This window comes from Halichoerus grypus, chromosome 2 (genome assembly GCF_964656455.1).
Source record: "Halichoerus grypus chromosome 2, mHalGry1.hap1.1, whole genome shotgun sequence".
NCBI lineage: Eukaryota > Metazoa > Chordata > Mammalia > Carnivora > Phocidae > Halichoerus > Halichoerus grypus.
In genome coordinates, this window is record NC_135713.1 from 85,922,409 (window position 1) to 86,499,124 (window position 576,716).

At 36.7% G+C, this 576,716-nt stretch overlaps 3 long non-coding RNA genes and 1 pseudogene across 7 annotated transcripts; 1 reads left to right on the top strand and 3 right to left on the bottom strand.

Moving 5' to 3' along the window:
- The first annotated feature begins 26,044 nt into the window (after positions 1 to 26,044).
- On the top strand, positions 26,045 to 399,799 carry LOC118538319 (uncharacterized). 4 transcript variants are annotated; one of them, XR_013445723.1, is made up of 9 exons: positions 26,045 to 26,160; positions 37,971 to 38,167; positions 191,287 to 191,433; positions 279,796 to 279,878; positions 372,059 to 372,159; positions 373,563 to 373,652; positions 386,678 to 386,815; positions 399,421 to 399,467; positions 399,569 to 399,799. It is a non-coding gene; the product is annotated as an uncharacterized LOC118538319 (long non-coding RNA). The 4 variants fall into 4 exon arrangements; XR_013445726.1 differs by lacking the exon at positions 26,045 to 26,160 and adding an exon at positions 26,325 to 26,574; XR_013445725.1 differs by lacking the exon at positions 191,287 to 191,433.
- On the bottom strand, positions 44,918 to 52,686 carry LOC118523102 (uncharacterized). Its single transcript, XR_004910936.2, has 3 exons — positions 52,342 to 52,686; positions 48,294 to 48,894; positions 44,918 to 46,206 (listed from the first exon to the last, which is right to left on the bottom strand). It is a non-coding gene; the product is annotated as an uncharacterized LOC118523102 (long non-coding RNA).
- On the bottom strand, positions 286,553 to 411,675 carry LOC144381117 (uncharacterized). Of its 2 annotated transcripts, XR_013445727.1 has the most exons (5): positions 411,558 to 411,675; positions 369,330 to 369,557; positions 364,336 to 364,493; positions 290,607 to 290,767; positions 286,553 to 286,594 (listed from the first exon to the last, which is right to left on the bottom strand). It is a non-coding gene; the product is annotated as an uncharacterized LOC144381117 (long non-coding RNA). The 2 variants fall into 2 exon arrangements; XR_013445728.1 differs by lacking the exons at positions 286,553 to 286,594; positions 290,607 to 290,767 and adding an exon at positions 309,767 to 309,877.
- Positions 411,676 to 548,449: 136,774 nt separating this feature from the next.
- On the bottom strand, positions 548,450 to 549,148 carry LOC118523001 (small ribosomal subunit protein eS24 pseudogene; annotated as a pseudogene).
- Positions 549,149 to 576,716: the final 27,568 nt, after the last annotated feature.

A 576,716-nucleotide genomic window follows, 5' to 3' on the forward strand; every position in this document is an offset into this window, starting at 1 on the left:
GTCCCAATTGAAGGACATTTTATAAAATACCTGACCAATGGTTCTTAGAACTTTCAAGAATATCAAAAAGAAGGAAATTCTGAGAAACTGTTAGAGCCAAGAGGAGGAGACTGAGGAGATATAATAAGTAGATGTAAATGTTGCATCCTAGATCGGATCCTGGGAGAGAAAAAAGGGCATTAGGTAAAAACTAAGGAAATCTGAGCAAAGAATGGACTTTAGATAATAATGTATCAGTATTGGTTCATTAGTTATGATAAATGTGCCATAATAATATAGGATATTAATAAAAGGAACAACTGGGTATGGAGCATATAGAGCTCTCTGTACTATCTTTGCAGTTTATTTTAAAAAATATATGAAGTTTACAGTTTATTAAAGTTATACAAATCTTAGACTGCAGGAATGCTGAGTAAGAATGGAGCTCATAGTTAGGTTTCTGAATGCAATGGAGTGTTTATTCTTGTGTAGCAAGATAAGGAGAATAGGACAATGTATTATATTCTTCATGAAGCTAAGTTGATATAATTTTAAGGTTCTTTATTCTAAGATTGTTTCTAGAGTTTGTGATGTTAAAATATCTTTTGCTTTGAAATGACACTAATAAGTAGATTTGGTCTACTACTATACAATCATAATAAAAGTCGATTATTAGTCCTTGGAATTTAAAAAAAAAACCTGAGAGCCACGGCCTTTATCAGTTCATTTCCTGAAAACTTTCAGAAAATTTATATTGCTGCTTCGTAGCACTAAAATACTATTGCTTTATGGTATTTCTCTTACGTGTACTTTTATCTGGTTTAAGAGTCTAGATAGGTATCTACACAGATAGGTATCTGATCCTTTCCGGCACCCTTCAGCAAAGGAAATAAAAGCAGAAGAGCCAAATAAAGTGGGAGTTCCCACAGTCTCATCTCACATCCATCCAGTGGTGAAAGGAAATTCCAGGATCTTCCGAAGTTCAAGAGAAGAATTCTTTCATCAATTCATTCTTACCAGTGAGGTGGAAAATGGAGGCACCTTCATTTGGCACCCCAGGGCAGTGCATTCAGAAAGTGGTGGGAATCTGTCCATAATGGAACCCAAAAAGGTTAATCATGGGTTTTTATGTTTTAGGGTGGAGTGAGCTGGGGTTTTTTGTTCCTAGATTTATAAAAGTTGTAAATTCCATTGACCTTTTATCTGGAAATAATTTAAACCTTCATCAGCTTCTACAACTGCTATTACATTGTATGGTAGTACATTTAAAAAGCAAGGTGAAGTTTCAAGTGTTCTTGTTGATAGCTGTACCTTTGTACATTAAATGTATGTTTAAGTGATGTGTATCCTCCATTCAAATATGCATTAGTTTGCCCAGCAAACATTTAGTGGTTACTGTTGGCCACTATAATGTGTGCTGTGCGTATACATGTGAACAAGATCATCTTTGCCTTGAAGTGGCTCCTGATCTAGTTGAGAGACATGATTGCCATACAGTATGATAAGTACTTTATTAAAGATTAATGTGTATTTGATTTTTAGGGAAAACTTTATGAAGGACAAAAGCTGTCTTGGAAGTTGGAGTTTGTGTGGTTCAATCAGCTGAATGTTAAGAAAATCAAGATGTTAAGAGTTACCAATACTCTTAATGTTAAGAGTAATCAAGGTAGAAATTTCAAACTTAGTAATTGGAATAATATTGAAAGAAAGATATATTCACCAATCACAGATATGGGGGCAACATTATGAACCATTATTTAAACCACTGTTTTTAGAGAGGTCTGCGAATCTGAATTATAAACTTGATTTTAGTAGGATTCCTTATTTGTAAGATGAGAGGGGAAAAATAGTCTACCAAGGGAAAAGAAAGATACGGTTTATCTCGAATCCCTTGCCTTAATCTCTTTTATCTTTGTAGCTGCTAATGGAACACAAAGCAGAAAACACTAAATGTATGAAGCATACACATATCCAGAGACAGAGACAAAGCTAGAACAGCCTAGAGGTGGGAGTTTAGATTAGGGACAGTGGAAGAAGGGATGAGTTGTGTGCTGCAGAGAGGGGAGAGGTGGTTCTACAGCAGAATATCTTTTTGCACATTCAGTGCCAAGGCAAAGACCATGTGATAATCTCAAATGAAGATAATTATTGGCTAGTAGGCAAAATGAAGAAAGTTGTAGCAGCTATTTTCCTGGATCTCTTCAATTTTAATATTTTCTGCAAAATGCACAGTTTAAGATGGCTGACTCAAACTCACACTAACCCCTGGTTGCGCTGCTCCTGATGTTGGATGGTGTTGAAGTGTATGGGGCATCCAGCTAAAGGGAAGTTGAGTTACAGATCTTTGTCATTCAAGTTTAGTGGGGTATATTTATGTGGTTTTCTGTCACTTCCATGAGTAGTTACTGTTGGCCATCCAAGTAAAGCATGGCTTCTAACTCCCACTGTGCTGACTCACTCATCCAGCATCATGTCATGAGATGCTGGGCCAGAGATACGTCATTTAATAAAAATAGTTGTTTTTCTGGATTTTGTGACATAGTTGTTATTTTCAGTGTTTTAATAATTGTGATGTGATTTTTTTCATTGTAAGTAGCTATTCACTTTTTAACCTAATTCTGTGTACATAATTACATATTTTTCTTAAAGAGAATTCCCTCAAATTATTTATGCTTCAGAACCCACAAAACCTGAATCTGCCCATTTTTAATTCATCTAATGAGACTTCAATTCATTTCTCCCTTCTGCTCCAGTAACCAATCAATCAATCAAAGAAATGACAACAATAATTTGTCCATCTGCCTGCTGATGTGTATAAGTACAAGAAGGTAAAAGTTTATTTCAAATTTAGACTACAAATCTTTAAAAAGGAACTGCTTAGTTGAGGTAGTGTTTTCACCTGCCTGAGTTTGTTACGTGTAATCAGTTCCAAAACTCTGGCTACCGTATAGTTCCTTTAATACTGCGAGAGGATGAAAGGCACAGAATTGGTTCTAGAGATGAGGATACATTGTCACCAAAGAGGTAAACCAGCCAGAAGAAGGAGGCTGAGAATTTAGAAAGCCAAGACGAGCCACATTCCTGTTTATCATTATCCTGGGAGTTACAAACAGAAGCTTTGGACAAAGGAACCATTCCTCACTGGGGGAACTTTTAAAAATAGTTTGCAGTGGCCCTAAAAGCTGGGCTGGTTTTTAGGAAGCTGCCTTCAGAGACCACTTAGCAAGAGGATGCTATTAAAATAATTTTATAAACCTCCTGAGCGGTTTGGCAGCTTTGGTAGGCTTGATTTTTCCTCGAGTGGGAAAATGGTCAAAAGATTTGGCATGTGGAGAAAGCTGATTGGACAGATGAAGGCTAAACATAGGACTCTAGATTTAGTTGGGTGACTTTTGAGGGCTATTCTATAGGTAAGAATATGTAAGTGGAAGGATCTAGGGAAGGAAGACACACGGATTCAAATCCTAGCGTATTTATACTATTTGATAGGGCCTACTTTCCTCTGCAGTATTATGAGGGTCACAGTGCCTTCCAGGGTATTCAGGGTTGTCATGAAAATAAATCAGTGACTGAGACATAGAAGATCAGGGGTTCATCATCAGGGGGTACACAAATGACCATGAAAAAGGGAAGTAAACGTTAAAATAGCTTAGCAAACTCAAGGTTTCATTAAAATATTTCTGTGTGTGAACATTTGGAAGAGAAAGTGGTTCGTAATATTCATCAAATTCTCAAGAGATTTGTGACTAAGAAGGTTAAGAATCATTGAAGTAGGAGCTCATTTATGTTTGAGAATGAATTGCTAAGGGAAAGGTCTGAAGTCTCTAGAATAGTCACCAAAAAGTAAAGGCTGGGACGGAAGAGAAATAGGTAATAGTGGGAAAAATGATCAAATTGACACTGATGAAATAAAATAATTCTGTATTTGTACTCAGTACTAGTCTTTGTAAGTATATTTCTGTTTATATAATGAAAAGAATGTAAAATATTTTCCTCTTTTTCATGCCACAAGAACATGCTTGATTTTTTTTCAATGCAAGTAAATTTAAAAAGCATTGGGATGGGCGTTTAAAAATGAATGATGTAGTCCTGGCACTACCACCTTAAGATTTATGTGTGTTTTGTGCAAGTCATTTGCCTCAGTTTCCCCAAGTATAAAACAGTAATGGTAAACCACTTCTTTTTAATAATGTTTTAAAAATTGACTAGTAGCGGCGCCTGGGTGGCTCAGTCGTTAAGTGTCTGCCTTCGGCTCAGGTCATGATCGCAGGGTCCTGGGATCGAGCCCCCGCATTGGGCTCCCTGCTCCGCGGGAAGCCTGCTTCTTCCTCTCCCACTTCCCCTGCTTGTGTTCCCTCTCTCGCTGTGTCTCTCTCTCTCGAATAAATAAAATCTTAAAAAAAAAAAAAATTGACTAGTAAATGAGAATATGTTGAATTTCTTTTAGGAAGTAGCTACTTAAATTCAAGGTGTTATAGCATACTTTTTCTTTCAAAATTCAGTCCCTTTACAAATTTTAACAGGAATGATACCTTGGTTCATTTTATTTTTTTATTTTTATTTTTTTTTAAAGATTTTATTTATTTATTTGATAGAGAGATAGCGGGAGCAGGAGCACAAGCAGGGGGAATGGGAGAGGGAGAAGCAGGCTTCTTGCCGAGCAGGGAGCCCGATGTGGGACTCGATTCCAGGACCCTGGGATCATGACCTGAGCTGAAGGCAGACGCTTAACGACTGAGCCACCCAGGCGCCCTACCTTGGTTCATTTTAATAATTTATTGAGGAGCTTAAACTATTGGTATCTGCACTTTACAGGCCTATCGTATTGATGGTGGATACCATAAATAATCAATTTCTTGGCATGTCTAGTTTTTACACAGCTTTATCATACCACTGATACCCTATTGCCGAAGTCTAAAATCCCCTCGCCCCACAGCACACAAACTCGTACTCATTCACCCATCATCCAACTAAACCTATGCATCATTACATCCTTAGCATAAAGATCACCTTCTTGGCAGGGAGGGGGTGGGCTTTCTTCAATCTACAGTTGAACAGCTTCCTTTCTTGCACTTTAATTACTTGTTCAACTCTTGTTTTTGCTGCCAGACTATATATAAGGACTGGGTGGCAAGAACTGAGGGTTCCCCGCCCCACTACTATCTCTCTAGGGTTTAGCAGACAGCCTGATTTATAACAAGCCCTTAAAAAAAATGATTATTATTACTTTAGTTATTTTAAAACTATCTTAATTTGTAAGTAGGCTCCACACAGATCTTGAACTCAAAACTTGAGCCAAGATCAAGAGTCAGATGTTTAACCGATTGAACCACCCAGACACCCTAAAACTATCTTAAATTTACATCTAAGTTTCAAATACATTACAAAGGACTTTTTTTGTTTTTAATTTGCTGAACTATTTGATAGTAAGTTGCTCACAAAATGCCCTTTCACTCTCTAATCCTATAGTGTTTTCTTGCGAAAGACCTTCTATATAATCAGAGTATAACAATCAAAATCAGAAATTTGATATTGATACATAACTTCTATCTAAATTTTAAACCACAGTCAGGATTTGCCAATTTTGTTGATAATATCCTTTATGTAATCCAGTATAGAATTTCACTCAATTTAGTTGTCAGGCTCTTCAGTCTGAAAAAGCTTTTTAATCTTTTCTTGGTTTTCATGGCCTTAACCGTTTTGAAGATTTTAGGCGGGTTATTTTCTAGGATGACCCTCAGTTTGGCTTTTTCTGATTTTTATGAGTAAATTCAGGTTATTCAACTTTGGGAGGATTATCACATAAGTGACATCTTGCTTTTCTCATTGTATCCTATCAGCTGGCACACAATTATTGTTCACTTTATGCCACTCTGAAGATTTTTTTTTTTTAATCTCTTTGTAATAAGTATTTTGTGGAGAGGTACTTTGAAAAAATGTAAATATCTTGGTCCTCACCAAATGTACAGTTAATTAACTTAAATCATATAGACTCATGTTTATTAAATGGGTCATAACCTGTTACTATTGTTATTTATTGTGATGCTCATATTGTCCCAGATAATGCTGGTGGAAGTTCCTTCAAGCTGGCTTCTATGACCTTTGGACATGTCTCCATTGTTCTCTGAGATCTTACTTATTTTCTGGCACCGCAAAGTATTCCAGACTCCTCTTGCACTTTTCTTACTCTGGAATCAATCATTTCTCTAAGAAACCCAGTTTTCTTTTAGTGGAGAATGATAATTAGACACCATGAATTGAGCATTCAGGTGTGTTGATTGCTTTTGTATCATCCTTGTTCCCACACTTTCTCAGTGGACAGAACTATGGAATAGATAAGTCTGATTGCACGTACACACGCACATGCTTGTGCAAATATGCGGACATTCATTTACAATGAAGTTTTTTTTCATATTCCGTCTCTATATGTTGACAACCATCGCAGTGCCATCTCCCCACCACCCCCCATGGATGCCCACCTGAAGCCTTTAAGTACTGCATTGTTAAAGAGGAAGAAGGGGTCAAGTACTTTTTAAATATCTGAATAAAAACTAACTTGAGATGTTACCTTTGTGTCAAGTTCCTCCAACTTCTTGATGTATTTTATCTCCTTTTTCAGACTAATCTGCATTTCTCTGGGTATATGATAGGGAGAGCTCTTGCCTCATCGAAAGAGGAATATAAAGAGTCAGTGCTTTTCTACCTTTATCTTAAGTTTTTTGTATTTGTATTTGTTTAGCTCAGTATTTCTCACTTAGTATTTTTAGCAAGAAATGCTTTATTGTAGGATTGTTGCATACACTGCAAGATATTTTGTTCCCTGACTCTACATTCACTATTGCCACCTGAGGCCCCCCACTTAAAAATGGGGTAACTAAAAAGCAAAAACAAAGCACTTTTACACATTTCCAGCTGCCTTGTAGGAAGGCAACCTTCCCCTAGTTGAAAACCCCTGGAGCTCTTTGCAATTGTATAATAACTGTTCCCTTAATACATTATTAGGTTCACACCAATTCACATGGAAACACACAGAGAACAGTTTAACTACCTCAGTCTATTCTCCATCAAGTGGGTTAGCCTTGTAAAATCAATGCTCTCTCTTTTGATTTAAAAAAAAAAAAATGCATGATTTTTGGCTTGGTAAATGTCCCCTCTTGATCCTATTTTGGGCACCTAGGCCCAAAACCAGATGCCGCTTTGTAAGAAAATTTTCTTCAATCATTGAAATGTCCCTTAAATTAAGTTCCCAATGCCATATATGAAATGTGTGTTGTTAGCTTTTGAGCTGTATATTTTCATAGAAATAGTAGATTGGGTTTAGTCAAGTCAGCTTCTAGGTAACAGTCAAGGCTAGGCTCATAAAAATAGGAACTGAGGACTGTCTCTCTTGGGTGTCCGTCCTGCTGATGTGCTGAAGACTTTCTCTTTCCCTGATTAGATCAGGAAGGGCCACATTTTCTCTGGGCCAACAGGCTACTGGAACAAGTTCATCCCCCTTCTTCACTGTTGGTGTGTATAGTAAGTAGCCTACTTGCATTGAGAAGATAGCACAGTCTCCAGCTAGAGATGTTTCTTTCCCACTGTGTCTTAGTCCTTTTAAGCTGCTATAACAGAATACTATAGACTAGGTGGCTTACATATAAACAATAGAAATTGATTTCTCATGGTTCTGTAGGCTAAAAGTTCAGATCAGAGTGTTGGCATGGTTGGGTTCGGATGAGGGCCCTCTTCCAGGTTGTAGACAGCTATCTTTTCACTTCGTCCTCCTGTGATGGAAAGGGATAGAGAAATCTCTGGGGTCTCTTTTAAAAGGGCACAGATCCGTTCAGGTGGGCTCCATCCCATGACCTAATCTCCTGCTAAAGGCCTCACCCTAATAACTATCACATTGGGGGTTGGGATTTCAACAGATGAATTTGGTTCAGTCCATTGCACACTGGGACTTAAGAGCTTGTTTGTGTTCGTCCCTTAAGAATTTGAGTTCTTGGGGCGCCTGGGTGGCTCAGTCGGTTAAGTGTCTGACTCTTGATTTCAGCTCAGGTCATGATCTCAGGGTCATGAGCTCGAGCCCTGCGTTGGACTCTGTGCTAAGCGCAGAGTCTGCTTGGAATTCTCTCTCTCTCCCTCTGCCCCTTTTCCCGCTTCTGTGTGTGTGCGCGGGTGCGTGCGCACTCTCTCTCTCAAATCTTAAAGAGGGAAAAAAAAGGAATTTGAGTTATTGTTGGAGGAGAAGAAATCTGCCCCTAGTTTCACCAACTATTCAAATATAGGAAGAGGAAATAAGGTTCAATCTATGTTATGTTTGAAAAAAATTATACCTTAGACTTGAGAATAAGCTTTGTGCAAGTACATGGTATGATTTAAAAACTTAGTGGGGTGCACTGCTCTTTTGGGTAGAACCCATGACAGAGATGTTTACTGCTTAACAAATATGTGAATGTTCCCTCATACTTCCCAGCTCTTTTGCAGTTAGGCGGGGCCATGTGACTAGTTCTACCAACTAGGGTGGGTAGAGCTGCGAGAGATGTGTGTCACCCAGCGTCAAATTTGTAAGCATGTATTAATTTTTATGAATGCTTTCAAGTGAGCTAAATTTGAGTTGTACTAAAACTGGTCATAGAATGTTTCTAATTTCCAGCTATCCTAGGAAATGAAAGACATTATTACGTTATCTAACACCTTCATTTAGAAACTAATGGTTTGGTTTTATTTGGTTTGGTTGTAAACAAGTCTGGACGAGGCTTGATAACTCATTACCTGAAAGGACCTAATCCGAATGGGATCAATTCAGTAATTTAAAGAAAAAAGCAAATTAGAAAATTGTGTCGACATGACAATATTTTAGTGCTGTTCAGTTAGTGGTTTAAGCCACAAGAAATTTATTTTAACTCAAAAAGAAACTTAGACACTGTAAAGTGCCTTAATTCACTTCCTTTGCCTTCCCTTCGCTTACTTTCCCTGGCAACCTGGTACATCTTATTTCAAGGGCATTCCCAAATTGCATCAGCAATTTTTGTGCCTATGAATGACCTCTTTCAGTTCATTAGGATCCTGGACAGCTCTCTCTCTCTCTCTCTCACACACATACACACACCCCTACCATAGGGTATCTTATCTAAAATCAAATATTTCTTCATCTCAGAAATTTTTAGGAGTTTGATTACTTGGTGCTATTGAAAAATGAATATTTTGCACATTGTGTCCTTATGACCTTTTTTTTTTTTGGCACTTGGTGAAAACAAAAACAAGAAGAAAAAACACAGAACAATTTACACCTAAAATTGAAGGAGTTGATTACTGTCATTTTGATGATGTACCTTTTATACATTTGCAGTGGTTAAGAAAGACTTTATGGTTTGGAGCATGAGCACTTTAAGGTGATTCAAAATTATTGAAGAGCTACAAATTTTATAAAGTGCTTCAATTTGTTACTGACTAGAGCAGCAGTGGAACGATTCAGTGGAGCTTTTAGTACTATGCACAGCCTGCAAATGCTTTCATAATCTTTCGAGGTGTTGCTCCTTTACACGTAGGGGCTCTGAATGTTCCTGCCTAGAGACAGTCCATTGCTAGCAGAAGCAGAGCTGCTGTTTTGGAGACCTGCGCACCACAAAAGTGGTGCTTACACATGGGTGTAATTTTGGCAATGCTGCTAACTCCAAAGCAGCCTTCCGTTGTTACTTGGCTTTGCCAGAATTTAAAAAAAACTGTTGGTCTAAAAAACCACTACTGGTCACTTAATTTAGTGTCTGGATGGGCATAGGCATGTGGGGAGTGCAAAATAAGTGTCATAAGTGTGGGCAAGGTGGCTTAGACACTGCAAAATGAGGAAGTGACCTTTTAGTCCCTTTGAGACAGAGACTGATGTTTAGAAAGTTGGTGCTTGTGAGAGAGGTCAAAACTTTGTAAAAGCAGGTTTTAAAGATTTCTTTCTGCTTTGCCATTAGCTTGCATTATTTTGCTGGACTTTGATTTGCATGTTTTAGAGCACCAGTAAGCCCTGCTCATGTAAAATAGGAAAAATAAGGCATAATCTTTGAAATTTAAAATGACCACGTAGTTTAGATATTGACTTGTAATATGGGGTTCCACTAAAGCACGTGTATAATTCTGCCTTTTAAAATTGATTTACACCCCTGGGATGTCCTGAATAGTACATGGCTCCTCCATGTGATGGCTGTGAATGGCACATTTCATTTCTTTAGAATTAGAGTTGTAGAGCTCAGCCAGTTCACTGAGGAGAATATAATCTTAGATCAGAACAAAGCTAAATGCAAAAAAGTCAGTTCAAAGACATAATCAGTTTGGCATTGGTGGGGTGTAGGTGGTGGTGGCATTCAGCAGGTTTCTAGTTTGTAAGTTTCTGGCAACATTAGATGTCCAGAAAACCATGGTCTATTTTGTTACCCAGGTGATTCTTGCCAGAGATGAGATTAGAATCCACGTTTCCAAGACTCCTATCTCACCAGTGTGCTTTTACTACTGTGCTTTTGATCATTCATTCTATTTAAAATTATGATGCGTCCTTTTAGAAGAGGACTTAACATGTTAGGATATAGCTTATAAATAAATTTTAAAAACAAAATGAAACTCCAGTTTTTAGACTTAAGAAATCTAGAATTTGCATTGAGATTTATTAATATAATTAATTTGAGTGCCCAGCACCCCCAAATTGAAAGGCACTAAGCATTTCTCCCTATCTGGCTATCTTGGTGGAGTTTCCAGTGAATACCCATGTGAGTGCCTTTTTTATCACCTAAAATATGAAGCAAAACTGATTTCTGACAAGATCCAAGACTTCAGAGCCACAGTATGGTAAGGTAGAGTCCCATTCATCATACTTCCTCAAGGATAACAGTGGAAAAACTGTATGTCATTTTAAGATCAGACTTTCTAGGAAAATAAATTATCTCCCTAGCTTCCTACTTCTGTGTTTTCTCTTTAAGTGAACTAATACATGTAAAGAACTTAGAGTGCTTGACTCTTATTACCATTTTATCATTTGTTATCATTATTTCCTCCTTTTCTTTACTCAATTACATTTTTTCTCCAAATAGTCATGTGTATCCTTGTCTTTTTTTTTTTTTAAGATTTTATTTATTTATTTGGGGGTGGGCAGGAGGAGGGGCCAAGGAAGAGGGAGAAGCAGACCCCCTACTGAGCAGGGAGCCTGATATAGGGCTCTGTCTCAGGACCCTGAGATCATGACCTGAGTCGAAGTCAGACACTTAACCGACTGAGCCACCCAGGTACCCACCCTATCCTTGTCTCTTTTGAGATACTGCTTTATTAGGAAAATTGGAATTGATGGTGACTCCCAACTCTCCTTCAAAAGGTGGCCCAGATAAAACTCTGCTAAGTCTGTGCATCAGCTCACCCCGAGTGTCACAGTCTCTCCCTGTTTGTGCTCAGTTGGGGAATATTAGCCAGATTCATTTAGTTCTGCCTAATCTACCTTGTGGTTTATTTGATTAAAGTGTGAGCACCTGGATATTTGTAAACAGAACGTTAAAATATCCAGACATTCTGTTTTCATCAAGAAAATCTAAGAACTGCAAGTGGAAATTGCTAAAACTTAGTAACATAATCAGGAATGAAAGATATTTGTCTTTATTTCCTAAGCAGACAATCAACTGTAAGTAAGGCTATTTGCATAGTGAATTAGTATTATATTTTAATTCAGCTCCAAAGCCAAGCAGATATGGTCTTTAACCTTGCTGTAAGAATGTGGTTTGTATACCAAGATGATAATGTCTAAATGTCCATTCAATAACTTTATAGAATTGATCTAAGAAAGAAAACCTGATTTGCCCTCAGTGCTTATGAAACTGTTATTTTTGAATTCTGTAAGTGAGGCTTTTGTTTTTAAGTTAAATACATTGAATGAGTGCTAACACTTTATAAGCTGGATATTATTTTGACTTAAACTCTTTATGCCATGTAAAGGCCCTTCTCATTTCTACCTATCAAAATCCTATCCCTCATTCTCTGCTATATATTGTAATCATCCTGGCTTAAAGCAATCTTTCCCTCTTTTAAATGTCTATTATCGCACTTGCACAGGTGACCCCTGTGACATTTATCACACACTGCAGACTCTTATTCCTAATATATCTTACTACATCTAATTTCCCAAACCTGATTGTCAGTTTCAGAACCTTGTTTGGACACATAGTTCATTCAGCATTTACTCAACACGTGTTTGTCAATTGACCACATTGTGCAAGAGCTATGCTAGGCCCTGGAGATACAGTGGTGAAAGACATGACCACAGCCACTTTGGAGCTGATCTATAAGATGAATAGATGAATGAGGGTCAAGTAATGTGTATCATTTGCAGGATTAAATACAATGTTGTGACCATTGTGATGGTACTGAAAGGTTTTTTTAATTTTTTAATTTTATTTATTTTATTTTTTTTAAAGATTTTATTTATTTATTTGACAGAGAGAGACACAGCGAAAGAGCAGGGGGAGTGGGAGAGGGAGAAGCAGGCTTCCCATGGATCAGGGAGCCCGATGCGGGGCTCGATCCCAGGACCCTGGGATCATGACCTGAGCCGAAGGCAGACGCTTAACGACTGAGCCACCCAGGCGCCCTGAAAGGTTTTTTTTAAAGATTTTATTTGAGAGAGAGAGAGAGCACAAGTGGGGAGAGAGGGCAAGGGAGAAGCAAGCTCCCCACTGAGCAGGGAGCCGGACATGGGGCTCCATCCCAGGACCCTAGGATCATGACCTGAGCCAAAGGCAGACCCTTAACCAACTGAGCCACCCAGGCACCCTGGTACTGAAGGTACTTTTAAGGAAGGATCTAACATTCTGTGTTTCTTGGTAAGCAAACATAGAACTACTAATGGAATGCCAACTGTTGGTGTGTATGCTTTTGCTACAAATAGGATTTTCTAGTTCAAGTAGCTTTTGAAAAGATATGTGGTATAAATATCAAAAAATCCAAGATTGTTTTTTCTAGGCTCTTTTTTGTTTGTTCCAGATTTTTGTTTAAATTCTACTTAGTTAACATATAGTGTAATACTGGTTTCAGGAGTAGAATTTAGTGATTCATCACTTACATGTAACACCCAGTGCTCAAAACAAGTACCTTCCTTAATACCCAAAAAGATTTTATTTATTTATTTGACAGAGAGACAGCGAGAGAGGGAACACAAGCAGGGGAAGTGGGAGAGGGAGAAGCAGGCTTCCCGCTGAGCAGGGAACCTGATGCGGGGCTCAGTCCCAGGACCCTGGGATCATGACCTGAGCCAAAGGCAGATGCTTAACAACTGAGCCACCCAGGCGCCCCTACCCATCACCCATTTAACCCATTCACCACCCACCTCACTCCACCAACCCTCAGTTCTCTATAGTTAAGAGTCTCTCCATGCTAATCTCTGTATTGTTCCAGTTTTAGTATATGTGCTGCTGAAGTGAGCACTGTTTTTTCTAGGCTCTTAACACTAACATAGGACTCCCTGGAAATAAGTATTTTATATCCATTTCACATTTTGAAGCAGAGTTTGCAAAAGAAAGAGTTATGTTTGGTCATTCAAATTATCCAAGGCTGTGCCTTAGAACTATCTAATTTATACTGTAAATTAAACTCAGGTTCATGATTGATTACAAACTGCCCAATAAAAAGCAATAGATCAGATGTCTGAAATAAGTAAAGTGTGAACAATATAAAAAGGTTTTTAAATTTTTTAAACATAAGCTTCTGATTCAACATGGCAGTCTGACCCTCCTAAAACATTAATAAATTATAGAAAGCCACGTTTAAATGTATAAAAGAACATAAGAAGAATCTACGAAAGAGAGATTTTGTAAAAGTTCTAGAAGTTGAAAAATAGATGGAGGAATGGTAACTAATGAACCAGGGAGGAAGCAGCCACTACCTAGAATATGCAGAGGTGACTACAGGCAAAGAGGGGTCCAGACTGCCCTGTGGAACCCTGAAAGGCTCAGAACTCGGAAGTAGGTGTGAGGGAGGATGAAGGTGAGATGTGTGACTAAAAACAGACATTTAATTGATTATATGTGAAATCATCAATGCCCCCACTCCAATATGTAGAGCATAGGCAATTGTATCATTTTGCAATATAATGAAAGTCCTTCTCTATAGAGAAATTGTCAAAGTGGATCCAGGGAACTTGTGCTGCCAGTGATACTACAGAACAAAGACCTGTGAGTTATGACAAGTATGTGTTCTTCAATAAAATGGCCAGCTTCCAAGTTACATTTTATTAATCGAACTGCCTGTAAATAAGACGCTACCCATGTTCAGAGAGCAACCAGTCAGCCATTTTACTATTTCCTATTTATAAGCAGATACCAAGCATCTCTAATCATTTGAGAAGAGCCACCATTATGAATGAGAGAGGCCCAGAAAAAGTCATAAAAAGAGAGAAACAGACACAGAGATGACAGTACCTTGAAGGAAATGGATTGTTCAGGAACAACAAAAACAGAAAAAAAAACCCATAAAAGAACGCATAAACATCAATAAAATAAGAACGGGGTGAAAAAAAAAAAAAGATTATAGATGGGGTAAGTGCTCCTTGCATTTAAAAATGTGATTATCAGGATTCTGAGAAACAAACAGGGTTTTAGAGGGGAGGAGAGTGGGGGGATGAGTTAGCCCAGTGATGGGTATTAAGGAGGGCATGTACTGCATGGAGCACTGGATGTTATACGAAAACAATGAATCATGGATCACTACATCAAAAACTAATGATGTATTGTATGGTAACTAACAAAATAAAATTTAAAAAAATGTGATTATCAGACTAAAATACAATTGAATGACTGAAGAATAAAATTAAATTTCAAAAGAAAAGTAGAAAGGTAAATGGAAAATATAAAGGACATGCAAGAGAGAAAAAATTAGTCTTAAAAGCTAATAGGAATTTTAGAAACAGAAAAAAGACAACTAAAGAGAGGAAATAGAGTTGAAGACCATGAGTACTCAGCTTGAAGGTATCCATTCAATGCTCAGAACAGTGAATAAATGCAGACCCATATTCAATCCATTATTTAAATGTACAGAACACTAAGGATAAAGAGAAGACTAAAAGTTTCCTGGAGGCAGGGGTGCCTGAACTTTTACAACAGAAAGAGTCAGATTCAATTGGTCTTCATATCAACCATAGCAAAAGATAGTAGATCAGTGTCTTAAATTTTCTGAAGGAAAATATTTTAAACCTAGAATTCTTCACAAAATAAATAAATAAACTAATTAATTAAATAAATAAAATATGACATGACAGGTGTCTGTGTGGCTCAGTCGGTTAAGCATCAGACTCTTGATTTTGGCTCAGGTCATGATCTCAGGGTTGTGAGATGGAGCCCTACATCAGGCTCCTTGCTCAGTGGGGAGTCTGCTTGAGATTCTCTCTCTCCCTCTGCCCCTCCCCACCCCATGCACACGTGTGTGTGCTCTCTCTCTCTCTCTCTCAAATAAATAAATCTTTAAAAAAAATGACATTAGATACAATGCAGAAATTATTGGCTACCACCCAGGAAAATAATGAAGGGATGTCTCAGCCTATCAGTTGTAGAGATAGCTTGGAGAGCTATTTGTCAAAATTGGAGCAGAAAAGGAGAGCTCATGGGGGGAGGTTTTAGATAAATAAACTTCAGAGGTTTGATTCTATCAAAATTTATGGAGGCAACAAAGAGAATTCAGGGAAAAGAAAGGCAATAGGAAACTCCAGGAAAAACAAAAAGGCTGTACAAGAGAAAATACTACAGTTGTGCAATAAATAATAATATTTACATTGTCACATTGTAAAACTTTATTGATTTTCAACTTTATATTTAACTTATAAAAAGGTACATAAACAATTTTGTGAATTTAAAAAGCAGAATGTAATGTCATCAAATTTGCTAAGATAAACAGAAAATACAAAAAATACTCTTTGGGTGGTGAGAGATGGGAGGAGAGCTAAAGTGCGAAATCAAAGGATATTACCTGAGGTTGTTGCATCAAGACACACATGTGAAATATATTATTTAAAATTAAAAAGACAAACAATGTAGAAAGTAAAAAGTGGTGAGGAAACTATATTGGGAAAATATATGGGAAGTGGTACATACAGGTAACCTATATCTGCATTTCGAAACCATGGCAGGAAGTTTATGACATTGTCCAAAATTAATAAACAAATAGGTGTATAAACATAATATTTAGCAATATGGTAGTAATCACCAGAAAAAAAGAAAATCAGAAACAATGGAAAACATTTAAAATGATTCTTTATGAAGGGCTATAATGAAAGTATAGAAAGGGCAGGACACTTCCTTTTCATCATAAGTCAATCTATGTTACTATTTTTAACCATATATTATCTTTTACCTTGATAAAAATTTGTAAAAATAAGTATATAATTAAATACATATAATTTAAAAATATGTTATTAGCAGAGAGAGCTCTTCTTACAGGAAAATTAATGACCAGATTAAAAAGTCTGTCTCCTCATTTCAAGCTCCCTTATGCCCTTGCACACATCTTCCTCATATTTCAGGCCTTCTCCTGAAGTTAGATATATTTTTTTTAAATATTTTATTTATTTGTCAGAGGGAGAGAGAGCACAAGCAGGGGGAGCAGCAGGCAGAGGGAGAAGCAGGCTTCCTGCTGAGCAAGGAGCCTGACGTGGGACTCGATCCTAGGACCCCAGAATCACAACCCAAGCCTAAGGCAGACACTTAACCGACTAAGCCATCCAGGCATCCCTCCAGATTATATATTCTTAATACTTCAAAGACAGTACTTTTGGTGGGGGCAGGGAGATTGTTTGCAAGTTTATCTCTGAAACACAAAGAGCATAACATTGGTTTCATGTTAATTGTGACGGAAACATTCTCTGACGATATCAAATTGGGAAAAACAGTGGGGATGTTGTGGAAGTAGCTAGAGGAGCCTAACTCAACTGAAAATTGGCATTTCAATTTTCAAAATAGAGTCAATGCTGAAATTAGGATACAATTCAATCTTATAATCTATGTCACACATAATAACTGATATTTACTATATACTTATTTTATAGAAAGTTCTTTGTATCCATTATATTTAATCATTACAATTCCATGAGGTTGGTATTTTTATTGCCAATTTATAGTTGAAGAACTGATGCTCAGAGAGGTTAGGTAACTGGCCCAGGGTCTCACAGCCAAAAAATGAGGACTTAGAGATATGAACCCAGCTCCCCTGACCCTACAGTTCATGCTGTGCTGCCTATTTATTTATTTGCCATTAGAAATGAGTATAATCTTTGGATTCTTTGAAGCACCTGCAATTTTTCTGAATATTTCTTTTTTTTTTTTAGATTTTATTTATTCATTTAATTGACAGAGAGAGAGAGAGACAGCGAGAGAGGGAACACAAGCAGGGGGAGTGGGAGAGGGAGAAACAGGCTTCCCGCGGAGCAGGGAGCCCGATGCGGGGCTCGATCCCAGGACTCCAGGATCATGACCTGAGCCCAAGGCAGCCGCCCAACCAATTGAGCCACCCAGGCGCCCCTGAATATTTCTTTAATTCCCATGTTCTTATATGTCTTTCAACAAATTATGTGACCATCAGTTTAACACTTTTGTGTGAAGGTACCACCTAAATGGCTAAGAGCTCTGTCTAGAACCAGACTGCCTCCATTTGAAACTTGGCTTCACCGTATAGCAGTCATCAGCATCATACGATGTGGAGTAGTGAGTCAAATCTCTTGCCTTGATTTCCTCACCTGTAAAATGGTCAAAATAGTCCATGTCTCAGAGGATTTTCCTGGGAGATTGAATGAGATAATCCACACAACCCTAAGAACGATGCCTGACACAATAATCTCTTGGCCTTCCCAAGGAAGTTTCATTTTAACTTCTCCCATTTCCATCAGTTGGAAGACTTTTAAAAATAATTTTATGATAATGGACTGCTTAATTTTATTTCAGATTTATTATATGTATTTAGTATTTTATTGTGTTCATTTTGTATTTTTCATTTAAGAGCACTTACAGGAAATATCCTAGGAATTACTAAAAAGCTGCCACTTCTCCCATGATTCAAATAGTCTATAGACACTGAGTACCCTGCATATTCATTCATTCATTTATTAATTAACTCCTTCTCCCATCCATGTGCCAGGTATGCTGATAGGAATAAAATAAAGACATACTAGTGTTCTAACTCTGTCTACAAAAAGGCAGGCAAAATATGGTGCCCAAATTGGTATTTGATCTTCTGTATTGTATGAATGCTAGCTGTGGTAGGAATCAAGATAATGGTATCTGGAATTCTAAATGTGCCTTTGTTAAATCACTTGTAATCTGTTAACATTTAGTAATTAAATGGTTGTGGACTAGTGCAGCAGAATGGGGCCAAAAATCCCGTCAATGAATGCAAGAGGATCTTAAGCAGCTTATTGAAATAAAAAGAAAGGTAAAGTTTCCAAAATGGTATTCAGCCTTTATTCTGTGATGGAAAAAAAAATGCCAGTGCTTTAATTGCAAACATGATTTCTTTAAAGCATTCCAAGTTTTCCTTAGAGAATTTCAGAACCAGGGATTGACTATCCTCGTGCTGCTTGGAAAGAAAAGGGCTTGATAAAAGTGTTATGTCTGCTGACACAGTTTAATCACTTAATACCTTGTTCCAATTGAAAACATAACCCAACCCCATTCAGATGATTGAGCACCTACACTTGATCTGTCTATGGCTTGTGCAGTCACTGATATTTCCAAGCAAAGTCTTGTGATTGTCGAAATGGAAATTAATTTCATAGACTTGGGCCAAATTGAAAAAAAAATTGTTCATTGTAATCTGCTGCTGCTGATTTCTGAAAATGTTGCTCAGACTAAATAAGTTTGGGTCAGCCTGGAAGAATGGGCCTAGGTGGGGACTGGGTATTGGGAAAAGAAGAGGGACTGGGGGGAGAAGAGGAAGAGAACTGAGAAAAGATTATTACTGGAGAAAAAGACAACTTCAAGGACACTATTAGTATAGTCTCTACATATTTCTCTCTTTTTAAAAATTTATTTATTTTTTAGTAATTTCTACCCCCAATGAGGGGCTTGAACTCAGGACCCCAAGATCAAGAGTCCCATGCTCCTCCAGCTGAGCCAGCCAGGCACCCCTCCACATAGTTCTTGATTCATAATCACTGAAATGAACTAGCTGTCTTCCAGAGAAGGTTCTAAAATTATCAAAGGTATTAATTCACTAACTTCAATAATAGCCGGAGGAAAAATTTAAGCTCTATTTAGGGTCATGAAATTCTTATAGATAACACCATTCCTGAGATCTTCATTTTCTACAACTAGATGGAGTGCTATTGTACAAGTTCACATAGCATTTGGTGCCCTTAAATTACTTTAAGAACTAACCCTTTCATCCATGCAAAGGAATGCAAATGAAATGATTGCTGGGTTTGTTGTGTTTTTGCCTACAGATGCTTCCAGTATAGATCAGTGGTTCTTAAGCTTTTCTGAATCATGACTCTTTAGGAATCTAGTGAGATATGACCTCATTTACAGAAAAGTGGATATATGCATCAAGATGCACAATCCTTTATAATCCATCCTGTATTCCCTTGGACTCTTATGGGGCAATGGATCAGGTTAGACAGTCCTCCCAGACGGTTAAAACAGAGTATTACATAGACAGTTAAAATACAGACTTACTGTATAAAATAGCCAGAAAAATGTTTATTAATAATGTCTTTATGTAACTGTAAAATACATTGAAGTAAATATTATATAGACTATAATTTTGGGGGTGTGTCTGGGTGGCTCAGCCGGTTAAGCGTCTGCCTTTGGCTGGGGTCCTGATATCAGGGTCCTGGGATTGAGCACGGCATCAGGCTCCCTGCTCAGCGGAGAGTCTGCTTCTCCCTCCTCTTCTACCTCCCTATTGCTCATGCTTCTCTCTCTCTCTGTTTTTCTCTCTCTCTCTCTCAAATAAATAAAATCTTAAAAAAAAAAACAACTATAATTTTTGAACTGTAGATTATTTAGTTCAATCTCCAAAATTAACAAAGCTGAGATCTAGTAAGGAGAAAAGAGTTATATTCACCCACTAGTTTATAACAGAGAATAGGTTATATTATGTTCTAAAAATATACATGTGTGTTAAACTTTCAAACTGCTAAATGAAAAGAGTAGATTTAAAGGACAAATTTAACTTTTAAGAGGGTACTGTTGTTTGTCAATAATATCTCTTCTGGGGGTTCCTGGGTGGCTCAGTCGGTTAAGCATCTGCCTTTGGCTCAGGTCATGATCTTGGAGTCTGGGGATCGAGCCTGAGCCCTGCGTCAGGCTCTCTGGTCAGCAGGAGTCTGCTTCTCCGTCTGTCCCTCAGCCCACTTGTGCTCTTTCAAATAAATAAGTAAAATCTTAAAATAATAATAATATCTATTCTGATCTCTACCCCAAAATATTAGGGCATTATGTAACAAAAGGAGGAATTAAATTAAAAAATGCTTACATCTGTATTTATTAAATCAAAACCTCATTGGGATAAATATTTTTATTATTTACTCATTTTTAACATGTCACCTCTTTCTAACTCAGTTGTGTAAAAATACAGTATTTTTTCAAAAAATTTTGGGTGCAATTAATTTTCATGAAGTTTTCATGAAAACTTTCATGAAGCTTTAAATTCATGAAATTTCAACACTGTTTTCCAGGGAAGATTACTTGAAAATAAATACTTTTTGAATTGTTAAATTGATCAATTTGTTAAAAATCAAATGGTTTCAGTGCATGAATCAGATACAAACAAGCAGAACAAATAGGAAATAAATTAGGTGCTATTAGGAAGGATTTTAACATTGCAATCCTATCATAGCTGTGTCTGAGAACCTTCTGTGAAGAATCGTGGGAGGCTGGAGAGGCGCCCTGGCATCTGCCTTCCTTGTGCCAGTTGGCCTGGGGCTCACATTCTGAGAAACCCAGATGTTGATGCTCAGCTTGTCCTGTTGAGGCATTGCTGCCTCCTCTTTAACTGCTATTGTCTCTAAACAACAGTGGCACATCTGAGAGCACCGTCCCCACCTCGATACTCATCCTCCACCCTTAGAGGCTTTGGGGAAGGAATATTGTTTTGACCTTAAGCTCCTTCCAGAAGACTGGGTTCTGAAGTGGGTTACTGCCAGGTGATTAATTCCCACTCCGGAGGCTGTCAGCCCCCTGGAGACAGCTGGTGTCTGTTCACGGAGTGCAGAGGCAACTTCCTGCCTCCCTGGATGTGCACCCTGCCACTCTGAGCCCAGAGCTGGGTTCAGTGCAGACTCCTCCCCACGCTCCCTGTCCTGCCAAGGGCTTTCAGGGTTCAAGTTGGCTTTGAGCACAAGTCACTTTCAGAGAACTGCAGCCCTCCTGGCCAAAGGAACCAAAGGCTCAGGACCTAGCGCCTGCAGGAAGCAGAGGCGCTGGCCTTTCGCTTCCTGAAAGTTCTGCCAACTTGGGTCCATTTCCGGACCGGCTTTCTTTAGCTCTCTGAGGAGAGCTGGGGAGGATACAGTTGTTTCTCAAATTGCACTGATGGAAGGGCAGGCTCGGTTGGGTGGGGGGAGAAGCGCGGGAGTCAGCCACTCTGGCCCTCGGCCTCTGGTCCAGGCCTCCCGGCACTGGCGCTTGTCTAGTGGGAACTCCGGAAATGGGTGAGAAGTGGGGCCCCCGAGTTTTGCATTCTTGCTTCTGCCTGGGGACATTGCTTGGGGTCGTTTTGTTTTGTTCTGTTTTGCTTTACATTTTTTTGATTTCTACTTTTCCCGTTCTGTTTGGAAACATGCACCTGTTTTTATTTACCTCTTTCCCCCAAACACAGCCTCTTTGCCCTTTTTTCTGTTCCCCTAAGCTCCAAGGTGAATGTATGTGTTAGCAGCTATCCTGATTTAACTCAAGTGACCAGAGTCTACCGCCTTAGGCTGCCATCCTTGACCGCCCCCCCTTCCCGGGAACCCGGGAAGGTCATACAACTCGATTCCAGGAATGGGGTCCCTCCATATCTGGGCATTACTTTTGAGATTTTCCGCCCACCACGGACGGAACTCAGATAGCGACCACTGCCAAGGGCGCTTGATACATGACGAGAAGCCTGGGAAAAGCTGGGCCAAGCCCCACCCAAATCCTCGCGTTGGTCTCAGAGACTTTTTAGGGACCCTAATCTCTTTGCTTTATCGGAGCTTTACATTTCACTTCTGTTACAAATTCCCAAAAGGAAGGCAGGCGATGGGGGAGGGACCATGGAGGAAAAAAGAAGAGCAAACAGGAGACACTTGGATTATATATTTATTTTATATAAAGAAACGATACATATGTAATTTTAGATTTCCTTCCGAATTAGAGTTCTGAGGCTATAGAAAACCTATTTTTAACACCCCCTTCTCTCATACCGGCCTTGATTGCTTAAATTGCTTCTAATTGGGTGGCACATATTACTCGAGACGAAGGACGCATGACAAGCAGCCTTCATTCTTTCGCAAATTTAGATAATGTCTCTGGATGAATATCTTTTCCGATCAGGAAGAACTAGAAAACTCTTAAACTGCCCGCAGTTTTCCTAAGGGGTTTGTGCAATAGAAGAGAAATGTCCTGACCGTCACACAGTCATGCAAATAAATGGCATTTTACAGAATACATCGCATAACAATCCAGTGCCAACGTTTTCCTCCAGGTCTGGCGTGGCAGAAAGAGTAAATATACTTTTTTTAAAAAACTCAGTCTTCCTTCCTTCTCTTATTTGACATCTATAAAAGTTCTTAGGAAACCTCTTTAAACATATATGTTAGCTACTCCCTCTTCCCTACTGCCCCGGCCCCCCACCGCCCTTGCCCAAGGTTTGGGTGGCTCTTAGCGCTCCTGGCGCGGCACGCCAGCCCCGACAGCTGCGGACAAAGGCCATTATCACGCGGACAGGCGCGTTCCAGCACCTCGGGAGAGTCAGCGCCGGGCACATGCCCGGAGGAGAGGAGTTCCTGGACGCTGAGAGTGTATCCCCAAATTGAGTGTGTGGAAGGCTAGGGTCCGAGGTGAGGGCTGGATTTTCTAAAGCGCTCTCTGGCCACTGGTGGGCAGTCCGCCTCAGAGAAGAACAAACATCTGAAGATGGTGGGAGTTGAAATATTATGGTCAACTGAACAAATATGACTTGGAGACACACATCTCATTATCTGGCCAAACTGCAGTTTCACTGTTTGCATTACCCCGCAACAAATAAATACATAACTAAAGTTATTATTTGAGGCCAGAGGAAACGTGACGAGAGGAAGTGTCCTTTTCTGTGTCAACTTTAGAGGCTGCGGATTTGCCTTGCAATTCTTTCCGAAAAAGAAAACCCCAGAATGGTGCGGGAAGCTCCTTCAGGGCACCTTAAGTTGTGTCACAGCAAAGTCCTGGGAGAGGCTGGAACACCCCAGGGGAAGGGTGCTTGTGGGTCCTTCGGAGTGAAGCCCACCCAGGTCACCTGCCCGGAGAGTTAGGGAGTGGGCAGCCTCAATGCCCTTAGAGGTTCACCTGCTCCTTTCCCGCAAAACCCATCCACAACTTTTCTTTTCCCTTTAGGCATCAAAGTGAGTACACCTCAATTTTGGATGAATGTAGTGCTTTTGCTGCCTTAAAGGCCCACTGCTAAATATCTTCACATTTTACATTGGCCCTCAGAATGAGTTTATTAGCCCAATGAAGAAAGATTTGTGCAGTAAGAAATTTTCAATGGTGGCATTACAAATTGGTTACTGCAATAGGCATGTGCCTCACCTCTGGCCTTGGTTGGGTCGCCAAAACGCTGCCGAAACTCCCTGGCTGTCTTTAGAAGGTCCTCACTTATGCAGCTGCCCCTCTTGTTCGTCCCTTGACGGGCCAAAGGTGCAACTCTGAGGAAAACATCGTGGATTAGGGGCACCTGCAACTCCAAAGTGTCAGGAAAATCCCTCCCATTTAGGAAGATGCCTTTCGGGGGCAGTTTAAAAACAGAGGCAACATCAAAGCTTCTTTAAAAAAGGTAGCCCTGGTGATTCAAAACCAATTTTTGGCTGGCAAAGAAGCAATTGCCTGAAACGAAATTGGCATTCAAATAGGGTCAGGTAAAGCCCAGCGCCCCTGGTCACATTTTGGACCCCAGAAGGGCACTTCTCGCTCCCGCCCCTTTTAGAAGGAGAAAGGAAAAGGAGGAGAGAGGGCAGAAGGGGAGAGAGGGGAGAGCGCAAGAGGGAAAGAAAGGGAGGAGAGGGGGATATTTAGCAAGTTAAGAGGTTAAATATTTGAACAGATTTGTAAATATATAGACAGCCCTTGTTATTTGGAATGTGTAATAATGCCTTTTGTGGTGCCGTCTGGCTGGGAGGCTGCGGGAAAGACCTCTCCCTAGCACCTTCCTCCCAGGGAAATCAACTGGAAATCTCTTGAGCTTGCAAAACAAAAACAGGGCTACCCTTCTCTGGGGAAGGGGAATTCTCCCTCTTCCCTGTCTTAAAAAATACGAAGGAAAGGGGGGGGGGGAAGAATAAAAAGGAGAATAAATGAAAATGTTTTATTTTTCTTAGGTATGATTTTTCAGGAGCATCCCAGAAAGCCATCTTCAGGCTGAAGTAATTTCAAAGTATTGTTTAAGCTGATGACATACTCTAGCTCTCAGTTATCTATTGTGCATCCATTATTTCTCTGAACCTAACTCTCCTGTCTGACAAGCATGTGTGTGTGTGTGTGTGTGTGTGTGTGTGTTTAGAAAACCTGGGTTCACTAACGGTTCTTCTGTGGCTTAGCAGGGTGGGTTTCTTTACGTTTTTCTCACGTTAGTGTTTTCTGGAAAACTGTACTGATGGCAGCTGATGGCATCTGTCCTCTGCTTGTGCCCGTGGGCGGAGGACACAGGCTGTGGGTGTGTCCCGCCCACAGTAGCGCGTGCGTGTGCGTGTCTGTGTGTGTGTATACACGCATTATCTGGTGTGTGCCTCAAATGGAGCCATTTTTTTCGCTCCTGTCGCCGTCCTGCGTATATTAGTATTATGCAAATAGAATCATTCTGCTTGAGTATTTTTTGGAGGGGGGAATGAACCATTTAAATTCTTCTCCCATATTTTCTCGGCAGTCTTTCCACCGCGTGTGAATTTACTTGGATGCCTTTTTTGAGGGGTGTGCATGTATGTATGTGTGTGTGTAGTGGTGGTGGTGGTGGTGTGCTGGTCAGTGGGTGTGTGCCTCAGCGTGTGGGCGAGCGTGTACAGCCCGTGAGCACCTTGTGAGTGATGCGTGTTCTCTCCGGGTGTCCTGTCTGGCTGTGCCCCCACCCCCACCGTATTTTGTGTTCTCAGGGTGATTATGTGCGTATTTACATATGTGTGCCTATTCCCCTGCCTACATGTATTGTCTTTCTCTATAATCCACACATTTCATATATATTCTCTTATCTTTTGGCAAAGTGCCTTTTTTATTCCTGGAAGAATATTTATTGATGTGATAATCTGAAATGAAAAGTGGTCTCCCATGAAGGAGATGGAAGAGAAAGGAGTGTTCATCTTTCTTAATAGACGGGGCAGAGCCAGTTGACTGGATCACAGGGTTTCTCTGCACTTTCTGCGTGTGTCTGTGTGTGGGGGGTGGGGGCAGGGACGGAGGGGGTGGGGAGGAGAGAAAAGGAGCCTTATAACAGGAACAAAGATGGGACATCGCGCCCCCTCGCGGCCAAGCTTCATATTACGCAGACCGGGCCCTCTTGGGCTTTCTTTAGCCAAATGAATCCTGTAATTTCCTCCGTTAAACCATTCAGCAGCCGCCTCTCAGGCCCAGCCTCCGGCCATCATCCAATCACCAGGCGCCATGCAAATCACCTCTTCCGTTCTCCAAACCTGCGTTCGCCTTAGCGGTTGCTCTTGCCGCCTCGCTGGTATCTCTTTCCTCCGCTCCACGTCCCCTCCCTCCTCCTCTCCCGCCCGAGCAGCTGCCGGGGAAGAGGGCAGTGCTGGGTGCCTCATGCATATGCAGATGATCTTCCTCCTCCCTCCCGCTTGTCCTGCACCCCCCGCCCCTTCTTCCCCCGCCTCAAACCCCCACCCACCGACCCCCGCCTTGCGCCTGCGCCTCCTGCGGTTTCCCCGCCGCGTCCGCGCGCCTAGACGTGCAGTCCTCCGAGCTCTGGTCCGGGGCAGCTGTTTCTCAGAAGGAGGCCTGCGCGCGCTCTTGGAACAGGAGAGGGAAAGGGAGGAAGGTACTATCCTTGAAATCCTCTCGAAGGTCAAGTTTGAGGCTTGCTGAGCAGGGGCGAAAGGCGTCGAAAATGCCTCAGCAGGTCTGCAGGAAGGTTCTGCACGCCGAATGATTTTGAAATGCCTTTCTCCTCCTAAACACCAGATTAATTTCTCTGAAACACATAATGTACTGGTCACGTCCAAAGGCAAGATGATGATAGATGATTTTGAAAGCCCAGAGCTACAGCGTGTATTTGTCTTGTACGTCAAGGCTACACAGCTTCTTAAACGGCAAAGAATTGGAGATGAGATCAAACAGCATTAGATCTACTTAGTAGTATGAGAGAGAGTGGAGTCGTGGGGGGAAAGGGCACTGGGTGGCTTAAGACCTGCTAAAGGCGCGCAGTTTAATGTCGGAGGCTTAAACTACACAGGTGAGCAGACTTAGAGCACAAACGCGGACCCATGAAAGAAAAACCAAATCCTGGAGGAAAAAAAGACCTGGGAATAGTAGATTGTTATTGTTACTTATATCCAGACTCTGGTTTCCGGCCTTTTCCAGCTACCGGTAAAGGGTATTCAAGCTTTGAATACTGCTCCGAACTGACCTTGAGGCACATTGAGGGGACAAATGTCAGTGGAGAAAATCGCGGTTTGTATAGTGCTTTGAGATCCTCTAGTGACAAAGTAGGAAAATTGTGATTTGTTTCATAGATGTCTGTTTGGACATAGGAATATTTAAAGGACTTGATAGTGAGAATTGAATCAGTTGCCCCTCAAATCTTACACTATGGAAAAGTGAGTAGAGAGCGCAAGATTTGAAATATTTTGTCATCATTTATTCATTCAACACATTTTTATGGAGTGCTTATTACACACATTGTATGTGCCTTGATTCTCTGGTGTGATGGAAATTAGGGAGAGGAACAGGGATTTAGGATGGTTTTTGCCCTGGAGTTGCTCATTGTCTTGCAGAAAGAGGAGACAGAACAGATAAATATGTAACCTGGAGCATGGAAATGGCTTAAATATCTGTCAAGAATACAGTGAATGAGTATATGGGCATATTCCTACAGTGAAATACTCTGCAGCAGTTAAAAATGAATAGATCATCTTCAAAGCAGTGTTGGATGAAAAAAGCGAATTGCAAAATAATAGTAATATTAGTATTAATAACTATTAATGTGAAGAGATTTTGTAAACCTTTCCAAATATAAAAGTTGTTGGTACATAATTATGTAGTAGAACTATACAAACGTCTCAGATGGAGGTTATCCCTGGGGAGAGAGGGATCCTTTAACATATGGGCTTGAGCTATATGAATAATGTTTATTTCCTTAAAGAAGAAAGTTGGGATGGGGGGGAAGAAGAGAGAATTAGAACGTTAAGAGAACATAGAGAAGTATGGGAAGGCTTTATTGAAGAGGTGACATTGAAGCTAAGTTCTTGAAGTGATCAGCAAGAGTTTGAGTTCTCTCTGACCTAAGAAATACTGAAGCTTTTACGCTTGTTATCTAATTTTTAATATCCATACAGGAAAATTCACTTTTGGGGGTATAGTATTCTATGAGTTTTGCAAGTGCAAGGAGTCATGTAACCACCACCAGCAGGAAACAAAACAGTTCCATCACTCCCTCCCCAATGCCTTTGTGCTATCCTTTGTAACTAATAGTCAACTCCCCTGTAACCTTAAACCCTGAAAAGCACTCTATCCCTATAGTTTTGCCTTTGTCAGAATGTCATGTAAATGAAATCATACAGTATATAGCTTTTTCTTTGCGTCTAATTTCTTTCATTTAGTCTAATGAATTTGATCTTCATCTATGTTGTTAGATGTAGTTTGTTCCCATATAATTTGTTCCTTTCTACTGCTGAGCAGTATTTCATGGCATGGACATACCACAGATAGTTTTTCCTTTTTACCAGTTGAAGGCCATTTGAGTTGTTTCTGGTGTACAGTTTCTTTTTCTTTTTTAAGTAAGCTCTATGCCCAAAGTGGGGCTTGAACCCATGACCCTGAGATCGAGAGTTGCATGCTCCACTCACTGAGGCAGCCAGGCACCCTTGGTGTACAGTTTCTTTTTTTTTTTTAAAGTAGTCAGGACGTTTTAAGTTTTTTTTTTTTTTTTTAAAGATTTTATTTATTTATTTGACAGAGACATAGTGAGAGCAGGAACACAAGCAGGCGGAGTAGGAGAGGGAGAAGCAGGCTTCCCGCGTAGCAGGGAGCCCGATATGGGACTCGATCCCAGGACCCTGGGATCATGACCTGAGCCGAAGGCAGACGCTTAACGACTGAGCCACCCAGGCGCCCCTTGGTGTACAGTTTCTTGATTCCAGAGAGTGGACTCATTGTTGTCCAGGGTGTTGTATGTATATTGCGGATCTTCTGTGATTGGTCATTGTATTATATTGATAAAAGTGTTCACTTACTTCTCCCAGAGGTGAAATCTGTAATCTGATTTTAAGTACTGTGTGCTGTTGAGCTAGGTACAACATACTCAGTCAAATGTATAGAAAAACACACATGTTCACAGTCATTTGGAATTGCCCTACAACTAATTTAGTTGTAGTGAGTGCAATAGAATGTACTAACTAGAAACGCTGATGGTCAGCATGTGTGAATTTGCCTGTATGGCTGATGACCTCCATTCTAACTCTGAGCATCGGTGTATTTCCAAGTTCGGAACTATGGCTTGTTTCTAAATATTCCCTGAAATCCTTATTGAAAGATGGACCTTTGCCCTTTGAGGTCCAGATTGAGCTTTAATGGCCGGCTGAGTTTCCACGCATCTGATACAGGATGATGATTTATATCACCAGTCTAGGGGTTCCAGACACGTATAAAGATTCTGTGTAATTCCAGATCCTGGTCTATACTGTCAGTCCTTAAGGGTTTGGTTTCTTCTTGTTTGGTCTCCTCTTTGTTTCTCAGGGGGACCCTGAAAAGCTGACACCTGGGCTCTACAGAGTAGGTACAGATTCAGAAACAGAGTAAGCCTGTGGGGATATAAGCATTTCTTAATGTATATGCCTCAGAGTTCCAAAGTCAAATATCAAATGTTTGTGAGTTATCTACTACTTGGAGCCTTATTTATTTGCTTATTTTACAAACCTGTAGCCCTCTCGTGGTTATTCGAAAGCTGTGTTTGTCAAAGGCAGCTGGCCCATATTAACGTGCAAGATGGGAAGGAGAGAAGCAAACATTTTAGGTTGACTACGTTCTGGGTGTGGTTTAGAGTAGAGAAGAGAACAGTCCCAGCTGTAAAGAATGATGACAATGTTGTGATTAAAGGAGTGCTGTTTCTCATCCTTGTTCCATTGCTAAAATAGGCTGGTATTTCAATTTAAATTGTATCCAGTTGCTACACTGAGACTTTGCATGTCATCCTTAGTCTTACTTCTAATGATTAGCATCACCCTTTGGTAAATGACTCTAGAAATAAAAATTTCATTTAACTAGTCAACTAAGGGACCAGTTTACTAATAGCCCCTCGGAATTTACTTTGGATACATAGAAGTAAAGGTTTTAGAGATTACACATCAAGGACTAGAGAGGCCACATTTGAGCTTTGTTAAGGCTTTTGAGACCTTGAGAACAACTCTACCTTATGTGTGCTACAATTTTCTCACTTACAAAAGGGCAAAGGAGCAAACGTGTTGCTATTTTTTGTTTTAAGATCCCCCAGCAAGAAGCACTTTATGAGCCCTGCTTCCCTTCTAGGTTCTTTGGCTGGTCTAATAATTAAATTGATATAAGACAGATTAACAGGAAAAAAACAAACAAAGTTCATACTTAGGGGAGCCCCATAAAAATATGAGACCCAAAGGCAGCCAGGTAATTGAGGCTTATATAACATCCTGAGCTAAGGAAAGGGATAGAGATCTGAGGGACGGAGCAAGGCCATTTACTGGAAGGCAGAGAAGATGTTTGGAAAACAAAGGTTACCCTGTTATGCAGGTAACTTAAAAAAAAAGACTTTATTTATTTGAGAAAGAGCAGGAGAGAGAACGAGCAGGAGGGAGGGGCAAAGGGAGAGGGAGAAGCAGACTCCACACTGAGCAGGGTGCCCCATGCGGAACTCAATCCCAGGATCATGGGATCATGACCTAAGCCTAAAGCAGAGGCTTAACTGACTGAGCCACCCAGGGCCCTGCAGATAACTTTCTTGGATAAAAAGATATCTCTGATAATAGCGCCTTTCCAATGTAAACTTAGGCAGTTGAGGAGGAGGTAAAGAGCTTTTCCTGAGTCTGCTGGGTTTTGCTTGCCTTTAGCTCAAAATAATCCTTATGACAGAGACATATTTTGGGGTGGCAAAATCTGCTCCCCTTTGCGGCATAAGTGAGTGCCTTATCATAATGTTGGAATAATGACATCTCAAGGCTTGTATGCTGCATTCACAATCAAGGAAAGTCCCAGAATGGGGTTGACTCAGCAGTACCTGACCAGGATGTTTAATGCAGTGAAGAATACCGTTGCCCCTAGGAATTAAATATAGAGGTGCCTGGAGCTTGTGTAAAGTTCTCTGTGCCATTTGAAAAAGGTACTCAGAGAAAAGATAGGCTGATTTTTAATTTTGATGTTTTACTCATCATTTTAAGTACATTTATGGTTTGCTTTGCAAAATGTCAACAGACATCCCAAGTGGATAACATTTAAAAAAGATTGAATTTCTTATATTTACTCTATTATCATTTCAAAAATATGGTCATTAGTGCCTACAGGTTCATTGGTTAAAAACAACCCACTCAAACGATTATTTAAAAGCGTGACAAAAACAAACATGTGACAACACTTTTTGTTATTTTCCACATTGTCCCAAATTCTCACTGATGAGAATTCTAGCAAGATGGATCTAAAGGCTTCATTCTAGTTCTGATGCATTTAGGAAGGGCTTCAAATGGCATTCCCATGTACAAGATGGCCAAAGGACACTCTGAGAAGAAATAATTTATTATCTGATGGTATTACTTGTTCATGTTATAAATAACATTATGCTTTTGTATATTATATAGTCAGCAATTGACAAAACACTTTCACATAAATTATCTCATTTCATGTAAATTATCTCAAAATAACCTTCTAGGATGGACTGATAACAGTTATCCTTATTTTATGGTAAAGGATATGGAGGTTCAGAAATACTGAAAATAGCTCACTTTTTTATGGAGTGCTTTCTTTATGCCAGGCAGTGTTCTAAGAACTTTTCATGTTTTAATTCATGTGATAGCAGCTGTAGGAAGCACGTATTATTATTCTCATCTTCCTTTTATAGACTGAAGTGCAGAGGTACAGAGGGATAAAGTAACCTGTCCCAAGCTACAGAGTGAGTAAATAGTGGAGTCCCATGAGAATCCACCAGTCTGGTTCCAGACCCCAGGGATTAACCAGCACACTCTACCCAGAGTTCAGCAATTTGCCCACGAAATTTGGCCACTAAATGTTGAATCATTAACTTAGAACATGGGTCTTCTTTTTTTTTAATTTTTAAAAAATATTTTATTTATTTCAGAGAGAGAGAGACAGAGAGCACAAGCATAAGCAGTGTGTGTGTGGGGGGCGGGGCACAGAGGGAGAAGCGAACTCACCGCTGAGCAGGGAGCCTGATGCAGGGCTCTATCCCAGGACCCTGGGATCATGACCTGAGCCAAAGGCAGACGCTTAATCGACTGAGCCATCCAGGCACCCCTGAACATGGGTCTTCTGATACCCAGCAAAGTGCTTTTCCATTGTGCATTTGGTTGTAACTTGTCTCATTGTCTTTGCTTTATTGTGTCCCATGTTTTACTACCTTATGTACTTCGCATATTCCCTCTAACGGAATGTGAGCTTCCTTAGTACAGAAAAAAAGAGGATGATTTCCTTTTATACGTGGACTCTCCCCTACCATGTCTGGAAATTCTTCTAAGATAAGAGGGAGCAGCTTAAAATGTATTGATTTGAATCGAAGTAGTGGAACTCCTCGAACATTTTAGGCCTGAAAATTTGCAGCTGGATCTTTGGTGACATAAAAGTGGTTGACAGTGGGAAGGGGGCAGTGATTAAACCAGGGAAAAAAGGGAAAGTGTTGATATGATAGGAAAGAATGTGATAACTGTGTTTATATAATCCTTACTGTGTGCCAGGCACTTTTTATGTATCAACCCATTTGATCCTGACGACATTCTATTATTACCTCCTTTTTATGAATGGGGAGAATGAGGCACAGAGGTTATATGACCAACACATAAATACACATGTTTGTGGGTGTGTGTGTGTGTAAAAGAAGGAGAAAAACAGTCATATACATTATTGCCCATCTCTCCATCTCCCACACCAACAATTCCCAAGGGTTTCCTGGTATATTTATTTGATTTTATTTTTTAAGATTTTATGTATTTATTTTGAGAGAGAGAGAGAGAATGCAAGTAGAGGGAAGGGCAGAGGGAGAGAATCTCAAGGAGACTACCCACTGAGTGTGGAGCTGGATCTCACGACTCATGAGATCAAGACCTGAGCTGAAACCAAGAGTCAGCCACTCAACCAACTGAGGTACTCAGGCACCCCTATTTTATTTGATTTTCATCAGATATTTTCTATCCTAGATGCCCTACACTACTGACTTTTCCTCCTCTAGTCTCTTCAAAGTACCACACTTATCTTTCTAAAATATATATCTGATTCTGCTCCTTGTATTAAAACATTTGCTGGTTCCTCATTGCTAAGAGGTTATGTGGCCAGCCACATCATAGCCTTATTTTACATTTTCATCATCATTTCTGCTTCCTTTCCCAGACCTCTTATTATGATTGTATTTAAACCCTTTTTAATCCCTGGATGGACCATGTACTTTAATTCTCTTGTGACTGTTGGGAAGGGAAAATTTTTCTTTACCCTTCAGAGGTTTTTTTGGCTGGTCTAAGAATTAGATTGACCTGAGACAGATTACCGGGAGAAAATCAAATTTAATTTCATACATACAGGGAGCCCACATACATTCAAAGGGGAGGAGAGCAGTTCACAGGGCAATAAGAGAAGCAGATGATTGGTAATTAGATGTTTGCCTTGCCATACAGATGGGTCACTCAGATAAAATTTATCTCTGGTAGAAGCTCTCATTCTGAGAAAGACCCCCAATTTAAATTCTTCTAGGAAGTTAAGGGAGGGGCAAAAGTTTCTCTTTAGGTAACTTGTCCAACTTGGGTAGTAACGTGGGTAGTTCATTTTCAGACAGATCTGTCTGACCCCCAACCTATAAACTTAACCTCTTTGTTTTGCTTCCTCCATTGATACCCTGTATTACCCCAGATTACATGATCATATATCACTTTCTCTTCAATAATATGAACTCTTGAAAATCCAGTTATTTGATTTGCACACTTTCTGTCTAGTGCAGGATCCATACTATAGAAGACGCTCCAAAAAAAAAAAAAAAAGGAGAAGAAGCTCCTTGAACACAGTTAAAAGACTGAATGGATATCATATAATCCCTATTCTCTGAGCTACATCTCCCTCACCTGGCCTATTGTATCCCACACCACAGATCACAATCATGCAACTTCACTTTATTCTCCCACATTACTGACTTCTGAAGTGGCTAGTCACAAAATTGACCATCTCGACAACTGTTGCCAGTGAGAGTCTTTATTTAACACTGTTAGTAGGTCTGGCCAGAAAATAACGACGAGGTGTGATCTGCTCTACAAGACTTGGGCTGCAGGCACTGTCTTTTTTGTTTTCTATTTCTGAGTTGAGTCAGAACTGGCTTGAATCTTACCTTCATGATAAACATAAACATTAATATTATACCCTTAGAGTACCCCTTCCCCTATTCAGAAATATTTAAGAGTTCTGTGGGTTTACAGAGGCCCCAAAGAAAAGTCCCATGGCTACTCTGGCCCCAGGAGAACTCATTGTCTGGGGCCATTGTGGCATTGCTTTGTTTTCCCACATGGTGCTGCACGGATCTCCAGGCCAGGATGCTCCTCTGAATGAGAGCATTTCCACAGGACATGCATCTTAGTGCCCATCCTTTGGGTTTGCACACCATCCAAGGACCTGCTAGTAAAATACCATGCTAGATGGTATCCAGTGTCCACACTCAACCCCTGGGGATTCACCCACAGGGATCAGCAGTCTTCCCCTTCCCTTGCCCCAAACAGAGGATCAATTCCTCTCCTATTTCTGACGATAGAGCGTGTTTGTTAATGGAAGGGTCCAGACCACGGAGACACAAATGTCTATTTACTTCCACAATCTGGAAACATTTCCCTTCCTTTTTAAGAATTCCTTCTTCCGAGGACAGATTGGAAGACCTTATGGTATCTTCTTGCTAAAGGGGCTTCAACAAGATCTTGACCAGATCGTTCTTTTAAGTAGTTAAATCTTTAGTGGGGTCCCCAGTTGAAACAACAAAAATGCCCAAACTTAATGGCACATGTGAGAGTTGCCCTTTTTAAAGGAGTCACTTGCTGTACATCATTGTAATTTGCCACCGTCACCTAAACAGTTTCTTGATTCCATCCTCAGGTTTTCAGAGCCTGTAGCCCACTTTTTTTTATTACTCCCAAAGAGAATAAATATTTATGTTTGAAAATGGATTTGATTTTGGAAAGAGCCCAGTGTTATTTGGCTTAGTTTTGTGAATAAAATCAGTGTGAAAAGCTGCTTTTGGTATTAAAAGGAGGTGAAACTATAAGGTAATGCCACTGATTTTGTGAGTCTTAACAAGTCCAAAAGGGACTTTCCAAATATAGTGTCACGGATGGAGTGTCAGGGAAATAAGTATATAGCTTCCAAATGTGACTACACCAAGAATGGCACAAATCTGAATACAAATATTCTGGTATATTTGTGACCAACTAGTCTCATTACTGACTATGAAGGTACAGCTTGCATATTATGTCCAAAATTCTTGCTGAAAATAGCAGTGGACTGGTGCTTCTCAAATTCAGTGTGAGCACGAATCCTCTAAGGTTGTTAAAATGCAGACTCTGATTCAAGAGCTCTGGTGTGGGCCCAAGATTCAGCATTTCTAAACAGCTCCCAGGTGATGGTCCAGGGACTTCTCTTTGAGTATCACTGTCCTAGACTCTCTGAATAGCTCTCTTAAGCAAGTTAAATCTTGGTTTGCACATTGATTTTGGTACCCATGTTAAACTACACAGGAGTTGTTTTGTTCCTTAGCAAAATATTTGTGTTCATATACATGAACTTTGCATCAGAACAGAGAATTTTCTGTGTACTTTATGAATGAAGATACAGCAATGACCCTGTGCCATTTTCCTTAGATTGGATATTTTCTTTATTTAGAACATAACAGAAATTTCCATGGAAAAAATGATAAAGTAATTTAACTGTTCAGCTTCACTAATTATTATATGGCAGATATTATCGCATGAGAAAAAGCAAGGTATATTTTGATATATTGAAAGCTGTTATTTCTGATTTGACAAGTTTTGAAACTGATGTAACAAAAGTTCTTTTGCTAGCTAGCTAAAAACAAAATCCTATTTCACAGCTAGAATGTAAACAGCTAAGATGTAATCGGAGGACTAAATTTTCACAGCTACAAAAACACAGCTGTGAAACATAACTTTAGATTGTAATAAAGCCAAATGGTTCTGCATGCTAATAATGGATATTACAAATGAAGATGAGAATGACTTTGTTAAAATTTTTTAGTGTTTAAATACCTTCCCTAATGTTACCTGTTTAACTGAGAATGTTCTCAAGTTACCTGCCACATATGTGTCTCTTGAATGTCTAATATGTGTATTTTGCTAGGAACCAGTGATACAGAGTTGAATATGATAAGTCATTCTTTCAAGGAGTTATTTTGTATTACATAATATGTCCTGTGTCAGTTTGAGGTTTTTTTTCCAGATTATAAAACTAGTGCATGCAAATTGGAAAAATATTAGAAAATACAGAAAAAAATTACAAAAGGTAAAATATACATTATTAAAAGATCTGCCACTGTTAATATTTTTATGTTGTATTTTAAGTTTCCATTGACCTAATTCTAAGTATTATTATTATTTTTTTTCTAAGTATTATTATTAATGGCTTCTTGGTGTACTTTATTATTATTATTTTTCACTGTGGAAATAACTCTTGCTGGTTGTCAGTGTCAAGGTATATTGCAGTTGAATTTTTATGGCTATGTTGGCCTGGGCTGAATTTTGGAAACCCACAGTAATGTTGTATATGATGTGTGTGTGTGTGTGTGTGTGTGTGTGTGTGTGTGTGTGTGTGTTAGGGTGGGGACTTACAGTTCCAAAGGAACTGGAACAGTAGCTGGAATTCCATCTAACTCTTTAGATACTAGTAGGCGCGAGACCCTTGATGATATAACTGATAGTGTTTATATCCCCAGAGTTACTCATGTGCACATTGTGTTTTGCTTTTTCAGTTTTGTGATACATCTCTTGCACTGTCATAATTTTGGATTGGGAATCAGTGGACCTAGTTCTTTACTAAAATCTGTTGCACACTTTTATCATCTGTAAAATAAGGTACATTAACTACATATCCTCAGTTTTCTTGATGTCTCAAATTTTGAAATTCTGTTGCTATTTTTAAATTAGTATCTTGCATGTAAATAGATCTATCCTCATAGATACCTTCACATACTTTTTTTTTTTTTTAAAGAAGATAGAAGTTTGTGGAATACACCTCAAGGGAGCAGTGGGTGGGACAGCAAAGGAGAGACTGTCTGTGATACCTTCATATACTTTTGATAATAATATGAATCAATGTAAATCTAAAGTCTCTTTCAAAATCTCTAATTTGGAGAGGCACCTGGGTGGCTCAGTTGGTTGAGTGGCCGGCTCTTGATTTTGGCTCAGGTCATGATCTCGGGGTCATGGGATCAAGCCCCACGTTGGCTCTGTGCTCAACAGGGAGTCTGCTTGAGGATTTTCTCTCTCTCCCTCTGCCCCTCTCCCCACCTGTGCTCTCTCTCCCTCAAATAAATAAATAAGTCTTATAAAAAATAAAATCCATAATTTGGAATAGTAGTGTAGAATAGACCTTGGCAAATTATTGCATATAGGCTAAATCTGGCTCTCTACCTATTTTTGTAAATAAAATTTTATTGGAACACAGCTATGCCTACTCATTTATGTGTTGTCTTTGGCTGCTTTCAAGCTGTAATGGTGGAGTTGAGTAGTTGTGAAAGAGACTGTATTTACTAGCTGAACTGTCATAGAAAAAAACTTGTTGACCTTGATGTAGATTAATGATCTTCTGGATCAATAAATGTGCTTTTCTTTGGATACTTAGAGTGACTATGAATAAGTATGGTATCTTAGTTATAGTAGCAGGAGGTATAAATATGGAAGACATGCCTGGGTCATATAAAGCAGCTCCTGGTTTTTTGAAAAGGGCTTTTTCCGAAATAGAATTTACTTGGGCTTGATTTCCAGAGGTCAGCTGGATCTGCACCAAGGAAATGTCACATCTGTTGTCATGAGAGCAACTAGAGTGTCAGAGTGACATTCTTTGAGCCTGGCAAGATTCATCTTGAACAACTCACGCAGAAGCATTTTCAATTAATGTGGGGACTCTTTGTAATAAAAACCAGGCCAGGAAAGCCATGAGCTTTTAATATCGTAAGGTTAGAGGTATTATTTCACAAGGAATAGGGGCCAAAGTCATGTTAATAGTTGATGTACACATTCCTCATGAAGATTAGACAGTGCCTTGCTCAAGCCTTTGGAAGAAAGTGAACCCTCTCTGTGATTAGGGGTGTAAACTTTCAAGTATTTAGCGGGAAAGTGAGTTGCAACATTATACTGGTGAAAAGTGTCCTCACTGACCTTGAAATACCCACCTTTTCCATAGACCTCGGAGTTGGAGGAAGCTTAAGCAGAGATAGACCTCTCTGAATTCCTAATGAAGTCTGAGATGGCAGAGTTTGCAAAGCAGAAGATGAGACCAGGACCAGGACTCAGGTTGCCTGAGGGGAAGAGTGGTGTGTCCTTTTTTGAGAGGGGCTGAAGAAAAGACAGCTGAAGGGACCTGAAGATGCTTGAGAGAAGGTAAGAGAAAGGGAGAGTGTCCCCTCGAACCTCCTCCAGAGGCCTAAATAGAGAGACCTTGCCCCTTCAGGTACTGCAAAAAGTCAATACTTAAGTGTAGACTTTCATGACCTCGAAGTTTTGGATCCTTTGCTGCTTTGGGACACCCCATGAGCCTTTGGTAAAAGAATGCTAAAATATCCATCAGAGTCTAGTTTGTATCATTCTGGTGAGAGGGTTCTGGAATGAATTCAGTTTGAATCTGAATAAGTACTGATCTGCCCATTAGTGGACCACCGGCAAAGGGCTGCCCAGCCTGAGTGATCAGGACTCCTTCCTCTGATTCCTCACTCCTTCGCTGGACAGAAAAGACTCCTGCTCTCTGCTCCAGAGAGCCTTAAAACTGTTAGCTGGGTGGGAAATTATCAGTGGTTTGAGATGATTGGAACTGAATTGAGGTTTCTTGTGAAGTAAATAGAAGATTTAAAAGATTATTGAAAATAATTTAATTTTCAAGAGAAACTGAAGCATCTTGTATTAGCAACAAATAGAAAAATTAACTTCTCTTTTTATTTATTCCTTTCAGCCTTTTTCTTGTTGTCATGGCATTAATTACTCTGATGCTATCACAGAGAATGGAAATGTACCAAACCCTTTCCATTTAGAAAATATTTTAAAAATCACTTTCTGAGGTTCAGATGATTTGGGAGAAAGATTAAAACTGACCTGAAGTTTATTCAGATACTTAGGTTCGTGCGTTCGTTCGTTCGTTCGTTCCTTCTTGATTCTCTTCATCTGCTGGACCAATGTAACAATGTAAGCTGACAGCCTACGTCACCTATTACTGATAGGATCAACACACTAGGCAGTGTTATACTGAAATGTCTATATAAGGATTGTCCCAGATAATCATGGTTTCTGGGGAAAGGTTGGTAAGTTACTTGCATGTTTTTATGTTTAGGTAGAGTTTGACCTTCAAGTAACTGATCAATTAAAAAAATTATTTAGGGGCATTTGGGTGGCTCAGTTCGTTAATGATCGGACTTTTTTTTAAAAGATTTTATTTATTTATTTGACAGAGAGATAGCGAGAGCAGGAACACAAGCAAGGGGAGTGGGAGAGGGAGAAGCAGGCTTTGCAGTGAGCAGGGAGCCCAATGTGGGGCTTGATCCCAGGACCCTGGGATCATGACCTGAGCCGAAGGCAGACTGAGCCACCCAGGTGCCCCTAAGCATCAGACTCTTGATCTTAGCTCAGGTCTTGATCTCAGGGTCATGAATTCAAGCTCCTTGTTGGCCTCCACTCTGGGTGTGGAGCCTACTTAAAAAAATTCATTTAATGAAAACTAGTCAAACAAATATAATAAGATAAGTTATTAAGAAGAAAATATTAGGCTGAATCACATGAACTTGCTGATATTTAGATACGTTGAACTAAAAGAATGGCAATTTTGTATGTTTCAAGCTAATACATAAATGGTCTCTTGAGCTTCCCCTCCCCCCCCCCACCGTTTTTATTTATCCTATTGCAGTTTTCTAAGACAAAAAAATGGTATTCCTTTTTCCACTCCTGGAAGAAGAATCTAGCATACATAATATTTCTAAAGATCTTAGTAGATATCCTTACTGGCTTTCTCTTACTCAGTTTTCTTTGTTTTTTAGATCCACTAATGCCCTAGAGCAGAGAGGGTTAGAAGGTAATGTTTTGAGCTGAGTTTAAGAGAAGAACAGCAGATTTTCCTGGTCCTAGTAGGGTCTTCCATAGAATGGAGAGAAGGGTCATGTGTGGGTGATGTATGAGAGTGCAAACCCAGGCCATCCTACCGTGCAGTGTTCTGTGAGGGGACAGGACCTCTCAGGCAGTGGTAAGTGGATGCTTAGGTTCTGCAGTCTTGAGGGGCCATGGAGAAGGGTCTCTGTGGCCAAGCTTTGGAAATTGTTTTGGAATAAATGATATGAGCCTGGTCAATATAATGCATTGAAGACTGCTGGTCTTTCCTCAAATTTTCTGGACTACACTCTTATATAACCCTAGGAAGTATTCCTTAAATAGGATTCAGTTTGAATTTTCCCTCCACCTCAGCAGGTCTGGGCAGAGCCAGATTAATTTGTGTGTGCTTGCACACACTCGGGCACATGCACACATTCTCTCTCTCTCTCTCTCTCACACACACACACGCACACACACATTGTTTCTTGCATGCACGTGTCATGGAGGAAATTCACACTTTTTACCTGAATCTCGTACTACACAGATAAAACAACTGATTGAACATTTTACTTTCCAAGTGGTTACTCTGCATTACAGAGAAATAACTTACACTTGTCTTTTCACTTGACTTTTAAAAGGTGGGAATCTAATGAAATTTTATTTCTGATACTCTTCCCATCCCTCTTCTCCACCCTTCACCTTTAAAAGTGCAGAATAAACAAGAGATAAGAAATACAACTTGATATGATACTGAGCATTCTGCAAGGAGTCAATAAATAGTTGAATGAGTACTAGAAGGAAAAGGACTTGGTATAGGGTTTGTTAGCATACAAAGCTCATCTATTCCACCACTTAGTGCATTGCTTTCTACCTTTCTCATCTCTTTGGATTACCTTCAGTGCACAATTGTTTTCCTGCTGATGGGCTGATCTTAATTTTCTCTTGAGAAAAACCTGTTTTTCTTTTGTTGCCTGAATCCCCCCCCCCCACCCGTCTCTCTCTTTTGTTTCAGGTACAGATTCTTTCAAATTTCTTATATTGGATGTATTCTGGCTGTGCGAGGCTTTTTTGTTTGGGTCCGTGGTTTATGATTCTTCATTCAGTGTTGAGCTTTACTAATTGAGCATGCATTCACCATAATTCACCATAATAATTCAAGACATACCTAGTCAGGATCTGAGATTCACATTTTTTATAGTGCTCTTCAGGTGGAATTCTGGGATTACTGGTCTGTGATTGGGCTGTATGACCACCATGAATAAAATGGAAGACCATGACGAGATTGGCTGAATTTTTCACTGATTTTCTGAACTGTAATTTCTACTGTGTGGCTCCCATATGGTGAGAAATTTTCTTTAGCCCCAAGTGGAATACCTAAGATACAGATAATTTTTTTTGTCCTTTCAAGGTATGAGAAGTAGTCTGGGAAACTGGCCAACATACTGACATTTCCTTGGCATTATTACTTTTTTTTTTTTTTTTTTACAACAATGGGAAGAATATTTATTATTGGGACTGTTCTAGGAAATCTAAGAACTATGGCAGTCATAATCATGTTGATTCAATTTTTCTGTCTGGCTCTCTCTGAATGTGGTGGGATAGAAACAGCTATTCATTTTTCAACCTTTTATATTTTTGGAGGAGGGTAGTTCTTGTTTATTGGCATAAAAGGTGATTCCATATGTGCCTATTATTTAGGGGGTACCCTGAATGTGTCTGGACAAAGATGTTTCCCACTGTTTCCTTACACTCCACCTTAAGTAATTCATTTCCATATGTTGAACATATTTTTTTTTCTGCTGTTGTCCTCTCTTAACAATTTAGTGTAAATAATTTTATCAGATTTCTTTATTCCTGTTTTGAACAAATTCAGCCAATATCAAAGATGTTCAAGGCATTCAGTCTAATGAAAAAGGAGAGGAGAGAACACAGGGGAGGAGGAAGGGATATTTATCATGTTATTTTACTGTGTGAATGTTTCAGACACCTATATTAGAGGTCTCATGGGTTTTCCCTCTTCAAAAGAAACTTAAAAATCATGCTAAAACCAATTTTCAGTGTAGCATGAGTTAATGGTAGAACACTGTTTTCCTGTTACTACATGGACACTTTTACTAGAGTTTAAGGAGAGCTTTTCTTTGATTATAAAGATGGGGACCACATTTGATGTGAAATATCTCTAGAGTATTTGTCAGTAATTTGAAGGTGCTTAGCTACATCTTTCAATATTTGTGTGATGATTATATTCACAGAATCCTGCTCTTATTGTTGACAGTATTGATGCCTCTAAATTTTTTGTTTGTTATTTTCTTTTTATTTTTAACTCATCTTTATTGAGATATAATTAACATATAACATAGTCTAAGGTGTACAATATGTTAATTTGCTATACTTAACAAACAAAAAATTTAGAGGCATCAATAATGTCAACAGTAATATAATGATTACCACTGTATTGAAACATTAGGTAACATCTCCATCACGTCACATAATTATCATTTCTTTTTTGTGGCAAGAACATTTAAGATCTAATCTAGCAAATTTCAAGTATATAATACAGTATTGTTAACTATAATCATGCTGTACATTAGGTCTTCATAACTTATACATCTTATAACTGAAAGTTTGTATCCTCTGACCAACTTCTCCCCATTTCCCTCAACCTGCAGGCCCTCATAACCACCGTTCTAGTCTCTGTTTCTATGAGTTTGATTTTTTTAGATACTACATATAAATGATATCATATAATATTTGTGTTTGTCTGTCTGATTTATTTGACTTAGCATAATGCCCTTGAGGTCCATTCATGTTATTGCAAATGGCAGATTTCCTTCTTTCTCATAGCTAAATAATATGTTCAACTCTTCTAATCTCTCTTTTTAAGATTTTCTAGTTCCACATTTGTACACATTTGAATGCTTGTATTTGATCCTTAGAAGTTGTTAAGTGGATGTATTTCAATCTGAAGATGTACCATCATTTTTATTAAGGATTAATTCAAAATATTATATAAAGATGGCAGGTTTTTTTTTCTTGTATATATTTTTTATCTCAGTCTGGTAGAAAATATACCAAAAGATTCTAATTTTCTGCAATGGGGAGGATTTCATTTAGCATCTCATTAATATTGTCTCCAATCAGAAGTCTGAAATTTCTTCGGATTAAATAAATTCCTTGTTTTTTCTTTTGGCATGTTGAAATTTATTTAGTGTAAACATATATTTTACTGTAAACTAATGGCGTATGTTTCCAGTGAGTAATTTAGTAACTGTCTAGCTTGTGTTCTTACAAGTACAAGTGGTATTGTGAGCCCAGTGGAATAAGAACAATGCCCTACTCATCTTCCTCAGTCCGGAGCCTAGCATGATATCTAGTGTACTTCAGGTGCATATCCCCTGACGTGCTGAATCAATGACCTTGTGGTGATACAGAATAAGAGTAGATAAGGATGGTTAGGTAAGTGAATATAGCATGGGTAAAAGCAAATACTTCGTGAAAACTTTGTGATTTTATCCATATATTAGACTATTGTTATGAATATACTACATGAGAAATAATGCAAATTTGAGTATGCTTGCTTAGAGAAGTTTATTATTAAACATCTTGGTCTTTGATGACTTATTTATGGAGAAAATTTATTGGCAAGATAATTAGTTTAAAAATGTAAATATGTGACTTTAAAAGTTAATCCTGTGCTATCTGGTTTTGTACTCTGAGTTTTCATATATATGTATATATGAATATATATATATATATATTTATATTTATATAATCTCTCCAACTATATTGCAAATTTGTTGAGAGTACCAGGGCTCTTAGTAGCCTCCATTCCCTACATATGTAAGGAGTCAATAACATTTATCAAATGTTAGTATTGGGATCATGATTCACTGAGTGGTTTTGTATATGACTGTCTGTGTGTTTCCCCAAATGTAAAATTGGGAGAATAATACCTTCTCTATGCTATTCATACAAAGTTTATATTTACGCTTTGAGTCTTGTAAGAATGCTTTTTTAATGATATAAATTGAAATAAGAATAAGCAGTTTAGCAGTTTAACAACTAAATGTTTTAACATGTGCATTTCAAAGAGCAAGGTATAAAGGCTTCGGCTTTTTTTGGAATTGGAATCCTGGTTTTGCTACACCTTGTATGTTGGGAACGATGTATAAGTTCTCTGAACCCACATATGTTCTCCTATAAGTGGAATTTATAATTTTTTCTTTATAGTGGTATTGGGAGGTTAAATTTGATAACGTGTAATTCTTAATGTTGCACCCAACACAAGATAGATAGTCAACAAATATGGACACCATCACCTACCCTAGCTTTCTGTCTGTTCTCTTGGCAATTTGAAGATTTCATAGCCTCGACTAAAGTTGGTCTGTCTTTAATCAGCATTTTCTCATAAGCTCAGACCTGCATTTCCAGTCACCTTCCAGAGATCTATACATTGTATCCTTACTTGCCCCTAAAACATGACATGGCCGAAACCATTAACTTTTCAATCCATTTTTTTTCCCTTCCAGTATTTGCTATTTGTTATTTAAATCACTGTTCTGTAGTAACCAGTCCAAAGACTTTGGGCTAAGTTTCATTCACTTTCTTTCTCTTATTCTCTACATTTAATTTGTTGGAATTTGGGAGAACTGACTTAGCATATCATAGTAGAAGGCCAACTGTTTCCTCCATCCCCAAACAATGCCTGAAGGATGTCAATTGCTGGGGAGGTCAACATCTTCCAAGTCTGGCCCTAGATCTGCCCACAGCCTCCAGGTCCAGGACCTTCTTCTCATAGTGCTGGGTAAACCCTGACTCATACTTCTCTGGCTTTCTGATGTAGACTCTTGGTTTTGTACTCTAATCTGGGATTTTTTTTTTTTTTTAATTTGGATAGGCATGATACAGCCAATTGGATTACAAGTTTCTTTGTAATGATCATATTCCAGGTTGCCACCTGGGTTAACATCTGGGTTAGACTTAGTTGTATCCAGGTCTCCTTAGCCTCACATTTACACTTATTTTACTTGTCAAGTTTAAAAAACAAAACTCACTTGTGGGTTGAGGATTCCTAGTTTTATTATGAGAGAATTTATATACAGTGTTGCCAATCAGTCCATGAGATTTTAATTTTACCTCACATATTTATCTTGTGTACATCCTATTACTTCCAGATCCATTGACACCATCCAGGCAATCATTACATTTCACCAACATCATTGTACCTCTGGTATAGGCTGCTTTTGGCTAAAACAAATAGAAAAACAGACTAAAAGTAGCTTCAATGACAGGGACATTTTTTTCCCTCCCATAACAAGAAGATCCTAAGTAGGAGGCTCCAGGGTTGCTTTAATAGTTCAGCAATGTCAGGGCTCTGGATTGGTATTCTGTGACTTCCTTGACGTGCTCCCTATGGCTGCAGCAGGTCCAAATGTCAGGTCCTCACACAAGGGCATTCAGTTGGCAGGAAGGGAGTGGGGAGAATTTCTCCCCGTGTGTCTTATCAAGGGAGAAAAGCTTTCCCAGATAACTCTTGGAAGACTTCTCTGTACATCTTATTAGCCAGGACTGGGTCACTTTCCTCTGCCCTAGTGCAAGTATAACCAGGTAAGTGAATATCTGCTATTTTTAGTCTCTATATTTGTTAGGGAGAAAGAGGGAGGTTGGGAAAACTCTCAGGTAGGTATTTAAATCCATTCTGCATTTTTGCCAAATGTGCTTCCCTGAGTACATTTCTAAAGAAAATGTCATCACCCTGGTCTTAAACTTTCAGTAACTTTATTACCAGCGAGTATAGTATATAATCCAGCTCCTTCTTTCTTCTTCTACTTTATTCTCCTATGGCTATTTGGTGAATCCTGAACAGACCCAGCTCGTCCCTGTGTTCGCACCTCAGCTCATGGCATTTCCTCCTCTTGGAATCTTTTCTACAGTCCCAACGACTTAGAAAAGGCCGGCTTAGACACCAGGGCTCAGCCCTATGGCTGTCTTCTGCACGAAGCCGGCTTGGTTTTCCTCCATCAGCTGGGATTTCTCTTTTCTTTCAACTTCCTCAACACTTTTCTGTCCACCGTAGAACCTGACCACTCATGGACTTAACATTTTAAGTTTTGATTACTCACAAAAGCCCATAAAAGTCCAATTCAAAGGCATTTTGAACATTGCTGAGGTGCAATCCAAATCTTGAATGCCGCAAAGTGGGAGTGCAGTAGTGAATTTTCTCACGGGAAATGAGTCATGCTCGGCCGAGTATCTAGACCTCAGCGAGGCTTCACTGTTCTTTCTTGGTTGTAATATAGGCAGTAAGTTTTGTGAACTCATTAAAAGCTGTGCTCCATTGTGGAAAATGGCTGTTAATCGAGAGATAAAACTTTAGATGAAAGTTGAAAAGGTAGTTAACTTTTGGTTTGAGGAGAGGCATAGGAAAGGGGTAACTCTCCACTCAGTGTGATTTATGAGTTTGCCAGGAGCCTGAGAAAATACTTGCAGATTCTTGATTTTATGGTATAGACAACCTCTTACTTGTATTATGATTATTTATGTCTAAGACCCCTTGAAGACAGTAAGATTTCAGAAGGCAGGGGGCAAATCATATGACATAGTTTGGTGGGTCTGGAGGCAGAAGAATTGGGATTAACTTATAACTCTGCCAGTTCCCTAAGACTGTGTGACCTTTGAGAAGATAGTTGACTGTTTAAGCTTTTTGTTTCCCCATCCATAAGGCAATGGGAAAAAAATACCTATTTTAGAGCTATTAAACGGAATAGCATCTGGACAAGAGCCATGTAAATTGTAAACCTAAAGATGACTAAATGATTATCATTATTTATGTCCCCACAATATCAATCATGAGACGAGGTACTAAGGAAAGATTTGTTGAATGAATAGATGAACGAGGGAATGAATGAAAAGCTATCACAATAGCCTAGTTATAAGAATAAAAATACTTTTCTTTCCATAATAGCGTCTCTGAGGTTCTAAGGCATTTTATTTCCTTGCATTACTAAAATATGGAAATCAATAAAAATCATTACTGAGAATTAAATACCACTAGATTATATCAACTTTAATATGAAGCTGAATTTCTTCTTTGAGTACACTGGCTATTCATAAACGGCTGGGCCTACACTTCGCTGTTTACAACATTACTGGAACCCTTCATGTGCATCACAACTTTGTAGTTCCTCTGGGACTATCCATTATTCCACAGATCCACTATCATCTATAATTCTCTTTAAAAACCTAATAAAATTTACTGTAAGATGCCTGTGCTGTGTGTTGTCTTCAAACATAACCTTTTCCACATCTTTCTCGAGTGTTGAGCTTTTAAAGGATCTGGTCTTATTGGAATGGTAGCTCACTCGTGCTTCAGATTTATACCCCTCCACGGTAAGGAACAAGGTGCTGCTATCCCGGCCAGAAACGGATCAGATACCGAGGAAATCTGTGAATAGCTTTACCCTGCTGCTGGGCCAACCAAACCTAATAAGCTACAATGCCACGAACTGGTCTGGGTGGGCATTAAATGGCTTAGTTTTTCTATAACCAGCTATAGGAAAAAAAACTATTTTCCTCCCTCTGGAGAACACGCAGTATTCCAGTTAAATAATTTGCAAGTATTTAAATCAATCACAAACTAATGGACATTAGAATGCACACTAGGATATTTCTCTTATAATAATGTCACTACCATTCACACTCACCCTCATCATGGGACATCGTTCCTGAGATTCAAGGGGATTGAAATTGACTCCTCCCCCCCCCAACATCAGTGAGGTCATTCACTGTTGTCCCTGCTCAAGGATCTTCAGCTTGTTGTGTTTTGTGTTCCCTGGTTCTTGGCCAAATACAGGGGAATAGCTTCTCTTCTACCCCTCTGTTTTATGTCCTAGTTTCCTGCATTTTGAGTTTGTGAGTACCTCAGAGCATTTTGTGTACGTGGGGGTGGTGGGGGGGGATTATTTGAAGAAACAACCGCAGACGTCACTTCAGCAGGGCTGTCACTGGGAGAGGGAGTGGGTAAGAGAGGGTGCAGTGTCCTCCGGCACCAGAGGATGGAGCACCCACATGGGAGGTGTGGTGGGCTGAAAAATGGCCTCCCAAAGATAAGGGCATCCTAATCCCTGGAACCCATGTGTGTTGCAAAGGAGGCTTTCTATGATGTGAAGGGGTTAAAGATCTTGTGATGGGGAGGTTATGCTGGATTAGCCAAATGGGTCCTAAATATAATCACAAGGCTCCTTATAACAGGGAGGGTAGAAGGTCAAAGGTGGAAGGTAATGCAGTAACGGGAGCAGGGAGGGAAGAGGCGATGGGAGGTGGGGTCATGAGACAAGGATGACAGCTCCTAGAGGCTGGGAAAGGCAAGGACCACATTCTCCTTTAGTGCCTCCAGAAGAAACGAACCCTGCCTTGATTTTAGCCCTGTAAGACTTACTTGGGACTTCTGCCGTCCAGCACTGCGAGGGCATCAATTTGTGCTGTTTGAAGCCACTGCTTTTGTACGGCAGCCACAGGAAAGTGATACCGGTGGTTTGGCTGGAGGGGCTTGAGCCTGGGTGGTTGGCGGTGAAGGCTTTTCTCCCGTTACAATCCAGGGCATTCTAGCAAGCATGTAAGCAGAGGCTGTTCAATTCCCCTCACTGGCCTCCTGGGCACCAGGCCCTCTTCCTCGAGGCTAGGATCAGGGCCCTTCACTCTTAAAATGAGTGATTTTCTTCATTTTCTTTCTCAGTAGACCTTGATGGCCCATAAAGCCTAGAATCAGAACCAGCTGCAGGAGTTGTCCACCTTCCTCAAATTCATGTAGGGTTTAATTTTCAAATGTTCCTTAGAAAATATTTATTCGAATGCAGCACAAGGAGGAAGGTAAGCAACGTGGTTGTGTTTCCACACGGAAGCACGTGGAACATGGGTGCCCTTCTGCACAATTATGTCCTAGAACTCCTGGGTATCCTTTCGTCCTTATTTTTGTGGCAGAGCTGGAATTACTGCTTCGGTTGAATGCCCAAATTCCTCCTGGTATGTACCTTGAAGTGCTAATAAAAGAGAAAAGATTCCATATTGTGTGCAGAGCTCTGTAATTTTTTACCTGGGCAAAACTTAACCATTGCCCAGGTTTTATATTACAAAAATGCATATAACAAGTGATCGTATGTCAAAAGCAAGTATTATGTATGAGTTGGAAAAAAATCTTATCTGTCCAAAGCCATAACTTCCAAATAAAACTCCTTTCGGAGTTGGCAGCACATATGTCTGATTTAGGCCTATTCTGAATAAAACTGGCTGAGTTATCAAAACTCCATTAATCTAATTTGTTTAAATGCAAGTAGTACCTTATGCCTGGCTTAAACATAATTTAAATGAAAAGGGAGTGGAAATACTCAATATAATTAAGATGGCAGACCCCACTCATTTATAAAAAAGAGAAGATGTGGGCACCTGGGTGGCTCAGTCGTTAAGCGTCTGCCTTCGGCTCAGGTCATGATCCTGGGGTCCTGGGATCGAGCCCTGCATCGGGCTCCCTGCTCCGCTGGAAGCCTGCTTCTCCCTCTCCCACTCCCCCTGCTTGTGTTTCTGCTCTCGCTATCTCTCTCTCTCTGTCAAATAAATAAAATCTTTAAAAAAAAAAAAAGATGTAAAGTCAACAAAGGAAGGCCTGTGGTATAGCGTATGGCTTTGAAAATGCTAAATAAATGGAAAATAATCTAATGGTAACAATAACAGATATGTGATGCTCATTCAGGATCTTTAAATGCAAAATTTTCTCTGTCTACCTCCTTTTTTCTTCACTGATGCACATCTCACTAAAATGAACAAATGAGTCTCATTTTATCTTCTAGACTGTGGCCCTATAGTGTTAACTCCTGAGAACCTTTAGTGTAACCTAAAGAAAACTGTCAAAAAAATGCATACATCTAAATGCTGCCAATTTGAAACCTTACTACTAGAAGCCATAGGCTCTGGAATTATCCTTGTCAGAACTAAGAAGGCAGCCAGCCTTCCCAGCAGTCTCTTCAGCATCTCTGAACTTCAGTAGCATTGAGTTTCTAGGGCTGGGACTAATGGTGTGACAATTGCATGGTGCTCCCTCCTCTCCTCAATTCTGTTTCTAAAGGTCGGGATGACCTATAGTGTGACAAAATAAGCTAGTTGTTCGGTGGAGCCAGGTGTCCTTTGAGAAGCTAAGCAAAGGAATAATAGTGTCATGAAGTCATTAGTGTACCATATATTATAAGCCATAAATGACAGCTCTGAGTGAGACTGTCCTGCTTGGGTCTGCCACTTCCCGCTGGAATCATCCCATAGCAGGTGGCAACTGGCACCTCACCAAATATCTGTGCCATCACAACCAGGGACCATGGGCCTAGAAACTGGAGCAGGTCTAAGAAAGTTGATTTTATATATATATATATATATATATAAAATCGATACTTATTTGATTCAGGAGACAAGCTCTTTCATGTGGTATCATCACTGCCAGACTATTTTAAAAAATCAAAATGTTGTGAATTGATGAATTTTCTATAGGTGTTGGCAGGTGTAACTGGAATCATCCCAGAGTATACCAAATCCTACTCACCATATCTCCCAGTCTGTGAAAAGTAAATAAAGATAGAAACAAAAACTAAAATAAACAGATTTCCCATCTAATATTGGAGTTGGTCCATTCTATTAGCTCCTAAAACCTCCAGTCAGTAAATTCTGCCTTCTGATCATTGCCAAGCTGCCAAATATTGGTTACATGAGTCCTGCTTACCTTTCTGACTCTGATTCTAGACTCTATGTCTAGTGAGCCTCTGTATCAGTATCTTGCTAACTTCTCACCTATTCCCTTGCACACTCTCCAGGTACAAACTGTTCCCCTCTGCCGTCTCCTCCATCTGCAGCTCAGACCGGGTCGTTCCTCGAGAGTGGCCCCTTTCACCTGCATTCTCCCTGGCGCCTGTAGCATTGGCTTAGTGATGCTAGTAGATTGGGTAGCAGTGGGGTTGGAGAAGGAGACTATGGGTCCCAAGGGCTGCTGCTGATCCTGAATTATCAGTGAACACTAGGGTATGCTAATCTCGGAGTATTCTTGCCTAAACTCACAGAGTTCTTTCTATTTTGATGAACATTTTGTAATTTATAAGTATGGATATATTTTCTGAGAATCATGAGTAGAATCTCAAGAACTTTCTAAATAAGTTTCTTAGTTCTAGTTACTTGAGTAACTAGAGTAACTCTAGAGTAACTAGAGTATTACTCAGGACAGGTTAGGGTGTAGTAACAAACCATCCCTCAAACCTCAGGGGCTCAAATCAACAAATATTTATTTTTCACTCAAGTCACATGTGTCTGGTAAGTTGGCAAGGTGCTCTGCTTCTCAAGGACCCACATACTAGAGCTCCATTATGACTCATGCCTCCAGATTGCCTGAGGTCAAGAGAATGTGGGGAATTGTGTACCAGCTCGCAGAACTTCTACCAGAAGTGACACAAGTCACTTGATCACATTTAATTGGCCAGAGCAAGTCCATGTTTATGTTGGCTTTGTGAATCAGAATATTTGTGAATAACCCTTATGAGTCCTAGAGGGGGCCTTTGTCTTTTTGTGGCAGCAGGTTCTATGGGTATGCTCTATGATTTCTTCCCTATTTTTATGAATATTTTCGGTTTTCTCTCTCTTTCTCTCCACTGCTCTTTCTACCTCTCTTCTATAAGTGAACCTGGCTTTCTCATTAATGATGTTATTTTATATGAACTCCCTCCCAGCACAGACTTCTTCTTTTCCCTTTCCTTTATCACTAACACAGAGGACAAAGAAAAGGGTCAACATTCTTTGTTCACCATTGCCAATTCTATTGTTTTTTATTTTTTTTAAAGATTTTATTGATTTATTTGAGAGAGAGAGAATGAGAGACAGACAGCATGAGAGGGAGGAGGGTCAGAGGGAGAAGCAGACTCCCTGCTGAGCAGGGAGCCCGATGCGGGACTCGATCCCAGGACTCCAGGATCATGACCTGCGCCGAAGGCAGTCGCTTTACCAACTGAGCCACCCAGGTGCCCCTACCATTGCCAATTCTAGATTATTGTTCTGGCGGTTGGAATTCAGTAATCTGTCCGCTTTACAGCTGTCGCATGCCACCTTCCTCCATGGAGCTGCTATGGGATACTCAGGCCCCCAGTACTTTCTCTGTTGCCACGTCCGTGACTCCACAGTTTCTTAGTTCCCTCACACCAATGATCCCCACCTCCACTCCATCCTCGGGTCTCATCATCTATCTGCACAGTCTCTAACTGTGAGTATTCAGCCTCTTACCAAATCTCTTTAATGTCAGTCATTCTAAATTTGTTGCTCAGACCGACCCTGTCTTCACTTTCATCACACCCCTGCCTCAGCTCTTCTCCGTCCTTTCTGACATCCTTTCTGTCCTGCCTATCCTGCTTTCCAGGGCCAGCCAACTCAGCAGCGCCTTTGCTTTTTCCCTAAAATTCCCCACTGACCTTGAACTTCCAGTCGCTTCCTTGCTGGGCTGCCGAGTGCTGCTGGAGAAAGCTGTGCTGATTGAGTCTGCCACACATTTGTGCTTGTTCACTTTAACCAAACCGTCATTTCTGCTCAGCACTTCTTTTATTCATCTCTTGCTGACTCACTGCACATCCCACACAGCAGCTTTTTCAAACATTTTTAACTGTCGTTGAGATTCAAGGCCCGCTCCAGATATGGCCCCAAAATACCTTTTCAGTTTCATCTCTCGTTTCTCCCCAAAAGCTCTTCGCATTGTGCTTTCCAAAATCCATACATTTGCTCTTCCTTTTATACCTTCCTCTGTTATCTCCACTGAAAATGCCACCTAATTTACTTCCTCCTCTGTGGAGAGGCTTTTCTCCTCTGACAGAGGTCGTGATTTGTTGTAAATGTCCATGTGACTTTTATTATCTGTTATGGGTACTTAGCAAATACTACCTTAGCAAATACTAGGTACTTGTACATAGGTACCATCTCCCCAGTTTTATTGTGTGTTCCTTGAAAGGAGAAACCATGATGGTTTATGTACATAGTGTTTATAGATAGTGTCTTGCCATTTGTAGGTAGATGTTTGGTTGATGTTTGGTGGATGTACTGGAGAAATAAATGTTAGCTGGTTGGAGAATAGTTTTTTCCCCCTTCTCCAGAAAGAAGTAAAAGTAATATTAAAGGTAAAGATGTTTTTCATCTATTCTAATTATTTAAGTTTTAATGTAACAGGTAGTTTTGGATGTTAATACTGATAGATTGAATGTATTTGGAGAGTAGTTAAAGGGTTATGTGAAAGAGCCATATTTCATGTAATATCCTTGAATTCTGTGATTCCTTTCCATGCAGGTGAATTAAGATCTGTATTTCATTTGTCTTTATTTTATCCATATTTTAAATATCTGAATCAATAAAGACAATAGCTCACGCATAGAATTTTGTCTTAAAGCAAGCTGCTTTAGGTTCTGGTCTCCTGAAATACATTTTATTTAAAATCCTTTTTGGGATTTGCATATAATACTTTATCCCTGCCTGAGTATGGAATTGTTTGAGAGATAAAACAAGAGTTGTCAGATAGCGTCCCTGGGTGTCCCCTTTATTACCAGTAAAGCTGATGTTGGAGAATGTGGGCAATCACAGGATTCCTGTTATCATATTGCAGAGTTAGATCTGCTCATCCAGCCAAGGGCAGCCCCAGGTCAGCACAGGCCTTCCCATGTGGGGTCCTGCCCCTGTACAACTTCCAGCATGGAGGAGCAGAGCAGAACGCTAGCTTCCTATGGTAGACAAGATCTACACATGTCTCTGGCTTCTCCCTGTACCTGCATACAGGTAAGTTTCTCTATCTGATGAGAAAGCAAGGTGGGGCAAAAAGGTTTAATACTTGGGGAAACTTCCTCATGGAAATCAGAATGGGGTAAGAGCATTCTTATCTAACACTCTTGAACATGATGGATGATTGATGGTCATCAATGATGAGCAATCTAGTCATTTCCACCTCTGTCTTGGGTGATACTTCTAATATTAACCAAATGGTATATTTATATTGCAACTTTTAATAATCACTCTTAAGACATTAAAATAGGTTAAAAAGGATTAACTTCTTAGATAAAACAAATTGATGTACATTATTACTTCAGCAGGCTCAACCATATAAACACATGGGAATAACAGTCCCTAATCTAAATAGTTAGATTAATAATTACGTGGAGGCTTCAATGTCACCACACAACTGAATACTTTATTGATGTGAGATTAATATGATTAGAAGGAATTTAGCTAGGACAAAGCATATCCAAGCATTTTTTGGCCCATGGTAAGTCCCTTCCCTAAAACTTAAGGTTACATATACATTATTTTTACTCTTGACAATGTCTCTCTTTTTATTTACTATATTTTACTATATATTTACTCTCTCTTTTTATTTATTATACTTATTATTTATTTTGGCTCCAGTAACTGATCAACCCAGTTAAACAACCAATAGATTAAGAGAAAGAATTGGTTTGATGGCTCAGTTAAGGGACAAGTACTTTTCTGAATTTACTGTTGCCTAAGCTTTACTCTTAACCCTTGTTTTATTAATTATTATTACTTTCGGATTTATAGTGCCTGATTTTACCATCATCTTTCCTTCTTTTGTGCTGTTATATATTGACTCACAGATCACTCCCCATGTTTATTGAGATTTTGCCCCTGCCTGTCCAATCAACATCTTGCCAGTTCTTTCATTCCCTTATTCCCTCCCCCAACAATGCACTTTGATTTTGTTGAAGTCATCAAGCACTTGAATTTCCTTCTGATTCCTTTTACCCCATTGGTTCTTCAGTATTTTATATTCTGTAGTGCACGCCTGTTCTTTGCTCACTATCCCTTGAGGGAATCACTTGTACTCTAATCTCAGTTTATGGATTGGATAGTGCTGTTATCATCCCCTGGAGCCAGGGGTGGACATGTGACCAGGCTTGGCCAATCATAATACTCCATTTCTTTAGTTGTAATGCTTCTTTCAGGGGTGGGCATGTCAATCCAGATTTGGTTGGCATTACTGGGGAAGAGTCTCTCTCCTTCCTTCCCTTCCCTTCCCTTCCCTTCCCTTCCCCTTCCCCTTCCCCTTCCCCTTCCCCTTCCCCTTCCCCTTCCCCTTCCCCTTCCCCTTCCCTTCCCCTTCCCCTTCCCCTTCCTTTCTTTTCCTTCTTTCTTTCAAGATTTTATTTATTTATTTGTCAGAGAGAGAGAGCACAAGCAGGGGGAACGGCAGGCAGAGGGAGAAGCAGGCTCCCTGCTGAGCAAGGAGCCCCATGCGGGATCATGACCTGAGCCAAAGGCAAAAGCTTAACCGACTGAACCACCCAGGCACCCACTTTCTCTTGGGGTTTCTAAATTGGTGAAAGGTAAGCCTGTTCCTGCTGCTGATCATTTTGGCTACTGCTCAGGGAGGACCTGTCAGAGAATGAAGCCCACACAGATAGAAAAGCAGAGCTAAGAGACCAACTTAGGTTCCAGTTCAAGCAAATGAAATCAGATATACTTAAAGAGATACTTATTCTTCTAATATTCAATATCATGAGCCAAACGATTCCTTTTCTCCCCTATGCCAAATTGAGTCCTAAATACTTCCCTTCTTATCTAGACTGGATACCATTTCTTTTTTTCTTTTTTCTTTTTTTGCCATCTCTCTCCTTTCTCTCACATAGATATTTTGTCACCTTACATGCTTTGGGTCAGTCCAACTCACCTTCTTCATGTCTAAACTGCTAACTGCTAATAGTATCAGGGAACTACCAAAGTTGGTGCCACTACAGCCTTGTGACCCTCATTTTTAGGTGGGCCCTTGATGCTGCCTATTGAGCCCTGACTATGTGCAGGAGCTTTTCTAGGCACTGAGGATATAGAAAAGAATATGTCAGGTAAGACTGATGCCATATGAAACATTCTATTAAGGCAAACAGTTAAGCAAAAATGCAAATGAATGCATGATGTAATTTCAGGCAGTGACACATGGTATAAAGAAAAAAATACAGGCTCTGGGGCTGCAGAGTGACATAGGGTTTGGAGGTTATTTCATATGAGGTAGCAAGGAGAGTCTTCTTGACAGCCCTTTGAATAGAAACTTGGATGAAGTGAGGGAATCAGTCATACAAGGTCTCCAGTAAGGAACAAGAAGCCCAATGGCCCTAAAGCAGAAATGAACATGGAATGTCCCAATGATAAAAAATGGAAGGTTAGTGTGACTGGAACATAGGTAAAATGGAAGGAAATGAGACAGGTCAGAGGCAGACCATGGTTTGAACACACAGAGCTAAATATCTCCTGAAATCTCTACCTGGTTATGATGTTACCACATTAAACAGAACTGGTCTAAAAGTGAATTTCTTAAGATTTCCTCTTATCTGCCAACTTCTCTTCTCTCTTTATTTCCTATCTCAGCAAATGGAACTACCATCTATATGGGCACCCAAGTAGGAACCGTCACGGTCTTCCTCCTTTTTCTTCTTGCCTTTCATCAGATCACTCACCAGTTCCTACCAATTCCACCTCTAAGATTTAGTCTAAATTTGCCCTCCAGCCTCTCTGCTAGTGCCTTAGTTCAGGCCCTTATCATTTCTCTCTTGGGTAGTGCAGACTCCTCACCCTCTATTCTTGTCCCCTTGCAGTTCATCCTTCATATCATGATGATTTCTCTAAAATGTGGATTTGATTTTATTAGTCAATTTTATAAAATCCTCTAATCCTCTATTTCCCATGGCCTGCTGTCCAAGCCCCTTAGCATGGCATACAGGGTCTTTCACAGTCTGGCCCCTGCCTACCTTTCCAGCTCCTTCTTCCCCCCTCCATCTCTCATTTTCCCCCCACTTTACCTGAATGGTGCCTTGCTCTGCACTCTGCACACTTGCACTCTCTCTCTGGGATGACACTACAGCTTTTACTTTCCTGGATAATGCCTGCCTATTTGGCAAGTCCCAGCTTGGGGTTCCTTCGTATCTATTCCTATAGAACTCCATATCTAGCCATGCTTTGGCCGTTTTCACGTTGTTTTGCAACTGTTTGTGTGTCTGTCTTTTGAGGGCAAACTCTTTGAGGGCAAATTATTTTGGGGGATCATTTCTTTCTTTTTTTTTTTTCCTAGTGCATAGCATAGTATTGGCACACAGTGGTTACTGGTGGTTGTGAACACACAGGGATATTATAATCTTCACGGAATCCTCCCTTTAGAAACACATTATAACTTAAGTAGTTCAAGAATACAGTATTTTTATACAAGTAATTTAGATTTTAATTTTACCATTCTATTTGTCCTTATTATATAAAATGATTCACATGTACATAAGGCACACAAGCACTAACACATTTATATCCATATATCTTTTAGAAGTCCATCTATAACCTAATTGTTTAACTTATTTAGGGCATTGCTTCAAATTTATTTTTTCAATTAATAAAATTGTACCCTTTGTGGTTATTACTCCATGGGGTGTAAGCACAAAATTTAAAACTTCAATTAAAATACATAAAACAAAACAGCAGCAGTTAAAATAATATATTTGAAAAATCTTAGCTTAAAATGATGCCACAATGGGGAAGGACAATTTACAAAGATACACACACACACACACACACACACACACACACACACACAGGCAGCTAGGAAGAATAAAATGTTGATGATTTAAAAATAATCTTTTTTGTATCATAAAAAACAGATGTGGATTTACACTTCGCTCTTTTAAATTGTCATCTTTTATTTTGTGGGCAATGTCTCATTCCTAATTGAGTAAACAGTCAGTATTCATAACATTGTCAAAAAAACTGAGAGATTGGGTCACCATCTTTAAGTATTTTTGATGGCAGGAACTTTTCAATCACAACAGGAGGATGCCAGTAGAAACCTAGAGATTGAGACTGAAATTCCTTATGGAGAGAACTACATTTTTTTTTTGTCAAGTAAGAATTCTACTTACCCTGACATTCTGGCTGGCTTTGTCTTTAATACTTAGAAATAACCAGGGATCTTTTGCCTTTTCTTTCATTGTAAATTATATTGTTTGGGGCTTCTGGCTAAAAAGTAGAAGTTGAGCAAAAAACATTTATCTGGCCAATAAAAAAAAATCTAAACAATGAGGTGAGGAGATATAAAGGCTGATCTACCCAACTCCAGGGATTGTTGACAGAAGGTTTTTACCTAAACATTTTATTCTAAAAAAAAAAAAGGTTATTCAAATGCCTTGAAGTGAAACAGGTTTTGTGAGCTTCTGGATAAAATTTCAGGTGGCTTTCCAACACTCCAATAAAATGGACATTTTTTGAGTGTCTGTTATGTGCAAGATCCCATGGGAGATAGAAGGCAGAATAAGTTATGCTACCTGCCTTCAAGAAGTTTATAACTCTATTGGGGTAAAGAAAGTGTGCACATGGATAGAACACAGGCAGGTTAAACCTAGTGGATTATGTACACATGTTTATCTTATACCATCCTGAAATACTACTACAATGAGAGTAAAAAAAACTAAAGAAGCATGAACTGATAGGCATACCAGAATGGGAGAGGATACCATAGAGCAAGCCATTTTTAGAAGATAGGGATGAATGAAAGAACTGGCAGAGGCAGGAAACTGATTCTAAGTGTCTACGGAGGGTAATGGCAATGAGAAGTCAAATTTTGCCACAGGACCCCAGAAAATCTCAGAAATTAAAGATATTTGGTATCACTGGAGACAGAAATAAAGCATGGCATTGAAAACAGGGGGAATTGGTTGGAAATGGCTGTAACAAGATGCTAGAATTCCCTGGTCCTCCTTCCCTTGCCAATGTTAACAGAAAGCAGAGGTTTTATTTTTTTTAAAAAATCAAACTGGAGAGTCTCATGTGAACGGTGGGAGGAAAGATACTATATGGAAAAGTGGATGACCCAGTGAAAGTCTTTATGCTGAGTGGTTAAGCCTCCCTGACCTCTATGAGCTATTTGGCTGAAAGAAGCAGCTCATAGGCAGGAGGGTGGTAAATTTTCTCTGGAGGTTCTGAACTATCATAGAGTGTCTGTATCTGTCTACAGAGACTGATCTAAATCACTCATCCAAAGGGCTGTGTCTCTAGCCAGCGCGGAAACCTACCAAATGACAAATTCCACCTTACATAGTTTCTAAACAACTTTTTAGTGTTTCACTCCTAAATGTGAATGGGCAACAACTCAGCAGATATATGAGGTTAGCCTTCAATAAGAAACACAGAGGGAAATGTGTGTGAGAGAGAGTGTGTGACAGGGAGAGGGAGAGAGAACATAAAAGAACTCAGAGGAAAATATAGATAAAACAGGAAACAGAAGAAATGTACCTTTCTCCTGCTTCAAAGCCGTTAATAAAATCTTTAGAGAGCTGAGAGAATGTACTGTATCTGAATCAAGAACAAGATGGCATTAAAAAGAACACTTAGAAAACAAACAAAAGAGCTCTTGGAAATTAAATAAAAGATAGCCAAAATAATAATTAAAAAAACCAGTAAAAAGTTTGGAAGTTAAGACCATTTTCCAGAAAGTAGAAGAAAAAGACAAAGAAATGGTCTTTTAAAAGGCAAGAAAAGATATGAACATTCAAAGACCAATCCAGGTATCTGATTCATAATATCTGACTCATAATATTTCCATAAAGAGAATGGGAAGAAAATGAACAAAGAAATCATATAAGAACACTTGCCAGAATTGAAAGGCATATATTTCCACACTTAAAAAGCCCACTGAGTGCCCAACATGAGGGCCAACAAAAGATCCACACCAACATACCTCACTGGGAAATTTCAGGACAAGACTGTAAAGAAGATTCTTAAAATCTTTAAAGTAGCTCACATATAAGGATCAAGAATTATAATGGCATCAAACTTCCTAGTAGCAACAATGGAAGCTTAGAAGTCTCTGTCCATTCAAACTATAGTAGAACAAACACATTTTGCATACCCGGAAAATGTGCCTCCCTTTGCAGAAGCCGCTTAGGACTTACTCTAAGAAATTGAGGACATAATTATGATCTAACAAGACACGGGCACAAGACAATAGGGATTCCATGTAGGAAGAAGAGGAGGGAATAACTGGGATGACACCGGGGCTGTGGGACTCCTGGACAAGCAGTCTAGGTTGGAGCTGGGGAATGGAAATTTCTAGAAGCGCTGGGGCAGGAGACTACTGTTTTTCATTCTAAGGTGGCGTGATCAATTGACTTAAAATTGTCCATTTTTTCTCTTTTTTTCACGTTGATAAAAAGTTAAAATAATAATATTTCAAAAAAAAAGATGCTATGTACTATCAGATTTGCAAATATAGTGCTTTGGATATTGAGGAAGTACCTATTCATTCTGCCTGGAAGGCAGTTTTCATGGAGAAGGATGAGCATGGCAGAGATTTGGTGTTTGGCAATCACACACACCTCTGCATGTATCAGACTCCCTTGCAGGTAGATTGGGCCCATGTGACTGGGTTGTGGCTAATGAGATGTGAATGGAAGAGATCTAAGTCATTTATGGGCCTGGCCCTTAAAATAGTCCTGCAAAATCCTATGGATATTTCTTTCTCTATGGTGATAGCCTTGGGGGCCAGGTTCCAGATGGTGAGGAGAGTGCTTGACCCACGTATGACTTTGCATGAAAGAGAAATATCCTTTATTGTGTTAAACCACTGAGATTTGGGGCTTCACTTGTTAACACAGCATGCTTTGTGGGCTATCTGGAAGGTCAGAGGCAGCATGGAGTAGTCACTAAAGGCAGGAATTCTGGAACCGGACCAACTAGGTTCAGATCCTAGTGCCTCTGCTTACTGGCTGTGGGATCTTTGACAAGTTAATTTTAATGTTTCTGAGCCTTACTGTCCTCATCTTTAAAATTAGGGTAGCAATAGTACCTATCTTATAGGGTTGCTGTGAGGATTCAATAATTTAATATGTAAAGCACTCAGAGCAGTTTTTAGCACATAGTAAGTTCTTCTAAGTGTTGGCTATTATTATTTCAAAAGTAGGGAAGCAAGAAATGGCATCATAGGGGAAAGTAATAGAATGAAATGGGATGATAAGTTCTCTTTGAGGTATGGTGTACAAAAGTAGAAGTGGAATATAAAGGTCATTAGGTTACATAGGCTAGCGTACTTATTAGGGTTTGATCAGAGGAGGAGACCCGCTAATAGGGATATGAAATAAGGGATGTTTTAACCAACGTTCGACTGCACATGATTTGGAGTGCTGGGGAAGTCTCTGGCAGGTTGTTGTTTGTTGTTTGGGGGTGGGAGGCTAGCAGGACTGGCAAGTGGCAAGAGATGGTGATGTAAAGAGGGCAAGAGCAAAGACAAATGCTGCACTGGAAGCTGCAGCTATCACCACATCCAACCTTTTTTTTTTAAAGATTTTACTTATTTATTTGACAGAGAGAGAGAATGAGAATGAGAACATGAGCACGCACAAGCAGGGGGAGCAGCAGACAGAGGGAGAGGGAGAAGCAGGTTCCCTGCTAAGCAGGGAGCCCAATGCAGGGCTCTATGCAGGGTTCGCTCCGAGGACCCTGGGATCATGACCTGAGCCAAAGGCAGATGCCCAACCGACTGAGCCACCCAGGCGCCCCATACCACATCCAACCTTGAGGACGTGAGTGCCCTGCAGAAGGATGCTAGGGTGATCCAGCAGATTCAGCATCCATGTATGTGGATGGCAGTGGAGCCTGGTACCCTGCATTGACTGATTTTCAGAACGCAATGGCTCCCGTTTCACTTTTGGCTTCCAAATGCCATGAAACTTTCTCTTGTGGCCAACTAGCCCAGAATCATATAAGGAATAGACTTTGGGAAAGGTAGGTCCAAATGGGGATCAAATTGTACAGAGGGACTCTGGATGCCAGGCTGATGACTTTGGATTTTCCTGTGTTGGCTCTGGAGGGCAGTTGAAAGCTGACAAGAGTAAGAGATTCAGAATTGAAAGCTGTAGGACACTCAGCTAAGTTGCTTTTGAGGATGTTGGTATGTTGTTAGAGTTGATTTCATTCGCTATTTATTGCATACCTACTGTGTATTTGTAAATCAATTCTGCCTTGTTTTATTACTTAGGAAGACTCACTGCACTTGTGGGTTTTTTGTTGTTGTTGTTGTTGTTGTTGTTCATAGAAAGTAATCTTTATCACTAGTACATATCGATAATTCCAGGGAAAAGAGTATTAGACAGTAGGTACGATTCAGTGTCATTGCCAGTAAAATAGTAATAATATCATTTGTTTTTAAAGTGCTTTAGGGCTTTTGGAGGACAGGTATTGCTGGATGTAGGTATAAAGTTAAAAAGGAAATTTAAGATGAATGATGCTTTTATGGGGATGGCTGAATAGTGTGTTTCAGAGGGACAAGCGAGCCGCAGTGTTTAAGAAAAATGAACGTTGCTACTTAATGGCACAGGCTGTCCCAGTTTAATCATTCCAAAGAGTAGTTCTCCTTTTTGGCAGCACTGGAAACAAAGGTGTAGTGACTCTCCAAACAGAACTGCCCGCAACAGGATTGTCATGGTGCTAGATACGCTCTTCTCCACCCTCAAGGTTCACATTTACCCCATTCCATCCTTGAAGACCTCTCCGATGGCTTCATTGAGGAGGCATGTTTCCTTTCTTTAACTTTTGTGGTACTTTATATTAGATTTTGAAAATTATTCTCATCATACATGGATATCTTTACACCAAAATGTAGAGCAGGAGACAGAGAGGGAGATCTGGGTTTGAATCCTAATTTTCTGCTTCCTGTGTGATCTTAGGCAGGGTACTTAACATCCCTTGGATTCAATTTCAGTTTCCTTAAGCTTTAAAAAATTTCACTGAAATACCTATCACATAGGTATAAAATGAATACTAGTCTCCTCATTACGCTTTTTCTTTCTTTAAATTTATTACAGTATCCCCAATTGGTTTTAGTCACTTTAAAGATAATCTTTAATCATTGTTAAAACAAACAAACAAACAAATGAATCTTAATCATTATTAACCCCTCTCAGCATTCAGTCCAGTGTCTGACTGTAGGCATTCGATGTGATGCCATGATGAACAGATGAAAGACCACGGAGGCAGCCCACTCTAGTTGGGGTTCCTACTGAATAATGCTGTTGGGATCGAGGCCGATTCCTCGTCTGGAGTCTTGATATGTACTTTTCCAGGGGCACGCCTTGTTTTATCAGAGAATTAGGCTGCACATCTCAGTGGAGCTTCTATGGTGACATCCACCGCTGAAGGTGAAACAAAATCAAAAGTGCTTCTGGAAAGAACAGAAAAGAGCTTTTGAGGTTTCCCCATCCCCAGTTTTCACCAGGGCCCAGGGGATGCTTTCAGATGTAGAGCATGATGGAGTGTTGGCTCCCAGAAGTCCACCTTCCTGTCTTGAGCAGAATATCAAAGCGAAGGCGGCCCTTCTGAGAGAGCTCCCTCCCATGCTGGGCCCCGCTGAAAGACCATTATTAACCCCACCAATTCATGTCCAAGTGGCATCAATCATTTGGGTCACACAATGCCTGACTGTAAATTATGACATTATCTCTGAGTAGGAAGGTGATAATAATAATAATCATTAAAAAAAAAAGAAAGCGCCCGGCATGGCCCCGGCTGGCTGAGGACCTTCGCCGGATCTGTCATATTTGTTTTGAACATGAAAGGCTTGGCTGTTCCCTTGCAGGCCCATACATCACGGGGCCTGTCATGGGTTTCTGTAGGACCGGTTGACACAGCTCAGAACAGCAGCTGCTGGATGGCTTTGGGGAGCCTGACTCAAGAAACAGTTGCTGGGGTACAGGGACCACAAGCATTCTTCCAAAGACTGACATCCTGTTGTGCTGTCCTGCCACTGCCCTCAGTAAGTCACAACGAGGAGTAAACTGCTGTCACTGAGATGAAAGGCCCCCTTCCTCTGATCTCTCCACTACAAAATTACTTCAGTGCCACACTGTATTTTATGTCAATACCTATTTTATTTTTCAAAATTGAAAAAGATATAAGTACATTGTTCCCTGAATTCCTGATGCTCTGGGTAACCTAGCAACTGACTATAGCACATAGCATACAACAGAATATTATCATGCACTCCACTCAACTAACAAGCAAGCAGCACAGATTTCCCTTGCAGATGATTTAGGCTAAATTAATGGTTAATAGTTGCTATTAATATTAAAAATAATAATAACCTCCCTTTTTCATTTCTTAGAGCTAGATTTGTAGGGAATAATGCTTGGTTCTAATTGTACATGTGGGAGAGTGTTTTTCACTGAGCCTACATCTTCCAAGCGATTTGCATGGGATTTAGGGAGCCAGCAGCATGCTGCAAAGTGATAATCACATGAAACAGGCGAGTACATTCAGGACACTTGGAAACCATGCAAAATTTTCAAGTTCAAAATTGGCTCACGCTTTCCACCTCTGGGAAGATGCTGTCAATAAAGGGCTTGTGGGCGGTGATCAGGCTGTTTAGCCATGCTGACACTGCCCCCCAGTCCTCAGAGGAGGCTGCCAGGAAGCCCTCTGGCAAGCAGCTCTAGGACAAGAATGAAGCCGGAACAAACGTCAGGGTCAGGGAGAAGTTCAAGGAGTTTTGACCTGAAAGAACACAGCAAGGTCATGGCACAGAGCAAGAGTCTGCCGAAGAATGGCAGAGGTTACAGGGAAGGGAGGAAAGAGTGAAACAGAAGTTGGATAGAACAAAGGGGGAGAAAAGGACATGTCCGGGAGCAAGGAGGTAGAGCATCAAACACACATGGCATCATGAAACAGGAGGTGGGTGGGCTCTTTTTGATAACAGACCAACAGTTCAAGAGTTGGAGGATATAGGTATGGAACACGAGCTTTTATGTCCACTTGCCCTTCACTTTAGATTTCCTTTCTGGTTGACCCACCTATTTGTGTTTTGTGAAAATAAGCTGCTTAGTTACACATACACAGACATACACACAGACACACAGACACACAGACACACAATTTTCATTAATGGAGCCTTGTGAATAATTCACTTGCTCTTCTTTCCCTCCCTTTAAAAGCAATCAATTTAATTCAGTAGCTTCTTTCCTGAGCCACTGGAACTTTGAGAAGCTCTTGCAACTTTCTTAGAACTCAGACCTCAAAAAGAACCCTTGAAAAGTCCTGCTGTTTCTCTCCTTAACTAGTCACCTCAATCTGAAGAACTAAGGGCCTTTCATTTTGAGTACGTCCTGCTGCTTTTTAATAATCTACGAGTGAATTAGGCATTTTCGCCTTCAGGTTACAGCTGTTGCAAAGAATGTTTCCTTCCAATCACGAAGAAAATAGTTTAATACTTTCTGAGACTCTGAACAACCTGTTATATGAAAAAAGTGCCCAGTTTCTCATCTAAATTGAATTAACTTCATTTGCAGATATCAGTGTAAAGCTGATTCTGAAAATACTATTGTTTTTTCTTAATTAGAAGAAAAATTTAAGAGCACATTTTGCTTACCAATAGGCCAAAGCAATTTTACTTACTTAAAAAGCATTTTGATATTGTAATCAAGGAACAGCCTTTCCTGTGTCTGGTTTCTAAGTGCTCACGGTTTGTGCCGATTAAGTAGCAAACCATTTGGTTGCACTCCTGGCCACCGGGGAACTGACAGGACACTAAATATCATTGCAGTGCAGCAAAGCATGGAGATGCTCCGGGGACAGCAGAGCTGAAAACACGAATACAATGCATAAGCTTCTGACTGGATGGCAGAAGGGCCATGAGAATCTGGGAATCAGCAACAATCTGAAATTGTGCAGTATTTGGATTTGCTCAGTTTTAAGAAAAGTGTTTTAGAAAGCAGACAACTGGTGTGGTGATTTTTTTCCATGCAGGCGCTGAAGGATCAGCTGCTTTTAAAAAAAAGGTCACATTAATGTATTGGTGCCCAAACACTTGTAAAAGCCAGACCACCCACGGGGAATGTGTTCTTGTCAAAGCCGCAGTGGAGTGACCTGTGCATCGGAGGGTTTCTGTTGCTGAGGTGATGGGATGGGAGGCTGGCAGAGATGGCTGCCTTCTGAATTTGCAAGAGCCCAGCAGGGCAGTGGCACAGAAAGGGTGCGTCCCTCAGTGCATTAGAATCAATCTGCTAATTGTTTCAGGTACGGAATTGTGCGGAGGGTGTGGCTTTAAGGGTTGCTTCAAAAGCAGTTAACTTTTCTTTTCCCAATTCTAAAATGCCTTCTGTTAAAAGAGCATTGATACAATGGAAAAATATTAGGAGGACAGCTAAGAAATCCTGGGAGAGATGATGAAGACAACTGATTGAAATGTTCATGGTTTTGGTGTATTGTCGAGAGAGACAGTGTCACGTCAGTGAGGCGATCACGGTCCTGTTTTCATCTAGAAATAGCTGTGAATAGACGGCCATCGGTTTAAAAAAAGACAGTGGTTTAAAAATAGAATTTGAACTTTGTGAGTTTCATATGGTAAATTGCCAATATTACAAAAAATGCCAAATACTACCAAAAAAATCCTTCCAAGTTATATCTAGACAGACCAAAATATGATCCTCACAGGCAGACTGCAGGGTGCTGTTCGTAAGTGAACAGTGGCCCCCTTGCCCATGAGTGAGATGAGGGTGGTCCTGGCCACACACCAGTTTTATACTGAGGACTCGAGAATAGCTCTTTCTCATGTAAGGGTGAGGTGGGTATCGTTTGCCCTCAGTGAATCCTAATGCTTTTCAGGGTTCCTTGCTGCTTCCTTCTTCCAGGGCTCCCACCCAGTCCAGGTAAGCGATACCCTCAGGCCTCTCATGAACATTACAGTGTTAAAGACGTCACTTCTGGCCTTCCCAGCTGGGTATCTGTATCTTAAACGCAGATACTTGGAGTGGATATCACTTAATCCAAAGAAATCCATGTTAGTGATGGCATTCTGGGCATGCCCATGCGAGAGGTTTATTCTGATGGGAGACGAGCCCAGGATCCCTCGAATTATTTCATGCCAGCAAACAGCCTACAAGTATAACTGCACTCTGTCTTTCTACTGAGTGCCGAAGTCCTTCTAATACATTCATTGTCTCCAAACTTTTTTATCAGAACATTCAACTTAGTAAAAATCTAATGTTGGAGACATAGAATTTGCCTATTTACAGATGCTGCCTTGTTCTATTTTCAATTCAAGTGACTTGTTGAAAGAGGATGACGTTAGGTTAGAGACCATTTTTAGCACCTTGGGGAAGTCTTTTTTTTTTTTTTAAGATTGATTGATTTATTTATTTTAGAGAGAGAGCACACATGAGCGAAGGCAGGGGAGGGCAAAAGGAGAAGGACTGAGTGTGGAGCCTGATGCGGGACTCGATCTCATGACCCTGACATCATGACCTGAGCGGAAACCAAGACTCGGACGCTTAACTAACGGAGCCACCCAGGTGCCCCGTGAAACTCTAGATAAAGACAGTGATAGGCAATATATATGTGATGTCATTTTACTCTGGTTAAAGCCGATGTAATATGCTTAGAAGAAGCATCAGAAGGTGTTAGAGGATAGTACGATATACTGAACGTATGGTTAAAATAGTATAGTGTTTAAACAATATTCTTGCTTTAAGATATGATTACGGTTCAAATCAGACAACAGCCACAGACAGCCAAACACCACAACAAAACAAGTCCCTTCTGTGATTTCAAATTAGATACTATTATTAAGTGTGTTAAAAAAAACAGGGTCCTGATTTTCTTTCATCCACCTCCCTGCTCCTTTCTCGTTTTCTTCTCTCACCATCTGCCCCCTATTGGAATCAACCAGACACATTCTGGCAAACCAGGAATGTCATTGTGCCATTCCTGCTCCCAAAGAAGCAGCTCCTCACTTTGGGGAGTGACATAGGGGGCTGCAGGATGCTGTGATTGGCAGCCCTGCCAACTGTTGTGAACATGGAGAACACGTGGTGGGCATTGGTGATCCCCGTGCTTACAGCTTCCTAACAAATAAATTCTGTTGTCTCTTAGCGCTCCACACAGCACCTTTCTTTTGCTACGTTGTGAGTGGTCTGTCCTAAAATTCAAGCGAGGCAGTTTGCCTGGATTTTGTGTCATGTGCGAAGATACATGGCAAACCAAGACCGTGTAGTCTTCACAAAGAAGACGTTCTGTTCGACAAGAGTCCAGAGCACTGGGAGAGGGCATGTGAGTTGGGAGGGCCTACCATGCCAGCTCTTAGGAGTCTAGGATGCCCAGCAAGGAGACATGGATGTTTTCCCTTGTTCCTGAATAATTCAGTGCATTTCCTCGGGGCCCTGATTTCTTTTCAAGCGTGCAGTGGGCATAAAAAAACCTTGGTGGAGAGGGTTTAAAATTTCTTTCCCAATCAAAATAATCCTATTATATCAAACCAGAAAAAGAAAAGAAGTTGAATAAGGAAGTTGGAAATTGTATTTGGCATGGCCTCGCCTCAGCCCTTTGCATTGAAGTATTTAAAATGGATATAGGAAAAAAAAAAAAAGAAAAATTGAAAAAGCATTTTTGTTTCAAAAATAAAATACCCATCCCTGAATGTAACCATGAACTATATTCATAATCTTTCATGTGTTTTTGAATGGTCATTATAAAAATGCCAACTATGGGGTAAATGGCTGGTACCAGGAATTGATTAGTTCACACTTTTTAATGTTTGTAGTTTCTTTCATTCAAGGAGCACCACACTGGCATAAGCTAGAGGCCCACCCCCGAACCTGTGCCCGTACACACACAAATGAAACCTTTGCTAGTTAAGGCCATTAGATCTAGTCCAAATGGCAGACAACTGAGGTAGAGATCAGCAGCCTAGTCTGCTCTGGTCATCTCCCTCACAGGGTCATTTGCTTGGCAGGAGGACAATGCTAGACACACGCTAACAGGGTTAATTGCAACCACACGTAGGTTTTCTTGTTGGATGACAGGGCACTGCCTTAAAGTTGATCCACGCAATGTTGAGGGACTAATTCTGGGCTTCCTTTCAGCCCCTTCCTCACCCCGTGACAGACTGCTGCTACCTACAGGCCCGCGGACACACTTCCCTGGGTTTGCACCAATTGTGGGAACAGGCACAGAGCCGGGTCAGAGGGCATGCAGCCAATGTTGCTGCACGCATGTCTCCGCTTTTGTGCTGGCCCTGGCTTCGTCCTACTTTATGCAGATTCCACCTCTGCGAGATCCAGATTGTGCCATATGGGATTCCTGTGTATTACTAGCGAGGACACATGCCTGTGGGAACTATTCTAATGAAGGACCAACCCAGGAACTGCTGCCTGAACAGTTGCTTTTCCCAGGAGAATTTCTGTAAGGGGGGCTGAGGGGTGACGTCTGGGGGGCAAGACATTCTCAATGTCTGGGAAAAGAGTTGTGTGTCTGGTTCTTTACAGAGTGTGTGTATGGAGATGGGAAGTTTTAGGGTAGAATTTTCTGAAGCAAAAAAAATTTTTTTTTTTACTTTGTTTTCTTTGTATTTTTTCTCCCTTTATTTTTTTCTCCTCTCTTCCTTTTGTTCTTTTATTACCATTATTTTGTGTGTGTGTGCACGTGTGCACGCACGTGCACGTGGTCTTGTGTATTTGCCTTATCACTTCTGATGTTTGCTTTCCTTCCATCTAATTATGCTTAATTTTAAAATGTCATGCTTGGATTTTCTCTCTGATAGATTCTGTTGCTTATCTGTTGTTTCAAGTCGCATTTCCTTTGCAGATTCTGCAGTCCATTATCAACCCCCATATATTTTGAAGCTGTACCTCTTCCTCTCTTCCTCCTATGGGTTATAACTTTGTACATTTCCATTCCTCAGTAAAGATGCTCCTCTCTCTTCCTTTTTTCCAAATCCTGTTGTTTATAACTGTCATATGGTTTCACTTTATTTTTTGATGGAAGCATTCATTTTATAGTTACTAAATAAAAATAAAAACAAAATTTTCTCTGTTTTCTTCTCAGTCTTCTTTACATCCTTGCCCCATTTTTAAGGCATTTCACCTTTTCATCCATCTTTCTAATCCCAAAAGAATTCTTGCTTTCCATTGCATGGATGCATTCATCTCTAAATCACAATTTCTCTCTACCCCCCTTCTTATATTCTCTCTTTTTAGTTCAAGTGAAGATTTTATTGATTGCAGGTTTTATTTTGCTTTGTCTAAATAGTTATTATCTTCTGTGTAATGCAGTTACTTTTCAGAGCTTGAGATTGAGTCTTACATAGTCCAAAAGAGTACATAACTTGAAGTCAGATGATCTGGGTAGAGACCTGACCTAATCTCTTGTCATAGGTTCATTCATGTCCCTTATTCACTCACTCATTCATTACTTACTGAATTTATTAAACATCTCTCAATGTCTAGTCTGTGCCACCATGGTCCTGGGTAGATACCTATTCACTTGTGCCTATAATTAGCCTGATCTCAGAATTCTTCATTTGAAATAACCCTCTTCTAGACTGATTGACTCATTTTGGGGGGCATTCAGGCTTTCTTCAACAAGGACAATTATGCACCATGACCATTTTTCCTATGACAACTTTTCAAGTTGTGAATAGAAGAAAATATTGAGAGCTGAGACCTATAAGGTTTCCTCTTGCTTACATTTTACAACTTCAATTGAATGGCTCATTGTCTGTTTTCAGATAACCTTGGTCTCTCATAAAGACATATCCCTGGAGTTAGTTTCATTTGTATTTATAGCTAGAGGTGAATTGATAAGTAGAGCTTCTCTTCCCTGTGGATGAGATGTTTTAACAGGTGCTGAGGAGCCGCTTGGCTTCTTATACTGGTACTCCACAGTTAGAAATTCATTCCTTTAGCTTATGAAATACTTTTATGTTAAAGTATAAATACTCCTGGGATGCTAATATATCCAGTCATTAATGCCTCATAAGATCTTTCTCCCTAAGGATACATTTTGGTAGCCAGAGGAAGCCCTCTTTAGGGGGAAATCTAGAAATTGTAGGGTAGTTTTGTAGTACTAAAGATACAAGAAATGTGTGTTTTGCTTATTATCAGCTGTACTACAAAAGCAACTATTTGCCATAGAATGAAACTTCTCATCATCCTTCATTGTCACAGTGTTTAAAGGTCTTGTTGAACCATGATAATTTTTGATAGGGCCTCCTTTGACTTTCAAAAATATCCCAACTTGATGAAATATATAGTCATCCTATTTCTAAGTAACATAGTAGGGCAGAGGAGATAAAAAAGAAAAATTTAAGAATGGCATTCTTTTTATTGCTTTAAAAAATCTATTTTATTATTTTCTTTGTATTTTATTGCTTTATTTACTTATTGTGTATTGCTATATTTTTCATTTTTTTCAGTTCGTATCTTTGATTCTTTATTCATTATCATTACTGCTTGGTGTAACTTTGGGCACCTTTTCCTATTCTGACCTAAAAACAGACATATTCCTCTAATTCTCTGATCTGATGTCCTGTCAAGGGTTGATGCATGGCCTTCTCTTATATATATTAGACCTGACTTGGGTGAAACCTTTATTCATGTTATAAAATCAAAAACAGGAGATTAAGGGTTAAATTTTGGCATTGGCCATTTATAGACTGTATGATTTTAGACAAGTTATGTAACCTTCCTGAGCCTCAATTTCCTCTTCTATAAAGTGGGGATAATACTCTTTATCCTGTCAGGGATATTGTGAGAATTAAATGAGATCATGCACACAAAAGTCTTGACACAGAGAAACAGAACAAAAATATATGACCCCCTCTTCTTGTATGTATGGTATCATTTACAATAGGTTATTCTTGGGGCACCTGGGTGGCTCAGTTGGTTAAACGGCTGCTTTCGGCTTAGGTCATGATCCCAGGGTCCTGGGACAGAGCCCCAAGTCACGTTGGGTTCCCTGCTCCGTGGGGAGTCTGCTTCTCCCTCTCCCTCTGCCCCTCCCCCCTTTGTGCTCTTTTTCTCTCAAACAAATAAATAAAATCTAAAAAAAAATAAAGTAGGTTATTCTTTAAAGACGTGATCTCTAAAGAGTGACATACTTCATTTTATTAGTGTAAATATCCAGGTTCTTTCAGGGGTTACCTTCCTGGTGATGATTTACTTCTGATTCTTTTTTTCCATTGTTCCAAATGTCACTCTAAGATATTCAGGAGACATGGAGGCATTCTTTCAAGTTCCATCAGGAAGCAATGTTACTGAAAGTCAGTTTTTGACCAAAAGCACAGATTCCCCCCGATTTTCAAGGAAATGGTGATAAACATAGAACAACCATCATTTCAATTATGTTAAAAAAAAAAAGAAAAAGACTTGAATTTCAAACAACTTCCCAGGATCTCTGGGAGTGTCCTGTGAGGCTCTTATAGCTTCTTCTGGTTTGCAAAGCTCAGTGGTAGATTTTCAAACCAACAAGTAATCCCTTTGTTATCTCTCCCATTACCATGGCTGCACATCACTCCACCTTCTATCAAGGATTTTGGAGAGAAAAAAGACCAAACTTTGTCAGTTTACTCCTTAAAAAAAAAAATCAACTAAAATGTAATATGGAGAATGTTTTTAAATATTAACTTGGACTCAAAACCCATGTCAATGTGATTATGTAATTTAGATTCAATTTAGATTAAAAAAGTATTAGAAAAAAAATTCTCACCTGAGTTGAATTTTGCTCCCTTTTGTTATTTACTCAAACATGTTGTTGAAGGCATTATCATATTATAGTGTGATGATTTTTTTTTTAAAGTTATATTTAGGGTAACTCTAGAGTCATACCATAAGTTTACAGAAATACCATGATTCGATCTAGATTGGGTGACATGTGAAGAAGATTTGGGCAGGGCCCCATCTTGTTCCTTGACAGAAGAAAAAGAATTCATAGTGTAGAAATGGGATTGCTTCTTCCTACATCACCTACATTGCTGAAATACTTAAAAAGGTAGTCAGCATGCAACAGGATATTTCTTTGGCTGGTCTGATGTTGGTTATTGGGCTAGATCTTGTAGTTGCAATTTAGTTGAAAGCCAGAATTAAGTAATTTATTTTATCTCAGGAGCATGCACGAAGGGGTACAGACACTTAACAGATTTCTTATATACATCAGGCTGTACCAGTACTTGTACCATGAAGATGATATTTGTGTTCATCCTTTCAAAAGAGGATTCTAAGCCCTGATTTTCCATTGCCAAAGGTGATAAGCTACTGTAGAGACAACTCAGAGAGCCACTAATCCCCATAAAAGGCCAGCAAATGAAGAAAAGAGGTTAAGGTCATTGACTGGAAGCTATACTGTTCTTTACTGATAGATGGAATGTTGGCTAAAGAAAGTTCTTTTATTTTCAGAACCAAGGGAGAAAACATGAACTTGCTACTAGAAAAAATAACCTTATTTGAAATACAACTAAGCAATTTTTTTGGATTAGTCCTAAAAGAATGAAGCATGCTTCGTGTGAAGGAAATAATGTCCTTATATGCCCAACTTTTCCATAGTCGTTTTCCTTGTCATCTCAGTTTTGTTGAGTTGCCACATGTGGGCTCACATGCCACGTGTATATGGGTAAGAGATTCTTCTCTATTCAAAAGAATAGGTCAGTTTTACTTGCTGATTCTGTGGTTGCTTATGTGTTAGTATATCTGCTTCTGTGTTTTCCCATATAAGAAGACTGAAATCATTTGACTGAGGTGAAACCTTAAAAACACTTTTATTATTTAAACAGAAATGGAACCCTTCTACTGTGTTTCCACTTCTAACGTGTAAGGAAGATGAGAGCCTTCTTGAATAGTGGCTTTTGTCAATCACATGTTTGGAGGGACTTAAGGAGCCACTGAGATGTCACTCTTCTAGAAACACATTTTACACAAAGTGTGACTTACAGTTCCCCAGTGTGTGTTCTCTAGATTGCATTAGAAAATGAGGTAGGCCATGGTAGGGTACAGAATGTAGATAAGAGATAACCTCAAAACATTTACCTGACAAGGCCTTGGCTGGGTACTGAACACAGATTTTTTTTTTTTTAAATCCTCAAATGTTGTCCTTCATTATTAAAGACATTAAAATATGATGGATACCACTGACACATGCTGTTATTGTAAGGGTAATATGCATTACTGAGCCCCTTCGAGCCTAGTGCAGTTTGCCTTAGTGCAGATATTCTGTATTGCTTTTGATAGTGATTCCTAATGTACCCAGTTCTGACCAATAAGGCAAGCAAGTTAGTTATTTGTGAATTTAAGTCAGATCTGGGATACAATGATATATGAGTCAAGTTGCATTTCAGATATAGTTGTATAACAAATGACCACAAACCTAGTAGCTTAAGATAACATCTGTTTTTAAACTAATGGTTAGAACAGTTACCTAACAGTTCTGTAGGTCAAGTCTGTCGCAGCAAGACTGGGTTTTTTTTGCTCAGGGTCTCACAAGTCTAAAATTGAGGGGTTTGTGTGCTGCCTTCTTCCAAGCTCATATGGTTGTGGCAGAATTCAGTTCCTTGTGGTTATGGGACTGAAGATGATATTTCCTTGCTGGCTGACACCTGGAGGCTGGTTTCAGATTCCAAGAGCCCCCCCACATTCCTTGCCACGTGGTTCCCTCTGTCCTCAAACCAGCAATGGAGAATCTGTGTTGTGTCAGATTCCTCTCACATTTTGAATCTCTCTCTCTCCATCTTTTTTTTTTTTTTTTTTTTAAATGAAAAGCTCTATCCGTTTTTAAGAGCTTACCTAATTGGGTCAGCTCCACTCAGGTTAGTATTTTCTAGAGTCAACTGATTTGGGAATTAATTACATCTGCAGAAGCCCTTCAGAGTACACTTGTTCTCCTCCCTCTGTGGTTTTGCTTTTTGGATTTAGCTTTTTGTGGTTTTGGTTACCCCTGGTTAACTGCGGTGGGGAAGCAGATCATCCTTCTGACGAATCATCGGCAGATCAATGGTAGGCTAGCTCTACGTCCCAATGCCTACGTCATTCACCTCACTACATCTCCACGTAGGCATTTTATCATCTCACATCATCACAAGAAGGGTGAGTACAGTACAGTAAGGTATTTTATAAGGGGCACCTGGGTGGCTCTGTTGGTTAAGGGTCCGACTCTTGGTTTTGGCTCGAGTTGTGATGGGTTGTGGGATCGAGCCCCATGTTGGGTATCTGTGCTCAGCAGGGAGTCAGCTTGGAGATTCTCTCCCTCTGCCCCTGCCCCCACTCGCTTTCTCTCTCTCTCTCTCAAATAAATAAATAAATCTTTAAAAAAAAAGATATTTTGGGGCGCCTGGGTGGCTCAGTCCATTAAGCATCTGCCTTCGGCTTATGTCATATGATCCCAGGGTCCTGGGATCGAGCCCTGCATTGGGCTCCCTGCTCAGTGGAAAGCCTGCTTCTCACTCTCCCACTCCCCCTGCTTGTGTTCCCCCTCTCGCTGTGTCTCTCTCTGTCAAATAAATAAATAAATAAATAAAATCTTTAAAAAAAAAAAGATATTTTGAGAGAGAGTGTGAGAGACCACTTTTACATAATTATCATTGCAGTGTATTGTTATAATTATTGTACAGACAGTCCTTGAATCATGATGGTTTGACCTAGTGATTTTTCAACTTAACAATGGTGTGGAAATGATATGCATTCAGTAGAAACTGAACTTCGAATTTTGTATTACGACCTTTTCTGGGGCCAGTGATAGGCAGTGCAGTACTGTCACATTATGCTGGACAGCAGCAACGAGCCACAGCTTCCAGTCAGCTGCACCAGCTGGATTGTAGACAACCCATACACCTACAACCAACCATTCTGTACCCATACAACCATCCTGCACCTGCATTACAGTATTCAACAAATTACATGAGCTATTCAACGCTTTATTATCAAATAGGCTTTGCGTAGATGATTTTACCCAACTGTAGGCTAATGCAAGTGTTCTGAGCACATTTAAGGTAGGGTAGGCTAAGCTATGATGTAGGTTAGGTGCATTAAATGTATTTTCAACTTAATTTTCAGCTGATGATGGTATACTGGAATGTAACCCCATCATACTCAAGGAAGATCTGTATTTTGTTATTAGTTAGTTAGATTCTGAGTTAGTGGGATTAATTTAACTATATTATTTTATTATTTAACTATATATTATTTTAACTATAGAAAGAGTCCAGTAATAACAAAAGAATTTGGCCTTTGCTTTGACCAACATCAAAGAACTTAATGTTACTTTATTTAATCTTATGTAGTCCAAAAGAATCATGCCAGTTTGGTTAAGTACTTCTATTGCTATAGATATAAAAATAAATATAAAGATATATATTTTATATCCTTGTAGGGGACACACCTAATAAACTGTCTAAACTGAAACCAGAAGTGCAGTGATCTGCTTAAATCAAGCAACATTTAGTACTTGCTATGTTTTAGGCACAGTCCTGGATGATGGAGATAGAAACGGGATAATGTATCTCAAGTTAATTTCTTAAATCTAGTTATATTTCAGTTAAAACATCAAAGGCATTTTTATGACATTCCAATTTATGTGCAAGGATAAGCAAGGAATAATAGTTAATTTTTAAAAAGTATTAATAAGGGAGATATACTTCAAATGATACTTAATAATTTGGCAATACTACAATGATTAACACAGAGTGGGTCACCACAGGAATGTGGGCAGATCAATAGGACATAATTAAAAACCCAGAAAAATCAGAAACATCCTGATGTATATTATATATAAGAATTTAATATAATTTAATATATAATAAAGATAGCATTTGAAATTACTGATACTATGTTATGAGAACTGAACTATTTGGGGAAAAATGGAGCTACATTTCTTTTTCATCATACATATAAAAATCAATTTCAGATGATAAAAAATGTAAAGGATAACAATGAGAGCTTAAAATTATATGAGAATATAAGGTGCATATTTGTATTATTTGGGGGCAAGGAAAATCTTCCTAAGCATGATCCCTAAGCAGATGCCAACACAGAAATTGATAGATTTAACCCCACAGCAAACTTTTCTGCAGATCAGAAAATATCTTAAATAAACTAGAAGGGTAAGTTATGAAATAAGAAAAAATATTTCCACATATGTGGCAGAAAGTTAATACCACTGCTGCATAATGAGCTTTTACAAATCATTAAGTAAAACAAACCAGGAAGAAAAAAAGCAAAAGGAGTAAGAAATTCAAAATGAAGAAATACAAATGACCTCCCTCAAAAGAAAAAAAAATGCTCAAAGTCACTAATAATCAAAGAAATTAAAACTACAACAAAGAGATGTAATTTTCACGTAAAAAAACTGGCAAAAAAAAAGTTTGCATATTAAGTGTTGGAGAAAATGTGGGGAAATGGGCATGCAGACCTTTGGAAGCTAATCAACTTGCCGAAAAGTCCTGAAAGTATGTATAGTCTTTTACCCAGAATTCAGTTTTTATTAATATATCTTTCAAGATAGCTAAGAATAAATACAAAGATTTAACCACAATATTTATTACAGTATTACTTATAAAAATTAGATCTAGTCTAAATGTCCAATAATAAGTTATAGTAACTTTGTAATATAGACTATTATAAAGTATTTTGAATTATTTTATTTTTTGTTTTTTTAAGTAGGCTTCATGCCTAGTGTGGAGCCCAATGGGGGGCTTGAACTCACAACCCTGAGATCAAGACCTGAGCTGAGATCAAGAGTTGGATGCTTAACTGACTGAGCCACCCAAGCACCCCTTGAATTATTTTATAAAAGAATATTTCATTCCCTAATGAGTGTGAATTATACATGTAATTTAAAAAAATATCTTTTCCTCATTATATATAACTACCTCCCCCCATATATACATGTTAATTTTGGGGACATATGGATATAAAATTGTTTACATTTTTATGCAGTAATTGTGTGTATATATATAAACAGTTTTATATCTATATATCCCAAAATTAACAATTTAATTGTGTCTGAATTTTGGGATTATAGGTAATCTAAATTTTATTTTAGTTGGTTTTTATTTTCTAGATTTTCCATGATAAACATGTGTTATTTTTTTTTAAAAAGATTTTATTTATTTATTTGACAGAGCGAGAGAGCACAAGCAGGGGGAACAGTAGAGGGAGAGGGAGAAGCAGGCTCCCCACCAAGCAGGGAGCCCAATGCGGGGCTTGATCCCAGGACCCCGGGATCATGACCTGAGCCGAAGGCAGACACTTAACCCTCTGAGCCACCCAGGTGCTCCAAACATGTGTTATTTTTAATGATCCATTCCCCCTTTTATTACTGATAATTTTATTACCCAAAATAAGCTAACAGTGGAACATAGCACAAAATGCACAGAGTTTGGAATGTGGTGGAACTGCATTTGAATCCTGGCTCACAGGTCACTGTTTATCCCGTGGAATGGTTGTCCAGGATCAGGTGCTTGCCCTAATCCAATCAGCTGTGGCAGAGGAAGCAGCATCATATGTTCAAAATCTGGCTGCCTAAGGACTAGCCGTCAGCACAGATTGTGAGTATTATAATAGTTTTGGGGATGTGGCACACTGAACAATGAACTATAATACAACAGGAAGTGGTAAGCTTTTGGATTAAATAAAGTGCTATGGACTCATGGAGAGGGGGATAGTAGACTCCTGAGAAAATACCACTGTAAAGGTGACTTTCAAATGATCTTTCGAGACAGTATAATTCACTAGCTGGTGAAGAGGAAGCAGGGCAAGTAAAATGTAATAGAAGCAGAAGAGGCATCATGAAAGAAGGGTGGAGGCATGAAAACACTGCATATTTGGAGAACAGTAGGCAGAATGGTTATTTGAGAGAGGAGTGCATGCAAAATAAGGTGAGAGCTAGCTGGATTCTGACTGAATATTCAGGGTCATCACTTTTGCCAGTTTGTTGTTTCTGAAAATGATATTTCAATTTAAAGAATCCCCTGCTATCACTCAGGGATTTTCAGCCCTAGCAGCACTTTAGGAATCACTTTGGAGCCTTTAAAAAGCAGGGATACCTGGGGCCCCAATCTGGATCCCAAATTCAAATTTCAGGGGATTGGGCTTGAGTGTTATTAAGAGCCTCCCCAGGTGATTGAAAGAGCAGCAAAGAAGGTCAAGAGCCATTGTTATAAACTATGCTATTTGACCTGTCTCCTGTTTTCTTTATAGTCTCTAACTCCCTCTTTTGGTTTCAGGCTATTTAAAAACAGATGCCAGGCTCTCTGGGTATAACTAGATTAGTCTTGGCTTATGCTTTTCTAAGACTATGGAATCCACTGCTTGACTTTTAGAGCTTGATAACTCATCTCTACTTGTAATCGTTTCATCACATTCCACTTTCTTTATGGTTTGCAACCGTTATCTCAAAGATAAACTCATCAATAAATTTCTCCCACCTTTAAAACTTTGTCCCAGAGCCATGCTGCTGAGGCCTCTCTCATTGCCCTCCTGGGCAGGCACCTCTTGCCTCCTGGCTCTTACACTCAGCCCTGCAGCCCTTTCCTGCCTTTCTTGGTTATGACCAATCATTAATGGGCTCTTCCTTTTGGGATCTTTACCTCTCAGATGATTCTTTCCACAAAAGTGGGTATAGCTTTTCTCTGATCTTTTTATAGGGCCTATTTTTCAAAGACTATCATTTACTCTTAGAACATTTATTTTTCCTTCTAATTGTCAGTATCAATATCCCTATTGTTTTTTTTTCTTCAACTGACAACTCTAGGCATTCTTTATTACCACATTATTTCTGAATATGGCAAACATGAAAGAATTCAAACTCTTCAACAATGTTACTTTTAAAAGAGTGCTGGTAAGATGCAGATTTTTTTTAGTTACAGTGAGGATTAGCCAGGTTTTCTCACCTCTAATGCCTCCTAAGTGAATTGGGTTTCATTAATATAAAAGGCACCAAGGATGGCCCCAAAATCCTAGAACTAATGAGCACATAATAAATCCCAGCTCTCTTCAGCAAACTCCGAATGACACTGGCTAAAGAAACGTGGCCTTTCAATCCATCAATTTCCATCTTACCTTGATAGCAGTCATGAATGCCTTCCAATGCCAAAGCAGGGCAGAGTTGTAATTCAAAAAGAGTAAGATTTTTAAACCTTGAAAAACCACTTTGGATTTATGGTCCAGAATCAAAATTTTATTCCTTCTCCCAAGCGTGGAACTCTCAAAAAAAGGGGTGCGGGAGGTGGCATATGGAGCTTATCTGCCTTGTTTTCACAGGGATGCAACAAACTGTAATGTTCTTTTATGGGCCTCAAATGCACCAACTCAAACTTTTTCAGCTTTGAGACTCATAATCTATAAATAATCAAGAATCACTGTTACCTCAGTTTGCCTAAACAGGAGTTTGTCATCCCAACTGTCAGTTGAGTGGATAATGAGGACCATTGCTCTCATCCAGTTAATTACTCTCCACAGACTGGTTGTGCTCTGCTTCTTCAGATTTTTGTCTTGGCTCTCTGAAGTCTTCACTACATTCTCAGCTTTGGGGATTTCTGTAACCCTCATATCTTTTGTCATTTAATGTTATCTCCTGGTGTCTTCTGAAAAAGAGTGATCATCTCTGGGAAACTAAATGCTGTCTTTTGGATGGTAGGAAACCTATACTTAAAGGGCTGTTTTAAATTTTCCTATCAGTTGAAGACATGTGCCTGATTTTCTGTGCAAGCATGATTAAATGTTCAATGTATAACTTAATTTAGGAATACATTATGTAATCTACACTTGAAGACTGTAATGGAACGAATATAGTTTTTTTCCAGAACTGAAGTGAAGTGGAACTAAAAATGGTCAGTAGTTTGGCCAACTGTTAGAAATAGAATTTTCCCACTTGAGCAAAAATAACAGCCGATTGTGGACTGACGTTTGGATAGCTATTACACAGGAATAGGCAATCAGTTTAGAGATCAAAAGCTCTTTTAAAACGCTTATGTCCAGCACAGACTTTTGATAACCTTGAAGGGGTGATTAGAAGGAAAGGAAACAATTAAAAATTAACATCATATTTTTAATTATAAAAATTGGCTAAGGAAAGAGAAAATATATTGAAACATCAATGTAGGATGATTGTGATGCCAGAATGGTCAGAGACTATTCTTGAAGAGACCAGGCCATGAGGGACTTGCTCAGGGTTCCACAGGAAGTCACGGATCATGTGCATCCATTTTCTTAGTATTCGAGATGAAAATGGAATTGGGGACATATGTCCCACATGCCTTTTGGTAAATGCTGAATCTTTTCATGTTTTTTTTTTTTTTAATATGGGGAATCTCTCTCTATATACACACACTACATATATATATATATATATATGTATATATATATTACTATACAAGTTATATAGTATATAGTATATGAGTTATATAGTTATATAGTTATATAGTATATAGTATATGAGAAGTATAGGAGAAGGTGACAACTGATCTAATTAGTTAATTAGATCTAATTATCACTAGCTATAGTTTCTGAGGTGATTCTCACTGATGCTGCATGCATCTTTTGAAATATTATAGTCTAATAAAAGCAGTAATTTACATGATATTGTTGATGAAGAAGGTAACATAGGACTAACTTATGCATATCTAGATCTGTGTTTTCAAATCATCTCAGTCCCTGATGGAATAAGTTTGGAGTTGCTGGCTTAAAGAAAGTTTAGGAAGATTCTTTCCTGTAGGACTACTTAGAGCCTGTAAGAATCTAATGAGCCCTGTGAATCCTCCCTCCCATAAACTACATAATATTTCTCAAATATATTTGTCTGTGGAATTCTGATTTTTCTTCACTAAATAACTATTTAGTGAATGCTTGTATTTTGAGAAACACAGTTTAGACATGTAGTTCTAAAATGTCTCTTTCACTTTTTCTGAAACTCAGTTTTTTGTGTAACTCAATTCTAAATATTTATGTTGACACTTATGATCTCAATTTAAAATTTCCTGGAGTTCTATTATGAGGAGAATATCATCCAGATGGGCTCTGTGACTTGCTGGTTGGCTCTCTGTTCTCTCTACTCCATTTGTCCAGAAAATCTCCCTTGACATCCTGCTCTCCCCAGCCCCAGGGGACCCTTTTTCATTCCACTTACCATGGGTGTTACTGTTGTTTGTTTGGACTGCGAGCTCCTTGAGGTCAGGGGCCATGCTGTATTCTTTACATTCCCATTTTCTAGCACAGGGCCTATTGTTTATTAATTCAGCAAATATTTTTTTGACACTGCAAACAAGACAGAGAAGAACTCAGCCTTTTTAGAGTTACGGCCTATTGGGGGAGAGAAAAAAGCAATTGCCATAGGATGTGAGAAATGCTCTGATAGAAGAACTGCGGACTGTTCTCAGAGAGACACTCTAGGGAAGGTTTCCTGAGGTATTGATACCTATTTTGAGACCGAAAAATGAACAGGAACTAGTGGAAAGGTGCATGTGGTAGTCTTTTTTGGAATACTCATTGGAAGAATTAATGTATTCCTGGAGGAAACAGAACCTTGATCACCTTATTTTTTGGAACTGTTCTTTGTCCTTTCGCCGGAAGCAATTTCTTTCTAATGGTACAAATTATTGAATCTGGTTTTGAAGTTTCATGAATGTTTTGGAGACGTTCCTTAAGAGGTTTACTTTTGCAAATATTTGATTGCCCTCACCATCTTATTGCTATGACTGCTGGGATTCATTTCAAATTTTTATCAATATTGTGTGGTGTTTTTTTTTTTTTTGGTACATACTTTCTGTGTGAGATAACTTTTATAACATTTACAATTAAAATTTTATGCATAGAAATGGTATAAAGCAGTGAAATATATACATCCAGTATGTGTCTGCATCAAAGTATATTTTATAGATAACTAACTTTTATTTATTTATTTATTTATTTTTATTTTTTATTTTTTTTAAAATATTTTATTTATTTGACAGAGAGAGACACAGCGAGAGAGGGAACACAAGCAGGGGGAGTGGGAGAGGGAGAAGCAGGCTTCCCGCCGAGCAGGGAGCCCGATGTGGGGCTGGATCCCAGGACCCTGGGATCATGACCTGAGCCGAAGGCAGACGCTTAACGACTGAGCCACCCAGGCGCCCCTAGATAACTAACTTTTTATACTGATTTCAATCATTACTATAATGCTCAACAAGTTTTCAGAGCCCTTTTGCATATTTTATCTCATTTGAAATGATAAATTCACAAGATTTTCAATCAGTCATTAGCTCCCCAAGCAGCTGTGCAGAGTAGACAATACCAGCATTGTCCCTTTCTAAGTAGCCCCGCCTCCATGGACGAAGAAGAAACTGAGTCAGAAAGATGACAAATAATTAGTCTGGCCACCAAGTGGTATTATAAAGGGTACTTAGCTGTTTTTGGATTTCCAAACATTTATTCATTTTGTTTCTTATGTAAATTTGGCAGGTTTCTTTATCTCTCGGATAAGTAGTACTTCATTGTAGAGAACCTTGTGAATTGCTCTTGGTCATCTTACGTAAGAAATTATTTGTGCTTAGAGAAATAATAATTTACAGTTTACTTTATGGACCACATAATGCCTAGGGCCTTATGCAGGGTTGTCTGATACGAGTTTTAGTTTTGAGTTCCTGGCACTTTCATATTCATCTGCAGAGACAGTTCAAAATGTTTAAGCTATGTAGTTACCACTATTCTGATGCCAGAAGCAGGTGTAGAATGCCTGAACACACACGTTTTGTCATTGGTTGTGTCTTTTATGTTTTCTTAGCCTAGGTACTGAAGTGCCCTTCAATGGCTTGAAAGTGACGGCAGGGACAGCAGATTAAGAGTGACCTCAATCAGAGCTAGATTTTTTCCCCCTAGTACTAAAATAGGAATCTTTTGTTAACCAATGATTGCCTCTAAGTGTAGCAGGAAGAAAAGATCATGGTGTGGTTGACTCTTTGGAGGTTAAAAATGACCAGATAAAGTGGTCGGAAGACAGTGCATTGAATTTAACTTGCCTAGTTTTTTTTTTTTTTTTTTTTGGTCCCTACAGAGCCAGTTAGAGTTTTGAATATTAGAAATACCTTTTTTTTTTTTTAATCTAGAGATCACTCCTTCATCTCCTGAAACTAATGGGAGATGCAGCTAAGAGCAAGAGTAGGCAGAGAAATTTTTGAAAAGCAAACATAGATGCCAAAATGTCTTTGCATTGTATTTCACATGTTAAAGATAAGAAGAATGCATCATCATTAGGTCACTTAATTCCAAAGCCAGGTTATTGGTTTTCCAGCCAATTAGAATTTGAAATTAGAATATTAAAGTTATTACGGGACACAGGAATATTGATAGCAGTAAGTAGGGACAGCTGAAAGCCGAAAGAGATAAACATAAATAACTAAATAAATATCAGATGTAGGAAATAAAAAATAACTATGTGGAAGAAGTTCTTTTCAGAGCAAATAAACTCAATGTTAATAGCCAAGAAGAGTCTGATAATTGAAGTCAATAATTGAAGCTTATTATGATGGCTCCAAATCAATAAAATGATGACTACATCAGTATAGTCAATTTGGGAAGGTAAGGAAGTATGAAGTACATTTCAGAAGGAATTTTATAAAAAGAGTTGAAGTTAACCAAAAAAAGTTTTGATATTAGGCTTCACTTCTGTGGAAAATCTTATCCCCAATCAATGCTAGAAATAAGAGGCCACTGTACTTTGTAAAGTAGCTATGATCTTCATAATGGGGTTGAAATTTCTCCTAGACATTTAAGTTTTTTCTTTTTTTTTAAATTTTATTTATTTGAGAGAGAAAGAGGGCACTAGCACATGAGCAGGGGGAGGGGCAGAAGGAGAGGGAGAGGGATAAACAGACTCCCCGCTGAGCGTGAAGCCCAAGGCGGGGCTCAGTCCCAGGACCCCAAGATCACGACCTGAGCCCAAGTCAGATGCTTAACCGACTGACACACCCAGGCGCCCCCAGTTTTTAAAAATAATATTGAAAGCCCCCAAATTTAGAGGCTTTATTTCCTGAGTGATCTTGTGAAAGGAAAGAGAGATCATAGTAACTATTCCCTTTTTAATCATCTGCCCTTTCATTTGTTTTGTTTATTTTATTTTTCATGAAAATTTTGATGACTCTTGTCTCCATGCCCTCTTCACTTCGGAGAGCTATTTAATGTCTGTCAAATGTCATGTTACATGTTATAACAACACCACACGGTTATATATAATGCCATAAAGTATCTGTATGTGACATCTAGTCATAACTATGACAAAGAAGATGATCAGATTCCATTATACATTTTAAGAGTCTATATGACCTTTACATGGGCTACTTCCATGCTCATCTCTGTGGTGCTAATAATTAAAATCATCTTTCTTTTCTCTTTTCCTTCAAATTAACTGTTACATGGAAAAAAGATAATGCAAAACAAAAATTTACATTTTGCAGAGTTAAAGATATAGTCTTTAAAAATCTCAGACATTTCCTATTAAAACACTGGTGGTCATTGCATAAATTCTAGATCATCTGAAACAAATTATTTGTAAACATATAGTAATGCCCCCCAGGTGTGCTATTTTAGAAAATTTGCATGAAAAATTTAAAAAATAAGTAGAAATCTCATACTATTATTTTTTGGGGGAGTAACATCAGAACAAGATTATATATTAAAGTAGGAAATATGATTGAACAAAATGAAGAAAAAGAGAAACCTCTGAAGTAGAGTGCAGAAGAAAAAGTTGTACCTGGAAAAAACAGAAAAGTAGAGGAATTTTAAAAAGCTTTCTATTTTATGACCTGGTAACAGGGGAGAAAGTGAACTCATGTGTGATCTGATTTGCTAGGGTCCTTGATAACTACACTTAGCCTCTGAATTACTGTATTTGGATCTGTGAAACGTTAGGAGGAATTCTAAGTGCACTGTTGCACTGACCATCAGTGTGGGCATTTCCAGGTGAAGCCCTTCTGGTTTTTGGGGATTCGTGGGTCCTGTTTTTAGCAACTTTTACATTTCTTCAGGTGTTCCATTAAAAGAGTCGCACAATAAAGATGTTACCCAACTATAGCAGAAAGCCTGTAAACAGAGATGAAGTATCTCAATCATTTTCTTTTGATGTCTCTTAGAAATTAGCTAAATTAAAGCCACTTCATAATGTTACACTATCAGAACTTAAAATGGAGGAGACAAAATGTTTAATATTCCAAGCATGACCCAAATACACAATACAAAGAGATCTGAGAAAAAAGACTTTTGCTGAACTCTCCATAGAGCTATAATTGAGAAGGAAAAACCCACCCCAAATAACCGATATATAAATAAGATAAAATAAAAAACCAAACTTCAAACCAAACCAACCACACACAGTCTCAGTGGTTACCTAACTTATAGTCCATGTTAGTTTCTTTCATGCTAAGGGAATGACTAGCTAATTAGAATTTTTGAATAAAACTGTCACCCCCCCCCCTTTTTTTTTTTACTTTGCATCCTCTTAGTCAGGTATCCACAAATACTATTCGTGCCAATTGTCTGAGAGAAAAATATAGACTAATTAAAATGCTAATCTTTAGTAAACACGTAAGTACTTGCATGAAAATTAAACACTTGGGCTGCTAATTTATGAATACGTGCTCACACATCAGGAACACTGCAACTAGTGTGGACTTCACAGTCTTGGGCTTAACAGCCTCGTCTACATGTCAAATCCACTTCAGGGCTGAGAGTATCTCCCATTGAAATCACCCAGTGTGCCTTCTCTCAAGAGCGTCTAAGGAGAAAAGAAAAGTGATGTGCACTTTGAGAAGATTATTTAAAGCCTGTAGATTCATTAGGGGAGAACTTAATTGTGATCGAATCTATAATCCTTTCAGTTCATCCCATAAATAATAACAGTCTGAACTCTATTGAATCACATGGCCTCTTTTGCACAAACCTATAGAAGAGAGTCCTTAAAATTGAATAGATGGAATTGAATGGACCTGGGAAGTGGGAACTGGAATTTGATGGACAGCCTTTCACCTCTAGGTTATTGGTTTGTATCTGACCCAGGTGATGAAAAGTCGTTGTTCTACAATGGCTGTTTAGTAGTTTTCTGTGTAATGAGCTGTTGGCTCCAGTCCATTCCTCAGTGGACAGGTGTCTGCTCGCATTCCCAAATCACCATTCCACTTGTCAGTCACATTTGAGGTCAAGGGCTAAATAGGAACTGGGGCCGAAATACTTTCTCATTCTGATGAGTACAGGCCTTCCTTTGTTGGTTGACTTGGTTGAAAAAACGAGAACTGCCAGAGTCACTGTTCATGTTCTGCCTATTTTCTGTGTAAGAAGATTTTACTGTTTAGAACTTCTATCATAATGAAAAATATTAGGTTCTCAAATGGCATTTTTTTTTATTGTTGCATACCATGGAAAGAGATGCTTAAATATACTCCTGGACCCAAGGGACATTAAAAATTAAATGTATATTTCTAACTGCAACAGGGCTATATCATACCAAGAAAGCATTTACATCTGACTTTTCTTCACTGACCTAGGAGAATCCTGATATAGGCTCCAAATCCTGACAAAACTAGCAGGTAGAAGATATTCAGTGGCTGAACATTTTAGGATATCCTGAGTGGAAGAACAGTCTTCTTTGACGGGGGAGGTAGAAGAAGACATAGGAAAGTCTTTAATGCTTCTTGGAATTTATGAAATGGAGATAAGATGCTTTAGCTTAAACCTGGTTTAAATACTTTTGTTTCTGTAATTTTCACCATTCTAAAAATATGGATTTATATTTATTAGCATTTCTGGAAAAGTTTGTGGCCTAGAGTGACTGGTCAGAAGGCCAGAAGCCAGGGGACTCAGATGTTTTAACCCTGAACTCTTGGGAGGGTTTTCCACTACCAATAAGTGATATGGCTTCCTACATAAATTGACTGGATATTTCAGACAAAGATGTGTTGCCAGTAAGAGTTACACAGTTCCTGTTCACTTGCTTCTGTAGATCTGGTCTCTATTTGCTTAAGAAAGAATGTATCAATTTAGGTTATTTTATTTTCTATCCTGGTGGAATTTATTGCTAAATACATTAACTTATTAATAGGGACTGGATTGAATGACAAACCTTAATTTTCTTTTCTTTTTTTAAAGTTTTTATTTATTTAAGTAATCGCTACACCCACGTGGGGCTTGAACTCATGACCCCAAGATCAAGAGTCCTTTGCTCTTCTGACTGAACCAGACAGGTGCCCCAAATGACAAACTTCAACCTTTCACTCAGCCTTCTTATCATGGACCTCCTAGCTCATTTTTAAGTCTGAATCTGTCTTTGTGATTACAGATTGACAGCTAGGTCATCTCATTGTTTCTTTTACTTACAGGTCTAATAGCAAACATTCTATAGCTGTAGTTCTTAGAACCTCGAAACATAATAAAATACCAGGAACCCTAACGTCTAATATAAAACCAAGTGTTTTACCATTTCTTGAGAGATATATTTTCATACCTTTGGCCAGTTTTCTTGTTTTACTTTTAGATTTGTTTTTCTTAGGCCCATTGAGAAAATGATACATTTTTCTAAGTCTTTATTGGTAAAAAACGATATCAGAATTCCCATGGCACTATCTGTAGATAAATATCAATTGATCTTTTCTTGGTGCCTTCATGATATTGTGATTAGAAAATCTGAAGAATAAACATTTGATTTGAACCCTGATAATACCTAAATAGTTAATTTTTCTTTCCTTAGAAAACAAGCTTTATTAACTTCAATAACTGCCTAACATTTTGAAACAGCAATAGCATAGATATTTATTGAATGCCAATTAGGGGACAAGCAGTGAGGGCCAAGAGTCTTAGGAAAAATTATGATAAATGTTACTGCAAATTTGAACCAGTGCAGGTAGTCAGGACTATTTGTATTATATTCTCCTTTAGTGAGATTTAAAGAATAGAATGATTCCCTCTTTCTGTGGGGGAGGTTTCTTAAAGCAAGGGGTAGGCTATTTTATCTGTAGTGATTCCTACTGGACTTGAAGGCCTGTGAAAATCCTGGCACACCGAGGATCTTATGACACCATATCATCCATGTTTAACTTCTCTATTCTTATTGTTCTTGCCTGTTCAGTCTGATCACTCAACACCTGCCTGGTTTCTAAGGGTTTAATTCTTAGTGCTTTTCTGATACTCGTTAAATGATGCTTACTGTGGTCACCATAGCTTCAGGCCCACAGTGCAGGACCCTGGCAATAGAGTGTGGTAAGGGGTCACTAGGGCCCATATTCTATACCAGATCCTCTACCTGAAGATAGATTAATCTTCAGAAAAGCAAGCAAGTCCATGTTCCTCCAGTTTTACTAAAAAAAAAATATGCTGGATTCGAGTCATATTTAGTAAATGTGTGTGAAGTGAAAGTTTGGGCAGGTGGTAGAGGTGAGTTGTGGCACCCCATTCCCTCTTCAGAGTGAGTGATGCTTATTAAGGACAGATGGGTACTGCAGTGGAGGAGGACCTGTGTTGGAGCCTACACTACCGTCAAAGGTGTGGCACGTGCGTGCATGTGTGCGGGTGTGTGTGTGTGTCTATGTGTGTGTGGTGTTTTAAACACTACTCTATTCAGTTAATAACAATAGTGGAAGACAAGTCTTGTGGTGACATTAGTAGGAGGTTTGCGACAAGTTATTCAGTCTGGCAATTATTGCAAATTAGAACTTTATTCAGGAAAGGATATCAATTTAAGAGTAGACAGAACACATTTACTATAGTTAATTCAGACCCTCTTTGAATGGGGTACATTTTCTTAGAAGCAGCCATAGAGATAAATGCATCACGTGACCGTCGGAACCGAACTGCTGAATGAAGATATTGGAGGACTGGAGCTATTCATTTCCATTTACAGAATCCAAATTGCTGAAAAGTCATGGGAAGGCAGGAAAGAGACTTGCTGTTTTTTAAAATGCTCACTGGCATTTGTCTGCCTGCGTCATCCAGTGCAGTATCTCATTCTGCTGCCACCCGGAGTCCCATTCACTGGTTTGTTTAACCTCAAAGTGGGAAAGTAACTAACACAAATACATTCATTGTCCATGCTCTAATAGAATTAAGATTCCCAATACACTGCCTGCATTTGAATGAGGTTTGTTACACACTAGCTTTTATGGTCACACCCTTTTCCCTTGATGGTTCTTAAGAATGGCAGAAGCAGGAGACCAGAAATTTTGTAAGCTCATAAATATGAAGCACACTGTGTTTAAATAATGCCAGGGTGGTGATACAAATGGACCAATGCCAGGAAGCTCAAAGTTAAAGCTAACAATTCATCCTTACACCATCATGAATAAGAAGGAAGGAGAAAGGGGCACTGTGTTCGTTACAGTTGTGCTGCCAGCAGACTGGGAGAGCTCTGTCTAATGGGCCGCTGGGGCCCAGAGCTTTGAATCGCGCCCTGTTTACCCAGAAGACAGGAAGTAGATCTATCCTGCTCTAGAAAGGCCAACTTGATATTGGGGAATTACATAATGTTTATTTCACACTGTCCATTATCAACCTGAGTGATCGTCGGCATTTGGAATAAACCTATATCTAGTTTCCTGCCAGTCCGGGGCCATTAGAAATGGAAGCAGCCACTCCGTGACTGTGGGCAGAATCAGTGCTGCAGGTCGTCCTGAGCTGTTCTTCGCACCCTGTTGCCGCACTGCTGTTGCCTCCTCTCTCCCCCACCTGCAGGAAGAGCAGGAGCCCACCCATCGTCTTGGAAACACTGCAGTGAAGAGTATTAGGGCACCAGGTTCTCTGTGGTCGGAGATGGGCTCACTGCTCTGAAACAAAGTGCTACATTTTGGTGGCTCTTAAAATCCTTAATTTTTTTTTTTTTTTTTTGCTTTGATATCCTGGAGTTTGCCATTTGGTTATTTGGTGGCTGACTCTTAGGAATCTAAATTTTGCCCCGTCTTTGCTGAAGTGAAACAGGCAGTGTACTTTGGATGATCAGCATGAATTCCGTTTGTGGTTGTGGAGAAGCCAGTGTTTGTCTTCTTTTAAGGCTAAGGTGGGAGGAAGATACATTTCTTTTAATTAGCAATTCTTGGAAGAAATAATTTTCTAAGATACAAATACTTTTAAAAAATAAAATAATAAATTACATGTCATTTTCTGCTTGATATGTGACTGCAGCGGTAGCCTACCGTCATGCTCTTTAACTCTGTATTTCATATAAACTCAATTTCTTGTTATTCCAAATTGCATATGCTCTGCTTTACCTTCTTTTTGTTTCTTTTACAGTGGATTTTAGGGCCGGCCCAGATTTCTCAATGCCTGAGTTAACCCGTGATTGTAGGTAAAGCCCATTTGACAACCACGTTTGTTCAGGGCACTGGATTCTCTTCTGGGCCATTTAAACCTGAGAGATGCTCGAATCCTTGAGTATCCCCTATCCTAAGCTCATGACTGACCCAGGGGCAGCACACTTAGGGGTACCGTGTTGGAGGAATATTCTTTTTCCTACCAGGTTTTAAAGTGTAATAATAATCATGATGATACCAGTACTAGTGCCATGACCAGCTAATGATAGTTTACTCATTTATGCTTGTGTGCCAGCAGTGATGCTGTTTTTTATTAGGAAAAAATATATTAGTGTCTCTGACAATTCGTTGCCGTAGAAGACTACTACCAGGTTTGTGGGTGTCAGCAGATATGGCTGATTGTCCTGTGGCTCAGGGGTGTCAGGGCCAGGGTCTCTAGGATTCTCGGGGCCTTTCCCTCAAGTTCCAAGATGGTTGCCACAACATAAGTCTTCCCTTCTGTGTTCAAAGCAAGAAGACTGAGGAAAGAGGAGAGCCAGCTGCCATGATCCCTTTTACAGGAAAGCAAATGTTTCCCGAATGACTCCCACCAGACTGTTTGATTCTGTCTCACTGGGCAGAATGGCACCGGGTGACCAGCCCTTGCTGTACGGGAGTCTGGTGAGCAAGTCATTAGGTCTTTCACCTGTGTGGGTGTGTGGGTATAGCAGAAAGGTGTCGGGAATGGCATTGGGTCAGCCAGACTAAGCGCTCCACACACTTAGGGATCAGGAAAGCAAGGATCAGAGAGGGCTAAGTGACTTTTTAAGGAGCTGGTAAATGGCAGAGCCAGGGTATGAACTCAGGCTGTTTCAGAGCCCACACCCTTAATCATGATGCCACATTGCTTCTATTTTTCTTAGGTTCGTTTTTTTTTTTTTTCCCCTTATGGCGTCTTGGTGACCAGAAGAGATGCTTATATAAAATAGTTCTCGTCAAATTTGAACCTAAGACTGCAGGACTGTTCCAATATTAGTTTAATTTATACAGCCCTCATTTGGCACCATATTGCTAAAGATGGAAATCTCTGAAGCATATTACCTAACTGTATTTAAACGGGCTATCATCTTGTCACTTTCATGTGTTATTGAAGAATCTCACCACTTATGGACAAATACTGTTATTTTAAGAACTTTAGTTCCTTTTATTATTTTTTTTCCCTACAAACTGAGAGCATGACCAAGTATGCATTGTAACTTATAATTAAGATACAGGCTATCTTATTGCCAAGCAATTGTTCCTTTGCACCACAAACCCAGTAATAGTTTCCTACTGCAACTAATTGTCAGAGATATTAATATATTTTCTCCTAACAAAAAAATAGCATCAGAGCTTCCTCTCACTTTTAAGGTCCCTTGGTTATAAATTTTATTAACTTTGTTATCTGACCAGTAGTTAGTTTTAATCATAGACATTTTAAGGATATCTGCATATCTTGCCAGGATATAAGGAAGATAGAAGATATACAGGAGTTCATTAACTAAAAATTAAAGCAACAGGGAATGGCTTTCTTCAGTTCTCACTGCCACTCTTTTCCTTTGCAGTTGGTAGTGAATAGAGCAGGGATAATACCTAGCAGTACCACATATATTATACACAGGTTTTATTTGGTTCATAATAAAGGTGATGCATTCCAATTCCAAAATGGATGAGACTTACATAAAGTCTGAAAAAAAAAAATCCAACAACTTTACACCGTGAAGGTCCTAGAATATGTAAACATAAAATATGTAATCTATCTTTGATTTGCGCCATAATGCTCCTTTGCTTTGAAATCATGGCTGTATTACCAAACTGACAGTTTTAATGGAAAAAGTGGCTTTCAAAAGCTGCTGTTGAAAACACACTGCATAATTCTCTAAGTCGTGAATATTTTACTACCAACATATGCAGGGAGACAGTGAAAACACACTGGCATTTTATTCTCTGCAAGCTGGGATGGAGGAAATTCACTGGTGTTAAAACTGCATGTTTGTAATACGATGCAAATTCATAAATACCTATGAATGTGCACTGTTGTTATTGGCAGGCAGCAACACTTTGTAGAGTCATTTGGAAGATGATAAACGGGTATGCTTTCATTTGTAATTTGCTCATTCAGCAAACATCTATCAAAGGCCCACTATATTTCAGGAACTGTGCTAGGCTCAATACAAAGATGAACAGGGAGAAACCTCCACAACTGCTTTAAATATCTCAGGAAGGTGTTTCATGCAGAAGGCTCTGGGCAAATACTGCCTGGTCACTTGGTGAGGCTGGAGCTCCTGGGCACTGGGTCATCAAGCCCATAGCTCCTTGAGTCTCTTGCATCCTGTGGAGTATGTGTGTGGGCCAAGGCACAGTTGATAGAGCTCCGTTTGTGTGAACCAAGAGATAGGCCTTGACCTTGTGAGGCTGGCACTCTTTGAGGTGAACATGCGAGTGGCCTATGGGTGGTGGTTGGGGAACTGGCAGGTACTGGTATTTTTTGGGCTTAGGTGCTGAGGAGTCTGTACATCAGTGCTAGCTATTTAGGGGAGTGATAAGAAATCCAGCTTCTTACACCTGGCAATTTTGGACCCCTCATTCTTTGGGAAGGGAAGTTTGGGGTATGGTTTTTCCCAAGAGAAGGATTGGTTCTTCTTCCTGCTAGCTCACTGACAGGCCACCTAAAATGAATCTTGATAGGATCCTGCATAAAAGAGAAAAAAAAGAAGCTATACATGACATTTTGAGGGTAATTTGAGGGTATTTTCCATCTTACTGTTAATTCCTGCTATCTCTTCCAGTGTCCATTGATTTTTTGACAACAGAGTAGGTGGGAGTGTTATGAACTGAATTGTGTCCCTCCTCCCTCCTCTCAATTTGTATGTTGAAGCCCTAGCCCCCAGTAATTAAGAATGTGACTGTATTTGAAGGTAGGGCTCTAAAGAGGTATTTTTTTTTTTTCATAAAATGACTTGGTTTTATGATCCAGAATATATTTACCTATTGTTGAATGCTGTAATACACACAAAAAAGTTTCAGAATTGCTCACCCATGCCACTAAGAAAAACAAATCTATTAACTAGAGTTTAATAAGTCTGTAGCTCTCCTCATCTTTAGCTTGAGTGTGTATAGGCAAAAAAACAAACAAACAAACAAACAAAAAAACTGTACATAGAAGTTAGCTAGATCGGTTATATTTCCCTTCAGTGTGCTTATATTATTCATTTGAAATATAGTTAATTGTATTTGTTGCTGTTTGTATTTTAGGGTTCAAGAGGTAATTAAGATTAGGGAGGTCATAAGGATGGGTCTCTAATCCAGTATGACTGGTGTCCTTAGAAGAAGAGACACCAGGGATGTGCATGCACAGAGGAAAGGCCATGTGAGGACATAGGAGGAAACTGCCTTAGAAATAATCTCCATAATGGGGCAGATTCTTTTATTTATTTTCATTCTTTAAATCATAGATCTCAGTTGTACTAATAGATGAATCATTTTGTGTAGTTTCTTACCCAATAACATTTATCAGTATCTGACAATTGGAATCACCAAAGAGGAGACAAAATTTTCTATTATTGCTGGGTAGAAGTCAGTATGTTAATAGGTTATTTGTTTCTAATGATTCTGCAGCTAGTCTTCTAGTTAACATGGTGAAAGGCGAGGTGTATGGCCAACTTGAGCAATTTCCTACAATCTGCAATGTGGAGAACATTTTCCAAAAGCTGTCTTTTACCTTTGTGTGCATGATTTCTCATAGGCTTGAACAAAAATGCCTTTGCAATGCACACATCCTGAGTCTGGGTCTGCCAGCCAAGAGAATTTATTGAGGATTAAGTTGTATACATAAAATATTACATTGGGTTTAAAGGAAGGAGAAGATAGAATTCTTGCCCTTGAGACATTTGTTGCAATTACAGACTTTTTGATAATTGTCTCAGAAGATATAAAAGAAAGCAAAAGAACTGAATAATCTCAGTGGTAAAATGTAAACTATATTAGGATAAGGACCACGTCTGTTTTGCCTACTACTTTATCATAGTACCAAGCATAGTGCCTGTTATACTTTATGTGCTCATGGTTTTTAATTTTAGTTTAGTTCAGTTTATTTTAGTTTGATTTAGTTTCTTGTGTTTGAATGAAATAGGGATTTGATTTGATTTGATTTATTATTATTATTTTGCTGGTAAATATATATTTTTTATTATTATGTTATGTTAATCACCATACATTACATCATTAGTTTTTGATGCAGTGTTCCATGATTCATTGTTTGCGTATAACACCCAGTGCTCCATGCAGAACGTGCCCTCTTTAATACCCATCACCAGGCTAACCCATCCCCCCACCCTCCCCTCTAGAACCCTCAGTTTGTTTTTCAGAGTCCATCGTCTCTCATGGTTCATCTCCCGCTCCGATTTCCTCCCGCACTATCTTCTTCTTTTTTTTTTTTTTAAACATATAATGTATTATTTGTTTCAGATGTACAGGTCTGTGATTCAACAGTCTTGCACAATTCACAGCGCTCAACATAGCACATACTCTCCCCAATTTCTATCACCCAGTTACCCCATCCTTCCCGCCCCCCACCACTCCAGCAACCCTCAGTTTGTTTCCTGAGATTAAAAATTCCTCATATCAGTGAGGTCATATGATACATGTCTTTCTCTGATTGATTTATTTCACTCACTATAACACTCTCCAGTTCCATCCACGTTGTTGCAAATGGCAAGATTTCATTCCTTTTGATGGCTGCATGATATTCATTATTTTTTAAAAATTTTATTTATTTATTTGAGAGAAAGAGAGAGCAAGAGACAGTGTGAGTGGGGAGAGGGAAGGAGGGATGGAGGGAGAGAGAGAAGCAGACTCCCAGCAGGGAGCCCGATGTGGGGCTTGATCCCAGGACCCTGGGATCATGACCTGAGCTGAAGACCCAAATGACTGAGCTGCCCAGGTGCCCCTAGAATAGGGATTTTAAAACACATTCTTCTGATTCAATGCCAAGTACACTAAACATTGGTAAAACTAATATCTGTTTGATCAGTGTCTATATAATGTAATACACAAGAGGAGATTTAACATTATTTAGCTGACATAACCTGGTAACTAGTCCAAATTTCTATTGATATATTTGGCAGTATAAACAGATATAAATAAACACATATTAAAACTCTACTTACTTGAATTTGATGTATATAAAGCCATAGACATACTCTTACTACTTTAGTAGTGTCTACTACTAAAAGAAATTAATAATGGATATGTATATTTTAAAAAGATTTTATTTATTTATGTGAGTGAGAGTGACAGCACGAGTGGAGGGGGGTGAGGGAGAAGGGGCAGAAGGAGAGGGAGAAGCGACTCCCCACTGAGCAGGGAGCCCTATGTGGGGCTTGATCCTAGAACCCTGAGATCATGACCTGAGCTGAAGGCAGATGCTTAACTGACCCACCCAGGTGCCCCTATGGATATATATTTTTAGCCTTTTTATTTTGAGATAATTTTAGACTTATGGGAGAGTTTCAAATATGGTATAAAAAATTTCTGTATAGGGGTGCCTGGGTAGCTTAGTTGGTTGAGTGTCTCTTTTTTTTTAAGATTTTTTTTTTTAAATTTATTCATTGAGACAGAGAGAGGCAGAGAGAGCATGAGCAGGAGAGAGAGGCAGAGGGAGAGGGAGAAGCAGACTCCCTGCTGAGCCAGGAGCCTGAGGCCGGGCTCAATCTCAGGACCCGGAGATCATGACCTGAGCCCAAGGCAGACGCTTAATCATCTGAGCCACCCAGGTGCCCCAAGTGTCTGAGTCATGATTTCGGCTCTGGTCGTGATCTTGGGGTTGTTGGGTTGAGCCCCCTTGTGGGCTCTATGCTCATCTCGGAGTTGGCTTCAGATTCTCTTCCTCTCCTTCCGCCCCTCCCCCGACTCATGCTCCCTCTCTCTCTCTCTCTTCATATCAATGAATGAATGAATAAGTAAGTAAGTAAATAAATAAAATCAATCTTAAAAAAAAAAAAGAAATCACAACGTGGAAATTCCTTTAAAAAAAAGGTTTCTATATACCCTTCACCCAGCTTCCCCTAATATCAAAATCTTACATATCAGAGCACAATTGACACAGTGAACAAATTAACATTTGTATAATACCATGCACTAAACAAGAGACTTCGTTTGGATTTTACTAGTTTCCCTTTTTCTTCCAGGATCTAACCCAGAATCCCATATTAAATTTAGCTGTTATATCATCTTAGTCTCCTCCAATATGTGGTAGTTCCTCAATCTTTCTGATTCTTATGACCTTGAGCCTTTTGAAGAGTAGTGGCCAGATACTTTGGAGAGTGTCCCTCAACTTGGATTTGTCTGATGTTTTTTCATTATTATACTGAGGTTATGTACTATTAAGAAAAATACCACAAAGGTGGTATGTCCTTGTGCATACATTATGTAGATATATCTTATTATTGGTGATATTAATCTTGGTCACCAGGTTAAAAGAGGTGTCTGTCTTGTTTCTACAATGCAAAGTTACTGTATTTCTCTTTGTAATTAACATATATTTATTTTGGGGGTGGAACTTTGAAATTATGCAAATATTCCATTTTTCCTTAACTCTTACCCACTAATTTTAGCATCCATCAGTGCATTGTGCCTGCATCACTTATTGCTGTGGCATTCTAATTGTTATTGCCTATTTCTCTTATTCCTTGTATATTTATTTTTAATTAATTAATTTTTAAAAATTTATTCATTTGAGAGAGAGAGCACGCATGAGAAGCAGAGGGAGAAGCCGACTCCCCACTGAGCAGGGAGCCTGATGCAGGACTCGATCCCAGGACCCTGAGATCGTGACCTGAGCCGAAGGCAGATGCAGAACCATCTGAGCCATGCAGGCGCCCTCCTTGTATATTTATTAACTGGGAGGAAGTAAAGAAGTGTTGCCTCTTCTGTTTCATTTTTTTATAAATAAATATTTTTAGGTAAATAAATATCTTAAATCAAGGGCACTTATTTTATCTTTTGGATTATAAGCCATTATGGTTTTTTTGCTCAACTTGTTATAGATTTAATCATTTGGGGTACTTTCAGTTTGGTTCTTATTTCTTTTCTGTAGACCCCCATCTGTTTTCTTTTTTTTTTCTTAAAGCACCATTAGATGCCCTAGGCTCATCTTGTATTTTGCCTGCCCCAGACTTGGAATCAACCACTTTTCCATGGAGAGTTGGTTCTTTTTATTAGAATTGGTACTTAGAAACCATGATCTGGATACTAAGTGTGCTGATTGCTACTGGGATGTCATTGTTTCTAGGCTTTGTCAGAAGACAGAGCTAGGAAATCTATGTGTATATGTATAGTTACCCCTTCATACACATATCTATGTATAGTTTTGTATCTTTCTATCTGTATATGTATTTAAAATAGAAAGAAGCATGGGTTCATACTGATTTGATGAGGTTCAAACTGATGAGTTCGTACTGAAAAGAATAGAGTTCATTGTAGCCTTTCCCCTTTATTTATACCCCTTTCTCTGACAGCAAGAAACCTAGTTCTTAATACTGTAGTACATTTACTTGCTTGTTCAATTCTGTCATGCATATACAATAGTTTTAGGATGACTAACCCATATTCTTGCGAGAAAAATGCTTATCAACCAGAGTACAGAAGTACACTGTGACAGTTCTTTTTGTCTTTATCTAACCATATCTTACCATATCTAGTCAAAACACTGTTTTCCAGAATTACTTGGGTCAGCCCCTTTATTCTCTATCCCTTTCAGTGTGGTTGTATGATTTATTTGTTACAAGATTAATTTGCTACAATATATGTTTACTTTTGGTTCTCTCATGTCTTAGTTGATTTTTAAAAAAAATTATTTACAGTAAAATTCACTGTATGGTATACTCTTCTATGGATTTTAACTAACGCATAGAATTATGTATACCACCAAATTTCTTTACATATTTTCATCATACCACAAATTCCCTTTGCTGCTCCTTTGTAATTAATCTTCAAATGTCTGTTTTTTACTATCAGAGAATTAACTTTTTGAGACTATGCCCTCATTCTCTGCATTCTAAGTACTTATAGTGCTCAGGTGATGTTCAGTGAATGCTTGCTGAATAGTCTGTGCCCTAACGGCTAGTATAGAATTGGCACTAAAAAAAATTCTAAGTGAATGAATAAAGAGTGACTCAATGGACATATATGACAAAGGTGACATGAAATGACATTTTTGTTTGCAGACTGAATCACTTAATTGTTGTTAAACCAGATCAAAACTCAGTGGCTTAAAACAGTAAGCATTTGTTTAGCATAAGCGTCTGGGTCAAGGTTGACCGATGTTGGTTGGGCTCATTCATGTGCTGTAGTCAGCTAGTTGCTTAGCTGGAGTCTGTCTAGTATAGCTAGAGTCTGCCTTATTCATCTGTCTGGCCAGGCTAGGCTGAACTCATTTCATCTGTAGTGGTAGAATTCCAAAAGAGCGAGTGACTGGAAATGTGCATGGCCTCTTGAGCCATAGGCTCAGAACTAGATAGCATTACTGCTTCTGCATTCTGATGGTGAAAGTAAGTTACAAGGTAAGCCCAGAATCAAGAGGACATAAGCTCTACTTCTTGTTGGGAGGAGCTTCACTGTCATTGCCAAGGGCATAGACAGGGAGGAGTGATGAATTGCAGAACTTTTGCAATCAGTATATTGTAGAATCAATCTATAGAAATACACTGGAGGATTTTAAAATACTCTTAATATGAATATTAAAGCCATCCTGCCCCCTACTGGTCATGATCTTGTGTGTTAATTTTTCTCACCTGCTTCTCCCTGCCCCAGCATGCCTTAAAAAAAAAAAAAAATCTGATTCCAAAAAGCTGATGTGAGACTCAGAGACCAAAAATTGGCTCTTAGAAGGGCTTCATCAAGATTTGCAAATGAATTTTCATTTGTTAGTCACACTTTCTCCCTTTTGCTTACTCCATTATTTCTATCCCTTTTGTTTGTACACAGTTCTTCAAATCTAAATTCATAAACTCATTGAAGGGAGCCAGTGAAATGATCACAGCCACATTCACATGTGATAAAAGGAAACTTTCAGAAAATTGGGAGCATAGAACTGAACTATATGCTGAGAATTGAAAAGCCTGATCTTATTATATCCTCCTCGGTTGAATGCTTACTTCTTTATTAATAGGGTTAATTACTTGTACACAATCACTTGTGTAGATTAAATTATCTTGCATGGTATTATTTCTGGCATTTGAACTGTTTCCCTCATAGTCACTCCATTCCAATCAAAGTTTTTCATAATATTTCCTGCATTGTTTTCTTTTCATGGTCCTCACACCACTCCCAGTGACAGCTTTCATTAGAGTGTAGTCAGTTTTGCTTTAATAGTTATTCTAAGCATTGAACAGTGGTGGTGGATGTATCAGGGCTGACATGTTTCATCAATCTAGGATACTTGAAAAGGAATGGTTAAATTGATGCCCTAAAGTTTGATTTTTGCTTCAGTACTTTTTGTTGGTTTAAGCAAACTGCTGGGTACAGATGTCTCAAAGTCCCCAGACAGCCTCTGGGAAATTCAGCACATCTTGAATTAAAAATGTGTTGGAGAAAAGAAAATGATATCCAGAGTCCAAACAGGTGCATCAGGCAATGCATTTAATGAAGTTGCTAAATTTTGATTGTGCAAAACAAGGCTTCAGTAGAAAAAAAAAAAAAAAAACCCAGGGAAGATGATAACTATGTGATTTGCAACAATTGCAATATATGTGTATTACTGTCTTTAGGGAACAATGAATTATTCTAATAAATCCTACATCTATCGTGGAGAAAGAAATCCTTTTTAACTATATTTAATAGTGTTAGTTTAGAGGCAAGTGATATTAAAATGACTGAACATTTGGGAATAAAAACAAAAATACCTTACATTTAAAATCTTTTAGTCATTTGCTAAAAAGATAATTCTTTCTTATGATAAAACCACCCAGGAATTGTACCTTTAGGAAATGAATGGGAAAAAGCAATTGAGGCAGCATGGTAGTCAGCCATACCAGAGCAGGGATTTTTCAGACTGGGTGGTAGGGATCCCTAGGATTTTAGGTCTCAGGGATTGTCATGCAGAGCTCATGCTGGTAAGGACCTACCTGAATGATTCTCCCCTTTCTATCCACCATCACCATCCTCAATCTAGGATGGTAATTATAATTCCATTTATTTTGTATAGTAGGTTTGTTTGAAAAAGTTCTAAAATAAAAGAGCATCATCAAAAAAATAAATAATATGATTAAAAAATGGGCAGAGGAACTGAATAGATACTTTTCTAAGGAAGAGATACAGATGGCAACAGACATACGAAAAACTGCTCAACATCATTAGTCATCAGGGGAATGCAAATCAAACCACAATGAGATATCACGTCATACCGGGCAGAATGGTTAGTATCAAAAAGACAAGAAACAACAAGTGTTGGTGAGGATGTGGAGAAAAGGGAACCATCACATACTGTTAGTGGAAAAGTGAACTGGTATAGCTACTATAGAAAACAATATGGAGGTTCCTCAGAAAGTTTAAAATAGAAATACTAGCAATTCTACTTTTGGGTATTTATTTGAAGAAAACATAAACACTAATTCAAAAAGATATATGCACCCCTATGTTCATTGCAGCATTTTTTACAATAGCCAAGATATGGATGCAACCTAAGTGATCCAACAATCACACTATTGGATATTTACCCAAAGAATACAAAAACACTAATTCAAAGAGATACATGCACCCCTATGTTTTTTGTAGCATTGTTTACAATAGTCAAATTATGGAAGCAGCCCAAGTGTCTGTTGATTGATGACTGAATAAAGAAAAGGTAGTATATATATACAATGGAATATTATTCAACCATAAAAAGAATGAAATATTGCCATTTCCAGTGACATTAATGGAGCTAGAGAGTATAATGCTAAGTGAAATAAGTCAGTCAGAGAAAGACAAATACCATATGATTTCACTCATATGTGGAATTTAAGAAACAAAGAAGCAAAGGGGGAAAAAGAGAGACACATCAAGAAACAGATTCTTAATTATAGAGAACAAACTGATGGTTACCAGAGGGCAGGAGGGAATGAATTAAATAAGTAATGGGGATTAAGGAGTGTACTTGTGAGGAGCATAGGTGCTGTATGGAATTGTTGAATCACTGTATTTTGCACCTGAAACTAATATAACACTGTATGTTAACTAACTGGACCGTTTTCTTACACCATACACAAAAATAAACTCAAAATGGATGAAAGACCTAAATGTGAGACAGGAATCCATCAAAATCCTAGAGAACACAGGCAGCAACCTCTGTGACCTTGGCCGCAGCACCTTCTTACTAGATATGTCTCCAAAGGCAAGGGAAGCAAGGGCAAAAATGAGCTATTGGGACTTCATCAAGATAAAAACTTTCTGCAGAGCAAAGGAAACAGTTGACAAGACCAAAAGACAACCGATAGAATGGGAGAAGATTTTTGCAAATGTTTTATCAGATAAAGGGGTGGTATCCAAAATCTATAAAGAACTTCTCAAACTCAACATCCAAAGAACAAATAATCCAGTCAAGAAATGGGCAGAAAACATGAACAGACATTTCTGCAAAGAAGACATCCAAATGGCCAACAGACACATGAAAGGATGCTCAACATCACTCAGCATCAGGGAAATATAAATCAAAACCTCAATGAGATACCACCTCCCACCAGTCAGAATGGCTAAAATTAACAAGTCAGGAAACGACAGATGTTGGCGAGGATGCGGAGAAAGGGGAACCTTCCTACACTGTTGGTGGGAATGCAAGCTGGTGCAGCCACTCTGGAAAACAGTATGGAGGTTCCTCAAAAAGTTAAAAATAGAGCTACCTAAGACCCAGCAATTGCACTACTAGGTATATACCCCAAAGATACAAATGTAGTGATCTGAAGGGGCACTTGTACCCTAATGTATATAGCAGCAATGTCTGCAATAGCCAAACTGTGGAAAGAGTGGAGATGTCCATTGACAGTTGAATGGATAAAGAAGATGTGGTATATATATACAATGGAATATTACTCAGCCATCAAAAAGGGAAATCTTGCCATTGCAATGATGTGGATGGAACTAGAGAGTATTATGCTAAGCGAAATAAGTCAATCAGAGAAAGACAATTATCATATGATCTCACTCATGTGGAATTTAAGAAACAAAACAGAGGAGCATGGAGGGGAGGGAAAAATAAAACAAGACGAAATCAGAGAGGGAGATAAATTGTAAGAGACTTAATCATAGGAAACAAACAGGGTTGCTGGAGGGGAGGGCGTTGGGGGTGGGGTAACAGGGTGATGGGTGTTAAGGAAGGCACGTGATTTAATGAGCATTGGGTGTTAAATGCAGCTGATGAATCACTGAACTCTACCTCTGAATATAATACACTGTGTGTTAATTAATTGAATTTAAATTAAAAAATAATAAAACTTAAAAAGCAAAAAAAAAAATTTAAAATAGAAATACCAGCAATTCTACTTCTGGGTATTTATTTGAAGAAAACAAAAACACTAATTCAAAAACATATATGCACCTCTGTGTTCATTGCAGCATTATTTACAAAAGCTAAGATATGAAAACAACCTAAATGTCCATTGATAGATAAATAAAGAAGATGTAGTATATATACACATGGAATGTTACTCAGCCATGAAAAAGAATGAAATCTTGCCATTTGTGGCAACCTGGATGGACCTAGAGGGTATTATGCTAAGTGAAATAAATCAGAGGAAGACAAATCCTGTATCATTTCATTATATATGGAATCTAAAAAACAAAACAAATGAACAAACAAACTGAAACAGAAACAGACGTAAATACAGAGAACAAACTGGTGGCTGCCAGAGGGGAGAAGGATGGGGGAATAGGTGAAATAGGTGAAGGGGATTAAGACATACAAACTTCCAGCTACTTCAGGCAAGATGGCGGAGGAGTAGGAGACCTGGATTTCATCTCCTCTCAGGAATTCAGCTGGATAGGGATCAAACCATTCTGAACACCTACAAACTCAACAGGAGATCGAAGAAAAGAATAGCAACAACTCTCTGAACAGAAAAGCGACCACTTTCTGGAAGGTAGGACGTGCGGAGAAGTGAATCCGAGGCGATATTCGGGAGGATAGACGGCGGGGGAGGGGCCTCCGTCAGCCGCTTCTGGCAAGTGATAGAGCCACGGAGCACAAAATCGGAACTTTTAGAAGTCTGCTCCGCTGAGGGACGTCACTCTGGTGGCGAAGTGGGGGGTGGAACCCTCGCGGGACAGTGTGGTCTCAGGACCCTCGGGGTCACAGAAAGACCGGGGGTGCCTGAGTGCGGCAGAGCTCCCAGGTATCGGAGCAGGGAAGCCGGCTGCAGAGACGGAGCCCAGGCGCGGGCTCTCAGCTCGGGGTTGCTATAAACCGTGATCCGCGGCACAGTCGGGCCACTGCTCCTCCAGCAGGGACCCAACAAGCGGCAGATCCGGGGAGACTCACCTTCTTCCCCCGGGAGGAGAGGTGCCGGAGCGCACCGCGGGGATCTGCTGGGTTTGGAGACTCCACCCGGGGTCGGATGCCAGATAGAGGGGCGCGGTCACAGGCCGGGTGAGCGTGGAGTGCGGCCGGAGACCGGGGAGACGGGAGTGACTGACTGCTTTTCTCTGGGGGCTCGCTGAGGAGCGGGACCCCGAGTTCTCGGCTCCGCCGGGGCGGAGACTGGGAGGCCACCATTTTCACTCTCCGCCTCCAAAGCTGTACGGAAAGCTTGCAGGGAACAAAAGCTCCCAAGAGCAAACCCGAGCAGATTACTTAGCCCGGACCGGCAAGGGCGGGGCAATTTTGCCTCCGGCAAAGACATTTGGGAACCACGGCAACAGGCCCCTCCCCCAGAAGATCAGCGAGAACAGCCAGCCAAGACCAAGTTTACCGATCAATGAGAACGGCAGAACTCCAGCGCTAGGGGAATACTGCACATAGAATTCATGGCTTTTTTACCATGATTCTTTAGTCTTTCAAAGTTAATTATTTTTTTTAACTGTCTTTTTTTCTTTTTTCCTTTTTTCTTTTTTTTTGAATTTTTCTTTTTCCCTTTTTCAACCAACATCTTATCAATCCCTTTTTTAAAAAAAAACATTTTTATTTTTCATTTTTAAAGTCATATTCTATCCCTTCATAGTAGTTACCCGTATTTTTGGCATATATATATAAGTTGTTCTCTCTTTAAAATCTTGAGATAGTTTCTTCTAACAGATCAAAATATACTCTAAATCTCTAGTGTATGGTTTTTTTCTACTCCCCTGCCTGATCACATTCTCTCCCTTTTTTCTTTCTTTCTTTTTTTTTTTAATCCTATTCTTTCTTTTTTCAAACAACTTATCAAATCCTTTTTAAAAATTTTTTATAATTTCCATCTTTACAGTCATATTCCATCCCTTCATCATATCAACCCTTATTTTTGTACATATATAAGTTTTTCTTTCTTTAAAATTTTGGGAGGGACTTTCTTTTAACAGACCAAAATACACCCAAAATCTAGTGTGTGGCACTAATCTATAATCCAGCCTGATCATATTTGATCACATTCTGTTTTTGTTTTGTTTTGTTTTGTCCTGCTTTTGTTTGTTTTTATCTTTATCTTTTTCTTTTTTCTTTTTTTCTTTCTTTTTCTTTTTTCTCTCTTTCCCTTTCTTTTCCCACTGCTTCAGGTCTTTTCTGATTTGTTTAGAGTATATTTTCTGGGGACGTTGTTACCCTGCTAGCATTTTGTTCTCTCATTAATCTATTCTCCTCTGCACAAAATGAAAAGACGGAAAAAATCACCTCAACAAAAAGAACAAGAGGTAGTACCGACTGCCAGGGACCTACTCAATACGGACATTAGTACGATGTCAGATCTAGAGTTCAGAATCATCACTTTAAAGATACTAGCTGGGCTTGAAAAAAACATGGAAGTTATTAGAGAAACCCTTTCTGGAGAAGTAAAAGAACTAAAATCTAACCAAGTAGAAATCAAAAAGGCTATCAATGAGGTGCAATCAAATATGGGGGCGCTAACTGCTAGGATAAATGAGGCAGAAGAAAGAATCAGTGAGATAGAAGACCAAATGATGGAAAATAAAGAAGCTGAGAAAAAGAGAGATAAACAACTACTGGATCACGAGGGCAGAATTCGAGAGATAAACGATACCATAAGACGAAACAACATTAGAATAATTGGGATCCCAGAAGAAGAAGAAAGAGAGAGAGGGGCAGAAGGTATAATGGAGCAAATTATAGCAGAGAATTTCCCTAATTTGGGGAAGGAAACAGGCATCAAAATCCAGGAAGCACAGAGAACCCCTCTCAAAATCAATAAAAATAGGTCAACACCCCGACATCTAATAGTAAAACTTACGAGTCTCAGAGACAAAGAGAAAATCCTGAAAGCAGCTCGGGAGAAGAGATATGTAACCTACAATGGTAGAAACATTAGATTGGCAACAGACCTATCCACAGAGACCTGGCAGGCCAGAAAGGACTGGCAGGACATATTCAGAGCACTAAATGAGAAAAATATGCAGCCAAGAATACTATATCCAGCTAGGCTGTCATTGAAAATTGAAGGAGAGATAAAAAGCTTCCAGGACAAACAAAAACTAAAGGAATTTGCAAACACGAAACCAGCACTACAACAAATATTAAAAGGGGTCCTCTAAGCAAAGAGAGAGCCTAAAAGCAACATAGACCAGAAAGGAACACAAACAATATACAGTAACAGTCACTTTACAGGCAATACAATGGCACTAAATTCCTATTTTTCAATAGTTACCCTGAATGTAAATGGGCTAAATGCCCCAATCAAAAGACACAGGCTATCAGATTGGATTAAAAAACAAGACCCATCGATATGCTGTCTGCAAGAGACTCATTTTAGACCAAAGACACCTCCAGATTGAAAGTGAGGGGGTGGAAAACCATTTACCATGCTAATGGACACCAAAAGAAAGCTGGGGTGGCAATCCTTATATCAGACAAATTAGATTTTAAACCAAAGACTGTAATAAGAGATGAGGAAGGACACTATATCCTACTTAAAGGGTCTATCCAACAAGAAGATCTAGCAATTGTAAATATCTATGCCCCTAACATGGGAGCAGCCAATTATATAAGGCAATTAATAACAAAAGCAAAGAAACACATCGACAACAATACAATAATAGTGGGGGACTTTAACACCCCCCTCACTGAAATGGACAGATCGTCTAAGCAAAAGATCAACAAGGAAATAAAGACTTTAAATGACACACTGGACCAAATGGACTTCACAGACATATTCAGAACATTCCATCCCAAAGCAACGGAATACACATTCTTCTCTAGTGCCCATGGAACATTCTCCAGAATAGATCACATCCTAGGTCATAAATCAGGTCTCAACCGGTACCAGAAGATTGGGATCACCCCCTGCATATTTTCAGACCACAATGCTTTGAAACTAGAACTCAATCACAAGAGGAAAGTCGGAAAGAACTCAAATACATGGAGGCTAAAGAGCATCCTACTGAAGAATGAATGGGTCAACCAGGAAATTAAAGAAGAATTAAAAAAATTCATGGAAACCAATGAAAATGAAAACACAACTATTCAAAATCTTTGGGATGCAGCAAAGGCAGTCCTAAGAGGAAAGTATATAGCAATACAAGCCTTTCTCAAGAAACAAGAAAGGTCTCAAGTACACAACCTAACCCTACACCTAAAGGAGCTGGAGAAAGAACAGCAAATAAAGCCTAAACCCAGCAGGAGAAGAGAAATAATAAAGATCAGAGCAGAAATCAATGAAATAGAAACTAAAAGAACAGTAGAACAGATCAACGAAACTAGGAGCTGGTTCTTTGAAAGAATTAACAAGATTGATAAGCCCCTGGCCAGACTTATCAAAAAGAAAAGAGAAATGACCCAAATCAACAAAATCATGAATGAAGAGGAGACATCACAACCAACACCAAAGAAATACAAACAATTATAAGAACATATTATGAGCAACTCTATGCCAGCAAATTAGATAACCTGGAAGTAATGGATGCATTCCTAGAGATGTATCAACTACCAAAACTGAACCAGGAAGAAATAGAAAACCTGAACAGACCTATAACCACTAAGGAAATAGAAGTAGTCATCAAAAATCTCCCAAAACACAAAAGCCCAGGGCCAGATGGCTTCCCAGGGGAATTCTACCAAACATTTCAAGAAGAATTAATACCTATCCTTCTGAAACTGTTCCAAAAAATAGAAATGGAAGGAAAACTTCCAAACTCATTTTATGAGGCCAGCATTACCTTGATCCCAAAACCAGACAAAGACCCCATCAAAAAGGAGAATTACAGACCAATATCCCTGATGAACATGGATGCAAAAATTCTCACCAAAATACTAGCCAATAGGATCCAACAGTACATTAAAAGGATCATTCACCACGACCAAGTCGGATTTATCCCTGGGCTGCAAGGTTGGTTCAACATCCGCAAATCAATCAACGTGATACAATACATTAACAAAAGAAAGAACAAGAATCATATGATCCTCTCAATAGATGCAGAAAAAGCATTTGACAAAGTACAGCATCCTTTCTTGATCAAAACTCTTCAGAGTATAGGCATAGAGGGTACATACCTCAATATCATAAAAGCCATCTATGAAAAACCTACAGCGAATATCATTCTCAATGGAGAAAAACTGAGAGCTTTCCCCCTAAGGTCAGGAACGCGGCAGGGATGTCCACTATCGCCACTGCTATTCAACATAGTATTGGAAGTCCTAGCCACAGCAATCAGACAACAAAAAGAAATCAAAGGCATCCAAATTGGCAAAGAAGAAGTCAAACTCTCACTCTTTGCAGATGATATGATACTTTATGTGGAAAACCCCAAAGACTCCACCCCAAAACTGCTAGAACTCATACAGGAATTCAGTCAAGTGGCAGGATATAAAATCAATGCACAGAAGTCAGTGGCATTCCTATACACCAACAAGTCAGAAGAAAGAGAAATTAAGGAGTCGATCCCATTTACAATTGCACCCAAAACCATAAGATACCTAGGAATAAATCTAACCAAAGAGGCAAAGGATCTGTACTCAGAAAACTATAAAATACTCATGAAAGAAATTGAGGAAGACACAAAGAAATGGAAAAACGTTCCATGCTCATGGATTGGAAGAACAAATATTGTGAAGATGTCAATCCTACCTAGAGCAATCTACACATTCAATGCAATCCCCATCAAAATACCATCCACTTTCTTCAAAGAAATGGAACAAATAATCCTCAAATTTGTATGGAACCAGAAAAGACCCCGCATAGCCAGAGGAATGTTGAAAAAGAAAAGCAAAGCTGGCGGCATCACAATTCCGGACTTCCAGCTCTACTACAAAGCTGTCATCATCAAGACAGTATGGTACTGGCACAAAAACAGACACATAGATCAATGGAACAGAATAGAGAGCCCAGAAATGGACCCTCAACTCTATGGTCAACTAATCTTTGACAAAGCAGGAAAGAATGTCCAATGGAAAAAAGACAGTCTCTTCAACAAATGGTGTTGGGAAAATTGGACAGCCACATGCAGAAGAATGAAACTGGACCATTTCCTTACACCACACACAAAAATAGACTCCAAATGGTTGAAAGACCTCAATGTGAGACAGGAGTCCGTCAAAATCCTAAAGGAGAACACAGGCAGCAACCTCTTCGACCTCAGCCGCAGCAACTTCTTCCTAGAAACATCACCAAAGGCAAGGGAAGCAAGGGCAAAAATGAACTATTGGGACTTTATCAAGATAAAAAGCTTTTGCAAAGCAAAGGAAACAGTCAACAAAACCAAAAGACAACTGACAGAATGGGAGAAGATATTTGCAAATGACATATCAGATAAAGGGCTAGTATCCAAAATCTATAAAGAACTCATCAAACTCAACACCCAAAGAACAAAGAATCCAATCAAGAAATGGGCAGAAGACATGAACAGACATTTTTCCAAAGAAGACATCCAAATGGCCAACAGACACATGAAAAAGTGTTCAATATCGCTTGGCATCAGGGAAATCCAAATCAAAACCTCAATGAGATACCACCTCCCACCAGTCAGAATGGCTAAAATTAACAAGTCAGGAAACGACAGATGTTGGCGGGGATGCAGAGAAAGGGGAACCCTCCTACACTGTTGGTGGGAATGCAAGCTGGTGCAGCCACTCTGGAAAACAGTATGGAGGTTCCTCAAAAAGTTGAAAATAGAGCTACCATACGATCCAGCAATTGCACTACTAGGTATTTACCCCAAAGATACAAAAGTAGGGACCCGAAAGGGTACGTGCACGCCGATGTTTATAGCAGCAATGTCCACAATAGCCAAACTGTGGAAAGAGCCAAGATGTCCATCAACAGATGAATGGATAAAGAAGATGTGGTATATATATACAATGGAATATTATGCAGCCATCAAAAGGAATGAGATCTTGCCATTTGCAACGACGTGGATGGAACTGGAGGGTATTATGCTGAGCGAAAAAGGTCAAACAGAGAAAGACATGTATCATATGACCTCACTGATATGAGGAATTCTTAATCTCAGGAAACAAACTGAGGGTTGCTGGAGTGGGGGGTGGGGTGGGAGGGATGGGGTGACTGGGTGATGGACACTGGGGAGGGTATGTGTTCTGGTAAGCGCTGTGAATTGTGCAAGACTGTTGAATCTCAGATCTGTACCTCTGAAACAAATAATGCATTATATGTTAAGAAAGAAAAAAAGAAGAAGAAGAATGTAGCAGGAGGGGAAGAATGAAGGGGGGGAAATCGGAGGGGGAGAAGAACCATGAGAGACAATGGACTCTGAAAAACAAACTGAGGGTTCTAGAGGGGAAGGGGTTGGGAGGATGGGTTAGCCTGGTGATGGGTATTGAGGAGGGCACGTTCTGCATGGAGCACTGGGTGTTATGCACAAACAATGAATCATGGAACACTATATCTAAAACTAATGATGTAATGTATGGGGATTAACATAACAACAAAAAAATTAAAAAAAAAAAAAAGAAAGAAAATAGAAAATTACCATTGATTAAAAAAAAAAAAAAAAAAAAGACATACAAACTTCCAGACATAAAATAAATAAGTCACAGGGATTTAAAGTACAGCATAGGAAATATAATCAATAATATTGTAATACTTTGTGTGGTGACAGGTGGTAGCTAGACTTATTGTGGTGATCATTTTGTAGTATATATAAATGTCAGATCACTGTGTTGTACACTTGAAACTAATACAGTATGTCAACTATAATTTAAAAAGGGGACAGATGGGGCGCCTGGGTGGCTCAGTCGGTTAAGCATCTGCCTTTGATCCTGGGGTCCTGGGGTCCTGGGGTCGAGTCCCACATCGGACTCCCTGCTTGGCTGGGAGTCTGCTTCTCCCTCTCCCTCTGCTGTTCTCTCTCTGTCAAATAAATAAATCTTTGTAAAAATAAAATAAAAAAAAGAAAACTATGCTGGAATATAAAAAAAAGGGCTGGAGGTTGAAGTCAGAGTAGACCCTTTATCTACTTTATCTATTTTAAAGGTGGATAAGGCCAGAAACAGGACAGTGTCAGGCAAATGTAAACCAGAATATGATAGGAATGTGCATATGTTTATAACACCTTTTACTCACATGTTTGAATCGTCCCACAACTCAGATAATGGTGACCATAAATCAGTGCTCATATTTTTCATTTCTACATGATTTATTTGGTTCTTTAAAAAGTATATTGGATCTTATTTTGACATTAACTTATTCCCTGTCATATTTTTGATTCCCTGTTGTTGTTCTTTACCATTAAGCATATGTATTTGATATTCTTTCTAAGTTCCATATCCAGTCATAGTAGCTATCAGTTCATAGGAGTCTAATGTACTGCCTGGTGTTTCTGTTGACTCTCTCTCGTGGTAACTTATTTCTTATGAATAATTTTGGGTTGTGAGATTATATTTGGCTAGGCATTGTCTTTGGGAATCCTGTAAGGCCTGGATTATGATTACAGTTGCTTTGACAAGGGTCCCAGAATGCCAAGTCCACTTTAGATTAATTTTCAGTCTGGCATTTCTTGGATCACACATAGGTAGTATAAATTTGAACCTCAAATCTGTATGAGGGAAGGCCTGTAGCTACAAATTCTCAGGAGAGACTTTTTCCCACTCAGAGTCTAGGCTGAAATAGATAATTTCCTTCACTTTTTTTATTGGTGAAAAGAAGTTTTTTTTTCTTGGTCTACCTTTTCATTAATGAATCAGCCCTGCCACTGTCCAAACTTTATATTGGGGTTCTCAATTCTAATACCTCACCTTTGCAAGTCCAAGGTCATGTATCATATCCCTCGTGTGTAGCTGTTATAATCCAAGAGCAGCAAACACTCTCAACTGTGGTAACTTCTGGTTTGCAACTACTTTGTTTTGAGCCTCTGGAGACTTCTTCCTTTTTTTTTAACCATATATGTGTTTTGTATTGGGAAGTTTTTCAGAATGTCTGTCCTTGATACTCCCTCAAATGAAAGCAAATCAAAATCCTAAAACACTGTCTTGAGGATGTTTAGAGCAAGCAGGCATAGTGCATATGAAACTGTGTGTATAGGATTGTGAAAAATATTGGCCAACCATAAGGAAATCGTGAAACAGTCCTTCCATGCAGGAGCAATTTGAGTTGTCTATCTTAATCTAGTCATTAGGTGGTAGTTCCCAGGATCCTGAAATTTATGGATAGTAACATTTTAAAAAATTTTGAGGAACAACATAATAAAGGATAGTTAACTTTACATTCTTTTAGGACATTCAACAACAAAAAACCCAACCATTTCTACTGACATCGTCATTTCATAGAAGAAAGTATATTTTAACACCAACACTCTAAGAAAGGTGAAATCCCAGAAATCTCATGCTATGTAGTAGCATGCCATCTGTCTGTCTGTCTCTTCTCAGACTAGTCCAAATGGTATTCTTTCTAGTTTCCAGTGGTGCAGTGGTGTTGGGGATCCGAGTTGTTTGTAGTCTTTTCTATTGATGAGACAGTAGAATTTTTTTTCCTAGACATTTGGACAAGATAGTTTATTCCGGCACAAAATGTATCATGGCTGCCCTAGGATGTCCTGGAAATGCAGATCACACTAACAGGTTTCATTTTGCATCAGAGAAGGTAATAGCTAGAAGGGAGCTCTAGAATTTATTGTTTGCTCCTTAGATATGTCTAGTTTTCTGTGACTCAACCGAGATATTTATGGTTAGGTCATCTCATCAAAAACACAAAGTGACCTTGTCACAGACCAGATCTCAGATCTTTTAACATTCTATTAGAGGCTCTGTGGGGTAGGGAAACAATGGTTAACATTTGTTGACTGCCTTGTATGTTTCAGGCAGGATAGAAAGATTTTTACATATGTGTGCCATTTATTCCTCAAATACCTCTTGTTGACAGTTACTATTATCTCCTCTTTATGGTGGGAAGCTAAGACTTGATCATGTAATAGTTTTAATAACTTGCACAAGAACACACACACACACACATAGAGCACAGGAGACTTGCCTGTAGCCTGTGTTGGGTCGGTGGGAGGAAGCCTTCTCTAACTGTACTGTAGCTTCTCCCCACTATGGGCAATCACTGCATCACTTCCTCCCATGGCAGGAATCAGTGGCGGTGGCCCCTTCACTAGTGCAAGAGTCAGCTTACTGGTGACATGGTAGAAGTTATGATGAGGAGGAGATGGAAGTGGGTGCTTGCTCTTGGCCACTCTTCTCACTGGTATATGAGCTCACAAGTGAAAATAACTAGATGCCTGAGGACTACAACTCACAAAAAAGAAAGACAACTGTGGTGGCCACTGTTAGCTTTCTGCAAAATTAATTCTTTCCTTGCTAAATTAGATAACATTTTCAAGTGTCCCTTTCAGCTAGGTGTGGCCATGTGATTAAGTTTTCATCAGTGGGCTATAAGCGGAAATGATATATGCTGGTGCTGGGCATGCCTCTGGGCAGGCTTTCTTGCTCCCTCCAATGGGTAGGACCCTGACCTGATGGTGACCCATCTTCAACCATGCAGCTGGTTCCAGTGACCCGGGGATGAACAGGCAGCACAAGGGAAGGAATCTGATGTTCTGAATGGTCACGTGGGGCACAGCTGCCCCACTGACAAGTGCTTTCTTCAGATCTGTTAAATAAAAAAAATAAGTGTCTATATTCCATAAGCCACTGTATTTTTGGATCTTTCTGTAATAACAGTTAGCCTTATTCTAACTAATATAAAAACAAATTGGATAGTGTATCTATCTTACATGATCTTAAAACAGCTTATTGAAGCAGAATTATCATAAATTTAAAAGAGGTATGATAAAATATACTTGAGGAGATTAGTGAAGAGGGTAAGAAAATGAAACAATAAGAAATGGTAACAACATGGAAATGTTTGGTATTACAGTGACTTGCTTTTCACCTTTCTGCTTTCTCTGAAAGTCTCAAGTACCTGCTAAGTCACAGGTATCTCTCATCTATCCACTTTCCTCCTTCCCCAACCTGTTGACATCTCTTGTCTGCTGTCATTTCCTCTCCTGTTTGTCCTTGTGAGTTTGTCTGCTACATTCCTTTGCTGTCATTTTAAAAGGAAGCATAGAAAAGGACAAAGGTGTTCATATTCCATGTTTCATGGAAGGCTCAGGTTTTTCTCACAGATCTTGGTTTTTGGATCATGGGTACTTTTTGCATGTTTACATTTTCCATAGTGTAAAGTGCTTTTATAAAATGTAAAATTTATAAATATTCATTGGACATTAGTGTAAGGTTAAGTAAATTATGGTATTTATGTGTTAGAATACTATATGGCCATTAGAAATGATGTTTATGAAGAATTTTTAGTGATAAAATATTCATGTTTAATGTTAATTTTAAAAACCCATACAAAATTGTATATACATTACGTAACTCTAGTATGTAACATAAAACATGCACAGGATAAAGATCAGCAGAAAGTCTGACCAACTATCTTGTTACATCTAAGAGCTGGGGTTACTTTTCTTTAGTATTTTCTGATTTTTTTTTCTCAAATGTTTATTACTCTGCTAAGTAAACAAATATGAATCAATTGTTCATTGAATTTATACATAACTTTTCAAAGGCTTTCTTAGATGATTCTCCTCTATTAAAAGCTTGTGATATGAAAGATCATATATTTTTCTGTGACCTTGTATAGTATCTGTAGTTTTATGATGCACAGCAGGGATTGGTAAATGATAGACTGCAGGCCAAATGTGGCTTGCTCCTGTTTTTGTAAATAAAGTTTCATTGGAACCCAGCCACACTCGTTAATTTATGTGTTGTCCATTGATGCTTTCATGCTATAATAGTAGAGTTGGATAGTTGTGACAGAGTCCACATGGCCTGTGAGACCTAAAATATTTACTCTCTGGCTCTTTACAGAAAAAGTTGTTGACCCCTGATAAAGAGGAAGAATTGCTTTGTCATGTTGTACACATAACACATGCACCTGTTCCAAAGTATCTTGCTAGAGGTCTTCTAAGATGAATCAATCTTTTCTCATAATGCTACAATGTATTTTTCTTAATAATTTGAAAAGCAAACTATTATTCAATTATCTTTAATAATTTGAAAGCATTTCAGAATTAACCATGAAGTAGAGTTTGGTGCATCACAATAAGTCCACTGTAGGCGCTTTTCCTTCTTGCACTTACACCAATGATTGTTTCCTCTTTCAAGGACCATGTGATGGAGTTGGCTTGTGTTTAGGAGTCATGCTTTTGGAAAAAAATGTGTACATTTAAATACAGAGGTACAGTCAGGGCAATGAGAGGCTCACATTATGAGAGTTATGGGATTGCTGTGGCCCATACTGGGGACAGAAACTTACATCTAGAGCTCACTGACTTTTAGAACTAGAGCTATCTTAGAAGTTAGCTCAATCAAGTTATCCCTAGTAATAGTGTCCTGATAGGGAATTACTCAGGTTGGGTGTGATTTAAGTTTATAAATAACACTTGAGAAACTACTGTATGCCAGGCACTTTCTTTTTTTTTAAATTTCATTTTTTTTAATGAATTACTTTTCCTCTCTGTATATATTTATTTTAATTCTAGCATAGTTAACATGCAGTATTATATTAGTTTCAGATGTACCAGATGCTTTCATGTACCATTATTCCACTTATAAATCCAGGGATAGAGAATTCCTATGTCATAAGAGAGCCTGTTTCATACTCTGGCAGCTCTAATTGTTAAAAAATTACACTGTATGTTTTGTACTAATATATGCCTTCCTATCAACTTCAATCATTGATCCTAGTTCCATTAAACTGATTCTTCTGCTAAATGGCAGACATTCATATAGTTGAAGACAGCTATCATGTCTCCTTTGAATCTTGAATAATCCCAAACTCTTGAGCTCCTTAGAACAATTTGAAAACCAGTATGGATTGGATATATTAAATTACATGTTTTCATTTTTTTTGACATATTAAAAGAATGGCTTTTTAGCAAAAGGCTTAAGGATTTTTAAATGAAAAAAACATTTCTGATATTCTGGAAATAATATTATGCTATTATGAAATGTTTAGTCAATTTAAGAATCAATGAGCAGATTTAGTAGCATGTAAATCAGAGATTTTATCATTTATGTCAAATTCTACTTTATGACCCTCTTTTATGATTATTTCTCTGTGAAATTTAAGTTAGGCTTTGAATTGTCACTGACCCAAGTGCTGTTCTCCTTTCTTTTCTCTTTTAATTTTTTTGGGATATGTTAGTAACAAGTGAGACCAAGTTTTTCCATCATCATGGATACAGAGAATAATAACATCACATTTATTACTTCCATACATTACATAATAACATACATACATACATACATTACATAATAACATCACAACAAAATGATCACATTTAATCCTGGGCAAGGAAGAAAGGATGTTTAAATAGGTCAGGTGATTCTGCTTGCTCTTTCACAATCAGTGAGTGCTACGTGTGAGTTTTTGTCCCCTCTGTGGGCCACACCATTCCCATAACTCTGATAGTATGAGCCTCTTACTTCCCTGATTGTAGCGTTAGTATTTAAATGTACATATTTTTCCAATGAAATGACACTAAAACAAAAACCAACTCCATCATATGGTCCTTAACAGAGGAAACAATCCTTGGAGTCAGTGCAAGAAGGAGAAGCACCTGTGATTGACTTACTGCTATGTCACTGAACTCTACTTTGTGGTTAATTTGTGGGATTTTTTCTTTTTTCTTTTTATTATTTATTTATTTATTTTTGGTAATTGTGACCATATTTCCTCTTTGGTTTGACTATTTTTTTAAGATTTCATTTTTAATTAATTTCTACACCCAACATGGGCTCAAGCCTACATTCCCTAGATCAAGAGTCACATGCTGCACCAACTAAGCCAGTCAGACACCCGTCTTTGTTTTGACTTTTTAAACTTACCCATGATTTAATAAGATTTAGAGTAAAGACTAATGATTTTTTTAAATTCCTTTAAATGAACAGTTAGGGAAGCATTCCTTGAAATACTTTATTGGGGAAAGAAAGAAACTTTTAATAGAGAGCCTAGGAAAGGATGTGACAGGCACTACATTAGCTGTTGAATAACTGGGAGCCAAACTGAGAAGTGGAAATACAAGTATTAGAAGCCCATTCAAATGAAAGGAAGAGGTTTTTGACTCTAAGCTTACCATTTTTATAAGAATAATTGAATATTTGGCTTTTTCTACAAAGATGCAGAAATATATGCATCAGTGGAAATCTCAGCCTGTTTGCCCAGAAGTTACTCTCCACCTGACCGGTGCTGACTGATAGAGACTTCAAGAAGCAATATGCCAAAGTGGTTGCTCCAGGGAAGTTAGAAGGAAGATAATAAAAAGCAAACCCCTTTAATCCTTTAATGTCATTTCCTTTTGGGATTTGTGTGTTTCCTAGAAACTCTGAGTGCTTCTCTGAGTGGGAAACTGAGAGATGCAGTACTCACTTTACTTGTCATTTACAATTTTTTGCTTATAGGAATTTGAGACACGTGAGTGACAGGTGAATATACGGGATAGAGAAGAGTTGTTGAATGATGAGAACAGAATTGAGTGAATGTTACTGTTCAACTTCAGGCGTGTTAACCTAGTGATTTTAAATAAAAATACTTTGGGTTCTTGTTAATCCTTCATCTACACAATAGGCACTAGATTTTAAAGCAAAATGGAATTTCTTTGTTTTAAATATACGTATTAATGTAATAGAAGACTACTAACATTTTCTTCCTTGTTTTCATTTTTATATAACAAATAATCAGTGTTTACTAAGTGCCAGACACTGTTGTAAGCACTTGATCGATATTAATTCATTTAATTCTCATATCAACACTATGAGGTAGTTACTCTTATACCCATTTTTATAGATGGGGAAACTAAGGTATGGACATAGTAAGCAACTTGTTCAAGGTCATTTGACTGGTAAGTGGCAAAGCCAGCTTTAGCCTCTTCTGTTTAACCCCAGAGTGTCAAGTAAATATTTTAAAACGTGTGCCCTGATGAAAAAATGGTTGAGAAGTACTGTTCTAGAGAAAAAAAAAAAAAAACAAAGCAAAACACAAAAATCCTACCACTATGAACAACTAAAAAATAATTAACACATTTAAATGTATGCCTGATCTTACTGGAAAGTAATCACTAGGTTCTAGGAATAAGGCTTGGTGGGGTGAGCCCCATACCTCCTGCTGTAGCTCCAAGTATGGGGGTGGGAGATAAATTGAATGGTAGAGATTGTAATATAAGGACTTCATTACTGCTCAAATGAAGACAGCAGATTGGGATTTGGGCTATCCAATGAGGTCAGTTAAAATTGAAATCTCCACATAATGTTAAGATTCTCAGAAGGTTACAACTTCAGTAAAAGTGGGAATAGAAAAAAATCTACCATTTTCTTTTGGCCTGGATTTTGGGTGGAATAAAAGAGCTCTTTTAGAATGGGTAACGATGGTCTGTGCTTTATGCAAAGGTGAAATGAGAAATTAACAGTTCTAAGGAAATTATCCAGGATGCAGCGAAGAGAGTTATAGGTTGGAAATTATAAAAGAGGAATGGAGGATAAAGTAAAAAGTTTCAATCTATGCCTAATATGACTTCCGGAAGGAATGAATAAAGGTAATGAATAAAGATAATAAGATAATAAAGTTTTTCAGGACCACAGTGAATCCCAGTGATATAAGAAAGATGCTGGGTTTGAAGCCAATGACCAAGAAAGAATTCTTGAGGCATCTTTGGTGCAAAAAAGGTGATTTCATTAAAGTATGGGGCTAGGACCTGTGGGCAGAAAGAGCTGCATTGGGGTCATGAGGAGTGGCTCATTATATACTTTCAAGTTGGGAGAGGGTTAGGGATAGCATAAGTCTCTAAGGAATTTTAGAAGCAAGGTTTCCAGGACCTTGAGGGGGCTAGCTATTGTTGGGAAAAAGTCATTTATTACCGTCTAATAAAACCTTAGTCATGAGACCCTTCAGATGTATATCGGTGGGCCATATGCTTGGGGGATGATTGCCAACACGTATCTTGGGGGGTTTAGAGATAAAGGAAATTTCTAAAGTAATTTTTATATGTTAAAGTAGACTTACAGGATCCTGGGATTAGACCAAGGTTGCCTTTTGCCCTTAGCAAAGTATTAACATCGATGCATTTGAGTCCCTAGAGGAATGTCACTCTACCTGTTTCAAGGACTTGTCAGTGGGCTGTAGGTAGTAAGGAAATTTAATAATTTCTCTTCTGCCTTTGTTTCCCTTATCCCCAGGGGTGATAAATATTTTTTTCTCATACCTAAGACATCACAGTAAAACTACAAAACACCAAAGACCAAATGAGAAATCTTAAAAGCAACAACAAAGAAAAGGATTATCTATAAAAGAATTCCAACTAGACTAAACTGTAAACTTTTCAACAATAAGAAGCTAGAAGACAACAGAGTCTTCAAATTGGTGAAACAAATGAACCACTGACCTAGAAATATGTCTACCTAAAGTCCTAACTATTCAGGAGTTAGGGAAAAATACATTTCCAAATAAACAAAACAAATACCTACTACAGCAAGAACAAAATTTAACCTAGGGAAAAGGGCTAAGATGTAAGAATGTTGAACAAATAAACTTGTAAAATTGACTTTAAATTTAAACAGATATTGACTATAAATGAACATGATAAATATTGAATACTTTGGAGAAATTAGTTCAAATAAAGTGGAAATAAATGCTTGCATAATTAACATGTAAAGGGAGGAAAGAATAGAAATTAAAGCATTCAACAATTCTGCATTTATTTGCTTTACATATATCCTCTTTTATTCAGTGTCTTCAAATCTTTAGCCTATTTAAAATGTGCTCTAGTTTTCAGATTCCTTTATACATTTCTTGGTACAAGTCTTTTCAGTTATGTGGTTTAAAAATATTTTCTCACAGTCTGTAGCTTATCTTTTATTTTTTTATAACAGTTTTTTTTTTTTCAGAGTAAAACTTTAACATTTTAATGAAGTCCAGTTTATCAACTTTTTTCTTTTATGGATTGAACTTTTGCTGTCTTTTCTTTCTTTCTTTTTTTTTAAAGATTTTATTTATTTATTTGACAGAAAAAGAGATAGTGAGAGCAGGAATACAAGCAGGGGGAGTGGGAGAGAGAGAAGCAGGCTTCTTGCTGAGCAGGGAGCCCAATGTGGGGCTCGATGTGGGGCTCAATCCCAGCACCCTGGGATCATGACCTGAGCCGAAGGCAGATGCCTAAGGCTGAGCCACCCAGGTGCCCCTTTTGGTGTCTTTTCTAAGAACACCCTTTCCTACTAAAATTTTCTCCTATGTTTTCTTCTAAAAGTTTTATGGTTTTGAATTTGACATTTAGATTTGTGATTCTTCTTGAATTAATTTTTGCATGAAGTGTGTCATTTAGGTTGAGATTTGTATTTTGGCATATGAATGTCAAATTATTCCAAAACCACTGTTGAAAGACTACTCTTTCTCCCTTGAATTGCCCTTATACTTTTTTTTTAATCAAAAATCATTGGGAAAAATTTGTATTTCTGTACTCTATTCTGTTTCATTGGTCTATGTGTCTGTTTTAGTATAGTTTTATGGTAAGTCCTAAAATTGGGTAGTGTGAGTCCTTCAACCTTATTCTTTTTGAAATTGTTTTGGCTATTCTAGTTCTTTTGCTTTTTCATATAAATTTTACAATACATTTTTCTATATATATATAAAAAAATTCTGCTGGTATTTGGATTGGAATTGTGTTATAGCTATACCTTAATTTGAGGAGAATTGACATCCTTACTATGTTGAGTCTTCCAGTCCATGAACACAGTATGCTCCTACATTTACAGATTTCATCTATGCTTTGTAGTTTTCAGCATTGGTATGTATCCTCCTTCAGATTCAAGTATTGAAGTCCTAATCCCCACTTCCTCAGAATATAACCTTATTTTGAGACAGGGACTTTAGAGAGGTAATCAAGTTAAAATAAGATCATTAGGATCGGCCTAAATTTAATATGACTGGTGTCCTCAAAAAAGGAGAAATTTGGAGATAGCACACACAGAGAATGCCACAAAAGATGAAAGCAGAGTTCAGTGTATGCAGAAGCCAAGCGATGCCAATGATTGCCTGCAACCCACTGGAAGCTAGAACAGAGGCATGCAACAGATTTCTCCCTCATAGCCATCAGAGGGAATCAACCTTCCCCACACACTGATCTTGGACTTCTAGCCTCTAGAACTGTAAGACAATACATTTCTGTTGTTTAAGCCACCTGGTTTGTGATACTTTATTATGACACCCTTAGGAAAACAAGCATCAAATTGTACATATTTTGTTAGATTTATATCTAAGTATTTCATTTTTTGAACTTTCAGTTTCTAAAGTTCTAATTATCTCCCGGGTAAATGCTGAGTAGTGCATTTGCATCATATTAAGATAAGAATTTCTCAAATTTACCAGTATTTGTGATATTACAACTAAAAATGCTATTGTGTAAAGGCAAACCACAAATTTCAGGTCAGTTCTCTGGACCCTTAACACTACTTACTTTTTCTTTTTTTACTTTTATTATCTCTTTAATTTAATTTGCCCAATTAAATAACCCTGTGTACTATTTGGCAGCTTCATTGCATATTTGTGAAGGAACACTTTGAATCAGATTGTATCTTGACATTTAACAAATTATATATATTTCTTGACAGTAGAGTTAAGGGGCGCCTGGTGGCTCAGTCGGTTAAGTGTCTACCTTCGGCTCAGGTCATGATCTTGGGGTCCTGGGATTGAGCCCTTCATCCCCTGCTCAGCAGGGAGTCTGCTTCTCCCTCTCCCTCTGTCCCTCCTCCCCACTCATGCTCTCTCTCTCTCAATCAAATAAATAAATAAAATCTTAAAAAAAAAAAAGAGAGTTAAAGCAGGCCAGCAATCCTCAGAAAAAGATTTACATATCTTGTAAAATTAAATCCATTACCTTTTTACTAAACTCATTTATTTTTCAAAAAAGAGGGCATTGTAAAGCCATGCTCATGAAGTCTCAGAGCTTTTTGTTAACTTCTCCCTCTTTACTCTCCAGTGCCCTCAAAGCCACCGCAATGTGAGGCTAAAACTAGCCTCATATTACATTTAAAAATCAAATCAATTTTCTAAAACTTTCTCTAATCCATGCATATCTCTTCTTTGTCACCAGGATGTCTTCTGTGGTTTTTGTCTGGCTCTCCCTGGTGGAATAGGTGCCTCCAGGGTGTATCCCACTTGATAACACTCTATATTCCTGTATATCATGCAATATTTGAATACACTTTGTGGTTCTCCTTTCCCCAACTGTAAGTCCACTTGCTCCCTGTGGGTGTCTTCAACCCTAGCACAGTGCTTAGTCACCATGCACTTAGCTCTAGTGTATAGCAGCAGGAGCTCCACATAGATCTATGCATTTAATGAATGAATAAAAGGAAAAAAAATGCAGCTGAGTTGAATAGTTTTCTCAAAAAATTCTGATTTTATAACCATTTAATGTAGACAATTATCTTTTTTGGCATTTATTATCCACTTTACTGGAAGGCTAAGAAATCCGATGTATTCAATTTTATAGTTATAACCTAAATTAATTATACCTTACCAGCCAAATTGACTTTCAGCACTTTATTCCAAGTTTGTAATACTGGCCTCAGCATTGACATCCGGTGTTCAAATAAAATATAGGCATCTTGAACTTTCTTAGTGAATTTAAACCTGAACATGCCAGGAATTGCAAGGTCAAAGGTTCTCCTTCCTTCACTTAGGAAGCCTGACTTACTAGTAAGTACCCTGGGGCATGAGAAGGAGTCTGTGTTTTCCTGAACTGAAACTCTATGAGGTAACATCTGAATGTTTCACATATTGGTGAGCGCCTACTGAGCAGACATGCATTAATCTAGATAAGTGGTAACAGTGATGATTCTAACATACACACGTGGAATATTCCTGTAAGTAGTTTGGTATAAAAGACAGTCTGGCATAGTGGTTGAAGTGCTGCCTTAAGTTTCTAGCATATAGGTTTCTATGCTCACTTTCTTCACTTGGGCAAATCATTCCAAGGTCTCTCTTTGTTTTCATTTTCTCCCTTTATGATAGGCCTAATGATACCCACCTTGCAGAGATCAGTAGGAATTTACTGCAGATAGTCCCAGGACTCTTTAGAAAAGAGTTATATATTTTCCTAGAAAATGATTTTTTTTCAAGATTTTATTTATTTATTTGACAGAGAGAGACACATCGAGAGAGGGAACATAAGCAGGGGGAGTGGGAGAGGGAGAAGCAGGCTTCCTGCGGAGCAGGGAGCCCGATGTGGGGCTCGATCCCAGGACCCTGGGATCATGACCTGAGCTGAAGGCAGATGCTTAACGACTGAGCCACCCAGGCGCCCCTAGAAAATGATTTTTGTACTGAAGCTGAAATAAACAGAATCCACGTCAACTTTACTTAATGCTTATCTCCTAGGACATTAGCAGCTAGGTTAGGAATCTAACTTGGTGAAGTATTCAGCATACTGGGCTTGTGTCCACCAAACTGTGGCTTCACAACTGAGTTTTTCTATTTTGTTTAGATATTTGGAGTTGTTTAGACATAGTCTGTGAGTGCTCAGGAAATGCTGACTTAAAATATTTCATGAGTGAGTCATTCATCATCACTTGTTCCTGAGAGGTAGGTAAGATATTGTCACCCTCACCTGCCCATTTTTATTTGATAAATGCTAATTGATATTATCTGACTTTCAAATGAATTATAAGAAGGTGGGTTTGTTACGTCCCTTCTTATTAATTTCGGTTGAGTAGTTCTGACTTTCACCTAACCCTGATGAATTGCTGGTATCTGGTTGTTTTGTGTTTGCTTCATGCTTCAGCGCTGTTGGGAATGATATAAAGGAAAGCTGCCTTCCCTAAAGAGGGAGAGCAAAGGAAAACCTAAGTCAGTAGAAAAAAGATAAAAGAAGAATGAATATAATGATAATACAGAGATTCATAGATCCTTAAAAATCATAAGAGTTCCCTCAAAATAAAAATCTTCTCTGGAGAGCAGTCTGAGGTCTTATATATTTTCTATTAAAAATACAAATTAATGAAAATTTTGAAGTTAGTATTTAATTTTAATTATAGTCATTTTTTTAAAGATTTTATTTTTAAGTAATCTCTACACTCAACGTGGGGCTTGAACTCACACTCCTGAGATCAAGAGTCACATGCTCCACCAACTGAGCCAGCCAGGCACCCCTTAAATATGGTCATTTTTAAATGACTGTGTACAAATACATAAGGTGAAACAGTATGTGTTTGTATACAAATAGATTGCTTGATGATTTATAGACTAATAATGTTTTAAGAAAACAAATATTCTCACCTTACAAATTTTTCCAGTGTGTCAGTCATTTAACTCAAAACCAGTTATTGGATTTAACAATTAAAAATATGCTTTGTAGAGTAAATAATTCTCATTCCCATAATGGTTGTATGGCCTTAGTCTTTCAGGCTTTTTTTCTATTTTAGCAGCAAATCAATTGAAAATAAAGTAAGTGTTGATAGTACCAAACCAATTCACCATAATTATTTGTGATGGAGAAATTACCTCAAGCTAGGCTACTTTCTCCTTTACTCATGACCTGTTTCAGGGACACTGATCACAGAAGGAAACAGAATTAGCTTTTGCTTGTATTTCTTGGTTGCACTGTGGTCTTAGCTTTGTTAATGGGTCTCTTCTCTTAACTGTTATAAAAGGAGAGGAGTAGCCATGTGGCCAATGGAGAAGATAGTAGGACACCCAGGGCTCTCTAGATAGAATAACTTGGGAATTCAGATGCCTGGAAGTCTTGACATGAAATTTAGTTCGGAAGGCATGCTGAAAATCACTCTCAAAAGGCACTGTGTCAATCAATCTTTTCCACTAAGTCTACAACCTTGTCTTAAAGGAGCAGTGGAGGCACATCTTAAATTTCTACCAAAAGATAAGTCAGTGACTTGAAAAAGACAGTTTATCCCAACAATGTCACTAACATCAAATTGCCCCGTAGAGGAAGGTAAAAGAGTGAAAGCTGTGAGGAATGGAAGCACAGAGAACAGGTCATCACACTACCGTTTTCTCCAGCATCCTAAACTGTGATAAGTACCTGATTATAGCTGTGTCTCAATTTCTAGCCTCTGAGCCAAGTTAGTACCACCTGGTGTGATTTGAAATGACCCCAAAAGAGCTGGTGATGCCTCACGTTAAATTGTGAAAGACATTCTAGTTAGCAGGTATTATCCCTCTCCAAGTCAAAAAGGTTATTATATTTTTCCCAGTTCATTTTGCCCCCCTTCATTTCTGACATTAACTCAGAGTATCTTTGCCCATTAGAGGATCTGTTTCTGCTTTATTCATTTCAGCTTCTGCCTTGAGCGTGAAATGTAACAGTCTGGCTCTGTTCTTATAAAGGAGTTTTATCATAGACAATATATCATGGATTATTTGGCCCATTGGTTTTTCAGGTGTATGAGGTATTGCAGAAACACTGCCACTGGAGCTCTGTTGCTAAGACTTTTATTTTGTATCTGCCCATAAGTTCTTTTTCCAGTTCTGATCCTGGAATTTTGATGGACAAGTGAGGGGAGGTAAAGAGCAGAGAGGGCAGATTATTGATATGAGTTTCTATCAGCACTTCTTCCTAAATCCTACCTACTCAAGGGCATTATAATTTCAAGAGATAGTAAAAGCTACAGAACACCATTTTGTTCTATAGGCTGGTCTTGCTGATGATAATGTGCTGATTGGATAGAGTCCAGAAAGATGCCTTCCTTGACCCCTGTCCAACTCTATGGAAGTCAGGGGTTGATATGAGAGAACTCCAGCCAGAAAAATTTAGGGAAGCCTCAGGGGAACTGGTTTGGCAATTTCCAGTCACTTTGTCTCTAGGCTAAGCAGCCTGGCTTTAGGAGTGCACAGTAGCACTAGAAAGGACAATATTTTAAAAACACCAGGATGATCTGCTCTGGAGTCCAGTGGGGGCTCTGATGTATTCTAAAGGAACCAGAAAAAAAATTCCTAATTCAACTAAGACCTGAAGAATACCCCTAAGAAGATGAAATAATCTGGTTATTCCAGGGGACGAATGAGATTGGGAGATTACATAGGCTTTTGGGGGAGATTGAGAATCTTTCATGTGCACATCAGTCAGGTTTCAAGTGTATGTTGACCTTTTAAGATGCCCTTTATACTTTTCTAGGGACTTTGGTCAAGGGAAAAGACACATGCAAACTCCTTTCCTGCCTACCTAAAGAGGGGTACATTAAGGCTCTTTTTTTTTTTTCACCTCAAACTACAATGGGACTAAAGGAGGTGGTTGACCAGCGCCTGGGATTGCCTAGGTCACTTCAAGAGAAAATAGATGAGAAAATGAGAAATAAAAAGTACCAGAAAGTAAGAAATGTTGACTTCTTATTTCAAATCTCTTGTTGTGTAATCTAAACCATTTCCCAGGTCAGTTTTCCCATGTCTCATGGGGAGATGCCTCTTCCTATTCATGATTCTTAGTGAGAGTATTATGGTATTTATCAATTGCTTATGAGGAGACACAATGACAAATATTACATAAAACAACACTATTTTATTTATGTATCTTTAAGTGGAGAGTAGTTATATGTTATTCAAAAGTGGTTTTATGGCATCCAGTCCAGCTGCTTAGGCAGGTCAAACTCAAATAATTTATCTCAGAATATCCTGCTGCTCTGTACTGGCACATTAATAGAAAAAGTTCTCTAATACTCATTCTGATGCACAATTAAGCTTAGGGGAAATCTCCTGGACAGACTGTAATCTTGTATTGCAGAGTTGAAATTTAATGATTTCAACACAGTTGTCTTCAATGCCAACATAAACCAAAGATAAATTATATCTAATCAGTAAAATGTGTTTAATACATGGCCTGTAGGTTGCAGGAACCAACTATTATTTGTAAGCATATTATCTAAATTCTTAAGTGGAGGGCATTGTAGAAGTTGCATTATAGGATATTGGGTTCAAGTTAAAAAACAATTCTAACTTGTATAGTGCCTGGAAGAAGAGGACATGGAAAAGAAAAAAGACATTTTTAGTTAGGCTAATACTTTCTATCCTGAAATGTAACTTGGATGTTATAAAGAAGAGTAAAACAGTTAGAAAACAATACATAAAACTAGTATTGAAAAGATTGACAAAGAGTTTCTCCCCCCGCCCCCCTTCACTGAAGGCTAACCTCCAAACAAAATCTTAGGCTGAAGTTTTAAATGTCTACTGCAGACAATTGCCACTTTCCAAGTACAGACTGCCAAGTGCACAAAGAGCAAAGTTTAGTCAAAGTTCATTTTCAGGTCATCCACCCTGGAACCATTAATCTGAGCAACCTCTGGGTAACCTCTTCCAAGCTTGTGGACTGGAGCGGGATCCTTTGCAGCCTCATTAGAGCATGCAACGATTAATTTGTGTTAAATAGGAAATTAAACAGTCATGTACAGTGTAGAGTGGAGGTCAAAAAGTGGATCTTGAGGTGCATTCACAATCTCTGTTTGGGAGTCCTCTCAGGCCGGTAGGGAGGTGGGGCAGACTCAGAAGAGAAATAATTGTGTAGGACAAACATTACAAAACCTCCATGACAAAAAAGCATACATAAATAGGAGAAAAATTTGACTTGAGAATAAATCACCAGTGTTTTTAATGTTGCTCAGACATGCCTGTCTTTCAGAAGACAGGGTGAGAACTGAGGCAAAAATGACTTCACAAATCGGGTGTATTAACCCAGAAAACTCACCGTTGTCCTTGAACTTACTTCTGATTGTAGCCTAGCCTTGTATTCATGAACTAGAGATTCTGTCATGAGAAAATGAGAGGAAAGTTCTAATGTGGAGTTCTATTGAGTGAATGCTATTTGTGAATTCATGGTGAATCAAACCATTGTCTTCCAAGATACCATTTTGACATAATTAGATAAGTTGAATGGTTAGCAGTAGTAATGCACACAGGAAATTTTGAAAAAATAAAATGCTATTCATTTCTTAGCAATAGAAGAATGCAAAGTTTCCAACTACTATCTTATCCAAATGCTGTGATATCTAAATCTATCTGTCTATCTATCTATCTATCTATCTATCCATCCATCCATCCATCTATCATCTATCTGTCTATCATCTGTCTATCATATCTATCATCTATCATCATCATCTATCTGGAATTTTACTATAATAAATTTCATTACTTGAAAGTTAATTTTTATATTAGTAAAATAGGAATTAAAAAACCATGGCATTCTATGTTATATGTGGGGATGTGATCAGATTTATAAAGGCTTTTGGTCTCTTTATGTTTTTTGATGAACTTAGTATAATATGTCAATAGTGACAAATTATAGATCAAGTAAAATAGTGTGCCATAAGAATAAGAATAAAATTTAAACAATGAAAATGTAAATACTGGTGGTTGGAAGAGGAATTGTTTAAAGTTACAATACTTTTATTAGAGTTATAAAACACTCCCCATTTCTTCTAATGAGAGTTATACACTTTTTTCTCTCTGCCTCCATGAAGCTTTATTCCTTCTTTATTCTTGTACTTTCTTGTATTATGTTTTATGTGATGGTTTCTCTTATAGTATTTTTGAAAGTAAGTGATGAGTATAAAGGCTACTTTGAGATCTCTAAAACAACTTCAGTGTGATATTTAAAAAAATCTGATTTTTAAGAAATGGTTACAGAGTGACAGTTATTGTAATATTACCATAGTTTAATGTATATCTTCATAATTGAAGAAAATGCTGAATTTGAGTTAGAAGTTAGTGGAAATAAAGATTTAATTTTTCCTATGCAAATTCATACCTGCTTTGTTAAGAATCTCTGTTATAGACTATAAAGAAGGGAAGAAGGCAAGGATAGAATCCTTCACATTCTAGTGTTTAAGGGTTGAGTAGAGGTGATGTAAAGGAGGCTGGGAAGAAATGGCCAGAGAGGTAGAAAGGGAATTGTGAGAGTAATTAATTAAGCTAAGGAATAGGAGCACCCAAATTTAAGTAAAGAGGCCAAGAGAAATTCATATTAGAAAGAGTCTGTAGGATTTGATCAACAGAAACCTTTGCTTGAATGATTTCTGACTTTTATGGCAGCCATTAGCCTTATATAGGTTTGGGAGGAGTAAGTTATTTTTTTCCTCTGGCTCATCAGACCATCAAGTTTGGATTTGTAGAGCTTAAGAGACCAAATCCTATAACACAAAAGATAACCTTGAGGCCTTTTCTGGCCATAAAAATATCAGTCTCATAAAATGATTAAAAGTGATAATGTTCAGTCTATAAATTAATCAGGGGAAATGGGGACATAAATTTTAGCAACTTTGTGTCATGAGTTTGTGTAAAGGATTTTGTTAGAAGAAATAGACTTCAGACCACATGACCTGTGAACTATGTTTCCAGATAAGGAGATGGCTGGGCAAATGAATCCTTGTTTAATCACCTGTTCTATTTTTTATGATTTAATATATGAGTCTCTTTTACATGATTGCATTTTAGATTTGATTGATTTTGGTTTTTAATTGTTAAATATGGAATTGATTAGAGTTAGTTTTATGGGAATATAATTGGATGTAAATTAGGCTTTGGTAAAATTTAAATTGAAAATATATTAGGCAAATTCCTTAACCTTTTCTTTTTTTGCCTCAGTTTCTTCATTTGTAAAATTAAAGCATTGAACTAGATGACCGTGAAGGTCCTTATGAGGTCTAATAGTTGAAGACTCCTGTTTTATGTAGAGGAAATTACTATGTAGTTAATCAAAGCCTTCATTTTTCAAGTGATTATTTTGGCTTCTGAAAGCTTATGAGAAATCCCTTCACTTACGACTATTTGTATCCATTATCTAGACATTGTCCTCATATAGATGGGGGCTAGTAATCACACCAGTGCTAACATGGAAAATGGTGTCTTTCTTTCCCATAGCCAAATTTTAAACATAAAGGATGGCAGGCTCTAAGCAACCAGTGCAGTCTGTCTGACTTACCTATATTGAATTATTACAAAATCATAGTCATTTTTAGAATTACTTCAAATCTTGAGAAAGTGCCTACCAGGTCATATGGCTAGCAGGCAGAGCTGCTTGCCAGCAGCCTGATGCCATGATGTGGAGTTTTTTCCTGTTGTCCCTCCCCTGCAGTCAAAGGTGGCTGCCTTTCATGTCATTTAGTAAAGTCATCAGAGTATGACATGTGCTGCCTCCAGAACCTGGAGGGGTATAATAGGTGTCATTCTTTCTTAGTTGTGGGAATTCCAGGATATAATAATTTGTGTCTTACTTTTGAGGGAATGTTCTGGCATTTCAAAGATCACTTCACTGTTATGTGAGGTCCCTGAATCTTTGTAGGGTTTTTCCTAGACTCTCTAGAGCATGTGTATCTTACTAAGACCTCCCATATACTTGCCAGTTCTTACACATCTGGTCTGAATAATATGATGTCATCAATAGTGAGCCATTGTGATGTTTTGTGTAATGTACAGATGGCCCAGGTGATTCATTTGGACTATATTATGACAGAGGCTGCAGAGTTAACATAGCTTTGGGGTGAGACAAAAAGTGTATGGTTGTCCATCTCATGTGAATATAAACTACTTCTGATCCTCTTTCCTGATAGGAGTGGAAAAGATCACATTTGTTGGGGCGCCTGGGTGGCTCAGTCGTTAAGCGTCTGCCTTCCGCTCAGGTCATGATCCCAGGGTCCTGGGATCGAGCCCCGCATCGGGCTCCCTGCTCTGCAGGAAGCCTGCTTCTCCCTCTCCCACTCCCCCTGCTTGTGTTCCCTCTCTCACTGTGTCTCTCTCTGTCAAATAAATAAAATCTTTAAAAAAAAAAAAAGATCACATTTGTCAGGTAGCTTGTACCTGAAGCTATATTAATCTGCTGTAGTAAATATATCACATCTGGCATATAGTTGTAATTGATTAAGTTTGTGATTGTCAAATGTCATGTACAGGATCCATCTGGCTTTGTAGGGTTCATTAGGGCTATGATGTATTTAAATAGGGTATTATGGTGACTACTACCTCTGAATTCTTTAGGGGTATAAGGGTGGTGCTAACCTCTGCCACCACCACCAAGATGAACTATTATTTTTAGTTGTGAAAAGGAAATTTCAGAGGTTTACATTAGGCTTTCTCTACTATGATAGCTTTTACCCTATATGCCAAGGACCCGTTGTGGAGGTTCTGCAGACTACCAAGTATGTCCATTTTAATTATTGATCTGGTGAGCAAGGCAATGACCACCATGGATTTAACGGACCTGCTCTCAGAGTTGGGTCAGGACTGTAGGCTCTCGTACATCTCCACTGTAATAGAGGGCTATGATGAGTCTTTGGGCCTCTGGTTATCAATGCTTATTAATTAATTAATTTAATTTTAATTCCAGTAGTGTTAACATACAGTGTTATATTATTTTCAGGTATACAATATAGCAATTGAACAATTCTATGTATTACTCAGTGCTCACCAAGGTAAGTATACTCTTTAATCCCCATCACCTATTTCATCCATTCCCCCATCCACCTCCCCTCTGGTGATCATCTCTTCTCTGTAGTTAGGAGTGTTTTTGATTTGTCTCTCTCTCTCTTTTTTCCTTTGTTTCTTTTTTTTATTTCAAGTTTTTTTTTTATTTCAAGTATTTTTGTGTGTGTGTGTGTGTTTCAATGCCAATTTTATGCCAGGAACAGGGTTAGGAGCTTTCACATACATTATCTTATTATTTTTTTTATTATTATGTTATGTTAATCACCATACATTACATCATTAGTTTTTGATGTAGTGTTCCATGATTCATTGTTTGCCCCCCCCTCCCCTCTAGAACCCTCAGTTTGTTTCTCAGAGTCCATAGTCTCTCATGGTTCGTCTCCCCCTCTGATTTCCCCCCCTTCATTCTTCCCTTCCTGCTATCTTCTTCTTCTTTTTTTAAATTTAAATTCTAGTTAATTATGGTAAAATTGGTTTCAGGTGTAGAATTTAGTGATTTGTCACTTACATCACAGTGATGTATCACTTACGACACCCAGTGCTCATCACAAGTGCCCTCCTTAATACCCATCACCCATTTAACCCATCCCCCTGCCCACTTCCCCTCCAACAACCCTCAGTTTGTTCTCTATAGTTAAGTCTCTTTTATGGTTTGCCTCCCTCTTTTTTTTCCTTCTTTCCCCTATGTTCATCTGTTTTTTTCTTAAATTCCACATATGAGTAAAATCATATGGTATTTTCTTTCTCCGATTTATTTTGCTTAGTATTATACACTCCAGGCCCATCCATGTTGTTGCAAATGGCAAAATTTCATTCTTTTTTATGCTTAAATAATTCATTGTGCGCATATATATATATATACACACACACACATTGTGTGCATATATAGTAAGTGATAATATATATATACACATTGTGTGCATATATGTAGTAAATGATATTCATTGTGTATATATAGATATATACACATTGTGTGTATATATACATATATGTGTATATGTATATGAAGAGATCTTCTTTATCCATTCATCATTCGATGGACATTTGGGCTGCTTCCATAATTTGGTTTTTGTAAATAATGCTGCAGTGAACATAGGGGTGCATATATCCTTTTCAATTAGTATTTTTGTATTCTTTGGGTAAATGCCCAGTCTTGTGATTACTGGATCATAGGGTAGTTCTATTTTTAATTTTTTGAGGATCCTTCATACTGTTTTCCACGGAAGCTGCACCAGTTTGCATTCCCACCAACAGTGCACCAGGGTTCCTTTTTCTCTACATCCTTGCTAACACATGTTGTTTCTTGTGTTCTTGATTTTAGCCATTCTGACTGGTATATCTCACTGTAGTTTTGATTTGCATTTCCCTGATGATGAGTTATGTTGAGCATCTTTTCATGTGTCTGTTGGCCATCTGGATGTCCTCTTTGGAGAAATGTTTGTTCATGTCTTCTGCCCATTTCTTAATTGGATTATTTGTTTTTGGGGTGATAAGTTATATAAGTTATTTATATATTTTGGGTACTAGCTCTTTATGAGATATGTCATTTGGAAATATCTTCTCCCATTCAGTAGGCTGTCTTTTAGTTTTGTTGATTGCTTCCTTCACTGTGCAGAAGCTTTTTATTTTGGTGTAATCCCAATAGTTTAATTTTTGCTTTTGTTTCCTTTGCCTCAGGTGACATGTCTAGAAAAATGATGTTATGGCTGATGTCAGAGACATTACTGCCTGTGCTTTCTTGTAGGATTTGTATGGTTTCAGGTCTCACATTTAGGTATTTAATCCATTTTGAGTTTGTTTTTGTGTATGATGTAAGAAAGTGGTCCAGTTTTATTCTTTTGCCTGTAGCTGACTAATTTTCCCAACACCACTTGTTAAAGAAACAGTCCCATTGCAAATTCTTGCCAATTAATTGACAATTGTGAGTTTGTTTCTGGGCTTTGTATCATGTTCTGTTGATCTATGTATCTATTTTTGTGCCAGTACCATACTGTTTTGATTACTACAGTTTGTAGTATAACTAGAAATCTGAAATTGTGATGCCTCCAGCTTTGTTTTTCCTTTTCAAGATTGCTTTGGCTATTTGGGGTCTTCTGTGGTTCCATACAAATTTTAGGATTGTTTGTTCTAGTTCTGTGAAAAATACTAATAGTATTTTGATAGGAATTATATTAAATTTGTAGATTGCTTTGGGTGGTATGGACATTTTAGCAATATTTGTTCTTCCAATCCCTGAGCATGGCATATCTTTCCATTTGTTGGTGTTGTCTTCAGTTTATTTCATCATTATAGTTTTCAGAGTACAGGTCTTTCACCCTCTTGGTTAAGTATATCCCTAGCTATTGTATTATTTTTGGTACAGTCGTATATGGGATTGTTTTCTTTTTCTCTTTCTTTCTTTTTTGTAAATAGGATTGTTTTCTTAATTTCTCTTTCTGCTGCCTTATTATTAGTATATATAAATGCAATGAATTTCTGTACATTGATTTTGTATCCTGTGACCTTACTAAATTCATTTATTAGTTCTAGTAGTTTTTTAGTGGAGCCTTTAGGGTTTTCTGTATATCGTGTTCTGTCATCTGCAAATAGAATTTTACTTCTTCCTTCATCCAATTTGGATGCCTTTTATTCCTTTTTCTTGTCTGATTGCTATAGCTAGGACTTCCAGTACTATGTTGAATAAAAATGTTGAGAGTGGGCATCTTTGTCTTGTTTCTGACCTTAGTGGAGAAAAGCTCTCAGTTTTTCACCTTTGAATATGATGTTAGCTGTAGGTTTTTCATAGATGGCCTTTATTATGTTGAGGTATATTCCCTCTAACCTTACTTTGTTGAGAGTTTTTATCATGAATAGATGTTGTACTTTGTCAAATGCTTTTTCTGCATCTATTGAATTTATTATGATTTTTATCCTTTCTGTTTATTGATGCAATGTATCATGTTGATTGATTTGCAAATATTTAACCACCCTTGCATCCTGGAAATAAATCTCACTTGGTCCTGGTGAATGATTTTTTAAATGTATTGTTGGATTCAGTTTGCTAGTATTTTGTTGAGGATTTTTGCATCTAGGTTCATTGGAGATAGTGGCCTATAGTTCTCTTTTTTGTAATGTCTTTATTTGGTTTTGGTATCAGGGTAATGCTGGCCTCACAGAATGAATTTGGAAGTTTTTTTCCTCTTCTTTTTTTTGGAATAGTTTGAGAAGAATAGATATTAGCTCTTCTTATCAATGTTAATTTTAGATTTAAAAAGTGTCAGTGTTCTTCTTTTCCAAGTTAAGGATTGTCTGAGTAAATGGCTATAGGTCATTTTAAGCAAGGACTACCATATATACTTGCTGTGCTGTTGCAAGATTTTTCTCCTAGGGACCCATCATCTCTTTCAGTCACTGTATTTTAGGTCTAAGAGCTGGATCAGTTTTGTAAAGTGAGCTTTTTACTAGTGCAGCTGCCCCAAACCTCTTGATTATCCATCCTTGATTTTTTTGGTTGTGGTTGTTGTATAAATTAAGAAATATACTTGTTGCGTGCCCATCTCTTTCCCTTAGAAATTCTATGTTCTTTGAATCATCTCCATAGCTCCTTGGGAGCAATTACCCACTCAATGATAATAGCCCCCACCTTGCTTCTGATGGTTCAGCATCATCACTCCTTGGCCTCTATTACTATTTCTATTATCCCTAGTCAACTCTATCATGTCTCCTGCTTTCTGTAATAGTATCTCATACCATTAGCCCTGGCCTACAGAGAAAGCCACCACTGAGTTTCTCAGTGATTCTGGTGCCCTCTAACCAGTACATTCCTTATTATGTTCTCTAAGCTCTCCCATGGAATATAATCTACTGATGGGCTTCTAGCCATTTGTAGTCCATCTGTTGTAGAATGACCGTTTCCCTGAACGTGTTGATCCTATCTTCCATATCTGGCATTTCTGCTTCACTTTGTGTGGATCATAGCCTTTTTTAGACTTCCAAGAGCTATCCTAGGGACCCTATGTTTGCATTGTTACCAGGTCCCTGCCAGGGTGTTAAATCATGTATCATGGGAGAACGCTTCCACATCAACAAACTTTCCTTTATGCAAATTTATGCTTTATATATCCTTGATCCTGTACCATCAGGGTCTAGTCCTACTTTCTTGGCTCCCACTGGTATGTATTTTCTTGGCCCTGTAACTTCTTCAGTATATTTTGCCTTTTCTCCCTCAATAGGCCCAGAACTTTCCTGGTCAGGTTATGTCATGACTTGATCCTAACAATTGGTTTGGTAGCTAGAGAAGGAAGTGGAGGTGGATCCTGAGAAGGGCACCTGGTATCTTTCAAAGAGGAGGCTCTGCATCATCTGCAAGGAAGGAGGGAACACTAGCCTTCAATACTTAGGCAGATCCAGAGGTTTCAGTGAAACTTAAGGTTTCTAAATTTTTAAGCGCATTAACCCAAATGTTCCCATCCCATATTTCATGGTCCTATTCCTTCCTCATCAGAGCCCTGACCTTGGAATAGCAGACCTGTTGAGGCTGAGAATTCAGCATTTTCTGGAAATATGCTATGTCATAATTAAATACTGGGTCTGATACTTAGCTTTTCTTGCCCTTTGGCTGCAAAAGAGTAAAGCCCCATTGTGTGCTGCTAAAGAGGCCCTATGGCTTTCACATTTTGCTTTAAACTAATGGTTAGTTATTTTTAGCCTTTCACTATAATCAGCATTGCTAAATTCTCCAGATTTCTCAGACACCTGAGATATTGCTTATACTAATGCATTCCCTTCTACCAGTTTGCTATTGGTGAGAGTTGTAACAGTGGAACTGTTATAGTATGCCAGGGGCTGTCAGTAATCTACCTAGCCCCAGTGACAGGGCCCACATTACCAGCTGGCCAATGGGTGAGCCAGCTCCAACATTTCATTCTAGATTCTACTTCTTGGATTACTCTTGGTACAGTCTCCTAGGTCAAATTCCCTGGAAAAAATACCCTGAGACAGACTTGTGTATTCAGGAGGTTTACTGGTCAGTGTTCTTGGGCATGAGATAGGTAAAGGAGTAAAGAAAGCAGGCTTGGGCAAAAGGAGAGATTGAATGGTGATGCAGTTGCAAGAAAAGCCTCAGCTGATCATATGAGGGATTCTAGAGCTGGAATGGCCTCTAAGAACTGTTTTAATTTGAGGCAGAGAGGCAAAATTTGAATCCTCACATAAATGAAGGTTACCCTTAAAGATGGAGTGAAACTTTGGGCAGATGGCTTTCTTCTATCAAAGGCCAAAGAAGGAAACTTGACTGTAAGCAGTCAGTAGCCAACATTTGGCAGATAGGGAAATAAATGCACGGTCCATGGTCTTGACAGCACACTACAGTATTTGCTACAGATGTCACAGGAAATGGTGCTTTAGCATTCTTTGTCTCTGATTTGTGTCATTTAAAAATATATTTTTTTATTTTTAAAGTTTTTATTTAAATTCCAGTAATATTAGTTTAATACAGTGTAATATTAGTTTCAGGTGTACAGTTTAGTGATTCGCCACCAGGTGCTCATCACAAGTGCCCTCCTTAATCCCCATCACCTATTTCATCCACCTTCCCTCTGATAACCATCTGTTTGTTCTTAATAGTTAAGTCTGTTTTTTGGCTTGTCTCTCTTTCTCTCTTTTTTTCCTTTGTTTGTTTGGTTTCTTAAATTTCACATATGAGTGAAATCATATGATATTTGTCTTTCTTTCACTGACTTATTTCACTTAGTATTTTACTCTCTAGCTCCATCCATGTTGTTGCAAATGGCAAGATTTCATTCTTTTTTATGGCTGAGCAATATTTCTTTGTATATGTATTTCTTTATATGTATATACCGCAATATTTCCTTTTATATATATATACCACATCTTCCTTATCCATTCATTAATTAATGGACATTTGGACTCTTTTCATAATTTGGCTATTGTAGATAATGCTGCTATAAACATTGGGTATTATTTTTAAAATTTAAGTAACCTCTACCCCCAACGTGGGGCTCGAACTTATGACCGAGAAATCAAGAGTCACATGTTCTGCTGACTGAGCCAGCCAGGCACCCCTGGGTCATTTTGTTTTAGTAGTATTCTTAAAAATGAGTGTTCTCATTTATGAGAAAAGTGACATCATCCGAAAAACCAAAGCCTGCAAAGTTTCTAATTTCTAAATTTCTAATCTTTTTTCCTCTTGATTTTTAAATTGAATTTTCTTAAAATTTGTGGTAATTAGAGAAATTGATGTGGTTTTGGAGTACCTTAATAAAAGTAAGTTAGCAAAAAGTATCAGAAAACACTGGTTGCTTAGAGCGTACCATGCTTCCTGCTTAAAAATGCTGTGGTTTGCTACCCATATTCCTCTCCAGGAAGATTCTTCCCACCCCCCAATCAGGACCAAGGCATGCTTTGTTCCAGCTGCTAAGAGGGTTAGTTGCTGTAGCTCACACATTCCCTCTATAATTCCCTCTACAGGAATTGCCCTTGGCCAAAGGAAGCCACTTTGCAAATGGTTATGCCTCAGCCCCAATTCCATGGCACCCCTCATCCCTTGATTGGGCTACATGGGGTACAAAAGCTTGGTCCCCTTGCCTCAGTTTAGGACAACTTGGAAGGACCATTGCAGCTCGAATTCACCACAGGAAATGTTAAGGTCTCTGTTGCAATTGCCTCATAGTTCAACCCTTCCCTCCAATTCTGCTTTCCCTTTTTCTTTATGTGTACTGTGCCTGAGAGCATTTTCCGATAAATTTCCCACAGGCAAATATCCATCTCAAATCTGTTTCTAGAAAACCCAACCTGAGAAAACATCCTTTTTGTCACTTGATTATGAGAGAAAAGGAAATCATTCCTCCCAATAATAATGATAAAACAAAGTAGATACATAATGTATTGTGTTCTAAAATCTAATTTTCAAAGGCAGGAGTCACATTTCCTATTAAGCATATCAACATGAGAATGTATTTAAATTGATTATTCTTACTAAATTTTTAGTGCCTGCTATCCAATTGTAATTAGCAGTTAGTTATAATCAGAAAATTTCAATTACTCTTCTTTTTCTCTTCACATATGGTTCCAGATAATAACTCAGGGAATGGTCTTTTACTAAAATGAATCTTGTCAGAAAGAGTGGGGAAAAGACATTTCAAGATTTTGAGCGAACTATGTTATTGCCAACCCTAAGAAACAAGACAAATTAAAAAAATTATTCTCAGAAACAAAATTAGAATCACCTTGGCAAAGAAATTTAATGTCTCTGAGCATCACTTGTCCCCTTTGTAAAACAGAGACAATGCTGACACTTTTAGCATAAACTTTGGTTTAATGTTCATTCAGCCTAGACTCCACTTAAACGCATTTTGAAGCTATATTGTAGACTTCTGCAGCAGGCAACATGGCTGAATAGATGTTCAGAGAACACTTTTTAGGGAAGGACATTTAAAATACTGGATAAAATATTTTAAAAAGCCGTATTTTTAAATGCATGGCTAATTTGTGAGCTGAAAGGAAAATCTTCAGAAACCAAAATGAGAAAGCATAAATCTAGATATACAGGCAAGTACAGTATTGGGCATTTGCTGGGAGGGGAAGAAAGGGAAGGGAAGAGCATTTGCACTGCCCAGGTAGCCTACCTGAATTTGTTCACACTGCACGCATGTGGAAAAGGCAACAAAGCTTGAGGCCTTCCTAGGTGGCAAGATCACATCACAGACCCTGCACAAAGTTGCTACAGCTGTCAGAGGCCACGAGAGCAACTTTTTCTCCCTAGATTGCTTAGACATGACCGTGACACCAGTCCAATGTGCCTGCCACACTTAGAGAACACGTATTAAGATTTGTAAATGGTCAACAAGTAAGAGGCAGTTGCCACCTACAGTTCCCCTAGGATCTTCACAATATACAAAAATCAATTCCAGTCAGCTAAAGAATTTCAGTGTGAAAGACAAGTCTTCAATGCTTTTAGAAGTAAATATGTAATTTCTGCGTAGGAATGGATTCTTAATACATCAAAATCATAAAACATGAAGAAAAAGTGATAAATATGGTAACATTAATTTATCAAAAGATTCCCTCAAACAGAGGAAATGTCTAGTTACAAACTGGGAGAAAATATTTGCAACATATATAATTGATAAAGGGTAGTGTCTAGAACATTAAAAAAACTGCAAATCAGTAAGAAAAGGTAAACAATCTGCTGGAGGAGGAGGTAAAAGATTTTTTTTTTATTATGTTATGTTAATCACCATACATTACATCATTAGTTTTTGATGTAGTGTCCCATGATTCATTGTTTGCATATATAACACCCAGTGCTCCATTCAGTACATGCCCTCTTTAATACCCATCACCAGGCTAACCTCACATCCCCCCACCCCCCTCCCCTCTAGAACCCTCAGTTTGTTTCTCAGAGTCCATAGTCTCTCATGGTTCGTCTCCCCCTCCGATTTCCCCCCCTTCATTTTTCCCTTCCTGCTATCTTCTTCTTCTTCTTCTTCTTTTTTTTTTTTAACATAAAATGTATTATTTGTTTCAGAGGTACAGGTCTGTGATTCAGCAGTCTTACACAATTCACAGCACTCACCATAGCACATACCCTCCCCAATGTCTATTACCCAGCCACCCCATCCCTCCCACCCCCCACCACTCCAGCAACCCTCAGTTTGTTTCCTGAGATTAAGAATTTCTCATATCAGTGAGGTCATATGATACATGTCTTTCTCTGATTGACTTATTCCGCTCAGCATAATACCCTCCAGTTCCATCCATGTCGTTGCAAATGGCAAGATTTCATTCCTTTTGATGGCTGCATAATATTACATTGTATATATATACACCACATCTTCTTTATCCATTCATCTGTCGGTGGACATCTTAGCTCTTTCCATAGTTTGGCTATTGTGGACATTGCTGCTATAAACATCGGGGTGGGAGGTAAAAGATGTTAACAGACATTTCACAGGAGAGGAAAAATAACCAATAAACTTATGAAAAGTTGTTCAACTTTATTAGTAATCAGGGATGTGCCAAGTTAAACCACAGTGAGATAAATTTTACACCTATTATATTGGTAAAACTTAAAGTATTGTAATGCCACAATTTGATGAAGATGTAATAACCTGCATAATCATTTTAGAAAACACCTTAGCATGATCTAATGAAGCTGATATACTTCATACACCCTTCATAACTTCTACAACCCATCAATATTATACATACACTTTATAATATTTTCTAATTATAAGTCCTGATGTGCTTGGAACAGTCTGATTTATACCACTTTTCCTAGGATAATTTTAATAGCATCTCTTTGCTTTCCCCACATTTTTCTAGCTTGATAAAATTCATTGTTATTTTATCATCATACTTAAAGTACATATATGATTTACTTAATGAATCCCTATTAACAGAGATTAGGTTTTGGCAATTTTTTACTCATTTTGCACCATCATTTTCTTCCTTCTAAAAATATGTAGGCAGTATGAAGCAATTAAGTGCAACTTCTAGATTTGGTCCACCATCAGTAGGGTACACATGGCTCTCCCATGGGATCTGCTTAAGTCAGGCTGATGGTTAAGAACCCCCAAAAGACAGTACCACCTGATGGCTAACATAGGGGATCATCTGACTTAGCTATTCTTTCTAACTCTGTATTCATCTCTTGGTGATCATATACATCTTTTTTTTGTTTCTCTTAACATCCTAAAACAACATTTTTTTCCTTGAGAGATATACATTTTTTTTCCAGATTTCCTAGAAATGTTTCTAAAGAGAAGTACCTCTAGAGTACAGTATCTCAACCTCTAAATCATTTAAAAATGTTCTTCAGAATCTCCTGAAAATTTTCTACTTCCCCCCTTACAAAACTAATCCTGTTTTTTGTGAAACAAGGAATTCTTGAAACAAGTAAACAAAAAATTATAGTAGTCTTGTTACTTTTGTTATGTCTTTATGTATCTTATCTTTTTTTCCCTTAAAGTCTTTGCATATTTTAAATTATTAGTATTGCAGTGGTTGTGCCCATATTTTTCACCACGATTGCATGTTTTTTTCAACCTTTACCTATAGAGATTCTGCTTAAATATAACTTAATTTTATATGAAGAAATGCATTCTGAGTTAGTAAATGGGGGATTGACAATAATTCTAAATTGTGTCACCTTGTAATATTTTAGGGTGATGGCAACCACCCTGTCTTAATAATTCATAATGTGTTCAGCTTATCCAAGTAAGTCCCATTTAAGCATGATAATATTTTATCTTTAGTAAACTGCTTTTATAGTCCTTTCCATCCTCAAATACTTATCAAGCCTACAATTTGCTATTGATAGAAAGATGTGCCAATGAAATAAACATACAGTTTCTCAGTGCTTGGCATACCCTACTATAAGTTATCTGTCTTTTAGAAAGTACATTATTTTCCCATGTCCTAAGACATTTCAGAAAATAGAAACAGTGGCTTTCGGTATATGACAGAGATAGAACTGCACAGTATACATATTATGTCAGTATATACTGTTCTAGCAGTTTAAGTTAGTTCTAAGAGTGTTAGAACCATTATATCTCTCTACACTTTAATCTTATGGTATGAAGTTCAGCTGAACTAAATCCAACTGACCAAATTGCTTAGTTACATATAATTCTATCACAAAATAAAGAAAATTCTATTTGTGGACCATATAAAACACTAGCAGTTTGGAAGACTACTTCAGCTTAAAGAGATTCAACTCACTGGTAGAGCTATGTCCATGGAGGGTCAGAATTGTTCAGTTTAGGAGGTCTTGGAGGTTCATATAAAGACGATGATTTTATTGATAATTTTTCCCATGTCATAACCCAAGAGGGTCAATAAGGGGCTTTTTGTTTGTTTGTTTTTAAGAAATACAATGATAGTCTTTATGTCTTCATTGAAAAATAATTTGTTTGACAGCAATATTGATTAACACTTACTTGAGAAACCCTGAGTTAGTTCCAAAAGACTTTCATAGCACAAGGTTTGAAAGGTTTTCCTTCCTCCTTTATTGTGTGAAGAGAGAAAAAAAAAATCATTCTCAATGACACTTCAAATGTAAATTACCCAGTTTAAAAATGATCAAAGACAGAGGAAAACATGTTGAAGAGCACTATGACTGTCTTGAATCACATTTCTAAGGGCATGACACCAGTGACATGATTGCTTACCTTTTGTGTTATTAGACTATGATGGGAAATAACCACTGAATTCTGACTGAAATAAACCATCAAAAGATTATGTTTCCCATATCAAACTGTCAACTCAAACATCTTATTTATCTCTTGGTTCTTCCTTTGGGAATGCCAGTGTGATGTTGGATAAGACTTGGACTGTTCTTACCTACAAGATTAAGCAATGTTGCTTTTTCTGCTAATTACAAGACAGCTTCAAATAACTTTTGCATCTTTTTTTCCCCACCTTCATTGATCTATACTAGATATATAACATTGTTTAAAGTGTGCAGTGTAATGATTTGATATATGTGTGAATTGTGAAAAGGTTACCACAATATTAGTTAACACATCTGCACCTCACATAGTTATATTTTTGTGTGTGGTGAGAACTTTTAAGTTTTACTCTCTTAGCAACTTTCAAATACACAGTACAGTATTGTTAACTATAGTCACCACAGCATATTACATCCCCAGAACTAAACACTGCTGTATATTACATCTCCAGAACTTATTCATCTTATAACTAAAAGTTTGTACCCTTCACCTATTTTCACTCCCCAGGCCCCTACTCCCAACTCTGCCCCAGGCAACCACAAATCTATTCTCTTGTTTCTAGGAGTTTGTTTGTTTGTTTTTAGATTCTGCACATAAGTGAGATAATTTACTATTTGCCTTTGTCTTATTTTACTTAGCCTAATGTACTCAACTTTTGCATCTATAGTTCATTCTCTTTCTAATGAATATTTGGGTATTGTGGGAATATCATTTTGGATATTAGTATTTTCCTCTGATTCTTTTCCCAGTCAGCCTGTTATGTCGGATACGTAGGGGTGATTAAAAGGGAGCATTAGAATGTCCAGTTAGCTCAGTTGGTCAGACCATGGTGCTAAAAGGAAACACTAAAAAGAAAATACCTGATGTGGAGGTGTTTACAATGAAGCCAAGGAGAGTAGTGACAATCAAAATAGCAAAATTTAATTCTTTTATTTTATTTTTTAAAAGATTTTATTTATTTATTTGAGAGAGAGAGCGTGAGAGAGCACAAGCAGGGGGAACAGCAGTGGGAGAAGGAGAGGGAGAAGCAGACTCCCTGCTGAGCAGGGAGCCCAATACGGGGCTCCATCCCAGGACTCTGAGATCATTACCTGAGCCGAAGGCAGATGCTTAACCAACTGAGCCTCCCAGGTGCCCCAGCAAAATTTAATTATTAATACAATAAAGGAAAAATAGTTATGAAAATGACAGACTTCTCCTTGCCATGGTCAGCCTATCAGGAAGGATATACTGGGCACCTGAAGCATGCAGTAGGACTGAGTTTGGTCTTGAGGAGTTTACCTGACCAGATTAGCTTTCTTTCTATGGAGGTATCTCCCAGTAAGAGGACAGAATGAACTGCAGGCCTGCTGCTCTTTCTTCCCATCATAACTTTTAGATTTAATCAGCATCTTAAACCTTACCAAAAAGGAAACTTCAAATTCAAATGGTCTTATTGGAAAATTCCACCAAATACAAAAAGAAAAATAGTGCCAGTCTTACACAAAATCTTCCAGGGAATAAAAAAAAGAATGACCGTATTCCAATGTCTTTATGAGGCCAGCCTAACCTTAACCAAAATCTGAGAAGGTTAGTATAAGGCAAATATCAGGCCAGTTTCATTCATGAACATAGATAACAAAATTCTAAAACAGTATCAGCAAACTGAAACTGGCAATATATGAAAAGGATAGTATATCATAATCAAATAGATTTTAACCCATAAATGCAAGATTGGTTTAACATTTACAAATTAATTAGTGTAATTTATCACATTAACAGTAATAAAAGAGCAAAAATAGATACAGAAAAGTAATTTGATAAAATTAAAAATCTATTCATGATAAAAGCCTTTAACAAACTAGGAATAGAGGGGAAGTTCCTTAATCTGGTTATGGACATCTACAAGGAGCCTATGACAAGTGTCATAGTTAAAGGAGAACTGTTAAAAACTTTCCTCTGAACTAGGAATGAGATAGGAAGACCTTATTTCTATTGGACATTGTTTTGTAGGGAAGAAAAATTAAAGGCTATAAGGATTTAAAACAAATAAATGAAAATGTTGTTTTCTTAGACAATATGATTGCTTGCATTGAAAATCCAAAGCAGTGTACAAAGAAGTTATGTGATTAATAAGTAAGTTTAGCAAGTTTTCTGGATATCAAATCAGCCTACACATTTTTATATATTTCTATGTAACAGAAAAAAATTAGAAAATGTGAATTAGTAGTAAAAATGACTATTTTTAGTAGCATGAAAAACATAAAATCTGGGGCACTTGGGTGGCTTAGTCAGTTAAGCATCTGCCTTCAGCTTAGGTCATGATCTCAGGGTCCTGTGATCGAGTCCCACATGGGCTCCCTGCTCAGTGGGGAGTCTGCTTCTCCCTCTCCTGCTCGCTCTCTCTTACTTGCTCACTCTCTCTCTCAAATAAGTATATAAAATCTTGAAAAAAAAAAAGAAAAAACCCCATGAAGTCCCTGGATATAAATCTAATGAAGGATATGTGAGGCATCCACACACAAATCTGTAAAACATTATTAATAGAAATTAAAGACAAATCAATAGATGTGTATACCATGTTTATTGATTAGAGGATGTAATGTTGTACAGATGTCAACAGATTATTTAAAGATTTATAGATTTAAATCACAACCAAAATCTGAGTGAGTTTTGTTGTTGTTGTTGTTAAAGTTAACAGGCTGATTTCTAAAATTTATATGGAAATGTAAGGGGCTAAGAATATCCAAAATACTTTTAAAGCAGCAGAAAAATATGGACAACTCATACTATTGAATATCTGGCCTAAAAGCCACAGTAATTGGCAATAGATCAATAGAACAGAACAGATAATCAGAACTAAATGCACACAAACATGAACACTAGATTTATGATAAAGGCTACAGTATAGAAGAATAGTGAAAAGATGGTCTTTTCGGTAGATGGTGTTAGGTCAATTGGATATTCATGGGGAAAAAATAAAATTCAACCTCTATCTTACTCCATTTAAGTCTGGTTGAAGAGTAGAGCTAAATATAAATAGTAAACTAATAAAATTTCTAGAAGATAACATAAAAGAAGATCTTCATGGTCTTGTCATGAAGAAAGATTTCTCAATAAGAAGAAAAAAGCATTAACCATAAGTGAAAATATAAGTTAGACTACACTAAAATTAAGACATTTTAATCATCAGAAGACATTGAGAAGAAAGTGAAAAGGCAAACCGCATAGTAGAAGATATTTGCAATACATGTAGTTGACAAAGGTCTCATTCCCAAATACAGAAAGAGTTTCTACAAATCAGTAAGAAGACATAGATAATCCTTACAACAAATGACTCTTTTTAAAAACTTTAATTTTAGGGGCGCCTGGGTGGCTCAGTCGTTAAGCGTCTGCCTTCGGCTCAGGTCATGATCCCGGAGTTCTGGGATCGAGCCCCGCATCGGGCTCCCTGCTCTGCGGGAAGCCTGCTTCTCCCTCTCCCATTCCCCCTGCTTGTATTCCCTCTCTCGCTGTGTCTCTCTCTGTCAAATAAATAAAATCTTTAAAAAAAAAAAAATAAAAAAAAAAAAAATAAAAACTTTAATTTTATTTTTGTTTCTTAAAATTTTTATTATTGAAGTATAGTTGACATAGAATTTCGTATTAGCTTCAGGTATACAACATAGTGATTTGAAAACTCTATACACTATGCAGTGCTCATCACAATAAGTGTAGTTACCATCTGTCACCATATAGTGTTATTACAATACTGTTGACTATATTCTCTGTTCTGTACTTTTCATCCCTGTTACTTATTTTATAACTGGAAGTTTGTATCTCTTAATCCCTTTCACCTATTTTGCCCTTCCTCCTACCACCCTCTTCTCTGGCAACCACCAGTTTGTTCTCTGTATTTATGAGTCTGTTTCTGTTTTTGTTTGTGCATTTTTTGTTTGTTTTTTAGATTCCACATTTATAAGGGAAATCCCATGGTATTTTTCTTTCTCTGACTTATTTCTCTTAGCATAATACCCTCTAGGTCCATACATGTTGTTGCAATGGCATGATCTCATTCTTTTTTTGGCTAATATTCCATTGTGTGTGTGTGTGTGTGTATATATATATATATATACCACATCTTCTTCATCCATTTGTCAATCTATGAACACTTAGGTTGCTTCCATATCTTGGCTATTGTAAATAATGCTGCAAAGGACATGGGGGTGCCTAAATCTTTTCAAATTAGTGTTTTCATTTTCTTTGGGTAAATACCCAATGAGTGGAATTACTAGATTACTTATTTAAAAATATTTTTTTTTTTACTCTCTGAGAAACAAACTGAGGGTTCTAGAGGGGAGGGGGGTGGAGGGATGGGTTAGCCTGGTGATGGGTATTGAAGAGGGCACGTATTGAATGGAGCACTGGGTGTTATATGCAAAAAGAAAAAAAATAAAGAATGGAATTACTAGATTATATGGTAAATTTCTATTTTTAATTTTTTGAGGAGTCTCTATACTGTTTTCCACAGTGATTTCACCAACAGTGCACAAGTGTTCCTTTTTTTTTTTTTAAACATCCTTTCCAATACTTATTTCTTGTCTTTTTCATGCTAGCTATTCTGACAGTGTGAGGCGATATCTCATGGTTTGGGTTTGCATTTATCTGATGATTAGTGATGTTGAACATCTTTTCATATGTCTTTTGGCCATCTGTGTGTCTTCTTTGGAAAAAAAATGTCTATTTGAGTCCTCTGACCATTTTTAAATTGTATTATTTATTTTTTTGGTGTTCAGTTGTATAAGTTCTTTATATGTTTTGGATATTAACCCCTTATTGGATATATCATTTGCAAATATCTTCTTCTATTCAGTAGGTTGCCTTTTTACTTTGTTGATTTCCTATGCTGTGCAAGAGCTTTTTATTTTGCGGTAGCCCCAATAACTAATTATTGCTTTTGTTTCCCTTGCCCATGGAAATATCCATAAAAATATTGCTAGGGCTAATGTCCAAGAGATTACTGGGTATGTTTTCTTTCAGAAGTCTTATGGTTTCTTGTCTCACATTTAGGTCTTTTGACCTTGGACAGACTCTTGAAGAGGTGCTTCACAAAAGATATTCTCCACACAGTCAATAAACATATGGCAAGGTATTCAACTTTATAAGTCACTAGGAAAATGCAAACTAAATCTACTCTGAGATACAATTATATAGTCCATAAAATAGCTAAAATTTACACACACTGATGCAGAGAAATAGGAATGCTTTATTCCCTGCTGGTAGGGATTTAGGTTGATAAAATCCACTTTGAGAAATTATTTAACATTATTTAGTAAAGTTGTGCATACTCATAACTTATGACCTAATAATTCTAATTTGTATGAATAGGATCAATAGATATCAACACAGAAATACATGTGTAAGAATGTTCATGGTACCATTATTTGTAATAGCCCCAAGCTAGAAATGCTTGACAACAGTAAGATGGATAAATAGACTATGCATATTTATGCATTTAAGCACTATACTTCAATAAACATAAATGAACTTCAGTTACATGCAACAACATGAATTGATTTCAGAGAAAAAAGATAGACACAAAAGAATATGTATTGTTGATTTCACATATGTAAAGATTGAAAATAGGTAAACTAATGGTGTTCAAAGTCTGGATAGTGGTTTTCCTTGGGGAGGAGGAGATATAAGTGACTTTTTCTTCCTATACCTGATAGATGTTTACATGGATGTGTTCACTTTGCGATAATACATGGATTCATATGTATGTATGTATGTATGTTATCTCCAATCTGAACCAATTCTCACTAGTGCCTCTGCTAACCCTCTGGTCTAAGCCACATCATTACCATCATTTCTCATGTGACTTGCTGTAGTTTTTTCTTGATTTTTCTCTCTACTGTTTTTCTTGACCTTCTTTAATATGTTCTTGATACAGTAACCAGAAGGTTTCCTTTAAAATTAAGTCAAATTATATCACTCTGCTGCTCAAAATCCTGCAGTGGTTCCATGTTTCATACAGTGTAAAAGCCAAAGTCCTTACATTCACCTACAAGAACTTACATGGTCTGATTCTCCATTACCTTTGTGTTGTTATCTTCCACTCCTCCCTCCCAGCTTACCTGTCTCCCCACAACTCCGCAGTACCCACACTGGCCCTCTTGTAGTTCCTGGAATATACCAGCATGCTCCTTTCCACTAGTGTTTTTCCATTAGTCTGGCATGCTCTTTGTTGAGACGGGGGCTAACTTACTCCTTCGAAGTCTCTTTTAGATATTACCTTTTTATGATGACTACCCTCACCATCCTATTTAAAATGGTAACTTAGCCCACCCCCGTTAGTGCTCCTAGTTCCCTTTACCTTGCCTTCATTCTTATTTTTTATGTAATACTTCTATCTCCCTAACATTTGTTATCTGTCACTTCCTTCAGGGATTCTTCTTTCATTCACTGATACATCATCTCTCAAGAACTTAGAACATTGTAGGTGCTTAGTAATATTTGTGGAATAAATGAATGAATCAATTTATTGAATGTCTAACATGTGACAAGATTTCTGTTGGGCATTGGGGGTGTCATGTTGAGCAAAACCAAAATAGATGCTTCTCTCACAGACCATTTGCCAATTTTAGAGACAGTTATCACATGAAAACAAACAAATGTTAGTTGCAAGGGTGATAAGAGCCAAGGGTGCTTTTAAAATACATTATTTAGGAATTTATTTTGGTCTGAGGTGGGTCAGAGAAGATGTCCCAGAGAATGTGATGTTTGAGCTGAGATATGATGAAAATGGTAAGTGATTCTAACTTGTTAGGCCTGAGGTGCGGCCCAGGTATGGACATTTTAAAGAAAACTCTGCTGGTATTTCTAATGTACAGGCAGCCTGGAGAAGCACCCTATACCAGGGCTTTTCCAGCTTTAATTTACAAATCACCTGGAATCTTGCTAAAGATCAGATTCTGATTCAGCAAGTCAGGTATGGGCCCTGAGACTCTGTAGTTCTATGATGCTCCTAGGTGATGCTGGTGTTCTGTGGATTACATAATGAGAAGTAAGGCTACATAGCGTTGGCCCCAAACTGTCTCATGAAGACACTGTGTTTTCTAAATTATCAGCTGGAGGGGATTATGCTAAGTAAAATAAGTCAAGCAGAGAAAGACAATTATCATATGGTTTCACTCATTTGTGGAACATAAGGAATAGCATGAAGGATATTAGGAGAAGGAAGGGAAAACTGAAGGGGGAGAAATCAGAGAGGGAAGACGAACCATGAGAGACTGGACTCTGGGAAACAATCTGAGGATTTCAGAGGGGAGGAGGGTTGGGGAATGGGGTAGCCGGGTGATGGGTATTAAGGAGGGCACATGTTGTGATGAACACTGGGTGTTATACGCAGCTAATAAATTGTTGAACACTACATCAGAAATTAAGGAGGTACTACACAGTGGCTAACTGAACATAATAAAAAATAAATAAAAAAAAGTATTAGCTGATTTGTAATCCTCCCTCCTTGCTTCAGTTATATGGACTATACATCCTGAGAATCTGAATATTTCAGCTCACATCATGGATGTTATTCTGCTGCCACATAACTTTGTATTACGTAGGCTTTGTTTACATGTTTTATGCGTGTATTTGTGCATGTGTCTCTTCCCCTATGGACTGTGTCCTCCCAAAAGGCAGGGATTATGTCCTCTGTCAGATCCACTGTGGCCACGATAAATACTCAGTTTCTACTGAATAGTGCTGACTCTATTCAGGCAAATCGTTTTCTTTCCATATTATATGTATAAAGGATGATTTAAATTATCCTTTGAAATGAACCATTCATTTTCACCTTGCCGAGAATATCAATGACAACACTTATATTTACAGTATGCCTGGTCAAACACATATTTATGAGAAAAACTGAAGACAATAATAAATGTAATAAGTAATAATAGAAAATAACAGTAATAAGCAATAATGAAAAATATTCAAATTTTCAGCAGATTGTCAGAGTATTTTTAAGAACTATGGGGAGAAGTTGAGTTTTCAAAAATAGAACATTATTTCAAGTTTATTTTTTGAGAACAGAGTTGTACCAGGAAAAGCATGGTTACTCCTTCCTTCCTTCCTTCCTTCCTTCCTTCCTTCCTTCCTTCCTTCCTTCCTCCCTCCCTCCCTCCCTCCCTCCCTCCCTTGATATGTCCTAATTCCACAGGTTTGTTGCAAGCTTTGTAAGAGCAGAGATTTTAGCTAATTTTTGAATTAGTATTTATTTAGCACCTAAGGATTAGGAAATGAGTCAAGGGTATATCTGAATGTTGATGTTTACTTTAAGTGGAAGGGATAATGCTCCCCTAAGATAGCTCACCTATATTGGCCAAAACCACATACAGTGATTTTCTACTTCAATCAGAAATTCAATGAATCGATAGTTTAAAATTAAAACAACAACAAAGGTAACACTTACTGAGTGCTATTCTAGGCACTTTACATGTATTAACTTATTTAGAAGGCAGTTACTATTATTAGTTCAATTTTATAGACTAGACCCTGAGGGTCAGAAAGGCTAAGACTGAAAATTATCTCTTCCTTAAAGTGGAGCATATTTGAGATACCACATTAAAATTAGAATATTTCAGGGAGGCAATGGAATAGAGCAAAAAACAAAAAAAATCAGAGCTCTGGAATCAGACAGATTCACACAAGAATCTTGGCTCTGCCACTAATTCCCTATAGATCCTTGGGTAAGATCACTTAGCCTCTCAGGACTGCAGTTTTCTCATCTACAGAGTGGGATGGAAATCACATATCCTACTTATTTTACTTATACTACTTCTACCCACCTTGACTCAGAAGTGGGTAGAAAAAGCAACTGACTTATAGACCTATCACCTCATAGGCGCCCTTCTGTCACCGACAAAATCAGGTTTTGCAATAATCTTTCCTCTCTCCCCTTCTCCTCCCTTTCTTCCTTCTTCCTGAGTAACTACCATTTCTTATGCACCTGCTTCATATCAAATGCTTTACATACATACATACATATGTACATTCATACATAAACTAAGCTTTTCTTTATTTTTATTTTCTTTAATATTTATTTTTATTTTTTCCTTATTTCCTCTCTTATTTATTTTCAGTAGTCCAGTGAAAGAGATATTGGTACCCCTCAATTACAGAGGAATTAAGCAGGGGTCTGGTCCAGTTCACCATTGCAGGTCATGCAGGAGTGCTTGGACCACATACTTTAAGTGACAAAAAGCTAGAACAAAGTTAATATAAGCACAGGAGGGGCATGTTCATTTATGTGTTTTAGTTCTGTCCCTTAGCAGCAGGGATTTGGAGAGTGCCTTATCGAAGTTGGGATGACCAGTGGGAAGGCAGCGACGACCACCGCCGTCACAACAATGGCTGCAGTATTTATTTGTGTCAGGGACTGTGCTTTCCATGTACAATCTCACAGCAACTCTATGAGGAATCAGTATTTGAACCCCATTTTACATATGATAAAATTGAGGCCCATGGACTTTAAATAACTAAGCTTGCATAATTTTGAGTTGGGATCCAAATTTTTCTTCACATGTTTAAATAGATTCAAATATGTAGTTTTTCCTATATTGCAAAAATTGGTAGTTTAAAATAAATAGTTGGAAGCCATTATAATGCATTTATGCAATAGGTGAATGTAGATGAACCTCACAAACATGGTGCTGAGTAAAAGACAGCAGAAAAAAAAAGCACGTAGTGTGTGATTCTATTTATAAAGTTCAAAAACAAGCACATCTTAGCTAGAATGTTGGAAGCAAGGATAGTGGTTAACTTTGGGAGGGTAGTGATCGGGGGAGCATGTTTCTGGGGTAGTGGTAATGTTCTTATTCTTGATCTGCTGGGTGCTGATTTACATGTTCATTTGCTGAAAATTTATTGAGCTACACTTAAGATTTTTATGCTTTTCCGAAGATAGGCTGAATAGGTGCTATATTTAGATTAAAAGTAAGTAAATAAAAAATTCATGAATAAGCTCCTCTTTAATTTTATTTTGATATCATTTCTTTTATTCCTAGAGCCTATATTCCTATTCCATTTTCCTCATAGAATTTTAACTTAGTTGAATTAAAAATTTTAATTCTTTTATAACCGTAATGCTAAGTCTTAAAAAATGTTTTCTTTAGGGTTGAATTATCCTCAAGATTTGTATTGGTACACAATTGGCAATATATCAAAATAATATAAATTTTTATATAAAATTATTAAACATTAGAAATAAATTTTATTGGAAGTGCATTTCAAAATTAGGTGGATAGTCTGTTCTTGGATGTGAACAATTAGAATGAAAGATGGATCAATATCAGTTCTATTTCCACTATGATGTAAGCATGGAATGATTGGAAGGCCTTAACAGGAATGAAAGGAATTTGTTTATTTTTAGTAACAATCTCTCACAATTATTTGAATTTATTCTGAATTGAATACCAAAGACCACAGCAATATATTACCAAAATTACTTTTAATAATCTGTAATCATGATAGGTTCTCTTTCAATTTTGTTGAGGGCAGAGAATTGTGAAAGAATTTATAAAATCACCTTTATTTACTCAGTTTCTGAATTTCTAGTGAGCATAACAAAAGCGTTTCAGGGAGACTCATCAAGTAGCTGTTAACTGTACTTGTTTCTCTTTCATTTAGAGGCATTTTAAAAAAAATCTGATATATTCAGAAACTGCTGGGAACATTGAAACCTTGTTACTTTCAGTATCCCTTTGCCAATACAGTGATTTTTGATAAATTACATTTATTGTATCACATGCTTTAAATATTTTTTCACCAAAACTTTGGAACTACACATTTAACTCATTCGAATTAAGGAATGCATCTGTCATTATAACCAAATAAGCAGACCAGTTTTCATTATCAAACCAATCAGGTAAATTAGGTTTACTTTCTCTCAGATAAACTTGACTGCATTTATCAATTCAAATCAATGTGTTAATACACACTGCCTGACATCTCACTTCTTAATGCTGATTTTAGGTCAGGCAAGTCATAGAGCCTTACTAGCACTCTGTTGCCTAAATGAAAAAGGTTCCACTGCTTTCAATTTTTCTTACCCATACAGTCTAGCTTTATTTTCTTAGGCTCTTCTTTAAGAGGGATGCATTTTTTTTTTTTTTGTAAGTATTTGGGTGGTGCAAGAGATGAAGTCCTTAAACTTAGTATCACTCCCTCTGCTACACTGTGTAAAACATCTGAATCCATTACATCCCTACTGAGGCCAAACCCTCCTGTTTTTATGCCACATTTGGCTCTTAGCAAAAATATGTGTAAGACAAAGAAAAATAGGGGGCCTAGCAAAGATTTATGAAGTCTTGATTAAAAGAGACTTTAGTACCAGCACTTTTATTTTTTTTTTTCCTTTGGAGCCCTGGAGGTTTTTAAATATCTCAAGGCATTACAATATAGTAAAATTTGGAATGAGGGAGATTTTATTTACCTGTTTACCTACGTATATTAAGTATGTATTTATGTGGGAAAAGGACAAATGAGAAATTGAGAAGAATGAAACAAGAAAGGAGAACTGTAGAATTCCCTCCATCTAAAACCATTCTTAGATCAGTTTTGTGAAAGAATATACATGGAAGATGAGGATCTGGAAAATGACCCTCTTGAAACCATACTTGGTTGTGTAGCCTTTGGAAAATTGTTATGTGCTCTCAGGGGTTCTCTTTTTGAAGAATGCTGCTGTAGAATTACCAGTGAGGAGGTCTAGGAGGTCTACGTGTCAACAGAGTTCAGAGTAGAATGGTGAAGGTGACTCAAGTAGCTCATGGAGGTGGCTGGTTCTAGAGGTGAGTGTATTTAGAAGGGGACAAAAGAGGCCTGGTTTAGGTCAGGAGTGAATGGGGCTTGGGGGGCAATGATAGTATTGAGTAACTTCAAATTTGCCCAGTGATAGTAGAAAGCAGTAGATTTTGTGTGTGGGGAAAGAAGCAAGGTGTTTATCTTTTGCTGGAAGGAGCCTCATAGGGGTTAGGATGTGGTCATTTGATATAATGATGGATTTGGGCAGGGGGAATAGGGTAAGAAATCTGAGGAGCAGGAAGAGGATGACAGGGATATTTCTCTCATGGGAGATTGTCCTGGGATTAAGGGGATGGGAAAGGAAAACATATTTTTGTTATATCCCTATTTCTGTCTTGTAGTATTATGTACCCAGTAAATTCTTGATACTTGTTAATTGATTAGTTCATAAGCAATGTGATTAAAGTTTCTGTCTGTTAAAATCACTGACAGTTCAGAAGAGGGATTCTTCTCTGTTCCTCACATATCACATAAATGGTAGGTCAAATTACGGTAATTTATTAAAAAATCAGAATTCAGGGAGTATTTTATTCTGGGAAATTGTAAGGTAGTCAAATAATCTCCATGTAGGCTAAGTTGCTTCAATTTCCACAGTCAAGTTACCCAGTAGTGGACTTTGATAGTAGTTTTGATAATAGACTGCATGTTCTAAACAGTTTCTGAGAAACATCTTTCCTATTATTTCTGCATTCCTCTAAGGAGACAAATATTATGAAAAGTAAACATGCAAGCAGGTTCTGGGAAAGAATGAAATTGTGTATATTCTTTAATTAAAGCAAGGTTTTCTTCTTCCGAATTTTTGATAACCTCTAAAAGTATGAGAGAAAACGCACATGGAAATGTGAATGCAGGTACTCACAACTTGGTAGTTTCCCAAAGGAGAAGAAACCACTCTCATTAGTTAGCAAAGATAAGAATAGAAATAATGGATTTAAATTTGAACAAGAAGTGTTTGAAAGAGTGGAGAAAAATTTAACAGTAAGATCAACTGGGGAATGAAACCAATTTCTGGAATAGTTGATGGGATCAAAATCACGTGAAACCGTAAGGTTGCGGCTCGTCAAACACCTCCAGAAGAAGAATGCACTGTGTACTCAACATTCTCTAAAGACACAGTGAAGAAAGCAAGTGAGAGCAGTGAGCAGAGGGACAGAGGGGGTTTAAATCCCTGTCCAGTGTGGTTTTCTTTCTTCTCCAGTGTGAAACGAGAGAAGTTGGAGGCTGTGGGCATGCTTGCATGGCGAGTAGGGACAGTGACTCCACTGTGGGATAGCATCTGTGATTATGCCTGGGAGCCGAGCCCAGGAATCCTGAGTATCTTTTTGTCTTCCGTTTCTGTGGGAATTTAGGGAACATTGAGGCAGATTTTCTCTTTACCACTAGGAAGTGCAGTTTTAAGGGGATAAAAGATACTCTTTCCTGGAAAGATGGGGTCAGTAAATGGCCCATAGAGATATACTACATTTCAGGCACATAAAGGCTTAGAAGAGATCATGACTGAGCACACGGGATAGGCAATTTTTCCCTGCTTGGCTCAGAAGTCACTGGAGAGAATGATGCCCTGTGAGTGGAGTTTATCTTAAGGCAAATGAAGATCTGGATAGAATAATTGAGAACAGAGAGTACCTGTGACCATTTCTGACAGACCTCTTAGGAGCAAACTTAAATGCAGAAGTGGTGACACAGGACTGATTATAAAAATGATGTCTTAAAATTGTTTATAGTTTAGTTTATAGGTTGCTGCCAGAGGGGTAGAGCCTCACGTAAATGAGTGGAGCCATCATTTAACAGATTCAGTTGCTAGCTCTTCTGTTGTGAGGTTAGGCCATTTCTGACCACAGAGGGCCCTGCACGTGCCTTCCATGTCCCTCAAACAGCTGGGTTGTGTTGTGGTCAGCTGTCCCTTATGTGGAAAGCATCTCTGTTACCACAGTATGAGACAGATTGTGTCTCCCTCCAAATCTATATGTGCAAGTCCTAACTCCTGATGCCTCATAATGTGAACTTATTTGGAGATAGGGTCTTTTTAAAAATTTTATTACGTTATGTTAGTCACCATACAAAATACATCATTCGTTTTTTTTTTAACATTTTAAAAATTTTGTTATGTTAATCACCATACATTACATCATTCGTTTTTGATGTAGTGATCCACAATTCATTGTTTTCGTATAACACCCAGTGCTCCATGCAGTACATGCCCTCCTTAATACTTACAGAGGTTATCAATTTTAAGTGAGGTCATTAGAGTGGACCCTAATCCAGCATGACTGGTGTCCTTATGAAAGGAGAAATTTAGACACAGAGATATACATGGAGGGAAGACAGTGTGAAGAGGCGTAGGGAAATGTTGGCCATCTACAAGCCCAGGTGAGAGGTCTGGAATAGATCTTTTTCTCACAGTCCTCAGAACCAACCTGCTGACACCTTGATTTCAGACTTTTAGCCTCAAGAACTATGAGCCAATAAATTTCTGTTGTTCAAGCCACCCAGTTTGTAGTCCTTTGTTTTGGTAGCCCTAGCACACTAATGTACCTACTAATTATGGATTCACATACACCGTTTTATTTCCTTCCTTCCTTCTTTCTTGCCTTGCTTTGTCTTGTTTCCATTCCCTTCCCTTTCCTTCCTCCTTCTTTCTGCACATGCTGTGTTAGGCATTGAGAATACAATAATCTTGGCCCTCAAAGAACTTTCAGCTGTGTGATGAAGATATATGTATAAATGGACAGTTTTAAAGTGCTGGAGTAGAAGAAGAAGTAGGAGGGATTCACTTTAATTATTTGATGTCTACTATGTACTATGCAGCATGATTCAGGGTTAAGAGGCATATTTGAAATCCAACTCTGCACTTCACATTCTTCATGTTGAAGAGCTATTTAATCTAAGAGATAGTTTTCTCATTTGTAAAATGGGGAAAGTGGTGTCTCCTAGTGGGATTTGTGTAAATTTTAAATGGGATACTGAATGTAAAATATTTAGGATAGAGTCTGTGTCTCAGCTCAGGTTGCTATAACAAAATATCAGAGACTAGGTGGCTTAAACAAAAGAAATTTATTTTCACGGTTCTGAAGGCTGGGAAGTCCAAGATCAGGGTCCTGGCAGGTTTGGTTCCTAGTGACAGCTCTCTTCCTGATTTGTAGACAAGCTGCCTTCTTGTTATGTGTTCGCATGGTCTTTCCTCAGTGTGTGCATATGGACAGAGAGAGAGATCTTTCTGTTTTCCTCTTCTTTTAAGGGCACTAATTGCACCTCTACAAACCCAGTTACCTCCCCAAGACTCCAAATACCATTACATTAGAAGTTAGGATTTCAACATATGAATTTTGAGGGGACACAAATATGTAGCCCATAATAGCCTGAAGCATAATATATAGGAGATATTATTAATTGCTGCTTGGGGAACATGTGGTAACTGGAATTGTATACAGACAAATAATGAAATTGAGGGCTGACAGGATAACCAAACAGAATGTGAAGTCCAGAACTCTACTTTGCTATTCATGTAAGCTTTTTATCAGGGTGATGTGGGAGGCATGGAGTGAGTTTTTTTTACAAAGATAACAGTAATATTTCATTTAGAAAGATCTAGGTTAGACTTTCCTGTCTGGCCTTGAGGTGGGGCCGTCAAAGCACTCTTTCATGTAGGAGAAATAGCTTTGTTTTGGGACCTCCAAGAGGAACGAGAGTGCTCTTAGATTTGGTTATGACATTCCCATTTTGACCTGGGAAGTTGAATTTGTGAGGATGGTGTCTTGATTTTCTGAGTTGTGACTTAGGAAGCTGGATGTGAGATTTTGTGGCTAAAGCCATTAACAGGATACATTTTATTTTTTAAAAGGATACATATTAGATATTTAGAAATTGTCAACTTGTTAAAATAGCAAGCTTAAGCAGAATTGGAAAAAGCAGTTATTGTTTTAGGAGCTGTTGGATACAATGATCTTGGAATACAGTTCAAAAATCCTCCCTTGCTTTTATTTCAAGAGCAATTACTGAAAATAATTTTAGTTTCACTATAGTAAAACTTTTGGACAATGAAGCTTTTGGATACTGAAAATAGTTCAGTATTGAATGGTACTTTTCTATCCTTGATTTTGTTAAGATAGGGATTTTTTTTAATTTTTAAATTTTATCTTTTTTCCTCTTTTTAAAAATTTAAATTCAATTAATTAACATATAATGTATTAATGGTTTCAGAGGTACAGGTCTGTGATTCATCAGTCTTATATAATACCCAGTGCTCTTTACAGCACATACCCTCCCCAATGTCTATCATCCAGTTACTCCATCCTCCCACCCCTCTCCCCTCCAGCAACCTCCCCTCCAACAAACCTTCGTTTGTTTCCTATGATTAATAGTCTCTTAGGGTTTGTCTCCCTCTCTAGTTTCATCTTGTTTCATTTTTTTCCCTTCCCTTCCCCTATGATCCTTTGCCTTGTTTCTTAAATTCCACATATCAGTGAGATCATATGATAATTCTTTCTCTGATTGCCTTATTTCGCTAGATTTCAATTTTTTGATGGCTGCCTAATATTCCATTGTATACATATACCATATCTTCTTTATCCATTCATCTGTCAACGCAATGGACATCTCGGCTCTTTCCACAGTTTGGCTATTGTGGACATTGCTGCTATAAACATTGGGGTGCAGGTACCCCTTCAGATCACTACATTTGTATCTTTGGGGTAAATATCCAGTAGAGCAATTGCTGGGTCATAGGGTAGCTCTATTTTCAACTTTTTGAGGAACCTCCATACTGTTTTCCAAAGTGGCTGCACCAGCTTGCATTCCCACCAACAGTGTAGGAGGGTTCAAGATAGTGATATTTTTAAAGCATAGAACCCTGTGGTTCCCTATTAAGCAAATACAGTCATACAACACCCCATGTCTTCCTCCAGAGGGGGCTCTGGTCACTCTTCAGTCTGTATGGAACTTGGGCCAACCAAGGGGCTTCAAGATCTGATGGCCTCTATTCCACCCTTGTTCTTGAATGGGATCACTGACAACCCTCCGGCATAGAAAGGGTGGCAATTCTTCTCATTGACATAAAAACAAAAAACAACAATAACCACAAAAGCCCCAGTGGAAAAAGCCATTTACATTAAACAAACAAACAAATAAACAAACACAGTAGAACAAATCCCTGAGGATGGAGTCAAAGGACTTGCGTTATATGAGTTTGGGGAATCATTTCATCTCTTTGAACCTCTGGGTCTTCTTTTTAAAAATCCAGACCTGGACTAGATATCTCAAAGATTCCTTCCAGCTTTGGAGAATGGTTGAGTGCTTTTATTTTCATGGAAGGAATAACCAGCCTGGAAGTCTTTCCATAGAAGGTAGGTTTTGAGTTATATTATTGATATTTGCAGTGATCTAGATCGGCAAATTGAGGATTAGAAATGGAATAAAGAAGGCATTGTTGGGAAGTGGGAAGAACAAATGGTTTGGGATGGACGGTTATGAAAGCCAAGAACAGCAAGGGGAGAAGGGAGATAATCAATTCCTCCTTCTTCCTCCTTGGTCCCCAGTTCAATCAGACGTCGAGTCCCCTTTCCTTTCCATCCATTTTCCTGAACCTAAACTAGAGGGAGAGGTTGTATCACAACTTGAACTTCTATTAACCTGTGCTCCAACATTATACTCCTCAGGCTGGGATTCAAAGTAAAATAGCATTAACTGAGAATGAGAAGAGTTAAATTTCATCCTCAGCTGACTCTTTTGGAAGGGTCTTCCATGTTGCCCCACCTAGTAAAGGAGATTAATAATACCTGACCATTGTCACCTCACCAAAGATTAATGATATCTGCCCATTGTTACCACACTAAATTTGGAGAGAAATTCCAGATATACATCAAGAGAAAACAGTTATCAGTGTGTTGTTGCATTTTCAATACTAGAGATATTTCTCTTCACAAAATTATTTTTACTTATTAAAAATAGGTTTTCTTACTTCATGCATTTGAAGCAACAGGGATAAAACATACTTTTGAAGTGAGATGTCAGCCCAGATGTGAGGAACATATATGTTGACACAAAAGTTGAAAAGACCCCACAAAAATGACAAATGAAGAAAAAGCACGTTTACAGCAGATCCTGACCTTTTGAGAATATGATCAGCCTGTCAGCACTAATGGTTTTCCATGTTCAGAGCAAAAAGCTATGAGCACCTATATTTGGGATGGAGGTCAGATGATATCTCAATATAAAAATAATGAAATAGTACCATGTCAGGCATAAAAAAATAATTCTGCAATTCTTTTTCCTTTCTTTTCTCATCATAGATGTACATGTTCGCATAATATACATAGGCACAATGAGCCTGGCTCTTTTTTCTCCCAACCAATCCAGTCTCAAAGAGGAGTCTTAACATCCCTGAAGGGTATTATGGCACCTGGTGTAGTTATTAGGACCAAAGGATTGTTTTGTTTTGGTTTTTTTGTTTTGTTTTTTTTAGTTCTGAGAATAGGGTTAGGGATTAGGAAATGGAACATAGCAGTGACTCTGAATCCATTTGTTCTATTCCATACCTTTATTGTGCATTTGCAGCTTTTGCCTTGAAGCTTTCTTCAGAGGAATCTTCTATAGCTATAATACACCTCCTGGACATTTATCCTTTTGCCTAAAAGTTCTGCCTCCTCACCTGGGTTTTTGAACTTATCAAAGTAGAGCATAGTTTTCTGAAAAGGTCCAGTAAAGCCATGTTTTCCTGATTATCTGGATTTTTATTAATGGGTTTCATAAGCTGACGGAAACTCAGAAGAGTAACATCTTAATTTGTGCAAGGAGCGTGTGCAACATGGGAGGAAGCCCTCTCAAAGTTCCCTTCATTCCTTGGCAAAGATTGCCCCTGGGTATGATTTCAAGGGTAGCAAGAGGGAGAAGGTTAAAGGTGGGGTGAATTCCTCCTAAAAGTGAGAAAGAAATAAGACTTTAAGGACTCCGCTGATATGCAAGAGTGTATAATAATAATAATAATAGTAATAAAATCCTAGTAAGAAATATGGGAAATAAGTTACAACTGGGATAACCTACTACTGTGGATGGCTTGCTCATCAGCTGGGAACCATGAGCAGATCTGGTGCTATGAATTGGTATCCAGATATGAGGAAATTCTGTTTGAATAGGATCAGCTACTTTAACTAGGGGAGAACTCACTGGTCTATTCAAAAAGAGCACTTAATGTTATTGAATTGATTTAGCAAGCAAGAGATAGAAATCTAATGTCAATTTGGCCCTCATCAAGAGATTTTATTTTTCTGTAGGCTTCCTGCCTATATGTTAAATGTTATGTAATATAGCCAGAGACTATATGCAAAACTGTTGAAGACTAAAATTTCAATTTGTGATTTTTGTTTTTTCCTCACCCCATCAATTCTACACTTACTGTACCTGTGATGTCATAGACCTGTTTCAGGAATCCTTCTATTTCCCCCAGTTCTCCTGTTTGAATCAAGTTAAAAGTGATTTTTCATTTCTTCTCATGTGATATAGTTTTCCGAGGCAGAGACAGCATTGTATAAGGAAAAAGCGGGTGAGAAAAAGTTCAGTCAGGTCTCTGAACTGTGGAAAGGCACTGTTTCAGGTCTTAGGAGTATCTCCATGGATTCTTCATCCTCAGGTTGCATTAAGTCAAAGATTTTCATTTAAATTTTATATCTCAATGGACAAACTCCATATTAATCATCTCTGTGGGTCATGTTCTTCCTGGCATTTCTCTTATTCCCCATCTTTTGACATTTCCTCCTCAGGGTAGCATGACATAGATGAGCTATCTTAGAATTTTCTGAATAAATATTCACTATAATCATTTCAAGGGAGGCAATGGTAAGTCATTGGCATAGAGAGTTCATCTGGATTTTCTTAACTTTCAAGAAATTTTTTCTTTGTGGCCCAGTAGATAACTGGGAGTCAGGCCTTTATTTCCTTCCTGCTCTGTTTAGCCACTGGGGAAATAGGCGTTGTTTTACCTCAGTGATTTCATATGCAAAATGGGAATAATTATACTTTCTCTTTGGCTCACTGGAGGGTTAAAAAGATTAATACATTTTTTTAATTTAGAAAATACACATACTTCATGAGTGAAATATGCTTTGGGTAGGAATTATTATTAGGATTATTATCATCAATAAGGATTTAAATAATATTATTTGTCAAATAGAATCCTAAAAGTTAGAATTCAAGCTAATAAATTAAAACAGGCTTGAGGGGATGTGAACTTGAATGTCTGTCAATGACAATTGGATGCAGTGAGTAATCCAATTTACTTCAGGAAATATGTTAGCTGTGGCAGGGGTGAGAAGTAGGTATGAGGATGGAAGACTAACAAAAGAAAGTATATAGATATTCATTAATTCCTTCAGGAAACAGTGGGAGGAAAGGGAGGGGTTGGAAGACATATTTACCAAGAGAGGAGAGAGAGGAACTGTAAAAGGATAAAATAAGAAGAAAGCCCTAAGAAGTCACAATCACTCTGAGAAATTGGCAAAATTCACAAAACACAGCCTTGGATATTCAGGAAATGTCAGTTGACTGACAGACACAAAGGAGATTCAAGGAGAAATCAAGGAGTTAGGGAGAAATAAAGAGCCACCTGAATTACTCCATAATTATAACTAAAGTTTTACTGAAGAGGAAAAAGATGGTGGAAGAAGTATAAAGCTGGGAGAAACCACTTAAACTGCTCTTGAATTCTTTATCCCCAACGAAATCTACATGTCTAGAGAAGAGCACTAAGATGCTCAAGGGCCTGGGGGTTCTGTCCTGTGATGACAGACTGAAAAGCTTGGACTCCTCTGTCTGGAAAGGGGGAAGCAGAACAGGCACACAATGAAAGTCACTAATGGCTCAGATGGTTTCTATTGAGAAAGTACAAACTTACCCTCCAAGTCCCACAGCTGAACTGATGGGAATTCCCCTTGAAGCCCAAGAGAGGAGGAAAGAACACACTCAGAGAGCTCAATAATCCAACAGGTGGTAATAACTAATATGTAAATAGATTTACAAAGATAAATTGAATTCAGATGTAGTTTTTAATGCTTCATACACTTAGATTTTACTTTTTACAGTGAGGTGAATTATTTTAAATTAAAATTGGTATAAACTATTGGTTGACTATTAATACAGTTTAATTGTAATTTAAACTTTTTATTATAAAACACAGAGCCAGAAAACCACACCAAACAAATCTGTAGATTAATGACTTACTTCAAGTGAAAATCTTGTAACCACTCCCCACCCAGGTCAAGAATTAGAACTTTTCCAGTCACCCTCACTATATGTGCCTTATCCTTACCTCACCTCCTCCCTCCCCCAAATGTAATCAGTATCCTGACTTTTACACAAATCACTTCAGGTGTGGATTTTTGACTTTCATATTAAGGTGGGCAGATACTGCCCTTCAACAATCTCCCTAGCTGCTTCTCCCAGACCCAGACCCATCATCTGGATGGATCAGGAATATCACTAACTGTAGATGTGCACATGTCTTTGTATTCTAAGTAGGAAATCTGTTATTTTATGTCTCACCACCTTTTGATATGAAGGAATGAAAAAGTCAACATTCTTTTTGTTAATGCAACAAGTTACATTCATACACAGCTCTGTGCTCATGGACCTGAAAAGGTAGGGGAGGTAGGGGAAGAGTGTAGCAATTTACCCTCTAGTGCAAGCCTTCTCCTGCCTGTGCCCTCCAGGGGCAGGAAGGTGCTGATTTAATGGTGCTGGATGGCATTCTGCAGCTGAGGCCACCGCAGGGTGGCAATTTAAGCTTAAAAAGGAAGACCTGAACTAGCATCATAATTCATCATATATAATTTCAACAGCTTCTGCTTCATCAGAAAAAGCACTCAGAGGCCAGTTGTCCAAGGTTAGCTTTAAATATGAGAGGTTCTTGAAATTCCTGTATGTGCTTTGTTGACAAAGGAGTGTGTTGTTCATGAGTGTGATACTCATTTATTTATTTAACATGATTTTTTGAGTACTCTTATTTTCCAAGCATTAAGATACAGAAGTAGTCCTTTTCTTCATGGGGCTAACAACCTGGGGCAGTGGTTTTTGTCTCTACCTGAGTATGGAAATTAAAAAATAGGACAATATGAGTCCTCCCTTTCCCGCACAGCCAACACATACACAAACACATGGAGATTCTGTTTTCACTGGACTCTAAATAAGTATTTTTAAAAAGCTCCCAAAATTTTAAAATGTGCACCCCAAATTCAGAGCCACTGATTAGGAGAAAAGATAAATATTAAATACATGTAATCACAAGATAGTGATTGTTATGATAAAGGAATACAGGTGGTACACTGGAAGTTTGTAATATCATGGGCAAAGATCTATGTAGAGTAGATGCAAATGTTTTAGGATTTATAGATTAAAAGTGCAGGTTTGAAAATCATCACTTTTTTAAAAAATTTTATTTTATTATGTTATGTTAGTCACCTACATTACATCATTAGTTTTTGATGTAGTGTTCCATGATTCATTGTTTGCGTATAACACCCAGTGCTCTATTCAGTACGTGCCCTCCTTAATACCCATCACTGAGCTAACCCATCCCCCTACCCCCTCCTCTCTAAAATCCTCAGTTTGTTTCTCAGAGTCCATAGTCTCTCATGGTTCATCTCCCCCTCCTATTCCCCCCCCTTCATTTTTCCCTTCCTACTATCTTTTTTTTTTTTAACATATAATGTATTATTTGTTTCAGAGGTACAAGTCTGTGATTCAGCAGTCTTACACAATTCACATTGCTCACCATAACACATACCCTCCCCAATGTCTATCACCCAGCCACCTCATCCCTCCCACCCCCCCACCACTCCAGCGACCCTCAGTTTGTTTCCTGAGATTAAGAATTCCTCATATCAGTGAGATCATATGATACTTGTCTTCCTCTGATTGACTTATTTCACTTAGCATAATATCCTCTAGTTCCATCCACGTCATTGCAAATGGCAAGATTTCATTGTGTTTTTTTTTTTGATGGCTGGATAATATTCCATTGTATATATGTACCACATCTTCTTTATCCATTCGTCTGTTGATAGACATCTTGGCTCTTTCCGCAGTTTGGCTCTTGTGGATATTGTTGCTATAAACATCGGGGTGCACATACCCCTTCGGATCCCTACATTTGTATCTTTGGGGTAAATGCCCAGGAGTGCAATTGCTGGATTGTATGGTAGCTCTATTTTCAACTTTTTGAGGAACCTCCATACTGTTTTCCAGAGTGGTTGCACCAGCTTGCATTCCCACCAACAGTGTAGGAGGGCTCCCCTTTCTCCACATCCTCACCAACATCTGTCGTTTCCTGACTTGTTAATTTTAGCCATTCTGACTGGTGTGAGGTGGTATCTCATTGAGGTTTTGATTTGGATTTCCTTGATGCTGAGTGATGTTGAACATTTTTTCATGTGTCTGTTGGCCATTTGGATGTCTTCTTTGCAGAAATGTCTGTTCATGTCTTCTGCCCATTTCTTGATTTGGATCATTTGTTCTTTGGGTGTTGAGTTTGATAAGTTCTTTATAGATTTTGGATACTAGCCCTTTATCTGATGTGTCATTTGCAAATATCTTCTCCCATTCTGTTGGTTGTCTTTTGGTTTTGTTGACTGTTTCCTTTGCTGTGCAAAAGCTTTTTATCTTAATGAAGTCCCAACAGTTCATTTTTGCCCTTGCTTCCCTTGCCTTTGGCGATGTGTCTAGGAAGAAGTTGCTGCCTGTGATCTCCTCAAGGATTTTGATGGATTCCTGCCTCACATTTAGGTCTTTCAGACATTTTGAGTCTATTTTTGTGTGTCGTGTAAGGAAATGGTCCAGTTTCATTCTTCTGCATGTGGCTGTCCAATTTTCCCAACACCATTTGTTGAAGAGACTGTCTTTTTTCCATTGGACATTCTTTCCTGCTTTGTCGAAGATGAGTTGACCATAGAGTTGAGGGTCCATTTCTGGGCTCTCTATTCTGTTCCATTGACATATGTGTCTGTTTTTGTGCCAGTACCATACTGTCTTGATGATGACAGCTTTGTAATAGAGCTTGATGTCCGGAATCGTGATGCCACCGGCTTTGCTTTTCTTTTTCAGCATTCCTCTGGCTATTTGGGGTCTTTTCTGGTTCCATACAAATTTTAGGATTATTTGTTCCATTTCTTTGAAAAAAGTTGATGGTATTTTGATAGGAATTGCATTAAATGTGTAGATTGCTCTAGGTAACATTGACATTTTCACAATATTTGTTCTTCCAATCCATGAGCATGGAGAGTTTTTCCATTTCTTTGTGTTGAAGATTATCCCTTTTATCAAGGTTTTTATCATTGGGGTTACATCTAGTTACACAGTTCACCTCATAATTACCTTGCCTGTAAAGATCAGTGGTAAGATAATTAGTGGGTGATAATGTAGAGGTTTTCTCTGAAAACTTCCTGAATCAGGATATGTATGAACCTGCTTCACTCAGATATGTTAGAACAGAAAAAATTTGATAAATCACACTCCTACCATAAGGGAAGAACATTTCTTTCCATATGCTGTAATGTAAAAACAAAATCACTGGATTAGACTCTGGAAAACTAAGCCAGCTAGAATCCTTTGGAATGTTGCTGTGGAAATTGATAATCAGTGGTCATTAAAATACATGTGCCAACAACCCAATAACTGGGTGGAGACTTAGCATATTCCAGTTGGTGGCCGGTTGCATGAGATGTCCAATTTCTAGACAACATTACGACACAGCCATGTCTGAAGTACCATTTTGGCAGGCTTATTTTTATTTTTTTATTATTTATTTTTTATTTAAATTCAGTTAGCCAGCATATAGTACATCATTAGTTTCAGATGAAGTGTTCAGTAATTCATCAGTTGCATATAACACCCAGTGCTCATCACATCATGTGCCATCCTTGATGTCCATCACCCAATTACCCCATCTTTCCACCCACCTTCCCTCCAGTAATGCTCAGTTTGTTTCCTATAGTTAAGAGTCTCTCATGGTTTTTCTCCCTCTCTAATACTTCCCATTCAGTTTTCCCTCCCTTCTTCTATGATCCTCTGCGCTGTTTCTTATATTCCACATATGAGTGAAACCATATGATAATTGTCTTTCTCTGATTGACTTATTTCGCTCAGCATAATGCCCTCCAGTTCCATCCATGTCAATGTAAATGGTAAGTATTCATCCTTTCTGATGGCTGAGTAATATTCCATTGTGTGTGTATAAATATATATATATATATATATACACACCACATCTTCTTTATCCATTCATCTGTCAATGGACATCTCGGCTCTTTCCACAGTTTGGCTATTGTGGACATTGCTGCTATGAACATTGGGGTGCACGTACCCCTTCGGATCACTACATTTGTATCTTTGGGATAAATACCCAGTAGTGCAATTGCTGGTCAAAGGGTAGCTCTATTTTTAACTTCTTGAGGAACCTCCATACTGTTTTCCAGGGTGACTGTACCAGCCTGCATTCCCAACAACAGTGTTAAGAGGGTCCCCCTTTGGGCGCCTGGGTGGCTCAGTTGGTTAAGCGGCTGCCTTCGGCTCAGGTCATGATCCTGGAGTCCCAGGATCGAGTCCCACATTGGGCTCCCTGCTCAGCAGGGGGTCTGCTCCTCCCTCTGACCCTCTTCCCTCTCGTGCTCTCTGTCTCTCATTCTCTCTCTCTCAAATAAATAAATAAAATCTTTAAAAGAAAAAAAAAGAGGTTTCCCCTTTCTCTGCATCCTCGCAAACATCTGTTGTTTCCTGACTTGTTAATTTTAGCCATTCTGACTGCTGTGAGGTGGTATCTTATTGTGGTTTTGATTTGTATTTCCCTGAGGCCAAGTGATGTGAGCATTTTTTCATGTCTCTGTGGGCCATTTGGATGTCTTCTTTGGAGAAATGTCTGTTCATGTCTTCTACCCATTTCTTGATTGGATTATTGTTCTTTGGGTGTTGAATTTGATAAATTCTTTATAGGTTTTGGATACTAACCCTTTATCTGATAAGACATTTGCAAATATCTTCTCCCATTCTATAGGTTGTCTTTTGGTTTTGTTGACTGTTTCCTTTGCTGTGCAGAAGCTTTTTATCTTAATGAAGTCCCAATAGTTCATTTTTGCTTTTGTTTCCCTTGCCTTTAGAGACATATCTTGCAAGAAGTTGCTGTGACTGAGGTCGAAGAAGTTGCTGCCTGTGTTCTCGTCTAGGATTTTGATGGATTCCTGTCTCACATTTAGGTCTTTCATCCATTTTGAGTCTCTTTGTGTATGGTGTAAGAAAATGGTCCAGTTTCTTTCTTCTACATTTTCCCAGCATTCTTCCAGTTTTCCCAGCACCATTTGTTGAAGACACTGTCTTTTTTTCCACTGGATATTCTTTCCTGCTTTGTCAAAAATTAGTTGACCGTAGAATGGAGGGTCCATTTCTGGGCTCTCTATTCTGTTCCATTGATCTATATGTCTGTTTTTGTGCCAGTACCATACTGTCTTGATGATTACAGCTTTATAATAGAGCTTGAAGTCCAGAATTGTGATGCCACAGCTTCGGTTTTCTTTTTCAACATTCTTCTGGCTATTTGGGGTCTTTTCTGGTTCCATACAAATTTTAGGATTATTTGCTCCAGCTCTGTGAAAAATGTCGATGGTATTTTGGTAGGGATTGCATTGAATGTGTAGATTGCTCTGGGTAGCATAGACATTTTAACAGTATTTACTCTTCCAATCCATGAGCATGGAATGTTTTTCCATTTCTTTGTGTCTTCCTCAATTTCTTTCGTGATTGTTTTGTAGTTTTTAGAGGACAGATTCTTTACCTCCTTGGTAAACCTCTTTAGGTTTATTCCTAGGTATCTTATGGTTTTTGGTACAATTGTAAATGGAATCGATTCCTTAATTTCTCTTTCTTCTGTCTCATTGTTAGTATATAGAAATGCAACTGATTTCTGTGCATTGATTTTATATCCTGCCACATTGCTGAATTGCTGTATGAGTTCCAGCAATTTTGGGGTGGAGTCTTTTGGGTTTTCCACATAAAGTATCATGTCATCTGTGAAGAGTGAGAATTTGACTTCTTTGTTGGCAGAGTTATTTTTAATAACAAAAGATTCTCACACATTGTGGTTTCTCTATAGTAGTGCTAGATGGTGGTCATGGAAATACTCTTTCCTAAAATCACATGGGTCATGCAGTACCCTTCTTTAAACTGGTAGTTGTGGGTAGGAGACCAAATGAATGAGAACTCAACCTGAGGTTATCAAAGGCATACTTAATTGCACACATGTGCAATTTTCTTAAAGTCACTATCTCATTTTATGGCACATTTTAGAGCAGTTCTTCTCAGCAGTGGAACTCCTTCTTTATTTTTAAATAATTCACTTTATCCTTAGCATCTAAAAACAATGCTACCAGCATATTCCAGGAGGCAAGGAAGTTGGAAAATAGTACTTCAGAGCAGAAAGGCCCATTTGTTTTGTAATTTCAACCAATGTAAGGGAACATCATCCCCAAACAGATTTTTTGGTAGTGACTTCTGGGCCTCTAGTAATTATGATCTGATGCAAATATATCAAAATGGAAAAAAATATATATAAATTACAAAATTTAACTTATTCTGGCTACATCTTCAATGTAAATGGAGCTATTTGTGTGCTCTGATTAAAACACATTAAAAACAATCAGAGCTCTCCACTGACCTGAGAGCTCTCTGGATGGATATCATCAGTACTGGAAGACTTCCCAGCTTACATTGGAAAGTACTGAAAAATTAACCCGAGAGCAGCCACTGATGAGCAAGTGTTTCTGTGGTAACAGGTGCCCTTTTTAGGAAAAGCGACATAAACTGATGCCACAGGGGCAAGGGTTGGAGGCAGGGCGCTCAGTGTGTAGGTCTTTCAGAAGGCACAGACCCAGGGTCCCCCAGGGAAGAAACTCCAATTCACATCCTTTGTTACTGCTGCCTAGAGTTACTTCTACTGACCTTCTGAAATGCAAGGGGACCCAATGTAAGCCTGACATGGAAGTGCCCAATACTTCGGCATTCTTAAAAATGTACCCTGCTAGCACTAAGCACTTAGCCAGCACTAAGCACTCATGTCTCCTGTTACTAGATATACATGTTACATGCTTCTATTTTAACCAGAGATTTACATACAACCAAAGATTGCAGATGGTCTTAGCTTCTTATCACGTCCTGAGAAATGCTGGGAGGCTTTAAACATCTGGAATTTGCATCTTTTGGCAAACCATAGGGATAAATACTTTTCATTTTGTTAACTACATATAGTTTTATCTCGAGGAGTCGCTCTTCCTTTGTGGCGTCTCAGCAAGAAACTGACAGTGTCTACTTTTTCTATGAGTAGAATGCTTTGCATTGCTCCGAGGTTCATAATTACATGTTTGTGACTTCATCCTCAACAGCCTCGCCCCATGAATACAGATAACATCTTACAAAAGGGGAGGCTGGGAACGACTCAGACAGACAGGGGAGGAGGAGAGGGAGGCTGATGTGCTCAGTGACCATCCCCTGGCGAGGCTCTGGGATAGCCAGTGGGGGAACTCAGCTCTCCAGGTCTCCAGAGCCGACTCTGGTCTGAAACACTGGCCTTCTGTTTCATGAGCTCTGAAGCACCCTTGGGAAGAAGAAGAAATACTCAACCTATAGGTTGACATTTTATTTATATCACATCCCTTGTTGAATTGTTCTGAAGAACCCGAGGTGGCCGGGCATTCCTTCTCTTTATTCACTTGGTTACAGTTTAAAATTTGAATAGCTGTTTATGCTGGAAGGCTGAACACCCAATCAGCAGTCTTTGAATGGAAGCTGTATTGTTCACTCATGGAAATGCCTGTTTCATCTGTCAGCTCTCTTTTATAGTGAGCCTAATAATTTATGCTTGCTAAAGATGTTTTCTGACCTGTGATTCCATTGCCAGTTAGGAAAGGGCTTTGGCAGCATTCACACTTCCTTTCGTAATAGGGGGCCATGAAGGTACAATTTAGTGGAATTACTGGTCCAGTGCACTAATGGTACCCAGTCCCAGACTGGGGGGTGGGGGTGGGGGCAGAGGGGTAAGGCTGAAGGACCCTATCCTTTAGAGAGGGCCACTAGGCTCCGAAGAAAGAGGCCTCTTTGGGAGCCGCCTCCTTCCCGGGAGGTCTGCATGACCCTGTGGTGCCCCGACGGCTGAAAGAGTTAACAGACTCACAGAAATGCCAGAGGGCACTGCATGTATGTCTGGAACTGCACGGAGTGCCCCACAGCACAAATAAAAACGGGTCGTCTTCATCCAGGAAGTTTGTAGCAGCTCTTCATATTTCTCTCGTTTAAAAAAATATTGTGATCCTTTTCGATAGGATGACCCATTTAAGAAAAACCTTGGCAGTTAAAATCCTTTGTGTCCTTCAGAAAAAGAGGATCTATATGCGCTTGAACTATGTATTTTTTATCTTATTACTGTTGAAATCACATTATGTTAAGTGGGACTTCTTTAAATGGGCCACCCTGCATTATAATTATAATCTTTTCAGATATTTAATTTGCAAGTTATTGGCAGAACCATCCTGAAAAGAACTTTTCTAATTGCAAATGGAATTATTCTCCAGGTGAAGTGGATCTGTTCCTTTTTTGATTCTCTCATAAAACTTTGTTTTTATTTCTCTCAGGGTATTTATCTTATCCTCAGTAATAATCATTTGTATACCTGTTTTGTACTTCACCAGTTTTGTCCATTTCTTGAGGTCGGTAACTTGATCTTACTCATTTTGTATTTACTGCAGCCCCTATCTCAATGCCTTTCTTTTAGAAGGGACTTAATGAATATTGGTGAATTGATTTCCAGAATGATTTTAACAAAACATCCTAAATTGAAATAGAATCTCTCCTAACATATTCTAATTAGTTTGAGAAACAGATCTGAATACTCAATGACACCGCGTGCACTCAGAAAGCAGACTTTGCCTGAGACGTAAAGTTTAATATGATGAATAAATAACAATTGTAAATAAATCCAAAGAAGAAATTTCATGAGATTTTGAATTTTTTAAAAAATTAAGTCAACCTTTTGAAAAACATATTTGAAGTCTCTAGCTAGCCATACCCTTCTGAACACACCCGATCTTGTCTGAATAGCATATTTTAAAAGGATATTTTTATAGACTTTTGGCTTTAATTGTTCTTGTAACAAAAATGCTGAAACATCTCTGGAGAAACTGGGGGGTTATGGGCATGATAATGATGGTGCAAACGAAGGTTGCAAAGTATTATAAGACAATAAAAACTGATATTGCTATAGCACTTTGAAGTTGCCAAAAGGTTTTCATATTGAGGCAAGGATTAATAATCCCTTCCTAAGGATAACTTCAGAAAGGTTCCCTGACTTGCGTGGTGTCATTAAGTGAGTAAAGAACAGAGCTGGAGCTGAGCACGGGCCTCGGACTCTGAGAGACACCGCCCCTTGAGTTATGCCTGCTGCCCCATTTTTGTCTTTCAGATTATGCCTCTTTTTAAAAATAAGTAAGCAAAAGATGGTGTAAATCATCTTATTTAACTATAGACTTCTGCTTTACAGAAGCACAGAATTTTAGAGTTGAGAAAAACTGCAAAACTTCTGACATAAAATTTTTCATTTTAAAATTAAGAAAGAGAGAGCCTTTATCTTATTACTTTTCCTGTTGTTAAGAACAGCAGGTTATAGAATTTATTAAACTCATTATATTCTGGTTGCTGAGCTAACAGCTCTGTGACGTAGATACTATTTCTATTGTATCAATAAAGAAACCATGTGCAGAAAGGACCAGTAATTTTCCAAACATCACACCTAGAAAATGATAATAATAGGTCATCTATACCTAAACCAGGTATAAAAATTTGAACCTGTGCTGTTACATGCATTAACTAGAGTTACACAAACAGTTAACAGTGGGATTAGGCCTTGTGATGGATTATAGCACTCCGCCAGTGCTTTTCCTAAATAATTGATAAGAACTGCATGAAGTTCCTCACCCCATCTTCAGATCCCTTTTTCGAATTGAACCTTTTTTTTGAACTGCTCTATGGGATCAACAGACATAAAGAATTGGTTTTAATTATGTATATATTTTTTTAAATTGAGAGTTTGGCCTACATTACTTGGGACTTAGATCTGAGTTTTCCTTCTTATTTTTACATTCCAAGTTCCAAAGTCCATTGATACTTAAACATGCTTAATGGAAAATGAAAAACAAGTGATGTAACTGGAAGATGTCCAGAGAAGAGTCACTGCAATGATAAAAGTGCAAATGGCTGTTCTCCGAAGGCAGATAAACTAGAAGACAAGATTCACCTTAGTCTTGAAAGGGGAAGGCTCTAAGCATGCGCAACACCTTGATCAAAGTTAAACAAATTGTTATGTAATATTTCTAAGTAAACATGAATGTGTTCCCCAAACCCCAGCACTCTCCCTGGTGGACATTTCTTTTAGACTTTATCTATAACTTATATGTACTTTTCCATAGCATATCCTTTACTCTGTGGTTATTGGAGACAGTTGTGTCTATTTCTCTTTCCCTATAAATGATTATAAATTTGCTGAAGCCTCCTTGCCTACCTTTGTATTTCTGGTTGCTCTTGCATAGTACCATTTACTAGGTATATCCTTAAAAATATCATTTAATAGAACTAAACTGTAAGTTTCAGGTAAACACGGAGCATAGTTTTATGAGGTGGCTAATATATTTATGGATCTTGTTACTCTAAGAAGTGATAGGCTTAAATTCTCAGCAGATTCAGGTAATGTTTTTTAAAGATTTTATTTATTTATTTGTCAGAGAGAGAGAGCACAAGCAGGGGGAGCTGCAGGCAGAAAGAGAAGCAGGCTCCTGGCTGGGCAAGGAGCCTGATGCAGGACTCGATCCCAGGACCCTGGGATCATGACCTGAGCTGAAGGCAGCCGCTTAACCCACTGAGCCTCCCAGGCATCCTTGATTCAAGTAATCTTTAGGGAGGTTAAATACTGGCACACCTATAATTTATTGTTAAGGAATTAGTCATATGTGCAGAAATAAACTACTTTTGGAGGTGCAAACCTGAATGACAGTATGTCCTGTCATCAGATGAATGCCTCTTCGCATATTAGACTGGATGATCCTTGGTCTGACTTCATATGACATTATCTTTACTGATATTTTTACAAGTTGTACTAAATGAGTATGGAGACTTCATGTATTAATTTCCTTCAAGCATCCTGCAGGTCATAGTTATTATGAAATACTATCCTAATTGTCATCCTAGCTGATGTTACTTTGATTAACCTCAGTAGAGTGGCTTTTTGGTTGGATGAGTACTTTTAGGAAGCCAGTGTATTAACCAACTTTTACCTCACTATTAACAGTGGGAATGGAGGATTCTGTTTTTCCTTCCTACCATGTATCACCCTGTTCCTCAGCTGAACCTCTTAGCTATGATCTCCAGGCCTTCTAAGAGAGGCCTACCCAGACTGCTTACATAGATGGCTCAGAAATAGGTCTCCAAGAACAGCTTATGGATAGCTTCAGATTATGACTTATGATAGTGGAAAGCTCTTACTGCTGATCCCGTTTTTTTTTTCTTTGCTCTCACCTTCTCAGTATCCTGTAGGGATGTAAGCACCACAGCTACTAATAAAACAATTTGGCTTTTTGTAACAGATGGGGAGCTCCATCTGTTGTAAACATGTAGAGGGATGCCCTTGGTGATAGTTAGTGGGAAATGTGGGAAGCAGAGACAAACTCCTCTTCATAAACCATGTGCCCTTTGATGAGCTTCTCATTCAGTATAGGCTGTGGCAGCCACTTAGGCCCTTGAACTTGGGCATGATGTAGGACTAGATTGTGGCTGCTTATGAACCACAGCTCTGCCATTCAAATGTAGCTACTGGTGAAATGTGCATTGTGCAAATAATTCTCTTACACGGACTTTAAAATAGTAACACAATCCCAGTTGGAGTATTTGCATAGACTAAAGCTAAGCAAATAGTAAACACTCATGGAGTGAATGCACAAACGGTGGCCTAAGTGTAGTCTGATTATGTCTACGTGAGCTTGTAATCATGGAGGGTATCGGAGGTAATTTTTTTCCCTTCACATCTAGAAAATGAGGGTGGACGTTGGGGGCAGAGGTGAGTTGGGCATACCTAGTCTTCAGGGGTGAGAGGGAGCATCCCCCTTGCTTACATTTATCACTTTTTCCCCCTACCCAATAGCTATGTTAGATAAGACAGGGCAAGTTAAGTTGAGCATGGCTTCTGTACAGCTTCTATAATCTAAGAGACTCTGAAGCAAGTAGTTTTAGCGTGTGGCACTTTCCTAGTCGAAAAGGTATTTTGTAAATCTTAATCATTAATTTTTATTATCATGCTACTGCTATTATTCTTGTTTCTGCAGGCTAGGCAGTGTGCCATGCCTTTCTGTGGGACAGCTATCACTTCTCCATAAACACAATCCTTTGGCTATCCCGCTTTGGTGAGCTGTTTGATGAAAAGATTAAAGAATAAAGCTGTATCTGAGACCCATTCTGTAGCCTACATATATTTACATAAATTCCTTGAAGAGTAAATAAAAAAGTACATGAATAAAATGGTGAAGACATGTGAGATCCAAAGCAGCGACTTATCTGAAGGAAGGAAAAAGACAGTCCTGTGTTGTTACAATTAGAGTACGCCGGTTCATTTACTATTTTCAGTGAATTTTAATTGAGTTGTGTCTCATTTTTATAAATGTTGTCAATCTTCATTTTCTCTGTCTCCTGTGCATCAACTTAAACACACACACACACGCAGACCTACACAGCGGCGTATTTGGGGAGAGCACTGTCCGTAGATACATCCTAGCACCAACTTACAGATAGTGACACGTAGGACTATAAACACTGAAACACGCAACCTTCAGAGAACACCCATAAGACTGAAAAAAAGCCTTTTTAAATGCATTTATTTTATAGACACAAAAGCTCAGCTAGTAATCAGTTTTGGTAACTTTGGATGTCTGTTTCCCTGATGTAATGACTAGACGGAGGCAGTAACAATACTTCATTATGCTATTCAGAGTGTATGGCAGGATTCAGTCAGAGCTAGACTCAAAACCTGGCCCACAGCTGAAAGCAGAGATGATGCATTAATCCACAGCAACACCCTCTCCCCCACTACCCCCCTCAGCATCCAGCCACTAATACTGGATATCGTTTTTCTTCATAAAACTAGTGGTACTCTAATCGAGCCCATGACAGCTAAGGTTTGTTTAGTCTCTCAGGCAGGTGATCACAGGATTGAACTCCCCAAGTGAGAAGCTGATGGAATACAAATAGTTAAGAACACGTTTGGAGGGGGAAAAATTGTCCAGCCCCATCTGTCAAACTGTGCGTATGACATCATCAGATATTCTGCACTTGTTTGCAGCTATTCAGGCCGGCCTGCCCTGCAGTCTCCGCTTTGTGCTCCAGTTTCCTTTACAGGGCCAGCGGGCTGGAAAATTACCACATGCTGTCACAGTTAGCTCAGCCAGGTCTTGTTATCATTGTTTCCAAGGAATCCATTCATTCCGTTATTTTACATATTGGGCAGACGTCCTGCCACTGAGGCTTGGGCTGCAGTAACTTGAAGGGCCAAACGTTAATGGGCCTCTATTGTTGGTGGAATGGCGGTGCAATACGTGGGAAAAAATACCCAGACAGCTCCCTGACACTGGTTTAGGACCTCTAGACTTAGGGGGTAGCCTGTGAAGATCTTTTATGTAAACAAGCCTTCAATAAACAATGAATATCTCCTGTGTCAATATTCATAACCCATCAATAAAAAAAAAATATAAATCTTCAACTAGAAAGAAGCCCAAATGTATTATGGATGACAGAGCTTTTCCTTAAAGTAATCTATAGAATGTTGGCAAGTCTCCTTCTAAACACTGCTAATTTATAGGGGCGGGGGGAGGGAAGCATTGTTGGGGCTTTGAGGAAAGAGAGGCATTTGATTTGGGGCCGGCAGTATTCTTCCTGCAAAAGATAATACAGTGTGTAAGTTTCGCGGCTTCCACCACTACGAGACAGAAATAAAGACAAGGGCCTTAGTGACACGTTACATCTTCACCATGCTGGCAATTTAAAGAAAGTTAGTGGAAACATTAGAAAAGTTGCTTAACATGTTCTCCTGATTGATTAGAACATAGAGAAGTATAAAGTTTCCAGCACTGAAAAATCCCTACCAAAACAGAAATAGGAAAATCTATTCTTTAGGGAAGATATTCAGTGAAGCTGTAGTCCTTGTTATTGTCTTTTTCTTTTTTTATTTTTAATGGGGAACAATTTCCTGTTCCAAGATGAATCTGATCTTTTGACCATATAGTTTATTGGAAGTAGATCGTGAAGTGATATGGATGTTTCAGTTCTTACTACTACCCTCACAAACTTCTCTCACCTGATTTCCTTTGCCTCAGACAAGAGAAGACTTGATAACAAGACCTAGATACTCGAACTAGGACAGATATGGTAATGAGGAAAGTTCACTGGAATTTGGAAAAGCTGTAATTCAAGTCTTATCATTTTAAACAGTCTCATGATTAGCTCAGTTGTTATTTTAGTCTGTTTTATTGATTCACCACAGAGCTCCACATGGCCCTGTAGGAGTTTATATCAGAATGGTTCTTATCCCAAATCATTTTTGAAGAATTGGACATGGGGTTGAACCCTTCGAGTTGGAGGAAATGAGATGGGACTAGTCTGGTTCTGACAAACACAATCTACACCATATTTAAGATAAAATATGCTGTATTAAGAAAGTTGCCCTATCCTAAAGTCAGTTTTGTCACTTTGGCTTCTTTATAAAACATGTTCTAATTTCAACTAAGATGATTTTTATGTCTAGCAGCTAATTTTAAATGGTTTCCCTTTTCAGCTGACATTAAGAACCGATTGAGATAAATTTATTTTTCCATAAAAGTAATATATGTCAGGACTAGATTTCCTAAACCTAGCCCTTCAAGCAATCACAATCATTTTGTAAACTGTTGATAACGTCATCTTTGAGAAAAAATGTTTTCTTCAGTGTATAAAATGTTACATTATGGTAAATATTAAAATGTGGCAGCCTTCATTCAAATATAATATTTTAGGGAATCTTACAGAATTTTGCAATCTGTATTTTTCAAAGAGTAAATAGCATCTTTTACAACCAGTTATTTTATTCTTCCAATGTTTCCTTCAGCTCTTGATTCTTATGCCAGGTTTCTGTAACATAAAACACAAGTTTTGATAAAGAAGTCTACTTTGAGGGGCGCCTGGGTGGCTCAGTCGTTAAGCGTCTGCCTTTGGCTCGGGTCGTGATCCCAGGGTCCTGGGATCGAGCCCCACATCGGGCTCCCTGCTCAGCGGGGAGTCTGCTTCTCCCTCTCCCACTCCCCCTGCTTGTGTTCCCTCTCTCGCTGTGTCTCTCTCTGTCAAATAAATAAATAAAATCTTAAAAAAAAAAAGTCTACTTTGACTTCAAAGTTATGTTAGGCACACTACGATTTCTGATGCCCCAAAGTAACACACTTATGCCCAGATCAAAAGTGAACTTTAACTCCAAATTTTTTAATAAATCAGACTATAAATGATACAATATTGCATTTAAGATGTGTGATAAATTAAACAAGTCTTGCAGTAAGCACTAAAAAACTGAAACTGTTAACTTAAGCAACACCCTACATTTATTACCATAGAGTAGATATCAAGCTGTGTTGTTTAGCAATTAGTTTATTGTTTAGTAATTAATAGTAACTTCCACATGAAAGCATATTATGAAGAGAAATATTACTAATAGTGGCTCTTCTTAAAAACAGACGCACAGAAAACCCCAAAACTAAATCACTGTGGCCACCTCCTGCACTTAAAAACAAATTCATTTTTAGAGTGAATAAAAAAAAAAAATTCATGCAATATATTGACAGAGAAATATTTTCCGTTTCTACCAGTGATGTCCTCATGCCCAATTTCTGCATCTTTGTCACCACCTGGTTCCTATGAAGATAATATTTCCAAGAAATCACACCAAAGTAACTTAAACTTTTTTTTTTCCAGATGGGCCTTCACATCATATTAGAAACTTTTTATAATATTAACAATTTTCTTTCATCTTATATTAGAATCATATAATTTTAGAATTTGAATCGCCTAACAAGATATGACCATGCAATCATTTTAGCAATTTTCATATCATATTAGTGAAAACAAATACTAATATAATAGGATGCTAACATGAAAAACCCTAATAGAACATGACAAAACTCTTCATATTTTATTTATGCATTCTTGTTGTTCTTCTCCATTTCAACATTTTCTACTTCGGTTTATGGGAAAGTTGCATGGGCTTGCATGTTTTTGAATATCAATTAAGTGATACTGTAATGAAACAGTAATACAAAAGTTAAGTGCTATAAGACCAATATACTTCTCTGGATCATCAAGTCTTTGAATGATAATGTTTGCATTTGGGTTTGCTATTTATTTCAGTTAAGTTTAGAAATTGAACTATTTGCAGAAAGAAAATAAAAAACTTTGTAGTTGAGTATGAAGATGCAAAGAGTTAAAGAAATAATGCAATTATCTAGATAATTTACTGCCTCTCCCCCACTCAAGTATCCAGGATAGAGATAAAAAAATAAGCTTTTGCCTTGAATTTTGCAGGTGATCGCTTTCATTTTTTACTCTGATTCTCTTTCCTTACGTGGAGCACGTTCCTCCAGAGTCTTTCCTTAAACCCAGTCCATTTGAGCAGGGTTGCTAGCAATGCCCAGTGAAGAAGTAAACTGGAAGGAAATAGTCAAATGTCTCATCCTGAGGGTCTACCAATAGAAATAAAGAGTGAAGACACTCCAGTTTTCACTCTTTTTTTGTTTTTTTATTTTTTTGTTTTTTTAATCCATCTTATTTGTATCAAGAAAAATTGCGCTAGGATTAAGTATAGCATCTTCTCAGGTGAGGAAATACTAATGATAAAAAGCTTTGATCTTTTCAAATTTGGTTTGCATACTAAAGACATCAACAGTATTCACCAGGCATAGCTAAAATAAAAGAGAATGAACTCTGTGGTGTTTGTCAGGAAATATGAGCCTCTCATCACCCATTTCACCTCACTTATATATATGGTGATCTACAAAGTCAAACAGGAAAAATTTTGGTCACCTAAGTGCCTGGAGCTTTTCTTTCCTGCCATATACCACACTATAATGGAGTAGAGACATAGCTTATATATTTCAGTAAACAGGATTCACACAGGGTCAAAATTACCTTTGAAAAATCCTACAGTAAGTTGCCACATTGGAGGATATATTTATTTATCCGGTCTTTAATAAATCCAGCACACCCTATTTGTCTTCTAGACTGCTATTAATTCAGTTGAAGATAAGATGAAGGCAGTGACTTGTATTTAGTGGTCAAATCTTCAAAACACTTAGATCATTCCATGGTGAGATGTTCATATTATGCGTGGCAGGTGGTAACTGAGATTTCATATTTTCTGGATCATGTTTATGTCAGGACATGTTATCAGTGAGAAGAATGGTGGGCAGAGTTTAGATTTTTTATGTTTTTCTTTTCCCCTCTGCCAACCCTTCTTCTTATTTTCCTTTTTTTTTTCTTTTAGATCTGAATGAATATAAATGAGGAAGTTAAGTATGTCTATAATTGTCTGCACTATAATTACTTGGCTAATTTTCTCTCTTCCTTCATAATGTAGCATGCATGAGCAGAACATGAGACTAGGTTTATTGTATTCACTGTTGTGTTCTCAGTACCTAGTTTGGTGCCCGCCATGAAACAGGCACTCAGGAAATATTTAATAAACAAATAAACCACTCAACCATCTTAATGCTGGTAGATTTGTGCACATTTGACTTAAAAGCTAAAACTAAAACAGAAGCAATGTCACCAAGATGGTGACATAGGTTGTTCTTGACTTCATGTCCCCTCACAAGAAGAACAACTATTAACTATTCATGAACAAGACACAACTGTGAGAATTCTAGAACACAGAGGTGAGGCTGAAGCACCCCCTGCACCTCAGAGACCAAGGGAGACTATATTAGCAGAGTAAGAGAAGTGGCTACACATTGACCACTTTGCCCCTCCCACAGGACTGTGCAGCACTATGTGTAGAGGTCCCCTATGAGCTTCAGTTTCCTCTACCAGCCTCCCTTAGCATTGTGGGTGTTTTGTGGAAACCCCTACTCTAATCTTGCAGCATGGGAAATGCAGGAGAATCCTTGGGGCCCAGCCCCTGGCAATCTGACTGTGACAGAGAAGAGGGAGGGGCTAGCACTAACCAGCATGTGGATCTTGGCAGCTGAGTTTATACCTGCAGAGCCCAAGTAGTAATCCTAACCAGTGGTTTGGCTTATCTGCAGAGCCAAGTCAGGAGCACACTCTGACTAAGGAACTTGGTGGGGTGCAGAGCTGCCTGATTCAGATTCTCAAATGAGGAGATTTGCTGGCCCTAGAGCCTGGTTTGCCCACTCTCAGGCAGGGTGCTAAGTCAGAGCCCCACCTGCTCTGAAGAGTGTCTTCCAGCCCCATCTTATCAGAAGGCCTTGTGACAATTCCTGGAAGTGGTGTGGCCCACTGACAAAAGAGTGAGCAGAAGAGATTGCCCTCAGAGCAAAGCCACTACTGGGTATGGAGGCTTCTTGTGCTACACACAGGCAGAGGGAGTAATTCACAGACAAGGATGAGGGTAGCTCCTGGCCCTTTCCAAGGGGCAGACTGTTTGGGAAATTGGAAGTAGCCTGGAGTGACCCCTCCCTTTCCTGCCCAGGCAGGGGAGCTGAGACATAGTCTTACTCACTGTGGAGAGTGTCTTCCAACCCCCTCTGACCAGAAGGGCTGGTGAAAACATCTGAAAACTGTGTGACCCAGCAGCACTCAAGCTAAGAGAAGGGCAGACAGAGCCAATATCTTGCAGAGCAAAGCCAGTGGCCTAGTTTGGCCAAGAAACTTGAGGTGTGGGTTGGCTTGAAACAGCAAACAAAGAGCTTTACTGGTTTTAGAGCTGCTGTTCGTACTGCACCTGGGGAGGGAATCTAATTTGTAGCCTCTCATTGCTGAATACAGCTTTCAGCTTGTCTGACCAGAGAAGCTAACTAGAGCACACAGGAAGCTGCATAGCTTATTCTTCAGTCCAATGTACAGTGGTACAGAGAGCACAGTCTATGGCTTCCCCTATCTGTAGAACAAAACCAGTGGCCTCACCTGATCAAGGAATTCAATGCTCATTCAGGCTTCCAAATAATGAGTTATACAGACCAGGGCAGGGAAACTAATTTATAGCCCAGTTACTACTGAATATAGTAACCAATCCTGACCATGTAAATCTGACTGGAAAATCTAAGTAGCTGTGGAGCCTGTCCTCTGGTCTCACTTGGGTAGGGAAACAAGCCAGCAGTCCTATCCAGCTGTTCTGAGCCATGGCACCCCTTCCCCCCCCAATCCTATTCTCAGAGCTTGAATAGTTGCCTTGCTCAAAAATAATAATAACCATAATAACAGGCCCCACCTCCCCAAAGACATTGCCAGCAGACACCCAGCAACCCAAACTGAGCTGACTGGTGAAGAACTGTTTCTGCCAAAGCAAACCTGTAAAGTCTAGAAGTCTGCCAAAGCAAACCAGTAAAGTCATTACTCAAATGTGCAGATATCAGCATATGAAATCAAGTATCATGAAAAATGAGGTAAATATGATACCATCAAAGAAGACTACTGGAGATCCAATAACTGACCCTAAAGAAATGGAGATCTATGAACTATCAGACAAAGAATTCAGAATAATCCTCATAAGGAAGTTTAGTGAACCACAAGAAAACACAAACTGACAACTAAGTGAAATTAGGAAAACTATGCATGAACAAAATGAGAAATTTGACAAGGAAATAGCAACCATCAAAAAATCCCAAATCAACAGAAATCCTAGAGAAAAATATAACAGAACTGAAGAATTCAATAGTTTCAAAAGTATACTTGACCATGCAGAAGAATCGACAATGTAGAGGATAGGACATTAACAATTAGTAACTCAGAGGAGTAAAAAGAAAAAAGAATAAAGAGTGAAGAAATCCTGTAGGAATTATGGGACACAATGAAAAGAAAATATTTGCATTATGGGAATTCCAGAAAGAAAAGAGAGAGAGAAAGGGACAGAAAGTATATTTAAAGCAATAATGGCTGAAAACTTCTCAAACTTGGGGAGAGAAATGGACATCCAGATCCATGAGGCCCAGATTATCCCAAATAGGTTGAACCTGAGTACAGCTACACCAAGACACATTATATTTAAGTTTTGAAAAGTGAAAGACGAGAAAAGAGAGAAGTTACATACAGGGGAATCCCATCGTACTATCAGCAGGTTTCTCAACAGAAATTTAACAGGCCAGGAGAGAATGGAATGATATATTCAAACTGTTAAAAGAAAATAACTGTCAACCAAGAATTTTATACCCAGAAAAGCTGACCTTCAAAATGAAGGAGGGATAAAGGCTTTCCCAAACAGAGAAAAGCTGAGGACGTTCATTATAACCAGACCTCCATTATAAGAAATGCTAAAGGGAGGGTGCCTGGGTGGCTCAGTTGGTTAAGCGACTGCCTTTGGCTCAGGTCATGATCCCAGAGTCCTGGGATCAAGCGCCGCATTAGGCTCCCTGCTCGGCCGAAAGCCTGCTTCTCCCTCTCCCACTCCCCCTGCTTGTGTTCCCTCTCACGCTGTCTCTCTCTCGCTATCTCTCTCTCTGTCAATTAAATAAATAAATAAAATCTTAAAAAAAAAAAAGTAATGCTAAAGGGAGTTCTTAGACTGGAAGTAGTAGAACATTAATTAACATTATAAAAACACAAAAAGGTAATGTAACTGTCACTGGTATTGGTAAATATATAGCCAGAGATTCTGCAATATGGTAATAGTGGTGTATAACTCACAATTCTAGTTTAAAGGTTTAAAAAAAGGATGTATGAAAAATAGCCATAAATACAAAAATCTGTTATTAGTTTCACAATATAAGAAACATGTAAATTATAACAGCAAAAATCTAAAATATGAGGGGGAGAAGAAGTAAAAGTGTAAAGTATACAAGTTGTGTTGAAATGAAGTTATCAGTTTAAAATAGAGTGTTATAAATTTAAGATATTTTATATAAGCCTCATGGTAACCATAAGGGAAAACCTTGTAGTAATTACACAAAGAACATGATAAAGAAGTCAAAGCATCCTGATACCAAAATACATCAAACTCCCCCCCACCCAAAGAAAACACAGCAGGATAAAAAACAAGGAAGAATGGATCTACAAAATAACCAGAAAACAATGAACAAAATGGCAGCAGTCATTAAGTCCTTACTTATCAATAATTACCTTAAATGTAATAGATTAAATTGTCCAATCAAAAGACATAGAATGTCTGAATGGATAAAAAACAAGATCCAATCTTATGCTGCCTATAAGAGACTCATTTTAGGGGCACCTGGGTGGCTCAGATGGTTAAGCGTCTGCCTTCGGCTCAGGTCATGATCCCAGAGTCCTGGGATCGAGTCCTGCATCGGGCTCCCTGCTCCTTGGGAGCCTGCTTCTCCCTCTGCCTCTCTCTCTCTCTCTCTCCATCTCTCATGAATAAATAAACAAAATCTTTAAAAAAAAAAAGAGAGACTCATTTTAGCCTTGAAGACACACATAGACTGAGAATGAAGGGATGGAAAAAGACATTTCAAGCAAATGGTAACCAAAAAAGCAGTAACTATACTTATATCAGACAAAATAGATTAAAAAGAGACAAAGAAAGTCATTATATAGTGATAAAGAGGTCAATATATCAAAAAAGATATATCAATTGTAAATATCTCTGCACCCAACATTGAAGGACCTAAATATATCAAGCAAAAACTAACAGCTAAAAGCAGAAATAAACAGCAATACAATGATACTGGGATTTAATATCTCATTCTCAACAATGGATAGATGATACAGAGAATCAACAAAGAAATAGCAGATTTTAACAACACTATAGACTAAATAGACCTAACAGACATTCTTTTTTAAATTATTTTTTAATTTTTTAAAAAAATATTTACCTATTTTAGAGAGAGAGAGCATGGTGGGGAGGGGCAAAGGGAGAGGGAGAATAAATCTTAAGCAGACTCAACACTGAGCATGGAGCCTGACATGGGGCTCAATCTCATGACCCTGAGATCACGACCTGAGTCAAGAGTTGGACGTTTAATGACTACACCACACAGGTGCCCACTTTTTTTTTCTTTAAACAGATTTATTTATGTATTTTAGAGAGGGAGAGTGGGGGGGGAGGGGCAGAGGGAGAGAATCTTCAAGCAGACTTCCCTTTGAGCTCAGAACCCAACAGAAGGCTTGATCTGATAAGCCATGAAATTATGATGCAAGCTGAAACCAAGAGTCAGACACTTAACTGACTGAACCACCCAGGTGCCCTAACCTAACAGACACTCTATCTAACAAGAGCAGAGTATACATTCTTCTCAAGAAGACATGGAACATCTTCTAGGATAGACCACATGTTAGGCCACAAAACCTAAAAAACACTCTTCTGAACAACCAGTGAATCAAAGAAGAAAATAAAGGGGAATAAAATTTTATTTTTTAAAAAATATTTTATTTATTTATTTGAGAGAGAGAGCACAAGCAGGAGGGAGGGGCAGAGGGAGAAGCAGACTCCCTGCTGAGCAGAGAGCATGATGTGGGGCTTGATCCCAGGGCCCTGAGATCATGACTCAAGCCAAAGGCAGCTGCTTAACCAACTGAGCCACCCACGTGCCCCTCCTTTTTTTAAATTGAAAACGTTTCTTGAGACAACAAAAATGGAAACAGCATACCAGAATTTATGGGATGCAGCAAAAACAGTTCTAAAAGGGAAGTTCATTGCAATAACTGCCTACAGTAAGAAACAAGAAAGTTCCCAAATAAACAATCTAATCTATGCCTTAAAGAACTAAAAAAAGAACAAACCAAGCCAAAGTTAGCAGAAGAAACTAAATAATAAAGATTAGGGTAGAAATAAATGAAATAGAGAAGAGAAAACAATAGAAAAGATTAAACTACAAGCTGGTTCTTTAAAAAGATAAAATTGACAAACTCTTAGCTAGACAAACCAAGGAAAAAGAGAAAGGACTCATATCAACAAAATTATAAATGAAAAAGGAGACATTACAACTGACACAACAGATATTCAAAGGATTATAAGAGGCTACTATGAACAACTATATGCCAACAAACTGGACAACCTAGAAGAAATGGAAAAATACTTAAAAACACACAACTTACTAAGACTGAATCAGGAAGAAATAGAAAATCTGAATAGATCAATTACTAGTAAGGAGATTGAATTAGTAATCAAAAAGAAAAGTGCAGGACCAGATGGCTTGATTGGTGACCAAACATTTAAAGAATTAACACCAATCCTTTCAAACTCTTTCAAAAAATCAAAAAGGAGGAAGCACTCCCAAGTTCGTTTTACAAGGCCAGCATTATCCTGATACTAAAACCAGAAAAAAGACACTACTAGAAACAAAACAAAACAAAACTACAGGCCAATATCCCTTCCTGATACATATGGATACAAAAATTGTCAACAAAATACTAGCAAACCAAATTCAGCAGTACACTAAAATGATTATTCACCGTGATCAAGTGGGATTTATTCCTATAATGCAAGGATGTTCAACATAGGCAGATCAAATAATGTGATATATCACATTAATAGACTGAAAGAAAAGAACCATATGATCATCTCAATAGATGCAGGAAAAAAAGTATTCAACCAAATTCAACATCCATTCATGATAAAAACTCAATAAACTAGACATAGAAGGAATGTAACATAATAAAGGCCATAGTTTACCACAACCATAGCTAACTAGCTCATAGCTTAAACACTGTAACAAGCCCACAGCTAACATTATACTCAATGGTGACAGGATGAAAGCTTTTCCTGTAAGTTCAGGAACAAGACAAGGGTTCCCACTCTTACCACCTCTGTTCAGCATACTACTGGACATCCTAGCTGGAGTAATAAGGCAAGAAAAAGAAATAATAAGATATAATTAGAAAGGAAGAAGTAACATTGTGTTTGCAGATGACATGATTTTATTTATAGACAATCCTAAAGACTCAACCAAAAAACTGTTAGGTGTAATCAATGAATTCTGTAAAGTTGCAAGATACAAAACTAACACAAAAATCTGGAGCATTTCTATACACTAACAGTGGAATTTCTGAAAAGAAAATAAAGAAATTGATCTCATTTATATTATCATCCAAAGACAATAAAATACTTAGAAATAAACTTAACAGAAGAGGTCAAAGATCTCTACAGTGAAAACTGTAAGACACTGATGAAAGAAATTGAAGACACAAATAAATGGGAAGATATCCTGTGTCTGTGTATTAGAAGTATTCATACTATTAAAATGTTAATACTACTGAAAGCCATCTATAGATTCAATGCAATCCTTATCAAGATTCTAATGGCATTTTTTATAGAAGTATAAAAAGCAGTCCTAAAATTTATATGGAATCACAAAACACCCCAAATAGCCAAAGAAATCCTGAGAAAGAACAAAGCAGGAGGTATCTCATTTCCTCATTTCATGCTGTTCTATAAAGCTACAGTCATCAAAATTGTGTTGTACTAGTATAAAAACAGACATTTGGACCAATGGGAAAAAAAAATCAAGAGTCCGGAAATAAACCAAACATATATGGTCAACTAATTGACGAGGGAGCCAAGAATTCTCAAATGGAGAAAAGACAGTCTCCTCAATAAATGGTGCTGGGATAATTAGATATTCACACATAAAAGAATGAAACTGGACCCACATCTTATATCACTCAACGAAAGGTAACTTGAAGTGGATTAAAGACTTAAATGTAAGCTTTGAAACCAGGAAATTCCTAGAAGAAAACATAGAAGCAAAGCTCCTTGACATGGATCTAGGAAATGATTTTTTGGCTATGATGCCTAAAACACAGCAATAAAATAAAAAATAAACAAGTGGGACTACATCAAACTAAAAAGCTTCTTCAGGGCAAAGGAAATCATCAACAAAGTGAAAAGACAACTTATGGGATGGGAAAAAATATTTGCCAACCATATATCTGATAAGAAGTTAATGTCCAAAACATAAAGAACTTCTACACCTCAGTGGAAAATACCCCAGATAACCCAATTAAAAAATGGGCAAAAGCCATGAATAGACATTTCTACAAAAAAGACATAAGAAAGGCCAACAGGTATGTGAAAAGATGTTCAACATCACCAGTCATTAGGGAAATGCGCATTAAAACCACAGTGAGATCTCACCTCATGCCTTTAAAATGGCTATCATCAAAAAGGCAAGGGATGTGCACTCTTGGTGGGATCGTAAATTGATGCAGTTACTACAGAAAACAGTATGGAGAATCCTCAAAAAATAAAAAGTAAAACTATGATAAAATACAGCAATTGCACTTCTGTGAATATATCCAATGGTAACAAAAACACTAACTTGAAAAGATGCACTGCTATGTTCATAGCAGCATTATTTACAATAGACAAGATATGGAAACCGAAAGACTAGAAAAATTTTGTAAAAATAAAGTCCTTTTTATTAACTAGTAGGAAAGTAGTAAGTCTGTTGAATATAAATCTGTGCATGAAGTTAGCATAATAATTAATTTCTGGCCTAACTGTAGTTAACAAAAATTATTTAATTTCTTCATCATCTGTGCATACTGAGAAAGAAGTGGCCTATGGAAATGCTAGTAAGCAACCGTGTTATGTTAAAGGAACAAAGTTAATTATGCTTTTGGTTTATCACTTTTTTTGATGCTATAAAGGTTAACATGATTTGTTTTTTCTCTTCAAAAATCTTTTTTTTTTTTTAAAGATTTTATTTATTTATTTGAGAGAGAGAATGAGAGAGAGAGAGCATGAGAGGGGGGAGGGTCAGAGGGAGAAGCAGACTCCCTGCCGAGCAGGGAGCCCGATGCGGGACTCGATCCTGGGACTCCAGGATCATGACCTGAGCTGAAGGCAGTCGCTTAACCAACTGAGCCACCCAGGCGCCCTCTTCAAAAATCTTACATGTGAAAGAACCAAAGATTACATAAGGGTTTCTGTATGAAAAATTAAAAAAAGAAAAGCAGAAATGATGAAAGCAATATGGAATACTCTTGGAACTATTGCTAATGGAAGTCCAGTGGGCACAAGGTGGCCACACTTCAATTCTGGAATTGGGAGAGGTTTAACTGGGAAACAAATTAGCTGATTTCTTTGCAGGTTGAGTTTGGAATTGGAATTGTGATAGAAAATTCTCTGGGTACTACCTTATGACAAAGAGCACTCTGTATTTCCACACAGTCCTAACTGTGCTCATACATTCCAAGGTGCTACTTTATTATACTCTCTTCTTTTGTGCTGAATATTCTGGAGTATGGTAGGAAGGTAATTGTAGGAAGAACAATTGATCTGTGGGAGACAGATCAATTGAATATATGACACATTTCTCCTTTTCAGTTTTCAGAGGAATATATTTGGATAAAGTGCTCTATAAGGTGGTAAGACATTACCAATAAGATGTTGCCTTTTTGGAGCACCTGGGTGGCTCGGTCAGTTAAGCATCTGCCTTCAGCTCAGGTCATGATCTTAGGGTCCTGGGATCAAGCCCCACATCTGGCTCCCTGCTCAGTGGGGAGACTGCTTCTCACTCTCCCTCTGCCACTCCTCCTGCTTGGGTTCACTTGCTCCTTCTCTCTCTCTGTCAAATAAATAAGTAAAATTTTTAAAAAGAAAACAAATGATGTTGCCTTTTTACCCATTTGGGCTTGATGACTTACACCCAAATGTATGCTGTCAGTCACAGGGCATAACCTTGCATAGGAGACATGACTTATGCATATTTAGAATTAGCAGTGAAATATTGGCAAATGGCTTTTTTTTGTGATGGGTTTTAAGCCATGACCAGAGAGACCTTGCAAAAATGGAAGGAAAGTGAGAAATTCTTGGGCTCATCAACATGCAGATCTTTCAAAGAACACATGAATGCTTTGCATGTAATGTACTTGGTTTCCTAGAGAAAATAATTTTCTTTCTTTTTTCTTTTTTTTTTTCTGATGGCAATACTGTTCTCAGGGAACAATCAACACAATGGTTACTGTCCCCCTTTTCACTTTCAGGGGAGAGCCATAGTAATCTGCCCCTGCCCCATTTTGTCTCCAGTATGGGAATCCTGGAGCCATCTTTCTACATACGTCCTGACTGTGACAGCTCTAAGAAGTTCCACATTATATTGCAACTTCTTTGTGCCTCCTGAAATTATCTTGGTGAGTAGGGTGGAGATAAAGGGGTGGGGATACAAGAAGCCAGAAAGGCTTATGGTAGAATTTCTTCATTTGCTGGAGAATCACAAAAAACAAAATTCCTGGTCAGAGTGGCTATATTTGGGAATTGTAGCTATGTGTAGGCAGGAAGTAATACTCTCTCAAAACATCAGGTGAAGGGAGGCAGGAAAATGAGGTAATTAGGAGGGTAACTACAGATTAAGCTGTATTTATGTTTTAGCATTTTCGTTTCATACTTGTCTGACTTTAGGCAGGGTACTTACCTCCCTTATTCTTAGATTCTTTGTCTGCAAAATGGAGATAATATGGTACTTGCCTTTTAAAATTATTGAGAAGATGAAACAATAATGCATCTAAAGGGCTTAGACCGTTCCCACCTCCATCAAGTATTGATCTTTTTTATGATGCTAGAAGCCTGCTTTAGACCACCCCTTATTTCTCTCTCAGTTGGAGAAAAGGTAGGTTTGTGAATGATACTGTATATGTGAATACAAAATCTCTTAACTGGTGCCAGGGGATATATTTTGGTACTTAGCTATTTTAAGAAATGGAAATTTTAGAATTGTTTCTGGACTGTCTTTTAAGATACTTCAGAAATTACATACATTTCCTGCTTTCTTAATTTGCAGTTGTTTTAATTATTGTTCAATTGTCTTTCAAACAAGATTAAAAAAAAACGCGCCACCAATTACTTAGCCTATTCAAGTCTTTTAGGAATAGAGTTTAAATGAATAAATAAGACTATTCAAAATAAAATAGCAGATGACTGTATCTTTACTGATAGTATTATATTTGATAATTTGTAAAAAATTAAAGGAATGTGTATTACTTATATATTATGTCCTTAGCAATGCTTTTTGGATGTTTATTCATTAAACTCTGTGCTGTGCTTATAATATTATTCAATCTTTGTTTTTTACCTATATCTTTAAAGGTCTTTTTTACTTTAGAATAAAGTCATTTTCCCTTCTGGTTTTCTTATGTATCTTTTCTCAAAGGTGTTTATATGATTAACATAGTCTTCCTAGTCAGATCATTTAGGGTTAGAGAAATCAGATTATATTCTTTAAGTAGTTCCACATATGTTTCTTATTACCAAGGTCTTGCCAAATTCAGTGACCTGTTAAAAGAAGCACAGTTTGTACCTGGCAGAATAGGAACCAGGACTAGAACCTAGATCCCTCTTTCTCCACAGGTTGCATTATCTGTCACCATTCCCTTAGGTAACAGAATTTTAGTGGGCCTGTGCGTGACAGGAATGTGGTATCTAAAACAGAAGCACTGGGGGCCATGTTAAGATATTTTTTTGAAGCCCCCCATCTCTCACAGGGTTCTTTAGGTAGAGGATGACTTGAGATGTACCACTTCTTTGGCTTGTAGCAGAGTTCTTAAGTTTTTGTCCTGACATTTCTATCCTGATATCATAAAAAATCAGATTCTATAATGCGCAGAGTGTATTTTAAATTTTTATATTCTCATTATAATATACCTGGCAAAATTTTCTGACATATCACAAAAGCTTCTGATCCCAAGGAACTCGCACTTTTTAAAAAAATTCTTTTCTCAAAAGCAAAGAAATTACCCTTTGTTTTGGTGTTTGTTCATCTGTTTGGTTATATGTTATTGTAGGACAGGTTTATATAATGGAGGTATGTGATTGTGTCTAAAAAGTAGTATGCACTCATTTGGTTTTTGCTTTCTCTTGGAAGTGTAATATATTTTTTCTTTTTTTAGAAGTTTTTATTTTAATTCCAATTAATTAACATACAGTGTTACATTAGTTTCAGGCATACAATATTGTGATTCAACACTTCCGTACATCACTGGTGCTCATCATGACAAGTGCACTCCTTAATCCCCATCACCTATATAACCCATCCTCCTACCCACCTCCGCTCTGGTAACCATCAGTTTGTTCTCAATAATGAAAAGTCTGTTTCTTGCTTTGACTCTCTCTCTTTCATTTTTTTCCTTTGCTTGTTTGTTTCTTAAATTCCATGGATGAGTGAAATCCTAAGGTAGTAATTTTGCTTAGCATCATATTCTCTAGCTCTATCCGTGTCATTGCCAATGGTAAGATTTCATTCTTTTTTATGGCTGAATAATGTTCCACATCTTTTTTATCCATTCATCAATTGATGCACACTTCCATTTCTTGACTATTGTAAATAATGCTGGTATACATAGGGCTGCATGTATCCCTTTGAATTACTGTTTTTGTATTTTTTGGGCAAGTAACCACTAGTGCAATTGCTAGATCATAAGGTAGTTCTATTTCTAACTTTGGGGCACCTCCATACTGTTTTCCACAGTGACTACACCAGTTTGCATTCCTACCAATAGTGCATAAAGATTCCTTTTTTTCTACATCCTCACCAATACCTGTTGTTTCTTGTGTTTTTGATTTTAGCCATTCTGACAGGTGTGCAGTGATATCTCATTGTGGTTTTGATTGGCATTTCCCTGATGATGAGTGATGTTGAGCGTCTTTTCCTGTATCTGTTGGCCACCTGTATGTCTTTTTTGGAGAAATGTCTATTTATGTCTTCTGCCCATTTTTTAATCGGATTATTTGTTTTTTAGGGTGTTGAGTTTTATAAGTTCTTTATATATTTTGGGTACTAGCCCTTCACTGGATATGTCAGAGAATGTAATATTAATATTAATTTGTCCAAGAGTGACAAAAGATAAGAGGAACTAAAATCACACCTAGCTTAATGATTTTCAAATACCTTGGGTATGTTAATGTTACAGTGCAAGTGCATTAGCATCTGAACATTTATTTCATTTCAGCTCCTGATAAAGGAAATTTTCAACTTTTAATATTTGTGGGCCCTGCTCCTGGCCTCCCAGGGAAGCTATACTTTAACATTTAGCAATGTCAGAATGACTCAGCAAAACCTCAAAGCATGGGCTCTATTTCTGCCTCCAGCACACATTGTACAGTCTTCTTTGTTAAAAAACAAAAACAAAAAGGAGCATTCCAAACATAAAGATAAGAAAAACAAAAAAACCTCTCTGGTTCCTATAAGATTGAAGTCATACAGCCTTGCACATACTAACAACGTAAGATAAAGTCTGTAACTTTCTAGAATGTCCTTTGTCATGATGATTTGTAACTCTTTATGTAAAAAACTTAGATAACCCTCCACCAAACATTCCCTCCCTGAAGCAGTCTCTTCTTTGTATGCCAAGCAGCTGTCCTAACTTGGGCTCCAATAAAACCCTTTTCCTTTCTCTTTCAAATTTTAAAAAAGGTTTGTTCATTTTGCATCCACTTTGGAAAACAGTGTGCAGGTTCCTCAAAAAGTTAAAAATAGAGCTACCCTATGACCCAGCAATTGCACTACTGGGCATTTATCCCAAAGATACAGATGTAGTGAAGAGAAGGGCCACATGCACCCCAATGTTCATAGCTGCAATGTCCACGATAGCCAACTGTGGAAGGAGCCGAGATGCCCTTCAACAGATGAGTGGATAAAGAAGATGTGGAAATAAAAGGAAAAAAAAGAAGAGGTGGTCCATATATAAAATGGAATATTACTCAGCCATCAGAAAGGATGACTACCCAACTTTTGCATCAACACGGATGGAACTGCAGGAGATTATGCTAAGTGAAATAAGTAAAGCAGAGAAAGTCAATTATCATATGGTTTCACTTATTTGTGGAACATAAGGAATTGCATCAATACTTCAATGGATATGATCATGACTACTTCATATATAATATCAACTGTTGTCATAATTTAGAACGTCCTTTTTTTCTCCTTGTAAGGAATTGACTTTTCTATAGGTAAACATTTCAATGTGATCTCATGGTGTGAATGTGGAGTTTTATTACAGAGAAGCTAGTGCCCAGGCTGTGATCTTTTTGTAGGGTAATCTGCTATTTGGGTACTCTTCTGGGTTTTTATATAATATGTGCCTTAAAAATAAAACAATGAAAATCCAAAGGAAAAATATTAACTAACATGACTATCTTTTGTTTTTTGCTGGCCAATATCCAGTTCCCCAGTTCCATGGCATTAAGCACTCCCCCCGCCCCGTTTTTTGTCTCTAAAACTCTTAATTTGGATTTTTATAGAGATGTTGGAAGTTTGGGCGATGATATTTGAGCTCAAACTACACACAAATACATCGTTAGGATTTTTTGAGACTGAATTATCTGAAGTGACTTTCTATGTTGTCTGACTTCACTGTAATTGCTCAGTTCTGTTCCTTTGGAGAGACTATTTCTGGTCATATTTGTGCACAGTTCTTGGCTCATCTTAGAACAGAATGGGCCAGTATATTTTCCAAAGGTCTGTTTTGATTTAGGTAGAATATACTCAGTATATATGGCTACAGTTCATTTAAACAAAACATAAGAGGTGGTTTCTATATATCATACCTATTTGTTCTATTGTGCTGATTCATATAGATAATATGTTTCTGTGTATATATATATTTTAAAGGTTATACATTTTAAAAAAAATTTGTGTATTCATTTGAGAGAAAGAGAGAGAGCATGAGCAGGGGGTGGGGGGCTGAGGGAAAGGGACAAACAGATTCCTTGCTGAGCAGAAAGCCCACTGTGGGGCTCCATTTCAGGGCTGTGGGATCATGACCTGAGCCAAAGGCAGATGCTTAACTGACTGAGCCACCCAGGTACCCCTGTTTCTGTCTATGTTATCAGTTTAGTAAAAAACAGCATACTTATTCTTCTCATTTTGACACAAATACAAAGACATTGGTCAACATGCCAGGGTAGAATGGGATGGGTAGGTGATACTCAAAATAAGAAACATGACTGTATTTTCTTGAATCCATTCTTGAGTGCCAATTTTACTCCAGATTGGAGAACCCATTACTTTTATTTTAAAACAAATATGTGTACAGTAAGGTAAGGTCCAAAATTCATATGAGATTTAATGCTAAAGTGTTACAATATTAAGAAAATGTTAACCAAATGATAGACCACTTTGGGTTACATTCAGAGGCCACCAGGAATTTAAATTCACTTTCCCTGGTGGGAAAGATTGAGACCAAGTATCTTCCTGAATGAATTCAGGGATCTTTGGGAGGCCCATTATCCTTTGCCCCAAATCTTTTCTTACCCACTAAATAGTGGTAGTTCTTTTGCATAATGCTTTGATACCTCTTGAGATGCAAATACCTCTGGGAAAGGTAATGATTCAAGCCATCAGCATTATATAACTTTCAGTGTCTGAAGGATATCAGAATTGTTTTTGATGTGGGGAGAGGGGTAATAACTAGCTATTCTCCCTTCATATATATGTATATTAATATATACATATATTTAATTTTTTTTTTTTTTTTTACGAAGGACTAACCCTAAGAAAAAGCTTTACATCATTATGTTATCACAGGAATATAATCATTTTAGAGTTATTTCTTTAACCTCATACTGTGGTATATGATTTACCTTTTGGTGTATTTAGCTTTATTAGGATTATGATCTGTTTTAAAATTCTGTTAATCATACTACGCTGTAGGAAAAGATTCTAATTCCATTATGCAAGACTTGTGTTAAGTTCACAAACAACTGCCCAAACCTTTAACCCCCAAACACTTACCATCTGGAAAATATAATTTCTTTCATTCCTAAGTTTGTATAGGTTTGTACTTTATAATTTAATTACAGGATTGTTTATGGTTTCGTATTTCTTCTCTGATAGATTCTACCATTATCTATCATATTTAATACCAGTAGTTAAAATTGTTTTGTCCTGTTTTTTTTTCCTTAGTTTTCCAGATACTTACTAGTAAAATTAATAAATTGTAAAATTAAACCTATTCCTATCTGTAATATATAATTCAGGTGGTTGAAATCATACCCTTTTTCCCTATTATAGTTATTTTCGTTTAATTTCTTTCATCTATTTTTACTCCTCTATTACTTGCTAATCTACAGATGCCATAAACACTACATGGCTGGGTGAATATGATGTTCTTGGAGAGAAAAATTACCAGTGGTCTGTCTAGGGGCAGGAAAGACATTGTATTGCTCTGTGCTTCACACTTTACAGATATAAAATTGAGATACTAATAACTTGTTTTGAACCTAATTCAATTGTAGAATGAGAATGAACATATATATAAAGTTCACAGTATTGCAAAATTGCAAGATATATTATTGCTTAATCATTCATCTACAAAGTTCTTTTCACTTCCTGATTCTGAGGATTAAGAGAATAATGTCTTTATGCCCTCAGTATAAAATTACTCTTATTTTCTTGAAAATACCAAAATTAATATGGGTTAATTTGGAATTTATAAATTTTAACTTTGTTTTACAAATTTAATATAGAAAGTGACAATCCTGAGATTTGTGAAAGAAGTGCAATAGGTATATGTATTATTCTCATTTAATTAAGAAAACTGAACAAATCTCTTGAATGGTTCCTACTTCTGTGTTGCTGTTTCTGACCTAGACTGTCTACTGATTCTTATGTGTGTACTCAGGAGTGTTATTCTCATCTAAACCTTTCATAGTGTCTTTTATTGTGAGTCCTTGGAGATAGAGCTCTTAACAGTTATTTTTTTATTTTTATTTTTATTTGCATTTACCTAAGCTTTTCTTCTGCTGAACATTTTAATGATTTTTGCCATTGATTAAAATCCAGTATTGTTGGGGCTCCTTTGTTGATTAAGCATCCAACTCTTGATTTCCACTCAGATCATGATCTCAGGATTATGAGATTAAGCCCTGTATCAGGCTCCATACTCAGCAGGGAGTCTGCTGGAGATTCTCTCTCTCCCTCTCCCATTGTTCCCCCAGTCTCTCTCTCTCTAAAATAAACAAATAGGGGTGCCTGGGTGGCTCAGTCCATTGAGCCTCTGACTCTTGGTTTCGGCTTGGGTCATGATCTCAGGGTCCTGAGATTGAGCCCCAAGTCAGGCTCTGTGCTCAGTGGGGAGTCTGCTTGAGGTTCTCCCTCTCTCCCTCCCCCTCAAATAAAAATAAATAAATCTTTAAAAATAAATAAATAAATCTTAAAAAAAAAGGTATTGTCTTCAGGTGAACTGTTGAATTTTTATCCTAATTCAATTTAAGAGTTGTTATGATTCAGGCTCTGGATAAGTTTGTCTTCTTGGCACAAATTCCCAATATAGAATGTATCATAAGAACTTTATTTCTGATGCTGGGAAAAATTCCTCTGCAATAGATCAGATTGGGATGCATTTTATTTAGGCTGGACTTTTTTGTTTGTGTTTGTTATTTTGATTATTTCTCATGTATCCATTAAAACAACATTGTTTAGAATTTATGAATGTATATACATAGATATGTTTAAAATATAATTTTAACTGGTGATACTTCTTCATGTTGTAAAACAGGAACTAGCAAGAGTCACATATTATGATAATGTGAGAGGTATGTATTCTTTCTGCTTGCAGGGACTGGAAGGAACTATGCATTATCACATGATACAGCTCTAAACTTCTACTTCTAGAAACCTCAACAGAAACAAGGTGCTCAACTTTTAAATCTAAGTATAATAATTTTTAGTGAGTAACTTAGGCCCCTACATTTCATTCACATGTACTTGGCATTAAGTAGTTACCTTTCTTTGGAGGATTACTATAAAAATATCTAAAAGTTTGCAGAGATATGAACCACATTTGAGAGCTTTTAAAAAGCACCCAGAATACTTTTTTTTTTTCACACTGCAGCATTTTACTAAGGAATATTTAGATGAGAATTTCGAAAAGTAAAAAAATTTAAGACCTTTAAATAAAGAATCCATCCAGGTTTTCCTTCTGATCCTGAAAAGTAGGGAAGAGAGCTGAAAGTTGCAGTGCAGTTAATAGAGAGGTGTGCCTCATCTGTTGAATATAAGGAAGGCACTTAGCTTTTTCATTTGGATTCTTGTGATATGGTCCTGTTATGTTCTCTGAAATCTGAGCTCTCGTGACTGTGGCAAAGGGTCTCAAACCTTTTTTGGTCACCTTAGTCTCTCCCAAATCTATAGTGTAGTAACCATAGTCTCACTCATCTTTCTGATAATGCATTAATTAAAAGCATTTCAAACACGACCCAGACCCTTACATCAGGCCAAGGAGATCACTGGAATAAAGGAGCAGGGGATGTAGTGACCTTATGTTGCAGGTGGCTTCTTTCTGACAAAGAATTTTAATTTTTCTTGATCCCTGCTATAGCTTTTGATGCTGGGAATCATGGTGCTCTCTTGAATGCCTGGAATTCATTGTGGACCTTAGAAGTACGGTCCTGCCTCAAATTTTCATTTCTGCTTATTTCTGAGGAAATAGTTTGGAACTGTTTTTATGTGGTTCCCAACTCAATGGGAAAAATGTAGTTGCTTTGGGATTTCTGTATTAGAGTCCATGTCTTTTTATTTTTGTAACTGTGTTCTTCTGGCATTTTTCAATGAATTGAAACATTTCTGTATCACATTATCATGATTTTACTCATTATCATTTACTTATTATTAATTAGGAAGGCATTTAATGGAAATATACTCTTCTCTCTGACAGAAGAAACATAGTCTGGTGTAGGTAATTTTCTTTTTTTTTTAAATAAAGATTTTATTTGTTTATTTAACTGACAGAGAGAGAGAGAACTAGAGAAAGAACACAAGCAGTGGGAGTGGGAGAGGGAGAAGCAGGCTTCCTGCTGAGCAGGGAGCCGGATGCTGGGCTCGATCCCAGGACTTTGGGATCATGACCTGAGCCGAAGGCAGCCACTTAACCGACTGAGCCACCCAGGCGCCCCTGGTATAGGTAATTTTCAACACTTGAGTATTTGCAGATTCTATTCAATATTTCAACCAAAACTTCTAGGAAAAAAAATTCTAGGAAAAAATATACTTTTCCAAACAACTAATTGTTAATATAGCAGAAAGAAGCTTAAAGAAGTCATGGGATTCTTCCTGTAAAGGGAGAAAATTACTGAACAAATAAATTATTTGACTCCAGTCTGTTTTCCTGTTCAAATTTGAAAGAAAATTTTGTGGATTAAAAAAAAAAATAGATGTACAGAAAACTGAGCTGTTTGACAAGGCCGTGTAAGACAAAGCTATGAATTAGGAATTTTTATTTTATTTGGCAATATCTCTATCTGTCCTTATAGATATATTCCTTCTTGGCAATATGTTCCTTTTCCAATTATCTTCTAGGCAAATTCATGCCACAGTTTTACTTTCTTTCTAATTTGTCTCTCTTCAAGATTTACCTGTATATATCTCTTTGCTTCTCAGTCAGTAAAAATAATATAAGGTTTTATCAGCAGATAATGTAACAACTCTATTGATAACTTTATACTTTCTGAGGACTTCTAGAGATAAGCATTCTAAAAATTAATTCAGAGAAATTAAAAGATGATGGTGGAATTAGAAGTACCAATGACTATGTATTTTTGTCCTGACAATTTTTGTAAGCATCTTTCAAATTACACCTACTTACTTTTGTATGATAACTATTCTCTAATATTAAATACATTGAATTCATATAACAGAAATGGTTCACTTGTTATTTAAAAATGGAGTTCATTAATTATTAGAGTAAAATGGAGTTCATTAATTATTAGAGTGGTTTACATTCTAAAGTAGTTTCAGAATTGTAGTTACTAAAAATTTCTTTTACTCATACTATATTTAATATATAAGGTTTGATCATAAATAATAAAAATTAAACTCACAAGAAGAAATCTAAGCCTATCTTTCTTTTTTTTTTTTTTGTAATCTAAGCCTATTACTGGAATTTTCTATGAAAGCATTGCTCATGTCCCTATAGAATAATAAGAATTTTACCAGCAATTACATGTTTATCTGAAAAAAAAATAGTTTCATATGCATTTTCTCATGTGATTATCTTAATAACCATATGAGGAAGAACGCATATTTTCACCTTTGTACAAATGAGAGAATTGAAGCCTTAGAGAAGTTAATAGATTTGCTCAAGGTGGCCAACCAGTGTATGGTAAAAATAGGAAGAGAAGCAAAATCTTTGGTTTCTTGGACAGGTAATTGTTCCATCATTATTAGTTAAAAGATATAAGTTATTGAAATTCAATCTCATATCCTCCCTTTTACTCAGTACGTATATATTAAGCACCTGTAATATGTTTTGATCCATGGGAGGTACAAACAGGTACAGACATGACTTTGCTCAGAAGGAGATCCAGTCCTAGATGGGAAGGTTAAGGCATCCAAACAGATATTCTGATGCAAAGTAGGAAGTTGAAAGTGCCACAACTGAGAAGGAGAAAGCGCTGAATGAATCTAGAAAATTCTGTAGCTTAGAAAGGAGTGTAACAGTCTTCATGCTGGGATGTGCACCTAGGCATGGCTTTGTAGGATGTCTAAGATAGAGGCACATAGAGATAAAAGAGGAAGAGAGTATGCAAAAGCAAAGGGAAGATTGAGAGCAAAGATACAGAGAGGGAAAAGGATATAAGATATAGAACTTGTCTGCATTTTGCTTGCTTCACATCAATAGCCTTTTCTCTGTTAACACTACCGTAATAATTATTTATGTGTTTTGAAGGAGAATCACGGAGGATCACAGAGGACCACAGTGCTCAGGCTTGATCATTTAGAGTTACAGTGGTCCAGGGTTATGTTCCAGACTCTATTTTCAAATATGTTTGCTTAGTAAACAGCTGTAGGAAGAGAGAGATATGGATCCTGAGCAAAGGAAAAGAATATTTACTGCCCATTATAAAATATTCAAGTTCCTTAAGCTCAAGGTTCCTCTCCTATAACAAACATAATGCCTGTGGAGGCATCTTCTTGAGCTTGTCTGTGTCAGCCCTGTGGGATTTGGGGGCAAGGAGGATTCACAGCAATATGCTGATGTTTCTGCTGATGGTTGTGCCATGAGTAATCAAGTCCCTTGTCTTTGGTTCAGGAATCTATGTCTTCTGTCAGTATGGGGTAACTGAAGCAGGTCAACTTGTTAGCTTATAAGCAGGATAAAATTTCAGACCCTTATTTTCTGATGTTTTCCAGATTAGTAAACCAACATAGAGATTTTTAGAAAGATACATATAGAGAGAGGTTTGTCACAACATTTTTTTTTTTTTTAAGTCTGGAAATTAAATTGAGCCTGAGTCCAGATGTTGCTATACTCTTCAGTTACATGAGCCAAACCATTTCCTTTCTTGCTTAAGCTTTCTTAATTTCCTGCCACTTGCAACCAAAGAATCCTGATTAATCTTGTTATATGGGAACCATCAAATAGTTTATTTTATCTGAAAATATAAGATGCAGGAATGGGATTACATGAAAGATTAGGTTGAAAATGGACTTCTGGAATAGCTGTGGATTTGTCTTGGAAAGAATCAAAAGAATGGGATCTTTCCATTAGACTGAAATTTTTTGCATACACTGAATTCATGAATACCAAAACAAACAAAAAACACAAAAAACTTGTTCCAGTGTGTTCTATGTACATACTCAAGTAGTGAGAAAGATTATGTAGTCTTTAATTATTATTAACTTTGAGAAGACCAGGAATTTACCCATAAGCAAATTCAAGTCAGGTGACTTACCTGAAGCTCCACTAAGGCCTGAGAGTAAACCATAGTTTCTGTGATTGCCTTTAGTGACTCTGTGTCTTCTTTGGCATATTTCACTTGGAAGTATATCATCAGGTAAAAATTAAAAAATAAAAATGTACAAAACAGAATGTTTTGTTATATACGTTTTAAGTAAAAGGATAGTCTTTAAAGATTTTAAAAATTTATTTATTTGAGAGAGAGAGTGCGAGCGCGACTGAGCCGGGGGTAGGGGCAGAGAGGAAGGAAGAAGAGGAGGGAAAGAGTCCCAAGCAGACCATGTGCCAAGTGCAGAGCCCTACACAGAGCTCGATTTCATGACCCTGAGATCACCACCTGGACCAAAACCAAGAGTCCAATGCTTAACTGACTGAGCCATCGAGGCACCCCGAAATGATAATCTTTAAACTCAAGGGTTTCATATTTTTAAGTATGGGACAAGATATATGTGACATTATGAAAGGAGCATTAGCTTGGTATAATTTTACCAGCATTTTTGCTGGAACCCTGGGTAAGACATAAATTTTCTTAGTCTTAGATTTCTTATGTGTAAAATAGGATAATTAATCCTATTTTCACAGACTGACTGAAGATTAATTTGTGAATGTGTTTAGCAAGTTCTTGGAAGAAATATGGGAGGTACTTTATCATATTTTTTTTCCTTTTTATGAGGTGCAAATATAAGAGGTGTTTTTTGAAGTGCTCAAAATAATAGGTGATTTTAAAAGAATAAATGCTTATCTTTTTAAAATAAGTTCTGAAATTCTCCGATAAATTGATCTGAAAGATTAATATATGACATATAAAAAATAAAAGTGGTGGGGGCTTGCTTGCCTTCCCAAATATTAAAACATAGTACAGAATAAAAATAATCAAGAGAGTATAATAAGCATATAAGAATCAATAGATTAGTAGAATAGATTAGATCATCTTAAAACAAAATGCTAATATGTATAAACTAATTTATAAAATGAAACAGATAAGAAAGAGATTTAATTCAACAAATGTTAGAAGAATTGGCTGCTTGGGGGAAAATCATTATATCATTTACTAACATAATTTTCATTTGGATCTAGAAAAAAAATTCTTAAAATGGCAAGGGATTTTTTTAAGCATAAAAGCAATGGAAAAACCAATAAAGGTAAATATTTAGTACTTTGACCACATAAAAACATAATACTTATATATGTCAAAATATAAATAAAAAGCAAGTAATGAACTGGGAAAATATTTAAAATAAATATGAAAAAAGTAGAATTATTGCAAATGATTGAAAAATCACCACCCAGTGGAAAAATGAACAAAGTTCATGTATAGCCATGTAATAGAGAAAGAAAAACAAAGGGCCTAGTAACATGGAAAAAAATTCAACTTTACTAGTAATCAGTCAGATACTAGTAAAGCGAGATTACCTTCATTATTACTGGAAATTTTAAAGAGATCTGGATTTCTGATAGGTGTGTAAACTGATACAAATGTTCTATAAGGAAGTTTGTTAATATGCATTAAGAAACTTAAAAATTCACATCTATTACTTCCCTGATCCTAATCCTACATCTAAATCTAATTCTACCCGTAGCCATTACTACAACATTCAAATCTACTTTTAGCACACTATTCAAATAAAATAATCATAATTCTCATTCTATTTACTATGTGTTTGGTATAGCATGGTTTATAAGAGAAAAGTGGGCAATGAAAATAATATAAAAATAATGAAATAGTTAAATATCATGCCACCATTAAAAACTCATACATAGAAAATTTTACAGAAATACACAGTCTGGTACCTATTATGACCCCCCCCCCCCCGCCAAAATGCATTTAAAAAAGAAGGAAAGAAATAACACCAATAATGAGATCGTGCTTATTTCAAAATGGTAACATTATAGGTGTTTTTAATTTTATATTTTATACTTTTGTGTGTTTTCCAAACCTTTCTTTTTTTCACAATGCAGTATGTTTCTATAAGTAGAAAAATAATCAATGTTTTAAAAATAAAGTCCTCAAATAAAAAATAAATATTCTTCTCTTGGATCAAATCAGCCCTACTATAAAATTTTATGCTACTCAAATTTCAGAGCACCTAATAAGGTAAGAAAAATTAATTTGATTTTATGGTACAAAGGTTCAAAATTGAGATGCACACTACATGCTTCTGATATGAATATTTCTAATACTGGAGCCACCAACGGAGAGTACACTATTTTGCATATTTTAGCTCTTTTCTCCTAGCATTATGTGACCTTATGCTTGATTTGCATAATTTAAATGACTTCTTTGAGTGGCATGTAGTTGCATAATTATTCTTTTAATTACTGTTATTAACCTGTTTGTGTAATAGCAGATAATTTGAATAGATCATTTTCATTTTTCAGTTTTTGCAGTTTCATAAGCAATATAGATAGACTATATCAAAATGAACAAATTATGTGAATAGACATAAAGAGAACTAGAGAAAGATCTTTAGGATCATAGATTTGTCTTTTTCCTGAAAAGAACAGAGAAAAACCTACATTATTTTTCTAAAAATTTTTTAAAGTATCTGTTATATCTTGTATAATTGTAGCAAACCATCTGCAACAAAAAATAGAATATATGTTAAATTGTATTCAATAATATAAATACATTTTTCTTTTCTAAAAAAGTTTTTTAATATAATGAATGTGAAAAGAAAATCATATATTGATAAAGTATATATGGTCGATTCTAGATAGCTGTATAAAAATCCTATTCAAAGTCAAATGAATTTTGATGCTATTTTCATTTTCTAGGTTCTTTAAAAGCAAACTAATATGTTACTTGTAAGAATCTTTAAAATTTAAGTTACCTAACAACCTTTTCCACTCTTAGATTTATTAACACAAATAATAAAGCTCTTACAATTATAGGGTATGTCAGATCCTTTAAATTTCCTTATTTATCTTCCAAATAGGCTAGGCACAAGGATTGTGGAGGTGAGACAGATGTCTGACACCCCATGAGGCATAGAACATGGTTCTATAACTTGGGATCAGAAGGGACTGGACAGCTAAGGCTGGGACGTTACAGCTGTCACCTCTTATAATTAACCAACATTTCTTTAAATTTCCCTGCACTTTGTCATAAAGAAGCATCTGATCTGTCATAATTGAAGTCAATTTTGTTTTCTTTGTGCATATGTCTGTGAGGTGTTGTGAAGACAATCAAGATAGAAGGCAGGGTCCTGTCCCTTTTGTAAAGAGCTTACACTTCCATTGGGGAAGGCCAGCCATTGTGTATGTCTTTTGCCCTCAAATAACAATAGAACTTTTGAGCATCAAAATGTAGCATAGAGACAATAGATTGTCCCAAAGGACAAGTCACAGGATGCTACATTCAGAAGGCTAAGAGCAAGTTTAGAGGTTTTTGTTAAGGTGGAAGGGCTAGAGTTTGCCAAGACCAATGAGCATTTGGAATCAAGATACAGAATTGAGACAGACTTAGAATCAATTATATTGAACAGTAAAATTACCCTCTTGAGTCAGAAAATCTTTCTAGAAGTATTCCTTTCTCTCTCACTTCCTAATTCCAATCAGTTACCAAATCTGTCAGTTCTACCTCTCTAACATCTCTCCCACCTGTACCCTACACGTGCCATCCTTGCTGCTCTTGCCTTAATTTACTACCCGATTAACTCTCAGTTCAGCTACTGGAATAGTCTTCGAACTGCTTTCCTTGCTTACTGTCATAGATCCCCATAAACCCATCCTATATTCTGCTGTCAGTATGATCATTCTGAAGTGCCAATTATGACCATGTTAATCCCTTGCTTAAAACTCTGATCTCTTCATGTTAGCTCTAAGGTTGAAGTATGTGAAATTGCGGATATTGAACTGGTTTTGACCTACAAAAAAAAGCAATTTCATAATGTAACTGCTTAAAACTTGTATCAGAAGATTTGGGGCTACCAGTAACAGAATATCCAACTAAAATGGCTTAAAAATAAAAACAATTATCTCAGACAAAGAATACTTACATTACCTTCAAGGTTGTGTTCCATACTCTCTTTTTTCAAGAATTTCTCTTTTTCTTTTTTCCAGGTAGAATTGACCAATAAATATCCTTCCTAAAAATAGCACTTATTATTACAGATTATTATTCAATTGATCATAACTCTTAGTGTCTTCCTCTCCTAATAATCACAAGTTCTTTGGAGGAAGAGCCATGTCTTATCTCCATATTTCTAGAGTTTTCCACAGTGTGTTGTGGGTTGAGAGAATGAATGACTAGGTAGATGAACAAATAATTGACTAAATAGCATATGACCAGATCTTATACCGTAGTTGTATAGAATAATACAAATGTCCCCATTACTTGTCCTGCACTATGGGTTGCATAGTGGAAACTTTTAGAACAGCACATCCTTTTCTCAGATTGCTCCAAATGAATAGTGATAAATGAGATTGTTGCCAAAACACCTATCTTCTTGTTTTCAGGTTTGACAGTGTAAGTACAAATTAATATCAACATCATGATAGTTATTGTGTTACTTGCCTTCCAGAAGCAATCAGTGCAAATCAGTAGCCTTCACAAAAAGCATTTTACTCCTATCCAATATAAATATTGTAACCATATAAATTTAAAATTATACTTTATTTATTTTAAGTAATCTCTACACCCAATGCAGGGCTTGAACTCATGACCCCAAGATCAAGAGTCACATGCTCTTCTGACTGTGTCAGCCAGGTACTCCCAGAAAGAACTCTTGAAGTTGCTAGGTAATACTGCCTGCAATATTTGTTAATAAAAAAGCAAGACTTACTTCATTCAATGATTCTTATCTAATGACATTCAAATACTGCATGTTATAATAAAATTAAGTGATTTATTATCACTACATTTTATATTTTATATTGAAAGCCTTATGTGATAGAGTAAAACAATAATGAAATAGATTCTGAGAGCATATGTTAAATATCAAATAAAATAGTCCTGTAGATTATCAACTAGAGGTCATAAAGTTATATAATGTATTTGATTTCCATAAAATATTATACATTCCAAGACACCTAGTGGATGTCTGAAACCATGGATAGTATCAAACCCCTTATGTTTTTTCCTGTAATACATACTTATGATAAAGTTTAATTTATAAGTTAGGCACAGTAAGAGATTAACTACCCTATGACCCGGCAATTGCACTACTGGGTATTTACCCCAAAGACACAGATGTAGTGAAAAGAAGGGCCATATGCACCCCAATGTTCATAGCAGCAATGTCCGCAATAGCCAAACTGTGGAGAGAGCCGAGATGCCCTTCAACAGATGAATGGATAAAGGGGACATATGGTCCATATATACAATGGAATATTACTAGCCATCAGAAAGGATGAATACCCAACTTTTACATCAACATGGATGGGACTGGAGGAGATTATGCTAAGTGAAATAAGTCAAGCAGACAAAGTCAATTATCATATGGTTTCACTTATTTGTGGAACATAAGGAATAGCATGGAGGACATTAGGAGAAGGAAGGGAAAAATGGGGGGGGGGAATTGGAGGGAGAGATGAATCATAAGAGACTATGGACTCTGAGAAACAAACAGGGTTTTGGGGGGGGGGGAGATTGGTTAGCCCGGTGATGGGTATTAAGGAGGGCACGTACTGCATGGACCACTGGGTGTTATATGAAAACAATGGATCGTGGATCACCACATCAAAAACCAATGATGTATTGTATGGTGACTAACATAACATAATAAAATTAAAAAAAAAAGAGATTAACAACAACTATAATAAAATAGGATAATTATAATGATCTTCTATAATAGCTATATGAATGTGGTCTCTCTCTCGAAATATCTAACTGTACTGTACTCACCCTTTTTGTGATGATGTGAGATGATAAAATACCTATATAATGAGATGAGGTGAGGTGAATGACATAGGCAGGATAGTCAGAAGGAGGGTCATCTGCTTCTAGACCATGGTTGATTGCAGGTAGCTGAAACTGTGGAAAGCAAAGCCACGGGTAAGCAGGGACTACTGTTTAGATCAAGAGATTTTGCTGAGGTTCTCATAGCTTGTACTCAAAAGAAAATTCTCTATTTGGAATTGCATGTAATAAATTTATGATTCCTAAAATTGATTGCCATATCTAACACTCAAGGAAGTATAGTGGAGTTAGAGCTGTCGGGCCTTACTTATTAATTCCACCTCTCCAACTCCTTTGAGATTCATACCTTTTTTTTTTTCCAGTTGAGAATTTTTCAGAGGTGAGCAGTGAAAAGAATATAACCAAGTCTGGCCTTATGTAATAGAACACACAGAAATTTTATGTGGGCTACAAAAAAACAGTAAATCTGAGTACAAAAACTTAACACTAGGATGAGCAGTATATTCCAAGGTGACTTGTCATCATACAATGGAAGAACATGTGCATGTGCATGCACATCCACATGAAAATAAGCAAGAGTACCAATCTGCAACTTCACTGTAAAAGATGTCTTACTGATAATTTTATTTTCAGATACTTTAGGTAAATTCAGTCATCTTAGTATGGCAAATTGGAGAAACCACTCTGGTTTCGGGTGACACCGTGACTGGGGAGGTATTTATGGGAGGAGAAAGATTCACAGATACTTGCTGGAATTATACAAATTAGCAATTTTACGTAACAAGCAATATCACTGTGAATCTCTGACCCCTTTCCCCTATACCATTCGAATCAGGAATCAGGAGAGAGAATGTTAAGCCAGACCAAGGAGGGACTAAAACCAGAATCTCCCCTGAATTAAAAGGCATGAGGGGATGGAGATCAGCTGCCCAAAAGGACTAGGCAATATGGACATATCATAGGTCATTAGCTATATGAACCTAGAAGGTAGATCAGAGATAGCATTAGGCAGACATGTGGAACACATAGGAGTCCCTTTGAGCAAGTCTGGAGTCATGCCTAAGATTCAGGTTGTCAACCCTGGTAGAGAAGGAGCTCTAGGCAGCAGCAGCAGCAAGTCATAAAACTCATTCAGAGAGAGACTGGAGCCAAACTTAAAACCAGATCAGCCACAGGATGTCTTCACGGAGAGTGATCTTGACAGATGGGGTCTCTTTTTCCTCCCAAGCCTAGCCAGAATTAGTCCCAGTGTGGTCTCCTGCTGAACCCATAGGTGGGAGAACCAGAGGAATGCAGAGGCTGGTTCTCTTAGTTACTGTTAGTTTCTGAGGCGATGCCACCTGGGCTGATTGCCAGGCAACAGTGTCACCCCCATGTCTGACTTTCTATATCTGCTCCAATCAGAATCTCTAGCTGTGCCCCCCTTCTCTCCTTACTGCACCCTCACCCCCAAACACATTTTCCTGGATTTATCACTACATCTTTATGAGAATGCTTCTAGAACTTTTATGGAAATGGATAGGAATTTCCTTCTCTCCTGGACAAGAAAATGTTAACCCTGTTCATCAATCAGCACTCTCTCTGTCCACGTCTCACCTCTGAATGACTCTAACCCACCTTCTTACAGCTTTGTACCACAAGGCTGATTAGGCTCATTAATATGTCCATTTTGCTTTTTGATTCCCATGCCTCCTTGCTTTCCAGATAATCTGCCATTTCTGTTCTTCCTCTACAAGTGTTCTTAATGTGAGTTCTATGAACACATACAATTCAGATGATCTTTTAATCTCTTGAAATTATAATTCAAATTTTGGATATGTTTCTGAATATGAATTTTTCTGAAGAGAGTCCATGATTTTCATTGGATTTGCAGTGGGGTTGGCGACATAAAATAGTTCAGAACCATTAATTTATGATAGTTTTATTCGCTGGCTTCCTGTCATTCCCTTTGTAAAAGAACAGTAGTACCACTACTACAATCATTAATGAAATTTGTACAGCACTTTGCAACCTACAATATTCTTTAAAATATTCTTTTGTGTCCATACTTCCATTTGAAACTCATGACTTCCACAAGGGAGGGTAGGTATTATTATAGCCACTTTATAGATGAGGAAAATCAGACTCAGTGAGGTTAAGAAACATCCAGCTAAGTATGTGACAGAGCTTGGACCAGTGCACAAGTATCTTGACTCTTGGTCTGAAAGCAAAGAGATGGCTCTTTGCATGGCCAAACCATTTAGTGTTTACTTGGGACTTCTCCTTCTTCAGGCTGCATTTTTTCCTCTTTAGTGCTGCCCTTGATACTATAGAATAAAGCTGGTGTGCATTTTATCCAGATTTCTTCTATTTCCAAATGGACTGCCACATAATATGATTTTTCCATAGTGCCTTGAATCTCCTCCAGTATATTTAGAAGCAAAATGATTCACTGATTGAAAACATAAGACAGGAATCAGTGGTTCAAGAAACTAAATGTGTCTCTGGTTTAGATTTGCTGAGTTACCTTAGGCAAAACACTTAACCTTTCTTTCTCAATTAATCTGTGAAATGGAGTTAAAATATTATCTTATACCAGTAAAGTAACAGTTAATAATTCATTGAACACTGAGACATTTACACCTGCTATGTAAATAAAAATGTTTCTGATGCTATTTTGAGCAGCTCAGTGTTTCCTGGGCTAAATTAATAAAAAAAAGTCTTGTGAGTCCAAGATTGAATGTGTAATTCATTTCCTGATTAGACTGTTTATAAAAGAAATACACATTTTTTTCTGCATTTCTTGTTGATTATTTCTCCCACTAAATTTACTGTCTCATCAAAGCAGTGTTTGTTCATTCGTAGAATCATTTAGCATGTATTGGACTATGGGGACCTGAGATGGAACTTTTCCCATTTAAGAAAATAGCCACTCTGTATTTAGATTCCTGTAGGGGACACTTTAGGAGACTGATGTTGTTATATCATGCTTACAAATACCTCATCTGGGTTTGGAGTCTCTGATATATCTGCTCATTCAAGATAGCAGCACTTAGCAATTCAACAAGATGTAAGTTGGCTAATAAACAAAGCCAGTATTCTCTGGGGGTTTGAACAAAACTTCCTGTGTTTGACTCTGGTTGCCCTGAAGTTGTTTTAAGCCCAGCCATGTTGATGATGTTTCCCCTGGTGCACTGAACAGCTCATGCAATGTCAAAGGGCATTGACCTTTTCACTTACAGAACAAAAAAGACTGGAAACAAATTATGCTCTGAGAACCAGTCAAAGGATAACAATAAGAAAAAGAAGAAAAGAAAAAAAGAAGAAAAAAATGGCTGACCCAAAAAACAAGTGATGAACACAAAACTCTAAGCTTTAGAGCATATCTTTAGAGTAATAGCTCTTTAACCAACTTTTCTTTAAAGTGTAATATGAGCATTTGCTTCAATTTACTCTGAAACCCCCACCCACCCACCCCCTTGGCTCCCTTTGCAGAACACGACGAACCAACTACTGTTGTCTCCACTCCCCCATCCAACTGACTCTATTCCAGTTTACGAGCTGTCCACCACGAAGGCGAAGCTTCCAGAGAGAATGATTCATCTTCAAGTTTTGCTCAGGCTTCTAAGAGTATATTTAGTGTGAAGAACTGGAGGATGCAGCATATCCAAACACATGGTAGGGTACAGAATTTGAGTGGGAGGAAGAGGACAAGGCTAAAATAGAACTGCAATAAGCCAAAGAATTGGAGGCCTGGTTTAGCCTTTTCAGCTATGTAGCTTCAGCAACACCTACAGTTCCCTGCCAAGAATGGCACACCATATTAATGCAGTGAAAATGAAGCCTCCCTGGCCTGGTGGTTTCCTTGGGAAAGAAGAAAAACATAATATAAAAACATACTTAATGAAAAATAATCAAAAATAAAATGAACAAATGATGCTGAGCTTTGCTCTTATTCCAAGCTGATGGAAAGATTATTCCTTCTTTTATTATTAGTGATATTAGACAACACTTGCCCAGGAGCTACGTGTGCAGATAATTATGTTGGTTGGGCTGATCACAGTGCTTTGAGAAATGGTTTATGTCGCATCTTCCATAGTAAACCCAAGCTGAATTTGACACAATTGCAGGGGTCACTCTTCCTTCTCCCAACTATTCAAGGTCAGTAATGGAGACTCAGTTTCGATCTCATGTTTAGAATGTTCGTTGGTTCATCAGTGTTTGGCTCTGAGTCAGTATTTGAAAGATGTGATCACAAAAGCTAATAATCAGGGGGTCCCTGTCCCAGCATACTCCACAGTGTGACCAAAGTGGCTTGCTTTTGTTTGAACAGACCCTCCCCTCTGGGTCTTTAAAAGCACTGAACGAATTTCTTCTTTCCTTGCTTTGTGGCTCTTTGTTTATTTGTGTTTCTCTTTTCTGTGGCTTTCCCTCTATTTCTCTTGCCCACCTATTTCTCTTTCTTTTCCATGTAATTTTTTTCTTCTATCTTTTCAGTCTTTCCTCTCCTGTTTCCCCTCAACCTTTATCTGTTTTCGTTAACTGATCATGACATTGAACTAAAGATTATATTTAAATAATTGCTGTAAATCTCCACAGAAAGGCTCATATTTTCTCTTCTTTAACCAGTGTTTTATCTTGTTGTCTTAAAAAATACTTAAATCATTGTTTTTGTGTATGAAACCTTGATTTCTTTCTTTCTCATAGTAACTGTTGATAGAAAAGGAAAATTTCTTAATCCTAATATAAAAACAAAATGGATTTCAGCAGTAAAGCAGCTTAAGTTGCCCAAAAAACCAGGAGAAACTTGTTTCTAACCAGGTGTTTTGAAAATGATTTTTTAAAAATTATTCTTCATACTGATTCATGGATAGAGATAGTGTTTGATTTACTTTATGGACAAGGCTAGATGTTTCAGAAATTTTACATGTCATTTCAATCATACTTCATAAATAAGTCTTGTATTATTTAATTTTCATATCTTTTCTTGGTCTAATGTATGACAAATTATATTTAAGTTAAATCTGTACTGTAATCTATCTATCTTCATATATATTTCATATATGTATATATATATGCACACACATTACATATAGATATATTTATATCCTTTCATCCAATAATTCCACTTTTGGTAATGTGTCTTAAAACAACAATTCCAAGTTTACGGGCAGGGATATAGGCATTGTGATGTTTTTCAGAATATTATTTATATTTTTTGAAAAAGAAGCAAATCAATGCTTGGTTATAGATGAATGGTTAAGTAAAATTTCATTATTTACTTAATCTACTCAAAAGCATTTTATTCAGACATTAAAATGATAGTTTTGAAAAAGAAGTAATAACACAGGTAAGTACTTATGATATGATGTTACAAAGATGCAATTTATGCATAGGAAAAAAGCCTTGAAGGAAAACCACAAAATTATAAAAAAAATTCATATAAAAACTATTTTTCATAAAATTTTTGTGTTGTCAAATTTTTATTAATGTTTATGTATAATCTTTGCAAAGGCATGTGAAGATCTATACCAGTCACCACCCTCAGTCCCTCCAGGAAAACTTCATTGTATGTAGTTATTTTTAAGAATCTAAATGCTCCCTTTTGGGCTAATAGTTTGGAGGAACATTGCATCAAAGTCTTGCAAACTTTAAAAACATTGAGAGGTAGTATCACTAAATTACTTTGCACTCTAAGGGAAAAATTGTATTTGAACATATGACCTCTCTTGATGACCATTATTTTACATTGTTGCAGTAAAAAGTTGCTACTCATTTCCACCAAGTAAAAACACTGGGTCTAAATATATTTAAAGAATTTTAAAAATCCAATTCTTATAGCCTGATTCATCCAAAAATAAAATACAAGGAGAAGATGTTTTGCAGAGTTTGATACCACCCTAAGGAAAGGAAAAAAAAGTGAAATGCAAACATAGAATTTTTATTCCTATTACAAAACTTAATTTTATTCTTAAAAATTCCACCTTGCTTTTCTCTTTGGGCAACATTTAATATCTGAAGCTCGTACATGACACAGACAAAAAAACATACCTGAACAATTGTGATTATGAGTGTTGTGTTAACAACTACTGCTGTTCTATCAAAACTGTGAACAGAGAATGGGTATTAATTAATGGGAGACATTACCAGGCAGGAAAAGTTGGGAGAGTATTCAATAAACTGTCAAAACAGGAGCCGAATTCTATAGAACGGGTGTTCACATATCTGACAAAAATCGATCCTGAAACTTTGCTTTTCTATTTTTGCTTAGAAACAACATTATCCAGACTCTCACCTACTAATCTTTCAATAGCTTAGAATAATGGTGTTTATAGCATGATAATCAAATTTATTTTAGTACCTTTGAGATCAACAAAGCCACTGTGAATTGTGGCACAAAAGGGATATCCAGGTGTATATTTAAATCCTTGCCTGAGAATGTCTTATTTTTATCTTGTAGGATTAAAGATTTCAGGAAGATAGAGCATAGTTTGATAAATAAATTGTGTCAAATATTCCAGTTAAAGAAAGGCCATATAAATCTTCAGAAAGTAAACTGGTTTTTAAATTGTCATTTCAGATATATAAATTCTATCTTATTATGTGTATTTAAAATTCCTGTGGGAAAACCAGATGCCATGGTGACATGTAAACCATAAAAAACATGTCTGAGGTCAGTAAATTAGTTATATATATTTTCAGTGAATATTATGAGAGATTACTTTGAGGAAAAGGCAAAAAATTTAAGAGACAAATATCCTGATTTTCTAAAGTTCTTATCTCACAGTGAAATACAACCCAGGACAAAGCTCCCACCTCTACAATTTGGACTTTGTATAGAGTGTCATTTTTATTCCTGGCAGAGGCCCGTAAATGTCTTTGATCTGATGGACACTTAAAGGCAGTTTCATCAGAAAAAGTCTTCCTCCTTTCCTTGACCCCATACCTGAAGTTCCAACATTTGTTACATTGTTATGTTAAAAGCATTGACAATCATTTGTGAAATGCTTGTCAGAACACTAGAACAGGCTATACTAGTAAATTATAAAAGAGAAAATACACATGACCAATAAATCTATGAAAAGATGCTCTGCTTTACTAATAATTGTAACATACACTTTTCTAGTAAAAATCATTGTGCCAATTATTTACCACACTGAAAAACTGAATAGAGTCTAAATGTCCATCAATATGTTAAAGTATGTTATATCCATTTTAAGAACTACTCTGCCGCTGCTGGAATAAGATTTAAATTATATTTATTGACACAAAACTATGGCACATAATTGAGTTAAAAAATCAGTTTACACAAGAACTTGTGTAGAATGATACCATTTCTGTAAAAGTGTATACCTATGTCTATAAATGTCTGTAAATGTGTATAGGTTTGATGTATCTCTGGATAACTGGTTAGCCTGGTAATTTGTTACTTCTTCTTGGCTTTTTCTATACTATTCAAAAATTTTAAATTATTCTAGATCATTTTGCTGAAAAATGCTATAAAAATAATGTATGCCATTTGTAAATATCTTAACATGCTTTTTAAAAGTGAGCTAGCCATTAAGTCTGCTAAATGGACCTAGTTAAAGTTCAGCAGATCATTTTTGCACTTACCGATGGCCTCTATGCATCAGTACACTATTAGGCCTTTGTATAAAAGAAAGACTAAAACACAGTCTGTCCCCACTTAACAGGTGTTTATGGTTTAGTGAATGAAATATACTTGTAAACAAATCATTACAAATCCATACAATACAAACGCACATGATGATATAAAAATGAAAAGGACAGAAAGGATATTGGAAGAAGAATAATCACCTGCCTGTGGGGTGGGAGCTGGAAGTCAGGGAGAACCTGAGCAGAAGAAGTAAAGCATGGGCAAGGTTAAAAAGAAAGGGTAGGAAGTTGTCAGGAAGATGGGGAGGCAGGTAGCGTGAGAGGGAGAAGAAGGAGAAGAGAGCATAAGAGAGCATTAGGTTTGGCAAAGATGTAACGGTGAGAACTTACAGTGCTCAGTGTACCTATTCATGGGGGGCCATGGTCCAAGACCCCCAGCGGATGCCTGAAACTGCAGAGAGTACTAAGCCCCTATATACTATGGTTTTTCTCATACATACATATTTATGATAGAGTTTGATTTATAAATTAAGCACAGTAAGATATTAACAATAACAAATAGTAAAATAGGACAATTATAAAAATATACTGTAATAAAAGTTACGTGATGTAGTCTCTCTCAAAATATCTAACTGTACTGTCTTCACCCTTGTTCTTGTGATGATGTGAGACAACAAATGCCTACACGATGAGATGGGGTGAGGGGAATGATGTAGGCATTGTGACGTTGCATTTGGCTACTACTGACCTTCTGAAGGTTGGTCAGAAGGAGAACTGTACGTTTCAGGACCACGGTTGACCACAGGTAACTGAAACTATAGTAAGCGAGGCTGCATATTGGTGGGGGGTGATGCAGGGGGAGCTACTGTAGTTGAAGATGAGGCTGGACATGCAGGCTGGAGAGAGACATACAAAATGTTTCCCAGGATTAGATATTGGTTCTAATCCCTTTTTAGAAGCTGGTCTAATTAGTGGACAGTTGTAATTTTAGTCAATCATGTCAGGGTTTTATAATTTAGGCGTTATAGCTTTATGGGAGTGTCTACATTCAATTTTGTTCTTTATGAACAGCAGATATATGAATTCACCAGTTTACCTGGCTTTTCCACTGGCTCTACTCCTGGTAGATTTTGACTGATAAACTTATGCTAGTAAAATAAACAGTAACTAAGATCTACAATATTGTTCTTGTGGACACTCAGTTAGCTGTGCATGTCTAGTGGTTTTGCATGCTGGCGAGCTGTCATTTAGTTGGAGCCGTCATCAGCCAAGTCGGGCCGAGGAGACTGCAGCATGAAAGCTGTCGGTTTCTACATCAGTGGTCACTAAGACAAGCACTGCAGTCTGTACCATAATTCTTCATTATTAAGTCACAGATCCTTGTTCTTCTTCTCATACAATGTTATTGCAACACAGATCATATAAGGAGCTGCTCAGAACTTCCACTGAAGTGGGAATTAGAAGGCTGGCCTATAGTGAAGATACTTGAAAATTACAAGTGGAAAGAAAATTAGGCTGATGTGCAACTAACTTCAGAAACTAATCAGTAGTAAAAACCCTTTTAGACACAATTTCTCTCTGCACATAGACATCATTCAGCAGCTTTCTTCTCTCAGCCCATCAACATCTTTGAATTGATTGTGATTTCACTGGCCATGCTTCCTGGACCAGGTCCTTGACAGGGGTAGCAAATTGTACCATCTGGAGGTGTGATCCTGGAACTCAGACAAAGTTCCACTAGACTTACACCTGACATTTTGAAATCATTTTGTCTATGGTCCATTCAGAGGATTTCACAAACTGCTGTCCCATATTAAGTGGGTGCTGGGAAGGGGCACCTGGGTGGCTCAGTCAGTTGGGCGTCTGCCTTCAGCTGAGGTCATGATCTCAGGGTCCTGGGATCGAGCCCCACATTGGGCTCCCTGCTCAGTGGGGACCCTGCTTCTCCTTCTCCCATGGCCCATCCCCCTCGCTCATGCTTACTCTCTCTCTTTCAAATAAATAAATAAAATCTTTTTAAAAAAAAGGGTGCTGGGAAGAACAAGTGATAGAACTGATTGTGAAACCCTCGGCAACACAAAGTGCAATATAAAAACAACCTAATAATCATAATTTTCTGAAGTCCCTAGAAGTGGGCGGCCAATACCATATATTAGAAATTTGAAACAATACACAACCGGTTCAGCAATTAAAAGTATTTAATGTAAATTGAGATAGTCATTGAGATAATTGTTATATATGTGTATATCAGGAAATACAAGAAATTTATTTTTCATTTTAATAGTTCTTTTTTTAAAAAAGATTTATTTGTTTATTTGAGAGAAAAAAAGAGAGAGAGAGCATGGGCAGGGGCAGAGGGAGAGGAAGAGAAAGAATCTCAAGCAGACTCCCTGCTGAGCATGGAGCCCATGCGGGGCTTGATCCTATGACCCAGAGATCATGACCTGAGCTGAAATAAGTCAATCACTCAGTGACTGAGCCATGCAGGTGCCCCTGATTTTCATTTTAAAACATAAAAATGAAGGATACATAGAAGAATGCAATAATTAGCAACTCTCCATAATTGTTCAACTCTTTAACTGACTCTTAAAATTTAAATAGAAAATCAATTAGGTCAGCTTATTTAGTGATTCCCACAAAGGGGGAAGTCTGGATTGGGAGTGAAGGCTCCAGATTTTGGCCCTAACTTGGTCTGACAGGATAGCATGGAGATCAAACTCTTAGCTCTCTCTCCTGACTTGTTAGATACATGCCCTTGGGCAAGTCATATGACCTCTCTGAGCTGTCTGTTAAATGGAGGTGATAGTAACTTCTACTCAGTGGGGTTGCAATGAAGAAAAATACATTTAAAGCACAGGCACTGTGCTCTGTGCTCTGGAGGTTTAAGAAACTTTTATTCTTACTTACAAGCTACATCCCCTTGGGCAAAACTAGTATCATTTATCATTTATAAGGTCCACTTCTTTATCTATGAAGGATGAAGACTAGACAAGAAGATAAAAGATAATAAATGGATATTGACAAAAATGTTCAATTTCCAAATCTATTCTGTAAGCACTTCAAACTAAAGCCCTTTTCTGGAGGTTCACAGCCTCCGTCCACAACTGAGGGAAGGCTCAGAGAAACCCTTCAGTAGAGAAGTTTTTATTTTTTTTAACCTAACATTTTAGACTGTGTTTAAACATGAAATATTTCTATTTTTCAAAACACCTATTAAATCTCTTAGAACAGTTTGAGATATACTTGATTAGACATTTTCCGTAGTCTCATTCTGGTCTATGAGCAGATATTTTCAAAAAATTACACTTTTTATTTGGACATAATTCAAACTTACAGGGAAAAAAAGCAAGATTAAATTAATTCAAAAGAGACTCATAAAATTTTTGCCCCAAATTCACCTAGGTGAACATTTTGCCCCATTTGTTTTAGCATTTGCTCCTTCTCTCTCTCTCTCTCTGTCACATGACTCTTTATTCCTAAATAAATTTGTGTATTTCTGAACAGGAATATTCTCTCACATATCCAGGTGCAATGATAAGCTTCAGAAAATTTAACATTGATACAGTACTTTAATTATTGTCCATTTTCCAGTTTTTAAAGTTGATCCCACAATGTCCGTTATAGCACGTTTCCCTCCAGTTTAGGAGCTAGGTCAGATAAAGCATTTAATTATCATGTTTCTTTAGCCTCCTTTAATCTGTAACATTTTCACAGCCTTTCTCTGCTTTTAATGACCCTGATAATTCCCTTCTTTTTAAAATAGAGCATTTCTCAATTTGGGCTTGTCTGACTATTTCTTCATGAAACTTCAGGTTCAGTTTATTCATTCTTGACTGGAACACTGCATAGGTAATGTGTCCTTCTGAAGATATCATATCAGAGATGCATGATGCTCATTTATTCCTCATTGGCGATAGCATTTTTGTATGTTCAAAGTGTTACTGATTTTTCTACTCTATAATTGCTATTTTTTCTTCCTTATCATTAATAAGTAGTCTACAGGGACATAATTTAAGACCATGCAAATATCTTGCTCCTTGTCAAAATTATCCTCTAGATTTAGCATCTATTGATTAATTTTTGTTTGACCCAATCTTTTCTGTAGTGGTTGCAAAATGCTGATTTTCCAACTTCAGCACTCTTTTCACATTTATTGGCATTCAACCTTAAGCCAAGAGCCTTTGCTTTTTATTTACCTATTTATTGTTTAATTATTGATATGGACTCATGGATTCCTATTTTTTCAATAGTTTTAAAATTCAGTATTGTTTTTAAAATTTTTAAAAGATTGATTTATTTGAGAGAGAGAGCACGAGTGAACGTGAGTGGGGGGAGGAGCAGAGAGAGAGGGAAAGAGAGAATATCAAGCAGACTCCCTGCTGAGCGCAGAGCTGGATGTGGGGCTCCATCTCATAACCCCAAGATCATGACCTGAGCTGAAATAAATAGTCGAGCACTTAACCAGCTGAGCCACCCAGGAGCCCCTAAAATTCATTATTGTTCTTAATTATTTTAGTCAACAAATTATCCCAGATGTGGTGAGGGGGAGTCCCTTCAAATAGACTCTTTATTCTTGTGACATAACCCATCATTTTCTTGACACTTTCTGGCATAATAAAATATTCCAGGCTCATCTTGTATGTTCTTGGCCTTAACCCTGGAATAAGCTACTGAGGAGTTCTGGTATTTTAGAGCCTATATGTGCTTATGCATTTTGGATGTCATTTCTTGTCCCTATGAAAGGATCTTTTTACTATCCAAACATCATGATATTGGATGGATGGATAGATAGATAGATGTATCAATGGGTGGATAATTTTTTGGTCAACTCTAAAATAAAAATGTGGCAATGGGATGATAAAAATTTAATGGTCATCTGAGCTAACTCTTTTTTTTTTTTTTTAAGATTCTATTTATTTATTTTGACAGAGAGTGAGCCAGCGAGAGAGGGAACACAAGCCAAGGGAGTGGGAGAGGGAGAAGCAGGCTCTCCGCTGAGCAGGTAGCCTGATGCAGGGCTCCATCCCAGGACCCTGGGATCATGACCTGAGCGGAAGGCAGACACTTAACAACTGAGCCACCCAGGCGCCCCCATCTGATCTAACTCTTAACTGATACAAGAATCTGATCCACAGATATAATGAACCTCTAATATAATGGATTTAATATCACTAAATCTTGGGACACCTAGGTGGCTCAGTTGGTTAAGTGTCTGCCTTCAGTTCAGGTCATGATTCCACATCCTGGGATCAAATCCCACATTGTACTCCCTGCCCAGTGGGGAGCGTACTTCTCCCTCTGCCTGCCGCTCTCCCTGCTTGTACTCTCTCTCTCTGACAAATAAATAAAATCTTAAAAAATATATCACCAAATCGTGCAAGAAATTTTCATTTGTATTTTGGTTCTTATGATAAATATACAAAAATTTCCTATTAATATGTCCACTTATACATGCAATTTTCCTTACCTTCCTCAGGCTGTTAAGATATCTTAAACAGCTTAGTGAGTACAAAATCTCAATATATTTTTTTAAGAAATTTCTACAAAACATAAATCCATTTAATGTAGGATAACAATAACAAAAAAGAATGCAATTTATTGTAAAGATATAGGAATGCCTTGTGAAACCAAAGAGCAGCATTACACTCATGCGTCATGATATGTTGTGATCCAGAGACTATTAGGACCCTCTCATTTTGACTTCTTTTTAAGTGTGTGTCCAGCTTTTCTTACTTCTACAAACATGTCTTTCACAATCTTTGAATTTATAGCTTGTGGTTTTTGCAACATGTAGAAATAATCTAATATCTCTAAATCCTAATTCCATAATTAGGTACGAGGATCTGATTGGTTGAACCCAGGTCAGGTGTCCACCCTTGACCCAATCAACCATGGTCATGGAATTTAAGCATGGCTGGCATAGGGTTCATTTCTGTGAATTGTAGAAAGCTTTTTTAAGATAAATCAGGAATCTTTGTGAATTAGAGAATTACAAAAAAAAGGGGTATACTATATTCATTCATATGTCATGTTCAGTATGGAATCTTCCCAAAAATATAAATGAAAGGAAGTGTGCCAGGGTGAGGATTTTCACTAGAAAGAGAAGACATAAGTACACTCAAAATATGGAAAATTGATTTTCCTTAACAAGGGTAAAGGAGTATAAAAGAGCCATGTAAATAGGCTATTAGAACCCCTTTCAGAATATGTATGTGGATTAACAATGGGAGGTAAAGTTAGACACCCAATTTTACTTTGCTTTTTTCCTACTTACTATTGGTGAGACAATGAATTTTGTAAACTTTACAGTGTATTACATTACAATGTATTATTATTATTATAGGTATTAGGACGACCAGGCATGTAGGCATCACTGACATTTTACTTACTAGTGAATTCTTTTGTATCCCTTAGAGGGCTCAGCATCAGGGATGTCTGTTGGAGAGTTTAATGTGGGATTGACCTTGTACATGGTGAAGGCAGATGGTCCCAGGAAGTATGGTCACCACTCACACTACTGGAGAATTAGGTGACAGCAGGAAGTAACAAAAGTATTCATTTTTATATGGATAGCCCTTTATATAGAACCCTTTCTATATATTTTATATATTATTTTAGGGGATTTTCACTCAAAAAACCCAGTTGGTGAAATCTAAGAGCAATGACTTTATCAACTCCATTTTATATATGTGAAAACTGAAGCCTGGAGAAGTTGTGCCAAGAACACAGAGCAGGTAGTTGAGCCATGATTCAAATGTGGGTGTCCTGACTCCACTGCCCTTTGTTCAATCCCCACAATACTTAAAAGCAACAAGTAACAGCTTAGATCCTGGCCTTGTATTTGATTGCACCAGGCCAGGTGGTGAGGTGGGGGCTGACTGGCAATTATGCACCCCACGGATGAACAAACAGGAGTATGCTGGATTTTTATTCTAGATACTAGATGGAAGTAAAAGGAAAACTCCCAGATTCTCTCAATGGGTAAAGACTTGGCGCTGCATCTGTGGATTAAAAAAAAAAAAAAGTTTGTTAACCTTATAAGATCACATATTTTTTATTTGTACACAATAAATATTTAATTTTTTTTTTTTTTACCAAAAAGAAATCAAAATTGAAACTGGTATAGAATTCAGAACAGGAATGCAGAAAGAACTTGAAATTATTGAGTACATTTCAACAAAGAGCCTTTTCTAATGAGAGGATTACTTACTGAACCCTGCATGAGAGAGAACAAGGTCATAAAGATGCCCAGAAAATGGTGCCACTTGCTGAATTTGTACTCTGGCTGTGTCACTGGAGTTTCCCTCTTGCTCAAATGCTTGGTTTCCCAGGCAGGGAAAGGCATCTCCTCTTCTTTGGATGCCCTTGGCACTCTCTTTTGTACAGGTTGTGTTTGTAGCAGGCACTTAGCAACATGTTTTCCACCCCATGTTTTTCAACTAGTGCTATGTGCTTCCCACACTGACTTTGACTTTCATCTTTGAAGCTACCTGTACTGTTTGCTGGATTTTAATTGCTGGCATGGCTGGATGACAGTCCCCAGAAAGATGTGCACTACACTTCAAGCTTTTATGCTACAGCTTTGACATGCCATTGGATGTCAGACATAGACCAGTGTGACTTCCAACTCAAAGTCCTTCAGTGTTTCAAGTGGAAGGAAGCTGGAAAATGGTACCCAGGGAATTGTACTTTATGATTAAAATCCCTGCACCAACTTTCTTCATATCAAAAGAGGAAGGGGGGAAAAAGACAGGTGCAGTCTTACACAAACACACTTAAAAAAAAAAAATCCAAAGAAAAGTTATGCCAGCTGTCAAGACATGTAAAATCCCAAGTATTTTCCAGCAGTCTGTGAGACCACACTGTTCAAAATTGGTGAGACCCTTCAAACACATTTAAAATAAAGAGGTCATGTCTCAATCAAATGCAACTTACTTCTTGCTAGTTTAAGTGTAAGTGTTGAATTTGCTTTGTTGCATTTTCTGATACTGTTAAGTGAGGCAGGAGACCTCTAGCAGTTCAGCAGCAGGGAGGGGAGAAAAGTCTTTTTCAATGTAATGGCCGTATTTTAGTTAACATGTTGTCAGTCTTTAATGACTAGTGGTGTAACAGCTGGTTTTGATGTAATTTCTTTTGAGACCACTAGATTACAAGCAGTTTATTGCATTCTTCCTCTCAGACTGCTCCCTGGATACAACCTAAAGTCAAAAGGTTAAAGGTCTAAAGCCATAATCTAAAGGATTTGTCATCATTTAACAGGTCACTTGTTGCTATGTACTATGCAAACTAAAAAATTTTTAGTGAGCCAGTCATTCTGCATATATATATATATACATATATATATGTGTGTGTATATATATATGTAAAAATTTTTTTCTATTTCAGTAAGAAGGAATTGAGACTATCCATTGGAGACAAATTCTGAGAGATCAAATAGTATACTTTAAAGTGTGTATATATGTGTAAGTTATCATAAGGGTGAAATAATATGTGAAAAAATTAACTTTTACTGAAAGGATCTGAAATTGAGAAATTAACTTATGCAGAAACATGTTAAGATGATATCGGATCTTTGAAAGAGCTGTAGGTAACATATCCAAAACTAGAAGTGAAGCAGACAAAAGAATGGGGTCAGACGACTCAGGGAGGTGCTAAAGGTCATGTAGCCCTATTGTTGGTTCATTGCAGATTTGTAGCTTTTCAATCTGTCAGAGTCTGACAGTTCAGCTATGCTGCACCAGCCAAGGGCCTTCTTTGTTTAAGGAAGGAGCTATTCTTTGAAGAATGGGCTTGGTAAAACAGGAAAACAAAAAATCCAGGAAAGAATTTATTAACAGAAGCTTTTTTCCTTCCAGATATCAATGGTGGGTTTGAGGGAGTTTTTCAGAGCATGCATACCTATGTAGGTTTCTAAAAGAAGTAGAGCCGATTTCCATTCTGTTTGACTTCATGCTAGTTTAGAATTTTTAAGAATCCATGTTTTTATATTCTCACAAAATGCTGTAAATAAAATCTTGGAAATGTTCCTTGATAGTTTGGAGTCTTTTGAACTCATGGCTCATCCATAGCATCACGGATCTGGACTCTGCTTCAAGATGGTGATACATTGTGTCATTCAGTCAAACCCATTTTCTGTGTATCTGTTGCCCTCTAGGGACTCCAGCATGAAAAGAAACATCCAATGTAGCCATTTGGCAGGAATTATTATACCCTTGGCTTTTCTTCCCCTCACCCATTCAAATTTGATCTCAGCTTTTACTCTTGTAAACTTGTATTTAACATTTCTGTGATCTGAGTAAAATTCATTAAAAAAATCAACCTGAATTACTTTTTCAAATTCTAGACATATGGCAGGCATTACAATTTGGTAATCCTGATTATTTTCTATTTGGTTCTGTGAGTGTGGTGGAAATAGAAAAATAGTAGAACTTTTGAATCACTCTATCTACTTTGAAATTTGGGAATCTTTATTTTCATGGTAGGCAGCAATCTACTTCTAATAGTCTTGTATAAAGATAATATGGTAATGCATATTATTGCCTGAGAAATAATTATGGCATAAAAAAAGAATTCACTATAGTACTAGTAACATAAGATTTCTGAATGTAAAAAATTAGTTTTCTATTATAGTTAGAAATTCAGATAAACTTATATATCTAAAATGTTCAGTTGAAAGTCACATTCATGCTAAACCCATAGTTTCTTTCACAGAAAAAGGAATAGCCCATATTAACCAGACACGTTTTAGGCTATGTTTTAGATGTGTTTTAGTTCTAGATTATGTCTTCTTTGGCCGCAGCTGACTACACAGGTGCCTGACCCAAATGTAATAATCAACAGGCCAAACAGCTGCCTATGAGGTAGCCTGGCGTGAAAAAGTATTCTGAAATAGAAAATACCTAGGCTGATCTGATGCTCACTTTTAGAGGTATTTGGGAAATATGGAGAGTATCACACAGCTGGCAGCTAATCATAATGATCATGATGTCAAAGTGCACAGTCTAGAGTTATAATGGGAGGTGGAGAAAAGATGCAGAGTAAATCCAGATGGTAAGAAGGGGAGAGGAGAACACAGAAAAATAACCAAAGACTGAGACAGAACCATGTTATTTAATGGTCAGCACTAAGGTAGAATTCCACAGAATCTGGCTGCCATGATCCCTAGAGCTGACACAAACCTGGAATGACCTTGTAGACAAGCCTCCTTGAGAGCAGGTTGTGTGTCATTCCTTTCATTACTTGTAGTAACTTAATTGCATCTAAAAGAGCCAGGCTCCATTCCATATAACAAAATCTCTGTGGTCAAAGTATCAAAGAATTTTCTGATTAATCAAGCAAAGGAAGGCTTTTTCTAGTTCGTTGTTCATGTAAAAATTGTTGTCTGGAAGTTTAGGCTTGAATTGCCTTCAGTATTTGTGAGCCTAGCTAATTGGCGAGGGTGACTCTGGTATAAGAGCAGATATTACTCTTTGTTATCACCTACTTTTCCAATTTTCATTTCCATTCTGCCAACAAACATGTGAAGAAAACTCCCTTGTCCCCTCAACACAGGTTCTTTAAGCTCTTAGAGCCTGTTTACTCAGTGGTATTGAGGAAACTCGGTTGTAGAGAGGTTAAGAAAAATGAGTGTTATATGTGAAATCATTTTTTTAAATCATTTTTTTAAAAGAAATCACCCAATAGGGAGAATTGTTACTCTGTTTCTCGATTATTAACTGAGTCACCACTACCTGGGAGTGGGACCCTAAACTCTTTACTTCATCTCTTGGAACTATAGTTGTTTTACCTCTACTAATTTTTTGATTTCTTGATCTCTCCATTTTTAAGAAAGGTTCCTCAATTCTCCTGTTGCTATTAAAAATTTGTCAGTGTCTCCTTGTTCTATTGAGTTTTGCTTTATATGTTTTGATGCTATGTTATTAAGCCCATGCAAATTTATTGTTAAATTGAATGAGCTTAAATCTTATGTGCAAATGTGTTTATCATTATATAACTCTATTTTTAATCCTGCTTTTTACTTAGGTTATTTTGTCTAATATGTATATTTTGACACCAGCTTTCTTAAACTAGTATTTTCTTTGGAGTATACTCTTTTCCAACCCTTTTTCTATCCTTCACTTTCAAACTTCCTGTGCCATCATGGATGTAAGGTAGGATAGCACTGGGGTTAAGAACATGGCCTCCAGAACAAGAATGACAGATACTTATAGCTGTGTGTCTTGGGCTAGTTACACAACCTCTCTGTGCTTCATTTTCTTTATCTGCAAAATAGAAATGCTTCATAGGTTTATTGTGGGTATTAAATATGTTAATATGGGAAAATCACTTAGAACTTTGTCTTAGTAAGTACTCAACAAGTGCTAGTTATTTTATTCTTACCCTAATGATAGTAGATGGGTAAACACAAATTTGGGCAACAGACCACTTGAGTTTGAGTCCCTTTCCACCTCTTCCTAGTATTAACACCTACCTCAGGAGTTGGGTTATGATGATAAATGAAGTATTAAATGTAAAGAGCTTAAAGATTGCCTAGTGTGGTATATAAAAAAATGTTACCTGTTAAGTTTTAGGATGGCTCATGCTAACTGCTGATGATTGAGTCTTTTTTCTTTTTTTTAGATTTTATTTATTTATTTGAGAGAGAAAGAGAGAGAGAGCATGAGTGGGGATGAGGAGGGACCGAGGGAGAGGGAGAAGCAGACTCCCCAGCTGAGCAGGGCGCCTGATGTGGGGGCTCGATCCCAGGACCCTGGGATCATAACCTGAGCCGAAGGCAGAAGCTTAAGTGACTGAGCCACCCAGGTGCCCTAGATTCTTTTTTCAAACATTCTGAGAATATCTGATTTACACTTATTTATATTATAGCTATAAATATATTTTCTTTTTACTGTACTCTTTCAAAATTTGTTTCTCCCTTTTCTCCTGTTCTTCCTCTCTACATTCTCTTTTCTAGTAGGTTGGATGTTTGCATTCTGATTCTTTTTATTAAATTGGATAGCTATAAAGTAATTTACAAATGTGCTAGATTTAACAAAGTCTGTAATTCATATTTTTCCACTTTTACCAATAGGACCTTTACATGCTTTAACTCTGATTACTCATTTTTCCTAGCTTCCATGTTGTTATTGCCCATTGTCATCTCTAAATCTATAAAATATACATGATATTATTTTATAGACAATGCCTTTTCAGACATGTATTCATGTTTCCCTATTTTTCGCTCATACTACTTCCTTCTGATTTTGATTTCCCACCTATAAATGGTTTATAGTATTTAGAATCCAAGAATGGTAAATTCTGTCAGTTTTTTAAAATAGGAAATATCTTCATTTTGCCCTCTTGAGTGATAGTTTTAGATTAGCAGCTATTTTCTCTTGCTCTTAAAAGATATTATTCTGTTGTTTTCTAGCATGTATCATAACTGATAAATCAACTCTCAGGCTAAATGTCATTCATATGTGCACAATCTTTTTTACTCTAAGTGCTTTTAAAAATTTCCCTTTCTCTATGATGTTTTAAGTGTGTGTGTATGTATGTGTATATATTTGTGTGTGTATGTATGTATTTTATTATATATGGAGCTAATTGTACTTCCTTATTCTAAGTATTTATAGGGGTTTTCATATCTTTTTAAATCCTTAGCCATAATCTTTGAATATTACCTTTCCTTTGTTTTCTTTATTCTCTCCTTCTAGAATTTCTATGAGATATATGTTGGGCTTCCTCAGTCCATGCTCCATGCCTCTTAATCTCTTTTCAATCTTTTTCACTCTGTGCTATATTTTGAGTAATTTCCTCAGATCTGTATACTTTGGTTCACATATTCTCCCTTTAGTTATCAGCTTTCAACCCATCAATTGAGTTTTTAACTTAAGTGACTATTTTTCATTTCTGGAAGTTTACTTTGAGTCTTTTTCAGTTTCAACCATGTTTATTTCATAATGTGTTCTTTTATTATAGTTTCTGTTTTAAAAAATGTATTGTTTTACACCTACTTGTTTTGTGGTCTCTTTCAGCTTATTTTATTATCTCAAGTCTTGAAGGGCTACTCTTCCTATTTTGACTCTGCCCACTTTCTCTCATGGTAAATCATATGCTGTATGATTTTAGGTTTTGATTATGCACTTATCGTCAACTGGGGTTGGTTTTTTTTAAATTTTATTTATTTGAGAGACAAATAGAGAGCATGACCAGGGGTGGTGGGGATAGGCAGAAGGAGAGGGAGAAGCAGGCTCCCCACTGAGCAGGGAGCCTGATGTGGGACTCAATTCCAGGATACTGAGATCATGACTTGAGCTGAAGGCAGACATTTAACTGACTGAGTCACCCAGGCGCCCCCAACTGTGGTTGTTTTTTAAGGACAAGTTTCTGTGCTCTTGATCTTAGAAATGTCCAAATTCAGTATATTTGTGTTAACTTCTCCTAGGTACCCCGGAGTTTTTATTGGTCTTTAACTAGGTCTTACCCTAATCTTTTCATGGGATTTCACAGTAATTCAAGAAGCATAATTCAGATTGTAAACCCATGTGTGTGGAAGAATTAGAGATACTGTTCTTTTTTTTTTTTAATAAAGATTTATTTATTTATTTGAGAGAGAGAGAGAAAAAGAGAGAGAGTACATGCAGGGAGAGAGGCAGAGGGAAAGGGAGAGAGAATCTCAAGCAGACTCTGTGCTGAGCCCAGAGCCTGACGTGGGGCTCAGTCTCACGACCCTGAGATCACAACCTCAGCTGAAACCAGGAGTTGGATGCTTAATCGACCGCACCACCCAGGCACCCTGAGATACTATTTCTTATGGCACTTTTTTTTTGCTTTCACTTTCCTAGGTCAATAGGTAGAATTTTATAACTTCCTTTCCCTAGAATGGAATTGTTTCAGGATACCAGGTTTATGCAGCACATTCAGTTTCAGCACCACATTTCTAGTGAGTCCAAGGCTGCATGTGTTGAAACTGTCTAAGAATTAAGGCCAGAGCACTTAACGAGTTTATAATGAATATCTCCCTGGCCTAGCAATGTGTTGACTAACAAGTACATGTCTGTTTTTAACTTTCTTCTTCATTCATTCCCGGTGTCTGAGAACTTACCTTCTTTCTTTAGAGTGCAGTCATATATTTTAAAATTCTTTTAAAACATTTTATCCAGCAATTGTGTGTTCATAACTGGATGAGACAGTAGTTTTTTTTAGCTCAGTAAGTCCAGGAAAACTGTAAAATGAAAGCGTTCACCAATATTAGGATTGGTAAATTGGTTTCATGTTTATGCTATACCTGATAATTGCTAGTGGTCATCAAGAGCACTGGGTTACCAATGATGTGAAACCAAGTTTGGGAACAGTGGCAAATGTTGTGGTCAATTTGTCTTATCTGCAAGAGAGTATGAGGTGGTGAGTGTTAACATGCATGTCTTGAATTTACTCACAAGGGTCAAATAATTTCTAAGTCTTTTATAGCATTAAAATGCCATGATATCTTAGTGTGTAAGTGTATATCTTTTAAATCTTTGATTCATTTTTAAAAAATCAATGAAATATTCTTAATATTTTTTAGTTAAAAAAAAGATTGAGAGCACTCTATGTGATTTTGCTATATAGTGTCTTTATCTTTACAAATATTACCGTGCTCAGATCTTTTTCTAAACACAACCTACCAACACATAAAGACATCTCAAGAAACAAAAAACATTAAGATATGAACATCCATAAACAAAAGCCAAGTAATTCAAGCATACGATCTGTCTTTTGTTCAAGGAATAATGCAATTCCCTCAAGCACATCTCACAAGTGAACCACCAAAACTTGGAGCTTTGTGGCTTCTTTAGTCATTTTTAAATATGCCAGCCTTCTTTGCCCTACTAAGGTTTTTTTTTCCCCCTTTATTTGTCAGACTCTCATGGTTTCCTCTAGCACATTTTACACAAATGTATTACTCAGACCACTGTTGCAAATGAATCAGAATCAACTTCCTGTCTCTGAATAATTCGTACAGAAGTACCAGGAAGAGGGGTGTGGCACCAAGTACCCCATTACAGTTTGATATCCTGCATTTCAAAGGGTGTAATAAAGCAGCTTTTTTTTTCTTCCCTGGAGTTAAAATTTATTGCCTATATACCATCATCATTCATCATATAATAAGTATCCATTGGACACCTGGAAGAATAGTTGGTATGGCAAATCTCTTCATTTGAAGAATAATACTTGAAAGCATTTTTTATGGCTTGATAGGAAAAGAGGAAATGGATGAATACAGAGTGGAAAGAGAGTTGGGAAATCTTTCTAATGTGTTTTCCAGGTTAGTATGAATCAAAGCATTTTATATTGGGAACTTATATCTCTCTTTTGTTTAGTAGTGTACTAGCTAGCTTTTGGTTTCATCAGGCTCAGAATAGGACTAGTGGTGTACTGACAGATGTTAACAACATCTACTTGTTGCATTCACCTATTGCTGAGGTACTTCCCCCATGCTCAACTTCAAGATAGTAATATGATGTTACTGAACATGAAGTTTGGAAGAGGTGCATAGAGTCCATTCTCATGAGCTTGTAAGAGCTAGCTTTAGCACACCAGTGGATAGAATACAGACTTACAGAATAAAGGGATTTTGTGTAACCTATTATATGTAACTGTAATAAATTTGGTACATGGTCCTTATTAAAAGTTGGGTATTTAAAACCTTAAGTTTCTCTACCAAACCAAGTATCAGTTTCTAGCAATTTATAGTCACAGAAACAGAGACTGTTAAATGGAAGAAATTAAATGCGTGGATATATCCAAACCCTATTGTTAGGCTTTAGTTGTTTTTGTATTATATCAAATCTTTACTTAAAACATCAAACAAGTAGCAAAAGAAAGGATATCACCTTTTCCTACTTCTCCTGTTTCCATTCTTACCCATAGCAGTGCCTAAAAGTCACAGATAATCCACAATTTGAAAAATAAACATTTATAGGATTGATAGTAAAGCAAATCTGCAAAAAGACTTGAAATAGTTTTTTTTTAAATCATTTATTTCATTGGGGAAAATGAGTATTTTTGATTCCATTTGTGCATAATAAAATTTGTTCCAAGATTTCAAATAATGTTATAGGTTAATTCATTCATTCATTTGACAGTATTCTTTGAGGGCCTACTATGTGCTAGGTGCTATTCAGAATACAAGGACACAGAAGTGAACAGAACAGATAAAAATCTTTACCCTCGTGTGGCTTACATTAGGGGGAGGGAACAAAATACAAAACATCAGGAAGCAAAAAGTATAATATGAAAAATAGGGATCATCGCTAAGGAGATAAAGTAAGGAAGGGAAATATTAATTTAAGATTAAAACTGAAAATGGGTAGATAGAGAAATTGCTGCCACTGTAAGGAGAAATTGCCCAAAGTCTGAACATTTACCTTGTCTTAGTCTATGAAGAACTCTACTGACCAACCCATGTACCCAAAGCTAGTTCTGAAAAACAGCAAATTTCTAAAGCCCTCGAACAGGCATTTCTTTAATCTGAAACTACAGAAGAAAGAAAACACATCTAATGATGTATTTAAGAGATAGAGCCTGTGAGGGGACATACTATAATGAGACGGGAGAGAAGTTTTCTTTGTCTTCCCTGAGAAAGGCCCAGGGAGGAGAAGGTCAGCAGTAACAAAGGGAGAAAAAGCCTATATTTCCCCTTGGTTTCTTATTTTTTGCTAATTTAAAAAATAAAAAGGTTAAACATGGAAGATTTTGTGTCAAGGTTCTGAGACAATGAATTCAGAATCACTCTTGAAAGTTAAGAAATATTGCCACTAACTGTGAAGAGCGTCCTCCGTTTATAAAAAATTTCAGAGATTTCCAGTATAACTACTATAATCTAAACAGCAGAGGAAAGGCATGAGTACACACAACATAAAGAAATGGGTGGAAACACCGACAATATTTTGGTGAAATATAATTATTATAACATTTTTAAACCTACTCCTAAACTTAAAGATCATTGAAGATTAAAAGTTATTAAATTTATAAAGCTTACTTAATTGTAATTATACAGTATGCCATGAATAGGCAAAATAAAACATATATTTCAATGACTGAGTCCTGTCTTTTAGTTTTGAATGCAAGGGCTTTGGTATTACCTCTGCAGGCTGGTAAATGCTAAGATGGGGGTGGGGTGGAGCATGTCGAGATTCAGGATAGGGCAAAGGGGATGGATTTGATCTTGGTAATTCAGGGCCTGGGAATTCAAGTCGACTTCAGAGCGTGCACTTGGGCAAATTTTATTTAAATAAATGAAAAATTGGCACATGAATGACTTAGAAAGGGTTTAAGCTTGCCTCATATGCAATCTATGGAGAGGGAGAATCCAATTTCATAACAACATTCAAGAGAGAAAATTTTACCAAAAAATCACAAAGGGCCTTTTGCTCTCTAAAAAGAGTTCTTTTGGCAAAGTGCCTGCTTTCACATAAGACTCCTGCTTAGATGTTTTCTTTATACAATTTACATTTTCTGCTCCCCCCCCCAATTTCACAAGTTTAACTTAAAAGCGCTTCTACAGCATTATTTATATTTTATCTTATTCTCATTATGGCAGTTCCTAAAATAAAATATACAAATGTTTCTTGGTTTTGCATTTTTTTTAAATACTGCAGAATGCTGAATACTGTGGATGTAGTAATAGATGAAAAATTCTGTGAGAGGAGAAACATTGCAGATACATAGGAATTTCGGAAGATATACTGGTGATATTTGTGAATTGTTAATTTTAGATTTTTTTATGGTAAACTACATCAATATGCTCCTTTCTATAAATTGCTTTAAAGAAGAGAAAAACTGAGATAACCCCTAAGATCACACATATCTAACCAAAAACTTGCTGGAATTTTCCTGGCTACACTTATCTCAGAATTCTCAATAAAATAAGCAAAGAAATCTATAGCTCCCTAATTGGTGGAAACTCTTGGTGTGGTTGTATAAAGTTCATTACTGTTCAGACATTTAATAAGCAAATGTCTTCTCAGCAACTCCAAATGGCTTCAGTTCCTATTGAACACAATTCTCTTTTCAAACCATTGATGTGAAATGATTCTATTGACACTAGCTATTGAAGAAAACCTTTAGTTGGAGGGAACTATGTCCAACATTTATCTCTATTGGTGGAATTTTTTCATTTTATTTATTCTTCTTTTATTTTTTTACGTGAGAAGGATAAAACAAAGTCAGATCAAACACATCCATAGAACAAAGCAACAGGGTTCACACCAATGTACAGGGATGGGAAGATTCTGCTCTCGTTTGCTCTGAAAAGCCCTGATGCATTTTCCCATACACAGGCATAACAGTGGACGTCTCTGCCACTTTTGCACGATGCCTAAGAAGTGTGTTTCTCGCTTCACTTGCAGTTTCCATGCTGTTTTGAACGTATCTCTTGAACTTCTTTTTCTTTCTTAGTTCCTGTCCTTTTTTTTTTTTTCTTAAATAGAAGGTAAATTTAGAACTGAGCATGAGTACAGTCGCTTATTAGATTTGGAGATGGAGGAGTACCTTTCATTCTTCCAGGTGAGTATTTGAAAAAGGGTCTGCACCTGAATTGCTTGGACTGACTGTTTTTATTCCAAGTTAAGTTGCGATACCAGTTGAGTAAAGACAGTCAGAAAAGTCCTTCTGAGCATGGCAGGGTTTCTCTTTCTTTTGGCATTTGAAGTCAATGCTCACTACCTATCTACCATCCACTGGTCCTTTAATCAGTGTCCAGCCTGTCCGGTGAGAATAGCCCCAGGATGATGCCCTAGACCAGGCCATGGGCAGCACCTCTTTGTCCCTCTCACAAGGATGGGACATGATTCCACAGGATTAGCCAACAATTATATGCTCTGAACTGACCAATTCAGTCAATTTACTGTGCAAAGTAAATTGATCCTTCAGAACAAAGGGTTCTGTCAGCAGGGAGCTACCTGAGAAAGCAGCATGCCTATGTAAACAGTTCTGTCCTTGTCCCAGTGTGGAGTGGCCCTGCGCCATATGGTGCCACTATGAACTTATTAGCTGACGGATTAACTGATCTCCGCATTTGGGATCCCCGTTTCCAGCTGTGAGAATGATTGATGGGCTAACTACTGCTCCAGTCTTGGAAGTTATTTCCTCCATTTAACAGAGTCAAGAAGACAGAAAATTGCCCCCTTTGTAAATGCTAATCTCACCACTCCTTCGAACACCCAACATAGCAATTTATTCAAGGCAAAGTCTTAAAATTGGTATAGTGCACATCAAATGCATACTAATTAGCAATTTCTTTTGAAGGCTCCATCACTTATTAAGGGTCTCCTTTTCCATATGTTCATCATGCCCCACTTCACCCTTTAATTACAAAACAGCACTTTCAACTAATTGTGAGAAGGTATATTGTGCCCGGAATCTGTATTAAACACTATACCTTCTGAGGCCTAATTTAGGGTCACGTCGAAGGCAGACAGATAAGCAGGCAAAAAAGCTCACAACTGTCGTCTGCAATTTTAGGCATATTTGGGCGTTGTTCAGAAGGAACATTTTATCTAAGATGGCAGCTCTGACACGCATCCATGCGCATTACAGCAAGCACTGGGTAGAAAGAATGGGATTAATCTTAGGTTAATAATTGGGATCTTTTCTGGTTTGAGAGGAACTCACATGAGCCCAACAGATACATGATAATATTATTTGCAACTTAGCAATTTCTTCACATATAAAGGGGCCACACAGTTCTATAAAGCTAGTAATTTTTATTGGATTAAATGCCTAGTCATTAAAGTATATACACCATAATTGCACCTTAGTAAGGGGAATTTTGCAAAATATACCCAAACGATACTTAAAGTCTCATCTTGTGTGAAATGTTGATGTTTTCCTTTATTAAAAGTCAGAGACTTCAAGCTAGCCAGGTAACTCTATCCTGGATCCCATTGATAAAACTATCACTTACAGTCTGCTATTGTCAATCTTGTTACATTATTGGAGGATAAAGAGCTGGTCAGTTCCTTTCTCTGGCCCTTTATTTCTACAGAATTTTCTAGACAATTTAGTAGAAATCTCCTCAGAGAAAGAATTGGTAGGAGTTTGGGGTTCAACTATACTTAGTATGCAAAATGGGGACTGAACCAAATAAACCTTTGGATTAGGGGTGGGGAAATGGTGGGTAAGTGATCCACATTTTTAAAGAGAAGTTCATTTTTAAAACTGAGGACTTTTAGAGATTGTCTCCATGGAAGCAAATCCCACAAAACTCTAGTGAACCTGACATCATCAGATAACAGTAGAACACTATAAATACTCCAAGGAGCCAATCAGATACATCTATTTTTAAGACTGCTTTGAGGCAGTTTGCAAAACCATCCCTAAGTTTGCAGCTGGTGAAAGTAAGGGATGTGAAGAATTTGAATGGCAAAATAGGTATAGACTCTGTTTTTATTCTCTATAAAATAATTGTGAGGACCCTTCAGCAGCTTCTTTGTTGTTTGCTGTCTTTGGCCGGATGTCCTTTTTCAAACCAAAATTGCCTCCCTTTATGATGTATAACCATCACTTTAGTTTCCAAGCTCTCAGATTCAGAATCACCTTGCTTCAGGTTGTGCTTAGGCGGATTCCAACTGAGGTCTATCCAGGATTTTGATCCTGGGTTTTTTGTTTGTTTTGTTTTGTTTGAACTGTGTGGCTTTGGGTAGATTTTGACCTGAGTCTCAGCTTCCTCATCTGAGACTCATGAGGGGAAATATACCTCATCTCAAAGGTTTGAGTTAAATATGATGTGCTGACACGTGAGCACGCTGGCATGATGTGGAACAGGTGGCGGCTAAAACGTTCCTTTTCTTTTCCTTCCTTTCATTCCACTCATCACTTTGGCAACTTGATTCCATCAATTCTTGGTACCAAACTCATCATTTAGGTTCCTTTGGTGGGAAAAGAGCTTGGATATTTCTCTTCCTTAAAGCTAAGAGCTTAAAGAAACTCACTAAATTGGAAGGAAAATGAAAAAATGCTATATATCTTCTTTCAAGCAATACAAAATATACTAAATGTTAACGTAGTGTGGGGTCAATCATTTATTTTAAAATGGCTCTCTGAAATTTGGTTGCTCTTTCTTTTAATAAACAGTTGAATTTCCATATTGAAATTGTGATGTGTGCAAAGAGAACAATTCATGCGAATACTGGAGTTAGAGAGACGATCACCATATTTATGAAAAAGTGGTGTCAAAAGGAGCTTGAAGAAGTCATCTGTGTAAACCTGGCAAATAATTGTCAAATGAGAATGATCTCAGCATTTTTGTTTGTTTGTTTTTTGTTGGTCTAACAATCTTAGCATGTTTATGTTGAATTGGGGTTATATAGACAGCCAAATAGACTTCCCCAAATATCTTTTTTTTTTAATTTTTTTATTGTTATGTTAATCCCCATACATTACATCATTAGTTTTAGATATAGTGTTCCATGATTCATTGTTTGTGCATAACACCCAGTGCTCCATGCAGAACGTGCCCTCCTCAATCCCCAAATATCTTTTAATTCACTAGATAGTTGCTTTAGTTTAGCTTTGAGGATCTGACTATAATAAATGCTTTTATTATAGAAGGCTTTACAATATTTAAAAAAATTAGATTGGATATACTTTTTTGGGGTATTAAGATTGTGATTATAATATGTACTTTGAAATAAAATACAAATCTTATTTCTGATTATCCATGCTGATTTAGAGAAGTTTATGTGAAAATAGTGTATGGCAGATAAATGATTTGTATTAGTTTAGAAAATAGAGTCTACTATTTTTCTATCAGATATATCTTTTTCTCCCAGCCTTCTCCTTCCCTTTTTGGGCAGTTCTCTTAGACAAATGTCAGCAAGCCTAATTTCCACTTCTGTTTCAAATTACTCAAGAATGATCACATGTTTAATAATGATAAAAGTGCCACCAGATTTCCAAAAGTTGCTCTTTGTATTTGCTGTTTATTTTTGCCCCCTACAATAAACCATGAATGATACAGAATGCAGGTTAAAAAAATCACCCCTCCAAACCGCCCGAAGTGGTGTTGGGGAAATTTAATCCCTTGGAACACCTCATTCCAACCTTTACCCTGACCAATTTTTGACTTGCTAATGACTTGAGGGTGAGGACCCTATTTTATACATCTGTGTATGTATATCTGGTCTTTGAAAAATAGTAAATATTCAGTAAATGTGGTTGAACACAGGAGATAGTCATGGTCTATGAAAAGCATGGCTATTTGTACTGTCAAATAGGATCCAGGGTGCCCAAGAGCATCTGTAATATACACCAGCCCATGCATTAGTCTGGGCTATATATTCTAAATTTTTAAATTTAACTTACAGAGAGTGGAGGCCACAACTCACACCTCTTCTTACCATCTCAAACATCTACCCCACAAATACTGAATTTCAGAGTATCACTGATTCTATATGGGCTTCTTCACAAAATTTTTGTCTGATCCTCTGTCACTCCACTTATGTGTGTAAGTATGGGTAAGTAGGGGGCAGGAGTGGAGTGGGTAGATAGGTAATTAGGTGAGGAACCCTTCCCTCCAAAGATTGATTGAGCTTGGAAATTTTGTTGATGAGTCTGCATCAATTCATTTGATATTATAGAACACAAGGAAAGCTCTGAGATTAACTTGGTTTTATCTCTTATGAGTTCACAAAAGCTACACTTCACATTTCCTAAAGGCTACATTTGGAACCAGCATTAACTCCTTAGTTTTACATAATTTTTTCAAGTTTTTGGACTTCTTAATTTAACAGTTCAATGGCTACCACTGCATGTTGTTTGCCTCATGACACGAATAATATCCTCAAGGTTAAAGTGCTATAGTTTAAATGATATATGCATTCACAGTATAGAATGTAGAGGACCTAAGTCAACATCAGAGATTATCCAGTTTTAAAAACCCTTACAAGTTTACATGTGGAAGTTTTCTTGAAAGATGAGAATCAGTTTCAGTATTACTTTGTATTTCCTATAAACACATCGGTCATACCTGGGGAAAGAAAGGCAGACAGTGGCCATAAGAGAATTAAGTGTTTACCTCATATATGTCATAATGTGGATAATATACAAATACACAACCAACAGTTGACCAAAAAACAATTCTTTCTCAACCACAAATATGGAAATGCTTTACTAAGCAAGGTGAAGAGTACTATGATATTGGCACTTGGCATTATTTTCATAAGAAAAAATAAGTGGTCTTTTTAAGAATCACCAAATCAAAAGTGTGCCTCAATTTGTCAATAAATACACTATCAGTGGAAAAGATTACATAAGGAATGAAACATATATAAGATTCCAGCATTTTAAATTTAGCGCAAAATTTTAAATTTACTGCTAAAATTTCAGAAAATGAATGCAAAATTGCCTATGGAATTATTAGAAATAAACTAGAAACTATTTCGATGCTCAGGAGTGGAATCAAAACCAGCATTTCTAACTAGACATTTTACAGGTAGTTTTGTCTTCTCTTTTGAAAGAACATTGCACTTCCTCTCCCCTTTCAAATATTTGTTATGACAGTAATCCCCATTCAAATGAATAGAGATATTTTTCATTCATTTGGATCAAAACCAGTATTGAAACATTTTTAGACTAACTCTGTGCACATTTCTTTTAGACTAGAGATTCAGGAAAGAAGCATGAAAATTGTATACTTTTATTTTTTATTCAGAACTGTCTTGAAAGACTTCAGATACTTTTTTTTTTTCTTTTACATAATGGCAGCTGGACTAACAGCCCATATGCCAAGTCAAAATCTGAAGCAATTTGAAATGACTGAGATTTTAAACCTCAGAAATGACTGTTTATAATGGAAACTCAGACATAATAGTCTGTGATGGAAACTCAGTCACCATAGTCAGGTGGATGGTGGTGCTGCAATAAGGAAATGTAATTAAATTGTCTATATCAGGAAGATAGTTGACTAATCATTCTTAGGGAGTCTTATGTGGTATCATTTTTTTAAAAATTAATTCTTTCCTTAATCATGCTTAGGTATCTTATTTTCAGCTATAACTTTGTGCTGATCAAACTTGCTTCTGATTTCTCTTAATTACTAATGCTGTGAAGATGTTGCATCTTTTCCAAGCTTCCTTATAACTGACTTTCAAATCAATTTAGGCATCTCAAAAGCATTTCTAAAATACCAGATGCTCTCAGCTGCACAGAACGATGTGCTAATAATTATATTTCTCTTTCTTACAGCAGATCAAAGCCAAAGATGAGGTGACATGCACCTAAGATATTCAAGCTCTGGCTTGAAGGTCAATTGGATCTGCTGACATATGTTGCTGATTTTGTAACATGAAAGCCGGCTAAAAAGAACAGATCAGTGAAATGCATGTACTCCGTATTCTTAATTTCAGTCCTATCCAAATGTTTACAGAATAGTTTGAAGAGATTTGCGGTTTCTTGTTATCAGTCTTATTAAAACTTGGCAAACCTTTAATAACAAGTCTATCAACAACCCACCAGGGATTTGATTTTAGTCTTAGAGTGCTTGAATTTTTATGTTTGTTGAACAATTTTTAATTGGCTGCACCAAGACCTTTCCTGATCAGTTGCCCACATGGCCTCATGGAAGTGTAGCATGCAAGCTCAGCTTGAAAAGGCATTGGCAGCTGGGGAAAAATAACATTTCGTGTAAGCCGAGAAGAGGTCAGGCAGACAGACAAGTGGCAAGATTCCTTTCAAAATCGGTTTAGTGTGGGTGCTTTAAGCCATACAGAAAAAGTAAACTTGACTAATCACTACCTTGCACTTGTGTTATGTTTCCATGGTTTAACTTAAAACATTGGAACATGGAGACAAGTGTCACTCAAAAGCTAGAGTACCCCTGCTAAACCATCACTGTGGGCCAGATTCACGTCTGTCAACTATACAGTGTATTTGAAACTGCACATTAGAAAAAAGAAAGAAAAATAATATAGCAGCAGTTTCCCCTCTACAGTGAATTCTGCATCAGTGCCAGATGAATTTTATCATTGTTATTCAAATGTCAAAACGTTCATGGATTTCCCTCTGCTCTTAGAGTAAAATATGAATGCCTACATTTGTGTTCCAAAGCCCTCTCAAATATGACCCCACCCTACACATCCCAGTTCTACATGAGAGTCAGGGTTCTGAAGCCAGAATATCTGAGTTCAAATTTCAGCCCCATCCGTTACCAAGTTCTGTCACCTCACACAAGTTACTTAATCTCTGTTTGCCTCTGTTTTCCCCTCTGTAAAGTGGGAATTAAAATAGTGCCTATATCATGTGGTTGTTATGAAGATTAAATGAGTTCATATGTGAACGCTCCTAGAATCACGCCTAGTGTCTGGTGAGAACAACCCTGTATAAATGCTGAAGTAGGTAAAGGATGTCCCGCTAAAGTACAGTGCAAGTTATGCTCCTTTCCTTCTCTGACTCTCAACTCATGGTCTTCTGCCCACTTAAAATTTTTTATAAGGTCAGAAATGGAAGTAGTCAAGAACCAAAAAGCTAACTAGCATGGAAATCTCTGGGGCAGGGATTAGATCATCTTTCTGGAATGGTCTGGTCCTGAATTCTCCTTGCCCTTTTCAGCCTCTATACCTTTACTTATTTGGTTCTCCTCTCGTGTGCCTTTTCCTCTCCTATTTACTCAAAACCTACTCATTCAGAGTCAGGACCAAATTCTCCATGAGGCCTTTCAAGAATGCTTTGGGCTTACTGATTTTGTGTGTTTGTTTTTTTATGAACTGTATCTCTTCTTATATTTGCTATTTTTGGGTCCTTAATCATTCATTGATTTATTTTGTAAATTAATACTTGCTTACATATTGATCTACTCTCCTCCAAATATATGGATAGCTTATCAAGGACAGGGGCAGGTATTTCTTTTATGTCTCTTGTGGAGCTGAGCCTAAAGTAAGTGTTCAATAAATTCTATTGAATAAGATTTAATATAGTCACTTAATGTCTTTCGTTTCAGTCCCCTCTACAAAACTAGTAACAGTAACTTAAAAAAAAATTAAGAGGAATGCAGTATTGAAAAATTTTGAAGATAAAGATCAAAAAATATAACCACCAAAAGCTGGTAGTATCACAATTCCAGACTTCCAGCTCTATTACAAAGCTGTCATCATCAAGACAGTATGGATGGTACGGGCACAAAAACAGACACACAGATCAATGGAACAGAATAGAGAGCCCAGAAATGGACCCTCCACTCTATGGTCAACTCATCTTCAACAAAGCAGGAAAGAATGTCCAATGGAAAAAAGACAGTCTCTTCAACAAATGGTGTTGGGAAAATTGGACAGCCACATGCAGAAGAATGAAACTGAACCATTTCCTTACACCACACACAAAAATAGAATCAGAATGGATGAAAGACCTAAATACGAGACAGGAGTCCATCAAAATCCTTGAGGAGAACACAGGCAGCAACTCTTCAACCTCAGCTGCAGCAGCTTCTTCCTAGACACATCGCCAAAGGCAAGGGAAGCAAGGGCAAAAATGAACTATTGGGACTTCATCAAGATAAAAAGCTTTTGCACAGCAAAGGAAAGAGTCAACAAAACCAAAAGACAACTGACAGAATGGGAGAAGATATTTGCAAATGACATATCAGATAAAGGGCTAGTATCCAAAATCTATAAAGAACTTATCAAACTCAACACCCAAAGAACAAATAATCCAATCAAGAAATGGGCAGAAGACATGAACAGACATTTCTGCAAAGAAGACATCCAAATGGCCAACAGACACATGAAAAAGTGCTCAACATCGCTTGGCATCAGGGAAATCCAAATCAAAACCTCAGTGAGATACCACCTCACACCAGTCAGAACGGCTAAAATTAACAAGTCAGGAAACAACAGATGTTGGCGGGGATGCGGAGAAAGGGGAACCCTCCTACACTGTTGGTGGGAATGCAAGCTGGTGCAACCACTCTGGAAAACAGTATGGAGGTTCCTCAAAAAGTTGAAAATAGAGCTACCATACAATCCAGCAATTGCACTCCTGGGTATTTACCCCAAAGTTACAAATGTAGGGATCCGAAGGGGTACGTGCACCCCGATGTTTATAGCAACAGTGTCCACAATAGCCAAACTATGGAAAGAGCCAAGATGTCCATCGACAGATGAATGAATAAAGAAGATGTGGTATATATATACAATGGAATATTATGCAGCCATCAAAAAAATGAAATCTTGCCATTTACAACGACGTGGATGGAACTGGAGGGTATTATACTAAGCGAAATAAGTCAATCAGAGAAAGACATGTATCATATGACCTCACTGATATGAGGAATTCTTAATCTCAGGAAACAAACTGAGGGTTGCTGGAGTGGTGGGGGTGGGAGGGATGGGGTGGCTGGGTGATAGACAGTGGGGAGGGTATGTGCTATGGTGAGCGCTGTGAATTGTGCAAGACTGTTGAATAACAGATCTGTACCTCTGAAACAAGTAATGCAATATATGTTAAGAAAAAAAAAAAAGAAGAAGATAGCAGGAGGGGAAGAATGAAGGGGGAGAAATCGGAGGGGGAGACGAACCATGAGAGATGATGGACTCTGAAAAACAAACTGAGGGTTCTAGAGGGGAGGGGGTGGGAGGATGGGTTAGCCTGGTGATGGGTATTAAAGAGGGCACGTTCTGCATGGAGCACTGGGTGTTATGCACAAACAATGAATCATGGAACACTACATCAAAAACTAATGACGTAATGTATGGTGATTAACATAACAATAAAAAATTTAAAAACAAACAAACAAAAATAACTATAACCACCAAAGTCAAGATAGATTTTCATGAGCTAAATGAAAAAGATGGCCCTTTCTCTAAGTCATTTTCCAGTTTGCTTCGCATATTTAAAATACATTTATATGCAAGGAAACTGGACACAAAGAATCCCACAATAGGTTAAGACAGAATAGTGCCAGAACCTCTGTCTTTTGGAGCTCTTTCCAGAGGAACTTAGATCTACCATACCATGGATTAAGTTGAGAAAAGGATTATCCAGAGTGGTTCAGTCTACAGACTTGTTAGTCTCGGTGGAGTTAGAAATTAGATAGGCAATTAAATTGTTGCCCAATTTCTGTGAGTGAGCACTATTAGAAAGCCCTATTATCATTTGGAACTCAGCACTTTAGATATAATGTTGGGCCTTTAGCCCTTGATGAAAAACAGTGATTGTAATCTTGAATTTTTTTTTTTTTTTTTAAGATTTTATTTATTTATTTGACAGACAGAGACAGCGAGAGAGGGAACACAAGCAGGGGGAGTGGGAGAGGGAGAAGCAGGCTTCCCACCGAGCAGGGAGCCCGATGCGGGGCTCGATCCCAGGACCCTGGGACCATGACCTGAGCCGAAGGCAGACGCTTAACGACTGAGCCACCCAGGCGCCCCATGTAATCTTGAATTTTGATGCCAGACTAGTTGTCATATTCTCAGTGTTCTTATTTCTTGGATATTCACAGTTTATGCCAATTATATTTATGTTAAATTTGTCCAAATTTCACTTGTCATCCACTAGTCATCCTTCACTGTCTTGTCAACTTCTTAGTATATATTTAACCAAGAAGAACTGAATTATAGGCAGAATCATTTTGAGGCAAGTAAAGCCTTTTGTGGTCATATGTGTATATTTAATTTCAGTACAGATCACATGTAGATGCTTGACCTCTGATGCCACTATAAGAGTTTTGAAATAAATCTGGGGCTCTTTGTAGGAATGTTCAATGGCTTCCTCAGTTGAATTTTGGTTGATTTCTCTCAACATGTAAAAATCTCCCTTCTCTTAATTTCCTTGACTTTACCCTATCTAGGTTCTCTGCTTGTGTCTTCCCGTTTCCTCTACCAAAACTTAGTACTTAGCCCTCCATTCTGTTTTCTTTATAACTCATCATATTTCATCTCAGTCACATGAGTGGTTTTATTTTTTATTTTATTATTTATTTATTTATTTATTTTTATTAACATATAATGTATTATTTGTTTCAGGGGTACAGGTCTGTGATTCATCAGTCTTACACAATTCACAGCGCTCACCATAGCACACCCCCACCAATGTCCATCACACAGCCACCCCATCCCTCCCACCCCCCCTCCACTCCAGCAACCCTCAGTTTGTTTCCTGAGATTAAAAGTCTCTTATTTTTTGTCTCCCTCTGTGGTTTCGTCTTGTTTCATTTTTCCCTCCCTTCCCCTATGATCCCCTGTCTTGTTTCTCAAATTCTTCATATCAGTGAGATCATGTGATACTTATCTTTCTCTGATTGACTTATTTCGCTTCCATAATACCCTCTAGTTCCATCCATATCATTGCAAATGGCAAGGTTTCATTTTTTTGATGGCTCCATAATATTCCATTATGTATGTATACACCACATCTTCTTTTATTTATTTTTTATTTTTTCTTTTTTTTAAATTTTATTTTATTATCTTATGTTAATCACCATACATTACATCATTAGTTTTTGATGTAGTGTTCCATGATTCACTGTTTGCGTATAACACCCAGTGCTCCATTCAATACGTGCCCTCTTTATTACCCATCACCAGGCTAGCTCCTCCCCCCACCCCCTCCCCTCTAGAACCCTCAGTTTGTTTTTCAGAGTCCATCATCTCTCATGGTTCGTCTCCCCCTCCGATTTCTCCCCCTTCATTCTTCCCCTCCTGCTATCTTCTTCTTTTTTTTTTTTCTTAACATATATTGCATTACTTGTTTCAGAGGTACAGATCTGTTATTCAACAGTCTTGCACAATTCACAGCGCTCACCATAGCACATACCCTCCCCACTGTCTATCACCCAGCCACCCCATCCCTCCCACCCCCACCACTCCAGCAACCCTCAGTTTGTTTCCTGAGATTAAGAATTCCTCATATCAGTGAGGTCATATGATACATGTCTTTCTCTGATTGACTTATTTCGCTTAGTATAATACCCTCCAGTTCCATCCACGTCGTTGTAAATGGCAAGATTTCATTTTTTTGATGGCTGCATAATATTCCATTGTATATATATACCACATCTTCTTTATTCATTCATCTGTCGATGGACATCTTGGCTCTTTCCATAGTTTGGCTATTGTGGACACTGTTGCTATAAACATCGGGGTGCACGTACCCCTTCGGATCCCTACATTTGTAACTTTGGGGTAAATACCCAGGAGTGCAATTGCTGGATTGTATGGTAGCTCTATTTTCAACTTTTTGAGGAACCTCCATACTGTTTTCCAGAGTGGTTGCACCAGCTTGCATTCCCACCAACAGTGTAGGAGGGTTCCCCTTTCTCCGCATCCCCGCCAACATCTGTTGTTTCCTGACTTGTTAATTTTAGCCGTTCTGACTGGTGTGAGGTGGTATCTCACTGAGGTTTTGATTTGGATTTCCCTGATGCCGAGCGATGTTGAGCACTTTTTCATGTGTCTGTTGGCCATTTGGATGTCTTCTTTGCAGAAATGTCTGTTCATGTCTTCTGCCCATTTCTTGATTGGATTATTTGTTCTTTGGGTGTTGAGTTTGATAAGTTCTTTATAGATTTTGGATACTAGCCCTTTATCTGATATGTCATTTGCAAATATCTTCTCCCATTCTGTCAGTTGTCTTTTGGTTTTGTTGACTCTTTCCTTTGCTGTGCAAAAGCTTTTTATCTTGATGAAGTCCCAATAGTTCATTTTTGCCCTTGCTTCCCTTGCCTTTGGCGATGTGTCTAGGAAGAAGCTGCTGCAGCTGAGGTTGAAGAGTTGCTGCCTGTGTTCTCCTCAAGGATTTTGATGGACTCCTGTCTCGTATTTAGGTCTTTCATCCATTCTGATTCTATTTTTGTGTGTGGTGTAAGGAAATGGTTCAGTTTCATTCTTCTGCATGTGGCTGTCCAATTTTCCCAACACCATTTGTTGAAGAGACTGTCTTTTTTCCATTGGACATTCTTTCCTGCTTTGTTGAAGATGAGTTGACCATAGAGTGGAGGGTCCATTTCTGGGCTCTCTATTCTGTTCCATTGATCTGTGTGTCTGTTTTTGTGCCAGTACCATCCATACTGTCTTGATGATGACAGCTTTGTAATACAGCTTGAAGTCTGGTATCATGATGCCACCAGCTTTGCTTTTCTTTTTCAACATTCTTCTGGCTATTCGGGGTCTTTTCTGGTTCCATACAAATTTTAGGATTATTTGTTCCATTTCTTTGAAAAAAGTGTATGGTATTTTGATAGGGATTGCATTAAATATAGATTACTCTAGGTAGCATAGACATTTTCACAATATTTGTTCTTCCAATCCATGAGCATGGAACGTTTTTCATTTCTTTATGTCTTCCTCAATTTCTTTCATGAGTATTCTGTAGTTTTCTGAGTCCAGATTCTTTGCCTCTTTTGTTAGATTTATTCCTAGGTATCTTATGGTTTTGGGTGCATTGTAAATGGGATTGACTCCTTAATTTCTCTTTCTTCTGTCCCGTTGTTGGTGTATAGAAATGCTTGTATGAGTTCTAGCAGTTTTGGGGTGGAGTCTTTTGGGTTTTCCACATAAAGTATCATATCATCTGCAAAGAGTGAGAGTTCCACTTTTTCTTTGCTGATTTGGGTGCCTTTTATTTCTTTTTGTTGTCCGATTGCTATGGCTAGGACTTCTAGTACTATGTTGAATAGCAGTGTTGATAGTGGACATGCCTGCCATGTTCCTGACCTTAGGGGAAAAGCTCTGTTTTTCCCCATTAAGAATGATACTTACTGTGGGTTTTTCATAGATGGCTTTTATGATATTGAGGTATTTACCCCCTATCCCTACACTGTGAAGAGTTTTAATCAAGAAAGAATGCTGTACTTTGTTAAATGCTTTTTCTGCATCTGTTGAGAGGATCATATGGTTCTTGTTCTTTCTTTTATTAATGTATTGTATCACATTGATTGATTTGTGGATGTTGAACCAACCTTGCAGCCCAGGGATAAATCCCACTTGGTCATGGTGAATAATCCTTTTAATGTACTGTTGGATCCTATTGGCTAGTATTTTGGTGAGAATTTTTGCATCCATGTTCCTCAAGGATATTGGTCTGTAATTCTCCTTTTAATGGGGTCTTTGGTTTTGGGATCAAGGTAATGCTGGCCTCATAAAATGAGTTTGGAAGTTTCCCTTCCATTTCTATTTTTTGGAACAGTTTCAGAAGAATAGGTATTAATTCTTCTTTAAATGTTTGGTAGAATTCCCCTGGGAAGCCATCTGGCCCTGGGCACTTGTTTTTTGGGAGATTTTTGATGACTGCTTCAATTTCCTTGCTGATTATGGGTCTGTTCAGGTTTTCTATTTCTTCCTGGTTCAGTTTTGGTAGTTTATATGTCTCTAGGAATGCATCCATTTCTTCCAGATTATCTAATTTGCTGGCATATAGTTGCTCATAATTGTTTGTATTTCTTTGGTGTTAGTTGTGATCTCTTTCATTCATGATTTTTTTTATTTGGGTCATTTCTCTTTTCTTTTTGATAAGTCTGGCCAGGGATTTATCCATCTTAATTCTTTCAAAGAACCAGCTCCTAGTTTCGTTGATCTGGTCTATTCTTTTGGTTTCTATTTCATTGATTTCTGCTCTGATCTTCATTATTTCTCTTCTCCTGCTGGGCTTAACCTTTATTTGCTGTTCTTTCTGCAGCTCCTTTAGGTGTAGGGTTAGGTTATGTATTTGAGAACTTTCTTGTTTCTTGAGAAAGGCTTGTTTTGCTATATATTTTCCTCTTAGGACCATCTTTGCTGCATCCCAAAGATTTTGAACAGTTGTGCTTTCATTTTCATTTGTTTCCATGAATTTTTTTAATTCTTCTTTAATTTCCTGGTTGACCCATTCATTCTCCATGTATTTGAGTTCTTTACAACTTTCCCCTTATGATTGAGTTCGAGTTTCAAAGCATTGTGGTCCGAAAATATGCAGGGAATGATCCCAGTCTTTTGGTACCAGTGGAGACCTGATTTGTGACCCAGAATGTGATCTCTTCTGGAGAATGTTCCATGAGCACTAGAGAAGAGTGTGTATTCTGTTGCTTTGGGATGGAATGTTCTGAATATATCTTTGAAGTCCATCTGGTCCAGTGTGTCATTTAAAGCCTTTATTTCCCTGTTGATCTTTTACTTGGATGATCTGTCCATTTCAGTGAGGAGGGTGTTAAAGTCCCCTACTATTATTGTATTATTGTAGATGTGTTTCATTGATTTTGTTATTAATTGGCTTATATAATTGGCTGTTCTCATGTTAGGGGCATAAATATTTAAAATTGTTAGATCTTCTTGTTGGATAGACCCTTTAAGTATGATGTTGTGTCCTTCCTCATCTCTTATTATAGTCTTTGGTTATTAGTAGATAAATAAGTTCTGGAAATTTAAAGCATAGCATAGTGAATATAGTCAACAATACTGTATTATAAATTTCCAAGTTGCTAAGAGATAGATCGTAATTGTTCTCATCACAAAAAAAATAAATGAGAATTATGTGATGTAATAGAGGTGTTAGCTGACACTAAGGTGGGGATCATATTGCAATATAGACATGTATCAAACCAACACTTTGTATGCCTTAAACTTACACAGAGTTATATATCAATTCTGTCTCTAATAAAAAAATAAAAAATAAAATGCAAAAAAAATCTAATTTTTCTGATATAAGGATTGCCACCCCAGCTTTCTTTTGATGTCCATTAGCATGGTAAAATGTTTTCTACCCCCTCACTTTAAATCTGGAGGTGTCTATGGGTCTAAAATGAGTCTCTTGCAGACAGCATATTGATGGGTCTTGTTTTTTTATCCAATCTGATACCCTGTGTCTTTTGATTGGGGCATTTAGCCCATTTATGCTCAGGGTAACTATTGCAAGATATGAATTTAGTGCCATTGTATTGCCTGTAAGATGACTGTTAGTGTATATTGTCTGTGTTCCTTTCTGGTGTATGTTACTTTTAGGCTCTCTCTTTGCTTAGAGGACCCCTTTCAATATTTCTTGTAGGGCTGGTTTCGTGTTTGCAAATTCCTTTACTTTTTGTTTGTCCTGGAAGCTTTTTATCTCTCCTTCTATTTTCAGTGACAGCCTAGCTGGATATGGTATTCTTGGCTGCATATTTTTCTCATTTAGTGCCCTGAATATATCATGCCAGTCCTTTCTGACCTGCCAGGTCTCTGTGGATAGGTCTGCTGCTAATCTAATGTTTCTACCATTGTAGGTTACAGACCTCATCTCCCGAGCTGCTTTCAGGATTTTCTCTTTGTCTCTGAGACTTGTGAGTTTTACTATTAGATGTCGGGGTGTTGACCTATTTTTATTGATTTTGAGGGGGGTTCTCTGTGCCTCCTGGATATTGATGCCTGTTCCTTTCCCAAATTAGGGAAGTTCTCCACTATAATTTGCTCTAATATACCTTCTGCCCCTCTCACATGAGTGGTTTTAATTACTGTCTCTACATGGATGATTCTGAAATTTATACCTCTGCCTTCAAAATTACTTCAAAATTCCCACTAGTCCTCCTCCAAAGGCCTGTTATATGATCTTGGATGATCTCCCTTTACCTGATATCTAATGTATTTTGAACTGAATCCATCATGTCCTTGAAATTATCTCTGCCTCTTAATTTTCTTACATTCTTCCTCCCATTTATTAGGAAACAAACTTCAGAGTCTCCTTTCAGTCCTCTCCTTTCCCAACCCCATATAGTGCTGCCTGTTTGATCTTAATATCTACAACATCCATTCCTTCCTTCTGGCACTACCTTTCCCATTTATTCATCTGGATTGACACTGTAGCTCAATGCCCCAGATCTACACATAATAATTACTTGTCAAATTAGTGAATGGATAACTTCCCTGTCTTAATTTCTTCACCCTTTCAATACATTCAAGATTAATTGTTCCTTTAAAACCATGTATTCATCATGTCACTCTCGTATTGGAAAACTTACAACAGGATTCTCAGTTCTGTCTTCACATTAGAATCACCTGGGGAGTCCTTAGAACGTTCTATGCCCAGCCTCTCCCAGACCAACTGAAACAGACTTTTGGGGGTGGGAGAGAGACCAAACATTGAGGGCTGATATTCCAAGAATTTGATAAGTGACATGACAGCACACCAACAAATCAGAACTTTGCTGACTAACCAGCATGGACACTGACTGCAAAAAGACAGAACAGCCCTAAATACCAGCTAATTATTGGTTCTGCTAGTGTAGTGTCCATACTTTTTAAGATGTCAAATAAATCATTCTAAGGAATCACTGATTTACAAAATAAACTCTAGATTCCTGACCCCAGTAATCAAGGCTCTTCATAATATGACCAAATCTCCTTTTAGAATACTATTGCCTCTATCTTTAAAAAAAAAATTAATTTATTTGAAAGACAGAGAGAGAGTGTAGGGGGAGGGGCAGAAGGAGAGAGAATCTCCAGCAGACCTCCCAGTGAGTGTGGAACCTGATGATGGGGCTTGATCTCACAACCCTGAGATCATGACCTGAGGTGAAATCAAGAGTCAGAAGCTTAACCTACTGAGACACCCAGGCATCCCTATTGCCTTTATCTTTTATCTTAAAAAATCTTTAATCATTTGCTCATGTTCACTAAATATGCCTTCTTGCTCATTGACATTTCCTTCCTTTTACTTATAGAGTGGGTTGAATATGACACAGTACAACTTTGTCTTACTTCATTTTAATAAAGGAATTAATGGGGAATAGAACAAACATAATGTAGAACATTAACACTCTCAACCAATCACATAGTAATTTACAGTGTTTATAAACTTTTAGGACATCTATGTTTGCTTACCCGTAATGACACTAAATTCCAGTGAACCATGAAAAGTTATCATAGTGGGGTAAAAAAGGAGCAGAAATGGAATTTTCAAGTCTTGTTTGTAGACAAAAAAATTGCTGAAGAGTGTAGCCATATGTGTCTATTAAGCACTATACTCCCAAACTTCTTAAAAGCATTTGTTTTACTAATTTCGACTTGTCTTTCATGAAGTAATATTTCCTTCTTTTATATAATATGAAGGCATGTTGACAAAAAAAATATGACTGAAGCAGGTTGAAAAAAGAATAATTTCCAAGAACAATGGAAAATTATTCCTAATCATTATTCCTACTCCATGGAGCTCTTTCCCTCCAAGACATTTGTAGTGTCCTTGGCCACTTCTCATATCCAGCATCTACAACAAAAATGTTGAAAAATAAAGGATATGATTTAGGAACCAATAAAATTTTATCTGATATATGTCTCATTCATAGAATGTTGCAGAGGACACATAACGGGCACTGATGTAGGGATGACTAATCACTGTCAGCTAGAGTTATGCCTACCTGGGCCATAATTCCCATATTTAAGTAAGAGGAAACTTTAGGTTACTGAATTACATCACGCTTAATCTCAGAAACAGAAACCTGGTTCAGGTGATATTTGTATCCAGAGCATTTCTGCAAATTCAGAGGCCCATTAAGAGGATAAGGTGATTTTATGATGTTTCGCACCAACATGGAATGGAGTTTTCAGTTAACTCCTAAAAGAATATTCGATGAACTGTGTTGAGTAGGGGGTACTCAGAGACAACTGTTTGACCCCAGAGGGTTCTTTGAATCTCTCTCCTTCCATATTACATCTAAAGTCTTTTGGTAGTCAATTATATTTATGCAGTTATTCTAAAGTTTAAGGATCCAATTGAAGAGTTTCCAAAATACAACCTTCAATTGGCAAGATGGTAGGCAGAATAATGGTCCCCCCACAAAGATGTCCGTGTTCTAATCTTTGTAACCTGTGACTGTTCAATTACATGGCAAAATGTGATTAAAATTAAGGACCTAGAGATAGGTAGATTACCCTGGACTATGTGGGTGGGGCCAATATAATCACATAAATCCCCATCATCTCATCCCAGTCGTAAACAATCACTAATCTACTCTATCTCTATAAATTTGCCTATTCTGGACATTGCATATAAATGGAATCCTGCCATATGTGGCCTTTTGTATTTGGCTTCTTTGACTTACATAAATGCTTTCAAGGTTCAATCATATTGTAGCATATATCAGTACTTCATTCTTTTTATTGCTTAATAATATTCCATTAAATGGCTATACCACATTTTGTTCATTCATTCTACCATTCATGGAAATTTGGGTTGCTTCTACTTTTCAGTTATTATGAATAATGCCACTATGAACATTTGTGTACAAGTTTTTGTATAAACATACGTTTTCATTTCTTTTGGTGGGTATATGCCTAGGAGTAGAAATGCTGGGTAATATGATAACTCTATGTTTAATGTTTTGAGGTATTGTTAAACTGTTTTCCAACATGACTGCACTGATTTGCATTTGTACTAGTAATTTACAAGGTTTCCAATTTTTCCACCATCGTCATTAAAACTTGTTACTGTCTTGGGTGCCTGGGTGGTTTAGTCGGTTAAGGTCTGCCTTTGGCTCAGGTCATGATCCCAGGATCCTGGGATTGAGTCCCGTGTCAGGCTCCCTGCTCTGCAGGGAGTCTGCTTCTCCTTCTGCCACTCTCCCCACTCGTTCTTTCAATCTCTCTCTCTCTCTCTCAAATAAATAAATAAAATCTTAAAAAAAAAAAAAAACTTGTTACCATCTCTTTAAAAAAAAATTCCAGTATACTTAACATACAGTGTTATCTTAGTTTCAGGGGTACAATATAGTGATTTAACAACTCCATACATTACTCAGTGCTCATTTCATAAGTGTACTCTTAATCCCTTTCACCTTTTTCACCTATTCCCCCATCCACCTCCCCTCTGGTAACCATCTGTTTGTTCTCTATAGTTCAGAGTCTGTTTTTTAGTTTATCTTTTTTTGTTGTTTGTTTTGTTTCTTAAATTCCACAGATGAGTGAAATCATATGGTATTTGTCTTTCTCTGACTGACTTATTTTTGCTGAGCATTATACTCTCTAGATCCAGCCAGGTTGTTGCAAATGGCAAGATCTCATTCTTCTTTATGGCTGAATAATATTCCTTCGTATATATATACACCACATCTTCTTTCTCCATTCATCTGTTGATGGGCACTTGGGCTGCTTCCATATTTTGGCTATTGCAAATAATGCTGCAAGAAACGTAGAGGTGGGTATATGCTTTTGAATTAGTGTTTTTGTATTCTTTAGTAAATACCCAGTAGTGGAATTACTGGATTATATGGTAGTTTCATTTTTAATTTTTTGAAGCCCCTTCATACTCTCATTCACAGCGGCTGCACTAGTTTGCATTCCCACAACAGTAGGATTGTGATACCTCCAGTTCTGTTCTTTTTCAAGATTGTTTTGGCTATTCTTGGTCTTTTGTGATTCCATACAAATTTTAGGATTATTTGTTCTAGTTCTGTGAAAAACGCTGTCAGTAGTTTGATAGGGATTGCATTAAATCTGTAGATTCCTTTGGACATTTTAACAATATTTGTTCTTTCAATTCATGAGCATGGATTATCTTTGCATTTTTTGGTGTCGTCTTCCATTTCTTTCATTAATGTTTTATAGTTTTCAGAGTATAGGTCTTTCACCACTTTGGTTTAGTTTATCCCTAGATTTTTTATTATTTTTGGTGCGGTTGTAAATGGGATTGTTTTCTTAATTTCTCTTTCTGCTACTTGATTGTTAGTGTATAGAAATGCAGTGGATTTCTGTATGTTGATTTTGTATCCTGCAACTTTACTGAATTCACTTATGAATTCTAGTAGATTTTTGGTGAAGTTTTTAGCATTTTCTGTATATAGTATTATGTCATCTGCAAATAATGAATTTTACCTCTTCCTTACCAATTTGGATGCCTTTTATTCCTTTTTCTTTCTGATTGCTGTGGCTAGGACTTTCAATACTGTGTTGAATAAAAGTGGTGAGAGTGTACATCCTTGTCTTGTTCCTGACCTTATGGGTAAAGTTCTCAGTTTTTACGCATTGAGTATAATGTAGCTGTGGATTTTTCATATATGGCCTTTATTATGTTGAGGTAAGTTTCTTCTAATCCTACTCTGTTGAGGGTTTTTATCATGAATGGATGTTGTACTTTGTGAAATGCTTTTTCTGAATCCATTGAAATGATTGTATGTTTTTTATCCTTTCTCTTGTTGATGTGTTGTATCACATTGATTGATTTGTGAATATTGAACTACCCTTGCATTCTGGGAATAAAACCCACTTGATTGTGGTGAATGATTTTTTTAATGTATTATAGTGTTTTGTTTGCTAATATTGTGTTGAGGATTTTTGCATCTATGTTCATCAGAGATACTGACCTGTACTCTTTTTTTGTAGTGCCTTTATCTGGTTTTGGTATCAGGATAATGCTGGCCTCATAGAAAGAATTTGGAAGTTTTCCTTCCTCTTCTATTTTTGGGACTAGTTTAAGAAGAATATTTATTAAGTCTTCATAATTTTTGGTAGAATTTACCTGTGAACCCATCTGGTCCTGGACTTTTGTTTGTTGGGATTTTTTTGATTACTCATTCAATTTCATTGCTGATAATTGGTTTGTTCAAATTTTCTATTTCTTTCTGATTTGGTTTTGGGATGTTATATGTTTCTAGGAATTTATCCATTTCTTCTAGGTTGTCCAATTTGTTGGCATATAATTTTTCATAATACTCTTATAATCCTTTGTATTTCTGTGGTGTTGGTTGTTATTTCTCCTTTTCCTTTCTGATTTTGATTATTTGAGTTCTCTCTCTCTTTTTATGAGTCTGGCTAAAGTTTTATCAATTTTGTTGAACTTTTCAAAGAACCACCTCCTGGTTTCATTGATCTGTTTTATTGTTTTTTTAGTTTTTATATCATTTAGTTCTGCTTTAATCTTTATTATATCCTTCCTTCTCCTGCTTTTTGGATTTTGTTTATTCTTCTTTTTCTATCCTTTCAGTGTAAGGTTAGGTTGTTTATTTGAGATTTTTCTTGCTTCTTGAGGTAGTCCTGTATTGCTATAAGTTTCCCTTTTAGAACAGCTTTTGCTGCATCCCAAAGATTTTAGACTATTGTGTTTTCATTTTCATTTGTATCCGTGTATTTTTTTATTTCTTCTTTGATTTCTTGGTTGACCCATTCATTGTTTAGTAGCATGTCGCATAACCTCCACGTATTTGCACTCTTTCCAGATTTTTTTTTTTTTTTTTTGTGGTTTACTTCAAGTTTCATAGCTTGGTGGTTAGAAAAGATGCATGGAATGACTTTGATCTTTTTTAATTTGTTGAGGCTTGTTTTGTGGCCTAATATATGATCTATTCCAGAGAATGTTCCATGTGCACTTAAGAAGGTGTATTCTGCTGTTTTAGGATGGAAGGTTCTGAATATATCTGTTGGGTCCATCTGGTCTAATGTGTCATTCAAAGCCACTGTTTCCTTGATTTTCTGTCTGGATGATCTATCCACTGATGTAAGCGGGGGTGTTGAAGTCACCTACTATTATTGTATTACTATAAATTACCTTTTTTTTAAATCTTTGTTACTAGCTCTGTTATATATTTGGGTGCTCCCATGTTGGGTGAATAAATATTTACAATTGTTATATCTTCTTGTTGGATTGTTCCCTTTATAATTATATAGTGTCCTTCTTTGTCTCTTGTTACAGTCTTTGTTTTAAAGTCTTTTTTGTCTGATGTAAGTATTGCTGCCCTGGCTTTCTATTCACTTAAAATTGCATGATAAATGCTTTTCCATTCTTCACGTTTAATCTACATATGTCTTTAGGTCTGGAGTCTCTAGTAGTCAGCATATAGATGGGTCTTGCTTTTTTATCCATTTCATCACCTTATGTCTTTTGATTGCATTGTTTAGTCCATTTACATTCAAAGTAATTATTGATAGGTATGTACTTATTGCCATGTTGTAACTTGTTATAAGTTTGTTTTTGTAGTTTTTCTATGTAACTTCTTCTCTTAGTCTCTTCTCTCATGGTTTGTTGGCTTTTTTTAGTGATATACTTGGATCGCTTTCTCTTTATTTTTTGCATATCTATTACTGGTTTTGGGTTTGTGGTTACCATTAGGTTTGTATATAACATCTTCTGCTTATAGCAATCTATATTAAGTTGATGGTCACTTAAGTTTGAACTCGTTCTTTACTCTTCTCCCCCAAACCCCTGTTAGGTATATGGCATCATACTTTCATCCTTTTATTTAGTGAATCCCTTGACTGATTTTTATAGATATACTTATTTTTAATGATTTTGTATTTCCTACTTTTCTTACTCCTACTCATGGTCTTTCCTTTCTACTTAAGGAGTCCCCGTTAACAGTTCTTACAGGGCTGGCTTAGTGGTGATAAATTCTTTTAACTTTTGTTTGTCTAGGAAACTATTTCTCCTATTCTGAATGATAGCCTTGCTGGATAGAGTATTCTTGGCTGCAAGTTTTTTTCTTTCAGCACTTTGAATATATCATGACATTTCTTTCTGGCCTGCAAATTTTTTGCTGAAAAAATGAAATGATAGCCTTATGGGGTTTGCCTTGTATTTAACTGTTTTTTCTCCCCTATTGCTGCTTTTAAAATTCTCTATTACTGCTTTTTGCCATTTTAATTACTATGTGTCTTGGTGTGGACCTCTTTGGGTTGATTTTGTTGGGGGTCTTTGTGCCTCTGGGATATGGATTTGTGTTTCTTTTCCCAGATTTAGGAAGTTTCCAGCTATTATTTCTTCATGTAATTTTCTGCTTTTTTCCCCCTCTCTCTTCTTCTTCTGGAGTCCCTAAAACGCAAATGTTATTACACTTGATGGTGTCACTGAGTTCTCTATTTTAATTTTTTATTATTTTTTTCTCTTTCCTATTGAACTTGATTGCTTTCCATTACTCTGTCATGCAGCTCAACTGATGTGTTCTGCTTCCTCTAGTCTACTATTAATTCTATCTGGTGGAAATAAATTAATTCATTTATTGAGTTCTTCATCTCTGATTGGTTCTTTTTTATGTTTTCTATCTCTTTGTTGAGGGTCTCACTGAGGTCCTCTACTCTTTTTTCCAGTCCAGTGAGAATCTTTATCACCATTATTTTAAATTCTTTATCAGGCATATTACTTACCTCTGTTTTGTTTGGGTCTCTTGCTGTGATTTGGTTCTGTTCTTTCATTTGGGACATAGTCCTCTGTCTCCTCATTTTGTCTCACTCTCTGTGTCTGTTTCTATGTGTAAGAAAAGTCAGCTATGTCTTCTGCTCTTGAAAGTAGTGACCTTATGAAGAAGAGGTCCTGTAGTGCCCGGCAGAGCAATGTTCCCTGTTCACCAGAATCTAGCACTTCAGAGGTGTCTCCTATGTGTGTTGTATGCACCCTGCTGCTGTGGCTGAGTTTATTTGCCTTCAGTCCAGTTGTCTGCAGTGGCTCTTTGCCTGTTGTGGGCAGTGTTTTGTCCCTATGGTATTAGTAGGCCAGTCTGAAGCCACCTTGAACTTGAGTTGAATCAGACCAGACATTTGCCAGAGATGCAGTAGCACCATACTGCAGAAGAATATGGGAGCAGGGCTCACAGTGCCAGCAAGGCCCTCACAGGGAGGAGGGGACCTGCAGCTGCTGGGGACTGAGGCAGATTGGGTTGGAGGGGAGTGCATCTTCTGAAGTGTGTGGGCTTGGGACATGTGGTTTTAGCAAGATTTGCAGGTCTACTCTGGGATGGGACCTGGAGTTGAGGCCTGGTTGGAGGGGGCGTGTCTGCAGGAGAACATGGGGGCAGGGCTTGCTGTTGGAAAGTTAAATAGCAAGTGTTGGTGTCATGCTGGTTCCCACAGGTGTCCTCTGTGTTTATGCTCAGGGGCATGGGAATAAAATGGTACCCACTAAGTCCTCTGTTCCTGGAGAAGTCTCCCAACAATACCTGCCCCTCTAGCACATGCTCTGAGATTAGTAAACACATCTTCCATATACCCCGGGCATTTTTCAAACTGCTGCTGCTTTTTTTTTTTAAGATTTTATTTATTTATTTGAGAGAGAGAGAGAGAGATTGAGAGAATGAGTGAGAGGAGAGGCAGAGGGAGAAGCAGACTCCCTGAGGAGCAGGAGGCCTGATGCAGAAGTCAATCCCAGTACCCTGGGATCATGAGCTGACTCAAAGGCAGATGCTTAACTGACTGAGCCACCCAGATGCCCCTCAAACTGCTGCCCCTATGCTATATTTCCACAGGGCTATTTGTTGTGCTGTCTCTCTCTCTCTTTTTTTCTTTTATACTGTTCTTTATTTTCTGAAGTTGCAATTGACATTAAATTCACCCCTTTAAAATGTGCAATTCAGTAGTTTCTGTATATTCACAGTGTTTTGCAACTATCACCTCAATTTAATTTTAGAACATTTTCATCACCCTAAAAAGAAACCCAGTATTCCACTCCCCCTTCCTCCCAGCCCTAGGCAACCACTAATCTACTTTCTGTCTCTATGGATTTGCCTGTTCTGGATATTTCATATAAATGGGATTATACAATATGTAGCCTTTTGTGTCTGGCTTCTTTCACTTTTAGCATACAATTTTCAGAGTCCACCCATGTTGTAGCATTTCATATTACCATGAGTATGAGGGTTTCAGTTTCTTCACGCCCTCACCAGCACTTATCTTCTGTATTTTTTTTTTTTTTTAATAGCCATCCCAGTGGGTACAAAGTGGTATTGCTTTGTGGTTTTGGTTTGCATTTCTCTGATGACTAATGATGTTGAAATCTTTTCATGTGCTTATTAGCTATTTGTATATCTTATGTGAAGAAATGTCTTTTGCTCATTTTAAATTAGATTATCCTTTTTTTATTGCTGAGTTGTAAGAGTTCTTTATATATTCTATATTCAATTCCCTTATCAGACATATGATTTGTTAATATTCCTCCCATTCTCTAGGTTGTCTTTTCATTTTCTTGATGGTGTCCTTTGATGTACTAATGTTTTTAATTTCAATGAAGTCCAATTTACTTATCTTTTCTTTTGTTGCTTGTGTTGTTGGTGTTATAAGTAAAAAACCATTGCCTAATCCAAGGTGATAAAGATATATGCCTATGTTTTCTTCTAAGAGTTTTGTTTTAGCACTTATATTTAGGCCTTTAATCTATTTTGAATTATATTTTGAATATGGTGTTATGTAAGGACCCAACTTCCTTGTTTTTCATGTGCCAGCACCATTTGTTGGAAAAGACTGTTCTTTCCCTATAGAATTATTTTGGCAGTGTTTTTCAGGAAAATCAATTGACCATATATGTGAAGGTTTATTTCTGGTCTCTCAATTCTATGGCATTTACCTATTGATCTGTCCTTAAACCAGTACCACACTGTCTTGATTACTGTAGCTTAGCTTTTCAAGTTGGGTAGTTTGAATTTTCCAACTTTGTTCTCCTTTTCCAAGATTGTTTTGATTATTCTGGATTCTTTATGTTTCCATAAGAATTTTAGTGTCACCTTATCAATTTCTTTTCATCAGATTACTGATATCTACATGTAAGGGGTAAATCTGATGTGTAAGAGCCTTTCTCCACACCTAGTTATTCCCTTGAATTACCATCTTCTCTCCTCCCAGTCCAGGTAAATGCCTCTAGGTCCTGAATTCCCCATCTGTGAACCGAAGAGGCACACTGATCTGGGAAGGAAAGGTCACCTGGTGCATCAACAGTCTGTCCTGTCTTTCAGCAATAAACCAGCTCCCTTCCACCCACCTCCCTGGGGCTGCATTGAAGATGGACCCTTCTGTTGTGCTGTCTTTTTAAAAGCAGGGACTCAGTTCCCTCTGCCCCTCTCAGCTCTCCCACGAGCCTGCTGATTTTTAAAGTTCCATGTTTTAAGCCTTGCTGATTGTAAGAACTCATGAAATTTGGCTCCTCTGGTTTTCAAAACCACATGTTGTGGGAATTCCTCTTCCCTGTGCAGGTTCCCTGGTATGAGAGTCTGTTTCTCTCTCCTCCTATGCCCACAACATCCCTCACTCCCATGAACAGTTCTGTGGGTCCATTTAGCTCCCGCCCACATCTTCACCTTTCCTATCCTCTTCAATGCAGCCTCTTCTTTACATTTAGCCGTGGATAGTTTTGTTCTGCCAATGTTCAGGTCTAGTAAAATAAGCAGAGGACATAGAAGGAAAACCTGGCTTGACATGCTATGACATTTGGTCTTTATTCTTGGGCAATGGGAAGTCATTAGTAGGATTCAAAAAAGGGAGTGATATGGCCATATTTTTTATTGGAAGTATTATTTTCATTGGAAGGCAAAGTTTATATTTGAGAGAGGCAAATCTGGAAGCAGGAAGGCCAGTTTGGAGGCAAGTCTATAACTGAGGAAGAGATGATGATGAGATATGGTTACAATGAAGATAGGCAGATTGGATTGAAATCAAGATATACTAATGAAGTGGAGTTAGCAGGACTCAGTGAATGAAGAGGAACAGAATTTGTGGCCATCTTTAATGTACAAAAGAAGAGCTTTTTTTCTGTTAATATTAAAGAAAACGGAAACTATTTCAACTCTGTTGAGAAGGAGCCAGTTAGTAAGAAGAAACAAGTAGAGCAAAGTCCTTGAGAGGAAAGAAGGAAAATGAGGTAAGAGTGCAGATGAAGAGGTTAGCTTTCTTTATTCTTAGATGAGGGACAGCATTTCATTCAATTTCAGGAAGGGATAGAGTTCATATCTGAGAGCTAGCAGGAGCCCAGACACCAGACTCCAGCCTCTGGGAAAGGAATTGGCAAGTATAGAAGGAGGAAATGGATATATTACCTTCCCTAGAAAGTTACTTGAGTGCCTATTCAATTACTTGTGCTCATACTGGTAGAATTCTTGCTTGGAAACTTCTACTGTCTTTGTTAAGTAGGTTATAATCTAAGAGCAGTGAATAATGTTTGAGGGAAATGGAGATGATTTGAAAAATCACCAAAAGGCATAAGAGACAACATTGACCTGGAGTATAAAAAGATTGTCAACCACTCTTAAGTTCCCAATTAGTTGGAAATTATAACTTTCTGCTGGCATCAGTCTTTGCCATTGTGTGGCTCTGTGCATGAGCACATGACTGCCTTGGTATGAGGGCAGGAAGGCTAAAAACTAGATCCAAAGTTAGAGTTTTACCAAAGAGAGCAATCACAGGGCAAAGAAAGCTGTGATCAGAGAGTGGGGATGTTAGAACCTGAAACTTTGGAGACCTCTCTCTTCCAAATGTTGACAAGATCCCAGAGATGAGTGTAAAGGAAAGCTGGTGAGATGAGGTGGATGTGAAGGCCTTAAAGATGAAGAGGTCAAGGTTTGGGGTTTGCACAGGCAATGTATCACTTACCTGGCATAGTGTCTGGATGCAGGCATTTGTCAGCAACTCTGCTTTACATAGACCACATTGGTTAGAATTTACAACACACCCATGAAGGAAGTTATTTTATTCCAATTTTCAGATAAAAATTAGAATCTTAAGAAGTTTGAGAAACTTGTATAAGGTCACACAGATCTTAGGAGTAATAATAACGAATATTTTATAGCAATTTACTGTGTGTTGTCAGGCATTGTTCTAAATGCTTTATAAATTTCAATTGCTCAGAAAATTATTTATTATTATTATCACCATGTTAGAGAGGAGGCACAGGAAGTTTTCATAACTAAGGTCACATGGCTACTAAGTGGCAAGAGTTTGGACTTAGAGGAAGTGTCAGAAATAGGCAATGAATCAAACTTGATGTTGCTCTAAAACCCATGTTTTAGCTACTCAGAAATAGCATCTATTTATGACATTTGGAGTGCTTTTCATTCAAGAGATTCTATGAAAAAATCTCTTCTAAGGATATTAATGGAGAGTTATTCTATGCAAGATTAAAATTTTAAGCACAATGAAATAGATGAAACTAAAATTCACATTGCAAAAAAAAAAAAAAGAAAAGAAAAAAAAGAAACCAAACAGGGTATTTGTGCATAATACAGAAAAGAAGGAGGGAAAGGCAGAAATATGAAGGAAAATGAGGTAAAGGTCAAAAATCATTGAGGAGGTCTCTGCCGATTTTTTTTGTCTATGAAGTGGCAACAGCTTCTCCTACTGAATTAAAGGTGTTATTTGGGTTCCTCATGAGCATGGTTGCTTTTTTTTAGGCCAACAGCTGAAGTGTGTGGATTTTGCAAGCAAGAGTCCAGAACATTGTGCAGTTACTCTTAGTACTATCCACCTGAACCCTTGGGGAGGTGGGGACTGGCAGCTTCTCTTCCCCATCAGTCCACACAGACTCTTCTGTGGCAACTTCACCAGCTGGACACCAGCCTCCATTTCCCTTTCTTCTCAGTGGTTACTACCCTTTTCTCACAACGACTGATTAAAATCTGCCAAAGGGGCATAAGGAAACTGAAAGCAATATGTCTCTTGACTCACTAGTTGTGTTATTTTTACATTTAATAAAGGAGCATAAGGATATGACAACATCTAAGTGTTTCTATATGAGTCTGAACTTGCTGCAGTGACAGTGTCTACAATTTTAATTTATAAATAATATTAACAGAAAATGGGAACCCATACATTGAAGAACTGTCATAAGCACAATATTTTCCCTTCAAACTTGAGAATATAGTTTAAGGAAAATAAAAACCTGTGTGGCTAGAGCAAGTTTTAGAGCCTTCTCTACCACACGTCATTCGACTCCCCTGAGTCTCATTCTTCTTGTCAATGTAAAAAAAGAACCATCTTCAAAGAATCATAATAACCAAATCATTAAAATGAAAATCGATAATATATATGAATAACCTGTGACCTGTTACAGGAAACTAGCTCATTATAGCTCTCTCCTTCTTCATTTGGAAAACCTAGATCTCTAGACCCAAGCACTGAAGTTATATTTGCTGGGTACCTGGTGCTAGGATTAGTGTAAACAGCTAAAGTCAGTGTAGGATACTTAACTTTTGACAAAGACGTTATTTCACATTTGATTCCTTGTGGACCAAATGTATATTGCATTCACTAAGAGATGAGTTTGAAAGTTTATTACCAGTCCAGATATTCAAAGTACATGTATGTAGATAATTATTATTTTCTTTTTCCTCTGCAAAGACCTGTTTTTTTAAAATCAAAATGACTAGTACATGGAAACAACATATAGTTGAAATTACTGTAAAGATCACAACTAGATGAGAACATAATTGTTCAAATACATGGTTTTGGCAGTTAAAACACTCAGTGATTTTTATTAATTTTTTATCTTTTATTTATTTTTTAAACACTCAGTCATTTTATGATCCATTACTGTTTGCTTTATTTTGTGGGAAGTGGAAAGGAGGGAGCTCTTTATCTCATTTAGGATATACCTGACTTGGACTTTTAACCAAAACTCTGGTTGGTTTAATATTGGCTTTCTTAAGTTCTTCTGATTAATTTTAATTTAACTGCATCCATATAAAAAATGTCCTGCTACATCTAGTCTGTGGGCTGAATGGAGGCTGGAGATGTGTTTTGTTTAGGAAGAACAGATTTTACAGGTTAGAGAATGGATGTACCTTTTGGATAGGTGTACACTCTCCACTCTCCTAAGCCTCCACCTCTCTGCACCCTTACGCCCATACTACACCCAGCCGCCTCACCCATTTATGTAAATTGCCTGGCCCTCACGGGTATTGGAGTTTGGGGCTTCTGATTCGTGGAAAGGAGGAAGTAAGAAATAACCGAGGTATTTATTTTTGTACTGTCATTATAGCATAGAAAGAGAGTTCCGATTTTATTGTGAATACATGCGATGAATACTGGCACTGCATTCTTTGGTTTTAAAAAAGTTCTGCCACTACAATAATCTAAACAGGGTCTAGTTTTTCCAATAATTTTTTCAAGTGTTTGCTAAGTAAGCAGCCAAAAAAAGAGTAAGGGACACTGGATATTCAATGAGAGAGAGAGAATTCCTGTCCACCTGACTGAAGGAGGAAAAAAAAAAAAAGGCAAATCGGGCAGATCGAGGGCTTTCTACTCAATGCCCACGTGATTGCCCACAAAGCTCCTGTGATCTGGCGCTGCCTACAGCACATCGCCCTATTTGCACATGCATGCAAACACTTTTTGTTGAAGCTATTTGACAACATTTAATGTTTATTGTTTACTTGTCATTCTGAGAAACCACACACAGACTGTTTAGGTTACACCTAATGACAGTTTTTATTCATTTTACAGTTTAATGTTTCTTTTTATTTAGCTTTTGTTATGGTTTAACAACTCCTTTCATTTATTGGAATTGTAGACAAGTTTGAAATGTGAGTGCGCCCATAAGACAAACACACATCATTACCTTTCCCTCTCCTGGTGTGCAGCCCTTTGTGAAATCTGCCAAGAGAGTATACATGCTGACGCATGGGTAGCAGGGGAAAGGGGAAGGATGGCTTCAGAAGGCCCATGTATTTTACAGATATTTCTCTGAGAAGGTTTCTCCTGGTCAGATGGGAGCCGTGGGACAGAGGTACTAGGCGGTCTACCAAGTGCAAGGTGATAAAAAGACTTCAGCAAGGGTATTTCTAAGAATATAAAGTCCCTGGGGGAGAGCTAGCACTTAGTTCCCCTTCCTCCCTAATCCTAGGAGAATTTGTGATTTGTGACTAGAAAGCAATCACCCATGGATAATCTGAATACACACCTTGTACCCTACCCTAACTTCAAATTAGCCAAGTTGAGAGGTAGAGGAATGAATATTTTACTTGGGATTGATTATTTATTCATATGACAAGTAATTAGAAAAACGGGCCATACTTGACTTGCTTCTGCCTCTGGACCACAGTAGGACTGGCAAAATAAGGGAGCTGGTAGCTTGTGCGCGCCTGCTTCCAAGGACGTTTTAGCTTCTGGGTGCCGTGCTAAAAGCCGCTAAGCCATGTGATAAAAATTGATGTAAATCAGGATGCCATATGCTTGGTGTCCAAAAAACAGTCATGGTACCCAAAGATAATGTTAAAAATGGGATAACCCAATAACCAAGTAGAAACAAAGAAATATTGACACTGATAGTTGGAAATTGTAGCTGTTGGACTGGAGAAATTTGAAATGGAATGATAACCGTACTTCGCTGAGAGTTTGCTGTACACGACAGCTTAAGTTCGGGGAAAATAACTTGGGATTCCATAACTACATATACAAGTAGTAGCTCAGAGGAAGGCATGTCTCTAGGGAGGGTAAAGCTACAGAAGAAATCAAAGCCCCGGTCCAACAGGAGCTTTGTGGAGTCAGGGAGAGCATAGCACAGAGGTCCGTAGCCATCTTCAGTCCATGGATGGTGTTGGGGGATTTCATCAAAAGTAGATTGAAATTATAATCTAGTAAAAAAAAATGAATATTCCCAGCTATTAGGTTTTGTTTTTTAGTTTTTTGCTTTGCTAATCTGGGTGAACTGTGAAAGTAATTTTGCCACATTTCATGAATGGTTAAGGAGTTTGGTCTGCTTTTAGTTTTAGTTCCCTGTTTTCTCAATCATGGTTTTTCAGGTTATTTTTTCCTAATTAATTTTCAGGCCACTAAGACTTGCTCAGATGTTTGATTGTCTTTGTGAGTTTTTAAAGAAATTAAGACTTAGTGGCAGATGAATGTTTCCAAATATGAGTTTATATTCTTACAACTTTTGCATACTTATGATGATCTTACACCATTAGAAAGTTTTTTTGAATAGGGTCAATAAAGCTCTGACCACAGAATGAGGGAATCCCAACAGTGAAATTTCTGTGGTATAGATGTTTGGTGAAATAGAAGCTGATGAGGAATGGATAAAAGTGGCCAAAGAAAATGTGCCTTTCATAAGTCAGGGAAGCTGTGGTCTGAGAGGGCCAGTGGGGGTTTCTGAAGAGCTCACAGATGTCTCCACAAAAGAAAGAGTCAACATATGTCTGGTCTAGAAAGTGGGAAGCCAGAATACTATTTTACCACCCACCAGCTAAATAAGAACCATTCCGTTCATTTCCTGATCTTTTCCCTCCCATTACCTGTGACCCTGATGAGATAAATGAGAGCAGATAATGAGATGAGGAGATGAGTGGAGAAGGCAGATGGCTTGCCAATTACAGGCTGAAGAGAAGGAAAAGGATTCCCTTTGAATAAAAATTGAAGGATTGCTTAATATCTTGAACTTTTGAGACTTCACATATCTGTAGTGAGACTACTTACAATGACTGTAGGATTTTCTATTGCCTGAGTGTGAGCAGAGGTATCATGGGGCTTCTGGAATTTTTACACAGTACATTTCCACCCACTAAATAATGTGTCCAGGGATTATAGAAAAAAACATAAAATCACATTGAATCATACCCCATGTGTGTTTAACATATAGGTTAGACAGTAATTAAAAGAAAACCTTGCTCAAACAGGCTTAAACAAAGCCTTAGTTATATGACTGGAGAATCCAGAGGTTGGGTTGACATGAGGTAAGGCTTGACCATTCAGTCCTTCTGTTAGTTCCTTTGTGGTCCTAAGATGTGTGCCAAAAGTACCCAAAGCTGCATACTTTCTGTTTCTTGTCTAGCTGAAAAGAGGGGTTTTTTGGTCCTAATATATTCAACAAAAGCAAATTGAAAGATTCAAATCCTAAGATTCACCCTGGTTCAAACCACCCATGAAACTGTGTCTGTGGCCATGGGGTAGATATGTTGATTGCTTAGTTTAGATCACATGCCAGAGGCTAGGGTCATCTACCCTGAAACCATACAGGCCCTAAAATCATTGCATTGGCAAGGGGGAAATGATTAATGAATTGCAGAGATGGAAAAGTACCTGTTTAAAATCTTTAATCTTCATAGCAACCTTGTGAATTAGGTTATATTATTACCCCATTTTTCAGATGAGAAAAATTTCCCAAGGACAAATAGCTTGTAAGTGGTGATTTGAGAATGAAATCCAGGTCATTCTAACTTTGTACCTCAAAGTCATTCTATTTTACTGTCCCACCTATGTAGCACAAATTAAACATATAAAAGTTATCTAATCTATACCAGGAAAGGATTTTAAGTTTTGTCTTCCATAACTTCCAGGTAGTAGAAGAACCATAACTTTTCAGGGAAGCTTAAAAGTCTTGAGATGAAAATAACTTTCTCTTCCAGAAACCAAAAATCTTATCAATCATACATAAGAAGAGTTTTACTTGAGTTTTTGAAAACTTTAAAAAGGTTCTTTCATTCTTTTTATGGAAAAATCAGAAGAAATATATGTACCTTGAGAGCAAAGCTCCTGTTGATTTTGAAATTATCTAATATCCCAAATGCTACATGTAACATTTGTGCCTTTTTTTTTTTTTAACCTAAACTGCATATGGCAAGGTGTAAAGCTTAGGAAATCGAGGAAAAGAGAGGATCCTAACAGCCAAATTGACTGGAGAATTCAAGAGCTGTTAGCATTGTGAATGGAAGCTATTACGTGAAAAAATATTGCTGTAGGAGGTTTAGACTGGGACATTAAAACAAATCGTTGTCCTGGGCATTGGAGTTAAGTAAGGGGGCATGATAATGAAGTTTCATTGTCTTGAATCTGTGGGAAATAGATATTCCAGGGCTATGAGCTCATAAGCATTAATGCTGTAGGACTGTACCTTGATAAGTCTCCTTTGGGGAAAAGGTAACTGAGCAAATTATGCTCGTGGTACATTGGCATATCTTATAACCCACTTCTTATTTTAGAAATGCTTAATATTATTAATTTACCTAAATGCCAGGGGAGACAGATGCTCAGAGATTTTCTAATTGCCCAAAGAGTTATATTCTAAAACTGGAAACCCCAGGTGGTCCCACCTCGATTCTGAATGGCAAGAGAGGAATCTTGCTGCTGTTCTCACATGTTGCCCAGCAGAGCTGGGAAAGGCTGAAATGCTTGGTCATTTTTTCCAACCAGCTCTCGCCTTGCTTCTCAGGAACCATGTCGGACAAGATTCAAATTGAGTGGCTGAATGATGACAGCAGGGGCTTCAGAAAAATCAGGATGGATTCTTTTATATTTAACAATCTCCCTTCTCACAGCGAGGTTTCTGAATTGACACTGAAGCAGGGGTGGGGGAGTCTCTAAGAAAAATAGAACCCCAAAAGCTTATCTTAATCAAATTGTGTTCAAGAGGAATGTCATTTCTTATTTTTTTAAATCTATATTTTAGATTTAAAATCTATTGATTAAATAAATAAATAAATAGATTTAAAATCTATAGATTCCCATCTATATTTTCACTTTATTCATGTTATTACAAATGCTGTTAATGTGAATTTGGGAAACTGATGAAGTAATAGATTTTAAATTCTGTGGAAAATGTAGGTTTTGTTCTGCTTGTATAGGCAGCTTGCAGTCATCCCAAAATGTCAAAGTCTTAGGGAACTCAAAGTCTTTAGGGCCTTTAAAAGTAATATCCTTTTAGGGACATAGACATATTTACTGAAATACATAACACAGAAAATAAAGTTCTTTGCCTTGCTTTACACCCTGGAGTGTGATAAATTTTGTGGGCTGTAGACTAAGCCAGTTCCCTTGTTTCTCAGAGGATTTAGTTCAGTACCAGAATGTCATTGTGATTTTAGTACTTGATATTTTGGCCTTTGGAATGAACATTTGTTTTGTAGAGTATGTGATGTAAACTCCTCTGAAATGTTATTAATACCTTTTAAACATTTCCTATAATTATTTCAATAACTCTAAGGAAAATTCCTGTTTTAAAAGATCACCTTTCTGGTGAGGGACAATTTATAGCTGATGTGTAACTCAACAAGAAGTCAAGAGAGCAATCACCAAGAGGAATGAGATAGTCAGTTTCTCCAGACTAACACATAAAAGGATTTCTTGGGAACTAAACTCAGCAGTAAAAGAACACAGGATTAGTCACACTAAATTGGATGCACCAGTCCCACCATTCTTTCTCCTGAGGGGAAATGCCCAGTGTTTTCTAAGAAAATAGGAAGGCCTCAGGATATATCTCAGGATATATTCCACCAGTTGTTTCCTTAAAGGGAAAAGATTATTTGAAAAAGTTTTGGGTGGGAACATGGGGAGGCAAATGGAAAAAAAAATGTACTGAGTCATCAAGTCCCCATAATCGGATAATTTCTAGTTTTTATGGCTATGAATATTAGGACAAGGAATGGTCAAATCCTCATTTGTTTTTAGATATAGAAATTATCACTCTTTTTTCCCCATAATTTCAGGAAATATTTCAATAGGAAATGCCTCTCCATTTTCATCAGCTATTAAAATGTAATGGGGAGTTGCTATTCAGTGGGCCCAAAGTTTGTTATACAAGATAAATAAGTTCTAGAGATCTGCTATACAACATTGCACCTATAGTTAACAGCGCTATATTGTACACTTAAAATGTTAGAGGGTGGATATCATGTTAAATGTTCTTACCACACTTAGGAAGGAAAGATGGACAGAAGGGAGGAAGGAAGGAGGGAAGGAAGGAGGGAGGGAAGGAGGTACGGAAGGAAGGAGGGAGGGAGAGAAGGAAGGAAAAAAGGGAAAGAGGGAGGGAGGAAGGAAAGAAGGAAGGACGGAAGGAAGGAAGGAAAGAAGGAAGTCAGGGACAGAGGTAGGGAAATCAATAGCAACAATAACAACAAAAGTAATGTTCTAGCAAATGAAGCCCTCACATTTTTAGAGGCAATGCTAGTTTGGCAGAATTGGGTACAGAGTTGGTTTGGAGCCACTTTGATTCCATCTTCTCTCCAGTTCGGGGGTTTCACTAGGTCCATTGGTAATCCATGTTGGCACTGGGAAGAACTTCACAAAAGCTACCAGTGAAGAGATTGGACCCTACCCCCACTTTTATATGTAATTCAAAAGAAAAGTTTTGTTTTAATAAAGACACTACTTAAAGTGATGTGGAAATGAAAATAGTTTCCTTCTAGATGCTTTTCAGTTTGCAAAATTCTGGATACATTCATCAAAGAGGAACTGGCCTCTTTTTGATTTCATTGCATACCTCCTTGCTTTATTGAGTCCTGTGACTAGCATGCCCATTGGGAAAGACAGCATGGGCCTTATGCACAGCAGCTTCTATTGCATTTTCCTTTGATCTTCTTCTAGATCCCAAAGCCATTTTCAAAAAATCAGAGCTGACATGTGCTTTGCAAAAATTTCTTTGTCTCTCTTTGTGGTTACTTGTTTAATTTCTAAAGCAAATACATTTCTCAACTGCATTTTAATTTTTCTGGTCATTTCTGTTTTTATTTTCTACTGTACAAATTCATACAAAACTTGGCAATGCAATATTCCTTTAATAAAATGGGCTCCACAAAAATGTTTGCCATAAATCACTGCCTTCTCAATGCCACTAAGTGGAAAGGATTTTATAAGCCTCTCTGGTTTTAGGTGAATCAAACAAGAAATTTGGGATTTATTGTTTTCTGAAATTCTTGATCATCTATATCCCTTCATGTAAAGTCATTTTCTCTTTCCTACTATTAAATATTCCACCATCTCCCCTTTCCTTTGCCCAGGTGCACTAGGTGAAGCTAAATATGTTCTTTACTGCTGACCTCAGTTCTTTGATATGATTTTGCCGTGTCAGTTCTTACTGTGTGCCAAATACTTTCACTCTTCAAAATGGCTTGGGGTATTAGGAATTTGCACTCAGTGACATCTCTAGTGATTTTGATTTTTTTTAGGCCATCAATCCATATTTTTTTCTTCAATACCAAATATGTAAAAATTTTAAGGGTAGTCTTGTTTTGTTTTAACCGTATAATTTTTTGCGCTCTCTACTTTCCCTGGTCATATCTTCAAAGAAACATCAAAGTGGAAAGAAGAATTGGAGGAGCAATCAGTCCTCACCAAAGACAAGAAAGTCAGATATTAATTCACAGTACAGAGGTTTAAAGATGACAGAGATGCCTTGAATACTTAGGTAGGAGTCACTTTAACAACTGTGTGAACTTTAACAACCGAAGGCCCCAAGGAAAGAATCTGATGTGTGATGTAAAAGGAAGACAGCGAAATGCACTAAAGTCAAAAGTCCAAGTTTGATAATCTTGGAACCAAGAGAAATTGTAGGAAGCTTCCAGAATCCTATGAAACTCAAATTTTCACAGATGAAAAAGATTTCCAAGAAATCCTCACAGAATTCCTTTTTCATGAATTGACCTTTTATTTATGAAAATATAATTAATTTTAGACCAAGAGTAATCCAAAGATTCTTTTGGAGCAGCTTGAGAGATTCAGATATGCTCGGGAAATAATTTATAAACTCCACTCCCACATATAGTCACTACACCAATTCCTTCCTGGTTTCCCCTAATGAGAATCAAGGGATAATTCTTTCATGGTGTTGCCAGGGACATGAGCACTGAGGGACCAGAAATATAGGAGGAAATGACTATCCCAGTGTCTGTACTGCCATCACTAGAGATTTATTTCTCTGAGACATGAGACCTTTTTTTCAAATCCTGAAATATTAGACTTGAAAGGAATATTAGAAATAAGACCAATTCCACTGTCTTATAGCTGAATAAACTGAGGTATAGAATAACCAATTTGTTCAAAGTTACAATTAGTGTGTTATTATCTGGGACTAGAAATGAATTCTTTTTTAAGCCATTACAATTGGTTACAACTGAAATCTAGCCCAAAGGAAATTTGCCGAAAGAATCCTAAGTATCTTAGCCTGGGTTCCCTCAAAAGCAGAGCCTGAACAAAGGATTCCTTACATTTAGCAGGGAATATGATGCCAGGGAACTGGGGTATGGGGTGGAGGGAGAGAAACAAAGAAGGAGGAAAAGCCAATTGGAGGAAGAGCTTGACCACCCTAACTTGCACCAGGGGATCAGGTGACTAGTGTTCAACCTCCCTGAAACCCTTATGAAATACACAGGGACAAAGAAGAAAGCCTTTATCCATTGGCTTCTACTGGTCGATGGTGGTTCCAAGAGCATGAAGTCTCTTGGAGTTCCATATTGTGCATACAGAAGTATGGAACAGCTTCCCACACTATGGCACCACAGAAGCCCCTAGATAGGAAATTATAAGGACAGTTTGGACCTTCTGTGAGCTGCTGTCTCAGTGTACCATCAGAGAGTTGATGGAAGCCTGCACCAAACCAGTGGTCACAGGACGGCCACAGAGGTTAGGTCAGGAGAATTCTGAAGGGCAACATAAGAGGTCTCTTCTGAATTCTCAAGAAGAATAAAAACAGCTGTGGGAAGGGCAGGAAAACTGCTTGACTCCCCTCCTTCACCGCCCCTCCCAATAAATCTTGTAGAATCAGCATCTCTAATGTTTCCCGAACTCTTTATGTCTTTGGTCTCTGTGCATCAGTGTCATTCTTCTTTCTCCTGGTAGGCTAGCTTTCTCCTTATGATGTAAATGTGACCATCAACACTTACCAAGTTTAATATCTTACATCTTTAATCCAAGAGAAACTATTCTGCCTCTCTGTCCCAAGTTTAAACATCCCAAGGATGGGATACTGGCCTTACCAAGGACAAATGCCAACTCCTGGATTAGAAGGCAGGATCGTAGGGGACACAGGAAATGTGTGTGTGTGTCGGGGGGAAGGCACTTGCCATAGAAATAGATGCGGTCTGTGGTAGGTGGATGAAGCAGTACATTCCCACTAAATCAATCTGGCATTTTTCCTTTTATGGGTTTTCTATTAAATGAGACCATACTTAAAGGAGTAATACTGAATTAACATTTTAGTGCATATTCTTCGAGCTTTAGTGCACATTCTTCCACTCTGAGACAGTGGAAATGGGAGCCAGGATAGATGCCTAGAAAGGGGGAGATGATGTCACAATAGGAGATAGGACCATTTTCCTGTTTGACAGTTAATCCTAGGATTATTCCTGGATTTAGCCTCCTTAAAAACTATGAAGATGTAGGCAATTCAGTGCAATATTAGGTATAGATATATATTTTAAACCATTGGCTAATACTTTTATAAAAAGAAGAATTCCTGAAGATTTTTTCTTTCAGTGCATTTTTACTTATTGAGGTTATTTTCCTCTTAAAATGGAACTCACCAGAGATGACAAGAGGGAATTAAATATGACAAAAATGTTGGTTTACATCCTCTCATCAGAAAATGAAAAGTCAAATGGAGATTTTCAGCACTTGATGTATTTAGAATCCTTGCTATCCCCAAATAATAGCTAATATCCTTTGAATACTTACCACGGGGTCAGGCCATGCGCTCCATGTTTTATGTGTGTTTATTTACTCAATCCTCAGAACTTCCCTGTGAGATAGATGCTATTCCCCTCCAGTTTTTCCCAGTTGGATGAATAGGAACAAAGAGAAATGATATGCTCTAGTTTTAATAGCTAATAAGTGGTAGACCTGGGATTCAAACCCAGGCAGTCTGGTCCCCTGGTCTATTTCTTTAGCCCATTAGCTATGTTTCCTTACTGAGAACTTTAAAGAGACTGCACTGAACCACTACGCTAAAATGGAAAAATGCTCCTCAACTGGGTTTTTAACTGCAGACTTCTTTTTTTGTTTTTCTGAATTATCTCGACTTCTGTGTCTCCAATGATATTTACATAAAATTGACATCTGTTAGGAATGTCATGTTGATACGTGCCCTTTCCAAATTCTTTGAAGTACATTGTGGTATTATCATTTGCCATATTTTTCACAGAGATGAATACCATAAAATAAACTTTTGACAAATTAAATAAAAAAATAAAATTAATTAACAACAGTAAACTTGACAATTAATTATAATCAAAGTACATGGGAAAATATTAAAATATTTCCTGCCTGAACATAAGTAGATATGAGAACCTTAAATATACTAATACTCATAAAATACTCCTCATACCTTGTTAGATATTAGATATTGATCCTCTTGAGATCATTATATTCAAGTACTGCCTGTTAAATTGAGAACTACAATTCCATGAGATATCCCAAGGGGAGCAGCATAAATTTAACCACTCATTCATCGGAAAAAACAAACTATTGTGGGCCTCCTTAACTTTTATTAATGACTAAATAATGTATTTATGTACATATGTATGTGCGTGTATGTATGTTTAGTGGAAAAAGGTTTCCCCTTTTCTTTCAAGTTTCCCTTCCCACCCCTGCCTCCTGGAAACACTGGTCTCCAGGAGGAGTCCAGTATTTCCATGCATCATCACCAGCCCATATTTACTGAGCACACTGTGTTCAGGCAGTGGCAGTGGTAGAAGCTGGAGCTACATCAGATTATGTGCCACAGTGTCTGTCTTACAAGCTAAATGTGGAGACAACCTACATGCAAAAAGATAAACAACTAAAATGATAATCACATGCTGAGTTCCAAATGAAGGATGCTCATGAGAAGAGTTATGAAAAGTCATGGAAGGACAGATTGCTGCGGACTAGAGTGATTAAGTATTGGGGGTGGGATGTTAGCAGTAGAGATGGGAAAGGGGGGCTCTAAATCCCTAATTTTAGGGTCTTCCTAACTATGTGAATGTTTTCCCTAGGAGAATGTTGTCTGAATTTTAAACATTCTTTGGAATCCAATGTTTTGGGGAGATTTTGAGGTTGAAGTTGTTAAATTATCATAGTTTTGTGCCAAATTTGGCATTATCAGAGTTGAAATGAAAGTATTTAATTTTAAAAGAAGATTTTATTTTTGGTAGCAAAGTGGGAGCAACTTATTACAGGTTGTTCCTTGCAACATAGCACAAGAGGAGCAAAGAGAGAAAGCTAATGAAGCAAAAATATCCTTTATTAGTGAGTGCTATAAGAGCTGAGTGGCAAACTGTAGTCCACTTTTTGTAGTTACGATGAAAATTAATGGAAAAACTGGAATATGTAGCTTTGCTCTAGAAAGTGAGTGGTGAAACAGTGATAGTGGTAATTACTGGAATGTACTAGATGTGTCTTATGTCATCTGCTGTACCTACAACTGATCATATCACCTTGACCATCACTTTTCTTTTAGCTTGGGTGGAAGTTGAGGAAGGAGGTTAGAGCAAGGATCTGATTGGCAAAGAGCTGCCCAGATGCAATGAGGGAATTTGCTCTTTTATAATTGTAAAAAACAATCTAAAAATAAAATTCTACATGTGCCTAGTTAATGCTACTATCATTTTACCTCAGAAAACTACACATATTAATTAAAGTAAATGCTATGTTCCTATCCAACAATCTTAAATAAATAGAAGTTTATTTATCTCTAATGTAACAGGCCAGTTTAGAACAATGGGGTAGCTGTGCTCCACAAACTTTTGGGGACTCATATTCCTTTCATCTTGGTCTCCACCATCATTTACAAAGTTGAAGTTTGGGTTGCTGGCTCATAAACAGTCCTGCTTGTGGAAATAAGAACCAAGGTCCAGGAGACGCTGCTTGTCTTCAAGTCAGAGACAATTTAGATTTAGATAGCTCTCTCTCTCTCCCTCTCTCTCTGCATCCATTCTTCCGTACTCCCATCGCCCCAACAAATCCTCTTTGAGCACTGAATATGTGCCAAGTATTGTTCTAGGTGTTGGAGAAATAGCTTATGAATAAAAAGATAAAAATATTTTTGCCCTAGTGTAGATTCTTTCCTAGGGAGGGGAAACACCTAGTAAGCAATTATGGAGAGAAGTGAAATATTTTGATGAATATACATGCCATGGAAAAAAAGCAGGAGGGGGAAATAGGGAATGCCAGGGACAGTGTGTTATTTTAGAGTGGTCAGGCAAGGCCTCACTGATAGATTTTTAAGCAGAGATCTGAGGGAGGAAAAGGAGTTGCCATTCAGATATCTGGTGGAAGGCCATTCCAGGCAAAGGGAATAGTCAGTACAAAGTTCCTGAGATGGCACCATGCTTTCTGGTTATGTATCAAGGGGCCAATAAGACTGGAGAACAATAAGCAGGGAGCAGAACAATAAGAGGTTAAAGTCAGAGAAGTAACCAAGAGGCCAGCTCATTTAGAACCTTATAGGCACCTTGATAGAGGCTTTTCTCTGAGTAAGGGATGTGCTCTAATTGCTCTGTTGAGAATATACTACATGACTGAGTGCAGGAAGACTGGTTAGGAGGCAAGGTCAGTAATCCAGGTGAGAGATGATGGTGCCTTGGACCAAGATGACAGTGGTGGAGATGTAATTAGATTCTGATGAGTGGGTTTTGACTGTTATTTGAATATAAAGACACAGAATTTTCTGATGGATTGGATTTGGGGTATAAGAAAGAGGAATCAAGGTTTCTAACCTTGAAAAAAAAAGTTTCTAAGCTGAAAAGAGAGAAGGACAGATGGGGAAGACTGTGGGAGGATCAGGAGTGAAAAGGGAGGTTCAGTTGTCCAGTCTTAGACAATCATGTGGAGAGGTCAGGTAGCCAATTGGATATATAATCTAAGTTCATGGAACGTATCTGGACTGCAGTTGCAATTTGTGCATCATTGGTGTATCAAATGTATTAAATCCATGAGTCTAAATAAGATGGTCCAGAACACATAGAGAAAGAAAAAATGTATCTTTTTGAATACTATAGAAATAGTAACTATCTAAAACTATCAGGCTTGAGAGAACACTCACTTCAGTTTTCAGAAGTACTTAATAAAATTTGGATTAATTTCAGCCAATGACTGTTTATGCTAGATCCTGAGGGTTCAGTATGAACAAGATATGTCCCAGTATTTTAGGAATTTGCAGTCCAATGACAAGACAAAGTTATTAAGTTTTTCTCTAATTCATTAACTATATTCTAAAACTTAGGTCAGGAACTGTGGCTGAGAGAGGTTTGGGGGGAAATTCTCATTCATCATATTTTGTATGAATACCACGACTAAAAGCAACCTAAAATTATGGCAGAAAAGGCATTAGCTAGAAATGTTAAGCATATGTAACAGGGATAGTATTGTTTTAAAATATCACTGCACTTTTCCTCTTTTGCATTTTCATATACAAGACTTTCCTTCTATTCATCCAGAAACATTGATTTTTATCTAGAAATATTAGGCATGGAATAGGCAGAATGTGAAGAGAAATAAAGAGCCAACATTCGGCATTTTCTCTACCAAAGTAGAACTTTTGAGTACCTAGTTATAAAACCATCTTAAAGGCCAGAAAAGCCTTGGTGGTCACTTGGAGGGGGGGGGTGCATTTTCTAAATTTGTTGAGCTCCCAGCTTTACCACATGCCATGAATATGATGTAAGGGAAGATACTGCTACATGGTGAAAATCCAACTCACAGAGTATTGGAGAGACTACAAGAGAGAGAAATTAAAGCATTCAGTGGGACACATGCATCCAGGCTTTCCATTGCAGGCCAAACCTAGGGAGTAGCATTGAGTGAAGGTGGGGAGGTGGGAACATCCAGAGAGAAATGAAGAAATCTTAATATATCTATGCTAGTGGCTATTTTCTTAGAACTGGCCAATGGGAGGGTACAAAGCTTTAGGAGAAGCCAGACATTTATTCAGAACCATTTTCAACCATAGGCATGGTAGAAGGCAGGTTTATTTAAATGGACACTAGATACAATCCAGGTTTCTCATAGCTGCACATAGCATGCAGATAATTCAGAAGTATCCATTGGCCTTGGTGAGGAGAGTGTGGGGCTTGAAAGAAGAGGTACCAAAGTATAGAGTATTAGAGACCAGAAGTGAATGGATAGGACCATGAATATCATCCATGGAAACATGATGTTTCATGTGCCTCAAGAGATATGGCAAAGGGCCTTATAGACTGAACCAGATTACCCTGGATAAGCCACCCCTTAACAGAATCCTTTCAAGATCCAGGGTACAGCACAAGGGACTGTAACTGCAGATCCATTACTTTTCCCCTCTTCCCCAATCCCCACAAAGGAACATAATTTACCTCCTATATACCCTAGTGCTACCCTGGGATAATTCAGGACTAAAAGAAGACCTCTGAAAGACCAAGCATGTTTCCCCATATAGACCACTTTGAAATGAAAGATAATGTTAAACTGGAAGATAGTAAGAGATACTATTTCTCACATATATAACTTACAGAGTGGGTGTTCAAAAGTAAGATTAACTCACTTATGGGAAATGACTACACATTTCAAAAATACATTAGTCATTTGGGTTAATGAGCATCTTTTAAACATATAAAATGAAAAGCTTAATTTTCTTTGCACATTTGAATAATATAGTGACCTATCTATTAAGTAAGAACCACTAGTCAAGGAAGGAGACTCAGAACACAGAGAAGGAGGACAGGGTAGCCTATGCCAGATAAGAAGAAAGGGAAGGCTCCTTTCCACTTGGAATGAGCGCTGACTACAGCGACTGATGGTTCATGCTTGTGACTAGTAGGTTCCTGGTCAAAACTACACCCGATTGTATATATTGGTATGTAAAAATATGCACAATATATTAAGCGGAAAAAGCAAGCTACAAAACAACATATGTGGTATGACTTCATTTATGTGAAAGGAAGTATTGAAACCAAATACATACATACATAATATGCTTTTTAAAAAAAACCACACCCAATTGAGTTAATAATGGAATCCACAAACTTCAAAATTTCAATATAAGCAACAGTGTCACATACTTCTTTCCACTTGCAGATTCCATGCATGAGGAGCACCTCTGTTGCTCGCAGTGGTCAACTAATCCAGTTGGAGATGATCCAGCCTTTGCACGGTCAACAGTAAGTCAGCTCCAACCCAGCAAGTAGTTGTCTGCCCTTCTGCCTCTCTTCCTAGCTCCCTTCTTATTTATTTTTTAAATTATTTTTTATTTATTATTGAAGTATAATTGACATACAATATTTGTTTACGTTGACTTGACAACTCTACGTATTACTCACTGCTAACCATGACAAGCACAGTCACAACCTGTCACCATACATTATTACAATAGCACTGACTATATTCTGCATGTGGGACTTTTCATCTCTGTGACTTATTTATTTTATAACTGAAAGTTTTACCTTTTAATCTCCTTGACCTATTTTGTCCATCCCCCAACCTACCTCCTCTCTGGCAACCACCAGTTTGTTCTCTATATTTTTGAGTCAGCTTGCTTGGGTTTTTGTTTCTTCATTTGTTTTATTTTTTTAGACTCCACATGTAAGTGAAATCATATGGTATTTGTCTTTCTCTGCCTGACTGCACTTAGCATTCTGCCCTCAAGATCCATCTATGTTGTCACAAATGCCAAGATTTCATTCTTTTTTATGGCTGAATAATATGTCATATATATAATGACATATTATTAATATATATATATTCCACATCTTCTTTATCCATTCATCATCCATCAGTGGACCCTTAGGTTGCTTCTATATCTTGGCTATTGTACACAGTGCTGCAATAAACATAGAAGTGCATATGTCATTTTGAATTAGTGTTTTTGTTTTTCTTTGGGTAAATACCCAGTAGTGGAATTACTGGATCGTATGGCATTTGTATTTTTAAGTTTTGGAGACAACTCCATACTGTTTTCCACAATGGTTGTACCAACTTACATTCCTACCAACAGTGCCCGAGGGTTCCTTTTGCTCCACATACTTGCCAACACTTGTTATTTCTGGTTGTTTTAATACTAGCCATTCCAGCTGGTATGAGGAGATATCTCATTATGGTTTTAATCTGCATTTCTTTGATGATTAGTGATGATGAGCATCTTTTCGTGTGACTGTTGGCCATCTGTATGTCTTCTTTGGGAACATGTCTATTCAGGTCCTCTGTCCATTTTTTTTTTTTTTTATCAGATATCTTTGTTTTGATGTTGAGTTGTTTAAGTTCCTTCTGTATTTTGGATATTAACTCCTTATCAGATATATAATTTGCAATATCTTCTCCCATTCACTATGTTGCCTTTTAATTTTGTTGATGGTTTCCTTTACTTTGCAAAAGCTTTTTATTTTGGTGTAGTGCCAACAGTTTATTTTTGCTTTTATTTCCCTTGCCTGAGAAAATACATCCATAAATATGGTGCTGAGGCCAATGTCCAAGAGGTTACTGTCTATGTTTTCCTTTAAGAGCTTTATAGTTTCAGGTCTCACATTTAGGTCCTTAATCTATTTTGAATTTATTTTTGTGTATGGTGTAAGAAAATGGTCCAACTTCTTTCTTTTGCATGTAGCTGTGCAGTTTTCCCAGCTATTTATTGGAGAGACTGTCTTTTCCCCATTATAAATTCTTGCCTCCTTGTTGTAGATTAATTGACCATATAAGCATGGGTTTATTTCTGGGCTCTATATCCTGTTCTATTGATCTTTGTGTCTATTTTTGTGCCACTCCCATAGTGTTTTGATTAGTATAGCTTTATAGTGTATCTTGAAATCTGGGACTGTGATACTTCCAGCTTTGTTCTTTGTCAAGATTGCTTTGACTATTTGAAGTCTTTTGTGATTCCATACAAATTTTAGGATTATTTGTTCCAGTTTTGTGAAAAATGCTACTGGTATTTTGATAGGAATTTTATTGAATTTACAGATCACTTGGGGTACTTAACAATATTAATTCTCCCAACCCATGAGCATTGGCATATCTTTTCAGTTATTTGTGTCTTCTTCAGTTTCTTTCATCTTATAGTATTATGTCTTAATGTCATGGTTTTCACCCTGCTCTCTTCTATTCTGGTAAAAATAAGAAGGGAAAGAAAGAAACAATAAACACAATTTAGAAAAAGTTACATCCTCTGCCTTTATTCTGTTTGTTTTTAACTTGCCTTAGAATAAAACTAAGAAAGTTAAGAACTTTAATCCAAGCTTTGACATTCAAATCCAAGTTAGGGAACTTTTCAGAAATAGGGTACCAAGTTGCTGACTTTTAGCATGCCAGAGGAGAATCAGGGGAGTACTGTAGAGAAATTCTCCCTGAACAAAATCTATCTGCCCATTTAACATATAAGAGATTCATTTGTGTCACTAAACTCCTTTTAAAAATAGAAAATATTTATTAGGGGAATTACACATTTTCACTGCCCAGTGGAAAAAAAGCATGAGACTGATACATTTTCTGGTAATATCTAGCATTGCCACACTAGTATAATGAGGGAATTTTGACTGTGGTGATAGATGGGAGTAAAGGAGCACATCTGTTTGTGGTAGGGAGTAGGGAGGAGTGGTGGATACTATGGGTCTCTTTGACCTGCTCTGAGGAATCACTGACCAAATGGAGCCATTGGTTAATAGGGGAACTAAGAGACAGGAGAGTTTTTAGGGAGATTGAAGTGGTTCAAAGGCAATTGTGTTATATTCTGTGGTTGTTCTAGGTCATCCTCAGGAGGATAACTCTTCATGTCACAGGAAGCCACAGGAAACATACTTTTGTAATTAGTTTATCTAAAATGCTAGAAACTGCCCAAAGTTCTTTTTTAATTTCCCTGTAATATGGAAATCATAGGAATAGTTGAATAATTTCCATTATATTCTGTTTATAATGTGAAGTTCATGATCTTCCTTAATTTCTATCTCAACATTGATATGAGAGTGCTGGTTATTCTCCCCAGAGGTGTTCTTATTAAGTAGAGGAACAGAACTGGAGAGAGACTTGTTTCTGGAACATGAGGAAGAATTAAGAGAAGACTATGGGGCAGGTTTCAAAATGTTGTGTGAGTCACTTTAACTGGACTCAGTTAAGTTTCAGGGTCCTTGCTTCTTGTGTTGGGTTGTGTTTTATTTTAGGGCAGTATGCCCAGTTTGAGAAAGAATTCAGAAAAGCATTCTGAGAAGAAAAAGAGTTTCCTTAGGGAATAGGAGAATATAGATTTTAATCATTTATTGGAACAACCACCTTGAAATGGCCTTAATTTCTAAACCAAAGCAGCTGAAAATTGTCAAGACTAATTTAGCTAAAATTGACTTCTGAGCACAATAGTAAAACACACAGGGACACCTGGGTAACTCAGTTGGTTAAGCGTCTGCCTTTGGCTCAGGTCATGATCCCAGGGTCCTGGGATCGAGTCCCGCATCAGGCTCCCTGCTCAGTGAGGAGCCTGCTTCTTCCTCCTCCTGCTACTCTTTCTCCCTGTCTGACAAATAAATAAATAAATAAATAAAATCTTTAAACACACACACACAATTATAGTCAGAGAATTGATATGTGTTTTGCATTGTCATTTCTTTCTTCACTATTTTGTTATATCCTTATTGCATGCCAGTTCTGGAGAAGGTCAGGAAAGGTCAACGTTAACTTTGCAATGGTAGAGATGGTGGAATTTTGCATGAGCATGTGTACGCATGCACGGGCCCTGTAGATGAGAAATAGAATTACATGATCTCTATGCTCAGGTGGAGTCTCATGACTCATCACTCTGTATCCAAATCAGCCCCCAGACACACAAGGGTTCCTGCAAATCTTGGAAATCTTTCTCTAATACTTACCCCTGACCTCCTATTTAGGTTACTGTATGTAGCACCCTTCTGTTTCAGAAACAAATCGTTTTCTATTATAATCTAGAAATACCCTGGTCCCTAAACGAACCTGAGATTTGGGCTATTCAGCAAAATTTTTATTTGCAAAGCACATGCCTGCTAGCCTGTGGGATTGCAGTTGCTATTCATATGAATGTTGGCAACATTTCATTGTGGGGTCAATTATGGTCATTTACCGTGATGACATAGTAACAACTGCAAAAATGTGAAAGCTAAAGTAGGGTTATTATTACTGTTTGTAAAGTCTGTGTCCCAGATGTTCCTGCCAGGAGAGAGAAGAGCTGGAGTGCAGAGATAGCTGACAATCGTGCTAACCATTCAAATCACCAGCGGACTGAACAATTTGCAAGACCAGGATGTAACAAGAGGGATGTAACAAGAGGCTCAAGCTGGCATTCAGGTTACACCACCTCCCTCACCTTGAGCTGCAAGCTTTTTCCTTCCCCGCGTGTCTTGCAGAAACACTCCCACCTCCGCACCCCTGCACTGTATCCCACCCCTGCACTGTATCCCCAGGCTGAAAGAAAAGGAAGAAATACAGGCAGAGCATTTGCCCAGAGAGATGGGCCAACAGCCAGTGTCACCCTCTGATATATAACTGAGGAGGAATTTATTTCCAACTAGTAGAGGATTGGGGGGCTCATAAAACTGTATAGCTTCAACCCTATGAAATAAGGTTAGTAAAATACATAAACTCTGATACAGCACTGTGAAGTATGCCTCTAGTCACCTGCAATTCACCAACCACTTCATGATAGATATTCCCAACACCTGGCTGTTCCTCGTCAGCTGTGACCAGTGTGTGCCTTTTAGCAATGCCCGCCCTCCTCCCCTCCCCCCCCCCTTTCTCGCGCTGGGCAGAGGTCTGGTGCGGGGGTAGCAGTAGGCTTGCTGATTGCAGGGATGCTTGGGAGACCCTGCGGCAAGGCTCTTGAGTGATAACACTCCGATAGCAAGCACCAGCATGAGACAAAAGCACAGTACTTGTCGAAGGAAAAATACAACCGCAGTTGAATAGACGAACAGGTAATAGAAAAAAAACCTAGCTCTAAAAAAAAAAAAAAATCAGCTCTGATGATGCCTGTTTTTTAATAGTGAAAAAAATCACAGTAGGCAGAAACTCCATTTTTTTTTTAACACTTCATACTTCTGTCAGTGTGATGTTGAACAAGTGCCATTAATCAAGAGTGCTTTTATTCATTAGGCACAGTGATGTACTTCAATTGTTACTTTAGTATCATTGTTCAGAGCGTCTGGAAGAGCTTTAAAGCAGAAGGAAAGAATTTACAGCTATAGTTTACAGCTAGGACTGTAAAAGAACTTTCTTACTATTAACCCACTGTTAAACGTGGTAATAATAGTAATAATACCTTGTATTTATACAATGACTGTCTTGTGAGAAACTCAAAGTACTCAACAAACAGTAGTATATTCGCTGTCAACAACATCCTTTTGAAGAAAGCTAGAGGGAGGTATTATTATCCTTGTTGCTATCAGGCCAATAATATGCTCTTTATGTTTACAGTTGTCTCTGATGTGTGCTGCAGGGGAGGTGACAGATGGGAAGGGAAGATGGGGAGATGGTGTAGGAGTGGTGGTGGTAGGAGTCAATTGAAGAGTTCTGTGCAGCTTTTGAAGAACTAAGCCAAAATCAATCCTTTGCTGTGTAGTGGTTGTGAGGGATTTGGATAAATATGATGGTAAAACTAGTTTCTCTGGGTATTGGAAGTTAATTATAGTATATTGTAATCGGAATGCACTAACTAAGGAAATGTGCTTGATGTACTCAGACTGCTGGGAGGAGGAAGGGCCCCTCAGGTCTAGGGCAAGGGCTCTGACACCCCAGCGGGATGGGAGGGTCACCCTCCTCCGAGTGGCTGGTTCTGCCCTGCCCAGCGTCCCGCAGCTGATTGGACCAGGACTGGACAATCAGATTCCTTCTCTCTGGCATTTGGAAATGGATCTGGGGGACTCTGGTGAATCTGATGGATTCCTGAACTCCAGAGTGACTGAAAGCCAGGCCTGTGATGACTCTATTTGGCCCATGTGAGGAAGCAACGGAAAAAAGGGAGAGAGAACACTGGTTCTGGATGGATGTTCTGTTTCTGTCCCAGTCAGGGCCATAGCAGGCTCTGTGGTCTGTACCCAGTTCTCTCCAATGAATTATCCATTCAGCTTAAGTGTGTTTTTCTGTTTCTTCCTAGACAAACATATGGTCTCTAACTAAGATAGAGAATGTCCCAAAGTAATTGTACTCAGAAGATTTTGTAAGGGTAAAGGACCCTCAGTGTATTTTATTTGGAGGACCATTGGCCCCCACACATCTAATAGCTTTTGTAGGGAGTTCAGCCCAGCAGAGAACATTTAGTGAAGTTTATAAGTCAACTCTGAAGAGAGTGATTTTTTGTGTGTGCTTTATTAGCCTGATTCCCTTTCTTCAATCCTGTTTTGCTTATTTATTTCCACCGTCTGCAAATTAGTGGATTTTTTTTTCACAAAGCAACAACTTGAAAGGACTTAGAGAAGATTGACCTGTATTTGTGAATCACTTTGATCCAATAAGACAGAGACAACAAAAATCTCAACACTTGATACTTGGACCAGACTTTCCTGTCTGAGGGAAACACCAGAAGTCTGCTGAGAGGAAAATACTCCAATGCAATATTGCACCCCAAAATTCTTGGTCTCCTGCCCAAGACAAAGAAGGCACATTCCAAATCTGTTCCTCTGCACATCTTTTTTTTTTTTTTTTTAAGATTTTATTTATTTATTTGACAGAGAGAGAGAGATAGCGAGAGCAGGAACACAAGCAGGGGGAGTGGGAGAGGGAGAAGCAGGCTTCCTGCCGAGCAGGGAGCCCGATGTGGGACTCGATCCCAGGACCCTGGGATCATGACCTGAGCTGAAGGCAGACGCTTAACGACTGAGCCACCCAGGCGCCCTGCACATCTCTTATTCTTGAAGCATTTTCATATTTACATCTGTAAAACAGGATAGAACAATAAGCATAGATGCTCAGAGCAGAAAAACAGCAGTACTCATAACAATAAGTAAGCAATAAAGTGCCAATTATAGATTTCTACAAGATAGTGGACCTGCCAAAACAATGACCCTGGGGGTTTTCTTAGAGGCTGCTCCAGGTGGGCCAAAGACCAGAGTGATGTAGGCCTTCCCAGCTTTTTAAAACAATGACTTTGGATAGGTTATGGAAGCTTTCTGAGGCTATTTCCTGTCTTCCTTGCTTGTAAAATGGAGTTAACAATAACTACTATGTAGGCTTGCAACAATGATACAAAATGATGTATATCAAATACCAGGCACTTGGTTGCAGAAGGAAAGGGAGTTCTGCATATTTTGGGGGGGGGGGGTTATGACATAAACTTCACTACCATGACTCAGATACCTCGATGATTAAATGATGACACTGAGCTTCAGCATACATTTTCCCTAGATATTTTTTATATATGAAATTTAATGATTAAGCCCCAAAAGAGATTCAAGGGAAATTAGGTGACCCTGTGTATTGTTACTAAAATAACGAAAGTATTTGATAAGGTTGTTTCAACCTGTAATCCCTCAGCATGAAAACTGGTGGTACTAAGAATATCATGACTTAATGAACAGTAGAGGGACTTCTCTGCACACTCATTTTGGAGAGCTCCACTTGCTGCACAATTAAAATCATACTTTAGGAGGAGAGAGGTTGCTGCCATCCTTGAGCAAAGCAGCTGTGTTCTGAAGTGGCTTTAGTGGGTTACACATGCTAACAATTCAAAGGGTCTCCCAACGGACTAAAAGTTCCAGCAGAATAAAGCCTTCTGTCCTTAGTGCTGCAACCATTCAAGTTCTTAATCAAGGAGCTTGAAATATTATAGGATGTGACTTTTTTTATACTAGAAATGACATAATTCTTTAACATGAATTCTTTAACATGAATTCTTTAGCATGAATCTGAAGTTATTCCTATTTCCAGAAAGTTCACTGTTTCACTGATCTAGAGCCCAATTTCCCAGGGAAAGCCTGAAAGAGCAATCTCTTTAGGACTTTCGATGGAATTTTGTAACTTCCATCATTTATTCCACTTATTCAAGAAAATCTAAAAAAATACCTACTGTTTTTCAAGTAGTGATGATGCAATGCTGAGCAAAGCAGCCTTAGTCCTGTCCTGGAGTGAGGGATCTCCCTGAGTCTGTCATTTCAGCCTCTGATCTCTGATCTCACCTCTAACAATCTGTAATTTCCACCCCGAGCTTCAATTTCCCCTTTTGCTTGTGGGCCAGTGTACTTTCTTGTGGGAAATCATTGTATTTAGGAAAATTCTAAACCCCTTAGCAAAGAATACAGGGCTATTTATGATATGGCCCCAACTTAAATCTTGTAGATGCCTTCTTCCAACCCCACAATAATCAAACTTAACTCCTTGCAGTTCTCCCCGGTGAGCCCCCTGCTCTTTTCTTCACCCCCCGATCCCTCTATTGGCTGTTCATGACCTGTATGAGATGTAATTGCTTCCCAGGAGTTCATTTGTGACACCGTAGGATGAGCAAAAGGAATCTGATACTGAATCAATGTACCTATGAAGGGATCACCTGGGATGAAAGGACCTCAAGAAGTCTTAAGGGAACCACATAAAGGCGGGGTGGGGGGGACAGAAGGAAGCCTTTGATGAGTCTCCATGTCAGCTGTGTCATCATGAGTCAAGGTGGGAGTCTAGTCAGTGAGGAAGATGATCCAGCCTGGCAGAACCAGTTGTTAGCATTGCCCACTCCAGGGCAGGGTTGCTCTTGATGACTGCAGCAGGAGAGAGGCCAAGTCCTCTAAACCAGAAGCTGAGCTCAGCGATAGGTCAGAGAGAACCAGCAGTGACGTTAACATGGAAACATGAACCCCTCTCCTGCTGCCGTGAAATTGCAAAACCTTCTTTATGACCACATATCACATGACTGGGGAAGTCATGAAAAGAAGAGAACACAGAGGCATCTGAGTAGTAACTCTTCCCAAACAGCATTTATCTAGTGTGTAGTCAGAAAAGATTGAGTTACGCTAAATTAGCAAGTTAATTTTTAAAAATGGTTTTGCTACTGAGTGAAAACAGAGGTACCAGAACATGATGCAATCAGCTAAATAACAGGTGTGCGCATGTGTGTGCGCACGTGCATGCACAGTGCAGGGTATCTGAGTCAATTTTGACTCTACTCTTCATTTCCTTTTATCCTACTCATTTGGGCTTAGCTCATGCTCTGTAGTATTGTTTTCCATCCCTTGGCTTACCCTCCAAATAGATTTTAAACTTTTTTGTCAATGACTTTGTTTTACCTCTTGATATCCTCAGATTCTGATGATGTCCTATATAAAGTAGGCTCTCAATATAATAATAAGTCTGGTTGTATCGTGTCATTATTGCACTAACTGAAGGCCATATGACACACCAGTCTGTGAGAGTGGAGAAAGACCCAGAATGGGTGTGACTGCATTTGTATCTCCAATTTGAGGAAGTTTTCTTGAGGGAGGTGAGTCTTGAATAAAAGGAATAAAGATGCTGGGGAAAATAAGGCTGTCCATGATAGAATGCTAGTTCATGAGAAGCCTGACACCAGGGAAAGGGTGAACGTCCATGGGGACTAGCTTGGAGATCAAAACAGACAGGCCTGGAGCAGGAGATAATAAAACTATTTTGGGAAAGGAGATGGAAGTGTGATGGTCACTGTCAAGATATTGAAAGTGATGCAGTGTGACCTGGGGACATAGAGGTTTCTCAGCATATATAAAAGAATGACCAGTGGGACAAGGATTGGGAAGTACATTTTGTAAAAACATCTGGAATGACTGAAGAAAAGAGAAAAAGGAAGTGAGGGCAATCTGTAAGAAACGGGTAGGATTGTTTTTGTTGTTGTTGTTGTTGTTGTTTTAATGTGTCAGGAAGTGCTTTGTACATAGTGAGTACTAAATAAATGTCAAATGTATGAACAAATGAGTTTGTGCATAAACTTAATATATCACTTTAACAGGATAAAAACTCATTTTACAGATGAAATGAGTTTATTATGTAACATAAACTACAAATAAAAACGAGAGGTACAAAAAGATTTATGAATGTTTCTATATAGAATATTGTGTGGTATCAAAGTTATGTCTACTTCCCTATTATTACCTATCACTGAAGTACTAGCTTTCAGCATAATTTAATTCATGATCATAAATGAACATTTTTTATTGGATGGCTATTGAACTTCAACGTACACTAAGTGCTGTAGAGAACATCAAATAAGACATTGTTCTTTCTTGGTGGTTTCATAACATAACTTAGAGAAGCCACCTTTTTTTTTTTTTTTTTTTAAATTAATGTGTGTCCATGGCTCATCAAGCATTTTAATATCCCAAAGGCCAAAGATGCACTGCACATTTATATTCAGGTTCTGATATTTATATATTGTAATGTGCTGGGATCCCTATTACTTTCAGTAACACCATCTAGTTTTAAAGGGCAAAGTACACAGAATTCCGAATAAGTTCATCTTTTTCTTTTTCTTCTTTCCTAAAGGAAGGAATGGAAAATTGTTAATATTCTTAAGAATTTTAGATCTGGGGACAATGGAATGAATGCTCTTTTATTTATTTCTGTGTGCACTAACTACTTGATATTAAGGACTCTTATTTTCATTATTTCAATTATTTCTTAATTTGAAATGAATCCTTTTAGTCTAATCAGCTGCAAATGTAATCATTAGAAACTGATTAGAAGTGATGTGGAATCTTCATTTTTCTTCGTTGCCTTTACAGAATCATAGGACTTTAGAATTAGAAAGAATCCAAAAACTAATGATGTAGTGTATGGTGACTAACATAACATAATAAAATAAAATTTTTTAAAACATTAAAAAAAAATCCTAAAGATTATTTATTCCAGTTGTCCCCAGTGCCTGCTCACAGACTTATTGCCACAAAACATCAAAAACACAGAGGACTTTAAAGATGGAAACTCCTGAGACTCACCTGCCTTAGGGTAACTGACTTGGAATCTGTAGGGTGTGGTCCAGATATCTCTGACTAAACGGATTCTGATGAGGAGATATCCTGGGAAGCGGTGCATTGAATTGACTCTTTTCTCAATTAGTGAAAGTGGCTCTCTGATACCAGGTTCATGCAGGTAGATGCTGTCAGAATTAGAAACAAAATCTGGATTTACCTTTTCTTAGTCTAGTGCTCTTTCAGATACACCACACTGTTGCACATACAAAAGAATTTGTGACATATTTCTTAGTTCTAGGCAACCTGTGGCGATGTCAGTTCAAATCCATTACAATCTATAATAGAATTCTCTTCAAAGTCAATTTATAAATTGGGTGAAAAAAATCATACATTTTTGGTCCAGTGGCTTACCTAGATTGTTCTTTTATTCTACTTTGCCACTTTTGACTCTGAATGACATTTGATTTTATCACAATTCCAATCCATCATCAAAGGATCATTGTTGTCCTCAGTGGAGGCTATAATTAAGAATAAGAAACTAAAAAAATAAAATTTGATAAATCTATATGATGGAGTTCTATATAGCTCTCAAAAATGTATATTTCAAAAATATATATGTATATACATACATATATATTGTGTGATTCCAATTTTGTAAAAATAACTTAATATTTGTAACAAAATGACCAATGGCCAATATAGCATAGATGAAAATGTTGACAAAGGTCACTTCTGGACTACAAGACTATGCCAATATATACATTTAATGCTATAAATTCCTCTAAGTCAGGATTCAGCAATTTTTTTTGGTAAAAAAAAAAAAACAGATAATAAATATTTTAGCCATTGCAGGCCCTATAGTCTCAAACTCAATTACTCACCTCTACCATTTTAGCTTAAGTGGTCATAGACAATATGTAAAAAGTTATAGTAGCTATGTTCCAATAAAACTTTATTCACAAAAAAAGCTGATGGGCAGGATTTGGCCCAAGGACTATAATTTGTGAACTGCTTTAGCTGCATCCCACAAATTTGGATATGGTGTGTTTCTATTTGTAGTTTACTTTTGATGTTTTCTTTGGCCCATCCATAGTTTTGCTAAAAGTGTGTTACTTAGTTTTCAAATGTTTGGAGATTTTAAAGATATCTTTTAGCTGTTGATATCTAAATTAATTCCATTGGGGTCAGAGATATACTTTGATTTGAATTCTTTAAAATGTATTGAGACTTGTTTTATGGCATAGAAAATGATCTATCTTGGTAAATGTTTTGTGTTCATTTGAAAATAACGTGTATTCTGCTGTTGTTGAGTGGAGTGTTTTATAAATATCCATTAGGTCAAGTTCATTGGTAGTATTTTTCAAGTCTTCTAAATCTTTATTGATTTCCTGTCTACTCACTTTACAGTTATTCACAGAGGGATGTTTAAATTTCTGACTATAATTCTGAATTAGTCTATTCCTTGTAGTTCTATTAGTTTTCTGCTTCCTGTATCTCAAAACTCTTTCTTCTGTCTGAAAGACTTCCTTTAACATTTCTTACAGTGCATATCTGCTGCTGATGAACTTTTTCAGCTTTTGTGTGTCTGAAAACAATCTTTATTCTACTTCTTTTTTGAAAGATAGTTTCATTAGGTGTAGAATTCTAGATTGACATTAAAAGTTTTTTTCTCAGTGCTTTAAAGATATAGCTGCATTCTCTTCTTGCTTGAATTGTTTCTGACAGAAATCTGTCATCTTTGTTTGTTCCTCTGTATATATCTTTTCTCTCTAGTTCTTTATCACTGATCTTGAGCTGTTTGATTATGATGTGTCTTTGTGTCATTTTCTTCACATTTCTTGTGCTTGGAGTTCATTGAGCTTCTTAAATCTGCTAACATAATTTTCATCAAATTCAGAACATTTTCAGGAATTATTTCTTTTAATATTATTTATCATTCCCCTCCCCTCCTTTGAGAACTCCAGTTGGATGTTTATTAGGATGCTCTATTTTTTTTCCACAGGCCACCCATGGTCTGTTAAATTTTCTTAGTCTTTTTTTTTCTCTTTTTCAGTTTGGACAGTTCCTATTGCTGTGTCTTTAAGCATACTAGTTTTTCCTTCCACAGTGTATAATCTGCTGTTATTCTATTCAGTGTGTTTTTCTTTGTACACATTGCAGTTGTCATCTCTGTAAGTTCAATTTTGGTCTTCTTTTGTATCTTCCATGTCTGTACTAACTTGTTCAATTTTTCCTCTAGCTTTTGAATACATGGAATACAGTTATGGTAAGTGTTCAATGTCTTTGTCTGGTAACTCTAACATTGTGTCAGTTCTTTTTCAGTTTGTATTGATTCATTTTTCTGCTTACTGTGGATGATATTTGCCTACTTTTTTGCATACCTGGAAGTTTTTTAATTAAATTTTTCTTTTTTTATTGAATTTTTTATTAAATTTCACTTAGTTAACATACAGTGCAATATTGGTTTCAGGAGTAGAATTTAGTGATTCATCACTTACACACAACACCCGGTGCTCATCATATCAAGTGCCCTCTTTGACACCCATCACCCATCTAGCCCATCCCCCACCCCCCTTCCTCCATCAACCCTCAGTTTGTTCTCTGTTGTTAAGAGTCTCTTATGGTTTGTTTCCCTCTCTCCTTTTCCCCACCTTCCCATATGTTCATCTGTTTTCCTTCTTAAATTCCACATACGAGTGAGATCATATGGTATTTGTCTTTCTCTGACTGAGTTATCACTTAGCATAATACACTCTAGCTCCATCCATGTCATTGCAAATGGCAAGGTAATATTTCACTGTGTATATATACACAACATCTTCTTTATCCATTCATTAGTTGATGGACATTTGGGCTTTCTCCATAGTTTGGCTATTGTTGATAATACTGCTATAAACATTGGAGTGCATGTACCCCTTCAAATCTGTATTTTTGTATCATTTCATGCCTGGAAATTTTTAATCAGATCTAGACATTGTGAATTTGACCTTGCTGAGTGCTGAATGTTTTCATATTCCTATAAATTTTCTTGAGCTTTGCTATTGCATGCACTTATGTTACTTGGGACTAGTTTGGTCCTTCTGGGTCTTGCTTAAGACTTAAAGGGGCACCTGGGTGGCTCAGTTGGTTGAGTGTGGATTCTTGATTTCGGCTCAGGTCATGATCTCAGGGTCATGAGATCGAGACTCAAGTTGGGCTCTGTACTGGGAGTGGAGTTTGCTTATGATTCCCTCTATCCCTCTCCCCTGCCCCTCCCCCTCTCCCCTGCTTATGCTCATTCTCTCTCTCTTAAAAAAAAAAAAAAAGATTTATAATTAAAGAAAGCTTAGTGCTCTTTATTTCCTACTACTGAGACAGGAGCCTCCACTCAATGCTTCATGAATTATGAAGCTTTCCAGTTTGGTAGGAACAGGCACTATTTTTGGCCCTGTGTGAGTGCTGAATATTGCTTCTTCTAATCCTTTCAGGTAGCTCTTTCCTTAACCTTGGGCAGTTTCTTTACCTGCAAATGGGGATTAATACTCCACTTAATACTCAAGGGGGGGGGGGCTCTCTGCAGATCCTTTGAGTAATTTCTCTGTGAAACTTTTTCCTCTCTGGTATTCTGCCCTTCATAACTTAGCCCCTTGGTCTTCCCCTATTGTCGTCCTCAACTCAGGGGGTCCACTGGGCTCAACCTGCTTCTCCCAGGAATTGTTCTTATCAACATTTATTCCTGAGATCAGTACAGTACCTGAAGCATAAGAGGTTCCATGGAAATTAGATCAAACAAATTTTTTAATTTTTTATTATTTTTTTAGTTAAAAAAATTCTGCCCTTGCCACAGATTAGAGGCTTTTCACCTGAGTGAATCATTCGTGGAATATTTGTGCCCTACCTAGCCTCATAGAATGCCTTATAAACCAAATATTGGCCTTCATATCATTGCTTTTCTCAAGGATAATATCAGATCATCTGCAATGATGCATTGGCTTTAAAAGATCACCAGATGAGCACTATTTAATCAGCTTTCAGTGGTGATAATGCAGGTCACTATAAATATGTATTTGAATTAGTATGAAGATATTTATAGATATGTAATAAGCAATTAAATTTAAAATCCATTAAATGGGTGATTCTTTTTTTTTTTTTTTTTTAATGGGTGATTCTTAACCCAGTATGTATCAAAATTATCTGGGGAACTGGCTTGTACCTAAGAGATTGCAATTTCATCAAAGCCTTCCAGATGATTCTACTGGGATTAATCCACAGGTAAATTTATCAGTTTCCTCTTCTGCAAAATGGGAAAAATGGTTATTCTTAACTCACTGGGTTGTTATGAGACTCAATGAAATAATGCATTCAAAGCATGTAATTCAGTGGTTGCATATAGGGAATGCTTAAATATTATAAATATTATGTAAAATATATTTTCTTGAGGAAAGATATATATGTATACAATAGATAATTTTTTGCTTGCCTTTAGACAGTGATAGTTTATATCTAATCTTTGGAATTTCCTGTTACCTTAACCTAGAGTAGTCTCTAATGACTGTTAAATTACTGAGAATTTAGGAAATTAGAAGTTTTCTATTAACAGATGTAAATGTAAGTAATTGGGGATTAGAACCACAATGGAAAATAGGCAAGTGAGAATAACTAGAAGGTGGGCTGAGTTTAACTACAGGAGTCATACAAAGTATTTTCTTCAAGAAAGTGAGTCACTGGGGGTGTTAAGTTTAGAAGATTTCTTCATAATATTGTGAGAACTCAAGTGAATCTTTTCTCTAGGCACCTAGGCATGTTTAACTTGTCTTATTTCCTTTCATTTCCTTGGATGGAGCCAAGGCTTGGATAATAGCAGATAGAGAGATGTGGGAACATTAGTATTAGGAAAGAGCAAGTTTTCCTATACTTACCTAGGAATCCAGGTCTTTGCTAGCTGTATTAAGTTATAATTCTGCAAAAATGCCTCAGGTGAACTTAAGGTACAAGTCTCTAAAAGCTCATCTGGGATATTAGGCTTCTATTAACAGACTCTAGTCAAGTCACACTTTATTTTCATAATGTACCAGGTAATATAGGTCAGTAATAGAAGTAGGAAAATCCCATGATCACCTAAAAATCAATCAAGTCAGAAGGTAAGACTGTTTAACAGTGAAAGTATTCACTGTGAAATGTATTACAAACAAGGAAATTCCCCCTTATTTCTTTATGATTGTCCCATAATATGTATGTCTGGGGAGTGATTTCTTTCATTAATAACCACTCCTCTAGAATGTATTGAGTGAGATCTTACAGGGTGTAGTTCACCACTCTGCATGAGACATGATGGGAATTTCAATAGAAAAAGGATAATACATCTCCCAAATGTCCAAGACACTGAAAAAGAAAACTCAAAACTTATATTCCCTTAACAGTATCTTAACTGTATCCAACACACACACAAAAAATGAAAGATTCACTCTATGCCCCAGATCTGAAGGCTTTCCGATCTATATTTAAGCATATTCAGGATGTATTATTTAGTAAAATAAGTAATTATTAAAAAACCCATAGATCTGATGCCCCAAGATCCAAAACACAATACTGTATACTTGTAATTTTCAGTGATAGATTTGTGATTAATATCAAGAGTAATTTTACCTACTAGTAATTAACTCCCCAGTCACCTCCCAAATTCATGATATTATGTAATAATAATACATGCAAATGTGCTTTGAGCTTGGTTAATGACATGTACAATCAATTGTTCTATGTCCAAAAATAAAGCTAGATAATTAAAAGAAAAAAATCATTTGTTGAAATTGAGGCATCACAAGGACAGTTACATTGCATATTGTGTATACGTGTAAATTGTAGGGGAAAAGTGTTTTACTGAAATAAAGGTAAGAAAATGATTGTACTAGCTACAAAAGCTGAAATTGTGTTTCATTTTCAAAGCAACTTTCATTTTGATAAGAGTGATGTTAGATATTTTTTCCACACCATTTACCTAGCTCTTCTCTTTATTCAATTATTTAGCAATGATAAGTCAAACAGCATTTAGTTTACCAAGGCTTGTGTAGTACCATTTGTTGAAATCAAGTGATTTATAGCATGCAAAAAAAATTTCTGGGTACTAGATCTAATTAATTATCTTTGTAGCAGACAGTAAATATTTATATATGTACTAATTGTACTTTAACTATTACACCTGAAAACAGATAAATTGATTTAAATGGCATAGCCACAAAGGACATTGTTAATAAAGTTAGGACATGGAACTAACCACATCTGGTTTTTGGAAAGACATGAAAAACAAGTATTTTTATGTTAAAGAAATGATTTGAATATATATTTTCTGTTTCAATTTTACATAATAACCTTTTCAATTTTTTAAATAAGCCAATGCTCACTTTAAAAAACTTATAAACACATCTTTTGGAGATAAATTATTTTATTGGATTATCTCACCTATTCTGGGAAGTCCAAGCTTTTTTCCCCACAAATGTTTGTGGTAAGTGATTCATACCAGTGTCCAGTTTGAAGCAATCATGAATATCAGTTGGCAGCTCATGAGTAGACGTATTTGTCTTCCTGAGGATGTTATGCTGTGCACCTCAAACACATTCGACATCAGGCCTATTGAGAAATCATCTTTGTAAGCAGAGTGGATTTAACAGTAGCTTCCTCACAGGTTTATGTGTTTAATTAGCTGACAGAACAGACGAAACGGTAGGGGCTGAAGACTTGTAAGAGAAAATAACGTGAAAGTGCAGTGTAGATTTTACTGTGTCAACCACTATTAACAAAAAATAAAATAACAAAAAAGCAACAAGAGAATGAACTGAACTTTCTCATTTTTTTAAAGAATCCAAATTTCCTAATTTACCTGGTTTTCATAAATTGTACATCCCACAAACAACTCATTATAAAAACACCCCAGTTTCAGACAGTATTTCTGAGCTCAGGTCAGTGAAGCCAAATTGAAAAATAGGGATGAGGTTGTGATTCTGGAGGTAGTTAATGAAACTGAGATTGATGTAGTCCAACTCTAACTCTGACTTTATATTTCTAATATATAAATGGGAGCTCCAGAAATAGTTTTCATATGTCACGTGCTTTGTTGTAGCCCAGATATTACATACTTCTCTCACTTTTTAATGGAATTATCTTGTATTTTAAAAATACACATATTCAGTATAATGCTCTTATGTCCATATATGTTAATTATAGGAAATATCCACACAAATATGTAATATTAATAACTTATATGTTATATTAAAGCATGGAAATACTTTTTAATCAAAACCTTTATTGCTTGCTACCAGAAAAAATTTGTGAATTATCACAAAAACTTATTTAAGAAGATGTTTTAATTAGTCTAAGCACTGGGTTCATGTTACATTCTACATGATGATCACTAATAATAGTAAAAATGAATTTTGTCAAATTCAAAATTTATTTAAATCTCGTGGGTTATAGTACTTGATTTGGTGTGAGTGAGTTTAATTTCTTTTCAGTTTTGTAAAAAAGAAAATAAAAGAAAAAGAAAACATCCTTATTTTAAGAGGGGAAAAATGACTTTGAAGAGATTATACCAAAGATCCTAGGGATTCTTATATATCAAATAGCTTATAAAATAGGATTTTTTGACGTGCTATTTGCAAGTAATACAAAATATTTAAATTTAGACATGACTGGCTTTTACTTCAGGATGAAGTGCTTGGAAAACTATATGAATATTGTTGCAGGATCAAAAAGCAGGTGGCAAATGGAGAAACCCTTCTCTGAATCCTAGGTGATAATTATGGATTCAATTATACTAGCCGTTTCTTAAAATTGTCGAATCAGGCTTTTGGGTAGCTGGCCTTATACTTCTTTGTACCTGTGGTAGAACTGGCAAGTCTCACTGCCTATTTCATGGTTGGAGCATCTGGACTTTGCCTGAGGCCCATAGACCTATACTACATGAGTACCCATAACACAGTGGCCAAAACGCCTTTATTAAAGGAACATATAAAAAGCCCTTTTAGTACTGGAGTTGCTGGCCTATTAGTGGAAACTCAAGGGTAGATTTGAACATTTAGTGCCAGAGAGAACCATATAAATCCTTTAGATAAGAAAGGTTATTTGAGGGAAAAATAAACATTACCAAATCAGACTTATTCAAACCAGAGCAGATCATCTGTTCTTACCTCCCTAGCTGAAATCTAGGGTCTTCAGAATCAATGTGGGAACCTGGCCTGTGGCCAGAGAAGCCCTGTGAATTGTACCAATTGGTATTCATGCCTGCCTATTGGATATGGTAACATAGCTAATTTCCTTCTTAAATTTATTTGAAGTAAAGATGGCAGGCAAATTCATTAACATTCTGAATATCACTGGAAATTGGCTAAAGGCTAAAGCCCTTCTCTCCCAGAAAATCATAAAGTTTCTGAAGGCCTGAGTTTTGGAATGTCCCTGATCCTCAGAATAAGAATCCTTGTCTTTAGATGGCTACCACTGTTACCTTAGGTTACCTTGTTCCTACCAATATGTCTGGGTTGCTTTATTGTGGCCTTTTGAGATGGAGTCACCATTGAAACGTGCAAAGACAGGCTTTTACTTCTGGAGTCATGGTCTCCTTTGGTAGCTTAGGCTTTTCAGGGAAATCATCAATCATTTCAGATATATAGTTTTGTGACTAGTACAATGCTTGATGACTGAAGGTACAGCAATAGTAGTAGCATTTACTAATTGTGCTCTGGTAGGTGCTTTATATAGTATCTAATTTCATCCTCATAGCTCTCTGAGGTAGGACTATCATTATCCCTATTTTATAGATGAGGTTAGATAATTTGCTAGAGGCTGCAGAGCTAGAGTGGTAAATCCAGGATTAGAAACCATGTGGTCTGACTCCAAGCCCTGATGATCTCTGTAGTTACAGTGAAAAAGCCATCTTTGAATTCTTTTGGTTGTCCTAATTCTGCTGCCCACACTTCAAGTGGGTAAGAACTCCTCAAGAGACATCCTCCCATCTTTTGCCTTAATTCTCTGCTCTGCTTCATCTTCTCATTTTCTCTTTTAAATACCCTCCTTTGTATTCTTTTCTTATAACTTTCCAGAAGAGTCAAGAAAGGGAGCCTAGATGGGGGAGTGGGAGTGGGGAGGTGCTCGTGTTATTTAGATGACACAGTCAGGGGTGGTAAGAAGGAGATGGAGTCTGATTTTTTAATTATGGGGATTATTACAGCTCTTTTTCTATCTCACCTTAATCCTTCACTAAATGGTGAAGGTATCAACACAGAACCCCTCCTGAACAATTGTTCTTGTGTGTGATCTAAGACAGGCAGGTCAGGTTAGGTGAGGGTGAGTTTGAAAAGACAGGCTTGAATAAAGAACAGACAAGATCAGGACAAACTCGTAACTGCCACATGAACAGTGCTTGCCCAGCTTTTCCTATTAAAGTATTATCCTCTGTTCTTTTCTTGTGTTTTTCTCTTGCTTAGAAACAGTTGTAAATATTTATTTTTAAATAAACTTTTAAAATATAAATAGGATGAAAAAGTGTCAAGTCACTTACCTAAAAGTTCAGTACTACCCAGAGATTTCTCTTACATTAAATAGCTGAATAATAATTTGATCTTTGCATGCAGTAAATCATCATGAACTCTTAATTTTTATCAAAAAACAGACTAAATAATTGAAAAGCAAGACAAAAGATGATTTGGAGTACAGAACAATTAATATTTGAATATCCTTATTTCAGAGAGCTGTTTACTTCAATTAAAATAATTTAATATCATTAACATTTTGCTCCTCAAAATAATCTATATGCTAAGTATTATCTTTATTTAGAGGTTAGAAAAATAAAACAGTTTATGTTTTATTCAGGATTTTGTAGTAAATCAATAAAAAAAGCCACTTTTACACTAAGAAAATTAAAAAAGAATTGAGACAATCATCCATATAATAAAATTTCAAACTGCCATTTTTTGCATTGATTGCATTTTGTTCAAATAAAAGGTGTTTTTTTTTTTCTTAAGAGCAAATTCCTAAAATAGATGTTTTTCTCTCTTTAAGAATGGCATTATTTAATTATGGAACAAGCAAGAAAGCTTTAGACTGACTGACTCACATAACATTTCTTTTGGTATGTCTATTTAAAGAAAGTCATAAAGGAGAAAATCACAGCATGGCAGCTATGTTAATGACTGATGAAAAAAAATAAAGTAAAAGACTTTTTTTTTTTTTTTTTTTTTGCACACAGTTAACCCTTTAAAACAACTAGATTAAATAGCTACACTTGGTAACTGTATTTTCTAAAATTTTTCTAAATCTAAGTCAAATGCCCAAACTTGAAAATTATACTCCACAGCCTTCACAACAAAACTAGTAAATTATTCTAAGGTTTGTTTAACAACTAACTGATCTTCAAAAAAGATTTTTGGACACAAATACAGAAATTAAATCCAAAAACCAGAAGTATGCATGTCAGTGCCACTGAGAATAATATAAAAATATATGTGATTGTTCACAAAACCACACAGTCCTTTTCTCTATAAAGAGACTAGAGAATAGAAACTATAGCTGTATCACTTTACTGTCCCATTTGCCTCTTTGAAAAGAAAAAAATCTAGCCTCTTTGTTTCCTAACATGCAATGCCAAAACACAATAGTATGTGATTTTCCTGTGGGAACTATTTCCTTTCTTAAATCACAGCATGAACCCAGAAGCTTCCCTTGTTCTTCACTTCCTGTTTTGGCATATCAGCAATTCAAGGAAAAGGAATTCTGTGGGTCTTTCTTCTTTTCTTTCTCTCTCTCTTCCCTTCCCCTCTCTCTCTCCCTCCCTCCCTCCTCTCCCTCCCTCTTTCTCTTTCTCTTTCTTTCTTTCTTTCCTTTCTTTCTTTCTTTCTCTTTCTTTCTTTCTTTCTTTCTTTCTTTCTTTCTTTCTTTCTTTCTTTCTTTCTTTCTTTCCTTTTCCTTTTCCTTTTTTCCTTTCCTTTCCTTTCCTTTCCTTTCCTTTCCTTTCCTTTCCTTTCCTTTCCTTTCCTTTCCTTTCCTTTTTCCTTTCCTTTCCTTTCCTGTAGATAAGTCAATCCTGACTTTCTCCTCCTAAGGAAAGGGTGAATTGGCTTGAAACTCTAAGATGAACTCAACGCATCATGACAATTGAAATTAGCAAGTTGCTGTGGTGACCCCCCCACCAGCTGCTGTCATTTGGAGTGTGTGTGTGCCAGAGAAGCTACAATGGGTAGAGGCATCCTCTTGAATAAAAAAGAGAACATTATAAACCAAATACATTAATTGGCCAAAATGTAAAATCAATAAAAAGAAATGAGCTGGGAACCAAAGCAGATGGACACTGGTAGCTTGCCTCTTTCTTCACCAGAGGTTTTCTGTTTAAAACCATCTGGAGAAATGTAATGATGAAGTGAGTGAGCGTGACTCTCCTGGTCACAAAACAAACACTATTGTTAGTTCACCATCTTGGAAAATACTTACTAAGCTAATATGGGACTGACTTTCATAACATGCTCTGAATTTGTCCAGGATAAAGAGTAACGGATGAAAACTTAGGTTCAGGTGGCAGTCATGGGTATAGATAATCAGGTGTTACTAGTGTTTAGTCAATAAAAATTAATGTTTTAGCCATTAATAGCTCTGTATCTTGCCATTTTGTATAATAATTTTCTATATCACATAAAATTGCTTTGAAGCCTGTGATCAAATATTGTCCCATTGGAAAAAAAACCTGACATCTGTATTTTCTTGATAAGGTCCAGATTGGCTCAAATGCAAACTTTATTTAGAAAACATAAGGTATAAAATGGTCCTTTTTGTGTGTTCTAATTGGAAGCATTTACTACATAGCATGAAGAAACCAGAATCACAGAACTGCAGAAATGGGCTTTATTTTCAGACAGAAATAATAATGTCCATCGTTTCTGTCATTGGCAATTATAAGTAGAAAAAAGTTGGCTCTCTATTGATCATTTCAATAGAACACAAACTGATGGTTACACTATTCATGCACTGTCAAGAAACAAGCCTTTCATAAGCAACGTCTTTTTCATTCTTAGTACCTACCCCAGATATGAAGTAGGTATTAACTGGAAATATCATCCTACATTATGCAGATGGTAAATGTTTCTCCAGAAAAGCACGAGTTTGATGTAAATTGCTCTCAAATGTCCAGGTGCTTAAAGTTATTATTGGTAGCATAATCAATGATTGGCATATAAAGATGTGTTTTGTGTCTCATTTCTTTAAAAAAAAAAATCTACTTTTTAAAAATGGTGATTTTATATGTTAAGGCGTGGAAGCATAAAGAGACAAAAAGCCAGCATTTGTGTTGCTCAGTACTGCTTCAGCATGCTTAGATGTAACATCAAGATATGGAATATTTTCAAATCTATCTGTGTGATTATGATACTGGGATCATTATTTTAAGAAAGCCAGTTGGCTTTTACTCATTTAGGTTCTTGCTATCCCTCTGCCTATTACTAGATTGGGCTGCAAGTACAATCAGAATTTCCTAATCTTTTGTACCCTGTTCACTATCCTCTTGATTTTGGTTCTAATAGAAGCATGAGGAGCTAATGGCCCAACATCTCTGTAGGTACAGGCATCCAGGGCCAGGCTAACAATAACAGTGGTGGAACAGAGCAGGCTTGCAGGGCTTGGGCTTTGCACTAGATCTTTACCTGGACCAGGGTAGCCATGAGTGGGCAATGACTCAACACAAACCTGGAAGCTGTCTCCTCTGGGTTATGGCACAGATCCAGGGGATCTACTATGAAGTGGCAATGGGTCTCTATTAATGACAGGAGTTCTGGATAGGGAATATAGCAAAAGATGAGAATGGTCTTAAAAAGCAGCCTCTGCCAAGGAATTCTGTATCTTGGCATTTGTCTTGGAAGGATATAGAGTCCATTTGCATGAGGTAAATTCTGACAACTGACTCTAGCCTCAAGGGGCATTAATAAGAATAAGGAAAGGTCTGGCTCTAGAAAAAAAATGCCATGGGCAATGACAAAGACAGTTGCCCAGACAAAAGAAATAAGGCAGAAGCCACTTCACCAAACTGAGGTTGAAGGTCAGAGCTGGTACAGCAAGTGTGACTTGCCAAAGGAGTAAGCTGAAACTTCTTCAGTCCAGTCCTTTTTCTGCCCCCTAGTCCATACTGGGACTCATCTAGACCAGGAAGATACAGGTACAATCAAATGACTCTATCTCTGGAAAGAGTCTGGAAAGTCTGAGAAATTTGCTCAGAAGCACACTAATGGTGAAAAGAAAAGATTTTCACCAAGCTGACTCGGCAAGCAGATACCTTTTATTGGATTTTCTCATAGACTATACAAGTTTCACTTCAGAGGAAGTATTAATGGCAGACAAGTCCTTCAATAAAGTTTCTTAGCACCTACTATAAGCAAAACCAAATTTCACAAGGAAGGGATAATTAAGAGGAAAAGCAAATGAAAGCATCTCTGCCCTCCAGAAATTTAAAATCTAATACGTATGAAGAAAGCAGTATTGAGTTCCCTCCATGTGGTAGAAGCTGAGAGCAAATAACAGATGTTAGATGTTGGAGCTGAAAATCTCTTACTTCGCTAGAAATAATAACTTCAGAGCCACAGTATCAGAAAGATTGTCCAGCCCATGGCTCTAAGAACAAACTCAATACATACAATACAACAAGTCATACTTCAATGAAGTGGTGCTTAGTAGCTTCTAAACTATTGTAAAAATAACAACAAACCAATGAATAAGAAGGCAAAAGTAAAGGAAGCCAAAAGTGCGGAGGTAGAGAAACTGTTAAGATCAGACCTTTCAGAAGCATAGGAAATTATTCTCTATACAGCCTGCAGAAGGAACCAGAGAGGATGGGGTGAGGATGTAAGCTTCAGGATAATTGCCCTCAGGGTAATTCTAATATATTAAGGGAAATATGTTTCCAAATTCTTGCTCCTTGTTCTCATATTTTGTCTTAATCACTAAGTAAGTGTGCCTGTTATTTTAGTATTTTAGGAAGGCAGTTACCTAGATCTATCTTACTGTGATTTTGAACATTTTCTCAAATGATCCAGCTTTCTTTTTCTAAACTGAATGTGTCACAGAAACCTATAAATTGCAGTAATAAAAAATGGAGTTTTACGATTTTTTCCCTAAGCTATTAAAAAGATTCAGCATTAGATTCTTATCTAAGTCAAAAGAGAAATAAAATAACTTAAGAGGATGACATGATTTCTTATAGTCAAAACTGGAGGAGGAGCTCATGAAAGCTCATTGTTTAGGTAGCAAGGCTAGGAAAGACTGATTTCTAAGTTCTAAACCATGATATAATAGACAAAATACGATGTACTAACTAGATGGTGAGAGAATAATCTCTAAGAATAATTTTAGAGCCACATAAATAATAAAATAATGACTTCTTTGAATAAAGAAAATCAGTGAGTGAATGAAAACCTGTAGCCAATCTTAAAAATCCTTAATAACATAATATGTCATACAAGAGAAAAATGAATTGGCCACACAAAAGACAACACATTCATCAATCAGAGAGCAATGACGTTCCTGCCATGTGTTTAATACAGGGTCTCTTGGTTGCGATGTTTATGATTTCCTTTTCGTCATCTTCTAGAGGTGGAGTTGGTAAATGTTTCTGAAATTTAAGAAGTTGCATCCAAGTTAACACTCTGAGAAGACTCCATTGCTGAATTAAGACAGAGAAACCTGAATTTACTTTCCTCTTTTTTACTGGAATAATTAGTTCATAATGGCAAGGCACACCAAGTTATGCAAAGATACTAGAGTCCACGTACACTGCTAGGCAAGACTAGGAATTCTCACATACCAAGTACATCACATAGTTACTTCTTTACGGTAAATTGCATTCACAAAACAATCTGTTAACCTACCTTTCAGAAGGGAAAAATGTATATCAAACATATATGGTCTTTGTTGAAAATAGAGAAATTAACTTTAAAAGAAAATTAGAAATTCAAAATTTGGTGCATACGTAATTCAACATAATTGAACATGTTCTTAAATTTAAAAATACATATGTAAAACAACTGTTATTAAAATTATCGGGTGGTTTTTGCTAAACCCTTTGAAAACATTTAAACACTGGTATGTATACTTTATCTTAAAAACAAAATTTTAGATTTGGGTGCATACATTTGATGCATTAACTAAATGTTCATATAACTATATTCTAAAATTTGTGTCTTTTTGGACCCAATATTTTTCTTTAATTTAAATTTACCTAACTTAACAAATTTACATGTGTGGTGATTCAATGTTTTCTGAAAATATATTAAATATTAGTCTATATGTTAAAATTTGTCTTAAATTTTTTACCAACTGTGCAAATAAACAAAGAAGCCTTATCACTCACAAGGCCTACCTCCAAAGGGACTGTGACTGTGAAGTGTATGTTTTCAAGTCATGCTTCATGCAGAGCTAGAAGAGACTGTGACAGGCAGATATTCAAGGGCTGAGTGACTGATGATTTTAATTAATATAACCAAACATTCATCAAAATCAAATGCTTCAAAGTGGTCATCTTGTAGGTATTAAATACTCATTTCAATGATGCTACCATTGCTCAAACCAGTATTGGGAGTCCTCTTGATAATTGCCCTCATATGCTACTGCCCACTCTTTTGAACATTTTTTATAATGGAAAATCTTTGTCCAATAAAAGAAGACTGACTTTGGGAAACATGTGGAGTTAGGTGTGGTAAACGTGGATATCTGTGCTTTGGGTTTAAACATGAAGTCTGACCGTAAAGTCAGAATATGTTTCTAGTAGCTAATTATTGCACGTTGAAGGTAATTCCAAAAGAAGAGTTTGATAAATGGGTTGAGCAGTGGGGCGTGGAGAGGGTACAGGCTTCAGTGAAACTTGTGTATAGACTCTCAGGGTCGCTGCTGTAAAGAAGACCATCCAAATGTCTCATTGCCTCGCAGTGGTCCTACTTTGTAAGAAGAGACAAAAGAGGAGTGTTGCTGACTGACTTTCCAATGAAATCTTCCAGTGGAACCTGGGACTTTACCGTTTAGCCTGAAAGTAAGGAGATTTGACTTTTCTTCTCAGATTTTCCCTCTAAGGAGTTTGGCTTCTAAGAATTCTCTTAACATATGTTTCCAACTTCCCTATGCTGAATGAGAAAATTAATGCATGTACTTTGTGAATATGCGCTGAGCTTGGACTGGAAGGCCTGGGTCAGGTCAAAAGAAAGCCTTTAGCTTCGATATGTAAACATCTCTTGGAAACTGAAGAGAGTGCTACTGTTAGTATTTCACCCTCATAAATCATAGGGAAACTGTAGCAGAGTCCATCCAATATCTGTATGTGAAAGCTCCAGGAACAAAGTCAAGCAATCTGACAGTTTTACAAAGTTCTGTGTGAAAAATACTATAATTATCTCCTGTCCTGAGAAACTAAATTTTCTTAAAATTTTCAATAACTGAGTATAGAGAAAATGTAAGATTTTGAGAGAGAAGAAACTTCATGTGTAGAAAGCACTGTATCGGGTACTTACCAACTTCAGAAATGACGAAACATTTTGTCAAAATTCATTCCAGTGAATCTACCACAAATAAACATTCCCATGAGTTAGATGTGTCTGAAAAGAAATAATTAAGATGTTCCTACCAACTCAATTTTAAAAATCCAATTTCTATTTCATTGAATTGTTATTTCTTGTAGTAACATACTTCAACTTAGTGAAAATTAGCTCTGCTCCCCTCCCCCCAGTAACAAAGTGAGTATGACAGGTATCACTAGGAAAAATAAATCATATTTAATGCAACAGAAACCATTTTGTGGAGTAGATGCTAATAGCATTTAGGATATTTTCAGCACAGTTATTCATTTAAACAATTTATTCAATTTTTACTTTATGTCACATGCATGGGACTGTTTGAGGGAATGTTTTTCTAAGGTAGAGGGGAGTAATACTTTGTGTATACTTCAAAATAATCCTGCAGATTGGCTTTAGGAGAGTCTTTAGAAGAAAAATCTCTTTATTTTTCTTTAACACTTTGATAAATGAGTCATTGAAGAAAAAAAGTATATGTGATCATGCATAAAGAGTAAAATTCTATGAGATAGGCTTCTTTCTGTGTTCTCAGCAGTTAAAAAAATTAAGCAAAATATGTAGCACTTTTCTTTTTTCACTACAGTTCTAATACAGATTGAAATCATTTTATAGTATTATTAAAACTGTTAAATAAGTAATTGGGCACAGTATTTATGAACATGCTAAACATGCAAAATTCTAGACAGAGATCACAGAACTTACTAAAAGATCATCTATGTAGTTTGACCACAAAAGGCCACATAATAAAAGAACAGAACAGCATTAAATTTCAATTTTAAGGAAAATTATAAGCATTGGGACTATTATGTTTTAGTGTCGAAACCAAAATAATTTCTCACTTGTTTGCAATCTTTAAATGGATGAAAGAGAAAAAACTCATGAAAGGCACCTCTAAATACATTACAGTATGAATTTTTTGCAATCTATTATTAATTATTCTCACATATGAAGGATACTGAACACAATTTTGATAATTTTCTCACTATAATGATTTATTATTAAATAGAATTATTTCTGTATAATTTTCCCAGGCAATTTAAAGAAGAGTTAAAATTACAGCATGTAAAAAAAAATGGAAAACAGAAAAAGGTACTTTAAGGACATTTTAAAAATACTATTACTGAAACTTAAATGGTCAGTTATTTTACATTCTAGCTACTTGCCTAAGATAGAGGGCCATCTAAAATTGCCAATTGATGACTGAATTAAAAATTTATTATACGTTAAGAGAATAATTCTCAGATTTCTTTTAGGAAATACAAATCAGCAAAGGAACTGAACAAATCAGTATGAAACTGACAGGTAACATTCACTTGAAAAAAGTCAAATCTAATGAAAATAATATTAGCAACAGATTTTGTCATTTAGTTATCTATATCAGGTACTGTATGAAAATTTAAAGCTTTTAAAATGGCTTGCAGCATTTATAAAAATGTATAGACACCATCATGCTTAAAGAGACTATCACCCAATACATAGCTTGGCAACTTTTTTGTTTGTTAACCATCCTTTCAAAAAAATTTTTTAAATACTAATTAGATATATTGATTTAAAAGTGTAAGGCATACTTAGTACTTTAAAGTTTTTATTTAAAGTATAGCATTAGGAAGGTGTAGAAATAAAAATAGAGAAATAAAATTTATGAATTATAATATTTGATGCCAAGTGTTTAAAAATGTTAAAAGAATATAATGCCTAATTTCAAAGTTTAAGCTAACTAATAGGAGACTCCAGAAATGGAAAATATTGATTAGCAATATGATAAAGTTTTGAGTACATTTTATATCATTCAATAATAAAATTTAATTTATAGATGCAATTTAAAATTTGGAAAATTGAGTGAATATTGTGTGAAAAGAAATAAAAATTTGCCCAAAAACAAAGTAATTTCATGCTGTTCTCATTTTTTATGTTTACCGTATCCAACTTACAAATCCAAATTTGTATTTCCTTTGTTTGTTTTGGAGATCCATAATTCAGAGGTGATTCTAACAAAATAAAAACCTTTGCATTAATTCCTAAGTTTTATTTTTTAAAGGAAATATTAATGCTTTAATTCAAATAGTTACTACTGTTTTTATCTACCAACTAGAAAAGAATTCAGCAAAATAGATTTGTTTTTATTTTGCACAAGCCTTGATTTCTATAGTCTTCCAAGACAGTGATAGTTGCTAGGAATTTTTTTTTTTCAAATGTCATTTTCATGGCATATAATGCTGTTTCTACAAATAATTATTTCTCTTGAATAGGAAATTATTCATCTTTGATAGCAAACTACTAATTTCAGTATCTAGCCCTTTTAACTATGATTGTTTTCAAGAGCAATACTAGCTGCCTTTTTTTTAAACCATGTAACTACTATTTCTAGCACAAAAAAGTTGCCTTTACACCTGCATATTTTCTTTCTCTCCTTCCTTCCTTTTCCTCTCGCCTCTCCTCTCCTGTCCTCTTCTTTTCTTCTCCTTTCCTTTTTTTCTTTTCTTTTCTTTTCTTTTTTCCTTTTGGTGAAGTTATTGAATCAAGTAGATGTCTAGAGGGAGGAGCAAATGTTATTACCCATAGTCAACTGGCAAGAAAAATGAAAATCTTTATCACATGAGAAGTAATTAAAGCAAACAGATTTACTTAGAGGAAGGCCTGAGAACAAGGAGAAGTCATAGTCTAGCACATAAACTGAATTCTTGTTTAGGAGTTTTTGGTGAAATGTCTTTCCTTTACTTTCTGAAATTCACTCTGCTGATTAAAAAAAAAAAAGCTGACAGTTAATTAGCACAGAGTCTTATTACAGAAGTCTCTTCTGAAGCAGACATATTCAACTTATACTGAGGTGATTGTCATAAAGGGGTTGTTTGCTGTGGCGCTCACAGATGGCAGAAAAGACAGCCCAGGAACGCAAACAGCCTGATAATCAAGATAGCCTTAAAATATGGGTGAGTTTTCAACTCTGATTCTGGCAGCAGCCTCTTTTCAAATATCTTGGGTTGTTATGTCCAAGTGGTTTACTTTTTAAAGCAGGCTTGTCATCAAAGGGGTCCCAGAGTCAAGAATAATTATGATAATTACCCAGAATTGCACCCCCCCAATAATCATAATAATAATCCTGAATCTTAACCAAGTATAATATTGTTTGTGCAGTACACTGCTACATTAAAAAAGATGAAGTGCTAGACAACTACGATCTATTCTTGACTGACAAAGCTGCTATAATTGTATGACTTTCTGGGATAATGGTTTAAACAAAAGTAAATAGTAAAAAAAAAAAAAAGCCCCCCCCCCAAGGATTGGAAAGCTTAGCTGTGTTTAGTGCCCATTGATGAAAGCAGTGTTCTCTGATCCATGCTGCTATTGTTGGTTTTAGTTTAGCTCCCTCTCAATCAATATCTAACAGGGCATGATTTAATAAGGTTTTATAATCTCCAAAAATGGTGGGGGAGGGTGGTTGTGGTATTGTCATTCATCAAAGGGGGCCTTTCAGGTTTCTTTGCTTTCACCTGCTGGGACCCATTTGGTCTCTTTCAAAGAGAATGCAATGACAAAATGAATGAGAAATGCTAGAATAAGAGTCCCTTATTCTACCCAATAGTATAATCAATGGGTACTTGTAATCCCTATTGTACCTCACAGAGGTAGTTGTAAGACAATTAAATCTCGCTTCTCAGGCAAATGATTTTGGTAGTTAACCTGAAACAGCCAACAATATTGAAGAGAATGAATGCATTTGAAGCAATGATGTAATGGGATACTGCCTGGCCAGAAAGTATGCATGTGTATTGACGTGTGTATGTATGTGCACATTTATCTCAATACTCTATGAACACAGCTTTCATGGTTCATAGTCCCTTCAATAGTACATGGGTGAGTGGGAAAGATTGTAAACAATTCCACACTCTCTTTTAATTTTTATTTTAAATGAACACAAAACTATTCGTATTTTTGCAGCATTATACTCTCTAAACTGTAGTTTTATAAACAGAAAACATTTACATAGTTAATATCAGTTTGATGTGACAACCAATTTAGTTTTAATTTCATTTGCATCAGCTAAATTCAATTTCTTTTCCCCTCCTTACTGAGTTACATGTATATCAAAAAGAGGCTTGTAGTCTTTGGGAGACATATGCACTCATTTCAGTGTGCATTTTTTGTCCAACTTAGTTGTGTGGACTTCATATCCTATTTCAAGTATTGTCTGTCAAGAAATCTTATGGTTTACTCTTTTTAAGAAGGAATAAAAATGTGACCAGTGATAAAATTTATAGCACACACCAATCTTTTAGGATTTGTGAAGAAAAATTATAGTTTTGTTGAGAAGTCTTGCACTCATTGGTGAATATTAAATATGAGATAAAGAGAGCAGAGAGATTGTTATATCAGATACACAAAGCTGCATTTTGGTTCACAATAATTTAAAAATTAAAGGTTCCTTACTTTTTTTTTTCTTCATTAACAGCTTTTTTTTATTATTATGTTATGTTAGTCACCATACATTGCATCATTAGTTTTTGAGGTAGTGTTCCATGATTCATTGTTTGCGTATAACACCCAGTGCTCCATGCAGTACGTGCCCTCTTTAATACCCATCACCAGGCTAACCCATCCCCCCGCCCCCTCCCCTCCAGAACCCTCAGTTTGTTTTTCAGAGTCCATCATCTCTCATGGTTCATCTCCCCCTCCGATTTCCCCCCTAAAGGGCCCTTCCTTTAACGTATGTTTTAAATATGCTCTTTTGATTTCTCTTACATTTCATTTATGTTGAAAATGCCCATATTCCTTTGCCAAAGTTCTCAGAGAAATCTCAGTGTTCTTATTTACAGTAACTCCCTACTTGATTCTTGAGACAAATCCTGCATTTGTTAATACACAAACATGTAATAAACATACTTTTATCTCTAGAATACACATTTTCTTCTTTCTTCTACATCTAAGGAGTTTTTTATAAAGAGCTATTGATTTGGGAGTTATGTACCCCCAAATATATTGACCCAGATATTCAGATATTCACAGATGTGTGCTCTGCGCACAAGTGCATATGTATTTTCATTGAGTTGTGCAGAATTGTAGCTACCTTATATGTAAATAAAATAGCTCTTCATTGATGCTTGTACACACAATTCTTTCAATTATCTTTGAATATTGAAAAGCAACTCTCAGAGAACTAGAAATGTTGTCCTGTATGACTTCCAAGGCAGAAATATTTACTATCAGAGTTCTATATACTTGTAGATTATCTTTTAAACCTGTTATTTTGCTATGTTTAGATCATAGAAGAATAAAGAAATACACTAGAAAAAGAAATTGACCTAAATAAAACGATGTATTCTCTCATAATGCTGAGTTTAGTGAAGAGTGAGACACCTGACTCCTCTGGATACTTCCAAATGAGCCTAGCTAATTGGGGTAACCCAAGCCCATGGCCATTTGAAAGACTTGAGGTCAGGTGTTTTATTACTGGGATAGTATTCAAAAAAATGACTGTCAGGGGTGAACGAAGAATTATGTCAAGAGCATTCAGCATTACTGCCACTAAAGAGAGAGGAGGGGGAAAACATTGTGAAGAAAAACATGTCATTTTCTAAATGAGCTAGGGGAGGAGGATAGGGCAATAATGTGGCCTTCAGCTGTTGGTTTATTAGGTTTCCATTCCCATGATCCACATCTGCGTTAGGCAAAAATAGTTTTACTTTTAATACAGTTGCACTCTACCACTTTGCTTTCTTGCGGAGTAAAAAATAGCTGCGAAAAACATGCAGATGAGGTTTGTTCTTTGTGGTTGTTTGTTTCCCCACCTCCTATACTATTTTCCTGGTTCTATAGCCTATCTTAGCATTGTTGTCTGATTTGCCATGGAACAGTGAACATTGCTTTTCCTAGCCAAATCATCCAGTGTTAAATGGTATGTGATACAGATCAATAGGGCATCTACAGCTGTTCAAAAAGGGCAATGTTGTTTCTATTAACAATTTTGAAAGAGAGTGTGGACTCGTGGTTAAAGGATTAAATTGGGTATTGAGGTTTTTGATGTCTTGAATTCTAATTCTACCTGAGCCATTGGATGCCTGATGAAGTTGTTATCAAGTATTTGCATTTCTCTCTCTTTCTGGAAAGGGTGAAAGTGATTGCAATAATGTATCCATCTGTTATATGTTTGGCCTTCCATGTGATCATTCAATAAACAATGGGAATTTGGAGAACTAATAAAGAAAATTAGACAACATCTTGGTGACTTCAAAATGTATGATATCTCAAATTTCTATCAGATTAATTGCTCATATTCATTTTCACATAATGTTCTGTGCTTCAGGCTGTTTTTCCATCTTGTCTGAGCCCATCTAGCCGCAACTTCACATTCATATATTTGGAGTTTCAGTCAAATTGGGACAAAGGCTTGTGTGGGTCTGGTTATCTACATGCTCCTTCCAGAACAGGATGCATTTTTATTTCGTGTGAGCCCTTTTTCAGTGGCATTTTAACGTAGAAAATAATTTTGGAAAAGCAGTTGGCTTTTGTTGCTATTGCCAAGGCCAGGTGCAAGTGGTCGTTCATAAAGCTTAGCAACGCACATTCGCCCTTTATTTCAGTTTGGGGTAGAGGCCTGTTTGAGTGTATGTGTGCACATGTGTCCATGTGTGAGAGAGAAAGAGATAGAGCCTGAGGCAGAGAAAAGTGTTTTATAAAGTTGTATATTGTTAACTCAAGTGAACCTTTGAAAGAATCATAGGCCTTCATGTTGTATTTCCTGCTCAGATTTCTTGATTCCAGTTGAACTGAACAGTTTTCTTCCTTCCTCCTTCTCCCCTTCAACCCCCCCACCTTTTCTCTCTCTCATTCTGTTCCCTCCCCAGTTCATTTCAGAAGAATGTTACATGTTTTGTAAACAATTCATTCAAGCAGCAAATCAGAGAAGGAGCAAAGTGACACACTAGTCTTGGTGTAACCAAATAATAGGGGTCTAACATTAATTTCATTCAAAGGTCTGTTATTTTATTTTGCTTTGTTTCACTCTATTTTATTTTATTTGTTGAGTACTGTACTCGGTGGAAGTGGAAATGTAGTTGAACACTGGTGAAAAACTAAAAGTTCTGACGCTGATGGAGGCTGTGGTCTTACTTTGGGCTTGGGCTACTGGACCTCAGTCACGGATTAAGTGCTTAGGGCAGTGCATTATGGGAAGACACTGTGTGAAAACACGTGGGAAACTAGAATTAACATATTGATAAAATCATTGTCTTGATTTTTAGGATAGCTGACTTAATCACTTGAGTTTCTGTGAAGGAAGTAAATGAAATAGCCAGCAAATAAATAACATTCTTGGGACACCTGGGTGGCTCAGTCAGTTAAGCTTCTGCCTTCGGCTGGGGTTATGATCCCAGGGTCCAGGGATCAGGGATCGAGCCCCAGCCCCGCATCACGCTCCCTGCTCAGTGGGGAGTCTGCTTCTCCCTTCTCCTCTGCCACTTCCCCTGCTTGTGTTTTCTCTCTCTCTGACAAATAAATGAATAAAAATCTTTAAAAAAATAGCATTCTTTTTCCAAATCAATGGTGAATTCTTAAATATTTCTTCCATATTTTGCATATTAAAGAGATAAGAGCTTTAGTCACTTCAGAATACTTTAGTGTTTTCTATGCCTATATGCTTTCTGTGGCCTTCTTGAAATTTTTTTTCCAAATTTGTTCCAGCTTAGGGGGGGAAATCGGATGGGGAGATGAACCATGAGAGACTATGGACTCTGAGAAACAAACTGAGGGTTCTAGAGGGGAGGGGGGTGGGAGGATGGGTTAGCCTGGTGATGGGTATTAAAGAGGGCACGTACTGAAAGGAGCACTGGGTGTTACACGCAAACAATGAATCATGGAACACTACCTCAAAAACTAATGATGTAATGTATGGTGATTAACATAACATAATAAAAAAAAGAAAAAAAGAAGATTTTTATTTAAAAAATGTAATTCAAATTTAAGATACTTCAACGAAAGCGTAATTTTTGTATGTTTTTTCCTAAAGAAGGGTATTTATTTTATTAACAGTTTCCAAATTATTAGTGGGTCTCTGTTTATTTTTCTTAAAGATATACAATGACTTTGTAGAATCTTGACCACAAGATGAAATACAAAATTACTAGAGAAGAGAAGCTTAGGAGCTTATTTCTATGTAATCACTACTCTGCTATTAATATGTGCTACTTATTGTCAAAAAATGAATGTGATATTTAATTAATTGGTTGGACAAATATGCCAAGCAATACTAAAGGGAAAAAGTCTGTCTCCAAAAAACCAAACCAAACCAAACCAAAACAAAACAAAAACCCACCAAGAAATGAAAAAAAAGTTTTGTGTTTTAAGTAAGCTTCTGATCAATAAGTTTTCTTTTATATTTTATAAATACAAATATTCCTGAAAATCAGTTGACAAATGAGAATATAATGCATTACTAATCATTTCAAATACTAGTTAAGTCTGCTTGGTGTGACTCCAAATATAATTTGAATGTGGGTTGTTCTGCTTGACCTAGCACATCTACAGAATCATTTACAAAACCTTTTTTTTTTATAGGTTGTTTTTGCAGAAAGTGATATTGCAAGTTTTTATCAAACTCTTTGAATATATGAATACAAAAAGAACAAAACATTAATCCGTATTGCTTCCGCCTACCACCCCTCTACCAAACTTGGATGTGTCTGTGTTTTCCATTTATGGAAATAGTTTACTCATTTATCCACAAGGAGTCCAAATTTTATAAAAAAGATTTTTAAAAAAGGTTTTCCTTGAAATAATTAATTGCAATAATTATGGAGGCAACGTCCCTCTCAGAACCAGTGAAAAGCTATTATTTTTCAGCAAGTAATCAAACAGAACTGAGCAGGCAGTTTCTACTGCACAAATATTATACTCCCAGGTGGATTTTCAAGTATAAAGAGACTTAATGCTTCGCTGGTGTTAAATAGTTAGATGCCACAAGAAAACTTGGTGGTCATTCACAATCAGTTGAAATCATAATACTAGAAATTGTTTTTGATTGTTATATAAAATCACCCACTTTAAAAGTATTAACCCATTAGTCTGTAGTATATCCCTTATGACCAGTTGTGAATTACACAGTTGTGCATACAAGGTTCCTATTTCAAGATCGATCAATCGATCGATCGATCTATCATCTATCTCTGTCATCTATTATGTTTTATAGCAACTCATTGTATAATAATAATAAAGATTTTAAATAATACCAAAGATTAGAGCCAATTAAAACATGACTCACAGGACTTATTTTGTGGATCTATTAATATGACAAATTAACTTATGTTTCCATAAACCAGAACTACACAGGGTAAAAACAAGATGTAACATTGCCTATGAAGCAAGTTTGCCAAGTTGTCCATTTGGTGTCCGGTATTTGTATTTTAAAGAGATATGATTACATTTTAATGAATCCTTATTTTTCTAAATATTTCAATTGAATGTCCTTATAAAATCTGTTTTTTTTTCTTTTTTGTAAATTCATTTAAATCAGGGCTAAGAAGATACTTAAAAAATGATAATCTTGCTCTGAGACATGATACAAAGGAAAAAAAAACTTTCCAAGGGTGGAAAACAAAACTTAAAAAAAAAACCCACACTTTTAGAAATCTTTGACTTTGAATTTGTATAATATGTAGAAACTATAAAACCCATTATAAGTATAAACATAGCTGTATCGGTAGCATATGAAATAAATTATGCAGTTCAGTTTGCCAATGTGTAATATAATTTTTGATCACATGTACATTTGCTATAAGAGGTTTTAGAAGGAATCTTTTAAAATATACCCCAACTACAACAGATTTGTCATTCATGCACTGCTGAGCATAGAGGCCTAATTTTACCTTTTTGCTATTGTTTTAAATTAAGGCACTTATCCAAAAGATCAAAACAGCTTTTACAGTGGACACTTGTGAAGAGAGATGGTGATAATGTCTAGAGGAATATGGTAATTGTTCCTGTCATGGAGGCACAGGGAGGTATATACCTTCTATATACACTGGGAAGCCGGAAATACACCCAATATAAAAGTGTATCTCAAAGTTTGGAGGGTAGATTAGAAGGTGGCTAGTGATCACGCAGAAACGTTAAATGAAGCAAAAACATTGCATTTGAAAAGCAAGAGCAAAGACGTTTCCTTTTGCTTTGCTGGTAAAGAATATTAAAAGAGGACAACCGCCATTCTGACAGCAGTTTTAAATCCAGCTTTTCATATTACGGTCCTTAATAAGAGACCCCACAATATCAGATGAAGAAAGACAAAGAGAATTTTTGATGAAAAAAAAATCAGGGGAAAGAGAGAGATGACTGAGAATATGCAAACTTTGTCTGCAGTTGTTTGAGCTCAGGCATAATGCTGAGGGGACTTCTCTTCCCCTCTAACTACCTATTAAGGAAGACTGCATAACAAATAGCAGACTATCCCCTAAAGAACTGAAAGGTAAAGTTCTCAGGAAGCCCCAGTAAATACTGAAATGATTTTTACTATTCCAAATTTAATTCGACATTTTCTGAGTGTGTGTGTGTGAGGGGGAGGGTGGAATACCCCCTTTGTGTCCTGAAAAGTGTCATGCGACACAGAAAGATTTCTCGGAAAGAAAATGCGTCTTACTTGACTAAACATTGAGCTCTCAGCATGAGAATAAACGCCTCAATGTTGCAAGCTGTGGCGTGGCCAAGTGGGCCCAATGCAGTGCTTTCATGCCATCTAGTGGCTTGAGGAGAAGTCTCCCCAAGACCTTCTGATCTCAGGGAACCAATTCCTGTCTGTATTTAGATGGTGTCTACAAGGTAAATGAAAGAGAGGAATTATCATAATTTTTCAGAGAATTTGGGCAAAAAGGAGTTATCGTCCTTGAAAAATATAAAGGTTTTGGGTTAAAGAATCCCAGCAGTTGAAATAACCTGGTTTTAAATTTTGGATGCCATTTTGGCTTGGGTGGATCTAGTCCAAGAATTAGGGTTCTTTTTTCCTTTCCTTTTCCTTTCCGTTCTATTCCACTCCATTCTTTCTCCACATCTTCACTTTAAATTTCCTGTTTTGGTTTTCAGTTTTACAAAGACTTGAAGATTTTGTGTGTGTGTGTGTGTGTGTGTGTGTGTGTGTGTGTGTTGCGCGTGCGCCCTTCTATCAGCCCCCCCACCCCTAAAATCTCCTCTTCGGCATTCTACTATTGAGAAGATAAAGTCAAAGAACCACTTTCTTGAAAACACTTAATATAGTTATTCTCTCTGACACTCCTCTCTTACCTCCCCTCTGTTGTGCTGCCCCACAAGAAGTGCTCGGAACATCAAACTGTAAAGGTATAGTTTACCACCTAAGGTATTTTTGTCACTCTCAGAAACACAACTTTCCATTGTTATCCTTGCAAAATGTCCTTATCTGCACTATTTGTACATATAGCGAGTGTCCTTGAACTTTCTTTAACAAGTCAGTCTTCAACTGGTATCAAGTGCACTTAACCAAAATCACACATTTCTATCTTTCCTATTTGAGATTTATTCCATTGGCATAGGAATTCTCCCTTTTGATCCCACTGATTCACACATTTTAATATTACATTTAGTGTACCTCCAGATAGAAACCATTCTTCTCTGGGAATATAGTTGCCTTTTTGTATAATGTGAAAAGATTAGACTTGTAACATTATCACTGATGAGGTATAGATGCCTTTTAATGACGCAAAAAAGCAGATTTCCATGTTTATGTAACAAGCATCTGCATAGCTTTAGACATGGATCAAGGATTAAGGTTTGTAAATAATTTAAAAAGGGGGCTTTTAGTGGAAAAAGCTGTGGCATTATATCTGTAAAACAGGAATTTTGAAGACTTTGTGGCCTAAGAATTATATTGTTTTATTGTGGTTGGAGAGCAATAAGAAATACAAGTTGGAATTTTATATACATGGTGATCAATGGCTGATAAATATTTTCTATAAAATATCCCTACTTGAAAGGATTTAGTAAATAAATTTAATTCTCGTTGAAGAGGTGTGGAAATTTAACTGTTCATACATTGTACATTATATCGTAGTGGGAAGATAATTTTATTGTTTTTTCCTTATTTTTGGCATGTTTATTAAACATTTAGTTTCAAAGATTCAATTTATGAACATAGAAATTCATAAATATGAATTTAACATTTTCTGATTGATATGATGGATTTGCCTTAGTTGTGTTCTTTTTGAACATTTGTGTTTTCACCATTTAATTTAGATGAACAGATATCTTAAAGTAAGGATGTTCTTTTTAAATGTTGCCCCAAACAGAATATTCTTTAATATTATTTAATTTCTCCACTTTGTGCTAAATTTTAGTATAAGTTGGCTTAAAGAGAGGTCAAATCTGTGTTTTCACTTTTCTCCTCATTTATAGATTTTAAACAACTATGGTGGAAAATTTATGTCACACAAAATACTGAATATTCCCACCCATTTTTTTGCCTTAAGTGGCAGTATTAGATCGTAAACAAGAAATATCTACTGATATTTTATGTCTGTATGTGGATATAGATACATATATAATTGTTCAACTGTTAGTGATTTTTTAAAAGTGATTTTATTATATAATTTCTTACCTGATCTGATAATTTAAAAATTATATTGTTTTTACATTTTTTACTAATTATCTCATATGTACTTCAGTTTTATTTCCATATATAAAAAGAAACAACTTATAAAATTCTGAGAAATATTTGTTCAGCTTTTAATGTAATATTCTGTAGTAATTTAATGCATGCATATTTCAAATCCAGCAGCTTGTCTACACTTTTCAATTTCAGTAATATTGGGAACCATAGACAGTAGTGTCCCTTAAAACAGCATTCAACCCCCCCCCAAAACTGGAAAACTGGAAACTTTTTTGTTGGGTGGCATACTAGTGCTTTTTTTCATTTCTTTTACGTAGATTCACATAATCAGAAGGGAAAAATAGGCTTTCAAAGAGTTTTGAGCATGTGTCTCAATAAAAGGCTAGTTCTCTGATAAAGATAAATTCAGTGCAACTACACATATTCATTGTTTTAAAGAAGTGGAAAAAAAATCTCAGGGAGGTTTCATTTCAAAGAAAAAGGCATATGGGCATCACACACGTTGCTGTCTGAGGACAGTTCTGAATTTTGATGAGAACAAGAAGCTATAATTGGAGTGATAATCTTTTACACTGTTTTTAATTGTAATCAGTACAGATGTTTGTAGCTTTATGATAAGAAAAATGGTGCTTTAAAATTTGTATAGTTGAAGTTTTTAGGCCACAGGCTGCTCAACTTGGCTCATCCTAAAAGATATTCAGAATTTGATATTCAGAATTATTGAAAAGCAAGAAATCCACAAGTATTTAAAAAATCAACTATTTATGATGAATTAAAATGTCCATGTTTTAATCTTACTAAACTTACATAGGTAATTTTCTTTTTTTGGTATCCTTTCTGCATAAAGTGAAATAAAGAAGTTCCATCTATAAAACTAGAGAAAAGGAGAATTTGAATTATGATTAAAAATGTTTTTGATACAGAAAATGTCAGAAAAGATCTTCATAATTTACCCTTGATCTCTCCAAGGGTAAAATAATTGGTTCACTCTTTAGGTGACAATTGAATCCTGATGAAAACAATTCTGTGCATTTTGCATCTCTTTCTTTTAGCCTATTTTTATCTTAGGATGAATCTACCTGATATATGTATCTCCAGGTAAATTCAGATTTAGATTGGCACAGATGTCTGAAATTTTTAGTTTTTATTCAGATGCTTTTAATGGAATTAATTGACTTTGGCATTTATGTTATATACCCGAGGGAGAGTCTTTCTATATTTTCTGGAGGACTGATTTGTAATCTCATAAACACAAATCAAGGGGGCTCTTTCCTCCCTTTCATGTGTAGGAGTGTATTTGGTGTACAGAAATCTCCTAATGAATGTCCTTGGTCAGGTGTTCTCTACCTAATGCTGCACTTAGAAGCAGATATTCTGAATAGTGATCCTTCTTGCACTTTTTCTGGGCTCTTATTTTTCTTTTGGGCTACACAGCTAGGCTGCAGCACTACCCCATTCTATCTGTCTCATAAGTGAAGCAGAGGGTGGAAAACCATGCCCCACACAGAAGCATCTGCTGTATTTTAAACAATACATGTGTTCAAGACTCAACAAGGCATTTTGAATCACAGTGAGGTTTAGAAATTAGATTAATTTTCCACAAGAATCCCAGGGGAAATTCCCCTTTCTTTCCTTCCTTCCTTCCTCCTTCCCTACCTTCCTTCCTTTTTTCTTTCTTCCTTCCACTTTCTTCCTTCCCTTCCTCTTTCTTTCTTTCTCTTTCTTTCTTTCTTTTTCTTTCTTTCTTTCTTTCTTTTTCTTTCTTTCTTTCTTTCTTTCTTTCTTTCTTTCTTTCTTTCTTTTTCTTTCTTTCTTTTCTTTCTTTCTTTCTTTCTTTCTTCTTTCTTGTATCAGAAGCGCAGTGATATAACCTATCACAAACATCTTATTATATTTTGTAGAAAAGTGAGTGTACATATGTTTTAGCTAAGATTCTGAGCTAGTTAATATCTAAATTAAGGACTACAGGTAAAGAAATTGAAGTAATATATTTCTGCTTAGAAGATTCTACAATCGTAACTTAAGAAAGATGTCCTACCTTCATTAAAATAGCAATTTAGAAATTGATTCATTACCAGAGTGTTTGTGAATTTTATAAGGGAACTTACAATTGTTATATGACTAATAATGATAATTTTCATAATAATAGCTGTTACTTAATGCCATCTGCCATGATTCACATTTTATTTTTGCTCATCTTTAGAACAATCTTACAAAATAGGAACTATTCATATTTTACACATGAGGAAACTGAAAGAGAATTTGGTTGACTTGCCCATGATCACCAGGCTATTAGGTGACAAAATAAATTCAAATCCATGTCTGCTTCATTCCACCACACTTTGTTCCTCCATGCCATGCTGATTACTAATATGAGTCAGAAATTGTGCCATGTTTTTCATATATATCATTATTTGATTATAGAGACTGTGACATTTCCTAAATGCTTCTTAAATTGAACTGAATATGGATTTGTAAATAGCAATATATTTACAATATTCACTTAACAGAAAAAGCAGACACAGAACTCTAATAAAGTATGTCAGTTATCAGAGCACTATTTGGTCAAAATGAAGGGTAAGAATGCTAACAAACTGGATTTAATGCAATATTAAAATGAACTCTAATGGATGAGTGTGGTAATTATTTTTTCACATATTCTGTATCAGTACTCCATTTTATGGATTGTGGAATGGCACCATTTTTCCTTTGTTCATAACTGCTGCCTTTTATCTCATTTGTCTGGAGAGTCTTGCACTTGACTTATTCATCTTACCACTTCAAACATAAAACACAGTAGACCTAGCATGACTTGTTAATCTCTGCCTTGCCTGGCCTCATAACTTTCTTCAAAGTCCAGTATGAGATTCACCTCCAGGGAGTTTGTGGTGATTGATACCACTTGAACAGATTTGTTTTTGTCTTGGCACTGCTTGGCATTAATTTCTACCATATCAGTTTGTAAAATAAACTTATTTCATTTCATATATGTGTTTGATATTTTAAATCATTTTCAAAGCTTTCACAGTGGAAGCAGTTTTCTTTTCTTACATTTCCATAATATCCATCCAATGTACTTAGTGGAATGCTCCAAAAAAGAGCTACCCTTTTTAAGAGTTAAGACCAAGCCAGATGGATGGCAGGTCATCAAGTCATTTCCCTAGTCTTAGGATAAGGAGTAACACTCATTTTATCATATACGTTAAGAAGATGTTAAATAAGATGAAGCCAAGGCTAATTCTTTTCTTTTAAAGATTTATTTATTTATTTTAGAGAGAGAGAGAGTAGGGGGAGGGGCAGAGGGAGAGGGAGGGAATCTCAAGCAGACTCCCCACTGAGTGTGGAGTCTGATGCGGGGCTTGATCCCAGGACCCCGAGATTATGATCTGAGCTGAAACCAAGAGTTGGATGCTCAACCGACTGAGCCACCCAGGTGCCCTTGGATGAATTCTTGTAGAATATTATTTGTTAAACATTTTCTGGGATGATCGAGAGTCTAATAACCTTTCTTTGGGTACAGTTTTAGATCCATCTGAAAATTTTTACTGAATCTTAACCATAGTTTATGAGTGAGCACATCATGAAGATCAGAATGAAAAGTTTTGTTGAAGTTACGATACATTATAGCGATTTATTCCTCTGTCTACCAAATATTTTTAATAGAGTATCTGAGAGGAATTGTTTTTAATTCAGCCACACTGATTATGGTTGAATACCTTTAATTTTTAAAGGGTTTTTGAAACTATATATTGGAAATAGCTGCTTACATATGTACATCTTACATGGGTCAAATAAGTAGGTATGGATCATTCAGTCCACCACTCAGTAACAAACTAGTATTTTCTGGGCTAGATCCCATTTTCATATATGATTTGTTTGGACTGTCCAGTTTCCAAGGTTTTTTAAATTAAAAAACCAGGGCATTTCAGGGGCACCTGGGTGGCTCAGTCAATTAAGTGTCTGCCTTTGGCTCAAGTCATGATCCCAGGATCCTGGAATTGAGCCCTGTATTGGGCTCCCTGCTCAGGGGCGGGGGTGTGGGGGTGGGTGGGGAATTCTGCTTCTCCCTCTCCCTCTGCCCCTCCCCCTGCTAGTGCTCTCTCTCTCTCAAATAAATAAAAATATTAAAAAAACAAACAAACAGGGCATTTCACATTAAAAAAAAAACAAAGACCTTGCTTCTCATGAAGAACTGGAGGGTTTTATAACACTGGGTCTTAAAGGGTAAACTCATCTGGGACTGAATATTAGCTATTCTCTTTAGACGGGGCATACTTTCTTCAATTTGCCCTAGTCCTCAGTACTTCTTAGAGAGATTTCCACCAACTCCACTTCAGGCATTCATTATCTGCCTTCCGTCTGCAAGCATTTAAGTGATTCCTGATTTAGTCTAAGCCCTGCATTTTAAACTATTAAAAGGAAAGCTGAGTCATTTATAGTGATGCATCTAAGTCCTGGGTGTTATCCACCGAGCAATTAGATGCTTCAGGAATGAGTTACTTTTAGAAATTTCAAAAGGATTTTTCAAACAGTAGAAGCATTCTGTTATAAATTCGCACATATATATGTACATAATATAATTACCCAGGTTAGCTGTAACATGAATTATTATACAAAATATCTTCCATAGTACATATTTCTAAAGATTGGACAATAAAATGGGTAAAATGTGTTTTCATTAGTTATGAAAGAAACAGGGTGTTCTATGTATATAAGAGAAGAAAACATAAGAATTTAAATGTAGATAGTTCTGCCTGAGAGAACTGAGTTCTCAAGCATATGAGTAGAGCTCTTCCTTTCCTGTTATCTTTCTATCAGTTGGTGCTAGAATGTCTGATGGTGTGTAAGGATCCAGCCCTCAAGAGATGTGTTGATGGGGCAATCTGACATTGGCCCATGCACTAGAGAGTTGTACTGTTTCATGTATCCCCAAGAAGGATTAAAAGAACTGAAGGCTGTAACTGCTCCCAAGAACTGTGTATAAATCTGAATCCTTGGAATTTTCTTGCCCTTATTGAGCAGAAATTCTGCCTCTGGATCAGGGAGAGATTCTTCTCTAAATAGATCCTTTTCTTGAGAAGAAGCTAAACCAGTAGCACTGAATTCATTTAAAGGAAAAAAAATTGGTGATGTGATTTCTTTTATTATTCCAGAGAATTTCTTGGATGAAAATGAATTCTTCTCCCCAAATCACACACACAGGCACTCACCTTGGGCAATTTATTTGTATTGCCTATCAAATTCACCCCAGGAAAACTGAGAAAATATAGAAAGCCAGTTTCAGCATGGTAGCAATAGCTGATAAGCCCACCTGCCACCATATACAGGAGCTTTTATCAAGATATAATAGAATGTTAGAGAACTAATTATAGGATCATTTTTCAATCATGACACTTTCTAGAAGTTGAGGTTAATTTATTCCCTCAATATGTATTTTTTTTTAGTGCAAATTTGATGAAAGGAACTGGTTGATGTGCTGAAGATGACAGAACAAAAATAAAAAATCAAAGACCTGCCCACCAGTGGCTTACTTTCCAATTAGAGAAAAGTCACAAAGCAAAATTGTATATGATCAACACAATGGAAGTGGACAGTGAACATTATGGTTCTAAGAAGAGCTACAAAGAGCTTATTATAGGAGAGGTGAAACTTCGGAGAACAGGGAAGATGGAGTTTGGAAAAGGCTGGAGGTCAGAAATATGCTTTGTTCAGTTGATAGTAAAAATCTCCTTTGTCTGGAGAGGAAGGTTCACATTGGCAAGAAGCAAATAAGGTAGGCAGGAGGGAGCTTCATGGCTAAAAACTCATGCAGGGCTAAGCAGCTCGGTTTGGAATTCACGATCTATCACTTACTCAGTGTGTACACTTGGCAGATGACCTCACCTCTTAAGCCTCAATAAAGCATCTATAAATGTTATGATTAGAATAGGACTGATCTTATAGAGACATTTGAGAGATTATGTGAATCCATTTATGCAAAGCACTTAGCACTGTTCCTGGCACATTAATGCCACTCCATAAATGTTAGTTACCCTTAGTAAAGGTGAGAGAGAACCCAATATTAGATGGATTTGAATGCCAAAATGAGAGGTCTAAACTTGACCCTGTAAGTAAAGTGAAAGCTATTTGTGTTTTTATTTGTTTTTTAATGGATTTGAGCTCTGATACAGATGATGTTTTTAATAAGATTGATGTGACAGTATTTGCTATAGATGATGAGTTAGAGAAAGGAGACAGGAGGTAAAGAAGGCATGTGGCAAGCATAATAAGGGTGTGAACGTTGAAGGTCTAGATGGGGAAATTTAAAAGGGAAAAATCATTGGGAAGTTTATATTAATTAGCTATAGGACTCTGAGTTAACCATTTGGGGATGTGGGCTTCTTAGTGTATCTGACAAAAGTTATGGATCATCCTCTCACAAATATACAAATACAGTTGCATAAAAAACTCTCCATGCAATTTCAGGTGGGCATGGCCCTCCCTTGGATTCCGGATGTAGGGGATGAAAGAAAAGGAAGAGAAGGTGCTATCATGAAGAAATGCAATAATAAAAACAGCGTAATGATAAAGTAAACATAATAGATCATAATGCATATTTTATATATTTTTAAATATATTTTTATATATTTTATATTACTTTGCACTTACTAGTTTGTAGACTATTTTGCAATTTTAGTTTTCTCCATAGAGCATTGACATATTTTTGTGTCTCAATTAGTAATAATCTTATTTCCTTTTATCCTTAATTTTTTTCTCCTGAAAAATCTTATTTCATTTAAGTGATCCATCAGATGCTACTTTTATGCTTAAATGGTGAAGTACAGGATATCCTACTGCCAGCTTATGTTTTTCTTACCTGTGTCTTGTGTCTTTTCTATTTAAATTTCAAAATCAGGTAGCTGACATGGCCCAAAATTATTTTTGTAGTTTGCAAATTAAGAAGAAATCTGTATTGGAATCTTCCCTTCTCCATTTCTAACACCAATTAAACCTGAAGACTGAGAAGAAGAGTATGAGGGGTGTCCTATATCAGTCTTACCCTCACTTACTACTGATTACCCTTCTGCCAATTTATTCTATGCCCCCTATTATAATTAAACTAGCTAAATCATAGCCACTGCACCCCTACTTTCACTTTCCCACATTCTTCTGTAAAAGGAGACAAGAAAGTATAAGCAGAGGGTATGTGTTTTCTTTGGATGAGCTGTCTGATTCCCAATAGTCACTCCAAATGCCTATCTAGGTCTTTCGTTATTTCTTTTATGTTCAGAGCAAGCTCGTCCATACATAATTTTGTGACATACCGAGAATAGATTGTGTCTTAATTACAAGCATTCACATATCACACAGAATGTGAACACAAATTTTTGGTAATAACGTATCCATTTTATTTCTGTTGCGTTGATTCTTTAGGAGATCTCAAATAACATTTTATGAATATTTACCAAGCTTTCATCATCAATCCTGAGAATCAACTATCTTATGCTGCCATTTAGGATACATATAACACAAGACTGGTTCTGCTGTTTTGAAAACTAGTTGATCAAATTCTATCAAATAGGATACATCAAATGACCAACTGATTTATTAGGTCAAAATTTTTATATTTTCATGGCTGTTAATTACATGAACATTTCTTTAAAGGAGAACAAATGTAGTTCTCCCCCAAATAAATGGACATTGGCCTTGAAAAAGGGAGTGCAGACTCTGAGATCTTCAGTAAATCTACTCCAATCACTAAAAAAGGGTGGATGAGCTGTGCCTTTTGAGGAATTAACTTTATTTTATTATTATTATTTTTAAAGATTTTATTTATTTACTTGAGAGAGAGCATGAGCAGGGGAGAGGGTAGAGGGAGAGGCAGAAGCAGGCTCCCCACTGATCAGGGAGCCCGAGGCAGGGCTCAATCCCTGGAGCCTGAGACCATGACCTGAGCTGAAGGCAGATGTTTAACTGACAGTCACCCAGGTGCCCCTTGAGGAATTAATTTTAGATAATGCTAAAATGTGTTATAATAGAATTAGTCTACAATTTTTTTGAATAATGGTTGGTATTTTATGTATTTATGTAGGTCTAAAGATAACAACAAGCTAAGAACAATTTAGCAAGTTTAAGTCAGAAAATGTGAAATAACAATTGAGTTGAAGTTAGACCAAGACTAATTTAAAAAAGAAAAACCAAAAACAAATTTTCCTAGTCTCAGCGACCTAAGAGAAACAAAACCTGTAAGCATGGTCTACTTGCCAAAGTGGAAGGCTCACTGAACTAGAAGTCTGAGGATTATGTTCTGTGTTGATTATGTTCTCTGTCACTTAACACTTCTGAGGCCATTTCCTGTTGTGTAAAATGGGAATTAAAATACCTTCCATAGCTCTTTTGCAAGGTAATTGTGAGGATCAAATGAAATAAAAAGTGAGAACACTTGAATAAAGAATAATTAATCTTAGGTGACACAAAGTTATGTAAAGAGGGAATTCTTCTATTCCAAATATTAACTTGTTTTTCTGCAATGGTCATTTTTTCCCTTTGATTTTTATTTATGGTCTGTGACCTCCCTCCCTCTGTTAAAACTTTGGAACTATTTTTCATAATTGTATAAAATTAGTAAAAGAGGGGCGCCTGGGTGGCTCAGTTGTTAAGTGTCTGCCTTCGGCTCAGGTCATGATCCCAGGGTCCTGGGATCGAGCCCCGCATGGGGCTCCCTGCTCCACGGGAAGCCTGCTTCTCCCTCTCCCACTGCCCCTGCTTGTGTTCCCGCTCTCGCTGTGTCTCTCTCTCTCTGTCAAAATAAATAAATAAAATCTTTAAAAAAAAAATTAGTAAGAGAATCTGTATCAATTAGCAAGATGCTTTCATCATTACATGTGAAATTCCAAGAAAATCATTTAGGCCTGAAGACCCCACTATTTTATAGGCGATGTTGGTGTGGAAGCATGTAAGTAGAACTCCATGTAGTGTACTTGTCATTTACTTCTGAGCACATAAGTCTGCAGGAAAGGAAGTCCAGATGTCCACTTTTGCTTCCATTTCTCACGCTAACAAAGAGAACTGTGTCTGTCCACTTCAGAAAAGGCAAAGGAGGAAACCCTTTTTAATAAGCTACCTTTAACCTCAGGCAACCTCCTGCACTACACTAAAATCTTAACCACATCACTAGAACAGACACAGGTGAGCCCTGTACATCCTTTGCTGTTCAAGCCTGGGCAGGTAACTTGGTTTGAGCCTCTGGAGGTGGAGAGCTGCGCAGTTGGCAGGAGTGTGTGACCCCGGGTTCCCCCAGCACTAGAAACAAAGTGTGTGTGTGTGTGGGAGGACAGGTGGGGGGGCACCACTTGGTATCCTTTCTAAGTGATTCTTAGGTTACTCTGATTTTGTTGTAGTCACGTGAGTTAATTACAATGCTAATTAGCCCAGTTTACGGGGACTGCCAAGCATTTGTACACGAGGGTTCTTTGTTTGATCTGCTACATCATAAGCTTAGTCATCTGCTTACCAGCACGGAGGGATAGCATTTATAATTGAACGTGGAAGAACACACCTTCATCTGTTTTAACGAAGAAAACTATTGAAAACCAACACACTAATTAAGGGTAATGATGAACAATTTTGATCAGCAATTATTTTTTAATATCGAAGTTTGCTACTGGAAAGAGTAGAGTGGGGGAAGCTCGCCTTCCAGCTTTCTACCCAGAAAGGTAAAAAGAGAGAGAGAGAGAGAGAGAGATCCTGCTTCATTTCCTTTCCTTCTCCTAGAAACTGTTTTAACATATAATTGAATCGATGCTTTTATTTCAAAAGAAAAAAATAATTATAGAGCTTGTTGGGATCATTTTCTGAAGAGAGGACATTATGCGTGCATGAATTCCGTCGGTGATCTGAAGGGGAGCAGGCTGCTTGGACCATTACCCATCATTGTTGAACAGCATAGTAATTAATTAGGCAAATACGTCTAGATCTGGTGAATTCACATGCTCAGTAACTGGGCAGCAGCAACATACATACTCTTGTAATGTGATAAAATAGCAATAGTTTTATGTGCCCGTGTGCTATGTCAGATGCCATTATTTCCCTCTTGGCTTTATCTATTCCAGATTATTTTGTCCATCTTTATGTACTTGCTTGAAAAGGAGTTGTTTATTATAAAGGAAATAAGACTACAGATGAGCAAGTTTGACTTGTATCTGTCTGTTTATTTTTAAAGGAATGAATTTGATTCAATATTCCACTAATTTTAAAAATAATTTGCTATTTGTACTAACATGAGTGAAATTGGCATAAGTCTTTTATGTTCCAAGAGGCTTCTCAAATAACTACCAAAACCTTCTGATAGCTGTATAATACTAACGCAAAAGTTTAATTTTTCATTTAAAAGTGATCTATGGAGGTAGAAAATAAGGCACAGCATTTGCCCTGGATAAAGTGATGAAGGTTATTTGATCACCACCTTCTTAAAATAGTTCTCTATAAAAATATAGGCAATCAAAAAATCTAACACTTTATTTGAACATTACAAAAAACACTTGATAAATGTTTAGAGGGAAAAAGTATTTGTGTTATTGTTTTTAATGTAAATCATCTCTGATGGTTTAATCTAAATGTAACAAGAAAGCTTAGGTCTTGATTTAAAAAGAACTCAATTCTCTAGCATCTTCACTTCTTAAGAGGTTAAATGATAATTTTTTTTTTTTGTTCTGATCACATTTTAATCCAGATAACAGAGGACTCGCACTTCTAATTCAGACTTTCTGGTAAGGCTCAGCTTGTCACAATGTATAGCTTTCTTTCCTTTGATAAGGTCAGTTTGCCAAAAAGAACAAAGTGCATATGAGTAATACATTACTCAACCACTTGTATACATACATCTATTTTTCTTACCAGGTCTCACTATTCAGAAAGGTACAGACATGGCACCATGATAAAAAGGGTCATTTAAAAGACTTCGCAGAGGCTCTGTACTGTGAAGGATTGAATTTTCACTTGAATGCCTACATTTTCACATCTTTTTCTTTGCAGAAATATTCCTTTTGAATGGCAGACTGCAATTGGGTAGGGTTTTTTTTTTTTTAAGTCACTGACCAGGAATATATAAAATATTAGAAGGCATTTGTCCCAGTGGAAGAACACAGTTCACTGAAAAGTACTAGGTGGTTATTAAGAAGGTTATACAACTTTGCCTCTTTAGATTGGAGGGCTCCCTTTGACAAGAGCCTCAAGTTCAGTCAAGGTGGAACACCAGGGTATGCCACTTTTTAATGATAGACAATTTAAATAACTTGTGAGGTCATTAGCCCCAAAGCCACCTACCTGGTAATTTTTCATAATCATATCCAATGTATATTTTGAGGAACATACAATGCTGATTCCAGTTTATTTCATCTTTCTATCTACTTTGATATTTGATCAGAATATTATGAAAAATAGTCTCATCACTAATTTTTAAAGCCTCTAATTTTTCTTAGTGGTTTTGAATATCCAAACTTCACTTACAGAGAGAGGAGGCAGAGAGACAGAATTCTATTTAATAAGTACACTAAGACATTTAATTCTGATCATTGGATACTCAGTGAAGTTCATGTTTTTCAGTTCGGTTGAATGCAACAAATCTTTCTTGATCTACTGTCAGTAAGGTATTGCACTAAGATCATGGGGAGATATAAAAATGAATAAGGCATCTTCTCTAGCCTTAGGAATTCTACAACATAGCAAAAAAGTAAAGTGCACAGCCATAATAAAAGGTAGACTATGATGAATAAGAACAGAAAGCCAAAAAATTCCATGAGAACAAATCAATGAGATTTCTTCCAGCTGAAATAGAAAGATTTCACAGAGGAGAAACCACTTCAACATAGTCTTGAAAGATGCATTCAACTGGGGTTATGGTATAAGAGGGACAGGAATGATTTGACAGAACTGATACATCCCAGATAGGAAAATGACAAGAAAAAAGGCATCAAGGTGAGCAAATGCAGACCATTTTTGTGTGACATGGAGTACCTGGACTGGATATAACGTAAACTGCTTGAGGAGGAGTGATGGAAGTCAAGAGGGAACAACTGTTTATGCTCAATGACTTTGCTAAGGAGTTTGGAGTTTGGCTGTGATTCTATAGGCAATAGGGAGTTTTTGAGCAGGAGAGTGGTCTATCAGAACTATGATTTGTATAGCTTATAAAATATTGCTCCTTTCTTCTCATGTATAATTTATCTGCTTTTGCCTCTACTACTAAGGATTTTTCTTGAACTTTAATTATCTTTTTTCCCCTCTCCTGTTGGAACTAAACCAGAGGAATATAGAAGTGACAGACAATCTACAACATACACAAGTATTCATGTCCATTTGGGAACCAAACAAAATTGTTAAGAAACTCCATAGTAACAATAATGATTTTGTGACTCCAAGTCTAGTGGAAATTGCATATTGTTATTTTATAAAAATACTCAGAGTTATATGGAATCAGAAACAATTTTAAATTCCTTTGAAAGCAGAACAGGGACATCTTGTTCATTTTCTATAACAATACTGGATGAAAAGATATTTCTCAGACTTTTAAAAAATGAACTTTCTAGCCTACCTGAAGTGTGGACAATTTGACTTCTAAATGTTGACTTTTGGAAAAGTTATAAGGAGTAAAATACATTGATTAGTCTGTATACAACATCATCATATTATTCAAATGCAGGGCTCAGTAAACGGTACCTACTGCCATGCAATTCTCTGCTAACATTTTTTGTAGTTAACTGAAAAGTTACCTACATTTTACAAATTCAGGCTCTGATTAGCAAAGGCAAATATAAATGATTCATTTCCATATTTTATATTACTCTTAGATATGGAAAATAAAACAAATTCTATTTTGAAAAAAGATTAGACAATTGAAATGGGAGAGAAGAAATGGCAGCGAGGGCAAATATCAGCTCAATATAGTTTTCAGGCAAAACAGGTTATTGGTATGAGATTAAGAAAATTGGAAGTTGTGCTAGAGCTATCCCAATGGCTAAACAGATCAGATATTCATAGTATACATGGGTGAATAACAGATCAGACACATTCTCTTCATTTTGGCGTCATTTTTTTTTATCCAATCAATTGCTAAATATTTAGCCATTATGACAGCTGAAGCAAACAATTGGACACTGAAATAATTGAATTAGTGGCCCCACTTCATACTCAATATTTGGAGTGGGTAGACACAATGGAAAAGTAGGAAGGCAAAGATGGCAAGGCAATCTGATGAAAAAAGAAATGCTATTCTTTCATTTATATCTACAAACAGAAATATTTGTAGATATAAATAGAAATATTTGTATATATAAGATTTAAAATATGGCATTGGTCTTTTGCAATTTCAAAACTAAAAACCATTTTTTAAAAATCTGAGAATAATGGCATTAATTTAGATATTCTGTCTTGGCTTGAGATGTTGACCTTAGTGTGTAAAATCTAATTTCTCTTTATACTGGAAATTGCTACACTTAAAATTACAGTCTAGAAAGGGAAAAGAATTGTGATCCCTGTGAAGTTAATATAACGGACACTGCAACCAGCAAAAAGGCTGGATAGCTCATATTTTCTAGTTTCATGAACTATACTGGTCTCAATTTAACATTCTTAAATTCAGACACCCATGTTCAGTTCTAAACTTATTTTTCTTCAAAGAAATATGGTTCAACTAGGAATTTCTATCTCCACTTAGATCTCTAGATAAACATTTGATGAGAATGGCAGTACCTAGTCCATAGTCATTGCTCTAAAGAACGCCATGATTTTTTCTATTCCTTGCTTCCCTAAGTTCTTTCATTCTTCTACCCCAGAAGAGCTCTTTCATCCACGTCATATTCTTTTGCTAGATATATTGTCAGCGCATCTTATTCCTGCCATGCACAGTCTTCTCAGGAGTGGTAGATATCTTGCTCCAAATTATTTTTGTAAGATTCTCACTTCCCACCCCTTCCTGGCTTATGGTATATTTTCCCTCTGCCCCCTAGACAATCACAGAATCACCAATAATAGGCTGCTTACATAAAACAATTCAGAGACCTCTCTGATCTCCGAAAATATTTGATTAGGTATAGATTTCCCTGGCAGAAGTTTGTATGTGACTCCAAGTTCAGGAAAATGTCTTCCTGTCCTTCCAAACTACTTCCAAAACATGATCTGGCACATGCAAATGTTATAAATAAGTCAACAAGTATTTATTGGATAGATATAATGAAAAAATACTGTTTGACAATGTGTGAAATACAAATTGGAACCTTACAGGTGTAATATAAGGGTGAGAGGTGAAACATTTTGTAGTCACATGACCTTAGTTTGAGATCCAGTTAACACTTGGTAGCTCTAACATGGGGCAAAACACTTAACCACTCTACACCCATTTCCTTCTTCTAGAAAATAAAGACAATAATATTCTCTATAACACAAGATTCTTGAGAGAGTTAAAGAAGATAATGTATGCAAAAAGGTTCTTTATAAATAGTAAACTATTAAACAAATATGAGAAATTGTAGTAGGGAGGGAGGGATGGCCTGAATTTGGGGATGAGCTGGGTGGGGGCAAGGATTTGTCTTGGGGAAGCTCCAGTCCCTATATAATAAGGAAGACAAGAAAAATATCAGTTTCCTCTAAAGGTAGCAGGAAGTTCCCACGACTTCCTGGTTTAGTTGCAAGGAATAAGAGAAGGAGCTTGAGAAAGATGTCAGCTCCTAGTAAAAGAAGTTACAAGTCTTAGGCTTGGGAACTAGCAAAGCAGATTCTGAGTACTGTTACCAAAAACAGAAGTAGCTGTTAGTCCAGCTTCATTTTAATAGCTTCGCTCTATGGCTCCACGTAAGGATAGTAGAGGAGAGCATACTACTGTGCTGGAACTTGAAAACATAGGCTGACTAAAGATGCAAAAGCAGTACTGAAAAAAAAGGAAGTAACTGGAAGTAAAGAGAAGGAACCTAGGGAAGAATTCCAGCAGTTACTCCAGTGAGGCCTCAGAACCTTAAGTCTTGTTTTATTATTGCTGTTCTGACTCCTATTCTTTGATTTAACCCTTTAGCTGCGAACCCTGGAAAGTACCTGATTCTTAAACATTTAAGAACTCTAAGTTGCCATAGAACTTCCTTTATGGGATTTTAACATGATTGAAAGAGCATGCTAGTATATTGTCCCCACTTTCCAGATTTTTTTAAAAATAGATTTTATTTATTTATTTGACAGAGAGAGACACAGCGAGAGAGGGAACACAAGCAGGGGGAGTGGGAGAGGGAGAAGCAGGCTTCCCGCTGAGCAGGGAGCCTGATGTGGGGCTTGATCTCAGGACCCTGGGATCATGACCTGAGCTGAAGGCAGACACTTAATGACTAAGCCACCCAGGTGCCCCTCCAGAATTTTGATTAGATTAAATTTTGGTAGGATAATTTGTGTTCTATTCTGATATATATATTTCCCCTCTGTACACCTTAAGAAAATAGCCAAGTCATTGTCTTTCTGTGACCCAGGAGTTGTTAAATAACCAGAAATCTAAAGATAATCCTCACCCAATACTTTGGCTTGGAAAAGCCCAGCCTCTTTTAAATAATGGGGCTCTACATGCCAATGGGGTGAAGACCCTCAAGGATTAAGAGAGTCCAAAATGAGCCAATGGGAGAAGTAAGAGAGGTTTGGAGAGTTTTTTGGGAGATAGTGTAAGGAAGGAGATGGAGTCTTGCTTGTTCTGCAAGTGACAGAATCAGAGCTTTGGCCCCATGCATTATCACAAAGAGGGGGCAAGACCTCAGATAGAAGCAGTTATGGCAATACCTGGAAAGAATGGAGACTAGGCCCTGCGTCTCTAATTTAGAGCACTTAAGCCACCAGTCTTCAAGGGACCTTGCTCAAGCATTGAGCCTTTCAAGGGGCCAATGTGAACCTGAAGTCCAGAGGGTGCTTCATCAAAGAGTCTGGAGTAGGTAGAACTCTGGAATTCTTATATGACTTAAGGTGTAGGAGCTTCCCAAATTATCACTAATATTGTCTTCCCCTCCATCTAATTAGGAAGGGACTTGAAGCACTTTTATCTGCTTTAGAAAAATAAAAAGTGGCAATTCTTAAACTCCACGAATTATAGAAGAGCATTCATGCCTTCTGTGTCATTGAAGGGTTTCAATATTTTTAAGTATGTACATGGTAACATTGACTGTGTAGTAGATACTGATTTATATTTTTAAATGTTTCAATAAGATAGGTATTAGAATAACAATGTTACAGATGAGGAGAATGAAACTGAGAGATATCATTTATCTTGCTCCAGTTTTCATAACTCATAAATGATAAAATCATGACGTAAACTCAGATCTTAAGCTGCAAAGTCAAGTTCCTGCCATTAACTATGCTGCTTTCCTAAAGTATTGTTTTCAGAGAATGATATGGCTGATGTTAGGAGTGGGTCAGAGGAGAAGCCCATCATTCATTCATTCATTCATTCATTCATTCATTCATCTAATACTATCAAGGGTCTCCGATGAGCCAAGCACTGTTCTGGGGGGCTGAGGAAACAGCAGCCAACAAAACTGGCCCTCATGGACCTCACATTTTGGTGGTGGGGGTTGAGAGAAGACATTAAAAAAGACAAATACATAATATGTTAGATGGCAATAAGTGACAGGAAGAGAAACAAAGCAGTGGAAGTGGGATAGAGGGTGATAGGGTGCTGCTGTTTTCCAAGTGATGATCAGGGAAGACATCTTTGATCAAATGACATTTAAGCAAAAATGTGAAATCATTGATGGAGTGAACCATGAAGATCAAGAGGGAGAAGCTTTCTGGGCAAAGGAAGTAGCAAGTACAGCGGCCCTGACCACACAGGAGTGTTTGGTGTTGAGGAACAGGAAGGATCCAGAGTGACTACAGGGGAGGCAGAGAAACATAGAGAGGCGGATGATAAGGTGGAATTGGGTGGCAGGCCATATCAGATGGGGACTCACAGGTTATACAGATCAACAGAGATGAACATAAGGATAGACATACAGATAAACTCAGAAACCATCTCCTCTGACTTGACTGGTAGGCTCCAGATCTTGGTAAAAGTAGTTTCTAATGCTCTTAACCGATTTTGGGTTCCTATGAACTTGGTACAAAAGTCCTGATGCATTCTATGCTTACTTTGTAGGCATTGCCTGTGAGTCACATGTTCTATTCAAGAGTCACTTACAACGATTATTTTGGTCACCTTATGAGATCAGATTAATAACCCCTCCAATCCAGTGTTCCCTATTTGGGAGGGGCATATCTTGCAGGAGCACGCTTTTCATTCATGATAACTAAGACAAATGTTCCAGGATAAATATCAGACACGGTAAAATGTGACTTTAAATAAAGTAAAACCAGGAACACATAGCTTTGCCTTTCCATTTAAAAGGTGAAAATCTTGTGATTTCCAAAAATAAATCTTACTTTGTTACTTGTTTTCTGCCAAGCAATTATCCTTCAGTTTTGTTTCTGCCTCAATCTACTATATTTTATGAGGACAGAGTAGATTTTCCAATAGGGTGAAAAAGATTTAAATAATATTCCATTCTGATAGTTTGGTCACATAATATTAATTAGGAAGATGACAAATAGAAAAATTAATTTCAATTCTACACGACCTGCTGTGTATGTCAGCTTCCAGTTCATCCAACTTGCATCTCTCACTTCTCCAACAGGTCAGGTACTCCTGTGGGGATGCTCTCTGAATAGAAATTAAATGGCCTATTCTCCCACCAGTGCCTAAGGAATTGCAGGGGTAACTTTCATTAACCTTGATGGACCTCACATGCAAAAAGCCCTTGAATGTCAATGGGAGACTCCAAAGAGTTTCTTCTACTTTCTTTAATATTATTCGTTTAATCAAAGAATGACAATAAAGTGATTATCATCAAAGATTTATGCAAAAGTATTTTAAAACTTTGAATGGGACCAACAAATGATTCACAAAAAGCTGCAAAGATGATTGCTACAAGACACCTTCAAAAATACTTCTTGGTAAACAAAACACTGAAACTGCTTCTCCCAGTTGAGAAGTGTTAAGGTAAATTTCTTAAGAGAAATGAATCATCTGTGCCAACATTTGTCACTTGCCTCGGATCTGACTATAGCTCCAAAACTGAGTTTTCTAGCCTATCATCACTCTGTGTCTGAAAGCACCCATGGTGCTCTGCACTTTGCATCATTATTGGCGTTTGCATGGAAAGTGCTGCAGTGGGCCTCTTAGAAGTCTCACTACTATGTCCATTTCAGTATAGATAAGGCAAATATTAAATACATTAAGAGGAAGGACAGAGCCTTTTGCTCTCCCACTTACTCACCCACCCAGTCACTCATCAAGCACAAGAGCTCATTGACCTATTGATAGGAAGGGCCACTGAGGATTGCAGAATTTTGCAAATTAGTTTGTGTCCCCTGTGAGCTATACAGTAATTTATACTTAATAGGAATTATAAAGAGGTCTTCCACCAAAATGTGTCAGAGAGACAATGGGTTAATAAGAAATGTGAACTTAAATTCCATAGAGAGGAGGTTGAAAGCCCCACTCCAGAAATAATGGATCCATGAGGGAATGCAGGGCATGCGTGAGGGAATTCTGGAAAGGAGTGAGCAAAGAAAAAGAAGCCTCTGAAATGGTCAAAGGCAGTGTTGAACCATTGCCAAGCAGGTGACTTTTGTAGGGAGCAGGCAATTTGATTTAAAAACAACAACAACAACAACAAATCAGTCAATTTAACTGCTGATGGGTTTGGCCTCTCTGGTGGTGGGGAGAATAGTGAGACAAATTGTTGGATGTCAGAGTACACAAAAATATTCAGGTAACTGACACCCTTTCTTCATTTTCTGACAGACTGTTGTAGTTTATAAATGCAGCATCAGGATGTGAATGTGTGTGGCTGTGGGTTTGCACGCATTTGCTTGTGTGAGTAAGGTGGGAGAGGAGGCAGGGAGGCAAAAAGATGTCCTTACCATGAGGCAATCCTGTGATAATGACATATGGGACTTCAATTTTCCTGAGGTTCATAGTCCTAACCTCACATTAGTGATCTTTGCTTAGAAAACAGAAGTTAGATATCCAAAAATGTTAAATAGTTTTAGATCATAATGTTTTAGTTTTGAATATGGCATTTCTGTGTGTGTTATGTCATTGGTAGTTGGCAAGATTATCTTTTACACACCCACATCACCTGCACCACACACGCCCACACCCCCCGCAGCATCCCCCCCCCCACAGAGCTGCATATATACATGGAAGATTATTGAGCCTATGTCATCATATTGTATTTTGGCAGTGAAAAATACTTTGAGAACAAGAGTTCTCAAAAAACATGAGGAAAATTCTCCTAAAATTCTTTTTTTCCTTCTCTCTCTCTCTCTTTCCTTCTCTCTCTTCTCCCTCTCATTTCTTTATAATCCTTAAAGCTGACTGGTTAATCCAGTGAGAAACAAAGAAGACTTGGCTGCTGAATCATTTGTTCTTCTAGGGCCTTTAAAAAACCAATGGGAGATCTTAACAATTGCTTCAAATTACAGCCATTTTTAAATAAACTGATATCAATAATGATTTTTTATACCAACAAAGATATAACCATTGATAACTAATAAAGGTTTGTTAAGCCAATGCTGATTTATTCAAAATAAGACGTAATTCAAAGTCACTGGTAGTCCTTAACTGATTAGATGTTAGGCATTCTTTACAAAATGCTGAATAATTAAGAAGAATTCAACCTCAAGTCACTTAATTAATGTTGTTGAATTCTGGTTTTTGAATTAATAAGAGTTTGCCTCAATCAGTCCTAGCCTCACCTTTGGGTTTGGAAGGATGCTAGATATGCACCTCGAATGGGTGACAAGCTATTGTAGATTCTCTTTTTCTGTCACCCATCTTCTCCCACTAGTCAATTCCCTTTCTTTTATGGAGAAGAGAAACTAACATTTAACTGCAAAGAGGTTCAGCTTCTTGCTGGAGAAGCTGCATGGCATGGTGGTTAAAAACATAGACATTGGAGCCAAACTGTCAGGGACTGCAATCACAGAGCAACCACTTCCTAGCTGGAAGACCAGAGGCAAGTTACTTAATTGGTCAGTGCCTCAGTTTATTCATCTGTAAACTGGGGATGATAAAAAGCTCATGATTCATAGGGGATGATAACAAAGCCCATGATTCACCAAGCCCATGAAGGTGAAATGGGTTACTGTTTATAAGGTGATCGGAGGGGTGCCTGGCACATAGAAAAAAACTCCATGTTAGTATTTATTTAAAAGATTTTATTTATTTGAGAGAGAGAGTGTGTGAGACAGAGACAGAGAGAGAGCAAGGGGGGGGGAGGGGCAAAGGGAGAAGATCATGGGGATCCATCCAGAGACTCCGGGATCATGACCTGAGCCAAAGGCAAACGCTTAACCTACTGAGCCACCCAGTCGCCCCCCATGTTAGTATTTATAATAAATGTTCTCAGCAAACATGATGTGACTGGGGAATTATGATTATTTTAAATGACCATATCCTTCTTTTCATAAAGGAACAGCAGCTGTCAGAGAGAAGTCCAAGCTCTGCTGTTCTGGCACTCTCCATCTCCGTTCCCATCTCACTTCAGCTCAAATTCCTTGAGACTCAGTTATGAGCAGGAAGGGTAATCTTCCAGTTCTTTCCAACTCAGAAAAGAAGAACAGCTTCTGTTGTTGTTCTTATAATATCACTTCAATTAACACCGAAATTGCAGTTTCAGAAGATCTTTGTAGACAGACTTCTTGTACAGTCTCAATAAAAAAAAAAAACACACATGCCCAAATCTCCATATCCTCTAATATTAAATATGTCCTATATATGTCTGTCTGGTCTTAACAAAGAATTGAGCAGTTATCTATTCCTTTGAAGTGAAGCAGCAAATTTGAAGCACAATATATACTCTTTTCTTCATGAAAGAATAACTGTTTTCCTCTGAAAGTTTTTTCCTATGGAATTAACTTTACTTGCCCATATTCTGGACAGTAGCTGAGGATGGGGGAGATTGACACTCATATGATGATGACCTCTTTTCCACATAAAATCCAAGTTCAGTTGTATTTTTTAGTCTGCTTAAATTCAATATAGAACAATTACCTTGTAATTTCTTGTTATGGATAAGAGTAAATGTGAGATGTGAATTATTTAATATCTCACAAGTCAAATATGATATAAATAGGGCTGCAGGGAAAAATGGATCCATGGGAACATATCAACACAATTGTACTAATTGCCAAAACCATATTCTCAATAAAAAACAATTTATAGGATATTATAACTAATTTTTCACACTTCAAGGAACTATAGTAAGAACATTGTCCCAAATATTCCATCATTTCAAAGAGAAAATTAAAAACAAAATCATGCTGGAATTCATGATAGAATAAAAGCTCATAAAATAGAAGTATTTTCCTAGAAGTCTCTAGCAGGAGAAAAATGTGTATTTATAAAGATAATTTTTCACTTAAGTTGTAAATTTTAATATTTCAAAGCTTCCTATTCATTAAAAGTGATTGTTTTTGCTTTATTATTTTTTTATGAAAACAGTTTTAATTATCTGGCTCTCATTGACTACTAATTATATAGTGTAAATCTTTGGGAAAAATCAAGGAGGAGAAGCAACAACATAGAATACTTACCATCTGGCTTACTTTCTCAGCTTCTCTGAGTATCAGTGGACAGGAGCCTCTGCTCTTTGGTAGAGGAAAAGGAAGCAATCTCCCTCCTAAGTGGGATCAAAGAATGCTTCCTGTGTCTTTCAACATAGGAGAAGGGAGGTTTGGGTTATACTAAGAATGTGTCTCTACCATTTATCGAGTCACTTCTGTGTGCCAGGATGCTGCCAAGTGTTTGATACACATCTCAGTGAATCCTTCTAACCATTATTCCCATTTTACAAAAGAAGAAGCTGAACCTCTGTGCAGTTAAATAATTTGCTCAAGGTCATACATGGTAGAACTGGGATAGAAACCAGGTCTGCACAACTCCAAAGACAATGGAATCACTAAACTGCTTCTCTTTAACACAGATCATATAAAAGGCACACATTTATGGAGGGGCAAGAGGATCAAACTGAACCTGCAAATTCCGTTATCTCCTCTCCAACCCCAAACTAAGCATTTTATTGACATATATTGAAAATGATTAAAACATGAAAACTGCATTGTGCTTTTTTATAATACCAGTGATTTCTGGGCTATCAAAGACAATAAATGATAATAATCACACCTCTATCACCACCTCCAAGAATAATTTCTACTGCCATTTATTAAGCATTTACTTGAGGTATTTTGCTAAGCACTTTACATATATTATTTCATTAAGAAAAAAAAAAAAAAGAACTAGCCACAAATTTTACAACCTAAATCCCAAACTAAATTGAAACATATATATATATTTTTTCAGAAGTGGAAAATATGAACATAGTTTTCCATTTCCCTGATTCTACTTTTACTTCAAGTCAACAGATTTTCTGTTGTCCCAAGTCTGGTTCCTACAAGTCTGAATGATTAAATCCATACTGTGGCCCCGAAGAACATGCAAAAGGTACTGAAATCATCAAGGGCTTAGCAAGGTAAGACTTAGATGCAAGACCCAACTTAGAGCTAACTAAAATCAAATTTACTTTTCTTATTTATTTATTTTATTTTACCTGTTCATGCCGGGCAGTAGAAGCTAGATACAGGATGACTTACATGCTTCTCTCAACATTCACGTAGGTTAGCAGGCCAGCCTACTGTCACCGAGGGCTAACAGGAGGAGTAACTCTGCCGTTTCCACCAGTACATTAAGGGAAATGAATCTCATTCTGTTCTTTTTTGGGGAGTAATTTATCAGATGATTTATTTACAGTGCAATCTGTGTGACAAGTAAACAAATATGTTATTTTTGCCCACTGTAGTTGGATTTTAAACATAAGAAAGAGACAGAGTAAGTGTCTTTCTAGGATATGTGAGTAGCTCTGACAACAGCTTTGAAAAATAAAGGAACTCCATTACGAGGCGTTTAGCAAGAACTGATTTACATACTAGAGTAGATCTTTCATGAATTCTGCCAACGTAGAGAGGAAAGGGGAGGGAAAAAAGGTTCCAATTGCACGCTACCACTGTGCATGTTGATGAATCCCCCAGCACATGTTAATTAATGCCCTATTGTGTTTGGCAGACTACCAGGGACTGTGATTGTACACGGGCTGATCCTTTAAATGGAGAGTGGCTTACTCTATATTGAAAAGAAAAAGATTTGTATTTGTATAAGGCACAACTATTCCTTAGGAGTGAGTGTTTTGCTTTTAGTGCAATTAAGAGAGAAGAACTGCCATCTATCACAATATTTTATCATTACATGTAAAAAAAAATCCTCAGCCCAAGTAAGTAAAAAAATCACAGAAATGTCATTGTTTTTAAGGAAAAATAACATTACTCCCATTACCCTATCCAAATCAGTGTCCAAATTTCACCCACAAATGATGATAATGAATACTGTTATCTGCCATCTTGTGCTGTGGCTGAAGCAGAGGATTGTATTCAAGCCATTAAACGGAAATCCTCATAATAAATACATGGCGATCTTGAAAAAATTAAATACATAATGCCATCCTGGCAACAGAGGTGAATTAAACAGGGAAAAAAGCCTGGAAGATGCAAATTCCTTAGGCTTAAAGCTACAGAAATCTTATGTCCTGTTAGGCTTTTAATTTTAATCATGGAAAAAAAAAGATTGACTAATCACTCAGCTCTTATTTCTTATTTGTTTTAATTTGCTTTTTACTACTTGCACCATAAAGAGCTGATAAATATTGGATGTCTTAAAGCTTGAGTGGCCTAGGAAAATAAGTTGCCTAATATTATTGTTCCTTATGAATAAAATTGACATGTCTGAGAAGCTGTTGCAGTAGAGTCCAAAAAGATATTGCAGTCAAATCGATTAATTGTCTTTCACCATTCTAATAAAGTTCAGCTGCGGCTTACTAAGGAACCTACCTTTTCCCTAAATCTACATTGCTTTAGCTGACATAGGCTGAAGTCTCTCTTATTTTTATTTTTTCCTTGAAGACTTCAGTCATTTGGGCTTCTTTGTATGTAAAACTCCCTCCATATTTCCCTCAGTGCATTGAAACTTTATTTAAACCAGTGATTTTCAAAGTGGGGCACAGAGGCTGCCTAAATCAGAATCACATGGGGATGCTTGTTTAAAATATAGGTTCTGGAAATTTATGCTTCCAGAGGCCCTGATTCAGTAGCCTAGGATAGAAGTCCAGGAATCTTCATTTTTAATGAAGTGATTCTGATCATTTAAACTACACTCTATGCTCTTCTTTTGGAGTTCAGTGGCCTTTGAAAAATTCACCAGCTCTTCTTTTTGTGCAATGCATTATTTCACCGGACAATGAATCTCTCTTAGAGTGTGGTGTCATGAACTTTGTTTTAGATGACCAGGTCTGTTTTCCTTCTGGCTTGAGGAGGTTGGGACCCAACAACCACAAGGACCTTAAACTCAGAGTGCCAGTATTGTTGGCCCTCTTTGCCAGAGGAAAAGTACCACCAGGCTGTGGGGACAGGAAAGTTCAAGAACAGAGTAGACATAATCACAGAAAGAACAGAGACCTTCAGTGGGCTCTCCACCCTGTGGGAAACCTCTTTCTGTGACATTGTTAGTCTCATTAACTCTTAACTCATGTTTACCTCAACCAGGGTATACAACAAACTGAATTCCAGTCTTAGAAAACAGATATATACCTTTGATTCTTTTTGTGTAGGATTCTGGGACCTATTAATGAATAATAGCAATAATCTGGTGAGTATTTACCACGTGTCAAGCAAGAGCTAAATGCATTGTATATATTACATCATATAACTTTTCAGCAATAACCCTTTGAGACGGGTATTACAATTTCCCATTTTATAGACCAGAAACTAAGGATCTGCAAGGATAACTGGTTTACTTGAGATACCTGGTGGTAGACTTAACATTTTATTCCAGGTTAGTCTGACTCCAGGCCCTGTGCTCTTATGCAGTAGGCAATCCAGCCTCTAATCTTAAGTGGGTTTCTCTCCTTTTTAATCAGCTCGTCTTCGTGCCTCATCTCTTTGAAATAACGTGTAGGTTCTATATGAGCATCTGCTTCCTTTGGGAGTGCCTCTAGCTACTATTACTATATTATCAGTTCTTTGAGATGAGAACAAACAGCTTGAGCCCCACCTCTGGGTTTCCTTCCAGTGCTGTCAGAACCACAGTACAATGGTGACATGCTCAGGCTCAGTAAGTGAGGTCCTGCCGCTCTATTTTAGGACTCAGAGCTCTGACAGAGAGCTTACTGTTACATTATCGCACAACATAATTACAATAGATGAAGTCACTTTCAAGGGAAGCTGGAGCCTATACCCTGCCAGTACTTTGTTTAATGAGCCCAAGACAAAAATAACAGCATCTAATGGGCAGGGAGGCTGAGAGAATGACACAAAACAGTCTTTACAGAGTGCAACTCTGAAATACAAAGTAAGGCAAAAGCAAACTGTGAATTGATTTTTTAAATCTCACTTTGTCCCTCAAATCATTGCTTTCCATAGAGGATTTCTTCCTTGAGTGCATCCCAGAGTTCTACAAAGTAGGATTGCACACTGCTCATGCCACTGCTCGCATTTGCAAGCCTCCCTTACCATAGACCTCTCCTTTACCAAACTCTGTCTGGCTAATGGCCGATGATTTCTTTTAAGGTGAGGGACAACAGGGCTGCACAGGTGTGTTCTTGCTCTTTTAAAAAGCAATCTATACAAGGAGATTTAGTGTTGAAAATAGGTTCTGGCATCTGAGTCTTTAAGTCCACAGCAAATTTCGATGCTTTATTTGCTTCTGCATACTCTTGACCTGGCTTTTGTCATAATTCTGATTCCAAAATTCATTCCATTTAGTTCTTATAACCGCCCATCCTCATAAGAAAGTATTGGATTCTGGTTCTGTCCCTGGAAGTCACAATTCTTCCCTGGACTGGCTTTGGTGTCTGGCTGCTGTCAGTTTAGTACCATCCCTCAAATCTCTAGATACACTTTCATTTTCCCTCAGCCTATGACTAATGTTTGATTCAAGGACTATGAACTAATGGTCAACCTCAACCAAAATCTTGCTTGATTATTTAGGCAAGAAGTGATTTATTCCTCCCCAGTACTTGATTTAGACCATTTGATGGCATTTGTATTGCCTGCAATAGTGATTATTTGTATACCTCCAGTTGTCTCTGCTGAATTATTAACTACTTGGTGTTGGGAACCAGGTCTTATTCACTTGTATATTGCCCACTTGTATCTATAGTGCTTTGAGTTAATAATAATAATGGTAATAATATTAGATAGCATTTAGTGAACCTCTAATATGTTCCAGGCACAGTCCTACAAGGTTTTCACTCATTATCTCTTTTAATTCTTACAGGAATATTGTGGTTAAGGCATTATCATCATTAACATTTAATGAAGGAAGACACTAAAGCTTAGATAATTTTAGAAGCTTGCCCAAATTTACACAGCTAGGATGTGTGAAGCCAGGATTCCAAATCAGGTCTGCCTAACTTCAGAATGAGAACTTGTAATCATTGCACTAGAGTTTTTAGTGAAGTGGTTGAATGAATAAACCCATTTACAAAATTAAAGGAGAATAAATTGTTAAAATGAGAACTCTGTTCTATATTTCAGGTAAATACATTACAGACCCATTTTTTTAAAGATTTATTTATTTATTTTAGAGAGATAGAGTGAGAGAGAGCAAGTGAGCATGAGCAGGGGGAGGGGCAGAAGAGAGGGAGAGAGAATCTCAAGCAGACTCCCTGCTGAGCACAGAGCCTGCCCTGGGGCTCAATCTCAGGACACTGAGATCATGACCTGAGCCAAAATCAAGAGTCAGAAGCTTAACTGATTGAGCCACCCAGGCGCCCTTATAGACCCAATATTTTTAAATATCGAGAAGGGTCTTTTTCTCTGGCTCTATGATATTTAATGACTTTATGGCATTTAGAATTGACCTGTTAAAAAAGTTTACAATAATGATGAAAATAAGATGAGATTGTCAACTGGTTGGACAGCAAAAGGAAAGTGTAATGGAAGGACTTTATGGTTCTTTATACATAGGAGACACCCATGTTTGTTGAATAAAAAAAAAAGATTGAATTAATGAACCGTTTAGTAAATGAGCAAACATACTGAAAATCAGCCTGTATACTAGCTACTTTAGAATAATTCATGAAAATGTATAGCAACACTATAAAATATTTGGAATTAGACGTACTATCAATAGCATGTATCAGCACAAAAATGGAAATACATTTGGAGGTGGATCCCAACAAAATCTCCATAGTGTAATCACACTTGATATCATATCCTAGAGTCAGCAGCTCAAGTATGACATTTGTTTATAGTGAGGATGGTTAATTCTACTTAACTATAACACTGTAGACTAAATGAAATGTAACATGTATGTATAGTAACTGGGCACATAATAAGCACCCAATGAATGTCAGTTCTCTTCTCCCATCCCATACCTTCCTGTCCTATTGATTTAGTTAGATGATTTCAACTAATTGTATCTTCCTGAGACCATACTTCTTTTAAGTTTCAGATCACCCTAAAAATGGTGGAAATCATACCTGGCTTCTTCAGAAGTCCTCAATTTCATCAACAAGGGACAAAAGAGACTCAGAATATTTGTGGTAATTCCTCTCCTCTCTCAAGAGAGGTCTAAAGGGACCCCTCAGGCAAGGACAATGTCTGTGTCTCCTCTCTAACTCTCCTCACGGGTAAAGAAGGGGATTGGATTGTGAGTTATAGCAAAACCCCCTTTCCTCAGGAGTCTCAGCTCCATTCATGTGTCAAGGCTGAGTCCAAGGCTTTGGACTTCGACTGTCTACAGCTTCCCCGGGCCTCATGGCTTCTCCCAACAGGGGTCTAGAGGGAGGCCTAGCCACCCAAACCTTTCGATCTCCTCATACTTACTGCTCTGCTGTCATGTTCTTCTTGACTCTCCCAGGACACATTACCCCCATTCTCCCTGTCTACATCAGTCATTGAAAGAATCCCAGGATCCCAGTCACCCCTCATATCTGTCTCTAATTTTCGCAGGGCTCTGCATAGCCTCTGACCTGTTCCCTTCTCCCACCACTCCCCAGTTCATGAAATCTATCCACCGTGCCCTCTGGAATTCATGGTCTGCACTCAACAAAATCCCATAGATTCTTTTTTTTTTAAATTTTATTATGTTATGTTAATCACCATACATTACATCATTAGTTTTTGATGTAGTGTTCCATGATTCACTGTTTGCATATAACACCCAGTGCTCCATTCAGTACGTGCCCTCTTTAATACCCATCACCACGCTAACCCATCCCCCCACCCCCCTCCCCTCTAGAACCCTCAGTTTGTTTCTCAGAGTCCATAGCTTCTTGAACACCCCTTTTATCTTTTTCATTCTAGTGGAAACCTGGCTTTTCTGTAGGAAGGCTGCTTTCCTTACAATGTCTCTCAGGTATGGGCAGGGGGTTTTGTTTATTTATTCATTTTTAGTCGTTGTTCTTTGTTTTTCTTCCACAATCCTCATATATATAGACCTGGAGATCAGACACATGTCCTTATTTCTTCATTGCCTCTTCAAACCATTCTGACTTTCTAGTGACAACCATCCTGGTAAATCCAATGGGTACTTTTGCTTCTGATCTCACCTTTCATTAGCATTTGACAGAGTTGGTTCCTTCCCCTTGAAACTTTTCTTCCTTTGGCTTCCAGTTTACCACATTCTTCTGATTCTCCTTCTGTATCACTAGCTATTCCCTTCCAGTCCCCTCTGCTGGCTCTTCCTCACATCTCCAACAAAGTGAATACCCAAGTTTACCATGACTCTGTCCTTAGGTCTCTTCATTTCTCTATTTCATATCTTCAGTGATTTTGTTCAGTCTCATGGATTTACTTACCACCTACAGCTTGATAGCTTCTAAATTTGTATCTCTGGACTTCTCTTCTGATCTCTAGATCCACAGAGTTAACTGCCTACTCAACATCTCCAATTGGAGGTATAGTAGAGATCTTGTACCCTTGGCCCCCCCACAATCTATTTTTAATAGGCAGGCAAAAATAGAGATTCTAAAAAATAACAGAGCATGTCACTCACCTGTTCAAATCCTGCAATGAATTCTTTTTTAACTAAGAGCAAAAGCTAAAGTCTTTACAAAAACCTACGGGGCCTTACAGAATCTGGACCATGGTATCTCTCTGACTCTACCTAGGACCATTCTTCTCCTCACTTACTCTGCTCGACCCACACACTTTATGTGCTCCTACCTTAGTGCTATTCGTTTGATCTGCAGAACCATCCCACAGATATCTGAAAGCCCAGCTCCCTCACAATCTCCAGTCTTTGTTCAAGTATCACCTTCACAAAAGACTAACCCTAACCTGATATCCTTAGTTCATTCTGCAACCCTCTTCCCAGCCCCACATTCCTAAGACCCTTTTCCTGGCTCTGTTGGTTTTTTTTTTTTTTTTTCTTTTTCCATTATACTTAGCTGTTTTAACATATGGTGACATTTACTTTTTATTTCATTAACATCTATTGCTTGTTTTCTGTCTCCCCTGCTAGATTATGAGTCCCATTAAGAACACAGATTTAGTTCTTTTTTGTTCTCTGATTTGTCCCAGAAATTTGGAAATGTGCCTGCACATAGTATGTGAATAATAAATATTTGATAAATAACACTAGGTTTGTATAGTGTTTCACAGTTCTAAGGCATGCTGTCATATGTTACAAAATTATACCCCTAAAACTACCCCTTGCTGTTGGCTGTGCAGTTATCATTATTCCCATGAGTTGGATTTGAAAGCTGAGGTCAGAGACAATTTTTCTTGATTCTTAAATTTATTGTTTTTGCAACTTAATTCTGGTTACCAGGTCATTGTTCTTTAGGGTTGTGCTTGAATCATAGCATAGAACAATGGCACTGACTGCCACATGCTGCTCATTATGTACAAACATAAAATATCGCCCAGGGTCTGGCAAACAATGCTTTTGGGCAAGAAAGATATGACTTGGTCTCGACTCCTAAAAGGCAGAGTGCTTTTCTTTTACCAGCAGAGCTGCACGGTCCCTTGTGTCAGTAGTTTCTCTCCAGCTCACAAGCCACCTGGCATCCAGCAATTGGTTTGACATGTTCAAATCAGGGTTTTGATCTCAGCATTACTCTGAGATGACACCTTGGAAGGTGACTAATACAATTTTATTAAATTTAGATTTTGGTAATTTGTCAGCACTTACTCACTTGACTAGGGGAGCAAGGGTCCTTTGGTACTTCTGATCATGAAATTTAAATAATAAGGTTCTTGCTGATTGCTCTTGAATGCATTAAGCATATTTTAGGCACAGCTTTATGATTGGTGACCAGAAGCAATCCCAGCTGAATAGAAATTCTTTCACTGGGTGTTTCTTGTTTCTCTGAGCTGTGATCACAACCTTACCATTGGCTTCCTTGCAGAAAGCATTACTGTTCGTTAAGAAGCTTCCATACGTAATGCCAAGACATACTGGCCCTTAGGTTCTTCATGCTTTTAAGAGCTGTTACCCTTGTTCCTAGCCAGCTATTGAATTCTCAAATTTCACTCAGGCATTGATCTAAATTTTCTTTGTTTAAGGGTTTTTATTTCTGACCAGAGAGAGCAGTTGAATTGATCCTAGTAATCAGTGAGGTTGTTTTGAAAGTCTTGAAGTTGATTTGCTGTAATTATCAGTTCTTGTTGAGTGTGAAAAGGAGCATGTTTACTGAGGGCTCACCTCCTGTGTGTCACAGCTGTTTTAGGCACTTCACACACATTAGTTAGTGCAGTTAGCCTTGCCATCGCTCGAAGAGAAAACTAGGCTCAAGGCCTTTTTATAGTTGAAGATAGGGAGACCCAGGGAGGTTAGGTAACTTTCCTAGGGGCTACATGAGGAATGAGGCAGAGCTGGGATCTGAAACCACATCTCTAGACTGCCTCAAAATGCATTGATTAATGTTTTTCAGTGCTGCACACACCTAAAATGTAGCCACACAAAACCCAAAGAAATAGGGAAATAACAGATAAGACAGCCTCACATTTGAGAACTATGTCTGCAAAGTGCCAGTAAGTAGAAGGCCTAGCCAGTCAAGACATCGTCTTAGGGGTCAGACTGAGAGGCCATGGAGACACACTTTTTATCAGTCATCGTATGAATGATTAAGGGTCAACCAGATGTATCAGAAAATAATTCAATTTGAAGTTAAAATTAACTGATAAATTGGATGTGGCCATTCAGACAGGAGAAAATTTTGGACACATGCTTCCCAGTATGTCTCAATGTATAGAATACTGACTAATTTGATCGGGTGTATTTGTCTCAGTCAAACTTCATGAACTCATGTGCCAGAGAAAAAATTCTGGTCTTCCTTCTCCTTCTTCCTCCTCTTCTCTTTCTTTTCCACCTCCTCCTTCTTTTTCTTTTTTACATAGAAATCCCTACTACAAAGAAGTTGAAAGGCCCTGAAATTGATAACCCTGTCTCAGGGGTCATTGGTTTCCAAATTTTCAGCTATGATTATGGAATTTTCATTATTAGAGTCAAGGATTAGAAGGACATATCTATCAGTGCTCCAATTCTTATTTCCTTTCTGGAAAACTGAGGAATTGCCTTGGCTCTATTCTTCAGATTATAAAATACACTTTTCATGACTTCTAAATGCCTGAATTTAATTAATTTTCCACTTAACCCTAGTCCATTCTCAACTTCTCAATATCCATTGTTGAAAGCAGGAATGCAGCTCCAAGGCTCTTACGTGAATTTGATTTTCTCATTGGCTTAAAAGAATCCCACCCCTAGATGTGTTTAATTCAGTTATCCCGATTTTCATTTTGCTTTTAATGTAATTTGAATGGTTTGGGATGAGGCTATAAATCACAGTCCTAACACCTCTCAATTGTTTAGTTTTTGACTTCTTCCTACATTTATGATACTTGCTTAGGCCCTGAAGGCATTTCAGTTTGCAACCCTTACTTAAATGAAAATCAACAGTAATATGATTTAATGATGGTTCAAGATGTCTTTAAGAATATGTATATAGGTTCATCACACAATATATTTCACTTCACATTTTATATCTTTATGATCAGGTTCTGCACCAACAACATTCTTACCATATCCATTTGAAAAATTCATTGTCATTTTAGCAGCATTTCTTTTTTACGTAAAATGGATATGAATTTCACAGAGTCATTTTTGGAAGAGAAATTTGTCCTCACAAATATATTTGGACCTTTATCTGCCATTGATAGATAGGTAAGTACAGGAGTAACTGCAACCTTCCAGATATTTTTGAAGCCAAGATATTTTTGTGACTGTAAAATCCAGCTGTAGCAATATAGATTATTTCTGAGTAACTGTCAATATTTAGGGGGATACATACACAGTATAAAAGTTGTTAAGGAGATTTGTTTTGTTCAGACCAGGGAACCTAGTGATCAATGGCTAATTCATCACAAGTTGTCAATCGGGTTCTCATTTTATAGAAGCTATCCAACCACCAAATGACAGTCTGACCCCAGTGGATACCTAAGAGTGTAAAATAGTTTGGATTTAAAAATATAAGTTGCAATTCATTTGCAATACAGAAAAAATGCCAGTTATGTTTTTTAAATCATATTTTATTATAGGTTCATTTTGAACAGGAAAGGAATATACTGTATTACCAACCCAAGGGAAATGTTTGTGTGTTTAAATAATTATTACTGTTGAAGTCTTTTTATATTCTTTTCTTTCTGTTTTCATAAGTCAAATTACTAAGGAGTTGATTTGAATACTAAAAAAAATAGAATACTTACATTTTAATATTTTAAATGCCTTTTATTATAAAATTCAAGGACCTAGTTTCCAAATGTAGATCAATTTGTTTGTCCTTGAAAAAAATCTACATTAATTCCAAATACCACTAATGCAGATACCAGAGAAAAAAGGTTGAATATTTACTAGGAAAGTCAGACTTGAATAACAACTATTGCAATAAACTATTAAAAACAATCAGAATTATTTAAATCTTTGTAGAAAAGAATATCTGTATTTTGAGTGACAAAAAGCCTCAATGCAGTCTTCACACATTAAAATTGTGAAAAATTAAGGCTAGAAGGAGAACTAAAAATCCTTCTGTGGAATAGTTCATTTAAAAAATGAGAAAACTATAATTTGGCTAGGCATGAAAGAACTGGAACTAGAGTCCACATTTTCTAATGCCTAAACCAATGTTTTTTTCACTACTACCCAAACCCATGTAGGGCATAATATGTAATCAGAACAGCTACCATTTCTTGGGCTGTTATGTGTCTGGCATGGAAAGTCTTACTTTATTCTCCTAACAATCCTGTAAGATAGGTTTTAATATCCCAATTTTACTGACAAGTCAATTATAAATTTCTATTTTGAGATTAACTTGCCCAAAGTCACCTTACAGAGCCAGCAACCAATAAAAGTCTGTCTGAATTCAGTCTCCCTTCTTGCTGCAGAACTATTTAATTAAAAAAAATAATCACAAACAGATCTTAGAGTTGTATAGGAAATGGAAAGTACAATATACTGATTGGCTTTTCTCTTTTCAGCTGCCCCATTATGTAGATAAAGTTAAATATTTATGTAAAATTTATAACCTGTACTCGTGATGGGATATTTGATCCAGAGAACCCTGAGAATAGCTAATCCACCCCGCTCATTTATAAATGAGGTAATTAAGACCAGAAAGGTCAAGCACTTTCCACTAGAGGGATAGTTGTAAAACTAGAATAGAGCAAAAGTTCTGGCTTGAAGTTCTCTGATTCATCCACCATTCCACCATCACATATTTGTGGGTGAAGTGTGGGGAGGAAAGACAAAGGGGAGGGGCTGAGAAGATATGTAAGTACCACCACGGAGTGAGCTGGGCGCTGACAAACTCAATGCCAGTCCATTTTTTGGAAAGACAGTGCTGTTTGAATGTGACTGACCTTCAAAGAGCCTGGTAACTTTTTATCTTTTCTACGAACGAATCTTACGAGGGACAAATGATCAGAATATTCATTCCATGTTTGGCTAAGAAAAGAGAGCTGGTAATTTTTATATTTCATTGTGTCCTCCAGTGAAATGTATATTTTATCATGAAAAGTGAAAAAGAAGATAATTGTTAGTTGAAACACTAGTCACCAATTAATTTTAATTTTCTTTTTTTTTCTTTGTAAGTCTTTTCATTGATTTATCTTAGGAGAAATTGTTCGAGTGAAAAGGAAAGCATCTATAGCACATTTAGTAATTTTTCCCATATCTAGTTTAACTTCTTTTCTTGGGGAATGTGAAGTGGCTATGAATACCTTTACCATTTGATCTTGTAACCTTAAACGAGGGCAAAACTCCCCTTGGCACTAACAAGAATTTTGTCTGCGAATAGTTACAGAATTGGGTCCATGACGATTATGAAGCAATTTGGTTCTTTCCCAAGAGATAGAAACTCCAGCAAGATTTTCAGATGGAATACACACACTAGCACCTTGTCCATATTCCTAATAATCACAAGAATGAAGGAGGAAAAAGCCAGGAATTCTTGCAGGCTTTAGCTGGCTTGCTTCAAACGCCTGTCAGCTAAACAAATAAAGTGAAGTAGTGGGAGGGGAAGGCAGGAAATTAACTGCTGTGGGCTATTAGTTAATGAGTAGTCCAACGAAAAGGAACTTATGGCCATGGAAGTATACACATAGAATGAAAAAAAAAAATTAACATTCCCAAAAAGAGTTAGCGTACACAAATTAGGTTTTTATTCAATTCTAAAGTTTATTGCTTTCTTGTGGGATCTGCCTCCAACCAGCTACAGAAGCTTTCCCCATCCCCTCATCCCCAAACAAGATGAGTGAGATCAATCAAAAGATTGAAACTTTGAAGCATGGTTAGGCTGCTGGGTAAAAGCATGCAAAATATGTCTGAAACTTCATTAAAAAATGCCTACACAACACCTTGGGTAAAATCCACAGCAGCTTGGGATCATTGCCGCCTCATTAGGAGTAAAATGAAGTGGTCATTCCCTAAAGACGGCCCCTGCTATATCCTCACCAGTCCCAGGGGTATCCTGCTTACACTCAGTGATTTTAAGCCTAAACGGCCACAAGTCTTTTCTCAACTACGGCTGGGCAAGGATCTGTTGGCTTTAGGCAATATAGCCCAGGCAAGGGCCGGTTATCTGTCCAGGCTCACTTTTAAAAAAGAGGAGAGTGATAGAAGATAGTCGAAAAAAACTTTTGCTTTCCTTCAAATATTTGAAAAACATGTATTACCAAGAACTTATATTTATCCAGAACTAATTAAACACCGCTCTGAAAATAACAATGACTGGAATTTTTAGGTAGGGACAACACATAGAGAGAAGGACATTCTCGAAACAAAAGCTCTACTTACCCTCTATCCCTCTACCAGGTGCCTTTGGGAATTAAAAACCAATAAGCTCCCAAGACAGGAGAGGAGCAAGGCTTTTTGCTATGTGTTCGTTCTCTGTGATTGTGCTCTTTAAAGATAGTGGTTCGGGGAGCATGTCATCTGGGAGCTCATTAGAAATGCAGAATTTGGGGTACCTGGATGGCTCAGTCCATTAGTGTCTAACTCTTAATTTCGGTTCCGGTCGTGATCTCAGGGTCCTGGGATCGAGCCCTGAGTCAGGCTCCATGCTCAACAGGGAGTCTGCTTCAGGATTTTCTCTCTCTCTCTCTTTTTCTCCCTCTGCCCCTCCCTCCACGCTCTTTCTCTCTCTTTCAAATAAAAAATAAGTCTTAAAAAAAAAAAAAAAGAAAGAAATGCAGAATTTGAGGCAGATTCCAAGCCTCCTGAATCAGAATATGCATTTTAACGAAATCCACGGAATCATCCTTACGCACAAGCAAGTTTGGTTGGCACTGCTCCAAGTCAAGGGTTCACAATCGAAAATATCACTAGATAGTAGTAATAGAAATCCTTATTAATGTCATTCTACAGGACAGCTTACTTTTAAACCTCTTTTCTGTCAATGTGCTTTCAAGTAGCCTAATGACACAAGAGGCGTCAGAATGCTGTTACTACAGAGTACCAACGCTTGGAGACCCTGTGGTTGTTTGGGTCTCACATAAAATGATGTGGGCCAATTATTTTAGTTAAAATACTGATAGCACCATTACTAACTTTTATACTGAGGTGGAGAAAATGCTATAAATAAAGTATTTGTTTTCTAAGATTAAATCTTGAAATAATATAACTACCCTGAAAAGGACATAGAGGGGCCTAGACCGAACCTCTCTTCTGAGTCAGTTTATAGTAGTAATTTCCAATCAGACCTTCTTACAATCAGAACTAAATTCATATTGCCAATGGCAAACCTGTCATCACCTATCCCTTGTGCCGGCACATGCATGGATGAATCAAATGGAGTGCTGCTAAGATATCCTTCAGTTAACTCTATGGCTATCCTCTATGGCTCTATTTTTATAATAATTTTTTTCTTATATGTATGTCTTTGTTGTGCTTTTGTAAAAAAAAAAAATACAATGAAAACATCAGCCTGGATATTAGACTGATTCCTAAGAGCATAATAAATGCCATGAAGAGTCATGTTAGATGGACCATGGTCTATCAGCCAGATTTTATGTCTACCAAGATCCTGACTGTCATCCTGAAATTCATCTTTACAAAAACAGACATATTCCTGGCTTTCTTATGTTCAGTTACTACTGTATTATAGTTTCGTGATTTATGGATTTACCAAATCCAGTGTTTCCTAAAGTATGTTTGGAGGAATATAAGTGTTAAGAGACGTTAAGGGTCCCATGGTTAATTAAATTTGGAAAATACTGGATTAAATGAAATTATAAGGGTAACTTTTCTGCATGACTTCGTAGAGCCTTCTGTATGCTAAGATACCTTATTAACACCCAAAGCAGGGATACATAATATACGATGTTTTTGACCTCAAAAGCCAGTATTAAAGAGTAGTCCCTATGATTAGTATCTTCAGTTACACACTTTGGGACACCCTAATCTAATCTAATTTCTAATCCCGTTTGGATTTTCATTCTTAGAGGACCATATTATACCACTCACAGTAAAAACAATAAACCAGCACATTTGTGGTCTGCATTAGGAAATGTAGCACATGCACGGAAACTCATAGTTCCCGACTAGATTGTACCTACTTGGACAGTACGAATCACGCCTTACACTTCCATATCCACCACAGAATTTAGCACTGCGCTGGACATGTAAGTAATAAAATAATTACTGCTATACTGACCTGTGCTAAAATTAGTTTTTGAATTTCCATGGGTATTGAGTTGCTGTAGCATTTCAGGATTTGATGAGATGATCTATTTACTTTAAATAGAACTTACTTTTAATTTTGTAAACTTTGATCCTACATCCAATAAGCCTTTGTCTTTCTGAGCTGATAAATATAAATGTTTCTTGTTTACAAATATCAAAATTCTACCAGGATCTGGATCTTTTTCCAGATTTAGATCTTTAAAACAGATTCCACCTGTGTCGAATATGCCAGTTATGCTTTCTTCAGTTGCAGGAAGCACACATGCCAGGAAAATTCCAGCACAGTTGCGCCATCAATTTGAATCTGTTTTGTTATTTTTTCATCACCAATGAGGTCCTTAATGAGACCCAACAGTTGTCCGAATCTCACACTGCAGGATAATATCAAAATTGTAAGTCTAAAAACTATACAAACCTTTATTCATGTATAAGGCGCTGAGGCCCAGGGAAGTGAGATCAGTGTCCTTTAGGGATATTTACAAAGCTAGGCCTGTATTTAGTCTTGTTGGCACATCGCTCTTAGAAGTACCGCTGCCATTATTTGTAACTAAAAGAATAATAGTACCATACCCTTGTTGACTATGAAGTCTGTTTGTTGCTTTTCTCATTTTCACCCACACTGTGAGCTCCTTCTTGAATTTAATCTTTTTCCATGGACATTTCAAAATTAAGGAAAGAAAAGTACTTCTTAAAGCTTGGAAATTCCACTGAGCACTCCATTCCCTGGGGTGGGGGTGGGGTGTGATGGTGTGGTGGTGAGTAATGATGAGATTAGATATTCTTACTCCCACCATTTCAGGCCATTGAATAATGCTCTCGATAGTCAGTTCCTTTTTATTTTTGGCAGTAGATCCTACAAATACTTGCACAGGTCTTTGGGATGATATGGAGAGCTTGTACTGAGTTTCATGAATGAATGAATAACAATCATTCACGCCCATACCTATATAAAAGTATGTTGGTTTATACTAGACTAGATTATATTTGTTACCCTGGAATTTACTACCATCCAGTTACAGAATTCAGATTATCTTACCAGACACACATTTGGGTAATATTTGGAATTGCCTTAGTCCTTTAAATTGGCATCTCAGTGAGTAGGGAGAACAAATTGCTTCTTTCTGCACTTAGAAGATAAATATCTTTGATTGTTTTAACTATCTGTCTTAGGTGGTTTGGCTGATTACCTGCCTAAAGGCAGAAAACTGTGCCAAATTATTTATCAATATTCTCTCTTATGTTAGTTTATTTATCCTTCAACTGAGTACTTTTTTTTTTTAAAGTTGGCATTCCAAGCAGTGAAAAACAATTACCCTCCCCTTAAGGATTGTGTCCACAGAGATAAATTTTATACTCAGGCATAAAGGTTAAAAAACTAAGAAAGTAAGATTTCAAAGTCAAGGAGATGTCTCAGAACACCTGTCAACACTTCCATTCCCACCCTGTTCTCATCTGGACACCATTAGGAGAACCACTAAAATTGAATTCAACTGCTATGTATTATGCATGACTGCATTGTTTACTGTATTGTTTTATGCTATTCAGTTCGCCTGAGATGAAATCAGGCAAAGGAGGTAAATGAAGTCTACCTTCCAAACCCTAGACTGCTGACTCTTATAAAAATTGATTTACTAGTTTATCTAATGTTTTAAAAACTCATTTTATTAAGTTGTAAATCATATCATTCAGTACTACTACATCAGAAGGTAAAATTAATGATAGAGATAAGGACATTCGAAAAAGCCACAGCATGGCGACATGACACCATGAAAAAATTGATGAATAGTGGCTTAGGAGCAGTGACACAGGGTTCAGATTTAATTTGAATGGTGAAGGGCATCATCCTATTGAGCTGACTGGATAAGGGTAAGTGCATATTGGCACATGGTTTGATGTCATCATGGGTGACACGGAATAGTGGTACAGTGAGAAAATGACATGTGGCATTTTGAAGACCAGAAACATAAAAATTTGAGGTTAGCCCTGAATGAAAGTGCTTTTTCTCTTCCAGATAAGGAAACACTATCCAGTAACTCTGAGATCTAAAAGTTTTGTTTTTTTTCCCCCATTAACTCTTTAGAAGAAGTCTAAAAGGAAAACAAAATTGATGGCAGGGTTGAGGGGGTCATATTAAGTGTAGATGGCAGATAGACAAATTTGTGAGTGAAAATTTAATATCTGTATAATTTTATCAGAATGAAAGAAATGTCATCATAATGAGATGCATGCTACATCAGGAATTTTAGTACCTTTCACATAACAAATATAGTTTCTATGCTTTATTATACCAACACTCATGCCATCCTAAGGAAGGGGATGGATTTAAATAGAATATAAAAGGATCTTTAATTTCACTGAGAGATGAAGAAGATGAGATATAAAATGCACATCAGTATAGGTAATACTTTCTCCAAGAACTTCTATGACATCAATAATCAGTTAATCAGTTATTCTGAAGATTGGTCATAATGCATCATTAGCTGTCAAAGCTTTATATTGATTAACGTTTAGTCCAAGTCAGCAACTTATGTCGTCAGATCTGGCCACCAACCTGTCCTGTGTCAGAAACCAGCTCTGTCATGGCCAACTGGGCATATGTCCCACCAGAGGCTGCAGTTAAAACACAAGGAAAATCAGTCACTGCTCCTCATCACACTGAATTTGGGAATCATGACTTGTTTTACTGTGTCAAATGTGCTTATGAAGATCAGAGGGTGTTACTTTACAAATGAGGATAGTAAGACAAGAAAAAGAACCTCCCCCCCCCCTTTAATCACCAAATGACAAATCTAGGAAGTGAATTCTGGTTTTCTGTCTCTGTTTTAATAAGCTTGATCACAACAAGTAATCAGTTTGCTGCCTTTTTTTTCTTTCCTGGAAGAAATACTGCCTATATTTTGAACGAGTCCGAGAAAATGTTTATTTTCAGGGGGAAAAAAGTGAACCCATGATGCAAAACGTAAAACTTAACATTTTTCTTTTATGGAAGGGACTAAAACTAAGTAAAGTTGTATGTCGTAACAACATAAAAGTCAGAAAATAAAGTATTCAGCAAAAGCTTTAAAACGATTTAACATTGAACCAGTTACCAGAGTCTGAAAATGAATCAATCTGTATATACAACGATAAAGATTTGGAGATGCTAATATTAAAAATTTAGTATGTGAGTCAGGCCTCCTGCCTGGTTTGAAATGAACACATTTAAGGCCCAGTGCATGTGACTGTTTCCTGGTTTATGAGTGAGATTGAGGCAAGTGTACACTTGCCCAAGAAAAGTAGACCTCTCCAGAACTCCCCTTCTGACCATTGAGGAATCACACACACAGCATGAGATAATCAGGTCCTCGCTCATAAAATCACCACATTCGTATTTCTTTATTCCTATAAGACTAAAAACTGATTTTTAATGATGAGCAAGCAATTTCATGTCCTTGAAATAGAAACAGGGTTTTAAAAACTTTTATTTCGGTGCATGATACATACCAGCTCACTCGTTCACCTCTGCAATGACGTGTGAGGGGCTCGGTGCTGTAGCATCTAAATATTTTATACAAATAGAGAAACATGCTAGGATCTTGCCAGTGTCTCCAAAATATGTGGGCAGTGGTGAACATGCCCCACCATCACTTGACTTTTCTTCAATATAGTATCTTTCACATCAGGTACAAATGGAGGAGTAATGCACAGATAGGAAGCATAGGAGTGGGAAAGAAAAATAGAAAAGAACGCAGGGTGTTATAGAAAATAAACCAAAATACGTAAGACAATAAAGTATAGGTGAGAGGAATACCTGGACAGGAATGTTTACATGTAATGAAATGGTATGTAGCTAAGCTGACCCTGTGCATTACGCTAATTTACTGTATTAAAATGTGTACTCATTCATTTTTTAGTCATTTGAACCTCATTCTTTTATGATAAACTTATTATCTGGATAGAATTTCGAGGTCCTATTTCATTTCTTTAAAACTTAGGGAACAATAAAATGCAGAGATAAAAGCAATTACTAACTTTTATTTTTGGGGCAACAAATACTTGTTAATGTCCACATGCACTGGAAACAAATAGATTTAGGGAATAAATAAGAGCTCATCACTCTAAGAAGCACAGGTAATAATCAACTAATAAGGATAATGCAACTAAAAACAATATGATTACAGCTGATTTTCACCTTGAGAAAGGGGTCACTGACTTGTTTATCATAGAAAGGATACTAGCAATTGTTGAGTGGTTTCTAGGGAAAGCTGAGAACAAGGATGGCTGGGGTGGAGTGAGGGTTCTTAGAGAAACTGACCCACTAGTAGGCTTCATTTAAAAAAATGAAAGAGCAAAAATAATCAGTGCCTTTCATATGCTTTATCAACAAATAACAGATCTTCACCAAAAATGTTAAGTGAAGACAAAATTATGTAGTATCAAGGCAGATTTTCTTCATTGGCCCATTTAAAAGACCTTTTTTATAAGGTGAGAGAAAAACATTTTAATTGCTCTTTCAATTACACATTCTCTTAAATCTTAATCCAAATGCATATCAGTTCACTGGTAATTATCCATCAAGTTTTGGCTGTATGGATCAATTATTATATTATTAAGTCAATTATTAAGGGCAAACGATCTGGTCATGTTTCAAAAGTGATCCTGATACTTTGATTGTACAATAAATCCTGTTCCCATCTCTTTCTCCAGTTTCCAATGTTTGAGTGGACAGACAGTTTAGAAGATGCTGTGTCACTCAGCATTCCTCCCCAGTCTGGGAGGAGGTTTGAGGAAACCCACAAGTCCATAAGAACTTGTCTACCAGCATTCAGATCTCAGGTGTATGGCTGAGTGCAAAGCTGCATTCATGGAGACAAAAGTTCTTACCCTGCAGGATAAGAGACTTCGCTCCATCAGGCCCCATCACATAGTATGTTAGTGAATAAATTCTTGAAGACAAAAGGCATTCCTGTGATCCTTTTAATGAAAGCAAGGCTTTGGACTAACTGTATGGAAACAAGATGGGTGAGCCTTTAGAAATAAAAAGTAAATGCCTAACTGTTCTGAAAAACAGCATAAATAGCTTATTGGGGTTTATACGATGCTAAATGTTGTGCTAGAAGCTATAAAGAAAATAGAAACTACCTTGTTTTTCATGGACAAATATCATTTGTGTAGTTATATTACAGCAATGTGGTGACTGTAGGGGTCTAATAATCAGAGACTAGGCCGTTGCGATGAGCCACTCCTCTTTCCTTTCATTGTTTGCTTTATCCATGAAAACAAACTGTGCAATTCTCTTTTCCGAAGTTAGATGATAATTCAGATAATTCAGTATATTTATACATTGTTTACTTTATTTAATAAATCCTCATATCTAAGGATTTCCTAAATTAACACAAAATAGGAAAAGAATAGCAAAGAGATAAATATTTTCCTCCTGAATCTAATCTTTTATTAATCTGCATACATGTTATTCCAAATATATACATGTAGATTGCCACATATATATGTGCATAGAATGTATAAATACATATATATTATACATGAATGATTTATTACAGAAATATCAGTGTTTCTAGATTACACTGCATACTTGATGAGCTGTCATTAGTGCAGAAAGGATACATAGCTTTTCAACAAAAGAAAAGAATGAGGCTGCCAGAGTGTTGCAGTGGTTTGGGCTTTTTTTTTTTTTTTTTTTTCCAGCATCCATCCCTGCCAATCTCTGCACTGCCAGTAGGGAAAACCATATCCATGGCAACCAACCGTACCATTCCAACCCACATCAGTGACGCCTCCAATCTAAACTGTCAAATATTCTATGCACATCATGTAAAATAGGTCTCTTTCCCCTTATACCTCTGTGCATCTCGTTTCCGTGGCTACATGTTTATGCAAATGAGAATTGTCCTTTCTCTCTCAGGTTGATTGAACACTGAATTTGTTTTGCACCTTGGCAATGCAAAGCCATGCTGTCTTGCCACCTGGTCTACCACATAATTGCAAAAAATTACATTATAATGATAACTGTCCCCAAATTAGCCTGATAACACCATCTACCTGCCTTGTGAGCGAAAGAAACAGTGTGCAATAAAGAAGGATGTTAAAACAGAGTCGAGATAGGGGAATAATGTTTAATTGGCTCTCCAGAGTCTACTAATTTTCAGAATTGGAAACCTAGTGTTTGATTTGTTCTTTTTAGTCAGTGAGAAGAAAAAATATCCTTCATAAATTCTGAATGACAAATTTGCCCATCCTTTTTTGCATGTGGTTCCAGTATCCCGGGGAATCTAAAGTGTCATTTCCTCTCTGGAAGAAAGGAAGCACAAAACATGCTAGGTATGTGCTCTAAATTTTCACTCAGTATCAGCTCCAGCTATAAATTTCTCCCAATCCCTGTATCTCCCTCATTCTCTTTCCCCGAAACCCCTTGAAATATCTTGGATCAATAGCTTTCTTTTAAAGTTAAGAGGCAGGATTTTTATAGGATGACACATATTAAAATTAGAATAAATAGAATAAAATTAGAATAAAATAATGCTAAATGTTATAACAATAATGCTATTTATTATTGTATTATTGTATTTACTATTTATTATTGTTTAATTCTCTAACAGAATTGCCTTTTCTCTTTCCCCATCTCCTTTAATCTATTGCCCCCCACATTATTAGATCCTGTAAGTAATTCTGTTGTGGTAGCAGTGGTAGTGGTTAGTTTCTTTTTCAGAAAAATCACAATTAAACATTTTGCAAATAATAAAAATGATCAATTGCTTTTTATTTCATTCAGTTTTAGTTATAACTTACATTGATATGATGACTTTAACTAAGGATATTTTTAATGCTAATTTTTCTACAAAAAAGAAGGACTTGAGCAGGTAAAAATGGAGTTTGTAGTGTATTTCCCCAGGGTGTAAGTGACAAAATAAAAGATACTAGATTCTATTATGATAAATGTTGGGGATATATTTTACTTCTCCCCCTGCTTAAAGCCTCTCTCTCTGCAAAACAAATCCTTCAGTATTTAAAAAAAAAAAAAAAAATCAGGAACAATTTTATATAATTTCACGAGATTTTTGTCTCAGACTTTGTTTATGAAGACTCTGAGTCACCTTTCAGTAGATTCAGGAGATACAAAGACTTCAAAGATGGACAAGATCTTTTTTTCCAATTCAATAGATCATCTGTAAATGTGTCCTGGCCAATGATAAAAAAAATATGAAGTTTCCAAAGCAAAAACTGTAACTGTCTTTTCTCCCATCTCCTTCTCCAAACTCTACATACCTTTTAGGTTTTAGCTGAGGCCCCGCTTTCTCCCTGAGAAGATCACAAAGTGATGACTTCCTTCTCTGATCTCTTGGCTCTGTGAGTGCTGTTGTTTTAGCATTTCATTAGATGCCATTTCCCGTTGATATGACTTGTGCCTGACAGGATTGTAAACCCTGGGGCAGAGTTGGAGGAAAATAATTTCATATAATTCTTTTGTATTTTCAATACCGAAAATGAATATTTTGCTCAGTTAAATTGAATATCAAGTCTTGATTGTTCCTGGGTTTTAAGCGGAGACATTTAGGCAGTGAACAGCTAATAAACAGGCCTCGGGTCATGGCAGAAGAGAAATCAACTTTTTATTGTGTTCACTATTGTTCAAAAAATCATGTGAGATGTTTTACATTTGCAATAGGAATGTTTTCCTTGTTAAAATTTACTTTTAAATAACAGATTATATTCTTCAAAAGCAATAATATTTGAAAGAGAAGACATGATGTCCTTAAAATTCCGTTTGATTGTTGGATCTCCACCAATAATATTGTTTCCTGAGCACAGCTCTTGCCTTTTTGGGAAATTACTAAGGAAATGAAAGACCTAATTTTATAAAGATTACAGTCAAATAAGATGATAAATACATATAAACACAGGTTATGCAAAATTAAAAACCATGGTTCAATATCAGTTATGACTGTTAATATCATCATTCCAGTAGATTTACCAACTGTAATATATAAAATTTCTGGGTATTTTGGAAGACTAAAAAAAAAATGATCATTGGAGTTAGAGTCTAGAAGTAAAAGTATGGCTGAATAGTTTAAGTCAGATTTATCTGAGGAGGACAAATATTTAAGGACCTGACTTTTTCATAGAGCCAGGGTGTGTGATTTTGGACTTTCCCCACTCAGTCTCAAAGTTGGAGCTCCTTACTCTTCTAAATCACCTTTTCTGGGCACAAGAAAACTTGCTTTTAGAATTTCATTCTGTGATGGAATCCCTTGCTGATTCCACCTTATTTCCCCTTTGACTTTACCCATGCAAATAAGGCAGAAATTCATTTGCAAAATGTAAGGGCCAGAAAGTTTGTTTGAATCCCACAAGTAAAAAAAAAAAAGAGTTTATGCAGATGACTAGAAATTGCCATAACGCTCTTATCCATTTTTGTACCTACACAATTAACACTGCCTAGATTTCTCCTACGAAAGAGATTTTTTCATGGAATCATTACGGAGAAAAATAAACAAAATCCAAAAAAGTCTGACAACTAAGAGCAACCACTTGTGAAGTGATAATACGAATATCAAATAAATAATAATAGCAAATTCTTGTGAGGCACTATGTTCAAAGCACTGTTTTTAATCCCTTTATATAATCAAAATCATTTGATCCTCATGATAGCATTATAAAGGGTACAATATTGACCTTGTTTTACAGAGGAGAAAACTGAGGCATAGAGGGGTACCAAAGTTACGCAGCTGGGAAGTAGATCTCCCAAGACCAGATTATCTTGCTATAAAGTCTCCAAAGTGTTAAACTTTTCATTTTTATGCCATATGACCTTTCAAGAAATATTTTTATTCTCAATTATCACAATAAAGTTGTATCAGTAAAAAAAAAAGTCTTGAAATTATGATATTCCAAAATTCTGTCATCATAACTCAAATTCCCTTTCATTTAATCTTTCAAAGCATGAAATTGAATCTTCTCTTGGGGAGAAGAAACCCTTTCTGAAAGATTTCAAAATTGGAAACATTACTTTTAATGCCAGCAATGATGTAGAAGGCTTATGGTGATTTTTTAAATATCTGGATATATGTTCATTCATGCAGGCCAGTAGTTACTAAGTGCCGGCACCGTTCTTGGCTCTCAGGATCCAGCAGGGAACCAAAGAAAGATCATGCCCTCATGGGACTCACATTCTAGTGAGAGGAGAGATTAGAGAATGAAGAATAGAATAGAATAGAATAGAATAGAATAGAATAGAATAGAATAGAATAGAATGGAATGCAATACAATGTAATACAAAAGATGACAGATGGTGAGAAATGCCATAGAGAAAAATTAAACAGGATAAGGGTTTATAGAGCAAGGAAAAGGAGGCTGCTCCTTTAACAGGCCAGAAAAGGTTTTCTTGGTACAGTGATATTTGAGCAGAAATTTGAAGGAAGTGAAGGAGGGAGCCCAGAGGTTGGAAACTGACTTGTAGGTTCAAGGATTGTTAGGATGGCCGAATTGGGTAAGGGAGAAATTGCTCTAGGAGATGCCATCTGTGAGGCAGCAGATGGTCAGATCATGGAGACTTGCAGGAAAATTTTACATACTCTTCCTTTTACTCTGAGAGAGACGGGAAGCCATCCAAGGGTTTTCAGCAGAGGAATGATAGGGACTGATTTATTTTGTAAAAGGATCACACCGACTCAGGGAAATATGGACTGGAGGGTTGGGTGAAATCCCAGAACCCAGTTCTAGAGGCTGTTATATCATCCCAAGCAGTAGGTGATGGTGGCTTGGACCAGATGGCAGGAGATGACTTGTAAGGAGAGATTTCAAAGTTGTAAACTGTAAGATTTTATAATATTTAGATGTGGAGTGTGGAAAAATCAAGGTGTAAAGGATGACTCCATTCTATTACAAAATGAAATAGGAAGTTTTATGCTTAGATAAAAAACTGTAGGTAAAGACTAAGTATTTGAAATTAATTAAAATTATAAAAGTTAAAATTCTTCTTAGACTCTGAATTTGTTAGATACTCAATTTAAAACAATTATCATTACTTCTTTAGTGCTAGTGTTTTTAGTGTTATCCAACTTTTCCTTGAAGACACAACTTGATAAGTTAGCAGAATTCTCTAACTTAAAAACAATAGTCCTTCTCCTCAAAACCCTCTTTTTTGGTCTTCCAAATCTCAGATGTTCTCCCCTTTTGTCCTACTTCTTAAGCTATTCTCTCTTAGTCTTTTTTGCCAGCTCCTCTTCCTTGGCATTTCTTAACTCCCAGTTCTTTCTTTGTATTTTGTTACAAGCCATCTTTTTATGTCCATCTGTAACTCTACTTGGACCAGCTGCACCACTAGAAAAGCTTTAATTATTGTCTAAGTCCTGATGATGTGAATTTTCTAGCCCTAAACTGTTCAGTATAGTAGCTGAATGCTGCTAGTGGTTATATGCTAACAGCGGTACTATAGCTAAGAGTGGAAATATAGCTAATAGTGCTAGTGGTGGTAGGATTATGGGTAATCCTACTGAACCCTATATATGCTATGTGTAACCCTATGTGTAACATATCTAAGTATATTGTATATACCCTTTAATACATTTTATGGTTTTTCTCCTATACATACATACCTATGATAAAGTTTAATTTAGAAATTAGGTACAGTAAGAGATTAACAGCAATATCTAATAATAAAATAGAACAATTATAATATACTATAATAAAAGTTACGCGAATGTGGTCTTTCTCTCTCAAAATATCTTATTGTATGGTCGTCATCCTTCTTGTGATGGCATGAGATGATAAAATGCCTACGTGATGAAATGAAGTGAGGTGAATGACGTAGGCACTGGGACATAGCATTAGGCTACTATTGACTTTCTGACTATAGGTCAAAAGGAGGACCATCTACTTCTGGACTGCAGTTGACCACGGGTAACAAACTGGAAAGTGAAACTTTGGTTAAGGGAGACGACTGTATAGTAAAGGCGACAGTTAAAATTGGTGAGGAAAATATGTACAATTTGATAAAAATTGTTGTGGCATCCAGTTAACCACTTGGCAAGGATAAATTTAAAGCCCTAACCCACACCTTAAAATAAAATTAATTCTCCAAATGGATTGAATATAAGTACATAATAAAATTTAAAACTACTAGAAGAAAATACAAGTGCATATATACAGGTGAAGAAAGCCCTTTCAGTGAAGACTCAAGGCAAAAATTGAAAGACAAACATTTTAAGACATCTGTCTGAGGAAAAGTACCACAATCCAAGTGAAAAAGCAAATGACAGACAAGGAAAAATAAAACTATGTGTGACAAAAAGGGATTAATGTCTAAGATTTAGAAATCTTACAAACTGGTAATAAAAATAACATGTAACAGGCAAGGTACAAAAATCAGAAATACAAATGATATGATGAAAAATATTTCATCTTACTAGTAATCATAACCATGAATGAAAGACTAGATATCCTCTCTCTTCTCATCAGTTATCAGACTGTCAAAGAGTTAAAGTAGGAAAATGCCCCGTATGGTTCACTGAAAAGAGATGGGCTCTCACAGATTGTTGGCAGGAGTAAAATTAGTAGAACCTTTCTACAGTGTAATTGGAAGTAATATATTTAATTCAGCAATTCCACTTCCAAGAATTTTTTCAATAATCAGATAGATTCATAAAGATAGAAATGTGAAGATATGTATCAAAAATATTATTTATAATGTGGGAAAGCTGAAAATAATTTAAATGTACAGCTATAGGTTATTACTTGAATAACTCATACATCCTTAAAATGGAATTCTACTCAATCATTACAAATGATGGTGTCAATCTATATTGATCAATATGTAGCATGTTGATAATATATTGCTAAATGCTAAAGGTAGTTTTCCAAAAAATATGTCCCGCTATGATCCCACTTTAAAGATACATATATTTCACCCATACACATTGAAAATAACATATAAAATTATTGTCCAAAATGCTAATAGTGGTTCTATGCTATTGGTGGAAATACACCTAATAGCAGTTATCGTGGTAGGATTATGGGTAATTTTTTTCTGCTTGCTTTTATTTTTTGCATCTCTCCTTCTACATAAACATGAATAATTTAAATAATTTTAAAATGCAACAAACAAATACATATATTGATGATTCATAGCAATGCTAGAAGCCTCAGACCAGATGCTGTGTTTATATTGCAAGAGCTCACTTGTGCCGCATTTCTTCTCTACTTTCTGACACAGTGACACCTCTTGTCCAGAATCTCCACAGCACATGTATGTAGGTGCTTACTTCGGAGCCCCCAGCCTGAATTCAGTCCAGCTGCAGAGAGCGAGCACTGCCATGCGCATCCTCAGGAAAACATGGCCGTTTTGGCATTGTCTCACACTGGGTGCCTGAGCTCCAGAGACTGTTCTTAATCCCTTACGAAAGGGTTCACTGGGATTTCCGTGTGTCTTCTTACATACGGCCTGGTCCTCCTTGTCCCCGAGAGGAGAGTTTGGTTTCATGTTCTTTATTCTAAAACAATTATTTTGTTTATGTTTAGAACTTCATTCTCAAACAATTATTAAAAAAACATAAGAATTTTGCTCACTTGAATAAAATCTCCCGTTTATTTTTCAAGGAATCTTGTAAGCTATGTTGGGCTGCTTTCATCTTCTCACATATTAGGAAAATAAGATTAAGAGATTTTATGTGATTTTTTTTTTCGAGGTGGCAGCATGAGTATTCAGACTCAGCTATTTTTCTTTCAAATCTGAAGATCCATTTTATTTTATCACATAGCCTTCTACACCTGTCATTGAAAGCCATAGACTTTAAATAACTAGCAAGAAGAGAAAACCCAAATGCTTTTGATTGTAAAATATGATTCGTAAGAAATTATAATTACTTCATAAAATACCTTCCAACTTTTGTTTTTATTTTGCAATTAGAAATAGCACAAAAGAGAAGAGAAAGGGAAAATACTCTTTAAATTCCCTAAACAGACTGTTTTCTGAAAGCTACTTCTTGCCCAAGATTTTTTTTTCTTTTAATTACTCAGCAAATAAAACTGGAATAAACACACTGTGAAATCTACTGATTTATATGTGTTACAGATGGTGTACGAGAAAGAAAACACTAAATTCAAGGAAAAATATATATGACACAATGCTGCAAAGTATGCCACTCATCTAATTCATCTAGTATTCTTCAAATATAATGAAAATTATCATTATATTTTTAAAATGATAATGTGGCTTATATCTTAAAAGCTTAAAGTAAGGTGGAAAATGGTCTAAAATATTTGTAAATCAAAGGTTTACAGCTAACTCTTTATAAAAGCGTAATTTGGTGTAATATTTTTCCGATGCTGAATGAGCCTCCTAGTGCATTAACATCCAACCAGCAACAATATCATGCTCTACAAACATCATTGTCAAAGTGTCCAATCAATTTGTTTGTATTAGGAATCATCCCCTATTCCTATTGGTTTTCTGCACATCGACATTCAACTAATGGACTCAAAGTCCATGTTATGTATGTTAATCTAAAATTCCTCTGTATATAACCTCTGCAGAAATAACTGAAAAGGAGAGCATATCAGTCATACTACTTTCATGTTTGAAACCCAACAGTTGCATTCTCTGGGTCAATACCAAATGGAGATTTTTCTAGTAGGTAATATAATTTTTCATTACAAATTAGATATGGCATGTGCTCTTGCAAATAGTCACATTTCTTTTTTCTTGATTGATTCTTAAATTAGTTATCAATGCAAAGTCAATAGTGACTCCTTCAAGTCCTCCAGCTATGGGGATTGGTCAACAGCCTGCTGAAATGCTGATCAATTTTACATGATTTCATTTGCCTTCTTCATGTTTGCAAAAGTTTACTGGCATAGAGACCCATGGGTCTGCATACTGTTTTTTAATGAGTTATAAACAGTCGTTCTCATTAAAAAAATACATTTTAGAAAATTTGAAAAAGAAAAAAAATCACACAGTTACCACAGTAACACAACCATTTTTTGTGTTTATTATCTTCTAGTCTTTTTTATTAATGAATCTTTAAAAAGTATATATTTTTTTTTAAAAATGTGCCTTTTCTTTTTCTCCCTTTGACTTGTAGATATACATAATTGCAGGAATCATAATCCTTGGTTCGTGACAACATTCTAATTAGTGGTTCAAGCATGTACTTATTTGTAATACTATAAAATCCCTCAGAAATTCACCACCATCCCCACAAAAGCTATGAGCTTGACAATAACCTAAACACACACTGTATTTCCCAGCCCTCAGCTGCCTTCCCCCACAGAAGTGGCATTCAGAATTCTATTGTTATTATTCCCTTACTTCATATATATGAAGTACATTTCATATGTATTATATACATTATACATATATACATTTATTGTGTGTGTATATACATATATAAATTGTAAATTATACTTACATGTGATCCTAAAAAATACATATTTTATTTCTGACTTTATAGAAGTTTAGTATACTGCACGTAATCTTTTGGAATCTACTTTTTTCATTTAATAATCTCATTACTAAGGCTTATTCATAATGCTGTCTATCATTCTACGTCATTCATTATGACTTTGTATAGTAGAACACTGTGACTATATCACACTGTGACTATATCACACTTCATCTATTCTCACTTGGATGGGCATTTGGGTTGCCATTGTAATAGTCTTCATAACTATTAGTTTTAGTAGTTGCATGGTGTTCCATCAATTTTCTTAATCAATTCTCTATTTTTTTATTTAGTTGCATCTAATACTTTGCTCTATTGATCAAGGATGAAGTGACCACCTTTGTAAGAATAGATTTTCTACATTAAATATTATACTTTAGATAACTAGAAATGGAATTATTAAGTTGAAAGATATGAACATAATAGATATTTCTAATTTACATTCTGAAGAATAACTCCATCAGCAATTGTACAATTACTAGGTTCATAAGCACTGACTTATTCATTTATGGTTGTTAATTTAAGAGATAGTTATGTTTTGTTTTTAGGTTTCACTGACTTCAATCAATCAATATTGACATAGAACTTAAGATTTGGAACCTTATCTTCTGATCTGATAATTTTTCATTTGATGAGGAAAGGCGTTAAGGTAAGACATTACAAAGTTAAGACATTAAAAATGAAATAATGGCTTACAGCCTGGGTTGAAAGTCTAGTTTCAAATTCTGAATGGAATATATTGTCAGTGAGCATTATTTATTCTTACTAAAGTGATCCCAACTTGGAAATGATGAAGCTGAAGCTCAAAGAAAAGGACAGAATTTCCTACAATTTATGTAGCTCATTTTCTGTCATACTATATTGCTTTCCAACTGATCAAATATAAAATAGACCATCCAAACTTTCATTTCATTTTCATTTTGAATGATCTCTCTTCCACATTCCTGTAGGATTTATAATCCTGGTCTTGCAATGTACTACTTGAATATGCTCCTATTATTGTTGTTGCTCTTTTTCATGAAGAGCACTCTTTCCTTGCTGATTCCTCTCCCATGAATTCATTCCTCATAATGGGCTGAACCGTGCTATGCCTAGCATAGTTTGTTAGTCCAGACTTGCTGAGCTGACCTGTCAGAAGTTATAGTCTTTCTACATTGGAGACATTTTCCTGTTATTCCTCTAAATCAAAGAATTATTAATTACATAGTTTCGATATCTCATTTTTAACACACTTTTTAAAACATTCTCTGTGTTCAATAATATTAATATTAATTACAGTTTGCGTGACATTGTGGCATAATGTGTATTGCAGTGCTTGTGTAATTTATATAAATTTCTGCCACGATTTTTATGCCCTAGGAATGATCACCTGACTTGGCCAATGGAAACAGTAATTGGGAACTTTTTTTTTTTTTTTTTCAGGCTCACACAGGGTGAGAACACTTGCCAGGCACTCATATAACACACTGACGCTCTCTTCTCAATAACCACAACCACAGACAATTGTCGTTCAGCCTGATTCATCCCTAACAAAGCAAACACATATTTAACACTTGGTGTTGAAGACTAAAGTCAGCGATTTTACTCATCATAACTGCAAGTTCCCACCCTTTTGCTCCATGCTTGCAATCTGCGTCTGAATTGCCTGATGATTACTCTCCTCGGTTCATTTTGCTCACTCTTATAAACAGTCGCCAATCCTTGTGGCCCTGTGCAAAAATAGACCCCTGGATGGGTCATTCATTGTGTGTCCAAATACTGGACAAGTTTGTAGAACAAATTCATATTTTCACTTCTGTCATATTTCTCCTAACCTCAACCTGGAACAAATAGCTTTCCCTAAGGTTTTATTAAAAAGGAGTATGCCCATATAGAACATGCTCTCTTTTTTTTCTCTTTCTGATAGAGCAATTTCTTTGACTGAAGAAAGATGAATTTCACACATTTATTACATAAAAGATCCTCAGCCCCCTTCCTCAGTAACCTGACTACAGTGCACAACATTTAGTTAGCAAAACCCTTTGCTGTATTAAATACATCCTTTCTTTGCAGCCCTGACAGTCTATGCATTCCCCAGAACATGGGCTGATTTTATGTGCACAAAAAGTGGACGATGAGCCCTTTAACACCCTCTTTTCAAAGGTAAGCATATTCTGCACTATAACACATAATGCATTTTCTCAAGGACTTCTCTGTATTTTGCAAACAAGGACTGAGGGTATTTGGTAGATGTGGAATCTGATTCATGGAAAGCTGAAATAACCAACCTGAGCTCAAACAGGCAGTCCCTAGACAAGTTTGTTCAGAACCTTGACCTTTTAACTCTCCCTTTTGCTTTAACATTATGTAGGATCAATTTTTTTCACCCAGCCAGAAGAAAAAAAGAAAAAGCTTTAACAGACATTTGAGAATGAATTGTTACCTCTTACTCATCTTGCTATATAAACCCTTGACTGTCAATGCTAAGCAAGAAAATATCAAGGGAAGAAATTCAGTTATATTGAAACACCATCCACAAACACCACAACAAGAAATGCAGACCACTTTAAAATACTAAGTTCTGGTAGCTGTGAACTTTTGAATGGATTATGTGAGATAAAAATTAATTTTGCTGGATCTTAAAATATATTTTCCCATTGAAATTATGTGTATCTGCTGATTATGTTCTTGGCAAAGAATGGGGAAAAAAGCCTATTTACTGTAAAATAGACTTAAATGATGGTAATAATAGTACTATTTCAACTACACCTCACATGTTTCAGTGGGAGAAAACCTTTCCAGCTCCAGACTTTCACACCAGGACCACTTCAAAAGCAGATGTGACTGATTCTGGTGGTAGCAGGAGATGCATAAGGAACAGGCCGAGCGACAGAAAAGCTAGAGATAGAAGCAGGTTTCAAAACCAGTATCTTAATTCTGCATTTCTATAGGATAGATGTCATTTTTCTGTCTGCATAAAGGATGTCAGACAGTCCTCAGGTTCTCTGAATTGAAAAAGAATAAGCAGTTACTCTCTAGCAAGTGGGAATCTGAATGCAGACCATCCCTCATTCCACATGTGGACCTGCATTGTGTGCAAGAAAGCAGTCTCTCTGCTGGTGGCACAAGACTCAAGATAACACACAGGAAGGAAGTGTCATCGGGGAGGGAGAAAACATATGGCAGGGTAAGTCTGGGTAAGGAATATCTTAATTTGTAGAAAATGCACCCCTAGTAGTCATAGTGAAGAAGAAAAATATATTGAATGATGAGTCATACTCAAGCCATGCCTTTAGTATTTAAGTGGGAAAATCTGCTTTGATCCCTGGTTTCCACATCTCTGAAAGGAGGATATTAAATTCAATGATTTCTCAAGGCCTTCTCAGCTTTAACATACTATCTTGTGCTGCCAGCATGCATACACGATACAGTTGTAGGGAGGGGCCAAGCGGGGACCTGGCAGAGACCTATATATGGAAGATGAAGGCCTGAGAAGAAAGTGACCAGGTACCAGCCAGAGCCCAGTGAAAAGCAGAACCCAAGGTGGAGAGTGGGGACTTGGAACCGAGGTAGAGACCATGCTCAGAGACCACGCTTTTGAAACTGCTTCCAGGGTAGGTTCATGGGTGAGCTGGCACCGAGTGTCAGAGTATTGAGCAAGACCCCTTTAAACACCTTCTTGTGTAGGCATCCTCAACCATCGCATCATGTTGTGTGGGGGTAGAGATGTCTAAACTATTCATAGTCTTTTATTTTAACTTGGATTAACACCCTTTTGGTATTGACTTTCCCCTTTCCTGCAACCCCACTGAAAGTTACTACCACAGTAAGTCATTATTTCTGATGAAAATAAGCCACAGCCCTTGGCCGAGATGGAGAGGGGATAGGGTTGAGAGTTAAGGTGATGTTGGGAGAAGAAGAAAGGGTGTACAGTGACTGAGACCAGGCAGAACCTAAAAAATATATTGACCATCTGATTGTTTTAAGTCAAATATAGCATTAGATTACATGGTCTATCTTGCTTGGAGTTAGCTCTAAATTTATTTAGCTGTTAAATGAAGTTGTATACTATATCCAAAGTATTAGAAGTACCTATTATAATATTATTGGTAAAAATTTCCTATTTTTATCCGTGGCCTTGAAACATATAAATACATTGGTATATTATGTCATGAAGTCTTCTGATGTTCCCCCTCAGTTCATTTTGATTTTGCACACATAACTTTATTTTTTTAAAGATTTCATTTATTTATTTGACAGAGAGAGACAAAGCGAGAGAAGGAACACAAGCAGGGGAAGTGGGAGAGGGAGAAGCAGGCTTTCCACTGAGCAGGGAGCCCAATGCAGGGCTCGATCCCAGGACCCTGGGATCATGACCTGAGCTGAAGGCAGATGCTTAACGACTGAGCCACCCAGGTGCCCCTGCACACATGACTTTAGAAAACATTTTGTACACCGCTAAGATAAGCAAGACAATTATTTATGAGAATTTACTGCATTGTTATACCTGTAATATTCTTCAGTAGGTAGATGATTGTCTACTAATTAAAATCAAGATTTTAGAGATTTAAAGGAAAAAACGAGATAATTCATTGCTAAGCAATTGGTAAGAATAATCATATTACAAAGAAGCTGAAGAGATCAGTCAATATGGAAAATCATTTAAACTTAGAAACACATTTTCCTTTAGATCTGTATAATTGATAAGAAGTTTTCTGTTTCCCATTAAGTGGTTGAGAAACCTCCATGGCATATTCACAGACCATGACACTTACACTCTAGGGTGGCTGAGCCTCATATTGAAAAGAAAAAAACAAGTTGTAGTAACAAGTAAAGTGGATCAAAATTTCACTAACACCTGAAACACAACCATAGACTTTCATGAGACAATCATCTCTAACGTAAACGAGTAGGAAAGATGTTTAACAGGGACGAAAGTAATTTTTCTCCTAAATTAGTTGTTAGAAATTTCAACTCCTATGGAATCTCACAGGAGCTATGATATTAAAGAGAGATTTATGTCAACTATACATCATAAGAAAAAAGGGAGAGATTTGGCATACAAGATAGAAATATGAAGCTAAATTATAAAATGGGGTTCAATTATAAAATGGGATACTTAAGCATGACAAATGTAAGAGCAAGGATTCTTAAATAAAAAGTTGTAATAAGTTAGATATGAATTTTCAGTGTAGTATGAGAATCAAATTATCATAAATTTGGATATTGAGTCTACAGGAAGGAGAAAATTCAACTAATATTTATTAAGAACCTAAAATAAGCCTGGTGCTACTAGGTCCTTACATATTTATTAGTTCATTTTAATTCTCACAGATCAATATTAATATTGACAGTATGGCAGACGAAGAAACTGAGAGTCTAAGAAATCAAACAAATTTGTTTAAAATGATATACTTAGTCCCTCTGATTGCATGAAACAGTGCTCCAAATCTGTGATATGGACAGGACAATCCTACATTGCTTGTACGTTCTTTTAGGCATCTTACTACTTGAAATATTTGAAGATGTTTATCATTTGCAAAGATGAAAGTTCCATCTATTAAATAAGATTTGTAGTCAAAACAAGTGCCGTGTTTTGCCATTTGACCCTGGGTGAGTTGCATTATGGGTATGGAGGACACCGTGCCCCATTTTCCTCATCTATAAAGAATTATTTATTTATTTGAGAGAGAGAGCAAGAGCATGAACAGGAGGGGCAGAAGAAGAGGGAGATAGAATCTCAAGCACACTCTGCTGCTCAGCGTGGAGCCTGACGTGGGGCTCTGTCTCATGACCCTGAGATCATGTCCTGAGCTGAAACCAAGAGTCGGAAGCTTAACTGACTGCACCACCCATGCGCCCCTTCCTCATCCATAAAATGGGCACAAGAATAGAACCCACCCACAGGCTGCTATGAGAGTGAAATGACATAAGGTATGTTAGAGGCCATGAAAGAGATTGAAGAATAAGAAGTGATTAATAAAATTATTATTTACTCTTATGATTATCTTTCAGATATTTCATTGGTTTAAATAATCCTTTTTAGATTATAGAAAACAGGAAATCTGCTTAAATAAAACACACTGCTTGCTCCTGTAAACGTTACACCTTTCAAGAGAAAAGTTAGGTCTATTACTCAAAGCACCCAGGTGGTGTTGAGAGTGATCAATAAAGTAAAGCCAATCATTCTATTTCAGGTCCTCGCTAACCCAGAGATAATCAAGTCTTTGGAAGATTTCAAGTAAAACTAGACAGGAAATTATAAAGTACTAAGTGAACACACTGCATATATTGAAGATCGAAGAGATGATCCAATAATTATGTCATGTTTACCTTAAACTGTTAACAGGTTTGAACACTTAAAAATTATTTCTACTTTAACTTCCTTAGTGCCTAAACTGGATACAAATGGTGATGTTATTCTCACAGGGAAACAGTTTCTTTTCACTTTTTTGTGAAAGCATTTTGAAAAGTTGAAAAGCATTTTGAAAAGTTGGAAGTAATGTATTATCATAAAGTGTCAAACTAGGAAGCAATGAGCTTTTCTATATGGCAAATTCTGAACACTATAAACCTGTAAAAAAAAAATGACAGTAAGTATGTAATGTAATTTCTGGAGACTGATTGGAAAGTAGAAAATTTCACATAAGATTATGTATGTGTTCTAGAATAATCTTACAAGCAAGGGTATCTTAGGATACCTGAGAAAAATGAGACAGCAGTTTCCTGATCGGCTTGCTCAGAGGGCAGTTGTGCCAAGGGAGAGCCTATTGGCTCTTGTTTGTTTTTTTCTCTTGATTTCAACTACTTGTTTCCAGTCCTGTGCATTAAAGGGAAGGGGAAATAAAAGACTTGAAGCAGCTTGGTCAGAATATCCATGAGATATTCTTTTGTGTGTGTTTTCTTTAAATGCAGCAAAAATTGTGATATATACAAACTTTTTTTTTTTCTTTTTCCTTCTCCATCATTTCTATACATTTTGGGTGTTTTGGTTTTGTTTTGTTTTGTTTTTTAAAAAAAGATACAAACAATCTTCAAAGTTTACCTTTTTGGACTTAAGGCATAACATGAAATTGCACATTATTCTAAAGCTTAATTTTGATATATACTAACTTTTAAACAACTAAATTCATGTTTTTTGAACTTCAACAAAAAACGATGAGTCTCACATTATGAGGATAATTTAATAGAAGCAATGGCTTGGAAGAGGGAGGAATTTCAAATAAAGGAAATGAATTCCTTTTCTGCTGCCGTGGAATGAGGTAGATGAGATGCATGAACGGGAGACAACTGTTCAGACATGATGACCTTCAGACAATTCGTGTTATTAAAAATAACATTTGGAGAACTATTGGGACTTCATCAAGATAAAAATCTTTTGCACTGCAAAGGAAACAGTCAACAAAACCAAAAGACAACCGACAGAATGGGAGAAGATATTTGCAAATGACATATCAGATAAAGGGCTAGTATCCAAAATCTATAAAGAACTTATCAAACTCAACACCCAAAGAACAAATAATCCAATCAAGAAATGGGCATAAGACATGAACAGACACTTTTCAAAGACATCCAAATGGCCAAAAGACACATGAAAAAGTGCTCAACATCTCTCGGCATCAGGGAAATCCAAATCAAAATCTCAATGAGATACCACCTCACACCAGTCAGAATGGCTAGAATTAACAAGTCGGGAAACGACAGATGTGGGCAAGGATGCGGAGAAAAGGGAACCCTTCTACACTGTTGGTGGGAATGCAAGCTGGTGCAGCCACTCTGGAAAACAGTATGGAGATTCCTCAAAAAGTTGAAAATAGAGCTACCGTATGACCCAGCAATTGCACTACTGGGTATTTACCCCAAAGATACAAATGTAGTAATCCAAAGGGGTACGTGCACCCCGATGTTTATAGCAACAATGTCCACAATAGCCAAACTATGGAAAGAGCCAAGATGTCCATCAACAGATGAATGGGTAAAGAAGATGTGGTATATATATACCATGGAATATTATGCAGCCATCAAAAAAACCCCAACATCTTGCCATTTGCAACGACGTGGATGGAACTAGAGGGGATTATGCTAAGCAAAATAAGTCAATCAGAGAAAGACATGTATCATATGATCTCACTGATATGAGGAGTTCTTAATCTCAGGTAACAAACAGGGTTGCTGGAGTGGTGGGGGGTGGGAGGGATGGGGTGGATGGGTGATAGACATTGGGGAGGGTATGTGCTACGGTGAGCGCTGTGAATTGTGTAAGACTGATGAATCATAGACCTGTATCTCTGAAACAAATAATACAGTATATGTTAAAAAAAAAAAAGAAAAGAAAAGAAGATAGTAGGAAGGGAAAAATGAAGAGGGGGAAATCGTAGGGGGAGATGAACCATGAGAGACTGTGGACTCTGAGAAACAAACTGAGGGTTCTAGAGGAGAGGGGGTGGGAGGATGGGTTAGCCTGGTGATGGTTATTAAAGAGGGCATGTATTGAATGGAGCACTGGGTGTTATACGCAAACAATGAATCATGGAACACTACCTCAAAAACTAATGATGTAATGTATGGTAATTAACATAACATAATAAAATAAAATTTAAAAAATAACATTTGGAAATACTGAAGTTGTAGTTCTTAGATATGGCTACAAAGCCAATGTTTATTGTAATTAATGATTTAAACATTTATGAAAAACACTCTTAGCAGTTCATAAGAACCTAAGTGATGAAACTTAGAATGAGTAGCTAGATATTTTTAGCAATCACTTCCATGAAAAAATAATCAACCTGAAAACAATAACAAAAGCAACAAACTGTCTCTGTCTTCACAGTTCTGCACTGGAAGAAAACAGCTTTGCTTCTCTTATTAGAGATGTCAGAAATGTTGCCCACCCTTGCTCCAGAGAGCTATTCACTTGCTTTTCACATGAGATGGCTCCATAATCCAAGAAATTTATAGAGGAAACATGAAGAATTTTATCAATAATTTTAACATGATCCTTTCCAAATGTCTTCATTGATTACTAAAGATAAGCCATCTCCCTCGTTTCATAGAAAAAATTTTCAAGTGCTCATTACAGCCCAGCTAAGGGAACAGAGACTGTCTTGTCATTAGGCTTTTATTGCGTTCATAAGATGCGTTGCATCCCTAACAACAACCGAGTGGATTCCATGTCACCTTGCCTCCACCCACAGTGCTGTCCGCATCAATTATCAGGGTGGAAAAATGATGTCTGGGTGTCATTCTCAAAGTAAAAAAGGGCTTGACCTTGTCAATCCGGTCACAATTAAAGGGTGCAGTATGACCTTGGAGTAGAGTTTAGAAAAGTTGGGCAGATGGAAGGCAAATAAAAATATTGCTAGTTGAATGGCAAAACTGTAATAGTGGCAGTTTTGTTGGATATACAACTAGAAACAGTCCAGTGAAACAATAGTCTAGTGCCATAAAATTTCATTTGGAAATTCATTCTGAATAATTCAATTTAACAACCAAGAGGAACATAGCATCCGTATATGTTTTATTTGTAGTTTAAAATATGTCTTGTCTTTTAGTTTAACATTATTTCATTTTGATGTAGAAGTTCTCAATTATGTACTTCTTCCAGTAATTTCTCATAGGATGAATAAGGGAGTTGTCCCATTGCATTTGAAGATTCCCTCCGGTGCCCTGAGGCTCTTTCTCCCCTATCCAGCATTTAATTCCTCAGAATTTTCATTCCTTCTGGTTGTATAGCATAATGTATGAATGTCCTCTTAAATAAATTGTGTTACTGGAGTTCTTCCTTGTTCTTAGATTGAAAGTAGACACTAAATATTTAGCCATTAGTGTCTCATAAAAGTACATGTCCATTTTTTTTCATGTTGGAAGTCACCAATTAAAACTTTTACTTTTGAAGGAAGAAAGTATTCATTTAATCAAGATTTAATAAGTGTCTATTATATACTAGGAATGATGTATATAATAGGCACTGGAGATAGACCTGTGAACCAAATTGAAATCTCTGCTATCATACAACTCATATTTTGTTTCAAAGAAGGTGAATAATAAAGAAAGTAAAATAAGAAGTATGTAAGATAGTTGATAAATGTATAGAGAAAAATTAAGCAGGGTGGGGAGACAATGGGCACTGGACAAAGTGGGGGTTGGTTCTGAGGTGAGTTTGGGTAGATCTTGCCACAAAGAACACATCTGAGCAAATTTCCAAATGAGGTGAGTTGGGGAGCCATCAGGATATCTTAGGAAGACTGTTCCAGGCACAGGAAAAATCAGATGCACATGGGAGCCTGATGTTTGGTGGAAGAATCAGTGTGGCTAAAACTTAGAGCTTGGAGGAGGAATCAGAGTCTTGGAGGGAAAGGTGTGAGTGTTGGGGTGAAGAAGTTGGGGGTGGCGGATTGTTTAGTACTCTTGGCCGTTCCAAGGACGTCAGTCTTTTTTCAAGTGAGTTGGAAGCCACTGGAATAGAATCTGGGGGAATTTTAGATTTCTCTTTAACGATTATAATGCTCTGAGGCTTTTTTCATTGGAGATATTAAGGAACTATAATTCAATTATTTTTATAAGTAGATTAAAACCTCCTAGCTGCTCACTTTATGTAGTATGATGTGTAAATTTTAAAATAGATCCCTTTATATTAAATCTGTCAGGCTACAAATAATTATTTTTTGTTTCTGGAAGCAGGAAGTTGAATTAGCCAATTTTACTGAGCCCATAGCATTTTGCTAGCTATTCAGAAACTTAACATGATGCAGGGCCAGAGTGCTATCTAGTTGAGATGCTATGCACGTTGAAGAGATTCAATTAGTAATCTGGCTCAATGAAAAATTTCTAAGTTATAGCAGGAACTACATAAATTCCAGAAAAGAGATAAAGAAAAAAGATCTTTGAAAACACAATTTAATATGAAAGTTTTCTTTTTACTGGTAAAAGTTTTGGAGTCTTTATAATACTTACGAACAATTATTTATTGCTTACTAAGTTTAGATACTGAATAAACTCTTTATGTTTATTATCTTTGTCACACAACTATTATTATTTCCTAATATTATTATGATGTATTAATATCACCATTTCTGTTAGTAGTAGTAGTAGTAGTAGTAGTCGTAGTAGTATCTGTTTTTACTAGTAGAAATGAAAAATCAAGCTTAAATTTAGGGAGGTCAAGTAATTTTTACAGTGCAGAAGAGCCAGAATTGGTTTCCAAACCCAGCTTTGCTGACCCTAAAATCTACACACTATCGAAAACTGCCTCTGCTTTATAAAGTTAACATTGGCAAACTTAGAAATCAACTTGCAAAGCTATTATGCATGGAAGCATTTAATGCTACGATTATAACATACTGCTTGTATGTGGGTGACGCATAGTAGGAGTCCATAAAATGCTAGTTCCCTCACCATTTCCCCTCATAATTGGTAAAAACATTTCTTATTTTAAAAAGAGCAATAGAAGACTGCACATGGAGTCTGTTTAAAGAATGTACTTCCTTTTTTATAAACACTTTTACAGTATTGGGCATCATTTCATAGGGAAATACACTCCTCCTGTTGATGTTTATGGTAATTCTCTACAACAGTGTAGACTGTACACACATAATGGTAATTTTAGAGTGGAAACATATCAATCACAATTTGTACATATAATTTTGGAAGACATAGTGTGCTATACAGTGTCTCCAAGGAATGTGTTTGTTCTGCAAGGAAATTAAATGCTGCTTGACAATAAATGTTACTGAATGTGTCACCATTGTGTTCTACCTTGCATTCAAACTCCTTGCAAAACTGTACTTTGACAGGTATAAATTTGACAACTCTGAACCATCTGGAATCTTGACCCCTATTCAAAAAGATTCCTCTTTTGTACAACTAAAACCAGGCTCTCATTTTTTTGGTATAACTTATTTTCAGCTTCCATCCCCATATTTTACCTTTGGGTCATGTCAAGTCATTGTGTTTTATTATTATTATGTTAATCACCATACATCATTAGTTTTTGCGGTAGTGTTCCATGATTCATTGTTTGCGTATAACACCCAGTGCTCCATTCAATACGTGCCCTCTTTAATATCCATCACCAGGCTAACCCGTCCCCCCACCCCCTCCCCTCTAGAACCCTCAGTTTGTTAGAGTCCATAGTCTCTCATGGTTCATCTCCCCCTCCGATTCCCCCCCTTCATTTTTCCTTTCCTACTATCTTATTTAATTTTTTTTACATATAATGTATTATTTGTTTCAGAGGTACAGGTCTGTGGTTCATCAGTCTTACACAATTCTGGGTCATGTAAAGTCATTGTTAATTTTTCCCCTCAGTTACCCCATTCAAACACTGAAAGGTACATAAATTGTAACCTGTGTCTAATACCATCCTCAGAGTCCATGTCATGGGACTAACTTATAATGAGATCTTTTTGGCTTCTCCAGCAAAACTAAATCTTCTGGATGATATCCAAGACCTATCTGTCTTATATCAAATTCTGCTCTAGAGAATGCAGTGATACAAATGTAGACAACAGTAAATACATCTCCAGGTCCAGTAAAACAGTAACTTTAATTAAATATTAATTTGTTGCCTATAATACTTTACAGTTTTTAAAGAGATTTCAAATATATTATCTCATTCTTCATGGCAGTCCTGGGTAATAGATAGAATAGAAATTATACTCACATTTTACCCATGAGGAAACTAAGACTCTAAGACAATAAGCAACATGTCTAAAGTTAGGCACCTAGAAAGAATTAAAGATGTTTTCAAGTTGAGGACTTCTGACGCTTACTCCAGAGCTCTTCTCACCACACCGTTAAGTCTAAGTGAAAAAGTTGAAGTGAGGTCACTCATAAATTTGTGGGTAAAATATAAGTACAGTATTTTCTTTGGGGCCAAATATACAAAGAAATCTTGGCATCATTCTTTATTTGGCAATACAGATTTTTCCTGCAACTGTCAAAGTTTCATTCTGCTGAGAGTATATTCTGCATTTTTTTCTGGAAGATTTTTTTCAGAGTATCAAAAACTTAAAAATTACAAGTAACAAAGGTAAACTAGCCCAACCAGCTATAAAACAGTATTATAAAATTAACAATAATTTTTTAAATATAGTACTGGCACAAGATTAGCATGGAACAGTTCAAAAACAGACCCATATATATTAAAAATTTTTAATATATTCCAAAGGAAATAGCAGTGGAAAAGTTAAATTATTGGAAAATTGGTTTTGTAAAAATTATCCATCTTCCTTATCCATCTCACAACAGAAAATTAAATATATTCCAAATGGATTAAAGACTTAAACTATATAGGTAAGAATTTAAGGAATTGATGTTGCTGACTATAGTTGCCCATGTTGGAGGCTACACAACCCAAGAGTTATATTCACATGGACTGGCACACTCCCTTGGGTGAGGAATGTTAGCACCCATGACTGATTTTTGGTTGGGGAAGAATTTTTTAAATGAGAAAGATATATAAAAATCACATAAAAAGTGAATGATAGATTTGACCACATAAACACATTTGAGTGCTATACACCAGATATCATAAAATGAAAAGACAAACAAGAACTGGTAAGAACATTTGCCACAAATACAATAATCTCATAGGATTGATGTATGAAATACATATATGTATGTGATGACATCAAATTTAATTCTACAATGCCCAAACCCTCCAGACACTATTCATTACTTCTATAAGTACGGGTAATGCTAAAATGTATAACAAAAAGACTCAACAATGTAAAATGGCTCAAACATAATATAAGCAACCATTCTTAAATTTTTTGGTACCAAGGCCATCTTACAGTCTGGTGAAGCTTAGGACCTCTTTTCCGAATAATTTTTTTTAAATTTTATTTATTTACTTGAAAAGAGAGAGAGAGAGCATGAGTGGGGGGAGGGGTAAAGGGAGAGGGTGAAGCAGACTCCCTGCTGAGCAGGGAGCCCGAAGTGGGGCTCCATCCCAGGATCTGGAGATCATGACCTGAGCGGAAGGTAGATGCTTAACCAACTGAGCTACCCAGGCACACCATCAGAGAATGTTTTTAAATACATAAAATAGAATTTAAAAGATTTCAAAAGAAACCAGGGGCGCTTGGGTGGCTCAGTCGTTAAGTGTCTGCCTTGGGCTCAGGTCATGATCCCAGGGTCCTGGGATTGAGCCCCGCATCGGTCTCCCTGCTCAGCGGGGGGCCTGATTCTCCCTCTCCCACTCCACCTGCTTGTGTTCCTGTTCTCACTGTCTCTCTGTCAAATAAATAAAATCTTTGTTTAAAAAAGAAACCAATTAAATTGAAGTGTACCAATAAAATATTACAATAACATGTGATATAATAATAAAGGTGCTTCTTTATTAAAACATTAAATAACAAAATAGAGCAGCTAGAAAAGCTGTGCGGACAGGAAGAAGAGGAAAATATGGGGTTTGATGAGTAGGTAGTAGTCTTTGCCAAATCAAATTAGCAGTTTCCCAATGAGGTAAAGTTTAGAGTGAAGAAATGAGAACTGTTGTGGAAATTAAGAAAAGAAACATTTTGGAGAGCAAACTGCCAAGATGGATCAAGTGTTTTAAAATTGTTCAAACTCCTGGATCCACTAATTTAATTTCTATGAATTTTTCTCAAGAATACAAACTAACAGAAAAATTATGCACAAATTGTTCGTAGCAGCATTAATTTAAATCATATATTTATTATCAATTATAAAAGATATATGTTTACAGTAGCCAAAATAAATTAGCATTGTCAATGAAATTGAGGTATATCATTATATCATAGACTATTGTTTTTGAGTTCTAATAAGTAATAGCTGAAACTTCTTGAAAACCTCTAAATTTTAGGCATTTTGCTAATCATTTTATGTCCTTTAAGTCCTCCCAGTCACCTGGTATAAGATACTTTCTTGATCTTATTTCAAAGGTGAAAAAACTGAACCTTAGCAAGGCTAAGTGTTTTGCTGAGGATTTTACATCTAAAATCCATTCTCTTTTCTTGCTTACTAACAGATCTCCAATTTTGTTTGAGTTTGCAGTGAGCTCAGCTGAAAATACTGAGCCACCAGACTAACACAATTGAGGCTGGCCACATGACTAATTATGGCCAATTCAATTTAAGCAGAGATTACTATTCTAAAGGAAGACTCAATAGAATGAGCCTTTTCAGCCTTTTGACCCTCATCTTTCTCCTTTTCTTTTCCCAAAGGGGCAGGTGAAGCCTGTATGTGTAGTAGTCATCTTATAACGATGGCTGAAAACCACAAGCTAAGAATGGCAGGACAGGAGGCTAGGAGAAGCCTGGACCTTGAGGAAATTCTTGAGAACTGTACCAATCCATGTTTGCGTAAGTCCCTTAACTGTGTTTGATTAAGTCACAGAAGTTACATTTTTAGTAAGTGCAGCCAAACACAATTCTATTTGATGTAGCTGGTCAGTGGAAAAATCAAGACTTAAGCTCAAATCTATTTGACCCAAAGATTTTTTAAATACTAACATATACTGATTTTGTGTTTATTCTCTAATGTTAACTTTAAAAAAAAAGTAAAATATTAAAATTATATATATATATGTATGATATCAACTATATTAATATGCGTAGAAAGAATACAGGAAGAGACCAAGATTTTAATAATGGTTATCTCTGGGTAGCAGGATTATGAGGGTTAATTTTAAAAATAACTTTATAAGGAGATTTTGTTATTATAAATGTAACTCGTGCTTATTGTGGATAACTTGCAATTTGAAGGACAGAACAAAGGAAAATGTAAAATGTACTACCTTACAATTTTCCCTACATTTGTATTTTTAAATTGTATACACTATTTTGTATCCTGCTGTTTTTACTTACTATTATAAGCATTTCTCATTGTTATCAAATATTTTAGAAATACCATGTTAATGGCTGCCTATTATTCCAGCCTGTGGATGAGTACAAATTGTTTAAACATTCTTCAGTTGAAAATTTTAAACTCATTAAAATTTTCAATAATAGAAATAATGCTCTGGGAACACCTAAGTTTGTAAATCTTTGTCTATTTAACTGACAGTTTTCTTAACATAAATTCTCCAAAGTAGGACTTCTGAGAATTTGGTTGTTGTTACTGTCAGGTGCTTCAGAAATATTGCAAAACTACTGGTACAAGGTGTGCATGAGTGTTCCATCATTTGGAGGCCTTGAGAGTGTCCTCTTGCCTTTATTCACCTCTAGCTGATTACTTGCACACAATTGGTTAAGTGGATTTCCAGAGTATGTTATTTTATGTTAATTAAAATATCCCTTGGAAAATGGTGACAGAATTACTGATTGAATAAAAAATACTTACAATTTATACATAAGGGAATCAAAGGAAAGTGACAGAGCTGAAATTTCTCATACTTCTGGTAGGAGTTGTCAGCCATATTATAAGGTAATTCAAAGATGCCATAATAACATAGAGTAAGAAGATATTAAGAATAGGAGATTTTCGTCCATCATTAACAGCTAACCTTTCCCTAAATGTATATCTTTCCTTAAAATAGCCAATGAAAGTGAAAGATATATATGAGTGTAAATAAATGAATATTTCTACATTGAGCTTGTATTTTTAAAAAATTTTTAATTAATGAGATACATGGTCAAAAGTCAAGTAAGCAGTGTTTAAAATTAAGTAATTTATATTACTGGTTCTAATTTTTAAAATAGTAATTTCTTTAAAAAAATAATAGATTCCAATGATCTAAAAATAATTACTTAAAAAGCCAAATCATATACTAACAATATATGTTCAATATATTTGTGTTAAAGTGAGCCGATATTTAATATGGCCAATATAGGCAATATATATTTCCATGTATTTACATTATTGACACTTCCCCATGTTTTTAAATTGTACTTCAGTTGCACAGAATTAGATTAAACATAACCTATAGTTCATTATGTTCTCTCATTATCAGTCTATGCATGTCCTATGTTTTAGTTATTATTTATTTGTTAGTTTAAATGGTAAAATAAACACTTATGAACCCACTACCCAAAACAAGAGCTAGAAACTGGACAATAATCTTGTACATGATTTTCTCCAACATCCCATTCCCTTGCCATCCCATGGTTTCATTTCCACCAGGATGTCAATAGACTTTTCATGTTTTATTTATTTATTTTACAGATTTTATTTATTTATTTGAGAGAGGGAAAGCACGAGTAGGGGGGAGGGGCCGAGGGAGAGGGAGAAGCAGACTGCTGAGCAGGGAGCCTGATGTGGGACTCAATCCCAGGACCCTGGGATCATGACCTGAGCCGAAGGCAGATGCTTAACCAACTGAGTCACCTAGGTGCCCCATATTTTGTTTTATAAACAGTGTCTCCATATTTTCAAATTTTGAAAACCATTTTTAATCTTCATATTAGTTTTCAAATGAATGCTTTGGCTGTTTCAAATTGAAATGGTAAAGTTTTTTTTTTTTTCTATTTTAGAATCTAATCTGATGTCATATTTGAAGTCCAATCCAAGTAAATAGTCATGAATATGTTGAACAGGTTTTTGAGGCTTTGTAATGCAAATCATCCAAATGGTGTCCTTTCAGTTCTAGCACATTTAAAATTTCCATGAATCTTCCCATTGGATCTAAGGCAATAAAAGTCAAAAAGGGCTTATAACAATAATAGGCTTATTTTAATTAAATTCAGTAAATATTAAGCACCTAGCAAACAGGATGCATAGAATTTGGCATTGGTGGTGGTGGTGGTGGTGACTCAAAATGACTAGGATAGTGGCTTCTTACTAAGGAGTTTAAATTCTAAGAGAGAACCTAGAAACAGAACCAAACACATATGGAAACTAAACATATGAGAGATTAGGTCAGTGGGAAAAGATGGGTCATTGAATATGTGGTATTGAGAAAATTATTATTGGCATAATTATTATTTATTAATTATTATAATAATTATTTATTATTCAATAATAGAAATTATAGGAATGACATGGAAAATGTGACATTTGAGGTGGACCTTCAAGGCTGAGTGGGATTAAAATAGGTCTAAGAGATGGAGGTGGAAATTTGGGAGGAGTTTTTCCAAAAGTTTATTTTCAAGCAAGGTGACTAGTTCATCCTGGTTGTTTTGTGCTTTCTGTCTCTAGCACCGAAAGTCCCATGTCATGGGAAAAGGACAAATCAGGACAGTTGTTCACCTACAAAGGGAGAAGTGGTAGCCATACTTTCCCTACCACTCCTCCCAGTTTCCTAAACCAAGAAGCAAACACACATAGTCCCATAAACCCAGACAATAGGTGTCGGCTTTAGGAAACTGAACTCAGCCTTTCTTGGATCTACCACCTTCTCTAAGAAGGGAAGTTTAAGATTTCAAAGTTCCTTGTCCTTCTCTGTTGTCTCCAGCAGCACTCTTGTTGAAGCTCACTCAGGCCTCAAACTCTTCCATTACTAAGATGTCAAATTTGGGCCTTCCTCTGATGACTACCTCCCATTCTCTTTGGAGTCCGTCATCCATCTCTGCCTGGAGAGGACGGAGATGTATCCATCTCTGCCTGTTACTATCCATATGAACTTAAGCCACAGAGTTAACTTCTCTGAACTTGTTTTCTCTGCTGGAAAATGGGAGATAATATTGCCTCCTATTTCACAGGGTCTTTGTGGAAGTAAATGAGATCACTCATGAAATAGTTTTTTAAAAAAGGAGCAAGTTCCAGAATTGTATGTTCAGTATGATCATACTTCGTTTGAAAAACATGTATCGAGTGTGTTTCTGTGTATTAGTTTATAAATGCAATTAAAAGAAGAAAATTGAACTCTTAACAATGGTTACCTTTCAGAAAGGGTATGAAAAGGGGAGACATGTTAAATAAATGACCTCCACATTCTGTCTTTGAATTTTGTGAATATTCTACAATAAACTTAGGTTATATTTTAATTAAAATATAAGTGAAATCAGTACAAAAATGAACAAACATAAAGACTTCACTGGGGAGTTGGCACTTGAGTGGATCTTAATGACCACATGCTCCTTATGTGGAAGATAGGGAAGGGTTTCTCAGCACACAGAGTAGTGGGAGTCACAGAATCAATTGGGCATTGCTACCGGAACCCTACGGAAGTCCTGAATGCTGAGGGGATGCGTGCAGACAGAGATGCCGGTGGGAGGTCACAAGACAGGAGGCTGGAGAATTGGCCAGGGCTGGATCTGGGTGTCCTTTGAATGCCATCCTCAGGAATCTGAACTTTATCCTCACAGTAATGGAAAAGCATCGAGGGGTAATACAAATGGGACAAATAATAGAAGCTGCATTTTTAGAATGCTCCTGTGTTGAGGATTGACGGGGTGGGGAAGACTGTAGATTTGAAAAGGAAATCAGAAACTTCCAGAAGTCACAACAAAAGATGACAAAGGCCTGGTTTATCACCTGAGACCAAATAATATCCGTCATTTTTATGCTATAACTAATAGTAGTAGCTAGCATTTATTGAGATATTTGTTTATAGCCAAGATATATATTTAGCCAAGCTTAAATTGGCTAAGAATTATAAATGGCTATCTGATTTATTTCCCCCAAAAGCTCTGTAAGATAGGCACTAATAATATTGCTAATATGTAAATGAGGAAACCAGGATTCAGAGGATTTAAGATACTTGCCCAAGCACACCTTAGATAATAAAAGGTGTGTCTGGGATCTGAATCCACACAGTTTGCTTTCTTGGACACACTTTGAAATAGTCATAAACCCTTAAAAGTGTCCTCAGTGTCAGAAAAATTGCACTAGATAGAATTAAACAGGCATGGAAGAATTTATTTAAGACTTTTGCAGTAAGGGAGAGAGACTGACCTCAACTCCACTGAAACAAGAAGCAGAGGGTTTTTAAGTGCTGGGGTAAGCCAGTGAAAAAAATTGCTGAGGGATGTTAGGGGGAAGGTTGGTCAATGTGATTAGGTAATCTGTGTTTGTTAATTGTTGCTTATTTAAGTTAGTCTCCCACCTTCTCACCAAGACTGGGAGAGAGAGGTGTTATGTCCCCTGATGTTTACATTTCAATGTGATGGCTCTCAGGTCCTTGAGAAAGGACATCATTGGGTTGTAAAATTGGCAAAAGTCTGGGAGGAGATTTATATCTCAAAGAGGCAAAAAAAGAACCTAGAATTTCAAGTTTGCTAAACTAAATGCTCTAAGAGAAGGGAGGTCAAGAGCCTAGAGTCAAGAGGAAGCTTGTCTAAAGTTTAGTCAAGCTTAGGGGAACATTAACCTCTTCTTTATCATCAGTTGTTCTGAAGCATGGGTTGCAGTAAAATTCAGTGTGTTATTCCTCATTCTTCTGAGGAAATCCAGGAGAATGTCATGTAAGGCATTGATATACATAATTTTAAATTACATATATGTATATATTTTAAAAATTAACACACCAATATATCTATATTGAACAACGTAATACACAACTTTGAAGTAAACAGAAGACCATAGTGAACCAAATGACTTTATAGCAACAAAGATAATAGTCAATATTTATTCAGTGTTTATTATGTACCAGACATGAAGCTTAAGTATTTCTCATATACTCTTAAGAACAATCCTGGGAGGTAGGTGCAATAATTACCTTCATTTTATGGATGAGGAAACAAGTTCTTAGAAGGGCATACAATTTATAAATGGTCTGTCTGAACTCTTAATAGAAAGGCTACCCAATTTGTGAGAACCCAATGTAAGATGAAAATGTGGGGCCCCTTGTTCAAAAATTATTGTGCTTCAAGAGGCAAAAGAAGAGCACTAAACCAAACATAGGACTCTCTAAGCATAGGACTCTCGAAGTACAGTGTGACTGCGCAGGTCATCAGTGCCCATGAAGCTGGCCCTGCCCTTAAGTTCCTGCTTTCAACCTTTAGGTAGGCTACATTCCACCTCTCCTGAATAAGTTACTAAATGGGGAGGTCCCCGGGGGTAGCCAGAGTTCTTAAGTGGTTATCAATTGACCTTTTTTAATGCCTGGAAAAAAGAAACTTTCTCACAGACAGGATTTGGATATTTAATCCTACCTGTATCACACAGCTTCTCAGTGGGATATCAAAGTATTAGAAGACTTGAAACTCCCTACTGAGTTTCTGTCTGAGAATAGTAAATGCTGGGAACAAAGGAGGTTCTTACACACAAAGGGGAACTACAGCTAAATACTAGCCTATGTACTGTGGCTTCTTTCACAATATATTCTAATAGTAAGTATTACTGCATCAGATGAGAATGAACTTGGATGACATAGTGCAATACTTAGATGACAAAGAACATTAGTAATACAAACAAATAAAAGAGGTTTTTTTTTTTTTTTCATCATTAAAGAGAAAGAGATAGGATAGAACTGAGGCTACTACCAGGAAAGGGGTGTATTAGTACTGAATAAAAAAGTGTCTTCCCTCCAAAGCACAGCATGGCTGAGGAGCATTAAATGAAGAGGTTTTCTAGACGGCAATTCCATTATTCCTGGAGGTGAGTACTGTCCCAAGTGACTGTTAATATGACTACATGATGCATGATTGGGTCTTAGGTAACATTTCAGTGTAGACAGTAGCAGATTCCACTTGCATTAGAAAGGAGGTTAGTTTTCATTTTAAAAGTCCATTTTGCTTTCTAATAGAGGTGGAACTAAATGAAGCTGACCATGGACCAAATATAACATCCAGTGTGAACAGAGGTAAAGGTTTTGCGTATGAGGTTTTTTTTTTTTTTCATTTGTAGGTTTCTAACATCAGCTCCTTGAAACAATTAGATGAATTCTAAAATTAAAAATGGGCATTGGGGAGAGATAAGATATTTTTAGAGTAACACATGTTCACTGTTGTTTGGCATTTTGCATCATTTTTTAAAAAGTGGTCTTTCTTCTGAATGTATTAACTAAATGCTAAGAAGACTTCTTGAATATCACTATGAGCCTTGGCTTAAGTATAAATATTTTGCTTCCAAAACAAGCAACTCTATTATGTACTGTAGTTTTTATAGTAACTTTATTAAGATATAATTGACATATAATAAAGCGCACATATCAGAAGTGTAGAATATAAGTTTTGAAATATGTGTTCATCCATTAAAATATCAACAAAACCAAGATCATGAACGTATCCCTCGCTCCTCAAAATTTCCTTGGGCTACTTGGTAATCTGTTGTTTGCCTACCTGGTTCCCCAGGTAACCATTGATCTGCTTTCCACCACTACAGATTAGTTTGTATATTTTTTAGTATTTTATATGAATGGAATCATACAGTATGTACTTCTTCACTAAGCATACTTTTGAGATTCATCCACGTTGTAGCACACATCAGTAATTCCTTCCTTTTCATTGCTAAATAGTGTTTCATCGTATGGGTATACAACGTTTGCTTATCTGTTCACCTGTGGATGGACATTGGTGGTGTTTCTGGTTTGGGGCTATAACAAATAAGGCTGCTATGAACATCTGCATATAAATCTTTGATGGATGGGTATGTTTACACCCTGAGTACATACTTAGGATGGAATGAATGGATCATTTGATAGATTTATATTTAAAATTTTAAGAAACTACCAAACTTTTACCAAAGTGGTTGAACCATTTTATATTTCAACAAGCAGTGTGAGAGTACGAGTGCGCTGTGCATCCTTGCCAATGTTTGTAGTCAATGTAGTTTATATTTCTTATGTAAATGCTAGAATTTTAATATTCACATCAGATAATATGTATTAATAATGAAGATGGCCTAATATACCCCTTTCCTGGTAGTAGCCTCAGTTCTATATCTTTCTCTTTAATGATGAAAAAAACCCTCTTTTGTTTGTTTGTATCACTAATGTTCTTTGTCATCTAAGTATTGCACTGTGTCATCCAAGTTCATTCTCATCTGATGCAGTAATACTTGCTATTAGAATATATTGTGAAAGGGACGCCCGGGTGGCTCAGTAGGTTTAAGCCTCTGCCTTCAGCTCAAGTCATGATCTCAGAGGCCTGGGATCGAGTCCCACATTGGGCTCCCTACTCAGCAGGGAGTCTGCTTCTCCCTCTCCCTCTGCTGCTCCCCCGGTTGTGCTCTCTCTCTCTCTCAAATAAATAAAAGAAATCTTTTTTTTTTTTTAAGAATATATTGTGACAGAAGCCATAGTACATAGGCTAGATAATAAAGCACAATTCATCTGAAGAGGTTGGAAGGCAGAGGCAAATAAATATATTTCAAAAGCGTCTTGAGAAATCTTTCAGCTTTCTGTTAATTTTCTCATCACTATCAGTAGCTACAGTACCTGAAATTTAAGCAGGTATTATTTAATGGTAGAGTCATAGCTTCTATTTATGTATGAATATAAAAGTCACAAATAAATTCATCAGAACTATTGGTGAAGGTCAAAATGGAAACAAATTAGAGGAAGTGCAACTGCTCACAAAACAGGAATATAACTGGGGTGTTTCTAATGCATCAGCTGAATGAGAAGTATCTATTTGTTATTAGATAAGGTAGCATTTTTTTCTTTTAAATATATTTGTATTGGACTCAAAACAATTTAGAGTAGTTTGAGTCACTAGGCAGACCAATAATTTTGGTTCAGTTTCTATCAGAAGATAGAATGTGCTTTGGTGAAGATACAAAGTAAATATCATCTCATTTAAAAACTTGTAAAAGATAAGAGTAGCACTTGTGGGATCAGAAACCCTCTGGTGCATTTTCTTTACTGGTTGATCTGAGCAACACATCTGTCAACTCATGCATAGCTCCCTGTGGATGGTATTCACAATCCAAATCTGGTCTCATCCCTTAATACTCTCCAAGGCAACTGAAGAATGAACAGTGTCAGTCTAGTGTCTTTGCACAGTGGTGAAGGGGTTACGGGCCCATCCTTCTTTAGCTTCCCTGGGCGCTGTTAGCAGTTAGTAGGTGATATATACCCACCTGACTCCCTTTTTGTAATAAATTGAATTGCATGATAAGATCCCATTCCTAATTTATTTCATTATGATTATAGAATATAGTAATAGACTCATGTGATGTTACAGTTAGCAGAGATCTCAGTATCTCCTGAGAAAGTCTGTTTTGCCTGAAGAGTGGTTAATAGATAGAAGGTGCTTCCTTTTTATGAGCTGAAATTTACCTTCTAACCATTTCTTTCAATCTAATGAAGATTCCCTACTGCTAAAGAAGAGACTTACTGAAAGAAGGGTGTGGGAAAACCATGGAAAGAGTGAGTTTGAATCATAGTTCCACCAGTTACTTTACTTTGCAAATCCCAGATAATATTTATCTTTTGAAACTCTGTTTCTTTATCTTATGGAATGGAGATAAAAATCACATCTTAAAGTTGTTCAAATGCTAAATGAAATTATTATAACGTACAGTCCCTAATTGCTAACTACTGGTTCCAACTATAAGTGCCATTTTTCTCCCCAGTGAACCTGATAACCTAGCCTAAGGTAGAAAGGTCAAGCTTTATCTTGGCAAACCTGTTACTGCTGATTTCATTTGATCATGAATCATTTTTAAAAGTTTCTCACATTGAGACTTTTAATGAGAATTGAGTGTTAAAATTTGAGTGCTTCCAAAATGATCTCTGTGAAGTTATTTTGTTCATCAGTACCTTTTTAGTTTTTAATTTCTAAAATTGCAAAGAATATCCATGTAAGAGATGTCATGTAAAAAAACCCAAAAACCCAGGAATGTTACATGAGGGCATCGTAAATATTTTCACCCTCTTGTGGGTACAGCGGTCTAGCCACAGTTGCTTCAGTGCCTGTCAGCCTACCTACCTGCCTACCTATCTATCACCAGTAGACTCACCTCTCACTGTACTCTGTCACAGATCAGCCATTTTCCGGATAGATGTTCCCAGTGGAATTGACAATAAATACCATTAAACCCTAGTAGTGTTGACTCTATGGAAACTGGAGTAAATTCATCAAATTCAGTGAGCAAATGAGTGGATATGTGTTTACCTGTCTGGTGCAACAGTGCCGTTGTGTGAAATACCCAAAGTCCCACTGCATGCCTACGGTCAGAATCTACAGGCAACATGCTTAATCACTGAGTTCTCTACATTTGGGAAGCTTCACTCTTTTTCTCTGGTATTTTTTTGAAATATATCTCACTCCTACCTTTCAAGCCATCCACAAAGCTGACAGTTTTCTGATATGTTCTCCTTCCTCTGAATGTCTACATTTCTGATGGTACCCAATAACTCAGAAATGAAGTATAGCTAACATCCTACTGAGTGCTTTCAACTTAACTGACCTGGTTTTGTAAATTTTTAAGTTGTCAATATTTTTTAAATTTTTCTTACTATAATTAAAATTGCCAGTTGTCAGAGGACAAAGTGAAAGTCTTAGGCAAAATAAAAGCAGCAACATACAACATTTGTAATCTAAAATCCAGATAATTTAAATTGTTCACAAAATAACGATCATCCTAAAAATTAACATTCTTTATTTTTCTCCCTCTACCTCTTGATTTTAAGAATTATTAGGCACCAACAAGAATTCTTTATAAAGTATTCTATGACTCCCTTTATCCCCTGACAGGTCATTCATTTGAAAGGCAAACTATTTTAAGCAAAGCTGTGTTTTCTCTGGATGAAATAACATTTTTTTCAATACCTCAGTGTGTTAATATTGTCACTCTGCATTTCATCTGCTCTATGTGTTGACTCTGAACAAAACACTGCCACCACACCAGGTGTATCAGAAAGTCCTCTCAATTCTACTTGCTGAATATTTTCTAAATGTGGCCCCTTTGACTTCTCAACACTACCCTCCGGTCCACTCTACATTCTTTCTCACCTGAACTACCTTTGTCATCTCTCACCTGGCCTCTCGATTTCCTCAGGCTTTCCCAACACTCTATCCTTTACCTTGTAGCCAGAAGAACAATTTAATATGTATATCTAATGATGCATTGCCCTGATTAAAACTTTCTAGTCACTTCCCATTTCCTTTGGAGTACAATGCAAACTCTTACTTTTACCCCCTAAATCCTGAACAATCTGTTCTCTGCCTCCCTTTGGGAGCTCTGCCCCTGGCGCTTTGCCTTACTCATAGCCATCCACACACATTAGCCTTTCTGGAGTAAACCCAGCACATATCTACCTCAGGCTCTTGGAATCTGTTTTTCTAGAGCTTTGTTTTGCTGGCTCTTCTACCTCCACATGGAAAAGTAGTCCTCATCCCCATCATTCTCTCTCCTTCCGTTCTGCTTTAATTTCATTCTAGAACTTTGTACTCTCATCTCGAATTATATTACACATTTGCATTCTTGTTTGTAGTCTGCTTTCCCAGTTAGAATAGTTCTTTGTGGTGCAGCTTTTGTCTTACTGCATCCCACCCATCTCGCCCCTCCTCTCCAGCTTAGATGAACGCTTGCTGGGTAGAGGGTCCTCAAGAAAGATCTGCTGAACGAAAGAACAATAGAACCCCGTGTTGACTAGTATCACTAAACTTGTCACTGAGATCTCCTCTAAAGACCTTCTAAAAATGCTCCTGTAGATCGCAACAAAAGATAAAACTTTTATGCGTTATTAGAAAACATTTATCTTCTAAGAAGTGCTCATATAAACACCTTTTTTAAAAACAAACTTTAAATGTTCCAATAAAATCAAAATAGCATGTTTTATTCACTAAATATGAATCCCTGGGTCATACAGTCACCTCATTAATAATTGAATATCCTGTCCTAATCTGAGTCCAGTGGCTGAAATAACAGGAAGAGGTAGTGTTCTTATATGCAAGGGTAATTGTACTGAAGAGAGAAGATACTCATAAACAAATTACTAAAGGTGGTTAATTAAACAATGAATTTTATGACCTAGAAGATATGTTGTAAGAATTTACAAAATGATAAAACTGAAATCAAAGCAAATGTAGAAGATATCAAATAGGAATAGTTTATCTTGAACTTCATTAGGGAAGGGGCTCTTCATGGCTACTTTATCCCTCCTGAATACCAAAAACTGCTTAGAATGGCCATCCAGTTTCTCTAGTTAGGTCTCTTTCCTTAAAACATCTCAAAGCTGTCTTTCAACAGAAAGCTTTATAAAGCTGGAATGGTAGGGGTGTGTGGAAGTTTTAATTGAAAATAACCAAGTCCACATTTGGAATAACATTTCAGTATGTGTATAAATTCATGTTTGTGTTACAATTTATTTTACATATATATACATATATATGGGTATATACCAAGATTAGAAAGAATGGCATATTTTTTAAAAACTCAAATAATAATTTAAGATGAATACATGACTTTATTTTTCATCTGGAAGAAATTCAGAGGCAGGCTTTCCTGAACTTCTGTGGTCACTCTAAGATTTCACTAAAAATTAGATTCCTTTGATTTTTCTCCTGTACATTTTTAGAATATTGTTTCTATGTTCAAGTTGTCTCATGGTTTCAAAATGACTGTTCAGCTCCAGCCATCATATTCATGTTCCGTATAGGAGGAAGGAAGAAGGAAAAAGTGCACAGGGATATATCTCTCAGTTAAAAAGAACTTTGCTAGAAGCTTCATCCATTGATTTTGCTGACATTTTATTGGACATCTCTCTTTTAAAGGGAAGGTGTGAAATATTGTTTTATCTGAGTACAATGGCACCCTCGATAATATAGAGATTTCTTTAAAAGGAAAAGAGGTGAATGGATAGGAGATAGGCAGCAAAGAGTCTCTACCACTATACAAATAATACCAAACTACCAAAACTATACATAAATAACTAAAGTGTGAGTTCTGAGGGGGGAGATTCTATGTTTTTTGTTCACTGCTGTATCTCCAACACCTATCTTAGTGCCTAGATCTTAATGAGTTGTTCAAAGCCAATAAATAAATGAGTGAAGGAAGGAGGGAATGTTTGGTGTAATAATTGTCTTTAGTTAAGGTGTGAGTAGGTAGAATGTCTCTGGAGCTGTTCTGGTGTAACCATTTCCTTTTGAGTCATATGGGTCTATGTCATTCCATGAACATCATCGGTATTCCTTTTCAGGCTGATCCAATCGAATTCATGTCAGCTGCTTACCCATGTGAAATTTGGTAAGCTAACAGCATATTATTCCAAGTTTTGATTTGAAAAGTTTAGAGTATTCACCAATTATAGTTCTATATAACAAGCTGTCTCTATTTCTATTTTCTAGTGCACAGGGATATGCAAATGCTGCAATTTCAGACTGCGCTTTTCAATTCTGTAAGTAAGTCTACTACTAGGGACATTTTTTTTTTTTTTTAAAGGTCTTCATTTGCTGCAGTAGCTTTGGCAAGAAGAGAACAAACTCCACCTCTTGTACACAGAAGTCTTGGGATCAAAGTTTCCTTTCCTTGTCAATTACCCACCAGCAGCAAAAGGTTAAATAGAGTCGGCTTTCTACCTAACAATGATTTTTCTATTTTCGTGCTCATCTGTATTTAGGTTAAAGAAAGAGCATGTAAATAGCTTTCTTGGAAATTATTGTTTTACCCTTTTTTGTTTCTGAGCTGTCTGCTTTTGACGAGGATGGGTATAATATTTGTACTTTGTGGGGAAATGTCCCCTAATTTTCTATACTTTTCTATCTTTTTAAACTGTTCAAGTAGTCAGAGAATGAAGACAACTGTTGTATACATGTAATGATAACTTGTAAGGACTGAATGAAACTTGTGATGGCTCACCATACATGCTCAACATCACATTATTATATGAGAACATTGTAACCACAGAAACTAGACTCCTTCACACACATGACAACTTTGAAACTTTTCATGCCGTGCACTCAGATGGAAGGAAGTGATGGAGAAACAGAAATGCCACTAGGAGTGATATTATTCACTTATTTCATTATTACATGAAACCCATGTAAAGCAGGTGTCTTAGGCCTTAGGCACAGAGGTAGGTATAAGAAAGCAAAGGAACATAAGAGAGATGACTGCAAAAAAAAAATTTTTTAAAAGCTCAGTAACACTGCTACCTACTCAATCTCAGAATTTGCTATTGATGTTACTTCTTGATGGAAAGGAAGTTTGTTTCAGGTGAACATGTGAGCACTTTTTCTACTCATTCTCTCGAGGTTAAAAAAAAAAAAAAGGAAGAAATTGTTTTACCAACTGGCAGATTAAGATACAACTCAAGTTTGATGTTCTGATGATTCTGACCTCTTGAATCAAACCAATGGTAGATGGATGTTATCAAATAGGTATATTGTCTATAACTAATATTTTTCCATGTAGTATATGAGTTGGTTCTAGAGAGAAAATTCAGTAGAATGTAAGTTCTATAGGGATAGATATTTTTATCTACAACTTGAGCACCTAGAAGGCTACCTGGCCTATTATATTCACTCAGCGAATATTTGGTAAGTGAATAAATAAAACCAGCAAAAAAAAAGTGGCTCAATCCTTGATACCTAAAAGCAAAACATGCATTATCTATAATGTTTATCTGAGGTTAAAAAATAAATTATCCACCTAATTAAGAAAAGCAGGGATTATGTTAAGTAGAAATGAAGTCTAGAATTCAGAATTCCAACCATACCTATCATATTTACTATAGAAATAATCTAATTTTTATTTTAAGGATTCAGTAGAAAGTATTTGACAGTATCTTACATGTTTATCATATAATAAGAACCCATAAGTTTCTCTTCCTTTTTACTCTTCTTTTTAAAAAGCAAAGTGAGTTTTTAAAATTTTTAATTTAAAAATAACTGTATTCATATTATGAAGGGCTATCAATATTAGCCTGGAGTCCACATGATAAAACGGAAAACCTAGGCTTTTGCATTAGACTAACCCAAAGTTCAACTTAAAAGTGGGTGGCCTTGGATAAATTGCTTGTTCTTTCCGAACTTGAATTTCCTCAACTATAAAATGTAGATGATATCCATTCTCATAAATGAGTGTGGGGATAAAATGAGATGATACATCTGAAAATTGTAAAATTGTATCAGACACACAGTAGATCTTCAGTAGATATTTTTTAATTGTATCTTGTGACCAGAGCAACATGAAGTCATTAAATCTCACATAATATTTCAGCTCATCTGTTTTTAAAACCACAGAAAACATATGTGCAGTTGCTGGAATGCGAAGATGTGATGTTACATAACATTGTTTAATTAGTAGTTCTTTATTTTAGAAAGAAGGAATTTTGAAGGCTAAAGCCCCAAATTTGACCCAGAACTCACAGTAATTCTGGTAGGGAAATAATGAATAACTTGAGAAGTTTAGCACTATTTTACATGGCCACAAAACAAAAGATGATCAAACAGTGACAACAGAAAGAATGGTGTGTGGTAAATAATCTTACTGCAGAAAATTTTCTCAAGGCATTTGATTTTCAAGAGAACATATGACCTATCATCGGTATTCCTTTTCAGGCTGATGGTCCTTTTCAGGCTTAAAGGTCTTCATTTGCTGCAGTAGCTTTGGCAAGAAGAGAACAAACTCCACCTCTTGTACACAGAAGTTCACAAACTCCACCTCTTGTACACAGAAGTTCATTCATTGAACCAGTCAATGACTGCCTTATTTCAAGTCAATCAAAAGTGATGTGTTTATAGTGCCAGAAATTATGCCTAGAAAGTATTCGATATTTCATATTGAGTCACTCATGTTTTCCCTGGTATATATTCACATTAGTAAACTGATTACATGAAATACACACATATACTTAACAAAACTTTTTCAGAAAATGAGTGGTTTAATGAAACATTATTGTTAATTTGACACTTCACACTTAACCCATGTTTTCCATTTTAAACCAAAAAAAGGCGAGAGAGTAATAAAATATTCATTAACTCCACTGAAGCCCATTTATAGCAGATGGTCTCTGGAGGGTAAATTTCAAAACATTTGCTAGAGAACATTGTGCAAAATATGCAGTTGTCCTGACACAGCAACTAGTGTGAAGAACAGCAAATGCAATAATTGTTAATAGTAAGGGGGTAAGTGAATCATAATGCAGCTACCTTTTGTCACTTAAACTGAGAAAAGGTTGAGTCACATTGCTGTTGCTTTTCATTTGGGGGATTTTATAGATAGGTAAAAAAGCACAAGGTATGTCCATAGTCTCATTGATATTATGGTAATTCCTAAAAATTCCTTATAAATCTTCTTTCAGTATTTTTTAAGTTCTTAGAGAATTAAAGTATTTGGGAACATATGGCCATGGTAAGCACCCACAGGTATTGCAGGGTGGAAGGAAGGAAAGGAAGGAGGAAAATTATGTATATGTAGATGGATGAATGGAGGGATGAATGGATGGGTGCATGGATAGATAAAGACAGATTGATAGCTAGACATTAAAGATATCAGAAGCACACAAGTGCTTACCACCCACCTCGGTGCCTGCACCTTGGTGGCCTGGAGTCAGCGCATGTAGGATATCTCTCTCACCTTTACTTTGGCCCTCCTCGAGGAGGCTGTTTGTCTGGTGTCCTGTGCACATGCCTTATAAGCAATGGCGCCATGAGTCTGACTTCCAGGTACAAGTTGAATAGATTGCAACAGTTACTATTGCTGCTGAGACAGCTGCGATTCATTATCTAGCCTACAAAAGATTTTATGTTAAAGATCATTGGCACAAATCTATGGTAAACCTTCACATCTAGAAAGACAGCCCCAAGGTAGTACATGCTTTTGACATGGAGGACTTGGGAGATAAAGCTGTGTGCTGCCTTTGCTGGAGGTCCAAAAAGTTCCCATTCTGCAATGAGTCTCACACAAAACACAATGAAGAGACTGGAGACAACATGAGACTTCTGATCATTAAGAAAAAAAAGAAACTTAAATGGACAGTTTTGACGCTGTAAACCAACGTGTCATGATAGTACCTGATTGCTTTATTAGAATGACTATGGCTTCTGTCTAGTTCACCTCCCCTGGGTTCTAGATGTAGTATATTGCAAACTGCAGCTTTCATATTCACAGTTTTTGTCTTATTTTTGAACCATCATAGTGCACATTTTTTTAAACAAAGAGAAGGAAGGAACAAAAAATATCAGGAGCACAAAATGATAAAAATGCTAATCAGGCTATCCAACAAAAGATGAATATGCTCTGAATACCCTGGAATCAAATATAAGTAGATAATATCTTAGGATAAAGTAGACATTTCTGCTTTGTCCAATTGCTTATACCCAGATTTTTCAAACTTTGACTTTGTGTATGTTACTGACTTCTTCTATTAAACACTTTGAAATTATACTGTTCTTCTTTCAGAAATTTGTAAAGATGTATTTTTTAACTCATTTCAAACCATTTTTAATAATGAAAAGTTTGGCAAAATCTATTTTGGCTAATGCATGTTGAGTTATTCAATCTCTTTAAAATTTTTAATTGTGGTTAAAAAACACATAACATAAAATTGACAATCTTAACTCTTTTTAAGTGTACAGTTCAGTAGTGTTAAGTATATTCACATTGCTGTGCAGTGCAACAGAACTCTAGAACCCTATCATCTTGCAAAACTGAAACTATTCGCATTGACCAAAAATACTCCCATTTCTCCCTCTCCCTAACCACTGGTTAACTACTGTTTACTTTTTGTTTCTATGAATTTGACTATTTAGATGCCTCATACAAGTGGAATAATGCAGTATAGACTTTTTTGTGATTGGCTTATTTCAGTTAACAATGTCCTCAAGGTTTATTCATGTTGCAGCATGTGGCAGGGTATCCATCCTTTTTAAGTCAAAATAACATTCCAGTGTGTGTGTGTGTGTGTGTGTGTACAGTGTGTATATATATACTTTATTCTTTAATTTTAAAGAAATTTTAAAACAAGTTTTATTTAAATTCAATTTAATTAACATATACTGTGTTATTAGTTTCAGAGGTAGAATTTAGTGATTCATCAGTTGCGTACAACACCCAGTGCTCATTACAAGTGCCCTCCTTAAAGCCCATTACCCAGTTCCCCATCCCACCACCTACCTTCCTTCCAGCAACCCTTAGTTTCCTAGAGTTGAGTCTCTAAAGGTTTGCCTCCCTGGGTTGTTTTTTGTTGTTGTTGAGTTGTAGAGGTTCTTTATATATTCTGGGCATTAAGTCCTTATAAGGTATATGATTGCAAATATTTTCTCCCATTCCATAGGTTGTTTTTCAGTGGGTTGATTGTGTCCTTTGATGTGTGGAAGTTTTTAAGTTTGATGTAGTGTTGTTTATTTTTTCTTTGTTACCTGTGCTTTTGGTGTCATGGGCAAGAAATCTTTGCCAAATCCAATGTCCTGAAACTTTATCCCATGTTTTCCTCTAGGAGTTTTATAGTTTTGGGTCTTACATTTAGGTTGTTAATCCATTTAAGTTTTTAATCCATTTAATCCATTTTGTAAGATAAGGGTCCAGTTCATGCTTTGCATTAGATATTGCAATATTCTTTTGCTCTCTCCACCTCCACCCCCAGGCATTTACATAAAAAGGATATTTTGATTTTTAAAAAATTCATCGCCTGCTGTTACTTCATATTTCTCTTCTCATGCTTGCATCTATTGCTTGACATATTACAATCAGCCTCAATGAACATTATTGTGATACAATAATCAAAGACTAGCATAGTAGGTGGACAATAACAGAAGAAGCAGATTCTTCTCTGTTTCTGATACTATAAAGAGAAAAAAGCTGCAAATTTTGACATAAAGAGGAAAGTGTTCCTAAGCAATGTTGTTGTTGTTGTTTTTATTGTGCTGCCCTTTAACAGATTGCTTCATGTGAGGCTCAGTACTTAGAGAAAGTTATTTATCATTTATTTCTCAAAGAAAGAGCAGGAGGAGAGAAGACATTCTATGTTTGATTTATAAAATATAAATGCTGGTAATATAATACTACATTGTACATGTGAAAGAATGATAATTCTTCTCCAGGAGAGTCCTTATATAATTGCAAGATCTGTTATGGGATTTGAATCTATTCCCAGCTTGTTCCATTATGTCATACAAATCTGCCATCAGGTAAAAATCCTATCAGGTTGCACAAAGGTATTGTAAGTTAATTAAAAGTAAAAACCCTCAAAATCTTGATATTACTAATTTTAAAACATCATTTATTGTCTCAGAGATATCAAGAAACAACCACTATTGAGACTTTATTCTCTGTCCTATGTGAAATCAAATTCTCTCCAGGGTACTTTATGTGACTTATTAAAATAGTCTGTTGGTAGGCAAAATTCTTCTCACTGTGACCAGAAGACTTCAAAATTGGTGGCAAAGGAATTTGGATAGTCTCAGAGAAAAAGAATCACTGAGTTGGGTATTTGAAGTTAGGTTTAATGGTCTAATTTAATGTGAAAATATAGGTGCAAGCTCAGACATATTTTGATACAAGTATCTGGGAACCAGATATTGAACTAAACAATTTACAGACCTTGAAATAAGTAGAATATTGCTCTTGAAATCATGTTAAGAAGCAAATGTAAAATTGATCACATTGGAATAAAAGTAATCATGACTAAAATGTATCTCAGTAATGTATGATTTGTATTTAAAAGAAAATTATTTTCTACATGTTTAATCACTTGTATATAGCACTAACATTTAAATAATTATTTTCTTCTTCTCAAATTATATTTTTAAAGCAGATAAATTAATCAGAGGCTTTATTAACTAAAGTAGGTCAAATCCATATGCTATGAATCAAAAAAAGTGCAAGGGGGCTCTAATTGATGACAAAATTCTAATGTTATAGCTGTCAGTCAAGGTTACTATATTCCACAAGACTGTTGATCATTTTGCTAAAATATTTTCTTCAAAGAGTTCTTGTTTTCTTTTTGGATTTTGTTTAAATGTATTTTATAGAATTTCAAACATTTCCAGTAGGTAGCTTCGATTGCAATATTTGTTTAGGCCAAATGATTCATCATGTTACCATGCTCAGAGGGAAGAATGACAGCTGATATGCATATTCAGTTCATTCTAGGAGAATTTACAAACAGGCAACTAAACAATCACACAAGCAAACAAAAACCAACTCTTCATACAGATAAGAATTCAGTCTGTGATTTTTGTGTGTGTCTATTTATTAACTGAGAATTTAACTTGATTTAATGTTGAAATACCAAAGGCATGAATTGGATTTTACTAAGAAAATACTATCAAAGCAGGCAGACTAGAATACTGATGCACTTTTTCATCAGCTTTGCCTGATTTTGAGATAATTTTATATTAGTGGTCCACTCACAAAATGGAGAAAGTAAAAAATCCCAAGTAGATTAACAACCTTCTATATGAGTTTAAAGTAATCGTGTGTTATGTTGTGAACTTCTCACAAACATTTTCTAAGCAATTAATACAATTTTATTTAATCATGAGCACAATGTATTTCAAATACTATTCCATAGACTATTAGAGGTCTCTCTGTCAAAATGACACACTTTTTAAAAAGTCACTAAAAAAATCGTGTCATCATCAGGATAGCAGAATAGGAGTCTTTTCAAGTAGATTTCCTCCAAGGCTAAAGTCTACTCATAGCCCTATGAAATGGTCTTTTTGTGATGACTCAGGACAAAAGGTTTCTGCATAAAAAATAAGTTCACCAAATTAATAACTAACATCCTACTTCATTTCATGTTTACGTGAGTATTCCATTGGCTTCTGAACATAAGATAACTTTTTATAGAATGATAGAATTTTAGAGCTAGAACAAAGCTTTGAGATCATCTCTAAGGAACTTGAGACCACAAAACTTTAAAAAACAGAAATGAATAAAAATAAAGAAAAAGGGAACAATATAGATAACCCAGAACTGCTTCTTGAAAGTATTGATAATAGACAAACCTCTTGCAAGAATTACCAAGGGAAAAAATAGACTATCACAAATAGATAAAATACAAAATGAAAAAAGGGACATATTACACATATAGTAGACATTTTATAAATCATAAGAAAATACAGTGAAAAAGGTCACGTTAATGAAGTTGAAACTTAGATGGAAAGACCCTTTTCCTAGAAAAAATATAAATGATTAAAATACATGCAATAAGAAATAACCCAATTGATCACTACCACTTCAGAAATTGAATTGAAAAGAAAAAAATTCCCCTCAAAAGATGCCTGGCCCACATAGATTTACAGGCAATTTATACAAAACTCAAAGAAATAGATAATTCATATACAACCTGTGTCAGAGAAAAGAGGAAATCTGCTCAACACATTTTATCAGGCTAATAAAATAATTTTAATACTAAAACGACAAAAAATTTAACACCCAATTTTTAAACCAGCCTCACTTAAAATTAGAAGTGGAAAAGCACTGCATATGATACTAACTAGTATTTGTGATTTCTTCAAGAGTCACTGTAAAAAATTTATAAATGTAATGCACTATGCTAACAAATAAAGAGAACAATGGTAATCCTAAAAGAGGCTCCCTTATTAAAATTTGTTCTTAAAGGTCTTTCTATCTTAAGTACTCATCCCAGGTAGGTTCTCAGTATATCATGCATGTCCTCCATAAATCATATGATGGAAAGCTGAAAATGTTTTAGTTCCCTCCAAAATAACCTTTAAAATAAAATTTTAATTACAAATACTTTTTGCTCTCCTTATCACTGAGTTCAGAATGCTACCGGGTTGGTGGTACTTAGGAAATTGCAAACAAGGTCTGAACTTAAAATGTAATAAAAATATATACAACCTAAGCCTATAGCATCTTTATTGATATTGGCTGACAGCCTAAATATGATAAGGATCATATTGTAAGAATGACTGTACAAATTCATTACCCAATAACTTTACAAAACCTACCCATTAAAATATTGATTGTACAAATTCTAATTAAGAGAGTCAAGCAACCAGAGTAGCTGAGGGGAACTCCAATCAGAATAAGAGAACTCAAAAGTAAGCCAATCCTCCATCTCCTCTCCTCCTCCTTGTACTCCTCTATAATAAGAAACTTAATTGACTAACTCACACACAGTGTTATTAAACAAGACTTTGTCTATCCGGAAAATGAAAAGAAAATTTCAAGTGTATTTGCAAATCTGAATGATTGGGTTCCTGAGAGATGAGTAACACTGGGTGGAGAGATGTGTATATGGGTCATGTCATGTACTTGCACCATCAATTAGATTAAGAATTCCTTAAAGGATGTCCTAGCTTCATTGAGAACATTCAGTCTTTTTTAAGGATGCATGATCTTGCTAGGGGATCCATATAAGGTAATTGATATCTCTTGCCTTAAGGTGATAATCAGTTCCGAAACTTCTGTACAGACAAGTGTTCCTCAAGTTTAAGGCTTCACCTCATGTAGATCAATCCACGTTTTATTTTATAGGTCAAAGCAATCATTGGTTACAATTTACCTTAACTACCAATTGATTTAGCAATGATATATATACAGCTTTAATTGCTTAAATCCCTCACCAACAATTTTTAGATAATTTTCCGACCATTTAAATGAGAAGATTAAAATGAGAATGCAAATATTACAGATAATAGTATCTGAATATATATATTTTTATTCACCAAATACAGGATGATTAGATGTTAAAAAATCTTTTTTAAAGAAAAATATCTTTTAAAATGACAGCATAAACTTATATATTATGCCTAACTGCTTTTCTTCTTAAATGTCTAAAAATATAATAATCACTACATGAAATAAGACTATTTGCAAGATGCAAATTATTTTTATTCCTTAGGAATGTAATGCATTACAATTTTAATTCTATTTATGTGATGATTTCTTTCCAAAATTTAAACAAATGCTTTGTTTTCTTTACACAAGGCTTATGCAATACAAGATGACTCCTGCCCTTCTAGGAAGAATCTCTTACTAAAATGAAAGGTAAATTCTGTGGTCATTCACTATCTGTTGTTTCCATCTTCATTTAAAATATGTTTTCTTTAAAAGAGCTTCAATGATTCTTGCAAATAATACAGATGGCAAAAGCACAAAGGGACTCATTTATCACATTAAAGTGGTTTCACAATAGCTTCATCAAAAAGAGTTAAATGAGAATTTTCATTTTCAGAATTATGTGTACTTAAAATAGAATTTTAAATATGCTATCATAGATCTAAAGTAGGATAAGATCTCTTCTGAAATTATAACTATTCATTTTTTGTTTAGGAAATAATTTGGATTATTTTGAAACAAATGAAAGGACTAAATACTGAAGAAATGTAAATTTAGCTGATTTCATATGATAAGTATTCAATAAGATGAGCATCACCTGAATAAGAGTCTTTGGTTAAATAGTTCCAAAGCTGTAATCTCTATATAGTATGGTAAAGATTACTTGGTGTTTATTACAGCTGTAAACATTTAATGGCTGATAATTAAATAAACAGCATCCATACCTAATCCTGCAAGATTTAATTAAAAATAGCACACTGCAGATGTGAGATTTATATTACTATTTATAATTAAATGTAAAACACAATTTCTGATATGAGTACATGGAATTCTGAGAGAAATTTGCAATTTTATCTCATTTTAAACAATTTTTGTTTTGAATTCCTTTTTCCGTATTTTTTATAAAGTGTTTTTACAACAGATAAAATAATAAACATGTCAAATGTGCTTATGATAATTTGTTCTAAATGAAGACATGTTGTTTCAAAAATATTTCTGTAGTATATTGATTCCAAAGATACAGCAAAAGAAAGAAAGAAAGAAAAATAGAAATAGACCCTCACCTAATTATAAATAATTCAAATAAAGGAAAATGGAAACTAGCCCAACACTATCATTAGGTATATAGAAAGCTAGAAAAGAAAATAAAAAGGATTTTATTTTTCTTTAGTTTCAGCATCGTATGAAGCTCATATTTGAGTATTTTTTACAAAAAGTATGGAAAATGTTACAGCGTAATACTGATTTAGAGTAAACTTTAAAAATTTTATATGGAAAACCTGTGAAATACTGAGAAATTTTCAGCCTTTTTATTCATTATTAAAGATGCCTTTGGTATTTTTATTCACATAATGTATAGAAAATACAGTGAACGTGGAGTATTTTATAGTTGATTACACAGACTGATTATACATATCATTCAGTGTACCTTTCATAACAGTAATTGTTCATCTTATTTGTGATACACTCCTCTGTGGAGTAGGAAAACAAAAATGGAATGTGCCAAAGACTAAATTCAATTTACACCATTCTCCAATCCCGTGTTTCTGTAATGTTTCAAGATAACAAATGTTTACAATGAGAATCTTGTCAGTGAGGACTCTGAGACCTGAAATGCAAATGGCTAATGTTCAAGTGACTAACAAAGGATGGTGTAAACCTCCATATTCCTCATCTCCACAAGCATAAAGAAAGGTCTAATCTATTTTTAGTAAATTGTGGGAGTGAATTACACCCTAATATCTAAATTAATTAGCTGGTCATTCTTGATTAACACTTTTCCTGTTGCTATTGTACTGCAAAGAACTACCAAATTTAGAAATCTGTAGGTGGGCTGAGAGGAAACTATAAATTACATATTATACAAGAAATAATTTGTCAGATCGTATATGCTTATTATATGCATATATAGTATCATAATTGTCCATGGCATTTTAAAATAGATGAAACAATCTCCAAGTTATCTATTCAGAGAATATTCTGATAAAGAGAAATGGATCCTAGCAATGGAGCTGTTCGGGGCTCCATATGCATGTGACAGTTTCTTATTTACATGTCGCTCATGTTTATGCATGTTCAGAAGAATACAGCTGCTACCCCATTCTCCAGAAATCATAGACACCGGTCAAGTCAACAAACGGTAGCCACATTTGAGCTTGTAATGTATTTATCATGAAAAGCTAGAAGTTCTAATGTTAGGGAGGGGGGGAAAGCAGCACAATTTGCTTTGAAAAGATAACAGACATTTTTCAAAAAACAAATACTGTATATTCAATTCAGCTCCTTTAGGTGCTTTCATGTTATAGGAATTCTGCTGGTGATGAAAACAGCATTCAGCCAATCAAATGGCGGTACCCTAGTGCCATCCAAAGTAGAAGCCTAGTGTTTAAAATAACCCTGATGAATTATTCATAGAACTGATGTTTATGCAAATTAGAGAATCATGCACCCACCTGACCACCAAGGGAAGAAAAAAACACAGGGGAAAAAAAAAACCCACCATGCTTTTAGCATTCTCCAGAACCTATGTAATCAAATGATAATATTCTTTCATTAAATGCATCAAGGAATTACAATCCTTACCTGGTTAGTTTGTAGGGCCTTCAGATTTTCTGGATGAAATAACTGACTGTGCGTGCAACCAATAAAACTGAACTGAAAAGCTGATTAAGGGCACTTACTTAATGCAAAGCCACTCACTGAATATTCATATGATGCCTGTGTTTATGCAAATTAAAGCAAAAGACAGCCCAAGGGGATTGGTTGCCATAGCCCACAAATACTGTGTACAGCAGAAAATATAGAGAGTAGTGACAAATAAATCTTAAAATTCATAGCTTTGGAGCAACAAAGAAGAAATAGTAAAATATTAAAAAGGCTAGGTGAATTACAGTTTTAAAGTGCTTTATTTAATCATATTACTTTAGGGCTATTGACTATTCCTACCATGTAATGATCTATAATTATCTTAATGCCAAAAGATACAGTCACTTGTGTTTGTCAGCTTTATTTATCCTGCAGTCATTTATATGAGCAGATCCCTTAAGCATAGAAGAGTAAAGAAGAAACAATTATAATAAAAACATAATTCAGTACACTAATAGCCAAACCCAGGGCCATATGTGGCCCTTTATTAAGTCTTTCATGTAATGATCCTTCGGTGGCAATATCTTACTAGGGAGTGAAGTTCAATGGAAGATCTCCAACATTAGGTTGAGCTCATTGCTTTCTTAATACTGATATGTATCTGCTTTATTTGAAATGGAGATTATTTTATATTAGAAATAGATATTGTGAATCTTTTGGCCAAGATGTTTCTGGTATATGCAGTTTTAAATTCCAAGGATTTTCACTTTTGGAGCCCAAATGCCATAATGTTTTCTGAAATGCATGCTAATATGTAGTGTCCTAATCATGAAAAGATGGGAATCCTCACGTATGTATGTGAGAACCGATTACAGACATTGACAGGACTCACAATATTTAAATGATACAACGCATGTCTGGCATAAAGTGCTTTACATTGCAAAGGATATTCTGCACTTTTTACTTTTTTAATAAGTAAGAATGGAGATGGCTAAAAATGCTGGAATGCATCTGATAGGTATTTTTGTTTGCTTTTGTTTTTCTCTTTGTTTTCTGGAACATACTTTGCAAACTTCAAAAATAAGAGGGCAGTAATCCTCATTGCAGTTACCACTGACTGAAGAGTACTTATCATTTCCAATATTTTCCTAATAGTTCCCACATCTTCACTCCACAGTCACTCTGGTCTCCCTCACGTAATGTAATAAATTTTCCAATACTTTTAAGAAATAAAAATATTTAAATCAACTTAAGCATTTCTACAAAGCTGGCTACACTTATCATAGATGCTACAAAGATTAGATCCAATGTTTATTACCTTGACTGTTGTGATGGTATCACAAGTGTATGTATGTGTCTGAACTCATAAAATTGTATACATGAAATATGGGCAGTGTTTTCTATATCAGTTAGACGTCAAGAAAGCCAGGGTAGGGAAGAAGGCTCGATCTAATTACTGGACATTGTTTTCCTAGGAGGCATTTAGAAAGAAATTTCTTTGTGGTAACTCCTGGTTGCCTAATTTCAACTCTCATGGTTTCAAATCATTTCCTTTCTTTAATAGTTGCTCATTGGCTTTCCATGAGAGTAATCCTCATAAATGCACATTTATCAATATTCACATGTATTTTCTATAACTGATATTATGTGTATATATTAATTCTAATTAATGTCTCCTTAAAATTCCCTTAAGTTTCAGAATTGACTTGGGAAACAATGTGATTGACATATTGAACACTTAGAAAAAAGTTGGTGAAATTTTAGAAGCCGTGAATTTCCATTATTTATTTATTAGCAACTTCTTTCATTTAATTTTTTAATTATTATATTTACATCTGTTCCCAAATACAGAATAAAAATTAATGGATAACCAATAGGACATCTGCTTGGTAATCATGCAATTCTTTTTCTTCTATTAAGAACATATTATTCAGAAGGTGGACTGGTGATTTTTTAGTTTCTAATTAAAGAATCCTAAATTTAAAACTTCTAAGAAACAACATTTAGGTTAATCAGCAACAGTTGCCTTTTATTAAGCTTCTCTATCTATATAAAGATTATTTTTTAAAAATCAGAGCACATAGTTAATTATCTGGTCCCAGATCTTTCTCTAAAAATCATTTCTTCATGTAGCTTAATCCTAACAGAAACATTTTTTCAGAAAAATACTTCAATGGCTACTAATAATAATGATAATAATAATTGTTTGATTTTGTTTTCAATATAAGAACCCTTATTGAAAGGCCTGGAAGAGGGGTGGCTCAGTTGGTTGAGCGTCTCACTTTGGCCTAGGTCATGATCCCAGGGTCCTGGGACTGAGCCCCACGTCCGGGTCCCTGCTCAGAGGGGAGTCTGCTTCTCTCTCTCTCCCTCTGCCCCTCTGAACAACCCCCTTCTCATGCTCTCTTTCTCTCTCTCAAATAAATAAATAAAATCTTAAAAAAAAAAAAAAGCCCAGAAGAAATGCTAAGATTACAAAACCAATCAATAATATGACAATGCATTTTCATGTTGGGAAATTCAGATTTTTCTTTTAAACCTCACAATTTTCCAACTTTCTAGTTAAAATTCAAATGCATTTTTACCAATACCAGTTATTGCTCAATTATTAAGGTGCATTAGCTATGCTTTGGTTGCAAAAAAACTAAGCCTTCCTTCAGAAAGATATTTCTGGTTTCAAAGAAACACATTACACACACACACACACACACACACACACACACACACACCCCTCAAATGAACTGTCAGAGTGAAATATAAGTGGGTATCATTAATGTCATCCTTTGTCCAATTCTTCATATCATTAGTGGGATTTTTCTTTCCTTTTCTTGGATTGAATCTCTTAATCTCTGGCCCTTGTACAACTCTGGGGTATTTCTGACAACTTTAAAATATTTATAAACCAAATCCAAACTGCCCTAGGCCATGGTCACTTTAGACCTTTATCTTGTATCCATGTAGAGCAAGAGTAGCTTATTCAGTGAACTAGGTTCTGTAGAAAACCAAAGTAGTATATTCCACATGAAATAATCATATGCTTTTGAAACTAAGCTGACTGGTTTAAATGATGGATCACAATTTCCAGGCTCATAATTCATTCAGTTGTTTGTTCTGTGATCACAATTAAGTGCTAAAAACTCTAAGTTCTTATAAAATTTCATAAAGAAGTGAAGTTCAGCTCATTTGCTGATTACATCGGAAGTTTGAGTCTCTCTTTTGAAGCCAACCCATTGGGCTGCAGATAATTAATCCAAAGACAGTGAATGAATATACAGATGCCACTAAACCTCAATCAGTAAATCAGTCAGGTGAAATTGGTAGTCCATTGGCCCAGATATAAAATTGGGCCAAGGACTATCTTCTCCCCCCAAAAACAAACACCTAAAATTTTTGGTCTATAAATGTTTTAAAATTAAAATATGTTGCCAAGATGAAAAATGACAAGATTTTACATAAAACCCAGAAATTTTCTGATCTTCTCAGAAAATCAGAAAGTGTATCCTACTGGGCTGCCATTCCCATGAAGTAACAAACCCCTGGAGCCAGGTAAGATTGCTTCTTCTAAGCAGATCCCCAGTTTTCCATCTGCCAGGAATTCTCACCAGGATACTTTGCTCCTTTATGCTATCCCTTGAGGCATGAATTTTTGACCTGACACATTTGAGTTGAGTTTTGAATCTGGGGTAGCACTGGTTTCAATCTATACGTGTCTGATTTTTATATTTTTATTTGATAGTTACATGTTTATACATTTGTTGTCCAAAGAGTCATTCAGAAGAAAAATAATCTACAAGAGGGTAGGTTACCACTAGGTAGCCAGGCTGTTTCCATGTGTACATTTTGATAATTCAGCTAATGTTAGATATTATCATGCTATCCTTTTTATACAACATCAACAAAAACATCAGTAATAGGAAAGTAAAACAAAACACCAATACTATCTTATAGATCTCTATTTGTAATGGAGAAACAATCTATCTGCTCTGTGATCTCACCTGTAGGAGCTAACAACCTTGAGGTTTTGGTTGCAGTTACCTACAGCAGCATTTCGTTCCTGTTTGACTCCTTAGCAAGCATTGCCTACAGTATAAGCAAGTCCACCAAAGTTAGAACATACCATTCTTTAGTAAGATCATTTGGTATGCTGTTTTTTTTTTCTAAAAAATGTTCTGTCTCCACAGGGGAAAATATTTTAAATCAACTCAGAGAGCTTAACTGCTTATTGAGCATTATGGTTTTGTTATACATATGCTTATACATAGACAGCTAGGTCTTCTCTATCTCAAATTGAAAAGTAGACAACTGCTTGGTTTGCATGAACCCTACATCATGATTATAGAGACCCTCACCATATTCAGCTCTTGATTTTGCTTTTTCCTGACATTTCAAAATTCCTTTTACTGCTTCCTCTTTTTAAGGGCTTTGGATGATATCTGGCTCATTGAAATTAACTTGATAAATTAATTTGATTAGCAGTTTAATAAAAGGGCCAGTGACAGAGAAAATTCGGTTGAAATGAATCTTTCAAATCACTCTTTATGTGCAAGAATCAGCCAAAATGATATTGGTTGTAGTGGCACCTAATTTAAACTTTAAAAGTGGGATGCCTGGGTGGCTCAGTCATTAAGTGTCTGCCTTCGGCTCAGGTCATGATCCCAAGGTTCTGGGGTCGTCGAGCCCTGCCTTGGGCTCCCTGCTCAGCAGGAAGTCTGCATCTTCCTCTCACACTCCCCCTGCTTTTGTTCCCTCTCTCCCTGTCTCTATCTCTGTCAAATAAATAAATAAAATCTTAAAAAAAAAAACTTTTAAAGTAAAACAAGGAGGTAATCTTGGTAAATATCATTGTAAAAACATGTACAAACATGTTATAGATCTCATTTTAGTGAGGAAATGGGGACTCTAATTGATGGCTTGATTTAACCTATGGTTCAATCCTAGTGTAGATACTATTGTTGCAGCCCAGAGTCTCATTTCCTAGTTTCTGAACTTAGATATTTTGGAACACAAATTGGTGTTTTGATAAGAATATTTTCAGAATACTAAACAGCTACTGTCTTCAGGTTGTTGTTCCATGTCAATCCTGTGATATTTCTGTTGAAGTCCGCTGTGTCTGTTTGCATCACGATCACCCCATCTTCATTGTCATAACTTCATTGCCATGGCGTACAGTTTTCCTATCTATTATTTAATCTTTTTTTCACATATTTAATTACTTAAAGGTTGGCAGCTTCGACCTTCCCTTCACGTATCTTCCAAAATTCTGGATTTAACGTCCTTACTCTAAATATCTCAATTCCATTTCTACAAACTTTGAACATTGTCATCACCCATGATACGTTGCAACTTTCTTTCTCCTACAACTACATCTCGCCTAATTCTTCTTTTCCATTTAACTTTCTTTTAATTTCATTGCATCTAGTATATCTCTCTTTTTATTTTGCTCTTGTACCAATCTGAATTCCAAGAGCAGCCATAGTAAATGGATTGTAACCGCCTCAACTACCTACCTTCAGAGCTTTCCTATCCAGAAATAAGCCACATTCATTTTTTTTTACTCCCATTCCCATATAGTCAGGCATATGAATCTTGAGGTTGGTTTTTTTCTTTCTTTCTTTTTTTTTTTTGAGTGCAATCTGAACTCATATTATCACCCTCAACCTCTACAATGAGATGAACATCCCATTCCTTCATATGCTCTACTTCCTCCCAAGAGAAGTGGGATATGATATTGAAAAGGGTATGCCAAGTGCTAATCCTATATTTGACATTATGTACATGCAGAAATCTACCATTACAGTGCAGATACAGGATATCATTATTACCCAGAATGTTCCTTTGTGCTCCTTTCTGGTCAATCTCCATCCCTCATGCCTGGCACCAGGCAACTATAAATCTGCTTTCTGTCACTGTGAAATACTATATTTTTCTTTTTCTATATAAAATTCTTTACTATTTCGTATAAATAGGATGTAGTCTTTTGTGTATGGCTTCATTTACTTAGCACCAATGTTTGGGATTCACCCATGTTGCATGTGTCAGTGGCTTATCCCCTGTTAATACTGAAAGACATTCCATTGTATATATATCACAATTTGTTTATCCATCCACCAGTAACTAGACATTTGAATTGTTTCCAGTTTGGGGCTATTATACATAAATTTTATATGAACATTTGCATATAAATTTCTTTCTGGACATATGCATTAATTTTTCTCAGGAAAACACTTAGGATTAGAAGCGGTGAGTGGTATGATAGTATAGTTTACTCCCAAGAAACTACCAGACTTTTTCAGTCTGTCTGTGAAAGACAGACTTTAATGATTTCTGCTTCCTGGTGTTCATGCTCTTTTATAACTCCATGCCTTGAGTGTGGGCAAGATCTGTGACTGGCTTCTAACCAATAGAATGTGGCAAATGGGAGTGTATGTCATTCCTGTCAGCACATTATCTTATATACAAATCCGTGCTGGCTGGTAAACTCACTCTAGAGTCTCTCCCTTGCTGTCTTTGAAAAAGCAAGCTTCCATGAATTCTATAGCCAAAAATAAATTAATTCTGCCAAAAACCTGAGTGAGTTGGAAAAGGATCTCAGGCCTCAAATGAGAACCTAGCCCTGGCCACACCTTTATGGCAGTCTTGTGAGACCTTAAGCAGAGGACCTCCCTAAGCCATGCCGAGGCTTCTGACCCGTAGAAACCATTAGTTAATAATAATTGTGTGTGTGTTTTTAAGCCTCTGCTTATGGTAATTTGTTACATAGCAATAGAAGCATAATATGTTAGCTGTATCCCTTTGTATTGCTACCAATGATGTGCATTCCAGTTGCTCCACATCCTTGATGTGGCATTATCAGTCTTATGCATTTTATTTATTTTTTTTAAAGATTTTATTTACTTATTTGTCAGAGAGAGAGAGAAAGCAATTGCACAAGCAGGGGGAGTGGCAGGCAGAGGGAGAAGCAGGTTCCCTGCTGAGCAAGGAGCCCGATGCAGGACTTGATCCCAGGACCTGAGATCATGACCTGAGCCAAAGGCAGATGCTTAACTGACTGAGCCACTCACACATCCCAGTCTTTTGCATTTTAACCAAAAAAAAGCTTGCTTGGATTTGGTTAGAATGGCATTGAATCTACAGAGGAATTTAGGAAGAATTGACATCTTAATGTTGAGTATTCTGATGAATGAAAATGGTATATCTCTCCATTTATTTAAATCCCCTTTAATTTCTCACAGCAGCCTTTGTAATTTTCAGTATCTAGGTCTGGCACGTGGTTATATTAAGTTTATCCCTAAATAATCCATGCTTTTAACGTTAGTTCAAATGGTATTTAAAATTTTTAATTTATAATAGTTTATTTGCTAGTATACATGTAAAAATGATTTTTGCACACTGACCTTATATTCTGCTATCATGCTGGCTTTAGATTTTATTTGCGGCTTCCCTGCATTTTCAACATTGGTTTGGGTGAGCTGAAAATAGTCTTTACTCTAGGCATACATTAGTCTTACATGGTTCCTCTAGGGTTTCTACTGAATTCCCTGAGTGAACATCAAGGACTTATCTCTGTGTGCTCTGGAAAGTGTTTAGCTTAAAGCCCCTGCTCCCTGTTTGCCCTGTACATACATATCTTAGTATTCAGCAAAGACTTAAGAGAACTCTCGTGTGAAATTTTGAACCTCCTCTTTTGCTTACCTCTCCTTCTCCATAACTCTAGCCTGTAACTCCGGGCTGCCTCAGCCTCCCTGAACTCCAGTCTCTGTGTTGTCGATTCAGCAAGAGCAACACTCTGCTTTCCATGTTTCACAGTTTGCAATGTGCCTCCAGGCAGAAAGGCAGGCAATCATAGAGTTTACCCAGTTTGTTTACCTTAATGGTCCTAAGCTTCCTGTTGTCCAATGTCTTTTTTTTTTTTTTTAAGATTTTATTTATTTTTTGACAGAGAGAAACACAGTGAGAGAGGGAACACAAGCAAGGGGAATGGGAGAGGGAGAAGCAGGCTGCCCACGGAGCAAGGAGCCCGATGCAGGGCTCGATCCCAGGACCCTGGGACCATGACCCGAGCCGAAGGCAGACGCCTAACTGAGCCACCCAGGCGCCCCTGTCCAGTGTCTTAAAACCGTTCTTTTAGACATTTAATCCAGTTTTCTAATTGTTTCCTGTGGAAATGTGAATCCAATGCCAGATACTACATCATGGCAAGAAATGTACACCTCTGCTTGTATTTTTGACTTTTTAAATTCTCCAGTTGGATCCCATTCTCTTTCATTTTTTCACAGATTACTTGGAATTTCTGGTCCACCAGACACCATTTTTTGCATGCTAACAGAATTGACAAAACACAACCATATTAAGAATTGATGATTACACAGCCAATAGGCATTTCTTTCAGATATCAACAAATAAAATAGAAAAATAAATAAGGCTCTAGAGAATTTTAACAACACATTCAATTGCTTTAATCCAATTGATTTACAGAGAATTTCCTACCAACAAAAAGAAAATATACATTGTTTTAAGACATACACAAAACATTAAAAAGTTAACCATTTGGCCTCAACATAATCTCAAGAATTCCAAAAAGCATAACCCATACCGATTATAATACTAGGAACAATGTGATAACGTTTGTGATTAACAATAAAAAATAGCTAAAAATATATATTCATCTGAAATTAGAATATGCACTTTGAAATAGTTCTTGTGTTGAAGAAGCCCTTGAAAGAAAAATTACAGATAATAATGGAGTTGCATCACATGCAAATTTAACTTCTGCAGATTCAAATATGCTTACTTATATGAGAGAAAAAGAGTGAGATATAAATAACTATATAAATAATGGGGTTGATTCTGACTGCCATTCCATTCAAAGAGCAGATGCATGTGAAGAAAGAGAGATGTTCTGTTAGCTCTGCTGTTCTACATGATATGAATATCACACCATAGTGATTAGGGTACAGATCTTTAAGGATATATTAAAGTGCCTTCCACTTTTGATAATGAATGACCAGGTAATTTGGGCCAAACCACCAAGTGAAGCCTACCAGAGGAGGATTTACCATGAAGCTTAGGTTCCAGGGCTTTTCACTTACATGCTTCCTCTCAAGACTCTGTGTCTGATTTTGTGTCCTTTTTCTAAAGATGGACCCACAAATTGTATAAGTTTCAGGGTGCACAAAGCATGATAGTCAACCAAAAGAAATATTGGAGTTCAAAATGACAGTGAGAAGTTACCATGTCAATATCCAGGAGAATATAGAAATCTAAATATAGCTGATCTTTGGGGCTCCTTTTGTGCAGGGGATGTTTGCAGATCTAGAAAGAACTTTGAGAAGCTGAGCAGTATCTTTGACAACTTATTTGATCTAGAGTAACAAAAGATGAGTCCAAGACTTCGCACCCTGGTAAACAACCCCTAAGGGCCACCCACACCTTAGGAGTAGGACAAACAGAAAGTAATGCAACCTTTGCAAGTACTGAGCAAGCTCTAAGTCATCTGGTTTCCACAGAAAACCTCGAACCTTAAAATTGACTTAAGATCACCTGTTTTGCTTGTGCCCCAACATGCCTGACAAAAGTAAACAAATTCTCTCTGAAGGGAGATGACTTCATTTCAGGCTTCAAATTATTTCTACAAATTCTTTTTCAAATAAAACATCCAGCACACAGGCAAAGATGATGCAAAAAGACAACATAAGCAACAAGCAGCACAATAGACAATGAAATAGATCCACAGGCACACTAGTCAATGAAATTACTGGTCACAGATTGTAAAATAACTGTATTTACAATGCTTTTAGAATTAAAAGCATAATTTTCAAATGTCAGTTAAGAACTGGAAATTTGAATAGTGATATAGCCTATTTTAAAAAAAACTGGAAATTCTAGAGCTGAAGAAAAACAAGAAATCCCTGGATATTACAATGGCAAAGAAGACATACACAGGGAGAGCATTAAAGAAATAAGAGAAAGATCAGAACAAGCTGTCTCTTGTAGAGCAGATGGCTTTCTGGCCTATTCAAACCTTACTGGAGACAAAATGGTCTTCAAGTCCTTCTGTTACAATTACAATCTCACAGAGAAGTTGACTCTTACTATCTTACTTCCAGTTCTAATTTGGGCTTGGGAAAGAACTCTGACCAGGCCATGTAATATCAAGGATCCACCCTTGGTCTAATCAACTATGACTAGGAGAGGTCTGCATTTTGAAATATCCCCAAAACACAGGTTAAGGCATGCATACTGTAATTGTAAAAGCAGAACCCGAAGTCAGTACTTCGAGTATTGACTCCTTCCCATGAATGCAATTTTGCCTTACATTTCATTGAAAATTGTAATTAGAAATCTTAAAAGATATTTCATTATCTTTATTAGAATTCCCCAGCATGTCACCCTTCTTTTGAAAAACTGTAATATGGACATTGTTGGAGAGTTTTCGGTTTTCCTATTGAAAGAGGGACTTCTATATCATATATGTAAGGGACACTTATTTTTCTTGATCTTTCTATAGCATTTGATAAACCTGACTACTTTTAAAAACACTCTTATGTGCCCTCCTTAATACACATCACAGGGCTAACCCATCTCCCCACCCCCTCCCCTCTAAAACCTCAGTTTGTTTCCCTGAGTCCATAGTCTCTCATGGTTCGTCTCCCCCTCCGATTTCCCCCCTTCATTTTTCCCTTCCTTCTCCTAATGTCCTCCATGCTATTCCTTATGTTTCATAAATAAGTGAAACCATATGATAATTGTCTTTCGCTGCTTGACTTATTTCATTCAGCATAATCTCCTCCAGTTCCATCCATGTTGATGCAAATGTTGGGTATTCATCCTTTCTGATGGCTGAGTAATATTCCATTGTATATATGGACCACATCTTCTTCTTTTTTTTTTTTTCCTTTTCTTTCCACATCTTCTTTATCCACTCATCTGTTGAAGGGCATCTCGGCTCCTTCCACAGTTGGCTATCATGGACATTGCTGCTGTGAATATTGGGGTGCATGTGGCCCTTCTTTTCACTACATCTGTATCTTTGGGGTAAATACCCAGTAGTGCAATTGCTGGGTCATAGGGAACTCTATTTTAAAATTTTTGAGGAACCGCCACACTGTTTTCCAAAGTGGCTGTACCAACTTACATTCCCACCTACAGTGTAAGAGGGTTCCCCTTTCTCTACAACCTCTCCAACATTTGTTGTTTCTTGCCTTGTCAGTTTTTGCCATTCTGACTGGTATAAGGTGGTATCTCAATGTGGTTTTGATTTGAATTTCCCTGATGGCTAATGATGTTGAACATTTTTTCATATGTCTGTTAGCCATTTGTATGTCTTCTTTGGAGAAGTGTCTGCTCATGTCTTCTGCCCATTTTTTGACTTGATTATTTGTTTTTTGGATGTTGAGTTTGAGAAGTTCCTTAGAGATCTTGGATACCAGCCCTTTATCTGTAGTGTCATTTGCAAAGAATGAATCATGGAACACTACATGAAAAAACTAATGAATGTGTGTGTGACGCACACACACACACACACACACACACACACACACACACACACAGAGGAATATTATGCAGCCATCAAAAAATGAAATCTTGCCATTTGCAATGACGTGGATGGAACTAGAGGGTATTATGCTAAGCGAAATAAGTCAATCGGAAAAAGACAATTATCATATGATCTCACTGATATGAGGAATTTGAGAAACAAGACAGAGGATCATAAGGGAAGGGAGGAAAAAATGAAACAAGACAAAACTAGAGAAGGAAACAAACCATAAGAGACTCTTAATCTCAGGAAACAAACTGAGGGTTGCTGGAGTGGTGGGGAGTGGGAGGGGTAGGATGGCTGTGTGATGGACATTGGGGAGGGATGTGCTATGGTGAGCACTGTGAATTGTGTAAGACTGATGAATCACAGACCTGTACCCCTGAAACAAATAATACATTATGTGTTAATAAAAAAAAAAGAGACTTAAAAAAAACTAATGATGTACTGTATAGTGACTAACATAATAAACAAAATAAATAAAATAAAAATACTCTTACAGTGGCTTCTGTAACACTGCACTTTCATGGTTTTCCCTATATTTTTGGCCATTATTCTTTCTATATTTACTTCTTAGCCTCATTCTCCTTTATCTAGCCATTAAACTTTGGGTTTCCTTAAGGTTTTGCCCTATACGCTCTTTGTAAACTCACTGTCTAGGCAGTCTCATCCATGGTGAGAGCTTCAAAAACTATCTACTGCAATAAATCCACATTTAATCTCTAGTCAGAATTGCTCCTCTCATTTTGGAAATATTTAAGTCCTCCAACTCAATGTAATGTGAGATATTGATAACAGAGGAAAATGAGTGCAGGGTATATGGGAAGTGTCTATGGTCTTCACAGTTTTTCTGTAAATCTAAAATTTTTTTTAAAAACTTTATTTTTTTTAAGTACTCAAGAACCATATTATTCAGTGGATAAATGGAAAAACTGTACTAAAGGAACTAGTAAAACAGTCAGTGCCAGAAAATGGGCTCTCAAATCCTCCCTGTGTCTCTACAAAGTTATAAGGGAAAGGATGTGTAATCCAAGAATTTTATGCTCAGCTAAATTATCATTTGATTTAAAGGTCAAGACAAACACTTGACTCTTCTGGAAAAAAAAATGAAAAACCAAAATTCAGTGTTCAAAAGTGACTCAAAATTTAAAATTCAGGAATAAAAAGCTATATTAGGTATCTATTGCTACATAAAAATCACCCCAAAGCTTTCAGCTTAGAAGAACAAACATTTATTAAGTCACAATTTCTGTGTGTTAGGAATTTGGGGGTGGTGTAGCTGGGTGGTTCTCACTCAGTGTTTCTCATGAGTAAAGCTGTTGGCTAGGGCCCAGTCATGAGAAGGCTTGGCTGAGGCTGGAGGGGCAGCTGGAGGATCACTGATGGCTATTGGCAAAGGACTCAGTCCTTTGCTATTATTCCCAGGGAGCCCCAGTTCCTCATGAAGTAGTTGTCTCTCTAGGGGTGCTTGAATGTCCTCATGACATAGTATGTGGCTTCCCACAGAATGAGTGGTCCAAGGAAGAGAAAAAAAATAAAAGCCACATTGCCCTTCATGTCCTCATCTCAGAGGTTACTTTTTCCCATTCTCAAAGGGAGAACCAGATGAGTTAGTTTTACCTCTTGTCAAAAGGAATGTCCAAGAATTTGTGGACGTATTTAAAAATTTCTGGTGAAAACAAGTGCTAAGTTATTAATTACTTTTATTTAATTATCAGGGAGTTAACTGATACCTAGAAATTTCTAATGTAGTAAAGATTTTATTTTAATGCCTAAAGAATTTGTAGTCTTTCTCACCCTCAACATTATAGGTGTATTTCAGAAACTAACATATCTTGTGGTGAAGAAATATTTATGTGAAGTTAGCAGCTATTTCTGTTTCACTTCATTTCCTTGTTCTTTTGTTACATTTAAATAAAACTAATTCAATACTTTATTTTAAAATAACATGCACGGTATGTTTCTATTTATGAAAATATATCTATTAATTTCTGTTATCTCTACATTCTTCTATCCTCTATCTAGAACTGTGGCTAGAGAGATGTCTATAATGTATTTGCCTAATATTTCTTCTATTTATAGGTGATACGGTTTTTTTTTTTACTTTCTAATTTTCATTGTTTTGTATTTTGCAAAGTTCTGACCATGTGTACATTTTTGTTTTTTGACCATGTGAGTCTTGCTTTCTCAAAGTGTACATAATCTCAAGGTCACAGGATTCTTCCTAGGTAGTGATATCATAAAATGCCTTATTAAATGTTTGTTCACAGAGACAAGACCAACCAGATGACACTTTCCGCTGTTGGTGGGGTGAGGGAAAGGATGCAGATTAGCAGGGAGAAAAATATATTAGCTCTCCCAGGGTGATATCTGACTGGCTCCAAAAAAATGAACACTTCATGTTATTTCCCATAGCTTCTCCTTGCTGCAGTCTACTTTCTTTTTAATTAAAACTCAGGTACGCAGAATAAATGTGAAGCTTACTATCATCATCAGTCCATTTATGACCCTGATTTTATTTCACTTCCTTTCTTTTACTTTTTGTCCTGTCATTCACCCTCCCTAATCCCATTCTCCACCCACCTGTTCTGAGATAAATCTTAATCAATTATGATTGTCTTGTTTTAAAAATATGCTGTAGAATTAGGTTAGATAACATTTTAATTTGGGGTTTTACATCTTTTTTTAAGTGGAATTTGCATACAATTTCTTCTCTTTGTTACAATTCTGTTTTGATATTAAGCTGTATTCATTTAATAAAATGGGTTTTTTTTTCTATCCTTAGAAACAGCTTTCGTGAAACATTAATTATTAATTCTAAAAAGTTTGCCCCAGTTGTTATATATACCTCATCAGGTCTATGAAGAAGACTTGGTGAGTGGGTATGAATACTCCCTGTGTCTCTGTCTTCTAGATGTTCTGTATTTTCACATTAGCCCACATTTGGCCTCTACCAACTGGTTAAAATTTTCAGCTGAATTTTTCTTACCAGATTGTGTGGTGTTAAGATAGTAATTGCTCATATCTTGTCTCTCCTTGGAGGTTCCTGTCTTCAGATTTCAAGTTAGTTGGTTACCCTGAAACCTTAACTTCACATTGGGTTCAAAAGTAGTTGTGATTTTACAGAGTATCTGAATGTTTTTATTGTTGTATGGATGGGAGTGATATACTTTCCAGCTTTCTGTATCTTCAACAGAACCCAAAAGTTCACTCTTCTGTTCTGACTGCCTCCCAGGTCAAAGTCAGGTTCTAGACTATAGTGTAATCATCCTATAGAAATCTCTGTTATGCAATATAGGTTTCACTTTTATGTTTGGCCTCATTATCTATTTTTTTATTTTATTGCATATATTTAAAAAAATAACCTCAAGTCCTTTATGAAGTTATTGGCTAATAAACAAAAAGATAGGTAGGAAGGTCTCTCTGCTTTCTATTGCCTCCCTTTTAAAGAGAATTCTAGCTTTCCCACGTAGTTTCTTCTCTTTGTTTTTAGAGGGTTATTATCCTTTGCCTATGCTTTTATTTGAAATGAAAACTTGAGAAGAAAAGGATGGGGAAGAGAGACAAGTGGAATGCAGATTAAAACTAGGGTAGAGGTTTTTGATAATCATTAAGGATGAAACACGGAAGCATCTTGAATGTGTGAAGAAAAAAAAAGGGAGAAAAAGGAGAATTTAAATTAGTACCATTGTGAGCATGTATTCCTGCATGAGGTATAACGATAGACAAACAAAGAGATTATTTTAAAAGTTCTTTTGGCTGAGGAATTCTTTTATTTTATTTGAGACTAGGCCATGCCTGTCATGTCATGGCTTTATCGTTATTATATAAACACACAGTTTGGGGAGTTTGTGAAAAATTGCTAAAACAGGGGCACCTGCATGTCTCAGATGGTTAAGCATCTGCCTTCGGCTTGGGTCATGATCTCCAGGTCCTGGGATTAAGCCCTGCGTCGGACTCCTGGCTCAGTGGGAAGTCTGCTTCTCCCTCTGCCTCTCCCCCTGCTCATGCTCTCTCTCTCTATCTCTCTGTCTCAAATGAATAAATAAAATCTTTTTTAAAAAATCGCTAAAACAATCCAACGATTTCTTTCATCTTTAAGATACTGTTCTACATTGTTTTATAAAATACATAATGCTCCCCCCCCACTAAGTTACATATCAGCAGTAATAGAATTGATTTTTTTAAAAACTTGTGTTTTGGAGACTTTTCATTATTTTTAAAAACTGCTGTAAAGATGATATATATTAAATGAAAAGATAAACACACTTGACACAGGTCTCTTTTTTGGGGGAATCTGTCCCCAAAAAGCAATAGCATAATATCAGTAAAAAGGTATTTATTTCAGTATTATTTCTGAAGCAACAACCTAGAAACAATCTAATGTCCAGTAAAACAGAATGGGTGAATAAATTATAATGTGTCCTATAAAGTTGGTATTATACAAGAATTAAACAGAATGTGATAATTTACATATATTAATTTGGAAATTTGTGCATATTATAATATTACCCGGAAAAAGTGCACTGAGTAATAAGCATAGCATGTTATATTTTTCTAAAGCCACATCTATATAAATACATATTAGCAGATATATCTGTATAAACTTGGAAAATAGGGAAGAATAAATACCAAATATAATACTGATTATTTCTAGTAGTTGCTTTTCAAGAGAGGAAGGAGGACAGAAGGGGAGACTTGCCTTTTATTCATGTACTTTAAGATTTTATTTACTTATTTGACAGAGATAGAGCACAAGCAGGTAGAGTGGCAGGCAGGGGGAGGGGCAGAGGGAGAAGCAGACTCCCCGCTGAGGAAGGAGTCCTATGCGGGGCTTGATCCCAGAAACCTGGGATCACGACCTGAGCGGAAGGCAGATGCTTAACCAACTGAGCCACCCAGGTGCCCCTATTCATGTACTTTTTAAAAGTGAGCATAGAATCAGGAATGATTTTTCCCCACAGGGTTTTTCAATAAACAGTTAAGAGAAAACTTTGACAAAAGGTCTGAAGGAGGTATGTACTAAATAATTAATAGTGATTATACCTGTGGGTGGAGGTGGGGAGATAAAAAATTTTCATCAGTACATTACATACCTGTTTTAAGTTTTTTCAACAAATATAAATCATGTTTTACAACAACTACCATCTTTTCCCCTTTAGGCCCACAAATTGAGTAGCCATGGCGTTAGGTTGGCAACTATGGAGGGACCCAATAGTGCAGGCTTCTCAAAGATGTTGAATATCTAATGTGTCAGAAATGGAACCTGATATTATTTGCTCCCTATTTTATCAACTCTTGAGGAGACCAGTCATCTACTGGCAACTTAATCAAGTCCTGTCTTCTCTGAGGTGCATTTATATGTTGGTATAAAACTAAGGCATGGAACACTACATCAAAAACTAATGATGTAATGTATGGTGGTTAACATAACATAATAAAATAAAATTAAAAAACAAACAAAAAAACTAAGGTATAACTAACACTTCAAAATTCTCTCTGGATCAGGCTGAAACCACCCTCCAGGGCCTCTGCTTAAAACCGCACCTAATTAGCTCCAACCTCTTCCTTGTCTTGGTTCTCCACTCCTCTATTGGTTTCTCCTGGAAGCACTTTCTTACTAAACCACTTGCACATGAATCTTTGGGTTAGGATCTGCTTCCAGTGAATCCAGCCCAAGACACTGTAAATAACAGTGGTAAACCCATTGCTTTTTTTTTTTTTTTAATTTTTTTTATTGTTATGTTAATCCCCTACATTACATCATTAGTTTTAGATATAGTGTTCCATGATTCATTGTTTGTGCATAACACCCAGTGCTCCATGCAGAACGTGCCCTCCTCAATACCCATCACCAGGCTAACCCATCCTCCCAACCCCCTCCCCTCTAGAACCCTCAGTTTGTTTTTCAGAGTCCATCGTCTCTCATGAATAACAGTGGTAAACCCATTGCTTTTGCACCAACCCTATCTCCTCAGGATATGCGTGCGGCCTTCTGTGTCAGTCTCCAGCACTGCAGTGCAAGAATTCTGGGTGAGTGTCTGGAATTACTTCTACCTGATACTGTAATTCGTTACATATAGAACTGCAAATATTCCTACAAAGGTAACCTTGTGCCTTGGCATGTTCCAACCAAGTCCATTGATTTATAGAAGGCTTTGTTTTCAAGTGACACATTGATTTCTCCTGATGTATTTGGCACAAGAGGTATAAGAAACTCACACATGGGGCCCTTACCATTATTCGAGCTACTTGCAACGGGAAATTTAATTTTTAAAAATAAGAGTGTACGGGGCTGAATACAATCAGTTTCTGATACTGCTGATATCTAGCCAACAGTCTAAATATGGGAATTTACCATCTAAAAATAAATGCTCATATTGAGTAATTGCTCTGGTTGCTAAGATTGTTTTAAACAATCACTACATGCCATTCTAAGTTGTACCTTATTTGCTGAAAGAACATTCAGATTTCATTCTTCCTAATTCAAATCTTGGTTTAAGAACAAGCATAATTGGGAACTGAACTGAAATAACTTTGGATTCACTTTCTCAGCTAAGCTGATTTTTTCATGTTTTAATTGCTCCCTAATTTCTCTATTATTGCTACATGTCCTAAAATAAATTTTCCATCTGCTTTCCATGTTTGATTGTCATGTTGGTTTCCTTTGAAACTGCTAAACAAGCAGCTTTTCTAATCACAATTTGTGGCTGCAGTGCATTTCAATGCTCACTATGCATTTAGAAAATGCACTTGCTATTCAAAAATACAGAATAGATTGAATATAACTAGATAATTTCATTTGTGGATATAGATTGTACTCTGCAGCAGTTTTATTCCCATATTTAGTAAATTCCGGTGAAACGCACAATTTTTGGGGAAAAGTGATTAAAAGGGAATAGCAAACATCTGTGCATCTTTCTTCTAAATTTTTTTTCTCTAAATTTTTCTCTAACCAGACTCTGAAAAGTTTTTAGTTTAATTTAAAAAGGAGTAGTACATGGTTTTTTTTAAAAGACCATAATGACATATTCCATAATTAGACACCTTTCTTAAAAGATAAGGAAACTGTTGCTACGTGAATATGTTTCATATTTCCGAGGAATGAATTTAAAGTTATTGAAATAGCAATGAGTTATTTCGGAGGCTTACCAGTATTCAAGATTAAAGGATAATTAAAAGTATAAAATTAAGATTGTTTTCTTTCTAAGATTATACTGGAAAAAATACAAGTATAATAATAAAGGATCATACATTCTTCCATAGTAAATTTAGTTTTTTATACAAGCTAATAGAAAAATCCAGTAGCTCAACTGTGAGTCAAGGCAGTCCGTGTCCATTGATTGTTAAGATACAAAAATGTATTATGAATATAAAGTAAAACCGACTCCACTTGGAGGGTCGTAAATTGGTAAACTTGGGGAAGGTGATTTGGTCACATACCATATAAGCCTTAAAAAAAGAATGTCAGTATCTTTTAGTGTAGTAAGTCTATTAGAAACAAGTTAATCTAAGAAAATAGAGATCTATACAAAAACATGTTCAATGATACTCATTTCAGTGTTACTTATGATCACACATAGTGTACTTAATTTGGCTGTCCAACAGAAAGGGGATGGTTTAATAAAGTAGGTATGTTCATATATGGACAATAATTTAGCAATCATTTTAGGAGAATATTTGATCTCTTGTAAATGCTCACAAAATATAAAATGAAGTTAAGGTAAATTCATATGATTATAATTAATATGAATGTAGAAAAATTATATCAAGATTATATAAAAATGTTAATGGTGGTTTTCTCTGGTATGAAATTATTGGTAATTCTTTTTTTCTTCTTTACATTGTACATATTTTCCAAACTTCTGGAGTCGTAATACTACTTTATTTATTTTTTTTTTTTAAAGATTTTATTTATTTATTTGAGACAGAGAGAATGAGAGAGAGAGAGAGAGCACATGTGATGGGGGAGGGTCAGAGGGAGAAGCAGGCTCCCCGCCGAGCAGGGAGCCCGATGCGGGACTCGATCCAGGGACTCCAGGATCATGACCTGAGCCGAAGGCAGTCGCTTAACCAACTGAGCCACCCAGGCGCCCTGGAGTCGTAATACTACTTTAAAGTAGAGGAAAACTACAAAAATGATACATTAAGCTTTTTATGTTGTAATGCTAAATAACTATATATGTATCAAGGAGATGATTGAGGGCTAGCTTAATCAATAGGATTGGTGTGCAAAGAATAATGCAGACAGGTGACTACTTTCAGGTGAAATATGCATAGAGGAAGTCAGGAGTTCTTAGTATTGTTTAATTTTTCAAGGGGTTTGCTACATGAAGCGACTGAGAAACTGTTACCTTTTCACCTCTAGTTTTAAACAGAAATGTGTGTGTGCAACCTGAGTCTTTGGAATGATATTTCTGTACTCCAGGCCTGTCAATCCCTCACCTTTCTAGAACACTAAACCAATAAAGTGAATTATTTTCAGGAACAACGAAACAGAGAAAATGTGATCCATAAATTGACTTCTTTGTTCTGCCAATTGACTAAGTGACACTTAGTCATCTCTAAGTGCCTGGAGAAAATAAAAGGCATTTCTTTTGTGACGCTGATGAACAATTAGGCAATTGTAAAGCATTGAACGACAAAGTGGAGAATGCAGTGTGATATTGTTTTAAGCGTCTTCCCTCCCTTTCTCTTTTTATTTTTATTTTTGGAGAAAAAAATGCTTAAGGCAGATATTTTACTCCCCCCCTCCTCCTCTCTAGCTTTTAAAATAATGATGAACATTTGCTCTGGCTAACGTAGTAGGATACAAGCCATGGTTCAAATAGAAAAGTTGTTTTCTAAGTCAACCAACACGTTGTTCAGGGGGAGAAATGCTGCCAGGCTGTTGAACTTTGTTCAAAGTTTAGAAGGTCTGGTAAGTACTTCCACATTTCATTCCCTGCAACAACTACAAGTTTTTCTTGTTGGGGATTATAGTACACTGCTGTCTGCAATATTCATTATCAAACTTAGCTGAAATGGTTATGGGGCATCCTCTCTAAAACTGTAAAGGCTTTGAAAGGTGTCAGTTGTAAAGGATTGTTTGGTTTATATAAAATAACCTAGCTCTCTTTATAAGATTAAGGCTAACAAAACTGTATTATATGGAATCATATGGAATCATATGAAATCCTGTGCCTGTTTTACTTTACTCGATGCATTCACATACCTACATATATGTGCTTATACATATGTTTATATTTGATGACAGTTGCTAAGGGTAGACTACTCTGTAAAGCAACATGACGCTCTGCAGTGTAACCCTTCCTGTTAGAAGTAGAAATTCTGGATAAATATAAATAAACAGACCGATCACAAATGTTCTTGTGGCCACAAATGGACCAAACTCAAAGGATAGTAGTAAGTGTTAGGTAGCCCACAGAGTGTTAGATAGTGAAAATAAGTTAAAGAGAGTAGGTCTGGGGCTCTAACATCCACAGGGACATAGAAAATAGGCCTTAGGGCTAAGTCACAATGAAAGCTACAGAAATGTACAAATTCCAGAACAGTAACAAGAATAAAAGAGAATAAAGAAAATTCTAATGATTCAATGATCTAAGAAAAACAGACAGGAGAAGCAAATATGGAATATAAGTGTACAACTAAAAATAATTTAAGTTCAAATAGTAATCTCAGTAAATAACAACTGATAGAGTAGATTCTCAAATAGGTCAAGATGATACTAGAATAAAAAGAGATAGAGAAACCAAATGGAAAGAAAGAAATCATTATAAAGCCAACTGAAGTATTTTTCCCAGAACTGAGGGAGAGACCTTTTCAAATGAAAAGGGCTCATAAAAATGGAGCAAAATACATACATGCCAATTTACATAGTCATGAAATTTTGAATGAATGGGGGGAAAACAGAGCATTATAAGAGTTTTCAGAGATGGGTAATAAAGGTTTCATACAAAGGCTCAAGAAGGCAGACTGGGGTGCCTGGGTGGCTCAGTCGGTTAAGTGTGTGCCTTCGGCTCAGGTCATCATCCCGGGGTCCTGGTATAGAGTCCCTCATCGGGCTTCCTGCTTAGCAGGGAGTCTGCTTCTCCCTCTGCCCCTCCACCCACCACTCGTGTGCACTCTCTCTCTTTCACAAAAATAAAATCTTAAAAAACAAAACAAAACAAAAAAATGGCAGACCTCTCAGTAGTGATACTGGAAGCTAAAAGAAAATGGAGGTCTGCATATATAGAATGGGAGAAAATATAAATTAAATATCTCAGAAGAAACTAATAACCAGAATAAAGAACTCCTGCAACTCAACAAAAATAACCCCAATTAAAAATTGGCCAGAGGATTGAGTAAACATTTCTCTGAAGATGGTATGTAAATGACCAACAAACATGAAAATATGTGCAACATCATTAATTACTAGAGAAATGCAAATCAAAACCACAAAGAGCTATCAGCCCCCCTCCCTCATTAGAATGGCTACTATATGAAAAAAAGTTTTGGTGATGTGGAGAAATTAGAACTCTTCTGCAGTGTTAGTGGAAATGTAAAATGGTATAACTGCTATGGATAACAGTATTGAGGTTTCTCAAAAAATTAGAATTGCCATATGATACAGTAATCCCATTTGTGGGTATGTGTAGCCAAAAAAATTGACAGTCTCAAAGAGTTATTAGCACACCCATGTTCATAATATGTTCATAATAGCATTATTCACAATAGCCAAGAGGTGAAAACAATGCAACTTCTATCAGTGGATGAACTGACTAAAATGTGATATATACATATAATGGAGTATTATTCAGCCTTAAAAGAAGGAATATCTGTCATGTGCTACAACATGGATAAACTTTGAAGAGAATATGATAAGTGAAATATACCAGTCACAAAAAGACCTATACTGTGTGATTCCATTTAGATGAAGTATCTAAAGTAGTCAAATATAGAAACAAAATATAGAATGGTGGCTGGAGGGAGGGGGGGAAATGAGTTGTTATTCAATGGGCATAGACACTGTTTTGCAAGATGAAGAAGATATGGAGATCTATTAAAGTGAATACACTTAACGCTCCCAAACTGTACACTTAAAAATGGTTAAGATGGTAACTTGTTTTTTTTTTTTAACCACAATTAAATTTTTAGAATTTTTAAAAAGTAGAAGTTCTGGGGTGCCTGGGTGGCTTAGTCAGTTAAGCATCCGACTTGATTTCAGCTCAGGTCATGATCTCAGGGATGTGAGATTGAGCTCCACACTGGTCATGGAGCCTGCTTAAGATTCTCTCTCTCCCTCCCCCTCTGTCCCTCTTCCCCACTCTCTCCCCCTCTCTTAAAAAAAAAAAGTGCTCTTCTAGTCAAGATAGAATAAGCATACCTTATCCTGTCTTACCAAATGAATGCAACTAAAATTTCTGGACAGAAGGCATGGGCGACTGAGGACTAAAAATAAATGGTATTTCCCTTTTTGCATTTCCTGGTCTGAGTGCATTTGTAGCCTGAAACCCAATACGGCACATCAGCTACAGACAGAAAGAGCTCCAAGAGAATCTATTTCTATTATGATGATTGGGAAAGTGGACCCCTGTGTGTCAAAAGAGTAGGGAAAATTTTAAGCCTTTTTTTTTTTTTTTTTTTTTTTTACTACTTTCCTTCTGTTCTAGCTCCCAGTCAATCCTATAGCGGCAGTAGTGGAAACACCAGTGGTAGCTGGGCAGGCGTGTAACACTTGAGGGGACAGACAACATCTTTGATCAGAGGTTCGGTGGTTGCAAGAGTATAGGGGGAGTCCCCTCTACTGCTTTTTCCCCCCTCTGTTCTTTGCCCTGTAGGCAGGCATACACAGTAATGTACTGTACACAGTAATAGGAAGTACATAGCAGAGCCATGGAACCAAAATCCCAGCTTTACAGCCAAACAATCAGAAGGAGAGGGCTTCTAGGAACTGCAAAGTGTTGGAGAGATTATAAAGAGGAGGGAGCTGAGGGAAACACAAAAGTGTGTATGAACCCCTGGGTTCACTGCTGAACTGCACATGCATGGGCATTACCTTAATAACGTAGGAAAAGCTTTGAGAACTGACAGTAGTTGAGACATGCTCCTGGTGCCAGACTGGCCACTGGGCAGTGTACATGCAGGGAATGGCACTGCAGAGGTTTTGAAAACTGACACATGTTGTGTTGTGAGGACACATCATAAAAATGCAGGAAGGAATTGCCGACTAAACCTAATTGGGCTAATTGCCTGCTGAAGCAAACAATCAACATTTTCTATACAATTTAAACAAGACCCAGAGTCTCAAGATATTCAGAAGAGCTGGGATATCATATAGAATTATTTGGCATACAAAGAACCAGAAACATTTCAATATTACAGGGAAAAATATTAGAGTGAGTACACCAAGATGACAGATATTGGAATCAAAAACATTAAAGCAGCTATTAAAACCATGTTCCTGAAAGTAAGGGTAAACACTCATGCAACATATGGAGAGCTAATGTTAACAGAAATAGTAAAAAAAAAAAAAAAAGGAAATTGTAGAACTGAAAATAACATAACCAAGATAATTTCCTTGGATGGGCTCAACAGCACAGTGAAGGTAGGAGGAGAAAGATCAGTGAACATGAATATAGATTAATAGAAATGATCCAATCTGAATGACAAAGAGATTGAAAAAGAGACTTAGGGATCACTGGTGCAATATTTTAAAAAGGTATAATATTACATTCCCAGATGTAGAGAAAGAGTGTGCAGAGCAAAATGTTTAAAAATATAATGGCTGATCGTCTCTGGGCTCAGACCTAGTTTGCAGTCACATGGCTAAACACACCAAGAAGGTCAGAATCGTAGGTAAATATAGGATCTGTGAAGGTGCCTCCCTCAGGAAAATGGTGAAGAAGATTGAAATAAGTGCACACCAAGTATGCTTGCTCCTTCTGTGGCAAAACCAAGATGAAAAGATGAGCTGTGGGGATCTGGCCTTGTGGTTCCTGCATGAAAATGGTAGCAGGTGGTGCCTGGACCTACAATACCACTTCTATTGTCAGGAAATGAAAGAACAGTTGAAGCACCACCATTTGAAACATTACTAGCCAATAATTAATGGGTTAATTTATGTAACAACAACAAAAATATAATGGATGAAAACTTCCCAAATTTGATGAAAAATGTAAACTTAGAGTTTCAAAATGCTCAGCAAATAAGAAGGATACAGCTAAAGAAATGGAGCACTGGGTGTTATGCACAAACAATGAATCATGGAACACTATATCTAAAACTAATGATGTAATGTATGGGGATTAACGTAACAATAAAAAAAATTTAAAAAAATAAAAAAAACACAACAAACTAATGAAAACTAAGGACAAATAATCTTAAAAACAGCCATATAAAAATGACTTATTACTAAGATTACATATTTTGCATCATAACCCATGGACACCAGAAATGAGCAATATTTTAAAGTGCCAAAAGAGAACTACAAACTCAGAATTCTATATCCAGGGAAAATACCATTCAGGAATGAAAGTGAAGTGAATACATTTGCAGATTAAAAGAAAACAAAAAGCCCCCAAAACCTAAGAGAACTTGTTGCAAGGACATAGAATCCAGAAGAACTGCTAACGAAAGTACTTAAAACTTAAACAGCACATTTGTATATGTTCCAAAGGTCAAAGAAAGCTCAAGAAAAACTAGAAAACATTCTAAACTTTTATAAAAATATGAAAATACAATACATGAAAGTTAGTGGGATGCAGCTAAAGCAGTGATGAGATGAAATTTATAGCCTTAAATGTTTTCTGTTAGAAAAGGAAGGACTCAAGTCACAATCTAAGCTCTCGTTTTAAGAAACTAAAAAAAGGCAAAAGAAACTAAAAAGAAAAACTAAAGGAAGGAAATAATATGGATTCAAGCAGAAATTAGTGAAATTGAGAAAAAACTTAAAATAAAAACAATAGCTGATTCTTTGAAAAGATTAATCAAATTGATAAACTTCCACCTAGACTAACAAAGGCAGAGAGCACACAAATTACCAAAATCAGAAAAGAAAGAGGAATATCAACACATACTCCAAAAACATTGAAAGAATTATAGGGGAATACTATGAATACCTCTACACACATAAATTTGACAACTTAAATGATATGAACCAATTCCTTGAAAGACGCCAACTATAAACACTTGCACATAAAGAGATAAATTACTGGAATTGTCCTATTTAGAGAAATTTCAGGAGGAGAAAAATCTCTCCCATCCCAAATTGTACTTAAAGAAGAAAACACAAAATTACACAAATTCTTTGTAACTACTTACAGAAAATAAAAGTATGAGAATTTCCCAACTCTTTTGGTGAAGCCAGCACTACTCTGATGCCAAAACCAGACAATATAGAACAAGACAGCCTAATTACAGACTAATACTCCTCACAAATACACAAGAAAATTCTCAAAATATTTGTAAATGGAATTCAACAATGTGTAAAAAGATACAGCATGACTACATGAGATTTAGCCTAGTAATGCAAAGTTGGTTTGATATTGAAAGTTGATTTAGTCTATCATCTTAGCAGACTAAGAACAGAAATTACATGGTCACATTCAATTGATGCATAATGCATTTGACAACAATTCAACATCATTCATAAGACACAGAAAACTAGGAATAGAAGGGAAATTCCCTAATCTGACAAGAGAATCTGCAAGTAAATTAACAGCTAGTATCATACTTAGTGGTGAAAGACTGAAGACATCCTCTTGAGGTTAGGAACAAGACAATGACATCCACTGTCCTCACTCTTCAACATTTAACAGCAAGTATTATCAACTGCCATAAGAAAAATATAAAAGGCATACCTATTGGAAAAGAAGAATTAACTCTTCCTCATCACTGACATGTTTGCCTACTATGAAAATCTTGAGGAATCTACCAAAAAAAGCTAGAAAATAAATGAGTTTAGCAAGATAACAGGATTATGAGTCAAAATGGAAAAAAATCAATCATGTTTCTGTATGTTCTCAATGAAAATTGGAAACCAAAATAAAAATCAATTCCATTTTGCTCAGTCTGGTAGGCAAAATAATGGCTACTTAAAGATGGCCACCACGTTGTAATCCCCAGAACCTGTGAATATGTTATGTTACATGGCAAAGGGGAATTAAGTTTGTAATTAACTGATCTTAAAATAGATTATTCTGGTGGCACCTGGGTGTCTCACTTGGTTGGATGTCTGACTCTTGATCTTGGCTTAGGTCTTGATCTCAGGGTTGTCAGTTTGGGCCCCATGTTGGGCTTTGCCCTGGGAGTGATCCTACTTAAAAAAAAAAAAAAAATCTTGATGGTTTGTTCAGGCCTAATGTAATCACAAGACCCTTAAAAGTGGAAGAGAAAGACAGAAAAGATTCAGAGAGATGGATAACAACAGTACCAAAAGCCAAGAAATATAGTTTCTATTAAATGGAAAAGGCAAAGAAACACTCCGTTAGTGCCTCCATAAAAGAATGTAGCCGTGTAAACCGCTTGATTTTAACCCAGTAAGACCTGTGTTAGATTTCTAGCCTCCAGAACTGTAAGATAATAAATTTGTGGTGTTTTATGCCACTAAGTTTCTAATAATTTTTTTGGAGCAGCAATATAAAACAAATGAGTATAAATCTAACAAAATCAGTAAAGAATCTGTATGTAGAAAAAGTTTAAATGCTGATGAAAAACTGTAAGAAATCCTTTTTAAAAAGTTCGTAAATTGAAAGACATAATGTAGTGAAGATGTAAATTGTCCCCAAATTCATCTATGGATATACTTCAGTTTTAATGGGAACCTCAGTAGAAATTATTGTAGATGAGGTATTTCTAAAATACATATGAAAAAGAAAGGGAGTTAGAATAACTGAAACAATTTTGAAAAAGAAAGTTGAAAGAATCAGAGAACTTAATTTTAAGACTTAGTATGACACCATAGTAATTAAGACACTGGTTTTGGTAAAGGGGTAGACGCATCAATCAGTGAAACAGCGTAATCTAGAAATAAACCCGTACCAATATGACCAGATGATTTTTGACAAATGTGCAAAGGTAATTCAATGGATAAAAGATAGTCTCTTCAAATGGTGTGAACAATTAGACATTCATTAGCCAAAAAAATAAAATCTTATCCTAAACTTCTCATCTTGTACAGAGTAAACTCAGTAGACCAGCAATCTAAATGACAGATATAAACTCCAAAACTTTAGAATGCGGAATAAAATCTTGATCTAGCATTAGGAAAGAAGTCTCAGATCTGACCTTAAAAGCTCAATTCATAAAAGAAAGATGGTAGATTGAACTTTTTCATAAAAAACGCTTTGTTTTGTGAAAGACTTTAAGAGAATAAAAAGAGAAGCTGAAAACTGAGAAAACATTTGAAAACATGATAAAGAACTTGTATCCAAAGAATTCTTAAAACTCAATTCTTAAAATCCAATAAAAAGGACAAAATATTTGAACACATACTTCACAAAAGACTGTCTCTGGATGGCAAATTATCACATGAAAAGATGCTTCATATTTGCTGTTAGGGAAATGAAAATTAAAATCACATTTAGACACCATATGACACCTATTAAAATAGTTAAAATAAAAAACTAACAATACCAAGTGCTGACAAGGATGTATAAACAGTGGAGTCCTCACAAATTACTGGTGAGAGTGCAAAATGGTATAGCTACTCTTCAGAAGAATTTAGAAGTTTCTTATAAAGTTAAACATATACTTGTCACAAGTCCCAATATCCTCACTTTGAGGATTTACTTTGGAGAAATAAAAATTGATGTTCTCCCAAAAACACATGCACACGCGCGCGTGCGTGCACACACACATACACACACACTAATGTTTATAGCAGGTCTACCCATAATTGCCTAAATCTGGAAGCAACTCAAATGTCTACCAATGGGTGAATAGGTAAATCAATAGTGGTACAGCTTTACAATGGAATACTACTGGAAAAAAGGAATGAATTCTTGATAGACACAACAACATGGATGAATCTGAAAGGCATTATGCTAAGCGAAAGACATCAGTTATATACATATTGTATAACTCCATTTATATGACATTCTGGAAATACTGAGCATATAGGGATAGAGAACAGATCAGTAGTTGCCAGGGTTTAGGAGTTGTGGAGGGTTTGACTGCATAGATGCAGCATGAGGGAGATTTTTGGAATGATGAGACTGCTCTGTATTCTGATTGTGGTGGTAGTTACATAAATCTCTACATGTTTTTAAACCCAGACCTGCATACATGCACACACAAAGGCAATTTAACCATATGTCATTATTTTAACATTAGCCCAAGATTTTAAATTACCTAAGAATTTGGAGATTATTTTCAAGCTGAAAAACTGAAAAACGTAATTACTATTGAAATAAAAAGCTTGTTAGAACTAAAGTAAATTTTTTGAGTATGGTATTTTATTTCTAGGTAATGTAAGAATTGTATTTCAGTTGTTGCTGTTTAATATCACTCTCACAATATGAACTGTTAAGAGTTTTACATAAAAATCTTGCAATTAGAGTTACCTAAAACTCCCAAGTTTTTCCCCCTGTATGTAATGGCTGAATTTGCTCTAGTTATAACAGTAATGTGTTTAAATAACTTTTGTGTTTAAAAAATGGAGTAATATCTTCAAAATTCTGAAGTAAAATGGTTTTCAAACTAGATATCTATTCCCAGCAACACAACTAATTGTGGGTGGTGAATAAAGAAAATTTGGAGACAAGCAATATATTGAAATATTAATTTATCACATATTCTTTCTTGGGAAACTGTTGGAACCAAAGATGGTAAAATAAGAGTGTAAGCCCTAGGATCAAGAAATTAAATCTTGAGCCTCAAAAGGGGCTTAGGATGAGATGTAATGAGAGATGGTACCATTTCAGACTGCTGGCTGGAAAATAAATGATATTTTGGAGTGTACCAACTAATTGAGAATAGTGACAGGTAAATCTGTATCGTACAGCATGGTATTCTTAGGATAAGGAATACTGAAGGTTCTAAAGAAGGACTGAAGAAGGACCTAGCCCAGAAGGAGGTGGGGAGGATTTAGAAAAGGAGAGATGAGATGACTTCACCCAGGAGGTGATACATTGTCAGACTTAAAATTTGAATGAGAGAGGCATTCAAGAAGGATGTGAAAAGAACAAAGGGTTTTTACTCAAAGGACTGGCTTGTGAGAAGGCCCAGGGACACAGAACAAGGGGTGTTCTGGATAAAGTGAATATGGCTGATTATAGATTTTAGGGAAAAGACAAGTCAGAGGTGAGGCTAGAAATGGAAGCAGAAACTAGCTCAGATCATGCAGGGGCTGCAGGACACATTGAGTTATTTTGAATGTATGCTAAAATAAATGGGAAGTTTTAACAAGGATGGGATCAAAGACCACTCTGCATAGAGATTGGATTGAAGGGGGTGAAATTTAAAGTGGAGGGATGAGATCAGGTGTGTTCAGGGTGGTATGGCTCAACACCCCAAAAAAATAAATAATACAACTGAAAAATGGGCAAAAGACATGAATAGACATTTTTCTAAAGAAGACGTACAGATGGCCAACAGACACATGAAAAAATGCTCAACATAACTGCTCATCAGGGAGATACAAATCAAAACTATGAGATACCACCTCACACCTGTCAGAATGGCTAAAATCAACAATATAAAAAACAACAGATGCTGGTGAGGATGTGGAGACAGGAACCGTTGTGCACTGCTGGTGGGGATGCAAACTGGTGCAGCCACCCTGGTAAACAGTATGGAGGTTCCTCAAAAATTAAAAATAGAACTACCCTATGATCCAGCAATTGGTAAATACCAAATACTACTAGGTATTTACCCAAAGAATACAAAAATTCTAATTCAAAGGGATACATGCACCTTGATGTTTACAGCAGCATTATCTATAATAACCAAGTTATGAAAACAGCCTAAGTGTCCGTTGCCTGGTTAATGGTAAGAAAGATGTGTACACACACACACACACACACACACAGAAATATTACTCCATCATCAAAAAGAATGAAATCTTGCCATTTGCAATGACACGGATGGAGCTAGAGAAATAAGTCAGAGAAACACAAATACCATATGATTTCACTCATATGGAATTTAGGAAACAAAATGAGCAAAGGGAAAAAAAAGAGGGAGGCAACCCAAGAAATAGACTCTTAACTATAGGAACAAACTGATGCGTAGCAGAGGGGTGGTGGGTGGGGGGATTAAGGAGTGCACTTGTGATAACCAGGTGTTGTATGGAAGTATGGAATCACTATATTGTATACCTGAAACTAATATTATACTGTATGTTAGCTAACTGGAATTTAAATAAAAACTTAAAAAAATAAGAGTATATTATCAAGAAATAAAGTTGAGGGAGACTTTTGAATAGATGATGGAGGTCCAAATAAGGTAGTGACACTGACAACAACAGATGTTGGCAAGGATGCAGAGAAAAGGGAACCCTCTTACACTATTGGTGAGAATGCAAACTGGTGCATCCACTTTGGAAAACAGTATGGAGTTTCTTCAAAGATTTAAAAATAGAACTACCCTATGGCTCAGCAGTTGAGCAAGGTATTTACCCAAAGGATAAAAAATTACTGATTTGAAGGGGCACATGCACCCCAACGTTTATAGCAACATTATTAACAACAACCAAGTTATGGAAAGAGCACAAATGTCCATCGAGTGATGAATGGATAAAGAAGTTGTGATATATATATATATATCCACACACCACATGTGTGTATGATTCATCAAAAAGAATGGAATATTGCCATTTGCAAGGATGTTGGATGGAGCTAGAGTGTATTATGCTAAGTAAGTCAGAGAAAGACAAATACCTATGATTTCACTCACATGTGGAATTTAAGAAACACAACAGATGAACATAGGGGAAGGGGGAAAAAAAGATAGGGAAACAAGCCATAAGAGACTCTTAACTACAGAGAACAAACAGGGTTGATGGAGAAGAGGTGGGCAGGCGATGGGCATTAAGGAGGACACTTGTAGTGATGAGCATTGGGTGTTACTGTATGTGAGTGATAAATCAATAAAATCTGCTCCCGAAACCAGTATTACATTATGTTACCTAGAATTTAAATAAAAACTTGAAACAAATAAAAATAGCGATACTGAATTACATACTTGAAAGTTGCTATGAGAATAGATCTTAAATTTTCTCACCCAAAAAGAAATGGTAATTATTTTTGTGATGGGGGTGTCAGCTAACACTAGTGTAATCTTGCAGTATAAAAGTATATCAAACAACATGTAGTACATCTTAAACTACAAAATGTTGTGTGCCAATTTTATATCAGTAAAGCTAGGGGGAAATGTGAAAAAAAAAAGGTAGTGAGAGTGAAGCTGGAGAGGACAGGATAGAGTCAATATAACTTGATGAGTGTGAATAAGAGAAGTAATAATTGAAACTAAAGTCACTGCTAGGGTCAAAAAGTGCCCTGTATTATACTTCTTTCTTCAAAGTTTTCTAATAATTGAAATTAGGACACTAAAGTTTGGAAAAAATGAGATCTTGGCTCTATATGTCTCTATATGTGGAAAATTTTTTTTTTTCCTCTGAAAAGGGGAACTGAAAATTGGGTAGGCTTTTGTAAAGACAAGGAAAGCAAATTGAGGATGATTGTACTCAGAGAAAAAAGATGTAGAGGAGAGGAGAAAGGGATGGTCTCAAAGAATGTATGCCTGAAATAGACTCTTCAGGGTTAGTTGGTATAAGTAAATGCAGGTTGACCTAGGAATGTTGTTTCTTTAGGTCTTCAGCAGGTGCCAGCTAGAGTCTCGGTAGGGTCTGCAATTGATACAGGAAGCCCTAGTGCTAAGTAACTTGCCTCCAGTAACTCTGCAGACATCACAACAGGCTGCTGGGTTTGTACTTTGGGGAGGCGATTCTACTTCACTACAAGACTTCTTAGTAGGAGTCAGAGGATAGCGCTACAGAGTCAGTCCCTGCCCTGCCCTTCCTCTCTCCCCGTTAACCAGTCACACAGTGGGCAAGAATTGGCACCATCACAAGTGTTTTCACACTGACTCTTCATGAGAAAAAGATACCATCAGGGGGATTACCAGTTGCCAGGGAAGAAGTCTGAGTTCCCATCTTCCTCTTTGCAAAGCCTTTATAATTACTAGAAAATGTGTTTTTTTTTTTTAATTTGGTATTTTCCATTAAATTATGGATCCACTTGTCATGTTAGTTTCAAATCAGACTCAAAATAGGTAACGGACATATTATGAGCTTTTAACATGGCCCAAGTTAATAAATACGGTTGTCAATAATTCCATAAATATTCTTTCTGATAAATAATGGAGATATATAGAAATAAATAGAGATAAATAATGGAAACAAACAAGAAACCCACTCACCCCTCTTTGTTTTTGTGGGGAAAAAATCCTTCTCTTAATTTTGAAAGGAACTTTGTTTTTTATTATTCTATCTTTAAAATAAAGCCTTTTAAAAATGTGTAGTACATCTGGATGAGCAGAGCACACAAGACCAATTTAGAGTAGGGGCCATGTAGTGCTGATGAAAATCTTACTTGCTCTTTACACTGGGCATCACACTATATCTGTTTTTGTGACGGCATTGCATTCAGAAATTAAGCACAGCCAGAAGAAAGGTCTTGCATAGATTCAAAATAGATTGCATGTCTTGACATTGTAGCCTACTTTTATGGGGGAAAGTCCAAAAACCCCTCTACTGTATTTAGAGGAATTTAAACCAGCTAAACCAAAATCCTATTGTCCTCCTTCTAAAGAACATTCATCCTCAAAGTTCACCAGCAGTTAGTCCTAGTGTATCTTCCTGATAGGAACATGTATGACCACAAGATTTTTTCCAGTGTTGCAAACAACCAAAATTTCCTGATTTAGAAAAAAAAACAAAACATGTATATTGAAAAAGTATTCTATAGTACTATATAACACATGTAGAAAACATATGTGTACTTCTCAGTGAAGTAACATAAAGTGAACATCCAGTTTGGAACACTGAAATAGATCAAGTAACAGAACACTGCCAGCACTCAGGACTATCTTCATGCCCCTTCAAAATTATGACACCTGTCTCCAAACACTGTTAGTTTAGTATTGCATATTTTAAAAAATTTTATACAGATAAAATCTTAGAATATATCTTATTTTATTTCTGGTTTCTTTTACCCCACATTATGTTCGTGAAATTGATTCATGGGTGAATACAGATATAATTCCTTCATTTTTGTTGCCCTTTTGGTGGTCCATTATACAGATGCCCACAACTTATTTATCCAGTCTCCCATTTTTGGGCTTTATGGATTGTTTCCAGTTCTTAGGTATTATAAATAATGTTGCCAGGAACATTGATGTGCATCTTTTTTGGGTGCATGTGTACATGCATTTTCATATACCCATGAATGAAATTGCAAGATCACATAGTAGATTCAACTTCAGAAGGTAAATCTAAAAGATAGCCCAATGTGTTTAAAGCAATTTGCACTCTTCCAGCAGGGTGAGAGCTTCTGTTGCTCCATTTACTTAGTGACTTACCAGTATTTAGTAACATCAGTCTTTTTCCTTAAGCCTAGCCATTTTGGTGGTAAGGGGTGTGCAACATTGTAGTTTTACCATGCATTTTTCTTTGTGATGATATTGGGCATCTTTTCATGTGTTTATTGGTCACTTACATATCCTGTATTACAAAGTTCCTGCTCAAATAGATTTTCTATTTTTCTATTGGATTATCTATCTTTTTCTTAATGACTTGAAAAAGTTTTTGCATGTTTGAGACACAAGCTCTTTGACTATTATATATGCTGAATATATTCTCCCTCTTCAGGCATTACATTTTCACTTTTAAACTCCATACTGTCTTCCACAGTGGTTGTACCAGTTTGCATTCCCACCAACAGGGCATGAGGGTTCCTTTTTCTCCACATCGTTGCCAACACCTGTTGTTTTTTGTGTTTTCAATTTTAGCATTCTGACAGGGGTGAGGTGATAACTCATTGTGGTTTTGATCTGCATTTCCCTGATGATGAGTGATGTTGAGCATCTTTTCAAGTATCTATTGGCCACCTGTATGTCTTCTTTGGAGAAATGTCTGTTCATGTCCTCTGCCCATTTCTTGATTGGATTATTTGTTTATTGGGTGTTGAGTTTGATAAGTTCTTTATAGTTTTTGGATACTAGCCCTTTATCTGAGAAGTCATTTGCAAATATCTCCTATTCTGTAGGCTGCCTTTTAGTTTTGTTGACTGTTTCCTTTGCTGTGCAAAAGCTTTTTATTTTGATAAAGTCTCAATAGTTCATTTTTGCTTTTGTTTCCTTTGCCTTTGGAGACATGTCTAGCAAGAAGTTGCTGCGACCGAGGTCGAAGAGGTTGCTGTCCTATAGGATTTTGATGGATTCCTCTCTCACATTAGGTCTTTCATCCATTTTGAGTTTATCTTTGTGTATGGTGTAAGAAAATAGTCCAGTTGCTGTGGCTGAGGTCAAAGAGGTTACTGCCTGTGTTTTCAAGGATTTTGATGGATTCCTGTCTCATATTTAGGTCTTTCATCCATTTTGACTCTGTTTTTGTGTGTGGTTTAAGGAAATGGTCCAGTTTCATTCTTCTGCATATAGTTGTCCAATTTTCCAGGCACCATTTGTTGAAGAGACTGTCTTTTTTCCACTGGACATTCTTTCCTGCTTTGTTGAAGATGAGTTGACCATAGAGTGGAGGGTCCATTTCTGGGCTCTTTATTCTGTTCCATTGATCTATGTGTCTGTTTTTGTGCCAGTACCATCCTGTCTTGATGATTACAGCTTTGTAATACAGCTTGAAGTCTGGTACTGTGATGCCACCAGCTTTGCTTTTCTTTTTCAACATTACTCTGGCTATTTGGGGTCTTTTCTGGTTCCATACAAATTTTAGGATTATTTGTTCCATTTCTTTGAAAAAGGTTGATGATATTTTGATAGGGATTGCATTAAATGTGTAGATTGCTCTAGGTAGCATAGACATTTTCACAATATTTGTTCTTCCAATCCGTGAGCATGGAATGTTTTTCCATTTCTTTGTGTCTTCCTCAGTTTCTTTCATAAGTATTCTATAGTTTTCTGAGTCCAGATTCTTTGCCTCTTTGGTTAGATTTATTCCTAGGTATCTTACGGCTTTGGGTGTGAGTGTAAATGGGATTGACTCCTTTATTTCTCTTTCTTCTGTCTCGTTGTTGGTGTATAGAAATGCCACGGATTTCTGTGCATTGATTTTATATCCTGCCACTTTACTGAATTCCTGTATGAGTTCTAGCAGTTTTGGGGTGGAGTCTTTTGGGTTTTCCAAATAAAGTATCATATCATCTGCAAAGAGTGAGAGTTTGACTTCTTCTGTGCTGATTCAGATGCCTTTTATTTCTTTTTGTTGTCTGATTGCTGAGGCTAGAACTTCTAGTACTATACTGAATAGCAGTGGTGATAGTGGACATCCCTGCCGTGTTCCTGACCTTAGGGGAAAAGCTCTCAGTTTTTCCCCATTGAGAATGATACTCACTGTGGGTTTTTCATAGATGGCTTTTATGATACTGAGGTATTTACCCTCTATCGCTACACTCTGAAGAGTTTTGATCAAGAAAGGATGCTGTACTTGCTTTGGAAATTAAAGGATAGAAAAAATATTTGTATTACATTATATATATGTATATAATTTTACTTTTGAAAATTTTGATTATAGATAATGGTCACATTATTAATGAGACTACTAATATGTGACCTATAGTCCTCCACAAAAGCTAACTTTAGTAATAATAAATTGGCTTTTCTGTGAAAAAAATAAAAAATAAAATGTATGCATGCTAAAAAAAAAAAAGAAAGGATGCTGTACTTTGTCAAATGCTTTTTCTGCATCTGTTGAGAGGATCATATGGTTCTTGTTCTTTCTTTTATTAATGTATTGTATCACATTGATTGATTTGCGGATGTTGAATCAACCTTGCGGCCCAGGGATAAATCCCACTTGGTCATGGTAAATAATCCTTTTAATGTACTGTTGGATCCTATTGGCTAGTATTTTGGTGAGAATTTTTGCGTCCATGTTCATCAGGAATATTGGTCTGTAGTTTTCCTTTTTTATGGGGTCTTTGTCTGGTTTTGGGATCAAGGTAATGCTGGCCTCATAAAATGAGTTTGGAAGTTTTCCTTCCATTTCTATTTTTTGGAACAGTATCAGAAGAATAGGTATTAATTCTTCTTTAAGTGTTTGGTAGAATTCCCCTGAGAAGCCCATTTGGCTCTGGGCTCTTGTTTGTTGGGAGATTTTTGATTACTGCTTCAATTTCCTTACTGGTTATGGGTCTGTTCAGGTTTTCTCTTTCTTCTTGGTTCAGTTTTGGTAGTGTATACGTCTCTAGGAATGCATCCATTTCTTCCAGATTGTCTAATTTGCTGGCATATAGTTGATCTTAATATGTTCTTATAATTGTTTGTATTTCTTTGGTGTTGGTTGTGATCTCTCCTCTTTCATTCATGATTTTATTTATTTGGGTCATTTCTCTTTTCTTTTTGATAAGTCTGGCCAGGGGTTTATCAGTCTTGTGAATTCTTTCAAAGAACCAGCTCCTAGTTTTGTTGATCTGTTCTACTGTTCTTTTGGTTTCTGTTTCATTGATTTCTGCTCTGATCTTTATTATTTCTCTTCTCCTGGTGGGTTTAGGCTTTATTTGCTGTTCTTTCTCCAGCTCCTTTAGGTGTAGGGTTAGGTTGTGGGGTTGAGACCTTTCTTGTTTCTTGAGAAAGGCTTGTATTGCTATATACTTTCCTCTTAGGACTGCCTTTGCTGCATCCCAAAGATTTTGAACAGTTGTGTTTTCATTTTCATTTGTTTCCATGAATTTTTTTAATTCTTCTTTAATTTCCTGGTTGACCCATTCATTCTTTAGTAGGATGCTCTTTAGCCTCCATGTATTTGAGTTCTTTCCAACTTTCCTCTTGTGATTGAGTTCTAGTTTCAAAGCATTGTGGTCCAAAAATATGCAGAGAATGATCTCAGTCTTTTGGTACTGATGTATACCTGATTTGTGACCCAGGGGCACTAGAGAAGAATGTGTATTCTGTTGCTTTGGGATGGAATGTTCTGAATATATCTGTGAAGTCCATCTGGTCCAGTGTGTCATTTAAAGCCTTTATTTCCCTGTTGATCTTTTGCTTAGATGATCTGTCCATTTCAGTGAGGGGGGTGTTAAAGTCCCCTACTATTATTGTATTGTTGTCGATGTGTTTCTTTGATTTTGTTATTAATTGGATTATATAATTGGCTGCTCCCATGTTAGGGACATAGATATTTACAAACGTTAGATCTTCTTGTTGGATAGACCCTTTAAGTTTGATATAGTGCCCTTCCTCATCTCTTATTTTGGTCTTTGGTTTTTTTTTTTTTAAGATTTTTTTTTTTTTTTTTTATTTGCGAGAGAGACAATGAGAGACAGAGAGCATGAGAGGGAGGAGGGTCAGAAGGAGAAGCAGACTCCCCGCTGAGCAGGGAGCCCGATGCGGGACTCGATCCCGGGACTCCAGGATCATGACCTGAGCCGAAGGCAGTCACTTAACCAACTGAGCCACCCAGGCGCCCTGGTCTTTGGTTTAAAATCTAATTTGTCTGATGTAAGGATTGCCACCCCAGCTTTCTTTTGGTGTCCATTCACATGGTAAATTGTTTTCCACCCCCTCATTTTAGACCCCAAATGAGTCTCTTGCAAACAGCATATCGATGGGTCTTGTTTTTTTTATCCAGTCTGATACCCTGTGTATTTTGATTGGGGCATTTAGCCCATTTACATTCAGGGTAACTATTGAAAGATACGAATTTAGTGCCATTGTATTGCCTGTAAGGTGACTGTTACTGTATATTGTCTCTGTTCCTTTCTGGTCTGTGGTATTTTTAGGCTCTCTCTTTGCTTAGAGGACCCCTTTCAATATTTCTTGCAGGGCTGATTTGGTGTTCGCAAATTCTTTTAGTTTTTGTTTATCCTGGAAGGTTTTTATCTCTCCTTCTATTTTCAATGACAGCCTAGCTGGATATAGTATTCTTGGCTGCATATTTTTCTTATTTAGTGCCCTGAATATATCATGCCAGTCCTTTCTGGCCTGCCAGGTCTCTGTGGATAGGTCTGCTGCCAGTCTAATGTTTCTACCATTGTAGGTTACAGACCTCTTGTCCCGAGCTGCTTTCAGGATTTTCTCTTTGTCTCTGAGACTTGTAAGTTTTACTATTAGATGTTGGGGTGTTGACCTATTTTTATTGATTTTGAGGGGGTTCTCTGTGCCTCCTGGATTTTGATGCCTGTTTCCTTCCCCAAATTAGGGAAGTTCTCTGCTGTAATTTGCTCCAATATACCTTCTGCCCCTCTCTCTCTTTCTTCTTCTTCTGGGATCCCAATTATTCTAATATTGTTTCGTCTTATGGTATCACTTATCTCTCGAATTCTCCCCTTGTGATCCAGTAGTTGTTTATCTCTCGTTTTCTCAGCTTCTTTATTCTCCATCATTTGGTCTTCTATATCACTAATTTTCTCTTCTGCCTCATTTATCCTAGCAGTTAGAGACTCCATTTTTGATTGCATCTCATTAACAGCCTTTTTGACTTCGACTTGGTTAGATTTTATTTCCTTTATTTCCCCAGAAAGGGATTCTCTAATATCTTCTGTGCTTTTTTGAAGCCCAGCTAGTATCTTTATAATCATCATTCTGAACTCTAGTTCCGACATCTTACTTATGTCTGTATTGACTAAGTCCCTGGCAGTCAGTACTGCCTCTTGTTCTTTTTTTTTTTTTTTGAGTTGAGTTTTTCTGTTTTGTATTTTGTCCAGAGAAGAATAGATGAATGAGAGAACAAAATGCTAAAAGGGTAACAATGACCCCAGAAAAATATACACTAAAGAAATCAGAAGAGACCCAAAACTGGGGGGAAAAGAAAGGAAAAAAAAAAAAAAGAATATGATTAGGCTGATGAATAGAACAGAGCCACACACTAGATTTTGGGTTTATTTTGGTCTGTTAGAAGAAACTGCCTCCCAAAATTTTAAAGAAAGAAAAACATATTTATACAAAAATAAGAGTAAATACAATGGAGGGATGGAATATGACTGTAAAGATGAAAATTTAAAAAGATTTTAAAAAAGGAATTGATAAGATAAGAAGTTGGTTGAAAAAAGAAAAAAAAAAAAGAGAGAATGTGATCAGGCGGGAGACTAGAAGAAAGCCATACACTAGATTTAAGGTATATTTTGGTCTGTTAGAAGAAACTGTATCCAAAAATTTTAAAGAAAGAAAAACATATATATACAAAAAATAAGGTTAAATACAATGAAGGGATAGAATATGACTGTAAAAATGAAAATTAAAAAAGATTTTTATAAAGGAATTGATAAGATGTTGGTTGAAAAAAGAAGAAAAATTCAAAAAAAATAGAAGAAAAAATAAAATTAAAAAAATTAACTTTGAAAGACTAAAGAATCATGGGGAAAAAATCCATGAAATCTATATGCTGTATTCCCCTAGTGCTGGAGTTTTGTAGTTCTCATTGATAGGTAGGTTAACTTGGTCTTGGCTGGATGTTCTTGCTGATCGTCTGTGGGAGGGGCCTGTTGCAGTGATTCTCAAATGTCTTTGCCTGAGGCAGAATTGCACTGCCTTTGCCAGGGGCTGGGATAAGTAATCTGCTCGGGTTTGCTCTCGGTAGCTTTTGTTCCCTGAAAGCTTTCCATACAGCTTTGGAGGATGAGAAAGAAAATGGCGGCCTCCCAATCTCTGTCCCGGGAGGAGCCAAGAACTCGGGGCCCCAGTACTCAGCCTTCAGAGAAAGGCAATCAATCACTTCTGTCTCCCCGGCCTCCAACCGCACTCCGTGCTCACCCGGCCTGTGACCGAGCGTTTCTATCTCTGGCACACGACCCTGTTTGAAGTCTCCAAACCCAGCAGATTCCTGCAATGCATTCCTGTGCTGCTCCTCCCAGGGGAGGAAGGGGAGTCTCACCGGATCTGCTGCTTTTTGGGTCCCTGCTGGAAGAGCAGTGGCCCGACTGTGCACAGATAACTGTTTATGGCAACCCCGAGCTGAGAGCCCACTCCTTGGCTCACTCTTTGCAGCCGGCTTCCCTGCTCTGATACTTGGGAGCTTCGCCACACTCAGGCACCCCCGGTCTTTCTGTGACCCCGAGGGTCCTGAGACCACACTGTCCCAGCAAGGGTTCCACTCCCCCTGCTTCCAGAAAGTGGTCGCTTTTCTGTTCATAGAATTGCTGCTAATCTTTTCTTTGATCTTGTGTTGAGTTTGTAGGTGTTCAGAATGGTTTGATAACTATCTAGCTGAATTCCAGACGAAATTTAGGTCTCCTACTCCTCTGCCATCTTGCTCCTCCAGTTTTGTGGTTTTAAATGCTATTTGTACAAAGATTATTCCCAAATAAATATCTCCATTTATCATCTCAGCTCTGATCACTTAAAACACACACTGGCCTCCTTGACATCTCTGCTATGCATTTAATAGTCATTTTAAACTTAACATGTCAGAAACTTAGCTCCTGATCCTCCCCAAATCTGCCTTCCCACTGTCTTCTACATCTCAGTAAATAGAAACTCCATTTTCCAATTGCTCAGAAAAGCTTGGAATAATTTTGACTTGTGTCTTTTTCTTATACACCACAGTTACTGATCAAACCATGTTTTGGTTCTAATTTCAAAATAACGTTATTCACTTCTCATAATCTCTGCAACCATTTTGTGTCCAAATACTATTACTTGCCACCTGGTTTATTGTAATAATCCCCTAACTAGTCCATTGGTTTTGTCCTTATGACTATTTAATCTTTTCTTAACATAGCAGAGTGACCCATTAAAACCTAAGTTAGATCATGAAACTCCATTGCTCAAAAATTGCCAAAGATTCTTACCCCCATTCAGAGTAAAAGCCAAAGACATTGCAATAATCATAATTCTACGTTCTCTAACCCCAGTACCTCTCTAACCTCAACTTCTTCTATTTCTTTTTTGTACTTGAGTTACACTTGCCTCTTTGCTTTCCTGAAATACATCAGACATGCTTCTATCAAGGCTTTTGCATTTGCTCTTCTCTTTACTTGAACTTTACTCTCTTCAACCATTCACATGGCACACTCTCTCATTTTCTTCAGGTATTTATTCCAGTGTACACTTCTTAATGCAGCTTTCCTTGGCTACCTTTCTAAAATTGCAACTTTATCTTTCCAAAAACTTTCTCCTCATTTTTTTCGCTAGAATATATGTTCTGTGAAATTGGGGTTATTGCAAACACACAGTATGCAATATATAATTTAATCTTACCTGTCATATGTACAATATGTAAAGTCTCACTGAAGTGTAAGAGCATTCAAGTTGTGCTATTATGGCAGAAATTAAATTTTCTCTGTATTGTTGAGATGTTGGGGTTTTTTTGTGGGTTTTTGTTCTATTTGGCAGCTATCAATATAGCAAGAGTTATTTCTCCAGTGAAATGAAGTAAGCAGAAGAGTGTATTAGGAGAGTGATTGCATTATTCATCAAACTTTCTATACTTCCCTAATTCAACACCCTCTGCCATGGAAGTTTGAAGCTCCTTCTACCACTCCTTGATACTGAGTTTAGTCATGTTACTTTCTTTGGCCAGTTGGATGTTAGCAGATGTGACACAAGCAGAGGCTTCTCTGCCTTTGCTTTGGGACCATAATGGGCTAGTCTGATGAAGAATAAGACATGAGAAACAGAACTGGTCATCCTAGTTGTACCGGTTGTGGCTGTCATACATCAGTCCACCCAGCAAAGCCATAGATACTTGAGTGACAGCTGTCATCATCAGAGTCTTCTAACCAACTGGTTCACATATGTGGCAGTAAGTGAATATTATTGTAGGTTCTGTGATTGTTACATACCATTTGTGTCCATAAATAACTGGTAGAGAATGACTTAAAATGCTGGACAGATATGTCTTTTAGAATTTTTGTTTAAAGTGACCAAACATATTTTGGTAGATTTTGTCATTCAGACAACAATTTAAAGTGAAATTCTAGTATTTCTGAAGGACAATTCTTATTGACACTAAGTTTTGGAAAGAGAAGAATCACTGATTTTAAACATCATTTTCCATCAAGATCTTAATATGAGCTAGATTTTACCTGTATAAGTCAAACCCAAATAAAGAGTCTTATTACTAATTTCCAGGAAAAAAATACTGATTTTCCTAGTCTGGTTTCAGGTATTTTGTTTTGAAGAATAGTACCATTAGGTTAAGTGCTTTATTTAATACCTGATAAAACATAAAAATTTTAGATAAACAAAGAGTTAATTTTTGAATCGTATTACCAATGTATGAATCCTATTCTAAGATGAATTTACATAAAGAAAAACTTATGTCCTGATCAAAGATTTCAGTAGAATAATAGCCATAATGATAGAAATTTGATTATATAACTTACTAGTATATGTGACATTGCTCAACTGCATGCTGAAGTTTTATGAGCCTCTATATTCTACTTTTAGAGAACAAATTTTCATGTAGTTAATAATGTCAACCCTATGATGAAGATCAAAACCAAATCAATACCCAAATGACCAGAAGGTCACGATGTAAACTTGTACCAGTATGAAGAATCTCAGGAAACTTGACTGGATCTGAATTTGATAAAGCAACTCTACAGACTTTGGGGAAAATTCAGAATCCATTATACCTACAACTTTCTAAGTATGTAATACTGGAAGTATCTCTTAAAGTCCATGCCATGTTATAACAGCTAAAACGTAGATTAAATGGTGAGTTTTTTAGTTTCTGACATTTTGGTATTTGTTTGGATCTTAAGACTATGTTAGGAAATTATGAACAATGCATCATTTTGTAGCTTAGAAATATGCATTGTCTCAGAATTTCTAAACACTTAATGCATAAATTATCGTGTGATATTTATACTTAGGTTATTTGGCTGAAATAGGTAAGCAGTGAATATTCTTCAAATAGAATGAGATCTGTAGAGTTACAGAATGGAATTATAGTTGGAAGGAAAACACATGGAACTTTACAACAACATGGCCTTAATACTTTGCTTTTGAAATTACCTAGTTTTTTTTTTCAATTATGCATATACAAGATGCATCTATAATTCTTTGCAACATGCTCACACTTGAAAAAAATGTAAGTTTCATGAAAAATACATGACATTTCCATATACATGCAATTGAACGTTGTAACATGGCACATTATTTTCAGCTGTCACTACAATTAACATAAATTGGCAGGTTAAAGATTATTTAAATGTAGAAAACACTACATAATATAAAGTGCTTAGGTAAATAGTAAATACAAATCATGAATTTTTAGCAGACTTCTGCAGCAGTATAGGACAAATTCTTGGCTTAACTGTTTAAATTCTACTTTGAGAGACAGACAAGGTAAAAATAACTGTCCTCACTTTTTAATTTAATAATGCTAGTAAAGGGCTTTGGTAGGAAAAAGACTATTTCTTACTGGACTAGTTGGGAGTTGGGCATCAAACAATGTAGGATTGTACTTTTTGGGGGAGGAGAAATACATATTAATGATATGCATAAGGCCAAGGATCATGGGAATACCATGGTTGTATGAAAACTATGATTAAGGTATATAACATGTGTGTACAAATTATATCCCGGGAAACTCTGTCATCTATCAGAAAGGGCAAATCTGGGTCCAGGCTCTGTAGATGCTCAGAAATCATTATGAATTAAGGTGCATGAGAAGAGAAAATCTTTCCTCGATCTCTGTCTCCAGAAACTTGACATACTTGATGAAGTGCTACAATATATTACAGCAAATAGCATAGAATAGTTATAGTGGTGTAGTGGTGGTAATATTTATTCTATCTTAATGAGACTGCCTGTTTACTACACACAGGCTTGGTCTGGAGGTCTTCATATTCTCAGCTTTGCCACGTTTAAGTGGAAAGTCCAGTTGGTCATAGAGTAGAGCTATAATGAAAACTCAAGTGGAAGTGTTGAAGGGTGTAATTAAAAAGGCAACAACAATTATCTTGAATAATTTTAACCCTTTTTAGAGGATAAGAAGTTGGGTGACTCATATACACATTCCCTAAGGATTTACACCAATGATGACACGTGGAAAGTATAAAGTAGAACTAATGCTATATTTGTAATTTTACGTACTTCTCTCATCTTCCATGTACTTGTACTTCATGTAAAGCCTCTTTGGCAAATAACCTTCTACATGTCCTATGAGTATCCTTGCATCTTCCCCTCTACTTCATTTATATCAAAGGAAGATTTTATACGCATCAAAAAACTAGACCACATTTTCCACCCTGTGCCTAGGCCATGTATTGTTAAGTGGGTCACGTAAATAGTTTATATTAGTTCAGGGGTCTCTTTTTATAACTACTGGTTTGCTAATGTCCCCTACTAAAAGACAAGGTTTTGCTGGCAGAATAGTACTTCCCCTTGACCTTCTCTGGGTCTGCTTGGCACATGATCGTATTATTGTCAGGCAACTCATTTGCAAATAGTGTAACTGAGTGTATTATGAGACTTCTAGAGCACTGATGGTCTATCCGCACTGCTCTAATGATGGGTAAGCTGCATTATTCTAAGCTGTAAAACACCGTAGTAGAACTCCGGGGTGTGTGTGTGTGTGCATGCGTTTGCACCTGTACGTGTGCCTATGCCCATGCATTTAACTGAATTGGAGTTTTTACATTTTTAGATTGAGGTATAAATGACACACAATATCCTGTTAGTTTCAGGTGTACATCATAGTGATTTGATACTTTCGTATATTATGAAATGATCCCCATAAGTCTTGTTACCATGTCACCATACAAAGTTATTAAAATATTATTGACTATATTCCCTCTGCTGTACATTACATCCCCATGAATTATTTATTTTCTAACTGGAAGTTTGTACTTCATAATCCTCTTCACCTATTTTATCTGCCTCCAATCCCCCCTCCTCTCATAACCAACAGCTCAATTCCTATATCAGCCAATGTTTCTATTTTATTTTGTCTTGTTTTTTAGATACTATATGTAACGGAAATCATACATTATTTGTCTTTCTCTGTCAGAGTTATTTCACTTAACATAATTTCCTCTAAGTCCAGCCATGTTGTCACAAATGGTAAGATTTTATTCTTTTTTATGGTTGGGCAATTGTGTGTGTGTATACCACACCGTTTTCTTAGTAATTTATCAGTGGACACTTAGGTTGTTCCAGATCTTGGCTATGGTAAATAATGCTGCATGTAGGTGTGCACATATCTCTTTGGATAAACACCCAGACGTAGAATTGCCGGATCATATGGTAGCTATGTTTTTCATTATTTGAGGAACTTCTGTACTGTTTTCCCTAGTGGCCACACCAATTTACATTCCTACCAACAGTGTATGAGGGTTTCCTTTTCCCCACGTCTTTGCCAACACTTATTTTTTTTATCTTTTTGATAACAGCCAACCTGCCAGAACCAGATGGATAGATCATTATAGTTTTGATTTGCATTTCCCTGATGATTAGAGATGTTGAACATCTTTTCACATATATGTCTTCTTTGGAAAAAATGTTTATTCAGCTTCTCTGCCCACTTTTCAACCAGGTTATTTGGATTTATTTTAATACTAAGTTGTATAAGTGCTTTATAGATTTTAAATATTAACCCCTTATCAGATGTATGCTTTGTGAATATCTTCCCCCTTTCTGTAGGTTGCCTTTTCACTTTGTTGGTGGTTTCCTTCACTCTGCAAAAGCTTTTTAGTTTAACATAGTTGCATTTGTTTTAGATTTTGTTGCCCTTGCCTCAGGAGACTAGTCCAAAAAAATATTGCTAAGACTGATGTTAAAGCACTACTGCCTATGATTTCTTCAAGGAGTTTTATTATTTCAGGTTTTGCCTTCAAGTCTTTAATCCATTTTGAATTTATTTCTGTATGTGATGTAAGGTAGTGATCTAGTTTCTTTCTATCTTTTTTTTTTTTTTGCATGTAGCTGTTCAGTTTTCCCAGCACCATTTATTGAACATGCTGTATTTTTCCCATTGTGTATTCTTGCCTCCTTTATCATAGATTAATTTACCATATCATCAGGGACTTTTCTGGGTTCTCTATCTGGTTCCATTCATTTGTATGTCTGTTTTCATGTCAGTACTACCCTGTTTTGATTACTATCAAAAACTTTGCAGTATACCTTGAAATCAGGGAGTGTGTCTATTTGAGTTTTGATTGAACCCAGTTTAGGTCTTAGACTCTGATTCTTTTAAACAGGAACCTGCCAGGATTGAGGAAGTGACTGTGATGCTGAGGGTGCCCAAGTTCATAAGAGAATAAAGAGAAGAAATAGGGGAAATTATTTCTCTGTTAAATTGAAATTTGTTTATAATTTCTACTCCATTCTCTTCAAAAGAAAGCAAGAAATGTGAGATTGTAGAACTCACTCTATGAGAGGAATACAGGAATTGCTTCTAATGTTTTCAGAGTTTTTTGCTGTTGTTGATTTCCGTTTTTCTGGGTTTTTTTCCTTCCATTTCTCTCTACTTCCCTTACTCTTATCCACTTTTCCTCCCTCTCGCTTTCTGGTTTTGTTTATGTTTTGAGATTCAGAACTCTAAAGATGGAGGTAAAAAATTCTAGAGAAGGACCATCACGTCTATACCACAGTCTAAAACATTAATACACTTTGAGCTCGATCTGTGACAAATCAGCATTATTCACATTTCAAAGTCAACCTTAATATCCCATTCTGCACCAGATCTTAGTGGTCCTGAGCATAATTAAATTAGTTGCAGAGATTGTGGTCCCAACATGTAATTTCAAGTGTCTCTCTGTGCCAGTTACCCTGAGGCTATCATTTGAGCTACTTCTGGGACTCTTTGAGAACAGTTATGTTGCCTGTGTCTAGTGATCCTATAGCGATGTCGATCTAATTTCTAATTCACCTCCTCTATGACTGAGTGGAGAGGATTTTACCATACATCAACCCTGAAGCATGACACCCAACAGTCTCACATATGTGCCAACCTATTCTTTCCAAATTTGCTAGGAAGTCTTATTTTTAATTTTTTTTCCTCTGATGATTTTAACCCAGTTACAATGGAAAAATACTGAAATTTATATACTTTTATTCTCACTTTAAGTTTTCTTGCCAAGTTCCGATTTCAAAGTCTTTTTAAAGAAGAACAAATAATCTAAAAGAAAAAGAAGGACAGGATGTGTTAATATCTAAGACCTAGCTTTTTTTTTTTTTAAAGATTTTATTTTAGAGAGAGAACACAAGCACACAAGTAGGGGGAGGAGCAGAGAGAAGGAGAGAATCTCCAGCAGACTCTTTGCTGAGCTCAGAGCCCCACATGGGGCTTAATCCCACGAACCTGAGATCATGACTTGAGCTGAAACCAAGAGTTGGCCCTTAACAGACCAAGCCACCCAGGTGCTCCATCTAAGACCTAGCTTTCGGGGCGCCTGGGTGGCTCAGATGGTTAAGCGTCTGCCTTCGGCTCAGGTCATGATCCCAGAGTCCTGGGATTGAGTCCCGCATCGGGCTCCCTGCTCCGCGGGAAGTCTGCTTCTCCCTCTGCCTCTCTCTCTCTGTCTCTCATGAATAAATAAATAAAATCTTTAAAAAAAAAAAAAAAAAGACCTAGCTTTCTGCATGGCATTGCCCACAAGGAAAAGATACACTGTTGATTAATTTATTAGTATTTTAACATTAAATTCTCAAAATGACTAAGAAAATTTATATATTATATAATATATAATTATTTTATATAATAAAACATAATTTCCATATTTACTATCCTAATATTTTGAGTAAATAATGATTTAACAAAAGGGCACTGAATGCAATACAAATACTAAGTAAGTTTTATGGCTAAATATTTGTAGTATTAATTATCAATCATACACACTGGGAAAAAAATACAAGGGAAATGGAAAATGTTGGCAAAATATTAATAGTGAAAAATTGCACAATTCAAGAAAAAACTAATAGAAATATAATGCAAGCCACATATATAATTCTAAATTTTCTAGTAGCCACATTTTAAAATAAAAAAGAAATGTACTAATTTTAGTAATATATTTTGTTATCCAATAGATCTAAAATAAGCATTTCAACATGTAATAAACATAAAAGTATTAATGAGGTTTTATGTTCTCTTTTGTATTGTTTTCAAAGTCCATTGTGTATTTTACTCTTATACCAGATCCATTTCAAATTTTCACTGGAAACACTTAATTGAGAATTTATAAAATAAAAAGTTAAAATCATAGATTCATATGTGAAAGTTGTTTCAAAGATATTTAAAATTTCAAACAACGAAATCACTTCCTCTAATACTTGCATCCACAGTAACCAAAATGGTTCATCTTTTATAAAAACATTTATTAATCTTTGATAAAGAATAATCTCAGTTGCAGAACTGTATGTGTTCAAGTTAACTTAATTCACCATCTCTTATGTCAACTAAATATTACCATTAAGTTGGAAGAAGTCTTGAAAATGAAAAGCAACTCTAAGTATAGCTATACCCGCAAAAAGTTTTTCAGAACTTTTTCTTGTAGTTTTTTTGCAGCCACTTTACATAATGCTATAAATTACAATTTAAAAATTCTTTATATCAATACTTTTTAGATGTGTACATCATTATTGCTGATTTGTATTTATGCAAACTTTCCATTTCAGCATTTTTTACCTGCCTAATTAGGTCATAGATAAACTTGGAACTTTAAATTTCCAAGAAAATCTTTACTTTGAATTAACAGCAAATCTATTCAAAACAGTTGATCTTTGTAAAATTTTTCCAGGACTCAACTAATGGGCACTGACAAGGAACACAGGATCACTAGATTCATTGTGTATTTTTTTCAACAGTTTTATAAACAGCTGATACTGTACCATTATACATATATACTGATGAATTTTGACAGTCCTTTCAATGATATTTTTATAGAGACTCTGTTTCAAAAATCTGAGAATAAATATTTTCAACATAAGAGGAATGAAACAAGAGAAATAATCTTGTTTTAGAATTTAGAATTCCAAATTAGAAATCATCTGATAAATGTTCATTTTTGATCTAATATAACACTGTCCATCATGATATAAATTCATTTTTTTATATCTAGCTCAAATTATTCTTTGAAAGGTACAAAGATTAAAAAAATCCATGCCGTGAGGTTTTTTTGGAGTGGGGGGTACCAATTAAGGACATTTCTTCATATCTCCAATTAAAAATAGTTTTCTTTTATGTGCAGGAGTCTCAGCCAATTTGTAGCTGGCCAAAGTTATAAGATTAGATCCTGTAATAACTATTTTTAAAATATTTTAGGGACATTTAATTCTGATTTCTGATGACCAATTTCACCAATCCTCTACTATTGAGAGGAAACTTATTAACAAATTCATTGTTTTTCAAAAATATCTTAGTATTGCCAGTTTTGTTATGTTTAACATTTTTTGTACACAGCAATTACTTTTTCACTTTGCTCTAATGACACAAATTCTCAATGCTAAAATTTGTGATATAATTTCTTCCAGTCTCACTTTTTCTTTACTCTGGTGGTATTAGTACTCTTTACCATTCCTTATTCTTCATTATTCCATTCAGGTTTTCATCATTAGTATGCTTTCATTTAAAATCAATGAATTTGTTTATACTTATTAAAATTAAATTAATAACACATGGTTAAATTTAATTACAAATCAATTCTGATTCTAAGTTAGAATCTCCTAAAAGCTTAAGGTGTTCCTTGGCCAGAAGATAGATTTGGAAGCTACACCCTTTCAGGTTTTAATGATCAACCAAAACAGAACAACTGAAGACATTAATTCAGATTCCAAAGGCACCTAGTTTACACTGCGTACTATTGGTAGTGGGTAACTGTCACTCATTACATGGTGTTTTTAAAAAATGAAAGAGAGCATGCTTTCAGATATCAACTTTCTTTCCGGGTTGGGCAGACAACCATGCTGTCTTTTGTTCTCTAAATAACCATTTTAACAATGTTGTGATAATGTCATCTGGTTCAAAGTCTGAAATCACTTGTTCTAATAGTAGGACACAATATAAATCCTAGGGAGACAGTTAATTCCTTGCTTGGAGGGAATGAATATTTTCAGCCCCATTCTCCCCTTTCCCTTGGCACACTTTGTTACCTAGGTTCCCAATGCATGTCACCTTGGTCATAATCCCTGTGAGTATTGTTCTCTTTTTGTGAAGGGCCTCAAATTTGACATAATAATACAGTTCTCAGCCAAAAGAGAGTGATGTGTAGGCTCAGAAGGGTTCCAGGGGTGATTTGAAGAAGGAAATACAAAAGAACACAAAATTTCAAAAAACATAGTGAGAGTTAAAATGAAATTGGTGAAAATGTCACCTCTCTACCCTCTGTATGTCTCCAGACTTACAATTTTAGCTCCTTCAGGGGTACCTGTTCTTTATCAGTGTCAGGAGCACAGAAGCCATGATGCCATAAGTAGGAAAAAGCACGCTGGGCTGTCCTGAGCTGAGGCCTGATCAAGAGATGAGAAATCATCTGACAGATGATCCCTGACCTAAACTTTTTATTGCTAGTGCTAATGTGTGCAACAGAAAGCAGCATCAATTTGTAGAAATGATACTGGCTTGTAGTACCATACTGTCTTTGTCTGATAAACATGGGAAGTATAGTAACATGGCACCTGAAAAGGAAAAGATAGAATGCTTCAACTTCTTAAGCATAAATTTGATTTTGACAGTGAGAGCAAAAATGTGGGTTTATTCACAGGGAGCTGAATGTGTTCAGATTAAGCCAGTTGGATTATGTTTCACTGGAAATATCAGTTGGATTTATCAAGAAGAAGTCTTAGATGAAGTTGAAAGGTTTCTCTACACTAAATTGTGCTAAAAATAGAGAAATTGGGTAGGTAACTGGCTTCTCTGTTGCCAAAGGCAGGTTATTTAATTGTTAAAATTATTTATTACAAAGCAGAGCTCAGGATCTGACATGGTAAAGAATACAAATTACAAAGGAGCAAAGGCAATGATTAATAATAATTGCTAATGTTATTAAGTGATAACACTGTCCTGTGTGCTTTACATATATTATACCATGTGATCTTCACAAGCAACCTGTGGGACTGATGTTTTTGTTTTTCTTACTCTACAAAGAAGAAAAATCAATGTAAGGAGTTTTCCCAAGGTCACCCTGAGTAAACTCAGAATCCTGGCTAGAACCCTGCCTTGTAGCTCCTATTCTTAGGTTGAAGATTTATACTTATAAATCACTGAGTTAATGGAGTCATATACTGTGTTTTAAAATTTAAAGAAAATATAAAACCTACCTCACTCACAAGACAAATATTTTTACGTTTTACTTATTATTTATTATTCTTAGTATTTTAGTGTATTTTTAATGTCCCTTACTGTTTGAGGACAACTGTAATTTTTCCTGAGCAAAATTTTTCAAAATCAGCACTGAATATGTTTTAGGCAGTGTGCCCCATAATTTAGTGTTTTGAGGGTACAAATATGAATTACTCATGGCCTCCTCCTTTGAGTAGCGTATAATCTAAAGGAGGAGACAACTTCATAAACAGAGATCTCTAACATAATGGAACAAAGGCAAGGAGAGCCCAGAGAGGGCAATGGATCTGGCTGAGGTCCGAAGGAGATAGTGTTTTGGTGTAGGCTGGGTTTGGGTGCGGCCTTTGGGGTGTAGTAGCACTGAGGGGATTGCCACATTTGGGGAAAAATTCTGTGAGATTGAGATTTGGAGCGTGTGGGAAGGAAAATAACTAATATTGAGACAATAAAGGTAAATTAGAAGTAAAATACACAGTGGCTGTGAATGTAACTACCATGTTTCCCAAGGTGTGATGTACAGTAGGAAAATACTGAGGGGGAAAAAGATTGATGAGATATTTTTCAAAGGTGAAGATATTCTAAAATTTTAAGAAATATTCCATAAGACTTCATATTAATTTTGAAAAACCAAGTGTATAAAAACATGGCATTAAGCCAAAAATTCTCCTGTGAATTGCAATTTATATTTAGCTTTACAAATTGGATGAACTAGAATAGTTCATAAAATTAACATTCAAAGCCACAGAGAAAAGATGCATTTACATTCTGCCATATGCCATCTGAGCTGCATTTTTTGAAAGATGGACAAGCTTCGTGCACTGTTCAACTTTTTTTTCAATTAATTACCCAATTACTTCACAAATTATATACTTGCTGCAAGTTGTGCTATTTTGAGATATTATATTTAAACCAATTTTCTTTCTTGTATGTTGAAAACTCTATACTGATTTCATGTGGCTGAACGCCCCCTATTGCAAAATTTTAATTCAATTCATGAAGTTTGAGTTGGAATTTATCTTATATTTTGCTTTTCACAGGTTCTATTGGTATGCAATATACTAATAACCCACAGATCTCTTCCTTGTTCTGTGTCTGTTTTTTCTGCCTGCCTGTCTCTCACACACATAGTAGTCCAATTTTCCAAGAAATAAATTTGCTGATCAGTATGAAGTATACTTTAGTTAAACATAAATTTTTTAAAATCCCCTCCCTAAAGGAATCAACCTTTTATTACCATGGGAATTGACTTGAGTCTGTCTTAATAAATATCTAAAATAAGGTAATAGAATCATTGATGGAATTATGACATTTTTATCTTGGCACAGAAGCATATAAACTAGAAATTTAGTAATCATTTTACCATTTAAATACATTTCAGTCAAAGAATAATTAGTGAGCCCACTATGTGTTCGGCTCTCAGTTCTCAGTTTGTCTGTATCATCACCTAAATTGATCAAGATGCACTCCTGAGAGAGAGCAATGGAATTTTACAAAATCCAATCTTTGTAGCTTGAAATACTTAAAAAGCAAACATAAACTGAAGTTCCTTTATATTACCTACAAGGCCTTTACTTTAAGAAACAATTAAAAACATTATTGCTCTAAATAGCAACCTCCTCCTTCTCTTTACAACATCATTCACAAATATTTTTAAAGAAGAATCTTTTATGCAAGCTGGGGCAGACCATTGTTTTCCATTCTTTTAGAAAGGTGGTAGAATGTTATTAAGTAATAGAAACAGAAGAAAATATGCAAAGTTGGAATCAATAAACTTTGAGACAAGAAAGCTGAAAATCTTATGTTATAATCTTTTCTCAATTCTAAAATGCCATTAATTGCAAGAATATTTAGCTTCAATTATGACAGCTTTTTGACAAACAATATGCAATAAATGTTAAATGTGTGCATTTATTCCTTGACCTATCCAAATATCAGATGTATTAAAATGTGAATAATGGGATTGAGACATTAGTTTATGCACACATAGGAATATTTTCCCTATATAATGTGCATATTTGAATGTGTGTATGCCTATAATCACACTTACAGAGGGGAAGGCAGGAAGAAGGAAGATTGATCGCCAGCTGGCATGGGCGCATACACGCTTACCTGCTTTTTGAAATCTCTACTACTGTTCAGTTGCAGATGCCTCAGGCATTCAGCTACAAAGTGTACAAAGAGACAAATACCCACCCACATATCAATACTCTATTTAGTAGTTTAAAACACCTATCATCTAAAACATAGTTCTTTAAAAATTCTAAATATGGTTGAAAATCTGTTACATAATGACAGAAAGGAAGAAGGAGGTACCAACCATAGTACTTTTTAATGGAAATAGATATGTGCTCTGGGCAAGATCTGTTGGAAAGGGGAAAATTCAAGCTTTGAAGATTTGATTCCCTTCCTATGCTGCTTTTAACTTTTCACAGTAGTTACTAAGCTCATATCTGTTTTGTGTTCTGGATGCTTTAGCATCCCTTAAAAATATTTAATTATCTAGTACCAAGGCAGGAAAAAAGGATGGGAAGACTTAAAATGAAAATCATATAGGCTAGATTTAAGTTTTGACAGCCCTATGTTAGATATTAGCTAAGAGAACTGTACAGATTTTCTTCCCCAAATAGACTACTAGCACTTTCAAAGCTTGGGGATAGAGATGTGCAGAGTAGACTGGGGACACAGTCCACTTATTCAATGTGCTTCACAGCGTCTCGTATATAAATAATTTACCCTGTAAATCCAAAGGAATAATGAACAACTTACATAATTTATCTTGATAGTCTCTATAGTCTTGCATTTGGCTTTGGTTCCATGTAAACCTATAATCTTATGTCTGAGAGGGAACACAACGTAGTCATGGCAGTGCAGGATGCAGAGAGAGGGGTCATGCTGAGTCTCGTGTAGTCTTAGAGCCCATTTGATTTTGATAAAGTTGTCATTTGAATTTAGTTCATGCCAAAATGCAAAAATAAAACCATTTCCATAAAGGATAAGTAAAAGCGTTAGAAATTGTGAACTCATGAGTACCGATCATTATATTTTTATATACATGACTACTTCTCCTAAATGTCATAAACTCCCCTGGAATAAGAGCTATCTCTTAACATTTCACGGTATCCTCAGGGTCTAACACACCCTTGTACACAGAGTAGACACTTATTAATTGTTGATGATTTATCCATCCAATTTATTGAATTGCTATTATGTACTGTGAATTGCTACAAGGGCACTAAGATGAAACAAATGTAGATCCTGTTTTCAAGGGGCCATCTATCTAGGAGGATAAATGAGATACACCAAATATATAAGATCTGTAAGATATACAAAATAATAAGACAAACTGAAAAGAGGACAGTGTTCTAGTCAAAGCACAGGCAAAATTCAGTTGGAAGTTCAAAGGAAGGAATTCAGTAAATGGAAAAGGCTTCATGAAAGAGGTAGAATCTAATGGTGATAATAGAAAAAAATTGAGTCAGTGATGTAGCATTATTTCAGAAACAAATATAATAAAGAATTTGACATGAAAAAATTAGATTCCTTGGAATATAGAAATGTTTAAAATTGTTTCAAGAAGGTGTTTTCTTTGTGTTCATCTATGCAATATTGTCTATCTAATCTATGCTCTTCCTGACAAAACTACATGCATGTAAAGTGTAGATTCTTGTATATCTGTCCACTCATTTGATAAACATTTGTCTGCTGATAACCATTTTAGTATGATGTACTGAAAGCACCATAAGGTATTAAAAAATAAAAAGACCCATTCATGTTCTTAGGAGCTTATTGTTAAAGAGGGTATATATACAAGCAATTATTATTAAGGTGTTAAGAGAAGATATATATATATACATATATATGTATAGCAATTATTATTAAGGTGGAATTGGCTAATTATAAATACCCATAATAGTTGTATTTGGCTCATCCAACACATTTTTTTAAAAATAGGAAATAGTCCTATGCAAAGCTTATCAATTTTATCAAAGTTAAAATACAGGTGATTCCTGTCTTAACAACATAATTGGTTTCTAGTACAAGCAAAGCCCTTATAAGTCAATCCCTTGATGTTATAAATTTAGGGTTTCATTCCTGAAAAAAACATTTAGTGCCATAATATATTAAAGTTATTCATGAAAGTAAATTAAAATAAAACACAAATATCTTTGATATATACATACTAAGTGTGTGGGGGGAAATAGCATAATATAAAATCACATTGTAGATTTCTTTGGAAGTGTATTTCTGCAATTGTTACTATGGCTATTTTAATTACAATAAGAAAGATGATAAATGCAGAATGGTACAATCTAAGATTTTATTAAGTCTGGGCTTTCCCATGGGATAAAATACACTTAGAAAATTTTATGGATTATGATTTTTACTCTGATTTTAGAAAGCACTTCAGTTTCTCACATTGCCTCATTTCATCATTTATATGACCTATTTGGTAAAATTTGTAATCTAGTCTTTATATTTGAGCTGTTTCTTTAAATTCTGGATAAGCAGGCAACTGAAAAGCCTTTTGATATAAGTAAACATAAACAAACGGCATTGACTAGAATAAAATATAAAATCCAGAGGTGATTTCAGCTGAAATATATAAATTTGGTGGTTAGAGGGGGAAAAAAAGGAGCAAGTGGTCATAATTAGAAATCTCATTATTGACAATAAGTTAAATACCACATTATTACCTAGACAGAGATAATCATCTGTATTTCCAATTTTTTTGCTTTATATATCTCTACTTAAGATTTGAAACTTTGACTTATTAATGTCATTCTTTCTCTCTGCATTTGTATAGCAAATGACATTGTCCTCTTGTTATCACAAGTGTGTGACTATATATTGCAGACATTTTTTTCTACACTCAGTCACAACCATAATTTATTCATCCCAAGGTGTACCCTGGCCAGCACTGGACAAGGTTGTTCCTTTTATGAAAGAAATAATTCCTGAGGAGGGCTCTTTTCCTCTTTGATGCTATTATAGCACTGGCTTGGTTATTAATCTGCTAAGGTGATCATGTCCTGCTTCCGATACCTTCTTATCCACATGCAGATGAATCACATAGGGAACTACATTCATGCACTCGATTATTAGGTTTATTTCATTGTTATTTTTAAAGAATATTGGCATCTGGATATGTAAATGAGGCTATAAATGAAAGTCGGTTATTGCAATCTACTTTCTCCTACATTGTCTGGTATTTCCCCTAAGCTGTTTTGCACCTGACTGGTTGCATGGTTTTAGTCCCCATTAAAATAGGTCTGAGACTTCAGAAAAACAAATTGTGCCTGAAATTGGGACTATTAGAATTCTACAGTGCCATCCACAAGCCAGCAGTGGCACTGCAGAGGACCTATAAAGATCAAAAAATAAAAACATAGGAAATGTGGTGCTCTACTCATTGTGGCACATCTGACATTTTTAAGCTCCAGAAGTCAGCTTCATATACTTTTGTCAGATTATAACTTATAAAACCAAGGTTGGGTCAAACTAGCTTCATGCCACTTAGAAAGATTTCCTTAGGAACTAAAATTTTCTCAATGATAAATGTACTCACCTTCATTATAATCATATTTCCTATATGTAGGGCATTTATAAGGTAATTGAGCAAGTAAAAAAATAATCATTTTCATTCCATTAGAAGATAGCCATTCTAAAAAAACATCTGCAGCAAAAAGATGTCTTTTCACACATACTTTACATATTGATAGGGGAAAATAGTGGTTGTTGCTTCTAACAAAGACAAGGAAGAAAGGCAAAATTAGTGCAGGAATTCAAAGGAGGGTAAAAGAAGTTCAGCATCCTTGAAAGCTAACCTCCTTCCACAGTGCCTGTTCCCACTGTCATCACTAAAAATAGTCCTCAGATCTTCAAATGCCTCCCAGGTCCAGTATCAAGCCCCTATAGCTTGTGAGTATTTTTTTTGTGAGTGCTATGGTCAACCCTCTTCCTTATGTACAAAGATCTGAGCTCATAGAATGACTCTGTTCAATTGAACAGAATTCTCAACTCTAACTTGAGTTTTTAAACACAGATGAAACGTGAAAATATGTCAAAGTTTCAAACCTGAGGTATGTGGGTAAGGAAATTGATCTCCAGAGCACCAATTTGCTCTGGAGGAGCAAGTCTAGATTCCAGAACAGCTTATCATGCTGGCTCAGGAATAAGACACAACAGGCAGTAATGGATGTATGGTCTTTGATTGCTCTGGTCTGTCCTTTGCAACAGGGAAAGCTGTGTGGGGATGATGGTTGATACTGATATGAAAACTGGACATAATACACACTTATAAAAAGTCCCCTCTGCACTACTGTGTTTAGTATTCCTTGTGGAGTGGGTAAGGGAACGTGAAAAGGATTGGGAGAGGCACCTGAAAATAAACAATAAGCAACTTGAAATTTGCTTGCAAAAAGGGCTCTTGTTATACTGTAAAGGACAGTTGTTCTACAAAGAATCAAAGTATGCTCTATTTAACAGCTAGAAAAATGGCCTGCATTCCAACTGAGTTGAATTCAAGGTAGGAAAGTTGTGTCTGAAAGTTATATTATACCTACCAGTGTTTTGCAAGTCTGTTAGGTTTTGAATATTTCTTATACTGTTAATTATCTTCTATACCTACCATACTACTGAAAACTTATATACAATTTTGTAGACTGTTCAGTCCAGTAACTGTTCATCCTCAACAGGCTAGTCTTGCAACGCATTTCTGAATAAATATATGTTGTAAAATGTCTATTCCCGTATCCCCTAGCTCATCATCGTCATGTCAAACAGCCTTCCCTCTACTAGGGTCTTCACTACAGAAGCACAGTACCAATTAATTGATTATAGTTGTCCAGAACTGCCCAGAAATTAAACTTATAATTTTAAATTATACAAAGGAAGCCAAAGAGTCCAATTAAAAGGAGATACAATAAGTTGGATATGTCTCCTTTGAATTACAATCACCTGGTTTTTCTAAACTATATAATCAAAAGGAATTAATACTTAATCCTCATACCCTACCACACATTATTTTCAGTGTGGGTATAGAATAAGCACATTATGTTGGGTTGAGCAGATGTGGAGATCCGTAATACCATCATCTAAAAATAGACTGTGGCTTAGCTTCAAAGTGCATACTCAAAAATACACTGGCATTTTGGATAACTATTATAATACTAGCCCATGTAGTTAAGGCAAAAACCATCCCAATCTAATTACCATTTTTAAAGTTTGTATGTCAATGTATTTTTGAATGCCGATATCAAAGTGAAGTGTTCTGATATTCCAAAAGACCATATGTTAGGGAAATATAATCTTAGGAATACAGCGTGACATCTATGAAATTTTCAATTTAATTGTGCTTCAAAACCTCAGCTCCCATGTGTGTATTTTAAGTTAACTCCTTTCCAAGACATTCTTATGCTTGTCTATCTCGTCTTTGTCTTTCCTAGTGCTAATAAACTTAAGAGTTTATTAAGCTCTGAGTTTTGTCCATCAAAGCAAACACTGTGTTTAATAAACTACTTAATGTATCTGTAATTAAGAACTCTTACTTGAAGAAGAAACTCCATTATTTTGTACTTAAACATTGTGTACGTACCAGTTGATATGTGTGTCTGCTTTTTAAATGAACATATAAGTGAAAGAGTGTTCTTTCTCTTTCTCTCTGGTGATATTTGAAATCCTGCCAGCTTTCTTGACATTTTATAGACACACAATCTTCTTCAGGTCAATCATAAACATTACATAGTAAATAAAGGAGATGGGGAGCTGAGGAAAAAAAAAAAGAGGCCAATTCAACCTGCCAAGCAACAAACAGTAATTGGGTTGGGTCAGAGTGGAGTAAAGTCAAAGCAGTTCTCTGGAAGCATTTAAAAGCTTTTCTAATGAGTTAATAGGATGAAAACATTTATATTAAAGAAGTTCTTGTGGGACCCCGAGCACTAAGGAATTATCTAAGAAAGGGTTGTGGTTTCTGATGCTGATTTGAATCAACCTTATGATCTGCAGCAAGTAGTTTGGATTTATTGGGTTTCTCTTCCCTCCCAAAGTTCATCTGAAAAATGAGATTTTATTTAGGAGAATGAAAAATACTATCAAAAATGTTACAAATAGGAAACATTAAAATATACAGGAATTGGTATCTTAAGTATGTTACATTTTAATCTCATATATGGATGTTACATTTCCAGCAGTGGCAATATTATAGATTATCAATTTACTAGAGCTTGTGAGCCTTTTTGTGTGAGTATACACCAATTTAGTATAATTCTTCCAGTCTTTTGTCACTTGAGTAAGAAATTTAATGAATTTTCAGTTGCATCAGATTGAATATTTTAAAGTAACTATGATGTTTGTTATATAAAGAAAATACTTTATTCCTTATAAACTAGCTTAAATTTAAACACAATGATTCCATGGAAAAGAATATAGTAAACTTGTCTCCTAAAGACAGTGTTTTCAAGTATGGCTACAAATATAAATTAGGATTTACATTTTTTATTCAATAGTAAGTTACTTACATTTTGTATGTGTGTCTCTAAGTTTTATTCACTTGAAATTGTGGTGTCAGGATTTCCCTGTCTTTTATTTACTCTTTTTTTTTTTTAAGTATCCTAGAAGATGAAAAAGTCCTAAAATTCCTTCAATTCTATTTATTTCAACTTGTGGTTACATAAAATGGAATAAACTGAATAATTACAGGAACGAAATCAATCTGGATGGGAATCAAAATGGATGTATAAAATTTACCAGAAATGTTACAAATACAATAGTATATAATAAAATACAATGCAATATTGTAAGTTTTAAAATGCAAGCAATCTAAAAAATTCTGAACTTGTAACTTTTCTTCTATTTTTATTTTTTATTTATCATTTTTCAATAATTTTTTTTTTAGAGGGAGCACATGCACTTTGGGGGGTGGAGGAGTAGAGAGAGAGAGAGAGAGAATGAAGATCTTAAGCAGGCTCCACGCTCAGCACACAGCCCGAAGCAGGGCTCCATCTCATGACCCTGAGACTATGACCTCAGCCAAAACCAAGAGTCAGATGCTTAACCAACTGAGCCACCCACGTGGCCCTTTCTTCTATTTTTAAATGTACTTTTAATTGCATTAATAGTATGCAACCAAAGATAAAAACCTTTTTAAAATGTAACTTATTAGTGAGAGCTAAAATACTTAGCTAAGTTAAAAAAAGAGCCCTAAAGAACACTTGCAAAAGCATTTATTCTTCTTAAGAGCTCACCATTTATATCTAAATAAAACTTACCTGTTGCAGAGAAAAGTTTGCACCAGTAGCAGAGGAAGGGTGGTGAAATGAGCCCTTACCGATACTCTAAATTTAACTAATCTTGTTATATTTTTCTTTTTCACCTCCCAAGTTAACTGTTTTTCCCTTATATCCCATGTTATAAGCTCACTGATTACTTCTTAACGTCACCGAAGAAATGTATAATTTATATAAATGGACTCATTTTTTTCACGCTGAAGGAAAATCAAAGCCCCTCAGAGTTAATGGAAATGAACACAAATTTTTTAAAATGCATCGATTATCTTTGCATTATCAACCGAAACAATATTGGCACCCACTAAGTGTAAATAAAATTATTTTTAACTGCCGGTAAATATCTCCATATAACGTTGTTTACATTTTCATAATTTGTAAAATAAACTTCAGAAGTGCAAAAAAGTTTCTGTGACATCTTGAGTTGAGAGGGTTCTTGAGAATGGAGTTTCCAAGATGGGTACCCTGGATAGTCTACCCAAAGCACATGTCTTAAACAGTCAGATGAACAATTCTATTGCTCCTTAGTTCCCTTACCAGCTCATAATAATGAAATTTCATGATTTGAGAGAGCATTTGCTAGTCCTAAAATGTTCCCTAAACTAACACTGGCTCTCTCATTCAGAGAGCTCTCTGGGAATGGTATCCAGTGTATACAATGGAGACCACTAACACACACTTCTTAAGGAAACACATCTCCAGGCATCCTCTCTATCAGCTGTCCTGTCCCCAAGAAAAGGGCATTTTTCACCTGTCCAGGCAGAGCACTGGTAGGGCCAAATCTATCTACCTGCCATAAAACCAGTTACATACTTACTGGTGGCACGGTATTGGTTTGTCCCTGGGAAATATTAAAACAATACTTTAAATTTCTGTATCACCTTCCATGTATTATTATATTAGGCAGTTTAATACTCATGTCTTTTCTAGATTAAAAAAAAATATTTTTTGATTTTTAAAAATGCTGTGTCTGGAAGGAACAGAAAGAGCTTTCATATAAAAAAAATGCAAATAAATAGTAACTGATCATACTAAGACATCTTCTGGAGAAATGTTAACTCTAAAGAATTGCAGTATTTACTGGTTTTATAACTAATAAATTTTACTAAACGCATGTGCCTACATTCTTTTGTAAAGGAGGTGGCATAGATAATCTTTGATAGCTTTTTTTTTAATATAAGATCCTCGGGGCCACTGTTCTTATAAAGAATGACAAAATGATACACCAGGCTTATTCAACTTTGAAGGTAGAGAACCTCGGCCTCTTCTCTGGAGAGCAATACTTTTAATGACTCCAGAGACAAGGTGGTTATTTGGAAATCAACAAGCACAGCCTGAATTGACAGTGGCCTCTTTGTGTTTTACCTTTTAATGTGAACTAATACTTTCTCCAATTTCTCATTTTTTCCTACCTACAAATAAACCAATATAAAAAGCGCACTATAATATTCATCCCACTCGCCTCTCTATTTGATATGGCAGCACTGATGTACCAGGTCCCTAGACTAATCCTTTATTTGGGGATAGAGCTTTTTTCCAGAATAAATAAAACCAGAAATTTCATCTTAATAAGGCAAGTGCACCCCTCTGCTGCAATTTCAGCTACTAGCAATCATTCTGTGCATCAATTTAGTTTTCTTGGAAAGAAAAATAATGCATAGTTTCTATCTCATTGTATATAGTGGAGATCACTAATACACCACTTCTTAAGGAAATGCATCTATAAATGAATGAGTAGAGAAACATGTGCTGCATAATATAATACTCTGTAGAAATATTTAGAAAAGGAAAACTTAGGAACACTCAGGAAAGAATCTCAAACCTGGGAAGCCAATAATCTAATAGGTTTTTGAAATAATGTTGAAACAATACAATTTTAGCACTATAGAGGCATGGTAGCACAGCAATCAAAATTACTTTTATGCTTTCGTGCTTATATTTCTTAAGGAGTCATAAATCCAGACAGCTGAAAAGTAGCAACTTTAAGAGAAAAATGTATAGAGAAACTAAGTCACTACCATGGCATATAACTGAGGCAGAATAAATAAATGAAAAAAGAATTTTGATTTTTTCCCTCCCTAGGGGATAAAGTTGCCTACTCCTTTAAAACAAAATATCTATTCACACTGTAGTTTCATTTTTATATAAGTTGCTAAAGTGGAAAATGGGTGATAAGTTTAGTAAAAAAAAAAAAAAGTCCACGCTAAAAACAATGAAAACAATATCCACTCTAGAATTAATTCCGAATTCCCTGTGAATAAATCAATAAAATCTATGAATCATAGTTTCTAATTATGGGGGCTACAGACTACTTCCATCTTAATCACCTGAAATGATTGTCAATAATTCAGATTTCTGGACTCCATCCCAAGTGCAATCATCTGAATTTCGGGGAATCTGCCTTTTAATCAGTTCCTAGATATTCTCTGTAGCCTGAGAGTCATTTATACAGTGTTATTAGTACTTTTACACTTAAATATCAACATAATAAGCCTGGAATGAGAGTGAGAGGGTTGCAGAGAATTAAGGCACTAAAACTTCTACTTATGGACGAACAATACGATTGAATTATTAAAAGTATGTTTGTCGTGCTCCCTGAGTGCCAGAAAGGAAAACTGGGACTTCAGGTGCAGTGATTACTAGTACCTGCTTCCTCTGCTTTGGTGAGACAGCAATTCACAGCCTGGAACAATAAACATTGGCTATTGTGGTTGTTTATATTTTGCATATCATCAAGTTTTGTTTTTTTTTTCCCAAACTCTCAATCCTAATATGAACCTATTGCATCCCTTTTTAGTCTTGAGGCCTTTGAGAAAAAACTTGAATCATTCTGCTGCAGACTAACTTGGTTGTCAGATGGCCAAATGGCTTTGTTCTGCCCTACTTCTTTGAGTTGGAGCTGCTGTTTCCAGTAGCGCCCCCTCCCGCCATGTCCTCTTTTTCTTTCATTTACTCTCTTCTTTTCTGGGTGTACATCCTCAAATAACTTACTAATTAGTTATACATGGGAAGTAAATTTTCTGACTCTTTGCATGCCTGAAATTATTCATTCTTGATAGGTAGTACGATTAGGATACAATCCTAGGTTGAAATTGCTTTTTCTTTGAATTTTAAGGGTTAATTGCAGTCTTCTGGCATTCAGTACCCTGATGAAATGTCTAATGCCAGTGGAATTCTCTTTTCTTTATAGTTGCTTTGTTCTGTTATAGAGCCAGGGCAGCACATGGTGAGAAAACTCTTGGAAAATCTGACTTGTTCTCTATGAAGCTTGGAGTTACAGAATCTGGTGACTTAGTCTCAATTGGAAAACAGTTGAGCAAACACAGAGAAGTCTAGAGGCTGTTACTTCAATCACTCAGATTTTGGTGGGGCAAAAACAAGATGGTGGTTGTCAGTATGTTGTCACTGGCTTTTCCTCATGCGCAGAAAGCAACTTGACTAAAGATGACTTGAAAGATCACTGTCTAAAGGGTTTACGTCTGGTGCAGGGTCACAACACCGGAAAGGAGATGGAGACTGCTGTCAGGGCAGCAGCTGAGGAGGAGTCCTAGCAGGTCAGCCAGAGAGTGAACACTGTGTCAGCGAGTTGTAAGGGGAAGGCTCCCCAGCTGCTCTGGGATGGTGGGAGGAAATGGGTACATCTAAAGGCATGCAAAACCTCATATGAGACAACATTTAGATAGCTGCCAGAAAGTGAACCTAGCAGCCAAGAAAGTTATAAATAGTATGAGCTCAATAAACAAATATTTTATTTTCCTTTATTACTCAGCACTCTTTCCCACTTGGATCTTAGAAGAGCTAAAAACAGAATAGGGAATGGAGGGAGAGAAGATGAACTGCGAGGAATCTGTAAAATACAGAACATGTTTCCTTACCCTGTTGTAAGTCTCCCTGCCCTGGTCAGGCCTCAAATAGGTGAGGGAGTGGGAATGCAACTGTTGAAAAAAATATGAAATAGAATTTTTGGTTGGGGTTAGACGAGTAAGATTATTTTATTATCTAAAATATCAAAAATCTATCAGATATACCTGGAAGTCTCCAGGGTGGGAAAGAGAAATTTGACTTTGCACACTTAAAATCAGAGGCTGAAAAAAATTAGAGCTTGTTTTCTTTGTTGTGTTTTCACCAATTCCAGCCCATTTAATAAACTGGTTATAATGTCTTTTTTGTTTCTTTACTGTTATTTTAACGGTTCTGGTAGAAAAGTCAAATACATGAGCTCAGTCCAACATTTTAATTATATGTTCTAGAAATTATTTTTAAAAAGTTTTTGAATGTGATTATTTTTTATTCTTCCTTACTCTTTTCCTCTTTAATGTGTTTTGTGAATTTGGAAAAGTTGGAACTAACAAACGGAATCTGTCACAGAACACGTCACACCCAATGGCTAGTTTGGCTGCTTTTCCTACAAATACATTTTTTTTATTATGTTAATCACCATACATTACATCATTAGTTTTTGATGTAGTGTTCCATGATTCATTGTTTGCATATAACACCCAGTGCTCCATTCAGTACGTGCCCTCTTTAATACCCATCACCACGCTAACCCATCCCCCCACCCCCCTCCTACAAATACATTTTTAAATCAAAACTAACACATTTATTTTGGTTTCAGAGAGATAAAATTTATATAAATGTGTGATCAGTGTCATAAGTGGCTAGGTTTCAGATTAGGGAACAAAAGGCTAAACAAACTAGTGAATAGTACGAATATGACAGCAAGGTATGTAGAAAGATGATCAAGGTTGATGCGAAATGAGATGGAGCTAGGGTTGGGGCAGAGGGTCCTTACTAAATGTCACAAGTCAAGAAGATGAGCCTCTATCTTTGAGCTGCTGCCTCTCTACACAACTGCTTTATTTGCCACCATAACTTCTATTGGATAGCTGAGCTGACAGATGCATTTGCAATGATTGACAAAAAGAAAGAAAAGGAGCAGTTGGGGAAAGAAAAGATAAAAGGAGCGTAAGAGACTAGAAGGAAGAAATAGGGAACGAGGAAAGGAAATATTAAGGAGAGGATGACACTGAAGGAAGGTCAAGAATGGGCTATTTATGAAGGAAATTGACTCCATTAAGGGCAAACTTTTAATCTAAATGTCAGGCAAGAGAAGTCTGTGCAAGGGCATTCTTTCTTGAGGAACAAGAGTCAGATTTTTAGCTCTGGTGTTGAATACAATAGCCACCAGTTATATATGCTATTTAAATGTAAGATTAAATTAAGGAGACATACCATGAAAGACTCTTAATCTCAGGAAACAAACCGAGGATGGCTGGAGTGGAGGGGGGTGGGAGGGACGGGGTGGCTGGGTGATGGACATTGGGGAGGGTATGTGCTATGGTGAGCGCTGTGAATTAGGTAAGACTGATGAATCACAGACCTGTACCCCTGAAACAAATAATACATTATATGTTAATAATAAATAAATAAAATGTAAGATTAAATTAATTGAAATAAAATAAAATTTACAATTCAGTTCCCCAGTTTCCCTAGCCACATTTAAATGCTCAAAAGTCACATGTGCTTAGAGGTTACCATATCGGATAGCACAGACCCATTTCCATCATTACAGAACATTCTGTTGGACAGTGCTGTTACGGAGCTTTATTGTTAGCTAAAGTTTGGCCAGTTCTGGGAATAGCAGGTCAAGATGGTTTGGGGGGGAGGAGGAATTATTCTTGCAGAGGAGTAACCATTGGTTGGGCAACTTAGTTTTATTAGGTAGGGTGAGGAGAAACAATCAGTAACCAAGGCTGTATGTTAACAGGGGGTGGAGAGGAACAATTTGTGTAGGACAAGGACATATGAAAGATTCATTGGAAGATTTTTAGACTTTTGGAATCTCTCATAGTTCCTCCTATTAGTCAACAGGGAAATTGAATCTCATTTTTGACCAGAGCTTGGTTTGTTGAGTTCTCCAGATTTACTCCACTCATGGCAATTGTAGTCTCAGACTTGTTAGTCATGACTGCCCTCAGGTCTTCTTAAGAATTTTCTCTTTGCTGTCAAATTTCAATCATCTGTTGAGTGAATAGCTGTATGGGAGAGAATACAGCCAACATTGTGAGGACAAGTAACATAATTACTAGATGACTTTGGATAATGTCACTTAGCCATGATCCTGCCCCACTTGGGATCATCGGGAAGAACAGATCTTATCTCTACTTTGAGTCTGTGCAGACAGAAGTTTGATATCAATAGGTTTACTTAATACTCTGTTTTTTCTCCTGATTGAGCCAGAGTAACCAGGGAAACAACTTTAGGAATCTTATTTTAACAATAAAAAACCTTAAATAAATAGAGACACAAGCACACACAAAAAAATAGCCATCAAAAGAAGGTGGCCAAAAGAATGTGGCAGTCAGTGTTGATATTACTCATTGATATTACCTGATATTACCCAGGTCTAAAATTTCTTTTCTGCTATTTGGGCAGTTTCTTTGTAACAAGAAACGGCTTTTAGCTAACAGACCATAATAAGAAAATATTCATAGCTACATAGGTGAGATAACTAAAATCTGTTGTGCTATTGAGTTAGAATACTCAAAGTTCATGTGCAAGTAGAAGAAATGTTTGTGGTGATGGGAGAACTTTTTAAGTTATAGAAGACGGCATCTAGTGAGTTTCTCCAAGCTAACATCTCAGGCTTGCCAGTTTTCTGTAGATCGTATATAGGGGTGGTCAGTTCAGAAAAGTTAGATATCCAATGTCTACCCTACCCCATGAGACCAAGAAATTCTCCACATTGGTAATTATCTGGGGAAAGTTACAACAACTTTTAATCTTTTAGGAGAAACAGGCTTCCATTTTATGTGATGTAATGGCCTAGATAATGGACTTGGGACTAAAAAACTCAAATTGATCTTTAGAGACTTTGTGTACCTTATACACTAACATTGTCAACAAAGAGAATAAATTCTGCAAGACTTTCAATCTATAAAAACATAATAGAAGACCATCCACATTTTATTTAAGTGTAGATATGTATAAAATATGTATTTTTAAGAGTATATGAGTCCTGAGGAAACTGGACATCTCTAAGCTGGTTGTCTCTGTTAGGATGATATAATTGCAAGAAGAGGGTACTTCTGTAAACCTTTGGAAAATAACTACATGTTTTGTTGATTTTCCCAAGTGATGGAAATAGGTAGTCTAAATGCAAGGCCATTCTAAAGAATGTTGAGCATAGAGATATCACTATAAAGTGAGTAACCAGTTCTGTGAGTGAGAGTGAAGTGGTGTTAGAATCGAGGACTCTAAAAAAGTGAGAAAACAATCTTTGTAATAGCTCTCAAATCTTGTTAAAAGCAGCAGCCTTGTCTGTCTTTCTGAGGGATGAAGTAGAGGTTTTACAAAGACTAATGCAGGATAATGAATTTTTCCTGTAAGTATTAATATGGGCTGTAGTCCTTCAAAAGCCTTTTTTTTTTTAAGGGTATCTTGGGTCAGTTTTAGTAAAGGTATTGAAGGATTGATTGAGACATTTAAGTGTACTTCCTCCTTTATGTGTTTTATGCCTGAGCTGATCTTGGCCCAGATACAAATGGGGACAGATTCAAGGTCTGAGATGTTGGTAGGGGTAACATCAGATGGTACATAACCAATCCATTCCATCTTCAAATTCCAGGCCAAAGCTGCTTCTCCTTCTGGGAGTTCCAGAAAGATGCTCAGGCCCACGTTTAGTAGAGGTGCCCCATTAATAAATAAGGTCTCTTGTAGAATCATCAAAGTAAAATAACGAAGCAGAAAAGCATATTAACTGGTGAGAGGGCCCAGGGAGACAGGGAGTGGCTAAAAGAAAGGCAGAGTCTGAAGGATATGTGAGCTATCAGTGAAACATTTATTTTTAAACCATTTTACTGAGATAAAATTGATATATACACACACACACAGAGAGAGAGAGAGAGAGAGAGAGAGAGAGAAAATCCTATGAAACGTTTTTGTTACTCCAGAGAAAGAAATGATGAAAAGGTGGTTAAGTTTATATTAGATGGTGTCGTCCTGGTATTAAGTAAGAAATGGAGCATTCTAGTTTTGCAGTTATATGGAAATTTTTATTTTTGTTGAGGGCATTTGTTGGCAGACTACAGCATCTAGTTTAAGGAGTAGTAGTTGTTTTCTTTTGTTGTTTTTGTTTATTTTTTAAAGATACTATCTTTTGCTCCAAGGTAAGACAATTGTTCCTCCAATATCCTTTGTCATTATTTTAGCCAACATCCCTCTCCAAACTGGACATAGTCCTTGGATTTCAAATTGTTTAAAGAGCTATTAATTTGGTCTATAAATTTTCTTATTTTAGGTCAAAATATCTTCAGAGTACTCCATAAACTCATGTAATTCAGAAAAAGAGTCTGCCATGCTATGTGTTTTCAGACTAAATCTGCCACCTCAGATTTAAGACCATCCAAAAAGAAAGTAGATAAGGTAGCTGTGAGGTCTTATCCTATTTTATACCCTTTTTAAATCAGTCTGTAGTCAAATTTTGATCCATACATCCGATATCAGTCTGATCATCAATCCTTTCTGATTTTTCAAACCAAGTTTTATTATTTCTGAGTCTCATGAGGTGAGCTAGTTGCTAGATACCAGAGTCCCAGACTACATGCACCAAGGGCAGACCAAAATTCTTCAGTGGATTTTTGTCTTTCCTGAGAAGGGTTTGAAATTCCTTAACTACATTATGCAAATCTGATCTTCACCGAAGGTTAAAGCTATAAAAGCAGGGAGACTGGCCACCATCTTCACCTAAGTTGGTTAAGAATCACTGCAAAGTACTAGCAGCTGATAAAATGACTTGCTCAGCTGTCCTGTCACTAAGGCTCTAAGAAAGGAAATGTCAGGGGATCTCCAGCACTCTATCCTCATGGAAGTGGCTCAGGATGAGCAGCAGAGAGCCCAATCCTGATCCAAATCATAGTACAAGATTGTGGAAGAAAATTAACTGGAGCAATTGTCACTATAAACCAGTGTTTCTCAAAATGGGCCAGAGGGAGGAGATGAGGTAGGCAATGATGATGCAGGGACATGTGCTAATGTCTGAAGACATTCTTGGCTGTCACAAGTTGGGAGATCAGTGTGCTACCACTAGTTTCTAGTAGGTAGAAGCCAGGGATGCCACTGAACCTCTTGGACAGGTCAAACTCCCACAACAAAGAACTATGCAGCCCAAAATGTCAATAGTGCAGAAATGGAAAAATCCTGGCATAAGTCTTTGTGCTAAAAATGCCAGCCATAAGAAAGCTCTGAAGGAAAAGTCTGTTAGGGAAAAAGAGGGCAAAATTTTTAAAGCGTTAGCAGAAAGGGTCAGACAAAGTTCAGTTAATTTGGTCAACTTGGTCAAAAATGGTTCTCTGAATAGGGAAGAATTGTTTTTACAGGTTAATAGGTGTTGGTTGGGTAATTCATACTCATCAAGAGGGGTGGGGAAGAGTTAGGTGCTAAGGTCATGGGTAAGAGAGGGTTGAATGGAACAGCTGTGGGGGTCAAAGATAAGTGAGAGCCAGAGTAGAAAATTCTCATACAAGAACAATATCAAACACAAACAGGAGCTCCATGGGAGTGGAAACATGTTATCAAAGTGCAGAATTCTGCCTAATGGAGGAACTGTGTCCCTTTAGAATAAATAAGAATATAAGCACAGTAATTAAGTTAGCTTACTGTTCAAAGAGCTACGTAATATGGGATACATCCCGCAAAACTAGTCTGGTCAAGGCAATAATATTTAGGTAGAGAATATTAGACCTGTTCTGTTTGTCCTTTAGAGCCATACCAAATATTTTTAATTGAGTAATTTTAACCTCACAGCTTATCAGGCTGATCTGTATAACAAATTAACTAAAGTGGCAGGATTCTTAGATGTGGCGGAATATCTCCTAAAACAGACATACGGTTAAAAATAGTTAAAGGAAAATGATGTGGAATATAAACAGTCTGGGTTGTTTGACCTGGTTAAATGAAATCTGCGAAGATTGTGGGCTTTTATTCAGCAGTACAGAAGCAGTTTCTTTGAAAAATGTTTTTAAGTATAAACACCAATTCCTCATTAAATCTACATTTTTTAAAAATAGTCCTCCATCAACTGTTTTTTTAAGTGTTAAACAAAAATATTGGAAGGAAATTGAACAGGTTTCAATAGGTGAAAAAAACTTCCTATCACAACTAGGCAGAGAAAATGACATTTTCATGAGTGGAGGTCTGCCATGGAAACACTTTTAACAAAGCATCTCCCACAAAGCAACCTGGTCAAAGACTGAAGAACAGAGATATGCATATGAGGAAGCACAATGCCTGGTAATAAACAGGCCTGTTTCTTTTTAATGTGTAATCTTTTAGCTTTCTGCCTGGATGATGTTATATAAGGCCATCATAATCAACAAATTTCACTGCTGCTGAGGAGAAGAGGAAGTCTAAACACATCAGCAATTTCTTAAGAAAGTGCAAATGCCAAACAAATCAGGAATTCATTAACTAGATGGTGCTGACATTTCCCGGTGGCTTTTGGAGAACTGAACCATTCATTCTTCAATCTTTACCCAGAACAGGGGGCTCTCTGATAGTATGTGTGAAGTGTGATTTAGTTTAGACTTTTTAAAAAACATGACCTGATGTGCATTCCTACCTTCAGGTTTTAGTATTTTATTGGACATGACCTGAGGTGCCTCAGCACGTCACAGACCTTCCACATCTGATTCCCCATTCGCCCTCATTGATCCCTTGACTGGACTTTCGGTATCATCCACAGCTTGTTAGATCAGAGAACAGATACAGTAAAATGTCTTTCTAAACTCCTTTTACTTTTTCTATAGAATATGTTTTTTTTTTTAAATACTAATTTTACAATTTTGTCTTTATAAGACTTAATTCACTGGAGTCTGAGTCTATTCACTAAGCAAGAAGTCTAAATAATGCCAATTCCTTTCTCTTTACCACACGAATATACAGCCCATGGGTCAGACTAAGAGGAGTCTTAACAGGAAGACAGTAAGGACGTAAAATATGGGCACACAGATTTAGGCAGTGTGGGACAGTCAGAAACAGCCTCTGTGAATAACTAGGTTGAATAATTGAATAAAACAAAATCACACAATCATGTGGATTAACAAACAATTCCCAGCTTAGGTTCCTGGGAGAAAACTTTCCCCAAATCCTTCCTCATATTTATCATAAGATGCTGATTGATTCTTGAATTGTTATAAACTGCCTGTCCACAAAAAGTTAATTTTAATCCTAGTCACATTAAGTGAAGAAGCAGATAAATTTAACTGTCTATGATAATATCAATATTATGTTAATATTTTAAAGAGCTCCTTACTCTAACTCAAATTTTTGACTTTAGATATTTGAGCATATTGATATGACATTGGCCCAAAAGCATGATGTGGAATTATATTTGTTTTAAAAACATTAAACATATTTTAACTGATTTCTTTCTAAATTAAAAAAGATTAAAATTTTGACATTGATTAAATAGCTATAGAAATTCTTGCTTTGAGTATTATTCTAGGGTATCATTTCAGAGTGTTTTTTAAAGTATAGTTTATTTTGTCAGTTAGTAATAAATGGGAGAAAAGAATATACTATAGTTTTATAGATGTAGCAACTTACCAAATGTTCTTAAGTTGGAGAGTTCATAAGTCTGTCAAATAATCAGTATTCTATTTGCCTAATCAGTTGAAGTCTTTCCAGTGTCCTGTTTTCCAGTCTTTCCTACTGTATTCTTAAGTATTTAAATTATTTTCTGTCAGAGTTGCATACTATGAAGTTGATGGCTGACTTACAGTGAAAATCAAGATCCACAGTTCTTAACGGATTCTAAAATTTTACTGTCTGTGTCTGAGATCACAAGCAAGATCTCCTGTGGCGTATGCTTTCCTATGCAATATTGCCTATGTAGGCAGAAAGCTAGGCAGTTGATCTGAAAAGTTGATGTCATACCAAATACCAAATTCTGAAGTCACTGGTTGTCTAATATATTCTACAGCCAAGATGTGCTTAAGTATACTGGCAAAATTCTTATAGATAAGTAGTAGAGTGTTTTTACAGATAGTAGTAGAGTTTTAAGTATACAACTATAGTTACCGTTTATTAGTCTCCATATTCTGCTTCTATCCAGAAGATTTAAAGAGAAGTTTTAACTATGTTCATACATGAGAACATTGACTCTATCTCTATAAATCTTATGCAAATTCCAAAACTAGTCCTTTCGCCCAAGTTTCATCAGTTGTCTCTTGATTTCTTGAAGTTGGCTCTCTAGTACTCGGCTGGAGAACAATTTCTTTGGACAGTATTTTTTGACCTCTTGCATATTCAGAACATTTTCTCCGTAGCCTTTATACTTGAAGTAAACTTGATTTTATATCATCGGCTGTACATATTGTTTCTTTAGATAACTACAAGTTTTACTAGACAACCTTTATCTTTTAAGTCAAGTAGTTCTAAGCAATGCATCTGTGTGGATCATTCTGGCACAGGTTTTGTCTGCTAAAAGTGTGGCCTCTCAATTTGAAATTTCAAGTGGTTTTGTTTGCCTCAAAGTATTTATTTATTTATTTTTAAGATTTTATTTATTTATTTGACACAGAGAGCACAAGCAGGGGGAGTGGCAGGCAGAGGGAGAGGGAGAAGCAGACTCCCAGCTGAGCAGAGAGCCTGATGCCGGGCTCCGTCCCAGGACCCTGGGATCATGACCTGAGCCGAAGGCAGCCGCTTTAACTGACTGAGCCACCCAGGCACCCCTGTCTCAAAGTATTTAGTTATGGTTTTAAATAGTTCTTCCCCATTGTTTTAGTTTTCTTTTTCTGGGGCTCCAGTTAAGCATTTTTTGGATCTCCTTTGCATGGTTTATCATTTTTTCCTATAATCCTTTTTATGTCTTTATTTCTACTTTATTTTTTTTTCAGATTTATTTATTTATTTGACAGAGAGAGACACAGCGAGAGAGGGAACACAAGCAGGGGGAGTGGGAGAGGGAGAAGCAGGCTTCCTGTGGAGCAAGGAGCCCGATGTGGGGCTCGATCCCAGGACCCCGGGATCATGACCTGAGCCGAAGGCAGATGCTTAATGACTGAGCCACCCAGGCACCCCTATTTCTACTTTATATTTGAAATTGAAGTATAGTTGACATATATGTTATATTTCAGGTGTGCAACATAGTGATTTAACAATTATATACATTTCAGAATTGTCAATTTGGTAAATGTAGTTATCTGTCACTATGTGGAGTTATTATAATGTTATTTACTATATTCCCTATGCTATACTTTTTATCCCTGTGACTTATTTATTTTATAACTGAAAGTTTGTACTGCTTTACCTAATTTGCCTATCATCCCCCACCTCCTTTCTGGCAATCACGAGTTTGTTCTCTTTATTTAGGAGTCCATTTCTGTTTTGTTTTTTTTTGTTGTTTTTAAGATTCCACATGTAAGTGAATTCACATGGTAGTTGTCTTTTTCTACCTGACTTATCATTTAGCATAATGCACTCTAGGTGCATCTATGTTGTCAAGAATGGCAAATGTTTTTTAATAACTCAGTAATATTCCATTGTATATTTTTACCACATCTTTATCTACTCATCTGTCAGTGGGATAGTTGGGTTGCTTCTATATCTTGGCTATGATAAATAATGTTGTAATAAACTTAGGGGTGCATATAGCTTTCCAAATTAGTGCTTTTGTTTTCTTTGGGTAAATACCCAGAAGTGGAATTCCTGAATTATGTGTTTGTTCTATTTTTATGTTTTTTTTAAAAAACATTTATTTATTTTTTTGAGAGCGAGAGAGAGAGGCAGAGTTTTAAGCAGACTCCATGCTAACCAAGGATACTGACGTGGGGCTTGATCTCATGAACCTGAGATCATGACCTAAGCTGAAACCAAGAGTCAGATGCTCAACGGACTGCACTATCCAGGCGCCCACTATTTTTAATTTTTTGAGGAACCTCCAGAGTGGCTGCAACAATTTATATTCCCACCAACAGTGCATCTTTTCTTCACATCCTCACTAACACTTAATATTTTTTCTGGTCTTTTTGATACTAGCCAGTTTGAGTAGTATGAGATGATATCTTATTATGGTATTGATTTGCATTTCCCTCATGAATAGTGATGTTGAACATCTTATCATGTGTCTGTTGACCATCTGTATATTGTCTTTGGAAAAATGACTATTCAGGTCCTCTGCCCATTTTTAAATTATGTTTTTTAGGTTTTTTGGTGTTGAGTTGTATGAGTTCTTTATATATTTAAATATTAACACCTTACCAGATGTATCATGTGCAAATATCTTCTTCCATTTAGTAGATTGTCATTTCATTTTGTTGATTATTTATTTCTCTGTGAAAAAGCTTTTTATTTTGATGTACTCCCTATGGTTTGCTTTTTTTTTTTTTTTTTTTGCTTTTGCTGCCATTGCCTGAAGAAACAGATCCAGAAAAATATTGCTAATGCCAGTGTCCAGAAGATTAATCCCTATGTTTCTTCTACCAATTCTATGGTTTCAAGTCTTAAATTTTGGTCTTTAATCTACTTTGAATTTATGTTTGTGTATGATGTAAGAAAGTGGTCCAATTTCATTCTTTTGCATGTAGCCATCCAGTTTTCCCAGCACCATTTATTAAAGAGACTGTCTTTTCTCCATTTTATATTCTTGCCTCCTTTGTTATAGATTAATTGACTATATAAGTGTGGGTTTATTTCTGGGCTCTCTATTCTGTTCCATTGGTGTATGTGTCTATTTTTGTACCAGTACCATTTTGATTACTATAGCTTTGAAGTATATCTTGAAATCTGGTATTGTGATACCTCCAACTTTTGTATGTCTTTCTCAAGATTGCTTTAGCTGTTTGAGGTCTTTTGTAGTTCCATACAAATTTAACAATTATTTGCTCTATTTCTGTGAAAAATACTATTGGTATCTGATAGGGATTGCATTGAATCTGTAGTTTGTTTTGGGTAGTATGGAAATTTTAACAATATTCTTTGAATCTATGAACATGGTATATCTTTCCATTTATTTGTGTCATCTTCAATTTTTTTTTTCATAATTTTCTTTAAGTTTTCAGAATGTAGGTCTTTTACCTCCTTGTTTACATTTATTCCCAGGTGTTTTGTTCTTTTTGGTGCAATGAGATTGTTTTCTTAGTTTCTCTTCCCACTGCTTTGTTTTTAGTATATAAAAACACAACAGATTTCTGTTTATTAATTTTGTATCTTATAACTTTACTAAATTCATTTATTCTAATATTATGTTGGGTAGAATATTTGGGGTTTTATATATATATAGTATCATGTCATTTGCAAATAATGACAGTTTTTTACTTCTTCTTTACCAATTTGAATGCCTTTTATTTCTTGTCTGATTGCTGTGCACTTCCATTACTGTGGAGTAAAAGTGGTGTCTTGTTCCTTGTCTTGTTCCTGATCTTAAAGGAAAAGCTTTCAGTTTTTCACCATTGAGTATAATGTTAGCTGTGGGTTTGTCATATATGGCCTTTATTATGTTGAGTTATGTTCCCTCTAAACCCACTTTGTTGAGAGTTTTTATCATGGATGAATGCTGAATTTTGTCAAATGCTTTTTCTGCATCAATTTAGATAACCATATAATTTTAATTCTTATTTTGTTAATGTGGTATATCACATTGATTTGCTGATATTGAAGCAGCACAGGAATAAATCCCACTTGATTGTGGTGGATTATCCCTTAATATACTGTTGAATTTGGTTTGCTAATACTTTTTGAGAATTATTGCGTCTATGTTCATCAGGGATATTGGCTTGTAATGTTTTTCGTAGTACCTTTGGTTTTAGTATTGAAGTAGTGCTGGCCTTTTAGAATTAATTTGGAAGCTTTCTTTTCTATTTTGTGGAATAGTTCTAGAGGGATAGGTATTAATACTTTTAAAATGTTTGGTAGAATTCACCAGTGAAGCCATCTGGTCCTGAACTTTTGTTTAGGAGATTTTTGTTACAAATTCAATTTCATTACAAGTAATTTGTCTGTTCAGATTTGTATCTTCCTAATTCAGCCTGGGAAGATTGTGTTTACAAATTTACCCCTTTCCCCTAGGTTTTCCAACTTGGTGGCATATAGTGTTTCATAGTAGTCTTCTATGATCCTTTGTATTTCTGCAGTATTGTTTGTAACTTCTACTCTTTCATTTCTGATTTTATTTCTTTGAGTCTTCTCTCTTTCTTTCTTGATAAGTCCAGCTAGAAGTTTAACAGCTCTCTTTATCTTTTCAACAGCCAGTTCTTGGTTTCATTGGTCTTTTCTATTGTTATTTCAGTCTCTATTTTATTTATTACTATTCTGATCTTTGTTATTTCCTTCCTTCTACTAACTTTGGACTTTGTTCTTCTTTTCTAGTTCTTTCAAATGTAAGGTTAGATTGTTTGAAATTTTTCTTGTTTCTTGAGATAGACTTGTATCTCTATAAACTTCCCTTTTAGAACGCCTTTGCTGCATCCCAAAGGTTGTGAACCATTGTGTTTTCATCTTCACCTGGCTCCAGATTTTTTATTCCCTCTTTGATTTCTTCGTTGACCCACTGGTTGTTTAGTAGCATGTTATCTAGCTTCCACACATTTGGTGGTAGTGGTGGTGAGGTTCCAGTTTTTTTTTTTTTTTTCTTGTAATTGATTTCTCCTTTCATACGGTTGTGGCCAGAAAAGATGCATGGTATGATTTCAGTCCTCTTAAAGTTAGTGACTTGTGTGTGCGTGTGTCCTAACGGAGGTCTGTCCTGGAGAATGCTACATGTGAACTTGAAAAGAATTTGTATTTTGGGGCTCCTGGGTGGCTCAGTTGGTTAAGTGTCTGCCTTTGGCTCAGGTCATGAATTCAAGGTCCTAGGATGGAGCCCCGCATCAGGCTCCCTGCTCATTGGAGAGTCTGTTTCTCCCTCTCCCTCTAACCTTCCTCCCTGCTTGTGCTCTGTGTGTGTGTGTGTGTGTGTGTGTGTGTGTCTCAAATAAATAAATCTTAAAAAAAAAAAGAATGTGTATTCTGCTGTTTGGAAGACTATATCTCTATATATCTGTTAGGTCTATCTGAACCAATGTGTCATTTAAAGTTACTTGTTTCCTTATTGATTTTCTGTCTAGATGATCTATCCATGAATGTAAGAAGGGTGTTAAAATCCCCCTTCTGTTATTGTATTACTGTCTGTTTCTCCCTTTAGCCCTGTTAATATTTGCTTCATGTACTTAGGTGCTCCTACATTAAGTGTATAGATATTACAATTGTTATATCTTCTTGCTGGATTGATCCCTTTATCATTATGTAGTGCCCTTCTTTGTCTGTTGTAGTCTTTGTTTTAAGGTCTATTTTGTCTGATATAAATATTGTTCCCCTGGCTTTTTTTTTTAATTTGCATGAAATAGCTTTTTCCATTCCTTTATTTCAGTCTGTATGTGTCTTTAGATCTGAAGTGAGTCTCTTTCAGGCATATAGTCTTGTTTTTGTTTTTTTTTTTTAATCCATTCAGTCACCGTGTGTCTTTTGATTGCAGAAGTTAGACCATTTACATTTAAAATAAATATTCATAAGGATGTATTTGTTGCCATTTTGCTCATTGCTTCCTGTTTTTGTGTGTGCATGTGTGTAGTTCTTTTTCCTTTCTTCTTGCTCTCTTCTCTTGTGAATGATGACTTTCTTCAGTGTTGTGCTTGGATTCCTTTCTCTTTATTTTTTGTGTACCTATATAGGTTTCTGGATTGTGATTATCATGAGGTTCATATATAACATCTTAAATATATATCAGTCATATTAAGTTAATGGTCACTTTAGTTTGAGCACATTCTAAAAGCACTACATTTTTATTCCTCCCCCTCTACCTTTTATGTATATGATGGCATATTTGGCATATTTTACATCTTTTTTATTTTATGAACCCTATAATTAATCCTTTACCTAATTTTTAGATAATACTGATTTTACTATTTCTGTCTTTTAACATCCATAATAGCTTTATAAGTGATTGATCTACTACCTTTACTATATGTTTGCTTTTACCCATGAAATTTTTCCTTTCATAATTTTCTTCTAGTTACAGCCTTTTCCTTTCCACTTAAAGTGGTCCCTTCAACATTTCTTATGGGGTTTTCCTTATACATTTGCTTTTCCCTTATACACTTGCTTTTTTTCTTGCTGCTTTTAAGATTCTCTCTTTATCTTTAATCTTGACATTTAAATTATTACATGTTGTGGTGTGGACCTCCTTGGCTTCATCTCAGTTCTTCTTCAGAAGAGTTGCTTTATATGTAGGTGTAGATTGGATATGTCCGTGGGTGGAGGTGAGTTTGGGGTCTTCCTATGGGTTTCTCTTGGACCTCTTGCTCCACTACTTCATTTGGGGGAGGGGCATATCTATCTTCCCTTCATGTACTTCTGTGCTCTTAGTAATTAGTCTTTATTTTTTTAAAGTTTTACCTTTTTATCCATTCAGTGACCATCACAGCAAGCCATCTACAAGTTAAGGAGAGGCCTCAGAAGAAACCAAACTTGCCAACACCTTGATCTTGGACTTGTAGACTCCAGAACTGTTAGGAAATTAATTTCTGTTGTTTAAGCCACCCAGTCTGTGGTATTTTGTTATGGCAGTCCTAGCGAACTAATATACCCTGCTAACTCTGAAATTCATTTAGAAAGAGTAAGCACACTTCATTTAGAAAGAGAAGGAAAGAAAGGTTTGTTATTAGGAGTTGAGGTAGAGAATTTAGAATGCTCTCCCCAGAATCTATGATTATACCCCAATGGCTGTAGGGCCTGTTGTATCACTAATACAGTGTGATTTTATTCCTGAATAAATATAGTTTCAAATGATGCATTCAACATCTATTAAAAGTTAGCAAGGCTTACTTTTTCCTATTTTCTTCCATCTTGCCATTTCTTCCATCTTTCTACCTAAAACATTTCTTTTTTCTTTTTTTGTTATTTTATTTTATTTTTTTTAAAATTTTTTATTGTTATGTTAATCACCATACATTACATCATTAGTTTTTGATGTAGTGTTCCATGATTCACTGTTTGTGTATAACACCCAGTGCTCCATGCAGAATGTGCCCTCTTTAATACCCATCACCAGGCTAACCCATCCCCCCACCCTCCCCTCTAGAACCCTCAGTTTGTTTCTCAGAGTCCATCGTCTCTCATGGTTCATCTCCCCCTCCGATTTCCCTCACTTCATTCTTCCCCTCCTACTATCTTCTTCTTCTTCTTCTTTTTTTTTTTAACATATATTGTATTATTTGTTTCAGAGGTACAGATCTGTGATTCAACAGTCTTGCACAATTCACAGCACTCACCATAGCACATACCCTCCACAATGTCTACCACCCAGCCACCCCATCCCTCCCACCCCCCACCACTCCAGCAACCCTCAGTTTGTTCCTGAGATTAAGAATTCCTCATATCAGTGAGGTCATATGATACATGTCTTTCTCTGATTGACTTATTTCGCTCAGCATAACACCCTCCAGTTCCATCCACGTCGTTGCAAATGGCAAGATTTCATTCCTTTTGATGGCTGCATAATATTCCATTGTATATATATACCACATCTTCTTTATCCGTTCGTCTGTCGATAGACATCTTGGCTCTTTCTACAGTTTGGCTATTGTGGACATTGCTGCTATAAACATTGGGGTGCACGTACCCCTTGGGATCCCTACATTTGTATCTTTGGGGTAAATACCCAGTAGTGCAATTGCTGGATCATAGGGTAGCTCTATTTTCAACTTTTTGAGGAACCTCCATACTGTTTTCCAGAGTGGCTGCACCAGCTTGCCTTCCCACCAACAGTGTAGGAGGGTTCCCCTTTCTCCACATCCTTGCCAACATCTGTCATTTCCTGACTTGTTAATTTTAGCCATTCTGACTGGTGTGAGGTGATATCTCATTGAGGTTTTGATTTGGATTTCCCTGATGCCGAGCAAAAAACATTCCTTTTCTTAATGTCTAAGATTCCTTTATCTTCTGCATACATCCTTATTTGTCATCTTGTCAAAACCCCATAATCAGTCACTAGGATTTTCTAGACAACAGAAAAGCATGTTTTTTGGAATCTGCACACATGTTGATAGTGTGGCACAGCTGATCAGATAATAGGATTGCAGGAAAAGAAGTTAGAGGTGTGGGAACCATAGAGCATGCGCACTCGCATTTCTGCCCTGAAACTCTTTACGTGGTTATAAAATGCTTCTCCTACCCCCAGACCCCACTTCAGCTAAAGCCCAGTAAATCTGCAGTGAAAAACGTGATTAATCAGAGAAATTTGAGGAATAACTGGTAGAAAGTCTTCAAAAGAGCTAATCAGATCTGTAGTGTAAAGGGTCAACATAAGAACGGATCAATATGCAACTAATGAATCATTGAACACTACATCAAAAACTAATGATATACTATATGTTGGTTAATTGAACATAATAAAAATAAATAAACACACACAAAATAATTGACTTGAAAGCTACAAGATATTACATTATTGCATAGTATGATTTTCTTGTTTAGTTTCACTTTTCAGGAGTGTATTTTATTGTGGGATATATACTTTTATGCTGTTCTATTCACATTTGGTAGGCATATTTTTTAAAAAATAACTTTAAAAGAAGGATTTGGGGGTGCCTGGATGGCTCAGTTAGTTAAACATCTGCCTTCAGCTCAGTTCATTATCTCAGGGTCCTGGGATTGAGCCCCGTGTAGGGCTCCCTGCTCAGTGGGGAGTCCGCTTCTTTCTCCCTCTGCCCCTCCCCCTTGCTCATGTTCTCTCTCTCTCTTCAATAAATAAATAAAATCTTTTAAAAAATGAGGATTTAAAAGAGAATTTAGCTGGTATCTTAAAAATCTATGTGTACTGCTAAAAAAGTACACATATGTGATGATATTCTAAATTTTAAAAGATTAGACCAGTAGTCTAATTCCTCTTTTTAATTCTATAGGTGTGGCATACAATTAAGATTCAAGATAAATTTTCCTGTTTTTAAAATGCTTACATCAAGTACCTGTACTTAATAGTTTTCTAGCCAAATTCTGATGCATTAACATGTCAGAAATATTTTCCGGGAGTGTACTCAAGATTTTCAATCCATTTACCCTACAACTTCCATTTCCTGATGTCTGAATTTCCTTCCTTACCCATTTTAGGTTTATAATCTATCATTCTCTTAGAACACCTTTAATTCTCTTGTCAAACTCTCTGTTGTACTTACAAGGTAAAATGGAACTCCATATTACTCTACTATATGCCTGCTTCTTACAAGTATCAGTGCAGTTAATTAGGGCTAGAGAAAAAGACAGTGATTGGCCTTACTATAAATTTATGACCACATACTTCAAATAGGCATTAAAGATCCATTGTATATTTACTCCCCTATTCTCTAAAATGACTTGTATGCCTTTCTTCTCTCTTCAAATATCCAAACCCTTTACTCTGCCTTTTGACTCTGTGTATTTTCTTCACATTTCACTAAGAAAGTAGGATGCATCATATGGGAACTAGTTTATCCTCCCATCACCAAATCTACCAACTTCCTAGTATCTGGACCAATATTATCTATCTTCCCTCCTAATGAAGCTGATGAAGTAGTGAGCCATATCCTACCCAGGGTGTGGGCTTTCCTTTGTGCTCTGAACTCCATCTCTCTCTCGCTCACCAGCTATCCGATCTTTTCCTGATCATCAGTTTCTAGCATCAGCATACAAACATTTTTGAGTTTCTTCATCTTTAACCAAAATATTCTTCTGTTCCCTCCCATCCCTCTTTTGATACCTTCTTATTTTCTGCTTGCCTTCACAATAGTTCTTAAAAGAATTGTCAATAGTTATTGCTGTTCTTTGTAATATATTATTTTATTAACCCACTCCATTTGGGCATCTTTTACTATTTTGTTGATTCTACTGCAGTGACATGATAAATTGCTTCCAAGTTCTTTAGCTACCTTCTACATAGTCAGCTCCTCTTTCCTACATATATATAACTCTCAGGCTCTTACAGCATCACACTCTTCAGGTTTTCTTCTACCCCATTAACTGATCCTTCACAAATTTGTTTTCTGTCTGCAAATTCTCTTCATGGCTCTAAATGTTGGTTACTCTAGGACTCAGCTGCCTTCTTTCCCCTGTGTACACAACCTTCTCCCTACTTAAGCTCCTACCTAGTCCTTTGCTCGTCCAGTACCATCTGCACTTGAATTGGTCTATGCAGCACTGTACACTCCCACCCTGGCCACTTACCTTGCTTTCTGGCCAGAACAGCCTTAGGAATAGTTTGCATGGATACCTTGATTATGAAGTCAGATCACTGCCAGTGCTGCTGTCACTACAGCCTAAGAAGCTTCACATAGGAGGGCTCACCCACTTCTGATCACTGGCTTAACTAGACCACTGGGGCCTTGGCTTCCTTAGTGGCTGCTTGGCATGTGAGTTAACACCTCATTGAAGGAAGTTAATGCCTCATGGAACAGACCTTGACCAAGAGAAACATGAAATGAAAATGAACCAGTAGAGAATTTTTCTCCTTTCCTTTCTTCTGGAAAGACTATTAACAGACATGGTGGTTTTAGGCATCCCCACAGTAGACATCTCATGTGATCAAGCAAACAGCTTGTTGGCTCTGTAAGGCATCTCCCTGTATTTGTTCTCACTCCCCTTTCCTTTCCAGCTTTCTTGGGATTGCCAGTAAATTGTTCACAAGTAAGAATTAAGACATGATAAGTATGTAGATGATACCAGCAAGCATCTCTGGTTCTAGCTTTCCCCCAATCTCCGAATTTGTATATCCATTTACCTGCTTAATTTCTTCACCTGATATGCAATTGACCTCTCACACTTAACAAAATTCTAGAATTTCTACAGAAAAATCTACTTTCTCAGACTCCACCAAATCAACACATGATGCCAAATCCATCCAGTTGCCCAAGTCAACAGGTTTTATTCCTCCTTTTTTTCATCCCTTATATCCAGTCTACCATCATGTCCTGTTGCCTCAATTCACAGTATATTCCAAACAGTCTACCTTCTTCATCCTCACTGTTAGATAGCCATTATTATCTTTTGCCTAGGTTACCCCATTTACCTCTTGCTTTCTGGTTTCATGTTCTTTTACTCTTAGAATCCACCCAAAATTATCTTTTGAAAAATATGAAGTAGACCATGTCACATCCCTGCTTAAATCTATGCATTAGCTTCTCATTGCTCTTGGAAAAAAAAATCACACCCTTACACATGGAGCATATATGGCCCTAAATAACTGCCTAACTATCCAACTTTATCTCCTAGAACTTCCCTTTTGTCTGTTGGGCTCCAGTCCCATTGACCTTCCACCACGTTCATTCTTGATTTAAAACATTTGCACTGGCTGTACTCCCTGCCTTGAATTCTCTGTCCTGAGATATGTTACTTTTTTGTCATTCATGCCTTAACCACAAATGTCATACCTTAAGCAGGGTTTTTCCTGACCATCCAATTAAAATTTTGAATTTCTCCTCATAAGTTATCCCTTCATATAACCCTATTTTATGGTTTTTATGATATTTGCCACTATCTAAAATGATCTATTTGTTTTCTCTTACCCCCCACTGCCACATAATTTCCATGAGAGTAAGGACCTTGTATGTCTTCTTCATCACAGTGTCCCCATACCAAGAAGAGGACTTAACATTTATACTCATTTAAATTTATACTAATTTAATGGGCATTCAGTAAGTAGTTATTGAGTATATGATTGGTTGTATGAATGAATAAATGATTCCAAACAATTACATTGCATTTTTTCCAAGCTTACTTGAATTTCACCTAGATTATCTGAATGCTTTATTGTGTTACCAAATAATTCACTTTTTCTAATAAAAAGTAAAGTCTATTTCAATCACTGTGCCTGTAAAGAACATAGAAATTGGTCAAACAATCTACTTAGTTTTGTGCCCCCTACTAACCCATTAAAATAATCCAGATAATTTTTCTTTCATAATAAAAATCTCACTCAGTTATTCATTGTCAAATAGAGACATAGGATCCCAAATGAAAGACAGTTTGAAAAAAAAAAAATCTCAAGTGAAATGGAAGGAAAGTTTAACTTTTTTGCTTTTATTCCACAAATTAAGAGAACTGGTACATGAATCTCCAGTATCCTCAGCCTTGGATGCCAAAAGGGCCAAGATGGTTGGGTGGAGTGACAATTACTCTGCAAATGGGTCTGCACCGAGATCAGTGCTCTCTAAACCCGACTGAAGGAAGTAAAGCAAGAAAAAGGCAGATTAAGAGAGCATCAAGGTGGCCAAAATATAACTTTTTTTTTTTTTAAGATTTTATTTATTTATTTGACAGAGAGAGACACAGCGAGAGAGGGAACACAAGCAGGGGGAGTGGGAGAGGGAGAAGCAGGCTTCCCGCCGAGCAGGGAGCCTGATGTGGGGCTCGATCCCAGGACCCTGGGATCATGACCTGAGCCGAAGGCAGACACTTAACGACTGAGCCACCCAGGCGCCCCCCAAAATATAACTTTTTTTTAAAAAAGGAAACACATAACACAACACATACAACAACTCCCCATGTTAAAGGTATTTAAGCAGTGGCAGAAATTAATTAGAATATTGTTTATGTAATTGATTTCAGAAAAACTGATTTTTGTGAGAATAGTCATAGAAAGGAAAGACTGCAGAGAAACAAAATGACTATCTTAGAAACTCTTGTATTAATAGTCCCAAAGATGGGGCGCCTGGGTGGCTCAGTCCTTAAGCGTCTGCCTTCAGCTCAGGTCATGATCCCAGGGTCCTGGGATCGAGCCCCGCATCGGGCTCCCCGCTCCGCGGGAAGCCTGCTTCTCCCCTTCACACTCCCCTTGCTTGTGTTCCCTCTCTCGCTGGCTCTCTCTCTGTCAAATAAATAAATAAAATCTTTAAAAAAAAAAATAGTCCCAAAGAAGTAAGATGTGTAGTAATCATAATGTGAACTAGTGAATGACATCAATACTATTCAGTGGGGCATAGGATAAGAACCATTTCAGCCAGGCAGAAATAGAAGTTTAGTCCCTCTAGTCTTGCCTTGGTCATATCAGGGAATTTTCTTTTCCTAACTTTAACCAACTGGTTCTCTTGGGCTAATGTGTATGGTCTCTCCATGTGAATGTTTAAAAAAAAAAAAGTATATCTTGCTCAGTAAAGAAGTTTTAAAGAGGTATATTATTTATTTCACAATAACAGCAACAAATTCATTTCATATAAATTACACAAATCAAATAATGAAATTTAAGGTAAAATAAAATTGAGAATTAAGAGCCAAGTCATTAGGATATAATAACTTGTTATAAAATAGTTGATTTCCATTAAAGTGAGAGAACTAATATTCTTTCTGGCAGTATTGAAGCTTACCAGTGTCAATATTTCCGTTTTTACAGAAAAGATGACTTCATAGAAACCTTTTCTTAGAATTAATGACTTTAAGGGTTTTTCTTTTATTGAGGTATAATTTATATACAGTATTATATTAGTTTACTGTGTACAATTCAGTGATCCAACATTTGTATACATTGCAAAATGATCACAGTAACTCTAGTTACCATCTGTTACTATGCAAAGTTATACAGTTAATAATATTGTACAAAGTTTTTTAATTTTGTTGAATATTTTTCTCATGCTATACCTTACTTCACCATCACTTACTTATTTGTAACTAGAAGTTTGTACTTCTCAATTCTTTTCACCCATTTTTGTGCCCCCACCAACCCCCTCCCCCATTCTGGCAAGCAACAGTCTGTTCTTTTTATCTATGAGATTGGGTTCCAGTTTGTTTTGTTTTAGATTGGACATATAAGTAAAGCATGTGGATTGTCTTTGTTTGTCTGAATTATTTAATTTAGCATAATACTCTCAAGGTCCATCTATATTGTTGCAAATGGCAAGATTTTATTCTGTTTTATGGCTGAGGTATTATTCCATTGTATATATATACCACATCTTATCCATTCATCTGTCAATGGACACTTAGGTTGTTTCTCTATCTTGGTATTGTAAGTAATGCTTACATAATGCATTAAAATGAGGGTAAATATATCTTTTTTGAATTGGTGTTTTCTTTTTCTTTTTCTTTTTTTTAAAGATTTTATTTATTTATTTGAGAGACAGTACAAACAGGGGGAGCTGCAGAGGGAGAGGGAGAAGCAGGTTCCCTGCAGGGAGCCTGATGTGGGGCTGGATGCCAGGACTGAGATCACCACCCAAGCCGAAGGCAGACACTTAACCAACCGAGCCACACAGGCGTCCCGCTGTTTTCATTTTCTTCAGATAGATACACATTAGTGGAATTGCTAGATTGTATGGTAGCTATATTTTTAATTTTTTGAGAAACCTTCATGCTATTTTTTGTACAAGCTATGCCACTTTACATTCCCACCAGCTGATCACAAGGGTTCCCTTTTCTCCACATTCTCACCAATACTTGTTATTTGTCTTTTTGATACTAGCCATTCTGATAGGTGTGGTTTTGATTTGCATTTCCCTAATGATTAGTGATGTTGAGTATCTTTTCATGTGTCTCTTGGCCATCTAGTGTGTCTTATTTGGAAAATGCCTGTTCAGGTCCTCTCCCCTTTTTAAAATTGGTTTGTTTGCTTTTTTGTTACTGAGTTGTATGAGTTATGTATTTGGGGTATTAACCCTTTATGAGATAAATTATTTGCATATATCTTCTCTCATTCAGTAGGTTATCTCTTTGATTTGTTGATTACCTTTACTGTGCAGAAATTTTGTAGTTTGATGTGATTCCAGTTGTTTATTTTTGCATTTGTTTCCCTTGACTAAGGAAATGGATTAAAAAATAATCATCACTAAGATAGATGCCAAGTAAATTACTGCCTATGTTTTCTTCCAGGAGTTTATGGATTCAGGTCTTAGATTTAGATCTTTAACCCATTTTGAGTTAATCTTTTTATATGGGGTAAGATAGTGGCCCAATTTCATTCATTTGTGTGTAGATGTCCAGTTTTCCCATCACCACTTATTGAAGAAACTATCCTTACCCCATCTTGACTCCTCTGTTGTAGATTAATTGACCATAGATGTACAGGTTTATTTCTGGGCTCTCCAAGATTAGAGAGTCACTGAAACTATGTGTCTGTTTTATGCCAATATTATGCTTTTGTTTTTTAAATCCTGGGTGTTTACCAGGTGTTATGTTTTTCTCTCCTGCTTCCTTCTGGCTCATGGGTACCAAAGTCTGAGGCACTCTTCTCTCTCTCTCCAAATCTGGAGCAAGATATTTCAACCTATGCCTCTCAGACAGGTGAGCACAGGCATATCTGCTCTGGAAAAAAGCACACTTTTTTGATTACTATCACTTTGTAGTATAATTTGAAATCAGGAAGTATGATACTTCTGGGTTTGTTCTTTCTCAAGATTGTATTGGCTATTTGTGCTCTTTTGTGGTTCTATACAAGTTTTAGAATTATTTGTTCTAGATATGTGTAAAATGTCATTGGAATTTCAATAGGATTGCATCGAATCTGTAGATTGCTTTGGGTAGTATGGATATTTTCATATTATTCTTCCAATCCATGAACATGGATTATCTTTCCATATTTTTGTCTTCTTCACTTTCTTTCAGCAGTACCTTAAAGTTTGCGGTTTACAGTTCTTTAACTTCCTTGGTTGAATTTATCCCTAGGTATTTTATTTTATTGTATTTTGATGGCAAGTGTAATTGTTTTCTTGATTTCTTTTTCTGATAGTTCATTGTTAGTGTGTAGAAATGCAACAAGGTTTTGTATATTGATATTCTGCCCTGCCACTTTGCTAAATTAATTTATTCTAACAGTATTTTGGTGGAGTCTTTAGGAATTTTTATATATAGTATCATATCATCTGCAAATAATACAGTTTTACTTCTGTCTTTCCAATTTGTGTGACTTTTATTCTTGACTAAAGGCTAGGGGTAAGGCTTCACTTACCATGTTGAATAAAAGTGGTGATAATGATTATCTTTGTCTTGTTCCTGATCTTAATAAACAAGCTTTCAGGTTTTCATTGTTGAGTAGGATATTAGCGGTGGGCTTGTCATACATGGCCTTTATTATGTTGGGGTACATTCCCTCTATACCCAATTTATTGAGAGTTTTTTCATAGATGGATGTTGTGTTTTGACACATGTTTTTTCTGCATCTATTTAGATAATCATATGATTTTTATCTTTCATTTTGTTAATGTGGTATATCAGATTGATTGACTTCTGGATACTGAACCAATTCTTGTATCCCAGGAATAAATCCCACTTTATCATGGTGAATGATTCTTTTTTTTTTTTTGCCAACCACTTAATTAATTAATTAATTAATGTTTGGTCTTTTTATTTTATTTTGTTATGTTAATCACCATACATTACATCATTAGTTTTTGATGTAGTGTTCCATGATTCATTGTTTGCATATAACATCAGGTGCTCTATTCAATACATGCCCTCTTTAATACCCATCACCAGGCTAACCCATCCCCACCCCCCTCCCCTCTAGAACCCTCAGTTTGTTTCTCAGAGTCCATAGTCTCTCATGATTTGTATCCCCTGCCAATTCCCCCCCTTCATTTTTCCCTTCCTACTCTATCTTCTTCTTCTTCTTTTTTTTTTTTTTTTAACATATAATGTATTATTTGTTTCAGAGGTACAGGTCTGTGATTCAATAGTCTTACACAATTCACAGCACTCACCATAGCACATACCCTCCCCAGTGTCTATCACACAGCCACCCCATCCCTCCCACCCCCCACCACTCCAGCAACCCTCAGTTTGTTTCCTGAGATTAAGAATTCCTCATATCAGTGAAATCATGATACATGTCTTTCTCTGATTGACTTATTTTACTCAGCATAATACCCTCCAGTTCCATCCACGTCGTTGCAAATGGCAAGATCTCATTCCTTTTGATGGCTGCATAATATTCCATTGTATATATATACCACATCTTCTTTATCCATTCATCTGTCAATGGACATCTTGGTTCTTTCCATAGTTTGGCTGTTGTGGACATTGCTGCTATAAACATCAGGGTGCACGTACCCCTTGGGATCCCTACATTTGTATCTTTGGGGTAAATACCCAGTAGTGCAATTGCTGGATCATAGGGTAGCTCTATTTTCAACTTTTTGAGGAACCTCCATACTGTTTTCCAGAGTGGCTGCACCAGTTTACATTCCCACCAACAGTGTAAGAGGGTTCCCCTTTCTCCGCATCCCCACCAACATCTGTTGTTTCCTGACTTATTAATTTTAACCATTCTGACTGGTGTGAGCTGATATCTCATTGAGGTTTTGATTTGGCCGAGTGATGCCACTTTATTAATTAATTAATTAATTTATTTATTTTTGGTCTTTTTATTTTATTTTATTATGTTATGTTAATCACCATACCTTACATCATTAGTTTTGATGCCGAGCAATGTTGAGCACTTTTTCATGTGTCTGTTGGCCATTTGGATGTCTTCTTTGCAGAAATGTCTGTTCATGTCTTCTGCCCATTTCTTGATTGGATCATTTGTTCTTTGGGTGTTGAGTTTAATAAGTTCTTTATAGATTTTGGATACTAGCCCTTTATCTGATATGTCATTTGCAAATATCTTCTCCTATTCTGTCGGTTGTCTTTTGGTTTTATTGACTGTTTCTTTTGCTGTGCACAACCTTTTTATCTTGATGAAGTCCCAATAGTTCATTTTTGCCCTTGCTTCCCTTGCCTTTGGCGATGTTTCCAGGAAGAAGTTGCTGCGGCTGAGGTCGAAGAGGTTGCTGCCTGTGTTCTCCTCAAGGATTTTGATGGACTCCTGTCTCACATTTAGGTCTTTCAACCATTTTGAGTCTATTTTTGTGGGTGATGTAAGGAAATGGTCCACTTTCATTCTTCTGCATGTGGTTGTCCAATTTTCCCAACACCATTTGTTGAAGAGACTTTTTTCCATTGGACATTCTTTCCTGCTTTGTCGAAGATGAATTGACCATAGAGTTGAGGGTCCATTTCTGGGCTCTCTATTCTGTTCCATTGATCTATGTGTCTGTTTTTGTGCCAGTACCATACTGTCTTGATGATGACAGCTTTGTAATAGAGCTTGAAGCCCGGAATTGTGATGCCACCAGCTTTGCTTTTCTTTTTCAACATTCCTCTGGCTATTCGGGGTCTTTTCTTGTTCCATACAAATTTTAGGGTTATTTGTTCCATTTCTTTGAAAAAAGTTGATGGTATTTTGATAGGGATTGCATTGAATGTGTAGATTGCTCTAGGTAGCATTGACATCTTCACAATATTTGTACTTCCAATCCATGAGCATGGAATGTTTTTCCATTTCTTTGTGTCTTCCTCAGTTTCTTTCATGAGTATTAGTTTTCTGAGTACAGATTCTTTGCCTCTTTGGTTAGATTTATTCCTAGGTATCTTATGGTTTTGGGTGCAATTGTAAATGGGATCGACTCCTTAATTTCTCTTTCTTCTGTCTTGTTGTTGGTGTATAGGAATGCCACTGATTTCTGTGCATTGATTTTATATCCTGCCACTTTGCTGAATTCCTGTATGAGTTCTAGCAGTTTTGGGGTGGAGTCTTTTGGGTTTTCCACATAAAGTATCATATCATCTGCAAAGAGTAAGAGTTTGACTTCTTTGCCGATTCGGATGCCTTTTATTTCTTTTTGTTGTCTGATTGCTGTGGCTAGGACTTCTAGTACTATGTTGAATAGCAGTGGTGATAGTGGACATCCCTGCCGTGTTCCTGACCTTAGGGGAAAGCTCTCAGCTTTTTCCCATTGAGAATGATATTCACTGTGGGTTTTTCATAGATGGCTTTTATGATATTGAGGTATGTACCCTCTATCCCTATACTCTGAAGAGTTTTGATCAAGAAAGGATGCTGTACTTTGTCAAATGCTCTTTCTGCATCTATTGAGAGGATCATATGGTTCTTGTTCTTTCTTTTATTAATGTATTGTATCACATTGATTGATTTGCAGATGTTGAACCAACCTTGCAACCCAGGGATAAATCCCACTTGGTCGTGGTGAATAATCCTTTTAATGTACTGTTGGATCCTATTGGCTAGTATTTTGGTGAGAATTTTTGCATCCACATTCATTAGGGATATTGGTCTGTAATTCTCCTTTTTGATGGGGTCTTTGTCTGGTTTTGGGATCAAGGTAATGCTGGCCTCATAAAACGAGTTTGGAAGTTTTCCTTCCATTTCTACTTTTTGGAACAGTTTCAGAAGAATAAGTATTAATTCTTCTTTAACTGTTTGGTAGAATTCCCCTGGGAAACCGTCTGGCCCTGGGCTTCTGTCTGTTGGGAGATTTTTGATGACTGCTTCAATTTCCTTAGTGGTTATAGGTCTGTTCAGGTTTACTATTTCTTCCTGGTTCAGTTTTGGTAGTTGATACATCTCTAGGAATGCATCCATTTTTTTCCAGATTATCTCATTTGCTGGCATATAGTTGCTCATAATATGTTCTTATAATTGTATTTCTTTGGTGTTGGTTGTGATTTCTCCTCTTTCATTCATGATTTTATTTATTTGGGTCATTTCTCTTTTCTTTTTGATAAGTCTGGCCAGGGGTTTATCAGTCTTGTGAATTCTTTCAAAGAACCAGCTCCTAGTTTTGTTGATCTCTTCTACTGTTCTTTTGGTTTCTATTTCATTGATTCCTCCTCTGATCTTTATTATTTCTCTTCTCCTGGTGGGTTTAGGCTTTATTTGCTGTTCTTTCTCCAGCTCCTTTAGGTGTAGGGTTAGGTTGTGTACTTGAGATCTTTCTTGTTTCTTGAGAAAGGCTTGTATTGTTACATACTTTCCTCTTAGGACTGCCTTTGCTGCATCCCAAAGATTTTGAACAGTTGTGTTTTCATTTTCATTTGTTGCCATGAATTTTGTTAATTCTTCTTTAATTTCCTGGTTGACCCATTCATTCTTTAGTAGGATGCTCTTTAGCCTCCATGTATTTGAGTTCTTTCCAACTTTCCTCTTGTGATTGAGTTCTAGTTTCAAAGCACTGTGGTCTGAAAATATGCAGGGAATGATCCCAGTCTTTTGCTTCCAGTTGAGACCTGATTTGTGACCTAGCATGTGATCTATTCTGGAGAATGTTCCACGGGCACTAGAGAAGAATGTGTATTCTGTTGCTTTGGGATGGAGTGTTCTGAATATATCTGTGAAGTCCATTTGGTCCAGTGTGTCACTTAAAGTCTTTATTTCCTTGTTGATCTTTTGCTTAGATGATCTGTCCATTTCAGTGAGGGGGGTGTTAAAGTCCCTTACTATTATTGTATTGTTGTCGATGTGTTTCTTTGCTTTTGTTATTAATTGGTTTATATAATTGGCTGCTTCCATGGTAGGGGTATAGATATTTACAATTGTTAGATCTTCTTGTTGGATAGACCCTTTAAGTATGATATACTGTCCTTCCTCATCTCTTATTACAGTTTTTGGTTTAAAATCTACTTTGTCTGATATAAGGATTGCCACCCCAGCTTTCTTTTGGTGTCCATTAGCATGGTAAATGGTTTTCCACCCCCTCACTTTCAATCTGGGGGTGTCTTTGGGTCTAAAATGAGTCTCTTGCAGACAGCATATCGATGGGTCTTGTTTTTTTATCCAATCTGATTGGGGCATTTAGCCCATTTACATTCAGGGTAACTATTGAAAGATATGAAATTAGTGCCTCTGTATTGCATGTAAGGTGACTGTTACTCTATATTGTCTGTGTTCCTTTCTGGTCTATGTTACTTTTAGGCTCTTTCTTTGCTTAGAGGACCCCTTTCAATATTTCTTGTGGGGCTGGTTTTGTGTTTGCAAATTCCTTTAGTTTTTCTTTGTCCTGGAAGCTTTTTATCTCTCCTTCTATTTTCAATGACAGCCTAGCTGGATATGGTATTCTTGGCTGCATATTTTTCTCATTTAGTGCCCTGAATATATCATGCCAGTCCTTTCTGGCCTGCCAGGCTCTGTGGTTAGGTCTGTTGCCAATCTAATGCTTCTACCATTGTAGCTTGCAGATCTCTTCTCCCAAGCTGCTTTCAGGATTTTCTCCTTGTCTCTGAGACTCGTAAGTTTTACTATTAGATGTTGGGGTGTTGACCTATTTTTATTGATTTTGATGGGGAGTTCTCTCTGCCTCCTGGATTTTGATGCCTGTTTCCTTCCCCAAATTAGGGAAGTTCTCTGCTATAATTTGCTCCAATATACCTTCTGCCCCTCTCTCTCTTTCTTCTTCTTCTGGGATCCCAATTATTCTAATATTGTTTCATCTATGGCATCACTTATCTCTCGAATTCTCCCCTCGTGATCCAGTAGTTGTTTATCTCTCTTTTTCTCAGCTTCTTTATTCTCTATCATTTGGTCTTCTATATCACTAATTTTCTCTTCTGCCTCATTTATCTTAGCAGTTAGAGCCTCCATTTTTTTATTGCACCTCATTAATAGCCTTTTTTTGTTTCGACTTGGTTAGATTTTAATTTTTTTATTTCTCCAGAAAGGGTTTCTCTAATATCTTCCATGCTTTTTTCAAGCCCAGCTAGTATCTTTAAAATCGTCATTCTGAACTCTAGTTCCAACATCTTACTAATATCCATATTGACTAGGTGCCTGGCAGTCAGTACTGCCTCTTGTTCTTTTTTTTTTGAGGTGATTTTTTCCATCTTGTCATCTTGTCCAGAGGAGAATAGATGAATGAGAGAACAAAATGCTAAAAGGGTAACAACGTCCCCAGAAAATATACACTAAACAAATCAGAAGAGACCTGAAACCAGGGGAAAAGAAAGGGAAAGAAAAAAGAAAGAAAAAGAAAAAGATAAAAACAAACGAACAAAAACAACAAACAAAAAAAACCAGAATATGATCAAATATGATCAGGGTGGTGCATAGATCAGTGCCACACACTATATTTTGGGTGTATTTTGGTCTGTTAGAAGAAAGTGCCTCCCAAAATTTTAAAGAAAGAAAAACTTATATATGTACAAAAATAAGGGTTAATACGATGAAGGGATGGAATATGACTGTAAAGATGAAAATTGTAAAAGATTTTATAAAAGGAATTGATAAGATAAGAAGTTGGTTGAAAAAAGAAAGAAGAGGAATTAAATAAAAAAAAGGAGAGAATGTGATCAGGCAGGAGACTAGAACAAAGCCATACACTAGAGATTTAGGGTATATTTTGGTCTGTTAGAAGAAACGGTATCCCTAAATTTTAAAGAGAGAACAACTTATGTATATATACCAAAAATAAGGTTAACTACTATGAAGGGATAGAATATGACTCTAAAAATGAAAAATAAAGATTTTTTTAAAAAAGGGATTGATAAGATGTTGGTTGAAAAAGGGAAAAGAAAAATTAAAAAAAAAAGACAAGTTAAAAAAAAAATTAACTTTGAAAGACTAAAGAATCATGGGGAAAAAGCCATGGATTCTATGTGCTGTATTCCCCTAGCGCTAGAGTTCTGCCGTTCTCATTGGTTGGTAAACTTGGTCTTGGCTGTTCTTGCTGATCTTCTGGGGGAGGGGCCTGTTGCCATGGTTCCCAAATGTCTTTGCTGGAGGCGGAATTGCCCCACCCTTGCCTGATCTGGGCTAAGTAATCCGCTCAGGTTTGCTCTCAGGAACTTTTGTTCCCTGCAAGCTTTCCGTACAGCTTTGGAGAACGAGAGTGAAAATGGCGGCCTCCCAATCTCCGCCCAGCAGGAGCCAAGAACTCGGGGCCCGCTCCTCAGTGCACCCCCAGAGAAAAGCAGTCAGTCACTCCCGTCTCCCCGGTCTCCGGCCACACTCTATGCTCACCTGGCCTGTGACCCAGTGTTTCTATCTCTGGCACACGACCCCGTGTGGAGGCTCCAAACCCAGCAGATCCCTGCGGTGCACTCCCGCGCCGTTCCTCCCGGGGGAGGAAGGTGAGTCTCCCTGGATCTGCTGCTTGTTGGGTCCCTGCTGGAAGAGCAGTGGTACCCAATGGAATGCATCCATTTTTTCCAGATTATCTAATTTGCTGGCATATAGTTGCTCATAATATGTTCTTTTACATGTTTGTATTTCTTTGGTGTTGGTTGTGATCTCTCCTCTTTCATTCATGAATGATTCTTTTAATGTATTGTTGAATCCAGTTTGCTAGTATTTCAGTTGAGGATTTTTGAATCTATGTTTATAAGGGATTTTGGCCTGTAATTTTCTGTCTTTGTAGTGTTCTTATCTGGTTTTTGTATCAGGGTAACACTGGCCTTGTACAATGAATTTGGTAGCTTTCCTTTTTCCTCAATTTTTTGGAAGTTTGAGAAGTTAGATATAAAATCTTTGTTTGTTTGATAGTATTCACCAGTGAAATCATCTGGTCCTAGACTTTCATTTGTTGGGAGGTTTTTGATTATGATTTATACTACTTACTAGTAACTGGTCTATTCAGATCCTCTATTTCCTCATGATCCATTCTTGGAAGATTGTAAATTTCTACAAATTTACCTATTTCTTCCAGGTTGTCCAATTGGTTGGTATATATTATTTTCATAGTAGTCTCTTATGATCCTTTATATTTCTGTGGTGTCCATTATAACTTCTGCTCTTTAACCTCTGATATTATTTGAGCTCTTTTTTTCTTGCTGAGTCTACCTAAAGATTTGTCAATTTTGCTTATCCTTTCAAAGAACCATCTCTTAGTTTCATTGATCTTTTCTGTTGTCTTTTAGTCTCTATTTCATTTATTTCTGCTCTAATCTTTATTTCCTTTCTTCTTTTAGGTTTTGGTAGTTCTTCTTGTTCTAGTTTCTTTAGGTGTAAAGTTACATTATTTATTTGAAATTGCTCTTGTTTCTTGAAATAGGCCTGTATTGCTAGGAAATTCCCCCCTAAAATGGTTTTTTCTGCATCTCATAGATTTTGGTATATTGTATGTCAGTTTTCCTTTGTCTTTAGGTATTTTTTTTTCCCTTGTTTTCTTCTTTTACCCAGTAGTTGTTCTGAAACAACGGGTTTAATCTCCCCATACTTGTAGTTTTTCCTGTCTTGTAATTGGTTTCTAGTCATACCATTATGGTAAAACAAACAAACAAACAAACAAAAAAACAAACAAAAAAAGCCTGATATGATTTCATTCTTTTTCAGTTTATTACGACTTGTTTGTGGTTCAAAACGTGATCTATCCTCATGTTACTGTATTGCCATCAATCTCTCCCTTTAGGTCTGTTAATAATTGCCTTATATTATTTAGTGCTCCTATGTTTGGATACATATATATTTATAAATGTTACTCTTCTGGCTGGATTGATCATTTTATCATTATGGGATCTAGTAATTTTTGGGTGGAGTCTTTTGGATTGTCCACATAAAGTATCATGTCATCTGTGAAGAGTGAAAGTTTGATTTCTTTGCCAAATCGGATGCCTTTTATTTCTTTTTGTTGTCTGATTGCTGAGGCTAGGACTTCTAGTACTATGTTGAACATCCCTGTTGTGTTCCTGACCTTATGATCAGTGAAGAATGATATTTGCTGTGGGCTTTTCATATATGGCTTTTATGATAATTGAGGTATGTTCCCTCTATCCCTATACTGTGGAGAGTTTTAATCAAGAAAGGATGCTGTATTTTGTAAATGCTTTTTCTGCATCAATTAAGAGGATCATATGGTTCTTGTCCTTTCTTTAATTAATGTGATGTATCATGTTGATTGATTTGCAGATGTTGAACCACCCTTGCAGCCCAGAAACAAATCCCACTTGGTCGTGGTGAATACTCCTTTTAATGTACTCATGGATCCTATTGGCTAGTATCTTGGTGAGAATTTTGGCATCCATGTTCATCAGGGATATTGGCCTGCAATGTTCCTTTTTGGTGGGGTCTTTGTCTGGTTTTGGAATCAAGGTGATGCTGGCCTCATAGAATGAGTTTGGAAGTTTTCTTCCATTTCTATCTTCTGAAAGAGCTTCAGAATAATACATATTAATTCTTCTTCAAATGTTTGGTAGAATTCCCCTGGGAAGCCATCTGGCCCTGGACTCTTGTTTGTTGGTAGTTTTTTTATTACTGCTTCAATTTCCTTGCTGGTTATGGGTCTTTTCAGGTTTTCTATTTCTTCCTGTTTCGGTTTTTGGTAGTTTATGTGTTTCTAGGAATGCATCCATTTCTTCCAGATTGCCTGATATGTTGGCATATAGTTGCTGATGATATGGGAACAAAAACAGACACATAGATCAATGGAACAAAATAGAGAACTTAGAAATGGACTCTCAACTCTACAGTCAACTAATCTTCAACAATGCAGGAAAGAACATCCAGTGGATAAAAGACAGTCTTTTCAACAAATGGTGTTGGGTAAATTGGACAGCCACAGCAAGCAGCAACCTCTTCAACCTTGGCCGCAGCAACTTCTTGCTAGACACATCTTCAACAGCAAGGGAAACAAAAACAAAAATGAACTATTGAGGCTTAATCAAGATAAAAAGCTTTTGCACAACAAAGGAACCAGTAGACAAAACCAAAAGACAGCCTACAGAATGGGAAAAGGTATTTGCAAACGTCTTATCAGATAAAGGGCTAGTATCCAAGATCTATAAAGAACTTAACCAAACTCAACTCCCAAAAAACAATCCAATCAAGAAATGGGGAGAAGACATGAACAGACATTTCTCCAATGATGACATACAGATGGCCAACAGATACATGAAAAAAACTCTCAACATACTTGGCATCAGGGAAATTCAAATCAAAACCACAATGAGATACACCAGTTAGAATAGCTAAAATTAAGTCAGGAAACGACAGATGTTGGTGAGGATGTGAAGAAAGGGGGACCCTTACACTGCTGGTGGGAATGCAAGCTGTTTTCCAGCCACTCTGGAAAACAGTATGGAGGTTCTGCAAGAAGTTAAAAATAGAGCTACCCTATGTCTCAGGAATTGCACTACTCAGTATTTACCCAAAGGATACAAACGTAATGATCTGAAGGGGCACCTACACCCCAATGTTTATAGCAGCAATGTCCACAATAGCCAAACTATGGAAAGAGCCAAGATGTTCATCAACAGATGAATGGATAAAGAAGATGTGGTATGTGTAAATACAATAGAATATTACTCAGCCATCAAAAAGGATGGAATCTTACCATTTACATTGATGTGGATGGAACTGGAGGGCATTATTCTGAGCGAAATAAGTCAATCAGAGAAAGACAGTTGTATGGTTTCACTCATATGTGGAATTTGAGAAACAAAACAGAGAATCATAAGGGAAAGGAGGGAAAAATAAAATAAGATGAAATCAAAGAGGGAGACAAACCATAAGAGACTCTTAACCATAGGAAACAAACTGAGGGTTGCTGGAGGGGAGGTGGGAGAGGGGAGATAACTGGGTGATGGGCATTAAGGAAGGCACCTAGTGTGATGAGCAAGTGATAAATTACTGAACCCCACATCTAAAACTAATGATATATGTTAATTATTGAATTTAAATCAAATAAGTTAAAAAATTATCTCTTTAATTTTTGACATTTTAATTATAATATGTCTTGATGTGGATTTCCTTGGCTCCATCCTACTTGGAACTCTCTGTACTTCCTGGACCTGGATGTCTATTTTGTTCCCTAAGTTAGGGAAGCTTTTAGCCATTATTTCTTGAAATAATTTTTCTGCCCCATTATCTCTCTCCTCCTTCTTGGACCCCTATAATGTGAATAATGTTATGTTTAACATTGTCCTATAGGTTTCTCAAGATAACTTATTTTTTTAAACTATTTTTCTTTCAGCTTCTCTGTCTGGGTGAGTTCCATTGCTCTGACTTTCAGCTCATTGATCCATTTTTCTGCTTCATCCATTCTGCTGTGAATCCCTCTAGTCTATTTTTTGTTTGTTTGTTTAACTACTGTATTCTTTGACTCTGTGACTTCTGTTTGGTACTTTCTTACATTTTCTCTTTGTTGAAGTTCTCACTGTGTTCCTCCATTCTTCTCCTAACTTCGGTGAGCATCTTTTTGACCATTACTTTGAAATCTTTATCAGATGGATTCTCTCCATACTATTAAAGTCTCTTTCTGAGGTTTTGTCATATTCTCTCATTTGGAACTTATTTCTCTGTTTCCTCATTTTGCTCAACTCTCTGTGTTTGTTTTTGTGTGTTAGGCAAAACATACAGTCCTCAGTCATGAAGCAGTGGAGGTATGGTGGCAACAAGCCTTCTCACTTAGCTTGCCCTAGCTCTTGGATGTCTTTCAAACCTTTGTGATTTTCTACACTGCCTGATTTATTTTTGATATGTCCCCATTGTTGAGGGTGTGCCTTGACCTGTCATTGTTCCAAGTGAAGAAATTTCATTTAGCTTCTAGTTTCAGGCTAATAGGAAGCCAGACCCTCAGGAGCTTTTGAAGTGTGCAAATATATACAGTCCTATGGGGCTGTATTCTAATCCCTGCTGATCACTGGACTAGGAAATCTGGAGGTGTCCCCTGAGTGACAGTTGCAAGTACTGGAGCTCCAGACTAGTGGATAAGCTTTTTTTCTGGGAAGTCTCATGGAACTATTATAAAGCCAAGGAGGTATAAAAAGATGTCTTCCAGCTTATGTTCCCTTAGAGTTCATCCATAGCCTCTAGATGTGCAGGAAACTTGAAGTCTGTCCCTCAGGCTGGAGCTCTAGGCTAAGAAAAATAGGCCTTTTTCACAGGAAGTTTGGAGTTGCGTTTTAGCCTGCTATTTGTACAGTACTCTGAGGGTGGTGGCCTGCCAAGAACTGTCTTTCCAATTGTAACACCCCATGATGCTCAGGAATACCAGCCTCCATAGTCAGGTGATCAAGGGATGTTACCTCTGGATTGCACTTGACTGTTGGCTTTAGTTAGGTAGCTAGAGAATGTAGGAGGTGGGCCATCCTCTCTGCTTCAGAAAAATAGGGGGGAAATGTCTTGCCTGTGTGTACCCACAAACTTCAAGGATGCAGCTGAGAAGTACCTTGTTTGTGTATGCACACCAATCAGGCTGGGGGCAGGAGAATGCTACAACTGTTCACACTCACCAACCCTAGTCAGGGAGTTGGGGAGTGTTGTAACCAGCCTTGCTCACTGACTTTAGCTAGGAAGCAGGGGAGCATTGAAACCACCAGCACTCTTCAGCTTTTGCAGTGCTGCAGTCACTTGCCCCTCTCCATCCCAGGAAGGTTGAGGGAGGGTCTCCTATCCAAGCTTGCCTGCTTGTGCTAGCAGGTTATGTGGTGAGTGCAACAGCGGTGTCCACAGCATCAACATTCCAGGGACATCGCAACTCTTTCCTTCCCTTTCAAACAATGCCCCCAGATCAGGAAATGAATCTCACATATATTCTAGGCTCTTTTCAAACTGTCTCCCCTACACCCCCCACCTGCCCCCACCTGGTCATGGGCCTTGGGACAAATGAGTCCATTGCAAGCCCTCCAAGAGGGAAATCTTAGTTTCTTGTATTACTCTGGGGCCCTCAGACATCAGTCCCATTGGTTTTCTAAGCCACTATTCTGGGAGCTTGTCTCTCTGATGTAAATCCTGGGGGGGTGGGGGTTGTGGTACCTCTTATGGGGCTCCTCCTGGAGGGACTGGTGAGATCCCTCCCTATTGTGTGTTGTGTCACCAGGGGATGGGGTTTTTGGCAATACCGTGTCTCTGCCTCTCCTACCCATCTTCATGTAGTCCTTTAATGTTTTGTTACGGAGAAGCAGTTCATTGAGTTTTTAGACCTTTTTCAAAAGGAAATGATCCATAGGTAGCTGTAGATTTGTTTAAGTGAAAGGTGAGTTCAGGATCTTCCTGTGCTGCTATCTTGCAGAGCTGACTTTAAGTTTTCAATAATATGTAGTTTTGAGATGTAGCATTCTCCAATGAGAAATGATAATTGAAAACTCAAATAGATATAAAAGTATTTAGAAATCTGTCTTTTAAATGATTATTACAAATATATTGTAATATTGCAACAGGAGTCAAATTTTCTATGTATTGACATCCCATCAATATCATATTTCTCTACTTTGTTCATTGTTAAAGGCCAAAGGTAAACTTTTTACATAGTTGTATTTGTTGTATTATTATTCACCTTCTTTTAAAGAAATTTTATTTATTTATTTGAGAGAGACAGTATGCACATGCGAGAGAGAGCAAGCACGAGTGGGGGGGGAGGGGCAGAGAGAAAGGGAGAAGCAGACTCACCACTGAGTGGGGAGCCCAAAGGGGGCTGATCCTAGGACCCTAGGAGCATGACCTGAGCCAAAGGCAGATGCCTAACTGACTGAGCCACCCAGGTGCCCCTAATAATTCAAGTTATATATGTCATCTAGAACAGTGCTTGTCAAACATTAATATGCATATAAATCACATGGGATCTTGTTAAAATGCAGTTTATGTTTCAGGGCCTGAGATTCTGCATTTCTGTCAACTTCATGGGATGACAGTCTTCTTGGTCTGTGGATCACACAGGAAGGCCATAATATTTTTTAGTATTATAAAAGATTATTTATAGAAGAATTAGTATTTTATCTTAAATCTTACAGCTTTTAAAAAATGTGTATTTTAAGGTGATAAATTTTAACAGTTAATTTTTATACTGATAAAATTTCCATATTGAAAATAATTTCTATAATATATTAGCTAAGCATCATTTTTCAATCATTAATTTATATTTATCTAATACTACTTTGTAGATTATTAATGGTAAATGTATATAGATTATTACATAGTGATTCATGTCATAATGAAGGTGCTTATGGATTTTAAATGGTACTTAAGAGAAAACAAATGGCAGATAATATAAACTGGAATACAAAATGTCAAATTATACTAAAAGGGATTCTTAAATTTTTATTTGATCTTGTTTAATATCTTAAATGATGTCCATTCAGGACATCAGTGGGAAAAGCAGCAGAAACTCCTTATTGAAATATTACATTAAAAGTTCTTTCAATTACTGGGAATCTTCCTCTAGACATTAACAGAATAGATAGAATAAGACATTTTACTTTTATTTGTGAGAAAATTATTGTAATTTGCTGAATTTGCTTGAAAAATACACTCCACTGCCATTTGCTATAAGATTGTCATAACAAATATACAAATAACTTATATGTGGAGACAACAAAGTTATAATCTGAGTGCAGACATTTTCTGACTACTAGAGACATCTATCAGGTGTACAGTGTGCCCTTATGTGCGGCTCCCTGTGTGGTGTCAACTGTACAAAGTCATGGGAATTTGACTCCACTCCTCTGATCTGAGGGTGAGGACTGGTCCATAAGTGGTCTTGGAACATTGAAAGAGGAATTGATGCTGTCCTCATGAAATCACTTCAGAAAGGACAGTTGTAGACCTCATTAGCACAGAAGATGTACAACATTCATATAAATGGAGCCTGGAGGGTCTTCTGGAATTTTACTTGACTACCACATGGCTTACACCAGAGAAGGGAGGCACTTCTCAGGCAGAGGATGGGCTCTCTTCAGACTCAATAACCACTTTCCGTGGCCATTGCCTTTCAGTAATCCAGTAATAGATTTATCTCCATTCTGTCAGGGGGCATAAGAGCTGTCACAGAGTATAATTGCTTCTATTTCTCCTTTAAATTTACACAACAGATTTTGAAACTTCAACATCAAAAATGTAATGCCTCTCTCTGCTCTCTGTTCCTCTTGCCCATGGCAACTCTGCCTGGATAAGAGCTTGGAATGGAGGTGGGGACCCTTCTATTATTTTAATATTTCACGGTATCATCCCATACCAATTAGTAAACTATAAGAGGTGTGCCATTAATATAGTACATTGGTCATTTGCAATGACATGGATGGAGCTAGAGAGTACAATGCTAAGTGAAATAAGTCAGAGAAAGACAAATGCCATATTTCACTCATATGTGGAATTTTTTTTTTTTTAAGATTTTATTTATTTATTTGACAGAGAGAGGCACAGCGAGACAGGGAACACAAGCAGGGGGAGTGGGAGAGGGAGAAGCAGGCTTCCCGCCGAGCAGGGAGCCCGATGCGGGGCTCGATCCCAGGACCCTGGGACCATGACCTGAGCCGAAGGCAGACGCCCAACGACTGAGCCACCCAGGCGCCCCTCATATGTGGAATTTAAGAAACAAAACAAACAAGCAAAGGGAGAAAAAAGAGGAGAGAGACATACCAAGAAACAGACTATCAGTAATAGAGAACAAAATGATGGTAACCAGAGGGAAGGTGGGTAGGAGGATGCATTAAATAGGCAATGGGGATTAAAGAGGGCACTTATGATGAACACCAGATGATGTATGGAAGTGTTGAATCACTATATTGTACACTTGAAACTAAGATCACACTGTATGTTAACTAACTAGAATTAAAATAAAAACTTAATAAAACAACAACAAAAAAACAAAAATAAGATAGTACATTGGGTTGTTGCATTTAAGAAATATAATAAACTAATTTACTTTTCTGATAACTGTACTAAATATAGTACCTGCTGGAAACATTCTTGGTAGAAGATCAATAGAAACAACTTATCATCTTCTATTTCTGTCCTTTGATGGATATCATCCAGAAAGTGATCACACAAATCTGACAGAAAATGTTTTAAAATAGTACTAAAAAGATGCAGGGCAATATGGTGGGCTAACTAATACAAATAAACATTTGTCTCACTGTAAACACATAGATACGCTGGATACATCATAACCCCAAATTTTATCTTATTTTTTTAAAAGATTTTATTTATTTATTTAACAGAGAGATAGAAAGAGAGCACAAGTAGGCAGAGTAGCAGGCAGAGGGAGAGGGAGAAGCAGGCTCTCCGCCGAGCAGGAAACCTGACGTGGGGCTCGATCCCAGGACCCTGGGATCATGACCCGAGCCGAAGGCAGCGGCTTAACTGACTGAGCCACCCAGGCACCCCCATAACCCTAATTTTTAAATGCATAGTCAAGTTCAAAATGAAAACAAGGGAAATTTCTAGGTATGAAAATAAAAAAGAAATAAAACTAGGGCTGAGACTTTGCAGGTTTAAGTATGTTTCTAACCAGTTATTTGTGCTGGGGTATGAGGATCAGTGTGTTCCAATGACCGTAACAGGGAGGATTTGTGCCCACATGGTAAAAGAAGTGAATAATTTTATCTACAAACTTTACATTTGCTGACAACCTCCATATCCATTTCTTCTGGCTAACACCCTTCTCTTAGCCTTTCCCTCCTGGAATAATTCAGTACTAAAACCATTAGGTGGGCCTATATGCGATGGGAGGTGGGGGCAGAGGCCCAGTGTGGAAAATCAAATCTCAAATGAGATGAGGCAGGAATGTACACGAGGTAGGAAATTGGCCCAGTGTGTTTCAGAACCCAAGTGGGGTGAGGAGGGCTGCTGTACAGAGATGCAGAAAAGCACAGGGGATTGCAACAAGAGTAGGGTAAGGAGAACATCCAAACAGGATGTCAGATGAGGTCATGGGACATGGGTTGCATGCAAGGGCAGTGATGAAATAAATATAATCAAATTTCTCACTGTCATAAAAAGGAATCACAAATATAAAAAGGGTTAAAATTGAACCCTTGTTTTTGGTCTGGAGTCAGAGGTATCAGTCAATGAACTATTGATTTTTAATATACAAAAATACATAGAGAAATACAGATCCATATATATGTGTAGGTGAGTATGTTATATATACATATTCCTTAGCTCTCTCTACTTAGGCCTGGTACCAGTGAAAATTCCCCAAGGCACTGAGCATAAGTAGCAACAGATATTGGTTTTAAATATCATTATCCACTTAATGGAACCAGGGTTCCTAAGAGAAATGTCTGATTCCAGGGCTAAGGCAGGAAATGTATAGACATGTCTGAAACATTTTGTTGTGCTGGAAAGCCATGAAGTGTTCAAAGAGTAATGAGATCATGCCAAAAAGACACAGGAGCCAGCTTCAGGGAGCTCCCAGTGGTCAAATCTTGGACAATATGAACACTAAATAAAAATGACACAGTGGATCATAACCTATTGAATAAAATAGGAAACCATAGTCTCTTATGATGAATGAGTAAATTAAAGCATTTGAGGAAAATACTTATCTAGCTTTACAAGGCAAATACTTAATACAGAGTTTAAAAAAGTAACTTGAAAATGGAGATCCTAGCAACTGTTTTAATCAAGTGATCAAAGGGAACATTAGCAGTAAAGGGACAAATCAAAATTTGTGCATTGCATTATAAGATGCAGTGAGCACAGACTGTCACTTTCGTGATACTTTGCCAAAGATGTATAACCTGAATTTAATCATGAGGAAACATTAGACAAAACCAAACTGAGTGACATTCTACAAGATAATGCTTCTGTAATCTCTAAAAATGTTAAGGTCATGAAAGCCGAGGAAAGACTGAGGAAATGGTCCAGTCTGAAGGAGGCAATATAGCTAAAGGCAACACATGATTGAATTACACCCTTATACTTTAAAGAAAATTACTGAGACAATAATTGGTGAAACATGATTAGAACCTAAGGATTATAAGGAAAGTGTCAGGGTTAATGCTTTAATATTGATAGTACTGTGGTTATATTGAGGAATGTACTTGTTGGCAGTGAATGCATGCTAAAGTATTTGGGGACCCAGGGTGACAAATAGTTCTTAAATGCTTCAGAGGAAAAATGTTCTTTTATTGTATTTGCATCTTTTCTGTAAATTCAAGATTATTTCAAAGTAAAAAACATGTTTTATTTTACTTTTATTGAGGTATAGTTGACATGCAATGTTATTTTAGTTTCAGGTGTAAAACAGTGATTTGATAATCCTATACATTATTCAATATTTTCCATGCTAAGCAGTCACCATCTGTCTCCATACTATGTTATTACAATATTATTGACTGTATTCTTTGTGCTGTACTTTTCATCTCTGTGATCTATTTTATAACTGGAAATTTGTACCTCTTAATCACCTTCATCTGTTTCACCCATCCCACCCTCACACCTCTCCTCTGGCATCCACCAGTTTATTCTCTGTATTTAAGAGGCTGTTCTGTTTGTTCATTTGTTGTTTTAGATTCCACATATAAGTGAAATTGTATGGTATTTTATTCTCTGTATGACTTATTTCACTTAGCATAATACCCTCTAGGTCAATCCATGTTGTTGCAAATGGCAATATATCATTATTTCTTATGGCTGAGTAATATTCCATTATTCCATTATGGCTGAGAATTATTCCATTCCACATATGGCTGATGTGAATATTCCATTCAGATCTTCTTTATTCATTTATCATGTTTTTTTTTGTTTTTTTACTTTAAGTAATGAATACATAACTAGGCAGTCCTCAAACCATGTAGACCCTTAGGCAGCCTGAAGTTAAACCATCCTTTAAAAAAAATACTGATGCTTCAAGTAAAACTAAAAACCGAAGACTTTCTGAGTCTTTTAGTTAATTTTTTTCTCCAAGATTTTATTTAAATTCAAGTTAGTTAACATATAATGTAGTATTAGTTTCAGGAGTAGGATATAGAGATTCATCACTTACATATAACACCCAGTACTCATCATAACAAATGCCCTCCTTAATGCCCATCACCCATCCATTTATTTACTGTTGGACACTTGGATTGCTTCCATTTTTGAGCTGTTGTAAATAATGCTGCAGTAAACATAGGGGTACATATATCTACTTGAATTAGTGTTTCATTTTCTTTGAGTAAATACTCATTAATGGAATTCCTGGATGATATTGTATTTCTATTTTTAATTTTTTGAGGACCCTCTACACTGTTTGCCACAGTGGTTGAAGAAATTTATTTCCCACCAACAGTGCACACGGGTAACCTTTTCTCCATACCCTTGCCAGTTCCTGTTATTTCTGATCTTTTTAATACTAGCCATTCTGACTGGTGAGGTGATCTCTCACAGTGGTTTTGATTTATTGTCTAATTTCTGTGGCTAGGACTTCCAGTACTACAAGTGGTGAGAGTGGGCATCTTGTCCTGTTTTTGATCTTAAAAGGAAAGGCTTTCAGTTTTTTCACCTTTGATTATGATATTAGCTCTGGGTTTTTCATATAAGGTCTATATTATGTTGAGGTATGTTCTCTCTAAACTACTTTTGTTGAGAGTTTTTATCAGGAATGGATGTTGTATTTTGTGAAATGCTTTTTCTGCATCTATTGAGATAGTCATACAGTTTTTATTCTTCCTCTTGTTAATGTGATGTATCATACTGATTGGGGAATATTAAAACACCCTTGCATCCCTGAAATAAATCCCACTTGATGGTGGTGAATGACTCTTTTCATGTATTGATGCATTCAGTTAGTAATAGTTTATTGAGGGTTTTTGCTTCTATGTTAATCAGGGAATTGGCCTCTAGTCTTGTTCTTCTTTTTTTTTTTTTTTTTTGGTAGTGTCTTTGGTTTTGGTATCAGGGTAAAGCTGGCCTTATAGAATGAATTTGGAAGTTTTCCTTCCTTTTCTATTTTTTTGGAATAGTTTTTAAAAATAGGTAACTCTTCTTTGAATATTTGGTAGAATTCATCTGTGAAGCCATCTGGTTCTACACAATTTTTTTGGTTGGAAGTTTTTGATTACCAATTCAAATATGTTACTAGTAACTTATAATTTTACTAGTAAATTTGTTAGTGTTCAAATTTTCTATTTCTTCCTGATGCAGTTTTGGAATACAATATATTTATAGGAATTTATCCACTTCTTCTAGGTTAATTTGTTGGCATGTAATTTTTTGTATTTATAGTTCTTTGTATTTCTGTGATGTCAGTTGTTAATTTCTCCCCCTTCATTCTGATTTTATTTATTTGAGTCCTCTCTTTTTTTTCTTGATGAGTCTGGCTAAAAGCTTATCAATTTTGTTTATTTTTTCAAAGACCCAATTCTTGGTTTCATTGATCTTTTCTATTGTTTTACTAGTCTCTATTTCATTTACTTCTGCTCTGGTCTTTAGTATTTCCTTCTACTAACTTCAGGCTTTGCTATTCTTTTATTAATTCCTTTAAGTGTTGAGATTTTTCTTGTTTTTTTGAGGTAGACCTGTATCACCATAATACTCCATATAGAACTGCTTTTGCTGTGTCCCAAAGATTTTGTATTGCTTGTATCATTTGTTTCCATGTACTTTTAAATTTCTTCTTTGATTTCTTCTTTGGCTTATTGGTTGTTTAGTAGCATATTGTTCAGCCTCCATGTGTTTGTATTCTTTGCAGTTTTTTTCTTATAACTTCTAGTTTCATAGTGTTGCGGTCAGAAAAGATGCATGGTATGATTTCAGTTTTCTTAAATTTATTGAGACCTGTTGTGTGGCCTAACATGTGATCTATCCTGGAGAATTTTCCATGTGCACTCAAAAAGAATGTGTATCCTGCTGTTTGGGAATGGAATGTTCTCTATATATCTGTTAGGTCCATTTTGTCTAGTGTGTCATTCAAAGCCATTGTTTCCTTACTGATTTTCTATCTGGATGAGCTATCCACTGATGTAAGTGAGATGTTAAAGTCTGTTACTGTCAATTTCTCTCTTTCGGTATGTTAATATTTGCTTTATGTATTTAGGTGCTCCTATTTGAGTGCCTAGGTACTTAGAGTTGTTACATTATCTTGTTGGATTGATCCCTTTATCATTATGCAGTGCCCTTCTTTGCCTCTTGTGGCAGCCTTTGTTTTCTAATCTAGTTTGTCTAATAAAAGTATTGCTACCCTGGCTTAATTTTTTTCCACTTCCATTTACATGGGATATCTTTTTCTATCCCTCCACATTCAGTCTGTTGGTGCTTTTAGATCCGAAGTGAGTCTCTTGTAGGCAACATATAGATGGTCTTGTTTTTCTTTTTTACAAAATCTGTTCAATCACCCTATGTCTTTTGAATGGAATATTTAGTCCATTTACCGTTAAAGTAGTTATCGGTAGGTATGTACATATTGACATGTTAATTATTTTCTGGTTGTTTTTAGTTCTTCTCTGTTCCTTCTTCTCTTGCTCTCTTTCCTTGTGGTATGATGGGTTTCTTCAGTGTTATGCTTGGATTCCTTTCTTTTTATTTTTTGTGCTTCTATTATACATTTTTGATTTGTGGTTACCATTGGGTTCATGTATAACATCTTATATGTGTAACAGTCTATATTGTTAATGGTCACTTAAATTTAAATACCTTTTTAAAGCACTAAATTTTTACTCCCCTCTCCATGTTTTATGTATACGATGTCATATTTTACATCTTTTCATTTTGCGTATCCCTTGGCTAATTTTTGTAGCTGTAATTGATTTTATTATTTTACTGTTTTAACCTCCATGCTGGCTTAAAAAAAAAAAAAAGATTTTATTTATTTATTTGAGAAAGAGCGAGATAGCGAGAGCAGGAACACAAGCAGGGGGAGTGGGAGAAGCAGGCTTCCCATGGAGTGGGGAGCCCGATGTGGGGCTCGATCCCAGGACCCTGGGATCATGACCTGAGCGGAAGGCAGACGCTTAATGACTGAGCCACCTAGGTGCCCCCATGCTGGCTTTCTAAGTGATTAGTCTACTAACTTTACTATACATTTGCTTTAAATACCTGCAAAGTATTTTCCTTTCATAATTTTCTTCTAGTTATGGCCTTTTGTTTCCACTATAGAATTTCCTTTAATGATTCTTCTAAGCCTGTTGACTGTGATGAACACCTTTAACTTTTGTTTAGGAAACTCTGTCTCTTTCTATTCTGAATGACTCTTGCTGTGTAAGGTATTCTTGATTGTAGGCTTTTTTCTTTCAGCTTTAAATATATCATGACACTTTAAATATATCATGACGCTTCCTTCTGGCCTGCAAAGTTTTTTGCTGAAAAATAAGCTGAAATCCTTACAATTTTTTTTTCTGAATAACTGTTTCCTATTGCTAATTTTAAAATTATCTCTTTATCCTTACTTTTTACCAATTATGTGTTTTGGTATGTATCTCCTTCTGTTCATCTTGTTAGGAGATCTCTGAGCTTCTTGAAACTGGATGTTTGTCTCCTTCCCCAGATTAGGGAATCTTTTATTTTTTTCAAATAATTTTCTGTCCCCTTCTCCCTTTCTTCTTTCTGGGATCCCTATAAATGCAAATATTATTACATTTGATGGTATCACTGAGTTCCCTTAACCTATTCTCATTTTTCATTCTTTTTTTCTTTTTGCTGTTCAATTTGGTTGTTTTCCATTACCCTCTCTTCCAGATTACTGATCCATTCTTCTGCATTCTTAATCTTCTATTGATTACCTCTACTATAAGTTTTATTTCAGTTATTGAATTCTTCATCTCTAACTAGTTCTTTTTTATATTTTCTCTTTGTTAAAGTTCTCACTGAGTGTATCCACTTTTCTCAAGTCCAGGGAGTATCCTTATGACCATCACTTTGAATTCTTTATCAGGCATTTTGCTTATCTGAGTTTTATTTAGCTCTTTTACTGTGATTTTGTCTTATAGTTTAATTTCTGAAATTCCTCTGTCTCCTCATTTTGTCTAACTCTCCCTGTTTGTTTCTGTGCATGAGGGAGTTCAGCAACATCTGGTCTTGAAAGTATTGGCCTTGTGTAGAAGGGGACCTGTAGGTATGCCTGGGTGACTCAGTCATTAGGTATCTGCCTTTGGCTCGGGTCATGATCCTGGGGTCCTGGGATCGAGCCCCACATCGGGCTCCCTGCTCTGCAGGAAGCCTGCTTCTCCCTCTCCCACTTCCCCTACTTGTGTTCCTTCTCTTGCTGTGTCTCTCTCTATCAAATAAATAAATAAAATCTTAAAAAAAAAAAGAAGGGGACCTCTGGTGCCCTATAGAGCAATTTCCCCTCTGGTCCCAGAACCAGGCACTTCAGGAGTATCCCCTGTGTGGGCTGTATGTGCCCTTCTCTTGTGTCTCAGACATGATTGCGTTCAGCACAGCTGGCTCCAAAGACCTGTTTTACCTGCTGTGGTTGCACTGGGCAGGATTTTCTTTCCACACTGTTGAGAGTCCTGTCTGTAGTGCCTGGGCTTGTTGGTGGGTGGGTTGGCAGTCAGCCTAGCTGTCTACAGTTAGTCCCTTGCCACATCTGCAGGTGCACTGAAGGGAAGGGCGTTCTCCTTACACAACCAGATAAGACACCTGGCTATAAGAACTATAGGTGCACTAATGTGTGGGGTGGGGTTATCTCCCCAGAGTGGGAGTCACTTTGGAGTAGTACTAATCTCAGCCAGGGCTGCCTGCTGAATGCAGCAAGTCAGGTGCTGCTTTGGGGGGATGCCTGCTGAGGTGGGCAGGTTGGATGGGGTGGGTCCACACAGGAATGCTGGGATAGGGCATGCAGTGCTAGCAAAGTAGATTGAGAGTGTTATTGCTGGCTCCTGCAAGCTTCCAGCTACTAGGGGTAGTGGAGGGGAAGAGAAATGGCACTCACCACCTCTTTTGTTCCCAGAGAAATCTGCATATCTCTTCCTCTTCAGTACACATTTTAAGCTTGGTCAGTATATCTACGTGTATACCTAGGCACTTTTCAAACTGCTGCTTCTGTGCTGTCTTAGGCCAAGTTATTTAGTATGCTGGCTCTCTAAGGCTAGGGACTCAGTTACCTATCTCTCTTCTGGCTCCCCTTGAGTTAAGCCTGATGGTTTTTAAGGCTCCCAGACTTAAGCACTGCTTATTTTTAGAACTCCTGGAGTTAAGCCCCATTGATTTTCAAAGCCAAACATTATGGGGAGTGTCTTTCCAATGTGGGTCCCTGGGGCTAGGGGTGCCTAGTGTGGGATCTGATCCCTCACTCCTTTCTGCTTATGATGTCCCACCCATTTATGGTTAGTTGCACTGGAGGATTGGTTCCTGACCATGTCTCTGCCCCTCCTCCCCTTTGTGATATAGCTTTCTGTCTACAGTTAGTTGTGGAAGGTCTGTTTTGCCTGTCTTCACATTGTATTCAGAGTTAGTTGCATAGATGAAGTTGTTGCCTCAGTGTGTCCATGGGATGAGGTGAGCTCAGAATCCTAGTTAGCCTTCTTCCCCAGCTCCAAACTCAAGACATTATTTTTTAAATGTTAATACTGCATCTGTATAAATAGCGAAAACACAAGATACTTGTACGATATGAAGAATATTAGGAAATAATTTAGAGCATGTCTCTGCTAGGGATGATTCTAATTATTTTTTCCATATGTCAACTAATTTCACAACACTGTGAGCATTATAAAAGGCAAACCCAAGGAACTTAAAGGTTACCTAACTTGCCCAAAGTTATACCAAAAGTAAGTGGCTAAGCTGGTATTATGTTTATATAAAATATTTATATCTTCTTTAACTATATAGAAATGTAATTGATCAAGAGTAATTTTTCTCTAGGATTTGCTTTAATACTACCTTTATTCAAATAAAACTCTCTTGATCCTTATAAACTATTATATCAAGCTTCAGATATAGGATGTTTGTCCAGGGTTAAGAAGGGCCCTTCCAAAGAGAGTCACAGAAAAGCTCCCTGCTCAAAGTCAACAAATGCGAACAGCAGGAGCAATCATAGCATAATTAATTAGAGAGCTGGTTTCAGCACAGCTAAGTCAGTAGAGTCCTTTTTCCCATTTCTACTTACCATGTGTACAGAGTATGACCACAATCAGCAGCAAGGGTAGAGCTTAGGCATAGGATAAAACCTAAGAGCTATTCTCTCAAGACATTGGGCAGTCTTTACAGGGAAGGATGTACAAAGGGTATTGGGGACAGCAGTAATAATAAAAAAATTACACCTTCAATGACACAGTGAAGAAAAAAGAAAAAAGTCAGATCCACTCAGATGTCAGACACTCTAAAGCTATTCACACCCAGAATAAAGTCCCATTTACTTCTGCAGTTAGGAAGATTGCTAATCTGCCTGCTCTGCACACATTCACAGGAAATCTTGCCTGTCCACATAAAACATAATTAGCCCTCCTTCTACCCACCCCCCAAATTTAATGACTATTGAAGAAAAAACTTACTTAAATGCAAAGAAACTTATATTAATCTTTTATTCATAAAAACTCTGACAACCAGAGGATCAACATTTTTTTTTTTTGATGTAGTTTTCCATGATTCCTTGTTTGCGTATAACACCCAGTGCTCCATTCAATACCTGCCCTCTTTAATGCCCATCACCAGGCTAACCCATCCCCCACCCCCCTCTCCTCTAGAACCCTCAGTTTGTTTCTCGGAGTCCATCGTCTCTCATGGTTCGTCTCCCCCTCCAATTTCCCCCCCTTCATTTTTCCCTGCCTACTATCTTCTTTTTTTTTTTTTTTTTTTTAACATATAATGTATTATTTGTTTCAGAGGTACAGGTCTGTGATTCAACAGTCTTACACAATTCACAGCGCTCACCATAGCACATACCCTCCGCAATGTCTATCACCCAGCCACCCCATCCCTCCCACCCCCACCACTCCAGCAACCCTCGGTTTGTTTCCTGAGATTAAGAATTCCTCATATCAGTGAGATCATATGATACATGTCTGTCCCTGATTGACTTTTTTTCACTCAGTATAATACCCTCCAGTTCCATCCACGTCATTGCAAATGGCAAGATTTCATTCCTTTTGATGGCTGCATAATATTCCATTATATATATATACCACATCTTCTTTATCCATTCATCTTTCAATAGATATCTTGGCTCTTTTCATAGTTTGGCTGTTGTGGACATTGCTGCTATAAACATTGGGGTGCACATACCCCTTGGGATCCCTACATTTGTATCTTTGGGGTAAATACCCAGTAGTGCAATTGCTGGATCATAGGGTAGCTCTATTTTCAACTTTTTGAGGAACCTCCATACTGTTTTCCAGAGTGGCTGCACCAGCTTGCATTCCCACCAACAGTGTAGGAGGGTTCCCCTTTCTCCGCATCCCCGCCAAAATCTGTCATTTCCTGACTTGTTAATTTTAGCCATTCTGACTGGTGTGAGGTGGTATCTCGTTGAGGTTTTGATTTGGATTTCCCTGATGCCGAGTGATGTTGAACATTTTTTCATGTGTCTCTTGGCCATTTGGATGTCTTCTTTGCAGAAATGTCTATTCATGTCTTCTGCCCATTTCTTGATTGGATCATTTGTTCTTTGGGTGTTGAGTTTGATAAGTTCTTTATAGATTTTGGATACTAGCCCTTTATCTGATATGTCATTTGCAAATATCTTCTCCCATTCTGTCGGTTGTCTTTTGGTTTTGTTGACTGTTTCTTTTGCTGTGCAAAAGCTTTGAACTATTGGGACTTCATCAGAGGATCAACATTTTAAAAACCATAAGCAGGAAAAGAGAGAATCAAGATGAACATGTGGATCACCAATAAAAATGGACGCTGGATATGAACAGCCAACTTAAAAGGAGAAAACCTGAATTGCCAGTAAATATGTACAACAGTTTCAAACTGAGGAAGAAAAATCTCAGTCCTTGTGTGTAGATGGTCTGCATCCTATGCAGGTATCACTTGGAAGACCGCAGCTGCGCGTTATAATTCCATCCCAGGGTTCCTTTGAAGGACACGGATGAAGGGATCTCCTTTCAGGAGGTTGACCATAAGCAGTGAACCTAGGAATTTGTTTTGCTTGAAGAGAGGATAGCCAGATATACAGATCGAAACCAATACATGAGCTGTGACTAACAGTTTAAGTAAGTGGTTAGAGACTTGGTAAGAAAACTATAGGGAAATCTCTCTGAATGGGCTCAAAGTATGAAGATACTTGTATCCCATATGAGTGCTCACCAGATAATGACCCTCTCAGAGGAAGATTTTATTATCAGGTGGAAGATTACCCAATGAGGACTTACTTCAGTCAACATCCCTCTCCAGCCACTTATTTAATAGCTCAATGGCCCTACAAAGAAAGTGGCCATGGCAGCAGGTAGGGAGGTTACATGAGAGAACCAGCATGACTTCTACTCACTAAGACCCATCTGGCAACAGCCAAGTACCGAGTACCTGATCCTTCAAAATTACAGACCAACACTGAGCCCCTAATATGGCGTGGTTCTACAAAAGAAACTGTCAGCTACTCAATAGCAGGTTGATTAAACTGGATTACTTCCATTATGAAAGGAGCAATAGACATTGACAATGTATTTGCCTTCTCTGACTACAACGCTCCTGTCAAAACCATCTCTGAACTTACAAATGTCTCATCCATCACAGAATTTTTTACAGCATCATTCCTTTTTTAAAAATTTTATTTTATTATGTTAATCAGCATACAATACATCATTAGTTTTTGATATAGTGATCCACGATTCATTGTTTTCATATAACACCCAGTGCTCCATGCATCATTTCTAACCTAGGAACTCATTTTATGTCAAATAAAGTGTGGGAATGTGTCCCTGCTCATGGTATTCACTGGTTTTACCATGCCTCTAAAGCACCTGATTTGATAGGACAGTGGAATGACATATTGAAGACAGTTAAGAACTAGTTCGGTGGCAACAACTTGCAGTACTGGGGCAGTGTCCTCAAGATACAGCATATACTGTACATCCATGATCAGTATATGATGCTGTTTCTCCAAGAGCCAGGATTCCAGAAACCAAAAGAAGAAAATGGGATTAATTTATATCACTTTGCTTTTAGTAATAAATTAGCAACATTTCTGTTTCTCTTTTCCACAGATTTAGTGTCTGCTAGTCTAGCACTCTTTGCTCTCAAAAGAGGAAAGCTTCCAGCAGGGTACACAGCAATGTTTAACTGTGAGCTGAGACTGCTGCATGGCTCCTTTAGGTGTTTGTGCTAATAAATTAACAGGCAAAGTAGAGAACTTCAGCGTTGGTTCTGGTGATTTATCTATCTTTTTTATTGAAGTATAGTTGAGATAAAATATTATTTTAGCTTTATGTGTACAAAATAGTGATTAGACATTTCTATACATTATGAAATGCTCATCATAAGTGTAGTCACCATCTGTCACCATACAAAGTTACTCTAATGTTACTGACTATATTCCCTATACTGTACATTACATCCCCACAACTTATTTATTTTATAACTGGAAGTTTGCAACTCTTACTCCCCTTCAACTCTTTCACCCCCCACTCCTTTATCCAATGGGAACTACCAGTTCCCTGTGTCTGAGTCTGCTTCTGTTTTGTTTTGTTTGTTCATTTGTTTTGTTTTCTAGATTTCACATACAAGTGAAATCATACAGTATTTGTCTTTCTCTTTCTTATTTTCCTTGGCATAATACCCTCTGGATCCATCCATGTTGTCACAAATGACAAGATTTCATTATTTTTAATGGATCAGTAATATCTCATTGTATATATATGCACAACATCTTTTTATCCATTTATCTATCAAGGGCCCTCAAATTGCTTCCATATCTTGGCTATTGTAAACACTGCAGTAAACATAGGAGTGCATATATCTTTGGATTGGTGTTTTTGTTTTCTTCAGATAAATAAGCCAGAAGTAGAATTGCTAGATTGTATGGTATTTCGATTTTTAACTTTTTGAGGAGACTCTATACTGTTTTCCATAGTGGCCGCACCAATTTACATTCCCACCAACAGTGCATAAGGGTTCTCTTTTCTCCACATCCAAGCCAACACTTCTTTCTTGTCTTTTTCAGACTAGCTCTTCTGACAGGTGTAAGATGCTATCTCACTGTAGTTTGGCTTTGCATTTCCCTGATGATTAGTGTTGCTGAGCATCTTTTCATGTCTGTTGGCCATCTGTAGGTCTTTGGAAAGATGTTCAGGTCCTCTGCCCATTTTTTAATCAGATTCTTAATATTTTGGTGTTGAGTTGTATGAGTTCTTTATAGATATTGGATATTAACCCCTCCCAGATATATCATTTGCAAATATTTTCTCCCATTCAGTAGTTTGCCTTTCTGTTCTGTTGATTGTTTTCTTCACTGTGCAAAAGCTTTTTAGTTTGGTGTTGTCCCAGTTGTTTATTTTTGCTTATGCTGTCCTTGCCTGAGCAAACAGATAAAAGAAAAAATTGCTAAGACCTATATCCAAGAGATTACTGCCTATGTTTTCTTCTAGGAATTTTGTAGTTTCAGGTTTCACATTTAGGTCTTTAATCCATTTTGAGTTTATTTTTGTGTATGATCTTAGAAAGTGGTCCAGTTTCATTCTTTTACATGTAGCTGTCCAGTTTTTCCAGTACCATTTATTGAAGAGACTGTCTTTCCCCAATATATGTCCTTGCCTTATTTGTCATAGATTAATTGATAATATAAGCATGGGCTTATTTCTGGGCCCTCTATTCTGTTCTTTTGATCTATGTGCCTATGTTTGGCCAGTACCATACTGTTATGATTACTATAGATTGTGGTATATCTTAAAATTTGATATTGTGATATCTCCAACTTCTTTTTTCTCGATATTGCTTTGGCTGTTTGAGGTCTTCTGTGGTTCCAAATGAAATTTAGGATTATTTTTTCTAGTTTTGTGAAAAAATGCTATTGGTATTTTGATAGAAATTGCATTACATCTGTAGATTGTTTTGGGTAGTATAGACATTGTAATAATAGAAGTTCTTCCAATCCATGAGTATAGTATATCTTCCCATTGATTTGTATCATCATCAGTTTCTTTAATAATTATCATACAGTTTTCAGAGTACAGGTCTTTCACCAACTGGTTAAATTTATTCTATCTTGATAACCCAGGGGAAATTGGATTGCTGTTATTCTTTTTTTTATTATTTAAATTCAATTAGCCAACATATAGTACATCATTAGTTTCAGATGTAGAGTTCAGTAATTCATCAGTTGCATGTAACACCCAGTGCTCATCATATCATGTGCCCTCTTTAATGCCCATCACCTAGTTACTCCATCCTCCCACTTATCTCCCCTCCAGTAACCCTCAGTTTGTTTCCTATAGTTAAGAGTCTCTCATAGTTTTTCTCCCTCTCTGATGACTTCCCATTCAGTTCCCTCCCTTCCCCTATGATCCTCTGTTTTGTTTCTTAAATTCCACATATGAGTGAAACCATATGATAATTGTCTTTCTATGATTGACTTATTTCGCTTAACATAATACCCTCTAGTTTCATCCACACTGATGTAAATGGTAAGATTTCATCCTTTCTGATGGCTAAGTAATATTCCATTGTGTGTGTGTGTGTGTGTGTGTGTGTGTGTGTGTGTATCTTCTTTATCCATTCATCTGTCACTGGACATCTTGGCTCTTTCCACAGTTTGGCTATCATGGACATTGCTGCTATGAACATTGGGATGCAGGTGCCCCTTTGGATCAATACATTTGTATCTGTGGGGTAAAGGTTTACTGTTATTCAATGAGGGTAAGAAGGAGTATGTCTGGATTATGTGAGATTCCCCAGGGTACCTCTTAATACTCTCCTGAACTGGGGCACCTGGGTGGTTCAGTTCATTAAGCATCTGACTCTTAGATTCAACTCGGGTCCTGATTTCATGGCTTGTGGGATCAAGCCCCGCATTGGGCTCCATGCTCAGCGGGAGTTTGCTTGGATTTTCTCTCCCTCTGCCCCTTTCCCCACTTTCTCTCTTTTTCTCAAATAAATAAATCTTAAAAAAATCCTCTTCTGACCTGTAATTAAAGTCAATGGAAAACTAAAACAACCCAATAGGAAGGAGCACTAATGATCCAGACCGTTCAGTAATGAAAATTTTGGTCACCCCACCAGGTAAGAAACCATAATCAGCTGATATGCTTACTAAGGGCAAAGGGAATATGAAATAGGTAGTGAGTGAAGGAAGTTATAAATAACTACAATGATGTTACCACTTGCAATAATGAGGACTGTAATAGTTACGGCTATTCCTTTCCTGTTGTGATTTTAATATATTTATTAATAGATTACCCATGTGTTCTTCCCATTTTTCATCATCTAATTATCTAACATAAGTTCATAGTAGTTAACTTTATATGTCCATATTTAAGTTAAAGGTTATCAAAGAATGAATATCACCCAAAGTTGAATAATGGGCCATTGCATCCTTTCTGTAGAGAAGGTTAGAATGTTTCATTTTATACACCAGATACGTGCTTCATCATGTTAGTTGGCTTTATGATGTGTAAACCTGGCTAAGCTAAACTACATTTGCCCGGAATCAGTTCCCTGAATATTTCCAGTTAAAGTTGCCACAACAGAAACTTGCTTGATATCAAGAAGGCAGATGTTAAGAAATAGCCATAGTTTACTGTCTGAAGGTCAATGCACTTCAGGCCCTGTTGGGAGCCCACAGAAGTTTTCACAAAGCCCACAGCTTCTCCAGCTACTGCTAAATCTTTTCTGTGTTTCTCCAAGTTTGGGCCAGGTTTGGCAAAACAACAGCTTCCCCACGGACGCAAAATCAAAGTCTTTGAGATGGAGGGAGGCCAGGGAGTTCTGTGAGTGATCGATGCAGGTTTCAGCTTGTTCCTCATGGTTTCCAATTGTTCATGCTGCCCCCTCGCTTTTCATTTTCTTCCCACTAGCCTGCCACGTGCACTGAGGCTTAGTACCACATACAGAAGAAACAGCCAAATTCGGGCTGTTTTTACCTGTTCCTACAATTTCTTAAAGTCAAATCACTATAATAAATCCCTTATTCTACAGTATTCCCAGTGGTTCTGCTTCTCTGATAGAACCCTGGCTGACAGAAGAGATGATTTTGCCACTTATGACCTGGAAAGAAAAAAAATATTTTGATTTCTAGAATTACTAAATCACCTCCCTAGGTAAAAGAGACAATAATAGGCAAAACTTTATATCTTTTAAGTATGGTTTAGGAGTAAATATGCATTAAGAGAAGTATTTTATCCTGGGTTCCTGAGAAAGAAAGCAAACCTGAGATAAGGAGAAAAGTGCTAACATATTATTTGGGAAGTCCTTGCAGAGTTGCAAGGATGAGAAAAAAGGGAAGCGCAGCAAGGAAAGATGAGAAACATTGTAAAGGCAAGCATGACAGTGCTGAATGATGCTTCACAGGAGTGACAAGGTAACTAGCAAGTCATGTGGTAGATGCATTAGCTGAATATGCAGGGCTTCTCTAGAGAGGGTGCCAGGACAAACTGTACCTTGAAGCCCTCTGTGGGAGAAGAGATGGAGGAAAATGTACCTGCCAGCTTCACCCTTCTCCTGTTTCCCAATGATCAAAGTTCAACACATAGACCTGATTGTTCAGGTCTCAATCCTGGCCCCTTTCAGCTGTGCTCTAGATGCCAGATCCCACACCAAGTATGGCAGTGGCAGGAGAATCCAAATCCCTTCTCTGTGGCTACATCATAGAAGCCAAGAATGAGGAAGCAGCATTCCCAGGGCATATGACCAGTTGACTTCAGCAGTAATGATGCTGCATCTTTAGAGAAAAAATTAAAAAGCATCCTTTTTCTTTTAGAAAAGGGGAATCCATGGGAGCCAGTGAGCCCTGTGTTTGATAAAGTAAATAAGTCAAAGAAGGATAGTTAAGGCCGGTCTTCTGATGAGCAGCCTTGGACAAGCCCAGCGAGAAAGTCCCCTGGCTCTATATAAAGAATTTAAAGGGGGAGCTAATTAAATGTCTGAGCACATCATGCTTGATGAAAAACACTAAAGCATGGCTATAAAAGTCAGGATCAAGGTAAAGATGGCCACTAGCATAACAAGTACTTAACATTTCTCTGCAGAAACCTAGTCAACATATTTACAAAAGAGGAAAAAATTATCAGTGTAAAAATCAGAAATGGTAGAGTGTCATTGTTTGTAGATAATATAATTGCATCTTGGGAAATGTAATAGAACTGCTTGTACTATTACAAGAGATTTCAGGGAGATGGATAGATACATAATTAATAAACAGAAGTCCTTGGTTTTATTTATACAATAAACCATATTATATAGGTTGAGGCTACAATATGAAATGAGCAAGAGCTATATAAAAAACCCTGTAGAAGGCTGCTACAGTCAAGAAAATAGCATGTGGACAATAGTACAACATTACATGATCATACATAGTAAGATTCAATATCACAATGTTTCCACCTCTTATAGGTAAAATTATAAGCATATCAAAATCCAAATAAAAATAAAAACAAAGATTTTTTTTTAAGTAGACAGACTAATCTTAAATTTTTTCATATGGAAAAATAAGCAAGACTAGGCTGGGAAATAGTGAAGAAAAATACTAATGAGGGGGGACTAAGCCTACTAAATATGAAATTATATTATAAAACCATGTAAGTAGAAACACTGTAGTATTGGCTTATGAATAGAAGACAACATTTTAAAAGTCCAGAAATAGACTCAAATATATATACAAATTTAATATATGATGAAAGCTGAATTACAAATCATGTGGAAAAGATTGGTAATTAAATAAACAATTTAGGGAAAATGTTAGGGAGATTCCATACCCCACATGGAAATAAATACCAGTTGGATCACAAGTTTAATTGTAAAAAGAAAAATGAAATTATTAAAGTACTAGAACCTGTACTATTCTTGATAATCTCAGAACAGAGAAGGCCATCTATGAAAAAGCTAACAGAGATCCAGGAAGCTACCTCCTTGCCTCATGGTGGGATGAACTCTGTATGTTTTGTGCTCTGGCTTCTGTGGGATCAGACTGAAGCCAGACTCCAGACCACTCCGTCCCACTTCTGTCACTGTCCTTTCCCTGAAAGCACTTCCTAATAAATCATATAAACAGGAATGCCTGTCTGAGGATCTGCTTCCAGGGAACCAGGCCTAAAACACTGGTGAATTTATTGTCTATTAGGAAATTAAAATGAAAGTTAAAATAAAACCGACATTCTGAGCCCTGGTTATGGGTTACTTTTATTGCTGAGCACTCATGCTTTATTTACTTTATTCTTTGAAATCATTCTTTGAAATCTAAGCCTCATGAATTACCTCAGAAAAACAGGCCAATTAATTTAAAAACAGGCCTCAAGGATAATCAGTTTCTGGTTCACAAGCCTAATTAACATGATCAGCTACTACTATTGGATGAGAAACTGCAAAATTATGGGAATCTTTTCTCTTGGTCTTAAGAGTGAGAGACTGGTTGGAGGGAGAGAATTGACTCTATTGTGGTTCTACTGCCTGGTATGAGACCTGGAGCAATGAGAGTGAAGATTAAAATTTGGAGCCTTCAGGGTTGTAAGGCAGCAACTACAAGACCACCTGATCTCTTTGCTCTCTCATCCTGTTCCTTAGCCCTGCTTTCTCAACAAAATGATCACTGCAAAATTTTGAGCAGAGAGGATTATGTTTGCCCATGGAGTGCCACTAGATTTAAATCCAGCATGTCAGCCCATAGTTTTGTCAAAAGTTTGACTAATTTCACCTCATCCCAGTAAAGACTGATCTCTCACAGTGGTCACTTCTCTGTCTATCCTACCCCAACCTCAGCATCTGGTTTCAAACATAAAGCATCGTCAATGCTTCATCACCTTCAAACCTTCATCACCTAGGAAGCGTTCGTCAATGCTTCATCACGTCAAACCTTCATCACCTAGGAAGCGTTCTTCTCACTGGTGTTTTGTTCTTTCAGTGTTCTCTGTATTTATAATGATTTTAAAGAAGACGTGTATTAGGTCTACCTGTTTATGTCTTGTTATAGCAGAAGTAAAAATTGTCTTTCTGCTTTCTAATAAGAGATAGAACTTGCAGCCCCACTCCAATTATTTCCAACTTTATTCTGAAAGATTTTACAATACAAGACGATAAAAAACAAAAATAAGAAATACAATAGTGGAAAGGATGATGCAAAATATTTGCATGTCATTTGGATACATATTAGAAAACTTAAAATCATTTACAATTGGATTAATTGAATTCAAAGCTAAAGACAAGATAAATGCATAAAATTTTTTCCATATAATACAGATGAAATGAAAGAAAATATAATAGAGTAAAAGCTTATCAATAGCAACATGTCCTGCAGCAAGAAATAAATATCTAAGAATAAACAAAATAAATAAGATCTTTGTGAAGAAAACTTTACAAATAATATTAGAGATACGAGAAAATGAAGAAGCATACCTCTTCCCTAGATAGGAAAACTAAATATTGTTTTTAAAATTCCATTTTTTGATAATTATTTTACAGGTGTAATGCAATTTCAATCAAAATTGAAGGTGTACCCTGAGAGGTTTGAAAAAACAAAACCAGGGCAGTTGGAAGGAAAAGAATGAGGAAAGAATCAGAACAGGAAAGTAGTAGGAATGAGATCAGAAAGCAAATGGGATCAAATGGCCACTTTTAGGGCTTTGCTTTGAGTGAAATGACAAACCAATGGAGAGTTTTAAGTAAAGGAGTGACATGAACTGAGCTACATTTTAATAGGATCTCTTTAATTACTGAGTCGAGAATAGTTGGCAAGGATAGAAAGAAGATAAATTAAAAAGCTATTACAAAATTAAAACCAACATATAAAATTAGAAAGCAATAAGATTATTATAGATAAGTAAGCAAGAGACAGATAAATTTTAAAAGCTAAAATATGTGAGAAGTTTAATTTTGCTTACAAAATAGTTTAAAAGAAACTAACATTTTTTATCCAATTACCACATTACCAAATATCTTAAAATAGTATGTGTTGGCTAGCATACATCGATTTCAAGAACTACTGGAGAAGACACATACCCACTGGCTTGGTAATTGCCATTCTAGTTATTTATCTTAAGAAAGTCAAATTTAGAAACTAATTTTTCCACAGAAGTGTTTGCCACTGTGTTACTTATTCTATATACTTGCAATGAATAATCTGAAAATGAAATTAAGAAAACAGTTCATTTGTAATAGCATCAAAAAGAATAAAATAATTAGAAATTTGGCAAAAGAAGTTCAACTCTTATACACTGAAACCTACAAAATAGTGTAGAAAGAAATTAAAGACATAAATGGAAAGACTTCCCATGTTCATGTATTGGAAAACTATATTAAGATGTCAGTCAGTAATTTCTAAATTGATCTGCAGATTCAGTACAATTTCCATCAAAATTCCAATAGCCTTTTTGGTAGAAATTGACAAGCTGGTTGTAAAACTTATATGAAAATGTAAGGGACCCAGAATAGCCAAAGAAATCTTTAAAAAGAAGAACAATGTTGGAGGACTCAACTGTTCCAATTTCAAAACTCCTCATAAATGATACTGTGTTATACTGGCATAATAATCAACATGCAGATCAACAGATTAGACCTAAGATTCCAGAAATAAAATCATGTATTTTAGACAAGGATACTAAGGCAATTCAATGGGGGAAAAGAAGAATCTTTTCAATAAGTTTGCTTGAAAATTGGGTATATACATGCAAAAGAATGAATCTGGACCCCTACTTCACACCATATGCAAAATTTTATTTAAAATGTGTCAAAGATCTGTATGTAAGAGCTAAAACAATAGAACTCTTAGAAGAAAACATAAATGTATATGTTAGTAATCTTCGATTAGGCAATGGTTTCTTATATATGACATGTAAACCAAAAATTACCAAAGAAAAACTGGATAAATTGGACTTCATCAAAACTAAAAAGAAAAAAAAAATGTACTTCAAAAAACACTATCAAGAAAGTGAAAAGACAGCCCACAGAATGAGTCATCCATTCTATCAAATTCTTGTTAATGTGGATATTTTTATCTCTTCCCATGAATCATAAATGTTCTCAATGGCATTTAAAATGGTGAATCCTTTCCAGAAGGTTTTCAGTTTACTTTGCTCAGATCCATCAGAGGAATCACTTTTTAGGGCAGCTATAAACTTATGAGATGTATTTCTTAAATAATGAGACTTGAAAGTTGAAATGACTGTATGATCCATGGGCTGCAGAATGGATGTTGTGTTAGCAGGCATGAAAACAACATTAATCTTATTGTATATCTTAATCAGAGCTCTTGGGTGATGAAGTGCATTGTCAGTGAGCAGTAATATTTTGAATGAAATCTTTTTTTTCTCTGCAGTAGGTCTCAACAGTGGGCTTAAAATATTCAGTAAATCATGTTGTAAACAGATGTGCTGTAATCCGGGCTTTGTTGTTCCATTTATAGAGCACAGGCAGAGTAGATTTAGCATAACTCTTTGGGGCTCTAGGATTTTCAGAATAGTAAATGAGTATTGGCTTTAACTTAAAGTCTGCATTAGCCCCTAACAAGAGAGTCAGCCTGTCACTTTAAGCTTTGAAGTCAGGTCTTGACTTCTCCTCTCTAGCTATGAAAGACCTAAATGGCATCTTCTTTCAATGTAAGGAATGCTGTTTCCTCTACATCAAAAATCTGTTGTTGAGGGGTGCCTGGGTGGCTCAGTCGATTAAGCATCACCTTTGGCTTGGGTCGTGATCCCCAGGTCCTGGGATCGAGCCCTGCATCAGGCTCCTTACTCAGCAGGGAGCCTGCTTCTCCCTCTCCCTCTGCCTACTGCTCTCCCTGTTTGTGCTTTTTCTCTCTGTCAAACAAATAAATAAAATCTTAAAAAAATAAAACCTGTTGCTGAGGGTAGTCACTTTCATGAACGATCTTAGCCAGATCTTCTTGGTAACTGCTGCGGCTTCTGCATCAGCACTTGCTGCTTCACCTTGAACTTGTGTTATGGAGACAACTTCTTTCCTTAAATTTCTTGAAAAAAACCTCTGCTAGCTTCAAACGTTTCTTCTGCAGCTTCCTCACCTCTCTCTGCCTTTGCAGAATTGAACGTTGGAGCCTTTCTCTGGGTTAGGCTTTGGCTTAAGGGAATATTGTGACTGGTTTGGTCTTCTATCCAATGACTAAAACTTTCTTCATATCCTAAGAGGCCTAGCTATCAGCCCATATTGGCTTTCAATGTGTCTTCCTCACTAGGCTTAATCATTTCTAGCTTTTGATTGAAAGTGAGCGATGTGTGACTCTTCCTTTTACCTGAATACTTAGAGGCCTTTATGTCATTACTTGTTGATCTAATTTCAATATTTTTGTGTCTCTGGGAATAGGGAGGCCTTAAGAGAGAGAGAGAAACAGCTGGTTGGTGGAGCAATCAAAACACACAACATTTATCAGTTAGGTTTGCCATCTGACATGGGCATGGTTCATGGTGCCCCAAAACAATTACAATAGATTATATCAGAGATTACTGATCACAGATCAGCATAACAAATATAATAATGATGAAAAAGTTTGAAATATTGAGAGTATCACCAAAATGTGATAGACACAAAGTAAGAAAATGCTGTTGGGAAAATGGAACCAATAGATTTGCTCGATGGGGGCTTGCCACAAATCTTCAATTTGTAGAAAAACCAAACTGCAGTGTCTGCAAAGCAAAATAAAGTGAAGTGCTGTAAAATGAGGTATGCCTATAAGGGGTATGGTGTCTGTAGAGAATTCAAACAGTAACAAAACCTATTCAGAATGGGTTTGTTTTTTGTTATCACCATGCCCCAGCCATTTTAAACAATGTTAATGACAAAATTTACTTCCCCCAAAATACTTTGTGTATGTTCTAAAAACTGTTGCAGTTATGGCTGAGTTTCAATAATTTATATGTAAGCTTCAAATTAGCACAAATGTATTACTTTTCCTCTTAACAAATACTGTATTCTCCTTAGACATTAATTCAGGGAATTCCCAATTATACATTCCATATAGATGTCAATTCAGCTACATGTATTTGTTGTAAGAGTTTTCCTAAGGTTACAGATGTTTGACTTATTTTCAGCACTATTGGTGTCTTCATCCCCTGAGGTACCACATACTCCTGCCTTCAAAGAGTAAACTCAAAGTAAACAATGATAATGCAATGATTGTAAAGACAAACAGAACTTGTTACCTCAATTCTGTCATTCTATATGATGACATGGAATTTTTATTTGTGCTTAAAATGTTTAAAAATAAAACAGAGTGCAAACAGAGAGGTATAAAATTTTGGTTGAGGAAATGCAAATTTTATAGATGTGAAAAACATACATGAATTTGAATGTGTGCAAAATACATTCTTTTTATGATTGATACTGAAAATAATTTTCTTAAAGGAGGAAACGTATTTTAAAATGATCTGCTTTGTGGTCAGATAACTAGGTACACCACCGCCCATTACTACCCTCATTCCTTGCTAAGCCTCTTTCAATCCATGTGGGTGACATAACACAGACTTGATTAGTAGATATTTTGAGGAGACACATATTCAGAATCTAATTATTGTTACTGAAACAAAGCATCTGGGTAACATTTAATTTAATAACACAAGAATAATCTTAGAATGCATCCTGAAAAGAATTAAAACCAAATCATTAATAGCCTTTAATAAATAAACATGGATTCGTTTACAAAAACACAGACATGTGTATATGTTTATATACAAAGTATTTTATGTATCTTCTTGGAAAGAATTTAAACACTCTGCTAAGCAAGTCTTAAGTGAAAGTGGAAAATAAAACTGAAAATATGAAACATGCAAAAGTGAGTAGCAATGACAAGGGACTACATACCAAATAGGTGAAATGTGCACAAGATAGAAGTAAAAGGGAAATTCAGAAGCTTTAATATTTTTAATAAAAACAAAGCATGTAAGCATGTTAATGACAAATTAAACTTTTAATTCAAGGAGCTAATGGGAATATTAACTGCATAGGAAGAGAGGAAAAGAAAACACATTTCAATAAAACAGTATGAAACAGTTGTAACAAATATAATAAGCACACTAAGAATTATAATTTTAACTAATATTTAAAAGAAATGAAAGAATTATTTAAATGGACTAATACTATGAAAAGATAAGAAGCATAAAATATGCTTAAACTCATTTACAATCAAAGAATTGCAAACTAAAATAGGAAAACAATTTTCCCATCAGATGAGCTAATTTATTACTGGTTACATCAAGTGATCGAAAAGCTGTAATACAACGAGGTCTCTGATACACAGTTGATGGAATTTGAATTGGTACAGCCTTTTTGGAAGGAATTTGTCAGTACTTACATAACAAGTGACCATACCCTCTTGACCTGACAATTCAGTCTATAGGAATGTTTTACAGAAAGACTTGCTTACCTGTTCACAAAGATATTTGTACAAGAATATTCATAGCATCATTTTTATAATAACAAAAAATAGAAAACAGCCTAAAAGCCGATCAACACAGTATTTCTATCTTATGGATTATTATGCTGTCATTAAATAAAATGACTCAGATCTGTATGTACTAGAATAAAAGAACTCAACTCCCTAAATCCCAAGCACATTATTAAGTGAAGAGAGCCTAACCCATGGAAAAATACGCCATATTATCCCAGTTTTGGAAATAAATTTTTTTAAACTTAATGCATGGAAATAGTAAATGCATGGAAAGCAGTCTGGAAGAACACACAACAAACCTTTTCCTCTTGGGGTAACATTGGAATTGGGCTAGGGAGATAATAGAGAACTTTTATTTTTCATTCCATATATTTCTTTATTATCCATAGTTCTTAAAAGAATACAATGATGAATAATTTGTAATTGTGAAATATATAACCATTAAAATACATAAATAGAGATTAGCATAAGAATGGTCAATGGATGATAGCCCAGAAGCTAATATGAAAGACAGGATAATTGTAGAGTGATCTCTGGAACCAGCCTGCCCTTCTGCCACTGTGTAGTCTTGGGAAGGCAATCAACCATTTTGTCTCAGTTTTTTCATCTGTGAAATAGGGATAGTTAATGGGATATTATGCAAGCAAAAATGTGTAAAATCCTTTAGTACAATGTTTAGCATTTACAAAACACTCAAAGTACGTATAAAAATAATGTTAGCGGTTTGTACTAAAGTCAAGGGAGTAAATCTGCTCTGCACTGAGAATGCTTACATAGTTGACATAGACGAAAGGAGCAGTTGCCATGGTGGCTTAGGAGATGAGTATGGCTATAATACTGAATGACAAATTAGGGCATTAGAAGGACAGGAGGAAGCTGCAGAGCTTCAGAACTATTGATGAAAATCTAAAAGAATTGTGGCGATATGAGGGAAAATTAAAGCTAGTTGTGGAAGCTTAAGAAAGAGTGTACTGAATCAATTAGTTACGAGAAACTTAGAAGTTTTAGTGAGATTTTTAAACATTTCTCCAGCACAGAAAATAACGGAATTGGTAAAATGAACTATCTACATAAACCCCAAGGGATGTAGACATCATATTTTTGGTGTGGTCATTTATTTTAGCATTTTGGTAGCATTTTGAATACCATGTGTTTAATTTGTATTAAAATACATTCAATCATAACACACTGAATTTGCTATGTTTTTATTTTTTTAAGAGTTTATTCATTTGAGCAAGAGAGAGAGAGCACAAGCAGGGGAAGCTGCACGCAGAGGGAGAAGCAGGCTCCCTGCTGAGCAGGGAGCCCAACGCGGGGCTCGATCCCGGAACCCTGGGATCATGACCTGAGCCGAAGGCAGATGCTTAACCGACTGAGCCACCCAGGCGCCCCATGAATTTGCTATGTTTTTAAATAAAGTTAGGACATTTAACATATTTGTTGACCCCTAAATTTCAGTCTGTGTTTATTTTTATAATTAGTAAAGAGACATGGAGGAGACCTACAAGCATAATTTCAGTAGCTTTAGTTACAGCTAACTGCACTCATGTCTGGTGTGTCCTAAATCTCATGGCAAAAGATGATGTAAAGGGAGAGACTAGGGGGAAGACTAGGGTGAAGGGTGAGCAAGGGAACAAATGGAATGGGAAGTTCGCATGACATTTTTTCCACCACACATTCCGACATGTCTTTCCCACACCAACAACTATTCTAATAGCATTTTGACTTCTTTCTGCTCACTCATGTGTTTTGGAAGAAGACAGATGAAAAGAGTGGACAGACACATAGATAAACTGAAAAGGGTCAATGTATGTCTTTGTGACAAGGAAATGTACTTTTGTGCATATGTACATGGATCCTTGAAACTTGTAAGGCAGTATCTCACTTGAAGTAAACTCAGTATATGAAAATAATACCCAACATGTGCAAAACACACATTAAGAGGTTATTATTTATTTTTAAAAGACGATTTCATTTCATGAATAAGTATTCTCTTGAGATTTTTTTAAGTTACCAAGCTACCCCATCATCCTAAACATAAAACTCGGTTTACACACAATGCTTTAGAAATGTCTCAAATTGTGCCCAAATTCCAAAAGCAGAAACATAGCTATGTCAAATGTGGGTCACTAATAATATTTCTACAATTCTTAGGGTCTAATGTAGGCGAGCATGATGATATTTTACAAGCCTAATAATCTTTGGGGCAGGTAGAGAGCTTTTCCTAAGCTACTTATAAAGTGAAATTGGAAGAATTAATGAAGAGGAAACTTCTGCTCAACAAGTGGATTGGCTGAATTAAACGTATGTTCTTGCTTTGTCACCTATAAAATTCGAGAAAATGTTTTATAATACACATTTGAATCTCTATTTTCGTTTTCTGATCTTAGATCTCTGTAACACTTAAGAGTGGAAACTTGGCCAGGCTTTATCCCTTTTTGATATCTAATTAAACCTGATTTAGTGGAGAATTTATCAGCCTGCCTTTTCCCTCATATTTCATTTATGAATATGGACAGACACCCATTTTGCCATGCACTGTATGTTGAAAGATCAAATACATCAGCATAATTTAAATAAATCTGAGCCCTATAAATTCCCACTGGATGCAAGACCACAAATGGAAGCAAGAACAAGGGCATGCTCAATGACATGAAAATGCAACTAATTTAAAACACAAAGAAAATACATTTGTATGGAGTGCCTAATAAATCTACAGCATTCATTTCCACAGGATTTTAGTGAGGCAAATACCTCAGCAAATTTCAAGAAAGAATTACACATTCACAGCCTGGGAAAACAATATTTGTGGCTATGAGGCTACGTGAACTATCAATTTACATGCTTTATTTTGAGTTGAGAGAGACTCCAGTCAACTTTTGAGAATAGTAAAAATTCCTTGATAATTAGGGAATGTGCTAAAGTAAATATATCTTTATATATGGAGTCTTCGTTTCTTTAATTTTTTTATTTGATGGGTTTATTTCATATAGCATGGGGGTTATAGATATGGCCAAAATGTATTCTTGTCTGTCTTTGAATTGATTAGACCAGTAGATCATCAGCATAATCATCAAATCAACTCCTGAAAGGCTGGATGAAATGCAAAAACACTAATTTTTATGGTAACACATATGAATTTGTATAAGAGCATTAGTGGAAGAGAAGGAAAAGAAGAGAAAAATGATAAAGAGAAAAGAAAGAGTGAATGAAAACTGGAGGATAGAAAGAAAAAAAAAAGGCCTAGAGGTAATAGCATGGCAAGAGCGACAGAGCGGTTCTGAACCAAAACAGAGATAAGAAATCAAGCTTTGCTAATGAAATACAGAAAGCCTTTATTTTTTCCTCTTCGTTAGTAATGTTTCTTAATTCACAATCTTCCATGTAATGTGCATGCCAATGTTTTATCTTTTACTCATCTTTCCATGCCAGCAGTTACTAAAGAAGAGGGACTCATGTAAGCTCCACTTTATCCAGATACCTTTTCACAAGTCTGAGGTGTTTTTTTTTTTTTAACTTATTAAGGTATAATTGACATATAATGTTGTATTAAATTTAGGTGTACAACATAATGATTCAACATTTTTATACATTGCAAAGTGATTACCACAATAAATCGAGTTATCATCTGCTACCTTAAACGGTTAATACAGTATAATTGACTATCTTCCCTTCGCTCTGTATTACATACACATGACTTACTTATTTTATAGCTGAAAGATTGTACTTCTTGATCTCCTTCACCCATTTTCCCGCCCTTCCTTCCCTTCCTCTCTGGCAACCACCAGGCTGTTCTCCTTATCTATGAGTCTGGGTTCTGGTTTGATTTTGTTTTGTTTTTTATCTTCCACATATAAGTGAAATTATGTAGTATCTGTCTTTCTCTGTCTGACTTCTTTCACTTACCATAATACCGTCAAAGTCCATCCATGTTGCTGCAAATGGCAAAATTGCATTCTGTTTTATGGTTAAGTGGTAACCCATTTGTGTGTGTCTGTATCTGTGTGTGTGTGTGTGTGTGTGTGTGTATACCTTTCTGAATTAGTGTTTTCATTTTCTTTACATAAATCCCCAGTAGTGGAATTGCTGGATTATATGGTAGTTCTATTTTTAATTTTTTGAGGAACCTCAATATTGTTTTCCATAGTGGCTGCACCAATTTACATTCCCACCAACAGTGCACGAGAGTTCCCTTTTCTCCACATCCTCACCAATACTTATTTATTATTAGCCATTCTGGCAGAGGTAAGGTGATACCTCATTGTGTTATTTATTTATTTGTATTAGAGTTGACATGCAGTGTTATATTAGTTTCAAGTATATAACCTAGCAATTCAACAATTCTATACATTATGCAACGTCACCGTAATAAGTGCAGTCACCATTGTCTCTATGCAATATTATTGTGGTATTACTGACTATATGCCCTGTGCTGTATTTTTCATCTCCATGACTTATTTGATAACTGAAAGTTTGTATCTCTTAATCTTCTTCACCTTTTTCACCCATCCTCCACCCCCACCCTCTGACAACCTCCAGTTGTCTTTATGTTTACATGTCTATTTTCATTTATCTATTTGATTTGTTTTTGATATTCCACATATAAGTGAAATCAGATGATATTTGTCTTTATCTTTCTGCTTTTTTCACTTAACATAATACCCTCTCCATCCATCCATGTTGTCGCATGTGGCAAGATGTCACTTTTTTTATGGTTGAGTTATATTCCATTGTGTATATATACCACATCTTTTTATCCATTCATCTATAGATGGACACTTAAGTTGCTTTCATATCTTGGCTATTGTAAATAAAGCTGCAATGAACGTAGGGGTGCATGTATCTTTTTGAATTCATGTTTTTGTTTTCCATAGATAAATACATAGAAGTGGAATTACTGGATCGTATGATATTTCTATTTTTAATATTTTCAGGAACTTCCATACTGTTTTCCACAGTGGTTGCACCCATTTACTTTCTTGTCAACAGTGCATAAGTGTTACCTTTCCTTCACATCCTCGCCAACACTTGTTGTTTCTTTTTAATACTAACTATTCAGACTGGTGTGAGATGACATCTACATTTCCCTGATGATGAGGGATTTTTGACCATCTTCACACCAGCATCTCTTGGCCATCTGTATGTTTTCTTTGGAAAAATGTCTATTCAGGTCTCCTGCCCATTTTTTAATGGATTCTTTTGTTGTTTTTGAGTTCTATACAGTTTTTATATATTTAGTATTAACCCCTCATTGAATATATCATTTACAAATATCTTCTTCATTCAGTAGATTGCCTTTTTATTTTATTTCCTTTGCTGTGCAAATGCTTTCTATGTTGGTGTGATCCCAGTAATTTTGCTTTTGTTTCCCTTGACTGAGGAAACAAATTCACAAATAGGTTTCCAAGGCTTATGTCCAAGAGATTACTGCCTATTTTCTTTTAGGAGTTTTTATGATTTCAGGTCTCACTTTGAGGTCTTTGATTCATTTGGAGTTTATTTTGCATGTGCTGCAGGAAAATGGTCCAGTTGTTTCTTTTGCATGTAGCTGTCCAATTTTCCCAGCACCATTTATCAAAGAGATCATCTTTCCCCATTGTATATTCTTGTCTCCTTTGTCATAGATTAATAGATCATATAAGCAAGAGTTTATTTCTGGACTCTCTATCCTGTTCCATTCATTTATGTGTCTTATTTTTGTGTCTGTATCATACTGTTTTGATTACTATACTTTGTAGTGTCTCTTAATAGCTGGTATTGTGATACTTCCAGTTTTGTTCTTCTTTCCCAAGATTGCTTTGGCTAGTCAAAGTCTTTTGTGATTCTATACAAATTTTAAAATTATTTGTTCTGGTTCTCTGAAAAATTCCAGAAGAATTCTGATAGGGATTGCATTGAATCTGCATCTTGCTTTGGGTAGTATGAACATTTTAACAATACTGGTTTTTCCAATCCGTGAGCATGGAATATTTTCTCATTTGTTTATGTCACCTTCAGTTTCTTTCATCAATGTCTTACAGTTTTTAGAATATAGATCTTTCACCTCCTTGGTTAAATTTATTCCTAGGTATTTTATTTCTTTTGGGGCAGTTGAAAATTGGATTGTTTCTTAAATTTCTTTCTGGAACTTCATTATTTGTGTATAGAAACACAACATATTTCTGTATATTTTGTATCCTGCAATTTTACTGAATTCATTATTAGTTCTAATAGTTTTTTGGTGGAGTCTTTAAGGTTTTACATATAGTATTGTGTCATCTACAAATACTGAAAGTTTTACTTCCTCCTTACTAATTTGGATGCTTTTTATTTCTTTTTGAATGCTATGGCTAGGATTTCTGGTATTATGAAACAGTTACAAGAATAAAATGAAAAAAAAAAACCCACAAGCATGTGGAGGCTAAGCAATATGTTACTAAAAAGCCAATAGGTCAACAAAGAAAGAGGAAATCAAAAATACATGGAAACAAATGAAAATGAAAACACAACAGTCCAAAATATTTGGGACACAACAAAGGCAGTTTTAAACAGGCAGTTTATAGCTATATAGGCTTCCCTCAAGAAACAAGAAAAATATCAGGTATATAATCTAACTTTACACCTAAAAGAACTAAAAAAAGAGGAACAAACAAAGCTTAAAATTGGTAGAATGAAGGAAATAACAAAGATCAGAGCAGAAATACATGAGATAGAGACAAGAATAGAAAAGATCAATGAAACCAAAAGCTGGTTATTTGAAAAAATAAAAGTGATAAACCTTTGGATAGCCACTGTTTTCTGATATTCTGTCTAGATGATCTATCCATTGATGTAGTGTGGTGGTGAAGTACCCAACTATTAGTATTACTGTCAGTTTTTCCCTTTATCTCATTTAATATTTGCCTCATGTATTTAGGTAGTCCTATGTTAGGTGCATAGATATTTAAAATTGTTATGTCCTCTTGTTGGATTGATCCCTTTATGATTATGTAATGTCCTTATTTGTCTCGTTACAGTATGTATGTGTGTATTAATTTATTTATTTTAATTTATGTATTTTCAAGCCTTTATTTAAGTTCCAGTTAACATACAGAGTAATATTAGTTTCAGGAGTAGAATTTAGTGATTCATCAGTTACATACAGCACTCAGTGCTCATCATGATAAGTGCCCTCCTTGATACCTATCACCCATTTAACCCATCCCCCTGCCCATCTCCCCTCCAGCAACCCTCGTTTATCCTCTATAGTTAAGAGTCTGTTTTATATTTGACTCTCTTTTTTCCCTATGTTCATTTGTTTTGTTTCTTAAATTCCATATATGAGTGAAGTCATATATTATTAGTCTTTCTCTGACTGACATATTTCACTTAGCATAATACTCTCTAACTCCATCCACATCATTGCAAATGGCAAGATTTCATTCTTTTTGATGGCTGAGGAATACTGCATTATAGTTACACACACACACACACACACACACTCCAGTTTTTCCTTATCCATTCATCACTTGATGGACATTTGGGCTCCTTCCATAATTTGGCTATTGTTGATAATGCTGCTATAAACTTTGGGGTGCATGTATCCCTTCAAATCAGTATTTTTGTATCCTTTGGGTAATACCTAGTAGTGCAATTACTGGATCATAAAGTAGTTCTATTTTTAACTTTTTTGAGGAACCTCCATAGTTTTCCAGAGTGGCCGTACCCGTTTGCATTCCTTCCAATGGTGTAAGAGGGTTCCCCTTTCTCTGCATCCTTGCCAACACCTGTTGTTTCCTGAGTTGTTGATTTTAGCCATTATGACAGGTATAAGGTGATATCTCATTGTAGTTTTGATTTGTATTTCCCTGATGATGAGTGATGTTGAGCATCTTTTCATGTGTCTGTTAGCCATCTGGATGTCTTTTTTGGAAAACTCATGTCTTCTGCCCATTTCTTAACTGAATTCTTTGTTTTGGGGTATTAAGTTTGGTAAGTTCTTTATAGATTTTATTTTTTTATTTTTTTTAACATTCTTAGTTTATTAATCCTCTCATGAAAAATCTGCACAACCAGCACAGATAAAGCCACTGCAGCATCTTTACTCCTTCTGTTGTCCAATCTCCAGCTCACTTTTTGCCAGCACCAACATTGGCTTTTGCAGTCCCCCTGACTTTCTTCATTCTGTTCTTGCGTTCCTTTTGCTGTTTTCTTGATGTCTTTTTCTTCTCATACAGGCCATGTCTTGCGAGTCTGTGTTTGGGTTCATTTTTCTTTGCATAATCCAAGAAATCATATATCATGCCAAAGCCAGTTGTCTTGCCACCACCAAAATGGGTTCTGAATCCAAACACAAATATGACATCTCGTGTGGTCTTGTACATTTTAGCTAGTTTTTCCCAAATTTCTGTCTTAGGTACTGTTGCCTTTCCGGGGTGAAGAACATCAATGACCATCTGTTTCCGCTGAAGTAGTTGGTTAGTCATGAACTTCCTGGTCCGGATAGTTACTGTGTCGTTCATGATGGCGGCCAAGCTTCAAGCAGCCGGGGAGGAAAAGAGCTCTTTATTGACTTTAGATACTAACCCTTTATCAGATATGTCCTTTGCAAATAACTTTTCCCATTCCAAAAGTTGCGTTTTAGTTTTGTTGATTGTTTCCTTCACTGTGCAGAAGTTTTTATCTTGAGTAAGTCCCATTAGTTCATTTTTGCTTTTGTTTCTCTTGCCTCAGGAGACATATCTACTAAGAAGTTGCTACAGCTAATGTCAAAGAGGTTGCTGTATGTGTTCTCCTCTAGAATTTTGATGGTTTCCTGTCTCACATTTAGGTCTTTCATCTATTTTGAATTTATTTTTGTGTATGGTGTAACAAAGTGGTCCAGTTTCATTCTTCTGCATGTGGCTGTCCAGTTTTCCCAACATCATTTGTTGAAGAGACTGTCTTTTTTCTATTGGATATTCTTTCCTGCTTTGACAAAGATTCGTTGACCATATACTTGTGGATCCATTTCTGGTTTTTCTATTCTGTTCCATAGATCTATGTGTCTATTTTTGTGCCAGTACCATACTGTTTTCATCACTACAGCTTTGCAATATAACTTGAAGTACAGAATTGTAATGCCTTCAGCTTTGCTTTTCTTTTTTTTAAGATTGCTTTGGCTATTTGGTGTCTTTTGTGGTTCCATACAAATTTTAGGATTGTTCTTGTTCTGTGAAAACTGCTGGTGGTATTTTGATAGTGATTGCATTAAATGTGTAGATTGCTTTAGGTAATAGAGACATTTTAACAATGTTTGTTCTTCCAATCCATGAGCATAGAATGTTTTTCCATTTCTTTGTGTCCTCTTCAATTTCTTTCATAAGTGTTCTATAGATTTCAGAATATAGATCATTTACCTCTTTGGTTAAGTTTATTCCTAGGTATCTTGTGTTTTTTGGTACAATTGTAAATGGGATTAATGCCTTGATTTCTCTTTCTGCTGCTTCATTAGTGATGTATAGAAATGCAACAGACTGGGGCACCTGGGTGGCTCAGTCGTTAAGTGTCTGCCTTCGGCTCAGGTCGTGATCCCAGGGTCCTGGGATCGAGCCCCGCATCGGGCCCCCTGCTCAGCAGGAAGCCTGCTTCTCCCTCTCCCACTCCCCCCGCTTGTGTTCCCTCTCTCGCTGTCTCTCTCTCTGTCAAATAAATAAATAAAATCTTTAAAAAAAAAAAAAAAGAAATGCAACGGACTTTGGTACATTGATTGTGTATCCTGTGTCTTTACCAAATTTGTGTATCAGTTGTAGCAATTTTTCGGTGGGGTCTTTCAGATTTCTACAGAATATCATGTTGTCTATGAATAGTGAAAGTTTGTCTTTCCCTTGCCAATTTGGATGCCTTTTATTTCTTTTTGTTGTCTGATTGCTGAGGCTAGGACTTCCAGTATTATGTTAAATAACCGGTGAGAGTGGACATCCCTGTATTGTTCCTGATTGTAGAGGAAAAACTCTCAGTTTTTCCACATTGAGGATGATACTAGCTTTGGGTTTTTTGTTTTTTGGGCTTTTTTAAAGATTGTATTTATTTAACTTGAGAGAAAGATGGGGCACACTAATCAGGGGGGCTGGGGGAGGGGCAGAGAAGAGGGAGAAGCAGATTCCCCTGCTGAGCAGGGAACCCAATGCGGGGCTCCAACCCAGGACCCTGACATCATGACCTGAGCCAAAGGCAGGAGCTTAGCCAACAGAGCCACCCAGGTGCCCCTAACTTCGGTTTTTTTGTATAAGGCCTTTATGATGTTGAGGTATGTTCCCTCTATCCCTACTTTGCTGAGGGTTTTTATCAAGAATGGATGCTCTACTTTGTCAAATGTTTTTTCTGCATCTATTGAGAGGATCATATCCTTTTGTTTATTAATGTGTATCACGTTGATTGATTTGTGAATATTGGATCATCCTTGCAACTCAGGAATAAATCCCACTTGATCATGGTAAACGATTCTTTTAATGTACTGTTGGATCTGACTTGATAGTATTTTGTTGAGAATTTTGCATCCATGTTCATCAGGGATATTGGCCTGTAATTCTCTTTTTTAGTGGAGTCTTTGGTTTGGAATCAGGGTAATGCTGGCATCATAGAATGATTTGGAAGTTTTCCTACTATTTCCATTTTTTGGAAAAGTTTGAGAAGAATAGGTATTAACTTTTCTTTAAATGTTTGGTAGAATTCCCCTGGGAAGCCTACTGGCCCTGGCTTTTGTTTGTTGGGAGATTTTTTTATTACTGATTCAGTTTCTTTGCTGGTTATCATTCTGTTCAAGTTTTCTATTTCTTCCTGTTTCAGTTTTGTTAGTTTGAATGTTCCTGGGAATTCATCCATTCCTTCCATATTACCCAATTTGTTGGCATATAGTTTTTCATAATTGCTTATGTTTCTTTGGTGTTGGTTGTTATTTCTCCTCTCTTCACTAGTGATTTTATTCATTTGGGTCCTTTCTCTTTTCTTTTTGATAAGTGTGCCTAGAGGTTTATCAATCTTATTAATTCTTTCAAAGAACCAGCTCCTGGTTTCATTTATCTGTTCTACTGTTTTGTTTTTTGTTGTTGTTGTTTCTATATCATTTATTTCTGCTCTAATCTTTATTATTTCCATTCTTCTGCTGGCTTTAGGCCTCATTTGTTGTTCTTTTTCTAGCTCCTTTAGGTGTAAGGTTAAGTTGTGTATTTGAGATTTTTTTCTTGCTTCTTGAGGAAGGCCTGTATTGGTATACACTTTCCTTTTAGGACTACTTTTGCTGCATCCCAAAGGTTTTGGGCCATGGTGTTTTCATTTTCATTTGTTTCCATGTGTTTTTCTAATGTCTTTAATTTCCTGGTTGACCCATTCATTCTTTAGTAGGATCTTCTTTAGCTTCCATGTATTTGTGGTCTTTCCAAATTTTTTCTTGTGGTTGACTTCATGTTTCATAGTGTTGTGGTCTGAAAATATGCATGGTATGGTCTCAATCTTTTTGCATATGTTCAGGCCTGATTTGTGACCTAGTATGTGATCTACTGTGGAGAATGTCCCATATGTGCACTTCAGTAGAAGGTGTATTCTGCTGCTTTAGGATGAAATGTTCTGCATATATCTGTTAAGTCCCTCTGGTCAAGTGTGTCGTTCAAAGCTATTGTTGCCTTGTTGATTTCTGCTTATATGATCTGTCCATTAATGTAAGTGGGGTGTTAATGTCTCCTGCTATTATTGTATTATTATCAATGAGTTTCTTTGTTTTTAATTGTTTTATACATTTGGGTCCTCGCAAGGTGGGGGCATAAATATTTATAATTGTTAGATCTTGTTAATTAGACTCCATGGTTGTTGCTTTAAATTCTGGATCAGGTCTATTACTTATATCTGTTTTGATTACATCCCTGGCTGTGATCTTTTCTTGTTCTTTCTTTTGGGATGAATTCCTTCATCTTGGCATTTTGTCTAGTGTCTAGTTGTCTGTCTTTTTGTGTTAGGAAAGCCTGTTATGTTTCCTGTCCCTGAGAGTAATGGCTTTATAAAGAAGTCATATAATAACTAGTGCTAATATTTCCTGTAGGGCTAGTGTAGTGGTCATGAACTACTTTAGTTTTTTTCTGGGAAACTCTATTTCTCCTTCTATCTTGAATGACAGACTTGCTGGGTAGAATATCAGTCAGTAGCTTTGGGGGAGTGTTTTTTTTTTTGAGATCCTCTGTGATCTTCTCTCTTTCACCTGTCTCCACGACCAGGGTTCCCTTCCCTTCACAGCACCCATGTTCCATTTCTCCCCCAAACCATGTCTCTGTACTTTGTACCTTCTGTGATGTACCTCTTTCCCTCTAGTTGTGCAGTTGTGTCAGTCCTCAAATTGATTTCTTGGGTATTCAGAATGATTTGATATTTATCTAGCTGTGTTTGAGGGCTGTGGCAAGCCTAGAGTCCTCCCATTACACCATCATCTTAGTTCCTCACAGTTTTTGTTTTTAAGTCTGTTTTGTCTGATAAAAGTATGGTGACCCTAGCTTTTTATTCACTTCCATTTCCATGGGATATCTTTTTCATCCCTTTGCATTCAATCTGTACGTGGCTTTAGGTTTGAAGTAAATCTTGTATAGGCAGTATATGGATGGTCTTGTTTTTTTGACTGTTGGTTGGTTGGTTTTTCATCCATTTAGCTACCCTTTGTGTCTTGATTGGAGGAGTTAGACCATTTACATTTAAAGTAATTATTGATAGGTATGTACTTATTGCCACTTTTAATTCTTTTCTGATTGTTCTTGTAGTACTTCTCTGTTCTTCTTCCCTTGCTCTCATCCCTTGTGATTGATGTTTCCTACTGTTACATTTGGATTCCTTTCTCTTTATTTTTTGTGTACCTATTTTAGGCTTTCAGTGAGTGATTACCATGAGGTTCATATATAACATCCTGTGTATAGCAGTCCATATTAAGTTGATGATTCCTTAAGTTGAAATATTATAGAAGTTCTACTTTTTCACATCACTCCTTCATGTTTTATGTATATGATGTCATATTTACATCTTATTTTGTATATCCCTGGACTAATTTTTTAAAATTTTTTATTGTTATGTTAATCACTATACATTACATCATTAGTTTTTGATGTAGTGTTCCATGATTCATTGTTTGTGCATAACACCCAGTGCTCCATGCAGAACGTGCCCTCTTTAATACCCATCACCAGGCTAACCCATCCTCCCCCCCCTCCCCTCTAGAACCCTCAGTTTGTTTTTCAGAGTCCATTGTCTCTCATGGTTCGTCTCCCCTCCCTGGACTAATTTTTATAGATATCATTGATTTTTTTTTTTTTTTACTACTCTTGTCTTTTAACCTCCAAAGAAGGTTTTTAAGTAATCGATCTACTACCTTTATTGTAATGTTTGCTTTTATTAGTGAAATTTTTTTCCTTGAATATTTTTCTTTTTTTCTAATTAGGACCTTTTCTTTCTGCTTAAAGAAGTCCTATTAACATTTCTCATAAGGTTAGTTTAGTGGTGACAAACTATTTAAATTTTTTTGGCTGGGAAACTCTTCATTTCTCCAATTCTGACTGATGTCCTTGGTTGTTGGTTTTTTCCTTCCAGTACTTTGAATATATTATGTCACTCCCTTGTGGCCTGCAAAGTTTCTGCTGAAAATAAGTTTATAGCCTTATGGGGTTTTCTTTGAAAGTAACTAGTTGCTTTTCTCTTGCTACTTTTAAATTTTTTCTCTTAATCTTTAATCTTTGACTTTTTAATTATTGGGTATCTTGGTGTGGATCTCATCTTGTTTGGGGTTCTCTTTGCTTCCTGGATCTGAATGTGTGTATCTTTCCCCAAGTTAGGAAAGATTTTAGCTATTATTCCTTCAAATATGCTTTCTGCCCCATTGTCTTTCTCTTTCATTCTGGAACCCCTGTAATGTGAAAGTGAGTATGTTTGATTTGTCCCAGAGATCCCTTACCTATCCTAATTTTTTCTTCTTTTTTATTTTTGCTCTTCACCTTAGGTGCTTTCCATTAACCTGTCTTCTAGATGGCTGATTTCTTCTTCTGCATTCTCTGCTGTTGATTCCCTTTAGTGTTTTTGTTTTTATTTTGGTTATTGTATTCCTCAACTCTGGCTGTTTTTTATATTTTTTATCTCTTTGTTGAAGTTCTTACTGAGTTTTCCACTCTTCTCTCATTCCAATGAGCATTTTTATAGTATTTTTAAAAAATCATTTATTTTATTTTAGAGAGCGAGTGAGACAAGTGGGGTGGGGAGGAAGAGGGAGAGAAAATCTCCAGCAGACTCCACTCTGAGCACAGAGTGCAATGCAGAGCTTGATCTCACCCTGTTTCTGAGCCCCCAGGGTGACTGAGGCTGATGGGTTCAGGCCAGCTAGTGTCCAGATCCTGCTCCTGTCTGAACTATCAAGGTAGAGAGGAAGCATAAGCAATAATGCTCACCAGCCCCTTGACACTGAAGAACATTCTGCAGGTTTCATGCCATTTGACAGACATTCAAGATCTGGTTCCTTTAAATTCTAGTTATTCTTTTAAACTAAAGAGTTTTATCTGTACTCCAGAGTGGATGAAACTGCTCCTGGTCTCTCAGTACTATCCTTCCCTATTTTAGTTTGCAGTGTCAGGGTGGGGTTCCTTGATTACTGTTTCTTCATCTCTAATGCCATCTATTGTGTGGTCCCTCTATCCTTTATGTGCAGAAGCTGTTCAATCAGTACTCAGTTCTTCTTCAGGAGGAATTGCTCTAAATGTAGGTGTAGGTGTAGAATCATTGTGTCCATAAAGGATGTGAGTACAGAGTCTTCCTACCTCACCATCTTGTACCCTCCCCATCTCATTGTGGTTTTGATTTGCATTTCCCTGATTATTAGCAATGTTGAGCATTTATTCATGTGCTTGTTGGCCATCTATATGCCTTTGGAAAAATGTCTGTTCAGATCCTTGCCCATTTTTTCATCATATTATTGTTTTTGTTTGTTTTTGAGTTGTATGAATTCTTTATATATTTTAGATATTAACCACTTATTGGATACAGGCATGCCTCAAGATTCAGTTCTAGACCACTACAATGAAGTGAACGTCATAATAAAATGAGTCAAGTGAATTTTTTGGTTTCTCAGTGCATGTGTCTAAAAAAACATACCCTAATTAAAAAATACTTTATTGCCAAAAAATGAAAACTATCATCTGAACTTTCAATGAGTTGTCATCTCTGCTGGTGGAGGGTCTTGCCTCAATTTTGATAGCAGTTGCTAAAAGTTGGTGTAGTTGTGGCAATTTCTTAAAATAAGACAACAATGAAGTTTGCTGTTGATTGACTCTTCCACTCAAAAACAATTTCTCTGCAGCATGTGATGCCACTGATTAATAGCATTTTACCCACAGTAGAACTTCTTTCAAAATTGGAGTCAATCCTCTCAAACCCTGCTACTGCTTTATTAGCTAGTTGTACAAAATTCTATATCTTTTATTGTCATTTCAAAAATCTTAATGACATCTTCACTAGGAGTAGATTTCTGTCTCAAAATGACATGTTCTTTGCTCATCATAAAGCAACTCCTCATCTGTTCAAGTTTGATCATGAGATTGCAGCAGTTAAAATATAATAATGAAAAGTTTGAAAATTTTCAGGAATTAACAAAATGTGACACCAACACAAAGTGAACAAAGGCTATTGAAAAAAGGGCCCCATAGGGGCACCTGGGTGGCTCAGTCAATTAAGTGTCTCTTCATTTCAGCTCAGGTCATGATCTCAGGGTCCTGGGACAAGCCCCACGTCAGGCTCTGTACTCAGCGGGGAGTCTGCTTGAGGATTCTCTCTCTCCCTTTCCCTCTGCCGCTCCCCCCACTCACACTCACTCTCTCTCAAATAAATAAAAAAAAAGAAAGAAAGAAAAAAGGGCACCATAGACTTGCCTGATGCAATGTTGCCACAAACCATGAATTTGTGTTTTTAAAAAAGCAATATCTGTTAAACAAAATAAAGCAAAGCATAATATAAGGAGGTAGGCCTGTATTTGATTTACAAATGTGTTCTCCCATTCAGTAGTTTGTTTTTCTTTTGTTGATGGTTCCTTGGCTGTGCAGAAGCTTTTTAGTTTGATGTAGTCCCATTACTTTTTTTTGCTCCTGTACCTTTAAAGTCAGCTCAAACAAACAAATAAAACATTAAGGTTGATGTCTATGTTTTGGTTTTGTTCTAGGACTTTTATGGTGTTATGTCACACATTCAAGCCTTTAATCCATTTTGAGTTAATTTTTGTATATGGTGTAAGATAGCAGTCCAACTTCGTTCTTTTACATGTAGCTTTCAAATTCCCCAACACCATTTATTGAACAGACTGTCCTTTCCCCATTGTATATTCTTGGCTCCTTTGTCATAAATTAACTGAGTGCATATGTGTGGGTTTATGTTTGGGCTCTGTATTCTCTTCCACTGATCTATGTGTCTGTATTTATGGCAATACCATATTGTTTAGATTACTATAGCTTTGTGATATAGTTGAAATCACAGTGCATGATACCTTCAGCTTGTTCTTTCTCAAAATTTTTTTGGCTATTCAGAGCCTTTTGTGGCTCCATACAAATTTTAGAATTATATGTTGTAGTTCTGTGGAAAAATTCCAGTAAATTTCATTGAATCTATAGATTGCTTTGGGTAGTGTGGACATTTTCACAATATTATTTCTTCCAATCCATGAGCATGCAGCATCTTTCTATTTATTTACATCCCAATCCATGAGCATGGGGCATCTTTCTATTATTTACATCATCTTCAATTTTTTGTCAATGTTTTAGAGTTTTCAGTGCATAGGTCTTTCACTTCCTTGGTTAAATTTATGCCTAGGTGTTTCATTTTTTTGATATGATGGTAAATAGGATTATTTTATTGATTTCTCTTTCTCAAGGTTTGTAAGTGTGTAGAAATGCAACAGATTTTTGTGTATTTTGTATCTTGTCACTTTAGTAAATTCTTTAGGTGGAGGTTTAAGGTTTTTTGGTATATAGTATTATGTCATCTGCAAATAGTGACAATTTTAATACTTTTCAATTTGTATGCTTTCTTCCTTCCTTCCTTCTTTCCTACCTTACTTCCTTTCTTCCTTCTTTCCTTCTGGTCTAATTTGTGTAGCTATACTAGGTTGAATAAAAGTAGTAAGAGTGGACATCCTTGTCTTTTTCCTGATCTTAGGAGAAATACTTTCAACTTTCCACCAATGAATATGGTAATTGCTATGGGCTTGTCGTTTATGGCCTTTATTGTGTTGAGGTATATTCTCTCTACACTGAACATTGAAATCAAGAATACTGAAATCATATAAAGCATCTCTTCTGACCACAATGGCATAAAACTAGAAGTCAATTACAAAAAAGAAAACTGAAAAAACTACAAATAATGGAGATTAAACAAATTGTTACTGAAAAACTACTGGGTCATAGAACAAATCAAGGGAGGAAAAAAAAAAAAAACACCCACAGACAAATGAAAACTGAGGTACATTAACAAAAATCTATGGGATGCAGCAGAAACAGCTCTAAAAGAAGCTCCTAGCAATACAAGCCTGTATTCCAAAAGAGAGAAATCCCAAATAAACAATTTAACTTTACACCTAAAAGAACTAAAAAAAGAAGAACAAGTGAGGCCCGAAGTTTTAGAAGGAAGAAGATAACAAAGATCAGAGTGGAAAGAGAGAGTGAGTGTGAGTGAGGAGAGGGGTAGAGGGAGAGGGAGAGAGAGAATCCTCAAGCAGGATTTTTTTTTGAAAGTTTTTTTATCATAAATTAATGTTGGATTTTTTCAAATGATTTTCTGCCTCTATTAAGATGATCATATGATTTTTATCCTTCCTTTTGTTTGCATGATATTACAGGTTGATTGATTTGCGAATGTTGAACAATTCATGCATTCATGGGGTAAGTCCCATTTGATCATGGTGTATGGTACTTTTATTGTTAAATTCAGTTTGGTAATATTTTTGAGGATTTTTACATCTATGATCAGGGATATGGGCCTATAATTTTCTTTTTTTGTTGTCTCCTTTTCTGGTTTTGTTATCAGGGTAATGTGAGCCTTGTAAAATGAGTTTGGAAGCTTTCCCTTCTCTATAATTTTTTGGATGAGTTTGAGAATGATAGATATTAAATATTCCTTTTTGTTTGATAGAATTCGCCTGTGAAGCTGTCTAGTCCTGAAATTTTGTTTGTTGGAAGGTTTTTGGTTGCTGATGCATTCTCCTTACTAGTAATTAGTTTATTCAGATTTTCTATTTCTTCATAATTGAGTTTTAGAAGATTATAAATTTCTAAGAATTTATCCATTTCTTCTAGGTTGTTCAATTTGTTCGCCTATGAATGTTCATAGTAGTCTCATGATCTTTCGTATTTCAGTGTCAGTTGTAACTTCTCTTTTATTTCTGATGTTATTTAAAGATTTATTTATTTATTTGACAGTGAGAGAGAGAGAGAGAGAGCACAAGCAGGGGGGAGTGGTAGGCAGAGGGAGAGGGAGAAGGAGGGTCCCGGCTGAGCAGGGAGCCCGACTCGGCTCGATCCCAGGACCCTGGGAGCATGACCTGAGCTGAAGGCAGACACTTAACCAACTGAGCCACCCAGGTGCCCTTCTGATATTATTTATTTGAACCCTCTCTCTTTTTTCTTGGTGAGTCTAGCTATGGATTTGTCACTTTTACTTATCTTTTCAATGAACCAGCTCTTTGTGTCACTAATCTTTTCTATTGCCTTTTTAGTCTCTATTCCATTTATTTCCACTCTGGTCTTTGTTATCTTCTTCCTTCTAAAACTTCGGGCATCATTTGTTCTTCTTTTTCTAGTTCTTTTAGGTGTAAAGTTAAATTGTTTATTTGGGATTTCTCTCTTTTGGAATACAGGCTTGTATTGCTAGGAGCTTCCCTTTTAGAGCTGTTTCTGCTGCATTCCATAGATTTTTGTTAATGTATCTCAGTTTTCATTTGTCTGTGGGTGTTTTTTTTTTTTTTATTTCTCCCTTGATTTGTTCTATGACCCAGTAGTTTTTCAGTAACAATTTGTTTAATCTCCATTATTTGTAGTTTTTTCAGTTTTCTTTTTTGTAATTGACTTCTAGTTTTATGCCATTGTGGTCAGAAGAGATGCTTCATATGATTTCAGTATTCTTGATTTCAATGTTCAGTATTTTATTGCCTAAAATATAATGTTTCCTGGAGAATGTCCCATGTGCTCTTAAGAAGAATCTATATTCTGCTGGTTTGGGATGAAATGTTTTGTATGTATCTGTTAAGTCCATCTCATCTAATGTGTCATTTAAGACTGATGTTTTCTGATGGATAATCTGTCTTGCATGATCTATCCATTGATTTAAGTGAAGTGTTAAAAAACCCTATTCTTATTATATTGATGTCAATTTCTCCCTTTTGGTCTGTTAATATTTGCTTTATATAATTTGGTGCTAATACCTTGGGTACACATATATTTATAAATATTATATCTTCTGGCAAGATTGACTCTTTTATCATTATGTAATGCCCCCCTTGTCTTTTATTACAGCTTTGTTTTAAAGTCCATTTTGTGATATAGCTACCCTAGCTGCCTTTTTGTTTCTATTTGCATGGAATATCTTTTTTTATTCCTTCACTTTCAGTCTCTGTGTGTCCTTAATTCTAAAGTGAGTCTCTTGTGGGCATTTTATGGATGTGTCTTATTTTGTAATCTCTTCAGCCATGTCTTTTGACTGGAGACAGTTTAGTCCATTTACATTTAAGGTAATTGTTGATAGGTATGTACTTACTGCAATTTTGTTATTTTCTGGCTGTTTCTGTAATTTCTCTTTTTCCTTCTTCCTTTTGTCTCTTCCTTTGTGGTTTGATGACTTTCTTTAATGTTATGTTTAGATTTCTTTCTCTTTTTCTTTTGTGTATTTACTGTAAGTTTTACTTTCTGGTTACTGTTTGGTTCACATATATCATCCTGTGTTTGTACAGTCTGTTTTAAGTTCCTAGCAACTTAAATTTGGACACATTCCCAAACGCTACATGTTTACTTCCCCCCTTCATGTTTTATGCTTTTGATGTCACTTTAGACATTTATCCCTTAACTAGTTGTAGTTTTAGTTAATTTTACTACTTTTATTCCTTTAAAGTTCAAATTAGCTTTATAAGTGATTAATCTACTACCTTTATTATATACTTACCTTTCCCAGTGAGATCTTTACTTTCATATGTTTTCCTCTTTTTAATCAGTGCCATTTCTTTTAGCTTAAAGAAGTCCCTTTAATATTTCTTGTAAGCCAATTTACTAGTAATCAACTCTTCTAGCTTTTGTTTGGAAAACCTCTTTATCTCTCCTTTATATCTGAATGATAACCTTACCAGTTAGAATATTCATTGTTGGACATTTTTCCCTTTCAGTACTTTGGATAGTCATGCCCCTCCTTTCTGGCTTGTAAATTTTCTGCTTGGAAATTTGCTCGTAGCCTTATGGGGTTTACCTTGCAAATAACAATTTGTTTTTCTCTTGCTGTTTAAGATTCTCTTTTTGTATCTTTAACTTTTGACATTTTAACTATAATGTGTCCTGGTGGATCTCTTTGTGTCCATCTTATTTGGAACTCCCTGGGTTTCTTGGGCCTGGATGTGTTTACTTCTCTAGGTTAGGGAAGTTTTCAGCCATTATTTCTTCAAGTAAGTCTTCTGCCCCTTTCTCTCTCTCTCTTCTCCCTCTTGGACCCCTGTGATGCAGATGTTATTCCCCATGATGTTTTCCCAGAGGTCTCTGAAGTTATCTTTTAAAAAATTATTTTTTTTTCTTTTGCAGCTCTGTCTGGGTGAGTTCCATTCCTCTATCTTACAGTTTGATGGTCTGTTCTACTGCTTCAACCAGTCTGCTATTAAACCCTTCTAGTGTACTTTTCAGTCCAATTATTGTATTCTTTAGCTCTGTGACTTCTGTTTGGTACTTCCATGTTTTCTATCTCTTTGTTGGAGTTCTTGCTGTGTTCCTCCATTTTTCTCCCAAGTTCCTTAGCATCTTTGTGACCATTATTTTAATTCTTTACCTGGTAGATTACTATTTTCCGTATTATTAAGGTCTGTTTCTGAGGTATTATCTTCTTCTTTTGCTTGGAATTTATTTCTTTGTTTCCTCATTTTGCTTGACTCTCTGTGTTTGATTCTATGTATTAGGTGAAACAGCCACCCCTCTCAATCGTGGAGGAGTGTCCTTCTGTAGGTGATGAACCTACTCATTTAGCTTACCCTAGTTCTTGGTTATCTCTCTGACCTTTGTGATTGTCTAAACTGCTTGACTTATTATTGATAAGCCCCCAATTGTTGAAGATATACCAAGATCTATCAGTGGAAGAATCTCATTTAGCATTTAGTTGTGGGCTGATTGGAAGCCACATCCTCCGGCAGCAGCCTTTATAGTGTACAAATATATATAATCCTTTGGAGCCACAAATGTAGTCCCTGATGGCCTCCAGACCAGGATATCTGGCATTGTCCTCTAGGAAGCACTTGCAAAAATCAGGGCTCCATACCTTCTGTGGAAGGTCTTGTCAGGCTGTAGTGAAGCCAAGAGGATGCGCAAGGATGGTGTCTCCTTGCTTATGTTCCCTGGGAGCACCTCTTTAGCTTCTAGATGTATGGGAAACCTAAAGCCTGTCTGTCAGGCTAAAACTCCCATCTAGGAAATAGGCCTTTTTCAAAGGAAAACTGGGTTGTGTTTCAGTGTGTTGTCTATGTAGTGCCCACCAAGAACTCTTTCTGATTGTTGCAGTCTCATGGTATTATGGAATGCCAGCCCTCTTGGCCACCAGGGCCAGGCAATCAGGGGTTGTCCTCTGCATGGGTTGCCTGTACCCACTGGCTTTTCACGGCAACTGGAGAATGTTGGGGGTGGGGCAAGCTCACCAGCTTCAGAAAGGTTATGAGGGAAATGTCTTGGCTACATGAGCCCACACTCTTCAGCGGTGCAGTGGGAGGGTACCTTGTCTGTGCACTCATGCCAGATTTAGAAGTGGGAGAATGGGAGTGGGAGAATGCTGAGACAGCTTGCACTCACCAGCCCCAGACAGGAGGTGAAGAGGTGTCACAACTGCCAGGGCTCACAGACTTTAGCTAGGGAGTAGGAGACTTTGCAACCATTTGTGCTCGTCTGCTTTAGCCAGGGAGCAGGAGAATGCTGCTACTGCCAGCCTCAGCAAGTGCCATGACTGCTCAACCCCACCTATTCCAGCAATATGACAGAAGGGTGTCTCATCAGAGCTTGCCCACCTGTGCTAGTAGGCTATATGGAGAATCCAATGATGGTGGCAGCCAGTATCTCCGTATGTCTGAACTGTCCCCTGTCTCTCTAGCTGATGCCTTCAGATCAACAAATAAATGTCCCTCCCATATATTCTAGGCATTTTCACACTGCTTTTTTTTTTTTCTTCTTCTGGCCTTGGGGTGAATGAGACCATATGTAAGCCTTCCAAGAGGGGAATTTCAGTTTTCCATAGCACTTTAGGGCCCCCAGACACCAACCCTGTTAGTTTTCCAAGCCAGACTTTGTCCCATTGTGGTGCACCAACACTTTGCTTCTCCAGAAGTGACTGTCTGGTGAGATATTCCTCCCTATTGTGTGTTTTAGCACTGGGGGTGGGGATTTTTATGAGATCATGTCTCTGCCTTTCCTAACCATCTTCATGTTCTCCTTTAATCCTTTGTTGTGGAGAGCAGTTCATCTAGTTTTCAGATCTCTTTCAGAAGGAAATGATCCATATATAGCTGTATAGATTTGGTGTCTCCATGGTAGGAGGTGAGCTCCGGATCTTCCTACACTGCTATCTTTGAACTCCTCCACTCCAAAGTTGAAGAAAGTCATTTGTCTCTTTCTGTGTGCCCTACCTACTGAAAGTCATTAGTGAACTCTCTACAATTCCAAGTCCGTGATCCTTCCATTCTGTCTATTATTTAGTAAATTATCTATTTCTCCCAGGCACTATAATATTCTCTGGATATATGTCAACAAAATAGACAAAAATTCCTGATCTTACAGAGCTTACACTCTATTGGGTGAGGGAGGAAGTGGGAGAGAAGTTAAATAATAAAATAAAATATAGAGATGATACTACATGCTATCAAGAAAAGCAAAGCAGGAATGAGCAGAGAGTGTGTTTGTGAAGGTTGGGGGAAAAGAGTGTGGTTTCAAATAGAATGTTCAGGAAAATTATCACTGAAAAGTGTCAGTTGAACACTGTAAAAGTAAAGCAGTGAGTCGTTGGCATAAGTATTCAAAGCAGAAGGGAAAAAGGAATGGCAAATTCCCAGAGGCAGATAACGATTCTGGATTTAATTTTGATAAAGATGGGGAGTCTTGGGGATAATGACAGAGTTGTGTCGTGATCTGACTTGCATTCATGCTTTGTGTTGAGAGTAAATGAATCCAAAGTTCTGTGCAGGTCAACATAGGGTGGAAAACGTAGAAATGGAAGTCTTTAGTACAGATGAGAAGTTAAAACCATGAAGTCTCATGGAAACTTCCAAAGAAAGCATGGGAGAAAAACAATAAAATAGGGGCAATGATGAAAGCCTGCTGGATACTAATATAACGGGAAGAAAAGAGGTGTATGAACTTAAGGAATCCAAGCAAAAACTTGTCAAAAAAATAGGAAAAAAACAGGCATGAAAGGTAAAGACTATTTAGCTTCATTAAGGACCCAGATAAGCTTAGACACCATTAATTTGGACTGACCTAAATTTGGACTGACATATGGTTGTTTGGTACATTTAGCAGTACTATTCTGCCAGGATAGGATAGAAACCTGGTTGAAGAATTGATTCAGAGTTGTGGTTCTGCTGAGCAGGTGCAATAAACAATAGAAACATCAAATAACTGAGATATGGATGAGAGAAAGTGGATAAGATATACAACCACATGGTTCCAGGAGGGGAAAAGTATATAAATCCAAAAGAAAGGTAATGAGGAAACATAAGCATAAAAAAATGTGATGCATCTAAGAGCTTGAAGAGCAGATTTAGTGGGACTGAGTTTGAGATTGTAGATGCCAAAGAGTTGTTAGAGAGTGGGATACGGGTGCTTAAGATTTTAAATGCGGAACATAATGCAACAAAATATAATTATAATGAACTTATTTAAAAGTTGATGTCTTTGTTTAATGTGTCTTAGGCTATAGATAGTTGCATTTTGTGACATAGAGTTCCTCATCCTCATTTAACTTTTTTTTTTTTTGCTGTTGTCATAAAATCCCAAATTAAAAGATTCTCTTCCAGGTGTTTTTAGTTAGAGATATCTGTACTAGTTTATGCCACCTGGCCACTATGGGCAAGTTTGAAGGGCCCAATGTAGGAAAGCTGCCTCCAGCTTACAGAATCCTTTTTTCATTAGGCTTATGTCAGAATAGAGATGAGCACTTTACTCAAACTTACATAGTTCTAGGGAATCCAAACATCATGAAAGAAGTTTTTACTGTGATCAAACTACAAAATGCCATCTGAGTGTTTTTTTCCTGTTAAGTAGTCTGGGTTAAAATCTTTCACATTCATTTAGTAAAGCCAAAGAAAATAAGATATAAAGAAGTAAAGATGTATTATTTAAATAGAAATGTATTGCTAACTACCAAATATAATCATAAAGATTACATAGATAAGAGACGGATAACAGATAATAGCTAGCTAGCTAGATGACTTTAGTTTTAATTTTAAACTTTAGTTGAATATCTCTTTAAGCAAGGTAACATAGTTGACTAGTTCTGCTTATGCGTCTCCAACTTTTCTGTGTCTTTTTTTCTAAATCAGCAGAGCAAGTTCTGCCAGGTGTAATTTTCTTTTTCAGAGTCAAAGCTGAAGCAAATTGCTTCACCTTCTCTTAAGCGAAGTGCACTACTTTGAGTTTGCTGCTGATCCCTTTAAGTTCCAGTCACTAAGTGTGAACCTAAATTTTCAGCTTTAACTCTCTTTTACTAGTATTTAAATCTGTCTGGCTGTGGAATGGATGCTCGCTACGTTAAAGCTATGCGTAAAGTCATGACAAAATGACCTCAAAGGCTTCTTTTGGTCATTAATCTCCAAATGTTCCTCTCTAGTGTATAACCCACAAAAGAAGAACTTGGTAACTCCCTGCAACAGAATGAAATCAAAATTTTATGGTCCTCAAAAGTAGTACTCTTGAAAGTAAATCTAGCAGCATGAACTCCTCCTTTTTCACTTAAACCAAATATCCATTTTCCTGTACCATTAATAGAGAACTTATCAAAAGAAATAATTCTCATAAAAGCTTAATTAGATGTTAGTAAAAATAAGCTAAAAGAAAGAGTTAATAAAAGGGAAGATAATATCAGGCATAATTTGATGAATAATGTCCACCAATGAGTTAAACTAGGAATTAAAAGAAAAGTTATGGAGTGGGGATGGGGTAACTGGGTGATGGGCATTAAGGGGGGCATGTGATGGAATGAGCACTGGGTGTTCTATGCAACTAATGATTCACTGAACTCTACCTCTGAAACTAATAATACAGTATGTGTTAATCAACTGAATTTAAATTTAAAAAAAAGGAAACCCAAAAAACTAAAAAAATAAAAGAAAAAAAAAGAAAAAGAAAAGTTACGGACTAAAAAAAAGAGAAAAAGGAACAAAGTCCTAGAGTGGTATAAAGAGAAAAATGAAGAAATGAATGAAAGAAGACAATGAGAAGTAAATTTTATAAAGAGAGAATAGAAATTTTCTTTTGAAGCATAGCATTATTATTTTAATAACATTAAAATATTAAGTCACAGGGTGATTAGTAAACAAAGAAAATATTTTCTGATTAAAATTCTTTTTACATGCCACTGTACTGTTCATTTAGTATACTGCCATTGAAGTAAAAATGTCAATACCTCTTTTTTTTTATCATTGAATGGATTATTTCATATAAATAAGTTCAGATGAAAAGAGTAATCACACAATGTCTCAAATGCAGAGGACCCATTATGTGTATACATTAATCAGAATACTCATTTCTACTTGAATAAACACAATTATAGTGCTAAAATTTTTAAATTTCCGGGATGCCTAACTATTCCATCAGTGCTTTAGGATTACCTACTTATTTCAAGTATAATTGGGATATCCCCCAAAATCTATATTTCTTCTTTATTATAGCCATGTGCTCAGATTTATTCAAATAGAGAGCAATTTCGCAGCATCCCTTAAAAATAAATAAAAGTATCTGATTGGGATTGTTGTGTTGTAGGTTCAGACATTTTAATGTATTCTTCCTTGGAAAAAATAACAACTAGGAACAATAATCACAGGCAAAACTTTGCAACACCAATTGCCTTGAAAAGGAAACAAGTATTTCCCACACACACAAGAAAAAATACTGTCCATTTCTGTCAGCCTTTTCAACCTCTTTTGTGTTCCAAGAAATTGCGAGTAATGAAAACAGGGCAGAGCCAATCAAATGGGTGTGTATACTAGTGCACTGTGAGAGTTGAAAGCTCTGCATTTAAAATAAGGTTTATGCATAATTCATAGACTATGCATGTTTATGTAAATTACCAAAGGCGGAAGTGTATACGAAACAGAATCTGAGGTAAAATGACGATGTTGTAATATACTGCTGGACTTGCATCTCACCAATTCAACATACCCCTTGTTATACTATTCTTGAAAATTACATCATGTGCCAGTTCACACTAAGAAATCTAATAAAACTTTGGCTTACACACATTGTATATTTTTCAACATTCCTTTCAGATTCAATATAATATTAAACACTGACACTTAGCCATATATAATTCAAACAGCCTGGGAATAAAGATGTACATATATATTCCTGTTAATGGGTGTTATGTAAGTTGAGAGAAAGTGCCTAGAAATTTAATTTAAAGATAGGAAGGTTTTTAATGTATGGGAATTTTCAGTTAAAGACGAAAAAGGAAATGAACTCTTCCATCACTGAACACAGTCAGTGAATTTTGGAAGGTAAAATAGTATTTGGAAGACAAGCTCCCATCTAACATGGAACACTGGAGTGGTTTCTGCTTGGTGATATTCAGCTCAGACTCATCTTCTGGCTTAAAGTGTTCCTTTGAATCAGTCATTGTGGGCTGCCAGCAGAGGAGAAGAGCTCATTTGCATGAGCTCTCCACCTCCTGGTCAGCTCTGAAAATCTTGGCAGCTTAGCACTGCAATTGGCAAAGGAGGGTTTCAAAAAAAAATTAATAAATAAGGGCTTCCAAACAAAACATTGTCACTGAATTAAGTCCAATGCACCTGAAATTCATTGTTCTGTTATCTTTTAAATTGTTATGAACATAACAGACATTTTAAAGTCATTTCTGTTTATTCCCTTCCTAATGTACTGTGTGAACCATTTTTCACGTGTGTTAACGTACTATATGCAAATGGCGTTTAATGTGTTTTATTCACAGAATGCATTTACAAATCATTTTGTGTATGGAAGAAAGCCGTTGCTTCACTTTTGCATATGACACAGAAAAGGAGGAGTACATATCACTACATTTCTAAAATGATAGTAAATTTAAAGGGAATGAGGAAAGCCCACAGATGCTATAATAGAAAATTTCTGTGTTTCTAATTTACCTATTAGTACCTTTTTCATATAGACTTGCAAAATCCGAATTCCACTTGCTAAGAATTTTAAGCTCCTGTCATTAGAAACAATTATCCCTTCCATTATTCGTGCTTGTGTCCACATGTACTGTACCTCTTAGAAATCAAAAGAAATGCTCAGACAACAGCAAACACTTCTAGGTGAAGCAAAAATTAATTTAAATGTTTGTGCTCCATGTTCTTCCACAGTAACTAAGAGTAATTTCTCACACATCTAATCATCATGCATTTTCTTCATGGTATTTAAAGACTTTCAAATAATTTGCAACAGAATATATTTTATTTTAAATAGTTCTCAACCCTAAACTATATAAAAATCACTAGGTGTTTAAAAATTGCAGAGAGTAGATTAAATATTGAAGGTATATTAAAATTCCATTTTTATATGTTAAATATGTAACAAAAATGAACATCTCTAATTGTGATAAAAATAATGTGAAGAATATGTACAACATAATGCTTTTATTCTACTAATTTATAGAAATAGGTCCCTAAGTGGTTATTATTTTCATTCCATGTATAGAATGACCAGGAAAAATGCTAGCAATTACTCTGTGAATGGTGTTCTACCCTGGCATGAAGCTATAACTAATTTGCATATAGCATTGTTGGAAATGAAGCCTGTGACATACAGATCATCATCAACATTGGGAATTCACACTGCCAACTGTACCTCCTCATACAAATACATACTGCCACTTATGGATCAAAGAGAGCGTTGCGACTGCCGTCCTGAGCTATTAAAACACATCACGCTACCAGAATTTTAAACATGTTTTAGAAGTGGGATATTTATCATTAGAAGGATTTTTTCCTTTGTTGTGTAAACAAAAGGAATTCTCTTAAAACTTATTCCATGGAAATATTTATCTTTTACCTATGTCCTATTTTTCCCAGGTGAAAAATCATATAGTACAAAAAAATTTTTTAAATAATTTGCTATATTAGTAAACAGGACTTTGTATTTTTCTATTATAGGAAGAAAATTTAACTTTAACAGTAAGGGAAAGATAAAAATGAAGATACAATCCATCAATTTTTTGAACAATAGCTTAGTAATTTCTATGGTGACATGAGTCCACAAATAAAAACTCAAGAGAGGCAACTTTTACCTAATTTATCAAATAAATAAGCAAAAGAGAATTTTAAGTTACCTGGATAATTATCTGAGTTATTGCTTTCATGTCGCATATATAGATTGGCTTATCTTCTACCATTCATCTTTATTTTAAAAAAAATAAAAATTTTCCTCTGTGCATTTTAGAAGACTACTTTCAGTTTAAGAAAATGAGAGATTATTATTATTACTTGACATACATAAAAGCTTTCTTGACAACAAAACCGTGAATTGGTTATGAAACTTGAAGAGAATTAAGCTCTCGGCAGTAAGATACTTTTCTACAAAATTTTTGAAAGAGGGCTTGTGAATGTATTACAGAATTCACATCTGCTCTATGGGACTATCTATAGTAGATTGTTTCTATACATTCATGTCAAGACTTGCCTACTGAGGCATATACAATAGGTATGCACTGAAGTATAATTTATAAAGTATGCTTACAAGATATTTCTTTAATGTCTTCACCTATTGCCTATTACCTTTCTTGTCCTCCAATTTTCATGTGACTCTGTCGTGCATCTTATTTTCTATTTAGTGAAGAAGTTGAGTGATCGGTTATGGATGATAACAGAAAAAATCAGTCAAATGTGGACAAGGCTGGCCTGATAAGACTGAAATGAAGTATGCTTTTGGTTGTGTAATAATTTTCCAGCTGTGTTCTAGTTTAAGAAAATGTCCAACATGACATTCCTAACTTAACTCAGTCACACATTTCATACAGGTAGTATTTTTCAGATGACACCAAGTTAGAAGGGGTTGCTAACACTTCAGAAGAGAAGATCAGAATTCAAAGTGACCTCGATAAATTGAAGAAACAGCGTGAACCAGATGAAATACTAGCTAGCCTCAGGTCCTACAGGGGGAAAGAAAGTCTAAGCTAGAATTCATCACTCATTTATTTATTCATTCATCATATATTTATTAAATGCCTACTATGTGCCAGCCACAAGCTGAATATCATTTAACACAAATGTATTTTTAGTTTTGAAATCTGCCTTCTCTTTTAATGCATGACTGGACCCCTTTAGGAAATCAATCCCTTTCAAAATTGCATGTTCTTACATTGTGCAAAACCAATAGATTTAGAAAGGAAAATACAAGCACCTCAAGAAATACCAGCATCATACTGAGATATGTGTGTGTATACTTCTTTTAAAATTGAGCATATTTGTGTGTGTATGTATGTATATGTGTGTGTGTGTATATTTATATGTGTATATATATATATATATATATACATATGTGTGTGTATATATATATATTAGCCTCTTTTTTAGTTTACAGTACACTGATTTTATTTTGTCCATTTCTGTGTTTATTGGAACACTGCTTGACTGGTTCCGTGACATCATTTTTTTTCTTTATCTCCCAAGTATTTGTATCTGGGCTATGATCAAGATTCACAAGAACACAAAAACACATAATTTTGATTATGTTTCTCCTTCATTTATATACTACAAAACCGGGGCATGCCTTTGTTTACAAGAATACTGATTGGTTGATTAAAGTATAGTTGACACACAATGTTATATCAGCTTCAGGTGTACAACATAATAATTCGACAACTGTGTATGTTATGCTGAGCTCACCACAAGTGTAGCTGCCATCTGGCACCATACAGTGGCTATTACAATGCCATTGACTTCTGTTCCCTATGCTGTACCTTTCATCCTCCTGACTTTTTCATTCCATAACTGAAAGCCTGTACCTCCCACTTCTCTTCAACCATTTTGCCCATCCCCCCTCCACCCGTTCTCTGTATTTATAGATCTGTTTCTGGCTTTTTGTTGTTTATTTGTTTGTTTTAGATTCCCTATAACTAGAATCATATGGTATTTGTCTTTCTCTATTTCATTTAGCATAATACTCTCTAGATCTATCCATGTTATTGTAAGTGGCATAAATATAAATACCAGATCTTCTTTATCCACTTATCCATCCATGGACACTTAAGCTGTTTCCATATCTTGGCTATTATAAATAATGCTACAATGAATGTAGAGGTGCATATATCTTTTTGGATTAGTGTTTTCATTTTCTTTGGGTCAATACCCAGTAGTAGAATTACTAGTTCATGTGGTATTCCTATTTTTAATTTTTTGAGGAACTTCCATACTTTTTTCCAGTGGTTACACCAATTTACATTCCTGCCAACATGGCAGGAGGGCTTCCTTTTCTCCACGTCCTCACCAACACTTGTTGTTTCTGTTCTTTTTAATACCAGCCATTCTGACTGGTGTGAAATAGTATCTCACTGTGGCTTTGATTTGTGTTTCCCTGATTATTAGTGATATTGAGCATCTTTTCACGTGTCTGTTAGCCATCCGTAAGTCTTCTTTGGAAAAATGCCCACTCCGGTCCTCAGCGCATTTTTAAATTGGATTATTTTAGTTTTTTGGTGTTGAGTTCTACAAGTTCTTTATATGTTTTACATATCAACTCATCATTGGATATATTGTGTGCAAGTATGTTTTCCTATTCAGTAGGTTGCCTTTTCATTATTTCTTATTTTCTAAATTTTTTGAATTCCAGTATAATTAATGTACAGTTTTATATTAGTCTCAGGTATGTAATGTGATTCAGCAATTCTATACATTACTCAGTGCTCATCATGATAAGTGCACTCTTAGGCCTCTTCATTTTGTCAATGGTTTTCTTTGCTGTGCAAAAGCTTTTTTGTGTATGTCGTCCCAGTAATTTCTTTTTGCTTTTGTCTCCCTTGGCTAAGGAGACAGATCCATAAATATGTTGCTAAGGCTGATGTCCAAGAGATTACTGCCTGTGTTTTCTTCTACAAGTTTTATGGGTTTCAGGTCTCAAATCTATTTTGAGTTTATTTTTGTGTATGGTGTTAGGAAGTGGTCCAGTTTTATTCTTTTACATGTAGCTGTCCAGTTTTCCCAGCCCCATTCACGGAGAAGACTATCTTATCCACATTGTATATTCTTGAATCTTTTGTTATACATAAATTGACCATATAGGCATGGGTTATTTCCGAACTCTCTATCCTTTCTTGTTGATCTTTGTATCTTTTTTTTTAATGCCAGTACCGCTCTGTTTTGGTTGCTATACTTCTGTATTATACCTTGAAATTTGGTATTGTGATACCTCCAGCTTTGTTCTTCTTTCTCAAGATTGCTTTTGCTGTTCAAGGTCTTTTGCAGTTCCATACAAATTTTAGGATTATTTGTTCTAGTTCTGTGAAAAATATTATTGGTATTTTGAAAGGGATGGCATTGAGTGTAGATTGCTTTGGGTAATCTTTTCAAAAGTAAGTCACTTTCAGAAATCAAAATAAGTCATATTTAATGTTTAGTTTTGGATTATCATAAGGTTATAACAAAAGTAATTACAAAGATATTTTACTGGTTCAGTCTTTGTCTGCTCAAATCAGGAGTACTCAATTCACTTTTAAAAATGTGATTCCAGTAGTGTCCTATCCTTGTTTCCAGCCTGGCTGCCTTGAAGAAAAGTAATCATGCATCCTGGTTTGATTGGGACAGTTTACCCCTGCTGTGCCAGCATAATTATTAATGTCTTTTACTCTAGAAATGATCAGTTTAAACAATAAATTATGTGATTCCTCCTAGTTTGAAGTGTCTTCCCTTGTACCCACGCACTGCATCTTTTGATCGGGTGAAATAAAATTCAGTTGGCTGGACACCAAGGGAGACATAAATATCAACAGATCCTTTCAGGGGAAAGCAAGGACCTCAAGCATGAACAGACTTCACACAAAAGGTGTAGATAAAAGGGAGCTAGTGCTCAAGAACCCTTTAAAGCTGTCAAATTTGAGAACATTGGACAGCAAAGGCTAATTAACAACATATCAGACACAGTTCATCTTTGAGCAAAAACCACTTTAGATAGGTGTATTCAACTCGAAAAACATGGTCCAGAGACAAAATAGGCAGAAATGGCAATAGTATATGCCAGCAGTACCCATAAATAAATAATGAGTACCTATATGTAATGAAAAATATTTTTATTACTTTTCCAGCCTTTCCACCATTCCTTGAAAATAGATAATGTGTATGTTTTTCTGGTAACTAATACTTTGTTTTATATTTTTCATAATGTTTTTCTCTCAATTTTGTAATTTTAGGTGTGAGGAAATAAAGAGTTAAATTTTTAAACAGCCACTGATATGCTCTCTAAAGCAATTATTCCTTCTGTCACCAAGAGATAAATGTACTACCACAAGACATTACAAATGTGCTCCTCTAGACTCTAATACAAATTACTGTCAGACCACACCATTTAAAGTCTTCCTCCTCTTATTTAGTAAAGCCAATTTCTTTTGATTCCTTTTACATATAAAGAAGAAAATATCTTGCTCTGATGATTGCTGAACACATTTTAACAATTTTTAACCCTTTTAAAATAACATTCACTGCTTAGTAACTCTGAACAACATTCAATACTGAGATTCACAGACATTCTGGAACAAGTTGATGGGGAAGAGAGCCTCTGGTATTGTATGAGTTTTCTACCATCTGTTAGAATTACAGAAAGCACCTCAATCAATGGAAGGAACTTTAAAGTTAGTACTAATGCCAAATAAGCCTCATGAAGAATTTCAAGTACAAAAATTGGAGTATAAGTTTATCTCCATTATGGTCTCATACCAAGAAGAAATGATCTCCCAGTCACTCAGAGCATATAAATAAATATGCTTAGAGACTGTGAGCACAGGCATACGTGTAAGCTTGTGGTTTTGCACTATAATTTTTTCAGATCCTTGGGCCTTTGAAAAAGTAAATCTAACTAGCAACTCATACTTGGGAAGGTGAAATTAAAAACTGAACTACTTGGCAGCATATAGGCCATGCCTTTCTATAGGCATATAGAAAATGTGGCCTGAATTAGGCTAAGGGCCATGCAAGGTTGTGAGAGAGCCCTGGCTTTTTAAAGTAAAGAACTCCAGTCCATAAAGTGGAGAATAGAACGTAGAAATGCAGAGCAAAGGAGTGGTTTGACATAAGCCTAAAAGACTGACCAGTTCTTAGAGACATTTACAGACTAGGCTTGCTCTCCCAGCACTGGTTCCATCCCCAGACATTCACTCTAACTACCAATCCCCTTTAATTATTATATCTTACAGTTCTCTTGTTTTGCTTTTCCAACTCCAAAAAAAAAAAAAATCTAGGGGAAAAAAGTGAAGTTTTAAATGTATAAGTACATGCGAAACAAATTTTCATATGTGCAAAGTAGAAGTAGTATGTTGAAATTAATGAGAAATTGGTTAAATACTATGCCAAAACACTTAGAAAATCTGGCTTTGAGACAATTTCTCATGAAAAAATCTTCTCTATACTTGATTGAGAAAACTTTCACCAGGTTTAGTATAGGAACCACAGGCCTTGGTCTTTTTTCTCTCAAGATAATTTACACATTGATAAGATGTAACACTGGAAGGAAACAGATACATGGAATATTCTGCAAGTTATGTTTTGTTTGGGGGGAAATTATATCTACTTTCTACTTTATTGTATTTCTATTAGATATTAGAAAACACTTGGGGCACAGGGTGGCTCAGTTGGTTAAGTGTCTGACTCTTGATCTCAGTTCAGGTCTTCATCTCAGGGTCATGAGTTCAAGCCCTGCGTTGGAGGGCTCACACAGTGTGGAGCCTACTTTAAAAAAGAAAAAAGAAAAGAAAAAAAAAATACTAGAGAAAACCACTTCTCAGTGTCCTAAATAGGAACAGTTGTATTTCAATAGTATCACTTTCAATCATTCATAAAAGAGGAAATACTTTACCTTCTTTGAAAATAGCCAAAAGATCATTTCCTCTGAGTTTGGGCTATGAAGAAAAGGCTCTTTTTGGTAGCCCCTCATAGCTCTGATGATGAATATTATTTTATTAGAATTTTGAGACAACCAAAAAACCAGCAAAGAGCCAAAACCCAATATATACACATCTAATTATTACCTAAAATTAACTAAAGTTAAATTAATGCTACCAAAAAAAAAAAATTAATGCTACCAAATCATACACTTAAGAGGGTTAAAATGGTAAATTTTGTTATGTACTATAAAAAAATAACTCAACTTAAAAATAAAAAAGGCTTTGTTTAAAAAAGAAAAATCCGGGGAACCTGGGTGGCTCAGTTGGTTAGGTGTCTACCCACCACTCAGGGCATGATCCCAGCATCCTGGGATCAAGCCCTCTGTCAGCTCCCTGCTCAGTGGGGAGCCTGTTTCTTTCGCTCCCCCTGCCCCTCCTCCCCATGCTCTCTCTCGTGCTCTCTCTCATAAATAAATAAATAAATAAATAAATAAATAAATAAATAAAATCTTTTGAAAACATAAAAAAAAATCTTTGACTTGTTTTTGCTTCTTAAAATTCTGAGTTTCAGAGCCAACTGATTGTGAAAACAACTAATATAAGTGAAAATAGCTAATATAATTAATTAGGGCCTGAATAGAGGAAGAAGACATCCATGATCCATGTTTTCTAAAAGGAATAGGCTAAGGCCAGACCAACGCAAGCCTTTAAGAATTCGTTAGTGTTATGTTAGGAATGCATTTTAAATAAAATAGCTTAGTCCTCAACCCATCTTTATTTTTGAGGTCTTTGTTAAGAGAGATAAAAGAAAGGACCAGGTGAAAAGAAGAGACAGGTGATAATTAAGAGTGGAACAAATTGATTTTTAAACATTCAGAAGCCCTTCGCTATAGTGATTGCTTGGGTGTAACCGCAGCAATAGCACTATTAGTTTTATGGATTTTTTAAAAAGAAAAGTTATTAGCACATGAAAGAATCAAGCAAAATAATACCTGCTTATGTGTTAAAATTATGGTTAGGATGCCCTCAAGGAAACCAATGTCTCCTTACCCCTACAGAGAATGGCATTTTTCAAGAGACAAGATAGCATCAGAACCATATTTAATAAAATATTTTCTTTTTTCTCCCTCTTGATAGACCATCAGATGCCGAGCGAATTCAGGTATCCTTTATACAGCGCAAGCCAGTATGTCCAATTTCTCTACTAAAAAATGTATGCAGTAGGAATTAATTCAGCTAAATTTACAGTTATGGACTATTTCATGGCCCTTGATCCCTCTCTGTGCTGCTCTGCAGGGCCATTCTCATGCTCTTTCTTTGTCCATCCATTGTTCTGCCACAAACAACTCTTTCCTCTTGCTTGGTGTCCGTCAAGTATCAAGCAAGACATCATCAGTTAAAATATGAAGGTGATAAGAAACCACCAACTGCCAGACAGTTGTATAAGCAGTAGGTTTGTTTCCTCAGGAAAAAAATGGCAGACAGAGGCTCTATTTCAAACAGAATGTTGTATTTCTAAAAGTTTATAACAAAATATTTTCTTCCTCATTTTGTAGAAAATAAAAGGCAAAGATGTGAAAAAATAATGTGGCT